General features: G+C 41.3%; 1 protein-coding gene across 3 annotated transcripts; it reads right to left on the bottom strand.

Moving 5' to 3' along the window:
- Window positions 1-163294: 163294 nt before the first annotated feature.
- Window positions 163295-539247, bottom strand: SETBP1 (SET binding protein 1). Of its 3 annotated transcripts, none has more exons than XM_082640458.1 (7): window positions 538624-539247; window positions 518021-518676; window positions 387786-387842; window positions 352641-352694; window positions 276907-280366; window positions 191794-191964; window positions 163295-168702 (listed from the first exon to the last, which is right to left on the bottom strand). In XM_082640458.1, the coding sequence occupies exons 2-7, from the start codon at window positions 518504-518506 to the stop codon at window positions 168077-168079; spliced, it is 4854 nt and encodes a 1617-aa protein (XP_082496584.1). In that variant the 5' UTR covers window positions 518507-518676; window positions 538624-539247; the 3' UTR covers window positions 163295-168076. The 3 variants fall into 3 exon arrangements, with proteins under 3 accessions (XP_082496584.1, XP_082496585.1, XP_082496586.1); XM_082640459.1 differs by lacking the exon at window positions 538624-539247 and adding an exon at window positions 537983-538055; XM_082640460.1 differs by lacking the exon at window positions 387786-387842.
- Between the last annotated feature and the right edge of the window lie 37469 nt (window positions 539248-576716).

Below are 576716 nucleotides of genomic sequence, written 5' to 3'. Positions count from 1 at the left end.
AAAAGTCTGGGAGTCATAAAGTGTTGTAAGACAAGAGGTGAGTGTGCGTTAAATAAAAATTTGACTAATATTTATATAGATTTTTCTATGTTCTTCACATAACCTTATCTATATTTCACATTTATTATTTTGATGAGAAAACTGAAGCCAACGAAAATTATGTGCAACATAGCCAGTTTATTTCACAGCCAATATTCGAACCCAGGTTCCCCGACCCATATTTTGGAGCTAGTTCTACTCCACCGTACTCTCATCTAACATAACCATTTATCCATCCCTGGTAAGGAGGCAGTGATGACAACTACAAGCTTCTTCCACATTTTAATGATTCCGATGATACTGACATCCTTATTTTGTTAAGATCTCTATAAATACTGTCCTTGAAATTCCCCACAATAAAGGTAATAACTCTACAAGATAAAACTTCAGGAGTACATTTGTTGGTATTTTTACCAGTTTTCTTATTGTTCTAGAGCTGTTCAGATATTATAGGAATAAAAAAAAATGTGTTTTTAGGGTGATTTTGTCCAGAAAGTTCCCAAAGGAAACGACAAGAAATGGTTTCCATGCTCTAAAATTAAAAACACTCATTCACTTTACGAGAAAGTGAGGAGGTGGCAGAAGAAGACATAACAGAGTCTTCATGAAAAAGTTTCAAACCCTTGTAATTAATGGGAACCTTTAAAATCAGGAGCCAAGGCCATTAATCATTCAGCCAACTTTCCATGGGGTTGGCATCACCCACTCACCCTCACACCTTTAATGACTCAATGCACAACAGGCAAACTTGAACTGCAGGGATTGTCCTCTGAGCAACATTTAAAAACTGCTTCCAGTGGAACGTGAATGCTGTCATTAAATCAGTGAGTTTGTTCTCTTTCTAGCCTATAAATTTGGCTTTCAGAGTGTTGGGTTTTTTGTTTGTTTGTTTTTTTGGACCATGCCACGTAGCTTGTAGGATCTCAGTTCCCTAACCGGGAATTGAACCTGGGCCACGACAATGAAAGCCCAGAATCCTAACCTTTAGGCCACCAGGGAACTCCCTCAGAGTGTTTTGAAGACTGGACTAGGAAATGTTGCAATTGCTTCCAGGGTTAGAAGTGATAGGCAAGAAGATATTTTTCTCAGTATATGGTAGGAATTCTTAACAATTAGGCCCTAGAAAGGAAAGATGTGTCTTGTCATATAGTAAACTTGGTACACTGAGGAACACCCAAGGGAAGCTTAAGGTGCAGGAGAAAGGATACCTCCTCTGGGTAGAAGGCTGGATTATGTTTCCTTGCAATTCAAAAGTATTTGTGTTCTTTTCTTAGTTGTTTCTTGGAGGGATGTAATTAATCAGGAAGACATGTAATGGAGAAAAACTCCTCCAGGGAGCTCCCAAATGGACACAGAACACAGGGACTTTCCCAAAGGAAGACTATCAGGAATAGTAGTTTTTTCAGATTAGGTGATTCCCTACGACCTTACTCAGCTAACCCACGAATTTTGCGCAGGGATCACCACCAAGCTTCTAGCGAATTTTGCGCAGGGATCACCACCAAGCTTCAGTCTCCTCTTTTTCCAACAGATATTTGTAGAGCATGGACTGTGAGATAGGATTTGTGCTAGGTATTTTCACAGGCATTAACTTTGAAAACAGCATTATAAGACAATTATGATTATTTCCATTTTATAACAGAGAACACAGATTTTAAAAAGTTGAATAACAATCCCAAGATGACTCTCTAATCTTCTCTATGTTTTTAGAAGGAATATTTACTCCCAGGCCCTGAAGCCTCCTCATTAGTGGGGAAAAGCAAGTACTGATACACAACAGACTTCAATTACAAGGATGTTAACATGGTGAAACCACTGGGCCTTTCTGCTTGTCCTCCAATATACAAAGAATTAAATTTACCAGGAGAACTCCTAGCCTTTTAGTATAACAGGAGTTGACAATAATTTTTTTTTCAGTCCTATAGATATTATCTGTTATGGACTGAACCATGTTCCCCCAAAATTCATATGTTGAAGCCCTAAACCCAAATACTTTGGCATGTGACTATATTTGGAGATGGGGCCTTTAAACAGGTGATTAAGTTAAAATGAGACCGTTAGGGTGGGTCCTAATCCAAAATGACTGGTGTCCTTATGAGAAGTGGAAATTTGGATACATGAAAGAGACACCAGGGATGCATGCACACAAAGAAAAACCCTTTGAGGAGACATCTACAGGGCAGCCATCTACAAACCAAGGAGAAAGCCCTGAGAGAAAAATCAACCCTGCCAGCACCTTGATCTTGGACTTTTAGCTTCTAGAACTGTGAGAAAATACATTTCTGTGTTTAGGCCATCACTCTGGCATTTTGTTATGGCAGGCCTAGAAAACTAATACATTATCTTTATGGAAGTGGTTTTCTTATGGAGATGAAAAGGGATGAGAGAGGTAATTGTTGCTTCTACTTCCAAAAGGTGGGACATGTAGGTCATTTCTATTACTCTGATCAATCTTGGTTCCTGATCTATCAGGACAGGATGGTAGAAGCACAGGGAGCCGTAGCCACTCCAGTTGGAATTCTACCAGTGAAGAACTCAGATGGCCTATTTATATTGTTAAGATTTTAACTAAAGGATCTAAATATGATAATCATATTCAATATTGTTCACTAAAGAAACTCAGAATTATATAAGAAATCACATCCTCATACAAGCATAAATACATATATTTTATAAGAACAAATACTGTTTATATCCCTGGAATCTCAATAATCTAAATCAGTATGCTAACAGAAATCTGTGTGATGATGAAAATGTTCCATATTTGTGCTGGATATGATAATCACTATTCACATATGAGCACTTGAAATGTGACTAATGCTACTGAAAAACTGAATTTTTAATTTTATTTCATTTTAATTGCATTAAATTTAAATAGCTACTTGTAGTTAGTGGCTATCATATTGGAGAATGTGGTTCTAGATCATATGGAAAAGTTAAACATGGCTTCAGTTTTGTTTGGAAATAAACAGCAAGGAAAGCTAAACACAAACAAAAACTCAGTGTTTTGTAATATTTTAGTATCGATTCGATTTTTCTTGGCAAATACTGATTTGACCTTTTTAAGAAATAAAAAACAAGTGAAAGATTTTAAACCCTGAAATTTCATTTCAGTGTGTAGTTTTATGCCTAAGGGAACTTAAAGAATTATAGAATTTTAGACTTACAGGAGATCTTAGAAACAGGTAGTTTCTAAGAATTTTAAAATCCAAAATTTCTGATTTTAAGAGAGGGGACTGGACACTTTCTGAAGTTTTCACAACTTGTACCAAACCATCACACACATACCAAAGAAATCAATGACTACAAAGCCATAGTCAAAAACAAGGAAAACATCTCTAAAAGAGAAAGATAGACTGACAGGAGAAGCCAACACCATGGTGCCAACAAGGACAGACACCTGCTGCTCTGCCCACAAGGAGGCTCTCACAGGTAATAAAACGCTGTGTGGGAAAGTCATGTGGAAAAATTTTCTTGAAGACAAGCATTTGGCCAGCAACTACCAATAACCTGAGGAACGCTAATGCTATGAAAGGGAACAGCAATAACAGAGTAATCTCAAAAGCTCTTAATATAGTACACTTAAATATTCTCAGGGAGATAAAGGAAAATATCACATTCCCTAAAAAAGAGCTATGAAACAAAGACAGTAGATTATGAAACAAGAGTAGGCAACTAAGACAAAGAACCCGGGTTTTTAAGATGAAAAATATAATGATTAAAAAAAACACACAGGGGCTTCACTGACGGTGCAGTGGTTAAGAATCCGCCTGCCAATGCAGGGGACATGGGTTCAAGTCCTGGTCTGGGAAGATCCCACATGCCACAGAACAACTAAACTCACATGCCACAACTACTGAGCCTGCGCTCTAGAGCCCGTGAGCCACAACTACTAAACCTGCATGCCACAACTACTGAAGCCCACATGCCTAGAGCTCATGCTCCACAACAAGAGAAGCCACTGCAATAAGAAGCCCGTGCACCACAACAAAGTGTAGCCCCCCCTCACAGCAACTAGAGAAAGTCCGTGCACAACGTTGAAGACCCAACGCAGACAAAGTGGCGTGGACATATATACACTACCAAATGTAAAATAGATAGCTAGTGGGAAGCAGCCACATAGCAAAGGGAGAGCAGCTCCATGCTTTGTGACCACCCAGAGGGGTGGGCTAGGGAGGGTGGGAGGGAGACACAAGAAGGAGGTGATGGGGGATATATGTATATGTATAGCTGATTCACTTTGTTATAAAGCAGAAACTAACACACCGTTGTAAAGCAATTATACTCCAATAAAGATATTTTAAAAAAATAATTTAAAAAAATAATAATAAGACATGACATGATGAAAGTCCTAAAAAAAAGCAATACACACAGCTGAAGGGCAAACCAGTAAGCTAAATATTAAGCCGAATTCACACAAAAGACAAAGAGATAGATAGAAAATAAGAGACTAATATTAAGTGAGATGGATACTTGATCCAGGAATTCCAAGTGCATCTAATTGAGTTCCAGAATTAGCAATTAGAAAAAAAATGGAGAATAGGCAATATTTAAAGACATAATGCCTGAAACTATCCCCAACCGAAGGGGGAAAAAAGTACACGAGTCCTTGGGTTGTAAGAATCTGAAAACCTGAGGAGAATTACAAACTACAACATACTTGGACACAAAGCTGTAAAATTAAAACATCAAGGGAAAAGAAATTCCTAAAAGCTACCAGAGAGGAAAAGGCAGACTCCCTACAAAAGGATAAGAATAGAGTGACATCAGTCATCTCATCATGAAATCAGAGCACATTTACATTCGAGACAACATTTCCTTCCTGGAAGAACACAGATGTTAGCCTGAAGACTTAAGGGGTAGTTTGGATGTTTCACTTCTCTACAATGTGGAGACAAAACGGTAACCCCTAACACCTGCAGAATCTCTGTAGTAATCAGTACCCATCTTACACTCCTTTTTCATACCTAAATATCCCCTGAAGCATCGGAATACTTATGCCCTCCTCTTGGCTCTTATGACATGAAATTTCTGTTCCAAAAAAAATGAATTTGCTCACTTGCTCTTTCACATGTTACACTTACCCTGGACTTGATGAAATTCCCTCTACCTAGAATATATTGTCCTGGATAGGTGCTCACCTAAACTCTATCTGTTCCTTAAGGGCCACCTATGGGCACTCTCTTCACAAAGCCATCTCTAGCTCATGGTAACCCACTCCCCCTTCTTGGCTTTCAAAAATGCAGTGTTTGTTAAATACATCTTGGCATTTTCAAAATTATTTTGATGATCTTACTGATAACCTACACTGAATGCTTAGTGTACACCTAGCACTTTGCAATTGCACTTAATCCTCAAAACAATGCTACTAAGTAGATATTATTAGTACTCCCACTTTACAGCTAAGAAAGCTGAAGCTTAGGGATGCTAAGTAAGTTGCTAAAGATCAGAGAACAAGTATGTATCAGAGCTAGGATAGACCTAGCTCTGCCATTTGCAACTTAGGTGTTGTACCAAAGTCCACAGCAAGGGGCCAGTTGGAGCCTGATATTTAACCCATTCTCAGCTCAACAAGCCAACAATGAGCATTTCCTGGAGGAAAGGATGTCTTTTTCTCTAATTCACCAAAGGCCTACAGGCTAGTCTCTGAAAGAGACTCAAATTCTGTCTGTATCCTGGACCACACTTAACTACTACACTATACCACCCCTCATTTAAAAGATGAAATAATGAGGTCCAGAAAAACAAAATGATTTTTTTAAGTTTACAGAACTAGTGGAAACTGAACTGACATTTAAGACCCTCCATTGCTCTTTCTGGCACCCTACTTGGGTTGCATTCCACTTACATTTTATATACACTGTGTATCACTATTCTCTGATGATTTCTTGTGTCTATATTTCTTGTGTCTATACCCGCAGTAAACTGTGAGCTCCTGAGGACAAGACCATTCTTATAGTTATTCCAGCAGCATATATGCTCAGGAATATAGAGAAGCCTCCAATAGACATTCCTTAACTTGAATGAAATGCTTCTCAGAATGAAGTTGTCCCATGACCTGTAAGTACCCCCACGATAGCACTTAATCTTGAGAAAATCACTTGGTCACATGGTCTTGAGAAAACACCAATTTGCACTTATCCCACTAGGAGTAAGATGCCACCAGTTCCCTGCCAATGCCCTACTTTGAGTCTTTACTGATACCACTAGCTTCCAAGTAGAAGCAGACCTACCTTGAAGGCATTCTTGGGAAATTTCCTTTATAACTTCCTCTTTTCCATGCCCAATTCCATCTTTAAGGCAGTATAAAGAGATATAAAAAATGATTGTGGAATCGAGGCCTTAGAGATTCCAAGAATAACATACATATGTCCTAAAAGTTTTGTAAGATGAATGACATAAACTCCAGGAGAAAAGCAATATTATTTTATTTAAATATATATTTTATAAAAAAATAAATAGAGACTCTTAGCTGGTCTCGTGCCTGAGGTGACTCAAGCTATGGTGTGAAAAAGTGGAGGATCTGGCAGTGGATCCCCAGTTTATCTAACTCTTGGTCCAGGGATCCTTCCCCTCATCACAGCTGCTGTACTCTGGAAGGTGAGGGGAATGTGGTCCCCAAAATGTCATCAAAGTTTACTGCTTGAACATTCGTTCGGTCATATATGAAGGCTAAACCAGATAGACTCCAGGAAGTGTGGAACAGATAAGGCATCTTGGGGAGTCAAAAATAAATTCTAATGGCCCTTTAGAAAGTTAGAGGAGTAGAGCATACCATGGCCAGGTAAAAATTAAATAAAATCTTCCTCACCAGCTAAGGAAGATGATCAAGAAATTCAGCTCTGACCCAGACCACGGGCAATTGCAGCCATTCTCCAAAGGATCCTGTCTTCCCAAAATAAATGTCTGCTCCACTTGAGTTAAAATTAGACACACATCAATTCTGGCTGTTGACACAGAAGACTCTGGCAAGCAGGGTGGAATCCAGAATCCTCTACATAAACAACCAAGCTCTGTAGACACTCCCAAGACACTCAGGGCTAAAGGAATAAAGTGTCTTGCCATTTCGTCATCAGCAGTACCCTGTCCCTGTCCCAGAATCACCTATGTCTCAGTGAGCACGAAAGCATGAGCAAAAACTGCTTCCCTCTTTGTGGCTGGGGTTCCAAAACAGAATGGCACAAATATGAGATGGTTTTATTTTTTATGATGTTGTTTCCTGGGATCTGTTGTCTTGCCTCAACACTTTAATATTCATTACATATTTATCCTTTTTTGTGCATAAATATTTATGAATTTTCTCCTACTCCTTGGTGCTGTCGGGTCATAAATCAGAGTCCTTGCCCTCAGTCACCCCATGACTAAGGTGTGAAAAATATTATTATCCTCCCTTTAATGAACAAGGAAATGGACACTCAGAAAGGTTAAGTGACTTTCCAACATGAGTATTGGAGAAGGAAAAAAGCCCAGCTTTCTCAGTCTTTCAGAGATGTGACTTCCCTTTTATCCACATTCTTTCAAAACAGACAAACCTCATGACAGATCTCAGTACTCCCTTATAAATGCCATTATAGTTTTCCCCTAAATATATTAGGATATGTGAATACACATATGAAGGACATTTATTTTTGGACTTAGAAAAATAATTTTTTGTGTAATAATGAAAGAAAGAAGTATAATTTAAACAGAACTTCATCAAAACTTTTTTCTGCATGAGCAATTTGGTTGTGAGAAAATTACCCGCTGAGATAATTGCTTTAGTTTTGTGTTTTCTCACTATGATTCTGGCCTTCATCATTCCAGGCCTGCATTTTTGCAACTAATATGCCTACAAAGTTTTCTCCTTAACTCACTTGCCCAATGGACTTAATTTTTTCTGTAGAATAAAGTCTTTCTATAAGATAGGGCAAACTCCTTTAGGACAATCTAATATTTCTATTAATTCAATTCATTAAACATTAATTGAGAATTTAGATTTGGGATGTAACAGTGTAAAATCTTGAGCCCTTGTACCCAAAGAACCCGGATCTGGCAGTGAACGAGACTAATCACAATGTCTGGGGAAATTTTTTAGTAGGACTGGATTGTAAGCAGCGAGATAGCTCTTCAGAAGAAGTGATTAACTCACTTTGAAGATGTGTGTCAAGAAAAGCCTCCTGGAAGAGGAGATGCTTGAACTTCTCTGTAACAAGAGCCTTCTCACTATTCTCTGTGCCAACCATGTACATTTCTGCTTCTTACTTTGGCTTAGTTTAATGACTACCATTTATTGAGCATTTACCATATCAAGGTCAATATGTTAAGGACACAAAGTTTTATCACACTAGTCTTCAAGGAATTTAGAGTTACCGAAAGAATTTATTTCCTGTGTCTCCCTTGAATTTACTCATTACATTTAGAAAACCTCAAATATGTACAAGATATTGATTTCCAACATCACTGTTTCCTTTGTCCTAGCCAGTGTTAACATCAGGAGAGTTCTGGGTCTTCTGAACAATACATCCCTTACCTGATAAGACACTATATAGTTTTCATAATTCATCAGATTTTCCTTTTCAAAGGAAACTAAATTATATTTTAGAATCAAATTTGTTGGCAAATTCATAAGTATTATTTTTGGAATATTTGGCTCCATTTACTTTCTTCTTTCCCTCTTTCTTTCTTTCTTTTTGCCATTTTGCTATATTTTGCGTATCCTTGTAAGCCACCTTAAGACACTTTTAGACTGAATGATCCCCTCTAAATAAATAAAAGTAATATTTGCACTGCTTTTTTTTATTATCCAAGTCTGTAGCACAGGGCTAGCATGGGGTTATGGTCACATCACAACCTTCAGGGATGAATTTTCTGGGAAACATTTGACTGTTTTTTTGGTCTATGAATAGTTGGAAAAGTAGGCAGTCACCTAAAGGAACACAGGAGCAAATCTCTTCTTCTGCTTCGTGATCATAACAAACTGAAACAAAACCAAGATGAGAATTTCAAAGACCAATCCTGGAGTCTTCAAACCTGAGCAACAAAAAGATGATTTCAGGTCTTGAAATTCTCTATCTAGAAGACAGGAAATGGGGAAAGCTTATTTTTGTTCCTGATTTGCCAAGCTGTAATATATTCCTTTTCTTAAATTTTATTGATTTTGCTAAACTCTGAACTCTGTTTTGCTTTAGGGAGAGCCATAGAGGTATAGATTTTTATGTCAAAAAATTTGTTCCTTGCTAAGAGCCTATGGAAGATACATTGAATAGGATTATTGAAATGAGTCTTCAATGACCAACATACAGAAAACCCCAGTAAACCACTGACTGGCTCCAGGAAGCTGGACTCAGCCCAGGTCTTAATGACCTATTCTGTAGAATGCATTCCAGCCAATTAAAACTCCCAGCCTGGCCTCCAAGCAAAGTGATAATGCTGGCCCTACCCAGGTTTCTACCCTCTGATTCTTAGACCACCCAGCAAGTTGTTGATCCAGCATCCAGCTATTTCTTGCCTGTAGCATACAGTGCAGCACATGTGTCTTCTGTGCCAGCTGTTACTTGTCTGTATAAGAGAAAGGTAATAACAGAGATTGGAGGTTCCTTGGAAGAGTCCCCTTTTTGTTCCCCTTTCTTCCATAGACTTTCTCTTTTAATCGTCTGCTGTGATGGTATGAGATTTTATCATAAAGTACTGATTCTTTGGATTCAAGTGTTTCCATATTCCTATGCCTCTATGTCCCAGGGTGAATGAGTCTTCCTCATCCTGACAGCTTCCCTTCCTAAAACTGAGGAATAATTGCCTTGTTATTAAGGAGAACAAGGAAAAAAAAGAGAAAAAGAAAAAGAGACAGAAAGGAAAGGGAGAGAGCCAGTCTAATCCCAAGATGGTAGACCTATGTATGGATATACATCCCACATTTGTATCCCCAGGATGACCAAAGAAACCTCAAATCATGCATGAATTGATTTAAAACAATCAATTTACTTTAAAAAGTAGAGATTCAGCAAAATAAATACAAATTTTTCCTGGGGGAAAATATCTTCATCCTAGGACTTGGGGAACCTCCACAAATAAATTTTCAAGGGAAATAACCAGCCTGAAGTTAATATAAGCAGATTCACAAACAAGTGAATACATTCACAAGGCAGAAGAAACAATAGATAGCAAAAATATCATCACAAAGATTTCATATTTTATAAACATCACAGAAATACTATAAAATGTTTACTATATCTATGTCTAAAAATATTAAAAGCTCTTGAAAATATCTTCAGGGAACAGGAAACCATAAAACATAGGTTAACAAATTAACAATGGAAACAAATAACTGGCTGCTGCTTAGGATGTAGAAAGCTCAAAAATTTTTCATTCTCACCTTTAAAATGAGAAAAATCTGGATAATCTATGAAAATATATTTTTTTCTTGATGCCATCAGAAAGTTAAGGTTGCAGGGCAACTGACTAGCCTGAGACCTATGGGAAGGGAAAGTCTCCAAGAAGAGATGGGACATAAGCACTTGCTCATCTGGGGCACGTGTTGAGCATCATTCAAGCTGGTAAGGAGTACTCAGCTAAAATTCATAACAATTGCTAAAGGCTAAGTATCACATAGTGTGAGAATATAGAAATACTGGAGCCACAGACACAAGGAAATTATCTCTTATTCTCAGGCTTTTTTTTTCCATGGGCCACACTGGACACTCACAAAAAAGATGGGGGAAGGTGAGAGAAAGCCTCCTAGGTGGTACTGGCCTTGGAAGAGGGGAGCAGCAGCAACTGCAGGAAAGGCATGAAATCCCACATGTATTCTCTTTCTCTGTCTCTCTTAGAGAAAAAAAGGCTAAGGAAATAACAAAACCCTGTACTTTTCAAGACATAAGGTACAAGTGATGACATCACAACAGGGGGAAGAGTAAAATGTCTATCCTTAGGGAATAGAAGGGAACAGGAAAACATCTTGTGTCCAGAACAATAGACATCCCATACCATTGAGAAATAGGCAGGATCATGGACCCAGGGACAAAGCATCTAAGACTGAGGCTGAACCAGGACAACAGAGAATGTCCACCTGTTCCCCCTGCCTTTAACCAGGTTAGCAAGTATTGAGTAACAAATAACAGCAGTTTATAGGGACAGAGGGAGTGAGCCTCTATAAATCTCAGGCACAACAAGAAGACTCACTGCTAATAGTGAGTCAGACACTGAGACAATACCTCTGACAAAACCAATCCTTCTCTCATACACAAGGTAATGCTAGAGAAATTCGAAGCCTGTGGTAGGCCAAGGGTAAACATAGCAAGAATAAAACCCAAACCCAGCTCAACACCAAACTATAGTGATTAAACTTCCCCTCCCCCACTAAAGGCATAGTAAAGGAAAATGCATACTTATTTCTAATAAAAAATAATATTGGTCTTAGTATCTACTGTTCTACACAAAATACTCAGCTTCCAACAAAAAATTATGAAGCAAGAATTCAGACAACACACTATCAGGAGAAAAAGTAGTCAATGAAACCAAACTCAGACATGATCCAGGTTCTTCAACTACCAACTAAAGAATTTAAAGTAACTTTAATTAATAACCTATTGGCTTCAGTGGAGAAAGTGGAACACATTCATGAACATACAGGGGATTTTATGGAACAGATAGAAAGATAGAAATTATAAGAAAAAATCAAATGAAAATGCTAAAAATGAAAAAAATAGAGAAAAAAGAGATGAAGAATGACTTTGGTGGACTCATAAGAAGAGTCTACACAGGGGAGAAAAAAACATCAGTGAACTTGAAGAGAGTTCAACAAAAAGTACCCAAACTGAAACAGAAAGAAATAAGAATGGGGAAAAAGAAGAAAATAAGCATAAAAGAGCATCAAGAGCTGTGGGACAATATTAGACAACATAGCATACATATAAATGAAATCTCAGAAGAAGAATAGCAACAAAAGGGAGGAAAAAGACAGAAGAGATAATGACCATAAGTTTGTGTTCTCTGTCTGTGAGTCTATTTCTGCTTTATAAATAAGTTTATTTGTATCATTTTTTTAGATTCCACATATAAGCGATATATGATATTTGTCTTTGGCTTACTTCACTTAGTATGATAATCTCTAGGTCCATCCATGTTGTTGCAAATGGCATTATTTCATTCTTTTTTATGGCTGAGTATTATTCCATTTTATATATATACCACTTCTTCTTTATCCATTCAACTCTTAATGGACACTTAAGTTTCTTCCATGCCTTGACTATTGTAACTAGTGCTACTATGAACATTGGAGTGTATGTTTCTTTTCAAATTATGGTTTTCCCTGGATATATGCCCAGGAGTGGGATTGCAGGATCATATGGTAACTCTATTTTTAGTTTTGTAAGGAACCTCCATACTGTTTTCCATAGTGGCTGTACCAATTTACATTCCCACCAACAGTGTAGGAGGGTTGTCTTTTCTCCACACCCTCTCCAGCATTTATTATTTGTAGACTTTTTGATGATGACCATTCTGACTGGTGTGAGGTGATACCTCATTGTAGTTTTCATTTGCAATCCTCTAATAATTAGTGATATTGAGCATCTTTTCATGTGCCTTTTTGTCATGTGTATGTCTTCTTTGGAGAAATGTCTGTTTAGATCTTCTGCCTATTTTTTGATTGGGCTGTATGTTTTTTTGATATTGAGCTGTATGAGCTATTTGTATATTTTGTAGATTAATCCCCTGTTGATTACATTGTTTGAAAATATTTTCTCCTATTCTGTAGGTTGTCTTTTTGTTTTGTTTATGGTTTCTTTTGCTGTGCAAAAGCTTTTAAGTTTAATTAGGTCCCATTTATTTATCTTTGTTTTTATTTCCATTGCTCTAGGAGATAGATCCAAAAAGCTATTGCTGCAATTTATGTCAAACAGTGTTCTGCCTATGTTTTCCTCTAGGAGTTTTATATTGTTCCAGTTTTACATTTAGGTCTTTAATCCATTTTGAGTTTATTTTTGTGTATGGTGTTAGAGAATGTTCTAAGTATGGTTACCAAAGGGTAAAGGGAGGGAGAAATAAATTAGGAGTTTGGGATTAAAATATACATGCTACTATATATAAAATAGATAACGAACAGGGACCTACTGTATAGCACAAGGACCTATACTCAACATCTTATAATAACTTATAAGGGAAGAGAATGTAAAAAAAAGTATATATATATTTATATATATATATATGTATAACTGAATCATTCTGCTCTACACCTGAAATTAACACAACATTGTAAATCAACATTTCAATAAGAATTAAAATAAATATAAATAAATAAATAATACAGACCAGTATTTTTAAAAAAGAGATAGTAACCAAGAATTTTCCAGCACTAATGAAAACAACTAAATCACAATTCCAAGAAGCTCAGAGAACACTAGTCTGGATAAATAACTACAGTACACCACCCCCCCAAAAATACATACATACATCATGTTGAACTGCTAAAAATCAATGGTAAAGAGAAAATCCTGAAGGGAACCAAAGAAAGCAAAAAAAAAAAAAAAAAAAAAAAACCACACATGATATAAAGAAACCAAGATAAGAATTATACCAGACAGACTGCTCATCAGAAATTGTTCAAGCCAGAAGACAATGGAGAACAAATTTAAAGTGCTTTAAAAAAAAAAAGTTAACAGAGTTCTCTACCCCATGAGGGGTGGGGAGAGGACTTTCAAAAATAAAGAGGAAATAAAAAATTTTTCAGACAAACAAAAACTGAGAAAATTTATTACCAGCAGATGTACACTAAGAGAAATCTTAAAAGGTCTTTGGGCAGAAGTAACATGATACTACAGAAAAACCTGAATCTATAGAAGAAAATGAAGAGCAGTGGAAATCACATTAATATAGGTAAACACAGGTGTTGGGGGCTCAACTGAGGGTGTTGGGGCTCCTGGTGGGGCTAAATTACCATGAGGGTTGGGCAGACAAAAGGATACAGTTCTTCATGCAGTGGCTGAACTCAGATCAGGTGTCTGAAAGAATTGGACTCTGAAGATCTGTGTCATAATGGCTGCTGAAGCTTCTACTCCAAATTCAAGGGCAGATTCAACTTACTTACAAGAGAGATATCTTAATAAAGGTCAAAAGATGATATTACAGAACAAAAGGAGATATCACAGCAGGTGTAAAGGTGCAAGAACATGAGTGTTCTCCCATTGGAGGGAGCTGGAGCACTTCTCCTGAGTCAGTGATCAATCCATTGTGGTCCAGCATACAGAAGTGAGGGAGTCATGAAAAATGGTAGAGCTGCTGGGTCATGAGGATGCAAATGTGACTGAAAGTTCTCACAACCTTCACTCCAGGTTTGGAAAAAGTTGTGGTAGGAGTTGGGAAGTCTTCCCTCTTTTTCTATCCTTTGGAAGATTGGAAGAGTAAGATTGGCATTTCTGTTCTGTAACTGTCTCATAGAATTTGCTCAATCTGATAAAGAAGCTGTCTGAACCTGGTGATTTGTTTGTTGGAAGATTTTTTAATTAACAACTCCATTTATTTACAGGTTATAGGACTATTTGAGTTTTCTGTTTCTTAAGTCATATTTGGTGTGAATTTTACAAACAACATATACCTAGATTTTTGTTTATCCAGTCTAGAAATACTTACCTTTAATTGGGAAGTGTGGGCTATTTGCATTTATTGCAGTTAAGGAAATATTTAGAGCTTGGTTACAGGATGGTGGAGTAGGAAGATGCTGAGCTCACCTCCTCCCATCGGCACACCAAAGTTACGACTATTTACAGAGCAATTACTGATGAGAAAAACCACGAGACTAGTAGAAAGGATTAAAAAAAAGGAACTACATTGGGCTTCCCTGGTGGTGTAGTGGTTGAGAGTCCGCCTGCCAATGCAGGCGATACGGGTTTGTGCCCCGGTCCGGGAAGATCCCACCCACCACAGAGTGGCTGGGCCCGTGAGCCATGGTCACTGAGCCTGCACGTCCAGAGCCTGTGCTCCACAATGGGAGAGGCCACAACAGTGAGAGGCCTGAGTACCACACACACACACACAAAAAGGAACCACAGTGAGATGGGTAGGAGGGGTGGAGACACAGTACAGTCAAGACCCATACACCCAGGTCGGTGACCCACAAGAAGATGATAATTATAATTTCAGCAACTCTCCCCAAGGAGTGAGTGGCCCAGGCTAATATCAGTTTCCCCAGCCAGGGGTTCTGCACCAGGAAGATGAGCCCCCAGAAGGTTTGGCTTTGAAGTTCAGTTTGGCTTTGAAGGTTTGGCTTACTTTTGGGAGAGCCAGAGAACTATGGGAAATAGAGACTCTACTCTCACACACTCCAGGACCCAGGGCAGGAGCAGTAATTTGAAAGGAGCCTGAGTTAGACCCACCTGCTGGTCTTAGAGCGCCTTCTGGAGAGACAGGAGGGAACTTGCAGCTTACCCTGGGGACATAGACACTGGCAGCAGCTATTTGGGGGAACTCGTTCTACCACATGGATACAGGTGTTGGCAAGTGCTATTTTGGAGTCCTTCCTTTAGCTTATTGGCCCCAGGACCTGGTTCTTCCCACCAGTGGGTCTGCACTAGTCCAAAGACCAGACTCACCCATCAGTGAATAGGCACAATCCTCAGAACCTCCTGGGCCTTAGCCCCACTGACCAATGAGCTGACACACCAGCTCTGGGAACCCCAGGTCCCTGCAGCAAGAGACTCCAAGACTTGGCTCCACCCACCAGTGAGCTGGTACTAGCCTCCAGAACACCCAGGCCCCAGCCCTGCCCATCAACAGGCTGATACCACCTCTGACATACCATGTACCCCTCAGCCAGCCATGTCAGGAACTAGCTCCACCATCAGCAAGCAAACACTAGATCTGGGATGCCTGGCCTCACACCACCCAAACCAGAGCCTGACTCCACCAACCAGTGTTCCACATTAGCCCCTGGACCCCTGAGAGCTCCACAGCCAGTTGCCTCATAAACTAACTCTGCCCACCAGTGACCAGCAGCCTCTGCACAGGCAGGGCCTGGCAACCAACTGGACCAGGAGCCAGCCATGACTACCAGACCACTCACAGTAGTCAGCCTGCCAGAACATAGAGACCCACACAGCTCACATAGGGGCAACCCTGGAGCATATAGCTCTGGTTACCTGAGGAGAGTATGCTGCTGAGAGGCATAGGACATCTCCTACAAAAGGCCACTTCTCCACGGATGGGAAACATAATCAACCTACCAAACCCATGGAAATAAAAACAGCAAATTAGGCAAAATAAGGCAACAGAAGAATATGATCCAAATGAAGAAATGAGATAAAATTACAGAAGAACTAGGTAAATTGGAGATGGGCAATCTATCCAATAAAGAATTCAAGGTAATGATCTTAAAGATGTTCAAGGAACTCAGGAGAAGAATGGATGAAAGAGTGAGAAGTTAGAAGTTTTTAAAAAGAGCTAGAAAATATAAATTAGAACCAAACAGGGAGGAAGAATACAATAACTGAAATGAAAAATACACTCAAAGGAATCACAGTGTATTAGATAATACAGAGGAATGGAAGAGTGAGCTGGAAGACAGAGTAGTGGAAATCACTGAAGCTGAACAGAAAAAAGAAAAGAGAATAAATACTAATGAAGACAGTTTAAGAGACCTTTAGGACAACATCAAGCTTAATAATATTTGCATTATAGTGTTCTCAGAAAGAGAAAGAGAAAAGGGCAAAGAATGTAATTAAAGTCATAGTAGCTGAAAACTGCCCTGAGGAAACGGACATCTAGGTCCAGGAAGCACAAATAGTTCCAAACAGGATTAACACAAGGAGGGCCACACCAAGACATATTGCAATTAAAATGGCAAAAATTAAAGATAAAGAGAGAATATTAAAAGCAGTGAGGGAAAAGCATCAAGTCATGTACAAGGGAATGTCCATAAGGCTATCTGCAAACTTTTCAGCAGAAATCCTGCAGGCCAGAAGGGAGTGGAAAGGTGTATTTAAAATAATGAAAAGGAAAAACCTAAAACCAAGAATACTTTACCTGGCAAAGCTTTTATTCAGATTTGATGGAGAAATCAAAAGTTTTGCAGATAAGGAAAAACTAAGAGTTCAGCACTATAAAGCCAGCATTACAAGAAAAATTAAAAGGACTTCTCTAAGTCAAAAAGAAAAGGCCACAACTAGAAATATGAAAATTATGAAAGGAAAAATCTTAATGGAAAGGGCAAATATACAGTAGAAGTAGTAAATCAACCATGTATGAAGCTAGTAGAAGGTTAAAAGACAGAAATAGTAAAATCATCTACATACATAATAAATAGTTACAGGATACACAAAACAAAAAGATGTAAAATATGATGTCAAAAACAATAAACTTTCAGGGGGTAGAATAAAAATGCAGGATTTTAAAAATATGTTTGAAATTAAGAGATCAGCAACTTAAAATAATTTTATAAATATAAATAGATATGTAGTTTTATTTTTATATATATAGTTATACAGTTAAATATAACCTCAGGTTAACCACAAACCAAAATCTATAACAGATAACACACACAGAATAAAGAAAGGAATCCAAACATAACACTAAAGATAATCATCAAATTGCAAGGAAAGGACAACAAAAGAAGAAACAAGAAACAAAAAAGAACTGCAAAAATAACTCCAAAACAGCACAATGACAAGAAGTACATACCATTCGATCATTACTTTAAATGTAAATGAATGAAATGCTCCAATCGAAAAACAGAGTGTCTGACTGGCTATATGCTGCCCACAAGAGACTCTCTTCAGATCTAGACTCACACAGACTGAAAGTGAGGGAAAGGAAAAAGATATTCCAATGGAAATCAAAAGAAATCCAGGGAAGCAATACTTGTATGTGACAAAATAGACTTTAAAATAAAGAAAATGAAACAATCCAAAATTTATGGGACACAGCAAAAGCAGTTCTAAGAGGGAAGTTTATAGTGATACAAGCCTACCTCAGGAAATAAGAAAAAAATCAAATAAACAACTTATCCTTACACCTAAAGGAATGAGAAAAAGAACAAACAAAACCCAAAGTTAGTAAAAGGAAAGAAATGATAAAGATCAGAGAAGAGGGCTTCCCTGGTGCCGCAGTGGGTGAGGGTCCGCCTGCCGATGCAGGGGACACGGGTTCATGCCCTGGTCTGGGAAGATCCCACATGCCGCGGAGCGGCTGGGCCCGTGAGCCATGGCTGTTGAGCCTGCGCATCTGGAGCCTGTGCTCTGCAGTGGGAGAGGCCACAACAGTGAGAGGCCCACATACCGAAAAAAAAAAAGAGAAAAAAATCAGAGAAGAAATTAATGAAATGGAGGCAAAAATATAAAGGATGAATGAGACTAAGAGTTGTTTTTTTTTAAAGTTAAATAAAATTGAAAAACATTTAGTCAGACACATCAAGAAGAAAAGAGAGAAGGCCCAAATGAATAAAATCAGAAGTGGAAAAGAAGAATTACAATGAATATCACAGGAATATGCAGGATCATTAGAGATTACTACAAATAACTATATGCCAATCAAATGGGCAACCTAGAAGAAATGAGTAAATTCTTAGAAATATACCATCTCCCAAGATTGATTCAGGATGAAATAGAAAATCTAAACAGACCTATTACCAGTCATGAAATTGAATTAACAATAAAAAAAATTCCATCAAAGTCCAGTACCAGATGGCTTCAGAAGTGAATTCTACCAAACATTTACAGCAGAGTTAACACCTATCCTTCTCAAACTATTTCAACAAATTGCAGAGGAAGGAGCCCTTCCAAACTTATTCTATCAGACCAACATCACCCTGATACCAAAACCAGAGTAAAACATTACAAAAAAAGAAAATTACTCTACAATATCACTGATGAACATGGACGCAAAAATCCTCAAAAAAATATTAGCCAATCGAATTCAATAATACATTAAAAGGATTATACACCACAATCAAGTGAAATTTATCCTGGGGGTACAAGGATGGTTCAATACTCATAAATCAATCAACATGATGCACCACATTAACAAATTGAAAAATAAAAATCATATGATCCTCTCAATAGATGCAGAAAAACATTCTGACAAAATTCAACATCCAAAAACTCTCCAGAAAGTGGGCATAGAGGGAACACACCTCAACATAATAAAGGTCATATATGACAAGCCCACAGCTAACATCATACTCAATGGCAAAAAGATGAAAACATTTCCTATAAGATTAGGAATAAGACCAGGATGCCCACTCTTGCCACTTTTATTCAACATAGTATTGGAAGTCCTAATCGCAGCAGTCAGACAAGAAAAAGAAATAAAAGGAATCTAAACTGGAAAAATAGTAAAACTATGACTGTTTTCAGATGACATACTAGTACAAATAGGAAATCCTAAAGATGCCACCAAAAAACTATTAGAATTCATCAATGAATTTGGTAAAGTTGCCAGGTACACAAAAAATATACAGAAATCTGTTGCATTTCTATACACTAATATCAAATTATCAGGAAGAGAAAGTAAGAAAACAATCCTTTTTACAATTATGTCACAAAGAATAAAATATCTAAAAATAAATCTAAGGAAGTAAAAGACCTATACTCAGAAAATTGTAAGACACTGATGAAAGAAATTGAAGATGGCACAAAAAATGGAAAGATATGCTATGCTCATAGCCTGAAATAATTGAAATTATTAAAATTAGCATACTACTGAAGACAATGTACAGATTCAATGCAATCCCCTTCCAAATAACAATGACATTTTCCACAGAACTAGAAAAAATAATTCTCAAATTTTATGGAAACCCAAAGACACCAAATAGCCAAAACAATCTTGAGAGATAAGGACAAACCTGGAAGTAGGACACTCCTTAATTTCAAGCTATACTAAAAACTCCAGTAATAGAAATAATATAATACTGACACAAAAACAGACACAGATCAATGGAACAGAATAGACAGCACAGAGATGAACCCACATTTTTATGGGCAATTAATCTACAACAAAGGAGGTAGGAATAGACAATGGGAAAAAGACTGCCTCTTCAATAAACGGTGCTGGAAAAACTGGACAGCTACATGCAAAAAGAATCAAAGTGGACTACTTTCTCATACTATATACAAAAATAAACTCAAAATGGATTAAAAACTTAAATGCAAGACCTGAAACCATAAAACTCCTAGAAGAAAACACAGGCAGTACTCTCTTTGACATCATCATAGTAATAATTTTTGGGTATGTCTCCTCAAGTAAGGGAAACAACAACAAAAACAAACAAATGGGACTACATCACTCTAAAGCTTTTGCCCGGTGAAGTAAAGTATCAACAAAATGAAAAATGCCACCTACTAAACAGGAGAAGATATCCAAAAATAATATATATTTTAAGAAGTTAATATGCCAAATATACAAAGAACACATACATCAAAAACACAACATCAAAAACACAAACAACTCAAGTAAAAAATAGAAGAACTGAACAGAATTTTTTCTGAAGAAGGCATATAGATGGCCAACAGGCACATGAAAATATGCCCAACATCACTAATCATCAGGGAAATGAAAATCAAATATATTGGGCTTCCCTGGTGGCGCAGTGGTTGAGAGTCCACCTGCCGATGCAGGGGACACGGGTTCGTGCCCCAGTCCGGGGAAATCCCACATGCCGCGGAGCGACTGGGCCCATGAGCCATGGCCGCTGAACCTGCGCGTCCGGAGCCTGTGCTCCGCAACGGGAGAGGCCACAACAGTGAGAGGCCCGTGTACCACACACACACACAAAAAAACAAATATATCACGTTGCACCTATTACTTATTATCAACAAAACTACAAATAACAAGTGTTGGCAGGGATATGAAGAAAAGGGAATCCTCGTGCACTTTTGGTTGGAATATAAATTGGTACAGCCACTATGGAAAACAGTATGGAAGTTCCTCAAAAAATTAAAACTAGAACTACCATACAATCCAGCAATTCTACTCCTGGTAGAAAGAAAAAAAAAAACAAAACACTAATTTGAAAAGATATTTACAGCCTTATATTCACTGCAGCATTATTTATAACAGCCCATCAATAGATGAGTAGATAAAGAACATGTGGTATGTATATATATATATATATATATATATATATATATATATATACACATACATACAATGGAATACTACTCAGCTATAAAAATATAATCTTGTCTTTTGCTACAACATGGATGGACCTGTGGATATTGTACTAAATGAAATAAGTCAGACAGAGAAAGACAAATACCATATGATTTCATTTATATGTGGAATCTAAAAAACAAAACAAATGAACAAACATAACAATAAGAAACAGAGTCATAGGTATGGAGAACAAACAGGTGAGTGCCAGAGGGGAGGGGGTGGCAGATGAGAAAAATATATGAGGGATATTAACTGGTATGATTTCTTTTATTTTTTTAATTAAAAAAAGAAATAAAGTCAATAAAATTTAGTCATGAAAGAGTCAATTCACTGAGAAGATTATGTACAATTCTATATTCATGTGTTCAATAATATAGCCTAAAAAGATATAAAACAAAAATTTGACAATACTATAAGAAGAAATTGACAGATTATTAGAGGTGAGGGACATTTCAATACATCTTTCTCAGTAATAATATATTAGGTGATAAAATATTAGTAAGGATATTTGTATAGCACAATTAATAGACTTGATCTAATGGATACATATGGAGTATCACACTCCAAAATTGGAGAATATACATTCTTTGCACATATTCTGTTTTTTTTCTCAAATTTGATTGTTTTCCTTTCCAGCTTCCTGAGACATAATTGACACATAACATTGTGTAAATTTAAGGCTTACTATGTGATGATTTGATACACATGTATATTACAAAATGTTTACCACAATAAGGTTAGTTAACACATCCTTCCCATCATATAATTACCATTTTGTTGTGTTGTGTTGAGAACATTAGAGTTCTATTCTCATAGCTACTTTCAAGTGTATGATACAGTATTATTAACTGTATTAATACATAGTCACCATGTTGTGTATTACATCCCCAGAAATTATTCATATATGTTTACACCTTTTGATCAACATCTCATTTCCTCCACCCCTCAGCCCCTGACAATCACCATTCTCTCTGTTTCTATGAGTTAAATGTTTTTAGATTCCATATATAAGTGAGAGCATACAATATATTCTTTGTCTGAATTACTTCACGTAGCATAATGCCTGCATGTTTCATCCATGTCGTTGTAAATAACAGGATCTCCTTTTTCATGGCTTAATAATATCCACATATATACCCCAGGGATACAAGGATGGTTATCCATGCCTTGCCTATTGGGAATAATGCTTCAATGAACATGGGAGTGCAGATATCTCTTCAAGATAGTGATTTCATTGCTAGATTTTAAAAAATAGGGCACTATATGGGCAGATGACAATTTACTGTAGTGCCTGAGTATTAACATTTTTAACCTGTCATACTTTAGCATGGATTTGGTACTTGTCCTGTTCTCTCTGAACCCTAGCTTTCCTTGTGTCAGCTCTGAAAGCTAGCTTCACATTTCAAAAGCTCTAACTAAAGCCTTTAGGGCATCTGCTTCTGCCTTTCCCTATTTGACTGCCTCTGTCCCTAAATGCTGACCCTGGTGATTCGCTATGCCTGTTCTTCCTGTCACTCTTAGGGACACCATTTCTATTGTCTTGCTGCCTCCACATTACCTGACATCCTCCCCAGGAGCCAAGCTTTTCCCTACACATACTCAACTGTGATGTCCCACCTGAACATCCTCCTCCGTATCTCACCAGCATTTTTGAACCTGATTTTGTTGGTTGCTTTAGGCTCACATCACCATTATACCACAGTAATCCAGTCTCAACAATTCGAATCCTAAAACACAAGAATACTCTGAGAAGAACAATAGGGATTAGGGGAAGCTCAGCATCCTAACAACTTTTAATTATGATAAGATAATAAGAAAGTATACAAAAAAAAAAAGGGGGCTTCCCTGGTGGCGCAGTGGTTGAGAGTCTGCCTGCCGATTCAGAGGACACGGGTTCGTGCCCCGGTCCGGGAAGATCCCACATGCCACGGAGCTGCTGGGCCCGTGAGCCATGGCCGCTGAGCCTGCGCATCTGGAGCCTGTGCTCTGCAACGGGAGAGGCCACAACAGTGAGAGGCCCGTGTACTGCAAAAAAAAAAAAAAAGAAAGAAAATAAAAGAAAGTATAACATGGGGTGGACAGTAATTTTGCCATCCCATTTCACAGGCAATGTTTGCAGCAGGCAGTGAACCCTGTTTTGTATTTATAATTGGAATGTGCTGCTGTTCAGGGTGGGCAGTTGCATTCCCACAATACATCACATGGCAAGTTGCTGACATGCCCTTCCCTCTGGCTTCTCTGGGCTAGAAGGAACGCATTTATTATTATTATTATTATTGGTATTGTTTCTCTCTCTCCCTTTGCTTTCAACAGTTTCACTGACATTAGTTAAAGGGTCCTTGGGCTGGCAGAGCAGGCAGACATCCCACTCACATGGAAGGTTTTAAGCAGGCCCCAGTCTCTCTGACAGCACAAAAGCAGGAGTTCAAATGAAGACACATCAAAAATCAATGTTTTAATTCATAAAGACATGGGGATGCTTTGTGATTGGACAGCTCCAGATGACAGGCAGAGAAGTCACTTGAGGACTGACCAGGACTGGTGGCACAAGGAGTTCTCAACTCAGATCAGGATGCTCATCAAGGCAGCTTTCAATATAACTAGGGGGCAAAGAAAGGGCTTCAAGCTCACATAAGCAGAGGTGAAGATGCGGTCCTCTGTTTCAGAGAAATGGAAGAGTGAGAATAAGGCCCTAGAAACCACAGGAGAGGAAGATTCCTTCTAGGATAGAGGAAGATGAAGAAATGAGACTAAAAACCCAGAAACAAGCCAGAATGCCTAATCAATATTGTCCTTCACAGGAGACACCTCAGGGTCTTGAAGTAGTGGAAAGAATATTTTTCTAGGAGTTTGTTCATCAGGGTTCTAATCTACATTTTGTGCTTTACCTAACTGTGTGTCGTAGGGTAATTTACTTCTTCCTGTCTTTTGGTTGCAGTTTCTTCATCTGTTCAATTAAAAGGCTGTAGCACACAGTGTCACATGCTACCATGCTAGTCTACTGACTCTCAAAAAACTTCTAGAACTTTCCTCTTTCTGATGCCTTCAGAGCTGACTTGCATGCATGGCTATAAACACATACACGCATATATACATACATACACACATACACAAGTGCACAAGTGTGCGTGCACACCACAGATGAGACAATCATTTCAGGGATGCATCTTGTTTATTTATTTATTTTAATTTTTTTTCCAGAGGAAAAGAGAATTAAAAATTTATTTTGAAGATAAATGTTAATTATGAGGGAAAATGTTAATATAAAGGACTTTTCTGGTTACATTTCTTTTTTTTAATTTTTATTTAATTTTACTTATTTTTTATACAGCAGCTTCTTATTAGTTATCCATTTTATACATATTAGTGTATATATGTCAATCCCAATCACCCAATTCATCACTCCACCACCACCCCCTGCCACTTTCCCCCCTTGGTGTCCATACGTATGTTCTCTACATCTGTGTCTCTATTTCTGCCCTGCAAACTGGTTCATCTGTACCATTTTTCTAGGTTCCACATATGCGTTAATATACGATATTTGTTTTTGTCTTTCTGACTTACCTCACTCTGTATGACAGTCTCTAGATCCAACCACGTCTCTACAAATGACTCAATTTCTTTCCTTTTTATGACTGAGCAATATTCCATTGTATATATGTACGACATCTTCTTTATCTATTCATCTGTCATTGGGCATTTAGGTTGCTGCCATGACCTGGCTATTGTAAATAGTGCTGCAGTGAACATTGGGGTGCATGTGTCTTTTTGAATTATGGTTTTCTATGGGTATATGACCAATAGTGGGATTGCTGGGTCATATGGCAATTCTATTCTTAGTTTTTTAAGGAACCTCCATACTGCTCTCCATAGTGGCTGTATCAATTTACATTCCCACCAACAGTGCAAGAGGGTTCCGTTTTCTCCTCACCCTCTCCAGAATTTGTTGTTTGTAGATTTTCTGACGATGCCCATTCTAACTGGTGTGAGGTGATACCTCACTGTAGTTTTGGTTTGCATTTCTCTAATAACTAGTGATGTTGAGCAGCTTTTCATGTGCTTCTTGGCCATCTGTATGTCTTCTTTGGAGAAATGTCTATTTAGATCTTCTGCCCATTTTCTGATTGTGTTCTTTGTTTTTTTAATACTGAGCTGCATGAGCTGTTAATATATTTTGGAGATGAATCATTTGTCTGTTGATTCATTTGCAAACATTTTCTCCCATTCTGAGGGTTGTCTTTTTGTCTTATTTGTAGTTTCCTTTGTTTTGCAAAAACTTTTAAGTTTCATTAGATCCCACTTGTTTATTTTTGTTTTTATTTCCATTACTCTAGGAGGTGGATCAAAAAAGATCTTGTGCTTTATGTCAAAGAGTGGTCTTCCTATGTTTTCCTCTAAGAGTTTTATAGTGTCCAGACTTACATTTAGGTCTCTAATCCATTCTGAGTTTATTTTAGTGTATGGTGTTAGGGAGTGTTCTAATTTCATTCTTTTACATGTAACTGTCCAGTTCTCCCAGCACCACTTATTGAAGAGACTGCCTTTTCTCCATTGTATATCCTTGCCTCCTTTGTCATAGATCAGTTGACCATAGCTGCGTGGGTTTATCTCTGGGTTTTCTATCCTGTTCCATTGATATTTCTGTTTTTCTGCCAGTACCATATTGTCGTGATTACTGTAGCTTTGTAGTATAGTCTGAAGTCAGGGAGTCTGATTCTTCCAGCTCTGTTTTTTTCTCTCAAGACTGCTTTGGCTATTCGGGGCCTTTTGTGTCCCCATACAAAATTTTAAGATTTTTTGTTCTAGTTCTGTAAAAAATGCCATTGGTTATTTGATAGGGATTGCATTGAATCTGTAGATTGCTTTGTGTAGTATAGTCATTTTCATAGTATTGATTCTTCCAGTCCAAGAACATGTTATAATCTCTCCAATTGTTGGTATCATCTTTAATTTCTTTCATCAGTGTCTTATAGTTTTCTGCATACAAGTCTTTTGTCTCCCTAGGTAGGTTTATTTCTAGGTATTTTATTCTTTTTGTTGAAATGGTAAATGGGAGTGTTTCTTTGATTTCTCTTTCAGATTTTTCATCATTAGTGTATAGGAATGCAAGAGATTTCTGTGCATTAAATTTCTATCTTGCTACTTTAGCAAAATCATTGATTAGATCTACAAGTATTCTGGTGGCATCTTTAGGTTTCTCTATGTATAGTATCATGTCATCTGCAAACAGTGACTCTTACTTCTTCTTTTCCAATTTGTATTCCTTTTATTTCTTTTCCTTCTCTGGTTGCTGTGGCTAGGACTTCCAAAACTATGTTGAATACGAGTGGTGAGAGTGGACATCCTTGTCTTGTTCCTGATCTTAGAGGAAATGCTTTCAGTTTTTCACCATTGAGAATGATGTTTGCTGTGGGTTTGTCATATACGGCCTCTATTATGTGGTGATAGATTCCCTGTATGTCCACTTTCTGGAGAGTTTTTATCATAAATCGGTGTTGAATTTTGTCAAAAGCTTTTTCTGCATCTACTGAGATGATCATATGGTTTTTATTCTTCAATCTGTTAATATGGTGTATCACATTGATTGATTTGTGTATATTGAAGAATCCTTGCATCTCTGGGATAAATCCCACTTGATCATGGTGTATGATCCTTTTAATGTGTTGTTGGATTCTGTTTGCTAGTATTTTGTTCAGGATTTTTGCATTTATACTAATCAGTGATATTGGTCTGTAATTTTCTTTATGTATTATCTTTGTCTGGTTTTGGTATCAGGGTGATGGTGGCCTTGTAGAATGAGTTTGGGAGTGTTCCTTCCTCTGCAAATTTTTGGAAGAGTTTGAGAAGGATGGGTATTAGCTCTTCTCTAAATGTTTGATAGAATTCACCTTTGAAGCCATCTGGTCATGGACTTTTGTTTGTTGGAAGATTTTTAATCACAGTTTCAATTTCATTATTTGTGATTGGTCTGTTTATATTTTCTATTTCTTTGTGGTTCAGTCTTGGAAGGTTATACCTTTCTAAGAATTTGTCCATTTCTTCCAAGTTGTCCATTTTATTTGCATAGAGTTGCTTGTAGTAGTCTCTTAGGATGCTTTGCATTTCTGAGGTGTCTGTTGTAACTTCTCCTTTTTCATTTCTAACTTTATTGGTTTGAATCCTCTCCCTCTTTTTCTTGATGAGTCTGGCTAATGGTTTATCAAATTTGTTTATCTTCTCAAAGAACCAGCTTTTAGTTTTATAGACCTTTACTATTGTTTTCTTTGTTTCTATTTCATTTGTTTGTGCTCTGATTTTATGATTTCTTTCCTTCTACTAACTTTGGGTTTTATTTGTTCTTCTTTCTCTAGTTCCTTTAAGTGTAAGGTTAGATTGTTTATTTTAGATTTTTCTTGTTTCTTGAGGTAGGTTTGCATTGCTGTAAACTTCCTTCTTAGAACTGCTTTTGCTGCATCCCATAGGTTTTGGATAGTTGTGTTTCTGTTGTCATTTGTCTCTAGTTTTGTTTTGTTTTTTTTCTCATTGATTTCTTCAATGATCTCTTGGTTATTTAGTAACATAGTTTTTAGCATCCATATATTTTTTTTTACGGTTTTTGCCCTGTAATTGTTTTCTAATCTCATAGCATTGTTATCAGAAAACATTCTTGATATAATTTCAATTTTCTTTAAATTTACTGAGGCTTGATTTATGACCCAAAATGTGATCTATCCTGGAGAATGTTCCATGCACATTTGAGAAGTATACTCTGCTATTTTTGGATGGAATGTCCTATAAATATCAATTAAATCTATTTGGTCTATTGTGTCATTTAAAGCTTCTGTTTCCTTGTTAATTTTCTGTTTGGAAGACCTGTCCATTGGTGCTAGTGAGGTGTTGAAGTCCCCCACTATTATTGTGTTACTGTCGATTTCCTCTTTTATAGCTCTTAGCAGTTGCCTTATGCATTGCGGTGCTCCTATGTTGGGTACATATATATTTATAACTGTTATATCTTCTTCTTAGATTGATCCCTTGCTCATTATGTAGTGTCCTCCCTTGTCTCTTGTAACATTCTTTATTTTAAAGTCTATTTTATCTGATATTAGTATTGCTACTCCAGCTTTCTTTTGATTTCCATTTGTATGAAATATCTTTTTCCATCTCCTCACTTTCAGTCTGTATGTGTCACAGGTCTGAAGTGGGTCTTTTCTGGACAGCATATATATGGGTCTTGTTTTTGTATCCATTCAGCGAGCCTGTGTTTTGGTTGGAGCTTTTAATCCATTCACGTTTAAAATAATTATCTATATGTATGTTCTTATTATCATCTTAATTGTTATGTGTTTGTTTTTGTAGGTCCTTTTCTTTTCTTATGTTTCCCACTTAGAGAAGTTCCTTTAGCATTTTTTCTAGAGCTGGTTTGGTGGTGATGAATTTCTTTAATTTTTGCTCGTCTGTAAAGCTTTTGATTTCTCTGTCAAATCTGAATGAGGCCCTTGCCGGGTAGAGTAATCTTGGTTGTAGGTTTTTCCTTTTCATCACTTTAAATATATCATGCCACTCCCTTCTGGCTTGTAGAGTTTCTACTGAGAAATCAGCTGTTAACCTTATGGGAGTTCCCTTGTATGTTTGTTCTCTGTCGTTTTTCCCTTGTTGCTTTCAATAATTTTTCTTTGTCTTTAATTTTTGTCAATTTGATTACTATGTGTCTTGGCGTGTTTCTCCTTGGGTTTATCCTGCCTGGGACTCTCTTCACTTCCTGGACTTGGGTGACTATTTCCTTTCCCATGTTAGGGAAGTTTTCCTCTATAATCTCTTCAAATATTTTCTTGTGTCCTTTCTCTGTCTCTCCTCCTTCTGGGACCCTTATAATGTGAATGTTGTTGCATTTAATGTTGTTCCAGAAGTCTCTTAGGCTGTCTTCATTTCTTTTCAGTCTTTTTGCTTTAATCTATTCAATGACAGTGAATTCCACCATTCTCTCTTCCAGGCCACTTATCGGTTCTTCTGCCTCAGTTATTCTGCTATTGATTCCTTCTAGGGTATTTTTCGTTTCAGTTATCATATTGTTCATCTGTTTGTTTGTTCTTTAATTCTTCTAAGTCTTTGTTAAACATTTCTTGCATCTTCTCGATCTTTGCATTCATTCTTTTTCCGAGGTCCTGGATCATCTTCACTATCATTATTCTGAATTCTTTTTCTGGAAGGTTGTCTATCTCCACTTCATTTAGTTGTTTTGCTAGGGTTTTATCTTGTTCCTTCATCTGGTACATAGCCCTCTGCCTTTTCATCTTGTCTATCTTTCTCTGAATGAGGTTTTCATTTCACAGGCTCCAGGATTGTAGTTCTTCTTGCTTCTGCTGTCTGCCCTCTGGTGGATGAGGCTATCTAAGAGGCTTGTGCAAGTTTCCTGATGGGAGGGACTTGTGGTGGGTAGAGCTGGGTGTTGCTCTGGTTGACAGAGCTCTGTAAAACTTTAATCCGCTTGTCTGCTGATGTGTGGGGCTGGGTTCCCTCCCTGTTGATTGTTTGGCCTGAGGTGACCCAGCACTGGAGCATACCCAGGCTCTTTGGTGGGGATAATGATGGACTCTGGGAGGGCTCACACCAAGAAGTACTTCCCAGAACTTCTGCTACCAGTGTCCTTGTCCTCAAGGTGAGCCACAGCCACCCCCCGCCTCTGCTGGAGACCCTCCAACACTAACATGTAGGTCTGGTTCAGTGTCCTATGGGATCACTGCTCCTTCCTCTGGGTCCCAATGCACACACTACTTTGTGTGTGCCCTCCAAGAGTGGAGTCTTGTTTCCTCCATTCCTGTCGAAATCCTGCAATCAAATCTCACTAGACTTCAATGTCTGATTCTCTAGGAATTATTCGTTCCATTGCCAGACTCCCAGGTTGGGAAGCCTGATGTGGGGCTCAGAACCTTCACTCCAGTGGGTGGACTTCTGTGGTATAAGTGTTCTCCATTTTGTGAGTCACTCACCCAGCAATTATGGGATTTGATTTTATTATGCTCCTCCTACTGTCTCATTGTGGTTTCTCCTTTGTCTTTGGATGTGGGTATAATTTTTGCTGAGTTCCAGTGTCTTCCTGTCAATGATTGTTCAGCAGTTAGTTGTGATTACAGTGCTCTCACAAGAGGGAGTGAGCACACGTCCTTCTACTCTGCCATCTTCACATCTTGTTTATTTATAACCCAAATAATGTATTTAAGACTGACCCTTCACATTACTTCCATCTTGGTTTCAAGTGCGCTTAATTTTCTTAAAAAATTAAATGAGGTATGGAATATTTATGTTCTCTTTGATTATTTTCATATTATCAAAGACATATGAGACCAACAGTATTATCCCCATTTAATAGAGGACCAAAACAGGGTTTAATAATTTGTGAAAATTTTGCAAGTGTAAGTATATTTTGAATAATATTTTTATTTATAAATTAAAAGATAAGGATTTGATCACTAATTTTTATCAAAATCTTAGAAATATTTTAATCTCTATCTGAAATCCCAGCTCCAACATGACAATCTCTCTGTCTAACTCAGCATGTCCCTCCTCAGAAGTGATTATTCCACTCACTGTGACTTTCACATAGAGTCTTCTGTCTTGTCATCAGTGCATTATTCTACTTCAAATGTTAGCTCCTTGAGGGCAAACTCTATGTCTTACAATTTGTCCTGAAGTTCCTAGCATAAATCATGAGACCAAGAAAACAGTAGATACCCAATAAAGGAAGAAATAAATAACCATAACTACTTGAGTGACCTGTTTGAATTCATAACTATTTGAATTCACAGATGTATAAATTAAAACCCCATTCTTTCCTTGTGTACTTAACATCTTTCTCTTCAAGATGTAAGAGAAAGTAGAAGTCCCAACAGAATCATTGCAAAAACAGGAAGGAAGATAAAAAGGCTGAAGATTCTGATCACTTCTTTCTCTCAATTAATGGAGTTGTGAAGGACAGAGCACAGTATACTGTACTTAATGCAGATTCTGCTCAGTGATACAATGATTACAATCAATTTGACTACTAATGTGACTTATCTTGTAAATTTCTGGGTCATTAACTTCAACAACATCCATGTGCTGTCACTATCCAATTCCACCAAATTAGTGTCCGAGGTAATAGGAGAACGAATGTATTAGTGCATTATTGGTGGCTAATAGAGACAGCAACTCTTTAATGTGCTGCAAAGAGCAGCTGAGGCACCAGAGACTGAGACACGACCAAGGGAATTGGATGAGGAGTCAAGACCCAAAACACTGTGGCGCATTAGGACTGCTGCTGGCGGTCCCCCTGCCCCTTTGCCTTTGTGCCTTAGATGACAATTAACTGGATATTAGGGAGATCTCAACCCATGATAGGGGAAATGCACATTCATTGACCATTTGGAGCAAAAGTAGCAAAAGTATAGAAATTGGACCATCCAAGAATAATGTGCCTGTCTAAGGTCAGGTTCTTTTTTTTTTTTTTTTTGTAAGGTAATTCTTTTTCTTTTTCTTTTTTTTTAAGAAGATGTTGGGGGTAGGAATTTATTTATTTATTTTTGCTGTGTTGGGTCTTCGTTTCTGTGTGAGGGCTTTCTCTAGTTGTGACAAGCAGGGGTCACTCTTCATCACAGTGCACAGGCCTCTCACTGTCATGGCCTCTCTTGTTGCAGAGCACAGGCTCCAGACGCACAGGCTCAGTAGTTGTGGCTCACGGGCCTAGTTGCTCCGTGGCATGTGGGATCCTCCCAGACCAGGGCTCGAACACGTGTCCCCTGCATTGGCAGGCAGATTCTCAACCACTGCATCACCGGGGAAGCCCTAAGGTCAGGTTCTTGAAGCAGGACCTTTTCCTGTCAGCCTTGAATTCACAAAATGTCGGGGAACACTTACTCTGGACATACATGAGGATGGGCCCCATAACCTGATCTAAAGTTGGATCAATATCAAGACCTATCCTGGAAGTTACTTTGAAAATTGCATTCATATTCAATTTGAAAATTCCTTTGATATTTATTTCTGAAATATTTGTGTCCATGTTCTAGAAATACTCATTATATTCTCCCTGCCTATCCTTTCTTGTTGAGAAGCTGCTATGCTCACAGCCCAACAGGGGCAGGACTCAAACCACAGACCCCATCCCTTGAACCAGAGATGAATGTCTGCCTGAGGTAGGTCAGGAGGTAGTCTCTCAGGAGAATGGAAGTAAAATACGGAGACTGAGCCAGTCAAGGAGTGTTAGGCACTAAACTGTAATTCTTCCAAGTTGCCAGGACACCAAAGCCACATTAAAGCCAATGTTATGGGGGAGCAGAATCCATGAACCTTGTAGATGATCTAAAGCAGGAAGGAGAATGAAAGACTTAAGTGGAAGTGTGGAGACAAGCTATCTCTGAAAGATGGAGAAAGAATGGCTGCTTGATGACTTTTCAGGTCCTGGACATAAAACCCAATGCCTATCTCAAAATTGGGATTTATGCTGGGTTTTTTTTGCATGTGTGTGTTTTGTTTTTTGCTAAATTTGTTTTAGTAGGTTTCTGTTTCATGCATTCAAACAACACCTATGATAATATACTTTCTTCATGATTGTCAGCTAGCAGTTATTGATCATCTGCTGTGGGTAGCAAACTAAAACCTGCCAGAGACACTCCACCAAAAGAAGAGATTATTGCTTTCCAGAGAATGATTAATAGTTGGAGAAATTTTTCTAAGTATTGGACAGAATTGTATCTTTTTTTTGTCGAAAGTGGTATCTGTAGAAGCCCAGGTCTGCAATCTGCAGAGTCCTTCCTGTGACTGTGAGCCAAGATGGGACATGTAAAATGTACATGAGAGATGTACTCTGTGGGGTTGAGGTTCAACAATCTTACAACAGTCATTGTCACCAGCACCACTGGCTACCATTGACTGTGGGCCCCTATGAACCTAATGCTGGGCTTCTGGACTCTGCATGGCTACCCCATGAGGTAGTTTCTATGAACATACCTGTTTTAAAAGGAGGAAACATGGCACAGCTAGCAAGCAACAGAATTTGAATTTAAATGCAATTAGTCTAACTTCAGAGCCTGCTGTGAGTCATTTCCCCCATCTCCTTTTTCGATGTCTGCCTCTCTCTTCAGAGGCCATGTCCCTGTCCTCTTTTCAGGTACCCTTGCTTGGCCTTGTTAATCAAACCTGTAGTCATCAAAGTGCTGTATACTAGTAACCTAACTCTTGAAAGAAATTGAAGTCATCATTTCTTTCCCCTCTAAGGGGACTTGCATTATGTCTGATTTCTGCATCTGAAAGGAAAAGTATTGTCCCTTAGATATGAAAGTTTAGGCATTTTTTTAAAAGGGTAGGTAAAAATAACATCTTCATTACAATCCTGAAAACCTACCCTGCAGGCCTGCAAAAGAAGATTGTTCTAAGAGTTTGCATGTGGAATGAAACTTTTTAGAATTTTCTTGAATCCATATATATATTAATATGAAGTGATTTTCTTGCTTTCATTATGATATTGGTCAGAAAAACATGTTTGTTAGTAACTAAATGGTTTCTGTTAGTTTATTTGATATATGCTATGTTAAATTCCCTTCCTTAAAGAAAAGATGAATTAATATGTTGAGGTTGACTATGTGCCAGACATTACTGAATATAATCAATGTGTATTTCCCATAAACAATTCTCTCTTGCCAAGATCCATTCTACACAAGACATATAGGGAGTTTTGAAGCCAGCCATTATAAAGCCTATCACTTAGTCAAGGGTAAGATACATCCATTATATATTTTGTGGCTTTGAGCTTAAACTTGATTCTTAATAGATTTTTCACACCCTAGTAAAGAATTCCTAACACAAAAGCTGTTACCAGGTAACAGGCATGGCTGAACATTTATACTTGGCACAAGGAATAGAACATATCAAAATTATAACACATACACATATAAAGTTTTAAAAAACTTTTTATTTTGAAATAACTAGATTCAGAGGAAGCTGCAAAGAAACATATAGGGAAGTCCAGTGCACCATTCTCCCATCCTCCCCCAATGTTAATGTCTTACATGATTCTAGTACATTATTAAAACCAGGAATTTGACATGAGCATAATCATAGAATTTATTAAGATTTCACCAATTATATATTCATACATTCATGTGGGAATGTGTGTATAGTTCTAGGAAATATTATCACATGTGTAGCCCTGTGTAATCACCACCACAACCAAGATACTTAACTGTGCCATTACCACAAAGATTTATTTTATGTTATTCCTCTATAGCCACACTCCCCCATTCCATGCCCTCATCAACACCCTTAATCCCTGGGAACTAATAATCTGTTCTCCATCTCTATAATTATGTATTACAAGAATGTTACACAAATAGAATCACACATTATATGTCATTTTAAGATTTTTTTCATTCAGCATAATTTCCTTGAGGTTCATCGAAGTTTTGTGTGTGGCAAGTTTTCTCCTTGTTCTTGCTGAATTGTATTCCATGGTAGAGATTACTACAGTTTATTTGACTTTGCAACCATTGAAGGATGTATGGGTAGTTTCCAAATTGGGTTATTATAAATAAAGTTGCTATGAATATTTGTGTAATGTTCTTGCATGAAAATAACTTTATTTTCCTGGAATAAATATTCAAGACTGAAATTTCTGGGTGTACAACCAGATATTAAGTAGATTTTCAGTTTTGAAAGAAACCATTTTCTAAAGTAGCTATATCATTTTACATTCCCACCAGCAATGTGTGAGTGATCCAATTTCTTTGTATCCTTGACACCATTTTTCCTTACCATAATTTTCCATTTTAACCATTCTGATATGAGTGTAGTGATATCTCACTGTGGCTGAAATTTGCCTTTCTCTAATAGCTAATGATGTTGAACATATTTTCCTGTGTTTATTTGCCATCTGTGTATTCTCTTCAATTAAATGTCTGTGCATGTTTTTGTCCATTTTCTAGTTGGATTTTTTTCTTTTTTAGCATTGAGTTTTGAGATACACAAGTCTTCTTCATATAAAAAGCATTACTTCAAGCCTTATACTTAGAAGACAATTTAAATTTTTTTAAAATACTTTACATTCTAGGTAAGATTTAATATTGACCTGGTTATTCTGCCAGAAGGGATACACAGTAATAGACACTAAACTATTTCCCTTTACATTTCTTTAATAAATACCTAATGAATACCCAGCCTACTTTTATAAATTAATAAATCATGTATTCTAAATTACATTTTAAGTCTCTAATTAATTATTACACCCTGCTACCATCTACCCCATCCTACTCATCCAACTTCATCTTTTGCTACCCTTCCCATTAAATTCTATGCTACAATCAGCCTCAACTTCCAATTTCACCTCAAGTACGCCATATCCTTCTTGACTCTCTGAATTTTTTATTGTAATTATGTAATTAAATCATATATTATTTAAATTGATGAAATATGAGTGTGAAAGAAAATGGGTTGTTATTTCTGTGAAAATTAAGTTATTGGTTTAGAATGATTTGATAAAAACAAGTCAAATTAGGGATGGGTGAAAAATTGTAAAAGAGTAGGGGCGAAAAACATAACATTCCAGAGGGGTTCAGAACTCAGATTGTTTTGATGCTGGTATTTTAAATTTTTCACTCTTCAAAATAAAATGAAAAATAAAATTGGAAATTAGTATATAATGCATGATAGATGTGGTTTACATAAGAAAGAGCATGTGAAACTCCAATTATTGAACGTGTACACAAAAGTCCTTGACCTACATTAAAAGTAGTTAATTGATTATTATTTTAAGCAAAATATACAGTACTTATAGCATTAGTACTTATTATAAATTTCTCCTTTAACTATCATTCTCAACACACAAAATACTGGTTTGAATTACATCAGCCAAGAAGGTTTCTATTATGTTTTCTATTGAAACTTAGTATTCAAAAAACCTTTCTGTTTATATGCTTTCTTACTAGATTGAGAGCTCCTTAATGTCAGGAACCTGGCATTTTGCCTGACACATCAGGAGTACTCAATAAATTATTGTTGAATGAATGAAAAGAAATCTATAAAGCAAATTTATAAAAATCAAAAGAAAATTGTATCTTCTGATCTTCATGAAGTTATTTAATCCAATTTATTCAAAGAAGTTATCAGTCTCAGATATCGATAATCTGTTCAGAGCAGTTCATTCTCTTTCTACACAGAATTTGGGCCTCTTTAATGGCATTAGCTAGTCTTGATATAAATATATATCTGTATGTATATCTCTGTGTGTATGTATATAAATATGTTCCTATAAATTTAACTAGATCTCATTATGATAAAAATTAGCCTTTCAGCATGGAAATGTTTCTTAATTATTATTATTTCTCTACATAGCTTCTGTAATATGGTTATCATGTAGCCTAACATAACCTAGATATCTAAAATGTAATATTTTTAAAGTTAAGCTCGAATTTAACCTTATTAATTTCAATCAGAGTACAGTGTATTACCCATAAACCATTTTTAAAAAATCTAAACATTTTCTCTGAGCAGCATCCACAGCATCCATGTGAAATCCAACTTACTAGTGAGGAGCGTGGCATCAGCTTTTTGTCAAGTAACTAAGAGAACTTCCTTCAATCTCTGAGAGGTCTTCTTAGCACCTTTTTTGGTCCAATTAACACTGAATGGAAAATCGAGAAGGCTCTTCATAGCTCTACCTCTGCAGTTAAATGATGTGGCCTGTCAATTATTTTCAGGGCCTCGTCCAACAATTACCCGCCCCCCCCAAAAAAAATAAAGAAAAAGGAAAAAATGAATCAGCTCCTGTATTGTTGATTCCCTTTGGGTTAGCTCCTGTCCTTACTTTCTCACTTTGGAGAACAGGTGATGCAATCTGTCTTGGTGTGAGTGTCAACCATCTTGTCTTTCACCTAGAAAGCTAGAAGTGACAGCTTGGTATATTAAGAGGTCTCTGCCTGAATAAATTGATGTCAAGTTTTATTACACATAGTCCAAGTTAGGAGGTACAAGACAATCACTCAACAACTATGTATTGAACAAACAAATGGTATACAGCAGTATTGACAGTTCTTGAAATAAACATAGAGGCAGACAAGGTCTGTGTTCTCTAGGAGGCTAAAGTTCACCAAGGAAGATATACAATACAAACCAAGATATATGGTAAGGTCTTTATGGTGTTGAAAGGAGCTATTCTCTTATCCTTATGGGATGGAGCATGGGTGAAGTTGTCCAAAGAAATGCCTACTGGAAGCACCAAGACTTTCTGAAGATTTAAAGAAACAGAGAGCTGGGATATAGTAAGCAGCCTCAGGGAAGTGGCTTATACTCATAACTTAGTTTAAAAGAGAGAGAAATGGGATAGGGAGATATTTTTAAGTAAAAAAACATTCCCTAAAGTAAAATTAAAAAGATATAAATCAATACCACTAGTATTTTTCAAATACTTATGTGAATAACTGTGCTAAATTCTAGAAGATTATTTTTCAAACTAAGAGATGCAACCCAGTAAAGAATTGTAAGATTCCCATTTTTTAAGATGAACTAAAGTAGGATAGAAAATATCAGAATACTTCACATATAGTAGGTATATATTTGTTTTAGTTATGGAAGTGGTGGCATTGAGTTGCAGGGTAAAAATGTTTTACTTATTGTGCATTTAAATTTAAAATAAACTTAAAATATTGCTCTAGAAAGGTCTTTCTAAACTTGGCTAACAATTAACGTCATCTAGAAGGTATAAAAATATCCAAGTTTCCAGGTTCCATCCTAGGAGGAGGGGTCCAGTATCCTGTGGAGGCCTCCTCAGAAAAAGCTACAGTCCATTAATCATTAACTCTAATTAGAATGAGCAGGTGAGAAAATGAAAAAGATGAGAGTGTGCTACTATCTAAATATCAGGACTCACAAGTGGAGTTCAAGAGTAATGAGTATGGGGAAAAGTTTATCATGGAAGACTGTTAGAGAAGGTTCATGGAGCATCTCCTGTGAGCAGAACATAAAGGTACCTGAGGAATTGCAATTTGAGGGAGAAGAGCTAAAACCCTCTCAAAAGTGGAGTCCACCAGGGAAAGACCCATGAAAGAGGTAAGACTTGCCTTGGCTGAGACTTGAAGAATGATTCAGCCAAATGTTTCTTGAGGAAAGAAAGTGTCTTACTTGCATTGGCACCAACTGCTGAGAACACAGTAGTTGTTGAATGAATAGGGAAAGTTAGTGGAGGGAAAGTAAGAAGATGAGCCAGAAACGTAGGCCTGGATTGTAAGTTTGCATATAAGATCACCCCTGCCTTCTTATATTTGAGAGACATAAGAGAAGTAGAATCAAGGGGAAAAAAATCCCTGACAGGTCAATTAAGCTTTTCCATTACTTCTCTTGGCTTCTGCAAAAAGTTATACAGAAATGTAAAAGAAAGTATCCAAAGATACCCTTTAAAATGCTTTTCTGACTATAAGAGGCTGGATGCTCAGGTTTAAGCAATAGATTTGGAAAGGAGATTTCGTTTTAAGACCATAAGACACACAAAGCATTAGTTTTAGCTTCCTCCGTTGCAGCTATGGGTCTCTATCCATTGCTATACATTAGAATAGTCTGGGAGCTGTCAAAACTCCCAATGTTTGGGCTCCTCCCTAAGAAACTCAATCAGTTTCCAGCGGGTGGATCAGGAGCATGTGTGCTTTTGAAAAGTGCCCCAGGTAACTCTAACGTGCATTCAGACTTGAGAACTATTGAAATGTGAATACTAAAATTCACACTGCTAAAGCAGAGTGGAGTTTATGCTCTCTTTTTTGCTTCTCAACAGAAGGAATCAGGCTGACATTTATTTTTTTTCCAACCTTGCCCCAGGCTGTAGCCTCAATAGAACCATGGACAGCAATGATTCTTTCCTTAACTCTGTAGGCAAAACCAAAGATGAACTTTTAAGCTGAAGCGGCTGACAGCTGCTGCTGTTCAATGCCAATTACACTAACCTAGACATCCTTCCCTTCCGGAAACACCTCCCCAATGGCCCACCATTGTCAGACTTTCCCATTCAAAAATCTTCAGTGGCCCTCAATTCTTTAATGGCGAAGCCCAAACTCTTTATCCAGGCATTTGGCCCTTCCAAATCTGGCTCAAAACATTTATTCAAGCTGTGGTTTAGGCTTCTAACTGTGTGGGTTGCCACATTCTTTCCTGTTTCTACCTTTCTCTTGCTCTTGCCCACACCTGCAATGACAACAGTCCTGTTTTTAATCTCACTTCATCCACTGTTGCTACTCAATGTCAAAGTCCAGTTTAAGTCCCACTGATTTTTAACAGACTAACACTCTACAACTTCTATGAAGCTTCTTCTCACCACTCCCAGCATTGGGAACGATGTCAAATTTAATGGTTCAAACAGAACTTCAAGTTGTTCAGTGAAGAAGATTCATTGTATTTGTATCATAATTATTCAGCATAATGATTCTGTGGTCCAGCTGAGACTGAACCCTAGTTCTTTAACTGATTTATTATTTGACTTCTCTAAGCCTCAGTTTTTTCACATGTAAAATGGGGAAAATAGTTCTTACCTCAGAGGCGAGGCTCAAATCAGATAATGCAAGAAAATTTTTAGCACAGTGTTCAGCCCCTAGTGAATATTCAATAAATTCTAGCTTTTCTTGTTTGTTTCTCTGTCTGTTCATACATTCTGATTAATATATTTTGTCTCTTCAGCAAAATTGTAAGATCACTTAAGGACTGACTCTTTTTAATTAACGTTACTACCTGGATTACAATACTATACTAAAAATAACATGGGGTTTGAGATCAGAGGATTAAATTTCAAATTTCAGCTCATCCATTTACTTCTTATATGATTTTTGGCATGTTGTTTGACCTGTTTGAACCTCAATTCCCTAATGTCTAAAATGGAAGTTATAATAATAATGGTATATCCCACATTCTGGAGATTAAAGAAAAAAATTCACAAGAAAGTTCCTTTTTTTTTTTTTTTTTGTGGTAGGCGGGCCTCTCCCGTTGCAGGGCACAGGCTCTGGATGCGCAGGCTCAGCGGCCATGGATCACAGGGCCTAGCCGCTCCGCGGCATGTGGGATTTTCCCAGACCGGGGCACGAACCCGTGTCTCCTGCATCGGCAGGTGGACTCTCAACCACTGCGCCACCAGGGAAGCCCCACAAGAAAGTTCTTTGTTATCTCTCAAGTACTATTCAAAAAAGTACAATTGTAGTTGTAGTAGATAGTCTATACATGTTTATTGAACTATTCTATAACATCTAAATTTGAGATTATACATTAATAAACAATTTACTTACTGAAATACAGGTTCTTTGTCTAATTGTTCACTTGAAAATTAAAAAGTTGGGCAAGATCCAAGTCTTCATGTCTTCATCTATAATGAAACTGTATTAAACAAAGAAGGAGATCATTAGGGTCTTCTCTGACTCTAAATTCTAGATTTTTGGAAAGTGTCTATACTTTTATATGAGTTGAAAAAAAGACAAGCAGGGGATTATATGTGTATATACTTTTTCTTTATGTGTATTGTATAATAGGAAAATATACAGAAAAATTTGTAGGCATATGATAGTAGTGGTTATCTCTGAATGATAGAATTGTGGGTGATTTAAACATTTTCTATTTTTGTGTGTGATTTCAAATTTTCTATGAGATATCAGTAAATTTAAATTTTAAAAAATATTATTTAAAAAATCCTTAAGATGTAAAAGTCTATCCTAAAATGTGTGTGTGTGTGTGTGTGTGTGTGTGTGAGTATGTGTGTATGTGTACAGAAACATTGACAACTTTTAGGACAACTGACTGGCAGTGTCCTATGATTGTTTCTTGTATATATTTACTCATTACATTTAGAAAACTGAAGGAACAGAATGAATAGAGTGCATACACATGAAGCCTTGTTTGAACTTTATAATGAGATTATTATAATCTTTTTGTTGAAAATTTGAAATCACAAAATATGTAGTTTAAGAACTCTTCCCAGAGAAGCCCAGCATGTTACAGTGGCACCTACTGGCATGATGTGGTACAGTAACCAAGCTCCCTCAGACATTATAACAAGTTTGGTGAGTTTATAACTGCACATCAAGGAGGTCAAAAGGAGTTCAAGGACAAAGGGCTTAGGGTTGTATTTGAACGTACTGAAAAATATAGATCTATTTCAAAAGTACTTACTATGCTCATATAGATAGAAAAATATTTAATTATGTTTCCCTAAATGGGAACATATCTCCTACTTTTAAGGGCAAGCTTTAGAAAATAGGATTTTCTCCACAGATATGAACTTTATAAACATTTTGGTTGAAAACATATACCAGCTACAGAAAATGATATCTATATATATTTTTTCCTTCTGGTTTAATTTAGGGACCTTTGAAGATCATTTTAACCTTTTAATGTGGGCAGTGAGTTTACTGAGGGAGTAGAGCGTTCAGATGGACATGAGGTCATGTGAGTCAGGGATTCTTAATCAGTGAATTGGGACGGGCTATGGGGATTGAGTATATCCTGAAACTTAAGGTAAGATTTTTTCTAGAGGAAGAAACTATAGCTTCTATCCATTTTCAAGGAGTCCCTGACCCAGGAAACTTCTCTAGGATTGTCCTGGCTCACGTCTGCTTATCTGGTGTAATTGTTATTAGCATCCCCTTTCTCAAAATTGTCCCAGCCTAGAAGATAAGTTATTTAATCACTCAAGTTAAGCTCCGTGGGTCAAGGCATTGTTTTTTCTTTTTGTGGAAGTAAGTCATGACTTACTTGGCAGGAAGGAGGGCAGCTTTTAGAGAAGTTTTATGAAATTCTCTGAAGACAAATAATACAAACACCAAATATTGATTTAAATTTCTTCATTTATATTCTGCTTAAGTTTAGAAAACACACCAGCTGAATACCTCACCAATGTTTATCCACCACCCCCAAAATGTTTCTGTTCATCTTTTTCTTAGTTGCATTACCTCTGGGTAAACACTAGGAATGACAGGTAAAGAACATATTTGGCATTTTTTGTGCATTCATCCAAATAGCATTATTAAGTACCCACTTAAAAATAATTTGTAGTAGTGGACAGAAAAAAAAGTAAAATAATGTCTCATTTGTTCCATAGCTACTTATCTCCTCTGTTTGAGGAGATAAGAAACACACTTTTTAAAAACAAGATGGGAAGGAGCTTCAAGATGGCAGAAGAGTAAGATGCGGAGATCACCTTACTCCCCACAAATACATCAGAAATACACCTACATGTGGAACAACTCCTACAGAACACCTACTGAATGCTGGCTGAAGACCTCAGACCTCCCAAAAGGCAAGAAACTCCCCCCACGTACCTGGGTAGGGAAAAAAGAAGAAGAAAAAACAGAGACAGAAGAATGGGGATGGGACCTGCACCAGTGGGAGGGAGCTGTGAAGGAGGAAATGTTTCCACACACTAGGAAGCCCCTTCTCGGGCGGAGACTGCGGGTGGCGGAGGGAGAAGATTCAGAGCCATGGAGGAGAGCACAGCAATAGGGGTGTGGAGGGCAAAGCAGAGAGATTCCCGCACAGAGGATCGGTGCCGACTAGCACTCACCAGCCCGAGAGGCTTGTCTGCTCACCCGCAGGGGCGGGCGGGGGTTGGGAGCTGAGGCTCGGGCTTCTGTCGGATCTCAGGGAGAGGACTGGCAGTGTGAACACAGCCTAAAGGGGGCTAGTGTGCCACGGCAAGGCAAGAGGGAGTCTGGGAAAAGGTCTGAAACTGCCGAAGAGGCGAGAGACTTTTTCTTCCCTCTTTGTTTCCTGGTGTGCGAAGAGAGGGGATTAAGAGCACCACTTAAAGGAGATCCAGAGACGGGCGGATCCGTGGCTATCAGTGCGGACCTCAGAGATGGGAATGAGATGCTAAGGCTGCTGCTGCAGCTACCAAGAAGCCTGTGAGCAAGCACAGGTCACTGTCCACACCTCCGCTCCCAGGAGCCTGTGCAGCCCGCCACTGCCAGCGTCCCATGATCCAGGGACAACTTCTCTGGGAGAATGCACGGTTCACCTAAGGCTGGTGCAAAGTCACGGCAGCGTGTGCCGCCACAGGCTCGCCCGGCATACATACTACTCCCTCCCTCTCCCCGGCCTGAGTGAGCCAGAGCCCCCAAAGCAGTTGTTCCTTTAACCCTGTCCTGTCTGAACAAGGAAAAGATGCCCTCAGGCGACCTACATGCAGAGGCAGGTCCAAATCCAAGGCTGAAACCCGGGAGCTGTGCGAACAAAGAAGAGAAAGGGAAATTTCTCCCAGCTGCCTCAGGAGCAGTAGATTAAATCTCCACAATCAACTTGATGTACCCTGCATCTGTGGAATACCTAAATAGACAATGAATCATCCCAAATTGAGGAGGTGGATTTTGGAACAACGATATATATCCGGACACTGGTCCACAAGAGACCTCCCAGCTCCATGTAATATCAAAAGGCGAAAATCTCCCAGAGATCTCCATCTCAATGCCAAGACCCAGCTACACTCAACGACAAGCAAGCAGGATACTTTATGCCAAACAATTAGCAAGACAGAAGCACAAACCCATCCATTAGCAGAGAGGCTGCCTAAAATCATAATAAGGCCACAGACACCCCAAAACACACCACAAGACGTGGACCTGCCCACCAGAAACACAAGTTACAGCCTCATCCACCGGAACACAGGCACTAGTACCCTCCACCAGGAAGCCTACACAACCCACTGAAACAAGCTAAGCCACTGGGGACAGACACCAAAAACAACAGAAACTACGAAACTGCAGCCTGTGAAAAAGGAGACCCGAAACACACTAGGTTAAGCAAAATGAGAAGACAGAGAAACACACAATAGATGAAGGAGCAAGGCAAAAACCCAACAGACCTAACAAATGAAGAGGAAATAGGCAGTCTACCTGAAAAAGAATTCAGAATAATGATAGTAAAGATGATCCAAAATATTGGAAATAGAATGGAGAAAATACAAGAAACGTTTAACAAGGACCTAGAACAATGAAAGAGCAAAAAACAATGATGAATGACACAATAAATGAAATTAAAATTTTTCTAGAAGGAATCAATAAAAGAATAACAGAGGCAGAAGAATGGATAAGTGACCTGGAAGATAAAATAGTGGAAATAACCACTGCAGAGCAGAATAAAGAAAAAACAATGAAAAGAATTGAGGACAGTCTCAGAGAACTCTGGGACAACATTAAATGCACCAATATTCGAATTATAGGGGTCCCAGAAGAAGAAGAGAAAAAGAAAAGGACTGAGAAAATATTTGAAAAGATTATAGTTGAAAACTTCCCTAATATGAGTAAGGATATAGTTAATCAAGTCCAGGAAGCACAGAGAGTCCCATACAAGATAAATCCAAGGAGAAACACACCAAGACACCTATTAATCAAACTATCAAAAATTTAATACAAAGAACAAATATTAAAAGCAGCAAGGGAAAAACAACAAATAACACATAAGGGAATCCCCATAAGGTTAACAGCTGACCTTTCAGCAGAAACTCTGCAAGCCAGAAGGGAGTGGCAGGACATATTTAAAGTGATGGAGAAAAACCTGCAACCAAGATTATTCTACCCAGCAAGGATTTAATTCAGATTTGACAGAGAAATTAAAAGCTTTACAGACAAGCAAAAGCTAAGAGAATTCAGCACCACCAAATCAGCTTTACAACAAATGCTAAAGGAACTTCTCTATGCAGGACAGAAAAGAGAAGGAAAAGATGTACAATAATAAACCCAAAACAATTAAAAAATGTTAATGGGAACATACATATCAATAATTACATTAAATGTAAATGGATTAAATGCTCCAACCAAAAGACATAGACTGGCTGAATGGATACAAAAACAAGACCCGTATATATGCTATCTACAAGAGACCCACTTCACACCAAGGGACACATACAGACTGAAAGTGATGGAATGGAAAAAGATATTCCATGCAAATGGAAATCAAAAGAAAACTGGAGTAGCAATTCTCATATCAGACAAAATAGACTTTAAAACAAAAACTATTACAAAAGACAAAGGACACTACATAATGATCAATCCAAGAAGATAAAACAATTGTAAATATTTATGCACCCAACATAGGAGCACCTCAATACATAAGGCAAATACTAACAGCCATAAAAGGGGAAATCAACAGTAACACGCTCAAAGTAGGGGACCTTAACACCCCACTTTCACCAATGGACAGATCATCCAAAATGAAAATCAATAAGGAAAACACAAGCTTTAAATGATACATTAAACAAGATGGACGTAATTGATATTTATAGGACATTCCATCCAAAAACAACAGAATACACATTATTCTCAAGTGCTCATGTAACATTCTTCAGGATAGATCATATCTTGGGTCACAAATCAAGCCTTGGTAAATTTAAGAAAATTGAAACCATATCAAGTATATTTTCCAACAACAACGCTATGAGACTAGATATCAATTACAGGAAAAAATCTGCAAGAAATACAAACACATGGAGGCCAAACAACACACTACTTAATAACCAAGAGAACACTGAAGAAATCAAAGAGGAAATCAAAAAATACAAAGAAGCAAATGACAATGAAAACACGACAAACTAAAAGCTGCAGCAACAGCAGTTCTAAGAGGCAAGTTTATAGCAATACAATCCTACCTTAAGAAACATCTCAAATAAACAACCTAACCTTATACCTAAAGCAATTAGAGAAGGAAGAACAAAAAAAAACCCAATATTAGCAGAAGGAAAGAAATCATACGATCAGATCAGAAATAAATGAAAAAGAAATGAAGGAAATGGTAGCAAAGATTAATAAAACTAAAAGCTGGTTCTTTGAGAAGGTAAACAAAATTGATAAACCATTAGCCAGACTAATCAAGAAAAAAAAAGTCATGTACCAAAATGTTCATTGCAGCTCTATTTACAATAGCCAGGACATGGAAGCAGCCTCAGTGTCCAGCAACAGATGAATGGATGAAGAAGATGTGGTACATATATACAGTGGAATATTACTCAGCCCTAAAAAGGAGCGAAACTGAGTTTTTTGTAGTGAGGGGATGGACCTAGAGACTGTTATACAGAGTGAAGTAAGTCAGAAAGAGAAAAACAAATACCATATGCTGACACATATATATGGAATCTAAAAAAAAGAGAGAGAGAGAGAGAAAAGAAAAAAAAATGGTCAAGGAGCAAGACGGAAATAAAGATGCAGACCTACTAGAGAATGGACTTGAGGATACAGGGAGGGGCACGGGTAAGCTGGGACAAAGTGAGAGAGTGGCATGGACATATATACACTACCAAACGTAAAATAGGTAGCTAGTGGGAAGCAGCTGCATAGCACAGGGAGTTCAGCTCGGTGCTTTGTGACCACCTAGATGGGTGGGATAGGGAGCGTGAGAGGGAGGGGGATGCAAGAGGGAAGAGATATGGGGACATATGTATATGTATAACTGATTCACTTTGTTACAAAGCAGAAACTGCCACACCATTTTAAAGCAATTATACTCCAATAAAGATGTTAAAAAAAAAAAGACAAGACAATTAAAATAAAAATGAGATACCTATACATATCTATTAAAATGACCAAAATCCAAACATTGACAACACCAAATACTGACATGGTTGTGGAGCAGCAAGAGCTCTCATTTATTGCTGGTGGAAATGCAAAATGGTTCAGCCACTTTGGAAGACAGTTGGCAGTTTCTTACAAAACTAAAGTTACTCTTACCATATGATCCAGGAATTGTGCTCCTTAGTATTTACCCAAAGGATTTGAAAACTTAGGTCCACACAAAAATCTGCACACAGATTTTACAGACTCTTAATTCATAACTACCAAAACTTAGAAGAAATCAAGTTGTCCATCAGTAGGTGAATAGATAGATAAATAAACTCTGGTACATCCAGACAATGGAATATTATTCAGTGCTGAAAAGCAGTGAGCTGCCAATTTGTGAAAAGACATGGAGAAAGTGTAAATACATATTACTAAGTGAAAGAAGCCAATCTGAAAGGATGCATACTGCTTGATTTCAACTATATAATATTCTAAAGTATGGAGACAGTAAAAAAATCAGTACCTTCCAGGGATTGGGGGGAGGGAGGAGTAGGGCAGTGAAGATATTCTGTATGATCCTGTAATGATGAATACTATTGTTATGCATTTGTACAAACCAATAGAATGTACAACATCAAGAGTGAAATGTGGGCTTCCCTGGTGGTGCAGTGGTTGAGAGTCTGCTTGCTGATGCAGGGGACATGGGTTAGTGCCCCAGTCTGGGAAGATCCCACATGCCACAGAGCGGCTGGGCCTGTGAGCCATGGCCGCTGAGCCTGCGCGTCCGTAGCCTGTGCTCCGCAACGGGAGAGGCCACAACAGTGAGAGGCCTGCGTACCAAAAAAAAAAAAAAAAAAAAGAGTGAAATGTAATGTAAACTACAGATTTTGGTTGATTATCATCTGTCAATGTAGGTGCATCAGTTGTAACAAATGTACCCTCTGGTGGGGGATATTGATAATGGAGAAGGTTATGCATATGTGGGAGCAGGAGATATACAGGAAATCTCTGTACCTTCCCCTCAAATTTGCTGTGAACTTAAAAATGCTCTAAAAATGTAAAATCTTAATAACTTTTTAAAAAGACAACAAATGAATGATAGGTAGTTAACTAGTGATTTAAGAGTTTGAAATAAGTGCTTGCTATAAGTTAGAATAGTAAGAAGGACTGATTGGGATGAGTTTTTGAAAAACTTTGAAAGCCAGCCAGGGCTATGGAGAGAGATTATCCTCTAGACAATGGAACACTTTTGGACATTCTTAAGCAAATCTAGAATGTAATAACAACTTGAGAAATGACTCTGAGGCATGGCTTCCTGAAAAGAGATTCCTTAGCTTTCCCAAAGGCAGTCACAATAATTTTCAAGTATTATAGACCCTTCCCAGGCCCATAGCACCTGTCTGATTGCTTAATATTTCTGTGTTGAAATTCTGCAGGCAGTTATTTAAGCATGTTTTGAATCCACATGAATACAAGTTAGTGGTTCTCTTGTCTTTCTTTTTAGACAAAGTCCTCAAAGCCAGGGACAATGTCTAATTCTATTGTGCTTCTCTGCATAATATCTCTCTGTTTCTTTGTGTCTGTCTGTCTGTCTGTCTCTCTCTCTCTCTCTCTCTCTCTCTCTCACACACACACACACACACACACACACACACACACAGATTCCAAATAGAAGCCAGTTCTGAGCCTTCATACAAGTGGTGGATGAAGGTTTGGTTTCATTTTAGTGGCCATTTTTCATATTCAAATTAGCAGGAAAAGCTATTGATGGGAACCACAATTGTATATGAGGGAGAAAAAGTCACCTGTGTCACAATGAGGATTCTAAGTAAAATCCCTCATTCTGCTGGATTTACTAGCAGTATTTGACAGAGCTGATAACTCTCTTATCAACATCCTGACCTTTGTTAGAGAATTCTAGGGCTCAGTTCTTGGTCATCTTCTCTATTTATTTTCTCTTACCCAGTGAACTCATTCAATCTCACGGCCCCATATCTACATGCTGATGATACCTAAATGTATATCTCTACCTCTGACCTTTCTCTGATCTCCAGATTCATGTCTATAACTTCCTACTTGACATCCTTACTTGGCTGTCTGATAGGCAACTCAAGCTCTACATTTTTGAAACATGATTCTTGACTTGAAACCTTTCATCAAAGTCCTTGTGCTCTCACTTTATCCCTCATCTCACAAATGGCATCTTCATTCTACCAGTTAGTTTCTTAGACCAAAAAAAACTTAGAGTCATTCCTTAATATGAGTCATCTTTGATGTCTGTCTTTCTCTGATGACACACATCCAATTCGTTAGCATATTCTGTCAGCTTATAACTTCTGTCAGCCCAGCCTTGGAAATATATTTAGATTCCAGGCCACTTCTCTCCACTTCCATTGCTGTTTCCCTAATCTGACAGCCATCCATTTTCTCCTGAATTATTTAAATTGCCTCCAAACTGGTCTTTCTGCTTCTATCCTTGCTTTTATACAGTGTACTCTCTAAAAAGCAACAGAATAATCCTTCTAAAATGTCAGATCATGACACTCCTTGACTCAAGATCCCATAATAGTTCCCATTTCACTCAGAGTAAAAGCTCAAAAACATACTATCTTATAAAACTCTATAGTCTCCGGGTCTGCTGCTGCTCTGACACCATTTTCTACCATTCTCTTTATAGTTCTTTCAGCTCCAGCCACTGGTTTCTTAGTTGGTCCTCAAACATACCAGATACATTGAAAATAGCACCTTCCCATCCTGACTCTATATCCTTATCCTACTTAGTTCTTTCCAAGATTTCTTAACCCTACCTCACATATTATCTATTTATTTGTTTTTTTAGTATCTGTCACTATTAGAATATTGGAATATAGGCTCCATGGAGGCCAGGTTTTTAATCTATGTATGTATCTATGTACACCTGTATCCTCAATGACTAAAAGACTGCCTGGTACAAAATAGATGCTCAATAAATGTTTATTGAATAAAGAAGTTAATATGTAAATGAATGAATGAATGAATGAACACAAAAGCAAGCAAATAAATAAACCTTCTGTATTGCTCACCTATGGAGTCTCCACCTTCATTAGAATAGAGTTCTAATGGTTGACTTAAGCCCACCAACAGATCCAAGAATACAGGTCCTGAAATCACTCACACTAGAACACAGCTCTGCCCACCAGTGGGCCAACATAGGCCCTGGGACCCTCCGGGGCTCTACAGCAAGCCACCTTGTAAACTGATGCTGCCAATCAGAGTACAGCAGCTTTGCACAAGACAAGGCCAGGAAACTAACCAGACTGGGGGTCAGCTACACCTATATGACCATCTACAGTAGTCAGTCCACCACAGCAGAAGGACACATACAGCCAACATAAGGGATACCCCAGAGCATATAGCTCTGCTGACCAGAGATAAAATGCACTGTTGGGACTCATAGGATGTCTCCTAAAAAAGGTAACTTTTACAAGGTCAGAAAATATAAACAATTTACCAAACACATAGAAATAAAAAGAGCAAATTAGGCAAAAATGAGGAATATGTTCCAAATGAAGAAAAGAAATAAAACCACAGAAGAAGAACTAAGGGAGTGCAGATAAGCAATCTACTCTATAGACTGTTCAAGGTAAGGAACATAAAGATGTTCAAAGAGCCCAAGAGAAGATTGGGTGAAGAGAGTAAGAAGTCAGAAGTTTTTAACAAAGAGAAAATATAAAGAACAACCAAACAGAGATGAACAATAAAATAACTGAAATTAAAAATACTCTAGAAGGAACAAAAGTAGATTACATGATACAGAAGAATAGATCAGTGATCTGGAAGACAGGGTAGTGGAAAACACTGAAGCTGAACAGAAAAAAAGAAAAGATTCTAAAAAATGAGGACAGTTTAAGAGACCTCTGAGAAAACATCAAGCAAACTAACATTTGCAGCATAGGGGTTTCAGAAGGAGAACAGAGAGAGAAAGGGGCAGAGAACATTATATAAAGCCTTAATAACTGAAAACTTCATTAACTTGGGAACGGAAACAGACACCTAGGTCTGAGAAGCACAAAGTCCCAAACAGGATAAACCTAAAGAAGACCACACCAAGACATATGTTAATTAAAATGGGAAAAACTAAAGAGAGAATATTAAAAGCAGCAAGAAAAAAACAACAAGCTATGTACAAGGAAACTCCCATAAGGCTATCAGCTGACTTTTTAGCAGAAACCCTGCAGACCAGAAGGGACTGGCATGATATATTTAAGGTGATGAAAGGGAAAAGCCTACAAGCAAGAATACTTTACCTGGCAAAGCTTTTATTCAGATTTGATGAAGAGGTCATATGTTTTACAGATAAGCAAAAGCTAAAAGAGTTCAGCACTATAAAACCAGCTTTATGAAAAACGTTAAAGAGACTTTTCTCAGTGAAAAAGAAAAGACCACAACTAGAAATATGAAAATTACAAAAGGAAAATTTTTATTTGAAAAGATAAATATACAGTAAATGCAGTAAATCAACCACGTATGAAGCTAGTAAGAAGGTTAAAAGACAGAAATAGTGAAGGCATCTATATACACAATAAGTAGTTAAGGGGTACACAAAACAAAAAGATGTAAAAAATGATGTGAAAAGCAGTAAATGTTTGTGTGGGAGGAAGGGATAAAATGCAGGGTTGTACATACTAGGGCAAAAAACAAGTCTCAACAAATTTAAGAGTATACAAATTATTTCAAGCATCTTTTCTGACCATGATGGCATGAAACTAGAAACCAACCACAGAAAAATAAATGAGAAAAAATCTAGTACATGAAGACTAAGCAACATGCTACTAAAAAACCAATGGGTCAATGATGAAATCAAAGAAATTTTAAAAAACCTTGAGGCAAATGACAATGAAAACACAACCATACAAAATCTATGGGATGCAGCAAAAGCAGTTCTTAGAGAAAAGTTCATAGAGATGCAGGCCTTCTTCAAGAAACAAGAAAAATCTCAAATAAACAACCTAACTCATCACCTAAAAGAATTTTAAAAAGAACAAACAAAACCTAAAGTCAGCAGAAGGAAGGCAATAATAAAGAGAGGAAATAACTAAAATAGAGATTATAAGGCAATAGAAAAATCAATAAAACCAAGAGTTGGTTCTTTGAAAGGGTAAACAAAATTGGCAAACCTCTGGCCAGGTTCACCAAGAAGAAAAGAGAGAAGACCCAAATAAGCAAAATTAGAAAGATGCTGCAGAAATACAAAAAAACATTAGAGAATACTATGAAAAATTATATGCCAACAAATTTGACAACCTAGAAGAAATGGACAACTTTCTAGAAACATACAGTTCACCAAAACCGAATCAAGAAGAAATAGATAACTTGAACAGACTGATCATTCGAAGTGAAATAGAATCTCTAAAAACAAAAACCCAAAACTCCCTACAAACAAAAGTCCAGGGCCAGATTGCTTCACAGATGAATTCTACCAAACGTACAAGGAAGAATTTATACCCATCCTTCTCAAACTCTTCCAAAAGATTGAAGAGGAAGGAACACTCCTGAAGACATTCTATGATACCACCATCACCCTGATACCAAAACCAGAAAAAGACACTACCACAAAAGAAAATTACAGGCCAATATTTTTGATGAATACACATGCAAAAATTCTCAACAAAATATTAGCAAACTGAACCCAACAACTCACAAAAAAGATCATGCACCATAACCAAGTTTGATTCATCCCAGGGTCACAAGGATGGTTCAACATACGCAAATCAATCAGTGCAATACACCACATCAAAAAAAAAGAAAATACAAAAACCACATGATCATCTCAATAGATGCAGAAAAGCATTCAATAAAATTCAACATCCATTCATGATAAAACTCTTACCAAAGTGGGTATAGAGGGAACATATCTCAACATAGTAAAAGCTATTTATGACAAATGCACAGACAACATAATACTGAATAGTGAAAACCTGAAAGCCTTTTGGCTAAAATCTGGAACAAGGCAAGGATGCCCGATCTCACCTCTTCTATTCAACATAGTATTGGAAGTCCTAACCACAACAATCAGGCAAGAAAAAGAAATAAAAGGTATTCAGATTGGTAAGGAGGAGAGAAACCTGTCATTATATGCAGATGACATGATATTATATATAGAAAACCCTAAAGACATCACATAAACTACTAGAACTGATCAACAAATTCAGCAAGGTAGCAAGATACAAAATTAACATACAGAAATCGGTTTCATTTCTTTACATTAACAATGAAATATCAGAAAGGGAATGTAAACAAATAGTCCCTTTTAAAATCACATCAAAAATAAAATTAAATACTTAGGAATATACCTCACCAAGGAGGTGAAAGATTTATCTGCTGAAAACTACAAAACATTAATAAAGGAAGTTGAAGATGGCTCAAAGAAAAGAAAGATATCCCATGCTCTTGGATTGGAAGAATTAATATTGTTAAGATGACCATACTACCCACAGCAATCTACAGATTTAATGTGATCCTTATCAAATTACCCATGTCATTTTTTACAGAACTAGAACAAATAATCCTAAAATTTAAATGGAACCATAAAAGACCCAGAATTTCCAAAGCAGTCCTGAGGAAAAAGGCAAAAGCAGGACACATAACATTTCCAGACATCAGACAATAATACAAAGCTACCATAATCAGAATAGTGTGATATTGGCACAAAACAGACATATGGATCAATGGGACAGAATAGACAGCCCAGAAATAAACCCACACACCTATGGACAATTAATCTTTGAAAAAGGTGGCAAGAATATAAAATGGGTAAAAGACCGTCTCTTCAGCAAGTAGTGTTGGAAAAATTGGACAACTGCATGTATAATAAATCAATGAAGTTAGAACACACCCTCACACCATACACAAAAATAAATTCAAAATGGCTTAAAGACTTAAATATAAGACACAACACCATAAAACTCCTAGAAGGGAACATAGGCAAAACATTTTCTGATATAAATCCTACCATTGTTTTATTAGGTCTCCCAAGGCTATAAAAATAAAAGCAAAAATAAACAAATGGGACATACTCAAACTTATAAGTAAACCATAAACAAAATGGAAAGAAAACCTACAGAATAGGAGAAAATATTTGCAAATTATGCAACTGACAAGGGCTTTATTTCAAAAATATACAAACAGTTCATACAAATCAATAACAAAAAAATTAAAAATCCTATCAAAAATCAGGCAGAAGACCTAAATAGACATTTCTCCAAAGAAGACATACAGATGGCCAACAGGCACATGAAAAGATGCTCATCACTGCTAGTTATTAGAGAAATGCAAATCAGAACAGCAGTGAGGTACCAACTCATGCCAGCCAGAATGGTCATCATTAAAAACTATACAAATAACAAATATTGGAGACGGTGTGGAGAAAAAGAACCCTCTTACACTGTTGGTGGGAATATAAATTGGTGCAGCCATTATGGAAAACAGTATGGGTGTTCCTCAGAAAACTGAAAATAGAGTTGCCATATGATCCAGCAATCCCACTCCTGGGCATATACTCAGAGAAAACTACAATTCGAAAAGATACATATACTCCTATGTTAATAGCAGCACTATTTACAATAGCCAAGACATGTAAACAATCTAAATATACAACAACAAAGGAATGGATAAAGAAGATGTGGTACATATATACAATGGAATATTACTCAGCCATAAAAAAGAATGAAATAACATCATTTGCAGCAACATGGATGTACCTAGACGTTATCATACTAAGTAAGGCATACAGAGAAAGGCAAATAGCAAATGATATCACTTATATGTGGAATCTCAAATACAACACAAATGAACATATCTACAAAACAAAAAAATACTCACAGGAATAGAGAAGACTTGTGGTTGTCAAGGGGGTGTGAGGGAGGGAATGATTTGCAGTTTCAGATTAACAGATGCAAACTAGTATACATAGGATGGATCAACAAGGTCTGGGAACTTTATTCAATATCCTGTGATAAACCATAATGGAAAAGAACATAAAAAAGGATATATATATATCTCAGCCACCTTATTGTACAGCAGAAATTAACACAACAGTGTAAATCAATTATACTTCAATTTAAAAAAAAACAACTAAGCAACAAGGATATATTGTACAACACAGGAAATATAGCCAATATGTTATAACAACTATAAATGGTATATAACCTTTGAAATTGTAAATAACAATATTATATACCTGTAACTTATATAATATTGTACATTAGTATACTTCAATGAAAAAGAAGAAATATAAAAAAAGAAAAGAATTACAAGGTTGATAAAATGTGTTTGAATTTAAGAGGTGAGCAACTTAAAATAATCACATGTATATAGATTGTTATATGTAACTTCACACCAAAATCTATAGCAGATATACACACAGAAAAGAGAAAAGAATCCAGACATAACACTAGAGATAGCCATCAAATCACAAGGGAAGAGAACAAAAGAAGAAAGAAACAAAAGGAACTTCAAAAACAATTAAAATGGCAATAAGTACATAGCTATCAATCATTACTTCAAATGTAAATGGACTAAATGCTCCAATGAAAAACCATAGAGTGTCTGAATGGATACAAAAATAAGACCCACTAAAAGAAAAAAAAAAAAAAGAACCACTATATGCTTCCTACAAGAGACTCACTCCAGAACTAAAGACACACACAGACTGAAAATGAGGGGATGGAAAAAGATATTTCATGCTAATGAAAAGGAAAGGAAAGCTGGGGTAAGTATATTCATAACAAAGTAGACTCAAAGTAAAACAAAGTCCATAACAAAAGACAAAGAGGGCATTATATAAAGATAAAGGGATCAATACAAGAAGAGGATATAACATTCATTAATGTACATGGGCCTAATATAGGAGCAATATTAGAAAACATAAAGGAGAAATTGATAATAATACAATAACAATAGGGGATGTTAAAACCCCACTTACATCAATGGACAGATCATCCAGACAGAAAATCATTAACACTGACCTTATTTGACACATTAAACCAGATAGAATAATTAAATATATATATAGAACTGTCCATTCAAAAGCAGCAGAATATACATTATTTCCAAGTACACATGGAAAATTCTCCTGAATATATCACCTGTTAGGCCTCAAAACAAGTCTCAGTAAATTTAAGAAAATTAAAATGATATCAAGCATTTTTTCTGACCACAACAAAATGAGGCTAGAAATTAACTACAAGAAAAAAAAACTGCAATAAACACAAACACATGGAGGCTAAACAATATGCTTCTAAACAACCAGTGGATTACTGAAGAAATCAAAGGACACCTTGAGATAAATGAAAATGAAAGCACAATGATCGAGGTACCTTCAAGATGGTGGAGGAGTAAGATGTGGAGATCACCTTCCTCCCCACAAATACATCAAAACTACATCTACATGTGGAACAACTCCTACAGAACACCTACTGAATGCTGGTAGATGACCTCAGACTTCCCAAAAGACTAGAAACTCACCATGTACCTGGGTAGGGCAAAAGGAAAAAGGAAAAACAGACACAAAAGAATAGGGATGGGACCTGGACCTCTGGGAGGGAGCTGTGAAGGAGGAAAAGTTTCCACACACTAGGAAGCCGCTTTACTGGCAGAGACGGGGGTGGGGGGTGGGCGGTGGGGAAGCTTTGGAACCATGAAGGAGAGCGCAGTGACACAGGTGCAGAGCATAAAGCGGAGAGATTCCCACACAGCGGATCGGTGATAACCAGCACTCACCAGCCTGAGAGGCTTGTCTGCTCACCCACCAGACTGGGTGGGGGCTGGGAGGTGAAACTCAGGCTTCGGAGGTCAGACACCAGGGAGAGGACTGGAGTTGGCTGTGTGAAGACAGCCTGAGGGGGCTAGTGCACCACAGCTAGCTGGGAGGGAGTCTGGGAAAAACTCTGGACCTGCCTAAGAGGCAAGAGACTATTGCTGAAGGGTGAAGAAGGAGAGGGGATTCACGCCACCTCCTAAACGAGATCCAGAGATAAGCACAAGCCACGGCTATCAGTGCGTACCCCCAAGACGGGCATGAAACACTAAGGCTGCTGCTGCAGCCACCAAGAAGGCTGTCCACACACCCCTGGGAGACTCTGCCACCCACCACTGCCAGGGTCGTGAGATCCAGGGACAACTACCCCAAGAGAACACAGCGTGCCTCAGACTGTTGCAACATCATGTTGACCTCTGCCGCCACAGGCTTGCCCCACATTCCATACCCTTCCCTCCCTGAGGCCTGAGTGAGCCAGAGTCTGCGAATCAGCTGCTACTTTAACCCTATCCTGTCTGGGTGGGGAACAGATGCCCTCAGGTGACCAACAAGTAGAGGCAGGGCCAAATCCAAAGCTAAACACCAGGAACTGTGCAAACAAAGAAGAGAAAGGGAAATTTCTCCCAGCCACCTCAGGGGCAGCAGATTAAATTTCCTCAATCAACTTGATGTAATGTGCATCTCTGGAATATCTGAGTAGGCAAAGAATCATCCCAAAAATTGAGGCAGTGGACTTTAGGAGCAACTGTAGACTTGGGGTTTGCTTTCTGCATCTAATTTTTTTCTGGTTTTATGTTTATCTTAGTTTAGCATTTAGAGGTTATTATCATCAGTAGATTTGTTTATTGTTTTGGTTGCTCTCTTCCTTTATTTTATATATATATATATGTATATACTTTTTTCCTTTTTCCCGTTTTATCAGTGTGTATGCATGTGCTTCCTTGGGTGATTTTCTAGGTATAGCTTTGTCTTGCTATTTCTCCTAGGGTTCTCTCTGTCTGTTTATTTTTAGTTTTGATTTAGGTTTTTTTAGTATTTTTCCTGAGTGCTTGTTATCACTGGTGGATTTGATTTTGGTTTCGTTGGTCTCTTCTTTATTTTTTTATTACTTTTTTATTCTTAATATTTTTTTATTTTAATAACCTTATTTTATTTTATTCTTTCTTTCTTTCTTTCTTCCTTTCTTTCCTTATTTCTTCCTTTCTTTCTTTTCCTCCCTTTTCTTCTGAGCCTTTTGGCTGACAGGGTCTTGGTGCTCTGGTTGGGTGTTGGGTCTGAGCCTCTGTGGTGGGAGAATCAACTTCAGGACATTGCTCCATCAGAGACCTCCTGACCTCACATAATATCAAATGGTGAAAGCTGTCCCAGATACCTCCATCTCAACTCTAGGACAAAGCTCCATTCAGTGACCAGCAAGCTACAGTGCTGGACACCCTATGCCAAACAAACTACAAGACAGGAACACAACCCCACCCATTAGCAGAGAGCCTGTCTAAAATCATAATAAGATCACAGACACCCCAAAAAACACCACTGGATGTGGTCCTGCCCACCAAAAAGACAAGATCCACCCTCATCCACCAGAACACAGGCACCAGTCCCCTCCACCAGGAAGCCTACACAACCCACTGAACCAACCTTACCCACTGGGAGCAGACACCAAAATCAACGGGAACTATGAACCTTCAACCTGCAAAAAGGAGACCCCAACCACAAATGTTAAGCAAAATGAGAAGACAGAGAAATACACAGCAGATGAGGGAGCAAGGTAAACACCCACCAGAACAACAAATGAAGAGGAAATAGTCTACCTGAAAAAGAATTCAGAGTAACAATAGTAAAGATGATCCAAAGTCTTGGAAATAGAATGGAGAAAATATAAGAAATGTTTCACAAGGACTTAGAAGAACAAGGGAGCACACAAACAATGGTTAACAACACAATAAATGAAATTAAAAATTCTCTAGAGGGAATCAATAACAGAATAACTGAGGCAGAAGAATGGATAAGTGACCTGTAAGATAAAATAGTGGAAATAATAACAGCAGAGCAGAATAAAGAAAAAAGATTGAAAAGATTGAGGACAATCTCAGGGCCTCTGGGACAACATTAAACACAACAACATTCAAATTATATGGGTCCAAGAAGAACAAGAGAATAAAAAAAGGACTGAGAAAAAATTTGAAGAGATTATAGTTGAAAACTTCCCTAATATGGGAAAGGAAATAGTGAGTGAAGTCCAGGAAGTGCAAAGAGTCCCATACAGGATAAATCCAAGGAGAAACATGCCAAGACATATTAATCAAACTATCAAAAATTAAATACAAAGAAAAAACATTAAAAGCAAAAAGGAAAAAGCAACAAATAACATACAAGGAAATCCCCTTAAGGTTAACAGCAGATCTTTCAGCAGAAACTCTGCAAGCCAGAGGAGGTGGCAGAGCATATTTAGAGTGATGAAAGGGAAAAACTTGCAACCAAGATTGCTCTACACAGCAAGGATCACATTCAGATTCGACGGAGAAATTAAAATCTTTGCAGTCAAGCAAAAGCTAAGAGAATTCAGCACCACCAAACCAGCTTTACAACAAATGCTAAAGGAACTTCTCTAGGCAAGAAACAAAAGAGAAAGACCTACAATAACAAACTAAAAACAGTTAAGAAAATGGTAATAGGAACATACATATCAATAACTACCTTAAATGTAAATGGATTAAATGCTCCAACCAAAAGACATAGACTGGCTGAATGGATACAAAACAAGGCCTGTATAAACTGTCTACAAGAGACCCACTTCAGACCTAGGGACACATACAGACTGAAAGTGAGGACACGGAAAAAGATATTCCTTGTAAGTGTAAATCAGAAGAAACCTGGAGTAGCAATTCTCTCATAAGAAAAAATAGACTTTAAACTAAAGACTATTACAAGAGACAAAGAATGACACCACATAATGATCAAGGGATCAATATAAGAAGATATAGCAATTGTAAATATTTATGCACCCAACATAGGAGCACCTCAATACATAAGGCAAATACTAACAGCCATAAAATGGGAAACTGACCGTAAAAGAATCATAGTAGGGGATTTTAACACCCCACTTTCACCAATGGACAGATCATCCAAAATGCAAATGAATAAGGAAACACAAGCTTTAAATGATACATTAAACAAGATGTACTTAATTGGCATTTATAGGACATTCCATCCAAAAACAACAGAATACATTTTCTTCTCAAGTGCTCATGAAATGTTCTCCAGGATAGATCAAATCGGGTCACTAATCAACCCTTGGTAAATTTAGGAACATTGAAATCATATCAAGTATCTTTTCCAACAACAATGCTATGAGACTAAATGTCAATTACAGGAAAAAAATCTGTAAAAAAGAAAAACACATGGTGCCTAAACAATACACTACTAAATAACCAAGAGATCACTGAAGAAATCAAAGAGGAAGTCAAAAAATACCAAGAAACAAATGACAATGAAAACATGATGGCCCAAAACCTATGGGATGCAACAAAAGCAGTTCTAAGAGGGAAGTTTATAGCAATACAATCCTACCTCAAGAAACAAGAAACATCTCAAACAAACAACCTAAACTTACACTTAAGGAAACAGAGAAAGAACAACAACAACAACAAAAACCCCAATGTAAGCAAAATGAAAGAAATTATAAAGATCAGATCAGAGATAAATAAGAAAGAAATGAAGGAAACGGCAACAAAGATCAATAAAACTAAAAGCTGGTTCTTTGAGAAGATAAACAAAATTGATAAAGCATTAGCCAGGCTCATCAAGGAAAAAATGGTGAAGACTCAAATCAATAGAATTAGAAATGAAAAAGGAGAACTAGCAGCTGAAACTGCAGAAATATAAAGGATCATGAGAGATTAGTACAAGCAAATATATGCCAATAAAATGGACAATCTGGAAGAAATAGACACAGTCTTAGAAAAGCACAACCTTCCAAGGCTGAACCAGGAGAAATAGAAAATATAAACAAACCAATCACAAGCACTGAAATTGAAACTGTGATTAGAAACCTTCCAACAAACAAAAGCCCAGGAGCAGATGGCTTCACAGGCAAATTCTATCAAACACTGAGAGAAGAGCTAACACCTACCCTTCTCAAACTCTTCCAAAATATAGCAGAGGGAAGAACAATCCCAAACTCATTCTACGAGGCCACCGTCACCCTGATAGCAAAACCAGACAGAGATGTCACAAAAAAAGAAAACTACAGGCCCATATCATTGATGAACCGAGATTCAAAAATCTTCCAAAAAATACTAGAAAACAGAATCCAACAGCACATTAAACAGTTCATACATCCTGATGAAGTGGGGTTTATCCCAGGAACACAAGGATTCTTCAATATACACAAATCAATCAATGTGATAAACCATACTAACAAATTGAAAGCGAAAATCCATATGATTATCTCAATATGCAGAAAAATCTTTCAACAAAATTCAACACCAATTTAGGTTAAAAACCATTCAGAAAGTAGGCATAGAGGGAAATTTCTCAACATAATAAAGACCATATATGACAAACCCACAGCCAACATCATTTTCAATGGTGAAAAACTGAAACCATTTCCACTAAGATCAGGAAGAAGACAAGGTTGTCCACTCTCACCACTATTCTTCAACATAGTATTGGAAGTTTTAGCCACAGCAATCAGAGAAGAAAAAGAAATAAAAGGAATCCAAATCGGAAAAGAAAAAGTAAAATTGTCACTGCTTGCAGATGACATGATAATATACATAGAGAATCCTAATGATGCTACCAGAAAACTACTATAGCTAATCAATGAATTTGGTAAAGTAGCAGGATACAAAATTAATGCACAGAAATCTCTTGCATTCCTATAGAGTAATGATGAAAAATCTGAAAGAGAACTTAAGGAAACACTCCCATTTACCATTGCAACAACAAAAAAAGAAAATACCTAGGAATAAACCTACCTAAGGAGACAAAAGACCTGTAAGCAGAAAACTATGACACTTATGAAAGAAATTAACAATGATACAAAGAGATGGAGAGATATACCATGTTCTTGGATTGGAAAAATCAACATTGTGAAAATGACAATACTACCCAAAACAATCTACATATTCAGTGCAATACCTATCAAACTACTAATGTCATTTTTCCCACAGATAGAAAAAAAAAATTCACAATTTGCATGGAAACCCAAAAGACACTGAAAAGTGAAACAATCTTAAGAAAAATGGAGCTGGAGGAATCAGGCTCCCTGACTTCTGACTATACTACAAAGCTACGGTAATCAAGACAGTATGGGACTGGCCCAAAAACAGAAATATAGATCAATAGAACAGGATAGAAACCCAGGGATAAACTCACACACATATGGACACCTTATGTTTGATAAATTGGGCAAGAATATACAATGGAGAAAAGACAGCCTCTTCAATAAATGGTGCTGGGAAAACTGGACAGCTACATGCAAAAGAATGAAATTAGAATACTCCCTAGCACTATACACAAAAATAAACTCAAAATGGATGTAAGACCTAAATGTTAGGCCAGACACTAAAAAACTCTTAGAGGAAATCACAGGCAGAACACTCTATGGCATGAATCACATCAAGATCCTTTTTCACCTGCCTCCTAGAGAAATGAATATAAAAACAAAAATAAACAAATGGGACCTAATGAAACTTAAAAGCTTTTGCACGGCAAAGGAAAACATAAAGAAGATGAAAAGACAGCCCCCAGAATGGGAGAAACTATTTGCAAATGAAGCAACTAACAAAGGATTAATCTCCAAAATATACAAACAGCTCATTCAGCTCAATATCAAAAAAACAAACAACCCAATCCAAAAAGGGGCAGAAGACCTAAACAGACATTTCTCCAAAGAAGATATACAGATCGCCAAGAAACACATGAAAGAATGCTCAACATCACTAATCATTAGAGAAATGCAAATCAAAACTACGATGAGGTTTCACCTCACACCAGTCAGAATGGGCATCATCAAAAAAATCTACATACAATAAATGCTGGAGAGGGTATGGAGAAAAGGGAACCCTCTTGCACTGTTGGTGGGAATGTAAATTGATACAGCCACTATGGAGAACAGTATGGAGGTTCCTTAAAAAAGTAAAAATAGGACTACCATACAACTCAGTGATCCCACTACTGGGCATATACCTTGAGAAAACCATAATTCAAAAAGAGCGATGTACCACATTGTTCATTGTAACTTTATTTACAGTAGCCAGGACATGGAAGCAACCTAAGCATCCATTGACAGATGAATGGATAAAGAAGATGTGGCACATATATACAATGGAATATTACTCAGGCATAAAAAGAAGCGAAATTGAGTTATTTCAAGTGAAGTGGATGGACCTCAAGACTGTCATACAGAGTGAAGTAAGTCAGAAAGAGAAAAACAAATACCATATGCTAACACATACATATGGAATCTAAAAATGAAAAAAAATGTTTCTGAAGAACCTAGGGGAAAGACAGGAATAAAGAGACAGGTGTAGAGAATGGACTTGAGGACACGGGCAGGGGGAAGGTTAAGCTGGGACAAAATGAGAGAGTGGCATTTATACTACCAAATGTAAAATAGATAGCTAGTGGGAAGCAACCACATAGCACAGGGTGATCAGCTCGGTGCTTTGTGTCCACTTAGAGGGGTGGGATACGGAGCATGGGGGGAAGACACAAGAGGGAGTAGATATGGGGATATATGTATATGTATAGCTGATTCACTTTGTTATAAAGCAGAAACTAACACACCATTGTAAAGGAGTTATACTCTAATAAAAATGTTAAAAAGAAAAAAAAATTGAGAGTTCACACTTACATTTAGAAAAAAAAATAGCATAATGATCCAAAAACCTATGGGATTCAGCAAAAGCAGTTCTAAGAGGGAAGTTTATAACAATACATTCCTGCCTCAAGAAACAAGAAAAATCTCAAATAAACAACCTAACCTTACACCTAAAACAACTAGTGAAAGTAGAACAAACGAAACCCAAAGTTATTAGAAGGAAAGAAATCATAAGGTCTGAGCAGAAGTAAATGAAATAAGCCTAGAAAATCAATACAAAAATGAATGAGACTAAGACCAGGTTCTTCAGGAAATTAAAGAAAATTAATAAACCTTTAGCCAGACTCATCAAGAAAAAAAGAGAAAGGACCCCAACCAACAAAATCAGAGAAGAAAAAGTAAACTGACACCACAGAAACACAAAGGATCATAAGAGATTACTACAAACAACTATACATGAATCAAATGGACAATTAGAAAAAATGGAAAAATTCCCAGAAATGTACAATTTCCCAAGACTGAATATGGATTAAATATAAAATATCAGCAAACCAATTACCAGTCATGAAATGTAATCCATACTTTTAAAACTCCCAACAAACAAAAGTCTAGGACCAAATGGCTTTATTTTTCTATCAAACATTTAGAGGAGAGTTAACACTTATCTTTCTCAAACTATCCCTAAAATATTGCAGAAGTAACACTTCCAAACTCATTCTACAAGGCCAGCATCACCCTGATACCAAAACCAAAGATATCACGAAAAAAGGAAATATAACACCCAATAACCAATACCCAATATCACTGATGAACATAGGTGCAAAAATCCTGAACAAAATATTAGCAAATCAAATTCACTAATACATTCAAAGGATCTTACCCCATGATCAAGTTGGATTTATCCCAGGGATGCAATGATGTCTCAATATCTGCAAATCAATCAATGTGATATACCACATTAACAAAGGAAAGAATAAAAATCATATGATCATCTCAATAGAAGCAAAAAAATATTTTGACCAAATTCAACATCCATTTATGATAACAACTCTCGACAAAGTGGGTATAGAGTGAATATACCTCAACATAATAAAGACCTTATGTGACAAGCCCACAGCTAACATCACACACAATGTTGAAAAGCTGAAAATATTTCCTCTAAGATCAAGAACAAGACAAGGATGCCCATTCTTGCCACTTTTATTCAACTTATTATTGAAGGTGCTGGTCACAGTAATCAAACAAGATAAAGGAATACAAATTGGAAAGGAAGAAATAAAACTGTCACTATTTGCAGATAACAAAATACTATACATAGAAAATCCTAAAGATGCTATCAAAAAGTTACTAGAACTCATTAATGAATTTGGTAAAGTTGCAGGATACAATATTAATATATAGAAAACTGTTGCATTTCTATACACTAACAATGAACTATCAGAAAGAAATATTAAGAAAACAACCCCATTTACAATTGCATCACAAAGAATAAAATACCTAGGAATCAATCAAAGGAGGTAAAAAACCTGCATTCAGAAAACTATAAGACACAGATGAAAGAAACTGAAGGCAACACAAACAGATGGAAAGATATATCATGTTCATGGATTGAAAGGATTAATATTGTTAAAATGACCATATTACCCAAGGCATTCTACAGACTGAATGCAATCTCTATCAAAATACCAATGACATTTTTCACAGGACTAGAATAAATAATTCTAAAATTTGTATGAAAACATAAAAGATCCCAAATAGCTGAAACAATCTTAAGAAAGAAGAACAAACCTGGAAATAGGACACTCCCTGATTTCAAATTAAAAAAAAAAAAAAAAGCTACAGCAATTGAGACAATATGATACAGACACACATACAGAAAAACAGACACACAGATCAATGGAACAGAATAGATAGCCCAGAAATGAACCCACAGTTATATGGTCAACTAATCTATGACCAAGGAGGCAAAATAGGAAAATGGGGAGAAGACAGCCTCTTCAATAAATGATATTGGGAAAACTGGATAGCTACATGCAAAAGAATCAAACTAGACTACTCTCCACACCATAAACAAAAATAAATTCAAAATGGATTAATGACTTAAATGTAAAACTTCTAGAAGAAAACATAGGCAGTAAGCTCTTTGACACTGGTCTTAGTAATATTATTTTGGATAAGTCTGCTCAGGAAAGGGAAACAAAAGCAAAAATAAACAAATGAAACTACATCAGAATAAAAAGCTTTTGCACAGCAAAGGAAATTACCAACAAAAGGAAAAAGCCACATCCTAAATGGGAGAAGATATTGCAAACAATATATCTGATCAGAGGTTAATACAAAGAACTCATACAACTTAACATCAAAAAAACAAACAACCTGATTAAAAAATGGGAGAGGATCTGATTAGACATTTTTTCAAAAAAAACATGCAGATGGCTAACAAGCACATTGAAAAGGTACTCAGCATCACTAATCATCAGGGAAATGCAAATCAAAACCACAACGTGGTATCACCTCAGAGCTGTCAGAATGGCTTTTATCAAAAAGACAACAAATAACAAGTGTTGGTCAGGATGTGAAAAAGAGAACCCTCATGCACTGTTGGTGGGAATGTAAACTGGTGCAAGCGCTATGGATAGCAGTATGGAGGTTCCTCAAAAAATTAATACTAGAACTACTGTATGATCCAGAAATTCTACTCTGGGGCACTTATCTGAAGAAAATGAGAAAAATAACTTGAAAAGGTATATGCAACCCTATGTACATTGCAGCATTATTTACAATAGCCAAAATATTGAAGCAACCTAAGTGCCCATCAACAGACAAATGGAAAAAGTAGTATATATATGCAATGGAATATTACTCAGCCATAAAAAAGAATGAAATCTCACCATTTGTGACAACATGGATGGACCTAGAGGTTATCATGCTAAGTGAAATAAGTTAGAGAAAGACAAATATTGTATGATTTCACTTATGTGTGGAATTTTTGAAAAATGAACAAACATAACAAAACAGAAACAGAGTTAAAGATGCAGAGAACAAACCATGGTTGACAGAGGGAAGGGGGTAGGGAGAGAAAAGAAATAGGACATTAAGAGGTACAAACTTTTAGTTGCAAAATAAATGTCATGAGTATGAAATGTACAGTGTGGGGAATATAGGCAACTATGTAAAATATCTTTGTATGGTGACATATTGTAACTAGATTTATTGTGGTGATCATTTTGAAATGTATAGACATATCTAATCACTGTGTTGTGTAACAGGCACTAACATAGTGTTATAGGTCAATTAAGCTCCAGAAACAAACAAACTAACTAATAGAAAAAAGACATCAGGCATTTGGTTACCAGTGACCAATGTTGCGGGGAAGGGGGAATTGGATGAAGACAGTCAAAAGTTACAACCTTCCTTATATAAGATAAATAAGTACTTGGGATGTAATGTATGACATGATAAATGCAATCAACACTGCTGTATATTATATATGAGAGATGTTAAGAGAGTAAATGCTAAGAGTTCTCATCACAAGGAAAAATATTTTTTCTATTTCTTTAATTTTATATCTATATGAGATGATGGATATTCACTAAACTTATTGTGATAATCATTTCTTGATGTATTAAGTCAAATCATTATGCTGTACACCTTAAACTTATACAATGCTGTATGTCAATTATATCTCAATGTAACTGGAAGAAAAAAGGTTAACTTAATTCTGCTAACATATAAATAACTACAGAGGTTTTTTTTGTTTGTTTATTTGTTTGTTTTCAGAAAAGAGTATCAGAGTTGGTCTGCCTCTTTGGCCATTCCATACCCTCTTACTTACTCTACCTGTGACCTTTTCCACTGAGAATCATTATGTAGTAGAACAGGAAGGATCATTGGAGACGATCTTGTCCAAATGAACATTTCAGAAGAAAAGAAACTGAGGCTCAGATTTGTGAAATAACTTCAAGGTTACAGAGCTAGTTAAAAGCAGTTAGAATTATTTCAAATCTCTAAATTTTCATGACCAGTGCTTTTTTTCTATCACCACAATGATAAGGAATCTCTACCTCTCTCTTATCGTCCTTGCTATCGTTATTGTTTATCAAAATTCGATAACAACAGTCTGTAAAGAGACAGTCAGATTTGCAAGTGCATTTGAAGCTCAGTGATGACTTTCTCAGAGTGCAAGAGGCTGTTGATGGATTCCCTTTACTTTCACAGAACAGAAGAGGCAAGGATTCATCCGTGGGCATTGGCAGGGCTTAATGCTTACTGACAAGGCCCCAGAATGGAAATATCCTGCTTGTCCTTTTAACAGGATTTCAGCCAGATATTTGAGGGAAAAGTACTGCAGCCTAGTGGGCTGTGAATTTGAGTGGAAATGTCAGAGCTGTGAATCAGTTAACACATTTTTATTTAGCATCTTCCTGTGAAAGAGGATGAGAATACATGGCTCCTGTACTCAAATTCCTTACCATTGCAGAGTGGAGTCAAGAAGAGTGCAAGACCCTGTTAGATCTTAGAGGTTCTAACACTCCAGACTTGGAAAGCACAACCCAGGTGGCAAGAACAGGGTGGTTTGCATGGAGGACAAAATGCTTAATTTTGTCATGAAGGGTAACTGGGATCTAAGTAGGTGACAGGAATTGTGCTGCAATGCTTTCTTGTGTTCTCCCTGGATTTAAGAAGTATGTTCACATCCTTTAGCTCATGAGACCCTCAAACTGTCCCTGGCAAGTAGGGAAAGCAGAAAGTATATTTTGTTCCTTTTCAGCAGAGAAATTAATATCCTAACTTGTGAAGTAGCCGAAATTCCCACAATAAGTCAGAGCCAAAGTCCCTCAGGTTCCCTCCAAGGACACTTTCTAATAGAATGACCTGCTGAAATATTGCTCCTTTGTATCTTCCCCTCTGTTCTGAAGATACAGGTACTAACCCAGGCTTAGGGACTCTCAGGGAGATCAAGCTTGGCTCCTGTCCTAAATTCTATGACATAATTTAAAAAAATAGTTCAAGGCATCCCAAGGTGTCAGTTTCTTCTTTGGTGTTCATAACCCAAATGTTTTAACAGCCCTGAGGTGCCCTCCACCTATGGGGCCCTGACTCTTTGAGGCCTATCTGTTGACCTGGCCCTGCCAATGAGAAAAGCACAGATGTCTACCATCTGGTCAGGAGTCCTTGTGTGTGTGCCAATTTCCAGTCACTGACAGCCAGGAGTTGATTGATGGAATTTGGTACTCCACCTTTTTTTCTTAGTACAATATAACCTCATGAATTCAGGTGGCACTTAGCCAAAATGAGAGAATTTGAACTTAAACAGGAGTAAACTTTACCATCAATGAAATGAGGGTCTGTTAAGTAAATTACCAATGTAAACAGGATTGTAAAAAGGACAATTTAATCTACTTACAAGAATAAATTGTTTTCAAGTACTTAAGTTGCATAAATTTACATACAGTGTGCTAATTACAAATGATTGATAGCCAGTCATTCAAACACATCTGGTAGGAACCCTTTTCTCTTAACAATTTGTGAGACACTAGACTGTATTACTTAAAGTACTTGAAAATAGTACAAATATATACATATATATATATATATATATATATATATATATATATACTTTTTTTTACATATGAATATATGTATTCACACACCCCCATATAAGACAGTCCTTGTTTTTCATCAAGCCATGTTCCTGGAAGCCACACCAGAAAGGATTATCAAACACAGATCACTGAGAGCCAAATTATATTTTCATATAGGAACAATTTTATTATTGGGACTGGTGTGCCAGACCCAGGGCCCACACCAGGTAAATCATAGATTCAGTCAGCATTGTGTCATAGCAATCTAAGCTACAACAACCACAGCTAGAGAAGACAGCTAATATTTATTGAGCACTTGATGCATCTGAGTGCTTTACATATGTTATCTCAGTCATCAACAACATGACCAGGAGGGAGCTATGTCTCCATTTTTAGGGAAACAATACTGAAACTTCAGGAGATTAAACAACTCACCCTTAACTATGCAGTTGTAATCCGTAGACTTAGAAATTAAATCTAGGTCTGATTCCAAATCTCATGGCTCCTTATCAAACTACAACAACTATAATCCTTTAAAATTGTTAAATTTTACATGGTTATGTAAAGTTTATGTAATATATAAAATGGGAATGAATGTAACTGCCATTTTCTGTGGCCTGGATAAAATTTCACTTCTCCATGAAGACTCACTGTTGAAACAAATCGGCCTCCTTTTATGCAAATGTGTGTGCCAAACTAAAAATATTCAAATGTAAGATATTATTTGAAAGAGAGCTGTACTATCTTCAACATATAATTTTTCAGTTGTTGGTGTACATGTCTTATCTTCTCTAATAGATATTAAGCTCATTAAGAGTGGAGACTACTATTACTAAGAATTTGAACCCACCAACATTGTTTATAATACTACCTAGAATAAAGTCTTGACTAATAGACACACTTATTTTTTAACATCTTAATTGGAGTATAATTGCTTTACAATGGTGTGTTAGTTTCTGCTGTATAATAAAGTGAATCAGCTATGCATATACATATATCCCCATATCACCTCTCTCTTTTGTCTCCCTCCAACACTCCGTATCCCACCCCTCTAGGTGGACACAAAGCACCGAGCTGATCTCCCTGTACTATGCGGCTGCTTCCCACTACCTATCTATTTTACATTTGGTAGTGTATATAAGTCCAAGCCAATCTCTCACTTCATCCAAGCTTACGCTTCACCCTCCCTGTGTCCTCAAGTCCATTCTCTACATCTGCTCTTTATTCCTGTCCTGCCCCTATGTTCATCAGAATCTTTTCTTTTTCTTTAAGATTCCATATATATGTGTTAGCATATGGCATTGGTTATTCTCTTGCTGACTTACTTCACTCTGTATGACAGACTCCAGGTCCATCCACCTTACTACAAATAACTCAATTTCACTTTTTTATGGCTGAGTAATATTCCATTGTATATATGTGCCACATCTTCTTTATCCATTCATCTGTCGATGGACACTTAGGTTGCTTCCATGTTCTGACTATTGTAAATAGAGCTACAATGAACAATGTGGCACATCATTCTTTTTGAATTATGGTTTTCTCAGGGTATATGCCCAGTAGTGGGACTGCTGGGTTGTACCATAGTCTTATTTTTAATTTTTTAAGGAACCTCCATACTGTTCTCCATAGTGGCTGTATCAATTTACATTCCCACCAACAGTGCAAGAGGGTTCCCTTTTCTACACACCCTCTCCAGCATTTATTGTTTGTAGTTTTTTTTTTTTTTTTTTTTTTTCTTTTTGCAGTACGCGGGCCTCTCACTGTTGTGGCCTCTCCTGTTATGGAGCACAGGCTCCGGACACGCAGGCTCAGTGGCCATGGCTCACGGGCCCAGCTGCTCCGCGGCATGTGGGATCTTTCCCGGACTGGGGCACAAACCCGTGTCACCTGCATCGGCAGGCGGACTCTCAACCACTGCGCCACCAGGGAAGCCCTGTTTGTAGATTTTTTGATGCTGGCTATTCTGACTGGTGTGAGGTTGTACCTCATTGTACTTTTGATTTGCATTTCTCTAATGATTAGTGATGTTGACCATCCGTTCATGTGTTTCTTGGCGATCTGTATATCTTTGGAGAAATGTCTGCTTAGGTCTTCTGCCCATTTTTGGATTGGGTTGTTTGTTTTATTGATATTGAGCTGCATGAGCTGTTTGTATATTTTGGAGATTAATCTTTTGTCAGTTGCTTCATTTGCAAATAGTTTCTCCCATTCTGGGGGTTATCTTTTCATCTTCTTTATGTTTCCTTTGCTGTGCAAAAGCTTTTAAGTTTCATTAGGTCCCATTTGTTTATTTTTGTTTTTATTTCCATTTCTCTAGGAGGTGGATAAAAATGGTCTTGACGTGATTTATGTCAAAGAGTGCTCTGCCTATTACTCTAAGAGTTTTACAGTGTCTGGCCTTGCATTTAGGTCTTTAATCCATTTTGAGTTTATTTTTGTGTATGGTGTTAGGGAGTGTTCTAATTTCATTCCTTTACATGTAGCTGACCAGTTTTCGCAGCACCACTTATTGAAGGGGCTGTCTTTTCTCGATTTTATATTCTTTCCTCATTTATCAAAGATAAGGTGATGATATGTGCATGAGGTTTTCACTGGAATTTCTATCCTGCTCCATTGATATATATTTCTGTTTTGGGGTCAGTCCCATACTGTCTTGATTATTGTAGTTTTGTAGTATAGTCTGAAGTCAGGGGGCTAGATCCCTACAGTTCCGTTTTTCATTCTCAAGATTGCTTTGGGCTATAGTAATGCTAAACATCACTAATGATTAGAGAAATGCAAATCAAAACTACAGTGAGGGGCTTCCCTGGTGGCGCAGTGGTTGAGAGTCCGCCTGCCGATGCAGGGGACACGGGTTCGTGCCCCGGTCCGGGAAGATCCCACATGCCGCGGAGCGGCTGGGCCCATGAGCCATGGCCGCTGAGCCTGCGCGTCCGGAGCCTGTGCTCCGCAACGGGAGAGGCCACAACAGGGAGAGGCCCGCATACCGCAAAAAAAAAAAAAAAAAAAAACTACAGTGAGGTATCACCTCACACTACTCAGAATGACCATCATCAAAAAATGTACAAACAATAAATGCTTCAGAGGGTGTGGAGAAAAGGGAACCCTCTTGCACTGTTGGTAGGGATGTAAATTGATACAGCCACTATGGAGAACAGTATGGAGGTTCCTTACAAAATTAAAAATAACACTACCAGGTTTGCCTGGTGGCGCGGTGGTTGAGGGTCCGCCTGCCGATGCAGGGGACATGGGTTCGTGCCCCGGTCTGAGAAGATCCCACATGTGGCGGAGTGGCTGGGCCTGTGAGCCATGGCCACTGAGCCTGCATGTCCGGAGCCTGTGCGCTGCAGTGGGAGAGGCCACGACAGTGAGAGACCCGTGTACCAAAAAAATAACAATAATAAAATAAAAATATAAAAATATAAAAAAATAATAAAAATAGGACTACCATATGACCCAGCAATCCCACTACTGGGCGTATACACTGAGAGAACCATCATTCAAAAAGAGTCATGTTCCACAATATTCATTGCAGCTCTATTTACATTAGCCAGGACATGGAAGCAACCTAAGTGTCCATTGACAGTTGGATGGATAAAGAAGATGTGGCACATATATACAAGGGAATATTACTCAGCCATAAAAAGAAAAGAAACTGAGTTATTTGTAGTGAAGTGGATGGACCTAGAGTCTGTCATATAGAGTGAAGTAAGTCAGAAAGAGAAAAACAAATACTGTATGCTAACATATATATGGAATCTGAAAAAAAAAATGGTTATGAAGAACCTAGGGGCAGGACAGGAATAAAGACACAGATGTAGAGAATTGACTTGAGGACACAGGGAAGGGGAAGGGTAAGCTGGGACAAAGTGAGAGAGTGGCATGGACATATATACACTACCAAATATAAAATAGATACCTAGTGGGAAGCAGCGGCATAGCACAGGGAGATCAGTTTGGTGCTTTGTGACCACCAAGAAGGGTGGGAAGGGAGAGAAGGAGGGAGACACAAGAAGGAGGTGATATGGGGATATATGTTTATGTATATCTGATTCACTTTGTTATAAAGCAGAAATTAAAACACCATTGTAAAGCAATTATACTCCAATAAAGTGTTAAAAAAAAGATTGCTTTGGCTATATGGGGTCTTTTGTGTTTTCATACAAAATTTGAAATAGTTTGTTCTACCTCTGTGAAAAATGCCATTAGTAGTTTCATAGGGATTGCATTGAATCTGTAGATTGCTTTGGGTAGTATAGTCATTTTCACAATGTTGATTCTTCCAATCCAAGAACATGGTATATCGCTCCATCGGTTTCTATCATCTTTAATTTCTTTCATCAGTGTCTTATAGTTTTCTGCATACAGGATTTTGTCTCCTTAAGTAGGTTTATGCCTAGATATTTTATTCTTTTTTTTTGCAATGATAAATGGGAGTGTTTCCTTAACTTCTCCTTCAGATTTTTCATTAGTGTATAGGAATGCCAGAGATTTCTGTGCATTAATTTTGTATCCTGCTACTTTACCAAATTCATTGATTAGCTCTAGTAGTTTTCTAGTAGCATCTTTAGGATTCTCTATGTACAGTATCATGTCATCTGCAAACAGTGACAGCTTTACTTCTTCTTTTCTGATTTGCATTCCTTTTATTCCTTTTTCTTCTCTGATTGCTGTGGCTAAAACTTCCAAAACTATGTTGAATAAGAGTGGTGAGAGTGGGCAGCCTTGTCTTCTTCCTGATCTTAGTGGACATGCTTTCAGGTTTTCACCATTGAGGACAAGGTTGTCTGTGGGTTTGTCATATATGGCCTTTATTATGTTGAGGTAAGTTCCCTCTATATCTGTTATCTGGAGGGATTTTTTCGTAAATAGGTGTTGAATTTTGTCACAAGATTTTTCTGCATCTATTGAGATGATCATATGGTTTTTCTCCTTCATTTTGTTCATATAGTTTATTACATTGATTGATATGTGTATATTGAAGAATCCTTACATTCCTGGGATGAATCCCACTTGATCATGTTGTATGATCCTTTAAATGTACTGTTGGATTCTGTCTGTTATTATTTGTTGAGGATTTTTGCATCCGTGTTCTTCAGTGATATTGGCCTGTAGTTGTTTTTTTTTTTTGATTGACATCTTTGTCTGGTTTTGGTATCAGGGTGATGGTGGTCTTATAGAATGAGTTTGGTAGTGCTCCTCCCTCTGCTATATTTTGGAATTGTTTGAGAAGGATAGGTGTTAGATCTTCTCTAAATGTTTGATAGAATTTTCCTGTGAAGCCACCTGGCTCTGGGCTTTTGTTTGTTGGAAGATTTTTAATCACAGTCACAATTTCAGTGCTTGTGATTCGTCTGTTTATATTTTCTATTTCTTCCTGGTTCAGTCTCGGAAGGTTGTGCTTTTCTAAGAATCTGTCCCTTTCTTCCACGTTGTCCATTTTACTGACATATAGTTTTTTGTAGTAATCTTTCACGATCCTCTGTATTTCTGCAGTGTCAGTTGCTACTTCTCCTTTTTCATTTCTAATTCTATTGATTTGAGTCTTCACCCTTTTTTTTTATAAGTCAGGCTAATGGTTTACCAATTTTGTTTATCTTCTCAAGAACGACCTTTTAAATTTGTTGATCTGTGCTATCATTTCCTTCATTTCTTTTCCATTTATTTCTGATCTGATCTTTATGATTTCTTTCCTTCTGCTAAATGTAGGGGTTTTTTGTTCTTCTTTCTCTAATTGCTTTAGGCGTAAGTTTCGGTTGTTTATTTGAGATGTTTCTTGTTTCTTGAGGTAGGATTGTACTGCTATAAACTCCCCTCTTAAAACTGCTTTTGCTGTATCCCATAAGTTTTGGGTCATTGTGTTTCCTTTGTCATTTGTTTCTAGGTATTTTCTGATTTCCCCTTTGATTTCTTCAGTGATATCTAGGTTATTTAGTAGTTTATTGTCTAGCCACCATGTGTTTGTTGTTTTTACAGACTTTTTCCTGTTTTTGATATCTAGTCTCTTAGCGTTGTGATCAGAAAAGATACTCAATAAGGATTTAATTTTCTTAAATTTATCAAGGTTTGATTTGTGACCCAAGATATGTTCTCTCCTGGAGAATGTTTCATGAGCACTTGAGAAAATAGTGTACTCTGTTGTTTTTGGGTGGAATGTCTACAAATATCAATTAAGGCCATCTTATTTAATGTATCATTTAAAACTTGTGTTTCCTTATTTATTTTCAATTTGGATGATCTTTCCATTGGTGAAAGTGAGGTGTTAAGGTCCCCTACTATGATTATGTTACTGTCGATTTCCCCTTTTATAGCTGTTAACATTTGCCTTATGTATTGAGGTGATCCTTTGTTGGGTGGATAAATATTTACAACTGTTATATCTTCTTCTTGGATTGATCCCTTCATCATTATGTAGTGTCCTTCTTTGTCTCTTGTAATAGTCTTTATTCTGAAGTCCATTTTGTCTGATATGAGAATTGCTACTCCGGCTTTCTTTTGACTTCCATTTGCATGGAATATATTTTTCCATCCCCTCACTTTCAGTCTGTATGTGTCCCGGTGTCTGAAGTGGGTCTGTTGTATACAGCATACATACAGGTCTTGTTTTTGTATCCATTCAGCCCGTCTTTGTCTTTTGGTTGGAGCATTTAATCCATTTACATTTAAGATAGTTATCCACATGTATGTTCCATTTACCATTTTCTTAATTGTTTTGGGTTTGTTATTGTAAGTCTTTTCCTTCTCTTGTGTTTCCTGCCTAGAAAAGTTCCTTTAGCATTTGTTGGGAAGCTTGTTTTGTGGTGCTGAATTCTCTTAACTTTTGCTTGTCTGTAAAGATTTTAATTTCTCCATTGAATCTGAAAGAGATCCTTGCTGGGTAGAGTAATCTTGGTTGTAAGTTTTTCTCTTTCATTACTTTAAATATGTACTGCCACTCCCTTCTGGACTGTAGTTTCCCCTGTATTTCATTTGGCTTTTCCCTTTCTGCTTTTAATATTTTTTATTTGTATTTAATTTTTGATAGCTTGATTAATATGTGTCTTTGCTTGTTTCTCCTTGAATTTATTCTGTATGGGACTCTCTGCAATGCCTGGACTTTATTGTCTATTTTCTTTCCCATATTAGGGAATTTTTCAACTATAATGTCTGCAAATATTTTCTCAGTCCATTTTTTTTTTCTCTTCTTCTTCCCGGACCCCTATAGTTCAAATGTTGGTGTGTTTAATGTTGTCCCAGAGGTCTCTGAGATTGTCCTCAATTCTTTTCATTCTTTTTTATGTATTCTTCTCTGCAGTAGTTATTTCCACTTTTTTATCTTCCAGGTCACTTATCTGTTCTTCTCCCTCAGTTCTTCTGCTATTGATTACTTCTGGAGAATTTTTAACTTCATTTATTGTGTTATTTATCATTGTTTGTTTGCCCTTTAGTTCTTCTAGGTCCTTGTTAAACATTTCTTATATTTTCTCCATTCTATTTCCAAGATTTTGGGTATCTTTACTATCATTACACTGAATTCTTTTTCAGGTAGACTGACTATTTCTTCTTCATTTGTTTGGTCTGGTGGGTTTTTCCTTGCTCCTTCATCTGCTGTGTATTTTTCTGTCTTCTCATTTTGCTTAAGTTACTGTGTTTGGGGTCTTCTTTTTTCAGGCTGCAGGCTCATAGTTCCCATTGTTTTTGTTTTCTGCTCCCCATGGATAATGTTGGTTCAGTGCATTGTGTAGGCTTTCTGGCGGAGGGGACTGGTGCTTGTGTTCTGGTGGATGAAACTAGATCTTATCTTTCTAATGTGCAGGACCATGTCCAGTGGTGTGCTTTGGGGTTTCCCTGAACTTAGTAGGATTTTAGGCAGCCTCTCTGCTAATGGGTGAGGTTGTGTTCCTGTATTGCTAGTTGTTTGGCATAGGGTGTCCAGGACTGTAGCTTGCTGGTCATTGAGTGGATCTGGGTCTTAGTGTTGAGATGGAGTTCTCTGGGTGAGAAACTCCATTTGATATTATGTGCGGCTGGGAGGTCTGGTGGAACAATGTCCTGAACTCTGCTCTCTCACCTCAGAGACTCAGGTCTGACAGCCAGCCGGAGCACCAAGACCCTGTCAAACACAGGCTCAGAAGAAAAGGTAGAAAATGAAAGAAGCAAAGAAAGGAAGAAAGAAAGATAGAAAGAAGAAAGAAAGAAGGAAAGAAAGAAGAAGAAAAAAGAAAGAAAGAAAGAGGAAAAGAAAATATGGTTATTAATTTTTTTTAATTATTAAAAATAAAAACATGGGCTTCCCTGGTGGCGCAGTGGTTGAGAGTCCGCCTGCCGATGCAGGGGACGCGGGTTCGTGCCCCGGTCCGGGAGGATCCCACATGCCGCGGAGCGGCTGGGCCTGTGAGCCATGGTCGCTGAGCCTGCGCGTCCGGAGCCTGTGCTCCGCAACGGGAAAAGGCCATGGCACTGAGAGGCCCACGTACCGCAAAAATAAAAAAATAAAAAATAATAACATAATAGGAAAAAAGAAATGTAGAAGAAAGCAAGCAAACCAAAAAACAAGTCCACCAATGATAACAAGTGCCTTAAAAAAATACTAAAAAAAGAAAGCAAACCAAAAAAAAATGGACAGACAGAACCCTAGGTCAAACAGCAAAAGCAAAGCTATACAGACAAAATCACACAAAGAATCATACAGATATATACTAATAAAAAGAGAAAAAGGAAAAAAATGTATCCATATGTATTTTTTAAAAAAGGAAGAGAGCAACCAAACCAATAAACATCTACCAATGATAATAAGCTCTAAATACTAAACTAAGAAAAACATAAAAACAGAAACAAATTAGGTGCAGAAAGCAAACCCTAAGTCTACAGTTGCTCTCAAAGTACACCACCCCAATCTTGGGATGACTCATTGTCTATTCAGGAATTCCAGCGATGCAGCGTACATCAAATTGATTGTGGAGATTTAATCCACTGCTTCTGAGGCTGCTGGGAGGAAAGTCCCTTTCTCTTCTTTGTTCACACAGCTCCTGGGGTTCAGCTTTGGATTTGGCCCAGACTCTGTATGTAGGTCACCTGAGGCCATCTGTTCTTTGCCCAGACAAGAGGGGATTAAAGGAGTGGCTGATTAGAGTGCTCTGGCTCACTCAGGCTGGGGGGAGAGGGGTAAGTAATGCATGGCAAGCCTGTGGCATCAGAGGCCTGTGTGATGTTGCAACACCCTGAGGTACACCATGTTTTCTCTCGGGGAAGTTGTCCCTGGATCATGGCACCCTGGCAGTGGAGTGCTGCACAGGCTCTCAGGAGGGGAGGTGTGGATAGTGACCTGTGCTTGCACACAGGTTTCCCGGTGGTGACAGCAGAAGCCTTAGTGTATCATGCTCAGCTCTGTTGTCTGCGCTGATAGCCACAGCTTGCGGCCATCTGTGGAGCTCGTTTCAGTGGTGCTCTGAATCCCCTTTCCTCACGCACCTCGAAACAATGGTCTTTTGCCTCTTAGGCTGTTTCAGACTTTTTGTCGGACTCCCTCCTGGCTAGCTGTGGTGCACTAGTCCCTTCAGGCTGTGTTTACACAGCCAACCTCAGTCCTCTCCCTGGGATCTGAACTCCAAAGCCCGAGCTTCACCTCCCAGCCCCCACTTGCCCCAGCAGGTGAGCAGAGAAGCCTCTTGGGCTGACGAGTGTTGGTTGGCACCAGTCCTCTGTGTGGGAATCTCTCTGCTTTGCCCTCTGCACCTCTGTTGCTGCACTCACCTCCGTGGCTCCAAAGCTTACCCCCCGTCCACCCCCGATCTCTGCCAGTGAAGGGGCTTCCTAGTGTGTGGAATCTTTTCCTCCTTCACAACTCCCTCCCAGAGGTGCAGGTCCTGTCCCTATTCTTTTGCCTCTGTTTTTCCTTTTTTCTTTTGCCCTACCCTGGTATGTGGGGAGTTTCTTGTCTTTTGGAAAATCTGAGGTCTTAACCAGCGTCCAGTAGGTGTTCTATAGCAGTTGTTCCACATGTAGATGTATTTTTGATGTATTTATGTGTAGGAAGGTGATCTCCATGTCTTACTCCTCTGTCATCTTGAAGGTCCCCCCCCAATAGATTCTTAAATATGTTCATTGCATTAATTAGCAAATGAGTAAATTGATCTTTTAAATTATAATATGCCATAAATTTTATATCAATATATGGCTACAATAAATATCAGAGTATAGTTTTTTAAGTTTAAGTTTTAGAAAGTTATTGGTGATGCTAATTGGAAGAAGGGGATTAGAGAATGATTTGGATGTCTAGAGAGTTTGGAAAACAAACTGCTCTTGAAAAAATTTCCTACAACTAGTAAATCAGTGAACATTAATCCCTTGACCTGAGAGTTAATATTCGAAGTAAAAAATTACTTTTTATTGTAGTAAGACATGCATAACATAAAATTGACCATTTTAACCATTTTTAAGTGTGTAATTCAGTGGCATTAAGTACACTCACGATATTGTGTAGCTATCACCACCTTCCATCTCCAGAACTTTTTCTCATCATCCCAACAGGAACTTTGTGCCCATAAGCAAAATGTTCCCATTTCCCTTCCCTCAGTCCCTATAACCTCTATTATACTTTGTGTCTTTATGAATATGCCTATTCTAAGTACCTCATGTAAGTGGAATCATGTTTAAAAATTGCATTTACATCGTCTAAATATTTGAAAACCAGATTGATAAATTAGAGGACAGAAATATCATTACTCTTAGTCCTCTTTTTCTTATTTTCTTCTCTCCTTGTATTTAATAATATGGGAGGCAGGGTGACTGGGGAGGATTCAGTAAGGGGAACTGGAAAGAAATCTGTATGTACAAATGGGGACACAGCCTTAGTGCTGGTTGTTCAGGGCAGTGTTTATATCCATCAATTGATTACACATGTATGAGAATCAGCTTAACATCCACTTTTCTCCCTCCTCCCACCTACTGCCCCTACCTCTTGTCTTTTCCTTCCCTTGTTTAGTATCAGTGAGAACTGTCACATGAACAGATAAAAGTGGCAAAATAAGGTGAATTCATTAGGCACTGGTGAATAAGAAAAACAGCAGAAGTGGATGTCAGCATGCCAGGGAATCATCAGCATTTCTACTTATTATGACTATTCTTTATACCAGTTCACTCAAACCAATTTAATAGGTGCTGAATGAACCATTATAGTCATTCAATGTACTCTTGAGCAGGTCACAAATCACAAGAACTTAAAATGGAACTCAGCCATCAGTTCCTGCCTGATGGTGTCATCTTGTTTTAAGTCTTCTAAGTCAAAGAGTCTCCATTTTAAGTGAAACCTTTGCATTATCTATTCTCCCTGTTGAGGAAATGTTCTCTTTGTTAATGTCATCCCGTTATTCCTCATCACCTTTCCTTGTACTGGGTTGAATAATTTCTTTGCCTCCTTAGAAGTTAAACACTTCAAATATTTATAGGCTGTAACTTGAAAAGTTTTGGGCTAATGGATCATGTTTCTACCTGAGGGATTCCTTCATTTTCCAAAATTACTGTAGGCGCAAAATCTTTAATCCTCCATTAGTTCTGATTTCTCCAAGTTAAGCATCTTTGGGTGGCAGCGAATTTAACTGACACCACCAAGCTGCATTTTTAAGATAAAGAATTTTCTTCCCTACCTTTAATATTTGAGCTTTTAAGAGAACAAGTTGGCTCTGTACTTTATGGCATAGGAAATGTGATTTGGCCAAAAAAATTATTAAGACCAAAGTGATGCAGCTGGCTCTTGAACTGGAATACAGGTAACTCTTATTATAAAACATTATTGCTAAAGCTTTACATTATTCAGTGAATGAGCAACTGTGAGTCATCAAATGAGAGAATATCCATGAAAGAGGTTTGCAAAATATAAAATGTTATAAAAATAAAGTTTTATTAGCATTGATATGAATGGTGCCTGGTTGTTTGGATATTTGAAATTTTATTTATTTTATACTAAAACTTAAAAAGAGTAATAATGTTGGATATTAATAAAATTTACTGCAAAGAAGATATCCTTTTACTTATAACATAAGCCCATCACAATGAACATTATTATTGTAATGTGAGGAGCTCACATTTATTGAAGGTTTACTCCATGTCAGTTTATAGAGCTAAGTATTTTACAGACTAGATCAATTCCTACAGTATCTCTCTGAAGAAGGGCTTATTTCCTTAATGTACAAGTGGGCAATTTGGAGCTTACAAAGGTTATTACGTGATGTCTCTCTACTAATGTGAACTTGAATTCAGATCAATTCAATGGCAATATCTGAGTTCTTATCAGTACTTTCCTTTTCTGTGATATTGTGATGCCCTTCACTTATGAAAATACATCTACATTTTTTCCCTTAACTAGATGGGTGCAGCTTCCAGGTTTTGTTTTCACATGAGCTTTAGGGAGTCTTGCTTCCTCTTTCACTGTCAGACTATGAGGTGTCCCATCTTCCTCCTATCTCTGTGACCGTCCCTCCCTCTCCTTCTAATTAGATGCTGCAGGTCTCCTAAGGACTTAGAATCCAGATGAATATATGAAAATTGTGCAGCAAATAAAAGTTAATATGCACTGAATGAGGGACTAGGAAGGCTGTCCTGAGTGAAATGGGCTATTGCAAAAAGTTTCTGTTTTAAGCAGAGCAGCTATTGAGTATGCTGTGTGTGCTGGGGGAGCAGTGTTCAGTGGAAATCGGACTAGAGGGTTTCTGTAGGCCTCACAATTTAGGCATTTTATGAATCCATGAATGAAATTCTTGTAAACATACCAGAGTGGACTATTTGTTCATTGATTCACTAATTCTATTTTTTTTAATTGAGGTAGAGTTGATGTACAATATTATGTAAGTTTCAGGTGTACAACCTAGTGAATTTTTAAAGGTTATATTCCATTTATAGTTATTATAAAATATTGGTTATATTCCCTGTGTTGTACAGTATACCCTTGTAGCTTATTTATTTTATGCATAATAGTTTTACCTCTTAATTCCTTACCCCTATAATGTCCTTCCCCCTTCTCTCTCCCCACTGGTAACCATTAGTTTGTTCTCTATATCTGTGAGTCTGTTTCTGTTTGGTTATATATGTGCATGTTTTATTTTTTAGATTCTACATATAAGTGCTATCATACAGTATTTGCCTTTCTATGCCTATTAATTCTTTAGTTCAACACTTTATTGAAAACCTGTTCTGGCAGTCAAACATACAGTGGTGAACAGGACAAAAGCAGTGACCTCAAAGAGGACATTCTCAAGGGGATGCAAGGGCTCAGACCACAAACACATGAATAACCAAGGTCACTGCTGAAGAAAAACACAAGCTGAGAATGTGATGCATGCCATGGGTCATGGGAGCCTCTCTGAAGTGAAAACATTGGAACTGAGTCTTGAATGACAAGAAGGAAGAGCTGTTCAGGTACTGAAAAGAAAGAGTGAAAAGATCGTGAGGAAGGAACAAGCTGGACTTCTTTAAGAAACAGGTCAGTGCAACTGGATCTTGGAGAGGAAGGAGAAGGCAGAGACCAGATCACAGAGGGACTCAGAGTCCAGTTGCCATGACATAGGAGAAGATTGGAAGATTTTAAGCTGTGAAGAGGCATGTCATGATTTACATTTTTAAAAGATAAATTTGGCCACTATATGGAGGATAGTGCTCTTTTTTTAACCATGTACAGCTTTCTAGGACCTATAAACAGCTTTACTAAACTAAACTTTGATGAAGCCAATCATTTCATCTACCTTAAAAAAAAAAAACTTCAAAAGAATGAGCACCTCAAGATTAGTCTTTTTGTCTAATCGCCCTCACACTCAGCTTGGTAATATCCTCATTTCCAAGCTGCCTAGACCAAGGACAGAAGGATTTTAGCAATCTTTTGTTCTCTATTCCTCAAGCATCCAACTTCCAGAGGGCACAAAGACTTTTCTGCCTCACCCTGAGCCCTGGTTCAATCCTCCCCATTTATTTATATTATATAAATAATATATTACATAATATAATGTATACTATAGTAATATATTATGCAATAATATATTCTTCTCTAATGCTAGAAACATTACCTTTGTAGTTTTGTTTCATTAGTTCAAAGTTTAGATGCCTTGTAAAATGCAAGTGTCTTCAAGGGGACATTTAGCTTATCATCACTGGTCATTGTCACCTCAAATTGAGAATTAAGAATTGAGGGTTAGAGGGGAGGATGGGAAGAGCACCCAGGAGATCTGGACTCTACCAGGACTGGGGCAAGACCAGATGGAGAGCACAGGGGCTCCAAAAATAAAAGCCTCTGAACTGACAAGTTGCTTGGCACTTCCACTCACTTTTGCTTTATTCTGGCCTTTTCTTCTGTCCAAATGTTAGCTCTTCTTTTTTTCTTCACTCTTCTCACCTTGTTGAGTGAGCAAGGTGTCTTTCATTTTTGGAGAGAATTAAATGAAAGCTTGCTCAAGTTTATGTCTGACCCCAAAGCAGTGGGATGGAGTTGAATTTCCAGAGAGCCACTCAGAACTTCTCAATTATCCAATATTTAGTGCAGCAAGGAACCATGTATCTCATGGAGTAAGGAATACCAGGAAAAGACTAATCCCTTTTTAAGACTGAAACTTAATATAGTGGAAACAGCATTTGGTGAGACCTCTGGAGACCTGCACTGCAGGGCCAGCTCTAACATTTATCCTTGTGGGACTCTGCTAGAAAGAGACACTATTTCAGGGAATTCACAGTAAGGAGTCAATGAGTCAATGACCAGTGAATTAAGCCTCACGAAAATCCTCAAATAACCAAATAAATCTCCAATAGCCTATCTGGCAGTGGGAAGGCAAATCTCTACCTTCTAATAATTCACCATGCAATTCTGGCTGCATGAATTAAACTTCAATTGTGTGTGTGTGTGTGTACAAGCATGCACACAGTTTTAGTCACACATATGTATATTCACAAGTAAACATATGCCTGTGATATATATATACACATTCACATGTATGTATATCTTCACACACAAGCAAACTTGTATGCATGTATACACATGTATACACATATGTGTGTGTGAGAGTGTACAAGTAAACCTGAATATTATGCATGACCACATATGAGTTTGAATTTCTCTTTATTAGGGACACTCCAGCTGTGACAGAGTCTAGTACTAGACTCACTGCCCACCAAATAACCATAAAACTTAGATGAATTATATCAAATAATTATTGGCAGATATTGGAGAATGATGAAATGAAATGCTGTGTCTCTTAAGAGAATGAAGGCATGGGAGATGAGAGTTATATTCACTCAGACTTTCTCCACAAGGATGTTTTCTGGGCTCTAATGCAGGGAAGAGGAGACCAAGCAATGAAAAGTGATCTTAATGGTCAAAGGAAGCAAAATTAGAGTCCTAACTGGGATTTTTGGAGCAGGGTGATAAAAAAGATAAACCACAGAGAAAGCATTTCAAAAATCTGCGTGAAAATATTCCTTGGGTCCTAGGCCTACTCCTGGACTTTGCACATGCAGCATGAGGCTTTAGGACACCTAGAAAATAGCATGCTGAGGGTTGAGAGCTGATCAGAAATTACCAAGATCCCAAAGGGGACAGCTGGAGTGGAGGTACTTTGGGCAACACTTTGAAAAACTAGAGATCTTTAAATGGCCATAGTGTAGAAGTAAGGACCATACCCTGAGAATAAGAGGAAACAAACCTGAAATAGATCTGCTTTAATAAATCTTTTACCAGGTCTGAAAAGAATCAAGGGGATTCATCCTTGATTTAACCACCTACCAGAATAAAACTCAACTCCATTTAGAAGAAGATAACATAATCCATAATCTGTAAAACATAAATTACCTAATCTGTAAAACATTATTTTAAAAGTCCAGCAGACCATCAAATTTTACTAAACATAAAATGAGACAGAAAAAAGTGACTAAGAATAGAGAAATAACAGAGACAATAGAGTTAAGAGCAGCAAATCCAGAGATAATCTAGAAGTTGGAATTAACAGACAAGGGCTTCAAAAAATGATGTTAAAGGAAATTGAGGGGGGAATTGAATGAAATGCATAAAAAAATAAAATATTTCAACAGAGAATCAGAATCTATGAAAAAGTCATTAAATTAATATTCTAGATATACAAAATACAGTATCTGAAATTGAATAGGTTTAACAGCAGATTGAACACAACAGAAAATAGAATTATTGAACCTTAAGAGAATGTATTAAAAAATATCCAAAATGAAGCATGGGAAGGAAAAACAATAAAAAGAATAGAACAGAAAGAAATGCGTGAGATGAATTAAACTATCTAACATATATGTAATTGTAATCCTAGGAGAAGAAAAAGAAGGAATAGGAAAGGAATAATATTTGGGGGGGGGGAAATGGCCAAGAGCTCTTTAATACTGATGAAAGACACCTACCTACAGATTTAAGAAGCTCAGTGAACCATAAGTGGAAAAATATAAAAATGTCATATCCAGGCACCATACAGTCAAACTTCTGGAAACAAAGCTAAAGAGAAATTTTCCATAAAGAAAAACACTGATATGGTGGAGGAAGTTTAATTTCTTTAACTAGCCTTTATATTCTGCCTTGCTATGAATCTTTGGCAAATCCTTTGACAATCTTAAATGCTTGTTATGATAAAATGGGAGAGCATATTATACGTCCCATTGGAAGTTACTCAAGAGCTGCCTCAATTTTCCTTCCTCCATAAATTCTTATCTAACCATTCCAGGTCCCCTGAGAGCTGTAAGAGAGCCAGGTATCTCTTTTTGTTGTTGTTGTTCTCTCAATGTTTTATGTCTATAGATCGTGCCTCTCCATCTCAATGCTCAGTTCTTTAAGGATGCATGAACATTTCACACAGCTCCTTCAAAGCTTGTTGCAATGCTAGAATAAATTAAACTCTGTATGAAATTGTGTTACATTGAATTAATTAAAGTGTAGAAGTTCTCACTTAAAAAGAAAGTATAAAGTTTGTAGATATTTTTTCACTCTTATAATCCATGCATTTTTTTCAATCAATGTTTGTAATGCCCCTTCTATGTGTGAAGCACTTGTATCTAAAAAATAATTTTCATTATTTCACAAATTTTCAAAATGTACATAAAACAGGCAAAATAAATACAAATTCAGTATCCTGCTAAACATTATTATCCATTTACAATATCTATTACACTTTTAAACTTTCAATACCTAAGTCCTCTATAATCAATTTCAAGTGCATGAATATGCAATAACTTTTTTATAAAATCTGATTTTAAATATTTGTTGTAGAGCCTTAATTTAAAGTCTGACCCTCTTTTGAATGGAATGCCTTTATGAAATTTAATAAAACATGAAGGTCATAAAACGTATTAAACTATTGTACTTTCCATTTTTAATTCTGAACAGACAAGATTCAGAGAAAGAAGTTGCTTTCTTATTAGCAAGACAGGCAAGTTGGGAGAGGATGATTTCTCTTCTTCAGGACCCTCACCCTCAGGAAGATTCCTATCAACTAGTGTGGGAAAAACTGAGAATGAAAAGCCAAGGGACAATCATACCAGATGACTCCCCAGGACCTTCAAGCCTGAAGATTCCATAACACATTCTCCTGTTGTGCAAATGTGTCCAGAGAAATTTTAACAAATAGTGAGATCTCAGCTGCTTGTGTTTAAAAGACCATCAACAACCATATGAAAGATCTATAAGAAACAAATAGTCTAATCAAAAGCAAGATGACCTTCTTGGAGCAGAACTGACCCATTTTTGAGACACAAGAGTTTGGGAGGGGACTCTGGGGGGGAAAAATCATTATTGGCTTTAGCCTTTAAACTATATCTGTTCATCCTCTTTATCTGATTGTTTACGGTACAAGGTCACTTGATAGAGAGTTAATAAACACTAATTGAAGGAACAGATATGCAGCCTTGTTCTGCCACATTTTTCTCATGAATATGATTCAAATCTAAAATGCTTCTGACAACAATTTTGACCACTTGAAAAACAGTGGGTTTTTTGTTTTGTTTTTGATTTGTTTTGTTTTGTTTTCCAACGTCTTATAAATAAGTTCACTGAATAGCTCCGTTCTCAAACTTTGGTTATGACCCAAATTAAAGTTGCTGATGGTCTACAAGATGTCTTGGAAGCATCCCCAGAAAAAGAAACACTCCACTCTCCCTGTTCCCAGCCTCCAGGCCAACTGCAAAAGGGCAAGGAACATGGAGTCTTTACAAGGGGGAGTCCTGCTCTAGAGTGTTCTCCACTCACACCTCCCAAACTGTGGTGAGAGGGTGGAGAAGGGAACAACCCTTCTCTTATTAGATTATCACCAGCTGCTCACACTTGGCTGGCAATGCCATCTTCACTTTTGGCCTGAGGTCTTGGAGATAGAAAAATGGTGAGGAAAGAAAGAAAAAAGTATTAATACATGTGTTCATTTATTATTTATGGTGCGACAGGCATTGTTCAGTGGAACGTGAAGATGAGTCAGATACTGCTGTCACTGACTTGAAGGGATGACTTACTCTCTGGCAGAGAAGTGCACTGGCTACCTTCCGCTTGTCCCTCCTGACTCACCAGCTACCTACTTCAGTTTCCCAGAAGACTGAGCACCATGGGCTATTTGAACAGGTCCTCTTGCCCTCTGCCTTCTTTTTAGTTCAGTTAATGGGGAAGCTTGCAAAGAGGCAATGAATTGAAAGTGGAGACAAGTTGGGGAATATTTATTCCCCTGGCTCCCCCCATGCTTAGGCACCTAGGCTGGCTGCGTCCCTCAACTTATAACCACAGCTCAACAATTCTCTCTCCTTATGCTCCCTGCTCCTTTATGTTGAGAGGTGGTAGCACCACTTCTGTCACTAGATCCAAGATATTTCACTGTCAATCATAGGTCACTATACCCTGCCCACACCTTTGAAAATAGTCCTTTTATTAGACTATCCTCACATTTCCAATTTTATTATACCATCTGTGATTGATACAAGGAATTTAGCTTACTAGCTATATGATCCTGGCCAAGTTATCTAACCTCTTTGTGTCTCATCTTCTGGACATAATAACATAGATCTTGCACATCTATTTTGAGGATTAGAAAAGTATATAGATACAGAGATTAAAGATGGCAGAGGACGTGGAGTTTATCTCTCTCCATGGATGCATTAGGAATATATCTATAGATGAAACAATTCTCACAGAACACGAGTTGAAAACTAGCAGGAGACCTTGGACAGTGGAAAGGTCTATAAAGATCCCTATATAACTGGGTAGGATTGGAAAAAAAAAAGGGAGAAGGAGGAGGAGAGGAGGCGGGATGGGACCTGCACCCCAGAGGCGGGGGTGCTGAAGCAGAGGAGAGATTCCTGAATTCGGGGAAACCCCCTCTCTAATGGGGAAATGCCCTCTCTAACGGGGGAATCAATTGGGACAGAAAGGAAGAATCTGAGGCTGTCGGAAGAGAGTGAAGAGGCCGATCAGTGGCAGACGGCACCGAGTGAGAAATACACAGACAGTCCGTACCTCGTCCCTACGTGCCCTGGACTATGACCTGTGCCACAGGTGTGCAAGGGGGCTGGGAGCTAGAGCATGGGGTTTAGAGAACAGACCCAGAGCGAGAACTGCTGTTGGCTGTGGGGAGACGGACTGAGGGGACCCAAGGGAGGAAATCCACAGCAGGGGATTCCTACAGAGGAAGACCAGACGGCCATGGAAGCAGGGCGATACTGCTGAGTCAAACGCAGGGGAGGAGCCACTATTTTAACCTCTCTCTCCCCACACACTGGCGCCTGCCCACGAACAATAAAAGAAGCCTACTCAGGGCTGGCTCTCACGTGCCTGCTGCTGGGAGCTAGAAAAGGCCCTTGCTAAGGCCACGTCTCTTGCACCCGTGGCAACTGGCTTCCCTGTGCATTTGGTGCCACCAGGGCTCCCACGATCCAAGCAGTCATACCACCTCTGCGCCCTGTCCTCACTGGTGCAGGCCCGAGAGCTCCAAGGCAGCCTCAGGACTAGACTCCTGTGGGTGGACCATATGCAGAGGTGGGGATAAAACCAAAGCTGAACCCCAGGGATGGGGCGACTAAGGAATAAGATCAAAAATCTTTTCATCAGCTGTACAAGCTGCAGATTAAATCCCCACGCTCAGCTATGTAGACCCTGCGTCTTTGGAATATCTGAGTAGACAATGAGTGTTCCCACAAATGAAAATGGTCTAGCTCTGGCAGCTGTAGACTTTGGGGGCAATCAAACGGAGGAATTGGGCCAGATCCGAGTCTGAGGGGTCCCCACAAGGCCGACAGCAGGTCCAGAGACCAGACCAGAGGCACAGGAGGGTATCTTGGGGAGACAGAGGTGGGCTGTGGCTCACGGCATATGCAAGGACACTTTCAGCTGAGACCTCAGGAAAACATAATTATTACTATTAATTTTATTATGTTTTACTTCATTCTGTTGTTGGTTCTGGCTTTTTAAATTTTTCTTTCTTTCTTTCTTTTATTAATATCTTTATTGGAGTATACTTACTTTACTATGGTGTGTTACTTTCTGCTTTATAACAAAGTGAATCAGCTATACATATACATATATCCCCATATCTCCTCCCTCTTGCATCTCCCTCCTACCCTCAATATCCCACCAATCTAGGAGGTCATAAAGTACAGAGCTGTACTCCCTGTGCTATGTGGCTGCTTCCCACTAGCTATTTTACATTTGGTAGTGTATATATGTCAATGCTACTCTCTCGCTTCGCCCCAACTTACTCTTCCCCCTCCCTGTGTCCTCAAGTCCATTCTCTACATCTTCATCTTTATTCCTGTCCCGTCCCTAAGTTCTTCAGAACAGCTTTTTTATTTTTATTGTTTTAAACATCTTTGTTGGAGTATAATTGCTTTACAATGGTGTGTTAGTTTCTGCTTTATAATAAAGTATATCAGTTATACATATACATATATCCCCATACCTCTTCCCTCTTGCATCTCCCTCCCTTCCACCCTCCCTATCCCACCACTTTATTTATTTATTTATTTTTTAGATTCCATATATATGTGTTAGTGTATGGTATTTGTTTTTCTCTTTCTGACACACTAAACTCTGTATGACAGACTGTAAGGCCTTCCACCTCAATACAAATAACCCAATTTTGTTTTATTTTATTGCTGAGTAATATTCCATTGTATATATGTGCCACATCTTCTTTATCCATTCATCAGTAGATGGACATTTAGGCTCCTTCCATGTCTTGGCTATTGTAAATGGAGCTGAATGAATATTGTGGTACATGACTCTTTTCAAAATATGGTTTTGTCAGGGTATATGCTCAGTAGTGGGATTGCTGGGTCGTATGGTAGTTTTATTTTTAGTTTTTTTAAGTAACACTGTTCTCCATAGTGGCTGTATCAATTTACATTCTCACCAACAGTGCAAGAGGGTTCCCTTTTCTTCACACCCTCTCCAACATTGACTGTTTGTAGATTTTTTAATGAAGTCCATTCTGACTGGTGTGACGTGACACCTCATCGTAATTTTGGTTTGCATTTCTCTAATGATTCATAATGTTGAACATCCTTTCTTGTGTTTGTTGGCAATCTGTATATCTTCTTTGGAGAAATGTCTGTTTAGGTCTTCTGCCCATTTTTGGATTGGGTTGTTTGTTTTTTTGATATTGAGCTGCATGAGCTGCTTGTAAATTTTGGAGATGAATCCTTTGTCAGTTGCTTTATTTGCAAATATTTTCTCTCATTCTGAGGGTTGTCTTCTTGTCTTGCTTATGGTTTCCTTTGCTGTGCAAAAGCTTTTAAGTTTCATTAGGTCCATTTTGTTTATTTTTGTTTTTATTTCCATTTCTCTAGGAAGTGGGCCAAAAAGGATCCTGCTAAGATTTATGTCATAGAGTGTTCTGCCTATGTTTTCCTCTTAGAGTTTCATAGTGTCTGGCCTTACATTTAGGCCTTTAATCCATTTTGGGTCTACTTTTGTGTATGGTGTTAAGGAGTGTTCTAATTTCATTCTTTTACATGTAGCTGTCCAGTTTTCACAGCACCATTTATTGAAGAGGCTGTCTTTTCTCCATTGTATATTCTTGCCTCCTTTATCAAACATATGGTAACCACATGTTCGTGGGTTTATGTCTGCACTTCCTATCCTGTTCCATTGATCTATATTTCTGTTTGGGGGCCATTACCATACTGTCTGGATTACTGTAGCTTTGTACTATAGTCTGAAGTCAGGGAGCCTGATTCCTCCAGCTCTGCTTTTCTTTCTCAAGATTCCTTTGGCTATTCAGGGTCTTTAAGGTTTACATACAAATTGTGAAAAATGTTTTTCTAGTTCTGTGAAAAATGCCATTGGTAATTTGATGGGGATTGCATTGAATCTGTAGATTGCTTTGGGTAGTATAGTCATTATCACAATGTTGATTCTTCCAATCCAAGAACATGGTACATCTCTCCATCTGATTGTATCATCTTTATTTCATCAGTGTCTTACAGTGTTCTGCATACAGGTCTTTTGTCTCCTTAGGTGAGTTTATTCCTAGGTATTTTATTCTTTTTGTTAAAGTGGTAAATGAGAGTGTTTTCTTAAATTCTCTTTCAGATTTTTCATCATTACTGTATAGGAATGCAACAGATTTCTGTGCCTTAATTCTGTATTCTGCAACTTTACCGAATTCATTGATTAGCTCTAGTAGTTTTCTGGTAGAGTCTTTAGGATTCTCTATGTATGGGATCTTGTCATCTACAAACAGTGACAGCTTTACTTCTTCTTTTCCAATTTGGATTCCTTTTATTTCTTTTTCTTCTCTGATTGCTGTGGCTGAAACTTCCAAAACTGTGTTGAATAATAGTGGTGAGAGTGGGCAAACTGGTCTTGTTCCTGATCTTAGTGGAAATGGTTTCACTTTTTCACCATTGAGAACAATGTTGGCTGTGGGTTTGCCATATATGTCCTTTATTATGTTGAGGTAAGTTCCTTCTATGCCTACTTTCTGGAGGGTTTTTCTCATAAATGGGTGTTGAATATTGTTGAAAGATTTTTCTGCATCTATTGAGATGATAATATGGTTTTTATCCTTCAATTTTGTAATATGGTGTATCACATTGATTGTTTTGCGTATATTGAAAAATGCTTGCATTCCTGGGATAAAACCCACTTGATCATGGTGTATGATCCTTTTAATGTGCTATTAGATTATGATTGCTAGTATTCTGTTGGGGATTTTTTGCATCTATGTTCATCAGTGATATTAGCCAGTTGTTTTATTGCTTTGTGACATCTTTGTCTGATTTTGGTATCAGGGTGATGATGGCCTTGTAGAATAAGTTTGGGAGTGTTCCTCCCTCTGCTATATTTTGGAAGAGTTTGAGAATGTTAGGTGTTAGCTCTTCTCTAAATATTTGATAGAATTCACCTGTGAATCCATCTGGTCCTGGGCTCTTGTTTGTTGGAAAATTTTAAAACACAGTCTCAATTTCAGTGCTTGTGATTGGTCTGTTTACATTTTCTATTTTTTCCTGGTTCAGTATCAGAAGGTTGTGCTTTTCTAAGAATTTGTCCATTTCTTCCAGGTTGTCCATTTTATTGGCATAGAGTTGCTTGTAGTAATCTCTCATGATCCTTTGTATTTCTGCAGTGTCAGTTGTTACTTCTTGTTTTTCATTTCTAATTCTATTGTTTTGATTCTTCTTCCTTTTTTGTCTTGATGAGTCTGGCTAATGGTATGTCAATTTTCCTTAACTTCTTGAAGAACCAGCTTTTAGTTTTATTGATCTTTGCTATCATTTCATTCATTTCTTTTTCATTAATTTCCGATCTGATATTTATGATTTCTTTCCTTCTGCTAATGTTGAAATATTTTTGTTCTTCTTTCTCTAATTGCTTTAGGTGTAAGGTTATGTTGTTTATTTGAGATGTTTCTTGTTTCTTGAGATAGGAGTGTATTACTATACACTTCCCTCTTAGAACTGCTTTTGCTGCATCCCATAGGTTTTGGTTTGTCGTGTTTTCATTGTCATTTGTTTCTTCTTATTTTTTTATTTCCATTTTGATTTATTCAGTGATCTCTTGGTTATTAAGTAGTGTATTGTTTAGCTTCCATGTGTTTTTATCTTTTACATTTTTCCCCTGTAATTGATATCTAGTCTCATAGCGTTGTGGTCGGAAAAGATACTTGATATGATTTCAATTTTCTTAAATATATGAAGGCTTGATTTGGGACCAAACATTGATCTAGCCTGGAGAACGTTCCATGAGCATTTGAGAAGAAAATGTATTCTGTTCTTTTTGGATGGAATGTTCTATAAATATCAATTTAGTCCATCTTGTTTAATGTGTCATTCAAAGTTTGTGTCTTCTTATTTATTTTCATTTCGGATGATCTGTCCATTGGTTAAAGTGGGGTGTTAAAGTCCTCTACTATAATTTGTGACTGTCAATTTCTGCTTTTATGGCTGTTAACATTTTCCTTATTCCTTGAGGTGCCAATATGTTAGGTTCATAAATGTTTACAATTGTTATATCTTCTTCTTGGATTGACCCCTTGATCATTATGTTGTGTCCTTCTTTGTCTCTTCAAATAATCTTTCTTTTAAGGTCTATATTCTCTGATATGAGAATTGCTACTCTAGCTTTCTTTTGATTTCCATTTGCATGGAATATCTTTTTTCATCCCCTAACTTTCAGTCTGTATGAGTCCCTAAGTCTGAGGTGCGTCTCTTGTACACAGCATATATAAGGGTCTTGTATTTGTATCTGTTCAGCCCTTCTATGTCTTTTAGTTGGAGAATTTAATCCATTTACATTTAGGGTCCTTATCATTATGTATGTTCCTATTACCATTTTCTTAATTACTTTTGGTTTATTATTGTAGGTCTTTTCCTTCTCTTGTGTTTCCTGCCTAGAGAAGTTCCTTTCCTACTTGTTTTAAAGCTGGTTTGGTGGTGCTGAATTCTCTTACCTTTTGCTTGTCTGTAAAGTTTTTAATTTCTCTGTTGAATCTGAAAGGGATGCTTGCTGGGTAGAGTAATCTTGGTTGTAAATTTTTTCCCTTTCATCACTTTAAATATGTCCTGCCACTCCCTTCTGACTTGCAGAGTTTCTGCTGAAAGATCAGCTGTTAACCTTATGGGAATTCCCTTGTACGTTAGTTGTTGTTTTTCCCTTGTTGATTTTAATAATGTTTCTTTATCTTTAATTTTTGATAGTTTGATTAATATGTGTCTTGGCTTCTTTCTCGTTGGATATATCCTGTATGGGACTCTGCACTTCCTGGACTTGATTGACTATTTCCTTTCCCATGTTGGGAAATTTTCAACTATAATCTCTTCAAATATTTTCTCAGTTCCTTTTTTTTCTCTCCTTCTTCTAGGACCCCTATAATTCATTTGTTTGTGTGTTTAATGTTGTCCCAGATATCTCTGAGACTGTCCTCAATTCTTTTCATTCTTTTTTCCTTGTTTTTCTCTGTGGTATTTATTTCCACTATTTTATCTTCCAGGTCACTTATCCGTTCTTCTGCTTCATTTATTCGCTATTGATTCCTTCTAGAGAACTTTTAATTTTATTTATTGTTTTGTTCATCATTGTTTCTTTGCTCCTTAGTTCTTCTAGGTCCTTGTAAAACTTTTCTTGTATTTCCTTCATTCTATTTGCAAGATTTTGGATCATCTTTACTATTGTTACTCTGAATTCTTTTTCAGATAGTCTGCCTATTTCCTCTTCATTTGTTTGGTCTGTGGGTTTTTACCTTGCTCATTCATCTGCTGTGTGTTTCTCTGCTTTCTCATTTTGCTTAAATTACTTTTTTGGGGTCTCCTTTTCGCAGGCTGCAGGTTCATAATTCCCACTGTTTTTGGTGTCTGACCCCAGTGGCTAACATTGGTTCAGTGGGTTTTGTAGGCTTTCTGGTGGAGGGGACTGGTGCTTGTGTTTTGGTGAATGAGGCTGGATCTTGTCTTTCTGGTGGACAGGACCACATCTGGTAATGTGTTTTGTGGTGTCTGTGACCTTATTATTGTCTTAGGCAGCCCCTCTGCAAATGGGTGTTCCTGTCTTACTTGTTGTTTGGCATAGGGTGTCCAGCACTGTAGCTTTCTGGTCACTGAGTGGACCTGGGTTTTAGCATTGAGGAGCTGGGTCTTAGTGTTGAATGAAGATCTCTGGGACAGCTTTCACCATTTGATATTATGTGGAGCCGGGAGGTCTCCTGTAGACCAATTTCCTGAAATCGGCTCTCCTACCTCAGAGGCACAGGCCTGACACCTGCCTGGAGCACCAAGATCCTGTCAGCCACACAACTCCAAACTCCAGAACTCCACACTCCAGATGCCCTCCTTTCAACATGCTGACTCTCCCCTTCCCCGCAGGTCCTCTGTTTGCTTTAGTTTTAGTTTAGTTTAGTTTTGTTTTATTTTTGAGGGGTCTTCATGTTCTATAACCCATTTTTAATATTTTTAATATATATTTTTATTTTTACATTGCTCTTCTGTTGTTATGTGTTCTCGTCCCTTATTTTTTCTTCTTTTCTTTAACTTTTATTTTCCATATTTCCATTTCTACTTTTCTTCTCTCTTGTTCTGTTTTTTTTCCCTTTTTAATTCATTTCATTATTTTTGAAATCATTTTTATCAGTTTTTTCTGTTTCCTTGCCTTAATCTTCACTTGGCACACTGCTTTGGTTTTTTTTTATTATTATTATTAGTTTTGTTCTAAATCTCTTGATTTCATTTTTGAGTTCTTCTATTTGCCTGGTTCTTCTCTTGTTTTTGTTTTATTTGGTTCTGTTTTTGTCTCTTTTTCATGTGTGTGTTTCCTTCTTTCTGTTTTGTTTGTTTGATTTTGTGTTTACCATTTTTCTGGGGTTTTGTTTGTCTTTTTTTTCTTTAGTATATTTCTATTTTCTTATATATATTTCTGTTTCTATGTTGCTTATTGTTATTCTGTCTTCTTTCCCCTTTCTCTTTTTCTTGTTCTTTATTTTTTTAATCATTTTTGCCCCTTTGTTTTGTTTCTTTGTTTCATTCTTCAGTTGGCCCTCTGCTTTTGTTTTGCCTCTTGTTTCTGTGTTTTTGTCAGTTTTCTTTTCAATTGTTTGATTTCACTTTTCAGTTCTTTTGTGTGTCTGGTTGTTCTTTTGCTTTTTGATTTATTTGGTTGTTTTTGTTTCTTTTGTGTGTGTGTGTATGTGTGTTTCCTTGATTCTGTTTTTGTTGGTTTGATTTTACTTTTTACCCTTTGAGTTTTCGTTAGTCTTTTTTTCTTTTTTTAAATCCCCTTTATTGCCAGGACGAGCAACTTGTGGGGTCCTTGTTCTTAGACGTGAAGTTGGGCCTGAGGCTCCGGGGTGGGAGCACTGAGTCCAGGAAGCTGGACCACTAGAGAACTCCTGGCCACAGGGAAGATTAATCACTGAGAGCTCTCACGGAGGCCTCTATCTGAATTCAAGATCTGGCTACACCCAATGGTCAGCAGCTCCCAGCACTGGACGTTTCACACCAAACAACAAACAAAACAGGAAAACAAACCCACCCATCAGCTCACAGACTACCTAAAGTCATACTAAGCTCACAGCCACCCCAAAACACAGCACCTGACATGGCCCTGCTCATCAGAGGGAAAAGACTCAGCTCCACCCACCAGAACGCAGGCACCACTTCCTCCCATCAGGAAGCCTATGCAAGTCACTGGACCAACCTCACCACAGTGGGGAGAGAACAGAAGCAAGAGGAACTACAACCCGGCAACCTAGGGAAATATGACCTCAAATACTGTAAATTAAACAAAATGAGAAGACAGAGAAATATCTTACAGGCAAAGGAGCAAGATAAAAACCCACAGGACAAAATAAATGAAAAGGAAATATGTAAATTACCTGAAAAAGAATTCAGTGTAACAATAGTAAAGATGATCCAAATTCTTGGACACAGAATAGAGAAAATACAACAATCGTTTAACAAGGACCTAGAAAAAGTAAAGAGCAAAAAACAGTAATGAACAACACAATAACTGAAACTACAAATACTCTAGAAGGAATCAATAGCAGAATAAATGAGGCCAAAAATGGATAACTGAGCTGGAAGATAGAATGGTGGAAATAACTGCTGCAGAGCAGAATAAAAGAAAAAGAATGAAAAGAGTGGAGGACAGTCTCAGAGACTTCTGGGACAACATGAAACAAAAATACATTTGAATTATAGGTGTAGCAGAGAAGAGGAAAAAAAGAAAGGGTTTAAGAAAATATTTGTAGATATTATAGTAGAAAACTCCCCATCATGGGAAAGGAAATACTCAATAAAGTCCAGGAAGCACAGAGAGTCCCATAAATCCAAGGAGAAACATGCCAAGACACATATTAATAAAGCTAACAAAAAATAAAGACAAAGAAAAAATATTAAAAACATCAAGGGAAAAGAAACAAATAACATACAAAGGAATCCCCATAAGGATAACAGCTGATCTTTCAGCAGAAACTCTGCAAGCCAGAAGGGAGTGACAAGATATATTGAAAGTGATGAAAGGGAAAAACCTACAACCAAGATTACTCTACCCAGCAAGGATGTCATTCAGATTTGATGGAGAAATCAAAATACTTAAAGAAAAGCAAAAGTTAAGAGAATTCAGCACCATCAAACCAGCTTTACAACAAATGCTAAAGGAACTTCTCTAGGCAGGAAACACAAGAGAAAGAAAAGACCTATAAAAACAATCCCAAAATAATTAAGTAAATGGTAATATGCTAATACATATCAGTAATTACCTTAAATGTAAATGCATTAAACACCCCAACCAAACGTGATAGACTGGCTGAATGGATGCAAAAACAAGATCCATATATATGCTGTCTACAAGAGACCCACTTCAGACACAGGGACACATACAGACTGAAAGTGAGGGGATGGAAAAAGATATTCCATGCAAATGGAAATCAAAAGAAAGCTGGAGTAACAATTCTCTTATGAGATAAAATAGGCTTTAAAATAAAGACTATTACAAGAGACAAAGAAGGACACTTCATAATGATCAAGGGATCAATCCAAGAAGAAGATATAACAGTTGTAAATATTTAGGCACCAACATAGGAGCAACTCAATATATAAGGCAAATGCTAACAGCCATAAAAGGGGAAATTGACAGTAACACAATCATAGTAGGGGACTTTAACACCCCACTTTCACCAATGGACAGATCATCCAAAATGAAAATAAATAAGGAGACACAAGCTTTAAATGACATATTAAACAAGATAGACTAAATTGATATTTATAGGATATTCCATCCAAAAAGAACAGAATACACTTTCTTCTCAAGTTCTCACAGAACATTCTCCAGGATAGATCATATCTTGGTTCCCAAATCAAGCTTTAGTAAATTTAGGAAAATTGAAGCCTTATCAAGTATCTTTATGACAACAATGCTATGAGACTAGATATCAATTATAGGAAAAAATCTGTAATCAATACAAACACATGGAGGCTAAACAATATACCACTTAGTAAGCAAGAGATCACTGAAGAAATCAAAGAGGAAATGAAAAGATACAAAGAAACAAATGACAATGAAAACACGATGATGCAAAAGCTATGGGATGCAGAAAAAGCAGTTCTAAGAGGGAAGTTTATAGCAATACAATCATACCTCAAGAAACAAGAAATATCGCAAATACACAGCCTAACCTTACAGCTAAAGCATTAGAGAAATAAAACCCCATAGTTAGCATAAAGAAAGAAATCATAAAGATCAGATCAGAAATAAATGAAAAATAAATGAATGATACAGTAGCAAAAATCAATAAAACTAAAAGGTGGTTCTTTGGGAAGATAAACAAAATTGATAAACCATTAGCCAGACTAATCAGGAAAAAAAGGAGAAGACTCAAATCACTAGAAGTAGAACAAGAAAGGAGAAGAAACAACTGACACCACAGAAATACAAAGGTTCATGAGAGACTACCACAAGCAAGTATATGCCAATAAAATGGACTACCTGGAAGAAATGGACAAATTCTTAGAAAAGTAAAACCTTCCAAGACTGAACCAGGAAGAAATAGAAAATATGAACAGACAATTCACAAGCACTGAAATTGAAACTGTGCTTAAAAATCTTCCAACAAACAACAGCTCAGGGTCAGATGGCTTCACAGGTGGATCCTATAAAGATTTAGGGAAGAGCTAACACCTATTCTTCTCAAACTCTTCCAAAATATAGCAGAGGGAGGAATACTCTAAAATTCATTCTATGAGACCACCATCACACTGATACCAAAACCAGAAAAAGATATCAAAAACCAGAAAATTCCAGGCCAGTATCGCTGTGGTGAACTTAGATGCCAAAATCCTCAACAAAATACTAGCAAACCAAATCCAACAGCACTTTAAAAGGATCATACATCATGATCAAGTACAGTTTATCCCAGTAATGCAAGGATTCTTCAATATACACAAATCAATCAATGTGTTACACTATATTAAAAAATTGAAAGACAAAAACCATATGCCTATCTCAATAGATGCTGAAAAAGCTTTCAAAAAAATTCAACACCCATTTAGGATAAAAACTGTGTAGAAAGTGTCCATAGAGGGAACCTACCTCAACATAATAAAAGCCATATATGACAAACTCTCAGCCAACATCATTCTCAACGGGCAAAAACTGAAAGCATTTTCTCTATGTTCAGGAACAAGACAAAGGTGCCTGCTCTCACCACTATTATTCAACATAATTTTGGCAGTTTTAGCCATGGCAACAAGAAAAGAAAAAGAAATAAAATTATTCCAAACAGACATAAAATAAGTAAAACTCTCACTGTGTGCAGATGACATGATACTATACATAGAAAATCCTGAAGATGCCACCAAAAAACTACTAGATCTAATCAATGAATTTCATAAAGTAGCAGGATACAAAATTAATGCACAGAAATCTCTTGCATTCCTATACACAAACAACAAAAAGTCAGAAAGAGAAATTAAGGAAACATTCCACTTACCATTGCAAAAGAATGAATAAAATTCCTAGGAATAAACCTACTTAAGGAAGCAAAAAACCTGTGAACAGAAAATTATAAGACACTGATTAAAGAAATTAATGATGATACAAACAGAAGGAGAATTTTACTAAGTTCTTGGGTTGAAAGATTCAACATGGTGAAATGACTATACTACACAAAGCAATCTACAGATTCGATGAAATCCCTATTAAATTACCCATGGCATTTTTCACAGACCTAGAACAAAAAAATTTACAATTTGATGGAAACACAAAAGACCCCAAATAACCAAAGTAATCTTGAAAAAGAAAAAAGGAGCTGTAGGAATCAGGTTTCCTGACTTCAGACTATACTACAAAGCTATAGTAATCAAGACAGTATGGTACTGGCAGAAGAACAGAAATATAGTTCAGTGGAAGAGAATAGAAAGCCCAGAGTTAAACCCACGCACATATGGTCACCTTATCTTTGATAAATGAGGCAAGAATATACAATGGAGTAAAGACAGCCTCTTCAATAAATGGTGCTGGGAAAACTGGACAGCTATATGTAAAAGAATGAATTTAGAACACCCCCTAACACCATAAACAAAAATAAACTCAAAATGGATTAAAGACCTAAATGTAAGGCCAGACACTATAAATCTCTAAGAGGAAAACATAAGCGAACACTTTATGACATAATTCACAGCAGAATCCTTTTGACCCACCTCTTAGAGTAATGGAACTGAAAACAAAAATAAACAAATGGGACTAATGAAACTTAAAAGCTTTTGCACAGCAAAGGAAACCATAAACAAGATGAAAAAACAACTCTCAGAATGGAAGAAAATACTTGCAAACGAAGCAACTCACAAAGGATTAATCTCCAAAATATACAAGCAGCTCATGCAGTTCAGAATAAAAAAAACAAATAACCCATTCCAAAAATGGGCAGACGACCTAAACAGACATTTCTCCAAAAAAGATATACACATTGCCAACAAACAATGAGAGGATACTCAACATCACTAATCATTAGAGAAATGCAAATCAAAACTACAATGAGGTATCACCTCACACCAGTTAGAATGGGCATCATCAGAAAATCTACAAACAACAAATGCTGGAGAGGTTTGGAGAAAAGGGAACCCTCTTGCACTGTTGCAGGGAATGTAAATTAATACAGCTACTATGGAGAACAGTATGAAGGTTCCTTAAAAACCTAAAAATAGAACTATCTTATGACCCAGCAATCCTACTACTGGGCATATACCAAGAGAAAAACATAATTCAAAAGATATGTGTACCCCAATGTTCATTTACACTATTTACAATAGCCAGTACAGGGAAGCAACCTAAATGTCCATCAACAGAGGAATGGATAAAGAAGGTGTGGCACATATATACAATGGAATATTACTCAGCAATAAAAAGTTTTGAAATTGAGTTATTTGTAATGAGGTGGATGGACCTACAGTCTGTCATACAGAGTGAAGTAAGTCAGAGAAAAACAAATACCACCTGCTAATGCATAATATGGAAGCTAAAAATATGGTACTGATGAACGTAGTGGCAGGGCAGGAATAAAGATGCAGATGTAGATAACGGACTTGAGGATGGGGGGAGGGGAAGCTGGGATGAAGTGAGAGAGTAGCATCGACATATATACACTACAAAATGTAAAATAGATAGCTAGTGGGAAGCTGCTGCATAGCACAGGGAGATCAGCTCGATGCTTTATGATGACCTAAAGAGGTGGTATATGGAGTGTGAGCGGGAGGCTCAAGAGGGAGGGGATATGGGTTATATGTATACATATAGCTGATACACTTTTTTATACAGCAGAAACTAACACAACATTGTAAAGCAATTATACTCCAATAAAGATGGAAAAAAAGTATATAAAGTGTCCAACACACGGTACCATCCAGTGACTTTGTTCATTGGAGTTAGTCATATTCAAGTATATGTGTTTAGCACAAAAAGAGAGAGGGAGAGAATAAAATAAAGGAGGGGGGAAATGAGAGAGTGTGTGCAACATTAAGCTCATTAATCTACGTAATTTGGTGATTCTATAACCCATTTCCCTTAATTAGTGTCTGTCTCAGACTGGCCTCAGTTCTCATATGAGTCTAATTATGTGAGAATCTTCCCATGTTGACTGGAATTTTGCTGCTTGAAGATTTGTATTTTGTTTTGTACATGACCCCTAAAGAGAAGCCAACCACTTCTCTATGTTCAGCAAAAGAACAGCTCTCTGGTGGAAAAACTGGCTGAATCAGATTTATTAAGAAGTTGTAAGTTGGTCCTCAGCGTGGTGTTTCTTAAAGGATTTCAAGATAATTTCGATTTTGAATCATATTTTCTGACTTATAAACCATTCCTCAGAGAGAATAGCTCTCCAATGTAAGTGTTCGATCACAGGGAGCTGCCACTCTTCCTTAAATTGTTTACATGCTGGACTCTACCACCAGGCTCCTGTCCCCTCTTTGTCCTTGTAGATCCAATTCCTAGCCTAGGTCCTTGCACAAAATAGATACTCGATACATATTTACTGAACAAATTAGTAGAAACATGAAAGAGTAGAGCCAGACCACAAAATGCTTTGCAAGATCATCAATACCTAGGAAACATTTACTTCTCCCACCTCCCCCGAGTGGAGAGCTGAAATGCATGGTTGGTCCAGGAAAGCCAGTGGTTATTTGGATGCTCACTTAAAGTTGAAATGTGGATGCTTCAGTTCACTGGAGCTCACGGATGTGAACTGGAGGTTTGGGGAATCAAGTATGTGAATAAGCCTCATTCCTGTGGCTACTCTGCTATATACACTAAGTAGATTTCATAAAACTAAGCTTGTTGGCCTCTCCAATTCCTTGATTTATTGTTTTAAAATGGAAGATATCATACACTACTGTTTGTTTTCTTGTTAGCATCATATAAGTAGCCTGAGGTGGGTATTGAAGCATTGGTATAAATGAGGTAATACGAAAGGGAAGTGATGTAGCTCTGGGTTCAGCCCATATGTCCTCTATCTTCTCAAAAGTGACCTGTACTTATATTTTTAATTTTTTTTGAATTTTATTTATTTTTTATGCAGCAGGTTCTTATTAGTTATCCATTTTATACATATTAGTGTATATATGTAAATCCCAATCTCCCAATTCATCACACCACAAACCCCCCCCCACTACTTTTTCCCCTTGATGTACATATGTTTGTTCTCTACATCTGTGTCTTTATTTCTGCCCTGCAAACAGGTTCATCTGTACCATTTTTCTAGGTTCCACATATATGCGTTAATATGCAATATTTGTTTTTCTTTTTCTGACTTACTTCACACTGCATGACAGTCTCTAGATACATTCACGTCTCTACAAATGACCCAATTTCATTCCTTTTTATAGCTGAGTAATATTCCATTGTATATATGAACCACATCTTCTTTATACATTCATCTGTCGATGGGCATTTAGGTTGCTTCCATGACCTGGCTATTGTAAATAGTGCTGCAATGAACATTGGGGTGCGTGTGTCTTTTTGAATTATGGTTTTGTCAGGGTATATGCCCAGTATACCCTGTAGTCAGGGTATATGCCCAGTGGGATTGCTGGGTCATATGGTAATATTATTTTAGTTTTTTAGGAACCTCCATACTCTTCTCCATAGTGGCTGTATCAATTCACATTCCTACCAACAGTGCAAGAGGGTTCCCTTTTCTCCACATCCCCTCCAGCATTTCTTGTTTGTAGATTATGTGATGATGCCTATTCTAACTGGTGTGAGGTGATACCTCATTGTAGTTTTGATTTACATTTCTCTAATAATTAGTGATGTTGAGCAGCTTTTCATGTGCTTCATGGCCAACTGTATGTCTTCTTTGGAGAAATGTCTATTTAGGTCTCCTACCCATCTTTTGATTGGGTTGTTTGTTTTTTTAATATTGAGCTGCATGTGCTGTTTATATATTTTGGAGATTAATCTTTGTTGATGCATTAGCAAATATTTCCTCCTATTCTGAGGGTGGTCTTTTTGTCTTGTTTATGATTTCCTTTGCTTTGCAAAAGCTTTTAAGTTTCATTAGGTCTCATTTGTTTATTTTTATTTTTATTTCCATTACTCTACGAGGTGGATCAAAAAAGATCTTGCTGTGATTTATGTCAAAGTGTGTTCTGCCTATGTTTTCCTCTATGAGTTTTATAGTGTCCAGTCTTCATTTAGGTCTGTAATCCATTTTGAGTTTATTTTAGTATATAGTGTTAGGGAGTGTTCTAATTTCATTCTTTTACATGTATCTGTGCAGTTTTCCCAGCACCACTGATTGAAGAGACTGTCTTTTCTTCATTGTATATCCTTGCCTCCTTTGTCATAGATCAGTTGACCATAGTTGCGTGGGTTTATCTCTGGGTTTTCTATCCTGTTCCATTGATCTATATTTGTGTTTTTCTGCCAGTATAATATTGTCTTGATTACTATAGCTTTGTACTATAATCTGAAGTCAGGGAGTCTGATTCCTCCAGCTCCGTTTTTTTCTCTCAAGACTGCTTTGGCTATTCGGGGTCTTTTGTGTCTCCATACAAATTTTAAGATTTTTTGTTCTAGTTTCTAAAAAGTGCCATTGGTAATTTGGTAGGGATTGCATTGAATCTGTAGTTTGCTTTGGGTAGTATAGTCATTTTCACAATATTGATTCTTCCAATCCAAGAACATTGTATATCTCTCCATCTGTTTGTTATCATCTTTAATTTATTCATTGGTGTCTTAGAGTTTTCTGCATACAGGTCTTTTGTCTCCTTATGTAGGTTTATTCCTAGGTATTTTATTCTTTTTGTTGCAATGGTAAATGAGAGTGTTTCCTTAATTTCTCTTTCCGATTTTTCATTATTACTGAACAGGAATGCAAGAGATTTCTGTGCATTAAATTTGTATCCTGTAACTTTACCAAATTCATTGATTAGCTGTATTAGTTTTCTAGTGGAATCTTTAGGATTCTCTATGTATAGTATCATGTCATCTGCAAAGACTGACAGTTTTACTTCTTCTTTTCCAATTTGTATTCCTTTTATTTCTTTTTCTTCTGTGATTGCCATGGCTAGGACTTCCAAAACTAAGTTGAATACGAGTGGTGAGAGTGGACATCCTTGTCTTGTTCCTGATGTTAGAGGAAATGCTTTCAAGTTTTCACCATTGAGAATGATGTTTGCTGTGGGTTTGTCGTATATGGCCTTTATTATGTGGAGATAAATTCCCTCTATGCCCACCTTCTGGTGAGTTTTTATCATAAATTGGTGCTGAATTTTGTCAAAAGCTTTTTCTGCATCTACTGAGATGATCATATGGTTTTTATTCTTCAATCTGTTAATATGGTGTATCACATTGATTGATTTGTGTATATTGAAGAATCCTTGCATCTCTGGGATAAATCCCACTTGATCATGGTGTATGATCCTTTTAATGTGCTGTTGGATTCTGTTTGCTAGTATTTTGTTGAGGATTTTTGCATCTATATTCATCAGTGACATTGGTCTATAATTTTATTTTTTTGTAGTATCTTTGTCTGGTTTTGGTGTCAGGGTGATTGTGGCCTCATAGAGTGAGTTTGGGAGTGTTTCTTCCTCTGCAAATTTTTGGAAGAGTTTGAGAAGGATGGGTATTAGCTCTTCTCTCAGTGTTTGATAGAATTCACTTGTGAAGCTATCTGGTCCTGGACTTTTGTTTGTTGGAAGTTTGGATTTTTTGTTTTTTTTTTTTTTTTTTGCGGTATGTGGGCCTCTCACTTTTGTGGCCTCTCCCATTGTGGAGCACAGGCTCTGGATGTGCAGGCTCAATGGCTATGGCTCACGGGCCCAGCTGCTCTGCAGCATGTGGGATCTTCCCGGACTGGGGCACGAACCCGTGTCCCCTGCATTGGCAGGCGGACTCTCAACCACTGCGCCACCAGCGAAGCCCTGTTGGAAGATTTTTAATCACAGTTTCAATTTCATTACTTTTGATTGGTCTGTTTGTATTTTCTATTTCTTCCTGGTTCCATCTTGGAAGGTTATACCTTTCTAAGAATTTGTCAGTTTCTTCCAGGTTGTCCATTTTATTCACATAGAGTTGCTTGTAGTAGTCTCTTAGGATGCTTTGTATTTCTGCAGTGTCTGCTGTAATTTCTCCTTTTTCATTTCTAATTTTATTGATTTGAGTCCTCTCACTCTTTTTCTTGATGAGTCTGGCTAATGGTTTATCAAGTTTGTTTATCTTCTCAAAGAACCAGCTTTTAGTTTTACAGATCTTTGCTATTGTTTTCTCTATTTCATTTATTTCTGCTCTGATCTTTATGATTTCTTTCCTTCTACTAACTTTGGGTTTTCTTTGTTCTTCTTTCTCTAGTTCCTTTAAGTGTAAGGTTAGATTGTTTATTTGAGATTTTTCTTGTTTCTTGAGGTTGGCTTGTATTGCTACAAACTTCCTTCTTAGAACTGCTTTTGCTGCAACCCAAAGATTTTGAATCATCGTGTTTTCATTGTAATTTGTCTCTAAGTATTTTTTGATTTCCTCTTTGATTTCTTCAGTGATCTCTTGGTTATTTAGTAATGTATTGTTTAGCCTCCATGTGTTTGTGTTTTTTACGTTTTTTTCCACTGTAACTGTTTTCTAATCTCATAGCTTTGTGGTCAGAAAAGATGCTTGATATGATTTCAATTTTCTTAAATTTACTGAGGCTTGATTTGTGACCCAAAATATGATCTATCTTGGAGAATGTTCTGTGTGCACTTGAGAAGAAAGTGTAATCTGCTGTTTTGGATGGAATGTCCTATAAATATCAATTAAATCTATCTGGTCTATTGTGTTGTTTAAAGCTTGTGTTTACTTATTAATTTTCTGTTTGGATGATCTGTCCTTTGTTGTAAGTGAGGTGTTAAAGTCTCCCCCTCTTTTTATGTTACCTTCGATTTCCTCTTTTATAGCTGTTAGCAGTTTCCTCATGTATTGTGATACTCCTATGTTGGGTGCATATATATTTATAATATTTTTATCTTCTTCTTGGTTTGATTCCTTGATCATTATGTAGTGTCCTTCCTTGTCTCTTGTAACATTCTGTATTTTAAAGTCCATTTTTTCTGATATGAGTATTGCTACTCCAGCTTTCTTTTGCATGGAATATATTTTTCCATCCCCTTACTTTCAGTCTGTATGTGTCCCTAGGTCTGAAGTGGGTCTCTTGTAGACAGCATATATATTGGTCTTGTTTTTGTATCCATTCAGTGAGCCTGTGTCTTTTGGTTGGAGGATTTAATCCATTCATATTTAAGGTAATTATCAATATGTATGTTCCTATTACCATTTTCTTAATTGTTATGGGTTTTTTTTTTTTTGTAATTCTTTTTCTTCTCTTTTGTTTCCCACTTAGAGAAGTTCCTTTAGCATTTGTTGTAAATCTGGTTTGGTGGTGCTGAATTTTCTTAGCTTTTGCTTGTCTGTAAAACTTGATTTCTCCATCGAATCTCAATGAGATCCTTGATGTCTAGAGTAATCTTGGTTGTAAGTTCTTCCCTTTCATCACTTTAAATAGATCATGCCACTCCTTTCTGGCTAGTAGAGCTTCCACTGAGAAATCAGCTGTTAACCTTATGGGAGTTCCCTTTTATGTTATTGGTCGTTTTTCCCTTGTTGCTTTCAATAATTTTTCTTTTTCTTTAATTTTTCTCAATTTGATTACTATGTGTCTCAGCATGTTTCTCCTTAGGTTTATGCTTCCTGGGACTCTCTGCACTTCTTGGACTTGGGTGGCTCTTTCCTTTCCCATGTTAGGGAAGTTTTCCACTATAATCTCTTCAAATATTTTCTTGGGTCCTTTCTCTCTGTCTTCTCCTTCTGGGATCCCTGTAATGTGAACATTGTTGCACTTAATGGTGTCCCATAGGTCTCTTAGGCTGTCTTCATTTCTTTTCAGTCTTTTTGCTTTATTCTGCTCTGTGGTAGTGAATTCCACTTTTCTGTCTTCCAGGTCACTTATCCGTTCTTCTTCCTCAGTTATTCTGCTATTTATTATCTCTAGTGTATTTTTCATTTCAGTTATTGCACTGTTCATCTCTGTTTGTTTGTTCTTCAATTCTTCTACGTGTTTGTTCTTTAATTTTTCTAGGTCTTTGTTAAACATTTCTTGCATCTTCTCGATCTTTGCCTCCATTCTTTTTCTGACGTCTTGGATCATCTTCACTATCATTATTCTGAATTATTTTTCTGGAATGTTGCTTATCTCCACTTCATTTAGTTGCATTTCTGTGGCTTTATCTTGTTCCTTCATCTGGTACATAGCCTTCTGCCTTTTCTTCTTGTCTATCTTTCTGTGAATGTGGTTTTTGTTCCACAGGCTGCAGGATTGTCGTTCTTCCTGCTTCTCCTCTCTGCCCTCTGGTGGATGAGGCTATCCAAGAAGCTTGTGCAAGCTTCCAGATGGGAGGGACTCTTGGTGGGTATAGCTTGGTGTTGCTCTCATGGGGAGAACTCAGAAAACTTTAATCCACTTGTCTGCTGATGTGTGGGGCTGGGCTCCCTCCCTGTTGGTTGTTTGGCCTGAAGCAACCCAACACTGGGGCCTACCTGGCTTTTTGGTGGGGCTAGTGGTGGACTCTGGTAGTGCTCACACCAAGGAGTACTTCCCATAACTTCTGCTGCCAGTGTCCTTGTCCTCACAGTGAGCCACAGCCACCCCACCTCTGCAGGAGGTGCTCCAACACTAGCAGATAGGTCTGGTTCAGTCTCATATGGGGTCCTGCTCCTTCCCTTGCATCCCAGTGCACACACTACTTTATGTGTGCCCTCCTACAGTGGAGTCCCTGTTGTCCCCAGTCCTTTTGAAGTCCTGCAATGAAATCCCTCTAGCCTTCAAAGTCTGATTCTCTAGGAATTCCTCCTCCCGTTGCCATACCCCCAGGTTGGGAAGCCTGATTGGGGGCTCAGAACCTTCACTCCACTGGGTGGACTTCTGTGATATAAGTGTTCTCCACTTTGTGAGTCACTTACCCAGCAGTTATGCAAATTGATAATATTGTGATTGTGCCCCTCCTACTGTCTCATTGTGTCTTCTCCTTTGTTTTTGTATGTGGGATATCTTTTTTGTTGAGTTCCAGTGTCTTCCTGTCAATGGTTGTTCAGCAGTTATTTGTGATTCTGGTGGTCTTGCAAGAGGGAGTGAGCACACGTCCTTCTACTCCATCATCTTGTGGTGACCTATATTTTATTGAGATGTTTGTGGCTCTACCTCCATTTTCAGGGACAGTTTTCTTGGAATAGAGCAGTCTGAGTACCAATTCCTATCCTGGAGCAAAGTACACATTTTCTCAACATCCTTTTTGATTCTTTCTGGTCCCCTGGTGTCATCTCCCAAGGTGGAAAGCAGCTCTAAAGAGCCTGCAGTTTGTAAACAAGGCTAACAAGAAAATCATGAAAGAAGAGATTTTTAAATTCACTTTCTTGACTTATTTACAAGTTATCCTCCCTGCGTTTGTGGTTAGCTGACTGGCACATTATAAGTTAGCCAATGGGATCTGATAAGTCAACAGCATTCAGTGACCATGATTGAGGAGAATATTCTTCTCTGAAACTGTATAATTAGATCAGTAAACTTGTTCTCTCAGTGAACTCAAGACTTTGGGACATAAGTCTGTAAGTAAGTTGATCCTTTAGCATTTATTTAATTTATGTGACTTCCATTTATCTTGAAAATGAATTACTTTATCTTTAGAAAACCAAATCTCATTTGCTATTTAGATCACCTTAACTAGTTAAATTTCTGGATGTCATGTATCATTCATTATATTATTCATTCATTCATTTATTCAACAAACAGTAATTGAATTCTGTTACATAGCACTGTTCTAGGTACTGGGGATACAGGAGTGAACAAAACAAACAAAAAGCAAGCAAAAGTTCCTGGCCTCATAAAGTTTATATGCTAAGCAGAGCAGACGAAAAATGAACAGCACAAATATAAAATCATGTCATATATTAAAAGATGTAAAGTGCTATGGTGAAAAATAAAGTGGGAAGGGAACAGAAATGGCTTGGATAGAAGCTTCCAGTTAAAAAAACCAGCATGGGCAAAGGTCCCAAGCGGGGTATGTAGCCTCTTTGTTGCACCAGGGGTCCAGTGTGGTGTCAGAGAGTGAAGAAGGGATACCATTGTTGAAGGTGAGATCAGAGGGATGATGGGATTGGATGGTGTAGGGCCTTCTGGGTCTATTGTCACTTTGGCTTTTACTCTGTGTAAAATGAGGAGGCACTGTAGGATTTTTAGCAAATGAGTGACATGAATTGATTTATGTTTTAACAGAATCACTTTGTTAGGGATAGAATGAAGGGTCTGAGGTTACAAGTAGGGGAAGTTAGGAGAGCCCTACTGTGATCTGGGCAAAGATGAAGAGATGATAGTGGTTTAGATCAAGAGACAGCAGGCAGTGAGAAGTAATCATTTGAGCCAACAAGGACTTGCTGACAGGCTATGGGGTGAGAAAATTAGAGGAGTCTAATGGACACTGATGTTTTGGGTCTGAACAATTACCAGGATGATGTTATCACTAGCAGAGATGGAAACAACTGTAGAGGAGTCAGTTTTGGGAGAAAGGTTAGGAGCTCAGTTGTTGAAACATCAGGATCTTCCCAGAGGGTCCCGTCCATGGCTGAGAAGGAAGCCTTGGGAGGGCCACACTGAAAGATTCCAAACCCTGAATGAGCAGTCATTCCATCCATTAACGAGTATTTTTGAACACCTACTGTGTGCCAGGCAGCATTCAAGGCTCTGGGGCTGTAGCAGTGACAAAGACAGACAAATCCTCTTTGCTTAAGGGCTTACATTTTTGTGGGGGGATACAGAGATAAATGATGGATGGATGGACGGGTACATGGATGCATAGATATAGTCATATTGATAGATATACATGAAATAAATTCAGGAGGTGAAGTCTTATGAACAAAAATAAAACAGGGTGAAAAAAAAAAAAGAAAAGGGAGCCATCCATTGCAGCATTTTTAACCATGGTGACCAGGAAAGGCCTCTCTGAGAAGATGACCCATGAACTGAGAGCTGAATGATGAAATAGAGCCAGCCACAGCAAGATCTGGCAGAAAATATTCCAAGCAGAAAATACATATTGAAGATCCTGAGCTGATGGTGCCCTTGGAGTGTTTGGGGGAACAGAAGAAAGGCCAGTAAGGCTGGAGGATTATGAATGTGGGACAGAGTGGTGGGGAATTGGGAGGAGACAAGGTGGGAAAGGTAGGCAAGTGCCAGGCCAAATAGGACCTTGAGGGCTGCAGAAGTTTAATTTTATTCCTAATTTAAATACAAATATAGAAGGGTTTTGAACAGGAGTTCAAAACTCATTTGTATTTTTAAAGATCTCTCCAGCAGCTCTGTGAGGAATGACGTTATGGAGAGGCGAGAGAGACAGCATGGGGAATCATTGGGTGGCTGTTAGAGTGGGTTGTAGTGTGAAGATAGCGAAGTGTTGGGATTTTGGAATGTATTCTAAACCTACTCTATCCAGTACAGTAATTCCTAGAGTTCCACATTTGACTATTTACATTTATGTTGAAATTCATCAACATTAAATAAAATTAAAAATTCAGTTTCTTAATCACACTAGCCACATTCCAAGTGCTAAATAGTCACATGTGGCTTGTGGCTTGCTTATTGGATAGCACAGCTATAGAACTTTCCCATCATTTTAGAAAATTCCATTGGACAGTGCTGCTATAATGTCCCAAAGGCTTGATGTTGACAACCTGAAATAGTTATAGATGAAGACAGTGCGATGATTTTGATGCCAAATTTTTCTAAGTTAAGTAGAAATGGACCAAATGCATTAGATTCAAACTTTCTAGAAACTGATGCAAAAACTGTTGTTGACATGATATCTTCCCCTGTTTCTGTTGGATAGTTGGATTCTCATAGAAAAATGCATACTGAGCTCCACATTTCACATTCCTTCTGTTCCTACCCTTTCATTCTGACAGCTTCCTAAGACAGATCTAGACCTTTATTCTACCTATATTAGTCAGTTATCCTTTGCTTATAAGTATTAGAAGTCCATCCAAACTAGCTTAAATTTTAGAAAGAGAGTTATAAAGATAAAGGTATAACTCAGAACCCATGGCTACCATCGTAGCAGGGTGTCATAGGACCTAGAGAGTTGTGAGGTGGTTAGAGTTCTTCATCTCTGCTTCATTTTTCTGTCATAGATGAGCTTCTCTGTTCATGTATCCATCATGTAAACCAGAGCAACCCCCAAAGTGGTCACAACCCCAAGTTTACACAGCCTTCTAGTTAAAGAACTGAACACCAATTAACTTAATGTAGTGACTCTACACGTTCGTTTTTTAAATTTTGTGGAGTGACAGGGATTGGCTCTGTTGGTACAATCAGTTATGGCCAGGCTGCAGAGCTCCTGAACTTGGGATTGAGTCTCAAGGAGGAGGTTCTCTAGGAGACAGGGATGAATGGATACTGACAAGTGGAAACGTGGCTGGCATTTCTGCTACAGTCTCCTGTTTCTACTCTGCACTTACAGAACCTAATGAAGATTATACCAAATCTATAACAAGACAAACAGGCGTCTATTAATTATACATTTTTTCAGCAATAATCATGTTCTAGTAGACATGACTCTTACGCTCCAGGTGTTTACCAAAGGCTAAGCATTCCTTGAGCAGGATCCTTGGCTTGAGAGGCAAGAATGAAAAGGAATAAATCAGTTAAATAGCTTATGACCCTTGTTATTACATGTAAATGGAGAGGGCCCAGAAAACTTGTAACTTCACAAAAGTCTTGAAGGAAATAGCTGTTCTTGTATTCCTCATCAATCAGGTCTTCTCTTGTCTCATTGCTAATACCTTGCACTAAATTCGGTGGCCTCCCGTCATTCCTGGAGCATCTGGGGTGGTTTCCTGGGGAGGGATGCTCATATATAGAAAGACTGGAACCATGACTTCTGCATCCTTCATCCCTCAGTACAGTTTCTGCTGTATAGTAGATGTTCCATGTTAAACGATTGAATGGATGGATGGATAAATGGATGGATGGGTGGGTGGATGGGTGGATGGATGGATGAGTGGATAGATGGAAGATGATCCAAGGTTCAGTTGAAAAGTTCAGCTTCCCTACGAGCTCTGCTTTGTTCCCTTGTAGATGCCAGATCCTCTTCTTCATCCATGTGATCATCCTCTTTTACCAGTCTCTTTCAAGAGGAGATGACATGATTTGGTGTTAAGGACTTCAACATTTGTATTATAAGGTATCAACAAAAGACTAACAAAAGGATCATGCCCACATTGCCTGAAGGGCTGGATAATTCTCAGTTTTTGAGGTAACGAAAATACTTTCTTCTAAGGGTGTGTGTGCCCCTTTAATTTCAATAATACGTCTTTCATAAGCAGTAGAGAAATTTTGTTTATAACAAAAGACAGGGATTCCTGGTTTCAATTTCTGTTCATTAATGGCCATTAGGCAGGTTTCTGACCTGTGCTGGACCGTTGTTGAGCAGTAAGTATATCACACCAAAGGCCAGGAAACGTCTAATTAATCCTACAGGAGATTGTAGTGACACATTTGCCATTCAACCAGCAAGTGCTGTTTAAGTGACGGTTGTGAGTATCTGAGGGCACTTGGGCTAAAGAGTTCACAGATGCAGTCTAATAGGAGCTCCACAGCCTGCCAACACACCTTCAGCCCAGACCCAGAACGAATCTCCCAGGGAACAACTCTAAACTGGCCAAGTGGCAACAAACACCTTTTAGCCAGGTGATTCCCTCCCACCTCACCTTTTTCGGGACAACCACACTGAGCTTAAAACTTCTTTGGTTCATTCTGTGCAGTGCACTCTGTGTACCTCTGGCAGCTAAGCTGGCATTTGCTAAAGTAATGTAAGAAGGCAGTGAATAGATAGGAAGAATGCACTTCGGGTCATTGAATCCAAACCGTTCTTTCACTTCAGCCTGTTTTCTGCACAGCAGGCCATGGCTCTAATGACTGTTTCTCATTGAACTCCTAGAATAGCAGCAGTCTCAGTTTCTTTTAGTGTCTTGCTTGTCTCTCCTTGGGGGAAAATCATCTCCTTGTGCTTTTCTCATTCTAATGGAGCCTCCAAGAATTGGGAGCAAATGCATCTTGGAGACATAAAAAGGACAGAGTGCAGCCACCTACATGAGGAAGAGGCACAGGAATATACTGTGGTGTTAATATAATTAAATTTAGTTCCATAGAATTTATGGAGGGCCTGGGCTTGCTACAAGGGAGCATGGGGGATTAAAATTCTTTGAGAGCTTACTACATCCTAGGCATCAGGATGGGAGCATTACATGAACCAGTGCATTTCATCCTCCCCACTCAGTGATGACACACTGCAACATGCATTTTAGACACAAGAAATGGAGAGCTTAAACAACTTGCCCAAGTCACAGCCAGAAATGGTTTTGAAGCCAGGACCTTCTGTCTACACCAAAGTCTGAACTCACTCCACATTTCAGTCTGCCCCTGGTGCTGAAAAGGCACAGGAAAAATGCAACTCAAACCAGCAATTTTATTGATTTGAGTCCTCTCCATTCTTTTCTTGTTGAGTCTGGCTAAAAGTTTATCAATTTTGTTTATCTGCTTAAAGAACAATGCTTTTAGTTTTACTGATCTTTGCTATTTTTTTTCTTTTTTTTCATTGCTATTTCACTTACTTCTGCTCTGATCTTTAAGATTTCTTTCCTTCTACTAACTTTGGGTTTTGTTTGTTCTTCTTTCTCTAGTTGCTTCAGGTGTAAGATTAGGTTGTTTATTTGAGATGTTTCTTGTTTCTTCAGGTAGGATTATATTGCTATAAACTTCCCTCTTAGGACTGCTTTTGATGCATCCCATAGGTTTTGGGTCATCGTGGTTTTTTTGTCTTTTGTTTCTAGGAATCTTTTGATTTCCCCTTTGATTTCTTCAGTGATCTCTTGGTTATTTAGTAGCATATTGTTTAGCCTCCATGTGTTTGTGTTTTTCACAGTTTTCTTCCTGTAACTGATTTCTAATCTCATAGCATTGTGGTCAGAAAAGATGCTTGATATGATTTCAATTTTCTTAAATTTACTGAGGCTTGATTTGTGACCCAAGATGGGATCTATCCTGGAGAATGTTCCATGTACACTTGAGGAGAAGTGTATTCTGCTGCTTTTTGATTGAATGTCCTATAAATATTCATTAAGTCTATCTGGTCTAATTTTTCATTTAAGACTTGTGTTTCCTTATTAATTTTCTGTCTGGATGACCTATCCACTGGTGTAAGTAGAGTGTTAAAGCCCCCACAAAAATATTGTGTTACTGTCAATTTCCCCTTTAATGGCTGTTAGCAATGACTTATGCATTGATGTGTTCTTCTGTTGTGTGAATAAATATTTACAATTGTTATATCTTCTTCTTGGATTGATCCCTTGATCAGTATGCAGTGTCCCTCCTTATCTCATGTGACAGTTTTTTTAAGGTCTATTTTGTTTGACATGAGTATTGCTACTCCAGCTTTCTTTTGATTTCCATTTGCATGGAATATCTTTTTCCACCTGCTCACTTTCAGTCTGTATGTGTCCCGAGGTCTAAAGTGGGTCTCTTGTAGGCAAGACATATATGGGTATTGTATTGGTATCCATTCAGCCAGTCTGTGTCTTTTGGCTGTAGCATTTGATCCAATTGCATTTAAGATAATTAAAGGAGAAGTTACAAATGACACTGCAGAAATACAAAGGATCATAAGAGACTACTATAAGCAATCCTATGACAATAAAATGGGCAACCTGGAAGAAATGGACAAATTCTTGGAAAGGTGCAACCCCCCAAGACTGAACCAGGAAGAAATTGAAAATATGAGCAGACCAATCACAAGTACTGAATTTGAAACTGTGATTAATAATATTCCAACAGAAGCCCAGGGTCAGATGGCTTCACAGGTGAATTCTATCAAACATTTAGAGGAGAGCTAACACCTATCCTTCTCAAACTCTTCCAAAAAATTGCAGAGGGAGGTACACTCCCAAACTGATTCTACAAGACCACCATCACCCTGATACCAAAACCAGAAAAAGATATCAAACACAAAAAAAATTACAGGCCAATATCACTAATGAACATAGATGTCAAAATCCTCAACAAAATACTAGCAAGCCAAATCCAACAACACATTAAAAGGATCATACACCATGATCAAGTGGGATTTACCCAAGGGATGCAAGGATTCTTCAACATATGCAAATCAATCAATGTGATACACCATATTAACAAATTGAAGGATACAAACCATATGATAATCTCAATAGATGCAGAAAAAGCTTTTGACAAAATTCAACACAGATTTATGATAAAAACTCTCCAGAAAGTGGGCAAGGGCTTCCCTGGCAGCGCAGTGGTTGAGAGTCCACCTGCCAATGCAGGAGACATGGGTTTGGGCCCTGGTCTGGGAGGATCCCACATGCCGCAGAGCAGCTGGGCTCATGAACCATGGCCGCTGAGCCTGCGCATCCCAAGCCTGTGCTCCGCAACGGGAGGGGCCACAATAGTGAGAGGCCTGTGCACCACACTGAAGAGTGGCCCCCGCTTGCCACAACTAGAGAAAGCCCTTGCACAGAAACGAAGACCCAACACAGCCAAAAATAAATAAATTAATTAATAAACTCCTACCCCCAACATCTTAAAAATAAATAAATAAATAAATAAATAAATAAAATAATAAAAAATAAATAAAAATGAGCAGAAGACTTAAATAGACGTTTCTCCAAAGAAGACATACAGATGGCCAACAAACACATGAAAAGATGCTCAACTTCACCAATTATTAGAGAAGTGCAAATCAAAACTACAATGAGATATCACCTCACACCAGTCAGAATGGCCATAATCACAAAATCTACAAACAAGAAATGCTGGAGAAGGTGTGTAGAAAAGGGAACCCTACTGCACTGTTGGTGGGAATGTAAATTGATACAGCCACTATGGAGAACAGTATGGAGGTCCCTTAAAAAACCAAAAATAGAACAACCATGTGACCCAGAAATCCCACTACTGGGCATATACTGAGTGAAAATCATAATTCAAAAAGACACATGAACTCCAGTGTTCACTGCAGCACTATTTACTATAGCCAAGACGTGGAAGCAGCCTAAATGTCCATCGACAGAGGAATGGATAAATAAGATGTGGTACATATATACAATGGAACATTACTCAGCCATAAAAAGGAATGAAATCAGGTCATCTGTAGAGACGTGGATGGACTTAGAGACTGTCATAGAGAGTGAAGTAAGTCAGAAAGAGAAAAACAGATACCATATATTAATGCATATGTGTGGAATATGAAAAAATTGGTATAGACGATCTTATTTACAAAGAAGAAATAAAGACACAGACATAGAGAACAAATGTATGGATACCAAGGGGTAAAGGGCAGGGTGGGATGAATTGGGAGATTGGGATTGACATATATACACTATTGATACTATGTATAAAATAGATAACTGATGAGAACTTACTGTATAGCATGGGGAACTCTACTCAGTGCTCTGTGGTGACCTAAATGGGAAGAAAATACAAAAAATAGGGGATATAGGGGCTTCCCTGCTGGCACAGTGGTTGAGAATGCCTGCTAATGCAGGGGACATGGGTTCGAGCTCTGGTCTGGAAAGATCCCACATGCCGTGGAGCAACTAGGCCCATGAGCCACAACTACTGAGCCTGTGCATCCGGAGCCTGTGCTCCTCAACGAGAGAGGCCGCAATGGTGAGAGACCCGTGCACTGCGATGAAGAGTGGCCCCCACTTGCCACAACTGGGGAAAGCCCTCACACAGTAATGAAGACCCAACACAGCCAAAAATAAATAAATAAATAAATAAATTTAAAGACAAATCTATAAAATTTTTTAAAAAGATGGGATATATAAATACGTATAGCTGATTCAATTTGCTGTACAGTAGAAACTAACAGAACATTGTAAAGCAACTATACTCCAATAAAATTCTTTTTAATTCCGCCCCCCAAAAAACCCAAAACAGCAACTGTTGTGTGAGGACAGTATAGTTTAATGGAAAGAAAGGAGTAGAGCAGCCCAGCAGGAGCCTAAACAGGCAAGAAGGCAGGATAACAGGGGCCTGGGTTCGAGGTCCAGTTCTGCTACTCACTTGCTTACTTACAGAGTTGGCACTGAGCATTCTGTGAACCGTTCTTCCTCTCATGTGGTCCCCACCCCACTAAGCCAACTCCTCCCTGCACTAAAGGCTCCCCAGTTTGCCCATTTCCCTTCAGAATCTTCACCAATTTTTGCAGTTTTCACTAACGTCAGCAAGCATTTATTAATTATGCCTACTAAGTGCATATTAAGCAAGCTTCCTGCTTTTGGACATGCACAGCTACAACATGTCAAGGATTTATTTGCATATATGAAATAAACTATATATCAGATAACTCATTGCAGCATTATCTTAACAGCAAAACAGAGAAGTGGTTAAATAAATTATAGTGCCTCCATACAAATGACTATCTAGCGGCTGTTTAAAAAAATGAGGAAAAATATCCAAGTTATATCCTTAAATGAAAAAGCAAAGAGCAGAACATTTAGCATGCTACCATTTGAGCACGCATGTGTGTAGTAATCACACACATGTGTATGCATGTTTGTGAACTGTGCAAGGATACACAAGAATCTAACAACATTTGCTGCATCCAAGAGGGAGCTGGATGGCTGAGGCATAGGAATAGGAAGAAGACTTTTCACTATACAGAAGTGCTTTTCAAACTACCTGTTGGGGGGAAGCTCCAATATTTTTTCCCCTTTTCCATCACAGACAAGAATGTGGTCTTATTGTGGACATTTGTATGCAGCTTGCTCTGTGGACCACTTATCACATGAGTCTGACAACATCCAAACTGATCTGTTCCCTTTTTTTTAATGTTAAAAGAGAATCCTGGTACAGGTTTATTGAAAATGTATCTTAAAATACAGGCAGTACTTTTTGCCCAGTTTTGATTTCTCTCAACAAGGGATCCTTGTGATTAATTTCCTGTTCATTCTTGTAAATATGTTGGCACATGCAGGCCAATGATATATATGTTATTTTATGTTTTTCCCTTTCTTTTCACACAAAGTGGCATTCTTTATGTTTTTTTTTCCTTTTTTGTATATCTTGGTTATTTTTTATCAGTGTATCTTGTTGATTTTTTCTATATCAATACAAAAAGAGTTTTCTCTTTCAGGAAGCCATATTATTCTTGTACTAAACAAGGTAAGATTACAGGATTTGGTATCAGAGAGATTAAACTTCATAACTTAATATGTCTTGGGTGAGTTTCTTAACTATCATAAAGGTTTACTTTCTGAATCTATAAAATGGAGACAAAAATACTCAGTTTACAAGGTTTTTATGAAGTCTAAATATATGTGTGGACATCAGACCTCCTGATTTAAAACTATATTACAAAGCTGTAGTAATCCAAACAGAATGGGAGAGACCTTCAAGATGGCAGAAGAGTAAGAAGTGGAGATCACCTTCTTCCCCACAAATACATCAGAAATACATCTACACATGGAACACCTGCTGAACGCTGGCAGAAGACCTCAGACTTCCCAAAAGGTAAGAAACAACCCACGTACCTGGGTAGGGAAAAAAGAAAAAAGAAAAACAGAGACAAAAGAATAGAGACAGAATAATGACAGTGAAGATGATCCAAGACCTCGGAAAAAGAATGGAGGCAAAGATTGAGAAGATACAAGAAATGTTTAACAAAGACCTAGAAAAATTAAAGAAAAAACACATAGAAGAATTAAAGAACAAACAGAGATGAACAGTACCATAACTGAAATGAAATATACACTAGAAGGAATCAATAGTAGAATAACTGAGGCAGAAGAATGGATAAGTGACCAAGAAGAGAGAATGGTGAAATTCACTGCTGCAGAACAGAATAAAGAAAAAAGTATGAAAAGAAATGAAGACAGCCTAAGAGACCTCTGGGACAACATTAAATGCAACAACATTCACATTATAGGGTTCCCAGAAGGAGAAGAGAGAGAGAAAAGACCCGAGAAAATATTTGAAGAGATTATAGTTGAAAACTTCCCTAACATGGGAAAGGAAATAGCCACCCAAGTCCAGGAAGTGCAGAGAGTCCCAGGAAGGATAAACCCAAGGAGACACATAGTAATCAAATCAACAAAAATTAAAGACAAAGAAAAATTATTGAAAGCAACAAGGGAAAAATGACAAATAACATACAAGGGAACTCCCATAAGGTTAAAAACTGATTTCTCAGCAGAAACTCTACTAGCCAGAGGGAGTGGCATGATATATTTAAAGTGATGAAAGGGAAGAACCTACAACCAAGATTACTACACCCGACAAGGATCTCATTCAGATTTGACAGAGAAATCAAAAGCTTTACAGATAAGCAAAAGCTAAGAGAATTCAGCACCACCAAACAGAGACAAAAGAATATAGATAGGATCTGCACTACTGGGAGGGAGCTGTGAAGGAGAAAAGTTTCCACACACTAGGAAGCCCCTTCACTGGTGGAGAGATGGGGTCGTGGAGTGGGAAGCCATGGAGGAGAGCACAGCAGCAAGGGTGCGGAGGGCAAAGCAGAGAGATTCACACACAGAGGATCAGTACTGACCAGCATTCACCAGCTCGAGAGGCTTGTCTGCTCACCCACTGTCTGTGACGGGTGGGAGTTGGGACATGGGGCTCCAGCTTCATTGGAGGTGAGACGCCAGGGAGAGGACTGGGGTTGGCTGCGTGAACACAGCCTGAAGGGGGCTAATGCACCACAGCTAGCTGGGAGGGAGTCTGGGAAAAAGTCTGGACCTGTCCAAGAGGCAAGAGACGACTGTTTTGGGATGCACGAGGAGATGGGATTCAGAGCACTGCTTAAATGAGCTCAGAGATGGGTGAGAGCCATGGTTATCAGCACAGACACCAAAGACGGGCATGAAATGCTAAGGCTGCTGCTGCAGCCACCAAGAAGCCAATCAAGCACAGGTCACTATGCACAACTTCTCTACTGGGAACCTGTGCAGCCCTCCACTGCCAGGGTCCCGTGATACAGGACAACTTCCACAGGAGAACACACAGTGTGCCTCAGGTTGTTGCAATGTGATACCAGTCTCCATCGTTGCAGGCTTACCTTGCATTCGGTACCCCTCCCTGCCCCCAGCCTAAGTGAACCAGAGCCCCCTAATCAACTGCTACTTTAACCCCATCTTGTCTGGTCAGGAAACAGACAACCTCAGGTGACCTACACCCAGAGGTGGGGACAAACCCAAAGCTGAATGCCAGAAGCTGTGTAAACAAAGAAAGAAACAGAAATTACTCCCAGCAGCCTCAGGAGCAGCAGATTAAATCTCCACAATCAACTTGATGTACCCTGCATCTGTGGAATACCTGAATAGACAAGGAGTCATCCCAAAACTGAGACAGTGGACTTTGGGACAAATGATATATATATATTTTTTTCTTTTTCTCTTTTTGTGAGTGTGTATGAGTATGCTTCTTTGTGTGATTTCATCTGTAAAGCTTTGCTTTAACCATTTGTCCTAGGGTTCTGTCTGTCGTTTCTTGGTTTTTTTTTTTTTTTTTAGTATACTTTTTAGTGCTTGTTATCATTGGTGGATTTATTTTTTGGTTTGATTGCTCTTTTCTTTCTTTCCTTTTTTTGTTCTTTATTACTTTTAAATTTTTATATGTTTATAATTATTTAGTTTTTATTTTAATAAATTTATTCTATGCCATTTTATTTTTTTCTTTCTTTCTTTTTTTGTCCCTTTTCTTCTGAGCCATGTGACTGACAGGATCTTGGTGATCCAACTGGTTGTCAGGCCTGTGCCTCTGAGGTGGGAGAGCTGAGTTCAGGACATCAGTCCACCAGAGACCTCCAGGCTACATGTAATATGAAATGACAAAAGCTCTCCAAGAGATCTCCATCTCAACGCTAAGTCTCAGGTCCACTAAAAGACCATCAAGTTACAGTGCTGGACACCCTATGCCAAACAACTAGCAAGAGAGGAACACAACCAACCCATTAGCAGACAGACTGCCTAAAATCATAATAAGTTCACAGAGAACCCAAAACACACCATCGGACACGGTCCCGCCCACAAGAAAGACAAGATCTAGCATCATCCACCAGAACATAGGCACAACTCCCCTTCACCAGGAAGCCTAGACAACCCAATGAACAAACCTTAGCCACTGCGGGCAGACACCAAAAACAACAGGAAGTACGAACCTGCAACCTGTGAAAAGAAGACCCCAAACACAGTAAGTTAAGCAAAATGAGAAGAGAGAGAAACACACAGCAGATGAAGGAGAAAGGTAAAAATACACCAGACAAACAAATGAAAAGGAAATAGGTAGTCTACCTGAAAAAGATTTCAGAGTAATGAGAGTAAAGCTGATCCAATATCTTAGAAATAGAATGGAGAAAATACAAGAAACGTTTAACAAGGACCTAGAAGAACTAAAGAGCAAACAAAGAGTGATGAACAACACAATAAATGAAATTAAAAATTCTCTGGAAAGAATCAATAGCAGAATAACTGAGGCAGAAAAATGGACATGTAATGTGGAGATAAAATAGTGGAAATAACTACTTAGGAGTAGAATACAGAAAAAAGAATGAACAGAATTGAGGACAATTTCAGACCTCTGGGACAACATTAAACACAAAAACATTCGAATTATAAAGTTACCAGAAAAACAACAGAAAAAGAAAGGGACTGATAAAATATTTGATGACATTATACTTGAAAACTTCGCTAATGTGGGAAAGGAAATAGTTAATCAAGTCCAGGAAGCACAGAGAGTCCCATACAGGATAAATCCAAGGAGAAACACACCAAGAAACATATTAATCAAACTATGAAAAGTTAAATACAAAGAAAAAATAGTAAAAGCAGCAAGGGAAAAAAAATAGCATACGAGGGGATCCCCATAAGGTTAACAGCTGATCTTTCAGCAGAAACTCTGAACATCAGAAGGGAGTGGCAGGACATATTTAAAGTGATGAAAGGGAAAAACCTACAATCAAGATTACTCTACCCAGCAAGTATCACATTCAGATTCAATGGAGAAATTAAAAACTTTACAGACAAACAAAAGCGAAGAGAATTCAACACCACCAAACCAGCTGTACAATGAATACTAAAGGAACTTCTCTAGGCAGGAAACACAAGAGAAGGAAAAGACCTACAATAACAAATGAAAAACAATTAAGAAAATGGTAATAGGAACATATATAATGATAATGACCTTAAATGTAAATGGATTAAATACTCCAACCAAAAGACATAGATGGCCTGAATGGATAGACAAAAAAACCCTATGTATGCTGTCTGCAAGAGACCCACTTCAGACACAGGGACACATACAGACTGAAAGTGAGGGGATGGAAAATTATATTCCATGCAAATGGAAATCAAAGAAAGCTGGAGTAGCAATTCTCATATCAGACAAAATGGACTTCAAATTAAAGACTATTACAAGAGACAAAGAAGGACACTACATAATGATCAAGGAATCAATCCAAGAAGATGATATAACAGTTGTAAATATTTATCCACACAACAGAGGATCACCTCAATACATAAGCAAACGTTAACACCCATAAAAGGGGAAATAAACAGTAACACAATAATAGTAGGGACTGTAACACCCCACTTTCACCAATGGACAGATCATCCAAAATGAAAATAAATAAGGAAACACAAACTTTAAATGATATATTAAAGAAGATGGACTTGACAGATATTTATAGGATATTCTATCCAAAAACAACAGAAGACACTTTCTTCTCAAGTGCTCATGGAACATTCTCCAGGATAGACCATATCTTGGGTCACAAATCAAAGCTTGGTAAATTTTATAAAATTGAAATCATACCAAGTATCTTTTCTGACCACAACGCTATGAGACTAGGTATCAATTACAGGAAATAAATCTGTAAAAAATACAAACACATGGAGGCTAAACAATACACTATTTAAAAACAAAGAGAACACTGAAGAAATCAAAGAGGAAATCAAAAAATACCTAGAAACAGATGACAATGAAAACACGATGACCCAAAACCAATGGGATGCAGCAAAAGCAGTTCTAAGAGGGAAGTATAGAGTAATACAATCCTACCTTAAGAAACAAGAAACATCTCAAATAAACAACCTAACCTTGCACCTAAAGCAATTAGAGAAAGAAGAACAAAAAAACCCCAAAGTTAGCAGAAGGAAAGAAATCATAAATATCAGATCTGAAATAAATGAAGAAGAAATGAAAGAAACAATAGGAAAGATCAATAAAACTAAAAGCTGGTTTTTTGAGGAGATAAACAAAATTGATAAGCCATTAGCAAGACACATCACGGAAAAAACGGAGAAGACTCAAATCAATAGAATTAGAAATGAAAGAGGAGAAGTAACAACTGACACTGCAGAATAAAAAAGATCATGAGAGATTACTTCAGGCAACTATATGCCAATAAAATGCACAACCTGGAAGAAATGGACAAATCCTTAGAAAAGCACAACTTCCGAGACTGAAGCAGGAAGAAATAGAAAATATAAATAGACCAATCACAAGCACTGAAATTGAGACTGTGTTTAAAAATCTTCCAACAAACCAAACCCAGGAATAGATGGATTCACAGGCAAATTCTAGCAAACATTTAGAGAAGAGTTAACACTTATCCTTCTCAAACTCTCCCTAAGTATAGCAGAGGGAGAAATACTCCCATAATCAGTGTAGAAGACTGCCATCATCCTGATATCAAAACCAGACAAAGATGTCACAATGAAAGAAAACTATAGGCCAAAATCACTGATGAACATAGATGCAAAAATCCTCAATAAAATACAGGCAAATAGAATCCAACAGCACATTAAAAGGATCATACACCATGATGAAGTGGGGTTTATCTTAGGAATGCAAGGATTCTTCAATATATGCAAATCAATGAATGTGATACACCATATTAACAAACTGAAGGATAAACACTATATGATCATCTAAATAGATGCTGAAAAATCTTTCAACAAAATTCAACACCCATTTATGAGAAAAGCCCTCCAGAAAGTAGGCATAGAGGGAACATACTTCAACACAATAAAGGCTATGTACGACAAACCCAGAGCCAACATTTTTCGCAATGGTGAAAAAATGAAACCATTTCGACTAAGATCAGGAAGAAGACAAGGCTGCCCACTCTCACCACTCTTATTCAACATAGTTTTGGAAGTTTTAGCCACTGCAATCAGAGAAGAAAAAGAAATAAAAGGAATCCAAGTTGGAAAAGAAGATGTAAAGGTGTCACTGTTTGCAGATGACATGATACCATACATAGAGAATCCTAAAGACTCTGCCAGAAACCTAGTAGAGTTAATCAATGCATTTGGTGAAGTAGCCGTATACAAAATTAATGCATAGAAATCTCTTGCATTCCTATACACTAATGAGGAAAAATCTGGAAGCAAAATTAAGGAAACACTCCCATTTACCATTGCAACAAACAGAATAAAATATCTAGGAATGAACCTACCTAAGGAGACAAAATCCTGTATGCAGAAAACTATAAGACACTGATGAAAGAAATTAAAGGTGATACAACAGATGGAGATGATATACCATATTCTTGGATTGGAAGAATGAACATTGTGAAAATGACCTTACTATCCAAAGCAATCTACAGATTCGCTGCAAACCCTATGAAACTACCAATGGCATTTTTCACAGAACTAGAAAAAGAATTTCACAATTTGTATGGAAACACCAAAGACACCGAAGAGTCACAGCAATCTTGAGAAAGAAAAGTGCATCTGGAAGAATCAGGCTCCCTGACTCCAGACTATATTACAAAGCTACAGTAATCAAGAGAGTATGGTACTGGCACAATAACAAGTATAGATCAATGGAACAGGATAGAAAACCCAGAGATAAACTCACCCACATATGGTTAACTTATTTTTGATAAAGGAGGCAAGAATATACAATGGAGAAAAGCCAGCCTCTTCAAGAAGTGGTTCTGGGAAAACTGGACAGATACATGTAAAAGAACGAAATTAGAACATTCCCTAACACCATACATAAAAATAAACTCATAATGGTTTAAAGACCTAAATGTAAGGCCAGACACTATAAAACTCTTAGAGGAAAACATATGCAAAACACTCTAGGCAATAAATCACAGCAAGATCCTTTTTGACCTACCTCCTATAAAAATGGAAATAAAATATAAAAATAAAAAAATGGGACCTAATGAAACTTAAAAGCTTTTGCACAACAAAGGAAACCATAAACAAGTCGAAAAGACAACCCTCAGAATGGGAAAAAAATATTTGCAAATGAAGCAACTGACAAAGGATTAATCTCCAAAATATAGAAGCATCTCATGCAGCTCAATATCCAATAAACCATACAACCGAACCAAAAGTGGGCAGAAGACCTAAATAGATATTTCTCCAAAGAAGATATACAGATTGTATATCTGTATACAGATATACAGATTGCCAAGAAACACATGAACAGATGCCCAACATCACTAATCATTAGAGAAATGCAAGTCAAACTACAATGAGGTATCACCTGACACCAGTCAGAATGGCCATCATCAAAAAATCTACAAACAATAAATGCTGGAGAGGGTGTGGAGAAAAGGGAACACTCTTGCACTGTTAGTGGGAATGTAAATTGATACAGCCACTATGGAGAACAGTATGGAGGTTCCTTACAAAACTAAAAATAGAACTACCATATCACTACTGGGCATATACCCTGAGAAAAGCATAATTCAAAAAGAGTCATGTACCACAATGTTCATTGCAGCTCTATTTACAATAGCCAAGACATGGAAGCAATCTTCGTGTCCTTCAACAGATGAATGGATAAAGAAGATATGGCACATATATGCAATGGAGTATTACTCAGACATAAAAAGAAAGGAAATTGAGTTATTTGTAGTGAGGTGGATGGACATAGAGGCTGTCATACAGAGTGAAGTAAGTCAGAAAGAGAAAAACAAATACCACATGCTAACACATATATATGGAATATATATATAAAAAAAAAAAGAAAGTTGTTATGAAGAACCTAGGGCCAGGACAGGAATAAAGATGCAGACGTAGAGAATGGACTTGAGGGCACAGAGAGGGGGAAGGGTAAGCTGGGACGAAGTGAGAGGTGGCATGTGCTTATATATACTACCAAATATAAAATACATAGCTAGCGGGAAGCTGCTGCATAGCACACGTAGATCAGTTAAGTGCTTTGTAACCACCTAGAGGGGTGGGTAGGGAAGGTTGGAGGGAGACGTAAAAGGGAGGAGATACGGGGATATATGTATATGTATAGCTGATTCACTTTGTTATAAAGCAGAAACTAGCACACCATAGTCAAGTAATTATACTCCAATAAAGGTGTTAAAAATAAATAAACTGTATGTTATTGGCATAGATTAATGGAACAGAATAGAGAGCCCAGAAATATACCCATGCATATATGGTCAATTCATTTATGACAAAGGAGTCAAGAATATATAATGGAGAAAGGATAGTCTCTTAATAAAATGTGTTGGGAAAAGTGTACAGCCACATGCAAAAGAATGAAACTGAACCATTATCTTACTTCATACACAGAAATCAATCCAAAGTGGATTAAAGATTTAAACATAAGACCTGAAACCATAAATCCTCCAGAAAAAATCATAGAGGGTAAGCTCCTTGACATTGGTCTTGGCAATGTTTTTTTTTTTTTTTTTTGTATTTTACATCAAAAGCAGAGGCAACAAAAACAAAAACAAATCAGAAAGACTACATCAAACTGAAAAGCATCTGCACAGCAAAGGAAACTATCAACAAAGTGAGAAGGCAACCTCCGAAATGGGAGAAAATATTAGCAAACCATATATTCGATAATATATAAAAACCTCATATAACTTAATTACAAAAAACAACAACAAACAACCCAAACAATCTGACTGAAAAATGGGCAGTGTACCTGAATAGACTTTTTTCTAAATAATACATACAAGTGGCCAACAGGTACATGAAAAGGTACTCAGAATCACTAATAATCAGGGAAATGCAAATCAAAACCCCAATGATATATCACTTCATACTTGTTAGAATGGCTGTCACCAAAGAGACAAGAAATAAGAAGTGCTGGCAAGGATATGGAGAAAAGGGAATGCTGGTAAGCTATTGGTGGGAATGTAAATTGGTGCAGCCACTATGGAAAACATTATGGGTGTTCCTCAAAAATTTAAAATAGAACTACTATATGATCCAACAATTCCACTTCTGGGTATATATCCAAGAAAAATGAAAGCAGGATATCAAAGAGATATTGCACTCCCACATTCCTTGTAGCATTATTCACGATAACCAAGATATGCATACAGCCAAGGGTCCATCAGTGGATGAATGCATAAAGAAAATGGGAAATACACACACACACACACACTCACACACACACACACAATGGAATATTATTTAGCCATGGGAAAGAAGGAAATCCTGCCATTTACAACAACATGGATATAACTTGTGAGTATCATGCTAAGTAAAATAAGCCAGCTAGAGAAAGAAAAATACTGCATGGTACCATTAACATGCGGGGGAAAAAAGGCAAACTCATAGAAACAGAGAGTAGAAAAGTGATTGCCAAGGACTGGGGTGTGGAGGAAATAGGGAAAAGTTGGTAAAGTGTGCAAATTTTCAAAGATAAGTAAGTTAGAAAGTAAGTGGAGCCCTTGGTACAACTTTAGACACATGACCTTTGGGAGGGAGGAAAGAAAGAAAGAAACGAATTGGAAGGAGAGGTAGAAAAGTAAGGAAAAAATTCCATAGTAGCCTAATTTCCAGGTTGCTGCAATCTAGCCAACTGGGTATTGGACAGATCAGTTGTCTCCAGTGGATTTCAGTTTCCTCATTTCTAAGTGAGAGGAGAATTAAATTGGATGACTTATAAAGTTGTGTTTGTACAATTAAGTTAAAATTTATAACTCTGAAAGAATTCATTAAACTTTTTGTTTTAAAAAAAATTTTTAACACATGTTTACTGTGTGCCTGCTTTGTACAAAGGGATTAGGAAAATAAACATGAATGAGACATGTTTCCTTTCCTCAGAACAATCTGCATGAGAGATACGCAGGGAAAATACAAAGAAGAGAATGAAGAAGAAAAGAGAGAATGCAAGTTCTCCTTCATGTTTTCATTTAAAGGAGACGTACAGAAGGGTCCACTAGGAGCCATGGAATTGGCCATATCCCATTGGCACAGTCAATGCCAGTTAACCTCGCAGATTTGCTGGCAGTAGAGAAGGCCTGGTGAATGATTTTGTTCTTAAAGTGATGTGGTGGGTAGGAGGGATCACCCCCTTGGATCTAAGGCACTACAATTAGTAACCTAAATACTGAGAAAATCTGGCTTAGTTCATCTTTGAACTTACAATTCAGTTCAATTCCAGTTGATTTACATGTATTAAGCACCTGTACATACTAGCTGTGTAAACTTGGGTTAAGTCACCTTCTCAGTATCTCAATTTCCTCATCCGTAGCATGGGAACATTAACAGAAGCTTACTTCCTAGGATTGTTGATAGGATTAAATTAGTTAATATGTGGAAAGTACTTAGAACAGTACCTGGCTCCTAATGAGTCTTGTAAAAATACTTGCTATCATTTTTATTGTTATTTAGAGCCAGGAAATGTGCTAATTCCTAGGGAGCATATAAAGAGTAAGCATAAAGCCTCTATGCTCTCAAAGAGAAGACTCTATATGAAGGCTGAAGCTATTGCTGGTTAGACTTTCTGACTTATGTCACAATGTACGACAGACACTAGGTCCATCCACGACACTACAAATAACTCAATTTCATTTTTTTATGGCTGAGTAATATTTCATTATATATATGTGCCACATCTTCTTTAGCCATTGAGAAACTTAGGCTGCTTCGATGTCCTGACTATTGTAAATAGAGCTGCCATGAACATTTTGGTAATGACTCTTTTTGAATTATGGTTTTCTCAGGGCATATGCCCAGTAGTGGGATTTCTGGGTCATATGGTAGTTCTATTTTTAGTTTTTTAAGGAACATCCATACTGTTCTCCATAGTGGCTGTATCAATTTACATTACCACCAACAGTGCAAGAGTGTTCTCTTTTCTCCACACCCTCTCCAGCATTTATTGTTTGTAGATTTTTTGATGATGGCTATTCTGACTGGTGTGAGGTGCTACCTCATTGAAGTTTTGATTTGCATTTCTCTAATGATTTGTGATGTTGAACATCCTTTCATGTGTTTGTTGGACATCCGTTCATCTTCTTTGGAGAAATGTCTATTTAGGTCTTCTGCTCATTTTTGGATTGGGTTGTTTGTTTTTTTGATATTGAGCTGCATGAGTTGGTTGTAAATTTTGGAGATTAATCTTTTGTCAGTTGCTTCATTTCCAAATACTTTCTCCCATTCTGAGTGTTGTCTTTTCGTCTTATTTATGGTTTCCTTTGTTGTGCAAAAGCTTTTAAGTTTCATTAGGTCCCATTTGTTTATTTTTGTTTTTATTTCCATTTCTCTAAGAGGTGGGTCAAAATGGATCTTGCTGTGATTTATGTCATGGAGTGTTCTGCCTATGTTTTCCTCTAAGAGTTTGATGGTTTCTGGCCTTAGATTTAGGTCTTTAATCCATTATGAGTTTATTTTTGTATATGGTGTTAGAGAATGTTTTAATTTCATTCTTTTACCTGTAGCTGTCCAGTTTTCCCAGCACCACTTATTGAAGAGGCTGTCTTTTCTCCATTGTATATTCTTGCCTCCTTTACCAAAGATAATGTGACTATATGTGCATGGGTTTATCTCTGGGCTTTCTACCCTGTCCCACTGATCTATTTTTCTGTTTTTGTGCCAGCACCATACTGTCTTGATTACTGTAGCTTTGTAATATAGTCTAAAGTCAGGGAGCCTGATTCCTCCAGATCCACTTTTCTTTCTCAAGATTGCTGTGGCTATTCGGTGTTTTTGGTGTTTCCATACAAATTGTGAAATTTTTTGTTCTAGCTCTGTGAAAAATGCCATTGGTAGTGTGATAGGGATTGCATTGAATCTGTAGAGTGCTTTCGGTAGCAGAGTCATTTTCACAGTGTTAGCTCTTCCTACCCAAGAACATGGTATATGTCTGCATCGGTTTGTATCATCTTTAATTACTTTCATCAGTGTCATAGTTTTCTGCATACAGGTCTTTTGTCTTCTTAGGTAGGTTTATTCCTAGGTATTTTACTCTGTTTGTTGCACTGGTAAATGGGAGTGTTTCCTTAATTTTGCTTCCAGATTTTTCCTCATTAGTGTATAGGAATGCAAGAGATTTCTATGCATTAATTTTGTATCCTGCTACTTTACAAAATTCATTGATTAGCTCTAGTAGTTTTCTGGTAGAGTCTTTAGGATTCTCTGTGTATAGTATCATGTCATCTGCAAACAGTGGCAGCTTACTTCTTCTTTTCTGATTTGGATTCCTTTTATTTCTTATTCTTCTCTCATTGCTGTGGCTAAAACTTCCAAAACTATGTTGAATGATAGTGATGAGAGTGGGCAACCTTGTCTTCTTCCTGGTCTTAGTGGAAATGGTTTCACTTTTCCACCATTGAGAACTGTGTTGGCTGTGAGTTTGTCCTATGTGGTCTTTATTATGTTGAGGTAGGTTCCCTCTATGCCTACTTTCTGAAGAGTTTTTATCGTAAAATGGTGTTGTATTTTGCCAAAAGCTTTCTCTGCATCTATTGAGATGATCATATGGTTTTTCTCCTTCAATTAGTTAATACTGTGTATCACATTGATTGATTTGCATATATTGAAGAATCCTTGAATTCCTGGGATAAAACCCACTTGATCATGTCGTATGATCCTTTTAATGTGCTGTTTGATTCTGTTTGCTAGTATTTTGTTGAGGATGTCTGCATCTATGTTCATCAGTGATATTGGCCTGTAGTTCTCCTTTTGGGGGACATCTTTATCTGGTTGTGGTGTCCGGGAGATGGTGACCTCGTAGAATGAGTTTGGTAGTATTCCTCCTTCTGCTATATTTAGGAAGAGTTTGAGAAGGATAGGTGTTAACTCTTCTCTAAACGTTTGATAGAATTTGCCTGTGAATCCATCTGGTCCTGGGCTTTTGTTTGTTGGAAGATTTTTTTTTTTTTGGGTTGCATTGGGTCTTCATTGCTGTGTGCAGGCTTTCTCTAGTTGCGGTGAGCGGAGGCTGCTCTTTGTTGTGGTGCATGGGTTTCTCATTGTACTGACTTCTCTTGTTGTAGAGCATGCGTTCTAGGTGTGAGGGCTTCAGTAGTTGTAGCACGTTGGCTAAGTAGTGTGGCTCGCGGGCTCTAGAGCACACTGGAGCACAGGTTTAGTTGTTCCATGTCATGTGGGATCTTCCCAGAACAGGGCTCAAACCCGTGTCCCCTGCATTGGCAGGCGGATTCTTAATCCTTGCACCACCAGGGAAGTCCCTGTTGGAAGATTTTTAATCACATTTTCCATTTCAGTGCTTGCAATGTCTGTTTATATTTCCTATTACTTCCTGGTTCAGTCACAGAAGGTTGTGTTTTTTTAAGAATTTGTTGATTTCTTCCAGGTTGTCCATTTTATTGGCATATAGTTGCTTGTACTAATCTCTCCTGATCTTTTATCTTTCTGAAGTGTCAGTTGTTACTTCTCCTTTTTCATTTCTAATCCTATTGGTTTGAGTCTTCCCCCTTTCTTTTTTGACGAGTCTGGCTGATGTTTATCAATTTTGTTTATCTTCTTAAAGATCTGGCTTTTAGTTTTATTGATCTTTGCTATCATTTCTTTGTTTCTTTTTAATTTAGTTTTGGTTTGATCTTTATGATTTCTTTCCTTCTTCTAACTTTGGGGTTTTTCTGTTCTTCTTTCTTTAATTGCTTGAAGTGTAGTGTTAGGTTGTTTATTTGAGATGTTTCTTGTTTCTTGAGGTAAGATTGTATTACTATAAACTTCCCTTTTAGAACTGCTTTTCCTGCATCCCATAAGTTTTGGGTCATCGTGTTTTCATTGTCATTTGTTTCTTGGTATTTTTTGATTTCCTCTTTCATTTCTTCAGTGATCTCTTGGTTATTAAGTAGTGTGTTGTTTAGCCTCCATGTGTTTGTATTTTTTACAGATTTTTTTCCTCTAATTGATATCTAGTCTCATAGCGTTGTGGTCAGAAAAGATACTTGATATGATTTCAATTTTCTTAAATTTACCAAGTCTTGATTCATGACCCAAGATATGGTCTATCCTGTAGAATGTTCCAGGAGCACTTGAGAAGAAAGTGTTATCTGCTGTTTTTGGATGGAATGTCCTATAAATATCAATTAGTCCATCTTGTTTAATGTATCATTTAAAGCTTGTGTTTCCTTATTTATTTTCATTTTGGATGATCTGTCCATTGGTGTAAGTGGGGTGTTATAGTCCCCCACTATTATTTTGTTACTGTAGATTTCCCCTTTTATGGCTGTTAGCATTTGCCTTATGTATTGATGTGTTCCTATGTAGGGTGCATAAATATTTACAATTGTTATATCTTCTTCTTGGATTGATCCCTTGATCATTATGTAGTGTCCTTCTTTGTCTCTTGTAATAGTCTTTATTTTAAAATCTATTTTGTCTGATATGAGAATTGCTACTCCAGCTTGCTTTTATTTTCCACTTTCATGGAATATCTTTTTCCATCCCCTCACTTTCAGTCTGTATGTGTCCCTAGGTCTGAAGTGGATCTATTGTAGACAGCATATATATGGGTCTTGTTTTGGTTTCCATTCAGCCCGCCTTGTCTTCTGGCTGGAGCCTTTAATCCATTTACAGTTAAGGTAGTTATCAATATGTATGTTCCTTTTACCATTTTCTTAATTGTTTTGGGTTTGTTATTGTAAATCTTTTCCTTCTCTTGTGTTTCCTGCCTAGAGAAGTTCCTTTAGCGTTTGTTGTAAAGCTGGTTTGGTGGTGCTGGATTCTCTTACTTTTGTTTGACCGTAAAAGTTTTCATTTTTCCGTCAAATCTGAATGAGATCCTTGTTGGGTAATCTTGGTTGTAGGTTTTTCCCTTTCAGCACTTTAAATACGTCCTGCCAGTCCCTTCTGGATTGCCTAGTTTCTGTTGAAAAATCAGCTGTTAACCTTATGGGGATTCCCTTGTATGTTATTTGTTGCTTTTCCCTTGCTGCTTTTAATATTTTTTCTTTGTATTTAAGTCTTGATGGTTTGATTAATATGTGTCTTGGAGTGTTTCTCCTTGGAATTATCCTGTGTGGGATGCTCTTTACTTCCTGGACTTGACTGACTGTTTCCTTACCCATATTAGGGAAGTTTTCTATTATAATCTCTTCAAATATTTTCCCAGTCCCTTTTTACTTCTCTTCTTTTTCTGGGACCCCTATGATTCAAATGTTGGTGCATCTAATTTTGTCCCAGAGGTCTCTGAGATTGTCCTCAGTTATTTTCATTCTTTTTTCTGTATTCTGCTCTGCAGTTGTTATTTCCACTATTTTATCTTCCAGGTCACTTATCCATTCTTCTGCCTCTGTTATTCTTTATTGATTCCTTGTAGAGAATTTTTAATTTCATTTATTGTGTTGTTCATCATTGTTTGTTTGCTCTTTCATTGTTCTATGTCCTTGTCAAACGTTTCTTGTATTTTCTCCATTCTATTTCCAAGATTTTTAATCTTCTTTACCATCATTACTATGAACTCTTTTTCTATGTCCTTGTCAAACGTTTCTTGTATTTTCTCCACTCTATTTCCAAGATTTTCGATCATCTTTACCATCATTACTCTGAATTCTTTTTCAGGTAGACTTCCTATTTCCTCTTCATTTGTTTGGTCTGGTGGATTTTTTCCTTGCTCCTTCATCTGCTCTGTAATTCTCTGTCTTCTCATTTTGCTTAACTTACTGTGTTTTCGGTCTCTTTTTCACAGGCTGTAGGTTCATAGTTCTTATTGTTTTTGGTGTCTGATTCCAGTGGGTAAGGTTGGTTCAGTGGTTTGTGTAGGCCCCCTGGTGGAGGGGACTGGGGCCTATGTTCTGTTGGATGAGGCTGGATCTTGTCTTTCTGGTGGGCAGGACCATGTATGGTGCTGTGTTTTGGGGTATCTGTGAACTTATTATGATTTTTGGCAGCGTCTCTGTTAATTGGTGGGGTTGTGTTCCTCTCTTTCTAGTTGTTTGTCATAGGGTGTCCCTCACTGTAGCTTGCTGGTTGTTGAGTGGAGCTGGGTCTTAGCATTGAGATGGAGATCTCTGGGAGAGCTTTTGCTGTTTGATATTATGTGGAGCCTGGAGGTCTCTGGTGGACCAATGTCCTGTACTTGGCTCTCCCACCTCAGAGACTCAGGCCTGACACCCGGCCAGAGCATCAAAACCCTGTCAGCCACATGGCTCAGAAGAAAAGTGAAAAAAAGAAAGAAAGAAAATAAATAAAATAAAATAATTTATTAACATAAAAATATATTAAAAATAAAAAAGTAATAAAAAAAACAAAATAGGGAAAGGAAGAAGAGAGCAACCAGACCAAACAACAAATCCACCTTTGAGAACAAGTGCTAAAAACTATACTATTAAAAAAACACAAAAAACAAATAATGGACAGTCAGAACCCTAGGACAAATGGCAAAAGCAAAGCTCTACAGACAAATATCACACAAAGAAGCATACACATTCACACTCACAAGAAGAAAAAAAGGAAAAATATATTTTTTTTTAAAAAAAGGAAGAGAGCAACCAAATCAATAAACAAATCTACCAATGATAATAAGTTCTAAATACTGAACTAAGATAAACATAAAACCATAAACAAATTAGATGCAGAAAGCAAACCCTAAGTCTACAGTTGCTCTCAAAGTCCACTGCTTCAATTTTGGGATGATGCTTTGTCTATTCAGGTATTCCACAGATACAGGGTTCATCATGTTGATTGTGGAGATTTAATCCTCTGCTCCTGAGGCAGCTGGGAGAAATTTCCCTTTCTCTTCTTTGTTGGCACAGCTCCTGGGGTTCAGCTTTGGATTTGGCCCCACCTCTGTGAGTAGGTGGCATGAGGGTGTCTGTTCCCTGCCCAGACAGGACGGGGTTAAAGGAGCGGCTGATTAAGTGGCTCTGGCTCACTCAGGCCGTGGGCAGAGAGAGGTATGGAATGCTGGGCGAGCCTGTGGCAGCAGAGGCTGGTGTGACGTTGAAGCAGTCTGTGGTGTGCTCTGTATTCTCCTGAGGAAGTTGTCCCTGGATCACAGGACCCTGGCAGCAGTGGGCTGCAGAAGCTCCCAGGGGTGTGTGGATAGTGACCTGTGCTTGCAGATAGGCTTCTTCGTGGCTGCAGCAGCAGTCTTAGTGTTTCATGCCTATTTCTGGGGTCTGCGCTGATAGCCACAGTTCGTGCCTGTCTCTGGAGCTCATTTAGGCGGTGCTCTGAATCCCCTCTCCTTCTGCATCCTGCAACAATGGTCTCTTGCCTCTTAGGCAGGTCCTGAGTTTTTCCTGGATTCCCGCTCAGCTAGCTGTGACACACTAACCCCCTTCAGGCTGTGTTCACACAGCCAACCCCTGTCCTTTCAGTGGGATCTGACCTGCCAAGCCCGAGCCTCAGCTCCCAGACCGCCCCACCCCCGCCGGCAGTTGAGCAGACAAGTCTCTCAGGATGGTGAGTGCTGGTCGGCACTGATCCTCTCTGTGGGAATCTCTCTGCTTTGCCCTCTGTACCCCTGTTGCTGTGCTTTCCTCTGTGGCTCCAAAGCTTCCCTCCTGCACAGCCCGCTGTCTCCACCAGTGAAGGGGCTTCCTAGTGTGTGGAAACTTTTCCTCCTTCACAGCTCCCTCCCAGAGGTGCAGGTCCTGTCCCTATTCTTTTGTCTCTGGTAGTTCTTTTTTTTTTTTTTTTTTTTTTTTTTTGCATTACGCGGGCCTCTCACTGTTGTGGCCTCTCCCGTTGCGGAGCACAGGCTCTGGACGCGCAGGCCCAGCGGCCATGGCTCACGGGCCCAGCCGCTCCGCGGCATGTGGGATCCTCCCGGACAGGGGCACGAACCCGCGTCCCCTGCATCGGCAGGCGGACTCTCAACCACTGCGCCACCAGGGAAGCCCTCTGGTAGTTCTTTTATCTTTTGCCCTATTCAAGTATGTGGGATGTTTCTTGCCTTTTGGGAAGTCTGAGGTCTTCTGCCCGCATTCAATAGGGGTTCTGTAGGAGTTGTTCCACATGTAGATGTAGTTTTGATGTATTTGTGGAGAGGAAGGTGATCTCCACATCTTATTCCTCTGCCATCTTGAAGGCCCATTGGGCAAATTCTTGAAGGACCCTTTCTTGTTGATGAAATAAAATCACTTTTGACCAACTCCAAGACAAATTGCCAATATCTCGACTCATAAAAATGTATTTCATTTCTATCCTCAAGCATTTTTCCTAAAAGGAAATAACAAGAAAAATGGATATTTCCAAAAACTTCTGCTCTCCCCTCAAACCATCAGAAACACAAAAACGATCAGGAGTCAACTAGCATAAAACCAGATGAAAGTGGGTGATTTGCAGTTAGGTATATGGGACCAATTGCTATGATAAATGTTCTTTTAAGTAGAGAGTCCTGCAAAGGATATAGACTGTTTATGTATGATTAATTAAGAAATAATTATCTTTGACTGGGGGAATATGAGACAATAAATGGACCATAAAATCTAAATAAACACTCAGGCTGCTGCCTTTAGTTTCAAATGGTGCCTGGAATATTTATGACTTATATAAAAAGAAATGATAAACTGTTCCCTAGTTCACCCACCATTTCCAAAAGCCAAAGGCATTATGACATTTTTTTTTGTTTTTTCCATGTAGTCTCTGCCTGTGGATATGTCCATCCAAAGAGTATTTTACTGCACAATCATTACAGTACTTTCATTTTCTGTTTGTTGAATGCAATCATCTTAGAGGTCATCATCAGTGACTTCCTCTGCCTCATCTTCATCTCTTACCTAGCCCATAGAGATGTCCCAGTAAACATTCCCCACTGCCCAGCTTTCCCCATCACAGTCCGTCTTGTACATTGCTGTCAGTTTTATCTGCCTTGCGTATGGCACTGTCAAGCTCAAAAACAAGCAAACAAATGTCCCCAAAAGTTCAAGGTCTTTTTTATTTTTTTGTCTAGGGAATAAAATCCAGACTGCTTAGTCTGGCCTTCAAGTCTCTGTCTCTCATGAATTCAAGCACTTAACAATCATCGAATCCTCAAGGGTGAGAGGTACTGTATTAAGAATATAAATCAGGGCTTCCCCGGTGGTGCGGAGGTTGAGAGTCCGCCTGCCGATGCAGGGGACACAGGTTTGTGCCCCGGTCTGGGAAGATCCCACGTGCCGCGGAGCGGCTGGGCCCGTGAGCCATGGCTGCTGAGCCTGCGCATCCGGAGCCTGTGCTCCGCAACGGGAGAGGCCACAACAGTGAGAGGCCCGCATACCGCAAAAAAAAAAAAAAAAAAAAAAAACAAAGAATATAAATCAAATAATATGTCTTCCATGGACCTTATAGCTCTAATAAAAGGGGGAAGATGTATAAGTAAACAAATAATAGCAGTATAGTTGAGTTCAACCAAAGAAATATGTACAGGGCATGGTGGATGCACATATACAAAAAGAGCATGTAATTGGACTTTTGGGGGGAAAGCCTAGAAAGGTTTCTACCAGGAGGCTTGAAAGTTTCAATAAGAAATTTGAGCTGAATCATGCTGAATGGTGGTGAGAGTTTCTCCATAATACAAGGTAGGAAAAGAGACCCTATGTACAGCACACAATTATAAAAAGCAAGTTTTGGAGCTGCTATAACCTGGATACGTAGAGTAGATAGGATAAGACAAGAAAAGAAGTTGGAAACAAAAGCAGATTATAAAGGAGACTATTTTAAGAGGTAAGAATTATTCTAGTGTGACAAGGGCAATCCAATGACAGGCTTATTTAAGCCAAGGAGTAACATGATTGAATTTTCATTTTATAAACATTTTCTGATTGCATGAATGGAGGAGGGATTAGCAGAGGACAAGGAGAGTTATAGGGAGACTGATTAAAAAAACACACTGTCTCTCATATGAAGGAGCTCAATAAATGGTAGCTAGTATAAAGGCGTAGCAATGGGGATGAAGTAAGTAAAGATATGACAGTTACTATAGAAGTAAAATCTACTATATAGGATTTGGCTCCTGATTTCATGTCAGGAGTTAGAGAAAGAGAAATCAAGGATAAAATCTCTTTCTTTACAAAAATGGATAGATGATAGACAGACAGATAGATAATAGGTAGATACATACCTACATACATACATATATACATGCATACATACATACATACATACATGGGGAGAGGAGATTTGGAGAAAAGGTGATGAATTCAAGTGGAAATAACCAGCAGGTGGTTTGATAAAAGCATCTGGAATTCATTTTAGAAGCTTGGGTTTATAATAAATATTTGAGAACCCAAAGCATACTGATGGCAACTTGAAGCTTCAAAATTGGCCGAGATTGCCTAAGGAGAGAATGTGAGGCAAAGAGAGATGACGACATCAGAAAAACTCTGAAGAACTCTAGCATTTAAAGAAATAAGTGGATGAGAGAAGCCCATGAGTGGCCAGAAGAATAAGAGAAATCTGAAAATAAGGAAGGCATTAAAACCAAGGGATGAGAGCATTTGAGGAAGAAGGGCACATGGGTAACATCAAATGTAAAACTCATTTGCTTTACATAACATAATCATGGTTTCTCATCCACTTGGGCTGGAAAGTTAGAAAGTCATTGATGACATTTGGTGGGAAATTCCCTTGGGTTGTTGGGAATCAAAAGCCTTGTTATGATGATTGAAAAATGGGCAGATGAAGAGATGATAGAGATGAGAAAAGAAAGTTATTTGGAGGAGGAGAATGTGAAAAAAAGAGAAAGGCATGTATAAAAGGATTAAGAGAGGTTTTAAAAGGTGGGGGGAAAGGACTAGGAAATGCTTACAGGTTATGGGTAATGAGCTGTGGGGAAAGAGTTTGAAAACATACGCAAAGGAGGAAAAAACTAATGGGTGAAGGCAGGAGAGGAAGAATCCAGATCAGACACAGGTGAAGGGATTAGCTAAGAGCAGGTGATGAAACAGCTTTTCATGTTGAAAAAATATGCCTATATTCATGCCAGCTGTGGTAGGTAGAATGATCTCCCCAAAGATACCCGTGCCCTAATCCCTGGAACATGTTACATGGCAAAGGGGACTTTGCAGATGTAATTACAGATCTTCAGACAGGGAGACTATCCTGAATTATCCAAGTGAGCACAATCTCACCTCATGAGCCCTTAAAAGCAGAGAACTTTCTCCGGCTGAAGCGAAAAAGAAGTTGGAGAAATCTGAAGCATGAGAGGAACTCAACTCATTTTTACTGGAAGGGGCCACATGGAAAGCACAAGAAGAAATGCAGGCAGGCTCTAGGAGCTAAGACCAGCCCTTGGATGACAGCCAGCAAAGAAAGAATGACCTTAGTCCCAAAACGGCAAGGAATTGAATTTGGCCAGGGTCTCGAAAGGAACATGGCCTTGCTGACACTGTAATTTCAGCCTAGTGAGACTAAACAGAGGACCCAAATGAGCCATGCTACATCCGAACTCTGACTGCTAAGTTTGTGGTAATTTGTTATGGCAGCAATAGAAAATTAATACACCAGCTGATAGCCTATGGGGAAGAGGGCTGAGGTAGCAATGAACGCCCAAGGACAACTAGCCCCTTGCAACCCGTTTCTCAGTTACTCATTCAGCAAGGATTTTGACCTGCCCTGGTGGTCTGGGCTCTTGCTTCAGATATATGACACAAAAGTGCATGCAACGATTGTCCAAAGTTATGCTAATTTTGGGAGAGGCAAGAGTAGAATATAATCTTTCCCTCAATTTTACCATTCACTGCCCCCTGTAGCTATTCACCTCCCAGTATACCAGACTCCCCAGGGATCCCTCACTTGTTTTTAGCTTCTGGAAATCCTATTAGCTTCTTGCTTCTACTGCTTTTCAAGAGTTGATCTGGGAGAGGGAGCCAAGCACTGCCCTATTTCTTCATCTTGGCAGAATGGACTCTTTGGATCTGTTTTATATGCTAGCATCTTATGACCTCATTTAACCAGTCACTAACTTCATATGATAGATGTTATACTACAGTTTAACAAAGAAGCAAACTTGATCATAATACATAAATAATTGCCCAAGAGCACACAGCTAGTAGGTGACAGAGCCCATTGGTCCTGGATGTTCCTAAACATGAACCTGTTCTTTTAATCAGGGTAGCATGATGCCATGCAAAGATGTGCATTTTCAAACTTCTCACTTAATGAAGAAAGAGAGATGTTGGCTGTGGGTGAAGGTATTTCAAGTGTTGGAGGTCCTGGAGGGCTGAGAAGATATTCACATCCTGTCGACAGCTTCCTATTTTGCCAATTCACGGGGCTGGCCCAAAAGTAAAGAGAAAACACTGGCAATTATAACAGGAAAGCCGAGGATGACTGACTTCTAGATCTTTCTCAAGCCCAGAACAAAGAGTATTTCATTGTTACCTGCAACAGTAGCTCTGGCTGATTATGAGTAAAAGTCAGAGGCACCTTTCTACTTGGGACAAAGCCCTGGTTATGAGACTACCTATCAGCTGCACAATTGTGACTAACTCACTTAACTTCTACACCTTAGTTTCCTCATCAGGAAATTGGGGATAATAATGTTTTTCCAGTAGCAGACATCTGAAAAAGATGATTCTTTAGAGTCCTTCTAGCCCTAAGATATGGAATTCTCTTTTTCTCAGTTGAGTCTTACAAGGCTCTGCTGTAGACAACAGAGTTTGGAACTGTGCCACAGGAGATCTTCTCAACTAAAAAGTAAACTAGGCTTTTTTCATTTTGCATTTGAGTAAATCTGGCTTCTTACACATTTCCCTTTACTTAATCCAGCTTGACAAACAGCAGTGAACTTCCAAGTTACCTCCCTGTGGAATAATGTTCTATTGCCTATCTGCATTGTTGTTGCATGTCACAGAGGAACTCCATAAAGCAAACAGATGACCCAGGTGTCAAAATACCATTTCAGGAAATAGCTCGGAAATGAATTTTGATCACCAGGACACAGTGCATCTATTCAGCCCAGGGAGTCTTAGTGCTTCCTGTGGCTCTCTTGGCTATGAAATAGCATCCTAAAGCAAATGTGGAGGAAGTAATTAATTGTATAAAATAACACAGATATTTTACCCTGAATCACCTTTTGCAGAATCACCTTTGTTCAAATCCTGTCAGGACTTTTTATAAGAGCTATCTTTTCCCACAGTGAGGAATTCAAAGCCAGCCATGAAAATGACCACTGGCCAAAGTGCTCTGGCCTAACAAAGTGAAGGAGGGAGGCCTAATGAGACATTGAACCCATCTTGCTTTCTTCCTTTTTCCCCTGAGTTTCTAAGTCTGAGAGAATATTCTCCTTCTTGGCCTCTCTCCTTCATTTTCACTTTCTTTTTCCTCTAGGTTTAGGATTCTCATTCTACTACCTCTACCATTTGGTTTATTGACTGAGATCAGATCACTTCCTAAGAGCAGGTTTGGATGAGGGAGACAGGAAGAGGATAGACAGACATTAGTTATGTTCTAGTAAATGCCCTAGAGAAAACAGAATGGAAGGAGCATATAAAACAGTCACTATGATAATGAAGTTAATAATTAATACAGTATTACTATATTTGGCAAGAAATTGATTCTTTCTAATACTAAGACTCTAGGATTCTACAAAGACTACTACTACTAATGATACTACTGCTGCTCTTACCAATACAAATAATATTACTACCACTAATAGTAATAATGAACCCCCCAAATCACTATAACTTTCCTTTTGTCAAAGTGCCTTCTATATTTAATTTTATTTGACCTTCACAAGTATAAAAGACTAGTAGGGAAGTTACAGTATTATTATGCCTCACTTGGTTGACACTGGAAGGAGTTGGGCCTCAGAGACAGCTTTGATGCCACTCAAAAGCACAGCAGAAGACTTGGGGCTGAACCCAAGCCTCTAGATACATTGTTTGGGCTCATTGCATTATGAATCTTACTAAGGCTTAATTAATGTTAACAGACTCTTTCATAAAAGCAAAATTTTGAGAAGCCATAAGGGGAGGGAACAATGGTGAAAGAGGTAGAGGAGAGAAAAGCATGAAAGGGCAAATCTATTATCATACTGCTGTTGAGCTGACCCCCAGAGGCTGCTTCTGCCAGTAGATGCTGTGTGTCTGGGTGTGGAGAAGATCACAGACCAAACTTTGCAATCATTTCCCCTGGCTCAGCACTCCTTCTGTGTGCTGTCAGCAAAAAAGGAACAGACAGAGGTGACGTTTTCATTGAAAATCAATTTGCCCAATGCACACAAGATCTCCACAACATGGCACCCAAATGAGCCAATTCTCTGCGATTTTCCATAGAATTACCCTCCATTTGCCTTCACAGTCAACTAAGCTTATCTCTTGGAGAAAAGAGAGTCCAGAGTGGCTGGGTTACACTCTGATGCCAACTCTAAAATTTCCTGTTGTCCTGACAGCTTGTAAGACAAGCAGAGAAATGCGGCCTGTGCTGGAGATGCTCACCAGAGCATCTGACATCAAAACAACTGAAATCTGGGGTCAGGTAAAGAAAAGGATGAGCATGCCAGGCTTGGATCAGGCCAAGCATCAGTTTCCCAGAAGACAGCTAAATATTAGGGAGAAAAAAAAAAAAAAAGACCAATAACAACAAAATTCAGCTCTTGTGAAGAAACTGCACTATTTTAGGATGGTGCTGACTGATGCCCTAATTAATAGTTTGAAAACTTAGATGTCCTGCCAGCAAATCAAAATAATAAGTCATGATGTCTGAATAATGAATTAAAGTTTTCAAAGAACTTGTACCTGCAGGACCTCATTTGGGTTCTGCAATTTCCTGAAGAGCAAGTTATGAGACGTATTATCCCCGTCTGCTTGGGAGAGTCTAGATGGTTTATCCAGGCCACACAGGAACTGGCCATGGACTTAGACCTTGAACCAGGCCTCCTGAAAACTGCTAGGTGACCTTTCTGTCCTTTCTGTGCCCTGGCTGTTGTATAACTCAGTGACTTCTCAAACGGCACTGAAAAAGGCACTTTCAGCAGGTCACAATTTGTGATTTTCAGGCATTCATTGCCCTACTACAGTGCAGGGAACGTGGTGCTGCTTTAAGAACACATTCTGATAGAAATAGAGCTGGGAGGGATGAAGTAGGTCTTCTTAAACATGTGGAGGCAATTCTCTCTGCTATGTTCACAGGCCCAGGCCCACCTGTTTCCATTCCTGTTCTCAGGGCAGAATGTCCTCCTGTTTTTCAGACTTGGGCACACTCTTGAATCCTTTCATCTTGAACTTGTACTCTCTACAGCATTGCATTCTCTCCTCTCAATCCAGAACTTGTTACTCAGTTGGACTTTTCCAGCCTCCTTGTTGCTACTCTTTAAATTTTATTGTCGCTCCTATGAGTTTTGATTCTTTGACTTTGTCCAAGTGCCTTCCCTGGTCCAGTATTTTGGGCTCTACCCTAGACCTACCACACAGTTGCTTTACTCCTATTCTCCCTGGTTCTTAGTAAATGCCTGACTTTTAAACTGGTTAGGCACTAATTCATTCAACAGATCCTTAGGGGACACCTACCATGCATAGCTGCACAAGCCAGCGCTGTCTCAGCAATGTTTGGAGGGAATAGTGTCCTTAATCTTGGTCTAGTGAAGAGAGAAGCCACCAGTGCATTTTGTCTTAACATCTTGTCCCTATTTCACCAGTTCCAAGGCAGAATAAATGGAGCTGGATAGCATCCCCCATTTGGAAAGATGTTGGTATGACTGCTTAATAGATTGGGAGGAGGGCTCTGATGCAATTCTTCATTTCCTTTGTCTATTGTTGCAGGTTTTCATTAACCTTTGAGGTTGTCTTCATTTTGTGGTTTGCATTTTAAGCATTTTCTGGTTTTGAAACTGCCTAGCAAATAATTTATTTTGATCCAACTGTTTCCCTCAATTACTATTATATTTAACTCTTTTGTAAAATAGCAAACTCCACACTCCCTGGATATCTCAAACGACCATTCCACCCATCTGTGGCCCTTATGGTTCAGGATTTCATTTAGGAACTGAATTTGTGTACTTGAGGAAAAAATCCACAAATGCTAGGCTTCTGCTTCCCTTCTCAGCTGGGAAGTCCTCTTATTTCTTCTAGTCCTAACTGAAAGGAAGAAGAAACAAAGAAAAAAAGGAGAGGAAGGAAGGAAAGAAGGAAGGAAGGTAGGAAGGAAGGAAGGGAAAAGAAAAAGGATAGATGAATGGATAGATACTGTGGACATTTGCCATAAGGTTCTATAAACATAATGACATACACCTCAATAGTATACATCCCTCCCCTCCATAAATCCTGCCTCATATGCAAATTTCTGCTTTAACTGTCCAGTCCAGGATTATCTTTGATTCCCTCAGTCATCTAAATACTAACACTTTATAAATTTTGCTCAAAGACAACAATGGACTGGACTGGCAGTCCAGTGGTTAGGACTCCACACTTTCACTGCTGAGGGCCTGGGTTCAATCCCTGGTTGAGGAACTAAGATCTCACAAGCCACATGGCATGGCCAAAAAAAGAAAAAGGCAACCAACCCTGGACAAAAATTTAAGTTAGGAATTTTTGTACCACAATAATGATGAAATACCTAATAACATTTACGGAGTACTAACAACATCCTAGGAATTTTTTTTAACATTTTAATACACTAACTCATTTACTTTTTACTGCAAGAGTATGAGGAAATTTCATCATGTCCATCTTGCAGAAGAGCAAGCTGTGGTTTTGAGGGATAATGTAAGTTGTCCTCTCAAGGTAGCACCACTACGAAATGGCAGAACAAGACTGAATCCATGTCTTTTTGACTTCAGGGTCTTTCTTTTCTCTTAAATATTAAACTACTTATACTCCTTATATCCATTTCACTTACCTTTTCCCTCTGCCATTCCCCCCAAACTCCCCCCACCCCAATCCTATCCCTCCTCCCTGCTGCCATTCCCAAGTCTTTCTCTCAGTTGTGTGATTTCCTGTCTAGAGAGAAAGTCCTTTGATAAAAAAATGTTTGCACTGACATATATCATTAGTCATTAATTCAGTGAGTTAACACATCTCACATCCATTTACAGCAGACACTGTGTTAGGCTGTAGAACAAACAAATATGTCTGGGTTTAATAAATAGGTCGTAGGCAGATCCATGTCGATAACTACAACATGACTCCAAGTTTTGAAATAAAAACATGTGCAAGGCATTCTGGGAGCAGAGGAGGAGGTTTATGTTCTGTCTGGGGAGTCTGGGAAGACTCCAGAGGGAGAGATATCAGGCATGTATTTTATAACGTGACTATGATTTCAATGTTCACACATTCAGTCAACACATGGTTGTCAAGTACCTGTTTTATGCAAAGCACTGTGCTATATCACTAGTATACACTAGTGGAAGAAAGTAAATGTAGTCCCTGCATTCATGGAGCTTGCATTCTGACAGGAAAATCAGACAGTAAACACATAAATATCTAAAATAAACATTCAGTTATAAATCATCAAAATGTATACTATAGGTAATATACCTAAGTGAAAATAAGAGGGGAACCTAATTTAGGGAGTGTGGGTCAGAGAGGAAGAGTGTGTGTAAGAAAGTCCTTTTTAGGAAGGTGACACTGAACGGTGACTTTGAAGGATGTGTAAGAATGAGGTGGGCAAGGTGTCCTAGGCAAAGCAGCAGCATGTGAAGGGGACATGAACCAGGACAAGCTGGACACATTCTAGGAACTGAGAGGAGACCCCTGTGGCTGGAGAGTGGTACCGGAGGGGAATCACAGGAAGTGAAGATGGAGAGGTAGGTGGAGCCTCAGCCCGGTAAGAGAACAGCTTGTACTCCCAGTGTGATGGGAAGACTAGAGGAGGAGAGGGAGGGGAGGGAGACAGGCCATGGGAGCAGCATGTAATGTCAGGTTTGGACACCTGGCAACTCCATGTCAGGTGTGGAAATAAACAAAGACCAACCAAAGGAGACATGTTTTGGCAGAGACTCAAAGGCAGGCAGAGGAATGGAAAAGCTTTATGGCAGAAAAAAGGGAAGTCTTCAGGTATGTCCTGACTGGAGGTTGTTGGCCTGGCGAAGCTGTAAGAGGGCTAACTAGAAACCACGTGTCCTATGTGACGGGTTAGGGGTGCATATTTGGCTTTCTCTCGTTGGTTCTAAGGTGGAAGTAGAGACAAAAATTAAGGAAGTTGTTAATTATTAATCAAGTTCTGGCCATTTGGGGTCAGTTGTTACAGGAGGTATTCTTTAGCTTCCTGCATTGTCATTAGAGACAGCACTCTTGCTTCCTACAAATCTGACTTATCACAGGCTAGCATCCTGGTTTGTAGATAAGGGGTTGGTTTCCAGGGCAAGTTGCTGCAGGTTGTGGGTCAAAGTTAACCAAAGTGTGATTGGAGCATAGATTTCACTGGGGAAGAGAACTGGAGGCTGGGACGTTATAGGACAGTCACCTTCAGAGTGTGGACTTAATCCTCCAGACAGTCATCACCAAATGTTTCTGTTTGCACATTACTGTCTGCAAAACAATTTTGAGCATACATCTCCAACATATCTGTCTTTATTTACATCTAAATTTTACACATGTTCTGTTGTATTTGTAATTTTTAAGAAAATGCAAAAAAGTTTTCTATACGTTGTTATCAATTTAAGTGTAATTTTGCAAAGACCTGGATTATCATGTGACTCAATTTTGCTAAAGAATTACAATATAGTTTATAATTCAAAACGATACATGCATCCCTATGTTCATAGCAGTACTATTTACAATAGCCAAGACATGTAAACAATCTAAATGTCCATCGACAGATGAATGCATAAAGAAGATGTGGTGTACATATATACAATGGAATATTACTCAGCTATAGAGAAGAATGAAATAATGCCATTTGCAGCAACATGGATGGACCTAGAGATTATCATATTAAGTGAAGTAAGAGAAAGGCAAATACCATATGTTGTCACTCATATGTGGAATCTAAAATATGATACAAATGAACTTATTTACAGAACAGAAACAGACTCAGACATAGAAAACAAACTTATGGTTACCAAAGGGGAAAGGGGGGTGGGGGAGGGATAAATTAGGAGTTTGGGATTAGCAGATAAAAACTACTATATATAAAATAGATAAACACCAAAGTCCTACTGTATAGCACAGGGAACTATATTCAATATCCTGTCATAAATCATAATGGAAAAGAATGAAAAATTATATATATATGTATATATATATATATTTGGATCACTTTGTTGTACACCAGAAACTAATACAACATTTTGAATCAACTATTCTTCAATTTAAAAAAAATTAATTTTTATTGGAGTATATTTGTTTTACAATTTTTTAATTAAATTTTATTGGATTATAGTTGTAACAAATCTTACTAGTTTTTCATATTTCCTTCAAATGTTTACAAATAAAATTTAATGCATATGTATAAATACTACTCATTTATCTGTTTTTATAAAACGGTGACTGCTTATGTTTTAAATTTATTGCTAATGTCATATAATTATTAGATTATATTTGAAGGCAGTTCATATTTGAAGGATGTGATCTTAGGGTGTGGCCTTTTGTTAATTGTGTTGGATATAGGACCCTCTGTTGATCTATATGTGAGTTCTAGCAAGAAGTTCCAGTATTGCTTTCCCAGAGTCCTGGGGCATGTGCACTCCCCTTTAAAGACCATGCTGTCAGCAACAGGAAGCCCCTGAAGGTCAACCAGAGAGTGGCAAGCTTTTGGGTAGGATCACTGAGGTGAAGACGTAAAGCATGGATGGGCATGATGGCTAATAAGAAGTAGAGGGGGAACGGGCCAGAGGCTATTGCAATGATTCAGGCAAGATGTGGGGAAGCAGAGGTGATGCGGAGGGAGGAGGTGGCCAGATGAGGTTTTTAGACGGTGAATCTTAGAAACTGCTGACTGCTTGAACAGAGTGGTACAGTATTGTGTACTCCACTCAGGAATGTTTACATTTAAAGAGAGGCTGCCTGGGGGAATTGCAGACGCCCTTCCAGGGGAGAGGAAATGTATTTTAGGCAGGCAAGGTTTCATCATCCTGTTTGTCATCATTCTTGCTTGAGTTTCAGAACCTTGCTGCTCACCCTGCAGAAGCTTCCAAGAGGTCTTGGTGGTTTGGGGCCCATCATCCTCCAGGGGCTGTTCTTAGAGAACTAAGAACAGGAAGTCTAGCTCCAGAATAGTCATCACCACCTGAAACTCACCGCGGGACGGCTGTCACTCCCAACCAAGGAGAGCTGGTCCAGGAAAGGGATTCACTGGGAGTTAGAGGCTCCTTCCACTGCCTGTTCTCTACTGCCAGGGCCATTCCCTGTGCCAGGGAGGAAGAAATTTTTCTCTGTCTATCTAGATCTTCTAGATGGTCTGAGAATTAAACTGACATGAGACAGATTAACAGGAGGAAATCAAACAGAATTTTAATAAGATGTGTACATGGGAGAGACCCAGAAAAACTGAGTAACTCACCAAAATAGCTAAAGCCCTCACCTTAAATACCATCCTCTGTTCAAGACAAAGGAGGGTAGGGAGAGCTAGTTAAGGGAAGTTACCCAGGAAAAGTACAGTAAATAAGGGTAATTGTGATGCAGATTTAAGCCCTTACCTTCTCCACCCCTAAGAGTTTTCGAAAGATTTGTTCACCCTCCCTTCCAGGCACAGAAAGGGAGACACCCTTACAATTGGAGATTTCCCTTACAAATATAAATATTTCTTTCAAAAGGGTAACTCCTACTTGGTTTGCAGAGTTTCTCTGTGTCTGCTGTTTATTAGAAAATAACCAGCTTGAAACAATTAATATGTTAAAGAGACACATTTATGGTGCCAAATTCTGCTCCCCTACACCAGCCAGGCTAGAATCTATGAGCAGGGCAAAAACCGGTCGATTGTTCCCTTCTCTTAATTGTATACCTATGAAATTACAGTATTCTAAAAGAGTCAGAATGATAGAAGTGATAGGAAATGGTTGTCATGACAGCATCCAACCTCCACCCAATGCTCTAATCTAATCGCAAGGTCCATGAAAGCAAGAGTTGGTCTTGTTCACTGGGAGTGGTACTCCTAGTCCCTAAAGCACTGCCCGGCATTCAATGGGCCATCAATAGACACTGTTGCAGAAATAAATTCTTAAATGAATGTCTGTAGAGATGGTCATCTCTCTACCTCAACATTTCCTAATACAGTGTCTTCACTATGTCCTACGGTAGTATTCTGTATTGTTTTGCGATTACATTAAGAGCAAGTTCTTATTGTCCTGTAATAAAATACTTCTTGTACCTCTGCTCTGTGGTCTTGAGTTTTCAATGAAAGCACTCAGATCAAGGCTGTCACCTTTTCCATGGCAAACCTTTAGATCCTTGCAGACAGTTATTTTCCCACTGAGATTTCTGTCTGAGTCGACTGAGGCTGGTTTATTCAACCATGCCTCTCAGATATGATGTGGTTTCCAGATTCCTCACCCTAGTCATCTAGCCCTTAGATTAGTATCACTGGTAATATTAGTATCACAGGATTAGTAATTGTGGTAGTAGTAAGTGCAACAGCAGCAGCTTACACAGTAGTGCCAGTTACACTAATACTGTTTCCTACTCGCAGAGTGGTTAATAAAGTACTTTCACAGTCATTTTCTCATTTTGCTCTCCTGGTAACACTGGGAGGTGGATATGACAGCTTCTTATTTTACAGAAGAAAGATCTGAAGGTATTGCTGCCCAAGATCTCGTGTCCAGTGCTCTGCCTTTGAGCCTGTACACAACATACCTTTGTGAATATGTTGCCAAACGCTAGCTACTCTGGATGTGGCCAGGAACACCACAAATCTTGATGGGAAAAGAAGCAGGAAAGAAGGCAACACTGAGACACCAGAGCTGCCTGGGTGGGGGTGTGCACAAGTGCTAGTTAGTCTGTGCTGGTTAGTTCTGTGAACCTGGGCTTCTCTCCTCCCTCCCACCCCCAACCTGGGCACCAGACTTTCTGCCCCTTGGCTACTGGGGGAGACCCCCCAGAGCAGTGGTGCCTACAGAGTCCTCAGGTCCGTCCTAGTCCCCGCTCTGATGCTGGCTTTCTCCACTTCCCCCCGGAGGACACTTTCCTCAGTCTCCTCCCAGAAAATTTAGTTTAATAAATTCCTACTATACCCTTCAGCTCACTCAGACACATCATTGAGCAGCGTTGATCAACTGTATTTTCCCGCAAAATTCCGAAAGGCAAGAGCTCAGGAAGCATAAAGCCCATCTGCCCTAACTGGACGCCCTGACTACCTACGCTGGGAGCAATTGGCCCTCAGTGGGGCTGGGAGTGCAGAAACGCAATGTTCTTTTTTGATGGGGGTTTCAAAGCATCCACTTCCTGAAATGGGGGCCGGTGGCTGGAAAAGGCCCTCAGGATTTACGAGCCTGCAGAAACTCAGCTCACTGCTCCTGTAACAAGAGGGAGACAGAACGTTCTGTCACCACGTCAGGTTCTCATGCACCAGGCCTTCTGGAAATGTTTTCCCTGTCTGAGAATTGAAGGCAGATGGAGGCGAGTTGTTTTGGTTCACTTGCACCATCTTCTCTTCCTCTCAAATGCTTTTCAAATCCAGTGAACCTGGAAGGAACTTAAAGGAGAAAGGGCACAAAAAAAATGAAGACTGCCCCAGGCCCAGTGTTCACATAAAGGACTTTTGGATTGCTCCTCCCTTACACTCGCACTGCCACCTCACTGGCTCAGCTGCTCAGTCAGTCGGTTAGTCAATCAACAAACATCCTGATCATCTACTGAGGGGCTGTGACTGGCACTGGGTGGGAGGCATAGAATAAAATACTAAGCAGAGGCTCTATCCCTGAGGTGCTCACTTTAGGCTTGACCAGACACTTATCACTGCTGATAAAATGAGAGACGGTTCATTATTAATCAGGACTTCTGGCTTCAGTGCCTAAATACTTTCCTTTGGTAAAACATAGGATGAGATTCTGGAGCCCAGGAGAGATTTAACTGCCTGGAAATCTGGACACAGCTGAAACACTGAGAGCTTGGTGAGAACAGACCAAATAAGTGCAGCATAAGTGACTGTGTTGGGAATTATAAAAAATGAGGTGCGGATTATTGTTCCCTCACAGGGGCTGAGTAAAATGCTGTGAGGCAAATGTCCCAGTGAAATGAATCACCTGTATACAGTCTGTGTTTTCACCTCCTAGAGACCAATGGTTAAGCTAATCTATTCCTGGGGCCTCCATAATTTTTCTGTAAAGGGCCAGAGAGTAAACAGTGCAGGCTTTGGAGCCTATAGGGTCTCTGTTGTGACTACTCAGCTCTGTGGTGATAGGAATGCAGCCACAGACAATATGTAAATGAATGACAGGGGCTGTATTCCAATAAAACTTTATAGATGGACACTGAAATTTGAATTTCACATAACTTCCACTAGACATGAAATATTATTCTTCTCTTGATTTTTTTTTTCCAAACCATTTGAAAATGTAAAAACCATTCTTAGCTTGTGGGCCACATAAAAACAAGCAGCAGGCTGGATTTGGCCAGTGAGCCATAGTTTGCCAACTCCGGTCTTGTAGAAGCTTTATCACACCCATGGTGGAAAAGGAGGGAAGGAGAGGAAGATGGAGAATGAGAGCATTTATTAAGTACTGACATTTCCTTCTATCTGAGTTTAAACTCATTTGCTCTTTGCTTGCTTCACATATGTAAATGGTTCTTAAAAATAACAACTCTTAAACATATTAAAAAGGGGTGTATTTTTTTTTTTAGTTGAGCCAGGCTGATGATCATTCATAGCCACACTGATTTGTGAATTTTTTAACATAAACTGTGCTAGCTATCATAGGATATACTTTCCTTGAAGGCCAGCACCTGCTTTATAGCCATTATATTTATACTGGCTCCTGCAGATTTTTTTTGGAGTGGGCCTACAGTAATTTATTATTGTGTTGAATCAGCAAATTTGAGACTATTTTATGTGCACAGTAGTAAGTATTAAAGGGAGCACATAATCAAAATATAAGACTTGGACCATAAATCATAAGCCAATCTCTCTGGAATTTTGAATCCTGGTTTACTTTTTTAAATGTATCATAAGTGTGCAGCAATTTTAGATGCATTTTTTGTTGTTGTTTTGTTTTTAACATTATGATACTCTCCTATTTATTCACTTCTATTCCCCACTAATTCTTTCTTCTTCTTCTGTGACACCCACCAGCCAGGCTGATCTCCTCTCTGCCTCATAACCAGACCATGTGCATAACTCTTACAACATGTTTGCTTATATTTTCTTCCCCTTTTCTATGAAACATGCTAGGGGGTGCCTCTTTTTTGTTCTTTCAGGCAGTCTACCCTTTAAGACCATGCTCAACTATCTACACCCAGATACATCTTTTTCTCCTCTTAACTTCTCAAATACTGGTGGTGCCCTGGCCCATTCATTTTTTTTTCATTTTGCATGTCATATCCACAATTAAAGTTGGGGACAACATTAACTTTGAGCTAAGATGGCTTCTAAGCCCTCTTAAAAATCTACCCAGTAAATAGTACATGGCCAATGAGAACATACTTGGTGGTCAAATCCCTGTGTCATTTAAAATGACACTAGAAAGAATAGGGATAATAGGATGGAAAGAGAAGGTTCAGATAAAAGTGGGAAAGGAAACAGTGTCAGGAAATCTTAGAAAACAAATCAACATTTTTAACACTGCAGGGAAAAGGAAGATGGAGGGCTGCAAACTTAGAATGACTATCTACAGTCTTGCTTTTTTTTTTTTTTTTTGCGGTACGCGGGCCTCTCACTGTTGTGGCCTCTCCCGTTGCGGAGCACAGGCTCCAGGCGTGCAGGCTCAGCAGCCATGGCTCATGGGCCCAGCCGCTCTGCGGCATGTGGAATCTTCCCAGACCAGGGCACGAACCCGTGTCCCCTGCATCGGCAGGCAGACTCTCAACCACTGCACCACCAGGGAAGCCCCTGCTTCTTTTTAAAAGATCAGGAAAACCAATTTCAAGTAAAAATTAGAAACAGAAAAATATCAATTTTCAAATTTCTCTTATAAAATTTTTTAAGATAAAAAGAGAACTGAGGCAGAATAAAAATATACCAGTAAAACATGTCCACAAAACTAATAAAAATGCTAACCTACTGTTTTGAAATGAGCTAAAAGATCTGAAGAAAATGCTAAAAGACATGAAAGAGGAGCATAAATTAGAATTAGGAAACCTCAAAAAGGAAGTGACAGAACTCAGAAAAAATTTAAAAGAAAAGAAAATATAATGTCAAAAATGAAGATGAGGGCTTCCCTGGTGGCGCAGTGGTTGAGAGTCCGCCTGCCGATGCAGGGGACACGGGTTCGTGCCCTGGTCCGGGAAGATCCCACATGCTGCGGAGCGGCTAGGCCCGTGAGACATGGCCACTGAGCCTGTGCATCCAGAGCCTGTGCTCTGCAACGGAAGAGGCCACAACAGTGAGAGGCCCGCATACCACAAAAAAAAACAAAACAAAAAAACCAAACAAACAAAAAAAAAGAGTGAATAAACACAACAGTGAATACTTGAAGAGAAATAGAAGGTTGAATGGAAGAAAAATAATTTTAAAAATCCAAAAGGAGGGCTTCCCTTGTGGCTCAGTGGTTGAGAGTCCGCCTGCCGATGCAGGGGACGTGGGTTCATGCCCTGGTCCGGGAAGATCCCACATGCCGCGGAGAGGCTGGGCCCGTGAGCCATGGCCGCTGAGCCTGCGCCCCGAGCCTGTGCTCTGCAACGGGAGAGGCCACAACAATGAGAGGCCCGCGTACCACACACACACACAAAAATCCAAAAGGAGTAAAATAAAAAGATAAAAAGGATTCATGACATAGTGACTAAAATTGAAACTACAAAAGAAGATCCCTGAACATAATAGGTGTCCCTAAAGAAGAAAACCAAAGCAAGGAAACAGAATAAACACTAAAAAATATGATTCAGAAAATCTTCCCTTAAGAAAAATTTAAATCACATATTTAAAGAGACTATTTGACCAACACTAAAATATATTCTAGTAAAGATTGGATTTTAAAGGAAAAAACCACATTACTTGAGTATCTGGACAAAAAGAGCAAGTGACTTACAAGGAATAAAACATTAGATCATAATTAGGTTTTTCAAAAGCAGTATTTCATGCCAGATGAGAAAGGAGAGACTTACTTACTAAAGAAAGAAGGTATGAGCCAAGGATTTTATATCCAGCAAATGAACTTTTAAGTATAAAGGGCACCAACTCTTACGTACACGGAGAGCTCAGGAAATTGTATTCCCATGAGGCTTTTCTTAGGAATTTACTTGATGGTGAGCTAGACATCAAAATGACTAGAGAGACATTGACATGTCTGGTGGTGAGCACTAAACAGTCAGTTACTTGTAAAGCTAAGATTGAATGTATGCTAAGAGGGAACAAGTACATATACTCTTTATGTTCTGACAATATAGGCATATAGACCAATTGTAAAAAATGAGAGGAGGAAAGCATATGCTGTTTTTTCTCATCTTTTCAGAAATCATACTGATGGTATTTATTACGGATGTTTCACTAATACTGTTGTATATATGTGGAGTAAAAAAAAAGAGTAATTACTGTTTTTCTATGTCTTTTACCCTTATGTCCTTAGGTTTCTTGAGATGAAAGTGAGGAGATATAGATATAAGTTTTAGTAAAAAAAACCTCTTACAATCCAAATTCAGGAAGTTGAAATAAATTTGACTTAGAAGTATCAGTATGAACACACACACACACACACACACACACACAAGACAAGTTTGTACTGATATTTGTAATTCAAATTTATTTCAGATTCTATCTATCGATCATCTATCATCTATCTGTCTATCTATCTATCTATCATCATCTATCTATCCATCAATCTATATATCTATCTAATCTATCTATCCCTAGCGCCCAGATTGTGGTCTTGGAATATCATCTCTCACTTAAAAAAATAAAACAAGAATTCTTAGAGAAATGGCTCATTTTGTTTTGTCTGAAACAAAAAAGAAAAATTATGAGATGAGCTTAGAACATCTTATCACACCAGATAGCCAAGAAGCTTCCAAAGCATACTATGTTATATAAAACCACTGGGATTGTATAAATAAGTTTCAGGAACCAACTTGAAGAGACTCCAGCTGGCCACAGATGGGCCAATTTGAGCTTCAATAATGATAATGATTGCAGTGGGCTAAAACCTTTCAAATATGTTTGTTCATGAGTTCAAAATACTATTTAAAAAAAAACCACTTGGTCACTTTTAGAGGGTGATAGGAAAAGAAAAGGAAGAATCAAATATTTATCCTGTTTTTCTTATATCATCTGTGCCATGAGGTATCCAAAGAGAAGACAAGGGAAAGTACCTCTGTATGAAAGCATGCCAAACTAATCAGTGAAAGTAATGACAAGATTAAAACATCACAACTTTTTGGTCCCTAATACATGAATAGATTTCTTCATTAAGCATCAATAGCTGTTGACATAACAAAGAGACAATCAGATATTATATGCCTCTTGATGAATGGCTACAAGTCTACCTACAACCTGAATCCAGCTATCTTTAGATCCTGTTCTGAATCTAGCTGCGAATTTTCAGAGAAGCCTGAGGACAGAGGAACATGTTGAACTGCACCATGAGTATGAATCCAGCAGCATCCACACTGGGGGCAGCTCTGCAGGTCAAATAGCTCAGGTTCTTCAAAAGGTACATGTAAAGAAAAAGTAAGGAATGGAAGGGACACATGTGGACTCAAAGAGTCCTAAAAGCATATCAAGGTTTTTTAACTCTACATACTTCAGTGATAAAACCATAAAGAAGTGCACGGAAGTAATTACCATAAAAGTCAGGAGACATCTGGAGGAGGGCTTGGCAATGTTGGGATGAAGAACACCAGGGGCACTTCTCGGGTAGCTTGATGGGTTCTATTTTTTGACTGGGTGGTGATTATTGAGGATTGACCTTACAGTAATTCGTGAAACCATATTTTGTGTGGTTTCTGTATCAGTGATCTATTTTTACAATGTAAGTTTTTAAAAATGAAATGAAATATCCCCAGATACCCAGAAAGCCCTTAGGGACCTCACAGTTATTGCTAAACGTACACATTTCCTTGGTCACCACAAACACAGGAGTGTATAACCTACACCCTCCTAAGCCAAAGCCTTTGGCTCTGGCAGAAAGGAAAGCAGAACCTCTTTCCCTAGCTGTGTGTGTCCATCACCACCCACCCTAGCTGGAATCAAGATGTGTCTGTGACTGGATACATGTGGGAGGGTGGGAGTGGGTGACGGAGGGAGAAATGGAATAGACATCTTGCTGCAATGGGGAAGATTCATTTAGTTAAGAGAAATATATTTCAGTGTTTTGAGTCAAGATAAGAGCAAACTATTAGGCACAGTCTCTATTAGGACTGTCACAGATATTGGAGGGAAATAAATAATACATCTATTTTGGGGTGCAGTGATAACATTTACAAGGTGCCAGCAGCCCCCACACATTCTCATCCATGAAACTTCCAAGGCTTTCCTCAGCATCCATGTGACCACGTCACTTCCTTTGATGTCATTTGTTTTCTGCTGTTCTTTACTTTCTCTCATCCCTCCAAGGTAAAGAGCTTTTTCTGGGCTCCCAAGTCATTATCCTTCCTTCCTCCCAAGCTCTTAGGACATGAGCGTTTTGGACATGGGGAGCTTTGAGCAGTAGTGAGAGAGAGTGTGGCAGAACAGGGAAACAATCAGACTGGGAGTCAGGCCTTGGGCTCTAGGCTGGGTTCCACCATTAATTAGTAAGCCACTTGAGTATGGGCGATTCATTTCATCTCTCTGAGCTCAGTTTTATCAGTTGTAAATTGGCAGATTGAGCTATAAGCTTTCTAATGTTCCCTCCAAAATAACAGAGTTGAAAGGCTCTTTGGCATCAAGAAAAGAAAACAAATTACCAAGTGTGACATCACCAAGATTATCGTCCATTAAAAAAAAAGTACTTGACTAAGAGTTAGCATGTATGTACTGAGTTCTAATTCCAGCCATGCCCTTAATAACTGTGTATTTTAAAAAGTCCTTTATCTTATTGAGCCTGTTTCCTCATGCTAAGATCCAAATAACAGCCATGTTTCAGGGTGTTTTAAGACTTTAAAGGCAAATGAGAAGACAAATTACAGACTAGGAAAAATATTTGCAAGTCAATATCCCCAATAAAAACCTTATATCTAGAATATATAAGAAAAATTATCAAACTTCAGCATTAAAAAAATCTAATTAGAAAATAAGCAAAATACATGCACAGACATTCCACTAAAGAGGATGTACAAATAAATGCATGAAAAGATGGTTAACATTATTAGCCATTACAGAAATGCAAGCTTAAACCATGAGTTGTCACTACAAACCTATCAGAATGGCTAAAATGAAAGGTTGTGATAACATCAAATGCTAGTGAGGATGCAAAGAAACTAGATCATTCACACATTGTTAGTAGAAATGTAAAATGGTATAACCGCTCTGAAAAATAGTGTGGCAGTTCCCTTCAAAACTAAAAATGGATTTACCATATAACCCAGTAATTGGTGATTTGGGCAATTTTCCCAGAGAAATTAAATTTTATTTTCACATAGGTTCTTGTATATGAATGTCCATAGTAACTTTATTTTTTTACTACAAAACAAAACAAAACAACACACCATGTTGGGGGTATGTCAAAGGAATACAGGAGCCAATGGAAAGAACTTCCAATGGCCATAGATATAATAATTTGCTCAACAAAATAAAAAATATAAATATACCATTATTAATATAATGATAATATAATAAATATAATTGCATAATTTCATTTATGTAACATTCTTGAAATAAAAAAAATTTGTAGATGTGGAGCACACCTTATTGGTTGCCAGGGATTAAGGATGATGAGGGAGAAGGGAGGTTAGCAAGAGGGAGATGTTTGCGGTGGTGGAACAACTGAGTATCTTGATTGTGGTGGTGGTTAGGTAGGGCTATACAGGTGACAAAATTGCGTAGATCTGTGCACATACACTCATGCACACAAATAAGTTCATGGTAAAATCTGTATAAGCTCTATTAATTGTACCAAGGTCAATTTCTTGGTTTTGATATTGTACTACGGGTGTATGGGATGTTGACATGGGGTGCAGAGAGGGAGTTGGGAGAGGATTGCACTGGACTTTCTTGTCTATTCCTCAGCATCCTCCTATGAATCTATAATTATTTCAAAATAAAAGTTCCAAAAGTCTTTAGAAAATTGTAGACCCATCAGATGTCTATTAGCTTAGCAAATTATATTCATGGAGATGTGACACTGAAACTAGCTGATGCTTTCATACAAGGCTGTTGTCTGGTATGTTAGTCAGGGTTCTTCAGAGACACAGAACCAATAGGAGATATCTATTGTCTACCTATCTATCATCTCTCTCTCTATCATTTATTAGCAGGAATTGACAATGTAGGCTGAGAAGTCCCATAATCTGCCCTCTGCAAGCTGGAGACCCAGGAAAGCCAGTGGTATCATTCGTCCCCAGTCTGAGACCTGAGAACCAGCATAGCCAATGGTGTAAATCCCAGTCCAAGGGCAGGAGAAAATGAGATGAACTGTCCCAGCTCAACAGTGAGGCAGGCAAAACAAGGGACAGTTTTCTCCCTTCTCCTCTTGTTCTATTCAGGCCCTCAATTTACTGAATGGTGCCCATCCACATTGGGTTGGGCAGTCTTCTTTACTGAGTCCACATATTCAAACGTTAATCTCATTTAGAAACACCCTCACAGACTTACCCAGATATAATGTTTAATCTGGGCACCCCATGGCCAGTCAAGCTGACACATAAAATTAACCATCACATCTGGTCTCACTGTTTCCTTCCAATTGTTTAGTTTGGGAATGGATTTGGGATCTTCTGGAGTATATGGTCTTACTGACTAAAATAAGAGAAGTCTTGGGAGACTAGCCTTGGAGGCCTCAGGGGCAAGGGCAGCATGGATGATCTGAGTGAGAAGAGGGAGGCAGAGATTATCTCTACCTTTCATAGTTGCACAGTATGTCTTGAAATTTTTCTTTTTTAGGTTTTATTCTCACAAAACCACTTTTGTGAGAATGAGAAAAAGATGTCTATATGGGGCAGATGTCACCCCAAGGGTGCACAGCTTGACAAAGAACAAACGTGCAGGCTAGATTTCAGCTCCCACTTTCTTTCTCAGCCAGGTCACCTTATGCAGGGAACAACCTGTACAAACTTACATGGCAGCCCTGGCTGAGGATTATACTGTGTCACGTGTGAAGTTATTTGAGACATGTTTGTGGGTGTGGCCATGAGACTTCCTTGAGGAAGTAGGGTTTGATTTGACCTTAAAAAGATGGGTAGAATTTGGATAGGCAGAGAGTGGAAGGAGGAAATTCATGATCTAGATTTGCTTGAAAAAAGCTCAATGAGGCCTTGCCTTGCTCATCCTTACATTTTTGGTACTTGGCAATGTGAAGATAGGTAAGAAAAGAAGTAAGGAAGGAAAGAAGGAAGAAAGGAAGGAAGGAAGAATGGAAGAAAGAAAAGCTTGATTATATGTCTTCATGATTCTATTTTTTTTTTCATTAATTTCCTCCATACTCTCACTTCCTCATATTAGGATAGGATAGATTATGCTGAGGATAGACAGCCCCAAAATGTCATTGGCTCTACACAACAGATGAAGTTGGGAACTAAAGGTAGGGCTTGATTGGAAGGTACAAAAATGACAGAATGGGAAACAGCCTTGGAAGGCACTGCAGGTATCATCAAGAGTTTACCTTCCCATTTTAGAGTAAGCAAGTGAGACTCATAGTAGTTCTGCTCCTGGGTATAGAATTTTTTAGTGACCAAGTGGAAATACATTCCAGATCTCTTGACTTTATTTCTTTTTTTTTTTCTCCTTTTTTTTTTTTTGCAGTACACGGGCTTCTCACCGCTGTGGTCTCTCCCGTTGCGGAGCACAGGCTCCGGATGCGCAGGCTCAGCAGCCATGGCTCACGGGCCCAACCGCTCCGCAGCATGTGGGATTCTCCCGGACCAGGGCACGAACCCGTGTCCCCTGCATCGGCAGGCGGACTCTCAACCACTGCGCCACCAGGGAAGCCCCAGATCTCTTGACTTTTATTCCAGTGCTTTATCCACTGAAAAGAGGAGAATTAAGGTAAAATATCAAGCTTAGTAATGGTAGAATACGTGAGGTTTCTAACTTTTGAGATTTTAATGTTTCTCATTTGTTACTTCCTAATTTTAGCATATATGAATGTGACTAACATTTTGGCACCAGTTTTTCCTTTAATGAATCCTGGAAACAAAAACTCTCATGACTTTAGGAAAGTGTCTTGCCACAGCTTTTATAAGAATTAAAAACCTGGATTTTGGCATTTCCAATAAAAGTGAATTAGTCATAACGGACAGTGGAAATGCACACCACTGTTGCCACCTTCCTAATCCCTTTCACACCCATTCATTATCTCATCTGACCTATAAGGAGCCTTTTAGGACTTGGGCAAATCCTTTAGCTTTTCACATCCGATTGTCATCACTCCCTATCACATGTGTAACAGGTTAAAAATTTTGAAGTATTTCCACTTTTCTACTAGTCTCCTCTCCCCAATTCAGGCAGCTAGCCTGGTTTGTGCTCATCCCCGCAGGGCATGTAGCTGACAGCAAAAAAGCAGAGGGGAGAAAAATTTTAAAAAACTTTTTTTCTGGCTTTTCAGTTTCAAATGACTAGAAACTAGGGAAATAGAAAAGACAGGAACACAAAGACACAGTTTGGAAGAAGTTGGGGCTAGGCTTTCTGAAAGTCCCCTCTTTCCTTCCCCTCCAGGTTAGAAAAGAATTCCTAGGTCTGGAACTAAGGCTCGACTATGCTGGTAGAACTAAAAATTAATAAATTGACCTTCAAAGAATTTAAGTTTTAACATTCCTTTCACCCATCTATTTGTAGACCAAGATTTGTACCAGCTACATATATGAACATATCTGACTGTCTTGACAATCTCTGTCAGCACATCGCTACTCTGTGGACTGATGAAAAACCCTAAAAGTTGAGCCAGTCAATTTCATGGCAACAGCTTTGTCCCTACATGAGAAGCTGGTGGGAGGAGACTAGGGACATTCCTGGAAGTCCTTGCTGATTTCAGAAATACCAACAGTCTAATGAAAGAAAAACGACTATATAATGCTTTAAATTTTCCTGGTTCAGTGCAAGATAGTTGGCAGAGGAGAGGGAAACGAGGGCAAATTCTACTTTGATAGAACTTGCTGACTAAATTCTCTGAGTCTCAGGAGACTATCTAAAGCATTAGGACTCCAACCATCCCGGAGGCTGCCCTAAAAATCTACTCTTGAAGACCTATTCATTCCACTAGATTTCAGTTATTCCACTGTGGTTGCTGCACATACCAAAAGTCATAATAAATGTCATGGCGGGTCAGGTTGATGGCTAGGGACGCAGAGCTGCTTATAACATTTCCTACTTACCTTGCTGGCTTTTTAAAGCGGTGCATCAGAAGATAAAGAAAGAACCAAAAAATACATAAATGTATGTATGTTTACAAGTTCTCAAAGTAGAATGTGCAACTTACACTTTTAAAAGGACCTTTAAACCCTATTTCTGAATGTAAACTAAAAATTAGAACAGAAAGAGTAGGAAGAGAAGAAAGTGTCACCTCAAGGGCTCCACCTTCTGATACCCCATCACTCTTCTACCACTTGCCATATTCTGCTTAGAACTATAGTTCATCTTCCACATGCAGACCTTGTAAGTTCCTTTAGAGCAAGGATTGTGTATTCCTGGACACTGCCCTTAGGGTCTTGCTCAGACCGGTAGGCTTTGGATAGGTGATCAGTAACTGCCTGTGGTTGATTAAAGAGCCTTTCCTAACACTCCAGTCAAATTTTAAGGCCAGCCAGAGATCCATCCTTCAGCTATCTAACATCATGGGATATTTAGTAAGAAGGCCTTAACCCCCAACCATACTGTTCTTCTAAGATTTTAGGATAGGATGGGTCTCCAACATCTTACACTACATTTGGATTGCTTTCAGCAGAGTTCTGACCGGTTCCTTGAATCAGTCTTGGCTTTATGTCCAGGTGTAATATATTCTGAACAGTAACCCTGTAAATCAGACTCAAATCTTGCCCATAATGTACTTCCCAGAATCATACAAAAGGCAGAAATTTGGTAAGAATTTTCTCAATGATTCTATATCCAGTTGGTGTGAGCAAAGACCCCCAAATGCTGTTAAACTCCTTAGTGATGTGAACCAGATGGAAAATAAAACAAAAGAATTCACAACTCATGTTAGACTGAATTGAATGTCTTTAATTTCACACAATGAATAACATATGAATAGGATTAACTTTTTTTTTTTAATAGTTAAGTGCTCTATACTGTGCTAACCTGATCTGGTAGCGAAAAAGACTGAGCTTTCTTTTAGAAAAAATGTTTAAAACCCAACATCTAAGACCATGGAGGAGCATGACAGTAAAGCATGCCAGATGTATCTACGCCTCAAATAACAGCAAGTCCATGTTCATTTTAAATGTACAAAAATGCTTTATGAATAAAAACTGTTACAAAAAGAACATTTCAAACAATGTACAATTTTTCTTGCCTCTATATTCAATAAAATACAAATACATTTTTTTGTTCTAAAATATGTTTACATACAATCAAAGTAGAACATGCAAATTACACTTTAAAAAAGGCTTTTAAAAACCACTTATGAATACAAACTAAAAATTAGCCAGCACGACTTGTAAGACAATCTTGTGCCCCATTTTTTCTTTTGAAATATATATATACATATTTAACACATCATGTGCATTTATTATTTAAGAAATAGATTTTTTTTAAAAAAGGAAGAAAAAGAAAGACACCAACCTAAGCTGGAACTGCCTTTCTGTGTTGACCAGTGGCAGCTCTTTTCAATTTTCCCCCCTTTAGTGTTTATTATACCTGGGCAAGTGGGCAAGAGATATCCAGGAAGTTTCTTCCTTGGTTGATATGTGCTTCTAAGACTGTTCCCCAAGTGACTGAGTCCAAGAAGGGAGGCAGACTCATCAGTAGGGCAAACTCTCCAAGAAACAAGAGGCAGGGGGAGCCTGGTATTGTGGAAAGAAACTTTAAAAAACTCCAAGAAAATGCTACGGTATATTACAGTTCGAGTTTCTAGGCACTGTGATGACATTATCTGTAAGTTCTGGCATTTGGACCATTGTGATACTATAGGGTAGTGTTGAGAATAATGTCTATTTTTATCTACTTTTACATAATGTGAAGGACTGAAAATCCTGCAATGTAACACTTAAATGGCTTTTGTGGCATTTCGGCTTCTGCCACCCACCCCCCATCTCCATGCTACAGTTGGCATTTAAAGGCTTTGGAAATATATGTATAGACTTTAGACAGTTCCCAGGTAAATCTTCCTAGTGGTAGGGAAAAAATATTCTCCAAAAGCTCATTATCTGAATATTGTCGGGTAATAAGCTGTAGGAGTGGGATTTTCTACTTAAGTCCTAAAACCAAATCCTTTATGATCTCCATGTAGTACATCACCTTATACTATAATTCTCTCACCACTTGCTTATCATATTTATAGACCCAGCAATGCCCAGAACACAAACTCCGACTGCCGTCGGCCGTGGCCTCCCACTCCGGACAGCAGCCAAGTTAACAGGCTAACCCTGCCGGCCCTCAGTCACCTCGTCGGGGCTGTCAGTGGCTGTTGAGTCCCAGGCCTGCCAGGTCTCCAGTCAGCCCAGACACGCCCTCCTTTCCTTCGACCCGTCTTCCTCGGGCTGTAGCCGGAGCAGTGCTGTTAGAGGAAGTTAAACTCTGTTCCTCTCGTTTGAGATGAGGGGCTGAAAAGCAAGTGGCTCCCCAGCCACTTAGGAAGGTGGATCAGAGACCCATCATCACCTTCAGGGTGGTTTTTATACAGATTTCATTCTTTGCTCACCCCTAATCAGATTCCCTATAAGTGGGTTCATGCCTGCTTGCTGAAGGCAAGTATTCCAGGAAACAGAAAAGAAAACGAAGGAATCTCTCTTATTATGAAAGACTTTTGGATCTGTTTATGGAGCCTCATGCATCCCAAATGACATTTTCTCTAAATAAATATGCAGCCACAGAAGGCAGTGTTGGGTGGCTAGAGACCTTCACAACGCGGATCAGGAGAGCTGGGTTCTCATCCTTGTTCTGCAACCAACCAGAGGTGAAACGAGACTGGCCCAATGCTGAGTCTGGACAGGAGAGGAGAGGCTAATGCAAAGTGGGTAGTTAGAAAATGAGGAAATGGTCATACTAATAAGATGGGTTAGGTTAATGGAAAGCAAAAGAAAAAATAAAAGTAATGCGATACTGAGGGAGGAGCTTGATGGGAAAGAGGGGAAGCCCTGCAGGGGACTGGACTTGCTCCCACCTCCAAACAGCGGGTGAGCCTGTCTCAGTTTTGCTCCTCTGCAGTTTTTCAATCTATCCTTAGGATCATAAATGTAGAGGATTTGCATTTGACTCACATGACAACTGTAGAACTGAATTTATGTATAAGGTGCAAGTCTGCTGTATCTCTCCTGGAATACCTTTGGTTGGTTTGAAAATTCTAATGCATCCTAGAGTAATTTGAAATTTCTCACCTACTAGAGGTTAATGCCAATTAAGCTTGAGGTCCTTCCTTAAGAAGCTTAGAGAGTGCCAGCTTATTCCCCTCTGCAGGAAGACTTAATCTGCTCACAGATTTGGTTGGGGAAAGGGTACAACACTCTAAGGAAGAGGGGCAAAGGAAAGAATGAAATCAATTATTTTCAAAATCCAACAAGGGAGAAACCACTTTATGGTCTAATTGAAATGAAAATCGTTGCTCTTTCATAGCAATGGTGGGGTGAGCGGGGCTAATTTAAACCTTCCTCTTGAGTGACTTTGGAACCACTCAGACATGGCTTGGGAATGACAAATTGAAAGTGGTTGGTTTGATTTTGCTGTTCAACCTCTCTGAAATGCCAAAGGTCAACCTAGGTCACAAACTGAGTATCTATGATATAAGCTTTGAAGAACAGGAGAATGCACTCCTTTAAACTTACATATTGCTGGGATTAAGTGCAACTGACCTAGTGGCAGCACATGATGTGAAGTCTGTGGTGACAGTGCAGAACAGGATGACTCTGGGGGTAATCTCAACCAACTGGTGGTGCCATGACAGAGCACTGATGTTTGCAAGCATATTAACTTGGGATTTTAAAGTTTACTCCCATAGATAACCCATCCCTTATTCTCCTGTGTTCCCAACAAAAATCCTTCTTTCTCTAAGGAAATAATGTTGTGTTCTGAAGTAATAATATGATTTCCTGATGTTTGCAACTTCCTGTAAAGAAACTTATTTTGGAGGTAAACCAGATATTCTAATTCCCATTAGGAAATTTAATTCTGTCTCTCAGTGTCTCTCTTTTTATAATCTATCATACCAGGTATTTGATGTCTTAGGAAAGGTAAGGGGAGGAGTGAGGGAGGAAATTGAAAATACTTTGAAATTTCCACATCTGACTTTTAGAAAACATCTATGGCAATGGAATAACTTCATATTCATTCTGAGTTTCTTAACATGTTTTACTTGGGCTGTGGAGGTGGATAATAGAGATGGAATATCTGTCCACGCTAAACCAATGGCTAGAGTACAACTTGGATGAGAAATGTACAGTCGAAACTGACCATTTAAAAGACGATTTGTCACACACAGTTTGCATCCATGCAGACTGATAGATTTATAATTACATTATGTACAAAATGTTTCAGTTTATTAAGGCAACCACAACTTGGATACTTTGCCCAAGGTGGCGTGATACTATTGGAGTGGTGACACCCTTTGAGCATTTTCTTTCTTTTCTTTTTTTTTTTTTTTCCCAGATAAGAACACTTACTCCCATTTGCTTTTATGAAAAGAGACAATGTACTTCTATTGTCTTTTTGTTCCCTTTTTTCAATGACCTTTGATAGTTATTTGTATTAAAAAAATCCACATACCAAGGCATTGCTAGACACTTGTCTTTCTGGTGGGTCTGGGGTTTCAATTTTTGGTGATTTGTCAGCTATCCCATTTTCTATGGTGCATTAAAACCATTTTATTCTTCCTATTCTTTGCTGATATGTTTTAAGTATAAAAATAACCTGGTTGACAACCTGGGTCAACGTATCTTCGGCTGCTCTAAATCACTTATTTTTAAAAGGCTCTATTGATACTAAGTATTTGTTTCACAATGACTGAAATTCAAAGCCAAGTTCCTTGGGACAGCATGCCAAGGGTGAACATTACAACACAGGTAAGGTTTACATTATTTAGGTGTGTACCAAGTTAAAGAAGGCAGCAAGTAAGTTAATGAAAAGGTATATGGAAGTACAATGGGCAAAGAAAAAGTAGGAACAGATGATTCTAAAAATCAGTGTATGTGTGATAGAGGAGACACACAGAAGAATATGAACGCATGTCTAAGGTTGCCTATCACTACAATTCCACCCTCTGATGACATGAGTCCATCTGAGAAACTGTATTGTTAACGTAAAGATTCAGGTCACCTGAAGATGATGTTGGTGCCCCAAAGCCTAGCCGAGCTTGAAAAACCAAAAGAAATAAAAACCAATTAAATGGAAGTGGCTTACAACAAAGCCAGCTGAGAAATTTGCGGCTTTTCTCCCCTTGGAATGTTTCCTAATTGAGGGTGTTCCCCTTTCAATTTTCCTGGCCAGCAAATGCAACGGAATCAAGGGCGCACCTTGGATGCGGGAGGTCTGGCGGCTGTCGGAGAGCACCACCCTCTTTCTCCTCCTTGATGGGTCTTGTGCTGCCTGTCAAGGATCTAGCCATACTGAAGTGCCCCTTGGCTGGGAACTGCTGTAAAGCACAGACACACTTCTTTTGAAGACGTTCCCCTGCTTTGCTTTCCCAAGAGCTCCTGAAGGCTCAACCCCGTCATCTGGCCCGAGTCTGCCTGCCCAGCTTCGGGAGAGAAGGGCATTCGGACCCAGCCCCGGCTCACTGCACTTCCAACGCGTCAGTCTCCCCAGCCCCAGGTTCTGACGCCCAGGCCCACCCTAGGGAAGGACATCGCTCTCACTCCCTCGCGACTTCCTCTGCCTTTTGGCCTTCACCTCCTCTTCCTGGGGAAGGGGCTGCGGCGGGGGCGGCTGCTGCGTGGGCTGGGCCGCAGGCTGAGGTTTGTGTTTCCTCTTCCCGCCTCCTCTGGGGGTCTTGGGCAGAGGGGGCGGCGGGGGTGGCGGCGGCGGCGGCGGCGGCGGCGGGAGGGGCGGGGGCGGGGGCGGGGGCAGGGGAGGCGCCTCCCGGGCCATGTGGATGACCGCCTCGATGGTGGCCATGATGGTGTCTTGGCTGGCGGCCGGCTCCAAGACGAGCGGGCTCAGGCTCGGCTTCTGACCCCGTTTGCTGGGAAGGTCGATGCATTTTTCCAGCACCGGCATTTGGTCTCTGGAGTCCTCATCGAACTGCGTGGGCTGCTTCCGGGGACGCCCTCTCCTCTTCTTGACGAAGTTGTTGCCTGTCTTTGATTGTCTCTGCAGCCGCTTGGCCTTCAGGATCTTGTTCACGTGGTCCAGGTTCTTCTTGGTGGACAGAATCTTGGTGTAGTTGCACATCTTCCGCACCTCGCACTGGATGGCTTCGATCTCCCGCCGCTTGAATCGCTTCTTCAGCGAGGAGCTGGCTGCGGGAAGGGAAGAGAGAAGAAATCGATTACAGGATGCCAGACTGCCTCAAACCTAGTCTTTTCAGTGACAGCTGGCATTATATTTGGCTATGAAGATTATGGAAAATTAATGCTATAACTATGACTCTGTACCCACTATTTCTTCCTTTATGAAAATTAAAAATAATAAAAATAAACATGGGTTGAATATTATGTGTACAAAGCATTTCATTATTTCAGTCTCTACAACAATCCCATGAAATACACTTGTTCCCATTTTTAAGTTTGGAAACTGAGGCTCACACCATGTAGGAAGATCTACCATGGAAATCAATGTCAGAATCACAGTATAAATTCTCCCATTACTTTCTCCTATCATAGCTTTTATTTCTTATTCAGCCCTTTGACATCTGATCTAATTCAATTTAGCATTAGGCTATACTTCATCTCTTTGTAAAAGATGCTGAATGGAAAAAATGACAAGCAGCCCTCTGGATCAAGCAATCTGGATCATTCATTTGTACCGTCAGCCTCGAAAAAGAGGTGCCTTGACCTGAACTAGAATATCTAACCGAACCTGTTATATTTCTAACCCTCCTCCAATGACAGAGGGAGGATACTTTTCAGGAACACTCTATTTGGGATGATCCCATCTCTCTAATTTTTTTCCCCAATGGTCTGGACTTGTCAGCTTGCCTGATGATGTCCAATTGACCAAGTCTTTCTTAACTAGTTCATCTTCTGGAAACCCCAAGGGAAATACCAGCCAGGTGTTTCTGAATCATTTACACCCGTGCTACCGGGCTGTTGTTTGCAAGGAGCTCTTTTCATGTCCTGGTGGCCAGATGCGTCTCTATTTTATGAGCCAAACTTCTAGTTGCAGGAAGTCCTGTACTGCCGCCACTAAATAGCCTTCAGAACTGCTTCATTTTGAAGTTCAGAGACCATAAAGTGTGAATGGCTTCAAGACGTAGCAGACCTTTCCTCCTTTAGATCATTCTTTCTCCTTGTATTGTTCACTAGAGGCAAACGTGTACATACATATGTATACACACATATACACAGACACTCACACACATCCTGATAACCCATCTTCACACCGGCTCCTCCCTCTGGCTACTTATAAGCTTAAGAAGTGTGTCCTTAGTGTTTGCTGCTGTGATTTACACTAAATGTTCATCCCCAAAGAAGCCCATGTAGTTGTCGTCAACCCTACGAAAGGTTGCAGGCCTAAAAACAAATGTGTTTCATTTTAGCGTCGTGGTTTGTTGTCTCATCCCATATTTTTTCAACTACTAGTGGACAAGCAGAATAAATATCTTAAGGGAGATGAGGAAAAAATGCTGAAAACAAAGACACTGCTGTCACTTACTCTTGGGCACTCCTGCTTGGTTCTTTCCCTGCTTTTCCCCATTTCTCTCTCATGTTGTGCCCGACACAGATCTCTCAGAAGGTTTTATTTGAAGTTATTTATGTCACAAGTTTCATGGAGTGGGAAGCTCTGAGTTCCACAGGACAGGCCAAAATGGTACTGCTTTTGGCCAAAGGTCATTGTGAGACTTACTGTGCAATGAATAACTACTGAGCAATCTTTAAAATAAGTTATAAAGATCAAAATAGAACAAAGCCAGAGTGAGCTTCTGGCTACAAAAATAAAATTTTTGTACTTAGTGTTGTAAAAGGAAAAGCTTGCTTGATTTTAAGTTTTCAGATGCAGAGACCAACTTTTGTTGGTCTTTATGTCCCTCACAGGGCATAGCATGGTGCCTTGTACATGGAAGGGATTTAAAAACTGTTTCTCCACTGATGAATCACACTGATTGTTGCTGCCTTATAATCATATTCTTCTCTAAAGGAGTTTTAGTTTGGATTTTTAAATCGACCATTGCAAATATAGTGACAGTAAGAGCAGGTCTCCATGTCAGAGCTAAGCCATTTACCTTGTCCACAGAGTTCACGAAGAAATGAAAACTAGTCAGAAATACCCAACAAAACTTTTGGCATTATTCCAAATAAAAGTTCCACTTGCAGTTCACCTTCTTTTTAGTTTATATCATACAAAGAGAAGAAAATGCTATGCGACACAAAATACAGCATGCAGGTACAAAGTAAATCATTTTGGGCAATTAGTTGGCAATGTTTGACTGAGTAAAGCTTGACTGGAAAACTCCGTGAGCTGAGCTGGAGATCATTTGGGGCAAATACAGCCAATGGATATTTCTTCTCAGTACTTTTTTTTTTAGCATGAAATGTCAAACAAACAAAAAGGAACCTAGTAGATAATTCCATATTCAATAATTTGTTATATGCTGCATAATTTTTTATTAGGCCCTTGCATTGAAAAGTGATTATGAAATAAAAATTTATTCTGATTACTGTAAACCTACCAAACAATAATAAAAATATCATAACCAACTCTTTTGTACCCACCATTCACATTTAATAAACATTAACTTTTTGCCATACATGCTTTATTATTTTTTTTAAGCACAAAACATTTTAGAGTCAGCTAAGTCAGTGCTCCATCATCAATTCCATTTCCTTTCCTTTCCCTGCTTGAATTTGTACTTTTACTGCATATATGTGAACCCATATTGGTAAAAATTAAAATCTGAAACTACCTAATATGTATAATTCTGTAAGGAAGTAGGAACACTTGCAGAGTGTTGGCAGGAGAGCAAATTGACACAATCATTTTGGAGAGTGATTGGGCAATAACTGCTAGAGTTGAAGATGGGCGTGCCCAATGCCCCAGAGATCCTAAGGCCAGGTCACTTCTTTTGCTCATATGTAACAGGAGGCCAAAGACATTCCTTGAAGCTCAGTGTATGTTACAGAAGACTTAAAATAATATAAATATTAATTAAAAAGACAATGAAGTACTGCGATACATTCAAACAATGAAATATTGTACACACGTCTGTTAAAAGGAATAAAATACATATAAATATATCAACACGGTTAAATCTAAAAAAAAACTTGAAAAAAGCAAATAACAAAAGCATTTGTAAGCATACCATTTATGTAAATTTAGAAACACACATATCCCTTGAATTTTTATTTCATTTTCAATATCCAGGTGTGAAGGTTTAAAGTGACCCCAGTGCAGATTAACTGTGAGTCAAAGACTGGGTGGATGAGATTTCAACATTTCTTCCCTCCAAAGCTACCTTATGGGACTTTATTAAGCCTCTAGAGTAGCGTTGTCCTATAGAAATTCTGCAGTGGTGGAACTGGTCTACATCTATGCTGTCCCATACAGCAGCCACTAGGCACATGTGGCTACTGGGCACCTGACATATGGCAAGTGATTGAGGAATTGACTCTAAATTTAGTGTAATTTAAAGTTAAATAGCTACATGTGGTTAGTGGCTACCATACTGGGCAGCTCAGCTCTAGACCTAAGTACCGCGGAATACAGAGGACACACCGACATCCATTCAGTAAAGCACAGACTGTGGGAAGCTCAGGGCAAACAACCTGGTGCCTTCAACAAGTAGGTTGGGGGGGGGAGGGTGGAACTGTAAATTAAGAGAGAAGAGATAAAATGATCAGATTTGGATGCCAATTTAAACAATCTGTCAAAAGAGACATTTTATAAATTCATGGAAATTTGAATAATGTCTGAGTGTTTCTTGATATTATATAATAATTGCTAACTTTCTTAGGTGTGATAATTGCATTGTGATCATTTTTCAAAGTACCTTTTAGAAATACATACAAAATTATTAATAGATGAAATCATATGATAGCATCTGTGACTGGCTTCAAAATAATAAGGGAGGGAGGAGGGGAGTGGAAGTATTCCTAAAGCAAGATTGCAATGAGTTGATTATGTTGAAGCTGAGTGATGAGTACACAGAGGTTTATTATGCTATTCTGATACTTTGGTATATTCTTGCTAGTTCCATAATACATGGTTAAAAAAATATAAATGATTAGTGTCAGTAAAACATCTTTCTCAGGATCTTAGGACTGGCGGGGGGTGGGGGGGTGCTCTGGTTTTCATATTCTTGGGCTTCATTTCACCTAAATAATTTTAGAAGAATAAATGTCCTCAGTAAAGGGCATGCATAATCTCCCTAGAAAACTCCTGCTGGTATCTACCCTCCTGGCTGAATGGGAGGGAGGAATGAATGAGCACTCTGGGTTTTATGTTGTGACCAACTGCATAAACATATGTCATGGTCCTATCTCCACTGATGGCCTCAGGTGTTAAGACTTAATATCCCTCTTTCTTTTGCACATTACAATTTTTGAGGGGTTTCACATGTACTGAACATCTGAATTTTATTTTGTCCTGTGTGTATTATCTAAATTTTCAGTGTAGGCTCATTACTTCGTGTGTGAAAAGCACCAGAGTGCAGGTCAGTAGGAAGGGCTCTGGGCAGGGAGAGCTGGAAACCAAGCTGAACTAGAATGAACCTCTTAGCCCCTCTGGGTCTCTCTTTCTTCATCTATTACACTGAACAGTTAGACTAGATGCTTCTGTATTTAAAGATTGCTGTAATTCTTACCTATACTCATCTATTGCCTTACCAAAAGTGAGGTCTCTTTCTACGACATTTATTTCATCTAATAATTTTGAAATCCTAGTGTGGTGGAGAGGAGGGCTTTGGACTTGGCAGGGTTTCATATTCACAAATCTTTCTCCTTACTGCTTATGATTTCACTGTTCCTCTAAATGTTAACAGATTTTTCTCTCTTCAAATTGTTTCATTATTAGACAGTAATTTCTGGGCTCTTGCACCAAGATTGATTCCATATTTGCTCTCCTTCCTATAATTGTCCTATATCTTGCCTGTTCTTTGTTAGCCTTAAAGAATAATTATGAGTGGCCAAGGCAAAATATGAATTCATTTCTTCGTAACTCTGCAATGCAAATCATCTTGTAGACTTTTTCTATACCTAAAATTGCCATGCAAATGATTGAGTTGGTTTTGGTCCAGATCTAGATTTTCTCTTTGCTCCCATTATCAGATTAGCTCATCAGCGTTTGTTGATTTTGCTACTTCTTTTATGATAATCAAACACTGGACTTATCACTGCTGTTACACACTGACTTTATATAGATGTCGTGTAAGCACTGTGAGCAAGGTAAGGGCTAATAAGGCTTAGCTGTATAGAAGCTTCCTAAGAAATAGGTGCTAATGGTTTGGAGACTTTGCCCATGTGTAAGACACATTCTAGTTTTATAAAGTCAGAGAGGGAGGCAAATTTATCTCTAGACTAATTAGAAATTTTCTTGCTGTTTGAATTGGGAAGGTAGAGAAATACTGGGGACTGCTGAACTGCCCGGAGTGGAGTTGCCCTCCAGGTGGACAGGGCTGGAGAACCATCAGCCTCAGTCAAGGCACAGAGCTGCAGTGTGAATTGCTTTGTATGCTGATACTTAGAAGATTCTTCAAAGGCAAAGGCCATGTCTTCCCTCTGTACTCCCAGTTATTCACACAGCAGTACAAGATCTGGTATGTAGTACATGGGCAGCAAATACAAGTTCAAGGCAACTCAATTGTTTAATGTTCTCCCATGAAAATGTGCATTTTTTGGATACTTTTGTACTTAACTCAATAATGATCTCGTTTTCCAAATGCTGCTTTTTATTTTCTAAGGGGATATATGAAGCAACTTGCCTTGGCAAGCAATCCTTTTTCCTTCTTCCTTAGAATTTAAATTAACCTTTGTGTCCTGGTCTTAAAAGTTCATTTGAAAAAAATGGCAAGTTGCCTTGGCTGGTGAGGCTTCTGGTGGGCAGAGCACATCAGAAGAGTCACTGCCAGTCATCAGCACACATGCTATATACCACTGCTTTCCAATTGGAAAGCCATAATTTAGAATTAAGTGTTAGCAGATGTGGGGCATTTGTCACGATAGAATGGTACTTCCATTCTGTTCTTAAAGTCACCTTAATACAGTTTGGGGTTTCTTTGAAAATGTGACTAGCTTGTTTAATGCACAGTAACTGCTTGACTATTAAATGACAGCTTCCTTTTAGGGGTTTATTGTGAAAGAACATTCCATCTCAGCTGCAATGGCTTAGGAGACCCTGGTCTTTGTTTTGCTCCTATTTCACATTTCTCCGTGGGAAAAGTGAAGGTAGGAGGTGAGGAGCGGTTCGACTGATGGAGAGGTGAAGCGGTGGGTGTGCGCTTGCGCGTTTATGTGTGGGCGCTCCTCTCTGCCTCTCCAGATCTGATCCTGTTCTAAATTGGCAGCCTCTCAAGTGGGGTGCATGTTCCCAAGGAGGAAACTGGGCTGCAAGAAAGACATATTATTATATAAATTATTTTATATAATAATATTTTTATATAAGTATATAAAATATATAATATATTTTATAATATATATTTTATGTAAATATATATACATGTATATGTAAAAATATATAAATTTGATGTATTTAACTATTATATATAAATTTTTATATAATATATAATTATATACATTATTTTTTTTTTTTTTTTTTTTTTTTGCGGTATGCGGGCCTCTCACTGTTGTGGCCTCTCCCGTTGCGGAGCACAGGCTCCGGATGCGCAGGCCCAGCGGCCATGGCTCACGGGCCCAGCCGCTCCGCGGCATATGGGATCCTCCCAGACCGGGGCACGAACCCGTATCCCCTGCATCGGCAGGCGGACTCTCAACCACTGCGCCACCAGGGAGGCCCTATATACATTATTTTAATTTATATTATTTATATCTTATCAGAAAAATAAGAACTAAGTTAAGCATTCTAATGCTTACTATATGGAGTGATGGTGGGTGATGCCTTTATTTGGGCTGCAAGATGTGTCACCTGTCACAGTTGGGCATGAGGTTCCTGGGAAAAGAAGAGACCACATGCATTCAAGGGGCTGATGGCATCCCATCAGTTTATTCCCTTCAGGTGTTGTCAGGTCCTGAACATGGTTTAGAAAATTAAGATCTTTAAACAATAAAAAAAAAACTTTAACAAAAAATAAAAATACTTTGTAATGAGGTCAGGAATATCCATGAAATATGTTATATACCACAGAGAGTTTTATTGGTTACCTTGCAGCAAACTGTATAAAAGAGCTGCTATTTTCAAAGATGAATTTGGCAATTTTCTTCTACTTTGAGAGAAGTGTTCTAAATGTTTTCACCTTCTCAGTGCTGTCAATGGGCTGTCTGTAATGTTACCTAGCAGTTGTTAAAAAACAAAAAAAACCCTTAATGTCCCTTTAGGGCAAAATGGGCAAGAAAGTAACTGCTTTTAGATGCAAACTCATACTATGGCGACAGCATTTTTTAAATTGATTGGAAATGTTTCCATTTTTGACAATTTTGTTGCTGAAAATGATATTATAACCTATAACATCATTAAATATGCAAATTAAAAAATCTTGTAAACAGAGTGAACTTCCAAATGAAGGGTTTCAGAGATTTGAACTCATTAAAAAAATGCAATGTCTTTTGAAATGCAAGACCATCTGACTGTTAATAAAGGAAGTTGGTTAGTTGAATTTCAACAAAAAAACCCTTTACTTAATTGATGGATGGGATTGAAAAAAACAGTATTATGATTTAAGCAAAATGATACACTTTCTCCTTTTGGATCTACGTTTATGTGAAATATCCTTTTAACCTATAACATCTACTAACAAGTATTGAAACAAACTGAATTTGAAATGAGACCTTCAAATTGCTTAATCACAAGTGTTAGAAAAACCCCAAGATTTTCAAAAAGAAGTATTCAAACTCAATCACTTGGTCCTCTCTGAATATTATTAAAAATATTAATATTAGTATAAAATTTGTTTCATTAATAATACAGTTAAATGAAATTTAAATTTAAGAATATTATTTATTTCAGATTTATCTCACCTTTTAAAGTTTACATTTTGAAAGATGAGTACACATATTCTAAATATGTATTTACATGGGGTAACTGTTCAAAAGTATGTTACCAATATCACTTCATGATCAAAAATTTGAAATGCTTAAAAGTTTTCCTTTGTTTTTCTAGACTCTTGAAGACTTCATTCATGCAGTATTTAATCCTAGAGGAATTTAACTTTCTATGCGTGCATGGCCTAAGAAGCCATTAAAACTTCTTGAAGACAGCATGTGTTCTTTGTACCCCTCATAACAAAGAGCACAGCTCCTTTCTCATAGTAGATGCTTGATTAATATTTCCTGCTAGATCATTTCAGATTGTAAATCCTAGAAACCAAAGCCTAATATCATTAATCTTCCTATTCCCTAGAGCACCTTTAATTGAATTGCATGTAATTCCAAGGCAGTCAAGAGTGTCCCATCCATGGGACTCCGGAATGGGATTTGATGCTGACCTCCTTTATTCGGTAAGGCAGTTGTGTGGTCCTGGTCCCTAGGTGTTCAGAATCCTTGAGTTTTCTGACCACAGGGTAATAATGCCAGTCATTTCATGAGCCTGGGTTTTGGACAAACCAGCTGTGGCTTTGGACAGATAAAGGCAGTGGTAACTTGTCTCCAGAGACTGAGATTTGCAGAGACTAAGATGAATAAAAACACTGCCAGATTGTTCAGAGAACCTCTAAGGAAGGGAAGCAGGGCTTTGGCCTGAGAAAGCTGGGTGAAGGGAGAGAGTTCAGAGATCAGAGAACTAGAGACAGGGGCAGCTGTATCAGCCTCTAAGGTCCACTGTGCATATTATTAGTAGGAATTACCCAGGATGAATCCACAGAAGAATTTTAACTCTGGGAGTTTTTCTGGGGGTGATACTTATTAGAGTCAGAGTGTCTTGGCGAGGAGTGAATTGTGAGTGGTGGCACTCATAAAGTGAGGAATACTAGGGACATTTAACTCCGCTCTGTTTCAATCAACTCTGGCTTTTGTATGTTGCATGTAGCTCAAGCCCCAGCAGACTGACTAGACAACGTGAGAGGCTGGATAGAAATGCAGTTAATGCCAAAAACTTTGACGCTACATCTGTTGAGTCTCACAGCATGCCAGGTGGTCACATGGCGGGGGTGGTTGCACCCTCTCAAAGGGCTCTTTATATTTCTTCTTTCTTTCCTCTCAAATGTGGCATAGCAGTATCCTTAACCATAAATACCATCCCTTATATAATACTCCAACTATTGTAGATGCATGTTCATACTTGACTGTGAGAGATTTCCTTTCTTTTAAATTTGGGAAAAAAATTAGAAAAACAAAGAATAATGTAACAAACATGCTCTCATGAAAATTTTCACATTTTTAATATTTAGGCTCAGATGAAATAAATCCTTATTGACCATGCTAGAACTTCAAGAATTACATCAAATGGTTGGTATTCATGTTCTGTTTTCTAACTGGACTTAATAATTGCATTTGTTTACTTAAAACTCAGACTTATGTTTACAATCTGTTTACAATTTGTGTTGTTAAAAAACACATTGACCAGGACGTTAGTAGAATGAAGTTCTCATCGTGACTTTTCACCCCTCAGTTCTCTGCCTTCAGACAAATCTCTTAATTTCTTGGCAGGACCCTTACTTCAGAATAAATATGATTCTGTAAAAATAGTTATACACCTCCAAGTCTTCTATGTTCTAGGTAAAATATCCTCAATTCCTTCATCTGTGTCTCATATGAGATTACTTCTAGGCTATATTCCATTTGATTACCTTCCTCTGGAGATTTAATCATCTAACAAATCCCACCTTAAATTTTGGTGCCCAGAATTGAACTGATTTTCCAAGTATGAAGTGATGAATGCATAAGGCACTACACTTCTATTAATGTTCTATTAATGTGAGCTACATTAAAACAGACAACCAACGAAACAACCTGCATTTTTTTTTTTTGCAGCAATATCACATGGTTGGTTCATATTAAATGGAGGCTCAATTAACTCTCTTAAACACTTTCATAGGTTTGGCCACCAAACTTGGCCATTGCTATGTGGAATTGGTTTTTGAGCTTAAAAGCAAGCCTTCTATTTAAATCTACAAAATTTAGTTTTATTGGTTTTAGTCCATTGTGAAAGTCTGGAATCTTATTTTTGTTTTCTCAGAGAGGGTCCAGGTTTGTGAGGTTTCCAGAGAATCTGAATACCCTCATGTCAACCTTCCCTTTAATCCCTTCTGGGCATGATTCATGTGACTCAAGCGCCTGCTACTATTTTTCTCTTCATTGAAGTTTTTCAAGAAAAAATGTCAATTTATACAATAAAATATCCCTGAATTCTTCATAACACCAGCAAGCAATTTATACCCATTGCTTTAGACTTTCATATATCTTTGTGTCTGGTTAGTAGACAATGGATGTACCACAGAAACAATAACTTTGCATAGCCTACAGGTGTATGCCCAACTCTATTATTTCTGCCAGAAAGGATACTGCATCTGATGTTGGAGTGGGGAAAGAAAAGTCTTACATTTTTCTTTTATCCAGAGGCAATTCTCCTGCCCTAGTGGGGGGGGGGGAAAGAGAAAACAATGCTAGGTGTGGTTCCAGTGCTTTCTGGTTTCAGCTGGAATTCAGTCAAATAAAGTCCTCTTCCTAAAAGCCATGAAGTACTCTCATTTCAACGTTAATCTTTCTGGTCCCCTGTACATTGCTTATATCTCTCTGATAGCACTTCACATAGTCTGTCCTGTTTTAAGATTATAGGATTAATCTGCATTTATCTCTTCTCTTAAATTGTGTTTTCTTAAGGCACAAGGACCATATCCTAGCCATTCTTATTTATTCTTAGAACAAATATGGATTGAGCCCACTTTGTGCCAGGCACTGTGCTAGGCACTCAGTTCCAACTTCCTCCTACTGGGGACCAGCACAAGCTCAGCTGACTTACTTGAAATGGAATCAATCCATATGACTCAACCTAAGCCAACACTTACCATCAATTTTGTAAAATCTGTGTGTAAAATAGAAAAGGATTTATTGAAGGGGATCCAAATCACTGTAAATTAAACTAGATCTTCACATATCTTAGCTATTCCCTACTCTCCTCAGAGCACCACTAACTGTTTGGGGTATCCAAGCTATGACCAAAAGCACTGAAGTACTGTGAAATATAGACTGAAATCCAAACCGCCCCATAGAAGAAGTGAAGCTTCAATGACAAAAACAAGTTTGGAACTTATTTAGCACCATTAAGAAAACCAGCTTGAACATTTAAGTCCACCGATTGATTAAAAGAATGGGTCCCCTGGAAAAGGGAGACATGTACATATTATATATTAATTATGTAATACCAGAAATGAGAGAGACAGAGCCAGACAGAGAGGAGGGGTGAGGGGGGATGAATGGTCTTTTCATTGCTGAACATTTGGATCAGAATTATAATGGTTTATTGTGGGGGAGTGTTCACATGCTCTCTTGGCAAATTATATATACATTCAAGTTGTGAGCACTATACCAGTAGGTTGGGGTTTTTGTTTTTGTTGCTATTGCTTTACCTTTTTTTTTTTTTTTTTTCAAATATAAGCTTGGACAGACTCAATGCAGCAAATACTCCTTCTCAATTTAAGATTTGACAATTTAACAGGAAAAAGCTCATTCATCATCTTTCCCTTTTAGAAACCATAAATTATTGGCTCATATACCATGTGGCTCGGATTCTAGGAAAAGTTAGTGTAAACAAACCCAAGTTACAATGAGTGGAGTAAGAGAGTGAGTCATAAACAAAACACAGACATATGCTCTCATATAAATAAGGGCCTGGATCATCAGCTTCCCAAAGTCTGCTTCCCATTAATTACACAACAAAATGAACTTTCCATATGTAAAGCCCAAATCACTTAACTCTGGCAACTTGTACGAGACAAAGACCAGTATTGGACCTAAAAGGCACTGACAAAAACCTGAATTTCAAAATAATGAAAGTTCTCTCAAAATATTTTCAGGTATTGGAGGGCAAGAAAATCCCTCGGAGGAGTGTTTCTGAGCACTGAAACTATTCCCAGCAACCCAGGAACACTGCTTGAGGCTGGTCTGATCCCCTGCTGAATTTAAAGGTAATATCAGGCTTACTCTCTTTTGTTCTGAGCTCTGTCATCTTTATGGGGCAAGTCCTGGGTCCAGGCCACACAGGGTGTTCACAGACATTGCTGGAATCACTGAACAGTTGAAATTCCCTCCATCAGTACTTTCTCTCTGTCCTTAGAAATTGTCCATTGGTACACAGACTCACGTTTCCTTATTGTTGTATGAAGGCTATCTGGTCTCTCAGCTTAAAGAGGTTTCAAGGAAACAGAACAATTCCTAGGGAAGAGGATTCTTCAACAGGCGAGAAACTTTGAGAGAGATGGTAAGCAGCTAAGTTCTCTCCTTTTGTCTCTTTTGACAGTAGACCTCATAAAGCAAACTAACAGAGTTACTTACAAAGGACATTAAAATAACAGACGTCACATTTTAGGAGCTTTGGTGTGGGAGAGGGAGAAAAAGAATTTTTATTCTTTGCTGGGGGTGGGGTGGGGTGTACGTGTTCTTGGATCATTCATTTACTCAATGATTGTTTTTGTAGCATGTACTCTTTGTGTCGTACCATAGACCATACAAGGTAAGTGGACAGCATCATCTCTGCTCTCATATGAAACTATGGAAAAGGGGGAGAACCTAACATTTTTGGAGAATCTATGGTGCAGTCTGCAGTACTTCACATATTTCCTCATTTAATTGTGATCACAACCACGTGAAGACCTTACTATCTCTGTTGTACAGAGATGAAAACTGAGACCTCAGAGGTTAAATAATTACCCCAAAGGACACATCTTAGAAGTCATGGACTCAAAGATTCAAGCAAGGGTTGCCCTATTTCAAAGTGAGTTTCATACCATATTTCCTTAAGAAGACAAAAAAAGACAAGGAGCTGGACAAGAAGTGAGAAAACCTGGGTTTCCCTGTTAATTTTCTACTAATGACTGCATCAGAACACCAAATTTCTCTCAGTTTTACAATTTCAAAGGCCTTTTCTAACTGCCAAATTTCACAGTTAAATAACAAAAGGTATTACTACAGATCACCTGCCCTACTTCTGCTAGACAAGGCCTTCTTGCATATTGTTTTGATCCTGCTGCTTTCTCCAGGTCAAATGCCTTTAAGCATTCCCTATAGGGAGCCAGACAGCCAATATAATGGGTGAGGTTGGCCAGGATTAGGAAGAAAGGTGGGGGGAATAGGGGAGGACATGGGAAACTAAAGAGAATATGGCCCATCTAATGGGGCAAATGTTATTCTGTATCAATCATTGTTTCCAGGTAGGAATCTAAGCCCAAAGTTATCAGATAATATGTTTCAAAAAGCCAGAACTCCTGATTATTATGTAAATCTCCTGATGTTTACAATCTGCCGATTAATTAATTTTAAAAAAATGTATAAACCTGTGTAGGCCAATCAAAATACAACTGCAGACAGCTATTGGCCCATGGCTTTATTTTGATATCACTGTCCTTCAGAAGGGTCACCATGACTCATTCTAGAATTGCAGGGACTCTAGGTTCTGACCCCAAACCTCTCTTCCAGCCTCATCTGTCATTATTTCCACATATACTCCTGTCTTAGAGATCTCTGTGCTTTTAATTTGGTCCATCCTTAGAAGGCCATCTCAACTCTTCTCTTCCCAGATCATCTCAGTGTCCTCCAACTCCCACATCTCAGTGTCCTAGTGTAATTAAATTACACCTAGGCCAGTATAATCTCCAGCTTTCCATTGAGAAGCTCATTTGGAAAATCCCATAGAACTTCTGAGTGAAGGGACACATTTATGTGTACAAGTTCCTCCTTCTTTGAATAAACACATACCCATGCACAGGTCATCTCAGTGTCCTCTGAACTCCCTTAGTGCCCTTCAGGTGGAAACTCATGATTTCTTGGTTGCTAAATGATAGCTCTGTTAGTATCTGAGATTGTTATTCAATCTATTAAGTTAAAAATATTACTTGGCCATCTCATGTCTTAGAGTCAGGCCTTCCCCAATAGTGTGACAGTTCTCCTAGGGCAAGCGCTAATCTTTACTTGTATGTAGCATTGTGGCAGGTACTTAAAAAATATCTGACAATTTGTAACAAAGCCTTATAGAAGTTCCAGGAAGATGAGCTCAATATGAAGCCCTAACAGGTAAGGGTGGGGGGGTTGACTGTGCCCTGAGATAAGGGTATTTGGAGGAGGTAGTGAGGATAAAACTTCTAAAGATCGTTAATGGGTTTTATGATCTGAGTCATAACATGACTAAATTAGGACTTAACATGATTAAATCCTGGCGTGACATGACTTCATTTTTAACATGAGAGGGGTCATAAAATAGTGATATATTGTTTTGAACATGGGATTGGTGCTGTTTCATTTCTTTCTCACCACTGCCTAAAAAGCAGAAATTATTTTTCCCATTTCACTGGTAAGGAAACTGAGACTCAGAAGTGTCATTTAGACTGTGACTCACCTAAGGAAATGAATTAAGTACTGCAGTAACACTGGTCCTTGAATTTCAAATGCAGTTTTCACTTTACATCTGTGGGGTAGCCAGAACGAGTCCAGGTTTCCTAATTCCTGGCAGGTAATATTTGTAATTCAGTTCACTTCTCTGAGCTCAATTTCCTCAGCTGCAACATGAAGGGGTTTGCAGAGATCCGTTCTAGTCTATTCTAATCCAGTCTTGTCTAGTCAATTCTCGTTTAAGCAGCAGGAGAAGGAGGCCCCCTGGGAGGTGCTCTGGGATTATTCCAGTGACCCTCAAAGGTAGAGTGGAGAGGGCTGCGGGTGAGTTATACCTCTCCGTGTCTTTCTGTCTGTCTCTTTCTCTTTGTCACACCTGTCTATTCTCTCTAAATTCTTTCTCCAGTTTCTTAGACTGACTTACAGTCTGCCTGGACCACTAAAGATCATTCTTAATGACGGTCATTACACAGTTCTTCCACGTTGCCTGAGGCCATTTCCACAGCAATAAGCGGGAAAGACCTTGTCCCCCTTCTCCACAGCTGGGCTCAGTATGCCAACTTCACTGGAACCAAGAAGTTTTTCAAAAACTCTCCATTAATTACAGGAAACCCAAAGCACTGTCCCCTCTTCTCATTAACACAGTTGCTTTCAGTTGCCACTACATGATCTCACCACCATTAAACCAACAATCTAATTAGACTTCTGGAAATGGAAAAAGCCAATGAATAAGGCAGGCGTGCCACTTTCATCTCAAAACTGATCATAAAATATTGTGCCCTTTTGTTCTCCTCCACATAAAATCTGCCCTGGAAGAGTTTCCTTTCATTCTCTCCTATTTATAAAGAGGAGTTTGAATATTTGATATAAAAGGAGTATCTTAACAGAAATTGCTTCATATTTGGGAGGTTTTCTTTCCTGCATTTCTGAGCGTGGAGTCTCATTACAATAATCGTACCTGACTCCCCGGAGTGTGATGCCTCACAGCCAAACCTCCCACTGGGTTTCAATGGAGGTGTGAATGATACTATCACTGGGAAGAAGGTAAAACGTATTATTATCATTACTCTATTTTTAAGAGGGTCTGACTGTGGCAAGAGGTGGTTGGGAGTATAATCTGTACAAAGCATGCAGAGAAGATAAATTGAGTTAAACTTCTTACAGACACGGCACTTTCCGACCTGTCATTAAACCTTCTGTCTTTCCCAAAATCTCAGCTCTGGAGAGAGAAAAATTAGTTAAATCCGGTCCAGGCATGTTTGCTGAGTACCTACTATGCACCGAGCACTGCACGAGCTTCTTGACACCCAAATATGATTATATGTTGCTTAACAACAGTGTTCCTGGATTTTGCTTCTCTTCTTTTCATCCCACTGAACCCAAGGTTCTGAGAATTCATGGGATCCTCAATACTCATTGAATGGGACAAATCTTAAATAGGAAATGGTTGCTGCCCTCAGGAAATCCATACTCTGAACAGAATGCAAGACTAGCATATATAAAATAATTAAATTACACCTAGGCCAGTATCATCTCCAGCTTTCCATTGAGAAACTCATCCTGAAAATCCCACAGAACTTCTGAGTGAAGGGAGACATTTATGTGTACAAGTTCCTCCGTCTCTGAATAAACACATACCTATGCACTACACACACCATGCCATATAGGCTGACTCCTTAACTTGAAAATAATCTTCCCTGGAGGATATCCTGGTGGATTAGCCAGGAGCTAGTCTGCCGTTACTGAACAGAAAATTCTGGAGGCCCCAGGGGTCCCTTTCAGGTTGCTTCCTCTGCTGAACGGTCTCAGGATGGTTTGCTGTTTCTGGGGCTGCCATGGAAAAGAAAGGCAAATCATTGCCTCTGAGCCCTAATAAATATCATGCTAGAGTATGTGTTTTCATGCACCAGATGGTTTTGTGCAGGAAACAGTTGTTCAGTGCATTTTGATTAATACTTAACGATTAGCTGTTGTTTGCCCACCTCAGTGCTAGGTACTGGGCTTTCAAAGTCAAATAAGGCCTGACAATAGGGGAGTGGACAGTGCAGCATGAGATACAAGACACTTCATGAAATGTAGGGACCAGTGATCAACCAGCTCGTAGGGAGAGGAGCACAGAGGATGTGGTGTCTAACTTGGCCGTGGGGTGATTCTCAAAGTGGGTGTAAGGGAAGGCTTCCTGGAGTTGAAGGCCCCTAAGCTGAGTTGTGAAGAGTAATCACGAATTCGATATCCAAATAGCTTGAGGAGTGGGTGAAGGAGACAGGAACATTCCAGGGTGGACAATGGGAAATAGCAGTAACAACGACAGCAAGAGTAGCACACAGTTGCTGAGCTCCTCCTACGTGTCAGGCACTCTGCCCAGACTTCCACAAGGAGGGCTTCCCTGGTGGCGCAGTGGTTGGGAGTCCGCCTGCCGATGCAGAGGACACAGGTTCGTGCCCCAGTCCGGGAAGATCCCACATGCCTGCGGAGCGGCTGGGCCCGCGAGCCGTGGCCGCTGGGCCTGCGCGTCAGGAGCCTGTGCTCCACAGCAGGAGGGGCCACAGCAGTGAGAGGTACACGTGCGGCAAAAAAAAAAAAAAAAAAAAAAGACTTCCACAAGGATTACCTCATGTATTCCTCACCACAGTCCTCTACACTGGGTGGCATGCTGTTCTCCATTTCACAGATGTGACTACTGAGGACCGAACACCCAGCTGCTTTAGTGCAGTACTGAACTTCCAATGCAGGCGATTGGAAGCAAGAACACATGTGTTTACCTAGAGCACTGCACAGCCCACAAGTGGTGTCAAGAAAAATGAGTCAGAACTTAGAAACAAGGCAAATGGAAGGGTGCATGTCCTTGTGGAGTCTTAGTGTCCTCTTACAGGGGATTCGCTATCCACTACTAATTAAGCCCCAGATTCTGCCAGGTAATATATTAACTTGTAGATTTTTGCCCAGAAAATATGCAAATGATTCCTTTCCAGTAGAAAAGATAAGCCCAGAGGTTATGGTTTTATTGTCCATTGGGACGTTAACTGAACAATCTTGCTTGGCATTCTTTCTCCAATGCCTACATTCCTGTAATGCCCTTTTCTTCTAGTTCTAATTCTTTTCAGACCAGCTTTATCACCATGTTGGTTTCCTCATTAAAGAGTTGAATGAATCCTTGACATGATTTTTTAGTTTCTTGCAAATTACATTCTGACAGTGGGGATTCCAAAGGAATTTGGTGCTGGCTGATATTTCCAAGGAGATGGGCCCAGATTCTGGAGGATTTGGTGCTTCTTGGGGATGTTTACAGCCTTAGCCATGGAACAGCTCAGCTTTTCTAGGATGTCCAGTTTAAATCAGAAAAGAGCTTATTTTCTCCTTTTCGGGCAAAAAAAATTGGAAGTTTATCAGAAGGCCTTTGGTGTGATGGGGTCTTCAGGGAACCACGGAAGTTTGCAACCCTGCTGGGTCTCTTCATGGCCCAAAGCCAAAGCGAGGGGGCTCATCAAGAACCTTATGTTCAGTAGAGCTCGCTAGGCAAACAGAGTGATTCTGTGCTGCTTCAACATGGGCCAGTAGGTAGCACTTTTCAGAAAATTTGAATGATTTGTTTTTAAAATAAAGCTTTATTTTCTCTAGATCTTTCTGAACTTTTTCTACTGTATATTTTAAGTGATTAATCTGGACTTAGAGAAATTTATTTTACAACTTGATGACTTCTTTGGTTTGTATACTTATGGCTCTTGGATGTTTCAAATCCTATTAACTTGCACATTTATTTGCTCTATTTTGGTTCTTTTGGAAAGACAAGACTTTTGGCTGAATCGACCCATTATTTTGGTTAGGAACTTCAGATCATGGTACCACACAGGACAAAAAATAAATAAATCACTTTACAATTCTGAAATTCCTGTTCACTGCTTTTTGCATTTGTACCTGGATATCATTTCATATTTTGGGGTCCTTCTCCATAAATGGCAGTTGGTTAACAGAAAAGTCAGGCATCCTAGAATTTGGGAGTTAGAAGCAATTTTCGTGATCATTTTTGCTTCAGCTACTAGAATGCTGGATTTCATTCTGATTCCATTAGAATTAAGAATTCATTCTTTAATTTGTAAAGGTAATTTTTCAAGATTAAAGTTTGGCATCTTGATTACAGGTATCAGCCAGTTCTGATTGGGCTGATAGTTTGGTTTAATAATGAAATGGTTTACCTAATATGTCTTTGCTTTTAGAAGCAAAATGTCTGACTTGTGAAATTTAAATATTTTCACTTACTCTGATAGTTTTAAACAGGGCAGATGACACAGTTTGAGAGAATAATATATTAGCCTTGATACGAAACAGATACAAACTATAAATTAAGGGCTATGCTCCCTCCGCTGCCCTTGTCATCTCTAACAGGGCTACACCTTGAGCAGGTGAGATTTGGTGATAGCAACCCTGCTACATATCTTTTTTCCTACTTGGATTTAAGATAAGAGACTATCAGTGTGTGTGTGTGTGTGTGTATGTGTGTGTGTGTGTGTGTGTGTGTGTGAGAAAGAGAGTGAGAGAGAGAGAGAGAGAGAGAGAGAGAGAGAGAGAGAGAACTAGAAAGAAATGCCTTCCTGTTTGCTTGCTTTTCCATTACTACTACTCTAGACTTTTCAGGTGCAGAACCAAAGACATTTTTTTTTCTTGGTGTTTTATGAAGTTCCTACCAAATTTGTAATTTACTTAATAATATAGTCTCATCTTAAATATTAATACAAAGTGTGTGGGGGGGCATGTTTCAGTAGTAAAATCATGCACTCTCTATGTATCGCATAACCTCCCTGAGAAGTTAGTTCAATGTGTAGAAGATCAGAAAAATAAGGCTGACTTATTCAGGTACAGATTATCTGGTGTGGTTATTCAGTCATTATTGGGACAGTGCAATGGAAGTTATTTCAAATTATGCATCATTTTGAACAAACTTTATTGAAGCTTTCACTGCATTAGCCCTAATTACTCACAATAATGATGCAGTGCTCCCTTGAACCAGACCTCCTTTGTTGTGCCAGGGGACTGCAGCTGATCAATGGCTATTGAGCAGTTTGATCACGAAGGCTGAACTGCTTGAGCACCAGTGGCAGCCAGTGCCTTCCCTCCCTCCCAGTAGCTCACAGACTGACATGTTCTCAGTCTGGCCACCCTCTCCTGCAGCTCTTCTTCTGTGTCTTCCTCCAAGTCAATAACTTCATAATCAGCATGACTCTCAGACTCGGAGACGCTAATAAATTGCCTTAAACAAACAAAAATATACATACACACACACGCACGAGCTAGAAAAAGACATATTTTAAAGCCTTTGACCCACATTCATTTCTTCCACATTATAATGTTTATAAAATAAGGTGGGAAACGTTCCTTTTTTCTTCTTTTACCAAAGATTACCTGTTTGAAAAAATACCATTAGGATATAGACTGATCAATTATTTGGCAAGTATTTACCAACAGCTTACCACATGTCTGTCAAAGATTTCTCCATTTGCTTGTTAAGCAGTTCCAATATCAAGCATGTTTTTCTCAGACGTCTCCCATCTTGTTTGGTATGGAATAAACACACAGCTACTGCCTCGTAATCATTTCACTTAGTGATTATTTATTGAGCATCTACTATGCGTCAGGAACTGTACTAGAACTGTACCTTAGTTTCCATTATTTTAAAATAAAAGTAATTTCAAATTAATTGAATTATTTTAGTATTTAAAAAACTCAATAGGGAATTCCCTGGCAGTCCAGTGGTTAGGACTCTGCACTTCCACTGTCGGGGTCACAGTTTCGATCCCTGGTCGGGGAACTAAGATCCCATATGTCGTGTGGCGTGGCCAAAAAGAAAAAAAAAACTCAATAAATGATTTCTAAAATTAATTTTGCTTTATAAGCCACTTAATTTTACTCTTCTTTCCTTTATCTTCTCTGCACTTGTCTGAGTCTTCAAAACCACTCTGTAGAAATGACGACTTATTGAAAAATAAGTTGATTTCTTTATATGGCCAGAAGTAATTCTAAATTACCTTACTTATAGTGAAAGATGGGACTCTAAAGAAAACAACAATTAAGTGAGTTGTCTCATCAGAAATATGTATGACTAATGTACAAACACCCAATTGAATGAAATCAAACCCAGAACCTATTTATTAACTGCCTTCTGTATGCTTGACTTTGCTTAAAGCCTCACATTATGAGTTTCACTCACGGTTCTCTAAAAGAAGTAGGAGTCCGTAATTAGGGAGAAAGAAATCTGCCTTTGCTACTGTTGGGCCTATGATAGAAATGAGATTCCACTGGAAATCAGGCAGTAAATCAAGAAATTTGGGTTCCAATCCAACTGCATGACCTCAGGCAAATCTCTGAATCTCAGAAGCATCAATTTCTTCACGTGTGAAACAGGGTATTGGGTATGAGCCCAGGCTGTTCGACCCTAACTCTCTTAGGTTTGTGGGAAGACGTTTGTCTGTGGGGAGTGGAATCTCAGGAAGGTCTGGCCTTCAGCACCTGGAGTAGATCTTTAGCCTGTTTTCCCATAAAAGTTCTGTTCAGCAGCCTAAGACCCGGAAATGGACCAAATCTGTGAAACTCTCATGAGGGTCTCATTTGAGCACTGCCGAAAATAAACAGCCCATTCCTACATCCTGAAACAGGAGAGCTTTGGCTCAGCTCTGATTACCAGAGAGGCAGGTTTAAAAGTTTAATACCCACCTGTTTCTACGCCCATTTGGCATCTTTGTAAATTATTGAACACAAATAGAGGAGGCAAGCCCGTAGAAGCTTGGGATCCCAAGAATGTGTTCTCTCACACAGCATGGAAAGAGTTCAGGAAAGGAAAATAGGGGATCACCTGTCTTTTGCCTCTGGGAAATATCTGTGCTTGGCAAGCAAAGGCAGAAACATGCAGGCTGATTTTTAAATCCATAAAGGGGGGCCAAGGGAGGCCTCCAGAGCTTAACCGACAGGGTTGAGCAAGCAATTATCTGGGTGGGTATGCAGACCTTGGCCCAAATCTTTTGTTCCAGCCAAGTGATGAATCCCCAGAGTTCCAGGCATGGCAGCAGTGCCCACTTCTCAGACTCCCTCCACAGGTGCCCTCCCATAAAGGTGCTGCAAGTCTCAGGGGCAGCTTCTTCCCCTTTCCTCTGTGACTCTCCTCCTAGGACCTCTCCTTGTTCTCATTGCTGGCATCGTTTACCTGGCATTTCCATAAAAAACTTTTCATTTCACACCTAGCATGTGAAAGATGTTAATATTCTTGATCATATTTGAGACATGATCCCGTTTCTTCAGAGCAAGATTTCCCAAGTGCCTGGGAAGAATACCACTTCCAAGAGATGTTAAGAGCTCTTCCTAGAAAAATGAGTTTTGTGGTCAGGTAAGACCATGAAATTCTGTGTCTCACTCTCCTGGAACCTCACAATGCACATTGGTCAATTAAAAGCTCAGAAAAACCCTGCAGAAAGGAAGCAGATGCAGTGTAGCCTTCCTCACATTCACCTCACTATGAAAACATCTATCTCAAAACACCTACCAATATTTTGTGAAACTCAATTTGGGAAGTGTCAGTCCAAATATTTCTTTCTGTTATTTCAGTTGGGCTCATTTTCTAATTACCAATGGTCTCCAATGAAGGAGGTAGGTATGTAGCTGAGTTCTCTACTTAAAGCAAACTGCTGAATTAGAAGATGAGTTTAGGTGAATATCAATAAAGAGTGTCTTCTTGGGCTTCTAATCGTAATAGGCATTTGTAAATACTGCAACATGCTTCACATTTACCAGTGCATCAGTTCAACACATTTTATGGAATGTTCCATCACTCTGTGAGCCATGAAGATAGCAAGAATCTAAATCATGGATTCTGTCTCTGAAGTACATACAGTTCTGTCATGAGAGAGAAGAAGTTAAATAGAAGCATTTCTCATGTAGTCTACAAGTGGGTGGTAAATGCGTGGCAGAGACACTGGATGCTACAGGCATTCAGAGGAGGTGTGACTCCCTGGGCCTTGAAGATCTGTGGGATGTGAATAGGAACCGAGTAAGGCTGTCCTAAAGAAAGGTGTTAAGCCAAGTCCAAGGCCTTCCTTCCTGGAAACTGGGGTTGGTGCACAGGACTGCTGGGAGGTGATGTGGGGAGTAGCGGAAGGCAGAGCATATGGGATGTCTGAGTAAGGCGCTTGTACTTTATAAACTGCCAGTGAGGAATCTGGTGACTACTGAGGAATTCATGATATCATGAGCTAGAATGAATCAAGTCCTCAGGGAAACGCTGATTACCATCTCTCAACCATGGTGAGCGTAGGAGGTAGTGAATGCAGTGGTTGAGAGCATGGGTCTTGGATCTGAGTTGGAATTCAGAGTGTCCACAGGTTCCTGGGGCAAGTTTCCTTCCCATTAGCTTCCTCTTCTGGAATGGAGACATGTATTTATTTCACAGAGTTATTTTATGAGTTACATGAGATATATAAGGTCCTATATGCAGAGACTAGTAGTTACTAAGGCTTGATAAAGAGTAATTAATACTGTTACTACTACTCACTGACCTTTGCCTCCAGGTTCTGAGATGATCTCCTTCCTTTCTTAGACCTTCTCCCACTTGAAAACTCCAATGCTGAAACAGCTCACATGCTCAGTGTCTGCCGGAGGTTGGCTGAAGAGAGAACTCTTACCTGTACTTAGCAGCAGCACATTCCCGGAGGGCCTTCTCCATGCCCACCTTCCCTGGGGTGAACCCAAAGCATCTGAAGTGCTCACCTGCATCTGATGTTGCTGCAGATGCAGCAAGGAGAGATAACACTGGGGCTGGTGGGATTGCAACACTGTCCACTGCAGCTGGCTTCTTCCTGGTCATCATAGTGGACGCTGAGCCCTCGTTCTTACTATGTGCTGCCGTTTGGTCCACTTTTAAGTGGGGACTTGGTATCCCTAAAAAAAATAACCCCAAAGCCTGCAGTTACTTTAAAGAAATAGGAAGACAGACAACATAAAATCTGAAAGTGACCTGAAGAAATCATCAAATGATCTGACCTCCTTCTGGTGCAAGAATGACATTTTAGAATGTTTAAAGGAAACAAAACAAAACAAATTAGCAGCATAACTGGTTTTGGTTTTGTGGCTGAGGTTAGTGGTGACAACATTCCAGGTGGCCTGCCTGAAAGTTGGGGTCGGGGCACAGGCCTAATGAAGCAGTGTAAGCCATCATGCACGTTTTACCTTCCATGGATCAAGAAGCCTGTCTTTACAGAGGTTTTGGTGTGCAGAGTATGGAGGGGAGAAGTTGATCCCACCCTAGTGAGGCTTCTCATCTCATCCAGCTAAGAAGACAAGACTGAATGAAAAGGAAAAACTGAGCAACAAGTGTGGGCAGGCCTGTGTGTTATTCATTAAAAGTGCCTGGGGAGTTCTCAGGAGGCAGGGATTCGTGTGGGAAGAAGTAAGGAAAGGCTTCCCAGAGTTCATGCTAGAGAAGCAAGGTCGAAGGAAAGGCATTCCCGGTGCTGAGAAGAGTGTCTGCTAAGTCATGGGTGAGGAATGAAGATGATTCAGACAAGAGGCCGGCCTTCTGGAGGCAGGAGATGCCCTGTGGGGACTGGTGTGTCACAACAGTGACTGGGCCAAGTAAGGGCTGAACTTGGGGGCCTTTGAGTGTCTGGTCATAGTAGTCATGATTTTTTGATGCTGGAAAGCCTGGGTAGACTCTTATGAGGTGCCTCTGAAAGGGCCTGGAAACTTACTACATAACACATTATAAGAACTGTTCTGGAGCCTTGTTTGCTGGGCTCAAATCCCAGCCCTCTTACTTTTCAGCTGTGTGATCATGAGCAAGTTACTTAACCTCTCCAAGCTTCAAGCTTCCTTAACTGTGCAGATGGGATGGAACTGTATTACCTCATGGGGTGGTTGGGGGCATCCATGATCAATCAAAATAAAGGGCCTAGAACAGTGTCTGGCACATAGTTCATGCTATATAATTGTTTCCTATTATGATTATTCCTATTATACTGCTATCACTATTATAACCTGCTCCTCAGGCCAAACGGAAACCAGCCAACAAAGGCTCAGTTCTCTTCCCTGACATGACCAAGGATTTCTGGACACCTTCTACATCCCCAGCTGCAAAAAAAGTCACTCTCCAACTCATCCAAACATAACTTCAGAAGCTGCAGGTGTCTGAATCCATGTCAAACGGTCATCTACTCAGAATTTCTTTATGTGTAGGCTACATGCCACTGATAGCAACAACATGAAACAGGCCTTATCACAGTAGTTCCTGACCTTTTTTCCCATCTCAACCAACTTGAGTGACACTGGTCCCTCCTATAGTAACAGCTCACCTCCAGTGAGACCTGCTCACTTTGGCCTAACGGCAGCCCTGTGAAGCATGTAGTGTGGAGGTTACCCTTTTCTAACTTTTATAGATGAGGACAACATATTTCTGAGATGTTAAGAGATAACTGACTAAACTCATACAGCTCTTAATGTCAGAGCTCGAAGTTTTCAAGCAGCCAGATGCTAAACTCAGGGATCATCTTGGTCTACCTTACCATCTTCCAACTTCTGCCCATGACCTGGTCTACCAACAGCATGCTTCACACTGAGGACACAGAGGGCCTATATCACACCTGGAAAAGGCACCTGTAACCACCTAAGGAAGAAATGCTGACACTTTCATTTACCATCTACTACCTTCCTCCTACTCTCCATCCCGATCTCTGAAACCTCCACTTGAGGTGTTGTAAATAAAAATACAATTTTTCTTTTTTGATTTCATATTTCATAGCGTTTGACTATGGGAGTGGACAAACATCAAATTCTATGACAGAGAGACCGCAAGGCACAACCATCAAGAAATCAGGAGGTGCAGCAAACACGTACATGATCCCCGGATGATGCCCACTTGTAAAATATGCAGGTGTGCCAGGAATACTCAAGGTATACACATGTAGTACATGTAAAATGCAAACAGAATCTTCTGCAAGGAGATACATCCAAATAGTTAACCATGGTTATTCTGAGGAAGGAGAGCACAGGGAAGATTAGTGAGGGAGTTTTTACTCTTGCTCCTTAGCCTTCTTTATTGTTAATATTGTTTAAACCACAAACATATATTAAACTCTTTTTCCATTAACAAAATAAACATAGTTTGGAAAGAATCTAGAAGTCTATCACAGTATGGTCGTCTGGGTAGATTGACTGATGTGCTAGAATAGTGGGCTGCTAACAAATCTGCAGTGGGACAGCAGGCCTGAGTCTGATCAGAATTCCCCACCGTGGTACTCCGCGCCACCCTGGCCCTATTCCTGTCAAATGGATGCAGGCGTCCTTTGCACAGCACACCTCCGGGACTCTAAGCTGCCAGAGTTCTATTGGATAACAGCTCCTTTGGAAAAACTCCCTGATCTGTCTGTCCTCTTTGTATCTGTGGACACAGGTGGGACAGGGAGTTCTTTGCTCATATTATTGTATGTGCAGGGAATGAGCCATAAACAGGATGAGCAGGCAGATATTTAACTCTCACTTGGGAACACAGTGATTTCAAGCCATTTTAGTTGTACCCCTTTTCATGCAAATGTTCACAATCCACATCATTCCCTTAAAGCAGATCTGATCACACCTCTGTCGGGTGTACTTTGCTACTCAAGTGTTTATGGTACAGAATAAGTTAAAAGTAATAAGATGACACTTAAAACACTCTATAATTCAGATTGTCACTCTTTAGCTATCTTGAAAACCCTAGATAATTTAGGATTTTCTAGATTAGAGTACTGTTTGCCAGTTGCTGTCCAATGAATTTGAAAACAAATTGGAAAAAAAAAATCCTAATGTTTGCTCAGACATCTTTCAGTTTTGAAAGGATTAGGGAAACAATCCCAGAAGTAGTATATGTGGGCAAGAATATTAGATAAACGTTGAACAAAGGCTAATATAACAGTACTTGTAATGCATAAACTCTGTCTGAGAGCAGAGGTCTCAGGAGACTGGAATGGGTGACTTCTTGGGAGAGAGCATTGGGCAGGCTGGCCACTGGAAGTCTTTGTTTCTCTTCAGTCCAGGTGGCAGCTGATGCTCCATGGAGAGGTACCCAAAGGACCAGAGGAACATGAAACAGTTCAGAACCAAGTTCTCACAAATGCTCGGTGATGGTAGAGTGGTGGGATATTTGGCAAGTTCCTTCCCAGAATGGGCCTGGCTGCTCTCTCCACGGGAGGAAGATTTTTGAGGCTGGAGATCAATCATAAAGAAACCCAGATTCAGCACTGTACTGACTGGACCACTGAGATGTGGCACTGCTCTTTACACTGGGGCATGAGGAAAAGCAAGGATGGCTTTGATCTGGGAAAGGCTCACTACGTCAAATTCGGACAGCAGACTGTATGGAGAGCACACTTGGTAGATGTGTTCAGAGGATCACCAAACCCCAACACAGGACAACTTGTATTGAGGCTTGCATATCGGGAGGCCAGTTCATTTTTAAAGGAGGAAATAACAATGCTAATAACTTTGTGGATCCAACATCTGTTCATAATTAAGACAGAGAAGCCAAAAGGAAATTAAAAAAGTTAAACCTATATGAAAACATTCTACTATAACCTGTAGACCTCTATTGATAAATTTTTAAAAAACTCTTTGAAACTGTGCTATAGCTTACCGAGGGACAGTCACTCATTTTCAAAGGTAATTTCTCATAGACTGCTTATCCTCTTGAACCTCTACCTGCACACCGTGTTTGCATTAGGGACTTGATTTATGGATTCCAACTCCTTTGACGCAGAAGCTGACTTCCTGTTGCCTTGGTTACTTGGAGCTCAGTTCAAGGTTAAAGTACTCCCAAATCAGAATCAGTGGCAGGCGCTGCATCTAGCGGCCAGGTTATTGACTGCCCCAGGATGTGGAAAGGTCAGAGACCAAAGCACTGTTTACTGCCTTAAGGGTGAGTCAATATGGAGTCAATAGTTTCGATATTTTGATTCTGTTTCTTCCGAAGTAGTAGTTTTTGTTCAATTACCTCTTCCCCAGGTTGCTCAAGGTTACAGGGGTCATGGAAGAAAAGCAGGGTCTACAGTGGCTGACTTTCCCAGGATCTCTTTAATGAGCTCTGTGACCTTGGATAATAAAAACCAGCCTCACCATAGAGTAATTTGTATGTTGCTCTAGGTTTGTAAAGTTTGTTATCTACTTATCTCATTTTCTCTATGGGGAAACAAACAAACAAACAAACCTTTGTGGGACAGTTATTATTTACTCCTTTTTTCTAGATGAGAAAATGGAGGTTCAAGGAGGTCAGACATCTCATGTAAAATCACACAGCTGATAAGAAGTGGTAAGAAATAGATCCTAACCCCTGACTGAGTCCTCATCCCATAGTTTCTTTAAAATAAAGGGGCTGATAAAATCATCAACCAGGGATCATACGTAATTCATTTTGTAATGTCCACTACAGAAAGCAGTATATCTGGAAAATACTATGCAATTAATATAGGTTTAATTAAAATTTTAATTCTAAGATTGCAAATGCAGATGTTTCCTGGAGACAAAACTTAGGATGGCATAGTGACAGAGGCTGACACCAGTGCGGTGGTTAGTTCCTTCTATCACCTTCCTGGCCCTTTCACTGTAGAATGCAGTGCTTGGCATGGACTGAGAGGCATGTTTTGTTGAGCATTCAGTGGCTTTTAATCTTGCAAAGAGCAATGACATGCATTATGCTATTTGACCCTTGCAGCATCCCTGTGGATGACAAGAGGCAGATGGTGAAACTCCAAGTTCACAAATAAGAAAACCAAGGCACAGAGGACCAGGTGATGTGCCCAAGCTCACATATCACAGGTGCGAAGAAAGCGGTGCTGAAATCCGTGCCTCTTGACTGAATTCAATATTCTTTTCTGTCCCATGACACATTGACTTTTGGGCAAACCAATAGATAATATATTTTTCACAAGAGGAAACTCATACTGAAAACTTGATTATAATTCCTTTTCTCATATATTGGTTGTCTGCTCGAATCCTCCCATTGCTATTTTTTCTTGTTTGCAAATGAACTTCATCCATGGAAATAAGGGGATATACGTTACAGAATAAAGTGAATCAAGAAATAGACACACTTGTCAGAGGGCAGACAGCAGAAGCAAGAAGAACTACAATCCTGCAGCCTGTGGAATGAAAACCACATTCACAGAAAGATAGACAAAATGAAAGGCAGAGGACTATGTATCAGATGAAGGAACAAGATAAAACCCCAGAAAAACAACTAAATGAAGTGGAGATAGGCAACCTTCCAGAAAAAGAATTGAGAATAATGATAGTGAAGATGATCCAGGACCTTGGAAAAAGAACGGAGGCAAAGATCGAGAAGATGCAAGAAATGTTTAAAAAAGACCTAGAAGAATTAAAGAACAAAAACCTGGAAGAATTAAAGAACAAACAAACAGAGATGAACACTACAATAACTGAAATGAAAAATAGACTAGAGGGAAGCAATAGCAGAATAACTGAGGCAGAAGAACAGATAAGTGAGCTGGAAGACAGAATGGTGGAATTCACAGCTGTGGAACAGAATAAAGAAAAAGGAATGAAAAGAAATGAAGACAGCCTAAGAGACCTCTGGGACAACATTAAATGCACGAACATTCGCATTATAGTGGTCCCAGAAGGAGAAGAGAGAGAGAAAGGACCCAAGAAAATATTTGAAGAGATTGTAGTTGAAAACTTCCCTAACATGGGAAAGGAAATAGCCACCCAGGTCCAGGAAGTACAGAGAGTCCCAGGCAGGATAAACCCAAGGAGAAACATGCCAAGACACATAGTAATCAAATTGACAAAAATTAAAGACAAAGAAAAATTATTAAAAACAACAAGGGAAAAATGGCAAATAACCTACAAGGGAACTCCCATAAGGTGAACAGCTGATTTCTCAGCAGAAACTCTACAAGCCAGAAGGGAGGGGCACAATATATTTAAAGTGATGAAAGGGAAGAACCTACAGCGAAGATTACTCTATCTGGCAAGGATCTCATTCCGATTCGACGGAGAAATCGAAAGCTTTACAGACAAGCAAAAGCTAAGAGAATTCATCACCACCAAACCAGCTCTACAACAAATGCTAAAGGAACTTCTCTAAGTGGGAAACACAAGAAAAGAAAATGACCTACAAAAACAGACCCAAAACAATTAAGAAAATGGTAATAGGAACATACATATTGATAATTACCTTAAATGTGAATGGATTAAATGCTCCAACCAAAAGACACAGGCTTGCTGAATGGATACAAAAACAAGACCCCTCCCTATATATGCTCTCTACAAGAGACCCACTTCAGACCTAGGGACACATACAGACTGAAAGTGAGGGGATGGAAAAAGATATTCCATGCGAATGGAAATCAAAAGAAAGCTGGAGTAGCAATACTCATTTCAGATAAAATAGACTTTAAAGAATGTTACAAGGGACAAGGAAGGACAAAACATAATGAAAAAGGGATCAATCCAAGAAAAACATATAACAATTATAAATATATATACACCCAACAGAGGAGCACCTCGATACATAAGGCGAGTGCTAACAGCTACAAAAGAGGAACTCGACAGTAACACAATAATAGTGGGGGACTTTAACACCTCACTTACACCAACAGAGAGATCATCCAGACAGAAAATTAATAAGGAAACACAAAGTTTAAATGACACATTAGACCAGATAGATTTAATTGATATTTATAGGACATTCCATCCGAAAACAGCAGATTACACTTTCTTTTCAAGTGCATACGGAATATTCTCCAGGGTAGATCACATCTTGGGTTACAAATCAAGCCTCAGTACATTTAAGAAAACTGAAATCACATCAAGCATCTTTTCTGACCACACTGCTATGAGATTAGAAATAAATTACAGGGGAAAAAAAAGTAAAAAGCACAAACACATGGAGGCTAAACAATATGCTACTAAATAACCAAGTAGTCACTCAAGAAATCAAAAAATACCTAGAGACAAATGACAATGAAAACACGATGATCCAAAACCTATGGGATGCAGCAAAAGCAGTTCTAAGAGGGAAGTATATAGCAATACAATCTTACCTCAAGAAATGAGAAAACTCTCATATAAACAACCTAACTTTACACCTAAAGTAATTAGAGAAAGAAGAACAAACAAAACCCAAAGTGAGTAGAAGGAAAGAAATCACAAAGATCAGAGCAGAAATAAATGAAATAGAAACAAGAAAACAATAGCAAAGATCTATAAAACTAAAAGCTGGTGCTTTGAGAAGATAAACAAATTTGATAAACCTTTAGCCAGACTCATCAAGAAAAACAGGGAGAGGATTCAAATCAATAAAACTGGAAATGAAAAAGGAGAAGTTACAAAGGACACCACAGAAATACAAAGCATCCTAAGAGACTACTACAAGCAACTCTATGCCATGCCAATAAAATGAACAATCTGGAAGAAATGGGCAAATTCTTAGAAAGGTATAACCTTCCAAGATGGAACCAGGAAGAAATAGAAAACATGAACAGACAAATCACAAGTAATGAAATTGAAACCGTGATTAAATATTTTCCAACAAACAAAAGTCCGGGACCAGATGGCTGCACAGGTGAATTCTATCAAACATTTAGAGAAGAGCTGACACCCATCCTTCTCAAACTCTTGCAAAAAATTGCAGAGGAAGGAACACTCCCAAACTCATTCTATGAGGCCACCACCACCCTGATACCAAAACCAGACAAAAACACTACAAAAAGAGAAAATTACAGACCAATATTACTGATGAATATACATGCAAAAATCCTCAACAAAATACTAGCAAACAGAATCCAACATCACATTAAAAGGATCATACTCCATGATCAAGTGGGATTTATCCCAGGGATGCAAGGATCCTTCATTATATGCAAATCCATCAGTGTGATACACCATATTAACAAACTGAAGAATAAAAACCATATGATCATCGCAATAGATGCAGAAAAAGCTTTTGACAAAATTCAACACCCATTTATGATAAAAGCTCTTCAGAAAGTGGGCATAGAGGGAAGCTACCTTAACGTAATAAAGGCCATATATGACAAACCCACAGCAAACATCATTCTTAATGGTAAAAAACTGAAAGCATTTTATCTAAGATCAGCAACAAGACAAGGCTGTCCACTCTCACCACTCTTATTCAACATAGTCTTGGAAGTCCTAGCCATGGCATTCAGAGAAGAAAAAGAAATAAAAGGAATATGAATTGGAAAAGAAGACATAAAACTGTCACCATTTGCAGATGACATGATACTATACATAGAGAATCCTGAAGATGCCACCAGAAAACTACTAGAGCTAATCAATGAATTTGGTAAAGTTTCAGGATACAAAATTAATGCACAGAAATCTCTTGCATTCCTATACACTAACAATGAAAGATCAGAAAGAGAAATTAAGAAAAAAATCCCATTCACCATTGCTACAAAAAGAATAAAATACCTAGGAATAAACCTACCTAAGGAAGTAAAAGACCTGTACTCAGAAAATTATAAGACACTGATGAAAGAAATCAAAGATGACACAAACAGATGGATAGATATATGATGTTCTTGGATGGGAAGAGTCAATATTGTGAAAATGACTATACTACACAAAGCAATCTACAGATTCAATGCAATCCCTATCAAATTACCAATGGCATTTTTTACAGAACTCGAACAAAAAATCTTAAAATCTGTATGGATACACGAAAGACACCGAATAGCCAAAATAATCTTGAGGGAAAAAAAAATGGAGCTGGAGGAATCAGACTCCCTGAGTTCAGACTATACTGCAAAGCTACAGTAATCAAGACAGTATGGTACTGGCACAAAAACAGAAATATAGATCAATGAAATGGGATAGAAAGCCCAGAGATAAACCCACGCACCTATGGTCAACTAATCTATTACAAGGGAGGCAAGGATATACAGTGGAGCAAAGACAGTCTCTTCAATAAGTGGTGCTGGGAAAACTGGACAGCTACATATGAAAGAATGAAATTAGAACACTCCCTAACACCATGCACAAAAATAAACTCAAAATGGATTAAAGACCTAAATGCAAGCCTGGACACTATAAAACTCTCAGAGGAAAACATAGGGAGAACACTCTTTGACATAAATCACAGCAAGATCTTTTTTGATCCACCTCCTAGAGTAATGGAAATAAAAACAAAAATAAACAAATGGGACCTAGTGAAACTTAAAAGGTTTTGCACAGCAAAGGAAACTATAAACAAGATGAAAAGACAACCCTCAGAATGCGAGAACATATTTGCAAACAAATAAATGGATAAAGGACTAACCTCCAAAATATATAAACAGCTCATGTAGCTCAATATCAAAAAAACAAACAACCCAATCAAAAAATGGTCATAAGACCTAAATAGACATTTCTCCAGAGAAGACACACAGATGGCCAAGAGGCACATGAAAAGCTACTCAACATCACTAATTATTAGAGAAATGCAAATCAAAACTACAATGAGGTATCACCTCACACCAGTTAGAATGGGCATCATCAGAAAATCTACAAACAACAAATGTTGGAGAGGGTGTGGAGAAAAGGGAACCCTCTTGCACTTTAGGTGGGGATGTAAATTGGTACAGCCACTATGGAGAATAGTATGGAGGTTTCTTAAAAAACTAAAAACAGGGCTTCCCTGGTGGCGCAGTGGTTGAGAGTCTGCCTGCTGATGCAGGGGACACGGGTTCATGCCCCGGTCCAGGAGGATCCCACATGCCGCAAAGCGGCTGGGCCTGTGAGCCATGGCCGCTGAGCCCGGGCGTCCAGAGCCTGTGCTCCGCAATGGGAGAGGCCAGAGCAGTGAGAGGCCCACATACCGCAAAAAAACAACAACAAAAAACTAAAAACAGAATTACCATATGACCCAGCAATCCCACTACTGGGCATATACCCAGACAAAACCATAATTCAAAAAGATACATGCACCCTAATGTTCATTGCAGGGCTATTTACAATAGCCAGGTCATGGAAGCAACCTAAGTGTCCATCGACAGACAAATGGATAAAGAGGTGGTACATATATACAATGGAATATTACTCAGCCATAAAAAGGAATGAAATTAGGTCATTTGTAGAGACATGGATGGTCCTAGGGACTGTCATACAGAGTGAAGTAAGTCAGAAAGAGAAAAACAAATACCGTTTATTAACGCATATATGTGGAATCTAGAAAAATGGTACAGATGAACCGGCTTGCAAGGAAGAAATAGGGACAGATGTAGAGAACAAACATATGGACACCAAGGGGGGAAAGTGGGAGTGGGGGTGCTGGTGGGATGAAGTGGGAGATTGGAATTGATATATATATATATATATATATATAGTAATATGTATAAAATAGACAACTAATAAGAACGTGTATAAAAAAATAAATAAAATTTAAAAAAAGAAATAGATAACCTTGGGATTTGGAAAACAATGTTTTTCTGTGCCAAAGTCAATAGAAGTGTTATTTTTTGTTGCATCACTTTATTCATTAATTGAACAAATATTTATTGAACATCTACCATACCAGGGACATGACACTGGTCTAAGCAGTGAAGTCCCTAAGTTTTCTAAGAATTACATTCTAATAATCTCTGCGTAGCATAAAGATAGCTGTTACTTTTTATAAGGATACTGAAAGATCCTAAAGTGCCTTTTTAATCATCCAAAACAGAGGCTTTGCTACCCATACAGAATCTTTGGGTGAACTTGAAAAGTCATCCCACCTAGGTGGAGATTCCCAAGGACACAGCTCTCAGCAAAGAGAGGGCACCATTGTAAAAGTTAGATTAAATTATGGCTTCCTGTGTGCACATGCACCCCCACTGCTCATGGTTTGGAGAGAGGAGCATGCACTGGATTTCAGTGCTTTTCTCCCCTTGAGCCAGGTTCCAACAGAAAGTGAACTACTTGCTCAATTGCAGGTGGTGGTCTTGTCAACATGTGTTTTGTGTCAAATGAGTTTTACTTCATTTTGGGACCTTGAGAGATGAAATTCAGGCAAGGTCACTTGTAAGTAGGATGCTATTCAGTTAGCCTGGAGTCAATCATTTTAAAATCAAAAGATATTTGAGTGCTGCACAGCACAACTCAGAAGATGTGATCTCTGTCTTTGTAAAGAAGGTTTAGAAGTGGAGAGTGGGATAAGACAAAAACACTTACAAAACTGATAAACCAAATGAGACAGGAAGCCAAATGAGTCCTCCACAAATTAGGAGGAAAATGAGATCTCAGTGGGATCTGAGGTGGTTTTGTGCTCATGCATATATTAATTCAACATTCATTAAGAGCCTGTAAGTACCAGGTACCATTAAGTACAGGGATCATGAACCTTCTCTGAAAGGGGCTAACCTGTCCACTCAGGAAGACAGATACAGGTACAAAAACCCCAGTCTTGAACGATGAGTAGAATTCAATAACTAGAAGTAGAGGGAGAGCCTGCCAGGGCTGGGAAAAGACAAGAGCAAAAGCAGAAATAACAAGCCTTCTTTGTGCAACTGAGACAAGAGTGCTTGGGCTGAGGTGTAAAAACCAAACACTGAAAGATATGTTTGGAAAGGCAATTGGGAACAATTAAACCCACATCTTGTTGTCAGGTAGATTTAGTTTCTCCCTTCCACAAACATGTCTTATCGTCTTGGACAGACTTCTGCAATAGGACTTATCTCCTATTGTGTAATTATTTGTTCATTTCTCTGACAATTTTTGTAGGCAACTGCAAAATTCTAGAAGTCATGAACCACGTCTAACTTTCTTTTGATTTCCCAGCACTTAGCTTGATAGATATTACATACTCAAAAGTGTTGGATGGATGAATGGACAAATGGAATACACATTTATTCTTCTAGGCCCAAACCTTCTGGGGAAGCCACCCATCCACACTTGGTCCTCTAATCTAAAACTCCTTTGTCAGTACAGTATAGAGTACAGGTGAAGAACACGTTCTCTGGAGTAAGACTACCTGCATTACTAGCTGTGTGATTTGGGGCAGTTCATATCAGCTCTCTATGCTCAGTTTCCTCATCTGTTAAACGAGGTTATTGAGGATTAAAGGAGTTTATATATTGTGGTAGACAGAAAATAATGTCCCCCTTTCTAATTCCTAGAACCTGTGAATGTGTTATGTATCATAGCAAGGGGGAATTAAGGATGCAGACAGACAGAATTAATATTGTCAATCAGCTGACCTTAACATCTAGAAAGTATCCTTGATTACGAGATGGTCAAAATGTAATCAAAAGTGTCCACTGAAGTGAAAGAAGGAGGTAGAAAAGAAGAGTCAGAGAAAGATGCGGTGATGGAAGTAGGGTAAGAGAGCGGCTAGGCTGCTGGCTTTGAAGATGGAGGAGGAGGGACACGTGTTAAGGAATGCAAATGGCCTCAAGAAGCTAGAAAAGACAAGGAAATAGATTCTTTCCCATAGTTTTCAGAAAGGAAGTTGATACTTTGATTTTAGCTCAGTGAGACTCATTTTGGACTTCTGACCTCCAAACTGTAATATAATAAATTTGTGTTGGTAAAGCTATTAAGTTTGTAGAAATTTGTTATAGCAGTAATAGAAAAACTAACACATACAAAAACACTTATCATGGTGCCTAGAGAGTAAGAAGTCAATTGTGTTAACTATTATTACTTAGCACTACAGTGTCTTCGTACTAATTGTTTCATTTTAAACTTATTTCATATGTTCAAGTCGTGTATGTCTCCTACAAGATTTAAATTCTTTAGGACGTAGAGATTTTATAGTATTTTCTTATATCTTCCTGGCATAATGCGGACACAAAGAAACTATACAATGAATACTTATAGTCAGTAAATTGTACCAGAGACAAATAATTCGTTAATATGAAAGTTAAGAGACTACAGTTCTGAGAGCTGAGTTATTTCAGGCTCTACCCCACACGGACTGGATGAACTTGAACAGGACTTGGAATCTCACTGTGCTTCAGTTTCCTCTTGGTCAGAATCTATTCTAGCTTTACTATTCTAAGTTGTCTAGATTCAGAGAAACTGCTGAACAATCTGATTAGTTCTTGCTTCTCTTAATTTAGAAGTGAAGAAATGGGCTGAGGAGAGAACATTTTGTCTACTGGAACTTCAAAGAGATTTTTTCTTAAAGAATCCTTTATACAGTAAATTCTAATGGTGTAGAAGTCAGTCTCTTCTAATCCTACAGTGAAAAAGCCACACCAGATGAAAGGTATTTTCTAGATGTGCCCAGTGATATCACCCAGAATGGAAATACAGCGAACATCAAAATTGCAAAGAGGAGACATCTCAGGTTAGAGGTTTTTAATCTTTCTGCATCTTAGACATCAGAACCTCTTCTTAGGAAAAAAGCGTACACATGTACACACAGACACACAGACACACACAACACATTTTGTACACAGCTTAAGGTTCAAAGATACTTTTAAGCTCAGGTTAGTACCCTGGCCTGCCTAAGTCAATTCCTGCACACAGACACACAGACACACAGACACAGACACAGACACAGACACAGACACACACACACACACACACACACACACACTCCAGAAGGATTAAGAGCAGATAGATAGAACCAAACAGAATGCTGATGTAACTGCTCCCATGGTTAAAAAAACAGAGACAATAGAGTGGTACCTGTTTCGCTGAAAAATATAACAAAGGGATTTTCAAAAGATACTAACAAGGGAAGAAAGGATGCATACATGTAATTAAAACCAATTTAGTAGCACACTGCATCATGTATGCTCTTGTTACATCCTTGGTGATCAGGTAGGTTAGGAATTTGCAACTGATGCACATAAAGCATGTTATAGGTTTCAATAGATGAGCACAAAGGAGCTTCAGCAAAGTAAAATCAAGGCAGTTTAGAGTTGGAAGGGAAGTAATCCAGTCCTTCCTGGGCAATTGAGCCCCAGAAATGGATGTATCTTGCTTTGCCCCGTGTCACACAAAGAGGGTGGCAGGGGTATGACTCTGAACCCAGCCTTATTCTTGGACTGTCTCAGGCCAGCATGCTGGCTTTCTGCTAATAGGATTACATTCTGAGACTTCACAGAAGCAGTCTTCTTGCTCTTCTTGCATGCTGGTTATTCTATACTCACAGGGCAGCTTTAAAACAGACCAAGCCAAAAATGGCAGTTGTGATCCAAGCTATAAGACCACTGGCTCTGGAGGATTCTTCCCTAGACTCTCCCTAATGTGAAGGGCTCAGTAGCTGTTAATATAAGCATCTTTTGTAGTATCTTCCTTTTTACCTTTAGAACACAGAGTTGCAGTGCACATCTGCATGGTAATACAGATCTTGGTGCTAACTGGGTCACCTTATTTGCATTTTGATTACTGCTTATTTAGAAGCCACAGTGAGAAAAGAGCTTGATATCAGGAGCTTAAATGCATGTGTGTCTATAAATATATGTGTAAATAGATAAATGCATAGTTACTGGTTTGTGAAAGATCCGGCCAATATGTACTCATCTCTTAAGAACGTATCTGTTGGAGTCTGGCCATGTATGGATGTTAGGTTTATAAATGTGGTTACGGAATCTAATTATTCTCAGTGTAAGATTGCCCACTGTATGGACACACTGTGTCAGCTAGAGAAGCCAATTCAGCATACAGCCCCTTTGTTAAGTAGTCATTGCTTTATATGTGGGAAAGTTGCTTTGTTTTAAGGGTGTCATTGCAACCACCTACTTTGTTCCACTATTTGAAATCATCCTGTAAAATGCAAACACATTGTGACTGTGTGTAGGCATACACATATAGACACAGAATGTGTGTTAGAAAAGCTCTCTTTTTTTGCAACAGAAGAGAAAAAAATCACAGAAACTCAGACCCATCATTAGATAGATCTCCTAATCTTTATCTCTACTAGCTCAGTCAGACGAGCTAATACCATGATGATGGCTTTGAAATCTCTTAGGAATTGGATGAGGAGAAGCGATAGTGATGAACTCCCAGCTAATAAACACAGAGTGCTTATTTCGGCAGAATGATCAATTTCTAGATGTCCTGAGGCTTGTCTGATACAGTTGATTTACTCATCCTTGCTTACCTCACTAATAAAGCCAAAGCCCACCATCAGATTACAGAGGTGCCTAGAATTTCTTAAAGGGGCAGAAGAAAGGTAAAGTAACAGTCATCATATCCCTCTGAGCATCCTTCCCCACCCACAGTCCTTGAAACCCTGGCTGCCTTCCTCACTGGTACTCTCCACTCAGTAGACTTTGAGTTAGTACAGTAATACAATTAATTTGTTATATTGTTAGTGGAAATTTAATGCAATGATCTAAAAGAACTCTTACATATTATGATAAACTTTAGTGTCTCTGGGCGGCTCCCCTTGCATTGGGCTCATTTCACATCTCATCCATTATGTAAATGAGATTTGGAAATAGTTGAGTTTCACTAATGTATCTCAACTCTAATGGATTGGAGTCAGTCCTTTTGAAACTAATGAGGTTAAATGCATCTCAACATTTCTTTCTACTTGGTTGATTATGCAAGCCTCTATTCAAGAAATGGGATGCAGTGCATTTTTTTTCAACCATCCTCTAAGGAAATGTCACTGTTGCCAGACCCCAAAGTAGCCCCAAATAAGTTACGTTTGAATAATGCCTGTGTCGGTTCTAACATTGCATGGTGCATAAATAGAGATAATGGACAATATACCATTATATGATTTAAGATAAAAGGAGAGTATTTTAAAAGTTAGTTCATCTGAGGAAGACTTTCAGTCATCCACAGAAGAGTGAGGGGAAGTTTCCAAAAGTGGACAATGGGGATGAAGAGCCCTTGGTGGGGCTTGAGATCAGAGAGGGAAATAGTCACTGGCAGAGTCTGGAACTGGGAAGAGACTATCGCCTTTGATTCAAAGTCACAAGATGTCAATCCAGTTACTCAGGGCCTAGTCTTAAGATAAAGATATACAAGAAGGACATTCTAGATTTCATTTCAAAGGTCAAGAATGGGGAGTTCTAAAGTTTGGAGGCACAACGCTTTTTTCAAAAAAAAAAAAAAAAAAGGAATAAGCATTTCAGGAGGAGCAGCTTCAAATTATCCAGGGTCATGGAATCACGGAGGTGAGGATGAGGTGCTAGATACCCAAAACATCCATAAAATTATTTTGTCTTTATTTAAAAAGGGGGGATGGGTTAAGTGGAAAGACATTTAATCTGCATGATCGCCCTCTCAGGTAGATGGTTTATTAAATATTTTTTAAATTAAGAAAACTGAAGCTTTGAGAGGTTAGATAACTTGAACAAGGTCAAATACCTAGTTAAGTGACAGAGCTGGGAATTAAACCAAGGGTCTTCTGGCTCCAAAGTTACAGCTTATCTACCACCTCAAAACTCCTTTCCTTGTAGGTAGTGTATTTCTTAATTACTGGCTAATACATTTGGATTCTGATTCTCTTATACAGAATGTTTCTGTCCCCATGTCCTAGCACAATGGCTGGCACAGAGAATGTGCCCAGAATGAGCCAGTCAGGAATGAGAAGAGGAAACGCTGGATATTTACGAAAGGTGATTAGGATGGAGGCCACCAGATGCTTGACTGAAGAAAGGGTTGGAGATTTGGAGGAGAGATTTCTGGTCAAGGAATCACTCCATCTTTGCCATCCAAACTAACTATACCAACTCCCTGAAACCTGGGACCCCAGCAAGAAAGTTTGTCAACACTTAAATATTCAAATGATGCCACATTCTCAATAAGTTCTTGGTGGATGGCAACAAGGAAGCAGTTTTGTTCTTGCATTAATTTATTCAGTAAAAGTTTCCGTGCTTATCATGAACACAGCTGCTCCAGGTCCTTTTGGGTACCCTTAAAATAAAAGAACGAGTCCAGTCTTGGTCAAATATTTAGCTGAAGAAACACGATGCAGGAACAAGAAATTTAAATAAAAATAACAACCTCCCCTGAGCTGAAAAGACTACCCATATTACCTTCTATTGCACCTGGGGCACGCCAGAGATTTACTGGGGAGATTTTAACAACTAGCATATATTCTAGAATAATAGTTTAAAATGGAACTTATTATCTATATAACTCATATACAAACATAAATACTTGACCTGGCTGATTAAGAATAAGAATTTATATTAATATCAATACCATAGTAAAGGTAACAAGGTAACCATCATGATTATTTTAAACAAAAGTGGCATTTCAAAGTAGTTGAAAGGGTTTGTTCTGAGCCCTCATTCCCTGTGTTCAAACCAGAGAGTTATAAGTTACTGGTTGTCTGGACACGGGCAACTTATTTAACTTCTCTGTGTTTCTGTTTTCTCATCAATAGCGGAATTAATAATAGTACATATCTCCTAGGCTTACATGTGAGGATACAAAGATAAATCTCAATCATCAAAGTGCTGGAGGTAAAGACATATTAGTATTTACTAATAGATTAGTATTTACTAGTTTTCAATATTCTGTGATAAAGACAACAGGGTCAGGCATAAGAGTCATGACTACTCAAGGGAATGAGAGACTTCCCTCCTAGGTAGGGAAGAACGTCACTGAGGAGGTGACATTTCACTTGGGTCTTTAACAATTTGGAAGCATTGGCTGAAAGGGGATGAGGGGAAGAAAGGGCAGCAGGTGCAAAGGCATGAAGCATAAAAGCATAAAATAGAATGGTATGTTTGGCAAAAGGCAAGAATTCCTGTGTGGCTACAATATAGTTTCTAAGGTGGGTGGGTGAAGTGTAGCAGAAGACGGGGCCCTGGGTCAGGCTGGGAATGATGCTGGGAGTTTGGATTTCATTGTGGGTAATGGGGAGTCATGAAGGATTTCCATGTAGACACACAGACACCCAGCCATGGAGAAGAGATGATTTGCTCTCTGTAGGTACAACTGTGATTAGAGGGGACAAAAGCTGTTCCCAGTAGGTTTCTGAGAAGGGAGCCAACAGAAAATAAGGTTTCTGTGCTAAGGGTAGAAATTCACCCTTTGATCCCAGATGCTTAACCAGCGTGCCCTACTGTTCACAGTTCCTACTTGCCCTCCCTCTGTTTCCTTTTCCCTTCTTCAACCTTTATTGGGCAACTTGTGCATTAGAAGTTCCCTTCAAAGAATTACAGGGGAAACACTCATGAGTGAGTTATGGGTCTTGCACTGAAGACACCCAAAGCCTTGTTCAAATAATATTTTTTGTAAATCAACTCTTGCTTTGTTCATTTGGACAGCTCACTGCCCAGAGGAAGCTGGAGGTGAGGACTTTTAGAAAGGTGTATGTTTTCAAGAAGGTAAGTCCCCATCTAATGTATGTGTTCTGCAAGTAAGGATTTGTACACCTCTGCACTGAGGTTTTCACTTTTTCTTCCTGTCTTCATGGGCTGGTATTTGATTATAGTCAGAGGACGGCTATGCAGATAGAAACTATGCAACTAGCTTAACCAGAACAGAGATGGCTAGGGGATGGCAAGTGACCCCTTTCCGAAAAAAGCAGGTATATTACAGCTTTAAATCCTGACATCCTAACAACTTGCTAAAAATAGTCCAGATAGTTATTAGTTGACATACAGGCCCAAACTAAATTCTTTTTACTAAATTCAAATTTCATGGCTTGTTTAATTTGTAAACCAAAGTCAGTCCAGCAGGTCATAAATACCACTGGATTGATATGTGCTGGGAATATTCATGTATATGCTCATTTGTCCATTTGTTTAAGCAGCATCTATTGAGTATCTATAATGAAGAAGGAATTTTGGCAGATCTTGGTAAAAATGCTATTGCAGCACAGCAAAAGATGGTCAAGAATCAGCATAAAAAGTGAGAAAGGGCAGTGATGACTATCACCCTAACTAAAGGCAAGTCACACATATTGAATCTCTGACCACTAAGAAACAGAACTAGTGAACACTGGGATGAGTCCAACACAGAAACACCTCACATTTACGGATGAATATGCTGTAGAGAACGAGCCACACTGCACTCAGGTTGTCGGAATATTTTGCCCACTGGCCCAGTGATTCATTTAGAATCCTGCTGGACAGCAGCGTCTCCGTTCAGGGTGACTTCGTGTGTTCACTGAACGGTTTATGGTCATGAAGGAAAGCTGCAGGGTTGGGGGAGGGCCAAAGAGGCTCAGGAGATGGCGATTCCCAGGCTTACTTATCTTTAGCTCTATGACTTTGGACATGACACTTCTTTTTGTCCTGCGTTTCTTTATGGTCTCTGATTCCTTCTGATTCTGCATCTCCAGTAGACAAAAGAATCTCTGGTAATCTTAAACAGGAGGAAAGTCACCTGGACATCATAAGGAAGATCTGAGAGCCAAAAGCACCTCTATTTTTGAGGAGACATCATTTCTATTAGATAAACCAAATAAAATGCAAGTTACTGGACCTGAAAGGCCTGGGAAACCCAGTCAGGTCTAGGCTCATCTGGGTGTTTCTATCATGTGTCCTGCTCACTTGTGGGTGCCTCATGGTGAAAGTGACTCAGGAGGGTATGCCACTTTTTAATGAGGTCCTTTTGGTTACTTCTGGACAAACTGTTTTTGGTTGAAGATCAAACAATTACATGTGTCACTTTTAATCTAAAACTCCCCACAACCCAATGAAATAGATAATATTAACTATATTTTATATATGAGGAAAACGAGGCTCAGAAATGTTAAGAAATACATTCAGGGTCTCACAGAATTAATGGTAGCAGGAATTTGAACCCAAGTCTCTCTGTCAGGTGCTTTCCTTTAAACAGCCTTCCTTCCCCATGGTTATGAGAAACACACATTGATACTTTAGTGTCTGGACTCCAAAAAGTGACAGAAGGAGTGAGAGGTTTTCTTTATAAAGGTTTAGGAAAAGAACTTTTGTCAGCAAACAACTTATTTCTTAATTTTGTCTAGTTAGCCCTGGGTATAAGCAGATAATAGCTTAATATAGGATTAAGAAGTTGCGGAACCTGTTTAAAAAAAAAAATTCGGATTGAAAGTGCAATGAGGCTACAACTGTGGACAACTTCCATGAACTCAGAGCTAAAAAACAACTTCCATGTTTGACTTAAGCTTTCCTAAGAAAGGAAAGGAAGCCGGAAGCCAGGATTCAGGGAGCAAATGGAATTGCCAAGAGGTGTCAATGAAGCAAATGTAAGACTTTATAAAAGATTAAAAATAATTCCCTGATGGTATTTCTCAAACTTGGAAATTATTACATTTCCCAACTAATAAAACTGACAGTAAAACATTATTTTTTCAGCCTTGGTTATGTAATAAGTGGAATGTGTTTGTTTTTATAAGCACCAATTTAAAAATAATTGAAGTTATGTGAAGGCATCCCTTTGTCAAGCCAGGAATTTGCTTGAAGGACATCCAGCATAAAGGGTGACTGGGGTCAAGGTTTGGGCAGGTGGAAGCTCTCTCTCCGCTGTGGTCTCAGCAAAGGCTTGCCTGTTGTTAAAGAGGATTGGGGTGGCAAAACAGTCTTCCAGTGTTCATTTTAACATCTTCTATCAGGAGGCCATATTCTCCTTCTCACTTCTGAACTAGGGCCTCCTCTCCATTGCCCAGGGGTAGTTCCTGCTTACTCCTTTCAGGGTAAACTCAAGCAGCAGGTAACGTCCCTTATCCAGAACTTCCACATCTCTGACCTTGCAGAGAACACTGCACCTACACCACAGCTCTGCAGACCTAGCTTCACTCCGTTTAACACTTGGTTGTATGACATTTCAAACATGGACGCAATCAGATACATCTTCAATCCCTGTTTAGCTGTGGGCAGACGAATTAATCTAAGTCTTAGATTCCTTGTGGCGAAAGCAGAACTAAAAAGGAATTTAGGAACCTTAGGAATTTGCTGAGGCTTAAATGAAGTAAATATCTGTCAAGTATCTAGCGCAGTGTCTGCCTCCTGACAGGCATGCTGTTATTAACATTATTATTATTATAAACAGTGATCTTGACTTCCCAATAAGATAATTAGTAAATTGAGATAAGAGCTTGTGTCCTATATTTCTCATATGCTTCCAACAGTGTCCACCTGGCAAAGGGCTAGCAAGAGATCAAGTGATCAACCAATATGTGTTGAATGGAGCTGCATCAGTGCTTGTAAGGTGCGTGGGAGAGACTCACACAAAATCACATCACTGATACCACCACTTGAAGTGGAAACAAGATGGTGTTTTTTTTTCCAGTCTCCATAAGAAATGTTCTACAATTCTATGAATATTATAAATAAGAGGATGTGGTTTTTATGACTTGAGGAATCATGGCAGAAATACGAGCTATTTATTATTCCATTTCAAGAAAGTGAAACACAGAGAAGGAGGTGTCAAATACTAGGAAGTTAAAAGACGTTCGAGGAAAACCACTCAAAGTCTGCCAGAGTCACAGAGTAACCAGGTTGGAAAGATCATTCCGCTGATGAGGAAACAAAGGCTCCCAGAAGCCACAATGCACGTTGTTGTTGGAGCTATCCCAAGCTGGACCTCTGCACTCTGTTCGTCTTCCCCAGTCATTAAGGGCAGCCAGGTCTTTCATGTTATTTATCTGCCCAGGTGCCTGACTTCCAAGTTGCTTTGCTTATTTTGCATAATGATTGTGAAGATCCCATTAGGGGATGTGATGAAATGAGATGGGGATGGAATGGAGTGGTCAGACCCCTGTAGAATGATCTATAATTTGCTTTTGATAGTAACTTCAAAAGAGGAAAAGAAAACAAGGGCTCCTGACATCAGTAAAAGTCACTGGTAATAATAGAAGAGATTAGACTATGTTTTTTGTGTGTGTGTGTGTGGTATGCGGGCCTCTCACTGCTGTGGCCTCTCCCGTTGCGGAGCACAGGCTCCGGACGCACAGGCTCGGCGGCCATGGCTCACGGGCCCAGCCACTCCGCGGCATGTGGGATCTTCCCGGATCAGGGTACGAACCCATGTCCCCTGCATCAGCAGGCGGACTCTCAACCACTGCGCCACCAGGGAAGCCCCCTGGTTTGTTTTTTGAAAGAAGAGAAATAGATAGTAGTGTCTACTAGCAACAAGGCAGGATTTGGCCACCATACTTATAGATGGGGTCTCTGGAGCCACCTCTTTGTCTCTGCCACCAGTGGGAAACCATGCCCCAGGCCCTAAAATCACCCCTCCATGCAATGCTCCCTTCCTTCTGAGGGAATTCCCAGATGCTAACCCACAAGGGGCTTAAGTGTTGTTCACTGTGAGCACAAAACTTTGGAGTTTCAGGTTTCTGGATCTTCAGGGGGTCCCGGTGATCATCTTCCTCCAGAAGAGGAGGCTGGGAACACCAAAGGGGACCCATCTTGCAGATCCCTCAGTTTCACCCTCTGTGGCCATATTTCCTGGAGGGTTGGGTCTGGGAGATGTGTGTTCCAGGTCTGAGGCTGGCATTTCTCCTTCTCCTCCTCCTCTTTCTGAGAAAGGGTGCCAGGCCCAGGATTGCCGTTTTGGGTGTCTCTCTTCCTGTTTTCTTCCACCTCTCAGAAGCATGGAGCACTGACTGGTCATGGTCAAAATCAATTGAGAATCCTTTACCTGTACATTAAGCCCCCATATTTAGCTGTCTTTATATGAAAGTCTCCATAGGCTGGGCCTGGTCTAGTGGACATTTGTGAGGAAACAAAGGAAGAAAAGAAAAGGCTGATGCTGGCAGCTTTTGGAGGTGGGTATAGTAATTCCAACGGGGGGTGGGGGGCGGGAAATGAAAAGATGGCATTTCCACGCAGCCGTGAAAGGAGATGGAGGAATCCTTCCTCTCCTTGGACAATAAAGGCTCCTGCTAATTTTAACCAGAGTCAGCTCTGAAAAACCTGCAGTTGACTGTGAGTCACTGGCCCTCCAGGGAATAGGAGGTGGGGAGGTGTGTGTGTGTGTGTGTGTGTGTATGTGTGTGGTGTGTGTGCATGCACACCAGTGTATATAATCTCACAGTGCCCAGAGCCCTGGAGATCCTGGAACACTTCAGTAGCACAGGCCAGATTCATTAAAAACCCTGGCTACAGGCCAGCAGTTAAAATTGAAGCAGCATATTTATTGCATTTTGTTCAAATAAATCTGAAAACGTGTGAATCATATTCCTTGGAGAGATTGGGAGAAGAAGTAAACAACATCAGGCTAATACTTACAAGCCGTGGCGGAGGGAGAACAAAGATCCAGAAGGTTTCCCGCTACAGCAACTCTGGGAGATGCTCGCCCACCCTTCCTAGGTGGGGACGGGGTGGGGGAGGGGGGCACACTCTCCTGCCACTTTCCTCTCTGGCTTGATCGTGGCTTTGGTGTCCCTTTAGGGCAGGTGGTTCTGCCCTCTGCCTGGGGTTTCTCAGTTGCACGCAGCATATTCCACCCTGCTCTGTGGGCCTCTGTTGTCTCCCAGATGCTGCCGCTGCCATCCTGCTTTCTAATGGCAGCTGCAGAAATTAGATTCAATTATGGGTTTTCCTAAAATAGTATATATAAAGGGAACTCTCCCCCACCCAACCAGCCCAGTTCTTATGAAACTCGGCAAGAGCTCAAACTAATTATTTGCCTCTATAAAGAAAATAAGCAGTCAGCCAGCTTTATCATGCCTGGGCTCTTGCTTGATAGCTTTCGGTGATGGTTTGAGGGACTGCCTGTTTTAGGGGGTAACCTCCTATTGGTGGAGACTGTGAGTTGGACTTTGGGCCTCAGTTTCCTTAAGTGTAAATCGTAACAATTCCTCTCATGAGGTAAATATGAGGACTGACTGAATGAAAAATCTTACAAAAACATCTAGCTTGGGCTTCCCTGGTGGAGCAGTGGTTGAGAATCTGCCTGCTAATGCAGGGGACATGGGTTTGAGCCCTGGTCTGGGAAGATCCCACATGCCGCGGAGCAACTAAGCCCGTGAGCCACAGTTACTGAGCCTGCGTGTCTGGAGCCTGTGCTCCGCAACAAGAGAGGCCGCGACAGTGAGAGGCCCGCGCACCGCGATGAAGAGTGGCCCCCGCTCGCCGCAACTGGAGAAAGCCCTCTCACAGAAAGGAAGACCCAACGCAGCCAAAAATAAATAAATAAATTTATAAAAAAAACAACAACATCTAGCTCAAGAACAGAGTATCACCAAGACCAAATGTCAAGTCTCTTTTCTCTCCCTCTGTTATAGGGATGATTTATGGGCATAAGTATGTATATACACTGATCTATTTTTTTCCAGGATTTTTTCCATAGCGTAGTTTTGCCACCAATTCCCTCCCTCATTGCCTTTCATTACACACATGCTTGTCAGTATGAAACACTGAGAAAGGTAGATGAACAGGTATGAGGCGGGCTCCAACACTCTACCTGTAGTTCACACAAACATGGCTGTTGAGGCATCTTCAGAAGCCCTCTGAGCCTGACAGAGCCAGGGCACGAGTGGGGTGGCTGGAGGCGTGAAATGCAGGTGCATGTCTGGTATATTTTGAGGCCTTGGGAAAGGTGAGAGTGTTTCTAGGCACTGCATAGGCATTACGGGGGAGGTCTTAGGTAGAGGTTTCATGGTGATGGCGTTGAAGGTGGATCAAAGCCCTGGTGAAGGTGTGAATATACAGAGCTGGCAGGTTTCTGAATTAGGGCCAAAATGTGAGATGACCTGATACATGCACTTGGAGATCCCATCTTACTCATACCCCCAAGAGGGTAGAAATGACTCTTGAGAAGTTGGCTTTATTCTAGTACCTTAGTACCTCCTTCTCAGTGTTGGGCCTTGCCCAGCTCCTTCTTTTCTGGTCTGGCCAGGCTCAGAGCTGTTCTTTTCTACTCTCTGCACCCTCAATCCTGGAAAACCTGCAGGAGGTGATCCAGCTTCCAGGAGCTTCCTCCCCATACCCTAAAATGCCTGGCACTGATCAAGAAATAGTGGTGCTACGGCAGAGCGGCCAGAAAAGGCTCTCCTCTGGCTGTTTGAGGGATATATTCCAGTTCCCAAAACTCTTTCACAACTGTGCTAATAATACTAATAGCAAATACTTCGATTGCAAGGATACTCTCCAAGCCCTTTACGTGTATTGACTCACTTCAAATTTACCAACAAGCCTATATGGGAGGGGTATTATATTTATTCCCATTTTATAGAGAGAACAAGCAATTCATTCTCTGTTATCACAACTAGCAGGTGGCAGAGTCAGAATTTGAATGCCCGCAAGCTGGCTCCAAAGACTTAACCATAAAATAATGCCACACGGTCCTGGCTTCTTGGATATTTGGTCCTCTCAAGAACTAGGTGATGGATTCCCTTTATGTTTTGGTTTCCTGAGTGTGTGCCAGGAGGAAATTCAATAAGTAGCCACTAGACCACATGGTAACAGGAAGCTAAACCAGGTTTGCCAGTTAAACAAGAACATATTTATTAACTTATTCCTATCTATATGATCCATGTCTCTGATTGCATGGGCTTCAGTTGAAATGTGCTGCCCTGACCCAACAGTGGGAGGACACATCTGATTATTTTCCCAGGTTGGGGTGGATGGCCCTGCTTCACAGCACATCCTCCTCCTTTGCTGTTTGGGTTAGGTCACAGGTCAGAGTGAGGGAAGACCCTGTGGCCAGTGAAGCAGACAGGGCTACCTGGTCAATATGGGAGTGAAACCAATTCCTCTGAGACCACTAAATCTCCATCTCCTTGCCATGGGCGAGTTGGTGCTTCATGGATGGTCACAGGCTATCTTCACTAACTCTGTCAGACTACATTCTGGCTGCTGATCGTACAGCAGACTCTGGCTTTCTCCATCCTCCCACTTTGGAGAATTTGAGTCCTAAAGTTCAGTGATTCATTTTGCTGCCTGGGAACTCAGAAAAAAGAATTCTGCCAAACGTCATTTGTTTGTTGAATGAAAGAATGAATGGATTATTGAATTAAGGCAGAACCTGAGAAGAAATCAAGTTGCTTAAATACATCTGTGTATTTCCAAGTGTCTTGACACCACATGCCTTTTCCTGAAGGCAAATTTCAAAACAGAGTATGGAGAAACCTGGTGGGTGAGTTTTGTCTGTCAACCACAACCAGACTTCACAGCATGACTGGAGATGGCTAGTGACTGACACAAGGACAAGGGCAGTAAGTGGCGGCCTCTGCTCAGAAACAATCAGATACTGTCCTAATTAGCCTGTGTCTAAGTGGGTCCAGCTCTTGAAACAAATCTCTCAAAACTCACACTGGGCTGAGGCAACTAGATTTTCATAGCACCGCTCATGAAATGAGTTATCAACGGTAAAGCCCATAGGTAGGATTAAAGGCCAAAGGCGTGAGTTCTTGGTTCTCCCCAAACCATCTTGACCACTGGGAATGGTAGTAGGGTGAGGGCACTATGGCTGGCACCAGCCCAGCACTCTACTCTCTACTATGGAGAGACCCATAGGATTCCTTAACCCAGAGGTGGTTGTGAGCTTGACAGAAACTGCCATCATGCCTTTTATAAGTACCACCCCTACCCCTCTCAACCAGGATTGCAGTGCCCCATCTATTAATTGTGTATTTTATTTTCCCTATTTTATGATGCTCTGACATTTGAGGTCTTGCTAATCCTGAAGAGACTGCCCCAATCCTAGAGATAATAAACCACTCCCCAGATAGCATGCTTTTCATGTGCAAACAAATCAACACAGAACCCATATTCTCCAACTATCTCCTGTATGGAGCTTTTACTGGTTGAGGCACTATGCCCCTGCCTTAATATCACCCCAGGGTCAAGTACCAGGCAACTAGGGGCAGTCTCTAGACGCTGGCGTCTGCTGAAATTATTTAAACCAGCGAATCCCAAACCTTGCTCACCTGCTTCACCCATTCCTTCCCATGAAAACCACAATAAAGGCTTTTGTCCTGGTGCATACCCATGTGGTCCTGCACACCACAGGCATGGCATGGTGTGCTTCCGCTTTCTAGGGATCCATGAGTATAAACTTCTTCCTTCATGACAATCACTTTCATGCCTGCATGTCTTATGATGAAAACAAGTCCCAGGTACCCTTTAGCACACCAAGATTCATGCCTGTCCCTAAACCTCCTCAACTCCAGGGTTAAGGCTGGAGAATTAAAAGAGGTCACTCTCCTACCCTATCTTCATCCCTTAATATAAGCTAAGATCTCTATTTTTTTTGTTTGGTGCTAGCATATTTATTTTGCTTGGATCTTTATTTTTTAAATAAAAACCTTATGGGACTTCCTTGGTGGCGCAGTGGTTAAGAAGCCACCTGCCAACGCAGGGGACACAGGTTCGATCCCTGGTCTGGGAAGATCACACATGCCGTGGAGCAACTAAGCCCGCGAGCCACAACTACTGAAGCCTGCACGCCTAGAGTCCGTGCTCCGCCACAAGAGAAGCCACTGCAATGAGAAGCCCGTGCACCGCAACAAAGAGTAGCCCCGGCTCACCACAACTAGAGAAAGCCCGTGCAGCGATGGAGACCCAACACAGCCTAAATAAATAAATAAGTTAAAAAAAAAAACTTACAAATATTTCTAACAACAACATTATCAACAACTACAGCAACAAGAACTAACAGGTATAAAGTATTTCCATATATTAGGCATTTTCCATGGATTATTTTCTTTAATTCAGACAATCTCCATCTGTGATTGTCAGAGAATAACTGATTGCCCAAGATCACACAGCTGGACAGAGGTGGCACTCAGATCTCAGCAACCTGACCCCTGAGGCAGCACACAGGGCAGTGCACACTGAGGGGCAGCCATGCCTGGGAAGCCGAGCTTTAGGAGAGCACTGAGACCTAACGTGTACAGCCCTAGAAAGGTGCGAAGTGGTCTGCACACCAGCTGTTGGTCACTAGACTGTTTGCTAACTGGCTCCTGAGAGAGAGAAAGAAAGAAAGAGATTGCATCTGTGTGTATATCGAGTATGACACTGAGCATACTGTTTACTTCAGTTATTTATTTATTTTTCTAGTAAGACTTTGTGGATGAAGGAAGCAGTTTGGTGATTCCCACTAAGGCACCATTTCCTAATCTTGCTCTCGGGATCAGCACTTTGAATGCAATACTTGCTATAAAATCATATATGCTGCCCCACACTCTTTGAGGCATGGGGACTGCTGCTTTGAGAATCCTTCACTGGAGAGATTGGCCTAGGTGCTGGTTTATTCATTTAATATTGACTGAATCTTTATCAGGGGCCTAGCACTGTGGTGCAGGCTAGTGTCACAGCATTTCATTTGTCATACTTACCTGGAGTGCAAGTCTCTCCTACCCGACAAGTCTAACACAGGCTTGTTCCAATCAAATCAAAATCACCATTTGTGAGTTATGTTTATATCATGTGTTTATATCTGCAGCCCTAAGAGGTTGTAGAATCTTTAATCCTAGAACTGTGCTGCATATTTCTGTGGCATCCCCACAGCATCTAAGCCAGTAGATTGTGTGATTTGACTTGATTACATGAATTATATTTTCTTACTAAATATCGTATGTAATTTCATCAACATCCAGTTATAAAATTATCATTTACCTTCTAAAATTAGAAAGTTCTAAGTATACAATACAGTATTGTTGGCAAGGCTCTATGAGGTTAGATCTTATGTTAAGTGTTCTTACAACAACAAAAAATAATAATAAAGGGGGGTGGGAAAAAATTTTGGGAGGGGAAGGATGTGTCTATGACCTTCATCATGGTAGTGGTTTCATAGGTATATACGTATTCCCAAACACAAGTTATATACACTATATATGCACAGCTTTTTACATGTAAATTATACCTGAATAACGTGGTGAAACAAACACTTTGTTATAAAGCTAAAAAAAAACCCCTAGAACTTTGTCTTCCTTCAGAATCCAGCCTAAGTTCACACCAGCTATATTAGCCATGACCTTGAGAAATTATTTAACCCCCATAAGCCTGAATTTTCTCATCTGTAAATATTAGCAGTACCCAGTCTATAAGGTTGCTGTGAGGAACAAATAAGTAATGCATGCACCATATTTAGTATAATGTCTGGCACATGGTAAATGCTCTTTAAGTGTTTGTTGTTATTATTTTCAGTTAACTGTGAATTAAGAAAGAGGGAAGGAGTCCTAGAAACTGTTCCCTCGGTAACGCCCAGAAGAATTATCATGATCCATGCTGTCTTGGGACTATGTTTCCATAAACTTCTGGGCTGCCTTCATGCGTACTTAATTATTTGTCTAAGGAATGCAAACATATCTTAACATCTGCCTAAGTTAAAAAATGTCATGACACATATCACTGTCAAGTTCCTAAAAAGTTATAGGAAGTATTTGTGTGTGTGTGTGTGTGTGTGTGTGTATGTATGTGCGTGTGTACATATGTAATTGGGGGTTATGAGCTTTTATGAATTTCCTAGTCTCATGCTTCCTCTTATATCAAGAAGAATTAGAAGTTAACAGTCCATTAGGGTGTGAATTTACCAATGTGCCAGGGGCAAAAGCACCAGATGATCTTTAACCAAAGAGCATTTGGGACCAGGTTAAGCCCGCCTTGACACCCCATTTAGCCTGAATCTACAGGAGGTCCATCAGTTCATGACCAAACACACTTTCTGGGGTGGCCAGAAGAGGTGGAGATGGGGGCCTGCAGTGCGGGGGAGCATATGGAGAAGAGAGGTGTGGTGAAGGGGAGAGGCTGCTTTTATATCTCGGAATTTCTCCTTTCTTCTTCCTCCCGCTGTGCTCAGTAACAGAGCCTCAGAGGCGGGCAACTGTGGTTAACAGGCATTGATCTGTGTACCAAAGGAAAGACCACAACCGATCAGAGAGAAAGACGTGTGATTAAAGAGTTCACTGGCAACTGGAAACAAAAACACAGGGGCCAGCATGAGGCAAGAGCAGCGTGGTAGATTAGAAAGGATGGGGCACTGAGACTCAGAAGACCTGAACTGGGGTACTAGCTCTAGTACACACGTGGTATACAACCAGGCAAGTCATTCTCTGAGCCTTAGATTACACATCAAACAGACCAGTTCAGCAAATCCTACTCTATCTCACTCATGATTTCATAGAAATCCCCAAATAAGATCCTAGATGTGAACATTTCTGCAAAACATACAAATACAGATTTGAATTATCATGGGGCTGGAAGCAGTGCCCTCTTGAGTTGTAAACATACTAGCCAAGAGCCTGAGCAAATCCGTGAACGATAATGAATTGGACTGAATGATGATGACAACCCCCCCCCCAAAAATCCCTCAAACAAGAAACATCAACAAGCATGTTACAAACTCTCATATCCTCTAAAAGCCACTACTACTACTGAACCACCCACTGAGGTTATATTATACTCCATAAAAACCAGCCCAATCATTATCTTCCCACCGTGGGGGGGACACAGCTCCACTCTGTGCCTAGAGCCACATGCATCAGAGATGGAGGCCGCTGCGCCAAGGCAGAGCTGCTGAACTGGAGTACACCTGGGTTGCCAGGGGAACCTGGCAGCCAGCACCTAGTGCTGCAGCTGCAGACTGAGCTTCCTTGTTGGCAAATGCCAGAAAGCATTTTGTGAGGTTGGCTGCAGGGCCCAATGCTGAAAGAGAAACCCCTTCTGGTGCCCTGTAGGTACCGTTGGTGGCTGGGAGGGAACACAGTTCTTTCCTGCGTCCTCCCTTCTGAGAACATGACTTCTGAAGAGCCCTCACTAAAAGGAGCATTGCCACGACAGCGCAAGGTGGCCATCGCCTGCCCAGCCGTCTCTGTTTTCTGTGGAAGTGGGTTCTGGAGTGAGGCCCCACATCGTACCCACAGACAACGAGACGCTAGCTGTTCTGCAGCCTCTCCTTTATAGCTCTGCTGTCAGAGCAGCTGTAAACCACATGAGCTCCAAACCCAATCCGGATGGTGAGGAGGGGAGGTGGGTCTGGTTTCCTCCTCCCACCTGGCTGCTGCAATGCGAGCCACCAAGCCCTGCCAGGAGTTCCGGTCTTCTATTTCCACCTAATAGGGCAATCAGAACCTTGCCTTTAGCTGGAAGAAAGACAACTAAGGAGTTCGGGGATTAATTTTTGCTTCCTTTATCATACCCTGAGGTGTACATTAAAAAAATTTTTTTTATTTTATAATTGCTTTACAATGGTGTGTTAGTTTCTGCTTTATAACAAAGTGAATCAGCTATACATATACATATATCCCCAAATCTCCTCCCTCTTGCGTCTCCCTCCAACCATCCCTATCCCACCCCTCTAGGTGGTCACAAAGCACCGAGCTGATCTCCCCGTGCTATGCAGCTGCTTCCCACTAGCTAGCTATTTTACGTTTGGTAGTGTATATATGTCCATGCCACTCTCTCACTTCGTCCCAGCTTACCCTTCCCCCTCCCGTGTCCTCAAGTCCATTTTCTAGGTCTGCGTCTTTATTCGTGTCCTGCCCTGGGTTCTTCAGAACCACTTTTTTTTTTTTGGATTCCATATATACGTGTTAGCATATGGTATTTGTTTTTCTCTTTCTGACTTACTTAACTCTGTATGACAGACTCTGGGTCCATCCACCTCACTACAAATAACTCAATTTCGTTTCTTTTTATGGCTAATATTCCATTGTATATATGTGCCACATCTTTATCCATTCATCTGTCACATCTGTCGATCGACACTTAGGCTGATTCCCTCTCCTGGATATTGTAAATAGAGCTGCAATGAACATTGTGGTATATCACTCTTTTGGAATTATGGTTTTCTCAGGGTATATGCCCAGGAGTGGGATTGGGTTTTATGGTAGTTCTATTTTTAGGTTTTTAAGGAACCTCCATACTGTTCTCTATAGTGGCTGTATCAATTTACATTCCCACCAACAGGGTAAGAGGGTTCCCTTTTCTCCACACCCTCACCAGAATTTATTGTTTGTAGATTTTTTTTTTTTTTTTTTTTTTGCGGTACGTGGGCCTCTCACTGTTGTGGCCTCTCCCGTTGTGGAGCACAGGCTCCGGACGTGCAGCGGCCATGGCTTGTGGGCCTAGCCACTCCGCGGCATGAGGGATCATCCCGGACCAGGGCACAAACCCGTGTCACCTGCATCGGCAGGCAGACTCTCAACCAATGTGCCACCAGGGAAGCGCTGTTTGTAGATATTTTGATGATGGCCATTCTGACTGGTGTGAGGTGATACCTCATTGAAGTTTTGATTTGCATTTTTCTAGTGATTAGTGATGTTGAACATCCTTTCATGTGTTTGTTGAACATCTGTACATCTTCTTTGGAGAAATGTCTATTTAGGTCTTCTGCCCATTTTTTGATTGGGTTGTTTGTTTTTTTGATATTGAGCTGCATGAGCTGCTTGTAAATTTTGGAGATTAATCCTTTATCAGTTGCTTCATTTGCAAATATTTTCTCCCATTCTGAGTGTTGTCTTTTCGTCTTGTTTATGGTTTCCTTTGCCGTGAAAAGCTTTTAAGTTTCATTAGGTCTCATTTGTTTACTTTTGTTTTTATTTCCATTTCTCTAGGAGGTGGGTCTAAAAGGATCTTGCTGTGATTTACGTCATAGAGTGGTCCGCCTATGTTTTCCTCTAAGAGCTTTATAGTGTCTGGCCTTACATTTAGGTCTTTAACCATTATGAGTTTATTTTTGTGTATGGTGTTAGGCAGTGTTCTAATTTCGTTCTTTTACATGTATCTGTCCAGTTTTCCCAGCACCACTTCTTGAAGAGGCTGGCTTTTCTCCATTGTATATCCTTGCCTCCTTTATCAAAATAAGGTGACCATATGTGTGTGGATTTATCTCTGGGCTTTCTATCCTGTTCCATTGATCTATATTTCTGTTTTTGTGCCAGTACCATACTCTCTTAATTACTGTAGCTTTGTAATATACTCTGAAGTCAGAGAGTCTGATTCCTCCAGATGAACTTTTCTTTCTCAAGATTGCTGTGGCTATTCGGTGTCTTTGGTGTTTCCATACAAACTGTGAAATTTTTTTTCTAGTTCTGTGAAAAATGCCATTGGTATTTTGGCAGAGACTGCATTGAATCTGTAGATTGCTTTGTGTAGTATAGTCATTTTCACAATATTGAATCTTCCAATCCAAGAACATGGTATATCTCTCTATCTGTTTGTATCATCTTTAATTTCTTTCATCAGTGTCTTATAGTTTTCTGCCTACAGGTCTTTTGTCTCCTTAGGTAAGTTTATTCCTAGGTATTTTATTCTTTTTGTTGCTGTGGTAAATGGGAATGTTTCCTTAATTTCTTTCAGATTTTTCATCATTAGTATATAGGAATGCAAGAGATTTCTGTGTATTAATTTTGTATCCTGCTACTTTACCAAATTCACTGATTAGCTCTAGTAGTTTTCTAGTAGCATCTTTAGGATTGTCTATGTATAGTATCATGTCATCTGCAAACAGTGACAGTTTTACTTCTTCTTTTCCAATTTGGATTCCTTTTATTTCTTTTTATTCTGATTGCTATGGCTAAAACTTCCAAAACTATGTTGAATAATAGTGGTGAGAGTGGACACCCTAGTCTTGTTCCTGATCTTAGAGGAAAAGGTTTCAGGTTTTCACCATTGAGAATGATGTTGTCTGTGGGTTTGTCATATATGGCTTTTATTATGGTGAGGTAAGTTCCGTCTATGCCTACTTTCTGGAAGGTTTTTTTTTTTTATCATAAATGGGTGTTGAATATTGTTGAAATCTTTTTCTGCATCTATTGAGATGATCCTATGGATTTTCTCCTTCAATTTGTTAATGTGGTTTATAACATTGTTTGATTTGCGTATATTGAATAATCCTTGCACTACTGGGATAAACCTCACTTAGTCATGGTGTATGATCCTTTTAATGTGCTATTGGATTCTGTTTGCTAGTATTTTGATGAGGATTTTTTTTTTCCTGCAGTACGCAGGCCTCTCACTGTTGTGGCTTCTCCTGTTGTGGAGCACAGGCTCTGGACACTCAGGCTCAGCGGCCATGGCTCACGGGCCTAGCTGCTCCGCGGCATGTGGGATCTTCCTGGACCAGGGTATGAACCCATGTCCCCTGCATCGGCAGGCAGACTCCCAACCATTGCGCTACCAGGGAAGCCCTATTGAGGATTTTTGCATCTATGTTCATCAGTGAATTGGCCTGTAGTTTTCTTTCTTTGTGATATCTTTGCCTGGTTTTGGTATCAGGGTGATGGTGGCCTCATAGAATGAGTTTGGTAGTGCTCCTCCTTTTGCTATATTTTGGAAGAGTTTGAGAAGGCTAGGTGTTAGCTCTTCTCTAAATGTTTGATAGAATTTGCCTGTGAAGCCATCTGGTCCTGTGCTTTTGTTTGTTGGAAGATTTTTAATCACATTGTCAATTTTAGCGCTTGTGATTAGTGTGTTTATATTTTCTATTTCTTACTGGTTCAGTCTCAGAAGGTTGTGCTTTTCTAAGAATTTGTCCATTTCTTCCACGTTGTCCATTTTATTGGCATATAGTTGCTTGTACTAATCTCTCATGATCCTTTGTATTTCTGCAGTGTCAGTTGTCACTTCTCCTTTTTCATTTCTAATTCTACTGATTTGGGTCTTCTCCCTTTTTTTCCTTGATGAGCCTGGCTAATGCTTTATCAATTTTGTTTATCTTCTCAAAGAACCAGCTTTTAGTTTTATTGATCTTTGCTATTGTTTCCTTCATTTCTTTTTCATGTATTTCTGATCTGATCTCCATGATTTCTTTCCTTCTGCTAACTTTGGGTGGTTTTTTGTTGTTGTTGTTCTTCTTTTTCTGATTCCTTTAGGTGTAAGGTTAGGTCGTTTATTTGAGATATTTCTTGCTTCTTGAGGTAAGATTGTATTGCTATAAACTTCCCTCTTAGAACTGCTTTTGCTGCATCCCACAGGTTTTGGGTAGTTGTGTTTTCATTGTCATTTGTTTCTAGGTATTTTTTGATTTCTTCTTTGATTTCTTCCATGATCTCTTGGTTATTAAGTAGTGTATTGTTTAGCCTCCATGTATTTGTATTTTTTACAGATTTTTTCCTGTAGTTTATATCTAGTCTCATAGCGTTGTGGTCGGAAAAAAATACTTGATACTATTTCAGTTTTCCTAAATTCACCAGACTTCATTTGGGACCCAAGATATGATCTATCCTGGAGAATGTTCCATGAGCACTTGAGGAGAAAATGTATTCTGTTGTTTTTGGATGGAATGTCCTATAAATATCAATTTAGTCCATGTTGTTTAATGTATCATTTAAAGCTTGTGTTTCCTTATTTATTTTCATTTTGGATGATCTGTCCATTGGTGAAAGTGGAGTGTTAAAGTCCCCTTCTATGATGTGTTACTGTCCATTTCCACCTTATGGCTGTTAGCATTTGCCTTATGTATTGAGGTGCTCCTATGTTGGGTGCATAAATATTTACAATTGTTATATCTTCTTCTTGGATTGATCCTTTGATCATTTTGTAGTGTCCTTCTTTGTCTCTTGTAATAGTCTTTATTTTGAAGTCTACTTTGTCTGATATGAGAATTGCTACTCCAGCTTTCTTTTGATGTCCATTTGCATGGAATATCTTTTACCATTCACTCTCTTTCAGTTTGTATGTGTCCCTAGGTCTGAAGTGGGTCTCTTGTAGACAGCATATATACGGGTCTTATTTTTATATCCATTCAGCCAGTGTATGTCTTTTGGTTGGAGCATTTAGTCTATTTATATTTAAGGTAAATATGAATATGTATGTTCCTATTACCATTTTCTTAATAGTTTTGCATTTGTTATTGTAGGTCTTTTACTTCTCTTATGTTTCCTGCCTAGAGAAGTTCCTTTATCATTTGTTGTGAATCTGGTCTGGTGGTGCTGAATTCTGTTAGCTTTTGCTTGTCTGTAAAGGTTTTAATTTCTCCAATGAATCTGAATGAGATCCTTGCTGGGTAGAGTAATCTTGGTTGTAGGTTTTTCCCTTTCAACACTTTAAATATGCTCTGCCACTCCCTTCTGTCTTGCAGAGTTTCTGCTGAAATATCAGCTGTTTACCTTTGGGGATTCCCTTGTATGTTATTTCTTGTTTTTCCCTTGATGCTTTTAATATTTTTTCTTTGTATTTAATCTTTGATAGTTTGATTAATATGTGTCTTGGCATGTTTCTCCTTGGATTTATCCTGTATGGGAGTCTCTGTGCTTCCTGAACTTGATTAACTATTTCCTTTCCCATTTTACGGAAGTTTTCAATTATAATCTCTTCAAATATTTTCTCAGTCCCCCCTTTTTTTTTGTCTTCTTCTTCTGGGACTCCTATAATTCGAATTTTGGTGCATTTAATGCTGTCCCAGAGGTCTCTAATACTGTCCTCAATTCGTTTCATTCTTTTTTTTTTTTTATTCTGCTCTGCAGTAGTTATTTCCACTATTTTATCTGCCAGGTCCCTTATCTGTTCTTCTCCCTCAGTTATTCTGTTATTGATTCCTTCTGGAGAATTTTAAATTTAATTTATTGTGTTGTTCATCATTGTTTGTTTGCTCTTTAGTTCTTCTAGGTACTTGTTAAACGTTTCTTGTATTTTCTCCATTCTATTTTCATGATTTTGGATTATCTTTACTATCATTATTCTGAATTCTTTTTTCAGGTAGACTGCCTATTTCTTGTTCATTTGTTTGGTCTGGTGGGGTTTTTCCTTGCTCCTTCATCTGCTGTGTGTTTCTCTGTCTTCTCATTTTGCTTAATTTGCTGTGTTTGGGGTCTCCTTTTCGCAGGCTGCAGGTTCATAGTTCCTGTTGTTTTTGGTGTTTGCCCCCAGTGGCTAAGGTTGATGCAGTGGGTTGTGTAGGTTTCCTGGTGAAGGGGACTAGTGCCTGTGTTCTGGTGGATGAGACTGGATCTTGTCTTTTTGTTGGGCAGGAGCTCATCCAGTTGTGTGTTTTGGGGTGTCTGTGACCATATTATGATTTTAGGCAGCCTCTCTGCTAATGGGTGGGGTTGTGTTCTTGTCTTGCTAGTTGTTAGGCACAGGGTGTCCAGCACTGTAGCTTGTTGGTCGTTGAGTGGAGCTGGATCTTAGCGTTGAGATGGAGATCTCTGGGAGAGCTTTCTCTGTTTGATATTACATGGAGCTGGGAGGTCTCTGGTGGAGCAATGTCCTGATCTCAGCTCTCCCGCCTCAGAGGCACAGGCCTGACAACTGGCCGGAGCACCAAGACCCTGTCAGCCACGTGGCCAGGCTTTCCACCAGGCCATCTCGTTTACCTCACCATGCCTTTCCTCAGGGAGATGAAGATACACTGGTCAGCCTTCCTTCAGCTCGGAGATTCTCAAATTGTGCATTATTACCCCCACTTCTCTGAAGAGGAAACTGAGGCTCATATAGCTCAAAAATTTTGCCTGAGGTAGAAACTAGTAAACAATTGTATCCAGATGTAGAAGCTTGGTCTATTAAACTCCAAAGTCACTGCTCTTTGGACTTCTCAAGTTGCTCTTTTGGGAGAAGAAGAGGATGTGATCTTCGGAATCATCACTTCTCTGAAAGCGGATCCTGGGCTGCCTTTCCTGGAAGTACATCTGGATTTACTCCAGATAGGAAAATGCAGGAGAGAAGCAAATGCATAGGGAAAAATTTCCATCAGGAAATTTCCATTTCCTGATGAACATACATGGTCTCTGATGGAGGGCACACATCATTTCAGGACCAGGCTTCAGGATGCCTGTGAATTATCACTGAGACTCTATACCCATAAAATTGTTAAAGTAATTAAATAAGGAGGCCAACAAATTGAGGTGGCTTTAATGCCTTAGTTGCCTACATAAGTAAGCAAACCAAAACCTAAACCTGAAATGCTTCAAGGTTAAAGAAATCACAATGTAAGGACCAGCAATCATAAACAGCCAATTAGGCTTTCCCAAATAAGGCAACTGCTTAAGTTATAGCCAGTCAAATAATTTCCTTGCTTCGTTTCCATTTCTTCCCATTAAAAGTCTCTCTCTGAGCTCCTGTTGGTGGAATAATCTGAATCACTTCTGGTTTGACGCTGCTTGATTTGAATCAATTTCTGCTCACATAAACTCTTAAAAATTTAACAAGTCTTGGGCTTCCCTGGTGGCGCAGTGGTTGAGAGTCCACCTGCTGATGCAGGGGACACGGGTTCGTGCCCCAGTCCAGGAGGATCCCACATGCCGTGGAGCAGCTGGGCCCATGAGCCATGGTCACTGAGCCTGTGCGTCCGGAGCCTATGCTCCACAACGGGAGAGGCCACAACAGTGAGAGGCCCACGTACCGCCAAAAATAAATAAATAAATAAATAATTAAGAAGTATTAGTTTATCTTTTAACAGACTCAACACACAAGAGGTTGATGAAGAAAACTAGGTATGTGATAGAATTTGGTTTATGTTGCTCCAGCCACAATAAAAGGGGGGGAAATCAAATAATGATAGCCAGGGAGTTATCCCGAACTCACTTTGAAACTTCCTCCTGCTTTGCACAAATGAAGAGCACTGGATTTCTCAGGAATTCGTGGGAAGTTTTGGGCACCAGTTGTTGGGACAATGTGGAATTTTGGTAACTTAGGAGCTCTGAAGGAGCCTTTGCCATGCTTCAGAAGGCTCTGGAGGCATTCCTGGCTCATTTCTGGAGGAGATTCTAAGCAAATACCTGCCTTGCAGGACTTCTGGGCCTGAACTGACAGATCCACTCTGACATTGGGTAGTTCAGTCACAGTTCAACCTGGATACCTTTCGAATACTCAAAGGTATAGTTTAAATGCTACTGGATCTTTTTTTTTTTTTGTCTGAATAAAGAGACAAAATATGAGCAGCTGGCTTAATTTAGAAAATTCCTCAGTTTTGAATGTCCCTAACTATCATTATCTCCAGCTTAGACATGTGAATAAATCCTAATAATGGTAGAAAAATGGGAAATAGAAAAAAATAGAAAAAATTCATAGCTGTGATCTGGGAAAGACTAGTTGGGAGAGATCAGGAGACTATGTCCTTATGCAAAGGATTTATAAAGGACATAGGGGAAGATAGCTGGAAAGGAATGCAGAAACATTATCTGAAGGCCTTGATAATGAAGATAATGAATACAGGCTTCATCTGGTGGGTCCTCTGGAGTCGATGTAAGTTCTTAAAGAGGAGAATAATCATCAAAGTGGGATTTTAAGCATTACTGGAGATCTTTTCTTCCATCTTAACAATAAGCCCTCAAAATTGTGTATTGTTTTATAGTAAAAATAATTAGAGGAATACAGAACAAGACATATGAAAAAGAACACTTGCCTAACGTAGCATACTACTATATAAGATAAACAGAGAAAAAGAACAGCTTCACAAAACAAATGTGCTCCATTGACTGGAATCACCTGGAACTGGAAACAGATTCGGAAGGAGATGGGATGGGGTGGGGCAGGTGTTGGCTCAGGAATGAGGTCATACGGGACAGAACGGTAAGTCGTTCACTAATGGCATGGTTGAGTCACAGAGTTTTCTCAACTTTGCAGTTGATAAATGAGAAGGGGTACAGCTGGAGGAAGTAGGGCATGTTTTGGTGGACATTCTTAAATGATACTCTCCCACAAACCAGCCTTCTGCAACTGTACCAGAGGCCAGACCCTGAGCTGGGCAGACCATGTGTTCATGCCTCACACTGCATCTCTGATTAACCAACAGACTTGCATAGTTAGCCTGGTGCAGTAGAGGCCATATGAATATAAGACAATTCCTGTCCTCAAGACCTTGAGACTTAGTTGATATTGTGGGTTGAACTGTGTCCCCCCAAAAAAGATATATTGGAATTCTAACTAACCCCAGTACCTCAGAATGTGGTCTTATTTGGAGATAAGAGTCTTTACAGAGGTAATCAAGTTACAGACAATGGTGGGATCTATCTAATATGACTGGTGTCCTTATAAAGAGGGAAAATTTGGAAGCAGAAAAGCATACAGGAAGAACACCATGTGAACATAAAGACAGAGATCAGGGTGATGTGTCTACAGCACCGAAGTTGGCCAGAAAACCACCAGAAGCAAGAAGAGGTATTGGACTGATTCATCCTCATAGCCCTCAGGAAGAACCAGTACATGTCTGCTGCTCAAGCTCCCCAGCTTGTGGTACTTTGTTATGGCAGCTTGGACAAACTAATCAGTTGTAGAGACTCTGAACAAATCTCCAAAGAATTAAAGGCAAGTTAGCAGGAACAAATATATATTAATTAAAAGTGCTGAGTAAAGGGAGAAACATGCTGGTGAAGACAGTTTTTAACCCTTCCTGGAGGAGGGGGTCTTGTGTCAGGCCTTGAATAGTTTTGAAGCTTATTCCCTGATTTGGTGATTCTGCAGGTAGTTTTGCATTCTATCCCCTCCAACCACTGTTTACGATACTACATCTCTTCCCCGGAGTTTTAGTTCACATTTCCTTTTTTATATAAAGTCCTGAGCCCAGATCCAGTGTGCATTTTCTGGAAGCTGGTCTGGGTGGTCTAGAGGTTCCTTCTAAATTTTAGGAGTCTGTTGACTCTATGACCAGAACTCTATCAGTATCAGAGGCCTCATCATAAACCAGGTCCCCCTCTGGCTGCTGGGTTGAATAGTCTTCTGCTCTGTTTTCCCATCAGAAATATCACTATTAACACCTCCTTTCACTTACCTGATGTTAAGCCTGAGAATGTTTGGAAAGTCACCTCAATTTGAGGGATTTTTAAAGGAGTGACCATCAATACTTTTGTTTTAGTAAATTCCAAGGAAAACAAAATGTGACTAATTACTGAGGTTGTACATTCTTAATATAAAGTTTTCCTTCGTGTAGGGATGAGGGTTGGTGTCTGTCTTGTCACAATATTGGTTTCACTCCTTCACTGAGATACTGTAGCAAAACCCTTATCGTACTTTTCAGATCAATTTTATTTACTTTTAAAATAGCAACCTCAATCCACGAAATTCCTTTGTCCCACATCAGCTCTGTTCCCAGTATGCTCCCTGACTATGATGATAGAGAAGCTTATCAGAATTGCTCCCAATGTCAATTAATAATGTTTTAAAAATGACACGGGGGGTGAACTGAAGAAAGAAAACATTCTCTAATCCCAGCAGAGAAGTGAGGGAATTGAGCTTTACAGTTCAGAGACTCTGCAGGGTCCAGCAGCAGAGAGAAATACGTTCTCACCCTTGAGTGGAGCCCGTGATTTCACTGCCTAGGCATGTAGAGAAATCTGTCATAAGCTGGGTACAATCAAACTGGAGCTGCTGCTCTTCATGCTTACACGAAGGAAGTGTGGTAAAAATAAGGTGGTGAGATAAGCAGCAGGTTGGATCCCAGGAGAGCTAGTTCTTCATTCTGGCTCCCTTTCTAGCTACCCAAAGAGTTAGCTGAATTCTCAAGATTTCTGTTTCCTTACAGGTAAGATAACTAAAAGCTCCTTTTCAGTTCTGATAGTCTCTGATTCTATAACCGGCATCTGGTTACACAACAGAAAGTGAAGATTACAAAAGCATGGATAACAGAGATGTTGTGTGTCTTCAGCACACTGCATGTTGATAGGATGAAATGAGTGCAATGTTCACACCAAACATTGGTGCAGAAAAGATGAATTCGGGATGGCAAGGGCAACACTGACTTGGAACATTCCTATTTTCATGGTATGGATTAAATAGAACCACAGTAGTTGGCCCCTGTACTAAATCTTGCTCAAAGAAGGCAGGAGGGTACACGGTATTTTGCTAGGGCTATGTTCACACTTATGCCATACGTTGCCTTGATTTTTCACCAGCTGAGACTTGTTCAGGTGTAGTTTCTCAACTTCAACACTTTTGGCATTTGGGTCAGATAAGTCTTTGTTATTAGGGGTTGGGGGCAGGCTGTCCCATGCCTTGTAGGATGTTTAGCAGCATCACTGGCCTTTACTCACTAGATGCCAGAAGGAACACCCCTCCCTCCCAACTCAGTGTGACCATAAAAAAATATTTCTTGTTATTGCCAAATGTCTCCTTGGGGACAAAACTACACCAAGGTGAAAACCACTGCACTAGTGGGATACAATCTTACCAAAAGACAACCACACCCACATAATAGAGAACGACTTTAAGAAAGGTCAGCCCTCCCGAATTTTAAAAGAAAGCCACCATGTTTCCTTATGGTATCAACAGACATTTGGGTCCCTGTGCAACTAAATGCCTTCTAAAGTTTTAAGAAAAGTGGCTTTCAGATTTCCTGCTGTTTTTGTTTTTCATGACATTATTTCTTGGGCATTTTATGTGGACGGGAAGTGGGTCTTTTGTTGGACCCACATGAGGACATGGTTTGACTATGAGGATGTAGGTGGTCTTCTTCATGTGTTTACAGTGGGAAGCACTTACTCTGAAGCTGCACCCAGAGCAGACACACTGCCCACACAGTGGGCTCCTGATGGTGCTGGGTTGCATAGACTGCCAGTGTAATCATGCTCCTTGAATAGGATAACAGCCCACGGAGTAGGCCTGGACTCACATACGTAAATGTGTTGTAATGGAAGGGAGTCATCACAGAAATCAAATCACGCATCCCAATGATACTGCCATTGTTCAAATGTTGCTCCAGGTTGGGAACCATTAAAACCAGGTTCTGAGCCAACCAACAAAGTCAGTCTCAGGAGCCTATAATAATCATGAATTGGAAACTAAAAAATACACTGATTCACTAGTGCTGTGTAGAGGATGAATATTTTTCCTGATTGAGAATATGTAAGAGAAAATGCACCAGAGTCTCTGGAGGCAATTCCAGAAATATTCCAAAAATTCTCTGAGCAAAGGTAGATGTGGAATGTGATGTATCCTCTTGAGACAAGGACTTATGCATTTGGCTTGGAAAATGTCAGTGGATTTCTTAAATACATTAATATAATTACTCAATATTAACATCTCATATATGCCAAGGTACTCATCCCCCACCTCAACAGCCCAAATCCTTAAGTACAATCCCCAAAATAATGAGAGCAAAGACCCCTAGTGTTCTAGTCTTCAGCCAAGTTTCCACTGTCTCCTGAGGATCACATTTTCAACTGACTCCTTAAACTGGCCTGAAAAGGTGAAAAGAACTAACATCTTTTCATGTGAATGAAAGAAGTTCAGTATTATCTCCTCAAGTAAGGTCGCTGCTGAGGTCTGCGTACTTTGCCGAAAGAATCACAAAAAAACTGGAGGCTGTCAGTATGAGGGGGAAGCCACCCACACAGGTAATAAGAAGCAGCACTTAAAATTTGGCACTGCTCTTGGAAACGTTTACAGGCTTAAAAAAGGAATCATAAAAGATAGAGGGTGTGGAGGGAGAGATGAAGGAAAAGAGAAGATGAATGAAAGAACTGTTCCATTCCTGCCACCATTAATAGCACAGATTATAATAAATCCCAAGTGAATAGGAAGAACAGTACTGAGACAAACACTAAATTCCAGGGGAGACCAGACCTGTGTTTTAAAAACAGGGCCATGTGCTTCGGAAGGAATGCTGTGTGCTTAGTCTTGTTTATAACATGGTGAAGGATTCAAGAATGTAATCTGCTCCTCTTGACAAAAAAAAAAAAAAAAGATTCTCCTCAACGCTCATCATCCACCACCCCTTCACCCCATGACCCGTTCTGATCCCAGATCTGAAAGATTGGGTCCCATAGTGAATTTCTGGAATGTTCGGTTTGGGCCTGTTTTTTATCAGTGCAGCTAGCTAACAGAGTGGCTTTGCTTTTTCAAAAAGAGATCAGTGTGGGGAAGTGACGATTTTCTGAGGGAGCTTTTCAGACTTCTCGGATATGAGGTATTTTTAGGCAGGGTTTTTTTTTTTTTTTTTTTTTGTTTTTCTTTTTTAGGCAGGGCCACAAGATCTGGAGATGCAAAGAGGTGCATCTCCCCTAAATTTGAAAGAACATTTCATTTTGACTTCATTTTGTCTTGGACCACTTTCCTGAGGATTCTCAGAATGAATTAACTGAAAGTGAATGCTGTGCAGTGAAAGACCACGGATTTGGGGGCTAATGTCTTTTTTTTTTTTTTTACAGTACGCGGGCCTCTCACTGTTGTGGCTTCTCCCGCTGCGGAGCACAGGCTCCGGACGCGCAGGCTCAGCGGCCATGGCTCACGGGCCCAGCCGCTCCGCGGCATGTGGGATCTTCCCGGACCGGGGCACGAACCCGTATCCCCTGCATCGGCAGGCGGACTCTCAACCACTGCGCCACCAGGGAAGCCCGGGGCTAATGTCTTTTCAACCATTTCCTGCTTGTGCTATCTTGGGTACATTACTTGGCCCTCAGTTTCCCTAACTGCAAAAAGAGAGTAGCAGTATCTTAATTGTGGGGTTTTGCAAAGCTCAAATAAGAACACATCTGTAAAGCAACAATCAGTGGGCCAGCACACAGGGTGCCGTCAGAAATGTTACTTCCTTTCCCGCTACAGTTGACTGGGAATGCAGGGTTGGAAAAGCCTGTGCAGTACATTTGTCCCAGCCTCCCTCTCAAAGAGGAGTCCCTTCACCCACGTCCCTGATTTTGGGAAAGCCAGGGTCTGCTTGAGGCAGACAGAGATGGGATGGGAAGCTCACCACCTCCTCAAGCACCCATATCGTGTGGACAGCACCACTGTTAGAAAGCTCTTTCTGTGAACCAACATTTGCCTCCCTTTACTTTCTACTCAGGTAGAACACTGACATTTAAAAGCAACAACAAAAATAACTTACATTTTTTGTGCACCTACTTTGTACCTAAGAGCTTTTCGAGCATCATTGGACTTAATTCCTCATATATCCAGTAAGGTAGGAATTAATATTGTCCTTATTTTACAGGTGGGGAGACCAAAGCTTTGAGTGGCTATGCAGCTTACCAAAAAGGTTTTACATAGCAAGTGGAAGAGTTGAGACTTGAACCCAAGTCTGTTGGTCTTTCTCACAGTCATGCAGCCAACCCTATGCTACACAGCTGTCCTCTGTAGCTCGAGCATTTAGTGCAGTGTTGAATTCAGAGGAGATGCTCAGCAAACAAAGAATGAATGAATGCATGAATGAACGAACAAATGCATACATCCTGAAGAAGCATCCTATTTGCAAGGTAGTCAGTACTTGGACCTCTGTAACCTCCATTTTACTGAGTCCTTCAGTGCCTCCTGGCCTCATCTTCGTTGCTCATGCTGTCTTTGTAACTCAGCACACATTTAAGTGGATAAAAATGTAAAGCATGCATACTGTCTAGTGTAAAGTTTCCTAGGGGTGTGTGTGTGTGTGCGTTTCAGTGGTACACCCCAAATCTAGTTATATAGATTTTTAGCAGCATCTTAGCTGCTGCTTAAGGTCTTCATTACATTCCAATATAACTTTTCTGCTTTTTCTTTCTTTTTTTTTTCAATGAGAAAATCCTAAGATGGGAAAGCTGTAGAACTCTTAGAGGTTTTCTTATCAAGCCTAAAACATACGTGTATACTTTTAATTTAAAATTTCTATTTAGTAAGATTTAGTTACATTTTGAACAGATTTGATAGGGAGGGGGCTTCATAATAATCGCAGGGCTCTAACTGTAGTCTTCAACACCACCCCCACAGCTCCCCCCCACCCTCCCAATCCCTCACTCTGTTTCCAGTCAGGAGCACGTACAGAAAACCTCAGGGCAACACGTGGGCTGCCCAGCATCCAGGTTGCTCACTGCTGCCCTGCTCTGCCCCCTGGCCTTGGTTCTCATCCCCGGCTCCTGCTTTTCCCTTGTGACTGCACCTCTGTCTAAGGACTTGATTCTACTAACCCTAGTGTGCTCTTGTTTGTCCAAGTTCAACGTCTGCACTGGTTCCCCAATAACCAAGACCAGACTCCTGTTTCATCCTCTACTGGGTATAGGAATTCTGTCTCAGAAGCCCAGTCTAGGCGACCTTATGCCAAATAGGATCCCTCTTGCTTAAACACCCTCTGAGACCTGTTATTGGTCTTCCTGCCAACAGGGAAGTCATAGTCCAGTGCTAGTGGGGGTGGCAGGCATGTAAACAGACCTTTGTCATACAGTATGACACAGGACTATGGACAAAAGAATATTGGCAAGTATAATCTCTGGTTAAATAAAGAAACGTGAACAAGATTTTGGGTTCTGCTTTTTTTCTCTCTCTTGGTTAAACATTTTAATTCAGCTATATTTAATTTCTTTAGATCAAGTCACAAACTCTTGATAAGAAAACCTCTAGACTGTACCCTACTCGTGGCAGGGTGTATGAATTATTCAGCATTACATGATGCAGAATTATGTCCTCAAAAGTACTGGTGTGTGATATTGGGGGCTCTGCATACACAGACAAATTGAATCAACCAGTATAAAATGGATCAACCAGGTCAGCTAATTTTAGCAATGCAGGCAAACTAATAACTATCATTTCCCCTATTATATGGAGCATTAGTAAGAGGGTTTGCCATGAATTAGGTTGTTCTAACTTTCTATTGCATTGTGTCTATGTGGAGACAAAGCTTCAAATTCATAATTTATTAATATTGAATAAAGTAATGTAAATGATAAGATACTGCACATGTCCCAGAGTTCTTTTCAGGTATCATTTGGTAGTTAATATCAAGATTGCAGACTTCTCGCCTTCCCACCCACTCATACCACATAACATTTATGTATGTATGTATGTATTTGTTTATTCCACATAACATTTAAGATACTGTGAATAATATAAGAATAATTAAAATTATATTTTTGTACTTTCAAAGTATCACTGTTATGCTGCGTTCTGGATGATCTTTTAAATGCTTAATTAATCAATGAATCAGAGCTTCTCGGAAACTGGTTTTGAGTCAGTGGCCACTGTAGGGCTTAAAAGGGATGTGACACATGAGGACTCCTGCTCTTGAAAAACAGATAGGTCTGGTTAGGGAGACCAGACTTGCCTGTAAGAGTCTCGTCAAACAACATGGAGCCATGCAAAAGTAGCTCTCATCTCAATAATCAGAGCTATAGGAGTTTAAAAAATGAATGATTTTTATGAGCTAGAATAAGTAGTAGGAGCTGCTTTATTTAGGACTGAGGCCTTAGTTGAGGCTAGAAGGATGTTCAGGATTATTGTTTATTATATGAAAACCAGAAGACTTTGCCCCCAAATATATAAGGTTTAACATTAACAGCCAAATATATAAGGTTTAACATCAACATCACTAGCTCTGATTCAACCGGAGGCCTGGAAATCTTTTGTCATAACTTACTTCTCATCCAGCCCTCAAGCTAGTGGTAGAGTAACAAATGTTTTTTGTTAGGGTTATTTTCGAATGACTTCTCATAAAACAGCAGTAAATACTATTATTGTGGAGTTCTGGTACTATAGGTGGGTGCACATAAACCAACATCCCTGTGGATTTACTTCCCCATCCAACCTTCCCCAGCACTCTGCCCAGTGCTTGACTTTAGACTGCTCCACGGCATGGGAAGGAGAGCTAGACTGGAAGGTGAGTGGATTTCTAAGCATCTTTTAATCGAGGCCTCGAGAGCTATCTACAGATCTAGCTGTGCGTGGAAAAGGAACGGCAGTCGTTAAGATCAGTGCTGGAAGCTGTGAATATAGTCAATATGTCTACTGAATGGTACATATGTCTGACTAGAAACAGACACATGGGTTTATGTGTATACAATTTCAGTCTGTGCAGGGCAAGTGAATTTTCTGGGGTCCTTCCTGCTCGCCACTCAACCTTGAGGAGAAAAGCTCTATCACTGGCCCAAAACAAGAGCTTCAGAGTCAAGTGTGGGGCAAATTCCTGGAGTAATGAGACTCCCCTGTAACTGGGACACCAGCCCCCTCAGGTGTTTTCCATACATGACGGGAACTGCTGGGGATGTCCAGTCAGGGGATAGTTTAGCCCGGGATTCCAAGTCTCCTCTCTGCCCCTGAAATACCACACAGACTTTCTCACCACAGTGCTCTCCCACCACTGGCCTGGCTTCTTCAAAGCCCTGAAGAACTGTGAAGATCCCAATCTCCCTTTCCTTTAACTAGAGCAGGGGCTGCTAAACGGCCTCTAGCTGCCTTTTGCGTGTGGTGCTAATTAGCATGATCCAAGTTACAATATGTGTTAAAGATTCCAGTTTTGTTACTTATTTAATGAGCTTCGTGGGATTTGAACATGAGGCTCAAAGTAGCAGGGGAAACCTCATAATTAGTTTCAATTACAAGAAGTTCCTACGCATTAAGACTATTTGATGAACTGCAGAGGGAAGGAACTACCGACCAGATACAAATCACTAATTTTGTTGCATTTATTATTATACTTATTTTCTTCCTAATTAGTACTGATTGGCTTATGATCCTAATTGATGCAAAGGAATTTGGAATGGTATACAATGGTATGGCTTAGAAGATGCCAGCATGTACAACTGCTAAATTATTGCTAATTGTTATTTACATGAGGCCTGGAAGACTAAGCAATGCCTAATTAGCATTAAAGATATGGTATCCATTTCCAATTTACACTACGGCAACGGAGATCGAATTGTTAGTTTAAAAAACTCAATCTTCAATATTTAGATTTCAAGAATTGCACCATTGTATATTGACCTCCACCTAAGGGGAGACTATTTCTTCTTGTCTTCAATTGCATCTTGCCAGAGCTTGGCTAGAACTTTGCAAAAAAAAGTTACACAGGAATACTCAGCATCACACTGGCAATGCTGCAGTACTTAAGGATTAGAGCTGGGAGCCAACTGGCAAAGAGGCCAAGCATAAGGCCTCTGTTTGTGCCAACAGTGGAAGGTGTATGTGCTTGTTACAGAGTGGGGTCCTGAGATGGTAGGCTTCTGTGAAGGCCCAAGCCCATCTTGAGGTCATGGTGGCTATAAGTGATGTCCAAAGGGTACTAGGGATGCCTATTTCAGAGAGCTGGATGATCAGCCAGTATCACAGGGGCAGATGCTTCCTGCTGAATGGGGGCTACTGTGAAGAAGAAATAAAGAGAAGGTCCTGGAATACAGAGACCTAAGTTTCAGTTCTCAGTCCCAGACACCCTCAAGAGGGCCTGCTCACCCGATTATGCCACTCTCCTTGTGGCAAATGTTGCCCCTCACCCTAATCTGCTCTCTCCTAGTGAGTGACGGGGCTGAAAGGAAACACTCTGGAATATACCCTCTGGCTGAGACTTGCCTCTGTAACTCTCACTCATCTTGTCTTTTTCCTCCACCCCGTTTCTTCAGCCAGCCCCCTATCTTTAACCCTTTTCCCTCTGTCTTCTCCTTTGTTTCTTCTGTGATCCAATCCTCCATGGAGTAAACAGGAAGAGTGCTGGAGGGGAAGCAAGAAGACCTGCCTGACTCGAGTTTTCAAGTCACTTTCCGTCTTGGGACTTGAGGTTCTCCGTCTGATGAAGCAGAAATGCTAACACCTGCTGTTCTCTCCTTTCCTTCATAGCACTGCTTGGAAACGCAGGTGGGATCACACGTGTGAAAGCCCTTTGGAAATTATAAAGTTGCATATGAAAGGGAAGGTCCTTAGTCAGTTCGACCGTTTCATCTTCAGGGGTAGAGGTATCAATGCTGGTGGTGCTTCGCTTTCTCCTCGTGGTGCTGACGCAGGCACAGGGTGGTGCTCCCAGAAGTGACTGTAGAGCTGACTGGAGCTAAGGAGAGAAGCTGGCTTCCGTCCAGGCCCCTGAGTCCACATGGGAAGTTCCTCTTCTCCACAAGCTCTGGGGACATTTTACGCCGAGAGCCCGGATTTACTGACAACCTGGACCTGGGCAAGCAGGCTCTAGTTTATCATTCTCTGAGAGTGTGTTTGGAGAAGACTTTTTGTCTTCCAGGCAAACATCGTTCTGGACCATCAGGCTTTATTTAAAGATGCCATTCTCTGCAGCTTCATAAGTATTACACGTTTAGAGAGAGAAAGCGACAAGGACAGTAGCTACTTGATGTTTAACAAAACATAAGCTCTGTACCGGGGTTTTGGGGCCGCCTCATTCAAACTTCACGATGGGCCTGCTGACTGACGATTTCTCAAAGTTGGGAAAAGACATTTCCCAGACAAAGATCAGTTCAAATCATTTGGCAAGGTTATATACGTGATACAAGTATATAATATAAAATATACACTATTTCCCCCAGAGAAATAGTGATTAGCCATAAGAAATACATTATTTACCCCCTTTTTGTGAGTTAATAAAATAGCCATATTAAGAAAACTGAATGCCCTGTGCTTTATACAAAATTTTAAAATTATAAGATATATCATACATCATACATACAAAGCTTATACAAATATAGTTTGTGTATATTCCAAGTATTGGGTTGGTCAAAAAGTTCGGGTTCAGTTAGTTTGAGCTAACTGAAAATCTTCTGCACAGGTTTTATTGGGAAAATTTTAAACTATTGATATAATTTCTTTAACATCACATGGAAAAACCTGAACGAACTTTTTGTCCAACCCAATGTGTATTAAATTTTAACTGCATACATTACATATGTAATTATCTATGTATATTTTATATATGTATGCATATTGTATTTAAATAAAGTGCTCTTCATATGTTCACTTACAAAATGTAAATAACATGGCCAATTATGTAACACCATCCAGCTTAAGACATGGAATACTGACAATTCCTTTGATACTCCCATGTATGTTACCTCCACCCCTGACATGGTGCCTTTGAGCAAACTTGAAAAAGGTCCCCTTTCTTCCAAGTGGAGTTGCATTGCTCACACCATGATAGAAGGCTTGGGGGTAGCTATAAAGGACTAGATTTTAGTTCAAATTACCCTCTTGAGTGGAAATCCTTGTGCGATGTATGAAAATACATAAGCAACCATGCCCAACCTCCCCTTCTTTGCATTTTATCATATATACATGGATCCCTGAATAATAATATATTGTTTGTTTTTTCATACTTGTGAAGTTTATGGAAACAGTCGCATGTTTTTCTTGGTCAACATCCAATTTCCGAGATTTACCCTGGGTGATATGTGTAGATGTGGCTGGCTTGTTCATTTTCTTTGCTAATAGCATTTCTTTGTATGAATAGCTCACAACTTTTTAATCCATTTTCTTGTTCAGTGGACACCCAAGCTGCGTCCAGTGTTTACTGATTAAAAAAAAAAAAAAAAACTCCCCGTGAGCACTCTGATATTTATTTTCTGTGCATGTGTGCAAGAGCTTCTCCAAAGTAGATATTTAAGAATGGAAGCGCTGAGTAGTAAGATGTGGAGAAATTACATCTTTAATTTTACTATATAAAGCCAAATTCTTTTCCAAATGATTGTGCCCACTGATACTCTTACTAGCTGGGTATAAAGAATTCTCACTGCTGTACAGCTTTTCCAACCACTGGTATCAGACTTTAATTGTTGACAATCTGTTGGACGTGGCTTTAATTTGCATTTTCCTTATTACAAATGAGGTTAACCATTTTTCTTATGTCCTTTTCATGTCTTTTATCCAGGTTGTTTTCTTTTTAAATCAGGTTGCTTGTATTTCTCTTATTAAATTGTAGGAGCTCTTAAATATTCTGAATCTTCCTCCTTTGTTGGTTATATGAAATGCAAATATTTTCCTAGCTGATAGGTTATCACTAACTTTATAACATCTTTTGATAAATATTTTCCATGAAGAGAGTCAAATACATTAATTCTTCATGGCTTGTTCTTTTTGTCTTAAGAAATACTTTCCTATCCTGAGGTCATAAAGTGTTTTCTAAAAGTTTAAAGTTTCACCTATTACAGTTAATTATATAATTTATGTGGTGGTGACAGTGGGCATCCTTGCCTGTTCCTGATATTAAAGGGAAGGAATGTTTCACTGTTGTGGTACGTGGCCTACTGGAAGGTTTTTTCTTGATATCCTTTATAAGGAAGTTTCTCTCTATTCTTACTTTGCCAACAGCTTTTATCACAAATGAATGTTGATTTTCATTGAACGACTTCAGCATCAATTAAGATAATCATATGGCTTTTCTCCTTTGTTCTATTAATACGGGGAGTTACATTAATATATTTTCTTTCTTTTTAAAAAAAATTTATTTATTTTTATTTATGGCTGCATTGGGTCTGTCGCTGCACGCGGTCCTTCTCTAATTGCGTTGAGCGGGGGCTGCTCCTTGCTGCGGTGTGTGGGCTTCTTACTGAGGTGGCTTCTCTTGTTGCTGGAGCATGGGCTCTAGGCACGTGTGCTTCAGTAGTTGTGGCAAGCGGGCTTCAGTAGTTGGTGGCTCGCAGGCTCTAGAGCACAGGCTCAGTAGTTGTGGTGCACAGGCTTAGCTGCTGCATGTGGGATCTTCCAGCATGTGGGATCTTCCTGGACCAGGGCTCGAACCCGTGTCCCCTGCATTGGCAGGCAGATTCTTAACCACTGTGCCACCAGGGAAGTCCCTAATATATTTCCTAATGTCAAATCAAAACTGCCTTCCTGAGTTAAACTTGGTCAGAATATATTTTTTCAAATAATGATACATTGCTAGATTAGGTTTGCTATTATTCTGTTTGGGATTTTTATATCTATGTTTATGTATATCTATCTTATATCTATGTTGTGTGAATCTGGTTGCTTATTTTCTCAGTTTATGTTTGACAGTGATGATCTAGACTGTATTTTGAGGAGAGTTCCTTCTTCTATGCTATGGACAGGTTTGGGTAAGAATGGAATACTTGGTAGAGCTAACTGAAAATCTTCTGGACAGGTTTTATTGGGAAAATTTTAAACTATTGATTTCTTTAATGGTTAAAGAAATGGTTTAATGGTTTTGGTGAGTCATAGTCTTTTTCTAAATCTACCCCTGTTTCATCTAAGTTTTCAAATATATTGGCATCTAGTTGTTCATGATATATTAGTCTTTTCCTCTCAAGGGCATCTGCAGTTGTATACCCTGCATAATACAGTTTTTTTGTCTTTCCTTCTTTCTCTATTATCTTACTTTTCCTTCTATCCTTCCCTTCCCCTCTTCATTATTCTTGCCACAAATTCATTAGTTTTATCAGTCTTTTCAAACAAATGCCTGACTTTGTTAACCCTCTCTCTTACATCTGTGTTTTGTATGTTTTTTTTATTTCTGCTTTTATTTTTATGATTTCTTTCTTATGATGTTCTTACTTTCTTTGGATATATTCATTTAAAAATAATTTCTAACTTTTAAAGTTGTGCAGTAAACTTTTCTTTTTTAGCCCTTCTTATTTTCTAATATAAATCTTTAAATTTTTACATTTCTTTACAAGAACTAACCTAGCTGCATCATACAAGTTTTGATACACAGTAATTTTACTAATGTTCAATTTAAAATTTTTTGACTCATCCGTTAATTAGAAATATATTTTCTAATTTCCAATGATTTGAGGTTTTTAAAGTTATCTTTTTGTCTTTGAGTTTTAATCTAATTGCCTTTTGTTAGAGAATATGATGTCTATGATGATGAGTCTTTGAAATTTGTCATCAATTTTCATTATTGTTCTACATTTGCTTTGTTGTATTTTCTATTAGTTGGATGTGGCATATATGTATGTTTATTAAAATAAGATTTGCAAGTTGTTTTTCTCCAGTTTACTATATCCTTACTCAATCTGTTCTTGTTTGCTTGATCCATTACTGAGAAAGACTGGTTGAAATATTTCATTCTGAGATTAAATTTGTCAATTTCTCTTTTTTGTCATCTTTGCTTTATATAGTTTTAATCTATGTTATTATGTACATTCAACTTGGAATTTATAAATCTTGGTTTTAACTGAACATTCTGTCATTAATGTTGTATGATGACCTTTGTGACTACCAATAGTTTTTCTAAGGTGAAAGTCATTAAAGACTATTTTATATGATATTAATATATCAGTATACCAGCTTTCTGTTACTATTTATCTGGTATATTTTTTCCCATACCTTTATTTTCAGACATATGTTTTCATATATTTTAGGTATATGTCTTTTTTTTTTTTTTTTTTTAGATGTTGTGGGTAGGAGTTTATTAATTAATTAATTTATTTTTGCTGTGTTGTGTCTTCGTTTCTGTGCAAGGGCTTTCTCCAGTTGTGGCAAGTGGGGGCCACTCTTCATCACGGTGCGCGGGCTTCTCACTATGGCGGCCTCTCTTGTTGCAGAGCACAGGCTCCAGACACGCAGGCTCAGTAGTTGTGGCTCACGGGCCTCGTTGCTCCATGGCATGTGGGATCCTCCCAGACCAGGGCTCGAACCCGTGTCCCCTGCATTAGCAGGCAGATTCTCAACCACTGCGCCACCAGGGAAGCCCCTAGGTATATGTCTTATAACTAGCATATTTCTGGATTATGAAATTGAAGATCCAATCTGATCTTTTTTAAGTTTTTATGTTTGCTGTGATTACTGATTTATTTGTAGTTTTATTGTACAATTTTCAGTTTCTTATGTTTCTTCCTTTTTTGATTTCTTTTTTTCTCATTGCTTTATCGCCCCTCTCTATTTACTTATAAGTTATATCTTTAATGCTATCTGTTCAGAGACTACCCTAGACCTTCTAAAATCCATATTTAATGTAATAATGTTGAAAGTTAATATCATTAGCCTTTTTCAAAACAGTAATTTTTGAGTATTTTAACCTTATTACTCCCAACCATTTATACTATAATTATTCAGCATTTTACCTCTATTTTGTCCTTAACACTGCATATTAGACATTTTAAAAATTATTTTGTGTAGCCAATGTTTGCATATTTAAATTTGTCCACAGTTTTTCCATTCTTTTTATTCACTATATTTTCTTACCTCAGATCTTCTTTCTGGAATAATATTTTTTCTTTCTTTTCTTTTTTTTTTTTTTTTTTTTTTTTGCGGTATGCGGGCCTCTCACTGTTGTGGCCTCCCCCGCCGCGGAGCACAGGCTCCGGATGCGCAGGCCCAGCGGCCATGGCTCACGGGCCCAGCCGCTCCGCGGCATGCGGGATCCTCCCAGACCGGGGCACGAACCCGTATCCCCTGCATCGGCAGGCGGACTCTCAACCACTGCGCCACCAGGGAGGCCCTTTTTTCTTTCTTTTCTTACAAACTTTAGGAATCTCTTTAGGGAGAGCCGATTGGTACTAAACAGTCTCAGTTTTGTTTTATTTGAAGTATCTTTATTTTTTGTTTTTGAAAGATTGTATTGTTGTGAATATTTTTCCAATTTGACATTTTTTCTCTCTGCACTTTGAAGGTAGTTTTCAGCTGTCTACTGGATTTCATTGTTACTGTAAAGAAGGCACCTAAAAGCCTAAAGGTTGTTTTTATTTTTTATTTTTTTTTAAGATTATTTATCTTTTCCTCCTGGCTGCTGTTTGATTACAGTGTCTACTTTGAGGGTTTTTTTTTGTGGGGGGGGTAAACACATCTTGTTGGAATTTCTTGTGCCTTTTGATTCTGGAGATTCATGCCTTTCATCTATTCCGGAAATTCTTAAATATGATAGTTTTTCCTATTCCTTCTACTATCTCTTTTCTGGACCTTCAACAAAATGCATGAAAAACTGTTCTTTATCCTATGATCTTACACTTTGTTTATTAATTTCCTCTATATTCTGTCTATATTATATACAATATTTTTGGACCTATATTCTGCTTCAGTGATTTTCTCTTTAGCTCTGACTAATTTGCTATATTATGCATCATTGTGTTTCTAATTTAAATTATTACATATTTCATTTTTAGAATTTCTACTTGTGTACTTTTCAAATCTGCCTTGTCATATTTCACAGTATTGTACTGATTCATCTTTTGATGTCCTCCTTTATGTTTTCAGACACATCAAGCTTACTTAGTTTATATTTGAGGGTGATTCACATTTTTGCGGACTCAGTGGGTCTAATTATAACTCTTTGCTGTTTCTGCTGACTCATAAAAGCTTGTTGCTTCATGCATTTTGCATTATATTTGATCATGATTCATGTTTTTGACATTTTGAGTCAAGGGGTTTCTAAATGAATTTTTCCAGGTATAATATACACATCTGCTAGGTGCCTAGGGGTTCCACCAGCCAGGAGCATTTTAAACCAAAATTTTGGTTTGGTCATTCTCAAGTCACAAAAAGTATCTCTTTTGGCCCTCATTCATGTGAAAACTGTCTTGGGGTTAAGATTTCTTAGAGGTGACATTTCCCACCAACCAGAGTGGATTGAAGTGAGAGTCCTTTCTCTCCTTGTGAGGTGGGTTATAGTCTATCTTACTCCTTCACTGAGGATTCTGCCTTATAAAACCTAGCATTTATGAAGGGATTTTGGATCATACATCCCACAATGCATGCACACTGCATTTGTCTTCTATTCTCTATGTGAAGCCCAATAAACCAAAAAGTCTGGACACCCAGGGATAGGCAGATGCCCCCAGAAACACTGTTGACTTTAAGACAACCTACCTCTTTGTATTAGGGCTTTCTGATCAATTGTAACTTCTAAGACTCAATGCCCTCCCAAACCTGTATATGCATTTATAAAGATGTCTTTTACACTTTATTCAGCTTCTAAATGTTTTGTAGAAGAAGAGTTTTAAAGCATACCTTGTTTGTTATACCTTACTGTCAGTACAAAGTGACCCACTCACTTTTCTCCTTCTTTACTATCATCACACTTTTTAAGCCTTATTTAGGCAATCTAAAATTCAGTTAATTAACTAAAGATGCTATATAATAAATAATATGGAGCTTCTATTTGAAAAGTAATGTTTAACTTGCTTCTATAAATATATACTATGATATGGAATTTGAAGTCACTTTTCTTTCTAAATCCTAAGACAAAACTTCTGGACAGGGCATTCATGTTCCCTATTTTCCAAATCACATGCATGTGTATACATTTCTATTTTTTCTACAAAAGGGTGTATAATTTTTAGCAGATTCTAAAATAAGTATGCAATCTTAAAAAAAGGTTAAGAATTGCTTATCTTAGAGGAATACCAACAATGAAAAAGGTCCACATTTATAGGAGAATCCTGGAAACTATGTCTGGGAAAAGGGAATGAAAAATATCCCATGAGAAACAGTATACTTAGCCATATCTATCTATACATATCTGTTTGTCTAACTACAGATCAAGCTGACTATTTTCACATAATCAACCCACACACATGCCCACAATTTTATATATGCATGTACATACTACTCTGCTAAAATGTAATCATAAATGGGAATAAAGACTGGGGTTATCAATAATAAATTTGTTTTAATTATGTGTATTTTTCTACTGTATGCTTAAGGATAATAAACTGCTTGATCTTCACTGAGAGAAACAAACCAGTTATTGCTGAGAAAACCCTGACAGCACTCTTATCTAAAATGGGTAATTCTAAACTACATTACCCATCTTGACCTCCCTGACAGACTTGGCTCCAAGTGATTCAGCCATTTCCATAAATCACATCTTCCTTCCAAAGATGAAGATAGTTCAGATATTCAAAAGAATGTGGCAGGGCTTTAAAAGAATTTCCAAGAGAGCTTCAAAACATTTGAGCAGAGGCAGCTGTAACAGAATCTGTGTTGTCTGGTCACTGCTGGGCAGGCAACAGTCCTCATTTTGGGGTTTGGGTGTCACGGCATTGAGTCTCAATGTTTTATAGTCACCTTATTCCCGTATCTCTCAAATATCAAATATATCTAGGAATAGTGAACAAAATAACTCAGGGCTGTTCTGCAGAAGGACATCTGAATATGTTAATCTATGAATGTCTCCGGGATAAGGTAACACAGTGACATCTCGAGGAGCAATGCCCACTGGGATGGAGTTGTTTGGTTATGCACACCAGAAGAAGCAATATCACTTTACAGTTGTTCCTTGGATACTCTGTGGCAAACATATATTTTTCTTCCTCACTTTAAAACCAAAAAGCCTAGAAATTGCCTGTGTTCTTCTTCAGGCAACAAGACTTACTAGAATATTGAATACACTAGTTCTCTGCTCCAAATACTGTTTTTAAAACAGAAAGTTATGTTAGCTTCCCCTTTAGGACTTCTCTAGACATCATTGTAAATCTGGGAGGAAATCATGGTACTTATGACAACGTAGCTGGTTAAAGGCTGACAACTGCAAATGAACAACAGAGAATCTATAGTCCTAAAAGCTGATTAAAAGTAACCCTGCAGGTACTAAATGGTGGATTACAAAGTGATTACTGAAAAATGGAGAGGCTGGCATCTAGACACTGTAAAAACAGAACAGTTGTACTGTTGATTTCAATTAAGACCATTTAGGAGAAGGAAAAGAATCAACACACAAGTTACCGTGGCCTGGTGTGAGATTTGTACACAATGAGTACGACTGTGTTCCTTGATGGATTCCACAGCTTTAGATAGTCAAGTTTAATAAGTGCATTAAGCCAGAATTATTATTATTACTGTTATATCATTACATGCTGGGTAAAAAGAGAGAGGAATAATATACCTATAGGGAAGTAGAATCTGGACAAAGTTACAAGTTATTGGAAAATGGAAACAATAGTTCCTGCTGCTTATCTCAGAGGCACTGAGCATTTTCTGCAAACTGAGTGTGGACTGAGCCTTATATGGGAACTTTAAGTCATTTCAGGCATTGTCTGGCAATGATAATGATAAAAATTAGCAATGTAGTAACCAGTATGTGCCCACTATACGTCAGGAACTATTAGAGCAAAGTCCTTTAGATGTATGACCTCACTTAATCCACACCACACCCTTATGATGTACAATCATAATCATAACAACATCAACAGCTGATCATTATACAGTATTTTATAGTTATATTGTATATGGCCTTTTGATCCTGTACCATTTACAAGATAGGCAGGGCAGGGATAATCATCTTTTGATAAATAACAAAACTGAAATTCAGAAAAGATGGGCTACTTGTGCAAAGACCGACAGCAAACGGGGATTTACCACTGTGGTTCTTCCCCAGTTTCATACCAGCACAATCTATTGGAAAAGGACGACAAGCAGGGGTTACTGAAGTAGGCTGATGGCTTATAGTTGTCACCAAGTCTAGAAGAAGCCACTCAAGCTGTCATGGGCGACGGCCATTTCTCTTGTTTCTTGGCAAGAGGAACAAGCGCTGCTGCTGCAGTGTGAGGGCTTCAGGTTAGACAGGCAGACCTGCCCAGGGTGGCAGGCCTGTGGTGCAGTGGTACAGACCACAGACTTGCAATGAGGCTGGCTCGGGGCAAACCATAGTTCTAGTCCCTTTGAGAAATCGACTTCACCTCTCTGGGCCTCATTTCCCTGATCTGTATAATGCTGATAATAATAGTACCTGTTCCTTAGGGCTGGTCAACAGAAAAATGAGATTATGCACATAGAGCACTTACTGGGTTGGCCAAAAAATTCGTTCGGATTTCCCCGCAAGATATTAGTGGATAGGTAGAAAGAAAGAATAGCGCCTAAAACTTAGTAAGCCCTTAACAATTACTTATTTAAAAAATTCTTTCATACCTTTTTTCTCCTAGTCTTGTTTGGATACGTACAAACGCATTCAGTCCTATGATTCTGTAAACTAAAATGGGTCCCTTCATGTTCTACTTCACCTCGTTTATTTATTAGTGTCCTGATTGGGACTTACTCACTAGGCATGGCTCCCACCTAGTTAGTTCACTACTAGGCTTGGGGTTCTAGAACCTGAGGGAAATATTAGGGCTTTTCAGTAACTCCTCAGAGGGCTCACATACTGTAATTACAACTATAGCTGTGGCTGAAATGAATTCATCCTGTGACCTTGGGCAAATCCATTAATTGCTCTAGACCTTGGTGTTGCCATCCATAAAATCAGGTGCAGAAACACAAGGTGACCTCAGGCCGTGGACTGGGCTTGTAGAGGAAACTGGTACTAAAGCCAGGCTCCTCGCTAAAGCTTGGAGTGCCCCCAACAATGCCACACTCACTTCCAAAGCCTTTAAAATTAGTCAAAAAAGGCTTTTAAAAGTTGCCTTCATAAGTCGGCAGGGAATTATATGATCTCCTGGGAACAGAAAGAAGAGTCAAATATATTCAGCTAGAGGGGAAATACATAAAACATAACTCTTTCAGTCTCTGCAATTGATCTGCATGGATAACAATTTATCTTATAGCTCACCAAGTCTGTTCTTTTACCACCATTGTATAGATACAATCAAAAAAGTTGCACTGTTGTTTGGTTTAATATACTTTTCAACTACTCGTGCCAAACTCAGAAGAGTTGAGGGGGAACAAAAATGCAAACCAGAGCCATGAATAAAGAAAAAAAAAAGACTCAAGGCAGGGAATATCCAAATGATATAATAATCACAGAATCATCCAAATTAGGGGTGGAAGATGGAGCCTGTGCTCCTGGCTGCTCTGGACAGCCGCAGCGTGAGGACCCTCCAGTGTGCCCCTGCCTCCCAGGCCGGCTCCCTGCCATATGCTTGCTTCCTAGGCTTTTTGCTTTTATGCATTTCAATGATGCTACCATTTTCCTCACCCAATTTGTATATCTTACACCTGTATAGGAGAATGTTATTGGAAGTGTCATTTATTCCAGAACTGTGAAACCACAAATGCCAATTCACTCTACCAGGAACTTCAATTCACACAATCAAGCAACTGAGGGGCTTTTTTACTACCTTTAACTTCACCCTACCTTCCCTAAACTTCTGCTTTATTGGGAGCTTTTTTATGCTTCCTACAATAAGCCCGCTCTAAATATAATGCGCATTTCCAATGTATATGGCACTTTCAAACAGTGTGAAGAGAAATCTTGGAAAGATGTTGCAGCGAAGCAACTGCAAACGTAATATCCTGTTGTTTTTATTGCTGATTAGAAGCAAAACACAAGTTCGCCCTTATTGCAGGCTAATCAGCTATTAAAACTAAGTGCTTCTTAAAAAAAAAATCAAATCTGGTTGCCTTCCTTAGATGGATGAATAAAAAGGGGGGCATGTGTATTAAAATTCTTTCCTTATTCTTCTCTATACTGATGTAAATTCATTGAATGGTTCCCATGTAAAATGTAAACATGGGCAGGGCAGTCAGTGATCTCAGGGCAAAGATATGTCTGCCACAATAACCCCTAGATGCTCTTCTCTTGGAAAGTCCTGTTACTGTCAAAAAGATGAATTCTAAAACAACTCTATATTGTGCAATCTTCAGATTTTATTGACAAAGGTGTCAAGTCCTGCAGAACTGAAAGTTGTTTCCCTTGGCGTGAGATAAATAAGCAGGTTTGCTTGAGCTCCCAGCTTTATTCAATTTGCTTAGATACAAGGTGACTGTAAGCATTGATCCCATGTAAGACCGGATATAGATTTTTTAAGGGAGGTGCATGCCCTGGGAGTTAGAGTCACCTACGGAAGCTGTCGGCTTTGCAGCTTTGCTCACAGATCCGAAGAGAGAGAGAACGAAGCCACTGGAACCTGAGAGATTATGGTGAGATGGGGCAACTGTGCTGGCCGGGTTTCACTGCTCTGCCTTGGGGATTCACAGCAGGTTACAGCTAGAATCAAGAGATGTAACAATCATCCAGAACAGCTGTTCTCAAACTTGAGCATGTGTAGAAGTGGGGTGGGGGGTGGGGAGGGGAGCTTGTTAAAACACCAGTTGCTGGTGTCCAGCCCCAGAGGTTCTTATTGAGTAGGTTCTGGATGAGGCCTGAGAATTTGCATTTCAAACAAGTTCTCAAGTGGGGGTCATGCTATCAGTCCGGGGGCTGCACTTTGAGAAACACTGGTCTAACACAACCCTCTCATTTCACAGGTGAATAAACACAGACCCAGAGAGAAATACTAGTTTATAGAGGCTGCACCCTCACAGGCCTAGAAAACTGGCATTTCTCGATTTCATATCTAGAGTCTTTGCCATTTCCCTAGAAGGGCGACCTCTAAGTTCTCTCCTAATTCTGAATCTAAGATCTATGAAATTGGCTCTTTTAATACATATTGTAGTAAAATGTCCTCAATCGTACCTTACTACAGCCATAGTCTGTAACAAGTTGTAAGTTGTAATCAAATAATGCTGAGCCCTGAAAACAGTTTACTGTGCAAACTTATTTCGGCAATCAATTTACAAAATAAGTGTCCTGACATTTGTATTAAAACACCCCCAGCCACTCTACATCCTCCTAACCTGCTTTATTGCCTTCTTAGCATTTATTGATATCTGAAATTCTATTATAGACTTATTGCCTTATTGTCTGGGCCCACCAAGACCAGAATATAAGCTCTGTGAGAACAAAACGTTACCTCTCTTGGCCACTGCTTCAACCACAGTAGTACCCAGCACACGGTGGCACCAGATCAGCATGTGCTCAGTGGATGAACTCTGAAGGTTCCTTACCTCCAAAGTAGCATCTACAGAGGTTTTCAGAAATATGAATTTAGTAACCAGAAAGGAACTCCTATATTTATAAATCTATTAAATGAAGAGCATGAATAAAGGAACAAGATCGTTGCATATTTCATCTCTGTCAGCCAATATATAAACAGTAGATGGTGTTCAGAAAAAATAAATATTAAATTGCATCAGGTGAGTTTTCTTGAAATTAGACCATGTTTTGTTTGTCTCAGAGCCTCTCTATGTAAGAGCTATTTGTCATTTTTATATTCATGTGGATCATTTGCTAGCACTTAGATCTGGAACACTTTCTTCCCAAATTCTTACAGCAAAACCACCAGCTCTACCAATATGGCTCAAAATTTCAGATTTGTTCAACAAACAAAAAAATTATTCCACGATATGTAGTGGAATCATATACCTCTGTGATCATCTCCATGGACCAAACTTTACTAAATTGTCTGAAATTATGAAAGATAATGCTATTCAGAAATGTTCACTGACTACCATTTCATTTCAGGATTGTGCACTGAGCCTCAAGCTGAGCCACACTTCTAATGGCACAGCCACTAGCGCACTAAATTTGATTAAAGTGTGGCTCCTGTGACGTCATCCTAGAACAAAGGGCCAAAAAACCATGAAAGGCTTAGGGATAAAGTTAAAAACAGACAGTTTCCAGGAATACAGTTCCAAGCAGAAAAATTCTGAAGAAATGGGAGTTGACCTCTTGGATTACAATGGGCAGCAACGGCAGATCTGGGTTGGGTCTCTATGGGCCCAAATGTCCACGAGAGTCATTTCATAGAGTTGTTGAGGTACCATTCACCAGATGGGAGCCCAGCCCTGCTCTGTGCTCAACTTCTAGAGCAGGACACCAGAGGTGAGAGGAAAAGCCCACCTGAGGCGGCGTCTCGTGGGCACACTAACCAAAAATTGTGGAACAAATGAGTTCAAATCTGCACCTTGGTAAAGGAGAAAAGGCACCAACTCTGAAGTCAGACAGATTTGGGTTCAAGTTTGGGTTCAGCCACTTATTATATACACGATCTTAGATATATCATTCATTCCTTGAGGCTCAATGTCCTCACCTTTAAAATAGGAAAAGTTCTGGGGGATGTGATGGTCAGCACAGTGATGATAGTTACCAATATTTTATTGTATATTTGAAAGTAGCTAGGAGAGTAGACCTTAAATGTTCTCATCATAAGAAAAAAATACTTGTAACTATGCGAGATGATGAACGTTAACTAAACTTATTGTGGTAATCATTTTGCAATATATACATATATCAAATCATTATCTTACATACCTTAACCTAATGCAAGTTATATGTCAATTTTATCTCAATAAAACTGGAAAAAAATTGTGATAATAGTGCCTATTATCAAGAGATCTGAAATAATTAAAGATATTTTATGAGAAATGTCAAACAGCATCACATCCTGGAGCTTTATACAAATGTCAGCCGACAGCTCTAATTCACCGAGTGCCATCATGGGCAGGCACATCAGGCCGGGGTGGAGGGGACTGAAGGGGGCTTGGTAGACATACTTCTTCACATCCACCCACAAAGTTCACGGCGCTTGGTGTTATCCACTTTGTTAGGAATGAAAGCGACTCAGCTTTCTATTTTGACATCCAGTAACAGTCCTCCTTTGAAATTTTGCCTCCTCATCTGTTAAATGGAGCTAATCATACTCAGCCCCGCCCACCTTAGGGGGACCTTGTGAGGATCAGCAAAGGGAGGTGAAAGGTGCTGTGAGGGGTGTAAATTCTGGGTAGAATTATGCTATTAGTTTCAGATTCTGAATGCTCACTCTTTAGGGTTTCGTGATTATTAACACTACACGATGTAAGATAAAATGACATTGTTTCCTCTGCAGAGGCAGACACCTCATTACGAAGCCTGGCTCCTGGCTTCTCTCCTGCCCTCTCTGCAGTAGGAACAGGAGAGAAGCTAGCCTGCAAAAAACGTGACACGATGCCTCTTGAAATCTCGGCCTCTGAGGGTGAAATTTGTATTGACATTCTTAAAATATGAGCCTGTCTCAGTGTTTTATGTCATCAATTGTGACTGTCAGTTTCCTCTGCAAGGAGAGGAATAATGGAGCTATTTTTCTCTCGCTCTTTCCAAACTAGTGTTGGCCCATGGGCTCGGTACTGCCCTGGCTATGGTGGGAGGAGGGATCTGTTTTAGGAATATGAAAACTTTATGATGCTGTGTATTTAATCCCAGACTCAAGAATAGGGATAGTATGTGGCCCTCAAGCTGAAAGCTGTGTCACACCAGTGAACTTTTTGGTACTTGAAGACTGCTCTTGGGAAGCTGGGAAAGAATTTACAAACTCAGAGCTTCTTATCTGCGGTGTCAGTGAGGGGCTCTCTGGGACAGTCTCCTCTCAGCTGGGTGGCCCAGGGCTAAAGCTTAAGGGACACTAGTGTTTACAGGCTGACAGGCCACTGAGCTTGGCCACCCTAAGATCTGCCCCAGGTCACAGAATTATTCTGGGAAACAAGGTTTAAACTTCTACCAGGGAAACATAAAAAGCACAGTGATTTACTAATAAATCAGAAGACAATTAAGGTTAAAAAGTCAACGCTCAGGACACATCAAGGATCTGAATTAAATCAACATAGGGTAATTCAAAGGCTAGTGCCTGGAAGGCAGCATTTTATTCACAATCCATCTATCAAGCAGCATTTCCCCACTCATGGGCTCTCGTTCTACAGAATGATTTGGGACATTTGCCAGCTGCAGCCAGTTTTTCTGGCTGGTGCTCATTCTGGATTGAACATTTGCCAGGGTTTATAACCAAACTTAGATTCAGTTTATCTGTCATCCCTTCCTTCTTTGCTCTTTTTTTCCCCTTTCTCTTTCCCCAGAATATTACTTGTACACACATACTTCCTCTATTTCTTTTTCTGTAAGTATCCAAAATAGACCTAAACATGTCCCAAAGCCATTGCCCTGGGCTCTTTCTACTTGGTATCAGAAAGAACATACAATGGAACACCTTCCTCTCTCGTACATCCTAGACGGGCAATTTTAAAACCATTTCACCTGATGATTAAGCAAAGCCTTTCAGTGCTGTGGGAGATGGCCTCATAATGAAAGTTTAGGAATCATTTCAGGGTTTGAGACGGGAGAAATCTGAAGACAAGAAGAGCTGCCTTGTCTTGATGATTTACTACAGGTTAGAAACTCTCTCTGTACATTCTTCATATCCATCAACTCTTAATCCTTACAGGAAGTCCCAGAATAGAGCCTATTTTCCCCCATTCTAAATATGAGAAAACATGCTCAGAGGTTAAGTTATATGCTTACAGGGTCTCAGAGCTAGTAAGTCACAGAGCTGGGACTCAGCTCTGTAAACTGAGGTGCAGATGTGTCAGGTATGTCTGATTCCAAAGGCCATATTTTTTATTTTAACCTCAGGGTCCATAGGCTTCAAAATAACAACAACAATTAAAAAAAATACATTTTGAGCACTTCCTATACACCAGGCTCTGTTCTAAGCATATTACATGAAGTCCCTCCTTTAATTCTCACAGCACATCTATGAGGTAGGATATCATTATTCAGGGGGTGGGGCACAGGGAAGGAAGAGACTCACCCAGATCACCCAGCTAGTGAGTGATGGGGCTGGGGAGCACTTGGAAATCGGCACCCCTAACCCCTACTAATCATCACTCCCAGTCTGGAATGGAACCTTGGCCCTGTACCTGTCTCACCGTTCTAAAGCCATAAACACGATATGGCTCACTTGTGTTCTAGTGCAGAGACTAGGCACAGCAGGGCTGGTAAGGGCCAGATTACTTCTCAACAGTGTGGTTCTCCGAAGTTTATACCAGATTGCTAATATTTTTTTCAATACTGGCTTTTTCTTTGTGGTTTAATTATTTGCTCACTCAGGTTCATTTGCTTTGGAGCTTTTTGAATGTCAGAGCTTCAGATCTCAAATGCGAGCCAAGCTTTGGCCTTTGCAACAGCCCAAGGTTAATGCAGACTGCAAACAAGGGGCCTCCAAAACCCACTGCGGCTGTGGGCCTGCTCCTTGCACCTGCTTCCTGCTCCAGCTCATTTCCTGGGTCTTGTGTGAATGGGGCCTTGATGCCCTGAGGGGCTCTGGTGTGTGTGTGTGTATGTATGTATGTATGTATGTGTGTATACACACACACACACACACCCCTCCCCCAACGCTTGTCTCACTGATAAGTGAATACACACACATCCAGTCTACTGAAGGTGGCAGTGGGGATCTGGGGGAATAATTCCTCAATAGAGAGAAGGTGGAAAGGGCCCAGGCTGGGCATCAGGAGACCTATGTTCTAGGCCTAGCTTGGCCACAACCACTCCATCTCAGCCAGGACACAACCCTCTGAGCCTTGATTCTGTCATTTTTAATTTTAGAGGATTAAACTAGATTAGTATTTCCCAAACCATCTTCTGCAGAATGTCAGTGTTCCTTAATATATTAATGGGTGGGTTTAGAAAAATAAGACTTGTGCAGTCAGGTAAATTGGGGAGAGTGTCTTTTCTTCTATTGGTGTGTTCAAAGCTATGAGATGTTACATAGTAGACAATCAAATTTTTTTTTTATTCTGGTATTTAACAAACTTACTTGATAATAAAACTCTGTTTTCATAGAACACATATGAACACTCCTTGGGGTGCTGGACAATGCTGAGAATGAGTTTTAGGATATCAAGCAGTATCAAGCCCAGAATCCTCCACATTCAAACTTTAGTAACTTAATAAACAGCTAATGCATTTGCTAAATGACTGCACTGCTAACATGAGAAAAACAGTAAAAGATATTTAAAAGCAAACTTATTTTCATGTAAGGCAACCAGTTGACAAGATAGTAGAATCGAAGTGTAAAATCCATCTCTGTGGTAAATGGTAAATGAATGGTCCCCACAGGTGAGGTGTTGACAGTGTCCTACATCCAGCAGAACTAAAGATGCAGACAGTGTTTACCATAGTCCCAGGTTCTTAATGATGAATTTATTTTTTAGTGTAGAAGTGCTCTTAAGGTCAGAGAAATTCAAACATTTGAATAGAAGAGAGCTTACCTCCTTGGATATGAAGACTTCCAATCCTATCTTTGTATCCCTTACTGATCTTCATATACCATGTGGCATTGATAACAGGGTTACACACACAGAATTTAATAAACAGGGATTGGTCAAATCACATTTCACAAAGTATCGTTGTGAGGTATGCTTGTTCACAAAGGCCAAAAACGTAGTAATCCAATTTTTAAAGAGAGTTACTTGAAGATTAATTTAGTATTTCTACTTAGGCATCTTTGTTTTATTGCTTTCTTTTTTCCTCTATGTAGTATATTTTATATTTGAATGGAAAATAAAATTTATAAAAGGTGTTATTTAGGTGAAACTGTTCTGCTCTTGACCCATCTTGCTCTTAATTGTGACAGTTTGGGATGCTCTTATTTTATTTTAAAAAGATCAGGTACTACCCGTCTCCTCTTCAATGTATTTGTTGTTTGGTTGGTGTTTGTTTTACCAGCCTTTGGTAGATCCAATCACCTCACCTGGGTGGGGCTCAGAAGGCCACAACAGTCATGTCTCCCAGATCTGAATCGGCAGAGAACCTCTCTGGGCCTTAGTTTAAAACCTCCAGGCCTTTCATGCAGGGAAAGCACCCTGGTATGAGAGGTGAACAATCCTAGACACCTCCTTCTTTCTCCCTCTCTCTCCACAGTTCTGAGGCCTATAGCTCTTGACCACAGATAGTTTGAAAAGCCCTGCTCTAAGGTACAACTCTGAGTATCAATCACTCCATCCTCCATCCCGTGCCAGCTTAAAACCTTTGAGTGGAATCCCAAAATGCAGGGTCAACAGTCAAGCTCCTCCACCTGGTGCAGCAGCCCCTCCTCTTTGTCTGCCTCTCCAGATCACCCTTGGGCACCTCCCAACCGAGGTGCAGCCACCCCCAGAATCCTCCTGTCCCCAATGGGACAGAAGGCAACATGGCTCCAGTCTTTATTCTCATTGCTGCCAATGCTTGGATCTGCTCTTTCTCTCTATGCAGCCATTAGGCCCTCATAGCTGCATCCAAATGCCACCTTTCTGGCCCTCCAGGGAGTAGTGACTACTCTCTTCTCATCTGCCCCCATGCGCCCCAGGCACACACCACTGCAGCACTGAAGGCATCCAATGTCCTTCTCTGTCTCTAAGTATATCTCTCTCTCAGAATGGCAACCTGTGGAGAGCAGTGACTGGGTTGTATGGGCCTTTGTGTATTTGAATTCCCGACACCAAGTAGGTAGATGTTTAATACACATTTGTTTAGAACAATCAAATGCATTTGAAATTACACCAACAATGATATATTCTACTATTGAACACCAACTGGAATCACTGTATACAAAACGTGAACTAAAGGTTGGCATACCAAGGTACACAATGTGTTTAATAATAACAGTAATTATAACCATTAATATTTACTGCATATTTCCTATGAGTCAGGTCTTATGCTACAATTTTGTAAGCAAACATACCCTACGAGGTGGAAACTATTGTTATCTCTATTTTAAACTTGAGAAATCAGAGGCAGAGATTGCTTAAGTCACTTGCCCAAGATCTCTTGCGTTGATCTCCCTGGTCAGCCTCTTTCCTTTCCCAGTTCCTTCCAGTGATAAATCAGAGGCTGCCCAACACTTTTAGGCCTGAGCTGGTAAGCAAATCCATGGGGGCTGCTCGCTGAGGAAGTAATATGAGTTCTCAGCTTATGAGGCTATAATGTACTTTGCAAAATAGAAGTCACTATCCCCAAGTGTGCAAAATAACCAGATCCGGAGATAGGATTCCTTGACTCAAAGGCAGCAGCAGCTTCAGAGCATTTGCTTGCCTATTTGACCGTGAGTGGACATTATTTGGGATTTCTCCAGATGCAGCTACACCTGAGGTCACAGCTGATCAGCTGTTATAGCAATGTCGAAAGGGAGCACTATATAGGCAGAGTCAGGAGGTCAGGTGTAAACAGAAGATGAGGAAGTGCAAGGCCTGGTGGAGTGACCTTCAGCGTAACTTCATCTTCCAATCAGGAGGGTGTTTCCAGGGGTCCGGTAAAATTTCCTCTGGGCATAGGGCTTCTAAATCCCAGTTTCACAAGGCAGATAGTTGGTGTAGGAGGGGCAAATGAGATTTTACAAATAAAGTCAAACCCAGGCCCCAGCCAGCTAAAATGTGCCTGCTTTTCTTGGGACCACCACTCTAGTGCACAGCCAGCAGAAACAACGTGCAAGGACCCAACCTAAAGTCCGTATTTTATTTGAATAAAACAGTCTCTAAATGCTGACATTTATAACTTCACAGGAAAGGTTTGGGAGGAGGGAGAAAGCGTAAAAGAACATTCTGTGTAGCACCATGATGCTGCCAACAGTTGGTGGGTTGGACGGGGCACTGCGTTCCGCAAGATTAGACAAAACTGAGGGTTTCTTCTTCTTCTTCTTTAATAGTGAGGAAATATAAAACCTCCCCTCATGTCAGAGTCTCAACTCTTCCCACTTTTTGTATAATTTTGCCCATTCAGGAGTAATATTTAACTGAAGGGAAATCAGAAAAGCTGTAGCTTTTTTTGTGTTTTTTCTAGAAACCAAAAGAATGTAAAGATATTGAGTTTAGCTTTCTAATTCAATTTCTGAACTTTCTATTTTTTAATGAGAGAAAGAATGTTAGTGGATATAAGGAGAAAGCATATGTTTTGGTGATTATTAGAATTTCAGCGGTTGGTATTTTATGAACATGCCACAGAGCTGTACTACGAGGACCAGCAAGTGTTCAGAGTGACCCCCCACTCCTGATCCCCACCAAAGAGAAATGTCAGCAAGAAATCCAAGCAAGGGAGTTATTTTCCTTTCCGCATGGAATTGAACACAGATTCTGAACTGTGAAAAGAAACTAAGAGTGAGAAATATTTTGATTTAATACATGTTCCAAGCCACCTCCTCCTAGCATGAGAGCTACACCTGAATTACAGACTGAGGTTTGGTGGTTGGTTAACTGTCAGGTCACGCTCAGAGCAAGTCATTATAACTCAATGGCTCAGGCAGGGATTAGAGGAAAAGCCACTGCTACCTACTTATGAAAAAGGGGTTTGTTAAGCCATTCAGACACGTCACAGAATTGCAAGATGGCCCAGAACTGCTTAAATGATCAAGGTAAGTAATATCACGGCCATACTAATCTGTGGAAGACAGTGGTCACCGTGCCATTTCTTTGATCCCAGTGGTCCCCTCTTGCTGGTAGAACCCGACTGAAATCTACCACTCGACAGGAAGCTCTCTGACAAGGCCACCCCCCTAATCCTCCACACAGATAGCCAATTAAGCAGACCATGCCCCCACTACTCACATTTTTTTCTCCCAAAACGTATCACACTTTGTTTTATTTAATTATTTTATTTGCTCTTTTTCTCTTCTGCATCAGTTAGTAGACTGTAAACTCCATAGATACAGAAGCCTTATCTTTCTTGATCATTTTTATATTCCCAAGACTTAAAAAATATATATGTAATGCATGAACAAATGCTACAGCTTTTTGAAGAACACTGTATATATATTCATATTAACCCCAAGCTGTTCCTCTCTATTCCCCATTTATGTAAATCCAGTCTATTCTTCAAGGCCCAGGTATGGTACCACCTCCTCCATGAAGTGTCCCATGTGCGACTCCAGTCTACAAATGAACTGTCCCTCTTCCGAGTTCTTTATCATCCAGCTTAGCACTTTGTGGTTTGATAATTGACTTTATTTTTTTTACTGCATTTTCAAAATTATCCACGAGATAGACCTTCATCTACCAGATCACAAGGAGAAATCTACAAAGAACACATGTAATCAGTCATGAGGCAAATGTTAATATTGTCCCCTCTGAATGCTGTTCTGAAAGGAAGAGAGAGCATGTGTAAAAGTCAGAAGGTATGGAAGCACAAGGTACCTGTGTTCAGGGAACAGCAGGAAGTCCCAGGCACTGGAGCATGGGGGAGGGGAGTGTCCAGGAGTCAGAGAGATGCAGTAGAAGGGAAAGCAGAGAGATTGGAACCTCTGCTGCCAGAGGGGCCACATGGAAAACAGAAGAATGAATGCTGTTAGCTTCTAGGAGCAAAGACCAGCCCCTGGCTAACAGCCAGCAGGTACTTCGATGCTAAAAGCACAAGGAACTAAATGGGAGCTCAACCTGAATGAGACTGGAGGCCCATCCTTGTCCAGAACCTCCAGCCCTGCACGCACCTTGATTTCAACCTCATGAGATCTTAAGCAGCTAAGGCTTCTGGACCTCTGACCTACAGAAACTGTGGGATAATAAACTTGTGTTGTTTCAAGCTGCTAACTCTGTGATAAGTTTTTACAGCAACAATAGAAAATGAATACAAATTTCACTATTTCTCTTATCACTACATTTTTATGGCTGGGGTTAGTAGATAAATTGGTCTTCAAAACAGGTGCCACTGACTAGTGCTAACAGATTCTGGCTGCAGCAGAACAAATGCCAAAGGGTTGAAACTGCCTCCCCTTTCAAGAGACTTCCAAGTCCTGCTGATGATGCCGGTACAGTGAACTTGCAGTTATCTCTGAGTGAAATGTGTATTTTGTTATTCATCCACCATAACTGTCTAATCCTGACACCTTATCTTTGTCATCAAATACAACTGTGGTACAGGGGATGTCTGCACCTCTGTGTGCATATGTGTGTTCAGAGGGAGATTTAACTTCACCCCAATAAGAGCATTATTGGGAGAGAAAGCCTGCTGTTTAAAGAAGACTTCTATAGACATCTGCTGTGTTGTATTTCCTGTGCTTGAATATATTATCCAAAGTGGAAGTGAAAGGAAATGAACATTATTAATGACCATGTGGTAAGCTGTATGCTGGATGCTCTCATGTATATTCTACTTTTCTTTGGCCCTCATAAAACTCTGCCAGGTATTAATAGCCTCATTTTTCAGATGAGGAAAAAGAGGATCAAAAAGGTTCAGTTGCCCAAGGTCAAACTACTGGTAAGTGGGGATTTAGCATCCAAATCTGCACCCAAGAGGCTTTAACTCCCTAGCATTTTAACGATCTACTATGTTGCCTTAGGAGTTGCTGAATTTATTCTTAAGCTAGTGAACTGTGTCCTGTACAGCTCAGATTTTATCTGAGTGTGTCATGACATTCTTACCTAAAATAAAGATAAAAAATACGAGGCCATATAGAAATAAGCGCTGAAATGGACATGAAGATATTAGTTATATCAGAGAAGCAGGACATGCCAGAATGGTTAAGGAAATAAGTAGGTAAGATTTAGAAGGCAGATTGAAGAGATGTTCCATGTGAAGGAGGCAATGTGGTGACTGGAGATTCAGCTTAAGGCTAATTATGGTATTTTCTGTAGGGTAAGGTGGATTTTGAAGAACTCACAGCAAGTCAATAAGCTGAAAATGATCAGGAAACAAGGTGAGACTGTGTGGGTAGATAATAGAGGGTCTTTTAAGCCAGATAAAGAATCTTGGACTTGATGCAAGAGGAATGGATACTTCTACATCTGGCATCAGTTACACATTTCACTATGGCTACCTTCATGGATGTTCCATGAAAAGCTATTTCATTCTTCTTTTACCATTTCAATAATTAATATATTTATTTAGTTAGAGCTCTAAGGGGTGGGGTGTAAGGAATGGAAACAAAGGAGCTTTGCTCTGGGCTGATTATTGCCAAAAGGATCCCTGATATGAAAAATGAAGTAGAGAAGCATTGCTGTGAACCAAGAAGGTGCAACCCTGGCCTGGTGGAAGGCCAGCCCACATGAACGAAGTGTTTCTGGGGTTTGAGGGGCTTCCATAGGCATGCAGAGCTGACATCCTGCACTGGAAAAATCACTTGAGGGAGCCATTACTCAGTGTCCTCACCAGCGGCAGAAGAAGACACCCAGAAATAAGCTTTTCCTCTCTAAGACAGACCACTGAGACAGAGTTTCAACAATTATAATTAATATCAATTGGACCTAGAAAAATAATGGAGAAAACATAACTGAGAAAAGTTATTTCAGCTATTTTATTTAATAAAATAAAATTTTATTTGTACTGTCCATGACGACTTAAGAAATCTGGAAGACTTTCTCTTCTCCTTTGCCTAATAACCTATGCAAATACCTATCTCAGAGCATACACTGATGTAGGCTTCCTGGTTGAGGAGGAATGGAAGAAAAAACAAACAGGGGAGCTGCTTTTTGAAATGGGAACTATTGGCTTTCCAACTTCACCTTAGATATATCCATAGGTATATTAGGAAGGAAAATAAGCAAGTACAGGTAGTTCTTTATGTCACAAACCTATAATCAATAGCTGGCTCCCTCTCTTTAAGTGATCTCAGTATGAGTGACAGCAAAACTGACCAATGAGAGTAGCTATAACTTGACGTGTGTGTGTGTGTGTGTGTGTGTGTGTGTGTGTGTGTGTGTGTGAAGTGAAGGTGGTATTTGTAACAGACACTGGCTGGTTGCATTTTCCACTTCAGGGTGGAGTCGTGGATCTCAAGCTTTGGAAAATTTATTGCATTCTCCCTTGTCAGATTCTGATTTGAGAGAACCACTGAACACCTGGCAACTCTTGGGAAAAAGTTCTGGCAACCGTCTTCAGCTGTGACTAATTTGTCCCCTGCCCGGTTGCTGTCCTGGAACGTGAACTCTTATGGAGATCTTAAATAGGACAGTTTGGAAATCTGGATGGTTTTCATGCCCAATTGCTGCTGCATTTATTTTAAAAATATACTCCCCCGTTTGGGCAATGACACAGAATGCAGAATGAAAGGTTATGGTACTATGGTGGTCAGTTCTGGGAAGGGACTTGAGAGAAAACTGAAACCACCAGGCAGCTGAAGTGGCGATGAGAAGAGAGGAGAAAGAGGGATGATGGGGGAGGGGAGCATGGGCTGGGTTTCCTGGGCTGCTGCGGAGGCAGGTTGCAAGGTGAGCAGTTACCAACACCAGCTGGGGACTCGTGTTATTTACCTTATCATAATGGCTATTTAGTGAGATTGTAGGTGATTTCATGTTTTCTTATACATGTTTTTCTAAATTTTCCAAATTTTATTCACTAACAGGTTTTGTTTTAGATGATAAAATAAACAGTGTTTTTCCAAATACTCATTTGCTCTATGCAATGGGTGGAGAATCCATTTTTATTGCTGTTGCTGGGGTCTCAAAGAGAAAGATAATATCTAGTGCTAAAGTGGTTCATTACTAAACCAGGAGAAATTTGGACAGACTTTTAGGACTATGTCACTCCTACTGAAAGACGACAAGATGTCCCTTACATATCTGTAGTTGTAATACTGCCCAGTACTATGTCTTATACATTTCAGATACTTTTTAAATTGTATGATTAGAATAAATAAAGTAAAACTATAACCAACAGCACAAAGAAGTATATCCTGTAAGACAAACCTCTTTGGTGCACTGGTCTTTCATGGAATATAAGACATGATAAACTGCTTCAGAACCACAGTTTTTTTACCCAATCCCAATTCCCGGTGGACGGTCAAAAGGGGACGAAGTCTCCTAACACTTTACCAAACTTTTTAGATGTAGCTCTAAACCCATGGTTCCCTTAGTGATTTGCTCTGGTCTGTGTTTACTTTTATCCCAAGATGCAAATTTTGTATGTTTACCACTAGGTGTGTAAAACCCCTCAAACTTTTCTTTAAGAAATAACGAAGTTTTAAATATTAGGTTTAGTGTTTTGTGACTTAGTGAATAAGACGGTTCTTGCTCTCCCTTTGCATCTCCTTTGTGATTTTTCAGAATGGACACCCTCCATCAGGGTCTCTGTTCACCAGATGAGGTGATGGCTCTGCACACAGAATTGGCCTCACACCCTGGGCTTGGCCAGCCCTGGCTCCAAAGAGCTCCCTTTATATAAAAAAACTAACTGTAGTGGAGATCAAATTGCTTATTAGCTAGTTCCTTATTCTGGGCTCTAATATTTAACTCACTGGCAAGGGTCCTTGAGGCGTAACTCAGAAGCTGAGATATACTACTGACCTTGTCAAAGACTTCGGGAATACAGTGGGGAAAAAAGGAGGTGATGGGAAAAGTCAGAAAAACTGGAACCTAGCACTTTCTCTGCACAAAACTGGTTCAGCAACATTGGACAAAGACTTAAACCCTCTGGGTTTTGATTTCCTTGCCTGTCAAGTGGGAGAAGAACACCTATCTGCAAATCTCAGTGGAGTCTGAAGATCAAATAAGAGTCAGGAAATGTGCTTTGAAAAGCAGAATGCCCTGTTCAGAGGTAAGGGGTAACTGGGATGTAGCCTCAGGGGAAGCTTTTTATCTCTCTGTGTCTTCAGATCCTCCATCAACATGGGAGCCCACCCACCCGACACACTCATGCCCACCTTCCCAAGCTCCCCAAGCCTTTCAGAGAAGAATGGGAAACTCCAAGCCGAGGCAGCTCTTGGGACTTGCTCGCTCTACTCTGTTGATCTCCCTCTTAATGCCTCCTTTTTATCCAACTTGTTCTAAATCCTTATGTAATAGGGCAAACACTCATATCAACTTGCTTTTATAGTATGCAACTTACTACTCTGAAATTTATTTCATGGGTCCTTTTTCCTGTAGAATGGGTGTTTATTTCTAGTCATTAATGGTTAGTCTCTCATTATTCTCTCTAATTGCTTTCCATATGTGTATATATCTACCTCTTGTCTCCTGATGGCTTTACAAAGTCTTTGAGGGAGGCATGTTCCCTGGTACTTCATCATTTCACCCAGCACCTAGCACCAGGCTCACCACCCTTCATACCCAGCACCCTTTAACACCAGTATGTCTTCCATCCCTCCGGGATGCAGTTCCACATTCTCTGCATGGCAACTATACCCTCTTAAAAGTCCATCCCCACTCAACTGCTAACTTCAGTCTAGCTAGGTGCCTTCCCGTACCGCCCCCCCCCACACACCCACCTCCAGGTCTTAGCTCATCTGGTGCCTAACTCAATCACTATGCATCCACTCTCCAAGGTTCAAGTCCAGGATTCATTTTTCACTAAACACTGTCCTCCTTTCTGATCCTGGATCACTAGGGCTCCCATTGTCGGCCACTGAGTTCGCACAGATTAAATTTGGTCTGCATTTATTCTCTGGTTGTTTTATATATGCTCACTTAAGTCTCTTTGCAGTATAGTATAAGGAAATTAAGGTCGGGGGCCCTTCCTTGCTTTTCATTTGTTCTGGTCTCTCTATTTGTTATATCTTGGAACTACGTTACATGTTAAGTAACTAAAGAGCTCCCAATCATTTTGAAGAATGTAAGCTCTTTATGAAACAGCATATATATTTTATTCCACAAAGTAGTAAAGACCTCTGAAAGATCAACAACTAAGCTTTAGTCTATAATATTTTGCACACAGTAAACATTCAATAAAAGATCCATTTACCAGAACTTGTGATAACCTGAGCTGTTCCTCCACACACTCACAGCAGCACAGCTAATACCCATGGTACCTACACAAAGAGTTTTCAGAAGTTCTCAAACAGCCATGACCATGACCCAAAACTAAGCACCTGTGCATCTGTGGGACGGGAAAGGTGGAGCCTGCCTGGAATCACTGACTTCTTTCTAAATACTCACCTTTTCTATATGTGGCCTTCGTAGGGAGGCAGAATGACATAGGATAAAGGGGTCTGGCATTGTTTTTATGCTCCGCGCATTGGGGGACCTTAGACTGAAGGCCTGTTAAGAATGAGTGTGTCACTTCCCATCAAGGGCTGACTACAGAACAAAGCCTTCTAAGAAGCTGGAGCACTGCTAGAACCACACACAAGTTTTGCCTGCTGCACCTGCAGCCCCTGTTTTCTCACCGCCCACTTATTCATTACCTCTTTGCCATCTGAATTTGGCACATAGCCCACCACCCCTTAACCATGTGAGGCACTAAACACGTAACTGTTAACTCGTCTGCTGTCTCCAGAGCCACCAGTATGTTCATACATATTCTCATCTAACCTCATCTTCTATGAACTCTGCAGCTTGGGCCCTAGTGGCTACCCCATTCTTCTGAAATCCATTCTTCCTTGAGTCCTTGGTTCTTCTCCAACACTTCTGTCATTTCTTCTCTGTATCTGCCTGACCCCCTCTTATTCTGCCTCTCTCTTTAAGGTGAGCCACAGGGGTCCCCCCATCCACCCTCTTTCCTTCACTCTCCACAACTGTCCCCTTTGGTAAACCTCTAGCTCTAGCTCTGTACAGTGCTGCCAACTGCTGCCTCAACAACTCATCTCCTCACACACCAACCAGATTCTCTCTTGGATTTCTATAATTCTGTTCATGTGCCACCAGTCTTCCAGTTGCCTGAGGCCAACGTATTGGAACCATCTTTGACTTTAGCTAAAGAGGGAAAGAGATGAGTCAGGAATTACTCTATTATTTTTTTGCTTGAGCACCTGAGTAGGTAATGATGCTTTTATGATGCTTATAATCTAGGGGGTGGTCTGGGGGAGGAAGGGCAGGGTAGTGGGTACAATTTAAATAAGAAAGGGATAATTACAATATCATATGAAAAATTCAAAGATGGGATAAGTTTGCCCAACCCAGGCTAGAGGGAGGGAGCAGTCAGGGGAAGAAGACAAATTATAATTTGGTCATTTCATGACTTTCCTCTGAATAATGAAATGGCTGCCCACTGTCTACTTAATTAAGCACAAGCCCCAGAGTGTGGAGAAAAACCTTTAAACTCCAGCACAACATTCTTTTCCAACCTTATCTACCAGGATTCCCCAACTACAGATCCTAACCTCAATAAAAGTAGACGAAACACCATTTCCCAAATGTTTCTTCGGTATTTCCACCTAAATATACCTTTGTTTACATAGCTTCCTTCCTACTCGGTGCTTGCCTCCACTTCCTCCCAACACCAGCTCACCATCTCCATTCTCTGACTCTTCCATCCTTTAAGACCTATCTTGAATGCTAACTACCAAACAGAAGCATTTCCTGGTCCCACCTCTCCACCCCCACTGAAAACGTGGTGGTGGCTCACCCTCACTTGGACAGCCCAGCATGTTCTTCTCTGTTGACAGCCCAGTCTCTTCTCTAGGACTTTCTGATTGCCGTTACAGTCTGCCTTATGAGTTGCATCCGTTTTCCTCCCCTAAATTATACAGGAGAGCCTTCTGGATTGTAACCTCTGACAGCAAAAGCATTGAGTTACTTAAGGACTCCCCCAGGACTTCACCAAGCCATGCATGTACTAGACACTAAATAAATCATTTAAAAAATTTTTTCTCTTGTTTTTGTCAGTTCCCCTTGAATTCAGTGTGAAGCGCTATACTGGCACAAGCATAGTTCACAATCCTAACAAGTATTCAGTCCTGTTGCTTGTTTGTTTATAGAGTGAAGAGATGGTTTTCTGGAGGGTCCTTTCAAAGGCACCATCCGTATCTCTGCCCAGTGACAGGCTAGCCTTTGGAAGCCACGCTTTACTGATTTCTCTGGCCAAGAAAGGCTCCATGTTGTATCAAAGCCAAGTCTGTCAAAATTGTGACTTCTCTGCACCCACACATGAATCTTCATAACTCTCCAAAGCCACAGAAGTATATATAAAAACTTCCAACAGGACGGGGGAATGTTTGCCAACTGTGGGAAGATAAATGACCTGGAGACTTCATGCTCCAAAGGCAGATTGCTGGATTTCTGGTTCAATGTAGCAAAAGAGATGCTGTTTATTTGTTTGTTTGTTTTTTTCATTGTCAGAAAGTTATGGGTCACCACATTTAGTTTGATTAATTCCAAAAGGAAACCTTAGGAGGAACTGTGGGAGGCTCGATATAATAAGTATGTGCAATTGTTAAGACAGGAAAGGAAAAAAAATGACTTCCATCAGAGCCCACAAAGATCACTTCCAGTCCCAAACATGGGTCCCCAGAGATAGCCTGGAAGCCAAATTATTGTCAAAGAGATGCTTACCTTTTACAACAGCTCACAGCAAAAGAAAACATATAGCTTAACATCTCTCCCACAATTCACCTGTTTTTTTTTTTCTTTTATTCTCTCTCTCTCTCTCCCTTTCCCTTTCCCCCTGCCTTATGTTACTCTTCCCAGTCTGAGCTCTTCTACCAATTAGATATGTATCATTGGATGGGTCACTTGAACTTCCTAAGTCCCAGTATGCTCAAACACCTAAGCAAAATGAGGTGTTTATATTACATTATTAAGATTCTTTTACTTCTGAGCGTGAATATAAATGCAAGTTTGCTCTATCTGCTCCTATACAATTGGTCATATTAGTGCTCTAACTTATTTGTTTCTAAGGTGATGAACTGTGGTTTCAGCCTGCACAAAGAGCAAGCTAATTTGTTGGTGGATCCTATGAGGTTCCATATTTTGGAAAGGTGAGATTAAATGGCTAAGTGAAGTCACTTGAGCCAAAGGTAAATGGGGTGTCACACAGATTAAGACACGGACCAGAGGAATCTGTTTTGAAACTTCACTGAATAGCTAATTAATCGGCCAACTTGGACATAACTTCAGCGTTTTCTCTTTAACTGCACAATCTAGGGGTGTGTGTGTGTGTGTGTGTGTATATATATATTCAAATTCCATTGTATAAATTTGAGAATCCTAGACTATCATGTCTGGTCAGAACATTTATTGTCCTCATATCACTTGGGAAAACTGAGAGTCAAAAATATAAAGAGGTCTTTCAGCTGGTTAGCATAGGAGACAAGACTGGGGCAGGTACTCATAATCCTGCTAAACCACACAGCAACCATTCGCTAATTCATCTTTCACTTCCTCCTACAGGATGACCCAGAAGTCAACTTGGATTAAGTTTAAACAGACCACACTTCATCAGCTTTCCATTTTTTACTCTTCCTTCTTTCCTGGTTTTAACTTTCTCCTCCCAGGAGTCCTCTTCTTCCTTCTATTCCAGTTTTAGAAAACTTTCCTCACACATGTTTCTTTTGTATGGTTTTCATGACATTTTGTCCATGTGGTTAATTCCCTCATCTGGATGACTGCTTTGAGGAGACTTTTGTATTATTTTTGGCTTGGGCATCCATTTCCTGCCTGTGAGTGACAACAGAGACTGCCTCCCAAAATGCCCACAGTGCCGATAAGAGGAGCTGGCATAGGGTAAGATAGAGCCACAAGGAGAGGTGGAGTCAGCCAGGCTCAAGGGAATCCAGCTACATACATGGCAGGACTCTGATATCTGAGAGGTGAGCTAAGAATGAATTCTCAGCATCCATTCATCATGAGGAAAGTACTTGACATTGGGAACTCAGGATGGCAACCTTGACTAAGAATGGCATTGGACTCAGAGGTAACAGGTATAAACTTACACTTCTCAGTGTTTCTCCAACATCTGATGGGAGCCTGGACAGCAGTGGTCAAAATGCCTGAAGTTCCTGGCATAATTTTAGGTCAAAGTATGCAAACATTGTTTCCAAGAGGTTGGAACAGGAAGAACATCATTCACACTAGAGACCTCTTCCACCGCCTCATGAGAACTTGGCTCTGAGAGCATACAGCATCATTCTGACTATGTATTGTCACCCTTGGACAGGTTTGCTCTCTCGGAATCTGCTGCATGTCAGGGTGCGTGAGATGCTGGTGCCTGGTGGGAGAGCAGCACAAATGAGGGCCAATAAGGCTTCTCTCAACTCTGAGAGTCTGTGGATGACACCTTCCCACTATTTATCCATTATTTGGCCCCAAGCAAGCATTTTTATAAATGAAGATTTACCAGATGGTGTGCATTTAGAAAATAGGTCAAAAGAGTCACTGCCTTTTGAAACCAAAGAAGCAGTAGGACAGAAGGAGTAAAATACAGGAAAAAGGCAAGAGTCTGTGGAATTTCTTAGATCTAGGTATGTTGAAAGGGGGCTAACAAGACAATGCACCCATCTGCTGGGGCAGGGGGATGGAGGATGAATGACTTTCCAGGCAGGAATGAGGAAATGGAGTGTGCAACTGCTGCTATTGCTAAATGGGGTCTCTAATTCCTCTCTCCATAATGGTAATGACTTCCATTTATACGGTGCCTTTCATCGGTTCTGATCCGAGGGAGCGCTCAAAGTCCTCTTTTCACTCCACTCCTAAATCTGGTCCTCGACAGGGTAAAGAATGATATCTGTATTTATGCCGTATCTATTTTGGAGAAGACTAGCTCATGTGAAATTGGACATTAAGATGCTATGGAAATGAACCCAAAATGGAGAAGGAAGAGGTCGAGGAAGAGAAGGTATGGAAAGGAAGATGCTTATTTCTAATCATGACCTTCAGTACCATCCAGCTGAACAGACACCTCGACTCAGATACTCTGAAAGATCTTAATGCCTCCAGTAACCTCAGCCTCATCCCATCTGTCTCCCAGCTTTTAATGGGACTTGGCACTCTTTGGAGCATATAATATTAAGGTGAATGCATTGGGTTCCAAGTGCTACTAAGGACATTTTTTTCCTCATGCTTTAGGGATTCAGGAATAGAGGGGACGTTTAGGATATAGGCAAGGAGAGGCCAAGGTTTGGAAGGAAAGGGAATGATAAGGAATCTGGTCTGTTCCAATAAGGTATTCAACAAGATGTGTAGGCATAACTCATATAGACACAGAAGCCACTAACAATTAAGATTCATGAAAATGTTCAGGAAAAAAAAAAAGAAAAACCTCATACAACACAAAAATAAGCACAAAGCAGTGGCATTAATAACTCAGGGAACTGGATTTCAGTAAGGACAGAAGTGGAAACCCTGTCAATGTATATATCAATATTTCCAGGCTGATATTTAGAAAATGTAGGCCATAAGAAATCCTCCTTCATTGGTTGGGAACTGAATAAAGGGATGTCTTTTTGTCTTAATTACTCTCTTCTGCACTTATCACATAATCACTGTGCAGATGCCCTAGGGGAAAGCATGTAATCAGAGGATAGATGGGATTCTGAGAGGAAGGGTGGTGGTAAGATATAGGGACACTGGGCTGGGGACCAGGACCTGTGTTCTAGACTTGGCCTTAACTAGTTGGGTGACATGCAGTTGAGTTGCAACGCAGTGGGCAAAGCCCTGGGCTTAGAATAAAAAGTGACAGCTTTCTGAACTTGGACAGGTCACCTGATCTCTGAGCCTCAGTGTCCTGATCCATAAAATGGGAATGAAAATATTTCTCTTCTAAGATTGCACGAAGGATGTTATAAGAAATACATGTGAAATGGCTTTAAGAATTGAAACATGCCATACAAAAGAGGTCTGGCCCAACTCTTTGAGTTACAAATTGGCAGATAGTACCCCAGAGAGATAGGATAACATGCTTAAGGTCGTAACAGAGTTGGGTGCAGTACTCAATTCCTAGGCTGAATCCAGCTTTCTGTGGATGGCTGCAAAACAAGTAAGAAGCTGGGGAAGGGGAGGGAGAATTTTAAATGAAGTAACGATCACCTTGTGAATGCAAACACAAGGAATTTTGTATGGCTAGAGTGTAGCTGCCCTCAGAGACACAGTGACCGGATGAACCCCTAGCTGGCAAAATTCAACCAGAACCCAGCTGTAATACGGTCCAGACATGCAGACGTCCCAGTAAGACTGCTGAGAACCCTAATGGCAACAATGGCTGGTTTTAGCTTCTGAGACCTTGTTTCTCAGGTCTGTTAACTTACGATTCTTGCTTGTAGGTTCTCAGCAATAACATACCACCATTGTTTTCTAGCTAAACAATGCCAAGAAAATAGAAATAAGAATGCCTTCTGTCATGGATAGTTCTGGTTCTATGGATAAATTCCACCACACTGAAAGAGAAAGCAACAGTACTTCTCATGTTAAAGTTTAATCTTTTAGCAACTCCTGTCCATGTGGGCTTAATTTAGGCTTTGCACAAAAAACAAACACCTTCAACAAAGTCTGCTGATCAGAAATAGGGAAACCCAGAAGAGCACATCCACTTGGGCAGATATGAAGTGTGGGCCATTAATCACCTTAGCAAGTGCAGGAAACATGACTGCTAATTGGTCTCTTCATTAACCAAGGAGATCATCTACCATGACAGCAACTCAAAGCTGGGGGTGATTTGGAGCAATATTTAAGTAGCTTCTAACTCATAATCATTTTTCTTTCTTTCTTTTCTTTCTTTCTTTCTTCTTTCCTTCCGTCCTTCCTTCCTTCCTTCCTTCCTTCCTTCCTTCCTTTCTTAATAGATCTTTATTGGAGTACAATTGCTTCACAATACTGTGTTAGTTTCTGTTGTACACCAAAGTGAATCAGCCATATGCATACACATGTCCCCATATCCGCTCCCTCTTGACCCTCCCTCCCACCCTCCCTATCCCAACCCTCTAAAAAGGAAACCATAAACAAGACAAAAAGACAACCCTCAGAATGGGAGAAAATATTTGCAAATGAAACAACAGACAAAAGATTAATCTCCAAAATATACAAACAGCTCATGGAGCTCAATATCAAAAAAACAAACAATCCAGTTAAAAAATTGGCGGAGGACCTAAATAGACATTTCACCAAGGAAGACATACAGATGGCCAAGAGGCACATGAAAAGATGCTCAACATCACTAATTATTAGAGAAACGCAGATCAAAACTACAATGAGGTATCACCTCAAGCCAGTCAGAATGGCCATTATCAAAACATATTTCTTTTCGAAATCTGCTGGCCTAGAAAATGTCTCTAAATCCTTATGAATAGACTGCCTTCACCTTCACTAATTATGGACACCACATGAAGGGAGAAGACAAACAAGGGATACACATCATAAACAGAGGTGAAATAGTGCACCCAAAGCTTATCAGGGGTGATCAGTCCTTTAAACCAGGCTTTGGCCAGAGGGTTTGTACTGTCTGGGGGCAGGGAGAGCACGAGGAATCCTTTTAGCTTCTGCAGCTCCTAAGAAAGGAGTTTCTACCTTTTTCCTAGTAAATAACTACTCTGTTCTACAGGAGTCTTTTATCATCTGTGTGATGTGTGGACACGGACAAAGGGATATTTATGCAGAAGTGTGAGGCTTCCATGGCAAGGAAGGTTTATGTGGGTGGGCAGGTTAGCAAGGAAATTCTCCCAGCAACTGACAAGGAATGAGCTCTTCCTAGTAGCCACCAGCACTTCAGTTTAGAGATTAGTGGGCAAATCCCATCCCCAGTGGATGTGCAAAGAGACACAGCAGTAGGTTCCAGCAGAGGCAGGAGGCTCACAGTGCCTTTCAGTCAGGTTCCCCCCACCCCCACCTTTATGCAGGGAAATGACAGGTCAGGGCTTCACTTTAGGGGTCTACCAAGAGCTGCTTATCAAATGCCCAAAAGAGGACAACATGGCTTTGAGCTGTGGCTTCCTTATCAGGTAGACTTCAAGATTCACTGGTCATCAGCTTCCAGTGGCTCTCCTGTAGGTGTTTCAACCTAGGATGTGTGACTTCTAGAGCTAGCATGTCAGGTAAACTAGATATTCATTCCCATCCAACTTTGACACTCTTGGGATCTTGTTGGTATTCCTAGAAAGTTTTAGAGGTTTTATCCAACTAGCAAATTTACCATCAGATCAGATGAAGACTTAGGCATAGTGTCTTTAATTAAAAGCATAAAGGTAGTGGGTATGGTTGTAGTCTTGGCAGCTATCGGGGCTGCCTCTGGGCCCACAGTTCTCAGGCAATGGCTCCAAGAGAGGAAAGACAGAAAGTAACTGATTAAACAATGCATAAAATGTGCAGCAGACTCAAATTTGCAAGGAGACCTGTTTTCATTTGGTTTCTACCTCTCTGCAAACTAGTGAACCCAACGTGCCAGAGATGGCGGACTGCTGAAGAGCAGGGCCCAGCAACCAAGGAACAAGACAGTCCAAGTTTGAAGAAAATTCGGCCTTACCTGGAGATAAGGAGGAGTCATAGGAACTTCTCTCCTTGCGGTTCATCTTGAAGGCTTGGATGTCCTTTTCCCTGTACGTCCCAAAGCCTTCGTAGCTCCTCCTTTTACTCCCACTCACATCACTGTCCCACTTGTCGTTCGGAGGGTTCATCTCACTGAACACATCCAGGCTCTCTGGTCTTGCGCTGCTTCCGTCCCCGCCATTGCCAGAGTACCGTTTAGTGCACGAGTCCACAGGCTCGCTGCTCAAGTCACTTTTGTCCTTGGCCTGCGTCCAATGCTGGGCATCAGACAGTGACAGCGTAGACAGGGTGTCCACCTCAAAGTTGTTCTTGGACGCTTTGTGGCCGGCTTCACTGTGCTGCTGCTTCTGCTTCTCCTTATGCTTGTTTTTCTCACTCACAAGTGAGAGCTCTTTGTCTGCGCTGCTCAGCCGCTCGCTCAGGATGTGGCTGGAGAAGCCTGTGGCTTTGCCTGCAAAGAGACCGCTCAGGTTGTCGTGGGCCCCCAGGAGCCGGTCTTCCTTGTGCTTATGCTTGTGTTTGTGTTTCCTCTTGTGGAGCCGACCACTGGACAGACCGGCACTGCCCACCTTGGGAGGATTCAGGGATGGCTGCCTGTCACCGAGGCCCATGCCCATGGGCCCCTGCAGGTGCACTCCATGCTTTGCTTTATGCTTAGCCGTACCAGACATCTTCACATGGGAGCTTGTGTGAAACTGAGGTGGTGGCACTGTTGGCCTCATGAATGGGGACGCTGCTCCGAGCGTGTGCGACAGGTACAGAGGAGCTGGGTACTGACTGTAATAACCAAGGTTCATCATAGGCATTGATGTGTAAGGCATTCCATAGGGTGCATAGTAACTTCCACTGGGAATAGGGTAGCTGAACCCTTGTAAAAAAGGCACCTTTGTCATGGTGTCATTGGTTTTTGCAGGCCTACCACGCTTCTTCTTTGACTTTAAGTCTGAAGTCCTACGAAGATAGAGCAACGGGTCATATTGGATATATGGCACCGGGTAATAGTGATCAAAATTAATCCGAAAAATGCTGGGATATGGATTCTCATGGTAAAAAGTATAACTCCGGTGAGAGATCCTGAACACTTGGAACTTGGTGATGAGCTCTTCCAGGTCTGCCAGAAACTGGAGATCATCACGGTTTTGCAGGCTTTTCCGTTTCCTCTTGTGCTTTGGCTTCTTGAGGCTTTCGTGGGCCAGAAAGTTGTCCACAATGAGATGCTTCTGCCGGTGGCCATGCCGGTTCTTTGTGCTGGTGTCAGATGGGATGGCCTCCGGGTTGTCCAGGGAGCAGAAATCAAAAGAGTACCTCCGTCGGGATTCGGAACTCTTCTCTGCTTGGTCAGACGTGCTGTTGTTGTCTGTCCCAATGCCACTGTCACTCGGGATCGTCTCCTCACTGTGGGACTCGCTCACAGGGGACAGTGTTATCTCCTTGAGTGACCCGATCTCGCAAAGGTGTGAAGGGGAGTTGGCCATCAGCCTGGGTGGAGACAGCTTCCAGGTCCCACTATGGATTCCCTTTTGGGTTTTGGTTGGAAGAGCACTGATGGGCTGGAGATTTGGCATAGTTTTCAACTCTGAAAAGTTGGTTTCAGTGCTGGCGGGGCTCAGGTTGCCATTGGACCCACCTAACTGTGTCGAAAGTGGGTGCATAGCTGCTGGTGAAGACGCCACAAGTGACTGAAAGTTGGAAGGCACGACGGGAACATCCGGCTGGCTAGAAACTGGCCTCGGGTGCTTGATGGCTGTTTTGGGTTCTTCGGATGGGGGTGGCAGCTCTGCCCTTGGCTTCCTGCCCCTCTTCTTGCCAATGTAGATGGTGCCCCTCTTACTGACATTTATCTGCTTGCCCAATTTGCTCTCGATTGCTGCTGCCCCAGGGCTGGTCTCTGGGGGAGCTTTGGCCTTCAGCGCAATGCTGCTGGAGCAGGACAAGATCTGGTTCAAGATATTTTTCCTTTTGAGTGTTTTCATCTTATTGATAGTTTTGATGGTCTTCTTATCCAACACCCCAAGCTTTCCAACTTTTTTGTGAAATTTCATCTCACTCATGGGTTTGTCCTCTCCTGGCACTAATTGGGCCAACTTAGCTAAACTACGTCGTCTCTTTCTTTTCTTGGTTCCAGGAAATTCCCGGCTGATGGGACTGACTGGACTGGTGGAGGTCCCCTCATGAATCGTCTCAACCGTGAGCAAAGGCTGCTTCTTTGGTCGTCCCCGCTTCTTTTTTACCGGCGTGATCACAGTAAGACTGTCTGTGTTGGTGTACAGAGGGCTGGACGGGGTTATGGGGTAAGCAGATGGCGGTTCCACCATCAGTTTATCGGAAGTGGCCATGACTGCCTCCCGCAGGAGACTGGTGGGTTTTGGTTTGCTGCACGTCCACCTCCGTTTTGCAGCGAATTTGGGGTGCTGGATTTCTGGCAGCTTTCTTGGAGAGTGATCTGTGCATGTTGGAGGTGTCACGACCATGGGTGGCTTCCGCTGCTTAGATACACCTCCAGGGACAACTTTCTCAGCATTTCCACCAGTTTCAAGGCCAGCTGAGGGGGACTCATTCTCCATCATTTTACCCAACTTAGGGACACGGGGATCTTTCTTATTACCCTCGGGGTTGGAAAGTATCCTATTAACTACTTCGCTGCTCATAGTGATTCCAGAAGCCAGGGCTTTCTCTGGCATGATCTTTTCCACCACTGCTTTGATGGACTGTCTCTTTTTCCTCTTATGGCTGCTTGGATCTAGGCAGGGTGCCTTGATCGGGATAGTAATCCGGACATGGCTTGAGTCATTTTCAGGATTACTGACGGAACTCACATTCTGCCTGACTGGTGATGCCTCTTGGGCATTATCTGCAGAGTAGCCTTCCCTTTTCCCTTCTGTATTGTCAAATGCTTTCTGAGCATTCTTGACCCAGTCTAGGTCTGAGTTTGGTATGGTTTGACTTATCACATCTTTTTTACTGGACTTTTTCTTGCTGCCTATAGTAGTAGGTGGTTCTGGGGGCTCCTTTGCACCTCCTCCATCTTGATCTACCAAGGGCTGGAGCCCACTGCACTCAGCAGAGCTGCTGGGTGGAGCTGGCGAGCTGTGGTTGCTTGGAGATGGAACCACACCTCCCAAGAGCAGATCTTTGCTACTGCTGGACAACTGACTCCATGTGCTCCCTGCACTGCCTTTCTTACCCTGGGCCTTTGCAAAGGAAGCCAGGGGCTCAAGAGCTGGGATCTTGCTGGTGCTTGCAGTTTCTCTGCCAGACTCTGTACTGATGAAGCAATTCTGAGTGGCAGGTCCATTGTCAGAGTTGGTGGACCAGTCCACGTGGTTCTGGCTGCTGCTTTTTTGCTGGTGCTTTGGTTTTAAGGTGTCACCGGTGAAGTCCTGTGGGAGGCCTGGGTCATAATGGAGAGCTGAGTGTTTCTGTGGCCGCTCATAAGCCTAAGGGTGGGTGGAGTGGAGAAGGAGAGAGAGAGAAACAAAGATCAGCATGGTGAAACTATTTAAAATTTAATGTCAAAAGGCTTAATTATTCAAAAGTTGGAAACAGACACCTTTAATTCCAGAATGCTTTGTGAAGGTTTTTTTCAATCTCTTTAGTCAAAATACATTGTGTTGATTTTGAACATTAATAAGGATGCTATAATCGCTTTCTCCCCCTAGATAACAGGAACTTTAACCTATCTTGGTTTAATGCAATCTCAGAATAAGAACTGTTTAGAGTCAGGAGGGGCCCTAAAGGTCCCTCAGTCCAGTGCTTCTATTTTCCAAATGAAGACTCTAAAACTTCAGCCGTGGAGAGTCCTGCCCAAGGTGGCAGAGTTCAGGAGTGCATCTGAACTTCCAGACTCCATGCACTTGTTTCCCTAACTCCAGCTGCAGCTTATTTTTGCCCCAGCTTCTTCTCAAACACACATCTTTCCCTTGCTTCTGCCTACTGCAGTTCATTTCTGTTTGGAGTTTATCCTGGAGTTCAGCATCTCTGCACTCAAACAAGCAACTCATTAGGAACCACTGCAACAAGGAGAAAAAGCACAAGTTGAGGAATTAAGGGGGGGAAGTTTGACGACTGCATGGGGAAAAGTGGGCCAGTCAAGGGCATAGAGAAGAAACGAAAAGAAGGAAAGAAACATGGAAGAGCCCTCAAATCTCTGTTGACTCTAGGAGTGGTGCGTGTTTGGGAGTGAGCCCGCTAAGACATCCTTAAGCCCACATTAGGCCCTGACTACTCTCTTGAGAAAATGCGTGGATATTCTCAAAAGGAACCTTGAAAAAAGAAAAAGAAAAAGAAAAAGAAAAAAAAAAAACAAGAAACAAGTCTCCTGGACAAATGTGCCAGGAAAAAAAAATCATTATCATTCAAGATCACTCCATTGGACTTTGTCAGCTGTGTTTTTCCCTACATTGGCTCTACATGAATGTCTTCAGACTTTGCACCTTCCTTAGACTAACTCTTCGGCCAGCAAAGGCAGAACGTGTGCTAGAGACACAACATATCCAACTTCTATAAACTCACAAAGGGAATGGATAGTGAACACACTGTTTTGAGATATTAAGCTATTTGTAATATAGATATGTTTACATTGTTCCAGATAGATTTTAAGCCAGGCTATGAGTACAAAGAAAGCAGTCTTTAAAGCTTATTATAAGTCCTGTTTTATACACAGAGGATGTATTTCCCTAAGATTTGTTAAAGAAGGGAAAATATTAGTAAATTAAGAAAGCTTTGATAATATCCCAACTAAGAAGTATATGATGATGGCTTAGTGAATTTAGGAAGTTTTAGCCTATAATATGTATCTGTTTACCTGTCTATGTATGTATGTATTGTATGTGTCTATCTAGCTGGCTAGCTAGCTAGCTATATATCTATCACCTATCTCTTCTCTGTCTTTTGCCATTGATGCTATAGGATTTACGCTTTATTAGAAAACATCTCTTATCGTCCCTGTTAAGAGTCAAAATGCAGATGGCAGAAAGAATTACGGGTAAAATACAATATAGTTAAGCAACCAGGGTTTCATTCACACCAGTTCCTGGAATCCCTAGCATTATTTTCTGCCTCCCTGATTTTGTGAAATCCTGTTTATACTTCCAATATTGAAGCATATTTTTTAAGAATCATGAGAGAGCTTCCCCAAGCTAAGCCTGTTAAGTGCCCAGGAGAAAATTAAGAAGATAAAGTATTTAATTTTTTCTTCACCTTGCAGTTTATAGTAGAGACACTGCCATCATCAACATCTAGAGAACTAATCCTGACACTTGACTTTGGCTGCTAGGTATTGCTGCTGTGGACATAGGCTCTATCTCATTTTTGGCAAAAATAGAGATATCTTATTCATGGCATAAAATGGTAAATTCTACTTATCTTTTATGAGTCAGGGCTTTGTTAATTTGCCATTTATGCTTTGGATCTTAGTTGGCACTATGTGTATACTCACAGCATGACAGGCTAGAAGAGGGCTTGGAAACAAAATTTCCCACTTCTTTGGGTGACAAAATAATTGGTTGCTCACACTAGAACATTCTAGAGAGTTAGTGGTAGCACTTAATAAAAATTGTAGGACAAAAGGTTTAAGTTATTTTGGACCTGGGCAAAACAGCACTCATAGCCACCCTCTCACCTCTACCCTTGTCATCAACCCCTCTCCACTTTTCCAGATCTGTATACTGAAGTCCACAGAGGGGCTTCGTGGTAAAGCTGGAATCTTCACCCCTAATTCCCATCCGTTTTTCCCTATTGCTCCATCTTATTCTTGGCAACTAGTAGAGTCCTTCATTAACTTTTCTTTATATTCTAATCTCAGCTCAATCCTAGTGAGGCCCCCTACCTTATAGAAATACTCCTATTATAAGTTTTCATGAAACCATGTATCTCATCTTTGTTGTACTTATCATAGTTTTAAATTTACATTTGATTTTTGTACTAATTGAATTAATGCCTGTCTCCCTTTCTAGCCTGTATACACCATCACAGAGATACCAAGTACAGTGCCTGGCAAATAGCAGGCACTCAATAAACATTTATTGAATAAATGAAGGAACATCCATTTTACTATGGGTATTCCATTTTGTCATTAGTGAGATTAATGACCTGTATATTGCAACATATTGTCTGCAGACACTGTTACCTCCTTCAGCCTAATTTCTTATGCCATTCCTTCTGCATGCACCATTGTCTCTCATGAAGACATCTATCACAATCCTTGTAATGCGATGTGCCATTTATTTGTATACTTTTCTGTCTCTCTCTCCTAGACTGTAAGTACTTTGAGGTCAGAGACACTCATTTATCCTTTTATCTCCAGTATCTATTACAAAGCAAACCACCCAGAAAGTTCTCAATAAATGTTTGTTGAATGAACAAACAAAATAATATTTAAGATGCCTATTACCATGACAAAATATATGGCTGCACACAAAAGACAATAAGCCACCAATCACTCATTTCATAATGGCTCATGATGAAACTGGAGGGCTCAGATGCATTACATGTTGAACAAAAGACCGTTCCCAAATACTTAAGGACTAAAGGCACTTGCAAGGTAACTCCCCTTCAGCGCAATTTTTACTGTTAGTTCTTTCTCATCTCCCATTAATTGTTTCATTTTCCAATTAACCCTGCTTCTGGGGAAGCCCATGTGACTGTCAGGAGGGTGGATTTCACTCTGGCAATTGAAAGGTGGGGCTTGCTCACTTACACTCAGGGCAGACCAGCTGAAAGTAAGCAGTTAAGCATGCCTGGTTCCCAGTGCCTCCATCTGGACACTGCCTGATCCCATTGTTTCTACCATTTCAGCTGCAATTTGCCCTGCTGGGAGAGCTTGGCAATCAAAGGGCAGGGTGGACAAAAGGGAAGCACAACAAAAGATCAGCAGTAATGGGGGGGAAATGGTGCTTTAAACCCAGCGCTCAGACGGCTGCAGTGAAGGGGCAAAGAGGACTGAGAATGAGTGCTTTTTAAGGGGTCCAGGAGAACAAGGCTTCCTTCCAGCAGTGGCTGATGGCTATATCTCGTTGCATTTCACAAAATCCCATTTCTTCATCTGTCAGCCATGACAGATTATATACACAATGGTGAGACTGTCAGTTCCAATATGTCCTTCACTGAGAACTGAGCACTTACTCCATTGAGACAGAGCCAGACATCGCAAAACAGGCTCCCAGCTCAATGCAGGGGCAAGCGAGCTCTCCCTCCCATCCTTCTCCAGAGGTCTGGGGATATTATTCCATATAGGGGGCTTTGACTTGCGGCCTTATTAACCCACATAGCACTTGTTTCCACTTCTCCTTTAGATTTTTCTGGGGGATCAGACCTGAATCTTTTATGAACTTTATACTACCCTCAGCCCCCAGCAGGGCTATCTCTGAAATGGTTAGCAAATAAGGGAATAGCTGATGAGATTCTACATTGGGCCAGATTATTTTTATGGAAAACTTTTAATACCGTCAAGCTCAGCATGTCTCTTTGAAACCGTGCACCTCAGACTGGGACTTGAACCCACATGCTGGCACTCGAACCCAGCCTAAATCCAGATTGGGACTTGAACCCATGCGGCCAGGACTCAAACCCAGCCAAAACCCTGATTAGGGCTTGAACCCACACGGCTGGGACTCGAACCTGGCCAAAACCCACGGTCTTCCAACTGAGATCACACACCTGGTTTCAGGACTTAATGAAGCTCAGGTTCTTGATGTCTCATCGCAGAAAGAATTCAGTGAGAGACAAACAGGTAAGAAGTGGATTTATTTAGAGAGAAACACACTCCACAGACAGAGTGTGGGCCATCTCAGAAGGTGAGAAAGGCACCAGAGTATGGGGTTGTCAGTTATTACAGGGGTGGGTAATTTCATAGGCTAATGAGTGGGAGGAGTATTCCAGCTATTTGGGGAAGGGGTGGGGATTTCTAGGCATTGAGCCACCGCCCACTTTTTGATCCTTATGGTTGGCCTTGAAACTGTCATGGTGCCTGTGGGTGTGTCATTTACCCTGCTGATGTGTTCCAATGAGTGTATACTGAGGCTCAAGGTCTAGTGGAAGTCGACCTGTCTGCCATCTTGGACCCATTTGGTTCTAATCAGTTTATGTCATGTCCTCGGGCTAGTCATTCTTTCTAAGGTTGTGTACTGACCCCTTCCCTCCAGTTTCATCTTGGCTGCTTCCCCATCCCCACAAATTGATTGACTGTTTGTGGAACTCACAGTCATTCTGAAGGTATGGCTTACTTTTTATAAGAGCAGTGCTTTCCATGCACCTTGAGCCTAGGCCAAATATTCATTAGGGAAACATCATTCTCAAAACACTAGACAGATTTCTCTCCTACAGAATGTGTTTATGGAAGGAAGTCCTTCTGTAATGTGAAGAATTATTTTGTAAAGTAGATAACTATCTCCTCCCCCACAACCAACGTATAAATTGGCTTATACAGAATCTAAATTTTGTACAAGTCAGACTTCTTTTTAAAAAGCACTTTATTTTTACATAATTTAAAAACAAGCATTAAATCACTGCATAAAAGCTTAAAAGTCTATGAAAATGGAAGAAAGGAAGTCACCCAGCCTTATCTCAGGCTTATCTAAAGCAAGTTTTGTCACAATGAGAGGACAACATGACGATTTGGGTCTGAGAAAAGTCATATCAAAAATCAAAAATCAAGACAAAAAAAATCAAAAATCAAGCATGACTTTGTGGATGATAAACTACTCTTTTGGGTTAGCTGTGTTTGTGCTACTTTTGAGAGCAATAATTTAAATTTACTGTTTGTGGGATATTTTATTTTACATGAACAGGAAAATGTGCCAGGGTATGAAGGAATGAGGGAGCTTTATCTCTTATTTTGGCACCTGGTACTTCTCGAGATGTGGTCCTAGATCCCTGTATCAGAGCCACCTAAGGTACTGGTTGCTAATACAGATTCCTAGGTCCCACTGCAGATAGGCTCATTCGCCATCTCCCAGGGTGGGACCAAGGAATGTGCATTTTAACATGCTCCCCAGATAATTCTGATATATAATTGAGTTGTAAAACCACTTATCTAATGTTTTAACACCATAATTCCTCTGGGGTGGGGCTCTTCAGTGGTTGCTGTGACATTCGCAGCACTTTTTGGTGGTAACTATGCAGAGCAAACCACCACAGGCCTGTTAGGATATGTAATTTGGCACCACTGAGTATTCCTGTTTTGCTCTCTGAACTCTTTGTAATTTACATAGTAAGAAACTCTTAACACAGTCCATCCTCTGTTTAGGTTTTCCAAGTACACTGCATGGTGGGCAGGGGTCAGTTATATGGCTGGATGAAAATACTGTCCTCCCAGAAAGAACTAGGCATGCAGGGGTTCGTGACCTCCCACCCTGGGATTTCTATTTCCCCAACTCATCCAAGCCAATCCCCAGAGCTCTGGGGAATCTTGGCATTCCACCCCTGAGTCTCGAAGCAAGTGCTCAAGCCTGAGCAAGAGCTGAGTGTGAGAGAAAAGGAATGCAACCACACACTGTCTGATTAAAGGTTCTCAACCCTGGCTGCATGTTAGAATCATCCAGGAAGCTTCATAAAGAACACCATAGCTGGGATCTGATCCAGACCAATTAAGTCAACATTCTAGAGGTGGGACCTGAACAGTAGTACATTTTTCAAAGCTCTCAGTTATCCCAATGTGCAGACAGAGTTGAGAACCACTGGATTATATCAAAGACAGGGGTCTGGGTTAGGGACTAAAGAGGCTCTGATATTATCAGGAGATGTTCCAGCTCAGTGGTTTTCAAATGTGTTCCACAGAGTCCTAGGATTTTGTAAAGACATTTCTGAACTGTAGCCAGTGGATTGGGCAACAGAGAAGCTCCATTCTTTTAACCCCCAATTGAACAGAGCAGTCTTGCAAAGGATTTCATTAAAGAGAAAGGAGGTGGAGAGAGATGGTTCTGTCACTTAAGAAAAGACTGAAAATTACCATTTAGGCTCATGAATAGGAGGAATGCACATGCCAGCTTCCATTGAACTTGCTCTCAAAGCATCTCTCCTCAGCCCAGTTCGTTCCTGCATTTGCTAATGGTAGGTAGAGAAGAATGTCACTAAGTACCCTATTTGAACCAGGGCTTTATGATCCTCTGATTCCATAGAATTCCATGAATGTCTGTGTCCTTTCAAAATTCATACGTTGAAATCCTAACTCCCAATGTCATGGTATTAGGAAGTGGGGCCTATGGGAGCACAATGTGATTAGATCATGAGGGTGGAGACTTCATGAATGGGGTTAATGCTCTTATAATAAAAGAGACCCCAGAGAGCTCACTTGTCCTTCACCATGTGAGCACACAGAGAGAAGACGGCCATCTATGAACGAGGAAGCAGGCTCTTGCCAGACACTGAATCTGCCAACGCCTCGCTCTTGGAATTCCCAGCCTCCAGAACTGTGAGAAATAAATTTCTGTTTTTACAAGCCACTCAGTCTATGGTATTCCGTTATAGCAGCCCAAACAGACTAAGACAATGGAACACAGAAAAGCCCCTAAATGGACATGAAGTTTCCAGTTACGTATATACAGTCCTCATTTCCTGTCACATGCATTGCCCTGGGAAGTTACCTTAGTGTGGTTCCCATAGGAACCATTCCTGATTTGTTATTTGGGGGCTGTGAGTGATATTAAAGCACTCCTTTTATTGGGGGTGATAACAGCTTATACAAATACAGAGGCCACTATCATATGCTTCCTTGAGTACACAGTAATTCTGCATAATTAATGATTGCTGACTTGGTTCCAACCATAATGGTATTAATAGGTATTAGACTTAACTTTTCTATGGAAATAAACATAAAACTATAAAATACATGAGGCAACTATTTTCAGGCTTTGAGCAACAGGTAATATGGGCCGTGATTCTAGATAGAAGGAAACTTAAGAGGCTCTGCCATACCCCTAGTTTTCTGCCCAGGAGAACTTTCTAAACCTGGGCACAGGGAAGTGGAACCCAGAGAACTGTAATTTCACTGGGTAGAGGAAACAGAGATTATAGTTTGAGACTTTTGAGGGGACTAGAATTTGGGGGACAGGGTACCTGAGAAGAGGGAACTATGTAGAAAAAGAATCCTAGAAACCTTAATAGAAATACCCTATTTCTTTGGCCAAACTTTAGTCTGCACTTGAGGGCAAGATTCCATGAAGCACAGCAGATATTTGCTACTGGGGGCTATAAGCTGAACATAGAGTTCTAAGGTCACATAATATTGGGCAGTGTTGGATTTCTGACTAGCCAGAATGGGGAGACTTTAATAAATATCCCAGATGGTCAGTTGATATCCCAGAATTGGTACTCCTTAAGAGTAGAATTACTCGAGCCCTAGAATAAAAGCTAGCAAAGTCTAAAAAGAACACTTAATAAGATAAAGCAAATCTGCCAGTAAATTAACTACCAACCATAACAAAAGTCAAACTCTTTAAAGGAAAACAAACAAAGAATTATTAGACAAACACTGAAGCAAATATGATGCAACCCAGGAGGGTAGATATAGATCCAAGGCCCTCAAAACAGCCATTATAAAGATGGTCAAGTAGCAATGAAAAGATGGGAATAACTGATGAACATATGGGAAATCTCAGCATAGAGATGGCAACTATACCAAAATAACAAACTGAAAATCTAAGTTGGAAAAATACAATATCTGAAATGAAAAATTCTCTTGATGGGCTTAATAGCATACAAGACACAGTAGAAGAGAAGCTCGGAGAACATGAATAAAAGATAGCAGAAATTATCGAAATTGAGGGGTGTGTAGGGTGGGGGAGGGAGATTAAAAAAACAAACAAACAAACAGCACTTCAGTGACCTATAGAAAAGCATCAAGTGGTCTAACATACATATAATTAGAATCCCAGTAGAGAAGAGAGAATAATGCATGTGGATTCACATAGCTAAGAATCTCAACAAATCCCAAGCAGAATAAGCACACAAAAAAACTACATTGTAAACAAATTGATGAAGTCCAAAGAGAAAATGTTAAAAGCAGCCAGAGAAATAAGACACATTATATACAGGGAAATAGTGACAAAAATAATGTCTGATTTTTATCAATAAAAATCAAGCCAGAAGACAATGAAATAATATCTTTAAAGTACTAAAATGAAAATAAAGTCAACTTAAATTTCTCTATCCCATGAAAACATTCTTCATATATGAAGGCAAAATAAAGATATTTTCAGATAAATAAAAAGTGAGGGAATTCACTGCTGGTAGACCTGAATTACAAGAAATGTAAAAGGAAGTTCTTTAGGCTAAAGCGAAATAACACCAGATAGAAACTCAGATCTACATGAATGAATGAAGAACATGGAAATGGTACATATGTGGGCATATATACAACGTCTTATTCTCGGTCTTAAAATCTTCAAAAGGCAACTGAGTGCTTAAAGTGGAAATAATAACAGTGTATCATGAAGCTTATGACATTTATAGAAATAAAATGTACAGTAATAAAACAAAGAGCAAGAGAAGGTATATGGAAGTATACACTTGTAAGGTGCTTATATTTGAAGAGATGTAATATTAGATTAAAGTAGATGTGATACTTTAAGGGTGCATACTGTAATCACCAGAGCAACCACTAAAAATAAAACAAAGTTGTATATCTAAAATGACAATAGAAGGAAACACACGGAACACTAAAAAGGCGTGATTTGTCCAAAGAGGGTAGAAAAGGAGAAAAAAGAATGAAGATAGATGGGAAAAACAGAAAATATATAGTAACATGGTAGACTTAAGCTCAACAATATAGGTAATTAACTCTAAATATACTCTAAATTAACTCTAAATATACAACCCCTCCCCCCAACAAATGAACAACAGAAGACAAAGCCAAACCAAAAAACAGGTGGTAGATTGTCAAACTGAATAAAAAAGTAAGACATAACTATAGGCTGTTTACAAGAGATACACAATAAATATTGAGTTGGCCAAAATGTTTGTTTGGGTCTTTCGTAACATGAAAAACCCGATTTAACTTTTTGGCCAACCGTATACAAAGATAAAGACAGCTTAAAAGGACGGGAGAAGACATACCACACAAACACCAAATTTTAGAATGCTGGAGTGAATTAATATAGTGCAAAATGGGCTTCAGAACAAAGAGTATTACCAGAGGTAATAGGGACATTTCAAAATAAGAGAGTCAATTCATCAAGAAACAATAATCCTAAATTTGTTTGCACCTCGTAACATATACTTGGATCAAATGCTTGAAATGAAAATGAAGAGAATTAAAGAAAGACATAGCCAATGACACAATTAAAGGGATTTTAACACTCTTCTTTCAGTAATTGCTAGAGCAAATTGACTAAAAAAAAATCAGAAAAAATATACGGAAGATTTGATCAATGCTCTCAGTGAACTTAACCTCACACAACTGCAAAATACCTTCGCCAAAATATGCTGGATCACAAAACAAGTAGGGGTGGATAGGGAGCACATGTCAATGTCCTCAAACATCGTTTGTCAACAAGAAAATGCCAATTAAAACCACCATGAGATACCACTGAACACCAAGTAGGATAGCTAATATTAAAAATATTGAAGATAACCAGCACTGATAAGGGTATGGACAATTGAAACTCTCAACTCTCATCCATTGCTGGAGGTAGCACAAAATGGTACTACTTTGGAAGCTGTTTTGGCCATGTTTTATTTATTTATTTACATCTTTATTGGAGTATAATTGCTTTACAATGTTGTGTTAGTTTCTGCTTTATAACAAAGTGAATCAGCTATAGGTATACATATATCCCCATATCCCCTCCCTCTTGCCTCTCCCTCCTACGCCCCCTATCCCACCCCTCTAGGTGGTCACAAAGCACCGAGCTGATCTCCCTGTGATGTCTTTTAAAGCTAAATATACACTATGACCCAGCAATTCCACTCCTGTGTATTCACCCAAGAGATAAGAACATGTATCCACAAACAGACTTTTACAGAAACTTTATAGCAGTTTATTCAGAGTAGAAAGCACCTGGAAACAGCGTAGGTGTCAATCAACAGAAGAACACACAAACTCATCAATACAAAGAACAAAGTATGGATATATTCCACAATATGGATAAGTCACACACATGAAATTATGCTGAGTTAAAAAAGCCAGACTCCAAAAACGTACACACTGTATGATTTCATTGCATAAAGTTCTAGAACAGGTAAAACTAATCTATTATGATAATAATCAGAATAGTCGTTGCTTAAAGGTTAGGTGGGAGTGGGAAAGGGCAGGAGGAAAGTTTCTGGGGGTAATACACCTATTTTGTATCAGGATAAGAGTGTGAGTTACACAGCTGTATACATTTGTCAAAAACTCTTTGAACTGTACACTTAAGTTGTATACATTTCAGAATATGTAAATTTTACCTCGATTATGTAAAAGAAGGAGAGAAAATACATCAAACAAAGATTACTAAGAGCTCTCTATAACACATGCACACTCACACTCACACACACACACACACAGACACACACACACACACACACACCCCAAAGCCACTCAGCAGAACTTAGTGACACTTTCTTTCCAATGAACACCTAGGCAGCCAACAACTCAGTGTTTCCCCTTCCCCTTCCTCACTCTCCCCTTTGCTCAGGGACAGCTGAGGGAGTTGATCCCAAAACAATGGAGCCTGAATCAAGGAGACAGGTGCCTGTGGCTTCTTGCAGGCCCCATTCTCTCCTTTCCTCATCCTTGGTGGCTTCCCTGACCTGGGCCAACAGGTAGAAAGGTGAAGTCCCCCTCCACCCCAGCCACAAATCCACCTTCCTTGAGGTAAGAAGGAAGCTTGACAAGAACCTGCTCACAAATCAGTTAACGCTGCCCCGCCTCCTCTGTAAATCATGTGAGATCCATCTGGGTAATGACTCCTCCAGTGTAATTCCCTATTAAGAGGCTTTATCTGGAGAGATAAGCAGCTGGCTTCCGTGTCACTAATTGCTGTCTGCTGTGATTTTAAAACATCTGCACCATTGTGCTCTTCATTTTCATATTCTAATCACCCTGAAACTTGAAAAAGGTACATCATTGATTGTTTCTATGGGTTAATTAGTACACAGTCTCCTTGTAGAGACAATTTAGAGGCAGCCAGAACCTCAATCAGGAAGTTTGTTTAAAAAATTAATAACATTGGCGGTGGCTGGAGGGACTGTCACGTTCAGGGACATATCAGGGCTCTCCTGGTGGGGGAGCCACCCTTTGTTATGCCCCAAAGAGGAGGGAAGCCAACAGGGCAGGAGGCAGGGGAGCAGGGAGCAGCAAGTGCAGCAGGAGTGCGGACCCGGCCTGGTCCCCAGTGGACCCCACCACTGTCTCCACTGCCCTCCTCCTTGCTGTACCACCTCCACCTCCACTAGCCTGAGTCTCTTTCCCTGTCAGCACAAATCAGGACTCTGATGAGGACTGAACAAAATACCTGAAGGTGAGAGGAATTTGTTAAAGCAATAAGAGCATGAGAGATGATTTCATGTTTTAAAAGTCTGTTCATTGTTCCCTCCACCTCCCCCCACCTCAACTGTGGGAGGGGGGCTATAGTATAAATGAAAGACCTGGACCATATAGAAGAGTCACACTGGAACCCCCAGCTTCACAAATTTAAATTGCACATGATTCACCTGGGGATCTTGTGAAAATGCATATTCTGATATAGAAGGTCAGGGGTGGAGCTGTGATTCTGCATTTCTAACAAGCTCCCAGGTGGTGTCCAAGGTCAACCATTTGAGATGTGCTGGCCCAGACCCTCTTTTCTCAAGCCTTTGACTGAGGTCACTATCCCTGAGATCCAAGGGACAGCTGAGAGGCCGCAGTGTGGAGGGGAGGCTTGAGATCTATGCGAGGGTCAGAATCCCAGGACCACAATGCAGGACAAGTCCTGTGGCCTCTTCCTATCTTAGCTTCCTCATCTAGAAATTAACAGCAGTATCCATGTCAAAGGGGAGTGAGAGTATTAGCAGCTGGTGAGCGTAAAGTATTTAACAGTGCCTGGCCCTTAGTAGGTACTATGTTAATATAGCTAAATGTTTGTATTGTATTTTTCAATAAACTACTTTTCTGAAAAGTAACATCCAGCAGAAACGGGGGGTAGGGTAGAGGCATTAAACAGGGAGCGCCTCACTTAAGCTCGGATGGTGCGTTCTTGCAGTCACCCATTCCAGAAGTCTGTCGCTACCCCCACCGCCACCCTCAACCTAACCCAATGTTCAGAGCTCAAGGTCTTCCTTCAGAGCCTCCCTGGGACACACTTGACAATACAGAGTCACGGGGAGCTTACTTCTGCACAAAATACATTGTTCTATCTATTAGACACTGCTTTCCCATTTTGAGCCGAAGTTCTGTTTGCCCTTGGATTATTTTGCCAAGCTGGGGAAACAAGCATCCCTGCAGGTGTTGGCCTGGATCTGAGGACCAGGACCCTGTAACTGCGAGTGAACACGCCCTTGGGAGGGTGTTCCTGGCAACCCCTCCTACAACAGTTCTTAGCAGGTCTCAAAGGGGCTTCCCCAGTGGGTCTGGAAATGTGCTATTGTTAGGGGAAAATGCTAAAAAACGGGGCTTTCATTTATGTGACATACAAATAGAAAAACAGCCTCTCTGCAGACGAGCTAGAAGTCAACTTAAGAAAATTTAGAGAAAGAGAGAAAATGGTGTGGAGCTGCAGGCCTACCGCTTCAGAGGCAGCCATGGCGTAAGCTTGGTGGGGCTAATTGGACTGCACATCGCCACATCCTTCTGGAAGGGACATGGAGGCCTCCTGATTGAGCCATTCAGGTGCTGAGAACTTGCTGAAGCAGAATCCCACCAACAGTACCACCTCTGCCCTGCTCCAGCAAACCGGCTTTGCCCGCCCTGCCCAAGCTTCTCTAGGCCTTCAGCTGGGTCCCAGGAGCCCTAAGGGACAGGGAACAGTCCTGGCCTGGGACATATTCTGTAGTGAAAGTCCTAAGCCACAGGAGCACACTGATCCTGACGATGAAGATGAAGCATCACGGAGCAACAGTTGGGTTTTAAAAATGTGTCAGCTATTCTCCATGTGGCCTATTCTTCAGGCCACTTCCTCAAAAAAGGAGGAAAAAGAACATGTTCTCTTTTCTTCTTTGAGAATCAGTAGCATACGATGAGGTGGCAAACTAGCGGGGTGGAGTATTAAGGTCTGAATGTCACATCCACGAGAGAGGTACAAAACCATAAGTGCATTCAGAGTGAGAACCAGAATGGCCCAGGATTGGAAAAGCTATCTCCTAAAGAAAGCTGGATGAATAAGGGGAGTGGATGGCTAACCTGGCCCCAAACAGGGCATTTCGCAAACCTGCCTGCAGCTAAGAACTACCAGTGGCCTCTTAAATTCACAGTTCACCAGGCCTCTCTCCTGAAAGTCTGGAGTCACGATTCTGGGCTAGGGCCCAGAGAGCCTTACTTCAGCCAAGCTTGGTAAACACTTGGTAACCTAAGGGCTTCTATATGGAAGGGGTTAAGAATTGTTCAGCTTTGTTCCAGGGTGGAGGAGTAGCAGAGACCAGGCAGGAAAGGGCCCAAAGATTAAGCCCAAAGATTATATCTAGCTTTTGCTTGTTAGAGGAAAAAGTCTTAAGATGGGAGAGGGCGGAGGAAAAGAAGTATTTTTTCCCTCTTTACCTCATGTTTCCTTTCTATAAATCCATTTTACTGCAAAACTGGTGCTTTTTACCAGTAGAGCTAAAATAACCATTGATTATAAATCAAGTCAAAAATGTCATGGAGATGCTGAATTAGCCTCCTTTTAAAAACCAGCTTTTAAAGTTTCCCTTAAATACTGCAAACTGCAGGCATTTGGTGCATCCTTCATTGCGCATGAGTCTCATTTAGAAGAAGGCCAGGAGGGCAGAGAGAAGGCAAGGGGCTAGCCTTGTGGGTGGGGGCTGAGACCCAGAATCAATTTTGCCCCTGGAGTGTGATCGTGTCCTAGGTGGCTGCCCACAGTGATGTCCCTGGTGCGGCAATCACGTGGGTCTCTATGTCAATCAGTGCTGACCACCCTTAGAGTCTCCTGTTCAGTTTGTGCTCCTGAACTTTCTCTAGGAGGCTTCCTGTTTAAGGTAGCATGGCATCTGTCACTTATGGATTGTCTTCTATCTTCTTTTGAGAGGCAGTGGAGCAGAAATGTGTAGCAGTGAGGAGCGCAGACTCTTGAGCTAAGAAAACGGTATTAAAATCTTACTAGCTGTGTGACATTGGGCAAGTTGCTTAACCTGTCTGTGTCCCAATTTCCTTAGCTGCAAAACAGGGATGATAATACACTTACCTAGTAAGGTCAATAGGTGAATCAAATATGTCAATCTATGTAAAGCACTTCATCCAGTGCCGGGTGTACAGTCAAGGCTATTCCAGTGCTCACTATGCAGTGGAGAATCCCGAGGGCACGCTCAGAGTCAGGAATCAGAAGGAACTCAGTTCAAATCCTAGCTTTGCCTCTTACCACCTGTATGACCAGGGACTTGTTTCTTATCTTCTCTACTTCTAAAATGGGAGAAATAACATGCCTGCCTAACAGTGTTGTTTTGAAAATTAAACATGACAACATTGGTAAAAATGTTATCATAGAACACATTGTAAGTGTTCAACAATTTCCAGTTATTACTAATATTATAACTTTATGATTATTAATTATTTGGGGATGGGGAGGGTGGGAGGCAGGCCCAGGAGGGAGGGGATATAGGTATACATATAGCTGATTCACTTTATTGTACAGCAGAAACTAACACAACATTGTAAAGCAATTATAATCTAATAAAGATGTAAAAAAAATAAAATAAAAATAAAAATAATTATTGGTATCACCCTCCCTACTGCATCTGAAACTCAGTTCTCTAGTAAGAGGGGCCAGGACACATGCATCCTTTACTCCTAGCTATCCTCACAGCCTCCAGGTGAGAGTTTCAGATCAAATTCCTGGGTGTGATGCCAGGTCTGGGAGGGGGTTTCTGATAACCAGAGTGACACGAACTAGTTTGAAGGAGAATCCATCCCAAGCACACTCACTCGTCATAATTCTGCAGAGTTATTCTGGGCCAAATGGCTTGGCCTTGATCTCTCCAGCTGTACCTGGTGCCTTCCTGGAGTGAATATATCTTATGGTGTCCATCGTCTAGAAGTTGTGAATTGGACACACATTCTCCCCATTGTCCTTGACTGTCGTGATTTAGCTTAATAGGGTTTCAGGCCCTTTCTGCACCAAACCATAGAAAGCAAAGCACTGTACAGAGTTCTTGTTGGGGTTGTTTTGGGTTGGGGTGTTGCCATGCTATAAATTCATGGGGACAAAATGCACCACTTACTATCTATGATGAATACGCGCCTGTCTGTGGGCAGCTGGCATCACTGAAAGGTGACAGAGAAGTTGGATGTAGGTTGAAAATCTATGTCTGCCTCCATTAGGTCAGGGTCTGGTGTATCTGACTCAATTTATTCTGGAATCATTCATGAAGCAAATGTATATTTGGCCGGACTACAGATGAGGTACGGTGCTCTCACAATCTTAGACCCTCTTCTCCTATGACAGAGGAAGACACTGAATCAGAGGACTAATGGATTGCTCAAACTCACACAGATAGTCATGGTCAGAGTTGGTCCCGAGTGTCCTGACTCCAATTTCCAGCTGCTCCTTCTATTCCCTTGTGAGAACCTTCTCCATTTAGGAGACGAGGTGCAAGTCACTGCGATGACACCCTCTGTTCTGACATTACTCTCTGGGACCTGTAAGTTCATGCACTTCGCTGAACCTTGTTGCATCTGTTGGACCTACCCCCATAGCTCTGGATTGAACACGCCTCCAAGGTGAGGCCAACCTGAAGCTTCTGTCCCAGCTTGGTTGCTGGATTATCTCTTTCAGAATTTGTGCCTGCCTTTCCCTCGGCTCCTTGTCAAGTTTGGTCAGAGAGCTTGGCCTTAATAATTCCACTTGCTCCTTAAGTGGGCCCAATTCTCAGACACCCGCCTTGTCAATAACTGCTTTAATAGCAGTCACCTTGAGACCCTCCTTCCTTGGCCCACTGGCTTAACCATGTCTCAGGTCAGGTAATTCTGGGCTCGTTTTCAGCAATTCCCCTCAGGCAAGAAGAGACAGGGGATGAGGGACCTAGCAGAGCCCCTAGGAAACACCTCATCATTCAATGAGACTACTGCATCCCAGAGAGGGCAAGCATCTTGCCCCGGCACTTCCTGATGGTACGGCATTAACCATCAGGCAAAAATCATACAGTGAAAAGCTTCCTTCTGCGGCCTCATGGATGCTGAGGTATGCTACGTCTTTTTCTTCCTGCCTTTGCTGACTCTGCACCAGGGCATAAGGCTTTTAAAGACAAAGACGCATCCCATGCACAGCTGCAGGTCAACAGAAACTTACCTTCTATAACATTTACAGACTAATAGTGTCTTAGCCTTGCGTCTCCTTCATTCTAATGCTCCCCAGGCTCGCCACTGTCCACGTAAGGATCTTAATTTCATTTCCTCTTTATTTAATTAATCGGGGTTTCAGCTTTCGCTTGACCCTTAGCTAGTGGTGCGACCTTGGGAAGTAACCTGACCCTCTGGGTATCCATCCTTCTTTCTGTAATAGAGAAATGATCACCCGCTTGCCTCTCCAGGTTGCCCTGAGGATCTAGGGCATGTGAAAACCTTCTGGAAACCATAAAGCACTATATACATGCATGTCACCGTGTTGTTTGTTATTGCTTGGTTGAGAACTCATCTAACGATTTCAGAAAGTCAGGAATGCTGACCACACTCCCTGTACAATCAGCATGAGATGCAGGGAAAAGTTAAGATAAATTTTAGTATAATTTAAAAAATCATATTATTTCTATACACTTTCTAAGGACTTCTAAAATCTTACCACCGTCTTTCCATGTCTCAGCTGAAGGGGAGGGAGGGGAGAGGAAGGGACGGGCACAGAAAACACAAACAACAGCTCTCCCCACTCTGGCAATAAACTTCTAGCTCCAAAGCAGGTTTTATTTAGTGTGCCATAAAAACAGTCATTTCTCCCACCATAAAAGAAGCCTGACTACCCAGACTCATTTTTCTGCAGTTAGTCTGTGGGTTGAGTGGGTCCTAGTTCTGGAGCAGGCTACAGCCTGCCTTTCCTCCTCAAGCCTATGCTCCCTCCCTCACAGCCCCACATATATCAAGAAATAAAAGGCAATTTTAAAGTATTTTATTATGTGTGAATTTACAGGGGAAAAACGTATACATTTTTGGAGATGGAAGTAAGATTTAATTGTCCCTCTGTTTTATGGTTACTGCCTCATGGGTATGTACCAGGCAGCTTGGGCTCTGTAGCTTAAAAAAAAAAAATCCAGGTGAGATTGAGGCAATTTTCCTAGCCATTATACAGATCCTGGAAAGTTTAGGTCATTCTGGAGAAATTTAAAAAACTCACACAGGCTCAAGAAGGAAAGGAGCACAGTAGGTTCCCTAAGCTGCACCCACCTGTCTCTGAACTTGTGTTGTGCTCTTCTCTCAAGGCCTTGGAGAGCTGACTGTGCTCCTCTGAATTACCTGAGTAAACACTTGACACCATACACGAGGTAATTTACTGAATAGGTGCCTAAATGAATCAGTTCTCACGAGGAGTGAGCAATGTACTTTGGGAGTCTGTCTCGCACCAAATAAGCAGAGGAGTTAGCATTGAGACATCCCTGGGACTAATGCTGTTATTTCCAGGTTTCTTCTGAATGAACCCATGTCCTGCCAAGTGGGTGAAGTTGGCTCCTGGAATTCAAGGGCAGTTTGAGACACAGTGGGCAGAAAGCATTAGGGTGAGCATCAGGAACCCTGATTTCTACTGCATGCACTGCCCCTATGGGCCTCAGTTTCCCCATCCATAAAACAAAATGGCTAGTGTGACAGAGGATGTCCAAGGCTTTTCTGGCTCAACCATCGTAAACTCTAAAGTGCAATTATTTTTAATTTAGTATTAAACATGTAGGAGGAACCTCATTCTTGAAAGCCCTAAATACAGCTGAGGTAGTTTTCTCTCTCCAGCTATTTCTTATAGGGTTTGCCTGAGCTGATTCTACAAAAAAACCCTAGGCTGTGGATGACATTTGATTCCCTGATCCCAAAGCCTGTTTATCAGTGGGAAGGACAGAGTGACAGGAGCCTGGGGAACTGGAAGCTCAGAGGTGCCTAATCTCCAACCTGGCAACATATATTAACTAGATGGCAGTCACCCTCTTAGTGTAAGTTGAAAGGAGGCCATGGTCTCCAGGGTCCCACATATACAACTGGGTCACCCTGGCTTTTCTATTTGTGGCTATCTACAACTAAATAAAAAGCATCCTTGCAGGGATTTCCTGAAAAGTAGAACATTTGGCAGGAGAAGGAAAAAAAGCCTGGAGAGTGGGTCTCCCTGGCAGTTACAGAGCTTCTATAAAAGCATCCCCAAACCCTACTTTCTTAACCTTCAAACCACTACTTTGCTGGCTTATTTCCTTAAGGGTATCAAAGATAATTTCTTGTATCTTCTAGATTGTATTACTTCTTCCAGGCAGAATTAGGGCAAGGTGGAGAGGCATTATGGGTTTTAACTGACTGGATATCTCAACTTCAATAACAAATTCTCAAAGCTCTGGCTAATTGTGGAGACTAAGGATTCAATCATGTCCATAGATGGAAGAGTAACAAAGCATATCAAGGTAACTAGTGTTCAATGCTGAGGGCTCCATGCTCAATGGTGTGTCAAACAGTTATCTCTACTCAATTCTACCTTCAAATGTAGCAACGCTGACTTGTTAGCTGGCTCAAAAATGCATATTCTTGGCCTTAAGGATAATTAATTTAAAGGGCATGGTTGGCTCAGGACAAATTTATCCCAAGCAAATGACCAAATGATGGTGAGTCAATGCAAAGACTCAATGGCATCAGGAGACCTACCTGCTGGTACACAGAGCAATGTTAAATCTCTGGTGATCTTGGGCACACTCTCTGAGCTCAGTTTATTCACCAGTTAAACAGGAATACTGTCCCTGCCTATGGAGTGCTCAGCCATACTGTGTAGGAGGAAAGGAGTTAATGTCACACAAATGGCATTGAGCTGAAATCTACATTTTCTTCTGCAGGGGAAGTTACATGCCCTTCAGATAGATGTCCAGAGGGTCATACTCTTTGAATTTTAGTGATTCAGTTTACTTCCCTGTATGTTTCCTCCAATATAAAACCATGTGGTCAGATGAAATGATCTCTAAAGTTATTCCCAGCACTGCCATCCTAGAAATCTATAACATCACGACACCATAGTTCCTTGCTACACACTAACCAACATGGCAGCTGGTCTATGGCAATTGGGCATGTGGCAACCTTTTCAAGGTTGGGGTAATCCATGGTTTGAATCAACCTGTGGAATCTCTGAGCTCTGGGTCAATTACTTTCAAGAGGGGTCCCTAACACTCTTCTCATCACTTGGAGGATACTGTCGTCTGTGGTAAGTACCTATGCTAATGTTTCTGCTTCTCTGATATTTTATAACCGAAAGCATCTTAAAGCTAGAACATGCGCCATGTAATTAGATTTCCTTGCCTTACGGATACCGTGCCCCTTCAGCTTGAAAGAGAGGACACTTCACCCAGGGATGAGAGCTGAGCAATGCCCTGGGTCTGCTCACTAGGGTTCACACTTCAGCTAGGCAAGGGAAACACTGTCATTAAAACAGGGCCTTTGTCTTTTCAACAGCTGCTCCAAAGAACTGGAGAAAAGAGATTTTTAACTGGGCTACACAAAGCTAAGATTCTAACCCCAGTGACTTGGGGGAGGGGAGGAGGAGATAATTGCAACAGCTCTTTATAAAGGTAATTTGCAACATCAACACTTTACATTCCAACAATGGCTGTAGCTCACATGGTAACACTTGATGCGGCAGAAAACATCTCTCTTCCTAGGACCTCAGTAAGGTGCACAGACACGGCTAGCACATACTTTACTATATATATGGAATCTAAAAAAAAAAAAAAGAAATGGTTCTGATGAACCTAGGGGCAGGACAGGAATAAAGATGCAGATGTAGAGAATGGACTTGAGGACATGGTGGGGGGGGGGGGAAGGGGAAGCTCGGACGAAGTGAGAGAGTGGCATGGACATATATACACTACCAAATGTAAAATGGGCAGCTAGTGGGAAGCAGCTGCATAGCACAGGGAGATCAGCTCGGTGCTTTGTGACCACCTACAGGGGTGGGACAGGGAGGGTGGGAAGGAGGCGCAAGAGGGAAGGGATATGGGAATATATGTATACATAGAGCTGATTCACTTTGTTATACAGCAGAAACTAACACAACACTGTAAAACAATTATACTCCAATAAAGATGTAAGACAAAAAGAAAAGAAAGACCATCATCGGTTTTGTGATTCTGCAGTTTCAAACCCTTGTTCTGGCTCTGTAATTAGTACATTAGGGATTTTGAGCAAGTCACTAAAATATCTATTTGCCCATATGTATAAAATGGGCATGAGAATGCCTTACCCTGGGTTATAGTGAGGAAGAAATGAGATACTTAGAGAGAGATAGCTTATATTTTCTTTTTTTTATCTCTCCATGTGTATGTGCTCTTTACAAATCTATAAGCACTTGGAGAACAAGACCACTTTAAACCTCTTTATTTTATTTTTACACAGCTAAGTAACTGGAATAAAATGTCTGAGTCTCTCTTATGTTTATAAGTCTTTTCTGGTTCTTTTTGACTCATAGAGTTCAAACTCCTCTGCCTGGCTAATCAATCCTTCCAAACTCAAGTCCTAAAATTCATGCCCCATAGTAGACCTTGGCATCACAAAGGAGCCTCCACATGTGACACTGGTCACACTGTTCCCTCTACCCTGGAAAGCCATTCTCTGTCACCCTTGCAAACCTGTTTTCCATCTGGCACAAGTCAAATCTAACGCTGCCTCCTTCATAAACCCTCACCCTGCCATTTATCCCCCCATCCGCTGGGCTCCCATAATATTGTTCTGTATATCCTAAAGCAGCAGTCCCCAACGTTTTTGGCACCAGGAACCGGTTTCATGGAAGACAATTTTTCCATGGACGGGGGTGGAGGTAGAGGGGGTGGTCGTGGTTCAGGTGGTAATGCGAGCCATGGGGAGCGGCAGATGAAGCTTCACTAGCTCTTCCACCGCTCACCTCCTGCTGTGAGGCCCAGCTCCTAAGAGGCCATGGACTGGTACTGGTCCATGGCCTGGGGGTTGGGGACCCCTGTCCTAAAGGGATTAGCGCAGTCAGCCTTACAGTACAGTTACTTGCTACTGTCCTCCCTCCTGGACTGTAAATCTTTTGAGGGGATCCCTTACAACATTTAGCATCTAAACTATGATGACAAAAAAATATATGGGCATTTCAGAAGTTGTAATGCAAGCGAAGTATTTTTGTTCTTTTGACTGTGGGCCTCCCTAGTGCACCAGCCTTCATTTGGGAGTGCTCCACGCATCCCTTCTGCTCTGCCTTTAGCCCTTCTAACATGGCCACTCTAAGACTGGCTGCTACTGGAACCCCCGCCCAGTCCCATCAGACAGTGTCTGGCCCCCTCCTGCTCAAGGCTCACAAGGCTAGCCTCAGAGGAGTTTAACCCTTGACACCCACCAGTCAGTCATGCTGGAGTCCACTGGGCTAGCAGTAAGAGAGTTCAACTACTTTCCCTTTCAAATAGTGTGTGCAAGTTTTGCTAGCTACCCTGGGAACTGACCCATTGTTACATTATAAGTAGGTTCTTCACCACTGGTCTGCCAGTAGACTTTGGGAATTGCCTTTGTTTATAAATCAAGGGTTGACTTTATTATGAAAGAAAAAAAAAACTGTAGAATTTGAAGATTAATTTGAGAATTAAAATGTCTTAAAATTGACATAGCCCAATCATATCCTTTTATGAATAAGGAAGCCGAAAACCAGAGAGGTCACCTAGCTAGTTAATGACAGAGTGAGGACTGAAGCCTAGATCTCAGACTTGTCAGTTCTGCTCAGCTTCCACTACACCATATCCGGGTTACTATCAGTAATGTTTTAGTATACTGTAGTATATATGAGAACAAAGGGGAACACTGGAGAACTATGGCCAGGCAAGCAAGTCATCTGCGAAAAGTTAAGGTGACTATGCCAATGCTGGGAACTAGGTGGCAACTAATCTATTATTATATTCTTAAGGCATAAGTTCCAGGGAAGCCTGAGTGGAGGAGCTTTCCAGACTCCCAGTAAGTGGCTGTTGTCCTTGAGGGCTGCTCTAACACATGTGGCAGGGACCTTCATGGCTGGTCCTGGCAGAAGCTACAAACCACAGTGGACAACCACTGATGACTGCCAGCCACCCAGATGATGATAAATCAGCATAGAGGCTACTTTAACTGCTGGGCTCTTGCTAGGCTCCTTTTCCCTAATCTGCTTTTGATCTTGCTTCCCCCTCATCTTCAGGATTCTCCCTCTCCTGTTGGACTTGGCCACATTCTAATCAGTCTGTAAGACCCAACTCAAGTCCATCTTGTCTCACAAACATTCTGTTATTCATTCATTCATTCAAGAGATATTTTGGGGAACTACTGTATGTTGGGCCACCTTCTAGGATCTTGGGATGAAGCTTACACTCTAGAGGGGGAAAAGAGAAAAACAAACAAAAACCTACATTTATATCTATATATATGTGTACACATACATACATATATCTGATATATACAAACACGTATATTTACGTACAAGTACATGTAGTATACACACGTACATGTATACTAATTAATCAAATTCCATTAATTATTAAGAAAAATAAAACAGGATGTAAAGACAAAGTTTAAAGATTAAAGATGGAGGGCTTCCCTGGTGGCACAGCGGTTGGGAGTCCGCCTGCTGATGCAGGGGATGCGGGTTCATGCCCCGGTCTGGGAAGATCCCACATGCCGTGGAGCGGCTGGGCCCGTGGGCCATGGCCGCTGGGCCTGCGCGTCCGGAGCCTGTGCTCCGCAACGGGAGAGGCCACGACAGTGAGAGGCCCGGCCCGCATACCGCAGAAAAAAAAAAAAAAAAAAGTGGAAAGATTTGTCTGAGACAGGCTGGTCAGGGATGCTCTTTCTGAGAAAATGACATGCAAGCAAGGATATAACGGAAATGAACACTTATCAAGTATATGTAGAATCAGGACCCTATAGTTAACCTCTTAATTCTCTTAGTGTATCATATTTTTATTCAATGAATAAAACCAAGAACTAGCTCCATGTGAGACCCTGTGGGCTAGATGATGGGAACACGGTGGGAATGATGTGGGCATGGCCTGACCTTGTGAAATGCATGGTCTAGTGCAGGGACAGGTGTAGTTAAATACATGAACACAAAAAGGGACACTGGGACGGCTATGCTGCCTATGTTTCTTCATCTCTGAAGGAACACAAAGTGGGGCTGGCAGGTATTTGGCCTTAGAGAAAGAGTTAGCTGTTTACCACCATAATCTCAGCTAATTGCTCCAGGAAAAGTAGAGTTTCCACTAAGATTGTGCTGAGGCTATTTGGAGGTCTAGTCCAGTGGCATGTACCTCAGACATCATCTCAGGTTTAATGTTGATAGCCAGAACACAAACTCTCACACTTCCATGCCATATTGTAGTAGTCAAATATTTTTATATACATCATTTTGTGATTAGGTAGAGTTGAGCAAAATGGCCAGAACTGGAAATGTTCTGTTGGAAAGAACATTTGAGGCTATTTGACCCAACAATTTACCCGCTGCTGGTTTCTTTCCTCGGCATTTCTGAGCAATGGCCAACCATCCCTGCTTCAGCATTTCTAACGATGAGGCACCCATGCCTCCCAAAGCACTCTTTTCCATTTCCTGGAGGCCTAATGGCTCGTTCGTGGTCAGGGAGGATAAATTCCATGTCTGTTGACTCCCAGTCAAGTGGTCTTTGCACTGGGGCCCTCCCTCAGAAGGACTCGCCTTGCGCCAAGGCTGAGGAAGCCTTTTATTAAGAAGGCCTGGCCCCCTCTTCCTCCGGCTGAGGCTCTCACCCTGACAAACAAGTGCATGTCCCCAGGAAGCACAACCAGAGCATGACGACCAGATCCAAATGCAAACACACATCACGCAGAAGTACAGGCTGTCCTGTGGATTATTATTTTGAAATAGATTGTGTGTGGGGGGTGTTCATTTAATCAAATTCTCTGACAACTGTTTATTGAGAGGAAAGTATGGATGGCTCAGCAGCACTGGGAAGGATTCTGGCTTTCAAACATCTAATTTACTTTACTAAGTCCTCCAAAAATACAAACGGAGGGCAGAATGCTCCAGGCAGGCCATGGTGAACAAGTCCATGTAAGGGCACGTGAGCACTGTGAGGCTTTCTAGCCGAGACACAAGCCCGCTGCAGCAACGGCTGCCACATTCTGGCTGCTTTTCCTCTCCTGCTCCTTCTCCAGCCCTGGCTCCTGGTAGTCCCAGAAGTCACGCTGAATGCTGCATTCGTCCCCTGGAAGCACGGCACCCCAGAGCCCTCCTGTGCACTGGCTTTGAGTGCAGAGGTAAAAGCAAAGAGCCCTGCCGCACCTCACAGCCTCTGCTGCAGGAGGAAGACCGTGAGAGCCGGGGGGAGGCTGGAGAGTGTGGGGGACTCAGAAATCCGGAGGCCAGGAGTCAGAGCTCCAGCCTTCCCACTGGGATGGGCAGGGAGGAAGGGAGCATTGAAGCCCTTGCACCTGCACATGGATGGGGGATGGAGATGGAAGCTAACTCATTCTTTAACTGGATTGTAGTACCAGAGAGTCAGGCATTTAAATATCACCTGGCCCTGTGCTTAAAGAAAAAAAAAAAAAATTAAGCTTTGTAGTTCTTGGTTTAAATGAAATCTCAGTTGGAACATAAACAAACAAAGAAGATAAGAGCTGAGCTGCTCTGGGATCAGAGGGCTGGAGCTGCTCCCAATTACCTGTACCAAACCACCTCTCCCCAGGCGGTGACCCCAAAGGGGGCCCCACAGAGCTCTTGCAGAGCACCATTCAAAAACCACCAGGTAAGTCAATTACCCTTCATTTTACAAATAAGGAAACTGAGGCCTAGAGAGAAAGGGCTGGTGCAAAGTCACCCTGCTTGCTCAACAGGCTTATAGGTGTCCTGGTCCAAGCTCCTTCTACCTCACTGAGCTTCCTGGGGAAGATGTCCTTCCCCTGGTGTCCACTCAGAGGGACATTCAGGAAGTTCTCTGGAGAATGGGGCTACCACCAAGCCATTACATCTATTAATTTCTTCCTGTGATGGGGGTTCCCTAGAATCAAATAGTAGAGTATGGTGTAGTCAATGAGTTGACAAGTTGGCCCGTAGTCATAAGGTCCAGGAACCAGCAAAACAGCTCATTCAGCAAGTGTCATGGGGCCCAGAGTGGATTTCAGTTTATGGAACAGCTTTCACACATACATTACCTCTCATGCCTCCCAAAACCCCTGTAAAGTTCATTAAGGAAGGCATTATCAGTCCCATTTTATACTTGAAGAAAGTGCTGCATAAAGGGTTCAAATGACTTCTCTGAGGTTGAGAGAATTTAATAGTAAAGTTGAGATTTAAATACAGATTCCTTAACATGATTTAGAGCTCATTCAACCTTTTATTGACTGCTCTGAAAATATCCTCCCGTGTTTGGACTTTTTTGGAAACTTTATCCCATACCCCCAAATGGGGCAACGCCAATTTACGCTTCATCTGCAGACATGAGGTGGTGTCTCAATATCTGATTCCATTGACCTGGACTGGGATCATATTTATAAAAATTATGTTTAGGAAATTTGAGTGTTTGAAAAGAAATTAATAAAAATTTGTAGGTAGAAAGAAAGAAAGAAAGATAGAAAGAAAGGAAGGAAGAAAGAGAGGGAGGGAGGGGGGGAGCAAGGGGAAGAGGAAAGGAGGAAGGAAAAAGAAAGAAAGAAGCATTTAGGCGAGGCGGGCATTGAAGTTTTTTCTATAAGAAAACTGTAAGGAACATTTCGTCATGGAATTCCTAGTCACACAAACTCAAATCAGGCTGGAAATTGAAGATCAGAAAAGAACAAGTGTTTGTTTGGACTGAGAAATGCATCAATGGGATAACTGGAAAGGGAAGGAGAGTGGTGGAGAGGACACTTCTGAGAGTCATCCAGTCATAGTTGGGATCTTAACTCATACTTGCTAACTGGGTGATAAGGAACACCTGTCTATCCTTTGACCCTGTTTCCTCATCTGTAAAATGAGGATTATCACAGCTCCCTTGTGGGGGTATCAGGAGGACAGAATGAGCTAAAGGAGTGAAGTGCCTCCCCCAGGGCACTCCGTCATTGGGAGCAGGTGCCCATGGGTAATTTTCCCCAAGCTTCCCTTTTTCCTGCTTCAACCACATTCTGTTCAAGTACAGCCCAGCTCTGGTGTCTGCCCGAAGCCTGCTCTGGATTCTTTATTGTTCAACATCTTTTATCCTCGTCTGACATCTGACTGCTATTAATAGTCAATACTGAACATTTGAGTCCTGTGATGCCAATTTGACTGGGCTAAGAAGGGCTGCCAGAGAGTTGGCAAACCATTATTTATGCGTATGTCTGTGAGGGTCTTTCTGGAAGAGATTAGCATTTGAATCTACAGACTGAGTAAAGATCACCATCATCCACGTGAGTGAGCATCATCCAATCTGCTGAGGACCTGAAGAGAACAAAAAGGCTGAGGAAGGGTGGATTTGCTCTTCACTTAAGCTGGAGCATCCATCCTCTCCTGCCCTCGGACATCAGCACTCCTTGGCCTCAGGCCCTCGGACTTGGACTGAAAATGCACCATTGGCTCGTCTGGTTCTCAGGACCTCGGGTTTGGACTATATCCACCACCGGCTTTCCTGAGCCTCCAGCTTGTAGATAGCAGATCGTGGACTTCTCGGTGTCCATAATCCTGTGAGCCAGTTCCTCAGAACAGATCTCTATCTTTATGTGGGTGTATATTCTATTGGTTTTGTTTCTCTGGAGAACTCTAACACAAGCGCTTAATTATTTACTATTATTTTTATGTGTTTATATCTTTTTTTCTTCTAAATAATGCTGTGAGCCCCTTGAGGCCTAGAGTCATGTTTGCTCTTAAATTCCCATGGAGTTTAGCATAGGGCTGGACACACTGTTCAGTGTCCTGTGTATAATTATTCATTGACTCACTGGTTAGCTGAGCGACCTGTACCCTCCACTTGCTACTAATGTTCTTTTGACTAGAAAAAAAGATTTATTATATTTCCCTGAGTCACCAAATGAAACCCCATCCATCCTTTGGAGATTGGTTCTTGACTATATTTCTGAAGTCAGGAGAACTGCTTGGAGAGTTGTCATTCTAGAGCATAATGGAGTGAGGGGAATTATAGGGGTCAAATGTTTCCCGTGCTTTCCTCTGAGGAGACCCCATTCTATCAGGGATCTTTGATTGCTAAGTTGGAGACGCAGTAGACCATATTTCTTCATCATGAATTTCCACATTATATTCAAATCAATTTGATGCACACATTTACGGCACAGTAATGATATCAGTCAAAACCTGAGCCATTTACTTAATAAAATTTACTATTTATTAGTGAATTCCTTTGTTTTCTATGATCTGTGAAGGAATTAAAATAGGCCTTATTCAGAAGATCAGAGCTCACTCCAGGGACCAGGTGCTAAGGCACCTTTTCTCAGAACGTGTGCCTTGGTAAAGTCTTGGCATAATAGTACTCAGACAGAGCTTACTGTCAAGACTGCTGGTCTGGGAATTGAATCCTGGGTTCGAGTCCTATTTCTGTAACTAAATAACTTTGTTTGTAACATGAAGGGGTGGGTCATGATGAACTTTTCGGCTTCGTCTAGATCTTGTTATTAAAAATAAAAAAATCTCACCTCAGTCCCAAACCTGTCCTAATCAATAATATATGATGATATCCATCCTTATCTTTCCCTAGCACTTCCTACTATCATTTGATTATATAGACCCATGAAAGAATTATCTCTTCTTCTCTTGGAATCCAGAATGCAAGAGTCACTCAGAGAGGAAAGACAATGCCAAATCCATTCATTACTGTCAGTCTTTGCCTGCCACATAGAGAAATTGTGACCTTAATCCTGCCCAGCAAAAATAAACTAAAAATCAAACTTCAAACCTTGGTGTTGAAATGGCAAAACAAAATATGATGCATGACTTTCCCAGTTGCATAAGTGTACTCTGGGTTGCCTAAGAGCAGAATATTCCCTAGAGGGCAGGGCCTTGCCTCATTAGTCAAATTCTGTCCTAAGCCAGTGTGTTCATAAATCAACAATTAATAGTGATTATCAGGTTTTGAATGACAAATATTCTCATCCCAGGTAACTCTTGATATACTGCAATTCACTTTGAGTTGATGTCTGTGCAAAGCATGTACAAGTAGCAGAGGGAAACCACACAGAAAGAACATGAAAGAAAAGCACGTCTTGGGCTGGGGAAGGGGAGATGAGGGTGGCTTCTGCAGTTCCAGACACTCTATACTGAGCCTCAGTCTGTCCCCCATCTAAGGACAAAAGCTGGAGACACTGAAAGGCCACGTCTGGGCACCCGTCCTGGGCCCTGTATTATTTTGTTAAGCTCACCAGAATGGCATGCAGGTCCTGTATTGCAAAAGGCTGAGAAAGGAGTAGAAGGAGGGTAGAAACAGAAAATAAACCGATGAAACCAAACTTCCTTAGTAACTAAAAATGGAATGGGCTCAGCCATAGTATGGTGTCACCTTAACCATTACACGACCAACTATGGTCACCGAGGGCCATGCAAAGATGTCTGAGAGAGAGTGCTGGAAAGCCAACACACAGAGTTCCAAGCTGACCGTGGCAGAGATGCACACTCTCCTACTGCTCCAGCAGCATGAAGAGGCTCTAATTTGGACAGGCGGGGCAGCCAGTGTGGGCCCACGGTCCAGCCCTAGACCTGGATGGAGTAACAGGAAACCACTTTCCTTCTCACTCTAGCCCTTTCCAAGAGCATCCTTTGGAAAACAGTTTCCAGGCCCTTTCTTCTCTATATGTTCTGGTCATATCTACCTTTCAGTCCTAACCCACTTCTATTTTTGATCTTCTGTGAAGACGGCACTGCATACTCCATACACTTCACTCTTTTCTCAGGATGCCCACAGCACCAATCATTTGAATTAGGGTTTACACTTGAGAGTAACCACGAGGGCAGGAGGCTTGCTGTCAGGATGGCAGAGGAGAAAGGGAGAAGCACAGTCAGGTCCTGGTGACAGGGTGAAGCAGCCTCACCAGTCCCAGCCTTCTTACCTCTAGGCTTCCTTAGTCATGAGAAAACTCAACTTCTTTCTTGTCTGAGACTTGTTCTGTGGGTTTTCTGTTATAGGAAGCTGAGCTCAATTTTGTTGTTATGGAAACCCATCAACTTGTATTTGTGGAGGAGTATACCCCCGGTGACCTGAATTCAGGCAAACCATATCTTAATCTGAGCAAAAGTGGGCTTAGAGCAGTGGGTTTCTTCAAAGAGTATATTCTTCCTCTTCAAAACACTTGAATCCCCAGCTTCAGAACTCTTGACTGCTCTGGGTTAAAAGCCAAAGCTCAAGGGAGCTTCTTGTTTTATGGTTGCTGACACTGAAATGGAGTGCAAAGCACTGGGAATGCACATACCATCAGTGCTCACTGCTTCCTTGGTTATACCTGAGAAAAAAGGCTGAGTAACCAGGAAAGAAGAAGGAGGAAGAAAGGAAAGGAGAGGAAGAGAGTGGTTGTCTGAGAGCTGTGTAATGAGCATGAGTAGAGGAAGGGGGTGAGAATCCTCTGATTATAGAGAACAGTGTAGGAAAAATTACCTTAGAAATCTGTATACAGATGTGCTCAGTGAGCATCATGGAATAAAGTAGGTTTCTGGAAGGAAGGTAATCAGTAGCATCCATTTGATAACATATATGCTTCCCTACAGACTCAAGTCAATTAAATTTCATTACTTGGGTAATGTTACTGCAAGTTCTAGGGGAAAACTCAGCATTTCCACAACTATTTATTAAGCTAACACTATGTGTCATAAACATGGTCCTGTCCTTGAAAAGCTTCAAATTTAGTAAGAAGTCAAGACCAACATTTATCAAGCAATAAGGACATCATCTAGAAAGAAGCTTTTATGAGTAAACCTGACCTGTACTTCAGGAGAAGTTTAATGTCACTTCCATCAGAAACAGACCTCTTCTTTTCACCCCTGCTGGAAGTGTTCACTCCCCCTCCAAACCACCAGCACATTTCTTTTTAAATCTGTCATATGTTGACTTAACTCTGTGTGTGTGTGAGTGTGAGTGTGAGTAAGCATGCATATTCTCTCCTTCTCCATTGCCTAAGTTCCTTAATGACAAGCATTAAGTCTTACACATTTGTACCTCCTTCATGACATCTGTCCCAGTCCCTGGCACACAGTTAGGCATTGGTGAATCTTGGCTGAATGTCTATTAGAGAAGAGGTAAGGGATGTTGAACAGTGTAGAGCAGGCCCTTTATGATGAAGAATCTCACTGGAGAGCTCAGCGAGGCTCCATGGTAAGGTCTGGCTGTGCTGGTAGAATTTAAACAGGTGAAGCAGAGTGGGAAGAGCATTACTACCTAATGGTGGGAGACCCAGAGGATGGCATTGTTTCCACACCTTTGATGAGATGCTGTTCAACTTCACCAAGTTAAACAATGCAGTTGCTTTACCTTAGCATTGGGGAGATAAAACTCTTTGTTTATAAGCCTAATCATAGTAAGAAGAGGGGCTGAGATGAAGCTAACTTTCAGGCAGGAGCCACCTTCAACATAAATGAAGGCCTCCTAATCTGTCGAGAGCCAAAACAAAACTTACAGGTACTCTGCACACAGTTGGCTGGAGGGCAACAGAAGCAGCTTTCAGGTACTAATCTGGATCCTGTTGAGAATCTTTGAAAGGTACTTTAACTCTTCTCATTGCAGAACATCATTTGTAGGAGGAAAGGGCAGAGTAATGGATCTCTAAAGGCCCTTTCAGCTCTCAATTCTCTGCCAGCTCTATATTCTAAGACAGGTTCCACTTAAGGAGCTGGTGGTATTTCGGTAATCACAGCCGCAATGAGCTAAAGGTACACTGGAGAAAATGGGGGTGATCTTATTAGACAAAAATGCCTCGTATGACAGATACAAAACTTCTAGATAAGGAATCCACCCCCACTCCCCACCACTTCAAATTCAGGGCCCCAGGTCCAATGGTCATTTGATTTTATGGAACTTCTCACTTTTCCTCTGTTTTCAAAAGAAACATCCATGGATAGTCTTGTGTTGCAAAGCAAGTAACAAGAGTGCACAAGCAGGGGTGTAGAGACTTCTAAGTGCTGTGTTGATGCCTACAATATTCCCAGATTCCACCTTCCCTATAACTTCAAAGAGTGGTAAATAAGAAAAGTGTAGGGTAGATGGTAAGGGGGTGAAGGCAGGAGGCAAGCCAGAGGCCTATAAACTGAAAATACATAGGAATCAAAGTCTAGAATTCCCTGTGGGGAGGCACTAGCTGAGATCTAAACGTAGAAATAACCCCTTCTCACTACGAACAACATAAAATCAATTCATGAACACTTGTGTATGCTTACAGAACAAAACCAACAAACAAAACCCCTGCTGGTTTCTACTCTGATGGGACAAGAGATTTAGTTTCCTCTGGGAGAAAAAGGGTTTCCAGTGAAGATTCAACAGCTGTATTATTACAGGGATTCATGGCAGGATACTTGCCCGCACCATCCATATCTGGACGTTGCTCTTTAACAAACATGGGACAGAGTTTAATTTCAGTTCAACTCGCATGGGGGAGAATAGTCAATATGTGTGTGCTTTGAATTGTTCATGCAACAGCTTCTTTCACCTTCTTGACTCTATCAAAGACACAAAAATTTGGGAAAACCAGGTCTGGCCCAAATGAAGCTCTGAAGGGAGTAAGAATGCTGTAAGAGAACCTCACTTTACCTGGTCTTCCTTCCCCTCACCCCATCACCACCTCTTGAATGAGTCCTTCACTGTTGCCATTCCCTGGCTGGTGTCCTATTATTATAGGACAGCAGCAGTTCATGGCAAGTTACATCAGGAAGGCCACAGAACAAAATCAGTACACCTTTATTGAGAGCTTACTACTAAAGATAGCAAACATTCTTGGAGAGGTCAAGGCACTCTCTGGGCACTGCCTGTGATACCAGCAACTCAGAAGGCCAGGTGGGTCTCAGCCATCAGACAAACTCATCCAATGGTAATGGAATCAGTGCTAACTTCTTATAAAAACACAACCAGAATTCAGAGATAGGAGAGCATAGTGTGGTCTGGAAGAGTTTGGAATATGCTTCCTTGGAGCAATAGGATTAGGACATTGCCCTTGAGAACTTTTTAATTTCTAAAGACTATAAGCTGATTCTCTGATCCCCAAGTATTGGTAAAACAAACATTTTCATTTGAACCAAAAAGACAAGAAAAATAAGTAAAAATGGCTGTCCTACTATAGCTTAGTGTCTTTCAGATCAATCCTGGAAATGCCCCCTTTAAATCTCTGTAACTTTGACAAAGCATATAACCTGTCTGTGTGTCAGTTTTGTCATTGGTAAAAAGGGGATAATAATAACTGTGCTGTCTTCACAGGGCTGTGGTTAGAATTAAATACTATAACGCATGAAAAACACATGGCATAATGTATTACCTTCAATGAATTGGGCTAATGTAACTGTGATGGTAGCATTAGTTACTATAAATAGTAGGTGGAAGAGAGAAGGAGGAAGAAGAGCTGTCCTTGGATTGCTCTCAGCTTCCACAACTTCTCAGGCCACTCTGGCCTCAGCAGCAAGAAGGCTACGTTGTTGTCTCCTAAGTTCAGAAGGGCAGCCTATATGAGAAAACCTCATTGCCTTGGGCCTTGACCAAGATGGTCCCCCTTGTCTCCTCATTGCTTTGGTTATATCTGGAGTCTGCAATCAAAATAAAAAGCAGCCAAGCAGACACCTACAAACTGAGTCACTGGATTCTGATCCATTCAAATAATGGGCCTTCTAGCCAGAGGTGGAGTGAAGTCTGGAGGGAGATGGAAAATATTCTGGCCTCAGATACTAACCCCTCAAGAGACAAACCTGCTTCTAGTTTAATTCTCTATGCACTGCCAGCAGCCAAAGAAGTTCTCCATTTCTCCTTGTCTTCCCAGCCCTCCAAATGCTCCTCCCTTCTCTCTTTTCTGACAGTAACCCTATCCCACCTTCTGGAAGGGGAGCTCATTTTACTTTACAGACTCAGAATTTTGTGATTCTAACAGAGGGACCCAGCATCATGCCAGTCCTTGTAGAAACTGGGAGACATCATAGTTTCATTGAGTCTAGAAGCTGGACAGTTATAATGCTAGTCATGACTTGGCAATGGTAGGTCAACAAAAAGGGCAAAGCAGATTTTTCTGAAAATGAGAATTAAAATTAGTTTAGTAGTTTTAACATTATATCAGGTTCATGTTCTTTGAGACTTCACAAGAACTCCACAGCAGGCAGATTATCAGTCTTTTTAAATAGCTGAGAAAATGGAGGCTTAAAGGGTCTATCGCAGAGCCTTTTTTTTGCGGAAATTGAAATGCCAGGGACAATAGCCAAAACAATACTGAAAAAGAACAAAGTTGGAGAACACGTATTTCCTGATTTCAAAATGTACTATAAAGGTACAGCAATCAAGAGAGTGTGGCACTGACATAAGGATGGACATATAGAGCAATAGAATAGAATTGATTGTCCCAAAACAAACCCTTACATGTATTGTCCATTGACTTTTTATAGGTGTTAAGGTAACACACTGGGGAAAAAAGTCTTTTCAATAAACAGTGCTTGGATAACTGGATATACACATACAAAAGAAGGAGAAAGAGCAGAAGGAGGAGGAGGAGAGGAAAAAACAGAAGAAGACATGTTGCTGGATGCCTACTTCACACCATGTACAAAAATTAACTCAAACTGCATTGGCCAGGAGCTAGCTGGTAATTGCTAGAGCTGTTGATGAGAGATGGGGTTACACTTTTGTATTTGGTATATATTTGACATTTTCCATAATAAAAAGTAAAAAAAAAAAAAAAAAAAAGAAAAAAGAAAAAGAAAAGAAAATTAACTCAAAATGGATCATAGACCTAAATGTAAGAGCTAAAGCTATAAAACTCTTAGAAGAAAACATAGGAGTAAACTTCCTGATCCTTTGGTTAGGCAAAGTCTTCTTAGGCATGACACGAAAACATAAACAAGAGAAAAAGTAAGAAAAAATGTTGGATTTCATCAAAATTAAAAACTTTTGTGCTTAAAAGGTCACCACCAAGAAAATGAAAAGACAATCCACAGAATGTAAGAAAATATTTGCAACTCATATATTTGATAAGGGACTTGTATCCAGAATGTATAAAGAATTCCTACAAAATAATAAAAAGACAAGTAATTCAATTTTAAAATGGGCAAAGATTTGAATAGACATTTTTCTCACATACACCAAAAAAAAAAAAAAAAAGATGCATGTGGCTAAAAGCAAATGAAAAGATGCTCAACATCATTAGCCATTAGGGAAATGCAAATCAAACCCACAATGAGATGTCACTTCATATCTACTAGGATGGCTATAATAAAAATGATGGACAATAGCCAATGTTGATGAGGATATGGAGAAATTGGAATCTTCATACATTACTAGGGAGGCTGTTCAATGGCTCACCTGCTTCAGAAAACAGTCTGAAAGTTCTTCAAGAAATTAAACATAGAGTTATCATATGAACTAGCAATTCTACTTCTAGGTATATATCCAAGAGATTTGAAAACCTATGTTCACATAAAACCTTGTACATGAATGTTCACAGCAGCATTTTTTATAACACCCAAAAAGTAAAAACCAACCCATATGTCCATAAACTGATGAATGAATAAACAAAAGCGGTATATTCATAGAATGGAATATTATTCAGCTATAAAAAAGAATGAAGTACTGGTACATGTTACAGAAGAGATAAACCTTCAAAACATTGTGTTAAATGAAGGACACCAGACACAAAAGATTCCACTTATGCGAACTGTCCAGAATACGAAAATCTACAGAGTTAGAAAGTAAGTTTGCGGTTGCTACACACTGCAGAAAGCGGATAATGGAGAGTGACTGCTTATGGCTACAGAATATGTTTTTTGGATGGTGAAAATGTTCTGGAATTAGACTGTGGTATTGATTTCACAAATCTGCAAATATACTAAAAATTACTGAATTATACACATCAAAAGGGTGAATTTTATGGTGAGTAATTATACCTCATTAAAGCAGTCATTAAAAGCAAAACACACACACACACACACACACACACACACACACAAAAAAGAGTCTAATAGAGTTATCAAGGTCAACCTGACAATCCAAACAGGATTAGTTAGATTTGTTGCTTTCTTAAGTTCATTTACATCCCCACTTTTGTTTTCTTCTTTTGTGTCTTCCTTTCTTTTTTTTTAATATTTATTTATTAATTTGGCTGCACAGGTCTTAGTTGCGGCATATAGGATCTAGTTCCCTGACTGGGGATCGAAATCTGGGCCCCCTGCACTGGGAGTACAGAGTCTTAAACACTGGACCATCAGGGAAGTCCCTGTGTCTTCTTTTCATTTTTCCTCTCTTGTTGAGTTTCGTCTATCTTTGAAGCCATTTAAAATCAATTCTAGAACAAGGAGGCTATAAATAAATAAACATATAAAATCAACCTAGCCAAATTTTAGTTCCTGACTCAATTTAGGACACTTCCTAGTATACTGTATTTCTTCTTTTTTATAAGAGAGAGGAGCATTTCCTTCTGTGCACTGGCAGTTTTTCTCCTGATGAAAGTAAGGTATGAAGAGTAGATTGTCTATAATTTTATCTTTGCCAAAGTATTTTCTCCCTTCAAGTCTCACCTGGTGAACTAACTACATAAAAAAGTCACTGAGAACATGGAGAACACTAAGAAAAGACAGTCTGGCTTAAGGCCATTTTTCAAAGAGGGAGAAGGAAGCCCTTAGTCACTTTCTGGGAGCCTTCTCGAGTACTCTGTAATGCTACGATTCTTGTGTTTCAGGCTCCTCTTAATCACATAAGCCCAAGCATCACAACCAGTTTCCAGACTCAGATGGACGGCAAAGATTTCCAGTGTCTCCTGGAGTCTCAGTGCTAGTGGCCCCATCTACACAAAGCCTGGACATCTTTTAAGTAGGATTCAGAGGTTTCATCACCCTGCAGCTTTCTGGTCAGCAGGACTGCTGCTAGCACATTTAAAAAGGAAAAGGTGCCCAATGGGTGGTTCTGACCATTGGCTGTGAGGGCTCCTATGGGGAGGTGTGTGTAGCTAAAAGGTTGTAGAAATAAAATCCTAAGCCCAAACCCATGGCAGCAACAGGAAAACCCTGGCTAGGAGGCAAGGGATGGAGAAGAGTTTTCCAAAGGCATCTTCCAATTCTGAGGAAACAACTTTGCTGACAGATCACGAGGTCAATTAATTTCTGTGTGACTCTGGGGGATGGTGGCTGGAATGCTGAAACTTTCTGTGACATGGCTGCTTCTGAAAGGCTGATCTGGGATGATGACCCCTTGAATCAGAGGTGAAAAGAAAGACCCCGGAGAAGGGGATACTGTATGATGCAAATGCTGTGGCTTGTTGCAACCTCCGCGTGGTAACACGGCTACAACATTCCTTGTACATTCAGCTAATTCTTCTGTACCTTTGGTATCAGAGCCCCCTCTTAGGATCCAGCAATCCAGAAATATGGTGTCCTGGCAATTAATTAATTAAATCCATACATACATATTTACTGACTGCCTGAGATGTGTTAGGCAATGTGCTAGGAGCTGGGGAATACATATTTCTTACCTTCCTAAATTCTACAGGAGTCAAAGTCGAGGCTTCTAGAACCCCCCACAGGATTCCAACTTCCTGCCCTAACAGATCTTTAGCCATCACTGAATGGTCCCATACTTCTCTTGCCCAGGACAAATCTCTTTTGTTTTACTTCTCCTTTCTTCCTAGACATGCTTCCTGGATTCCTACTCTCTTAGTCTGTCCTCCTCTGAGCTCTGGGTTTTCAACGTTCCCTTTACAATGTGATACCCAGACACTGTTGGACCAATGTACAGTCCTAAAACTACTTTCGCTCTTACTGTGGACCCTTATATTTCTGTTCATGGGGCTTACCTTTCCTTTTATCTTTTTCGTTTTGAAGTCACCTAAAACTCTGTGTCAGAGATTGCTAGCTCTTCGTGAAAAATCCATTTGTTTTTTGGGCATGCTGCTAGATTATGTTTTCCAGACTCCTTTCAGTTAGATGTGGCCACCAGAATGAATTCTAGCAAGAGGAATGTGAGCAGAAGAGATGTGTATCATTTCCCAACCAAGTATTTGGAGAAATGTATATCCTTGGCCTTGCCCCATTTTCCAGTTTTTCCAACTTGACACAAGAAAACAAGACCTAGCAGAGCCAAGAGATGGAAGGAGATTGGGTTCCTGAATCACATGGAGAAGTACTGCTCACTGACCAGAAACATGTGGCCCTGAACTGCTACATACTTTGTCACATATTTGTTAAATCAGTCTAGCTTAACCTAATATAATTAATCAGATCTTATTTTTTCAGATAAACTGTTATCAAGTACAACCTGTGCTTGCACACTTAGCTAATTTCAAAGAATCATAGGATTTTGCGGACTTCCCTGGTGGTGCGGTGGTTAAGAATCCGCCTGCCAATGCAGGGGACACGGGTTCCAGCCCTGGTCCGGGAAGATCCCACATACCGCGGAGCAGCTAAGCTCATGCACCACAACTACCGAGCCTGTGCTCTAGAGCCCATGTGCCACAACTACTGAAGCCCACGCGCCTAGAGCCCGTGCTCCGCAGCAAGAGAAGCCACCGCACCGCAACGAGTAGCCCCCACTCGCCACAACTAGAGAAAACCCACATGCAGCAATGAAGACCAAACACAGCCAAAAATAAACAAATAAAATAAATAAATTTATTTTAAAAATCATAGGATTTTGCATTGCTAAGTCTGTGCAAATCAGTTTAAATTTTGAGGGGTTTTTTTTCTTTTTTTTTTTTGGGTAATACAAACCTCATTTATAATTCAATTTGGTATCTTTAAGCATGAGAAAAACCCTGTAAGGAGGGCATTTAAACCAACAGTGTTATACCTGCAAGAGTAGGGTATTCAAGGTAAAATGAACAGAGGCTACATATACCTAGAAAATAAGAAGAAGCAAACACCGATCCCTAGGCATAGAGTGACAGGTAACTTCGTGTTGGTGTTGTGTTTTGTGTATATGTGTTGTCAGCAGTCTAGAAATCTTATGCATAAGCAAACAAACAAAAAATAGTTATGAGGAGGCCATTCATTTCATCTTTATCTTTTATAAAGAGGTAGTGTCATAGACTTTATAGCATTGATCCATACCAAATCTAGTTTCTAAAGTAATTATATTTCCTGTTTGTAAAATTCAATTCTGCTTATTTCATTCATTTATTCACTCATCCACTCATCCATCTAGCAAATATGCATGCTGTAGACTCAGCACTATAGCAAGTTTTATGTAGGATAATAAGAATTAGAAGACATGGTTCCTGGCCCAGCAGACCTTATAATTTAATGTGGAGACAAGAAATATATATAAGGAAAAGTAAATGAAATGTCAAGGATTAAACAACAACTTCAGACCATCAAATGAGCAGTACAGATATCAAGTATCAAAGAGTTTTCAGAAAGGAGATTGATAAATCAATTCTATTTAAGTAATATGGTATTTATGAGCATTTAGCATGTGACAGATGAATCTGTTCTGATGATTGTTTTGAGATTTTAATTTCAATAAGCATTTATTTTGTGCCTAGTCCCTGCTAAGCACTGGGCTAAAGATGCTGCAAGAAGCTGACTGCAGAGAAAAGGAGATATGATAGGTGTTACAATGAAAATGGCAATGGCGTTTGTCCAGTTCAAAAGCCCTGTTTCACAAAGTCTTTGAGGGCCAAGGACTGCTGCTTATATTTCTTTGTTTTGCCCTCTCATCATCTGAGTCACTCTCCTTAAGTCCCCTTAGCCTCCCTGTACCTTGGGCTACAAGCTCTCTCACAGGATGGCTGGTAAATGAAAAGGATCCGCACTGCTGACAATATCAGATAGTGATCTATTACTATGCCTTCTCCTTAACATCTCAGGGCAATCAAGGGAAGATAAAATCCTCTGGACTGCTTGTGTGGGACATATCTGATAGGTACTGCCCAGAGTTGAAGGGAAACAAAATCCTCATTGTTCACCTAAAATCCATTTTTCACTTGGGAAAGAATGGATACAATTGAAATGCTTAGTGTGAGTAAATGCTTAACTGATGTGGCATTAGCATTCATTTTGTGTGTGTAATAACGATAATGTGAAATGGCCTTGGTATTGGGAGATACACACTGAAGTAGGTAGGAGTAAATGGCCATGCTGCCTGCAATCTATTTTTCAAATGGGTCTCAGTAAATTTGATAAGCTTGACAAATGTTAGTGATATCTGAATCTAGGTAGAGGGTACGTGGATGTTCACTGTATTATTCTTTCAAATTATCTGTACATTTCAAGCTTTTCATAGTTAGAAGTTGGTTAAAAAATGTTTATCTACCATGTGTGATTTGGGGCAACTCAAAGGTCTGGTTGAATGCTCCCCACCCACCCCCACCCCCAGCCCATTTCATCTCTGCCTCTATTTTCTCTTTCTCTAATTGTTATCTGAAATTCTACAGTCAAGAGCCTCAACCCAATTTAGCTGAAGGGTTTTATTCATATTGAAATGTACATATACATTTACACTGTACATCTACATGTACAGTGTAAGCAATTAGTCAGATTATATTATATATAAATGAATACATAATAGAGGTGGTTAGGGGAAAAAAAATAAGAATTTATATGGGACTCCTGAGAGAGATAGAGATAGCAAGAGAGAGTTAGAGACAGAGAAAGATATGGTGTGTGGGAACAGGACTCCAGAGCAGTGCTTGTCCAGCAGAACTTTCTGCAATGATGAAAATATTATGCATCTGCACTATCCAATATGGCAGCCACCACCACATCTAACTATTGGGTACTTGAAATGTGTCAAGTATAACTAAAGAACTGAACAAATTTTATTTAATTTTAATTAATAATTCAAATTTAAACAGCCATATATGGCTGGTGGCTCTCATATTGAACTATGCAGCTCTAGAGAGACATGAGTCTGGAGAGGCAGAAAAACTATAGTTTCTATAAGTGAGTTGGTAACTGTGTAATTAACATTTCCTAAGGGAATTAAAAAGATATGTTAAAATGTATAATTGGTGGGGAAAGAATGAAAAAGTGGTGGTACATACTACTGGGTAATATTTCTAATTGGTCAAGTCAAAATTATTGCAGAGTGGATGTGCCCACTACCAAATCTCTACGTATAGCTTATACATGCACCATATTTATGTACTGAGTATATAATGGTGGGCTATTATGACAGCAAAGATAGATTCTAGGGGGTGGGATACATAAAATCACCAGGATCTTTCCAGGCCCATTGAGTGGGTCAAATGCCACAGGCAAGGGATCATATCACCTACTTCTCCACGCAAAACTTCAGCCAAGAGGTAAAGGATGCCTCCTACATGATCATAGGCTGCCCACTTCTCCAGTGGGCAGAAGGCATTCACCTGCAGGCAAAGATGATGCTAAGAACACAGAGAATCAGGAAAATATTCAATTCATTAGATGGGTCTGTTTGGCCTCAAAAGCTAGAATCGCAAAAGTCTATCTACTGCTGACTTTATTTTTCCTTAATCTTTTTAGCGTCATTGTTTCTGCCTGAACAAAGGATAAGAAGGTCCAGACTTATCCCAGAATAGACAGAATAGCACCTAATAGTCAGTGCTACACACTAATACAGGGCTAGAAAGTAATTGTCATGCCGGGAGGGGTAAGGTAGGAAGGAGTGAACCTATCAAAGTGAGAGGCAGCTAATTCCCCCAGAAGAAAGAGAATGAAACTAAAATAACATTATTAGCTCAAGTGAGGAAGCAGAATCTTCTCAGGGTGTCAGATTAGCAGTTTTTGCTCTGTTTTATATTTGAAAGACCCATGTTCAGTTTATTGTTTTTGTGGAGTTAAGTGGTTTCATATGTTAAATTAAAAAGGTAGGGTCAGAGGATGGATTTTGTTTCTAGTATTACTTGGCAAAGTATAAGGGCCCTGAATTCATAACTGGAAGATTTAGGCTCAAATCCACACCCTTCCTGGTACCATGCAAGTGCCCTAAAGCAGTCACTTTAATACCCATCTCCTTCATTGGGTAATCGTGGCAGCCCTTTTCAAGCAGTGTTGAGAATTAAGCCCTAATGCCCTTACCCAGTGGACCTCCAACTTGAGTGCACTCAGAATCACCTGGAGGGTTGGTTAAAACCCCTATAATAGGCCTGGAGTAGATACAGCCCAAGAATTTGCATTTCTAACAAGTTCCCATGCTGATGCTGCTGGTCTGGGGACCACTCTTTGAAAACAAATGTCCATGGCATTCATTGGGGGTAATGTATTAATTTTTCTCCTATGCATCTAGAATGGTACTAGCTATGTATCATCTTTGGGAGAATGGAGAAAAATCAGTCACTTATCCTCTCATGGAACCCAGGCAGGTTGTGAGGATCAGTGGGGAGAGAAGATTTGAGGCGTGGTCACAACTATAATGCAGCATAAAGATATAAGCCTCTGTAATGTTCAACAATCTGTTGACAGAATCTTAAGTTTGCTCTTTGCTTTATATTTTGATTCTCAGATTTCTTTGTTTTAGGAGAAGTGGCTCTCAAACATGAGCCATGCATCAGTTATCTGCACGGCTTTTAAAATACAGATTGCTGGAGAGCTGGGCCCCACTGCCTCCCAGATACAGCATCTGGGGTAAGACCTAAGAACTGGTGCTTCTAACAGGTGACAGTGATGCTGCTCGTCCTGGGACCATACTTTGAGATGACTGGTCTCTTTGTCTCAGCTTTCTTTGTCTTCTACTTCTCTAGCCTCTAGCCCAGAGGCCAGCAAACTATGACCACCTGTTTTCCCAAACTGTCTTAACGCAACATAGCTGCATCCATTCACTTACGTATCGTCTGCAGCTACTTCCAAACTACAATGGCAGAATTGAGTGGTTTCAGCAGAGACTGAATAGCCTGCAAAGCCTAGAATATTTAGTATCTGGCCCTTTATAGAAAAAGTTGACCAACTCCAGCTCTATTCTTCTTTCTTGTCCTTAAACATAACATTTATTAAACATCTTCTATAAACAAGGCATTTACTACTTATTTTTGTATTTTATTTTCACGATAATATAAATGGATTTGGGGTCCCTTCTACATCACAGGGTCTAGTAATTTGCATAAGGAAACACCTGAATCAGGACCCAGTGTATAGTCTGTGGCGCCCAATGCATACTGAAATTGTAATTCCCCTTGTTCAAAAAGTAAGAAGAATTTCAAGATGATGAGATCAGAGCATTCAATCAAGTGTGGGGCCCAGTGTGACTAAAAAAGTCACACGACCATGACCTGAGCGGAGCACCCAGTCCTGAACCTGGCTGCCTCTGAAGTCTGAAACTCTCTCCTGCATGGCTGACCCACGAGTCTCATATACCATGACCAACATGCATTGTCATGGTGAACTACTGCAGTTTTTCCTTGGAGATGGAATCTTCTTTCTTGAGAAACCACTCCAAGTGTATCTCCAACATCTGTGTACTATGTATGACCCCACCCTCTTCTCGAGCCCCAGTTATAATCTCCTTGGGGGAGAAATGAATTTCTGTGTTCCCCCAAATGCTCCACTCAATAAACATAATTATTTATGTAATAAATTGCTCCCCTTGTACTATAGAGAATTTAAAATAAAATAGCTTTTCAATGAATTATTGTTGAATTGGTGGATATCAATAAAGGCTAAAGTGAAGAAAGACATTGCAGGGATTATTGTAATTCTACAAAAGAGAAAATAAAGATACTATACCTTAGTTTGCCATCACTCAGAATTTCATGGAGGGCGCCACAATAGAACCCAGTGTCTGTCAACGTGAGACCCAGGGCTGTTTTCCCAAACTTGTAGCAGAGAGTATTTCCGCTGGGCATTTCCTCAGTACTGAGGTGTAGGTGACAGCAGTTCAACAACACGTGCAGAGCGAAGCCAGTGATCAGTTCAAAGAATGCAGCATCTCATGTTATTTGATCACTATACTCTCTGAGCATTTAATCCTCTCAAATATTTTGCAATCACTTCCTCTAATTACAGAGAAAACACACTGGAGTGATGTGCATGCTCGGGAGCGTCCCCTCCTGTTTCCTTCTCTCTGTTTAATCAAGAATTTGAATCACCTTTCAATTTCTTAATCCTATAATCCTGAAAAGAATGTACATTGCTCCAAACTCTGCTTGGTGAGACCTTGTAAAGCCAAACCTGAAGCCCTTTCACAAAGACTGTGAGAAGGGAGAGAAAATCCTGGAGACAGGCTTCCTGGCTTCCTTCCAGAAACTCAGGAAATTGGGATCCCTGGAGACAATCCTCTTCTAGCTAATATTTTGAAGATATGGATCTGGGAGGCCTGCATCAGATTTACCTGGAGGGCTTGGTAAAATTCTAACTTTCTGGGTCTCATTCTAGATATACTAAATTGGAATTTGGAGACAGGAAATCTTTCTATCTGTCTTTATCTATCTATCTATCTATATTTAATTTTTCCCAAGTGATTCTCATGTGTATAAAAAATTAACAACCAAGTGGTTAGCCATCCATATCCTCAATATATATTCATTGTATTTCTTTCTTTTTTCTTTAATTGAAGTACAGTTAATTTACTACGTTGTGTTAGTTTCTGGTGTACAGCAAAGCGATTCACTTAAACATCTACATATATATATATATATATATTCTTTTTCAGATTCTTTTTGCTTATAGGTTACTACAAAATATTGAGTATAGTTCTGTGCTATACAGTAGGTCCTTTTTGGTTACCTATTTTATATACAGTAGTGTGTATATGTTAATTCCAAACTCCTAATTTATCCCTTTCCCCTTTCATAACCATAAATTTGTTTTCTATTCTCTGTATTTTTGTGTTACTACTAGGAAACTACATAGTTATTAATATTATAGCCCAGTTTAAAAATTATCAATTATAAGTATATACAGGATCATTAAATGGTGTAGCTAAAAAGGCCCTTGATCACTACGGTTCATTGCTCTGGGATCCAGAAAGAATGTGGAGGAATGTGAAATGGGCTCATCTAGGTTTACAGTCAGAATACCCATTCCTCAGAAGTCTGGGCACTATGACTACAACACCCACCATGCAGCTTTTCTGCGACAGCCTGCACTTCGAATATTCTAACACTCTGTCTCCATTTAACCCTGGCATATACTAGAAATCTCAACATTTAAATATCCTAATTACACTAATTCAACACACCCAGAAGTGTATTAAAATAATTTCTTAGGCCATGGGTCTGTATTTATTGTTCAGTGAATATGGTCACCATAACTCAGAGAATAAGCCCAAAGCTCAGGACTAGGCTGTCTTCCCACATTACCTCCATTGAAAAAGATGACTTTGTTTTACCACCTGCACATCTGCTCTTGTTCATCCACTGCCAGTTACATGTCTGCTCCCTCTTTTCTGTTTACCTTTTCTCTGAGAGCAGAAACAGTGTTTCCTACATTTCTCTCCTCTCTCAGACGCACCTGCAGTGTTTCTCACACAACTCAATTAATGCTATAAACTGGTAAGGGATGATGGTCCCTGCTTGATTTGAGGAACTCATCAGTAAAATGAGCTGATGTGTCCCAGACCACATGCTGGGAGGAATACAGATTTGTAACACACCTTCTCATCAGCCCTGGGTCGCTAAATAGGGCAGACTCTTTTTCTCAGAGCCTCCATATGTTCAGCTCACATGGATCAATAGGAGCACCATATTGTCTTCACAAAAGCTTTAGATGCTCACCCTTTCTAATATACAGAAAGTCCCAGATTGTTTTTATCAAACACAGTGATGCCCCAAAGCTTCAGCTTACTGTTTGGGATAGTGAAGCAGTCCACAGTGAGTTTCATGGCCACAAACTGGGATATAACTAAACAATTTGGGTTTTAAATATCCCCAAACAGACCCTGTCAAAATTAAAAGCAGAGAAATGCAGCAACTCTGGAGCTCAAACAATCTCAACTCTAAAGTGCTTTCCTGCAACAAGGCAGAAAATCAAAAGTTAGGAGTGCACAGCTGCCCAGCCAGAAGCGAAGCAAAGTCCCAACGGGAGTGAACCAACATGCTCTGGAGGACAGCTGGGTAAACATTTCTGATAAAGAAAGACTCACAGTTTTGATAGAACCTTGTGTGTGTGTGATAGTACAGTTGGGTGGATTGATAGCTGCTTAAATATCTGCAACCAAAGAGTACTGAGTAAGGACACTGACAAATTGAAACAGATGAAGAGAAACACAAATAAGGATGGTGATGAAAGCGGTATGATATAACAGGAGGAAGAAAGTGGATATTTAGCCTGGAGAAACAAAACCTGGATGCAGAGTGGGGAGAATCAGGGATGATGATGCTCTTCAAATAAATCATGGCATGGAAGATTTATACTGTACATAGAGTTCAACTGGGTAGAAACAGGCTAATGGGTGAAAGTTACTAGGACATAGATTTCAGCTAAACACAAAGTGTTTTTCTGAAAATCAGAATTGTTCAGAAATGGAAGGAACTGCTGGAAATTTTAGAAGAGGTAGAATGTGCATTGGTAGAGATAGTGATGAGATGAGAAACCAGAACAGTGGATCTCCCAGATACCTCTCAACTCCAATTCAAAGGTTCTGTACTGAAAGCCTGTTCCCCACCATCTCCCCCATACTACCCTCCTCATCCCACCTGCCAGGAGTAGTCAGTGAGGTTAAGTATCAATCAGCAATGTTAAGAGGATCAAATGTTACAGGTAGGGCTTCCCTGGTGGCTCAGTGGTTGAGAGTCCGCCTGCCGATGCAGGGGATGCGGGTTCGTGCCCCGGTCCGGAAAGATCCCACATGCCGCGGAGCAGCTGGGCCCGTGAGCCATGGCCACTGAGCCTGTGCGTCCGGAGCCTGTGCTCTGCAACGGGAGAGGCCACAACAGTGAGAGGCCCGCATACAGAAAAAAAAAAAAAAAAAGTTACAGGTATGTAATACCCACGAAGCCCTGTGCAAGTGAATGTTCCTTTCCTTTCACTGATGGAGTGATAATGCCTAAATCAGGGAGCGTGTGGGTGGGTAGGGAGGAATGGGGAATTGATTTTTAGCCCACCATTATATCAAGTATTACACCAAATCTCCTTTAAAATGGTCTTGGGGTTTGCCACTTGATATTAATAAATAGCTTATGATGGATCCAAAGTGTTTTTTCTCTTTGGCTGAAATAAAGGTAAATATTTTAGTTTCCAGGAGGGAAGTCATTTAATCCTCAAATTAGACACTAAACATTAAGTTGCTAAGTTTTTAAGCCATCCTAAAATTCTTAGCCACTTGGAAGAAAAGGTAGTAATTTACGAAGAGATTATGTCCTAACACAACTGTCACCTTCCCATTTGGAGGCAGCGTGGAGTTGTGGAAAGAGCACTTGTGTGTGAGTCCAGGGACCTCCTCCAACTACTTGCTGTGGCACCCTGGGCAGCTATTTCACTTCTTCTGTCAAAGGTTACCACCATCTTGCAACCCAACCATAACCACCCAACAGAGAAGATTGAACACCACCTGAATTATATATGAGAACCATGCTCAGAAAGGGAGAATAGATTCAAAATTCATAGTACTTTCTGCTGATTGTAATTTTTCAAAATTCTTAATAAGTTGGTTAAATACTTTTATCCATAGCATTTGATGTGAAATAATAGTTTTTCAGCTTTATTTTCAACAGTGACTTGGGCCTAAATGGTCTTCTGTTCTCAATGGCTGGAAACCATTTAGGTTCTCTTGGTGGGCCTCTGTTGATTCCTGGAGATTTTTACGCTATACTTCCCTCATTCTTAGACATAATTTAAATGTTTAATTTAAAAATTAAATGCATTTTTCCAAATGTCTAAGATGACTCTCGAAATACTCATGGAAAGTTACTATTTTTCAGTCTACAATCTACATATCATTGTGGACATAACTGACAGAAATCCTATATGCCTATAATTGATCAACATCGTAATTTTCTTTTCCTCCTTATATTATGATTTTTAACTGAGCACCAAGGGGGTCTTTCAGGCATGCAAATGAAACTCCATCACAATCCAACAAGCTCAACATTACTATCTCAATTAAGGACATTACTACACTGAGGGGTAAAAAGAAAAAAAAAAAATATGATGCAAGCAAGATCCTTTACTAGGGAGGCAAACTGCATGTCTCCTCTGGGAGGAATATGTAAAGCAAGTTTATATTTACAATTGCTTCCTGCTTGGCTGGGTAAATTGAAGTCATTTAGCCAAGCTTCACAAAGAAAAAGAGAGTACCATTTCCTGAATTCTCTCGCTGGTTCTGGCAAACCACTTTGGGAGAGGGGAAGTGACTTGCCTGAGGTGATGAGTTAGGAATCTATCAAGCTGCTGAATGGAAACTCTACTGTAATTAGAACAGATTTTTATTTTTTACTTCAGTTCTCAACCAATTCTATTCTAGAATAGAATTCTATTAGATTAGAATAGAATAGAATAGAATTCTCAATTCTATTCTCTCTAAAGTTCTTTGCTTCTTTGCTTAAGCTTTCTGCTTAATTGCAAGTTTTGTTCTCACTGGCTGCAGATCAAGAGTGGAGATCTAAAACGTAGGTGTGCCCTGCAATACCTGTTGAACCTTAGAGTTAAAGAAATGAACAAAGTCTGACATATAAAATTTACTAGGCAGCAATGGTCAAACTGCTGTGATCATAAGAAACAATAAGAAATAACATTTTTCACTGTAACTGTACATACAGTATATATTTGTGTGTGTGTTTCACACACAATAAGAGTTTTATGAAACAAAATTTACACTTACTAAGCATGAGGCATTTTGATCACCCTCCCCCACCCCTCCCCCCTCCTCCTCTCCTCTCCTTTTGCTAGTAGTAACCCACTAAATTGAATTCACAATCTGCTAATGGATCACGAGTCTCAGTTTGGAAAACAAAACAAAACATCTTACACAGGGAACAAAAGTGAAAGACTTTTTGTCACTACAGGAAGCCACAGTGGGGTGAGGCAAGAACACTGATCTAGCAGCTGGGAGGCTGAGGGTCTATTCTTGTTGGCCACCAACTGTGTTTGGATACCACCTCCCCTGGTTATAAGTTGTGTGAACTTGGGCAAATTACTAAGCCTCTACATGCTTTAGTTTCCATATCTTTCAAATGGAGCATTTAGAGGACATACCCTCAAGGGTTATGATGAGGATTTGGTGAGTTAATGTATGAAAAGTGCTTAAAACAGTGCCAGTGCCCAGCTTTTAGGAAGCAGTCAGCAAACGTTATCTAATATTTTTAAAACTGAGGTGATAGCAACTGTTCTAACTACCCAAACCTTTCACTTAGGTTTTTCTTGTTTGTTTTTAAGGAGATGAGAAAGAATTAAATGGGGAGAAATGACTCAAAGTTGTTCTGCGAAGAGGACTGGTGATGTCATTTGACCTCAAGCTCTTTTTGAGCCAGCAATGGTTTCTAAGATAGTTGTCATAATCCTAGATGGCAGAAGTTGAAGTAGAAAATGTCAAGGGACGCTGCTAACACTCACACCACACTGCTCAGGGCACATTTAGGGCTGTGTCAGAGTCTGAGGACTTTGCTTAGTCTGGAGACACCAGAAGAGTGTATTCTAGGGAAAGCTGAGCAGAAATGAGGAGAGGCTAGGGACCAAATCATTTAAGGGTTGGCTGTGAAAACAGGAGGTGTTTAGCATGGAGATGGGAAGATTTAGGGGACCCCTGATAACTGCCTTCAAATGACTGAAAAATTATTGTGTAGGGGTTACGATAAAACCAGTAGATAGAAGTTTCAGTGAAATAGATTTGAACTCTAATTTCCAAACGGTAAAAGCTGTCTAGCCACAAAATAAGTTGCCTGGTCCAAGAGAAGCTCTCCATCACAGGAAACATTCAAGCAGAGATGAGATGGCCTAGTAGTATGCTTAACTGAATTCTTGAATTAGTAGCAAGATCAAGTCAGATAGAGCCTCTTTAGAGCTAAAATTCTACATAATGACACATATGAGTGGGCTTTAAAAGGCCTAAAGCCATGCACATATGCAGTGTCATTATTTTAGTGCTGGCTGCACCTGTCTGTACCACCTAGAAAGCCTTGTAAGTCCTCCAGAAGGCATTCTGCTTCCCATCCTTAATTCCTACACATGACTAGTCCTAAAGTTCCTGATTCAAGCAACATTTGGACAGCCATGTAACTCCCTGACAAAACAGCTACATCTTTGTGCAACACAACTTCTTATCTACAGTGAAAAGCCAGGAGTTTGTTATGTTTTCTTTTATCCCTTTAATAGCAAACAAACAATTCGGAGATAATTTGGGATCCTTGTAAACTCCTCACTCCCTCTCATGCCTAAAAACTGTCAAAATGTTTGAATGTAAAAGGATTATTCAGGATTCATTGTATGAGACACTTGAGCTTAATTTCTACGCTTTCTTCTCACACTAGAGCACCCAGGGCTCCACCTCCTTCCCTCAGCTCTGAGTCTGGGTTTCTCATCTCGTAGGTGGGTTTGATTAATATGTCTGTCAATCATGTGTAAACGCCTTTGAGAAAATGAAAAGTAATGTTCAAATGTTCAAAAATAATGTCTTTTACAGTTCCCATCTCAAGACATCTAAGACAAAAATCTCTGTGAAAAGACATGTAACCTAAAGAAGAAAAATATGCCTCCATTATACAGAACCAAGAAGTCCTGGCATTTCTGAAGTAGGACTCGGAATCGGTCAGATAAACAGGGAAAGGGAAAATGGAAGCCTAAGCAATGGTCTAGGAAACCTGATAAATATTTACAGCCAACTGGGATCACTGAGGCCTCAAACACATAATTTTTCTCAGGAAGAGGGCACCTGCAGCCTGCATTAACTGTACAGTTATAGCAACCCTGGCTCCTTCGGTGGAATAAACCCACTCATGATGATTTTAGAAACCGTGGCTAGAGCAGAGCCTCATTACTATCTGACTTCCACTTAAGCCGAGGCTGGGCTATAATGAAGCCCAAACTGTCCCACTCTTGCTTATGCTCACAGGTGTCTGGATGGGGAAGAGGAAGACAGGTAGGGAGGAAAGGATTAAGAGGAAAAAGGATGAGGATGTACATGGCAAGAAGTAGTGCAATTAAAACTATATGTGTGCTCACTTGGTTAGTGTCTGTCTCTGGTCCCAGTATTAATGTCTATCTCTCCTCCAGGAGACCCAGGATTATACTGGAATATAAAAAGTGTGCCATGGTTTCTGGTCCAGACTAGATAATACGAATTTGCTATAAATTCTCTCAGCTCATTCTCCCTTCTCCATAAAAATTGCTCCATCTACGGGCTTCCCTGGTGGCGCAGTGGTTGAGAGTCCGCCTGCCGATGCAGGGGACACGGGTTCGTGCCCCAGTCTGGGAAGATCCCACATGCCGCGGAGCGGCTGGGCCCGTGAGCCATGGCCGCTGAGCCTGCGCGTCGGAGCCTGTGCTCCGCAACGGGAGAGGCCACAACAGTGAGAGGCCCGCGTACAGCAAAAAAAATAAATAAATAAAAATAAAAAAATTGCTCCATCTTCAAGATAACTCGTTCTGCTCTGCTTCTGTACACCTTGTGACCTGGCAGGCCCCTGGGTATTCCCCATAATGTAAGATTCTGTTCACATCTGTAAAGAAAATACAATGGAATTGAACGTTTCTACCTGAGAACTAAGTCTAAGGAAAGAAAAATAATAAATCAAGACTCCATTCAACTGAAGGTCTATTTCTCAAACCAGTTTCCTTGAATGCCTTACAAACAGCAGGTACTTAATTAAATTTGCTGACAATATGTGTGATAAAATGTAGATTAAACATAGATGATCAAATATATGAGTGTTTACAGTGTTTTTGTTTTATTTCATTTGTATTGATGTGCTTCTTCTTGTCAAACGTTTTAGCACTTTGTGTTTGCCAAGAATCCTAGACTTGGAATCAGAAGACCCATGTAAATTCCAAGCCAGTGTGGCCACTTACTAACACTGGGAGCTCAGGCAAATCATTCAAATCTCTTGATTCTTAGTTCCTTAGAGTTACAATTTGGATAAAAGTAATTGCCCTGACTAGGCCACAGGTTTGATGTGAAAATTAAACACAACACTCATTTGGAAATTACTTTTTAAGCAACAAAGCACTAACAAATGTAAGATGAGGTGGATAAGTTATAGTCTATAGGTCATCCCTTCGCATTTCTTCTGCCAGCTGCAGGCTTAGGCTACTTTGGGGGATCCCCTAAATCAAAGAATTAAAGAAAAATGGGCATATTTGTTCTAATAATAACTCGATAATATATCATTTTAACAGGACCTACACAAACATCTCAGAATGTTCCACCTTTGCCCTTTAACAAAATTCCTGTGGAAGTGACTTCCCCATCTTGATAAAGTTTCCTCACCAGGTAGAGAGAAACAGAATGACCTCTTAGATGGAGAAAAACCCAGAAAGCAGAAGACCTAGTAACATGTAGAATTAATAGCCCCTCTAAGTTTTACACAGGTGTTCTCATCGTGCTTTTTACACATAACAATTTACCACTACTGGAATAAGAACACAAAAAACAAATCCTCCATTAAATGTTGGGGAAAATTAAACTATCCAATGAAAAGGGAAAATATTTTCAGAGAAATTAGAGTTTCATAAGAACTTCCAACGGTCAGTTATTTGTCAAAGCTGTGGAATGGGGCTTCTCCACATAGATGGCAATGAATTATCAACATCTAAATTTACCATGACTTTTATCTGTCCCTTCTATGTGTATATAGGCATAAGGATATGAAATCTATCCTGGGTTAATTGCCTATCAATAGGCCCCATCGCAACAGCTTAATTTAGCTATCTGCTAAGACCCTCACAGCAGAATGTAACAAGTGAGACTCTCATTTTAGCTCTTTTAAGTGGAGAGTCAGTATATTCATGTCTGGAGACACTGTTGCCACCCCCTTAGCGATGCTTGGTGGATGGTGACTTGAACATCTAGAAATGGTATTTCTTATGACTCTGGTGTACACTCACCATCTGGCTGGGGCAAAACTGAGCCCCACAGGGAATCAAAATAGTCTAAGCTAACTGATCACGTTGTTTTTAACTGTTTATTGGTTCTTAGGACAGGCTTGAGTAGGGACAATAAATAAGGCTCTGATGATAGCTCTTAAACTTTTAGAGGAAGAATGAACATCTTAGTACAAAGTTAACTTCCTCTTTTGATTCTTCCCCTCCTAGTTTGGCAAGAAAACAGAACATTCTTAAAGCCACAGAGGCCTATTGTTGTCCCTGGAAATTAATCAAAGAATCAGAGAAATCCTAAAAGCATCAGCAAAATTGTTTACCTCTGTTTTGAAATGCTGAAGGGAAAAAAGGTGGGAGGGGTGTGGCTTTACAATAAGCAGGAGAAAAAAGTTGATTAGGGAAGGTATTCAACTTTCAAGCAAAGGCAAATGAAATCAGTTTGCTGTTATTCTTCTAGAATAAAAAAGTATAAGAGATTAAATTACTATGTTGTGTAACAGGAATTAACATAGTGTTGTAGGTCAATTATATTAATACTTCAAAAACAAACAAGCAAACAAACATATAGAAAAAGAGATCAGATTTGTGGTTATCAAAGGTGGGGGGTGGGACAGGGAATTGGATGAAGGTGGTCAAAAGGTACAAACTTCCAGTTATAAGATAAATAGTACTAGGGATGTAATGTACCACATGATAAAGATAATGAACACTGCTCTATGTTACATCTAAAAGTTGTTAACTGAGTAAATCCTAAGAGTTCTCATCACAAGAAAAAATATTTTTTTCTATTTCTTTAATTTTTTATCTATATGAGATGACGGATGTTCACTAAACTTACTGTGGTCTTCATTTCATGATGTATGTAAGTCAGATCATTATGCTGTACACCTTAAATTTACACAGTGCTAAATGTCAATTATATCTCAATAAAGAAGGAAGAGAAAAAAAGTATGTGAGAGAGAAACTTCCGCTTGCTGGTGAGTGATCAGGGGTGCTACTTACATCTTTGGGAGAGAATGGGTGGGTACCACTGGGGACAGAGATGAGGCCATCTCTACATCTTCAAGGAGGTCTTGAAACTAAAGCAGTCAGCTGACTTGACTCCCAGGAAGGATTGGTTGTCAACTATTTCGAGACCCTCTTTTTTGGGGCCTTTTTCTTCTACCACCAATTTACTATCCTTCAGTTGCTATGCTCCAAACCCCTGGGTAAGCTCTCAGTGGCATCAATGTTATTAATCTTCAGTGGCCATGTCAATGACAGTCACTGCTCATGTAAGTCCCCACAAGGGATAAACATAATAGAGGGGCATTAGGCCTTGAGTAGACAAGGTAAGTCTGAGGAAATGAACAGGTTGATTGTCACCGTTTTAATAAAAGCACAAAGCTCCTTTATCTGCTATATAACATATTTTGCACCAACGGGAAGCCTATTGCTTTTGGAGCCAATGCAATTCATAAGGTTTCAGGGAAGATAAATCTTGCTAAAGAATAGAGAGAACAGTAACAGCTTCAAAATTCCATTTCTTGGGATCCTGTAAAAGGGCTCCTCCAAGCACTGACCTGAACACAACCCCTGAGTGTGCTCTAAAAGTGAACTATTTGTGACATCTGATGAGCTGCTAAGACTTCATCTTCACACAGGCAGAGCCAACTGGCTCACAAGGGGATGAAACCCTTGGTTTGAGTTTCCTTAGCTCTACTTCTCACCACCTGAAGAGCGTGGCTGCAGGCTCAGCCTACATAACTTGCCTCACTGGGAGCTTGGTGTAGAAATGGATCATCTTCCCTGGCACAGAGTAGGACCAGCACTCTGAACGACTCCACCAAGGAAGGGGTTTGGGTTGCCTTTCATCAGGCATGGAGCCTGAATGCTCCTCTAATGTGTAAGTTCCTGTTGAGCCCGGAAAATGATTTGTTTGTTGGTCCAAATGGGTTCTCGTTTGGCTCTATTGTCTCGCACCTCAGTACCCTACCTTCCTACAACTGAGCCCTTGCATTTGGAGGCCTGGTTTCCTGGTATCTGTGATCAGATGTCCTGCTGCCTCTCCTTCATGTGACCTTTGTTTGATCACATCTGCTAAGACCTTTGACATCCTCCTGTCCTGCCCCTGCTTGGATAAGCCATGGGCATCGTGGACATAGTTGGCCACGGGCTCATTGTATTTTCTGCCTATGCCTTCTGTGGTCAGTGGCCCAAGAATTTTACCCAGTTTGGATGCTCACCCTAGAATAACTGATCCTAGCTGGTCCTTGCTCCTCTCTCATCCTGAAGACCTGCCACAGTCCTTGGTCTTGGCCTTTGCACACTCTGGTCTGCTTCTCCACCACCTGAGTCCTAGTTGAGAACAGGGAAAAGCCCTCTGCTCTGTCATCTCATTATCAGAACTGCTTTTTCTTCCCTAAGAGCAGAAGTCTCTAGTCCTGTCAAGAAGAGAATCCCCAGGTAATTTTGTTCATGCTCAGAATAGCTAGAGAGAGCTGTACACAACTGGTTGGCCAGAACTATGTGCCAACCAGGGGACTGGGTACTTCCCCAGCTGAGAACAGCAGCTCCGTAGATGAAGGAGGTGTCATTTCTGTGTGTGGTTGACTTGCGGCCTCTGATGAATGGTGCTAGGCTCTCTTCAGTCATCAAACACTTCCTAAAGGCCCACTGGGCACCAGCACTGCATGAAGCAGGAGAGTTAAAAAGCCTTCTTTTAACAGGCACCTCCCATGTATCAGGCACTTACATCGATCGTTTCTAATCCTTCTAGTAACACTTAAAAGGAGTTCATGTCCCCACTTGACAAAGGAAAAAAAGTTAAGGAATTTTCTCAAGATCATGCACCTACTAAAAGGAAGATCAAAATTCAGACCCAATTCCATGTGACCCCAAGCTCCAAGTTCTTCCCAAATACCAGATAGTAATACTACTCACTCATTCACCAATTCATTCATTCATTCAGCAAGTATTCCTGATGGCCCACTGCAAGCCAGGACCTCTGCTAAGTTCAGCATGAGAAGATCCTTCACCAGGAATTAGAAGGTCACTTTGGAAGAGCTCAATTGGAAGCTTTTGGGAGGGCTTTAGAAAGCTGTCATTTATGTGTGGCATCAAATAGGATAGTTGGCTTCCTTTTAATTATTATTAATAATAAAATGTACAGTCCAGTAATCTTTCAAAAGGTGAAGTGGTTACCAAGCTAATGAAACTCCCAATGATGGGGTTTTCTCCATATTTCTGATGGGTGCTAAAGTTTTTAAGAGGAATTGGATACACCTGAAAGGTGACACGGTGCTTCCTGCAGAAGGCATCTGGGTAGAACCAAGGGCTACAGATTCCAAGCACTCTTTTTATTTTAAATTAAAACTACTTCTACATATGAATATGAAAGCATAGTATCCAACTAGGAAAAATATGCAAGTGTCAAAAAATGAAATGGGAAGGCTTTGATCCAAGTAGGTTGAGGAACATCTTGGACAGAGTAAATAAAGATTTAAGTAGTCAGTGGCCTTAGCAGTGAGCTATGGAAGAGCTATGCCTGTTCTTTAAAAACCTTCATTTATATTCTTTACAGCCTCTAGAAGTCTGATGTCTACAGGAATGGGATGGAATGGAAAAGGATAAAATACTAGAGCTGGAAGTCTTTTTAGGCATCATTCAAGCACAGCCCTCCATTTGTACATAAAGAAACTGAGACACATGGCCTGACCGACAGCTGGAGTGGAACCTGTATCTGAAACAGCTGGGGGTGCAGACAAAGAGCTAAGGCTGATTTGACCCCACTTGTGCTCATCTGTCATCTGAGGCCATAAAGAAGTTGAGACACACACCTAGGCACTGAGCTCATAACATACTCAGAGACTCGGATTACCCAGGGCATTTATTTTTGGAAAGGCCTCTTCAAGATGCCAGCAGGGTCTAGCATAATGGACTGAAAGAAGTTTTATTTGAACAGGAGTGTCTTCAGTGACACATTTTCCATGTATCATCTTTTGGCAAACATAAAAACTATTTCCCAAACGACATACTTGTGAATTACTCAGAGTTGCTGGGGATTCCAGTTCCAATGATCTTCATCTGGTTTCTAAATCTAAAATGAGTTTGATAAGATGCTGGACCCAGACCTGTGAGTGGGGACCACAGCATCTGGGTCCCAATGCTGCCATTGGAAGGACTGCTGGGCCGACTTTCCTCACCTGGTACAGAGAGCGTTTGCTTGGACAGGGCAGCCGGGAAAGAGGAGACACATGGGATGCAATGGCTTAGAGAAATGCCAAACATTTATTGAGAAAGTGCTTTGTTCCAGGCAAAGTGTTCAGTCCCTTACATACGTACTTCATCAATCTTACACCAGGTGAGGTGAGTATTGCTCTCTCCATTGTATGCATGAGAAAACCAAGACCCAGAGAGGTTATCTAACCTGAACAAAGTCACAAAGCTAGCAAATGTTCAGTCTCAGGTCTTTTACCTGTACCTGTACCTGACGAAACCCCTCTGCTGTACTGCCTTTCCTTCCGCTCATAAGTATTCAGAGATTGGGTGCTAACTAGGCACATAGGGGTAAGTGCCTTCTGTTGCTGGGAAAGTCTTTCTAAATAAACTGGAACTCTGTCTCCCTCAACTAATTCGCATTGGTTCTAGCTTTCCTTTGGGGAACATTTAGTTTAGCAGAAATTCTAAATCTCTTCTATAGGTAAAGCAGAAATATACAGAAATGTCACCAGTACACAATACCACCTACCCTGTTATCTTACATCTGTGGACAAGACGACAAAGAACAAAGGGGGAATGGGGTTTTAGAGTCTTGGTGAATCCCTTTTATCACTTTATCACTAAACAGCTGAGGACTTTGAGCAAATCATTTAATCTGCCTCAGTCTCTACTTTTTCTTCTGTAAAATGGAGTTACCTATTTCACATGTTTCTGGTGCTCACCAGGTATAAGAAGATATATAAAACCGCTACATAAATATAAGCTGATTTTATTGTTTCATATCCTGTATATGGGCTTAGAGCGTGACCCTATTCATTACACAAGTGCAAGGAATGAAATGTCTTTTTAAAAGGTTTCTCTGGCCTTTTGGTAGGTGTCCTGCACCTAGTAGAGATGTATTAATATGTCGGCAGATGTCCTAACTAGTGGATCTAGACTGACATATATTTGAGGAAAGTGGAATCACTAAGATTGGTACAAGGGCCCAGTTTCTTAAAACGTTGGATTGCTTACGGCATATGTTTTTTAAAAAGGGTATTACAGAGGAAGATGGGAGAAGAGTATTTGCTGCAAGCGAGTTTATTTTCACAGCTGAGCTATGTTAGTGCATCTGAGGCTGGCCCTGTCTCAAGGGCTCAGACACAGGACCACACCCCACTGAGACTGATTTTGATGAATGCATCTTGGAACACACTGCTCACAGTGGAGGCTGTGTCACCAAGCCAGAACTGTCCTCTGAGTTCACATGTGAACAAATGACTTGCCCCACAAACAAGGAGATCCCTGAATACTTTCCAAGTCATGCTGATGAGGAGGCCGGACATGGCAGCTCTCTTTGCCATTGGTTGTGGAGTTGCTGATGCTGAGTACACGTGGCATGATTTGATGCCCTCACCTCCATTTAATGCTTCATACATTATCTCGTGATTTCGAAGGGCTGTTTCTGTCGCCGGGGATTTGTAGGAGACAAGTTCTGCCTCTGATCAGAGAGCCAAGAACGTTATCTGAACAGCTGCCACCTGCAGAAAGGCTGGTGTCAAACCAAATACACTGGTTGAAGTACCTCTTTTAGGGGAAACAAACACATGTACATGCTCACGTGTGTGTGCGTGCATACACACACTCCTGGAATGAATGATCTTGGAGGCATGAGCCCTGCCACACTAACTGGTATCCTATGGACCTGTCCTCTGTTCCCACCTGATCTTACGGCTGCCTTCCCATCTACAGTAGGACCTGTCCCGATGCTGGTCTTGTGGGCTGGGAGCCCTGGGCAGCAGCTGGGAGAGGGAGGGCTTGGACAGCAGATGAGCCACTCACTCAGAGGCACTGGCAGCTGCCTTTGAATTCAGGAGAATCCTTTCTTCCCTAGGCAAAGGGGCCTTTATCATAGGCATGAAGGAGGAAGAGGCAGGTTAAAAAAATAAAATGACACACAGGTTGCTTGTCACAAAGCAGAGGGAAGAGAATAGCTTCCCATTCTCCTCCAGGCTCTGGTCTCAGATGACAGCTGAGCACAAGTGGAATCAAACCAGCCTTTAGCTCTTCCTCTGCACCCCAGCAGCCACAGATATAGCTTCCGCTCCAGCTGTCAATCAGGCCGAAGCGCTCGGTAAACGCCCATGATTAGCGCCTTCCTCAATTGGGTGTGTAAATGGAGAATCACAACTCACTCCTCAAAGTAGCTGGAGCCACAAACCCATTAATTTCTACGGAGCCAAATGTAAACAGAAAATGAATGTTCCTGTAGACTCTCCAAATTTTATTTCCCCTGCTAAAATGTTGGGAGGAGGAGGGATATCTTCCTCTCTTGCAATGTCTTCCCATATTTGAAATGAGCTGTTTGACATCCAGCCAAATGATTCTCAAAGGGAGACAATGAAAGCCCTGCACCCCCATTTGTCAGTATTTAAGGCTTAATGAACTCTTGGCGCCGTCTTTCCTCCCAGAGCTTCTGTTTGCTATTACTGTTTAAGGTGATCTGTCCAATGCTCCGATGTGCCAAGAAGCTTCGCTCATAATCAGAAATACGTATTTATTTACTAGTTGGATAACCGACAGAGAGGTTTTCTAGAGATTGCCACATTCACTAAGAACTACCACACCCAGCTGTTCTCTTTGTATTTAAATCCCAGGCATTCTCCAGTGAGAGGGGCACTGGGTCCAGCCTGCCCAGCCTGCTCCCGCCTCCATCTCAGAGATAATCTCCCTCAGCTGTGGATGAGTCTGGACCGAGAAGAAGACGCTCAGAGCTCTAAGCCTTTGGGCGCAAAAGATTCTCTACAAATGCACATTCAGAGTAAACAAAACCCATCAGGCCCCTGTAAGAGTCCTACGCCTGATTGCACGAAACACATCATGATGGAATCTGCAGTTAGCAAAGTAATTGGCGTTATTACAGCTGATGGGGAATTTCTGATGCTGCCCGAGCTCCCCTTTGAAATAATACTCAGCCATTTAATTTGTCCAGCTCTCGTTTAGCTGATTGCTCTTTTCTGCTGGAGTTTATCAAGAATGAAACGCGCTGTCTCTCCAGATGCCTGCAGGCTGAGATTTCACAGACAGTTCTTTTTTCAGCATGCTTCCCACTTCTCTCATGACCCCATGCCTTAGTCACCTTTCACAAGATGTCAATAATGCAACAGGTCGGAGGTGGGTGAGTCAAACTGATTTAATTCAAAGCTGTGTATTTCTAGTCCCAATTCCAGAGGTACTTGGATGTTCCTGCTATACCATTAAATAATGGTGAGAGACACACAAAGCTCCAAAGATTTGGTTGTCCTAAAAACAGGCTCACAAAATTCATTAGCTCCAAAAATAAGACAAGTAATAGAAGGTATCTTTATCATAACCACAAGGCCAGAGGCATTAAAGAAATATCAGAATTTGGATACATGCATTTTTGTTTGGGGGATCTATTTTTACTTCTGATATGCATGCATCCCTAGAATGGGTTCTACAAATATTCATTGAGCATCTACTTTTTGTACACAGATTCTCTACATTTTTACACAATGCTCATCTCATCCCCCCATTCTCCACTTTGGCGTTTCTGTTCCTAACCAGATGAAGAGTAAGAAAGCCAAATTTAGCCAGCTGTGTTTTCTCACAGTACAAACAAGGCTCGCATCTGGGTACAGACCTCTCATTCCCATCAGCAAGCTACTTGCCCTGTCAGCATGTTGACGATGGACTGCTTACTGGAGACAAGAGTCCTGCAGCCAGGACAGCTCCCTTCTGCAGGTGCCACCTCCATCTGACAGCCCACGGACTCCAGAACCCATATGCTCCTTGAATCAGCTCTTATCTCATCTTTAATATAGAAACAACTAAATTTACGGATATGAAAGTCATCATATAAAATCCCCCCAAAGTCCCCAAGCCCTAACACAGTCTCCCTGAACAGCACCCATCCAAATGCACTTTGGTACAATTCCTCACTGATTTTTCTGGGCAATAAATCATTGCGCCTGTGATTCTTTTACAGGGTTGGAGCTGAAGTAGATGTCCAGAATTATGCCGAGGATCACTAGACCCAAGGGAGTTGGTTCAGATGAGGCAATGCTCTGGTGGTTGAAAAAGCTCTTGAGGCATTTGTTTAAAGTCATTTTGAACAGAGGTCCCCAACCCTGGTACCGCTGGCCTGTTAGGAACCAGGCCGCAGAGCAGGAGGTGAGCAGCAGGCAAGTGAGCAAAGCTTCATCTGTATTTACTCCCCACTGCTCGCATTACCGCCTGAGCTCCGCCTCCTGTCAGATCAGCGGCTGCATTAGATTCTTATAGGAGCGTGAACCCTACTGTGAACTTCGCGTGTGAGGGATCTAGGTTGTGCACGCCCTATGAGAATCTAACGCCTGACTATCTGAGGTGGGGCTGAGGCAATGATGCTAGCTAGAGCTGGGGAGTGGCTGCAAATACAGTTTATCATTAGCAGAGAGGTTTGACTGCACAGGGACCATAATAAATAAATTGCTTGCAGACTCATATCAAAACCTTATCAGTGAGTGCCAAGTGAAAACAAGCTCAGGGATCCCACTGATTCTGCACTATGGTGAGTTGCATAATTATTTCATTATATATTACAATGTACTAATAATAGAAATAAAGTGCACAATAAATGTAATGCGCTTCAATCATCCCCAAACCATCCTGCCCTCTCCGGTCAATGGAAAAATTGTCTTCCACGAAACCGGTCCCTGGTGCCAAAAAGGTTGGGGACCGCTGATTTTGAACACTTTCTAGCTAGTCCTCCTCCATGGGAAAGTGCCACAGGTGGTCAGGGAAAGAAGCGAGCAATGAAGGCACTTCTTTCTGGGTGTTCTCATGTCCCCACCAAACAGTTTCTGTCTGTCCCTTATCCATCCCATTCATCCTGTCTTCCTCCTTCCTCTTGTAGGGTCATTCTCACAGGGCCGGGCTGTCTACCATTGCTCACTTTGATTGGCAAGTGTCATAAACAAACTAGTGAAAACATCAGGCAAGATCTAGATTTTTTGTTTGTTTTTTATGTTTTCTTCTTCATTGGTAATCCCAAATTCTAGTTATACTGTCTTGGGAAGCTGCAATTTGTGTTCTGAAGTCTGCTTTAGTGGTCCAGGTTCAATTTCAGTATGTAACTTACAAGAATAATAAGAACTAGAACACATACGGAGTGTGTGCTCTACGGAGTGCCAAGCAGATACCAGATACTGTCTTTTGGGCCTATCTATTCAGTCCTCCTCAAAATCCCATGGAACAGGTATCCTTCTTTCACTAAAACAGTATCTGAGCCACATACACATTAAATACTAAATGGGGGCCACACAGCTAATAGAAGGCAGACCTGTGATTTCAACTACTAAATGATAAAGTAATGGGAAATGTTCTCTGTGCTAGTTACTGGATACAGAAGGGTGAGAGAGATTCATGTTGTATTCCTAAATAAGCAACAATTTTTACTATTTATAGTAATAAAGATTACAACAACATCACGTAAAGTTTTTCTGTCTCATGAATCATTGGCTTGGGACACATGTTGGCAACATGGTTCTGTCAGAGGCTGTGATACACATTTTTAAGAAGCGAGTGATGCAGAAAGAAGATCATGTGCAGAACTGGAGAAGGGGGAGGCGACGGTCATTATGAGGGACATATCAGAATGCTGTGGTGGAGGCTGTCTGCAGACTTGATGCAGGCTCCAAGCACAAGTAGACAGATGGCTGGAAGATGCTGCTTGAGGTCTGCAAGCTGTTCCACTACGAGGGGCCCCTCTCCTGCGGGGGTCTCCTGATGCCTCTCAATCGACCCCTTTGGTCAGGTACAAGATGGTCAGAAAGGGGTTGGGTAGACAGGTAGGAGGCCAATGAAATGTGAGGCAGACAGTAGGGTTGGAAAGAACTTAAAAAGTGAGTGTGCTTATTTGTTGGAGAGGTGGGCCCTTCTCTTCATTAGGCAGGTTTAGAACTATCCTGCTAAAGGGATTTTGAAGAAAATACCTCCTTTCAAGTCCTAAAGGTGGTCTGTGAATTTGTATTTTCTGCATGTGAGTCATTCCTAGCCCTAAAAATGTATAGAACAAAGTGATGCATCACATTAAAATTTAGACAGGGAAATCTGTAACTCAATCCACTAATAAACACAGATACTTGAGATATATCACAAAACATCAATGACCCCAAGCCTCAAGTGAGCAGAATTACAGGATGATTTTTAAGAAGCTCAAATTGAAGCCACTTTACCAGAAGGATGGAAGAGAAAAACAAGAATAGAAAACTAGAAACATGAAGTCAGTGGAAGAAGTCAAAGTGTAATTAAACATTTTGAGTCTCAAGGGATCATAGAGATCATGTAACTCTACAACCTTGCTGCTAAGCATTTTGGTTTGTTTTTGTTTTTGTTTCAGGTGAAAACTGTCTTTGAGAGAGAAGAGAATGACATTCAAAGTTAATCATCACTGGTTGGCCTCACTTTGTTTATACTTCTATTCTGAAAAATTGAGTTTAAATCAGATTTTGAGGCTAAATCATATTTGAATATGCTGGCAGGGATAACTTACATTGATTCCTTTGATAAAGGAGAAAAATCTTTCTGCATATGAGGAAGCCCTTCTCCCAACACCCACCTGCCAACCAGCAATTTTCCTGCGGTGAATTTCTGCACATTAGGTCTGTTTTAATTTGGACTCACCTGCATGCGGCCCTCAGGTGGTCAGAACATCTTGGGAGAAACAAAATATTCATTAAAGTCTAAAGAGATTTAGAACTTACTGAGACTTCAGAATATTCCACTGAAATGCCAGACAGTCTGGAAACACCTGGAGAACTTCTCTCTTCAGGCCTAAATGCCAATACCGGTTTAAAAAAAAAAAAATCTGCTATAAACACTGTCAAGGCAGGCAGTGCAAAAAAGATATACCTGTAGTAACAAAGAGGCTGATCTCATGTAACAAAAGTAATAATGTCAGTTTGGGTTTTAGTGCAAAGTATATGTATGCATGTGAACAAATGTTTTTGTTTAAAGTACTCTACTATTGTCACAGATGTCCATGTTAGGTAAGCAAAACAAAGTAGGTTGCCTTAAGAGTTATGGGGAAAGATCCATGTTTTATGTAGGTATCCCACAAGTAGCCAGAAAAACACCTTTATGGGTGGAGCCATTTTTTTGAGGGGGAACCTTATTCACAATACAAATATAGTCATATGAGCTCATAGAAGAAGGCAAAAAAAAACAAGAGCCGAGATCCTACCCTTTTGATAAAACCAGGAAACTGCATCTGCAATTTTTGGGGAATGACGACATGTTTTTCTTTTTCCCAACCCATATTTCTGTATAGTTACTTTGGTAAAATACTACAAAGATAAATTAGTAGGAAAATGATCACATGCTCGGATATCATGGAAATATCAAGTTCCCATAAAAGTTTCTGAACACTCTGTTTTTAGATGCATCTCATTGTGGACCAGTAACACACACTTGACAGGCCAGCACTAGTCTGCAGTCCATGCTCCGAATCGTACTGAATCAAAGAGCAAAGATGCATGGCAAGAGGCAGAGGGCAAGCCTGAAGAAAGGCCTTGAGAAAAAGGTGTGAGTTTACTAAGCAGGACCCGAAGCAAGGAGGACGCGTGGGATCAACCTTGCTCCTTAAGTCAGGGGATGTGGTACACCAGCCAACCACACACATTCTCTCTTGGGGCAGTGTTGGAAAGCTGGGCCTTTTTGTATGTGTCTTAGAGTCCAGAATGTCTAGGGAGCAAGCAGAGGAGGTCATAAACCCAACACCATCACTAGCTAGGTTAAAATACTGGACAAATCTCAACTGTTGAGTGGAAATAGCAGGCAGTGGGCACAGGTGTAGGCTTTATAGAATCCCTGCTTAGCCATACATCCTCTGCCTGGATCCCGTTTTCTTCCTCAGTGAAAGGGGAAGCGTAAGCTGTCTGATAGAAGGTTGCTGTGGGTTTAGTCACCAGGGGCAAGTGAAGCACATGGCACATTCCCGACACAGGGTAGAAGCCATTTGAATGTGGGGTCTGTTATTTTCTCTCCTCTTCAAGACTACCTCTGTGCCTCAGTCTTTATCTAGAAAATGAGGAGGCTGATTTAGATTCTGGGGAGCTTCTGAAAACACCTGGAGCTTCTGGACTCCACGCAGACTAATTCAATGGGGTTGGGCCTGGGCTCCTGTAGTTTTCATAAGCTCCCTTGATAATCCCAACTGCAGTCAAGGTTGAGAACCACTACTCTAGGTGTTCTGTCTTGTTCTTTCAATTCTGAAATGAAAGGAGTAAGTAAGCACTGATAGTGGGACTTCCTTATACACTGTTTTGCTTTTAGGGTGGTTCTTCCCAAAATGGCAAAGTAGATACTATATGGCGAGTTCAAAACAAGCCAACCTGTTTTCTCATTGTTGTGTGTCTTAGATGGGAGACTACACCACCTACCTCTGCCTCAACTGGGTTTCCTCTGTAGAAGGGACAACAACTACCACACCTCTCCATTTGGGAACTGGGGAAGGAAGGGGATGAGAACAACAGAAATGCTTTGCCAGGATGGAAGGATTCAAAATGCTCCACAAAAATTCCCTCTCTTACTCTGAGATAGATGAATTGCTTTTCCTTGAACAGGCTGAGATCAAGAAAACTCAATATAATACACAAAAATGAAGATGAGGCTGCTTGCCCTGGTCTTATCAGTGGTCGGTTTGGGTTTGAATTATCTTAACAATGGTGATAAACTTTAACTCAACGTGTCATAGCATAAGAGGTAAAGAACACAGGTGTTGGAGCCAAACTGCCTGGGTTCAAATCCTAATTCTGCCACTTAACGGGCTTTGTGACCTTAACTTCTCTGTGATTACTTTTAAAATGAAAATAATATTATTACTGATTTCACAGAGGTTTGTAAGGATTAAATGATGAATAAATGTAAAGTTCAAAGAACACTTTCCGGCATTCAGTTCACTTTTAGTAAGTCTTTGGCATATGTACACTCAATCAAAGGCCGTGTGGACATGTAGTAACACCAACTCCTGCTGAGTCCAACAGGGGCTGGGTGCTCTGGAAAATCCCGAGCTTCCTTTTCCATCTTTACGACTGTTGACTCTGAGCCTGTAGGCAGCGGGTGTGCATGGGAGCAGAGTCAGACGATGGGGATTCTGTTCTGAAGGACACTATCCACCCTGCAAGAACAAGCAACCTGGGAACTCAGGGATTTCATGCCTGCATTAAAAATTTCTGGGTTAGGACGCGTGGAGCCCAGGATATTTTGCAGATGGTTTAATCCCCTGATGGTCTATGAGTAGAACTGATTGTGGGGCCTGAGGAAAATGGAGTAAGGGTTCTTTCAGGGATGACAAAGTCCCCCTCCTTTGAACACTGGGTGATAATCACACTTAATCCTGGAATGAACACAGTACCTTCTCAACCTGTACTTCCTTTATGTTTATGGTCCCCTTATTTCTCCAATCAGCCTAGCAGCTACCAGGTCCACTGATTCTGCCCCTGTACTTTATCTGGCATTCATCCCCTCAAGAACATGTCCACATTGACCCCAGCCCAGTTTCATTCCCTACTACGTCTCACATGGACCAATGGCACAGGCTTATTACTGGATCCCCTCTTCTTTTCATCACACCTACTAACTATGGTATAACCTTCTTGCATCACAGTTGCGACTCTTCCCCATCCTCAAACCTTTAATGGCTACACTGTCCTCAGATGGATGTTACAATCTAAAATCTGGATCCTTATTCAAACATATCAACTGTAAAATGCCATGTTAAGATAATCAGAGAAATCTGAACATGGACTGGGCATTAGAAAATATTATGGAATTATTGTTATTTTTATAGGCGTGATAATGGCATTGTGATTGTATTTTTTAAGCCCTTATTTGTTAGAAAAGCTTACTGAATTATGTATGAGTGAAATAACATGATGACTGGGATTTTTAAAAAATAGTCTCCCCAAATTTAAAATTAAAAACTATATATGTATCTGGGAGTATAGATGAAGTTAGATTGGCAAATGGTAATGATTACTGAAGCTGGCCCAGTGGTATGCGGGGAACCGATCACACCAACTCCGGAAAGCTGGCTGTCAAAGACTTTGCAAACAGGTTGTTAAACCATTGGCAGCTTAAAGTTGTTCACCATGGGGATATTTACACCACAGAAATCAGCAAATGCTCCAAATCAAGGCTTTTGTAACAATATATTAAAGTTGACTAATAAATAATAAAAGTTGGATAATATATAGAGGTTTATTAAACTACCATGTCTACTTTTGTATAAGTTTGAAAACTTCAATAATAGTTCATTAAAAAAAAAAAAAAGCTCAACTATTTTTCTGGACTTTGGAGACCTCCTGCAACTTGGTCCCAACCTAATTTGCAGCTATATCTTCACCATACTCCCTCTGAACCAGAGTAATTAGAGCATTCCAAGTCTCCAGACCATACCCAAGCATCTCCACCCTTGGTTTGGTCTTCATCCAGGCTTCCCCTGCCCTGGAGTAAGTTCACCGCCTCACTTCCTTCTCACCTATCCTGGCACATGTACAATGAATGACATCTCTCCCTATAAGACTTCCCTGCTTGTTCTATACAGATATAATTTCTCCTTCTTCTCAATTCTTAAATAATTTAACTTGTACTTTTCTATCAAAAGAAAAAGTTGAATTCACTGTGTGTGGCAGGCATCATGCTAGGTTGCTTTCACAATATTGTCTCACAACAATTTGAGCCTCACAACAATCTGTGGGATAAGCTGCACAATTTTTTGCTTGATAAGGAAAATGAGGATTAAAGCCACTAGGTAACTTCCCCAGGTTCACAAAGCTAATAGTAGTGTCAGAACATTCCAGAATTGTCAAAATTCTAGGGAAGAGTCTGTGCAGCAGGGAGCCCCACATAAAGGTCTCCATGGGCGTCTTTGAATGAAATGGCAGCTCAGTGACTGAAAGCCCTGTTTTCTCCGCACTGAAAAATGTTTTTCTGTGTTCTGAGTGACTCTTCTTACCCTTCACTGCAAATGTCCCCTTGGCCATAATAGCAACGGACATTTTAGAAATTCCTTTAAAATGGCGACCCTTTATAGAACAGCTATTACACTTGCCTCCCAAAATCCTGTCATGAGGCATACTTGAAGTAAAACTCAATTTTTCCTGAAAGAAGTATCCTCTCTCCTCTGAGACAGTGAGGCATTTATGAAGCAGGTGAGGACCAAGTCCTTTTGTGGGTGCTCTCCTCTGTGGGGGATGGGTCTTCTCAGGGTTGCTTTCCTAGCACTGCAGCTGGACAGGTGAAACTTGCATCTGAGATTGGGCCCCACACTACGGTTATTTCTTCCCAGCATCCCCAACATGGGCCCTTGTAAGCAGATGCTTAAATACCCATGGGCACACATGGACACTTTACTACAAAATTTAAGCAACCTTCACATGCCTGTAGGAACTGAGAGATAAAGAGGAACTAAATGCCAAGAAGCCGTGGATGCTATTTGTATCTTAGATGAGAGCAGAGAATCTAGCACTTGCCTTGGATTCCTCCTGGAGAGCTCAGCCTGCAAAAGGAATGGAATGTCTAGCAAGAGGGGCGTGGTAAATAAATGATGGTACTAGCAAGTGGACAAAAATAGCCAGTTGCTAGAAGATTTTCCAGTGACATGAAAAGCATGCAAACAAACAAAAAAGAAGGTTAAAAAAGCATATAAAATATGATTATCAATTTTTTTAAAAATCCCATAGATGTGTATGTCTATGTACAATAACTATTGTAAGACTATACCCCAAAATGTCATTATAAATATTTCTGGGGTGCAAAGAGATTTTTTTTCTTATTTTTTTATATTTTCCAAATTTCTTCTTTTTAGTTAATTTTTATAGTTAACATCCATCACCACACAGAATTACAAATTTTTTTCTTGTGATGAGAACTTTCAAGACCTACTCTTTTAATAACTTTCAAATATACAGTACACTACTATTAACTATAGTCACCATGCTGTACATTACACCCCCAGGACTTATTTATTTTATAACTAGAAGTTTGTACATTTTGACCACCTTCACACATTCCAAAATCTCTAGTGAACACTTATAGCTCTTAAACTGAGGGGAAAAAAATAAGAGTAAAAATAAAATGAAGAAGAAATCATACGATTGTGGGGCTTCTACTAAGGGAATGAGATGCCTCTTTTTATTCCTTTTGGGGATGGAGAGAGATGGTCTGGGAAAGGGAGATGAGGGTCCTCATTTCTAATCATCCTAAGGCGAGAAAAGAGGGGACTCAAGTGTGTTCATTCCTTTAAAGGCAGGAAGAACAACGCGTTGGAAAATGAATGATGTGTTTGCGGGGGGGTGGGGGGAACCAAATGGAAGAGAAGAGTGTGGGTGACTTAGGTGTGAATTTCAGGAGCATTTTCATTTGTGCTTTTTAAACCTGCTGAGACTAGTAGCCTCCAGTCAGACAGTTCTCCCCGTGTGGCTCAGAGGCCAAGCTCGCTGGCCTGGGAGAACTCCCACCGCTAATGTACGGGCAGTAGAATCTCAGCATTGGGCTCTACCTTCAAAGTAATGTGTTTATTTCCAGGAATGAACATGGTGTCTTTAGAAACCAATAATCACAGGGAGAAAGGCTGATAGTCACTTCCTTACCCTCCTCTTCTCTATCTGGATGCAGAAAGGAAAAGAGAGACAAGGAGAGGCCAGCCTCATACAATCACCCCTCTCCACACTTTCTAAGTGGAGGGGCAGCAAAGATTAGGGAGGAAATCATGATATTTTTCTTAAGAGGCTGCAGCAGGACGGGCTTCAAGGGAAAAAAAAAAAAAAAGACAAAAACTTTTCTACGCAAGTGGTGAATGTGGACTGTGTGAAAGCTGACAGGCCCACTGACAGTGAGCCCAGGGAGGGGCCCTCAGCAAGTTCCCTCCTGAAAGTCACTGACAGTGCCTGGAAGGGAACACGACCATGAATGATTGTGGACATCAGGATGCCTGGGGCTCAGTTTCACCTGAAACCCAAAGAGAGAAGGGAAAATGACAACAGAAGCCAACGATGCGGTGCAGCGGGGCCAGAAGGAGGCAGCCCCAAGCAGGTGGGCAATGCTCTGTGTGTCTTTGGAAAAGCACCCGAGAGGGTGGTGTTGACTAGGTGTTGACACATCCGGGCCTTTTTGATTCAGGAACAACACTGCAGAACTGACTTTTTGATCTGGGTACTACACTCTAGCCACAAGTTTCCAGGGCTTCCTGGCCTCGGGAACACACATACTGAGGAGTGAAAAATATGCATTTATATTCCAGCCTTGGGGGGATGACACACAAACGGAATAATGTGGAAAGGTCAGACGGAAGCAGGGGAGTGAGCCATCTGTACCAACCACCTGCGGGGTTATCTGTGGGGAGGGCAGGGAAGCTGCCTTTCTAGGATCATGGCCTCAAATGTTGTGGACAGACCCCCAATATACCTAACTTAATAGTTCATTTTATATCTAGTATCTTTAGAAATGTGGCTCAACAAACATGGAGAAGATGATCAAGTCAGAAACAATGTCAAAACCACACACACACACACACACACACACACACACATGCACACCCTTTCCATAAAATCAGTCTCCACTATGTAACCTTTTCAAGCCACAAAACAACATCACACAGAGTCTTTTTTCCCTTTGTTTTTATAAATTTCCAGATAAAAATAAATATTTAGCTGAGATAAATATTTATCCCACTGAGCTGTGAGAATATGTGTGAAGGTGGGTGGGATATGGGTAAGTGCTGATTTTCTTTTGTTTTATATTCCCTGAGCTCACCTGAAAGTTTGTGTGAATTATATGAATAAGTACTTGAATAAATTGTCATTTTTCAGTATTGTCAAAAGGTTCCTTACTATCTATTTTTAAAACCTCATTGCATCCTGACAGAAGGATCAACAAGCTGTGATCAAAACATCCCAGGGCTTCCCTGGTGGCGCAGTGGTTGAGAGTCCGCCTGCTGATGCAGGGGACACGGGTTCGTGCCCCGGTCCGGGAGGATCCCACATGCCACGGAGCGGCTGGGCCCGTGAGCCCTGGCCGCTGAGCCTATGTATCCAGAGCCTGTGCTCCGCAATGGGAGAGGCCACAACAGTGTACCGCTAAAAAAAAAAAAAAACCCCAAACTGTATGTGGATTTATCTTTGACTCTCACCAACGGGGCCCTTTATTTTGTTCATTCTCTCCCTCAAGCCTCTTGCTTCACTCCCATTCTGGTTCTTAGCTCTCTGAGTGGTCTGGGGCCTATTCTCCCCAGGACTTGGGGTCTCAGCACCACACATGGGAGAATTGTAGTGAGGGTACAGTGAGTTCTTGGATGTAAAACATATTTAAAGAAGAAAATATCCCCAAGTATATGGAATTATTGTTATTAGAAATTACCTGCTCTGCCCTTGGGAGTCCCTGCAGAGGTGCAGCAGGTGGGGCCTTGGGCAGCACTGAGTTGGGGAGTGACAGGAAGTTTCCTATTGAAAGGGGGACAGAGGAAGGGATGGAGCATCTCAGCTCTTGCTCTTGGATTTACCTATCTTTGCATACACACTCTATCTACACTAGGATCCATGGGGAACACAAGGACGTTGTGTGTCTGTCGTGCATTTGTTGTGTGTGTGTTGGTGGTTATGCATTTGTGTGGAGACAGTAACTCCCTTCCAAAGACAGGGAAGGTGACTTTCCATCTTCACCACTGCCAGGGAGGTCCCCAGAGAGCCCTTTCTTGTGCCTCTTGTGGTTTGTTCATAGTGACCTCCAAAAAAGCATTCTGGCCAGAGATAATAATGGCTCGTTTCCTAACCAAGATCAGCAAAACTCAACCATCTGCCTCTGCAGAAGTCTGAGATTAACCTGGCTGCCAGACCATGGCTACAAGGCATTTGCTCACAAAGATTCCACAAATGTGGGTATCCTGTCCCAATGAGGAGAAATGCAGGAGAGAACCTCACCCTCTACCTCCTTGGTTTAAAGCTTTCCTGAGCTGAATCACCCACCACCACGCTTTCCAAGCAGCTTGGTCTACATTCTTGCGTACTATAAAATATTAAAGACGCAGAAAGAGGTTGTTTTGCTCATGATGAGATGGGAGGAGCCAGAGGGAGAGGACAAACTACCAAGTCATTGTCAAGGTTGGTTCCTTAAGTCGGAGAAGCTGGAAATCCAAGGTGGAGGGTTTGTGCCCTGGTGCCAACTTTGTTTGCTCACAATTCATAAAAGGATCAGTGGAACTTACCTGTGGCTGAAATCCTTTGAGGTCGCTGGCTGCAAGGTCACTGGCTGTGAGGAGCTAGAAAAGAACAAAGGAGTCTTCCTTAGTGATACTTCTCACAGTTTGCATACAGTGTCCCCAGAACAACTGATCGGCAATGGACTCACCAGAGCCCAGATCTGGAGCTAAAGCAGCAGAATCACAAAAGGCAAATGCGGTGCTTCTGGGATAGGAGCCTGGACTGAATGGCCTTCTCACCTTGTGTCTACTCATATCTCTGCTGCCCTCTCCTACCTTCTTTCTAGTTGCCACTAATTCTTCAGTCTTAAGTTAGGGATCATGAACTATGGATGGACTCCATCAAGTCCACAGACTCCCTGAGGTTGTAAGTACAAATTACGTGTGAGTCCATACACTTCCTTAGGGAGAAGGTCCCTGACTTCTTTCCTACTATCAAATTATTCTGTGATACGACAAGTAAAAGAGACAGTTAAAGGCCCATCTCCTCTGGGAGGGCTGTTGCTTCTTCTTCTTCCTCTTCTTTTTTTAAACTCAGACCAGTGAAAATGACCCTTTCCTCTCTGCAGCTGCACATGACTCAGTTTCCCTTTATCGTACATTGCCTTTGATTTTATATGTTACTGAGGTATTCATAGTTTATGCCTCCCACTATTATGCACAATGTGAGATGAGGAGAGTCAGGTTACGTATTTGCTGTATCTCTGTGTTTAATCAATATTAAAGGGTCAAGTTAAAGTTTTAATATTTTTGCATGCTCTCCAGAAAGCACTCAATGGAATCATAAATTAATAAAATAATCATGTTCTTTATTGTTGCTCAAAAATGCTGGGAAAGTGGGATAAAGAGAAAAAAAGGCAGATGCTTATTTTGATTCAAGGTGTGTGACTGCTAGCTTTGTTAGGCCTGGAGAGCGTTTGTGAAAACTAGGAAAGAGTTCATATTTGCTGTAACAATATTTTGTTTGGTTCAAGAAAGAGAGGAAGTCACGCTGGGCTGTAGTGCCTCCAGCCCTCAGAAAAGCTCACCTGGGCTCCCTAGCTTCTCTCAATGACTTTGCCAAAAATGACACACAAGGTGTGTAAACTCTGGGATGGAGCAGGAAGGAGGCAGAGAATGTACCTCTCTCCCCACACCCAGGCCTGTAGGCAGGATTCCCCAAGTGGCATTTGCCTGGAAAGGTGACACCATCCTGAGAGCGAGCCAGCTCAGCCCCTGACTGCAGACACAGCCAAGCAACAAGCCATGAGGGTACCTGACGAGACACTGGGGGCTGAACATAATTATACAGCATCTCTGCCTTCAGGAACATACAATTTGGTCCAAGGGTAAGACGCGCATGTGTCAGTGTAAGCAGAGTGTAGTAGGGTGTTAGTGTGAAATTGTGCACAACATAAGGCAAGACAGGTCAGGGTAGCGTTGCTGAAATAAGATGGAGTTTGAACTGAGCCTTGAAAATGGACAGGAGGCATGGCGGGGAGCCGCTTCAGGTCGGCAGTGGGGAGAAGACATGGAAAAGGGGTTTACCAACCCCAGCACAGCTCCCTTTAGGTCTGTTCTCTGCCAGCTGTGGCATGCACTAAGGAAGGAGGGAGGGAATCATGATACATCGAGGATCGCCTGGGTGCCCAGCACAGTGGTTGCTGCTTTATAGAATTTTTATTTTTTAATCTTCATAACTCCCTCATGAAATAGAAAGTATCTCCACTTTATGGATGGGAAAATTGAGACTTATGGAGGTTAAAAAACCTTTTTTAGGTCACACAGGTAGAACACATATTTGGGATTTAAATCCAACAGTATATTATCCCAAAGCTTGTCCTCTTTCTTCTTTAACGTGATGCCTCTGGTGGAGGCACACTGGAGATAATTTGTTGAGGAGACGTGACACAGGAAAAAAGATGAGTGCCAGACTGTTAGTCAAATGAGTCACAGGCAGGAACATAAAATGTGTGTCCCTATGAATGACCCTTAACTAACCGTTCCTTTCAGACACAATTTTATTTAATTGGTAACAACAATCTACTTTTCAGGACTTGTCAATATGGCTTAGGGCCTCTGATTCAAGCACTGGTTGGGATGGAGCTGGGGAGGAGGGACAGACAGGCTAGGGTGATGTATGGGCATGGGAGTGACCTCTGCAAGAACAGGGCCACAGACATGTGTTAGCATACAGGACTCAGGTCTCCAACTCTCCAGGCCCTGGAAGTCCAGCTGGCAGGGACTCTTAGCTACTGCGTTTTCACGAGGTTTACCAGGCAGACAGCAGAAGTAAGACCCAAATATCTAGTTCTTCCCAGTTCTGAGATGCTGCAACAGAAAATAAACCACAAGGGTGTTCATGGCATCTTAGCATATGCACTCTTCCCTCACGTTAGTGGTTTGGGACTGAGAAATGACCATATCCACTTTGAATGGAAATAAAGATACAGGATTTTTGGTTATTATTCCTTATGTCCCCTGCTCCACAAAGTTAGGACCTATCCCACCCTCCCTGGAAAACTTACTTCTTACATCTTCTTTCCCTTCTCTTAAGCAGAAGAAAGATGCATGCAATTTAGTTCTTTTGGGGGGGGGGGCGTGCCTTGTGGCATGCGGGATCTTAGTTCCCCAACCAGGGATTGAACCCATGCCCCCTGCAGTGGAAGCACGAAGTCCTAACCACTGGACCGCCAGGGAATTCCCGCAATTTAGGTCTTAATTATTTAAACTTCTCTTTTGTATATCTTTTGCATTTTCCTTTTTTTGCCTAACAAGCCCATGCCCAACAAGACCATGGTTTATATAAATCTTATATAACTTCTGCATTTCTCAAAGTGTTAAGAAGAGTCTGGACAACTAGTCATTAAGTACCGATTGGTCAAATGACTTACAAGAAAAGTGGGGAATATTGTCAAACTAGAGGTGAGGACAAGAATGACTAAGTTACTGGGAAGTGTGAGAGACAGCTTATGACATGCTTCAAGTTGACAAGAGGAAATGACACCTAGAATGCTCAGCACCTAGAGCATTTCCTGCATGAAATAGCATTCAAATATCTGAATGAATTAATCAGCAGGGGAGGCTGAGGCATGGCTGAGAAGAGATGAGAATGTGCTTCCACAAATCACTGCCCTAAAAAGCACTGATCCAGACCCTGTCCAAACTGTCCCCACCCCACCCCGCCCCCCGACCAGACCCCTTCCTCATACTGTCCCACAGAAAAAGAGTTCATCGCTCGTGTCGGGGGGGATCCAGGACAGGGAGGCGAAGAGGGGGGAAATGCATTCCGCCGTGGCTCTGGGGACTGCAGTCAGGTTGCAGTTAATGAAAAGGATCCTGCCTTTTCCCAGGATGGCTAAATGTCTGCACTGCTCCCAGAAACAGGGTTGGGTGGGTGTGGGGGAGGAGGGCAGACAGAATTACATTTAAAAGGCAAAGGAAGGAGAAAATTCTTTCATCTCCCTGGTGGAGCTGGGCAGCATCCTTGGGCCCTGTCTCAAACCATTCTCATTCCTGACACGTCTCCCTGCTCTCTGGAACAGTCCACATTCAGAATATTATGATGATGACCCTGCTTTCCATTTTTGAGGAGCTGCAGTTTCTCTCTTGGCGCAAGTTCCATTTTTTTTCTTGGCCTCTCCAAGCCCAAAGGGCAGGCTGGGGAGCAGGGGGACTGGGGGAAGATGAAGGAAGCTGTGGGGCCCTCGGGTGAGAGAAATACCTTCAGCTTCACAAGCAGAGGCATTCTGCTGGCATTCCTCTCACACCCAGCTTCCTGAACAGGATTCTCCCTTTGCTTCCCACACCACCGTAAGTCACCCCCAGCACAGCTGCAGCCAGCATCACCCTGGGACCTCCGTGGGCCTCAGACTGCCCCTCAAATAGCTTCCTTTTTGCCTGCTAAATTCTACAGCTTCCAGAGCTTCCTTCAAAAGAGGGGAGGAAGCGGCTCCATTTTCCTCTGTGTCCTCCAGCCCCAGGAGTATCACTTCCCCTCTTCTGGCCCCTCATCAAAAGGACATACTGCATCCGGGAAGGGAGTCCCTGATACAAAATGGGGAGTGTGGGGGGGACTCACGCTGGACATCTGGCTGAAAGGATCCCAGCCTTGTAGACATGCAGCTGGACACACTGAAGCCCGGTTGTGCTAGGGATCCTCTAGGTTATTTGCTCTTCTCAAATATTCCCTCCCCATGGGCCAGAAAGGTAGATGACAACATATGAGCTAGATGGATGGGTGGATGGGTGGATGCGGCGGTAGGCAGGTACACAGATAAAGAAAACAGAGCAAAGACGGCTTTGGGGAAAACAAATGACCCTGTTTTAAATTTCCCTTAAAGACACCATCCTTTCATTAAATACATTTTTTACCTCACCTGTCCTCTTTTCAATCTGTGCTCCTTTCCCTTTTCTATTTTGTAGGAAATGGATTTTTTCCCCCTCTTTATTTTGTGAAGTGTCACTTGCTTCGTACTTTGGCTACAGGATAGAACATGAACCACATCCCACTCCAATCCCTCAAATGACAAAACAGTTGGGGACAGCCTGTGTGGAAGGCAGCCTCCCAGCAAGGGAGATAAACACCCAATTATGTGTGTGATTGGGGTTGTTAGAAACCAGCTAGAAACTGAGGTCCAGAAAGAGTAAGGGGCTTACCCAGTGAAAAAGCAGAAACAACAAAGCCAACCATATGTAGGCAACCCAAAGAAAGTTTTAGATGACCTAACACCTGGGGACTGGGAGATTCAAATCAGGAGGGGAGAGTGGCAGGGGTTAAGACAGAGAAAAGGAAAAAAAGTTAAGGAAGAAAGCTTGGTTTCTACCAAGCAACGGGCTCTGGAACCACCAACCATGAGTGAGCCTGCAACAGAGTTCCAGGCACACAGAAGGAAATGTGGAAACTGAATTAAGGGAGGTAAAATAGAACCAACAGGTTGCTATTCCTCACAGGATGACAACTGGATCACTGCTGTACAAAAGTTAGACTCAGAGGGAGAAAACTCATGTCTTGGCCCTGGGTCTGCCTCCACTCACTATGGGATCTGTTTTGGGGTCACTTCACCTATTCAGGTCTTGTTTTACCACCTATTAAATGAATTCTGTGTTCCCTCTGACCCCACAGTTCCAGTACCCCAGTGTGTCTCTCTTACCTCAGGGATAAAAGAGGTGGAACAGACTCTATCTAGTCTCCTCTCTTTTTTTTTTCCACGAACTTTTCCCCACAAAACACTTCTAAGAGGTTGTCTACATTCTCTGGAGGAATTTCTAATCAGAAGGACAGATGGGAGGGCAATGAGATAGTCTTGTACTGTGTCTCTATTATTGGTGTGCAAATAGGAATTTAGAGAGTGGTCACTCAGGCTGCTACACGGGGTCACCATCCCAGGGAGGCTGAAGTCACATCCACATCCAAGCTAAAGGTAAACAACCTGACAATTTGGAAAGCATTAGTTCTAACTGCCAAATCATTTAGGGTGGGTGATGCAGGGGCCAGGCAGCCAGCTTCCTCCCAGCCTAAGAAGTAAGTTACACACTCGAAGTGGCCATCCTAGCTGGGCTGTGTGTCCTTTTGCTAAATCCCCTCGCTCTCATGGAATTTTAAAGGTTAAACCTGAAACCACTGATACCTCCAGTCTTACTTTCAGGTTCTGTTCCAAAGAGCAACAGGGATGGCTAATAATAACTGAATATAACTCCAAGCAAGCCTGGTCTTGATTGCTTATATTTTTCTTGTATTATCTTTTAAATAATGGCATTCTAATATTTATAGGCGAGATTTGTAACAAATTCCCCTAGACATGTAGCCAAAAGACCTTATACATTTTTTTTAAAGATTCCATGTGTGATCTTGCAAGATCACACATATAACCTATGTTCTTAGCGTGGTATGTATATTTGGTTGTTGTCCAAGACACAGCTATTTCAACTTCTGGGTGAGAATGTATTTAATCCTTCTTGCAGATTAGAGCTATAAGTATCGAGCTTAATGAAAGAAGAGGCCTCTGAATGCCCTAATCTAGAACTCACTGAGACAAGAAGTCTTGTTTTAGGTTATTTGAAGCTGGTGAACCTACAGAAGTTCACCCTGCACTTTTTGAACTTCCCAGTAAAATTCTTTGTAAATGTCTTCTGCAGACCAAGGAAACTGGATTTCATGGATGGAGGGCATCTTGTGTGGTGTTGGATGGGAAGTTTACAGAGGTAAACCTGGTATTAACTGGTGACATGAATGTTCATATCCTCATTTATTATGCATTTTGGTAAGAAATAGCTCAAGCGGGTTAAGTCGTTTCTGAGGTTACACCATTTGCAGGTGGTAGGGAGGCACAGGAGCCTGGTTTGGCGGATGCGTGCTCCCATTCACTACATCATAATACTCCATGAGCCCCACTATTTTTGGAATGTGTGTTAATAGAGGTTCTATCAGGTCCTATATGATGCCTCTGATGTTTCAAAATGAACCATGCATAGGAAACTTATAGAAGAGTGGTTTTCAAACTGTGCTCTAAGGAGCCCATCCCACTTTAGCCAGAACAGCACACCTCTTAGTGGCATTTTATATTGGATTTCCATTTAAGATCTATTTGATTTAAAACTTTATACAAAATAAAATTGGAAGGCGCTTATCTTAAAAGAGAAGGCCCCTACATAGGTGAAGAAGCCACTACCAGTGCTAACAGAATATACCTGGGGGGAGAGAATTAACCAGCTCATCTCTTTTTTTTTTTTTTTCCTTCTTTTTCTTTGCGGTACGCGGGCCTCTCACTGCTGTGGCCTCTCCCGTTGTGAAGCACAGGCTCCGGATGCGCAGGCTCAGTGGCCATGGGTCACAGGCCCAGCCGCTCCACAGCATGTGGGATCCTCCCGGACCGGGGCACGAACCCGTGTCCCCTACATCGGCAGGCAGACTCTCAACCACTGTGCCACCAGGGAAGCCCCCAGCTCATCTCTTTAAAGATGCTAAGACAGTCATCTCTTACTAGGACTGGAATGGATGCATGAGCAGACCTCATTTTTAAGAACACAGCCTTTAATACTTGCCATGATTTATTCACTGGGAAAATGCTTTCTCTTCTTTTCTTTCCATTTTCTGCAAGCAGTGACGTCAATTCTTTTCATCTGAAGTTCAGCAAGCTATACACTTAAGAAAGCATAGCTAACTTACCAGGAAAGAAAGGAGCTAGAGATGTGTTGCTTCTCAGGAGCACAATCTGGGCTGTAGTTCTTTCCTTCGAACAAAATGCAAAATTCACGTTCCATTGGACGCATCTGTGGGCTATTCCCAAAGTCAGTAAAAGGCCAGTAAAGGAGGTTCCCACACTGAACGTATGCCAAGAAAAGCTGGATACTGGGGAGAATCCATCCTCATCTCTGTCTTCACATCATGTACTGAATTTCTGCTTAGAACTGACCAGATGATCTGCTCGCTTGGCTCCAAGACTAGTATTGAAGCTTTATAATGCATCCCCTTGGCAAATCCAAGGAAATTGATTTACACCCCTGGGCTCACTCAGCAGCAGAGAATGGAAAAGTCAGAAGGTGCTTGCTTCAGAGAGTATCTGAGCACTGGAGTCAAAAGCTTGGCTGCTCAGCTCAGTGTAGCTTATTTGGCTGAGAATCTGGGCCCCTCGGGCCAAATCTAGAGCAATTAATCACAATTACAGGTGAATATCTAAAAGGGATAAAGTCAAGCTGGACCCAGTGATAGCTGGCCTTATAGCTGAAGGTAGCCACAGCTTTTATAAGCCTCAGGTAAAGTGGAAGGATCTCCTCGTTTGAAAGCCTATCTTGAACTCTTGGCAATTATAATATAAAAAAATAATTGGTTTTTGATGCTTTAACTCTATTATTTCTCTTAATCTTCACATTATGAATGCAGGTTAGTATTATTTTCACCAGTTCACAGTTGAGCAAACTGAGGCTCAAATCGGTTAACTAATTTGTCCAGGGTTATAGGGACAAAAGGTGGCGGAACTGGAATTTGAACATAGCTCCAAATCCTGACAAGTCCAGTCCTCTAAGGCATCCATGACCTCCTCAGGAATCCCTAAATGGAGTGGGGCTTTCTCCCTCCCTACTCTGTCAAGGAGTCATCCCTGGCACAGGGACGTTGGAACCACTGACAGCCAGGCCCCAGATGACCCACCGTGCAGGTAGGATCCAGGCTTCCCACTTCCCATCAGCCCCACGCAGGCTCACAGTGTAGGCATCTAAGTAACATCTTGATCTTCTCCTCACATTTCTCTGAACTCAAGCTGACTTTTTTCAAAGAAGCTTCGTTCCTGAACCCTGGCTGACCAAGGACTCACTAGAGTCTGCACTGTACGCTGTGCACTAATCATCACGTGGATATTCTCTCCCTAACCAAGTTCACCCCTCTGCCTCCTTCCTGCTTTCCTTCCTTCCTTCCTCCTTTTCTTTTTTCTTCTAGCTAATAAGGGTGTGTCAAGTTCCAGGCACCATCACAGATGCTGGGAATCCCCGTAAACTACTAAATGCTTTCCAGGGATCAGCTCCTATTATTAATTCTTCTGGAGAACCTCATAAGGCAGTACTATGATTATACCCATTTTATAAATGAGAAAGCAGAAACTTAGCTACATTAAGTAGCTTATTCAAAGTCACAAGAGAGTAACTGACAGATCCAGAGAACATGCTCAATTCCATCTGAAACCAAAGCCTATGTTCATTCTTAACTCCTCCATACATGTGGCACTGCCAATAATCTAAATGCTGTCGTGGGTAACCTCATTCCACCTAGAAAAGACCTCTACCTTTTAGAGACACACGCTAAGACACAATGAGGTGGGCATTTATAAAAAAGGGCAACCAATGATGGGAAGAGGATAGCTGCATCCCAAGGAAGGGTAGTATCATTATGACCATATAAGTGGTCACTTTTAATAATATAGAAAAAGCCATCTCTGTTACTACAGGCAAGAAATGTGCTTTTATGTCATCTTCAAATCCAGCATAGCATGAGAACTAAAAGGAGCCCAAGTTGTTAAGGACAGTCTGGCACTTGACAGAATCAAGGAACTGGACAACAGGAGGTAAGATCTTTAGGGAAGACAGACAACCATATTCAACAAAGATAGAGAAGTGAAACCAGAGTTCTTCCTCTCATTTTCAAGAAACAACCTTCACAAAACTAAAAGTTAAACGACGGTCTTTGTTTACCAAATACTTCTGCTTATGGTTTTCATTAGAAAGATTATTACGTATTTTTAAAGAAGTAAATTAGGTTATTTGCTTATTTATTTTAATGAACCAAGTGGGACTTGTTTGTTTATATGCTTTGCTATTGGTTGAAATGAAAATCTCTTTGAGCTTCTCTTGAAAACTGTTTGCACAATTAATGTGCAATCTCTTTCACAAATAGTCCTGCTCTTGCCTTGTACGACTGTACAATGTTACAGCCACTGTACGTGCTGTGTATTTACTTGGTTCTGCCATTCCCTAGGACAGGAGCTCTTTGAGGATCGAGACATCTGGCTATTTCCAGAATGATTCTTCACCATTAAAGATACTCTACAGAGTCTGCCACATCTTTCTAAAGTTGTTCCCCAGTATATTAAGCTTTAGATTCCTAGCATAACAACTTTGAAGGAGGCATGGTTCTCTGAAACACAGATATCCTTGTACTTTGTTAAAAATCTGTCCCTCTTGTATTTTATACAGGACTTCTGGAAGCAGCTGGTTCACCAGTAACTCTTCTTTGCTGGGGTGTGTATGTACCTGTTTCACATAGCCCTGCTGAGACTACAGTTTGCTAAAAATGTTTTTTTAATGATTTTACTCTCAAGAACAAGAAGATCATCTCAAAGAGGTATCTGGAAAACAGAGGTTTTCTTTTCATCAAAATCCATCATATATGGATTATATCTCCCTGGATCTCTTCTCCTAATAAGATATCCTTTAACTGGTTCTCCCTGAAATCATGTGTGTGCCTGACTCACAGTCCACTCAATTTTGGACAAACTGCCCAGAATTTCCGGCTGGCTCAGCGGAGGGAAGCCTCTCTATATGCTACCCACTGAGACAGAGAAAAATGAGTGTAACACACAGATGCTACATCAGCAGGACAGGAAGTAGCTGCTAACTTAGTCTGAGACCCTTTTAATAATCATATGCCCAAGCCCTTTACTTATAGCACAAAGGGTCCACCACGTGGACTGATGATGTTCACTTTTGCAGCTACATCTGGCAATTCATTTGGTGACCTTGGGCAAGCCATGTCTCTGCCTGGCCCTTGGTATTCTCTGCCTCTGACATGAGAAACTCTGTAGGATCACCTCATGATATGACAGGCTGTGAATTCTGGAAAAGGCTATGGATGGCCCTGTCACTCACCCAAAGCATTATTAGGCTTCACATAAATTGTCTATTACTAGAGGTACTTGGGGGTGAGTTATCAAAGGAAAAATGGTAGAGTGGTAGAGTGTAAGGAGAGGCAGGGCCCTTGGCAGAACAGAGAAGCTGGTGAGGCCTAAGTGTATGTTTAAGAGAATCTATGCTCTCCATCTCTTACTGGTGTTTCAGAGAATAAGTGGCCTCTTGTTTCTCTCCACATCCCTTACTAAAACCTGGTTTTAGGAAAGTATCCACTATCAATCAGTAACACTATAATCAAACTGCAACTAGTCCCACTATAGCTATTTGCTGTGCTTCATTTCTAACTGGGCAAGAAAAATTGGAATCTCCAGGTCCTTTGATAAAAAAAAAATCCCAGATCTAAGGAATTGTAGTTAAGAATAGAGGTGAGTGGCCTATAATTTGGAGGGCAGAGGATCCACTGCTACACGGTGAGTTATATGAAGCAAGCTTCACTCTGGGACAGAAGATGAAAAAGAGGGTAGGGAAGCCGTATCTAGCTGTGTCCAGCCACTTACCTTTGCCATATCGAAATGGAAGGCACCTGTCAACAGCAGTGGCCTAATCTCTCCATTCACCCTAAGGCTTTCCTTGACCTCATGGGATATTAACTATTAACAAGCATCCTAATTCCAACACACACAAGCTTATTTCCACATAATATTGAAAATAATTTGACAATAAGCCTGTCTTTTAATTATTTACCCTCTATTATCTGTTGAGTGCAATACAGCAGGCACTCTTCATAGTCACATCACAGGGAATGTTGCCCTATTCCAAGGTGTAAAGTGGTTTTATTATAAAAAGAATGGTGAAGTATGAGATTGACAAAATACCTTTACTCTTAGATCTAAAAACATTTCAAATGATGATCTCACTTAATCATCTCAACAACAATGAAAGACATGAAGGGACAGAAACTATCCTGCTTGTTTGACAGATGGAGGAAATGAGGCAAAAAAATTGGTCAGTGACTTGCCTAGGGATGTATTTGGCTTTAGAAGTCTTAGTGTAGAAGGGATCCTAGGGGGTGATTATCCAGACCAGGCCCGCTCCAATTCAGGAATCCCCTTCTCCAACTTCTCTGACAGATGGACATCCAGCTTGAACACTTCTGAGGAAGTGCCACTCACTATTTTAGTCTTTAGCAAATTCTACCTTTATTCAGTTGAAATATGCCTCACTGAAACTCATCCCCCTAGTTCTGAGTAAAAGGAACTAACTGCTTTGCTTTTGTTGTCAAGATCTTCCTGCTAAATAGATAATGTGAACCTCTTTTTACAGGTGAGGAAACTAACCAGCCCACTCCAGGCAACAAATCTCAAGTTAGAGCCAGACACCAAACCCCGAGGATTTCAGACGCATCCTCTCCCATACATTCTCCGGTCCTGCCCATGTGCCCACACTATAGTATGCTTAGCCCTCCTGCCACTGGCCATCCCTGATACATTTGATGACAGGTATCATATCCATATATCCCCAGGTGGCATATCCTAAGGGCTTTCAACTCTTCTTCCCTGGATATGGTTCCTGGTATCATCACCGCCTAACTTACAAATGTCTCCCTCACAATGTGGCTCTCAGATCTGAGCACACTGTGCAAGTGGGAGGACTGTTACTAACAAGTCTTGTCCTGACCTATCTTTAATAACTGACTCTCTGGGGGGGAAAAAAAAAGCCCTGATGCAAGGCATTTGCCAATTTCCACAGTGTAAATATTCTCCCAACTTCAAGCCACCAACCTGAAGGTGCTGATTGCAGAGTTGGAAATAGATGTGCCCTGTTGCCTCTTGCCGCCATGAGCTGGCTCTAGCACACCACAGTGCCCACGAGACTATCTGCTGAAGACCACTGACAACTGGGCTGGAACTTAGATCAGGTGACTTGTATGAAATGGGACATCCCAACAAGCTCAGAAATTAACATGTTCTCTGTACAAATTTGTGTATGAAGTAAGCCAAGCTTTTGAATGGAGTAAATGTGAAGGACGCTGATATTCATGAAATAAGTTCCTTCAATAAATATATATTTTTCTAGGAACTGGGATATAAGAGTAAAAAAGTACCTGCTTTCAATGAAAGACAATAAAGTAAAATGATAACAATAAAAATAATGATATAACCTGTGAATTGTAATAAAAGATAAGAAAAATAAAGCAGAAGAAAGGGGCAAAGTTGGGGATGTACTGCTTTAAATAAGCCAGTCAGGGAAGGCCTGTCCAACAAGCGACTATCTCAGTAGACAGAAGTATGGAAGTGAGAATAGAACAATCCAAACAGAGAGAACACAATGTGCAAAGTTACTGACGTGGACATGTGCTCAACGTGGTGGTGAAACAGCAAGGAGACTGGTGTCGCTGGGGCAGAGTGAGCAAGGGGATGGTGGCTGGAGGTGTGAGCCGAGCAAGGCCGTGCCACACAGAGCCATCAGGGATTAGTCCGGAGGTCTAGGGCATAGCACATCACACTAAAGGACATGGGAAGTCTTTGGAGAAGAGCACACAGGACGCGATTTGAGTTACACTGTTAAAGGTTCCCCGACTGCTATGTAGGGAACAGCCCACAGTATTTGCTGATGGATTGGCTGTGGAGTGACAGGGAGAGACAGGAATGAAGGATGATGCCAAGGTTTTTGCCTAAGAAGCTGAGAGAATGGAGTTATCGTTTCTAAAAATTTGGGAAGAGCAGGGTGGGTGGTGGTGTAGGCATGTTCCCAACCCATGAGCATCAGGTGTGGCTCAGGACTGAGAGCCTCGGTGCAGAACATATATGCACAGGGGCCGTGTGGGCTAATGCACAGCCTGCCCTGGTTAGAACTCAAGGTAGCTGAGGATGTCCTGGGCAAGGAGACTTGAAAGGTATGTGGGATTTACCCAGCATGTAAGCCATCATGAGAAATCTGCATTATTAGGGACTCAAGATGAACTTGAGGAAATCCCAGATAAATGTGGTGAATCTGCTTGCTATAGACTGAATGCTTGTTTGCCCCCAAAATTCGTATGTTAAATCCTGACCCCAACATGATGGTATTTGGAGGCAGGGCCTTTGGGAGGGGATTAGCCTTCATGAGGGCTCGAGGATGCAGCCCTCATGAATGGAACTAGTGCTCTTATAAAGAGACCCCCAGGGAGCTCTCTAGCCCCTTCCTCCACGTGAGGACACAGTGAGAAGAACCAAGAAGCAGGTCCTCACCAGACAACAAGTCAGCTGGCACCATGATCTTGGACTTCTTAGCCTCTAGAACTGTAAGAAATAAATTTTTATTTATAAGACACCTAGTTTACAGTAGTTTGTTACAGCAGCTAAAAAGACTAAGACAGTGCTGAACCTGGCCCTGTTTCTTCTCCATCCTGGTTGAATGTGTTGGGTGTGAGTTTTTTCGGACCTGTAGACCCATGCCCCTTCTCGTCTGCTGGGTCCACTCAGGTCTAAATTTCAACTCTGTCTTATTCAGCCAATGGGAATACCAAGTACCCTGCATTCTGAGGATACATCAATGAACAAATAAGATATAGTCCCTGCCCTCATGAAACCCAAGAGTCTAATCAGGGAGACAGAATTATTTTGAATAATAGAAATAAATGTAATTTAGAGTTGCGATAAAGTAAAAAAAAAAAAAGTATGGGAAAAAAGTATGGATATGACAGAGAGTTAACAGAGAGAGACCTGATTTAGAACTTGGGGCTGGTCAAGGAAGGCTTTCCTGAGGAAGCAACAATTCACCTGAGCCCTGAAGGATGAGCAGACATGGCCAAGCTGAGAGCTGTGGGAAAGGCACCTCAGAGACGGAGTATCATCTTCCAAAGGCCTCGAGCAGAAAAACGATCTGCAAATTGGAAGGGCCCTACAATCCCTAATGTGAAAAGAAAGCTAGACTGAGACTAGGGTTCCTAAATCCTAACCAAATCCTGTCATTAGGCAGCACGGTGACCTTGTTCCACTCATGCAACATCAGCTCATTTTATTCATCTGTGAAGTGGGAACGCAGATGAGGTCCATGCTGGATTGTCAGCCAGTCAGGTTCATATACTTCCTAGCAGCTTAATCTTCAGCCTCTGTTTTCTTAACCATAAAAGGTGGGTAACGCTGCTGCCTCATAGAGATATTGGGGTGATGATATATGTACATGCCCGTTAAGGAGGCTAGGCGGTCAGTGCTTCATAAACATCAGTTGCCACCCTCTTCCTCAGACCCTTCAGGGGTGTGGTGAGGCTCAACTTGCACCACTGAAATAGGATGGTGGGGAGGGCATGTTGTACCCCATGGACACATGGGATGGCTGGCAGTGAGCCTTGAACGCCTTCCTCTCCCTTGCCTGCCCTCAAGACCATGACCTCTGAGATCTTTTCATGTGGGAGGGCTGTAGGCAACGTGGAGGGGCTCTGGCCATGGCTCTGCTGTGGCTAGGTTTTAAATGGCCACCTCAGCAGAAGGGTGGCAACTTGCCTTCCTGGGCTGAGGGTGAGGGGTGGGCAGGAGGTGGTTGGAAATGCTGGCTTTTCTGTGGAATCTTTTATTAGAAGCAGGGGATTTCCCAATGTTCTTTCAAACTCTTTTGGCCACACATTAAATGCCCCAAGGTCAAATTCATTAGTACATCTAACAGCCCAGAGAACTCTTGGCTTCAGGGCCGAATCCCTCTTATCTCCCCTCCCTCCCTGGAGCCTTGCAATTTAGCCAAGGCAGCTGCTCATACCCACCATCCCAACCCCAGCGTGGTTCAATCTGTATACAAAAATAGACACATGCAGGCAGTCACTGCTTCCATGGGGCCATCATCAGAAACGAGATCTGCTCGGGACATTCTCCAATAAGGGGAAAGAGGAGCTGGTAGATGATTACGTGGCAGAATGACAGAGCTTGGGCTGGGCCCCAGCAATCCAGAGAGGGTAACACAGGCACCTGAGAAAAGCCTTTTTACTGTCTGAACTTCAGCTTCCTTATTTCTGAAAGAGATCCAAAAATCCTGCTTAGCTCACAGGATTTAGGGGAAAATATTTCCCAAAATATTTGGGAAGATATTTTTGGGATGGGGGCCATGAACGGCCTTCATACCTGTTATACAAACAAAGGATATTACTGAGGATATTATTATTTCTACTGTTCCAAATTAGCCAAATGACCATGGTCAGGAGAGGGGAGGACCCGCTGGATGCCTTGTGGAGCTGGCTGCTCATGGGTTGGACTTGGTATTCATCTTGGAAGAGCAGCTGCTATTTGACCCGCAGCTCCACACCTTGTCTCATGGGAACATGGAGGGAACAGACCGCCTTTCCTGCAGCCACAGTAGAGAGCACGGCTGAACAACTGGCCAAGGGCACAGCATGCAGGGCAGCCATGGGAACCCCTCGAAGAGGCTGAGGGCACCCCAGAGGCAAGCTGAGTGCAGGGTCTGTGTGAGTTGCCTCGATTTCCTTCGGGTCTCTGAGCAGTGGCCCCTGCCCGGAGGTGCCCTTGAAGGAGGTGGGCTGGGGGTTGGGCAGGGCTCCTGGTTGCAGCCTCCCAGCCTGTGCCTGTGCATCTCATTACTGAGCAGGCCTGAATCAAAGCAGCCCTGTGCAGCTGCTGTCCCGTTTAATCCATTTGTAATCAAAAGTCATTAGCATGGATGTCTTGGTGCTGAGGTTATTGTGTGTGTGATCAAAGCCACAGCTCCTGCCCACTTCCCAGAGCTGCCTGCACCTGGGAGGGCATGGAGCGCTCTGAACCTGGGGCATGGGGCGGGCAGGCCCTGGTCATCCGAGGTAATGTGGGCTCCCTGAGCAGAAATGGGAGCAGCAAATGCAGCCTTGCCCGCCTGAGGCTCAGCAGCCTTGGGGAGGCAGGCCCCTGGCCCAGGTTTCCCCTTTGGAGGCTGACATTCCCAACTCAGAGACTTGGGGGAGCAGGTGGAGGCAGGGGCAGACTGCGGCCAAGTAGGCCACACTTAGTATTAGACTCAGGAAGGATTCCTAAGCTCTCACTTATAGAAGAAGACACTGAGACCCAGATAAAGGAAGCACAGTATGTGCCTGGCAGGCGCTTGTGGGTTATGTGGTAGGAAGGAAAGAAAGAGGGGAAGAGAGAAGAGGCCAGGAGAGAAGATGAGACGAAGTTACCCCAAGTGCTGCACAGCTGAGAAAGGAAGAACACAAGGCTAAAGAAGTAGAGTGGGAGGGGCTAAGGAGTCAAGATGTTCTGGGTCTTTAATAGTCTATACACTCCTTCCTACACACCAGCTCTGGTAACTCTCTGAGCCATCTCCCTAAAAGCAGTGAAATCCCAGCCCAGATCTTGTCCTCTATTTATAAATTCTGCCTGAGTAAAGCTTGATATCCCACTTCTCTCTGGCTGTCCAGATTATGAACATCACTAAGATCCAGAGGAAGACTTTCAAGAAGTTTCCGGGACCTCCCTTCTCTGAACCGTCCTACCATGTCCTATCTTTAACACTCATTTGGTACTTAGCATGCCTTGTCCTTCTGATAGCTTCTGGGTTGATGGGGGATACAATTCCTCTGACTCTCGGATGATGACGATGATGACATTGACAACGATGCTGAGTGTATGAGCCTTGCTCTATCAGCCAGACTGAAGCCCCTATGGGCGGCTGTTGTGCCCTTCAGGACACCCCTCCATAGCTGCTCTGGGCTTGATCAGGTGTCTTTGACAGGAGATTGGGAGCTTCTTGAGGGCAGCGCTGGACCTTGGATAACCTTGCATCTGTCTCCAGGGCCACACACAGTCCTCAGACACAGCAGACCTGTAACAAGTGTCTGCCCAAGAGTGAATGAAAGACACAAAGAGTTCTGCATGAACATATCTGTGATTGCATTTTAACACAGTCAGTGAGGCTGCCCAGAGGTGCTGCATTCCCACCAAAACTTCTGAACCATTCTCAAGGAGCCGCAGAAAGCAGAAGAACAGGGTGTAAAGGGGAGTGGGGCAAGTGGTTTGTACACATGACCTGGGTGCATGGCAATACTGCAGGGGAGTAGCCCCCTTGAGTTAGGGGAGATTCTAATCTCCCCACATGGGAAAGAGCCCTTTGGGAGTTGCATGCATTCTTTTAGAGCCCAGTGGGTGCCTGGGATGCAAATTCCGTGATATATCACAAGTTAATACATGATATACATGTATTAACAGTTTACATGGCTATAGTTTTCACCACTGATTTAGGGGATAAAGGAACATCCCAGAGCCAATTTGTGTATGACTTTGTGCAGTCCTTCACACCAAGAATGATCAAGTTTGGGAGCTGAGAGCTGAGTGGGAGGGCAATTGACCTGGGGTGGGGGGGGCAATTTAGAAACATTTACAGTAGAACCCAATACTAAGAGAACTAATGTTTCCTTTGCTGAGTCCTATGTCATGTTGGAAGATAACCAAATACTCCAAAGGTATAAATAATAAATAATTACCCAGTACAGAGTGGGACACTGATGGTAATAACTAACCTTTATTTAATAAGCTCTCACGTTTGCTGGGTGTGTCAGACAAATCTCATTTGTTTCTCACACCAATTTTTCTGAATGGGCATCAGCAATTCCATTCAGAAGATTCACTGGCGTTAAGTCATTTGCCCAAGACCGCCTGGCTAGAAAGTGACTGAGTTGAGACCTGAACTCCTGTCTCTGATCCCACTGATGCACACTCTTCTCCGTGGCCTTCACCACCTCTGGCTCAGCTCCACCTCGGGAGGCCATAACTGATGTACTGCAGCCGCACGGCACGGGGAGAACCCAGGTATCTCAGTACCTGCCTCATCTCTCTGTTTACCCACACTTCAGCACCTTGACAAACAGGCAAACCACCACAGACACACTGCTGGAAAAAACAGTAGGCTATATTCAAATCGAATCTTCTTTTTTTACAGATTAGTGAAGTAAAGCTCTGAAAGGTTAATCACCTGCTCAACACCACGATGCTAGTATGTGATAGGCCCAGGCTTAAAACCCAAGTCTCCGACTCTCAGTTCACTGCTATTTTTATGGAATTGTGGTATCTGAGAATGGAACAGTGGCTGGGAAGTGGGGACTTGTGGGTATCTGTCTTTTGGGCACTGGCATTACAAGGACAACACTCTACTTAAAATGTCCAGAGGTAGTTTACTAATATGTTGACACCAGGGGCACATGGCACCAAGTGCCAATCTCGGCCTCCCAGGAGCAGATCAGGGTGGCTCTGGCACAGGCATCCATTCAGGACATAGTGTGTTGTATCCACCCGGCCTTTACAATACTGTGCTACCAGGGACTCACAATAAACACAGGACATCGGGGAGAGAAGGTAGAGATTTTCTTCCCTGATTTTTGAGAATCCGTAATTTCAGCTTAATTTGTAATAGATAGTGAGCGTAAAGAAACTGACAACAGGGCCATCAGCTATTCTGTTAGTAACACTTGAGGCCATGGCACTTCAATATGACTGGAGCCAGCTGTGCAATGCACAAAACGACCTTTAGCCCCATCCTTGGAGAAATGTAATTCTCTTCATGCCTCTTTCTGTCCACAGGGAGTTAGAAACCAGAGCTGCCAGAATAATCAGAAGGCTTCCTAATGACCATGCTCAAACAAGCGGAGATTACGTATTGTCAGAAATAATGTAATCTGCAACTCTTCTCAACTGTTTCATCGTGTTTGCATTTTTAAACCACCTCTTGAGGAAGAAATGAGACAGTTGGAAGTCCTCCCTGTTCTTGCACCTAGAGATAGATTTATCTTCTTCATCTGAAATGCCAGGGGAAAAATTAGAATGTGGTGAGTTCAGAGGCTTTCTAGTTTTGCAGTTTCTAGCCCATAAAGTGGGTATACACGTCTTTTCTAGACACGTAACTGAACATGGATTAACGATCTGTACATTGATATGAGCAAAGACAGCTTCTCTGAATGCTGCTTCCCAGCCTTTGTCGATACATCCATGGATCAGATGCACGTGTGCTGATCTGTCACAGAGCACGTATGATGCTCAGTGCAACCCCTGCTCCTATACTCTCTGGGGGCTTTCCATCATTTCTAATAACATCTGCAATCCTTACTGTGGCCTTCAAGGCCCTCTACAATTATCCTCTCATCCCCTAGACCTCTGGCCCACCCAGCTCCAGCTGCCATGGCTCCATGTTCCTTTTACACAGTCAGCTTGCAATTCTTGTCAGATGTACTACAGAATAGCCTAGTGGTTTACACACACACACACACACACACACACACACACACACACACACACTCTCCATGGTGAGGTCTGACCCTAGAGTTTTTTAGATTTGCCAGGGTGATTATTACATTTAGCCAGGGTTGAGGACTAAGGCTTTTGCACTTGCTGTTTTCTCTGCCTGGAATTCTCTTCCCTGGGATGCCTGCCAGCTCTCTCCCTAACTTTATGCAGGCCATGATATGTATCAGAGAGGCCTTCCCAGGCTACTCTCTCCATATCAGCACCTTTTCCATCGCTTTCCATCCTCTGACATGTTTTATCCTTCTTTGTACATTTATGCTCTGTGACATTTTATTATATATTTCTTAACTCGTTTATTGTCTGTCTCTCTTCTAACCCCTGTCCCATCCTACTTCAGTGTAAACTCCCAAAGTGCAGAGGTTTGTTTCATTCACTCCTCTATCTCAGCAGTGCCTGGCACATTGTAGGGGCTAAATAAGGACTTGTTGAGCAAAGCAAGGCATGAATATCTCTCTGCTCTGCAATCAGGAGGGCTCTGCTTTGCGTTCCCAGCACTGGAGGTGGGTTTGCATCAAGCCATTTCCACTTTGTCACATGAGTGCAGGCCGGGTTTGGACTTTCAGCCAATGGCCCTGTGTACCCACTGAGAGGTAACTGTGGACGACTTAGCTCAGAGCTCTTATCTGGGAAGGCACAGAGTGGAGGATGGAGATGCTAGTGTGATAAATGACTGGGCAGGCACCATGGCAGAACCATGTAAGGCACTAGGCAAACAGGCATGGCCTGAGTGGCCTCTGGCTGGGGCTGGCTCCTTTGGGAAACAGGAGGCCTTAGAAGTGGGAAAGCAGGACTTGGACTACTGAGCAGACCCTACAGCCATCATGTAGATTGGGACCACTGTGGTGTTATGCCTGTTCTTAACCTCCCCATCCCACCCACCCTTGCTCCCAACTCTAACATCTGTTACAGGCTATGTTTTATCCCCTCTTTCCAATGTCAGTCTAGCTTTGGTTCTGATACATGTATGACAGCCCAGTATGGCCATTTCAGTTAAGTTCCTTTGACTGACCAGGACTACCCTTGTCACTATAGAGTTCTCTGGAGAGCACCTTTCATGAGCTCCCAGCCACAGCCCCATGTGGAAAAGTTCTACATAAGGTGGGGGGATGGTAACAGTCATTGAGACTCATTCAATTTATTGATTGGGGAAAGTAGAGACTACAGTGGATTTTGACTGAGATTTCCAGATAGTATTGATGAAACAGCTAATTGGAGAAGTTAGGACTAATCAATATCTTGGGAGGCAAACATCCTGATCACACTAGGCTATGAGAGATTCCTCTAGAATGTGTACTTGGTCATTCAACAAACATTTCCTGAGCACTTACTGTGTGCTGGAGCAAAGGGGGCCCTTGGGCAGGGTGCTTCACCACTTCATGCCCAGGGCGCTCAAACCCTGGCTGTGGCTAATCACCTGAGACTGTTTTTAAAAGGAAATGTTTAACATATAAGGCTCTGATATTTCAGTTCACAAGTTTCAGAATGGGGTCAAGCACATATTGTATGATTTTGTTTATAGGAAATGTCCTCAATAGGCAAATCCAGAGAGACAGAAAGTAGATTAAAGGTGTCTTAGAGCTGGGGACGGGGAGGGGAAATGGGGAACGACTTCTAATGAGTATGGGTTCCTTTTTGGGGTGATGAAAATGTTCTGAAATTAGATGGTGGTGATGGTTGCACAACTTTGTAATATACTAAAACCAATGAACTGTATACTTTAAAATAATGAATTTTTAGAATGTGAACTATATCTCAATTTTTAAAAAGATGCTTTGAGAGCATTAAATTTTTAAAAACTGAAGGAACAGGACTGGGCTTCTAAATTTTTTTAAAAGTTCCACAGGTAGTTGGCAAGCACAGCCAAGGTTGAAAACCACTGTGCTCACTCCCGGAATCATCTCAAAAGAGACTGCAGCAGATTAAGGGTTAAGCCCTCCCAAGGCAACAGGCAAGAATGTGTTTATGTAAATTCTGAACCTGAGGAGCCCTGAGTTTCCAGGTGGAGTCTCAGGGATACTCATGTTCTCAGGCACCTCCAGGCATCCCCTCTGCTAGGCACTGGGGACACAGGAAAGCCAAATGCAGACTCAGCTTTGCACAAAGCAGATGCTCTGTTCTCATTTACCCCAGGAGGCAGTATTGCTGCCAACAGCGGGCCATGCAACCTGAAGATCTTGATTGAATTTCTAAGTGTTCCCCCCGCCCCAACTCTCCCCCAAGCAGATGTCCCCCTTGAGTATAGAGTGTAGATGGTAATTAATTAGCTGGGCTCCTGGATGAATACAGATAAGTGAGAAAGCAGTGGTTGGGGGGCTAGCCTTGCCTGGAACAGCCTTAGAAGGAGCAGTCCCCAGAGCATCGAGGCAGAGCACGCCATGCCCTGGCAGCACTGGGTGTATGAAACAGGCCATCCCTATGGGGACCTATGGCTCTGCAGACCCCCAGCTGCAGTCTTCCTCCAAATTCAATGCACTGTGCAAACCAACAGGGAAATTAATCACCCAGAGACAAGAGACTGACTGCTGAAGAACATCGAGCAGAATATCTTGGTGCCTTGAGTGGGAATTCAGCTCACGGGTGCCCATGTAGGTTAATGAGATGAAGTGTGAAGCTTCCTGCTTCCTGGAAAGTTCTGTGTGAATAAATGGCTGCAATCAGGCAGTTCTGAAGGGGCCAAGGGTAATGAGGAGAGTAAAAATAAAAAGAGGCTGGATGGCTGCCTGAGACTCCTGGAGACATCCCAGGCCCCTGCAGAACCATGGTCCAAGGAGGCTATTTCACTGTGGGTGGGAAAACCAACATAGTTAGAAGTAGCACCATCTAGTGTGATAACCACACTCAATGAAACCTCCTCCACTCTGAGTTGAAAAGAAAATGGAATATTTGTGGATTTTTGTCTCTTCTCTAATCACTACCTGGCAATTGCCCAACAGTAAAAGAGAATAGCCACTTGTAACTCTTCTACCATTCAGAAAAAACTCTCGCTCACATGATCACACTTTGTCGGTCACCGCTTCATATCGAGACCCTTCTCTCCACAAAACTAATCTCTTTCTTGGCCCCAGGCATGAGTGTGAATGTTACATCATGTTGGAAAGCAAACTTTGCCTACGGCTGCTTTTCCACCAGCTCCTACGACAACCTCAGCCCTCCACGCAGCCACTCCTGATTGTCTCCTTCTGGAAGCTTCCGTGTATCTTGCACTGCTTCCCCGGCCATCAAGACCCTCCAGCAACCTTCTCTTCTAAATGTGTAAACTTCAATTATGGGTCATCCTTAAGGGGACACTCAGCATACACTGCCTTGTTGTACTGGTCAACGGAGTCAGGTTTTAACCTGCCCCTCCAGGTGGATGGTAAGAGCCTACAAGGCAAAGCCCATGATTTCTCTTCCCTCATCGCATGACAAGTGGAGGGTTTTGGAGTAGATCTACTTGACTTCAAATCCCAGCTCTGGCCTTACTAAATGTCCACACCTGAGCAAACTGAAAAACTCCCAGTTTATTCTCTCCCACATGGACTCAAGGTCCACACATCTCCACGGGGGGCCTCCAGGAGCACAACGCGCTGGATAAGAAAGCAGGAAGCAGAAAGAGACTCTCCAATTGATGTCGGAACAACGCAGCAGTGGCCTAATGTGTGGGGGGAAAGCGGGGGAGGCCAGGGGCAGACAGAGGCAGAGACAGGGGAGAGAGAGAGGATATGAATGAGAGAGAATGGGGGAGGGGAAAGAGAGAGGAGAACGGAGGAGGGCAGACCCAGCAAAGAGAGGGAGGGGCTATGTTTGGGGGTGAAGGCTGATATTCCTGACAGAACTTAGACAAACAAGAAATTGAAAAGCACACAGCTGCTCATATCAAATACACTCTCTTAATGCACTACATCAAAAAGCTTTCATTATCAACTAATTTATTTGAGTGAGAAAATAAATTTCCTTATTGCAGATAAGTGTACTGTAAGTCAAAGAACAGAACTCCCAACCCCACCCCCACCCCACCCCGCCACACACACAGCATAAAAAAATACAATAGGAGCGCAAATTAAACCTTTGGAAAAAGAATAAATAAGAATCTGGATCAAAGACAAAAAGAGTTTGTGGACTTGAGAGGTCAGCAGGACCAAACTGGAGACAACGCATGGAAAACTATCCTCTCTCTGCTGTGGGAACTCTGATAACCGTGACTGCCAAGACGAACTGTCGCTGCAGGTATGGACTGCAGTCAGTGAGGACGCACGCGGCCTCTCCATGTGCAAACCGGGGCTGTTTCCCGGTCCTCCTGCGTGCCTGGGTGAACGGGGGAGGGGGAGGTACCAGGATGGGTGAACAGCAAATCCTCCCTGTGCCCACGAGGTCCCCGTCCACCACCTCCACGTGCACGGCCTTGGAGGGCTCGCCCTCCGGCTGGGGCCTCTGTGATCTGCACAAAACCACGTAGGAGAAGCGTGTGGTCGAGAAGTGCGTGGAAACGGAGGCTGCGGGCAGCTGAGAGGCAGGGTTTTCAAGTAGGACCTTGAACAATGGGTATCAGGAGAATGGCATTCCAGCCCCTGCGCTGCCAATAACCTCCTCTGTGCTTCCCTGAATGAGCCGCTTCTCCCTCTAAGACTCAGTTTTCCCACCTGTCAAACGAGACAGCTGCAAATTCGAACAAGAAATGTGGGTGTGGAGGGTCACTTGGGGAACTGCAGTGACTGAAGGACCAAAGCTGCCCCACTCCACTCCAGCCAATTGTTTCCAGAAGCCAAAACTCTAAAACTGGTGTGGACGTGTTTGTCTGTGCATATGAGGAATCTCTTTATTTTCAAATGTTTGCAAATTTTGGTAAAACACTGTGTGGGTCAAAAAAGAGATGTCTGTGGGATGAATTTGGCCTCAGTGTCATCAGAAGCCCTTTCATTCTTCACATTTCATGACTGCCTAGAGAGTTGCCCTCCCACCACACTCCTTCCCAAACCCCTGATATGCAGACACTTCTGAATAAAAGAAGTGAGCCAGCTAAGGAGAGGAGAGCTCGCCAGGGCCTCCTGCAGGTACGACAGCAGCTCTGGGCTTGAGGAGCCTTGCTGCGGTCAGTCTCCTGGCCCACAGCATGTGGACCCCCGTTTCCTCGTGTGCAGAACAAAGGGGCTGCACTAGGAGGTTCTCCAGGGTCCCCACCAGCTCCAAGGCCATGGCTGACGACTCCAGCATCTTCAAATGGTTTTGACTAAACAATGGAAAACCAAGAGAGATGAGGGTCTACCCTCTAATGGTTCCCTGATGCAGATGGGAAATGAGGGCAACAAACAGGCAGGGTAGTCAGACCAACGCCCACTCACAAAATTGGGTAAATGTCTATTTTGTGGTCTCTCCTTCCAACTTCTCCCCCGTGTCCTGTCTCTGTCACCTGGTGGGCACCCCCACAATTGGGGGCCTAATTCCCATAATCCACATGTTAATTGATAAGCTGAAGACCATTTCCTTTTAGGAATCTGTAGCCTGTGCAGGCCTCCAACCAAAACGTTGGCTCTTAAAATGACGGAATTTCAGGTTCCCTGTGAGATACTGTTTGGGGAGAGTCCCAGGCTGATGCCCGTCAGATCCTATAACCAGGTAGTCACCTGCTTCACCTGGTAGTCAAGTGGTCCCCAGAGAGCAATGTGGTGAGGAGTGAAGCTACAGGGCTTTCTTGTTCCAATAAAAATCGACAATTTACTGTAATTTCGTTGTGATTTAACAATGCTTTTAAAAGAGGAAGGAAATGGCTCATAAAGTCTGGTGACCTAGTCACTCCTGTGTGCTTCATCAGCACTCCCTCTGAGCTGGTGCCTTTCACATCCCCCAGGCTGCCCAGGGACAGGCTGGAGTGGAGAGCCGGGAGACCGACTCCACAGTCCGGGGCACCAGCCAGTTCTCACCTCTCTCGGTCTTTCTCCGTCCCTCTCTGACTCTTTCCCTCCCTTTTGCCCACTCCCTCACTCTTTTCTTTCTTTTTCTTTTTCTGAACAATGGAAGTTGAATGGCAATGCAAATCTCAGTCTCTCCTTAAGAAAACAGGCCAGGGAGGCAGCACGTCACCCATATTTATGAGCTTTAAATGGCTTTTATCAAAGTGAGGTCGCGCTAAATCACGGCGGGGCTGTCATAAATACAAATGACTCGACATAGGCTGCAACAAGCCTTCGGGGAAAATTATATGATGTGCTGTTGCAGTTATGGTATATCACACAGGGAGCTCATATTTTTCCACTGGCAAGGTAATCCGATCCTTCAGAGGACTCTAATGGGTGAAAAGAGGCAGTAAGTCGAAGTGAATCACGCCAGGGATGGGATGGTCACACGCATGCCTGACAGGTGAGGGGCCCTTCTCTGGGTGCTGTTATTTTAAAGAACCAACCTATTCACTAGAAGGAGGTAATTGATGGAATCTTAAATATTTTATGGGGATTTCCTTACTTAGAATCAATCGATGAGACTAGTTGATGGGGCACTGGATTAGTAGTTAAGGGACTTTGTAGCTCTGGCACTAAATGTAGTTACATGTGGTTCTAAAACACAAATTCTTTGATATTCTTCCTTGCAAAAGACGATGCCTATATCCCCTCCCCATCCATATGGAATGGCTTTAGTGATTCATTTCTAATGAACAGATTGTGGCAGAGGTGAGGTGTGTGCTTTCCAAGGTTGGGTCATAAAGGTATTGTGGTTTCCTCTTTGAACCACTCACTTTAAGAAAAACCAGCCGCCATGTTGTACGGACACTCAAGCAGCCCCATGGAGAGGTCCACATGGTTTGGAACTGAGGTGTCCTGACAAGAGGCAGCACTAATTTGTCAGGAGTGCAAATGAGCCACCTTGGATGGCTCTTGGATGAGGATCCAACAGCCCCATTAAGCCATCAGATGCAGATAGGCTACTTCTAGAGTCCTGACCCACAGAAGATCTGAGAGGTAATAAATGTTTATTATTTTAAGCTACTGAATTGAGATAATTTTTATGCAGAAATAGATAGCTAATATAAGGCAATAAGCTTAAACACTCTAGGTATTAGTTTCCTTATTTTTATATAAAGGATGGACTAAATCCAAGGTTCCAAATCCTGGCTACACATTAGAATCACTTGCAAGCTGTTCAAAAGCATTTAATGCTCAGGACCTACACGCTACCAATTGAAACTGAGTCCCTGGGCACAGTGAGGCCCAGCATGGGCATTTTCTAAAGCTCCCCAGGTTATTCTTAACGTACAGCCAGAATTGAGTGCCACTGAATTAGATGCATTTTATGTTCTAAAAATACATTTTACAATTTTACGAAACCCTTGGCAGGTTTGGGAATTGAGAATGTGAGAGTTGGGCTATTTCTTCATTCCCAACTCCCTCTCATTACTTCGGATGCCTGGACACTGTCCAGCAGAGCCAGAGACAATTCCTTTACTCCAGCTAGTGAAATCTGGCCCAAGACAAAGAAGTATATTTTAAGAAGTAAAATATCATTACAGTAAGGATGAGTCAGTCCTAGGGAATAGGAAAACAGCCCAGATCTGAGGAAAGCTGACATTGATCAGTTTTCTTAACCCACTGCATAAAGAGAGTCATACGTGGGCCATCCTCAGCTTAGCAGACTCCTTTGGCAAAGATGAGTGCTGTCAAGCATGGAGCCTTTGTGAGGGAGCATCATGCCTCTGCTGGTCTAGCAAGGGCAGGTGTGGTGCTGGGTAGCAGTCATGCACTGGGATTTGAGCCAAAAGACTTGCTGCTCACTGGCTGTGAGAACCTGGACAAGTCAGTTCGTGTCTGTGACTCAGGGTCTAAGCCTGTGAAAATGGAAATTATATATCTCCCATACTGACCTTGTCAAATGGAGTAATGAGACAACAGAGGTGAAAAGCCTCACAGACAGTAGTGTACACACATCAGAGTGCTATGACCCTGAACCATGAAAACCCATAGAAGGAATTCCACTACCAACACAGGTCTCCTTCTCTGAGAAAAAATAAACAGTAAATAAATAAAATAAAATAAGAGAGCAATATGGACCAAGAAGACAATTTGCCCCCAAAAGGTCAGAAAGACCTTTTCCTGGTCTCCACTCCTGCCACTATCAGTTGTCACATGTTATTATGATTATTCTCCACCTGCCCTTCCTAAGGAGGTTTAAACACCTCTCTGTCATTCTTGGATGTCTAGCAAACACCAAGTCTGAGTCCCTCCTTCAGCCATCCACCTATTCAGTAAGTGTTTACAGTGTGCTTACTACACACAAATACCCTTCAAAACCATACGAGGGAGGAAGGAATGCTCATTCAGGTCTACCTCTTATCTCAGATCTCCACTTATCTGGATGCTACACCTTGGTCCTCAATCCCTTGTTACAGTCTCAGGCAGTCTGGACGTCCCATAATACTGCACATTTGCCTCAGCCTTCGTGTTATCTCCAATGCTGGCAACTCATTTTGCACAGTATAGGACTAGGCTCCCAAGAGAGTGAAGATCCATAAGGGCAGAGCTATGTCCCCCATTCTCTGTGTCACCTGTTACAAAAGCTGGGAGTCCGGTAGATGCTCAAGCAGCCAGTGTGGGCTGATAAGCAGTCCCGTAGCAGCAGCGCCAGCTTTTGCCTGGACTTCCTGAATCAATCTCCTTCCTTCAATATCTGCACATCAGTCTGCCCATCCCCTGGGGTTGAGGGAAGTAGAGAAAAGGGATTAGACTTTCTGTTTAAGGGGGATGTCTGCTGCTTCCCTGGTGGCCTCCTCACCCTGATTCCCACTTCAGGCAGCACGATTTCTGTAGTTCATTCACATGCCTAAACCGTTTAAGATGCTGCCAGATGAGACTTTCAGGCTCTCTAGGAGCAGTCCTTCCCAGGTCCCCGCTGTCTACTCTGTAATACTTAATTCTTTGGAAAGAAGTAACAAGAAGGCTGGGTGTTTTTGTTTTGTTTTGTTTCGTTTTTTTAAGATTTTAAGAAAATCATTTATTGCTGAGAAGCCACATCAGGGTCTCATCCTTCAAAGCGACAGTTGAGTGTGTATCAGCCTGAGAGAGAGCCCGATTATTAGTTTTAAAGAGCTTATTTTATTCTCTTAAAAATGGGATCAGTTCGTCTTCGTCACATCTGTCTGTGTGTGGCTCCCGCATGCCACAACAATTGTCAGCTCCAGGCATCATGCTATTAAGGTGTAGCAGGTGTATGCGTGGGTCTGCCTGGGTGTGTGTGTTTTCCAAAGGAGCAGACAATGAGAGTTAGCGCATGAGTAATTGATGGGGTTGCTTTGCTCATCTGCATTCAGGAAGGGTCTAGGAAGACGGTTCCCATCCAGCCCATCCCACACCCCATTGGCTGGGGAGGAGGGAGGAGCCACAGCTACAGTCCATGTTATCTAAGCAGCAATAGTAAGGCCTTGCAATAAATCACCTTACTAAGGGATGCTGTAAAGGGAATATGACTATCACAAGCGTGTGTCTCCCTCACATCCCAAGGGCCATGTAGCTTTGGCCAATGACCCAGCACACCTGCAGCAGAGCTTCCAGATGTCCCTGATACCTGTTTAAAGAGCTATTTCATAGGGCCCAGGCTCCTTCTCATTCTGTTATGAATAAAGGCAAGAGCTAAGCTAAAGTTTCAGATAAAGGAAAGGGTAGAATCTTCCACTGTTTTGCTCTATATTGAAGCCTACCATTCATATCAATGGGAAAACACTGTACAGTGTCTGCAGTGAGTGTAGCATGGTACTAAACGTCAGTATAAAAGGAGGAGATAAGCAAGGAAAGACCCGTACATCAAAATATGTGACAAATAATATGGAGTAAATAATAAAATGCTAAGCTGAATGCAGCTGGGTGTTAAACATGGCTCACAAAATATGTTTTATGGATGACTGAGAAAGCCAGAGGACAGAGCCAGGCATGGGATGCTTCTGATAGGGAGCTGGGAGCATCTTCTTTACAGAAGGGAGGAGGAAAAGCCTACCAGGCACGTGCCAGCAAGAGGAAACAGGCAAAATTGGGAAAGAGACTTGAGAATTATGGAAACATGGCACATACAACCCATAACAGGGAATGGTGGGCAATTCAGCTGAATAGTTACTAGGCGTGCCCAGAAAGAGAAGTGTGCTTGCGTATGTCTCTGTATACACGGATGACTCTAGGGCACATAATCTGAAATGACAGATAATCAAAACATCATTTAGCATGTATCTATGTCTTGGAATTGATATGGATGGGTAAGGAGAGGTAGGGCTTGCAACACTTTCCATGAAATAATGAAATGCCTCTAAAGACCTGAGTCAGGAAGAGCTGGGAAGCCATCACGCTGGTCCTATGAGTGCACCTGTCCCCCCAGTCCTGCCTGCAGCAAATGGAACTCTTGGGCTGGGGCAAAACATCCGCTTTGCCTAGTGTGCTGAGGCCAGGCCTCCACCCACCCAACCCACCCTCCTGCGGCAAGGAAGGCAGTTAAGGGATGACTGTATACAAAAGGCACATTCCCTTAGTTTCTGCAGGACTAGAACAAATAATAATTCCATATTCATTATCAAATAAAAGATATGTCATAGTAATAAATTATTTAAAATGAAAAAGACTTGTTATGGATCACATTACTGATAATTTGTCAGCAGAGAATTGAATTCCATGCCGGGGAAGGAAGCCTCCCCCAAGAAGCCTGGTTGACACTCTTCCACCCAGAATGAAGCACTCTTGCTCTGTACTCACATCACACTTCCTCATTTCTTCCCACAGTCAGCATCAGTTGAAGGAGGGAGCACATATCAAAGACTGCTCAGGGTGCACAGGGACCTACATCCAGGGCACGTGCATGCTGGTGCACCAGCACCACTGGTTTCCAAGACATCAAAGGAGGAGCTTGTCTGTGGAGTAAAGCCCGTCATGCCCTCTGGAAATCCTTTGTGGGAGCTGGAGAGCACGCACAACTCAAAAAATTAACACAGAAAGATTCTAAAAAAGAAATGGAGATGAACGATGAGAAATTCCACATACAGTTGCAGGAAAATAGGCATGAAAGTGTCAGGCCTAACAACTGCAGTGGCTTGCTGTATACAGGAAGATAACAATACGGATGCCATGATCCTCCCCAGGCCAGGTGTGAGGAGAGAAGCTGCTAAGGACAGGGCACAGCAAAACCCAAACTGGGTAGGAACCGAAGAGCCGAGGACAGCGCGGCCTGTCACATGTTGCCTGGCTTGGGACATTCAGAAACCTGGTCTTTCTTTCTCTCGTCTGCCAAATAGACAGTTACAAACCTGGATCAAGCCTAGAGTTTACTAGACTAATATTGTGAAGCAAAAGAAACTATGACAAAGTTTCTTGAGTGGGCAAGCCATGGTTCTCAAGAGTCTTCAGAGCATCGCTCCAGAGCAGGGAAGAAGCAGGATGAAGGATCCTAAGGAAAGAGTGGAGTGAGGGAGGGGTGAGGAAGCTCACAGACCCCACACCTGTGAGCACCAGCTCCACCTGGCTGCACCCAAGGGCACTCCCAGTTCTTCCAGTCTCTGGATTTGACAACCCAGCCTCCTCTCTTGCACAGCATAAATGCTGCAGCAGATGTGTGCTAAACAAGACCAAACTGAGGGGAAGCAAGGGCATTTTAAAAAATGAAGGGGCATGGGCTTCCCTGGTGGCGCAGTGGTTGAGAGTCCGCCTGCCGATGCAGGGGACACGGCTTCGTGCCCTGGTCCGGAAAGATCCCACGTGCCGCGGAGCGGCTGGGCCCGTGAGCCATGGCCGCTGAGCCTGCGCGTCCGGAGCCTGTGCTCCGCAACGGGGGAGGCCACAACAGTGAGAGGCCCGCGTACCGCAAAAAAAAAAAAAAAAAAAAAGAAGGGGCAGCGGGGAGAAAAGAAAAGAATGAAAATTTGACTACAGAGTGTTTATAAAAAGCTGATATGTAATTCAGTGTTTGTGGAAACTTTTCTTCTTTGTTTGGTGGCAGAAACCAAATTGGAGACATGTAAAGTACGTAAATATCATTTAAAATCTAAAGAACTTAAATTGTAAGATTAAGTGAAATGATGTCTGAGAATGTGCTCCAAAAAGTGCAGGGTATTGTCCCAATGGAAGGGGTTGCTGTCCAGGGCCAAATTCTTCATATGTTTATTTGATGGATCAGAGGCCACAAGAGCTCCGCTGGCCACCAGAGCAGACTGTGAGAGGCAATAGCTGAATTCCAAAAAGGCTCCAGGACCAGAATGCCTCCTTCACATCTACTATAGAACCAGAATTTACATTCCTAGAGATTCATACTCTTGGAGTTTTTGCCCTCGGGCCTTGTTTCAAAAATGCAGATACCTCCAGGAAGGCTGACACTTCTAACTGATTCATTCTAATAAGGTGCGGAGCACAGGTCGTCAAGTAGACATCTAGCTCGTCTGGAAGTCGCAGCTCTGTTCTGGCCTGACTGTGTGAACTTGGCAAATAAACCACTTGAGCTTTCAGTGCCTCAGTACCTCCTTATGGGAAAGGGACATTGGGCAGGCAGATAAGATGGACCTCTAAACCCTGAAATGAGATTACCTGGTATATCAGAGGTAGGGTTGCAGATAAAAGACAGGGCAACCGGTCCAATTTGAATTTCAGATACATAATAAATACGTGCTTAGTGTATGTTCCATGTATACTTAAACTAAAAAAAAGAAAAAAACAATGTGTGGGAGTCCTATACTTTTATTTGCTAAATCTGGCAACCTTAATCAGATGGGCTTTTCTCTCCAGAGGGAAGATTCTAGGGGGAGCATGGGCAGCAAATGGAAAAGTCAGGGAGTGAGGAGAAATGGGAGTAGGAAGGCAGTTCCAAGCATAATGCTGCCTCCTTCACAATTCTTTGAGGGCTGACCTAGTGCAATGACATTCATAAAATGCACCTCACTCAAGGGCTTCAGCAAGATGCACAGGCTGCCAGAGCCCTCCCTGGAAAGGAAGTGGGCTCCAGGGAGAGCTGTCCTAAGCAGTAAGCGGCCACTTCATGCCTGTAATCTGACTCTCCACTGCTCTTCCCAACTTCCCTTACCTCCCTCCCTGGTAATACTCTTCGAAGCCTCCCTCCCGCTGCTCTGTGAAATCCAAGCTCCCTAGAAACTCCCAGAAGGCCCATTTGGTCTGCTATACCCTCCCCCCCAACCCCCAACCCTAGCCTGGTCTCTTGCCCTTCCCACCTCGAACCTCATAAGCTAGCTTTCCTCCCCCACCTGCCTAGAAGATGGTTTCTCTTTCTGAATGCCCTTTCCAGAGAATGGCCCTGGCTCCTCCCTCTCTCCTTTTGATTTAGCTCATCTCCCTTCCGGTCTCCACTGTGTCCCAGGTGGGCCTCTCTTGAGCAGGGTATCACCCTGTCTTCGAGTTCATGCATTCACACTGTTGGTCACTTCCTACTCCTTGAGAGCAAGTATGCATTTCTGTCTTAACTTCGTCTCTGAATCTCTAGTTCCTGCCACAGTGCCTGGCATTTGATGAGTACAGTAATTATTTGATTGATTAATTATTACATTTGCTGGTCCCTGTTGATTAAGGACATTTGTTAACGAATTGATTAGCCCCTTTCTCCCCAGCGCTGTGCCTCTTCTATAACTCCTGGGGGGGTCACAAATCATCTCTGGAATTAGCCATTTTCTACCCATCCCCATATACCCCTCCTGCACTCTGCAAAGCACTGAGCAAGCCCTCCTTTGAACGCACAACTCTGAGTTGGCCTTTTATAACCTATACTCTTGGTAGAGTTTGCATTTCCAGCAATTAACCATATACTTCCTTGTGCCACTCCTTGAATTATGTTCTGTATTGTCATTCCCATTAACAGTTGTATCCCATTAGAGCTTTCTCTAGGCAAGGACTAGTATCATGTTCTTGGTGAGGAATGAAGCCAGGAAGTGAGGCCCCAGCCATTTGGGAGCTTATACTTAAGGTAAAATGGAAGGTAACCCACATATCAGCTGAGCCATCCTTGGAGATCTATATATAGATTTGGATTTAATGTGGATTTATACACATTACCTCATGTTAAATGAGAGGTCTGACGCCTGCCCCAACTTCCTGCAAATTCCTGGAATCCAATCCTGCATTCTTATTTTTTACTTTCTATTCTCATAAAAATCACGATCTTCCCCCTTCCACAGCCCTGCCTTTCAGCTTTCTATTCAGGTCTCACCTACAGCAAAATTTTCATTCTTTTTCTTAATGAAGAACAATTAGTTTCCTTTCATGCCAAGCCTTGGAGGCCTCACCTTTCATATGCAAACCAGGTATTTGTTAAACAAAAAACCCACTCACTCCCCTAGAGGAAGAATGAGAGGCAAATCTTTTAATTTGAAAGATCCTTTACTTTCTCTCCTTTCTAACTAAAGTAACTATTACAGGGAGTAATAGTTATATGCCAGGGGAGCTTGGAGTAAAAAGAGACCGTTTTTGACCCAGGAAATGTAGCATTGGTAGGCTGTGTTCTCCAGATTGAGTGTGACTAACCCATCTAGGCATGTCTGCCTTGTGAGTAGGAACGTGGGGCCCACTTCTTGGCCTCCCCTCTCGGAAGCTGCCCTCTGACCGGAAGACTGCTGCCTGGGCTCTGAACACACAGCCCTATTTCCCTGTCACTCCCCATCCAGTTCCAAGGCCCACGTGGTACAAACGTGGGCTCTGGAACCCATGGCTGTTCCTCCCAGTCTTCCAGACTCTGTCTAACACCCTCATCACCCTCCTAGGGACTCTTATTCTCCCAGCCCCCTGGCCGCAGCAAACTGCCAAGCTCCCATTTCTTGGAACACTGGAGGAAACCAACCTCTGCTAGGCCCTCAGCAGTTTTCCTTTCTCCGGAAAAGTGTTTCTATCCTAAACTCAATGGCTGGATTAACTTCAAATACTCTAGAAGCAAAGATTCTCAAACTGGAGCACATATCAGAAACATCTGGAGAGCTAAGCCCCAAGTTCTGAGGGGAAATCTGGGATTTTATATTTCTAACAAGCTCCTCAGTGATGAGGATGCCTGAGTACTGGCTTCAAACTTTGGCTTCCATGTGTCCACCTGGGCGCTTTTAGACACACTGCCCAGCATTGTGGGCCCCTGACTTCAACAGATACTCCCCATCCGCCGCACTGTCCCCAGGAACACACAATCAGGCTTTGAACCCAAAAAGCAAGACTGTGCCCTAAGGGGTGGCCCTGGCCTACAGCAGCTGTTTGTCCAACGTGATTAAACCCCAATTATGACGTGCTTCAGAGGCCAGAGAACTGGGAGAGCTGGGATCTGGCTTGCAGAACAGCATGCATTTTGTGTAACCAGCGTAAACAGAGTTGGGTAGGCGGTGGGGGCAGACAGCTGTTTCCCATTCAGGGACCAGCAGGGCCCAGGGAGTGGGAAGCCAAGCACATCACTGCCCTGCCAGGCCCCTGCAATCAGAAGCCCAAGGGCACATCAGCCATTCCACAGAGGGGCAGGGCAAGGGGAATGAGGCCATGGAGGGGGGGCCCAGAGGACACTGAGTACGTAGGCTACACCCAGCAAAATGTCCTGATGCTTTAAGGAGGGGGTAACTATTGATAGGAAGTTTTGTCATGACTAATTTGCATCCTGGGATTCTGAAGAAACTCAGCCTTACCAGAGAAAGGGCTGGAAGGGGTGCCTCCGATGGGGATGTTTCTCTGATGAGGTGTTTCTAAGAAAGTGGTCAGAAAACCAGGGCCATTAGAATCCCCTTGGCACTCACAGAATGTGCAGATTCCCAGGCCCCATCAGGTCTACAGAGTCAGAACCTCTGGGGGTAACCCCAGGCCCAGCCTGGGAATCTGCATGCTACAAAATCTCCCCAACTGATTGTTATGTTCACTGATGCTTGACCAGAGCAAGAGTGGGTAGGGTTTCACAGGCAGGAAGCTGAGGTCCTTTTCAGTGCCTTTTCTTCAAATCTATAAATGGTGTCTAGCCTCTTCTGACAGGTCTGGCAATCAAGGACCCCATGGACCATAAGGGATGACTCTCTTCTGTACAATGTACCCCAAAGACCACGTGTTCTCCAGCGCCAAGGGAAGCACTTGGCTTCTCATTCTTGGCATTTTCTATATCAATCTATTTAATAATCAACAATTATTTATTGAATACCAATTTTGAGCTCATCACTCCACCAGGCAAATACAAAGAAGGAAAGGAAGCACAGTGAGATAAATACAGCTCAGGCACGATGGACACACTAAGGCAAAAAGCACAGAGAGTGAGTGAATTGGACAGAGGGAGTGTTATTTTAAACTCTGTTACAATCAGTGTCATAGTCACCTACCTGTTATTAGTTTAGTTCAGAAAATCGATATGCCTCCCATAATCCAAAAGCAATGATAGCAATAACCTCTATTTATGGGATATTTACGTAGTGCCAGGTGTGGTACAAATGTGTTTCCCTTATATTACCTCACTTAATCCTCTCCAAAACCTGATGAGGCAGGTACAGCTATTTTTCAATTATAAATGAGGTTTCTGAGCATTGTGGTAATTAAATACATGCCCAAGTTTACACAGCTAGTAAGAGCTGGAGTTAGAAAGTAGGCTTAGTTGTGCCTCATTCCAATAACCTGTGTCAGTCTTGTGGTGTGACAATCATGAATAATCTAGGTGTAATGTAGTAAAATGTCAGAAATGGGAAAGATAATTAAAAGGCATAATGGCACCCCAAAGGAAGAAAAGGGCAAAGAAGTGTGTAGAAGTTAGGAGTAAACTTCATGGAAGAAATGGACCTTTGAAAGGGAGATTCGGAAACTCCCTGAACTAACAGGTACCCTTTGGCCACACGTCTTTCTATATATAGAACAGAGGCTGAAAAGCCCTGGGGATCCCTGACAGAAAGGTTAAGTCTAAGATGATCCACGAAAACAAGTCAAACTGAGCTTGCTCTTCACTCCATACTATTCTGCGTCAGTTGAGACCAGGATAAGAACAGTTCATCACTGGCAATGTTCACAAACAGGCCTCTGCTAGATTCACAAAATGTACAACTGGGCTTGTGCTTCATTTTTTAAAGGAGGATTGGGAATAAAAACAAAAAAGAAAAGACAACTCTATACAAGGCCTTACCGAATAAGCACTCTGGAAAGTCACTGAGCAGAAAATTGAATTTAAGTTTCTCCAAACGAGACATATTCCCCATCCTCCCAATGTTTTGTTGGAATGATCCACTCCCTCTATAAGGAAGTCATGAAACCAAGGAAACACTTCAAACTAGAGAAAACACTATGTACTATTTTGTGAATCCAGACTTTTGGAATCAATTCAAATGCTCAATGTATAGAGTTTCTTCACCCCACATACACACCCCCCACAATAGTGCACAGTACTTTCAATCTCCTTGCAACAGTATGTTTTAAAACATCTGTGTTTTTCCTGTATTCGCTGTTTACAGAGGATGAGAATAAAACTGTATTCTGGCCAGGGAAGCACAGCAGTATCCCCAGTCACTGAGTTCTGAAGGCTGCCCCACCCAACTTCCATCTTATCAAGTCCCAAAAGTTTCCAACACACAAGATAAGCAGAAATGCCCTTTGTATAGGCAAAAAGGAGGTGGGAAACTTGTCGTTGTGATTGGAGAAGCTCCATATATCTCTAAACCTCCTCTTCCCTTAGTCTGAAATTCTGCCCTTAGAGATGCCTCTAAGGATTTTATAGTAAGAATCATCTGGAAAGAGCCTTTGAGATCACCTAGGTCAGTCCCCAAATTTTATGGTTGGATAAACTGTAGCTATGTAAGGTGACCGCCTTGCAAAAGGATTCAGGTTTTCAACTGAAGCAGCCTTTCTCAATGTTAATTCGTTTCGTATAACGTTGACCCCTTCTGACCCTGGGTCCAAATAAGTGTCCCATGCTCAAATCACCTTGGGAAAGGCTGCACATAGTATATCACCACCCTTCTTTCTTTTGTAGATTCACAACACAGATTACTGGATTAAAGATTCCAAGAAGTTCTACTATCAAGAACCAACTATTATTTTTTTCCCAAACAGTTTAGCTACTTAAAATTTTTACAATATGATTTCTACTAACATGCAGAGGAATGAGTGTCCTTGTATAAGCCATTTGGAAAATACTGCATGATATCATAGTGTGTTCTCTCCTCTACCAGGAAAACAATTAAAGGCAGTATTTTATACTAATTCACATTCAGTTACTTAGGACTTATCAAGTCTCAATTTCCCCTTGGCAAGAAGAGTTAAGCAGTGGTAAGGAATCTGGATACAAAGAATAAGGATCTGAGACATGCTAAACAAAGTTTGACAGCAATTTGGCATTGGTCATGGCCAAATTTTAAAGGTGGGACTGTGCCCGGCCAAAGGGATTAAATTCAAAGACCAAAGCAACTGACTACTTTGCTCCTCTGTTGTAGAAATCTTCCCTGGTTTCATTTTTAGAACTCTTTTTGCTCCAGGACTACTACTTCCTACTACAAGGCTACTTTCTCACATTTTTGGTATTCTCTAAGCGTAATCATGGTGGCAGACATGCCGTGGGTGCCCAATGATGACTTGAGATTTATAAAAATGGCATATTGTCAAAACAGAAACCTGATCATGGTTATTCTTCTTCTGGCAGAATGGAAATTGGAATGTGACTAGGATTTTACTTTACTAATTCTTATTTCTCCCATTAAAAAAAGTTCAAGTATTTTCAGTTGTTCAATTGACTTAATATGTTTAAATAAATTCAGTTTAGATCCATTTTATCAGCAGAATTCAGTCTGATCAATAGAATTATACGTGACCAAAAAGGAAAAAAAAAATCATTAACAGGCACCAATGTAATAGAGTGTATCAGTAACATTTATGAGATGTGCTGCACTTGCAAGCATGAGCAATGAGAAGGTGCATTGGCAACCAAGTTTGTAACATCTTAAAGTCTAAGCCAGCTTCAAAAATCCCAAGTGGATCTAAACAGGCCTTGCAGTGGGAACCATTTGTCTCCACTCCCTAAGTTTCTACTCTGTCGTTAGATGGAGATTCAATCTTCTGGGAAAGAAAAAGAAAGTTGGGAAAGAAACTTCCACTATTGTTCATTCTTTTCCACTTACCTGGTAGATGTAACTGGAAAAAGGGTTTGTCTTAGTCTACTCCAGCTGCCATACAAGATACCATATACTGGGTGGCTTAAAGCTTAAACAACAGACATTCATTTTCTCCCAGTTCTGGAGGCTCAAAAGTCCACAATCAAGGTTTCTACAGGGTGTGGTTTCTTCCTGGCTGGCAGATGACCACCTTCTCACTGGACCTCACATGGTAGAGAGAGAGTAAATCAGGTCTCTGGTGTCTCTTCTTGTAAGGACACTAATCCTAGAGGCTCAGGACTTCATCCTTAAGATCTCATTTAACTTTACTTCCTTACTCCAAATATAGTTAAATCAGAAGATAGGGCTTAAATATATGAATTTTGTGACACAATTCAATTCACAGCAGGTCTGAAGATGTGAAGCCCAAGTCAGTGGAGGATCCCTCTCTTTCTCACTCTCCCTTCTCCTCCTTCCATCTACCCCCTTTCAGTCTGACTCTTCATATTATACAAAATAGGAAAAACAGACAAAGCTCAAGAAATAATTTTCAAAATGACTGAAAACAAATCAGAATGGATCAAAAATACCTCATGTCCTCAGCTGCCCCTGAAATCACCATATTCAAAGAGACACCCAGTTCAGTGGTATCTGAACTTTCACCCACTACATTGATGATGACTTATGGTTCAGGAAACATTGCCAGATTTGACAAGTTAGAACTTGTAGCAGCTCACAGACATCGGGTCCCATTGTTTCCACTGCCTTGTGACAAGGTCACGGGTAACCTACTCCACCACATTTCAGTATAACGGAACTTCCTAACTGTAGATCCCTGGGGCTCTGTTGGAAAAAGTCAGCTATATAAGTTAGAAACCACTGGGATGGTCTCTCTTTTTTTTTTTTTTTTAAACCAGTGACATAGAGACAGAAAAAAAAAAAAGGATATTTCAAAACATATTTTCAACAATGGCAATATTTAGTGCATAGCCTCTTTAGAAGAAGACTTTGAAATGTGACTCCACTTACTTGGAAGTATAATAAGACCCAGTGTGTGTTTTGAAAAGTTAGTCTTTTACTCTTCCATGCTTTGGATGAAAACATGCCCATCTTCTTCATTTGAAGCCATTAATATAAGGTCCCAAGGGTCGAATTTGGATTGTTTTATTAAATTTTCACTGTTCTTCCCTCTCTCCATTTCCTACCTGCTGAACTGGAGAGAAAGTGTGTACACCCATGGAGGAGCCAGTTGGAAGCCTAGGGGATAAATAAATATGACACACAGAGTATATAATGCTCAACTCAAGGAGCTGTCATTCACTTAAGATTTATTACATTGTAACTACTACATTTGGTTTCCCCATGGTCTCTATACATTGTGCAGTTACTTTTTGTGGCATGACCCTACTCACCCAAGAAGAGAAAGGTTTGCTATGTCTTGCTGAAAATGCTGACCATCTAGAGTTTCACTGGCCAGGCTACGGGCCCAATATACCTGTTATATCCCTAGGCTCTCACACAGGGCTGGGCCACAAGGGGCCTTTAATGAATACCCACTGGATGGCTGAGATATACATGTTGCAACAACAACCAAAAAATGAGTAAATGAGCTATCATGGGCTCTTTGGCTGCTTGATGCTCACCAACTATTCTATCTCGAAGTCTGGTCTGATCAGTCTGGAAGCAGCGAGCAACATACTTCCTATTAGGGAATTTCATTGCAAAGATAATAAATAGGAAAATACAAGTACATTTCTATTGACCTTTCTATGGGCAGTTCCAGTCCAGTGATGTAGTTAGAATCTAGTTGTCCCACCGTCATCACAAGGTCTTACTTTGTTTTTCTCATTTTGGAAACTATACTGAGGGTTCTTTAATTTAAAAGTCCTTGATTCCCTACCACAGACTCCAGAAGAGCTTTTTATAAGTTTCTTCTCTTTAAAAGGAAAAAGACATTTGTCACCAAACAGAACATGCCATCACCAATGGTGAGCCCATGCTCTCATCACCACTCTGCCTGCATCGTGAACTATGGCTCACCAGCAAGCACCTCTGGAGCCAATGAAGTGAAGGAGAGTTGCTCCCCCAAAGCATTCTCAGCCTGCACTGGATACAAAAAGTAAGCTCAAGAAATTGTAGTTTCTTTCCTTGGCCCCTTAGTGGGCCCCAAAGCAGCTATTAGGGAGCATTGGTGCTCCTGGATTTTGTGCTAAACAAACCAATATTTGAACCACAGAAAGGCCGAGCTGGGGCTGGGCTGATCTGCAGGGGCCTCCTTTGTCTGGGGGTTGGAATCATTCCCTGGTTTCTTTTCACTACTCTTCCCCACCCCCAGCTCCTTCCCCTCTCCCAATTCATTCTTTAAGAATTTATCCTGCTGCTTCTTTAACTCAGCATGTGTCTGGGCAGATGTCCAAGAACGCTCCCTTCAACAACGACAACAACAGGAACAGGAAAAAAACCCTCTACTTCAATTCAGTCCTCCCTGCTCTGGCTGGCTCGCCCTCTCCTCCTGGCTTTTCACAGCTCATGATTGATAATGTCGTCCTCTCTCTCACCCTGGGACTCCACATGCCTTTCTATTGGACAACACAGCCTCTGTGAGGCGACCTGGGAGCCAGCCACTAGGCCCTGGGACCCCCTTGGGGTCCTTTGAGAAAGGAAAAAAGAAAGGCCAAAAAGGGCCCTGGATGGGGGCAGGCCCAACAGGTACAAAGTAACCGGAGAGCCGAATGGGGTGAGCCTTTGTGCGAGGGCCAGGGCCCAGCAGCAGGAAGAGGATGGGGAGGGGAGTGAGGGGGTCTTTCTGTACCTCCTCGCCAAACATTTTTTGCCTTAGTAAGAAAGGCAATGACACCGATACTCCAAAGGACCAAGTATATTTTGAAACAGTGAAAATGATGCTACCATAACTCTCCTTTTGAACTCTATGTCTTCCCTTGAAATTCCTTGAGAGAAGACATCACATTTTCAATTGCATTCTGTTACAAAAAGATTCAACTAACATTTATTGAGCTCCTACTAAATCTCAGATACTGTGCTACTTGTTTGCTCATTCACAATGCCACTTAGTCCTTGGAACAATAAGGTAGTAGATATTCCTTACTACCAGATGGGGAAACCGAGGCCCAGAGCAATGAATTCCCTTGTCCTGGATCACACAGCAAATATGCAGCAATGCTGTGGTCTAAGACTCATATACCCATACTTTTTATGCTTTACTCTACCCTTCAGTAAACTTTGAGAAATCAAAGAAAAATTGAATGAGGCGCCAAGGAAGGGGCATTATTATTATTTGCACCATCCAGTAAATCTGTATCAAGAAATTTGCATCACCCAGGCAATTAGTTTTTTTCCCTTCTCCTCATGACTGTCTTGGAATAAATGGGTCAGATGAGGGCTGCCCCAAAGTTGATGAACCATATTATCTGATTCTACCTTGGAAATGTTTTCTTGAATTTCCAATTCAGTCATATATCCTGTACATTTCAAGGGGGTCAGTTTGAAAGCCATCTGCTTGATTAGGGTTTCTGTCATTTCTAAAACTGCACTTGAAAATATTTTCTACTATATAAGGGACAACTCTTGTTTAAAGATAATTTCAGAAATATTCTGTGGGCAAATCTGTGCCTTCTGTTAATGAAAATGATTATACAAAAGTTTCCTTTTTTCTTGTAACTTCTAGCAAACTTAGAGCTCAAGTTAGTCCCCAGTGTAGATAAACAGAGCCTTAAAGGAGCCAGGTAGCTCCCACTCCTTTTAGGTGTTTCTGCTTTGCTTTTCCCATAATTGTTGAATTTTGTGTTATGCATATAAACCTCTGAAATTCCTTTGGAAAGAGATAAGATATAACTCCCTGGTAAGTAAACAACCAGTATATGCGTCTATCCCAAGCTGTCATCATAATCGAAAACACCTTATTTTAATGTCCACACCTAGGACAGAGCAGAGTAAGACAGAGCAAGTTCCAGAATAGAAGTGAAAAAATCAACTCTGTCTGACTTGGTGAGCAACGTGCTTGCAGAGTCTCTACCCCTCTCTCCTAGGAGAGGAGCTGGGAAGCAGCTGACCCAAGTAAGTGAAGGAGAGGAACAGTCTTTGTGGAGGACAGTGCAGTCTCCATGGCTCCACCGAGACCAAGACTCTTTTGGCTCCTTTATCTCCCTATGCTGGGGCCTGGGTCCTCACCTACTTTTAGAGTTTTCTACCCCCTTTCTTCATCTGCTTCCCTAGACACTCCCTTCCCTTATTGCTGCTCCCTCTTCTTTCTTCCTCCTGCTTCTTCTCTCCCCCTCCCCTTCTTTTTCCCAACTGCCTCAAAAGGACAATACCTTGGGAAAGGAAAAAGGAGGAGGAAGAGACAGCCAAAAGTTATAATTTCTCATTTAGAAAAATCGTTTGCTAGTGTTAAATATTTAATGCATCCTTCAGGAAAAAGGTAAGGACAAATCCATCAAAATATTATGTTAGACTCTCAGAAATAGAGAAGAGCAGTCAAGAAATCCACCAACAAATACCTGTGGAGCACCTACTCTATTGGAGGTCCTGGGCTGGTGGGGCAATAGTATTAAAACTAGAAAGAAATGTTATTGGAGACCCTTACCTTAGGGAGGATAGAAACTAGTAAGACACATGTGCCACAGTAAATAGCCACGTAAGTGAATCATACAAAACTCTACATGTGATGTTACATGCAGCAAATGAGCAGGTGCTGGGGCAGAGTGTTCTAGAGAAGATGTGCACCAGCTTCTCGGAGGCAGGATGCACTGAGAGGTGGGCTCAAGGAGGGAAGGCTTGAGATGAGCTCTGAAGGATGAGTGAACTCTGGAGAGGAGTCAAGAAGCATAAGGGAGCTGCAGCCTTAAGATCCACGGTCTTGCCACCCATCCCCCACCTATCACCTTCCAAGGCACCATAACTGGTCTTAAGATTAAGGCAGGAGTAAAGGGTGGAACCCAGATGGAGTTTGGAGTGAGAATGAGTAATGCCTCCTATCGGGACCCTGGGGAGTCATCTTCTCAGCCATCTGGGATTACTGCCATGTTTGTTATTAAGCCAAAGTGCTTATACACTAGGATTCATCAAGTATTATTTTGTCTCTTAGATTGAACTAACCCCATACCTAAATGGTCTTCACCACATTGCTCACCTCAAGAACTTACAACAACTAAGCAGTTCAATGAAAGGAAAAGTCAAATCACCTATTTGTGAATCAAGAGGATTATTCTCAAAGATCTTTTTGGTTCTCACATTTATGTTATCTTCCCTTCTAATTCTTCGGCATGTTGGCTAATAAGGATTACTCTTGTTTCTCTTTTGCACAAATGCCTTTGGTCTCAAAAGCAAAGAGTCTGTTTTGAAAGTCTGAACTTCCTTGACCTGAGAATGACTCCTCAGGTAGTGCTGTCTTGCTGCTATAGGATCTAGAATGTCTTTCCATCAGTATGTGATACTTAAGTCCCCAATCGACTTGAGTTCTCAGCACAGAGTAAATTTTTTCAGTACCAAACGATAGAGCTAGGAATAAAAATAAATAAATGCCATCTATGTCTTGCTGAATAAAAGGTGTGTTCTGGCTTCCCTGGTGGCGCAGTGGTTGAGAGTCCGCCTGCCAATGCAGGGGACACAGGTTCGTGCCCCGGTCCGGGAAGATCCCACATTCCGCGGAGCGGCTGGGCCCGTGAGCCACGGCCGCTGAGCCTGTGCGTCTGGAGCCTGTGCTCCACAGCGGGAGAGGCCACAACACTGAGAGGCCTGCGCACCGCAAAAAAAAAAAAAACAAATGTGTGTTCTTCATTTATTTATTTTCTTAAAATATAATTGCTATTGCTAGAAGAGGGAGGGAGAAGCTATCACTGTTTTGTTTTGTTTTGTTAGGTATTCTCCCTCAGATGCATGGAAGCATGTATCGTTTTCATTAATATCACCTGCAAGAAATCTATCCCAGGGATATTTATTTCTTTTTAGCCTATTAAATGCTCTAAGACTTATAGTCTGCCTGATATTTTCTGTAGGCAACAATCTATCTAATGAATAACACATAAGGAGCTAACCAAAGGTAAATTCTCTTTTCTTTCTATACCTAAACTGAAAACAATTGTTGGTGACTTTGAGCCACATGCATACACGTCCCTGAAGTGAGGAAGCACTGGGGACATCTCAATCAGAGACCTAGATTTTCAAAAAGTGGACAAGCCATTGCCATGCATTACGCCCGAAGGCCACAGTTTCTAGATGTAGCTACTGTCCGGGCAAGTGGAAGTTCAGTTCTTCAGGCTGATACCTATGACCTCTTCAGAGGGGTCAGCAGGAGAGGGAGGCCAGGTGCAGAGCAGGGGTGGAAACGTGTGTTGCAAAGACAGGACTGCAGTCTAGTGTCCCAGCCTTAACACCAAACCCCTTGTCCACAGCAGGTGGTGAATTCTGAAAGGAATTTGGGGATGAATAGCTAAAGAATTTAAAAACCCTTTATTCGCTCACATTTTGATTGGAACTTGTTAGCTACTCAGTGGTTAAATATCAACTGACAATGATTTTAGAAGGCGAATTTAAATTGATGAATATTTAGGTGCAAGATGCTGTTAGATGCTATGAAGATACGCTAGAGGAGAGAGAAGGGGAGACAACATGATTATTACGCTCAGGAAATTCTAATTTCCCAGATGCTACCTGGTCTGCCTGATGATGACGGAGTTGGGATTAGATAGCCTGAGGTTAAGTAACTCTCTTCCCATGCTCCCTAAGGGAAGGATGGGGCTGCTGAGTCAAACGAACGGGCCACAAATGGAGAAAGCAAATTTCCTCCCCAAATCAGTCATGCTCCAACCTGGACTATTCCATTCTGCAAAGCAGAAGTCACTGTTGTACTAATAAATGCAGTGACTCAGTCAACAAATAGTGATTGAACACTTATGAGAAAATCAAAGGAGAAAAGGAAGAGACAAGGGAGAATTTAATCAGAAGAGAGGGATATCCTTCACCTATCTCTTCTGCCTTTCTGCTCTACACAGAGCCACTTCCTGAAGAAGCTCTGCTGCTACAGATGTGGGGTATGGCTCCCCCAGGCAGGTGTTCCTAGTTATGGACAGCACACAAGTCCCCAAATACACCAAGGGGATCCATGCCCTGGCTAACCTGCTCTGATTCTGTAGAGACTGAACACTGACCTCTGCTTCACCACTTCCACGCACGGTTCTCCTCTGCCTACTGGAGTGAGAGACCGAGTAGTCCGTCTGTTTCAGTACATTCAACAATGCTGCAAGCACTATTTAACACTGAGCCATATGTCAGGGACTGGGCGATCTAAAGCCTCTCAGAAACCAGGGAAGAAGAGAGACAGGTGCATAAACAGGAAGCATGAAATGGGGCAAATGCTCTCTTAGAAGGATACCTAAAGGAGCGTGGGACCAGCTACAGGTGAGGGAACAACTCTTCTACTCCGAAAAAAGGGTGACATTTGAGCTTGGAAAGTCTCCGGACAGGCCGATTTTGAAAGATCCCTCGAGGCAGAAGGAGCATTGCACAGGGGCACAGAAGGACAAAGAAAGTTTAAGGAAATTCAGGAGACTTCTGTGACCAAAACACCAGGTGCAATAGAAAGAAAGACGGGTCAGATTGTGAAGAGCTTGGATTCTGCCTCGCACAGTGTGGATTTTATTCTGTGGGTGGCAGGGAGCTGGTAGAGGCTTGCTTTTAAGCAATGCCTTGCAGAGAAGGAGTTAATGTTCTGATTTTGTACCGGAAAACAATTGCAGCACAAAGCGATTTTGCCTGAGGCCATTCAGCCAGTGAGGTCTGGAACATAGGTCTCCCTACCCCCAACCCAGATTGCTTTCCACCAACACAGGCTGTTTCCAGAGACAATATATCTTTGTGGGAAGCAATATATCTTTTTGGACATCCTGTGGGAAGCAGAATCCTTACCTGCCAATAAGAAATTGTAATCCTCTCCTTCAATGAAAGGAAATGTTACTTTGATGGCTCCCAAGTTATCATGTATACATTGCTATCAAGTCACTTAACCAGGATGTCACTGGGACTAGTTACCCACCTGCCTTTCTGCACTAAATTGTGAGTTCCTTGCAGTCAGGGACTGTAGCTTCAGTCAGTCCTTCAGACAAGTAACGTCCACGTGCCAGGCACTGTGCTGGCCACAGGGTAGTCCGTTGCAGGTGAACTGGACATGGCTTCTGCTTACCATGCAGAGGTAAGTCTGGAGTCATTCCACCCGTGCACTTCCGGTGCCTACACTCAGGCGTGCAAGTGACAGCGTGAGCAGAGCTGCTAGCGCTGCATTATTTTCCCCCAAATACCACGGAGGTTGTCCTGAAGTTGTGCCCTGTGTGTTCACAGCTTGTAAAGGGAAAAAGGAGCCTAAGTGTCAGCCCCTGTACACCCCTCCACTCAGAAGCACCAGACTTAGCACAGAGGCACACACACCAGGCTGGACTTCACAGTTCTAGGCCAGATAGAGGATAAGCAGGTGCCAGAATGCTCAGAGCTTGGTGGCCAGGGAAGCACCCCATCAGAAGCTGCAAGAGTTAGGAAACTAAGGGGGCGAGGCCTTCCACTGCCTTCTAGGGTCCTCCCCCGGGACATTTATAATTCTCAACTATCTTGTGTGATTAAGGAAGAAACTAAAGCCCTGAAACAGGAAAACCGCTAGGCTGTAGGTTCAGCTTTGGACTCCAGAACCCAAGCTCCAGCCATGTTACTGCCCGCCCGCCACGTGGCGCTCAGCTGGGTGGCTCTGAGCCCAGCCTGGACTGGCCTGGTGAGAAATGTTCTCCTGCTGAGGAGGCCAGAAAGAGCCGCCAGTGACTGCAGCCACTCCCCCATGAACCAGCCAGCCTCCTTAAGCCTCTGGACTGGCAGGCCTGGTCCAGCTTCCAGCTGCCTGCTCAACCCACCACCAGCAGCAGGCAACATGTACACCGAGGGCAGTAGTTTTTGTCAAAGAATGATCCTGTGTGCCCTAACCTGGCTGTGGGTCCTTAACTTTTGCTGCTGCTTGGGGATCATTATAATTTGTCTTGTTCCCAAGGGAACAAGTAGGTTGCAAGCAGTCCTGCTGTATTCTGGAAGAATCACTATCAATGGAAATTCTTAGTATCCACTTGCTGACTGTTGGCTGTACTTTAACCCTATGACAGCATTATCACCTGAGCCAGAGTTGAACAAGAGAGTTGCCCCATGCATGGCCTCAATGTGAACATGAAAACATGCTTCATTATGGTGCTGTGAAAAAACACTGGATTCCCAGTACAGGGTTCTGGGTGGAAGACTCACTTCTGCTTCCGCCACGGAATCCTGAGCAGGTTATTGACCTCTGGGGCCCTAGTCCCTGCAGTAACACAGGAGCGCTCTCTGCCCCCATTTGGGAGGTTGTACCGATGAGGTGAGAGACAGAGCTTCCATTTCTGTCTGCACCTCCAACTACTTCCAAAAATGTGTGACTGTCTGCAATGAAGGAAACATATACAGTAAGACTTACTATAAAAAGAAAAGATCCAATGCTTTGTAGAGGAAGGATGAGAAGGAAAGAAGCACACCCATACTCTCAGCTGACGGAGTAGCAGGGAAACGTTCAGAAGTTCTGATGGGGGAGGGGATCAGCGGTGGGTGCATCTAGTGCTTGGTATTGCTGCTCAAAGGAAACCAGGTGATCGCCCAACCCCCACCTAAGGGGGTATTTTGACTTGTCTTTTGAAAACCAACAAGACACATTTACCAAGTGAAAAGGGAAGTCTACTCCCACTCTCAAGTATCTGTCCTAATGAAACAATCCCAGAAATAAAAAGCTACATAAATTTGCTCAACTGCTTTCAAAAGTCCAATAATAGCAGACTATTAAAATATATTATATATATATATATATATACACACACACACACATACACATATAGTCACTCAATGAAATATTATCTGTTCACTAAAATTGAGAAGAAAACATGGGAAAGTATTTGTGACAATGTTAAGTGAAAGCAAATGCAAATGGATATAAACAATGATTAGATCGCCGCAGGGTTTTTTCACAGAGATGGATGGTAGAGAGGAGCATTCTAAGAACTGAACATAATCCTGTTAGGCTGGTGAGATTGTGTGTGTGTGTGTGTGTGTGTGTTCCTTTTCATGAAAAGAAATCTCAAAATGTTTATACAAATGTTTTTGTGAAGACAGCTAATATCAAAGAAGTAATAGTTCACGCTTCTGAGCTCTCTGTAGGCCACATTTAACTTTGCAAAAGGTAGGCAGGTATGATATCAATCTTTCTTAAAAGTGGCTATGGTTACTGGGGGATGGGAGTAGGGGTTAAGACACTCAACAAGCCCCACTAAGGACACTTGTGGCCTTGGCAACCTTTGGTTACTGCCCCAAGGGCCGTGGTCACTAGTTTTAAACCTAAGGAGTCTATGCATCAGAGTTGAGAGCTCACTCCTTTGGGAGTCTTGATTCAGTGCCGCCTGACCTGGCCAAAGTCACTTCCCAGCTCCTGCCTCACTTCCTCATCTTCAAAATAAGGGCTTGAGACCAACAAATTCTGAAGTCCTTCTCTTTTTTAAGGATCAGTGACTTTATGATTGTCTGAATCTCCAACAGAAAAAATTCATTTTTATAAGTGAAATCCTTTATAATAAAATATCTCTACAGTAAAAAAAGAATTTTGCTTCTCAAAAGTCAATCATAGACTAACAAAAGAGTGTGAATGTGGAGTTGGACAAAGGTTTGAATCTGATTTGCCACTTCCCAGATGTTTATACTCTTTTAGGAAATCAATCAATCTTGCTGTAAAAGAGAATCAAACGTGATAATTTATGAAACTCCACACTGATGCTGAGAGGCCAAAAACACAAGTTAAAACTATATTCAAGCCAAATGGCAAATACATAACAAAATATATGTCATATACAATGATCTGTCTATTTTTGGAAGATTCCAAGATACTCTGAAAGGTTGTATATTTCCAAGAACCATAAGAGCCAGATTTCTCAGATTTTGCTTGGTACATGTGTCTTGTTGGTTTTCAAAAAACTTTCTCAGGTCACATAATCCGACTGCCCATTGTCACCATGAAGACACACATGTCTGGGTTTCTGTTTGGAAAGTGTGGCCACCCATAGTGCACCTCCTGGTTTGACTGAGACCCCATGTTCATCCCAGACTAAGAAGACTCTCTTATTTTAAAGAGTGTTCACGGTCACCTAACCCTAACCCTAACCTTAACCACTAGGGTACAACACTCAAGTGCTGTGCTCATTATTTGGTCAGATTCTTGCCTGAGTTCTGCACTAGGAAGGTCTAATGGACAAAGACACAGACTGGATATTATATTTCTGAGACCCCAATATTTAACCATGTGACCTTAGGGAAGTCATTTGCCCAGTCTGGGCTACAGTTGTCTGGTGAGGGGGCTGGTCTGGAATGTGATTAAGGCTTCAGCTTTCAAATGCAGTGCATCTCTGTGAGCAGCTGGCACTCTTAGTAAAGTCTCTTAGTAAATGCTTTGGTTCTACCTTCATTTCTACATGAAGTCATTTGGGTCCACGGCCTCTTGGTTTACCCTCAATGGTGCAGCTGGTCTGCTGCTGCTGTGCAGATCTGTTTCCTGTCAACTAAGGGAACACACAAGATAAACCTGGATATCCCTGTGTGCTATCTGGATTTAACCCAGGGGGCAATATTATCATCTGACCCCAAAAAGAACAAGCTCCAGAAGATCGTCCATTCCCTTAAATCAGTGGCTGGATCCATGTTTAATGCATTCTTGTCAACTAAGAGCAAGACACACAGTATTCTGGGTCAGAAAGAGGCGAAAAGACCCATGGAGGAGGAAGGGAGGTACAGAAAGTGACAAATTTGAAAGGTATTTAAAAAAAATTCTAAGTGCTTCTTTGTTAAAACTGGAATCCAGAAGAATAAAAATTTAAAGGAGGGGACAATACGAGGTGATGAACTGAGGTATCCTATTCCACTGAACACAGGCCTCTGACAGGTTATAAAAACAGGCAGCTAAAGCCTCATTCGTGGAGAATCTGTACCTCTTCTCTTTCCGATGCTCTGATGTTTAGAGAAGGGGCTTGGGTCCTGTGGATAACTGGACGTCAATGGGAAATGTCCCTTCTAGTAAAGGCAGGCATTGAGGTACCACTGAGTTACAAAACTCACCACTGGCCTTTTCCAGAGTCTGGCCAGCCTCCAGTCCCACCCACACCCCCACCCCACACCCCCGCCCTGCCCTTGTGGGTTCCCTACCTCTCCCCTCCAGCACCTTTGCCCTTCAGCCAGCTGCGGACCTCTCCCTGTATTTTCCCAAGATAGGCCTCACAACTGCCCCTCCAGCTGGTCCCTGGATCCTTCCTGAGTATTTGCATTTTAGCTCTGCTTGCACCTGCTATACAGACCCTGCCCCTCTCTCCCTGCTCAGGGGTCTGCCCTAACCCCCCTCCCACCCATTAGCAGATTCCCAGGCAGATGATGCCACAGAATGAAAAAGGCCAGTGAAGGCTGCAATTCTCCTGCCTGCTTGCCCTGCCTGTCCTGTTCTGGCTTTTGTAGAAAGCTCCCTGGGAGCCCCTCCCTCCCCTCTCTCTCCTCCCCCGAGGCTTCTTCTCTCATCTGCTGTCCCTTGGTTCCCAGGCTCTCTACTGTTTCTCTAATTTGTTTATTGATTTGGGGAATCAAATCACCTTTGTTCAGGCAAACAAACAGCCTGGTGTTACGGAAGACACATTCATTTGGAATCAGGAAAGCTGTATTAGACACAGGCTCAGGACATAGGGCTGGGAGGGTCCTCCAAGATCATCTCCTTCAAGCTTGTCATTTCACAGATGAAGAAACAGAAGGCCAAGAGAGGCTACAGTTTCCTTGTCACTGGGCATCTGTGTGTCCTTAGGCTGTCATTTTGCCTATCTCAGTTTCACTTTCCTCATCTGCCTGGCAACAGAAACAACATGTTTCAACTTCAAAGGCCATCTTAAAGATGGTAATTGTGTTGGTTGACCCTATAGCAGTAAATGTGTAACCTTGACTCCGTCCTCATCCTTAACACAGGGGTTCTATCTAACAGGTGGAGTCTACCCTGCTGACTCCATGGACCTTCAGGGACAATGAAACAAGAGAGAACCATAAACTAGAAGGCATCACATGCACAAATCACACAGAGATATTAAACATTGGTATTAGTAGGTACCAAAAAGTAGTGTCAACCATAACAACAACAACCAAAAAATGATAATTATGGGAGGTGAAAGATGTGTTAACTAACCTTATTGTGTTAAACTAAACATTTCACAATATATACATGTATTGAATCATCACATTGTACACCTTAAACTTAATGTTATATGTCAATTATATATTGATACAACTGGAAGAAAAAAGAAGTAGTGTCAAAAGTCTTCAGATTTCTGGAACCCCAACCCCAAGGAAATGACCAAAGTAAACAGCAGCAATAGAGGGGACTGGTAGAATGAATCTTACTGGAGACCCCAAATATCTATTGCCCATTTTTCCTTTCCTTGCCCCTGGGAAGTAGATTATAGGCTCCCTCCTACGGCACTCCATTTTCAAACCCAACTCATAAAGTTCAATTCAAAAATCTCTAAATTCTGAAGTCCTGATGGATTTCACCATACCGTTTAATGTTAGATTGTGTATGGTCTAATTCTGTCTCCTCAACGAGAGAGATGAATTTTTTTTTTTTTTTTTTTTGGCCGTGACTCACGACTTGTGGGATCTTAGTTCCCTGACCAGGGATCGAACCCAGGCCCACGGCAGGGAAAGCACAGAGTCCTAACCACTGGACTGCCAGGGAAGTCCCGAGATGAATCCTTAAGGGTGGGAACTATATTTTCCTTTATTACCCTTTGTTGCCCAACATGCACTGGGCATATAGTAAGAGCTTAGTAAATATCAGTTAGTAGCTTGATTTCTGAACTGAAGAGAGAACAGGAATCCAAGTCTACACTGAGCTCCTGGCACTGTATGTGTCAGGCCTAACAGCTCCACATCTTCCCACCCAGTCCTCCCTGCCCAGCAATATGTTTATGACACGAGAGGCAGTAACATGGCCCAATTTATGAGATTCCAACTGACACTAAGTACAGCTAAACAGAATTCAAAGACCCTGAATTCCACATACTTCATATTCACAGCCACCTCCACACACCTGTGTTCATGCTATTTCACCGACCAGGAAAGCCTCCTCTCCAAATCTGATTACCAAATACAATCCAATTTTTTTTAATCTGCTCGAATTCTTACCTCCTGGAACACCATGTACAGCTGCATGAGCTGTGCACTACCCGACATAGGAGGCCACAGTTCACAATGCAGCAAGCTTGCATCCATCCCCGAAGCCTTAAGTATTTCTGCTCACATGGATCTCTGACTTTAAAGGATTTACCATGTGGGTCCCCTAATCAAACATTCAATTAAGTAGGAAGGGAATTTTCTTTAGCCTCTGCTTACTGCTGGAAGCTCCTACTTCCTAGGCCACCTAAAATTTGCCGTCATTTAAGCCAACAACAATGTTTCTGCTTTGCCAATTTTGGATGTTTGAGAAGCCATAGATAACTTTCCCCCTATTTATTGTAATAAATTCCACTTTAAGGAATCAGAGGCATTTGATTAGGCCCCTTGGGCTTGGCCTTTTATTCAGTTTGCTTCTGATTCCCTTGGGCCAGAGCCCCTCCCAACCCCGCACAGCAACCTCCACTTCCACATCCCCCACCACCTTAAGCCTGCAGAGGAAGGAAATCTATCCTTTTCCTCCATCACTCTGCCTCTTCCTCCCTACCTCAACCCAGAAGGACAAATGCAAGATTTATGGCTGAATAAAAAACAGAAGCCTTACAGCTAGTGTCTCAATGTAACTTCTTCCAGAACCCAGACACATAGGGAGGGTTGAATCCAAGGTCTGCACCAAAGAGGGAAAGCAGAGTGGGATTAAGGAATGAGAGAGAAGAAAGCGAGGACACTCAAAGTCTGGGCTGGACTTTATGACTTGGGACAAGCCTTAGTTCCAGAGAAGAGTCATGCTATCTTCAGTTCAGCACCTCTTCCAGGTAATTTTTCCCTGTGTTCTGGGGACGAAGAAATGACTCACCGTCTGGGCAATCTAACCATCATCTAATCTGAAGACAAGAGTGGCTCCTATGTGCCCCTCCATCTCCACATCGCTAGAACCCCAATTCACAGCAACTCCAAGAGGCAGGGTTGTCCTCCCTCACTTTACATATACGGAAACAAAAGCTTGAAGACTTTCTGTTCTCAGCCAGACACTGTGAAGTACAGCTGAAAACTCAAGTCTGAGAGGCTCTGAAGTCATTTCCTTTTTACTTCAGTCTGTGGTCAAATGCTTTATTTTCTTGACCATCCAAGGAATTTACTGTCAAAGCCATCATTTTTGAATTTTTGAATATCATTTGAATGTTTACTATTTTGGATAAAGAAACTGCTTCCCCACACAAAGGGCAAGATTCCTGAGGGCAGGAAACAGGTCACACCGGTTATATCCTCAGAGGCACTTAGTTAGGCCCCCTGTTAAATTCGCTGTCTGATTTCATTAGGCCAGAGAACCTCTCCACACACTGCAACCTCCATTTCCACCACAATGACCTCGCATTCGGTGTAGGTTTTGCACCAAGCAGGTTCTTGGTATAGTTTCATAGAACTTTGCCCAAATCAAATAAGTGAGAAGCAGCTTCTGGAAGATTCTATCCTCTGCTTTTCAGGTGAGGTTCTCTGACCACCTGCTCTGTTCTAACTCGACCACCTTTCCCTACACTCCGACTGGGTTAGGTGCCCCTTCTCTATTCCTCCAGCCCTTGCCTCAACTATAGACCACATCCTCAGGTCACATTTGGCCTCCATCTCCCATTAGGCTGGGAGTTCCTGGAGGGCAGGAAGCCTTGTCCTTACTTATCACTGTATTTCCAGCCTATAGGACTTGCTAAATTTAGCATTTCATCAATGGTGTTTGTGAACTCAGTACAGGAACTGGACCAAAGGACTTATAAATCTGGCCTGGCAGACAGGACCACCAGCACTATTCTAACACCCCCACAAATTTGGGGCCCCAGTCCAGAAACAGGTGTGGTCTATTAGGGTATCAGCTCTCAGAGGACTCTGAGTTTATGACTCAAGACTTGCATCTGCAGAGCCTTGCACAGTGTCTGGCACACTCTACAGAATGATTGTGTATGTGGAATAAATTAATTACTGAATTCAAACTGGATCAATTCCCATATACTCCCTCTTTCCTCAGAAGGCAAAGCTGTGTAAGTTTCCCTTTTTAATGATTGGCAAAGTCATAGAAATTCAGAGCCTGATGGAGATGGGGAGCTGATTCAAATTTTTCATTTACACATGGGAACTCTGAGGTACAAGATCTCACAGAAAGCCTCCTACTCTCAGTCTAGCATGCACTCAACTCTGCCACTCTGCTGCACTTTGCAGGAAACCCAAGAGCCTGTGAGGCCTATGGCTGAGCCACGAGACTCCTGGCTTCTTTCTTTCCATCTCTGTCCAGCACTTGTCTCTCGATAGTGAGGAGAGTTTCCTCTAGGAAAAAGGTGGGGAAAAAAGCCTTTCTTCTTCCCAGTTAGAAGCCAGAAGCTTCTTCTGTCCTCTGACATTCCAGAAGAGGATCCATCTTCATATGGTATCTTCCAATGGTACTGCCTCAATTTCAAAGACAATCTTCATGAAAGGACACAGACAGAATGGACTGTTGAACTTGAGTTTTGTTTGACTGTAGAACATCAATGGAAAAGGACTCTCAGAGAAAGAATTTAGTGCCTTCCTCCCCTTTTACAGCCTGTTTCCTCTCTGCTCTATGGATAACTGACACTCAAAATGAACATGTCATTAACATGAGCCCAAAGAGACCTCTTAGAGTCACCTATTGTTAATGCCACAGAAGCGACAATCTTGGCACCACCCCTGGCCTGTGGGGCTTTCACATTAAAGAAAACAATCTTCAAACTAGAGAAAGCCTAGACCTGCTGGAGTGTAGCATTCCCTCCTCTCTAAGGCTCTCATCCAATCAAAAATGCTTAGAAACACTGCCCACTACTTGTCATTTTCCAGCTCACATGTTGGAATCATCCCAGCTCACATCTAGAAACTTGATTTTCAAGGTGTTGGTAGGAGGTGATTCAACGTACAACTGGGGAATAGCCAATCAGTGTTGCCACAAAAGAGGCAACCACCCAGAGTCCAAGAAAAGGTGCTCTGCCAGGGCACCAATCAAGTGGATGGCACACCATGCCAAGCTGATGTGCAAAAATATCTCAAACACAATGATGGGGAAAGTAAAATGTAGTGTTCATTTAATAAAATAATTCACCCACAATAGCTTGAGAGACCACTTCCTCTCATTCAGCTATTTTCTACAGAAATCAGGGAGCACTAACAATCAATCAGAACTCTAGCCAAATCACAGACATCCAAACAGCCCTTGTGTATCAATAAAAAATTATTGAATTTGAGAAAAATGAATTTATTCAAGCATTTTTAGGAATGAGACCACTATCACTATGGCATAGGGCATAACTTCTGAAGGTGTGTGTGTGTGCGCACGTGTGTGTGTTTGTGTTGTGTATGCCACGGGGTAGGAGGGGTTGGGGGAGAGAGGCAAAGAGGGATGTCTGTAGAGACAGAATCTCAGAATCTTCTGAATCTGTCTCAGAATCTTCTGAAATTTACATAGCTCTCCTCAGAAAATGGACATATTCACATCTGAATACAATTCTGCATGACATTCCAAGGGATTTATCACCTGAAGCCTCTTCCTAGCATCCCTTCAGCTTTAAAGATCTCTTCTTTATATTTCTGAGCAAGAAAATCAGGACCTGTGGGCTTCCACTTCAGCTTCTCTTTTCCTCATTCCCTCAACACAGTGATATACCTGCAAAGTTACATCAAGCACTAAAGCTCTAAAGTTCTAGAAAACTACTTCCCAAATCCAAGTGGGTATGTTATGTTAGGAAGCAAAAGATATTACAATTAAGGTTTCCAGTCCCGAAATCAAGTATCATTCACTCAGCTGTGGCAGAGATTTTCAGGAAAGCCTTGGGAATTAATATCCCCTACTAGGTGACTCTGTTTCTTTGGGGGGTCTTCTACCTGAAATGTGCTTGAATCTAATTGTGAATGGACACCAGGAAACCATGAAGACAGAGGCACATTTCTTTCAGCCCAATATTATAAAGTTACTTTCTCTCCATCTTTATAAAGGGGTCTGAGTACACTTTCCATTTCCTTCCCTTAAAATTACATAATTTTAGAACTTGGTGCCCCAGACATCGTCTAGTTCACAACCTCCATTTCAGATGAAGGCTCAGAGGGGTGAATGCTCACCAGGTAGAATGGGACTCAGACTCAGTTCTCTCAACTCGCAAATCTTGATTTTTTTCCTGTCTTTTGCTGCCTATTTCAGAGGCCTCACACAGGAAAATAAGCAGATTTAATACGTGTTGGGAGGAGAGGGAAGGTGGGGATATTTTATAAAATGAAGAAAAGGGTATCCATGGATAAGAGCTCTCCTGCTGCTTTCCTTTCCCACAAATGTAGTGAGATAAAATCCATTAAACACATGGGGACCTGTACAAACGGGAGAAATAACCCGTGCAGGGAGGCTCTAAGGGCAATTTCCCCTTTTCAGGGCAGATGGGAGACTGGAGGACTGGGTCAGTCCCAGCACTGGCTATTCTAAGAGGGTGTAGAAACTCTCGCTTTCTGCATTAAGATTCTTTCCTGAAAAGGATTATTCTGAGTGTTTCTATTTTATAACCTGATTATTATCCACTGACCCCCAGGCTCCAGAGATTCTCCTGTCCATTCTGGACAGATCTTCCATGAATCACACCTCCTAACACTTGGGTTGGACTTTTCTCCATTCGACCCACCTCCTTACTTTTGGACACCTGGGTAACGAGAGACAGAGCTTTTCTTTGAAGGAACAATATTATCTGTATGTGAGACTTCATCAAGGAAAAATTGGTTGACGGAGTGTCTTCCCTAAATCCAGCAAAATGCAGAAGGCCACAAGTAACCCCTGGACCTAGTTTTTGTTTGTTTTTATGGGGTTTTTTTTGCGGTACGCGGGCCTCTCACTGTCGTGGCCTCTCCCATTGCGGAGCACAGGCTCCGGACGCGCAGGCTCAGCGGTCGTGGCTCACGGGCCTAGCCGCTCCGCGGCATGTGGGATCTTCCCGGACTGGGGCACGAACCCGTGTCCCCTGAATCGGCAGGCGGACTCCCAACCACTGCGCCACCAGGGAAGCCCCCTGGACCTAGTTTTTACGGGCCAGATCCCTTTATATCCATTTCCCAAGACAGTTCCAAGGAGTCTTTCTGTGTGGCCCATTAATTTTCTTTTTAAAGTCTGAGATCAGGAATCACACATACACATTTCACTTCCCTGAGACATGTAAGTCCAGACTAGGAGGATAGGGGTTATATGTATTTATAGAATTAATTTTTTGAATTTTGGGGTTTTCCTGGAGCTGCCCTTATATGAGAATGAAGAGAAATATCCTATTTCTAGTATTATCTAATTGCAGTTTTGGAAGTCATATTACCCAGATTTATCCAAATGTTTCTTACATACTCCTTCAAAAAACTCTAGTTGCTCAAACTCCTGCTACATCCTCCCTACTGTCCCCATTTGAACGTTCTAGTACCTCAACAGAAAAGCACAATATTCACACTGGGGCAAGTGGAAACATTGATGCCAAAACATTGCCTTTCAGGATTCTGCTTCCAAAAATCAAAACACAGAAGCAACCAGCACCGTTGGCTGTTACATCCCACTGCAAGACACCTAATCCTACTTTGCATAGCATGTGCATCCTGTTGGTGTTTAGGATGGGGAAATAAAGGATTTGTATCAACCCTCAGTTACTTGCAAAAAGTTAGTTGATGGCAATTTTTTTTGTTTTGAACATGTTTCTTCTTAGGTCAGTTTCTGAAACTTCTTTCCTGACCTTACTACAACGAATGCTCAAGGGTCAGCAAAATCATGGTAAGATTAGCTTGGGTCAAATGTAATTAGAAAGGGAAATAACTCTAGAAGGGAAATAGGTTTTCCCAAATGTACATCCTGCTGATTCTCCACGCATCCCATGAAAGATGATCTCTGTGGCCCCTGCAAGTGTCTTTCCTGCTTTCCAATTAACACACACTCTTGCCTTCTTAGAATTACACTCAATTTCTCTTCATAGATCCCAGCCAGCAGATGCTTATCAATCTCCCCTCTGAAGGCTTCCTGAGCTACCCTGGTTAACCCTGACCTTTCCTGACTCTGAAATCATTGCCTCAAATAAAACTTAATTGGCAAATGGTAAATTTCAGTTGAACTAGTAAAGACTTGAAAGTGAATGGCACAAAGATAATAAACAGCAAGTGTTGGTGAGGATGTGGAAAAAAGGGAAACTTCGTGCTCTGTTGGTGGGAATGCATATGGGTGCAGCCATTATGGAAAAAAAGAATGGAGATTCCTCAAAAAAACTAAAAATAGAACTACCATAAAATCTAGCAATTTCACTTCTGGGTATTTACTCAAAGAAAATAAAAACACTAATTTGAAAAGACATATGTGCCCCCATGTTCATTGCAGCATTATTCACAATAGCCAAGATATGGAAGCAACCTAGGTGCCCATCAATAGATGGATAAAGAAGATGTGATATATATACACACACACAATGGAATATTACTCAGCCATAAAAAGGAATGAAATCTTGCCATTTGCAACAACATGGATGGATCTAGAGGGTATTATGCTAAGTAAAATAAGTTGGACAGAGAAAGACAAATATTGTATGATCTCATTCATATGTGGAATCTAGAAAACAAATGACCAAACAAAACAGAACAAAAACAGACTCATAGATACAGAGAACAAACTGGTGGTTGCCAGGGGGAAGCAGGGGGGGAGGATGGGTGAGATACATGAAGGGAATTAAGAGGTACAAACTTCCAATTATGAAATAAGTAAGTCATGGGATGATGTAATGTACAGCATAAGGAATATGGTCAATAATATTGTAGTAATTTTGTATGGAGACAGATGGTTACTAGACAACGTGGAGATCTTTTTGAAATTTATTTAAATGTTGAATCACTACGCTGTATACCTGAAACTAACATAGTTTTGTATGTCAACTATATCTCAATTAAACGAGAAAGAAAATGAATGGCAAATGGACACAATCCACATTTCGGATGCTCACATAAGGAAGTATGAAGGAGGGTGTATCAGCCAAGGTCTTAATAAGAAACAGATGGCACACCCAAATCAGGATAGTTAAGGAGAATTAATTTACAACAGTGTGGATGATGTAAGGGAAGCATAAGGAGTGACTGATTAATAGAGAAGCTGTTAGTATCTCTAGACTTCAAGCACAGAAAGGGAGCAGTTACTGCAACCACAAGAGCCTCCAGAGGATTGGTAGGTTTTCAAGTTGTCTTCTGGTCTCCATTCTGTCACTAGAAACAGCTTTCGAAGGGGCCAATATGAAGATCCCACTGCCTTATTTCTAAGCTCTGATGGCTTCTGTTTGTCCTGAGGATGAAGCCCAAACTCCTTGGCTTGCTCTTTCAGGCTTTTCAGCATCAGGACCCAACCACCATCGTTCAGCTCATCATGTCCCTTCCAGAGCTGCCAAATAGCATTATACCTTAACTGGAATGCCCTCTTTAACTAGCGCGTACTTGTCCTTCAAGATTCAACCCAAATGTCTATTCTCCTTGGGCCTTCCTAACCCTCCTGAGTAACGTTACTTATTTCCTTCAGCTTCCAGGTGTGTATCTCCTGTATCTCTGATGAGTACCAAAAAAGGTGAATGCTGAAGAGGGTCTGAGTTTAAGCAGAGACAGAGGGACATGGGCCAACTAGATATGTATTTTGTGTCTGAATCTTGGACTTCTTCCACATCACCATGTGGTCACATCCCAAAGGACCCATTTCTTCTTTTTGTACTCAGAAGGTCAAGATAATTCAGGGAAGATTCAGAAATAACATTTGTTGCTGCCAAAATTGGTTACATCCATACACACAAAAAATATGGGAAACAACTTAATATTGTGAAGATAACTCAATGAGAAGAAATAATAATAACAATAATAGTTATTTAGAGTCCCCTTCTGAGGGCCTGGCCTGACCTCATGCCTTTTGGTACAAGGCCCCAGAGAGTGTTGGGTTCCAGCAGAAGTACTCTGCAGGACATCCTAAATTAGCAATATAAATCTTTTAGAAATGAAGGATCCTACTAGTTCCCCAGCATCAGGAATAACTGAAAAATTAAGCAAGGAGGCATAAAGGGCCTTCAGCAAATAAATTCACAATGATAAAATGTTGACTGGCCCAGGGGATTCTATGTTATTACCATTTGGGGGTTTCTTTGGCTTTCAAAGTTAAAGCGAAACTGCCAAGTACTCTTGGCTTGAAACGTCTGAAAACAAAAACGAAACAAAAGAAAACAAAGTCACCAAATATGAATGGAAATGTCTCTATGATGGTGCATGGATAATTTAAGATAAGATAGAAAAGATTCCATGGTTCTAAATTGAGTAAAACAAATTTAAATGCTTCTTGGTAGAGTAGCTACTAACATCGTAACAGAAAACAACAAAAAATAAACTCTTAAGATGGAAAAATAGAATTGATGGACATAAAATTTAGTTCTACGATGTAAGTGTACAATCAGGAAAAAGCTACATGTAAAAGCTACAAAATGTGGTTTTAATACATACTGTCCCCTGTGCCCTGAGTCTTGATCAGCCTCAGTTTGCATTATATTGCCAAGAGCATTATGCAAAACTGTTGTCACAGAAAAAATACAAGATTCCTGTCCTTGCCTTACAGAGCTCACAGTGTAGTTAGAAGGTGAAAACTAACACCCTTGAAACAGTTGTGTGCCCAGTTGTGTACTGGCTGCCTAGAACTTACAGTGAGTGGTAATGGAATCCCCAGATGAAAGCTGTCAGTTCAGGCTGAGTAAAGTGCAAATAGGAGTTAGACATGAAAAGATGGGAAGACATGGCTGAGGTGGCAAGGAGGAAGGAAACTAAGTCTTCCCACCATAAGGCACTACATAAGGCGCCACTACCAGAAGAGAAGTTTCCTGTCATAAGCACAGATCTATGGTGGAAAAACAAAACTCAGTGGGAAGACATAGACTTGTTTTAAGCATGTCTAGAGTTTAGGTATTACTAGTAGTCACATAGGTGAGAAAATCCCAACACACTGGGATACAAATACCTTCAGATCAGCAGTCCCCAAACTCTTTGGCACCAGGGACCGGTTTCGTGGAAGATATTTTTTTCCAAGGATCGGGGCAGGTGCGGGGGCTGGTTTCAGGATGATTCAAGTGCATTACATTTATTGTGCACTTTATTTCTATTATTATTACATTGTAATATATATATAATGCAGAACCAGTGGGAGCCCTGAGCTTGTTTTCCTGCAACTAGATGGTCCCATCTGGGGGTGATGGGAGACAGTGACACCTGAAGTGTGTTGCTTATGTCCAGTCTACTCCGTAAGATGCAGCTTAATTGTCACTTGCCACTCACGGATAGGGCTTTGATGTAAGTCTGCAAGCAATTGATTTATTATGGTCTCTGTGCAGTCAAACCTCTCTGCTAATGATAATCTGTATTTGCAGCCCCTCCCCAGTGCTAGCTAGTATCACTGCCTCAGCTCCACCTCAGATCATCAGGCATCAGATTTTCATAAGGAGCGTGCAACCTAGATCCATCGTATGCGCAGTTCACAGCAGGGTTCGCACTCCTATGAGAATCTAATGCCACCGCTGACCTGACAGGAGGCGGAGCTCAGCCAGTAATGCGAGCAGTGGGGAGTGGCTGTAAATATAGATGAAGCTTTGCTCACTTGCCTGCTGCTCACCTCCTGCTGAGCGGCCTGGTTCCTAACAGGCCACAAACCGGTACAGGTCAGTGGCCTGGAGGTTGGGCACCCCTACTTTCGATAGATACACAGAGATCACTGTGATATCAATGATATCAGAGAGAAAGACTGAGAGAGAGACAGAGACAGAGACAGAGACAGAGGGAGAACTTAGAATTAACCTTTCCCCAAAAGAGAGCAGAAGGAGACAGTGTTACATGGATGACTCAGACATGATGCATTAGCAAGGGACAAGCTTTTGTGATCACTCCTGCTAGAGAACGCCAATGGCAGAAGACAGATTCACAGGCTTTAAGAAAAAACAAAAGCAGTATTTGAAAGGTATCCATAAGGGAAAATAATTTAAAACAATAAATGAGGTTCTCTTGCTCTTCTCACAGGTAGATCAGTTTTCCTTCCACATTTTCATTTTTCTTCTTAGTTCCCTAATGTGGCATTTTACTCACTTCACATTCTGCACTTGTGGATATGTGCACAGATGCGATACTTTAGAATAATGGAAATGTCAAGAAGTGTGTAATGGGGCAAAGAGGAAAGGAAGGTCTGAGGTGTGACTTCGAGACTCCCCAGCATTTTCAGGCCAAGCATGAAGGACCTACCAGCCTTTCGCTCTGACATCTAGTTCAGACATTTACAATTTAGTGTAGAGGAATGAGGCTGTAGAAGCTGGTTCCCCTTTCCCCTCCCATGATAGGCTGCTTTAGCTGGTTGATCTTAACAAGTGGAGTAAGTGCTTAGTTATCTCATTTGTTGAAAGAGACAGTCAGTCTCTTTTGGACTCCCAAACCCTAGATGTTCTAACCCTACAGTATCAGAGCTGAGCTCAGGGCCTTGCTGAGGCTGTGCGGAAACCCAGAAGAAGACAGCTCATACCTTCAGGTAACAGGCAGTCTAGCTCAGAAGAAAAAGTAAATGCCTGAAATAAAGAAAGAACAATTCAACAGACCATGTAAATGCATACCAAGTGGTAAGGACAACAGAACATAATAAAAGTTAAAGAAAGGATATGTCCAGGGTTGCGGCCCCTCTGGAGAAGTCCAAAATGACCTTGTCGGGGGCGTGGATTTGAGCAAGAAAATTAAGAACTGGTAGGCTGTGAGATGGGAAAGAGGAGGAGTAAGCATACATGCATGCCTGCACCCCCGACCCCACACACATGCTTACTCCCTTATACATGCACACATACAGAGCCACAGTCATCCCCATGAGTCCCCGGCAGCTGTTAGAAACACAAAGCAAGTCAACCCCTCAGGTCATGGCTGGGAGGCACTGAACACGTTCCTCTACCCAAGTGTCCAACGTCAACTTTTAGTATGCTGAAAATACTCCTATCAATGTATTATTTCATTCCTTGAGGTCTTGAGGGATTTTTCTCTTCAAAGTCTTCCTATACTTAAAATCCCTGGAGGGAGGAAATTTCCTATATTAGTTGCCCTCAAACTTCAGCTCTGTGAGCAGACAGCTGACATCTTAGGAGAAGACAGTGTCTAGGAGTTAAAGCTCACACAGCGCTTCCTCCAGGGACAGCCAGGACCATAGAGTAGCCTTGTGCTGAAGGCCCACCAGAGAAATTTCCAATCATTAGTTATGTCTCACTGTACAGTATCTCCCCAGGAAAAGAAAGCCAGGCAGATGGATCAGTGGCAAGACCTGGAGAAGGTCAGGCTTCTGCACAGGCCACATAAGAACACTCCACAATAAGACTCCCCGCGTCAGAGATCACCGCTCCATGCTTAGCTCAGTTTTTCCACTTGTAAAGAAGAAGGTTGGATTCAATAGTCCCCAGGATCCCTTCTAATACTCAAATTCCATGTTTCTGTGTTTGGGACAAGTTGAATCATAGTATGGGCTTCTACTTTCCTAACATTGGCTAGAACTTCAGATCCTCTCACAGGCCATGAGAGTTACAAAAATACTTTGAGATCCATTAGTAAAAACATTAGTTTTTCCAAGGTACCCATTAAAATGGGGGAAAAATCCCAGACACAAAAACCAGTCCTTACAAAATAAGTTAGCCACGGGATTGCTTTTCAATAGCTCTCTTACCCCATTTTACAGGTAATGCTCTGTCAGAATATTCTTCCCAGGGCTCTCCACTGACTCTACAATTCAGTTTACAAAAACTCATTTCATACAACTCTTTGGGGAAATATCTATTGCTTGAAATGAGGTACACTTGTTTTGAAGCAGAGTATATCCCACAATAAGGAATTCAAAACATTTTGGTTGATAACATCCTGATACCAAGATGGCCCAAGCCAACTTATTTATTCTCCCCTTTCTTACCCACAACATGCCGCCTCACAGACTCACATGAACATGTACTCACTACACCCTTCACTCAGGCAGGTGAGGTTTATCCATTCAATTCTATACCAGCTTGGTCCATTTTCTTTGTTTCAAGTGTCCCTACTTCTTCAAAATGATACATATCTGGACAACTGGTTTGCCATGAGGTGAAGAATACAATCTACTTATCCCAGATTCTAACTCTTTTCTTTTCCTGAGTAATTGATTAGCCAAAGAATATTGCTTGGAAAAGAAAAGGGAGAAAAATTGTTCCAATAACATGTTGTCATTTTCCCACATACCTCCCTGTCATTTTCCAACAAACCATGAGAAGAAATCACTACTTAAGGAAAAAATATATATAACTGTCTCAATCTATGAAGAGTTTTCTGCCTGAAAACAGTATATCATGCCTAGGATATGAGGAGCCTCCTTGTAATGATCATACTCTATTTAGACGTGAATAAGGAGGAGTTAATAGAGAAAAATAAAAGAAGGTAAAGAATGAGAAAAAGATAGGGCAAAGAGGTGAGGAGGAAAGAATAAGACAGAGGAGAAGGCAACATAAAGAGAATTTAAGAACATTACTAAAAAATTGTCCAACTTCTTGTCTTCACTGTTGAGGAAAGTGAGACCTACAGTATGAGGGGGAGGGAGGGGCAGAAATTGGAGTGTTGGAGAAGAAACAGGAAAAGAAAGAGTAATCAGAGAGAAGGGAATGGAGGAGAAGGAAGGAGAGACTGAGTCTTGAAGCAGCATCTGTAGAGACAGAGTCTAAGAAGCCTGCGCCCTGAGGGGCACCCCCGCCCGGGCTCAGATGCAGTCCTGTGAACAGGAGCACCAGCTATATTTAGTTCCAATGTAACTTCAGCCACTAGTATTCATTCCACTGGGGCAGCTGCGGCACAGTCCGGAGCAGACATTTTACTACCCACCCTGGAACAGCCGTGTCAAGGGCCTGGGCCTTTGTAGCCACAGAATCCACTGTGTTTATATACAATAGAGCAGCATTTTGAACATAACTGATAGGACTGCACCAGGAAAGTGTTTTCAGAAGCCCAAAGTCATGACTCCTGTTTCTGAATGATGTCTCTTACCCCATCCCCTGTAGGCAAATACCAGCCCTTACCTTTTGTGGTATTCTCTCCTGAGAACTTCCCTGATCTTCTGGTCCTCACTTCAACTCCACAGATGGTTCTGTGCTTTGGAAGAATACTCTTTGGTATCTACTCAAGCACCCCCAGACCCAGCTGACCCACAGAAATACCTGAAGGTTTCCTCTGATGCCAGGGGAACATGGCAGACTTCTACTAAAAAAAAGGTTTGGCTATTAAAGGGTTGGCAGGTTACCAACCTGAACACCCTATGCAAGAAATGAAAACCCTGGCACCACATGGGAGAAGTACTAAGACTGGGAACAGTTTAAAAAATCAACAGTGCTCAACCTGAATATTAAATAATTATGAGTCACTGTTCTGGGTAAGGCATCCTAGTTGAATTCTGTGGGACAAAAATCACACATAAGCATTCCCTTCACTCTCAAGAAGATTCAGTTATGATGCATGTCTAACAACAATCACACAAGGTGGCTCAGGGAATAGATGAATGGGTTCCAGATAAATGCTGAGGGGAGAAGAGGCAGTTGGAATCTGGGAAGGCTGAGAAGACTTTTCAGAAGAGGAGGCTCCTTTCTCCAAAAATGAATAGGCTATTAATAAGCAGAGAGGAAGGAGGAGAACATTCCAGTTGGGGGAGATAAAATAAGCAAATATGTTCCTCATTCTTTGGTTGTGTATAGTTGGACGCTTTTGCAAAACTAAAGTTCCCAATCCCGTGCCTTAACAAATATCAGTAGATTCTCCATAATTAATTCTTGGAACAAAAGCCATGTGCACAAAGGTTGTTGTCAATAAGCAACCTCCTTATCTACAAACCAGAAGCCAAAAGTCCCTCTCCCATGAAACAAGACTAGGAAAGGTAAGCAAAAACTAGCATAGAGAAAGCCTGGGTCCTTGGAAGAATGGTTGTCTGTGCTGCAGAAAAAAAATACAGGACAAGTGACATTGACAGGGGAAAATGATGGCAGTGCTTGCCCTGGTCTGAACTTGAAAAGAAGAATCCCTAGATGATGGTGTATGCCAACCATTCCTTCCTGGCAGAGCAGATGAAGTGAGGAGGCAAGGGCCAGGTGGGGTAAGGAGCTTACTTTAGCCAGAGTTCACCTACTAGCTGTCTAATTCATTTAACCCAGACTGGACTGAAGGAAGGACTGAGAGAAGAACATTCTCTTTAGGGTATGAAATGGGTTATTTCCAGTCCAGATGGTTCCCCACAAATACATTAATGACTCTATAGGCATGTCTGCCTGGAAAGGTAACAGTTTAACAACGACACTTGGTAAATGCTCCTTTTGGATTCTGTGTAAATTGAATAAAAGACCAAAGAGCTATTAAAAAGTAGGCTTTAAATTACTCCTTTTCCCACACCTCATTCTTTTTAAATGGCAAAATCAATAAACAAGCCTAATATTTGGTTTAAAAGAAAAAATAGAATACATCCAAACCTTGAGCAGCACTTGAACATGAATGGTCCCGGTGCTGAGAAACACAGGGACACACGTGCACACACATACACACACACACACCCCTCACTGGCGACAAAATCAAGACTTCTGCTGCTGAGCATGGCTATGCAGTGACAGGTCTGTGTCATAGTTCACCTGGACAAATCCCCAAATGTAGTCATATACCTGTCAAGAAATCTTGTTCTTCTGCCTCCATGATATCTCCCAAACCTGATACTTTCTACCTAGACCCCCATCCCCATCCTCTACCCAAACCACCACAACAGCTCCATAATTCATTTCTGACTCCCTTCCATCCCTTCTTCATAGAACTTCCAGAAAAATCCCTTTACAAACAAATCTATTTTGGTCATATCCCTACTTAGCCCCTTACTGGCCCCCATTGTTTCTATGCTAGAGACCCCAGGAATCTTCCTCCTGTCAACAGGGGCTGGGGCAGCTGCCCCCTCCCTTTCCAGCCTCATCTCTGCCCCCAATCCCTGGTCATTCCATCTGCACTGCACATCCCACTGCACTGACCTCCTTCCAGATCCTCAGCACTGCCTAAGCCACCCTACTCCCTCTCAGCACCTTAACACAGAACCTTCTCTTTGTCTTCCAGACCTTCACAGCAGGTTTGCTTCAGAGTCCTTATCATATTTGAAATTGTTTATTTACATCTTGATTGTTTGATGGATGCCTATCACCACTAGGGTTGTGAAGATCAAATCATAGAATGACTATGGAAATCTTTAAAGAACTGTAAACAGGATCCCAGTGGAAATCATAGCTTTTCCATTGCTGCTTTTAAGTAACTCCCTGCCCTCAAAACAAAATGTAAATGAAACAGTAGTGGTGTCACTTTCCCCAGACATCACAAGTAAATGACTTCCTTTTTATGTAGGGCTAAGACAATAGCAGGCATAACTTGGTGAATGATTAGCCTTGGGATCTACTGGCAGCAAACAGAAATCCACTTCCCTAGGGCCAGTGGAGCCTCGAACACCAGCCTGAGTTTTGACAATCTCCCTGGTACTAGAACACGTCCCCTGGGCCTGGCACACCTGGTTCCAAAGGTGCCAGCAGCCAAAGGAGAGTAAATATTAACTGTGGTAGAAATAATTAGTCAGTTGTGGATGGCTTTCCACAGTTTGCAAGGTACTGACCTGAAAGGGAGCTGAAAGGAAAAAAGATTGGGGTAACTTGCCCACTGGGCTGGCCATCCCACAAGTGCCTCTCCAGGTTCACTCCCCATCTCCTCTAACCTTTCTCTCTCAGTGACCCTGACCTCTATGGGCTGCAAATAAAGTTCCTTCACCCTCTGGCTTCAGCCAAGGAGGGGCACCAGCAGGAGGTCACAGGAAGGGAGGTGAGTGAGGTCAGGAGCACTGCTCTCCCAGCCTCCTCCCTGCTGGGTCCCCCAGGCTGTGTTAGCCAAAGGCCACAGCTCCTATCACGTATTCCCCCAACATGACTTCCTTGTGCTCTCTAGTTTACTCCCCATCCCCAACACACCCATACATTCAGGGAACTGATCCTTCCCATTTCAAGTCAAGGGTGATCATAGCTCTCCTAGGCTATTACTATTCCTGGGATACTCCAGCAACCTTTGTGGTTTCCCTACACCCAGCTCAGTTCTGGAGGTGGAGAGACTTCACTGCAAGAAGCATACATACGAGCAAATAAGCTGAGTATGAGGAAGTAAGGAATGTGCTCCATGAGTGCCTGCATTTCTGTGATCTGTAGTGGCTGTGGGACCAGAAGTCAGGAAAGGCCTCCCTAAGAAACTGATGCTTGGGCTGACATCAGAACCAGGAAAGTTTGGGTGGGACACTGGTAGGAGGTTAGTGGAGGGAGCAGGAGAATCCCATGCAGAGGGAACAACCTGTTCCAAGGTCCTGTCACATCTTCTTTCCCTCACACTTGCTGACTCTTACACAAAGGGTCTTAGCCTTTATTTCACATTTGGTTATTTAAGCTTTTGTGGGGAACACACTTTGCCATTTTAAATGAATGCACAAATATGAAATGTTGATGATAATAATCATGTTAATAAAAATCCTCTAGTATACATAAAAGCTTCTTGGCAGCCCAGACTTTGTCCACAGCACCTAGCACATTGGCAAATATACACAGAGTTGAAGTTCAATAAACATATTTCAATGCATATTTCAATGTGGTCTCTCAAAATTCATACATTGAAAACCCTAACCTCCAATGTGATGGCATAAGGAGGTGGGGCCTTTGGGAGGTGATTAGGTCATAAGGGTGCAGCCCTCATAAATGGGATTAGTGCCCTTATTATAAAAGGGACCCCAGAGAGCTCTCTTGCTCCCTTCCATCATGTGAGAATACAACAAAAAGATGCAGTCTGCAACCTGGGAGAGGGCCCTCCCAGAACTTGACCTTGCTGGCACCCTGACCTCAGACTTCCAGCCTTCAGACCTATCAGAAACAAATTTCTGTTTTAAGCCACCCAGCCTACAATATTTTGCTATAGCAGTTCAAACTAAGACACATTTGCAACTGACTGATTGGTTGACTGACTGAGGAGGAAAATCCAGCAGAGACCTAGCACTGCCTGTCACTGAAGGTGGGTGTATAAAATGCAGGTGAGCTGACTTCTAGCTAAGTTGCAGGTTGACCTTGGACAAATTACACTTATCTTCAGATAACATTTGCTCAGGTCTCAGGTCCTAGGATGGGAGATAAGCAAGAGTTATTTTGGTCCCTGGTATGCCTCAGAGAAGAACTGGGACACAAGTGGTGACCTCCGTTCAGGGGGTAACATGTTAAATTCAGCCTCACGTGTGGGGTTTCATGCTGTCCAGTTCCCACAAATTGGAGGTTTCCCTAGAGCCCACAGTTACCATTGTTGAAAGGCCCAATGCCTGAAAAATGACGTATTTTCTGCTAAAGGAAAAGTGATATTTTATTCTATTTTTTAATCTAATTTTATTTTTTTATACAGCAGGTTCTTATTAGTTATCTATTTTATACATACTACTGCATATATGTCAATACCAATCTCTCAGTTCATCCCACCACCACCCGCCTGCTTTCCCCCCTTGCTGTCCATACGTTTGTTCTCTACATCTGTGTCTCTATTTCTGCCTTGCAAACTGGTTCATCTGTACCATTTTTCTAGATTCCACGTATATGCGTTAATATACGATATTTGTTGTTCTCTTTCTTACTTCATTCTGTATGACAGTCTCTGGGTCCATCCAAATCTCTACAAAAGACTCAATTTTGTTCCTTTTTACAGCTGAGTAATATTCCATTTTATGTATCCACTACATCTTTATCCATTTGTTTGTCGATGGACAATTACATTGCTTCCATGACCTGGCTATTGGAAATAGTGTTGCAATGAACACTGGGGTGCATGTGTCTTTGAATTATGGTTTTCTCTGGGTATATGCCCAGTAGTGGGATTGCTCGCTCATATGATAATTCTGTTTTTAGTTTATTAAGGAACCTCCATACTGTTCTCCATAGTGGCTGTATCAATTTACATTCCCACCAATAGTGCAAGAGGGTTCCCTTTTCTCCACGCCCTCTCCAGCATCTCTTGTTCCTAGATTTTCTGATGATGCCCATCCTAACCAGTGTGAGGTGATACCTTACTGTAGCTTTGATTTGCATTTCTCCACTAATTACTGATGTTGAGAAGCACATGCCTCTTGGCCATCTGTATGTTTTCTTTGTAGAAATGTCTATTTAGGTCTTCTGCCTATTTTTTGATTGGGTGGTTTGTTTTTTAAATACTGAGCTGTATGAGCTGTTTACATATTTTGGAGATTAACCCTTTGTCCACTGATTTGTTTGCAAACATTTTCTCCTTTTCTGAAGGTTGTCTTTTCATCTTGTTTATGGTTTCCTTTGCTGTGCAAAAGCTTTGAAGTTTCATTAGGTCCACTTTTGTTTATTTTTGCTTTTATTTCCATGACTCTAGGAGGTGGGTTTAAAAAGATCTTGCTGTGATTTATGTCAAAGAGTGTTCTTCCTATATTTTCCTCTAAGAGTTCTATAGTGTCTGGCCCTAATTTAGGTCTTTAATCCATTTTGAGTTTATTTTTGTGTATGGTGTTGTTAGGGAGTGCTCTAATTTCATTCTTTTACATGTAGCTGTCCAGTTTTCCCAGCACCACTTATTGAAGAGACTGTCTTTTCTCCATTGTATATCCTTGCCTCCTTTGTCATAAATTAGTTGACCATAGATGCGTGGGGTTTATCTCTGTGCTTTCTATCCTGTTCCACTGATCTATATTTCTGTTTTTCTGCCAATACCATATTGTCTTGATTACTATAGCTTTGTAGTATAGTCTGAAGTCAAGGTGTCTGATTCCTCCAGCTCTGTTTTTTTCCCTCAAAATTGCTTTGGCTATTCGGGGTCTTTTGTGTCTCCATACAAATTTTAAGATTTTTCTTCTAATTCTGTAAAAAAATGCCATTGGTAATTAGATAGGGATTGCATTGAATCTGTAGATTGCTTTGGGTAGTATAGTCATTTTCACAATATTGATTCTTCCAATCCAAGAACATGGTATATCTCTCCACCTGTTTGTGTCATCTTTGATTTTTTCATCAGTGTCTTATAGTTTTCTGAGTACAGGTCTTTCATCTTCTTAGGTAGGTTTATTCCTAGGTATTTTATTCTTTTTGTTGCAACGGTGAATGGGATTGTTTCCTTAATTTCTCTTTCTAACCTTTCGTTGTTAGTGTATAGGAATGCAACAGATTTCTATATTAATTTTATATCCTGCACTTTACCAAATTCATTGATGAGCTCTAGTAGTATTCTGGTGGCATCTTTAGGATTCTCTATGTATAGTATCACATCATCTGTAAACAGCGACAGTTCACTTCTTCTTTTGCAATTTGTACACCTTTTATTTCTTTTCCTTCTCTGATTGCTGTGGCTAGGACTTCCAAAACTATGTTGAATAAGAGTGGTGAGAGTGGACATCCTTGTCTTCTTCCTGATCTTAGAGGAAATGCTTTCAGTTCTTCACCATTGAGAATGATGTTTGCTGCAGGTTTGTCATATATGTTGAGGTAGGTTCCATCTATGACCACTTTCTGGAGGGTTTTTATCATAAATCGGTGTTGAACTTTGTCAAAACGTTTCTCTGCATCTATTGAGATGATCATATTGGTTTTTCTCCTTCAACTTGTTAATATGGTGTATCACATTGATTGATTTGCACATATTGAAGAATCCTTGCACTCCTGGGATAAATCCCACTTGGTCATGGTGTATCATCCTTTTAATATGTTTTTGCTAGTATTTTGTTGAGGATTTTTGCATCTATATTCATCAGTGATATTGGTCTGTAAGTTTCTTTTTTTGTCATATCTCTGTCAGGTTTTGATATCAGGATGATAGTGGCCTCATAGAATGAGTTTGGGAGTGTTCCTTCCTCTGCAAATTTTTGGAAGAATTTGAGAAGGATGAGTGTTAGCTCTTTTCTAAATGTTTGTTAGAATTCACTTGTGAAGCCATCTTGTCCTGGACTTTTTTTTTGTTGGAAGATTTTTAACCACAGTTTCAATTTCATTACTTCTCATTGGTCTGTTCATACTTTCTATTTCTTCCTGGTTCAGTCTTGGAAGGTAATACCTTTCTAAGAATTTGTCCATTTCTTCCAGGTTGTCCGTTTTATTGTTGTAGAGTTTCTTGTAGTGTCTTATGATGCTTTGTATTTCTGCGGTGTCTGTTGTAACTTCTCCTTTTTCATTTCTAATTTTCTTGATTTGAGTCCGCTCCCTCTTTTTCTTGATGAGTCTGGGTAAAGGTTTATCAATTCTGTTTATCTTTTCAAAGAACCAGCTTTTAGTTTTATTGATCTTCGCTATTGTTTTGTTTCTGTTTCATTTATTTCTGCTCTGATCTTTATGATTTCTTTCCTTCTACTAACTTTGGGTTTTGTTTGTTCTTCTTTCTCTAGTTCCTTTAGGTGTAATATTAAATTGTTTATTTGAGAGTTTTCTTGTTTCTTGAGGTAGGATTATATTGCTATAAACTTCCCTCTTAGAACTGCCTTTGCTGCATCCCATAGGTTTTGGATTGTCGTGTTTTCATTGCCATTTGTCTCTAGGTATTTTTTGATTTTCTCTTTCATTTCTTCAGTGATCGCTTGGTTATTTAGTAATGTATTGTTTAACCTCCATTTTGGGTTTTTTTTTTTACATTTTTTCCCTGTAATTTATTTCTAATCTCATTGTTGTGGTTGGAAAACATGCTTGATATGATTTCAATTTTCTTAAATTTACCAAGGCTTGGTTTGTGACCCAAGGTCACTTACCTGTTCTTCTGCCTCAGTTATTCTGCTATTGATTCCTTCTAGTGTATTTTTCATTGCAGTTATTGTATTGTTCATCTTTGTTCTTTAATTCTTCTAGGTCTTTGTTAAACATTTCTTTCATCTTCTCAATCTTTGCCTCCTTTCTTTTTCTTAGGTCCTGGATCATCTTCACTAGCATTATTCTGAATTCTTTTTCTGGAAGGTTGCCTATCTCCACTTCATTTAGTTTTTTCTGGGGTTTTATTTTGTTCCTTCACTTGGTACATATTCCTCTGCCTTTTCATTTTGTCTATCTTTATATGAATGTGGTTTTCATTCCACAGCCTGCAGGACTGTAGTTCTTCTTGCTTCTGCTGTCTGCTCTCTGGTGGATGAGGCTATTTAAGAGGCTTGTGCAAGCTTCCTGATGGGAGGGACTGGTGGTAGGTAGAGCTGGGTGCTGCTCTGGTGGGCAGAGCTCAGGAAAACTTTAATCTGCTTGTCTGCTGATGGGTGGGGCTGAGTTCCCTCCCTGTTGGTTGTTTGGTCTGAGGCGACCCAGCGCTGGAGGTTACAGGCTCTTTGGTGGGGCTAATGGCAGACTCCAGACTCTGGGAAGGATCATGCCAAGGAGTACTTCCCAGAACTTCTCCTGCCAGTGTCCTTGTCCCCACGGTGAGCCACAGCCACCCCACCTCCTTCTGCAGGAGACCCTCCAACACTAGCAGGTAGGTCTGGTTCACTCTCCTATGGGGTCACTGCTCCTTCCCCCTGGGTCCTGATGTGCACACTACTTTGTGTGTACCCTCTAAGAGTGGAGTCTCTGTTTCCCCCAGTCCTGTCAAAGTCCTGCAATCAAATCCCACTAGCCTTCAAAGTCTGATTCTCTGGGAATTCCTCCTCCCATTGCTGGGCCCCCAGCTTAGAAAGCCTGACATGGGGCTCAGAACCTTCCCTCCAGTGGGTGGACTTCTGTGGTATAACTGCTCTCCAGTTTGTGAGTCACCCACCCAGCGGTTATGGGATTTGATTTTATTGTGATTACGCCCCTCTTACCATCTAATTGTGGCTTCTTCTTTGTCTTTAGATGTGGGGTATCTTTTTTGGTGAGTTCCAGTGTCTTCCTGTCGATGATTGCTCAGCAGTTTGCTGTGATTCCGGTGCTCTCGCAAGAGGTAGTGAGTGCACGTCCTTCTACTCCGCCATCTTCAAAAGTGATATTTTTGATTCAGCCATTTTTTCCTTTTTTTTCTTTCTTTTTACCTGTCAGTATAAGTTTCATTCATGTCTATCTCCCTATACCTCACAGTTATGAAGAATCCAAGAAGGAGCCAGAAAAGTCAACCTTCATTTTACAGAAAGGTATTTCACTGCACCAGATAGAAAAAGTGTAGGGCAGAGATTCAGAGCCATTACTGTAATTAACCTGAATGTGGCCTCAGAGAGACACTATCCCGCTCTGGGCTCAGTTTTCTCATCTGTAAAATGAATGGCTTGTATTAAATGATCTATGAGATCCTTGGATGCTATCATTTTAAGCACCATTCTTTTTCTTTTTTTTTTAAATTTCAGCAAATATGTCTTAAGAGTCAATATGTTCTCACCATTGTGTTATCTTGGGGGTAGCATACCATCCATATCCCACAAGGGTCCTTATCTTATGCTTAATGGGCCTCCTGGGAAGGTCCTTGAATCCCTTGATAATGAACACAGCATTTGTGCCTATGTGTAGTTTTCCTGGAAAAAAAGGGTCCATAACTTTTAGGTCCATATATGAGTCCTAAGTGCTTTTAGCAGAAAAGCATAGGTGTGACTGTGCAGACAACAGATCTCAGATGAGATGTGAATGTCTCAGATGTGTTCACCAGAGACCAATCCCAGAAGCAGATACACCCATCCAGCCACTAGGTGCTGTGGGTTCAAAGGAAGACAAAACCCTGGGACCTCATATTTAGGAAGATTTTAGGAACACGATGGCTCCTGATTTGAGATGGGATCAAGGGAGGTGGAATGCTAAAGAGAAGGAGAGCTTGGGAACCCCATGCAAAAGTATACTTCTGGGTAAAATATGCTGTGTTCTCAAACAAAAAAACCTGGCTGCTGTACTAATTTAGCCCTCTCTCCACTGCACCTGAGGGTCACACACTTTCTTCTTCCTGCCTGTCTTCTATTAGCACCAGCATCACAGTTCTGGGTTCAAGAGAAGAAAAGGGCTTGGTTTCATGACTGGGAGTCTGCCCCAGATAAAGCGGCTATTTTTGCCCGGAGAAGGCTGGGAGATCCTGAGTCTGTATCTATTACTCAGCCTGGATGGGGAGGCACCACACCAGGCCACACCACGGGTGAGGACAGGGGAGTTGTTTGGAGCCTTTCCTGAGGGTGACAGAGAACAAGCCATGACAGTTCTGAGATTACTGCAAAATAGATCTCATCAATGATCTTAAGGTAAATTTGAAACATATAGTGACAGAGTAGAAGTTACACCATACACAGTTATACATGCATGTGAGAAAACATAAACATAACCATGTATAAGTTGAGGCTTAGGAATTATAACTTATAGAGTAAATGCTATTATCCAAAAGTTTAAACATATGTGAGACAACTCATAGCAAATATGCTGACATATGGCATTGAAATCAATATGTCAACACTTATAAGTAAGAAATCATCTATAAAAATAAAGTCAACCACATTTCTCTCTTTACATTTAGGCCACAAATGAGACCACAGCTGAGCATCTCTGGTTAAGCATTAACACACAACAGGATCTGCCTGTAACTCGTTCATTAAGGTGCAGTGCCCCAGCTAATTAATATATCACCGGCAGATCAAGTTCAGCGAACGATATTGAGCAAGTGCATTCCTAAGGCCTCATTTACCCTCTTTCAGGTGGGAGGAAGTCCAGAAGAAAAGGACAGGGGAGGGAAAGAGGGAGAGATGGGAGAAATGATCATTTTGCCACTGTAGAGAATCCCACAGTTTATAAAAGTGGTGTGTGTGTGTGTGTGTGTGTGTGTGTGTGTGTGTGTGTAGCAGGTATGTGCCTATGTGTGTTGGTCAAACCCTGAAATCATGTCACTTGAGGAAAGACTGAAGGAGTAACAGCTGTTCAGACAAGTAAAGACCGCATGTAAGGAAGGCTGTCGTAACAGCATTCTGCCCTTTGTAGGACTGGAGGCTGACTCCAGGCACAGACGACACTGTCTTGCCTGTCAGTCACACTTCCTGGGCTTTGAATTCTTCATCTGTAATGTGAGTGGAGGGCATGAGATTCCTGGTTCTCAACTCCTGATGCAATCAGAATCACATGAAGATGCTGTTAACAAATACAGATCCTGGGACCCCACCCCAGATAAGAAGCTCTTCAGGCAGGAAACAGTCATTGGTGTTTTAATAGCCCCCCGGGTCACCCTAATGCACATTCAGTCGCACTGGTCTACATCACACCCAAGTCCCCTCCAGGGTGACATTCCTGAGCCCTTCTGGCTCGAAAACTCTACTGGAATCAGTCATATATAATGCTCTCCCCACTTCCTCTGGGGCCCTGGGAGGAACCATGATCCTGAGGGAAACTCAATACATGAAATGTTGATACTCAACAAGAGAGTTCTCTGAAGCCAGATGGACAGGAAGATCCATGGAAAGAGAGCTCCATCACAGAAGAGCCGCTCGGTCTTGGCTCAGGACCTGTTTACTCTGTCTTTCAGCACGATTTTCACCAGCTTGGTTATGTCCTTTCCCACCCCCAGCAGATTAGAAGCACAAATTGGAAGGGTAGTTTGGTGAAAGAACTGCTTATGTTTGTTAAAGAAGAACCAGCATCCCGACAGTGAGAGAGAAAACAAAAACACTGCAAAAACAGAGCACAGGAACCAATGGAAAACACAGTCTGGGTGCATTTGTTGTAGAAGCAAACCACTCCACTCATATTAAAAGACTCAGATGATCTCTCCATGCTGCTAATAATTAGGGGAGAACTCTACCTACCAAAGCAAGGACATGGGTATATGTGTATATGTAGTTGGTGATTTTTCTAAGCAATGGTTTCAATCTTTCAAAACATTGGAGGTCAGCCTAAATGCCACTGTATTCTTCTCAGGCTTTTAAAAATAGACCTGCTATCTGTAGCCTTTTCCACATCAAAAATCACTCTTCAGGTTTTCATCAGATAATGTCACCCCTGGATGTAACCAATAAACAACTTCAGAAACCCCAGAATCTGCAGGTGGGCAGCCTGAGACACAGATAGCAACAGCAATTTCCCCTACCACTCTGAGTCAGTAAACCCTCTCTAAAATTATTCCACCACCCCCTACCCTACTTCTAATAAAATCTGTAGTGAATAAAAGGAACTCAGGTCAGGCTGTGAGGAAGAAGACTTGGTTTCAAGTGCAGTAAGCAGCAGAGCGTGAAAGGTAGAGCTCTAGGGGCCGCTGACATAGTGAGGACCCACCAGGAACCTGAGATTGACCGACTGAGAGATGATGCATTTTCTTTTAGCAATAATCACAATTATTTGAGGCACTTTAATAAGTCATGGTTTATTCCAAGAAGAGAGAAAGAAATAAGTAGGAAAACAGCAATGGAACTGTTAGAAGATCCATTAATGTATCAGTAAAATGCTGTGGCAAGCAGTGAAGTTATTCACAATAACACCTCCTGACAAGACACCCCTCTTTGGCACTCTAGACCCACTGCTCTTGAATCAAAGCAGCCCTCTACCGACTTGCTTTACTGCCGCATGGGAATCATAAGTTTCTTGAAACCAGAGGGTAGGACCCCTGCCAAATCTGAGAAGGCCATGATCTTCTACTTTATCTGGGTCCTCCTGCCTGTGGAATGATTAGAAAACTCCTGTCCGTCAATTGTTTCCTTGTTTTATAGTTCAAGGAAGAATTATAACACATAAATCTTGGATCTCACAAAAACAGTTTGTCTCCACCAGTACATCTCGAAAAATCTGAGTCGGGAACCCAAGTCATATATCTCGTCAGTATTGGCTACTTAAGAACAATGTCTGAGGTGGCATGTAAAGGTAAGAGGACCAGCAAATCTTCCTAGCTCTTATTTTGGTGCCTTTGGTAAACGATGTGGAGTGCCAGAAGGAGCGCTGGATAAGAAGAACATCCAAAGGCCTGGGAGCTATTTCAGCACCTGTGACCTCCAGCATGTCACTCTCCCCATCTGAACTTCAATACTCCTCTCTATAAAATGAGAGGTACTAGAAAATCTCGAGGGCTCCTTCCATCAGCCCCGTTAGACTGTGGTTCCCAATCCCATTGCTTCCAGTAACCTCGCTGATTGTGTGTGGGCTCAGATCTTCCTGGAGGTCCCCGCTGTTCTTCCTCACTCCGGGTGCCTCAGCCTGGGGTCAGGAGGCCAAGGTCCTAGTCCCAGCCCTGCCTCCTGGTTGCTGAGGACTGCAAGCAAGGCCTTCACTAATCTCTAGAACAAGCAGATGAACTTATTTCTTAATACAACTCAAATTCCGCTCCAAAACGCACTCAGACCCTGCTTAAGAACATCTTTTTAAAACTGCTGTAACCACTACAGAGAGTGGATTTTACAAAATGCAGTACAATGACTGCAATCCTAGATATTTTTGAAGAAGAGCTAAAAGAATGACAGTTGTACCCTAAGAGAAAGGTGCTGCGCCTTGCCCACTCCCCATCTTGTTTACCACTCCCCTCTTCTCGCTCAGCAGGCTGTGCTGTTATCAGGCTATTTACCTGCCAATCAACTTCAACAAAACTGCTCAGTCACAGTTACAGAACCAGTAAAGGGGCCAATAATTCACAAATAGCTCACCCTTTGCTATATGCCTAAGGATTAAAAAATAATTTACCTTTTTAATAAACATATCCTGAACTGCAGGTATATACCACGAGCTAAAAATAACATTTTCTCCGCAATCCTGTGGCCCACTAGAAGCTAAACCCAGAGAGAGACAGAGACAGAAGAGACAGAGAGAGACAGGGAGACAGAGAGAGAGAGAGACATGCCATGAATCCTAAACATCCTCTTAGTTGGATAATTAGACAAGCTCTGAGGGCAGTTCAAAGGCCTAGATTCTAGTAACGGCTCCACCACTTACTTAGCCAGCTCTGTGGCCTTGGCTTGATCTTGAGCCCTATCTAGGCTGTGTATAGGATTATAGGTTTTGAAACCTAGTAGGAACCCTTAAAAAAATTATCCAATCTACTGCTCTTTCAAACGTTTTCATGCATAAGAACTACCTGGAGAGCTTGACAGGACACACTGCTGGCCCCAATAATCAGTCTCTAATTAAGCAGGCTTGTGTTGGGGTTTGAGAATCTGCACTACTAACAAGTTCCCAGGTGCTGCTGCTGGTCCTGGGGCCATGCTTTGAGAACCACTGATCTGGCCTCGTGATTGTCAACAGCAGCTGTAAATTTGAATCACCTGAGGAGCGCTGAGAACCTGCAGATGCCCAAGGTGCACTGGACTTCGTAAATCAGAAACTGGTCACGCAGTCACGACATCTATATTCTTAACAAATTCCCCATATGATCTTGGTGCACAGTGAAGGTTCCGAGGCATTGAGCAGGTCCAGTCTCCTCATTTTACAGATGATAAAACTGAAGTTCAGAGGGTCAAATGATGCCCAGTTCAACACACTCAACTGCAAAAGGGGAAAGTTTGGACACTTGGTGATTTTAAAGTCCCATGTGTGTAATATTCTATAGCTGCATTTCTCCTTTATCTCCCATCCCATCACACCCAAATAATAAATCAGGTAAATACCCCAAGGCTAAGGGAGACTCTTTCTTCGTCTGGCCACCCCAAGTAACCAGAAGGAATCAAAGAGGACCACGCGGTGTTGGCAGGCTCTGAGCCTTCTTAAAGCTCGCCTCTGTGTTGTTTCTAAATATAACAGGCAGTCAGACACTGAATAACTCTTGGCTGATTTGGCTTCCCTGGGATAAACTTTCTTCTCCTTAGATTATGCTACACCAGGAATAGAGCCCTAAGGGGAGAAATTCCTCTTCAAAGTCAGAGCGAGATAACACTGTGTGTGGTATTCAGATTGTTCTCCTTTTGGGAGGAGAAAAAAGTGGAAGGCAAGCTTCTAACATCAGACAACATCAAAAAGGATATTCATACTCTGTACGTGTGGTGAGCATGGAGGGGGGCAGAGTGCGAGGCGGAAGTGGTCAGGCAAATGACAATTAATGCAGCCCGGTGCCCAGTTGGCAGGGGGAAGGAGCATGGGCGACAGGCTCAGGGCAGTGGGCAAGGGGGAGGCCACGGGATAGCAGCCCTGGCAGCCGTCCCCATGCCGGCTCTGCCCTGTGGGCTGCTGGCTCCCTGGGAGATGGGCTCAGGTGGAGCTCCGACTTCATTTCCCAGCCAGGCGCAGACACTTGACCTTGCCCTCAGGCTCCTGCTGCTCCTTCCAGGATGGGGGAATTTGATGCGACCTAAAATTTGCCTGGAACATATGCAGACATTCACATCTTCTCTTTCACACAAGTACAAAACCCTTCCTCCTTACTTTAGAGCAAGCCGAGCCTCTCCATTTCCCAACATGATGATATATGTGAGCACTGGAGTTGGATGGGATGTTGGTGCTCACCCAGTCCTGTCCTCTCCATTCACAGAGGACACTGTAAAAGCTACCACTTAAAACCTACTATGGGGCTTCCCTGGTGGCGCAGTAGTTAAGAATCTGCCTGCCAATGCAGGGGACACGGGTTCGTGCCCCGGTCTGGGAAGATCCCACATGCCACGGAGCGGCTAGGCCTGTGAGCCATGGCCGCTGAGCCTGCGCGTCCAGAGCCTGTGCTCCGCAACGGGAGAGGCCACAACAGTGAGAGGCCCGCGTACCGCAAAAAATAAAAAATAAAAAATAAAACCTACTATGCATCAGGAACTTTATACCCATTACATCGAATGTTCCTCAAGCCCCCAGGGAACAGTACATGTCCAGATTATAGAAGGTGATGCACAGGCAAAAGGAGAGGAAATGAGTTGCCCAAAATGGCATGGCTAAGAGTCAGAGCTAGGATTCAGATGCAGGTTTCTTGCTCCAAACTGCTGCCCGGTCCACAGTCGTAAGAGGAGAAAGCGCTGGTGAGCGGCTTCCTGCCTCTCTTCACTCACCACGCTAGGCCTGCCTCAGCTGCCATGGCTTTGTGCCTTCCAACACATGACCCAAAACTTTATTTAGAACTTTTAAATGTCCAGGGAGGAGTGTGTTAGCTCTTTCTGGTCCCCAGAGGGAAAAATCAACCTTTCAGTTTCAACCTTAGTCTGGGAGAAGCCCAGAAAATTGCATGGGCAACCCAGGGACAATTCTCCCTCTCCATGGGAATTTCTCCAAAGTGCTGAAAGCTCAGGGAAAGACTGTGGTTTGGGGGAGGTGTGGAGACCCTGAAGATGTCCCCCATCCCTGGAAGACGCAAGTCTCCCCTGCGGCTCGTTGGGAGACCACAAAACAAAGCACTGAATTACATGTTTTATCTGTGTGGGTATGCACAGGGCTGGGGGGGGCCGGGGGTGGGGGGAGGTGAGAGGCATTGCAGTAAGAGGAATATCCCGCAGGAAGCCTTTCTCCCATTTCTCTCTCTTATCTCTAGAACAGAGTTTCTCAACTTCTGACATTTGTGACTGGATCCTTCTTTGCTGGGGGTGCTGACCTGTGCATTGCAGGATGTTGAGCAGCATCCCTGGCCTCTAGCCCACTGGATGCCATAGCACTTCCACCCAGTCGTGACAATCAAAAATGTCTCCAAACATTGCTGAATATCTCCTGCTGGGAGAGGCAAAATTGACCCCTGATTGAGAACCACTGTTCTAGAATGTCCCTGCCACCATACATTAATAGGAAAAAAAAGTTCAAAGGTGTGTGCTCTTTGAAGGAGCTAAAGATTTGTAATCTGCGTATTTTCATCAAAACTCATATGTTTTCTACTGTGAAACTTATAGACGAATAAAGCCAAGTACCAGGCACCTTGGGACGATCACGAGCACCCCAGTAGTCTAACGTGTTGTGGCCAAGTCTCCTGTCTTCTTTCTAGCTCCAGAAAAGAGCCCCTACCCCATTATTCTCCATCAAACCTTCCAGGCCTGCCTCCAGGGCAGCCTGTCCCCCAAAGTCTCCCTAGACCACAGGCAACCGAACTGTCCTTGAACTTCTATAAGCTCCACGAAGGCAGATTCCTTACCAGCTTTGTCCCTCTGTACTCTCAGGGTCTGCAACAGTGCTTGGCACATATGAGGTGTTCAATCAATATTTCTGAATAAATACATTATTGAATGAATATAAATGTTTGAAGAAACAAATGCTCTTACAGTTTATCTAGGTTACACGTTTCTTCAGAGTGGTCTCTTTTACGGGATATACGTTTTACCTCACCAAACAAATGTAAACTTCTCTGAGGCAAGAAGTTCTGGCCAAGTGATTCTGGAGCCCCTAGGACAGCAGTTCTCAACTTGGGTCACACACCTCTTAAAAACCCCAGTGCCCAGATAGCATCCACAGACCACGTAAACAGACTCTTGGTGGGGGGGTCAGACTCAGGCATCCTAGTTCTTAATCCCCAAGTGATCTGCTACGCAGCCAATGCTAACAGCCTATGCCCTGCAGCTCTGTGAATGGACTGTGGAAATCGACTTCAAAAAGCACAGGGAAGTCTTATGCATACCGGGATGAGGCTGCCATGTGTTCTCAACCTCTGTTTGGGTTTATAACGTCTTACTGGGACTACATGGGCTATCATGGATCAGAAGTTCTAGCTGGCTTTGAATAATCAAAATAAGAACATTAATGATTGGTTATCTAATAAATACCTTCAGCTCAGGAAACAAAATCTTTGTAAATGTGAGTCCATGTCGGAACAATAAGTTGGATGTAGTATCCCAGACTTGCCTTTTATCTTTCAAAATGCCTGATAGAGGCAGAGAACTGAATAATACTTGTTGCCAAACTGATTGATTTGATTGAGGATTTTTTAAAAAATTAATATTGTTGTTGTGTCATTCTTTATGCTGGGCCAAAAGTACCCCAATTCCCCCTTTCTAGAGCAAAAGTGATCACAAGAGAAACTGACAGTGGGATAATGTGGCTATTTCTTCTACATAAAATTCAGACTGTTCTTCCTGTAGAGATCACAGAACAGTAATCTGGGCTGCAGCTACCAGGATTCAAAGAAGAAAGAAGAAAAATCTCATAATACGTGGAGATTTGGTTTAAAGAATAGATCTGGGTAAATTACATCATTCCTGGGTTTGCCCAGTGAATTGGATCACACAGCTTGTCACACAATGACTTCTAACTCTCCGGAGGCCAGCAAAGCAGCCCCGGGCAAGCCTTATCGCAGGAATCAGTGTGGAAAAGTACTTTCTGAAATAAAACTAACATAAACCAGGTGTGTCAGAGTTAGCTTTGCTAAATTTCAGGAATGTGGGCGGAGTTAGTCTACTATGCATATACAGGTTGGGACAGACTCAGTTTGCTAAAAGCAGTGTCCATCCTACTTCTGTTGATAGAGATTCACTTCTGTTGATAGAGAATCTCTATCTCTGTTGATAGAGATTCACCAGAAAATAAACTCTCCTGTCTGCTTTTTAAGAAGATAAGCAGAGAAAAACAGGAGCAAGAGAGCAGTAGGGTGACAACTACCGTCCACACAGGATTATCAGTACTGAAGGTGTTGAATGAAATGGACACAGGCCAAAGATAAACTCTGTTGAAGGACCCCCCCACTACTGTCCTCTTTTTCCTACATTCTCCATAAATTGAATCAAGTCAGATTCAAGAGAGTATATCTGTACTTGCTGAAACACACAGGAAGGAAAGATTATTCAGATAAATAGATTTTATGCAGCTTTAAATTTTAGAACCTTAGAAACACTGAGCTGGAAAGTACACCAACAACCATTTTATCTTTCATTTTCAGAGGGAAAAGTGGAGGGATGGGGAACCTAAATGATTTCTCTAAGGTCACAGAGCTATTTTTAGTAAAGCAGCAACAAACTCCATGTTTCCTTCCGCACAATCCTTTTCTCCTCTTATCCAGCGTCCCTAAAAAAAATCTACCACTGATCACATTAGATCCAAGGGATAGAAGACTTTCTTAGTCAGCTATTTGTTTTGAAACATGGGGGAAAATAAGCTCCTTTGAGTGGGGAGTTGTTCATGTTTAAATGATCACTTTTATGGCTGATAATTTCACTAATTAAATTAGTGCCGTGTGCTTGCCTTTTCCATAAACGATTCTGCTCCCTTCTTACCAGTGTTTCTAGCAGAACAAATAACAACATAAGGAAGCTGAAATACTGCAAAGATGAGGCCTTGAAGCTCTACAGAACACTATGAGAGCAACATGGGGTGTGGAGGAGGGAGGGCTTCCAGGATCTCTTTCCCGTTCACTCTGCTAAGAGCTCCAGCCACCTAAAGTTATCCCCTGAGACCTTCCATAGGGTCCTCATCAAGAGAAAACAAAGGCATGGATGGAGGAGTCTTGGACACACTGAGAGTTCTACAGGGAACAAGGCAGTTGCCCTGCAGTGACATCATAACCGGAATCAGAAATTATACACTATCCCCTAAAGTCACTGGATCAACCCCCAGAGTCTCCCTATCTCTACCTCTTGCTGCTGGGGGCAGGGGATCTGGACAGAGGCAGCCTCTCCTCACATCTGCTCAAGAGAAGGGGCACCCGACCGGCTTTTCTGGGGGCCAGCCAGAAACTGAGATCCTGTACTCCTGAGGGTGAACTTCCTTCAGTGGCTTGAGGGCTTTTTACACCCACATTATCTGGGAAATTACCCTTGGGGACTGCAGTTTATCTTTGATCTTTAAAACATAGTTCTATTCCAGTTTTGAAAAAAAAATGAATGTATACAAGTCCAAAAGAGGAAGAGAGACAAATCACAGGTCTTTATTCACATTACAAGAAGCTTTTTATTTCTTCTTTCCTTTCTTTACTTAAAGAAGGATTTTCCCACGCTTTCTTTAAATGGCCAGCTGCTAAGATATCATTTTTTTGTTTTTAAAGAACTGACTTCCAAAAAACTCCTCATCTTCTACATATCTTTTCAGTAATTACCTGTCTCATAAAGTAAGGGGTGCCTGTCCCCATGTGTCTACACGCAGTGCACTCAGCTGTCGATCAGTCGGCTTCCAGGCCTTGCCTCGGTTCCACCTTTTACTCAGAAGCATTTTCCTTCATAGAGAAGGAAAGTAGTGCCTGTTTGTGAGTACTCAGTACCTCAGTCTAACAGATGTTATATAAATGAAATATCCTTCCAATTATTGCCACTGTTCTCTATTGAATTAGCGCTATCACCGTAACTAAGGAAACGAGCCTGCCTACACAGCGGCGCCCCTTCTCATCCTGGTGCTCTTCATGCTCATCTCCTCATAAATAAAATCATTCCTAAAGAGAGAAATCTAAATTACCTTCAAACGCACTACTGTCCCTTGTATATTACTACACACCATCAGGACTCAACCGACAGGGCTTCAAAGCCTGTAAAGTCATTCCTAAGGAATAGCTCAAAATGTTCTCCCTTCCTGGGACCCAAATTATCCTTCCTCTGCTTTCCTCACAGACGGCGAACTTGAGAGAAGGGTCAGAACCTGAAAGCTACTGACAGCATGACAGGAGTATCTCAGCGTGACAGCTGATGGAGATGATCACATTCCCCTGACAAACTCAGCTGCTTGAGTAAATCAAGTGAAGGTCAATACAACCCCCCACTTCCTCTGGTCGCATATGCTTCTCCAACCCTGTGCCACTGAACTTGTTCTTGGTGGGCGGGGGCAAGAAGAAAGGCCTATATCTTCATGGAATAGGTGACTAATGTCAAAAAAAAAAAAAGTTTTCTTACTGCCATGAATAGCTGCTCTTTGCCAAGCAGAGGTGATGTTGTCTTAGAGCCTGAAACACATTATCTCCTCCCCATACGTCCTACATGGGATCTTGACCTTGCCTGTTTCCTTTGGTCTTTACTAAGAAGGTTTATTTTTCCAAAAGTAACATGTCCAAGTTCCATACAGCATCTCCGTCCCTCTGTTTTGACCAGTGACTTCTGCTTATGACTGTATAACAGTGCACAGTGATGCCATAATCAGGTGGTATGGAAAACGGTAATTCTAGAAAAAAAATCTAAGAGCCTTAAAATCCCACGTTTGTATTTTCATGTGTGCTAGGCATTAGGTCTAAATTTGGGCTGATATAAATATTAACCCAAAGAGTCTGGGGTGCCTGTGTTCTTTATGTGAGTTAATAAGTCTGTATACAGGGGAAATCCAGGATGTCAGCTCTGTACCTTTCAAAAACATTGGAAAATATATCAAGCAATAACTATTAAAATATTGCATTTCCAGGGGATAAAGGAAATGCTCTGTCACAGACAGGAAGTTGGCTTAAAGACCAGAAATAAAGGGTGGGAAGAATGGGCATATCTCTTCAAGTCTCAGTGTCCTCTCTGAGAAATCAGTAGTGGAATGGATGGACAGAAATGACCTAGAGGAAGAAGGACCCCATGAAACATAGAGCTACAGAAGTTTATATATAAAAATGGGGGAAGCAAAAAGAAACTCTTGGGAGAATGGCCAAGGAAAAAGAGCTAGGAAAATGTTCAGTTTGCACAAACATAGGTAATTCTTTAATTGAGGGTGGAGTATAATATATTGGAGTACACTTGTAGAACAATGACACCATCCTTTCATTTACGAGTAGGTCACACTGACAAAATCCTAAGTGGCTAAACTCTGGTATATCACTAAAGACATGAAAGAAAAAGTCAATGCTGACCTGTCCTTTGATGAAATCATACTTATCCCTAACCTGAAATGTCACGTGCTATTGGGGATATTATATCTCGAGGGGAGGAACACAACTAAAATCAACAAGGAGATGGACAATGGTCTTGAAATAATCAATTAATAATATTTGGGATCTAATGGGAAGAGGAAGGCCAAGTAAAGACACAAGAAAGCAGAGACTGTGAAATCAATAAGCATAGCCTTGTTTACCAACCCTCAAAAATTTTCACCCAGAGGGAATCTCCTTAATGCCCAAAAGAGAAAACACAGGGCAAATGAAGGCAATCAGCTTAACACAGCACTAAATAAACTACATAATTAAGAGGCAATCTAGGTGACATCCAACTCTGGCTGATCCCCAAAACAAATTCCAATAAACTGATAGATTCATAATGGGTAACTGCGGGAAACTAGGCCATCAAGGAAATCCTGTAAATGTAACCTCTGAGGCTGATTTTAGAGGGAACAGCCATGTCCTGGCAATGCCTTTTGTGAAATAGTCTCACACATGAAGCCCTTTGAGCTTCTGTTAGAGAGAAAATCTCTGCAGTTTGACCAGGAATCTAACCCATATGTCATTGTTTATGTTCTTTTGTAAGTGTGTGTGCATGACAGTTGTTTATATATATGAAAATCCAAACATCGTCAATAAAAAATATTGAAAGTGCTCCTAAAATAAGCTTCCTTTAAAAAACAAATACGGGATGATTGATGTTGAATACACAAAGTACATAGATTGTAAAGTTCTATCATAAGCTGAATGGTGTAAGCCTCAGGGATTTCCTCATTTCCCTTAACAAATGCATTTCAGTTTCACATAAATGTCTCACGATCATTCTAAATTTTATCAGTAGTCATCAGGAACTCCCAGGTATAAATATGCATACATTTTAGCAGCATAGTATCAAGTGGAAAGAAAGTTAACTAGGAGTACAGAGGCTGAATTCTGGTCCTATATCAGCTACTCATTGACCACGTAATCTTGAGCAAGTTGCTAAATTTCTCATAAGATGTTGATTTCAGTCAACAAATATTAAGCTCCTACTATGTGCTACTGTATTAAGCACTGTTCTGGGTTCTTGATATGCAATGGAGAGTGAGGAAAACAGCTCTACTGGAGCTTAAACTCCAGAAAGGAGAGACGATGATAACGTAAACAGATATTCATAATTCAGGTAGCAATAAATACTCTGAACAAATTAAAACAGGTCAGTGTGATAAAGAATGATGGCAATGGGGACCTCAACTGAGGGGGCCTCTGAGTAAGTGACACATGAGCCAAACCAAGTGACAAGGAGAAGCAGGTCACATGATGGCCGAGAACCGTGCTTCAGACAGAGGTAACAGCAAGTGCAAAGTCCCTGAGGAGGGTCTAGGCTAGGACTGCTTAAGGTACCAAAAGGCTAGAATGGCCTTAAAAGAAGAAGTCATAAAAACTGGTCAACTTCTCTAAAGAATGTGGTATGGGCTAAATGAAACAAGATGGGCAAATCCTTGAAAATTTAAAATACTCTACAAAATAGAATGGATTATTAGAACCAGCATACTATGAAGGAAAACTCCTATCCTCCATATTGTACCTTTAAGGAAAGTTTAGAATTGTAGTATATTTCATCCTGGTATCTCAAAACATAACCTTTAGAGCTAGAGAGAACAGTCCAACCCCTTCAACTTCCAGATCAGAGGACAAAGGCACTAACTGACCCAAGACCATGTCGGCAGCCTTTCAGGACCAAATCTCTCAAGCTGCGCCCTCACCCCCACCATCCCCTCCCTGCCACGGCTGCTTAGAAATAGGGCTTCCCACTTCTTTTCTGGGCTAACTCATTTTATTACAAGAAACCTGTAATATAGGTGAAACAAACCAAGGACGACCTAAGGCTTAAAATAAACAACTGGTGGCATTAGCATCATGGGGATAAAAATTTAAAGCCTCAACACCCAGGCCTGATGCTAGACTCTCCACTTACAGGTTTCATGACCTTGGACATGTTTAACTCTCCAAGGCCTTAGGTTCGGCATTTAAAATCGGAGGATAATAAAAATGCCTTTTCTCCCTATATTATAGAATTCTGAAAGGGTCAAATATTATAATATACATGAAAGTCTGAATAAACTATAAAGCACATTAGAATATCATTATCCTTGTCATTTTTTTGGTATGTAGTCTCTCCTTAGAGCAGTGACCATGTACTGCTGCCAACATCCTACCAGTATGTTGCACCACCACAATTACCTTGGATAGACCTTGGGAGTATCTTTCTATTCTGGGAATTAAAAAAATTGCATCTAAGGAGCTCCATGAACACTTGATGACCTACGAAATTTGCCTCATGAATATACTTCCCACTGTTTCCTTTTCATCTGACTTCACACAGTGGGAGAAGCAACCACAGATTACACCCCTTCCTGGATGAAGACCCAGGATACTGCTAAAGACAAGCCATGGGACCTTGAGCAATCTCTGAACTTTAGGCTGCCATTTATGTAGTATGTTTTCATTCCCAGAATGTGCAGAACACTTATCATCTGCCCTCCACAATGTATAAGACATATTTTTTGAGTCTCCCAGAGTTTATGGAGCAATTTCAAATCCATTATTTTATTTGATCCTGTTAATAACCCTGGGAAGAGTGAGAAAAGGGACGAAGAAAGCAAATTTATAGAGGAGAAAACAGGCTTTTGGTGGTTATGTGACTCATCACATCTCAGATGTCTTCTAGGTATTCTGACCCCAAGTCCAGTGGCTCTTCTAAATTTACTGAGCCTCTTTCAGGTAAGAATCTAGTAAAGATCAATGAGGTCATGGATATGAAAACCGTTAGGGGTTCCCAGCCATGACACATGCTACTTTCCTTTGTCCTCATTCCCTGACCAGTCTGTGAGGCCGGCCCATCTAGAATGAAAGCTGGCAGAAGGGGGACTGGTCCAGGGTACTCTGCCTCCCCCAGAACAACTGGAAAAGCGCACAGTAGGCCTTTATTAATCCTTTTTGATTGATTGTCTGAGCTGAGCCCGAAAGACTGTCCAGCTCTGTCCACTGGAACCATCCCAGTCCTTTAAGAAAGCCTCCCCCTCACCCACCCCAACCTGGAGTTCCAGCAGGGAGAAAACGAACATACCCAGTTTAGGCAATTTCCATACGGCTAGGAAACTCCATTTGAGTTAGCACCCTTGACAGGGCTTCCTTTCTGCTTCCTCCTGACCTTTCTTTCCTTCCCCTATGAGGTAAATAAATCTTTTAAAAAGAAAGAAAATTGTGTACTCTTTTGTTCTGTCTGATCTACATATTGGAACCAAATGACTATATTTTTCCCCCAAAGCAGTCATGTTGGTGAAGTAGCAAAAACACATTTCTTAAAAAAAATAAAATAAAAGTTTATATTACATGTTGTAAATAGCAGGAAATTCTTAGCAGGATGTGAAAGTTCAGGTCTTGTTTTTCTTTTATCCCCTTTCTTTCTCTTCGAGGGAGAGGAAGAAGAAAACCAACCTCTCTCTTCATAATGGACTCCCTTCTTTTTGTCTACGCCCTGCTGGAAGCAGCTTGCTTGCCTCTAAGTATCTTTTAACACTCTGATTGAGGTAGCCCTGCACTCCTAATGGCTATTTCATTTTCTCTAATCCCTAGACCGGAAGGGAATAATGTAGTAACCTATGATAAAGTAGTCCTGGTTGTCCAACATCCTTCTAGCAAAGGACATTTTATGACAAACTCAAAACGTTGAGGGTTGCCAATAGTAAGGGTTGTGCTGGATTTAAACAGTATTACAGCGCCTTAAGTCACAGAATCACAAAAACTGGGAGATTAATAGGCTTTCTCTAGCCCAACTCCTTCAATTTATAATAGAAGGAACAGGGTATCAAGAAGATGCAGCTTTCGCTCCCCCATTTGCTCAGCTTCTCGGAGGCAGAGGAAGGATGGAAACCTGGTCCTGTTCTTTGCATTGCTTCTTTCTCCCATGCACATCACTTGAACATCAAGGTAAACCTTAACAGGAAAATTCTTTCAAAAGAGAGTCTAGGGCTTCCCTGGTGGTGCAGTGGTTGAGAGTCCACCTGCCGATGTAGGGGACACGGGTTCGTGCCCCGGTCCAGGAAGATCCCACATGCCGTGGAGCGGCTGGGCCCGTGAGCCATGGCCACTGAGCCTGCGCATCCGGAGCCTGTGCTCCACAACAGGAGAGGCCACAACAGTGAGAGGCCTGCGTACCGCAAAAAAAAAAAAAAAGAGAGAGAGAGAGTCTAGTAAGGAATTATGCATTCTTCATTTATCAACTTGGCAAACATTCACTGGGCACCTTTTATGCCAGGAACTATGCTAAGCAATGATGGGTGTGGGGGGGTACATAAATGAACATGATGTGGACCCTTCCCTTAGTGTGTGAGTTTGTGTGTGTGTGTGTGTGTGTCTGAAGCACACTTAACATTGTAGCTTTAGTGATAAAAAGAGGACATGTCAAAAAATATCACAGTGGGAGTGGTACCAATCAGCCCACCATGGGCCAATTCTTCTCCGTCTCTAAGAATTTTCAGTTAGGTGAGCACATCCTGCATATCCACCCTTATTACCCTACAATCCTACAATCCATTCTCCACATAGCAGCCAGAACAATCGTTGAAAGAAGTAACTAAGGTCATGTCATTCGCCTGCTTAAATTCTTCAGTTAGTTTCCATTGCCCATAGGATGATTTCCAGAATCCCTCAGAGGGTTGGGAAGATCCCTACCAGGCACCCTCTGAATTTCCCCTCAACTCCCTCACCAGTCCTTCAGGCAGCCCTCTCCCTTGCTTGCCTCAGGCTTGCCGTACTGGCTCCTGTCAGTTCCTCCAAAGCTCTAGACTTAATCTTACTTTGGCGCCATTTGAACCAGCTGTCCCCTTTCTTTGGAACTCCTTCTCTTGACCCAGCCAGACTTGTCACCACCCCATCCAATCTGCCATTCACCTGGCTGACTCCTTATTCTTCAGCTCTCAGAGTGGATACCACTTCTTTAGGAAGAACTTTGTGACCCGCGGTACTAATGAGAGTGCCTGCTGTGAGCTGCCATAGTACCCTACTTCGTGAGCCTTACATTCAACAGCTTAATTACATTTCCTTGATAAAGTCTCTCTTCCCCAGGAGACTATAACCCAATGAGGGCAAGTATTATGTTTGTTTTGTTCACCGTAAGGCCAAGGTCTAGAGCAATGCTTGTCACAGAGCCAGTTTTCTATAAACACTCATTGTTTGACTGGATGGATGACTGGATGAATGAATAAACATGAAGGTGTCATATGGACATTTCAAATAAGGAATACCACAAAACCATGACTGGGATGAAAAGTTCCAGTGTGGATTCGTTCAATGGAATTCAAGAACAAGCGGACGCATTCTAAAGTATGAAAAAAAGGACCTTTGGAAAAAACAAACATTTAAGATTCAGCATCCTAAAAGATGATGAGAGCAATTTAAAATGTCATGTACCAAAGGATGAAAGGAATACAGAAACGACAGTCCCAAAACAGGAAAGGCACAATTCGTGAGACGAGGAGTCCAGGGCCTGGGGCTCGCTGCCCAGCTATACGTCTTCTTCCTCTGTAAAACATCAGGAAGGTAACTGAGGAAAGGCAGGGAAACAGATTCCTATTTCTGGAGCCTTTTGAGGATTATTATCATGGAGCACAATGGTCTCCTACAATACATGCCTCCCAGGGAGAGTTGGAGGAGCCTGGCTTGCCTGAGAGTTTCTTGTTTCTAAAAAACTTGATGGCACAGGTGGGCACAGGTCATGGTGGGAGCAGAGAAGCTGTGAGTATCCCACTGTCAAGCAGGGAGGGAGCTCTCTTCTGTAGCCAGAAGTGTTGCTAGGAAAGTACAGTGTGTGGACATGTGAGTGTGCGTGTGTGGGGAAAGGGGTGTGAGATGGTGGTGGTTGGTAGAATCGTTGAGGCTGTAATTTAAATTTTACTCCATTAGACTATTAAGACAAGGTGAGATAAGAAAACAACCACAGAGGGCCTCCCTGGTGGCGCAGTGGTTGAGAGTCCGCCTGCCGATGCAGGGGATACGGGTTCGTGCCCCGGTCTGGGAGGATCCCATATGCCGCGGAGCGGCTGGGCCCGTGAGCCATGGCCGCTGGGCCTGCGCATCCGGAGCCTGTGCTCCGCAACGGGAGAGGCCACAACGGTGAGAGGCCCGCATACCGCAAAAAGAAAAAAAAAAAAAAAAAAAAAAAAAGAAAACAACCACAGAGAAAAATAAAAAGCAGGAGGAGGGAAATGCAGTGACTTAGGAGCCAGATGCAGAACTGCAGAGGTAAGAAGACGATAGTAAAGGAAGGTAATTAGGTGACTACCCTCAGAGAGGGTTGAAGAGGCTCCCACACAGACTCCAAGAATGCTTGCAGACTTTTCCTCAAAGCCACCTCCTCACAAAGTTTTCCTGCAGTTCGCAGTGGGCAGCTTGGATAAGAGATCTTTCTTTCTCCCTCCCTCCCTCCCTCCCTCCCTCCCTCCCTCCTTTCCTCTCTCCCTCCTTTTCCCTAGTCCTTGAACACTCCTGCCAACTGTTTGTCCTCAAAGTAACCACTCACAGGCCATTATTGTTAAAAAGAAAAAGGAAATTTAAGACTCAACCCAGTCACAAAGGGAAACTAACGCACGCCCGGGCAGTTTACGTATCTGGACGTCTGCAATGAATGGGGGTGTTTCTTGCACTCCTGAAACGTCCACTCCTGGTTTGGGGGGTAGTGCTGTGCTCTGTGTGAGGAGAGTCTCCCCAAGCTCTAACCACTTCGTGGGGGCCTGGTGCGTGCCCTCCAACCTCCCAACACCCCCCACCAAGTGTGACGCTCTGATGGCAGTGATGTGGTGCCTACTGCAATAGAACAGAAGCACTGCACATCCCCGACTCTCTGGTAGGTTGTGATTTTCTCCTGGTAGAATTCTGGAAACCTGGCCTCTAATGTGTCTAGTGACTCTCTGAAGTCACAAAAGCAACACTGTCCAGCCCTGCCTTAAGGAAGATTAAACTGCATGTAACGAACCAGGCAAGGTAATGATCTCACTACAAAATCAACACGCGGCGGTGGCGGGGAGTATGCTCCAGCCACTACTCAGTGGCCACCCAACACCTCGGCCTCAACCAGCCATTCATCCTTCTGCTTCCACTCGGCTGCCCAGCTCCAAGGCCTGACCCACTGACATCACCCCGCGCTGAACAGGATTAAATGTTCTGGGGCTAAGTAAATAGACCTCAGCAGGCAGCTCCGAGCCTGCAGGGGGTCCAGTGGGGAGATCCCAGGTCTGCCTCAGGCTTGGGGAAGGAATTGCAAATTCCACAATTCCACCCTCCACAGGCTCCTCAGCCTTCCTCTGCAACACCGAGAGAGAGCTTGAAAAGGGGGTGAGAGAAGGGCCAAAAACTAGAGTGGGAACTTCGGAGAGTAAAAGAAAATGAGTCACTTATTGGAAAAGTATAGTATCTCACCACTGGATTTGCCAACTTAAGAAAATTACACGCCTGATTCCAGAAAAGATAAAATATTGACTTTTTTAAAAATTGCATTCTTAGTAAAATTCACAAGATCAGATAAAGAAAATCAAATGATAAAAATAAAGAATACTTAGGATTCAGTGCCTGAGAGTTCTTCATGGATATACCAAACAAGTGACCCCAATTTCTCACTGGTAAGCTCCTGAGGAACTTTTCAACACTGAGCCCAAGTTTACAAAGTGCTCAGAATAAAATTTGAGGGGAAATGGTGAGCAATTAGGGGCCCCTCCCAGCTCTAACAGTCGGCGGAGTGGGTCTCCGGGTCTTGGGGCACCAGCTCCCTGTCGGCTGACAATGAAAGAGGGACAGGAGGAGAGATGGCTCTGTTCTCCAGAGGCTATTACACTTTGACTTTCAGACAAGCAATCAGCAAGTGGGTTTCATACAGGCCAGCTCAGCATCAATGCCCCCAAACTCAAGCCAAACTAAACAGCTCAAGTCTTGGCACTGTCTCCTTCAGGGAGAAGGGAAGGAGGGGGCCTTGGCAGATAAAGGCACTTTAGAGCACACACCAGCCCGCCCCCAGCCCATCCACACACAAGGAAATTGATTTCCAAGCCCCAGGGAATCTGTTGGTGAAATTCCAAAAATTTGCTCAGAGACTGTAAATATAATAATCAAGTTCAGAAATGGGAGGTCTGTTCCCCAGCTCTTGCTTTTCCATGGAAAGTACTAATCAGTGCCATTCTGCCCCAATAGATAAAGTACTTGAGAAATCAGATTTTTATCATTGGCCCCCCAAAAGGGGCCTATTTCAGCTTGTCCCAAGTCCCTGCTTTCTTCCTGACTAGTGTCCAGGAGCCTCCTGTATACTCAGTTTACCTTCTCAGAAGCCTGGCGAAAGGGGTGCCTGTTCTGAGGGACAGGGCAGAACAGCAGGAGGCAAACGGACAAGGACACCTGACAAGGACACACAGGCTGGACAGTGCTGGGCCAGGAAGCAAAGGCAGGGCCACAAAGAAACCAGGCATAGCCATGAGGATGACCGTAACTGCCACAACATAATAGTGCATGCTGATGAGATGATTATCAAGGGCCAGGCACTTAGTTTGCGTTTCAGGGAGAGTCTGAGCTGAGTGTGTAACCCAGTTCTGCCACTTATAAATGGGCACACAGGCAAACAATGTCACATTTTAATCCTTGGTTTCTCCTTCTGTATTCGGGAGGAGAGAGAAGGCAGCACTCCAGAGCACCAGTGACACATCAGGATGATGCTGGCCCGAGGAGACCCCGGTTATACCAGATTCCCATTGCCCACCTTTTGACCTCTTAAGCATTTCTACGCCCCTTGTCTCATTTGAATCCTCCTGGTCTCCTGGGAGGTAGCCTAAGGAAAAATCTTCTCCTCACTTTATCAGTGTGGAAACGGAGACACAAACAGAAAAAGTGTAAGTACAGCAGAATACCCAGGACCAGTCCCAAGTCCTCCTGATCCTGTATCAAGTATCCCCTCTATTAAACGGATCACCATCAGAGCTGGGCATCTGCGAATACATGCGTGCAGGTTAGGGACATCTGAGCACCGAATGCCCCGCCAGGATATTGCCTCCCAGTGCCATTGTTTAGGGTGTTTTATATTTCTTTACATTTTTTCCCCTAGCTAACAGATTAAAAGGCAGGACTTCTTTACGCATAAAGGATAAGCTCCAATGGCACAGCTCAAGTGATAAATACGGGGAATTAGAGGGAAAGAGGAAAGCTTCTTAACACGTACCTTCCATTGCCCTGGAGGCCTGGAGCTTAAATATTGACCATGAAATGTCCTGTCCCTCTGGCTTTGGGAGTTTCTAACTTGTTAGATAGAGTCTTATCCTGACAGTTCCACCTCACAGTGCCACTAAATAAAATGAGAGTAGATCCTGTCTGGTTTGGAAATCATATTTTCTTTGGCTTTTTAGGAAAAAAATCCATCTAGGCTAGGTCTAAATGGCCATCCACTGAAAGCACGGGCTGCACTATGGAGCAAAGAGCAAGGGCCCTGCGGTCCTAACGTCAATCAGGAGCAGCTGAATGTGAACACTCGGGGCTGGGTGCCCACCGGCGATGGACAGAGATAGGGAGGGGGCAGAAAAAGCCAGTGGTGACAGGGCTCTGAAAAAGTGCTTCTCGACTTAACATCCAGGCCTGCACTGCCTATCCACACACTGCCCCCAGGAGGGGGTGACTGTTCATAATACCACCCCCTTACCTGCCAAGGAATCTTCACATAGATGATCATACCTCACAACTTCATAAGAGATAAAAGAAAGATACGGGTATATAGCAACTCAGTTGCAATGGACTTGGTCATTGGATGTTGGAGGGCAATTAAGAGATAGAAGCAAGATCATTCTAGAGGTGATCATAATTTGAACAGTTTAGGTAGAGATCCAACTGCAAAGAAAGTGGTCTGAGCAGAGATCCACCCAAGCCTAACTGGCTGGGTGACTGAGGCAGGCTCACCTGGGTGACAGATTCATCATGTATAACACACCGGCAATCGGTAAGACAGCCTTAAATGGCCCTCCAAATCTGATACTCTTGAATTCCATCATTTTAAGTCCAATCTCTACAACTCACTATTTTTCAGTGTAAGATAATGAAGGAATGATCAAAAGTAATGCTTTCCAAGCTTGGGAATTCCTCAACTGATCTAAGTTTGAAAATTATGCTCCATCCTAATTACTTGAATTGAGTAAGGGCATTAAGAGGTAAAATAAAACTACTACAGAAAAAAGGTCAGAAACTAAGGTAGACAAAAGTTGTATTTAATTCATTGGTTGGAAACAAGGCTGTAGAGGAAGTGATGTCAGAAAAAAATGTAACCAAAGCTTGAGTACTGAATTCTTGCAGGCACACAGTGAGAAAGAGAGAGGACTCTAGACATCCTAACCTTATATTACCTCTTCTGGAAACCTTCCTGGCTTCCCAGGCTGTTACCATAGCACCTTCTGTATCCTGCTAACTGCATTTGTCACACAGAAATATCCATGTTGATTTAGTTGTCTGTCTCTCCCAGAAGATGGTGAGTTCTTTGAGGACAGGAAGAGCCTTTTATTGAAATTTGTATCTGGAGGACCTTGTACAGAGCCTGTATAAAGTAATTGGTCAAAAATATTTTGAATGAATAAGTATTGAAATTACTTTCCAATAGCAATTAAAAGAAAAAATGATCCAGGTCACAGGCCAAGAGTTTTAATTTCTGGTGAGACTTTCAGTAGCAAGGCAAGGTGCACTGATTGCAAGTATCGGCGTTCTCAGAGTTTCTCATTAGTATTTTCAGGAAAGTTAAAAAATTTTTTTCTAAATTTACCTCCAGAGACCTTGTCATTATCCTCTCTGCAAAGCATTATGCCAACTTTGAAGTGATTTGACTTAAAATAAAACCTGAGTAAAAATATAGAATCCCATGAATCTATTGTTAAGTACCTAGAGATATGTGACTCACCCATATTGAGAGGTTACTGTCATTTGTCTGGATGTCTAAGTGTCAGGAGTGTGAACTCTGGGATCAGATGATCCAGGTTCAATTCCTGGCTTGGATCCTTCTGGATTGTATAATGTTTTTCAAGCTGAGGTTGAAGAGTATCTTCCAGAATGCCTGTACAGGAATTAGATTAGATGACCCCCCAAGTTACCTCCAACTCCAAGTTCCCATAGTCCCAGGCAGTCCCTCCCTATCCACAAATCATCTACTGCCAAGTCACATTCTGCATGACAACTCTTGCTAATCACCTGCATATGTCATAGCTAGTGACCATCATTTATATCAGTGGTTCCCTAATGCTCAGGTTGGCAAGGGGTAAAGGTCAGAGACGGGTCATCAGAATTTCTTTGTAGATCTTTTAAATGATGCACATATTCACACACACACACACACACACACACACACACACACACACACTCCTGGAGGGTACTTCCAATGATAGAAATCAGTAATGTATGTTTTAGTGAAGTTCCCTGGATAGAATGAGTTTCCATACCCTCACCCCTCATTCTGATTGAAACTCCCCTGATACCTACATCTAAGGAGGAAGCAAAGACTATCATCCTTTTAAGAAGAACATCTTCAAAGTCATAGCCACAGCTCATAGAAAACCAAGCACATTTCTAGCCCAAATTAGTACATAAATCTTGGGCCTCCACTCCTTCTTCTCACATTACCCCTCAATAACTATGATCTACCGCTGGCTCAAACTTTTGTTTTCAATCTGATTCAATGACCATGTTGTCCCCCCGGGGGAAGTGGTCATGAGGGGAGAAGAGAGTATATTAACATGTCACCCAGGAGCTCTGCCTTTTTCCTCATCAGGCCATGCCAAGAAAGAAATGAATACATACACACTCAGAGAGGGTAAGGGGAAAATGGAGAGAGAGAAATATTAATATTTACTTAGAATCTGAATTATGAACCTAGCTTAAGACCACATTCTCTTCAGCTAGCCTGAGATACCCTGCAGGCCCCTAGCAGCTGGATTGGCTATTTGTTTACTTATTTGTTTGTCTTTTTGGTTTTGGTTTTGGTTTTGGTTTGCATCAGTCAGGAATAAGCACTTAAAGAGTGAGGCTCCAAAACATCCCCACTCTCTACTCTGCATTCTAAGAGCCAGAAGAAAGCAACTTTCTGTTGATGTAACACAGATGTATTAAAACAAAACCTCAGCATGCTGCCCACAGCAGCCTCCACAGTCCTCCCGAGCTAGCAGGTCCTCTGGGGTCTCCTCCTTACCATTTTCTTTGTGCCTGGCCTGAGCCGACCTTCCCATGAGGCCTTTGGGGGCATATCTGCAACTAAGACCCGCAGGTTAGGGGTGAAGCCATCGAGGTCCCCTCCATGGATGTGCTCTCTCTAAGGGAGACTGCTCACAGCACAAGGAACGCCAGCAGGAAGTGCTGGCAAGTCTCTTCTGCAGGCAGGAGACCGAGGGGCACTTTGGTGAGCAGGCTTCCTCTACAGTCTCTAAAACTTTATAAAAAATCATTGCAGGACACAGATGGATAACAATGAACCCTTATTCAATAGGAGTAGATGGGGGAGAAAGATGAGAGAGAGGAGCAGTCTGATTTGTGGATCTGCAGGAAGAAAGTATCTCTGGTCTTCAACAGATATCAAGAAAGTAAAAGGAATTTAAAGTACACAAGAACCTCTCCTAGATATTTCTACACAAAAGTCCATACCTTCAAAAGTCCAACCACATTCTAAAAATACCAATAGAATCAAAGATTCTTTTAAGTAAGAGACACTTACGGAGGAATCATAATATTAAGGTCTAACATGCTTTCAGTGTCTATTCTATGCTAGGTATAATTCCATGCATTTTTATATGCATCATCATATTTAATTCTCAAGATGCCCCCATGAATCCCACTGAACAGATGAGAAAACCAAGGTGGAGAAACATATAGCCTATCTGAGGTTGGTCAGTGGTATTCAGTGGAGCTGGATTCAAACCCAGTCAGTCCCAGTGCAAAGCCTGAAAGCTTAAAGCACAGCACATAGCAACTTGGGAAGATGACAAAGAACAGAAGTATCAGACTGCTCAAGAGTGGAATTTTCCTTCAGCCCTGGGGTTACACCCTTATGAAAATACCCCCAGGTCCCGAAGAAGCATCGGAGCCAAGAATGTTCCTTTCCTGACAAGCACCAGCCTTCCCAGGGATGCAGCTCCCCATCCCTGCTGGGCCGGGGCAGGGGTCCAAGGAGGAGCGGGCCTTCTCCAGCCAAGGCGGGAGGCCCAGCCTTGCACTCCCCACGGCAGATGTGGATCCTGGAGGTGTTTTCTTTTCCTTTTCTTATTTAAAGAATAAACAAAACTCTCCACACTCCCCACATGTGAAATGCCGCTCTTGCTGCCACCAGACAATAATTTTAGTCACACAATGACCCTTGTGCAGAGAAAAGAGGAAAAGCCTGCACCCCACCCAGTCCAAGCTTGGAAGAGTCAACCTGTGGAAAAGCCCAGGTCACAGAAGATCAAACTCACTCGCTGAGGAACAGCAGGAGGTGGGGAGGTGGGTCGGGGAGAGGACGGGGAAGAAGGAAGCAGAAAGTTTAAAGGTCAAAGCAAATGTCAACCTAACACCAGTATTGTATGAATAGCACACAGCCTCACTGCTAGACAAATAAATGCTGCCGGGGAGGCAAGGTATCAAGAGGTTTTATTAACTCTCTTCCTGGAATCGTACACATAGGAAGTCTGTTCCATCATGTAAGCTGCAAAGCACAATATTTATCCCATGGGGGGGAAACCACAGAACTGATATTGAATCCATAATACAGAGCTTCTCCTCCATTCCCTTCCCAGCCGGTCTCCATTCTTGCCGCACCTCAGGGGGCCTGTCAGCAGGAAGTGCCCACGCATATTCTGCGAAGAGTGGGAAGGGTCACAGGCTGATGAGAATGCAGGGCACAACCCTGCCTCCACCCTCTGCTGACTTTCCCAGGCGAGGCTTGGTCCCACTGAGCCCAAGGGTGGCCTGAGATGAATGCGCTCCTCTTTGTCTGTGTCCTCCTCACTGGGGGGCTTCATCCCGACCTGTGCCCAGATCTGTGGAGATCCCACCTCTGTCTGGGCCCCACATGAAAAATGCCCATTTGCAGAGCCCAAGGCAATTAGGGGGAACCCACTGGACTGGACAGCTGCTCTTGGTCCACTTGCAAGGGTAAGCTCTCTGTCCACTCCCTTTGCTTCCCACGCTGGCCGCTCACCTGGCCCACCTGGGGAACGTAAAAATGTGTGCCCGTGTTCATGTTTGTGAGCATGTGTGTGTTTGTGTGTATGTGTGTGTGTGTGTGTGTGTGTGTGTGTGTGTGTTTTCCCCAGCCCCACCCTCAGAAATTCTGATTCAGTTGGTCTACAGTGTATCCTAAGAATCTGTATTTCTTTTAAAAACTCCCAGGTAATTCTGATGCAGTGTGCGATCCCAAAAGCAGTATGCAAGTGGGTGTTAAAGGAAATCAGAGATCACAGTATTGGCCTCCTTGCAAGTAGTACAGGACAGGTAGCCCAGTTTGTAGCCGGCCACTGGGATAGTTACCAACCATGAGCCACAACTGACTCAGAACCCCCATTTAGAGTGCCATGCAGACCTCTGCACTGTGTTCAAATGACAGTCTTGGGTCTTAGAGGCACGGCTCCATACTCATGCCTTCTCCAAACCATCTTTCCCTATTAACACCTTACTGTCATAAAATATGTGGCTGCCTATTTTCTATTCTATAATGTCTCCCCTACTTCCTGACAGAATTTGGTTCACTAAGCTCCCTGACATCTGTATTCAGTTATTGAAAACTTTTGAAGAAATGACTCAAAAAATTTTGTAAACTGTTTCTGAACCACTGAGGCTGGGGAATATTTTGTTCTGGTAAGTGCTAAAAACAAAACCAAAAATAGTGAGGCACTTCGTTTTGTACCATCCAGATGTAAAAGATAAAAAGATTAATTTGGGGCTTCCCTGGTGGCGCAGTGGTTAAGAATCCACCTGCCAATGCAGGGGACACGGGTTCGAGCCCTGGTCATGGACGATCCCACATGCCGCGAAGCAACTAAGCCCGTGCGCCACAACTACTGATCCTGTGCTCTAAAAGAGCCCGCGAGCCACAGCTACTGAGCCCACGCACCACAACTACTGAAGCCCACGTGCCTAGAGCCCGTGCTCTGCAACAAGAGAAGACACCGCAGTGAGAAGCCTGCACACCACAATGAAAAGCAGCCCCCACTCACCACAACTAGAGAAAGCCCGTGAGTAGCAGCAAAGACCCAACCCAGCCAAGAAAAAAAAAAAGATTAATCCGCTGGCAATCCCAAAGACACTACAAAAAAACACCAAAATTCTATAATGGAAGGACAACCCAAAGGCAAGCAACAGATGAAAAATAGGTAAATAAAAACCAATTAAACAAAGTAGGTAAACTCAGAACATGCTTGATGGCAAGCTAATCTAGAGTCAAGTGCGGTAAGGCTGTTACTCTACCATCTCAGGGCCAGGCTTGGGCAATTCAAGGAGATGCTGTGTTTTCCAGGTTCCCAACCTTCACTCAGCATCTTTATTTCTAGTTCTGTGCCCGCCCTGACCTAAACATGCTGGATACAAGGCTTTCTTCTCTTCTTTCTCAATGACTTCTACAGAAACTCTTCTTACGGACAAATCTGTTACCAGTCATTGACACCTCACTTTGAAAACAAACCAGTGATGTCTCTCCCAAAGAATATGTATCTTTTGTTTTACTTCTCAACTGGGCTGAGGGGACGGGAAGGAGGAGGTAGAGAGAATATTTTCCTTTTCCTTTTGAAAACCTTTCAGGACCCACTAGCAGTGAGGAACAGTCTGGGGCTTTCTCTGGAAGGCGGGGCTGAGAACAAAAATCCTGGAATTTCCGTGATTAAATGTCAGTAGTGAGCCCACAAAGAAGCTGGTGTGCCTTTGTTTACATGGTCTAGGTGACATACGGGCACCTAGGTGGTGTCAGGTGCCAAGGTTGAAAGAGGATCCCCATGGCAATTGCATATATGTGAGTGCCAGAAAGGCTGCCAGTCAGCCCTCGGGCTTTTCCATTCCATGACAGCAGAAAGGTGGCCCTAAGTGAACTACTGTGTGACATATAGTGGGAAGGAAAGGGAGTTTTGTATGTGGTTTCTTTTTGTTTGTTTTTACTAGATTTCTTTGTAAGAATAGTCATAGAAGAGAATAAAATTTTTAAGTTTTTACTACCCATTCTCACTTTTATCCCAATACTTACTTCCAGACACTGAATTCCACATAAGGTGGAAGAAAAGGAGGAAACATTTAGAAGATTAGAATCTCCAGGAAAACTTGATCTGAGTCAAGGTCATCTAGGTGGGTCTCTTCTAACTGACACATTTCTAAAAAATCACCACCCAATAAAAGTAGAGATAAAGAGCATACTTTGAAAAGACTTTCTTGTAGTTTGAAGAAAATACTAGGACTTCTTCCCTTTTTTTTGCTCCCAAGGGACTTGAGGTTTTCAGAACCAGTACTAAGTAGTAAAGATCAGTTTCAGGCTAATTGAAACATTTCTAGATGTTGAGCTACCATGGAAAGAAAAACAAAAAAATGGTAAAGACAAAAAAAAAGGGGGAGGTGTGTTAAGTAGAAGGAATCTATGCAGGTTCCCATGGAAAGTGTCCAACTGTGGGGCCCTTTGAACTCTTCATAGGTGAGAATTCCTTTTTTGGATCAGCTTCCTCACTGAATCCCAGCCCTAGCACTCTCGGGATCGCAGGTCCAGCTCTGACCATTGAGCTAATCCTCCAGCTTGTTCTTCTCCTTTTTCCCCCCTCCTAGTGAACCTTCTTCCTCTGTCACTTGAAGAAAGTCATGAGCTGGCGTATTATAGCCCACAGGTCACACTGCCCATCTCTCTTCATACAGTCCTTTGCAGAAATAAAAGAATCCATAAACCTATCACTCCATCACCTCTCTGTGGCTATAGGGGATGACTACAGAGCCAGAAGTCTTTGTCTTATTCCTGAGGATTTCCACAGGATTTTCTTGAGCCACCAGGGGCAACTGTCAAAGCAACAGAGTCCTTGGTGAAATACTTCTCTCTATATATTGCATGGGGTTTGCAACAATTCAAATACTGTAGGTTTATTGCACAATTCATTGTCTGATATGGTTAAGCACTGATGTCTATAAATCCACTAATGGGAAATTCAAATCTCCTTAGAAGGAAAAGAAGAAAACACCTGATAATCACCCAAAACTTGGTAAACATGAACAAAATCCCTAGCTAGTCTTGAAAGATCTCTAATGGAGCAGTTTGTATTGTAACCAGCCCAGTTCCCCCCAAACTAGAGAAGCATTTAATGGAGAGTTAAACTAAGTAAAGAAACTTGAAAACATTATATCTTACTCCAAGCTCTGTAATAGCCAACACACCAAACACAGACATGCACACAAACACATCATGAAAACATTTCCTGATGTTTTGAGTATTTGTGTGTATGTGTTTTTCACAACACTTTTATAGAAAACTTTACACGTAATATGTAAAACAGATAAAAGCAGACTTCTTTTAGAAGTGTTAGAATGGGGTCCTACCCATTTAGCAATCTCTTGGCACCCAACGTTGGGCTCTAAGGCATTCAGTGCTTCCCAAATCACATCTTAAAGACCACCAGCCACACTGACGCCAGGTGTGGGTTCTCTTCACAGGGGATGGAGACAGACATTCACCCTTCATTCTTCATTCTCTAATTTGCTGAACATCCACTGTGCTCATATACAGAGACACCAAGGCCAAAGCAACATGAATCCTGATCTCAAGGAGCTCACATTCTGTTATGGGAAAGACAAGGCATCAGAATATTCTGAAACATTAGTGAGTAACGTGATAAAGGTAGTCACCAGATGCTTTGTGATTCCAGTTTTCATCTCACCAAAAGTTTTGAGACACTGAGCCTGTTCCAGAGTGAATTTTGCCTTTAATTTATCACTTCATCAACTCTGGGGCAGAAGACTGGCCAGCCCAAGAAAAAATATATATTAAAGGCTTGTTTGAGACAGACTTTATAAAATGAAGTTATTTTGTTTTATTCCCAAGAATTATGTAAAAAGCACTTACTATTCACCCTGTAAATAACTGATGATGCCAAATTTTTGAGGAATAAGAGGATTTTCACACTGTATCAAACAGTATACATCTAGCCCAGAATTATGATTCTGTGAATGATCTGGTGGCCTATATTGGCACTAGTCACGAAGATTAAAGCTATAAGCATGTATAACACTTAATTCAGTTTAATTACCCATGTCTTTTTCTTACAAGCATTTACTATAACCATTTTAAGTAGGTATAGATTTCCTAAGCATAATATCAATTTGGTTGAGTTGAGTTTGCCGATTTCCTTCCCTTTGCTAAACTAGAAACCCTTAAGTTTGAGGTCCAAGTTACAGTGACTCGTCTGAGTCACATGGTTTCTTATAAGCAGATTCGATCTGTCCCTAGATAATTCAATTTACTACCACATAACCTGTGGAGTCCTTAATAACTCCACAGTTGTTTTTTTCTTTGCAGTAACAGATGCTGTTATTTGGGAGAATGAAAGAAGACACTCAAGCCATGAGAGAAAAGAAAAAGAGGACTATAGAACCTGAGAAAGGAAGACAATTTAGAACTATGTCACCCAGCATCCCACAGGGGTAGAAGGGACCTGCACATGACTGCATGTGCTCCACACCTCCATCAGAGGGAGTTGACATCTTCCTGGGGAAGCTCATTCATCTTGGACTGCCTTTTTACTTATTTTCTTTAAAAAAATGTTCTTCTTAATACAAAGTTCTGCCTCCTTGTCACTCCTACCTATTGGTTCTAAATCTGCTCTGTGAAAGCGCACAGTCCCTTTCATGAGGCACTTTCAAAGACATATCCTAGTGGAAGCTCATTTTCAAATACGTCAGGACCCTATAGATTGGCCTCCAGTGCTTTCTTCACTTTAAGGACTCACCACCACCTGAGGGACTACAATAGATTTTAGACTCTAAGATATAATTTTTAGAGTTTACTACTATTCCTTTTTCTAATTGAAAACTTTTAATTGTGGTAAAACACACATAGTATAAAATTTACCTTTTTTTTTTTTTGAAGATGTTGGGGGTAGGAGTTTTTATTAATTAATTTATTTATTTTTGCTGTGTTGGGTCTTCGTTTCTGTGTGAGGGTTTTCTCTAGTTGTGGCAAGCGGGGGCCACTCTTCATCACGGTGTGCAGGCCTCTCACTGTCGCGGCCTCTCTTGTTGCGGAGCACAAGCTCCAGACGCGCAGGCTCAGTAGTTGTGGCTCATGGGCCTAGTTGCACCGCGGCATGTGGGATCCTCCCAGACCAGGGCTCGAACCCTTGTCCCCTACATCAGCAGGCAGATTCTCAACCACTGCGCCACCAGGGAAGCCCCTAAAATTTACCATTTTTAAGTGTACAGTTCAGTGGCATTAAGTACATCCGCATTGAAGTCCTCCCATCACCAACATCCATCCTCTTTTCATCTTGTAAAACTGAAACTGTACCCACTGAGCACACATTCCCCATTCCCTACCCATCTCCACTTCCCATCAACCACCACTCTACTCTGTCTCTGTGAATCTGACTACTCTAGGTAAAGACTTCATAAGTGGAATCATATAGTTTCTGTCCTATGACTGGCTTATTTCACTCAGCATAATGTGAGGTTCATCCACATTGTGGCATGTGTAAGAATTTCCTTCCTTTTTAAGGCTAAATAATATTCTATATGACTATTCCACTTTACAGATGTGAAAAACAAGGCTCCAAGAAGTTAAGAGCTTTCCTAGGGTCTCACAACCAGAACGGAAGCTAGGTGCCCCGACTCCCTGTTTTCTCCCTGCCCATCTCATTCTTCTCTATTTTCCAAATGTTCTACATTTCAATTTGGACTGAAGTTGAAGAGGAGACTCCTTTATCAACTTTTTCCAGGCTTACCTTGTTCTTGGAAGCCATTTCACACACACCCCAGAATGGGAAATACCTTCAGATAGTAAGGGGTTTAGAGGTTTGGAGACTGCTGTCCCCAAGATCTAAGCAAACAGGGGAACCAGGGTAGGAAGCATGTGGATTTAGTCCTACTATAATAAACACCACTTCCTTAAGGATTGTTTTAATTACTATTACAATTATTTATGTTGTTCCCCTTGAGAAGGAAGCATACCTCTTTTCCTCTTTTCCTTTCTTTCTTTTCTTTTGTTTTCGATACTGGAAGTTGAATTCCTGTGCTAGGCAGCAGTAGCAGGGAGAGAGAGTGCCTCATGGGTGGCTTTGTTTGTTTGTTTTGGATTTTAATCTGGATATGTGTTTTTATCTCTCTTGGCAAGATATGGGGAAAGCCACAGTACAATGTAACCAGAGTGCAGGCTTAGCCATTCCTCACAGCTATAACTTCTTAATAAAAGAGGAGCATTTCTACAAGGGATGAGGTTACTGTCAGTGAAGGCATGACTAATAATGATTAATTTGATCTGCACCATACATAAACTGGATCCACGATTCACTAAATAATTCTGTAGCCTAGATACCATTTCCACAGGGTTCAGGGAAGTTGCTGGCCATTTATCACATTACAACAGAACCAAAAAAAAAAATCCTACATAAACAAGAGAGGATAAAATAAGAAAGCATCCCCCAAATAAAGCCAAATGCCTTCACATCCACCCACAAAATACCTGCTTAAAGCTAGAAACAACAACAACAAAAACCCTATGTTACTATCCTGTGCCAAAGAAAGACAAACAAAATTTACTGGACACATATCCTTCTCCCAGCAGAGAAAAGGAGCCAAGTCTAGTTCCTTTTCCAGAGAGGGAAAAGGATCAGCCATCTAATTGGCAGAAGTATATCTATCTCCTCAACTGATCTTTACTTCTGTCTTGTAGGTAAGATATCAACATCCATTCAACACAAACAGAAACTCTGATCTGGGATATTTACTCCCAAATTTCCCCAAACCACAGAGCATGTTTGCAGTAAAACCTGGTCTCAACCCAAGGCTTCTACCCTGTGGACTATCTTTTGCTGCAACCTTTGACAAAGTTCATCCTGGGCTAGATCCTAACCCAGACTGTCTCTTCTGAGTTCTGTTTTCAGAGGAGCTCATTGCATGAATCATTTTACAAATATTTATTGAGCAACAACCACTATGTGGCAGGCACTGTTCTACACACAAAGACACATCAGCGAGCAGAGCCAAGTCCCTGTTCTCAAAGAGCTTTCATTCTAACAGAGAAAGGCAGCAAATAAGCAAGTAAAATGTATAATACACCAGACAGAGATAAGTGCTAGGTACAAAAATAAGGCAGGTTAAGAGGAACAGAGAAAGTCAGAAGGGATGGAGTCTGTTACTTTATATAGAGTAGTCAGGAAAGGAGGTCAAAAACAAGCATTGCAGATATTTGGGTGAGAGACTTCATGTCAGAAGAAACAGCAAAAGCCAAGTGCCTGAGGTAGATGGGTGCTCAGAGTATTCTGTAAGGTGGAGCACAATGAGGTGAGGCCACACAGGCAATGGGGCCAGCTCTCTTAGGACTCTGTAAGCCATTGCCAAGAGTTGATTTTTGCATGAGTGAAATGGGGAGCCCTTGGTGGGTTTGGAGCAGAGAAGTATCCTAATTTGACTGATGTTTTAAAGGATCACTCTAGCTACTGTGAAAAATAGAATGGACATATGAATTTAGAGTTCAGCGGGTAGGTCTAGAGTGGAGACAAACATTTGAGTGTTTCTGTGTGTAAATAATATTCAATGCCATGAGAGAGGATAACAGAGGGAAGAGAGTTTGGAGAACTGAGTTCTAGGGCACTCCAATGTTTAGAGGTCAGGGAGTTGAAGAGAGACCAGCAAAAGATTCAGAAAAAGAGCAGGCAGTGAGCTAGGAGGAGAACAAAGAGAGCACCATCCCAGAAGCCAAGGGAAGAATGTTTCAAGGAGGGAAAAACCACATGTGTCAAATGTGGCCAAGGGGTCAGATAGTAATGAATGTCATCAGAAGCTTAAGAATATTTCTCCTAAGATTATTTAAATTCTGGCTTTCAGCATACCTCAGAAGAGTACTGGAGAAAGGGCTTCACAGCTTTAATGATCATTGTCATTTATCATCCCTCTTGAGTTTCCAAACTGTTCACATAGTAAATCAACATTGAATAAGCCAGATCCATGCTGTATGTAGCTGGTGATGCTTGCTTCCACCTCAGGGATACAGATATATCAATGTCAATCACACCCCTGTTCTTTACCACACACCAGGGGGCTAAGAGGGAGCAATCACTTAACTCTTTTCATTTTAGATGTGGAGACACTGGAACACTAACTTGGATGCTATGCCACATTGGTCTGTCTCATTAATATTATATATCCCCTCTGCCCATCAAAGTTTGACTTCCATGACCTGGCATTCAGTGTCCACTATAATCTACTATTTCAGAATCCCAACTATTTATGTCAACCCATGCGGTTACTCACTGTTCCCCCAATGCCTGGAACACTTCCTTACTTTTGGACTGGGATGCTTCCCTCCCTACCTCTGCCTATTTAATACAGTTTTTAGGCCCAGTTAAATTCATCAATGAAGATTTCTTTAAATGAGGCTCCTCCCAAGTGTAGAATAATTTCTCCCTTCTCTTTATCCTGCCCATATAGCACTTACTATATACATTTTGTTTGCATCCTGTTAACTTGTTATCTTTTTGACAGACACCGTATCTTCATCATCCCCATTCCGTGTATCACAACACTGTGCCTCACCCCAAATAAGTATTGATAGTTAATGATTACTTCGAGGATGAATGAACGACTCTTAACAAAGAATGATGGACTTCAGAGCTAAAAGCAAGTCAGTAGCTGCGTTCAGTTCAGGACGTTTATGTTCTGACACACCCAGATCCACTCTTCAGAAATGCCTACCCTTATTCTGCCAAAGCCAATTGTTGATGGTGACAGAACCGTTAAACACACTCTGAAGTCCTTGGCTTGGCTGCACCAAGAACAAGCTTGCAAAGTCTTTACTTCTCTGGGCTCCACTCCCACAGTCAAGCCTCAACGGGAAACTCTTGACCCATCCCTGGTTTTAAAATAATGACTTCTTTCCTTTCTCTTTCACAGCATACCCTGGTAACCACTGAGATAATACTATGTAGTAAACCAGAGAAAAGCAAATGGCCTGTGCATACCTGGTAGGGCCAACTATATACTCGGAGCCACACTAATCACTCCCACCCCCACCTCCTGCACTATACTTGGCACACAGAAAAGAACTGACAAATATCTCCAGTTGTACATATACTTAAGATCTGAACAAACCTCAAACCTCCTCTATGTGGGAAGCGCTAAACGAGTTGTACTGCCTGGATAACAGCATCTTAGGAATTCGGGGACTGGGGAGGTACCAAGAACTGGCTATAATCAAGGAGAAGTTCCTGAGGAGGTATGTTCTGGAATGAGAAGGATTTGCTAGAGTGGTAACAGGACAGGAGAACATGCCAGGAATGGAAGTTAGCAAATCCTGAAGCTTGGTGGGGCTGTGGACTGGCCCAAGTGAAAGATAAAGCTGGGAAAAGCAGTCTAACCAGCTAGTCCAGTTCTTTACCTCTGTGCCTTTGATGATCTGGGTCATCCAAGGTACAACTGTGAGAGCAGCCTGTGCACAAAGATCGTCCATTAGTCACAAGTGATGGAAAGAGTTCTGGACCAGGAGTGAGAAGAGGCCTGGCTGGGCCCCAGCCCTGGCTCTGCCACAGAAAACACTTACAGATATAAACAAGGCAGGGCTTCCCTGGTGGTGCGTTGGTTGAGAATCTGCCTGCCGATACAGGGGACACGGGTTTGAGCCCTGGTCTGGGAGGATCCCACATGCCGCGGAGCAACTGGCCCCGTGAGCCACAATTACTGAGCCTGCGCGCCTGGAGCCCGTGCTCTGCAACAAGAGAGGCCGCGATAGTGAGAGGCCCGCGCACCGCGATGAGGAGTGGCCCCCGCTTGCCACAACTAGAGAAAGCCCTCACACAGAAACGAAGAGCCAACACAGCCATAAATTAATTAATTAATTAATTAATTTAAAAAAAAATATATATATATATATACACACACAAGGCAATCACTTTTTTCTGCGCTCTAGTTTTCTCCCTTTAGGGAAGAAGGGGGTCGGGGGTGGGGGGAGGACAATGGCTCCAGCCACCTCATACAGTTATCATGAGGCTCATATGCAATAATGATTGTCAAAGCTCTGTTCAAAAGCGGTGTATCTGAAATAAATATCTAGCAAAAACAGGGTAGTTTGTCTTAAGACCTAAGGAGAGCACTGTAACCCCTCACTACCTTTCCCTCAAAGAGCACATTCTCTTGATGAGGGTCTAGTGAATCCTTCAGAATCTGGGGCGCTGGCGAGAACACTGGTATCAGGCGGATTTGGACTGATTCCTAGCTCTGTTATTTGCTATCTTGTGTGACCTTGGGCAAGTTTTGTAAACTTGCTAAGCCTCAGCTTTTGTTTTGTTTCATTTATCAGTAAAGTTAAGACAACACTGCCTACTTTGTGGTGAAGATTAGCGACAATTCCGTGTAAAGTTTCTAAATTGGTTCCTGGCACACAGTAGATACTCACAAGTGTTGTGGACATTCTTACAATTAGCTTCGATATGAAAGACCTCACGTAAAAGAGATACCAAATCAAATTCGTCAGCCGTTTGCAAAGGATTGAAATGTTTTTTATATCATAAACATAATTTAAATTTTATTCGAGACTCCTTGCTTCTTTTTGCATGTCCTTCATTTCTGAAAGTGACACGGTGGAAACTTTACTTCTGAAAAATGGCATAGTAGAAGTCAGCATACAATGTTACTTAAATACACTGCGTGTCAGAAAATATTCTAAAGACCTCTCCCTGTCTCCCTACACACCTTCAAAAAAAAAAAAAGTCCAGGTCTGCTGATTGTGGAATAACTGAAAAATACATTGCTATCCCATACCACGCTTGTAATTTGGATTAGATTCTGTGCTTTATCATATTTGGGTTGACAGGGGCTGCTGAGGAGAGAGAAGAGGAGGGATAGAGGAGGTGTGTAAACCAGAATGGCTCATTAACCACCTGAACTTATTTTTTAATCTATTTTATATATATATATATTAGTGTATATATGTCAATCCCAACCTCCCAATTCATCCTGAACATTTAAAGTTAATGAAATCCACTGGGTTTCAGTCAAAGCCTCACTCCTTTCTTAGATGTCAGTAATGAGGTCAGTTGGCTGAGATGCAGAATTTGGCTTCACAGGCCATTGCTGCATTGAGAGCTTGGGCTTCTGGACAGGCCCTGGGTGATCATGCAGAGGCTAGACTGAGCATCCTTGAGCACAGACACATGCCCAGCCAGCTCTCTGCAGTGCCCCACGTGAACCAGCTTCCCACCCCGCCATCCAGAGAGAGCTCTGTGAGGATTGATGGGTGACAGCCCTCTCCTTCTATCTAAGGTGAAAGTATTCCAGATGATCACCTTTAAAACAAAAACGTTCTCAGAAACATTGATTACCCACCCAGGAGAGACAATTTGACCGGAGATGTAACCATCAGTGCAGGAGACACATTAACCTAGTTCTTCCTGCTGCTGTGACAAAGGCATCGCCAGCACAATAATCCTGACGGTCAGGAGAGAGGTCGTCAGCTAGCATCCTGGACAGTGGGCCCCACCCTGGCTGCATATAAAAATCACCTGGGGAACTTAATTAAAAGAAATTATGGTGCCTGGAATCCATTTCTAGATTTTCTAGTTAATTGGTCTGGGATAAGGCAGAGGTATCAGGTTGTTTTTTTTTTTTTTTTTTTAAGTTCCTAGTAATTCCAACATGCAGCCAGAATTGAGAACTATGTCTACTTCAATATCATTACATATAGAAGAGGAATACAAAGGTCAAAGATCCCTAATGAGTGGTTTGTTCTTAAATCAAATTGCCTTCTTCCCCTTACTGTCCAATATTTTGGTCACATTTCAGGGAAATCTTCTTAGTTCAGACTTAATTATAAAGCCTTCCCACCTCGCCCCATGCACGCAGTGTATAGGGAAATGAAACTCTATTAGGCTAAGGTGGAAGAAGGGAACTGAAAGGCGAAACTGACTTTAAATAGGAATGAAACTGACAAGAGTCAGCTCAGAAGCCAAAACTGGAGAAATGAAGCAAATGAAAACAAACCAACTCACTGAGAAAAGCCAGTTAGACCCAGAAAGTTCTTTCAGTTTGTATAATTTAAGGTTTCAGTGAAGGATTATATTTTACATGTTGAAAGTATCCCCCAGGCAGTAAAGTTTAGCCAACCCAGGATTTCTTGGGGGCAACTGCAGAACTGTAACAGTCTGCTGATTGAAACCACACCTCCTGAAATAAAACAGGAGGGCAGTGATCACTGTTCATGGATCACCATAGATCAAATCAAGAGGCCACCTTTCTAAGCCCTATGAACAGCACCACCACGGCAACTCCTAACGTGTTCATTTTGATAATTGAAATATTGTCCGCCTTCCACATCACAAAAGAACCCAAAAGCACCTAACTCACCAATTACAAACTAAATAGAAGAAAGATAACATTCTCCAGTTGGGAAAGGCCCAAGCTTACATTTTCTGATAGAGAAAGTTTTTTTTACTTCAACAAACTGGTTATGAAGAGAGCTTGAGTTTAGACCATGAACCAACATCACACGAATACAGCAGCTGTGGTGGTTGCTGCAGGTATCCCAGGAACCCATAAGGTGCCTTTTCATCAGTGGATGAAAGTCCCTAAACCCAGTTCTATATTTTCTTATATGGAAACATAGATAGGAACCCAGGTCCATAATTTCTCATAAGACCATATAATCATCAAACAAGAAACAGAATGGAGGCACTCAGAAAGGCTGGATTGTCCAGAATACGCAATAATTCATAGATGCAAGTTATTAGGTAAATAGCAAGATCTTTAAAAAAAAAATCTATTTTAGCCATGGGACCTTTGGAGTCTCAAGATTTAGTTCCTGAGATCTATTCTCAGCCACTGCTTGCTGTTTTGCCCAAAGGAAAGTGCTGGTAAGTCAAGGGAATTAGCTGAGGACTGATTTATTTGATTATCTCCTTAACATGGCTACAGCTCAGGAGTGTATCCTGTTGGTCCCTGTGCTCTGTGGTGTCCTGATGTCATCCTCTACCTCAGCAGTGTTTGTCTCCTGGCTCAGAGGCCAAATTAGAACAGGACTCTAAGGGGGTGACAGATGGGAGAGGAGGGGAGCTGGGACTTCCCACCTCACCCTCTTGATAGAGAGTCACACTGAGATTCGTCTATTCCCATCCCCTCAACCTCAGGACCCTCAGAGATATGTGTAACAGACCTATCTCCAACCAGACATGGAGTGTGGCTGGGGTATCTGGGGATTTCGATTCTCCTCATTATCCTTTGGTATGTTTTGAATGGAGGGTTAGCAGCCACAGCAATGGTCCCTGATCTGCAAAGCACTTCATGACTTACAGATTGCTTCCCTGTACTTTATAACTGAGTGGTTGACAGCCTGGACTCTGAAGTCAGGGTTCCAGTCCCAGAGGCATGACCTCAGACAAGCTGTTTAACCTCTCTAAGTCTCCATTTCATCATCTGTTAAATACTTCCCACAGAACTGTTGGGAAGATGAAAAGAGATAGCGCAAATGAAGCACACAGCAGAGAAGCAAAAAGTATGTAAGTGTTGAAGAGATGTTAGCCATTATTATTAGCATAATGTTATTTAAACCTCATAATAACAATCCCATTAACCATAGTGGAGACTGGCAGGAGACAGGGCACACAGGCTCAAGCACACCCATGTTTATGTGTGCACGCAGGCACCCATGGCCAGTTGGTGGGCAGTGTGGATGTGTGTAGAAGAACTGGCATTAACAGTGAGGTAGGCTCCATATAATGCCGTGCTTGCTATGTCCCAGGAGGTGTGCAGCTACACTGTGGACCACAGATAGTTGGGAATCCACTAAACAAAACCTAAGAGTATTTAATTCAGATCATACTTCATTGACAGAAGTGGTCAGAGAGATCAGGTGACTTGTCCAGGATCACCCACTTTGTTTGTAAGTGGCAGAGCTGAGATGTCAACCCAAACTGTCAGGCCCTAAAGCCAAACTCAGGGCAGAGGGGAGGGGGCTGTGGAGTTCTGGCCACTGGAGGGATTTCAGAAATGAACCCAAATTGTCTTCCCCACAGCCCTACATCACCTGGTACTGCTGAACAAAAACAAAGGGTCTCATCCCAATAGCTGCTTCTTATCTTGGATGGCTCAGAAGTTAGATGTGTGAACTAAATTATGTACCTCATTCTCCCCCCAAAAAGAATTAAAAAATGCCAGCTCTGCCTTTTGTCAAATTTAGCACTGTATTCATATGCACAACACCAAAATGTCACATTTGTGAATCAGTAAAGCCATTCTGAAAATTCAAGAAATCCAAAAAACTGTCCCTGGTGCATGTCCTCCACCACAGTTAGAGTGCCCATCATTCTCCCCAAAAAGAGGGGCAAGTTCCAATTCATAGAACAGCTCACGAGTGAAAACTCTCCTCCTGGGAAGTACAGACAGTGGCAAATTTTCAGGACAGACGTTTACATGAAAAAAATGATATTGCATCATTAAAGAGGTTAATGAGCTTCGCAAGGCAGATGCCCTGAACGTCAGGAAGGGGACAGCAGAGGAGGGGACAGGGTGGTGGTAGAGACACATACAGGGAATCACTCCCATTCTTCGATGTCAGGTGTGGTCAGGAGGTGCCCTCCTCATGGTAATAATTGCAGTGGAAGGATAAGTTTTTCTGGTGGGCACTGGAGCCTGGCTGATGGCTGGGCAGCAACTTGCCCTCACATCCAGCCCCGGGCTCTCTGAGTGAAGAACGTACTTCTCAGCACAAAGATCCCTGAAGATTCTGCCAAAACCATATGGTTCAGTGTTTCTCAAAAGGGGTGCCACAGAATATTTGTCCTAACTGAAAGTGCTCCATGATCAAATAAAGTATGAAGAAAACTGCATACTATTTCTCACTCTTGGATATTCATAAGGCACATTAGCATGTGGAAGGCTCTGAGAAATGCTTTATAAAGAAACTTGCCTAACTTTTTAAATCAAGCATTTATAAAACTTATTTAATCATTTTCCTCCTCTTCTCATTTTTTAATCTAAGACCTAGCAACATCTCATTTTGGAAAACATTTTCAGAAGAGCAATTCTAGTCCAAGTTCCCTCATTTTACAAAATATGAAACAGATGCACTGAGGTCTTAGTGATCTACTAAGGGTCACAAACAAGTTAGTAGTTCTTATCCTTCAGTGAGTTAAGGGTATATGACATTGTGTGGATAGGTTCAAGAAAATCAGCAAAGATGCTGGGACAAAATATTGATCAGCAGATCAATATCAGCCTTTTGATCACACTCTCAATCAACAGCAGGCTGAAGAAGGAGTACCTTTTACCCCCTACGTTGGGGTTTGTTCATAGTAAATTCCAGAATCAAACCTGAGGGAGCATTTCAAGTTTGAACAGGAAAAACATATCCAAAATCAGTCATTAGGGCCAGCAACAGTTGCATGAAGCTGAAATGCAGAGTCCAACAGGGGATGGAGAGCCAAGGAGAACCACGGTGACAAAGTTCACATTGATGGGGCTGACTGGGTCTAAATAAACTCTTGACATGGTGTCCCATGCCCTGGGCTGGGTATCTACATGTTCCACAGTGGGTTGCTATAAGTGTGTGGTGCTCAATTCAAGAGGTCAAGAACACAGACATAAAGGAACTTCTCTACCATAATGCCCAGAACTTCTTAACTTAACCCTGCTCTATTCAGTATCTCCATCAACTTCTTAAATTAAGTCATAAAATGCTTTTTTTTTAAATCAACTCCACTGATGACATAAAATGGAAAGAAATAACCAAAACAATGGACAAAAAAAATCTGAAGTTATCTCGGTAGGCTGGGATGCTGACCCAAAATCGACTTATCATTGATAAAGTTAGTTAGGTTTAAGTTAGCACATCATAAGGAATCCAGGTGGTTACTAAAAGACACAACATAGATCCCACTTTTTTCTGTCCTAATCAGACTACAGCTGGAGGAATGGAATCCACTTTATTCATATGTATTTGAGTTATATTTAAATAAGACGTTCATAGAGGGAGTACCTCTTACTCAAGAAGCATTACAAGGAACAGCCTGCAGACTGACTGGAAACTGGAGAAACTACAGTTGTTAAGGATAGAGAAGACTAGAACACTGAACCACAGCTGTCTCCAAACAGAGGAGAAGCTCTCCTGTGGAAGAAAGGAAGGACCTAGTTTGGAGAGTTTTAAGAAACTGCACAGGGGCAATCTATGGGGAATGCAAGAAGAAAATGTTTCAGTGCAATAAAACAAATAACTTTCTAAAAATATGAGCTGCCCACAAATGGCAGGAAGCCAGATGTCCAGGATTCTCTGAACAGCCACCTCTAACCAGACTTTGTCTGCTTTAATTAAGTGGGATAGCCTCAGATTTTCTCCAGGAGTTCTGCCATGCTTCTTCATCCTGTCTATCCCAGATTCCTGACTTCCTTCCCATTCATGACTATGATTTGACTTTCCTTCCTTCCACCCTCAGCTCCCTCTCCCAGGTCCATCACTCCCCATCCTTATGTTCCACTACTTTTTCCCCATACACTTGACCCTGACTTCCAACCAGGACGTGTGCCTTGCCACACTGCATGCCTTGTCTCCAACACAAATCTCACGCTAATCTAAAACATTTCTGTCTGGATCATTCATGGTCACACCAGTCATGGGGTAGAGAGACAAAGGCCCATCTATCAGGGATTTGAGGAAGGGACTTCCTTGGCTATGGGAGACTGAGGCAATGACGTGGAAGGGCTCATTAATGGTTTGTTCCTATAATTTCTGAGGTAGCACTGGTTCTAACATACAAGACTTTCAAAGGCTATGCAAAGGCAGTTCTATGACATTAAGCAAGTCAGACCATGTGTCTATTCCCTATTCTTAGGACCCCATCTCTGGAGGTAAGGCTGCTTAAATGGATGTTCACTGAGTGGGAAGAAGCATTTTCACACCTGCCTTCCAGGACCTGATCAGATTCAGATTATCCTTCTGGGGTTCTATGATTCACTGCACAAAATTCTTATTCTTCTGTGGTGAGCCTGTGGCTGGTTCACCTTGGTTCCAACACGAGAGTAGCCTTGTGGATTAGAGGCCTGGCAGGAAATCAATCGCTAATCTCTTTTTAGTGGCTCATCCTTCTCAGTAGGATTTTGGAAATAATCCACAGGCAAAGGTGACTTCTTGATCTGTCAGAGAGGAATACTAGAGAGAATGCTATGCTCTAAGACTAGAACATGCATAATTGTCCCAGCTCTGAGTGACCTGGGAAAGTCAGTAATCCTCTCTAAACCTTGGTTTCCTCACCTGCAGATCTGAGAAATTTCTATCTGCAGTAGTTCCTAACTTTTCTGGGTTACAGATGATCTTGAGAATCTGATGAAAGCCATCAACTCACTTCCCAGAAAATGCTTAAATGCACATACAGGCAAAACTGTGCATCCAATTTCAGAAGGTTAGAGGAAAACATGAAGACCACCTATAGAGATTCTATAGCAACCTTGGACCCTAGGTTTAAAACTCCATGGACCGGGCTTCCCTGGTGGCACAGTGGTTGAGAGTCCGCCTGCCAACGCAGGGGACACGGGTTCGTGCCCTGGTCCAGGAGGATCCCGCATGCTGCGGAGCGGCTGGGCCCGTGAGCCATGGCCACTGAGCCTGCGTGTCCGGAACCTGTGCTCCTCAACGGGAGAGGCCACAACAGTGAGAGGCCCGCATACCACAAAAAAAAAAAAAAAAAAAAAAATTGCACCCTATTTCATGGAAGTATTGAAGTCAACATTATTAAATATTTACCAAGAAAAAGAAAACATATCCCAACGCTTTGAGAGATACAAAAAAAAAAAACAGTTCCTGCTTTCAAAGACCTGGCATTATAATTGGAGAGAGGAGAAATGAATCAAGTAACAATAAATAAAACAAGTTAGAAATAAATCAAATAGCAATAACTATAAACAGTAACTAAACAGAGGCTACCATCCTATAAGATTAATTGCCGAAACAGTGGCAGAAAAAGAGGAAGGGGCATAGAAGGCAAAGAATGCACACTAGTCCAATACAAACGCCGTGCCCTTTCCTTTCCAATAGGTTCCCTCCTTCACTTTCTCTCCATTTCAAGCTCTCTCGGATTCTTGCGGCTACGAACTTTTACAACTTTTAAGTTTAAGCTTGTAAACTTCCCTCCATCTTCCTCCCCATAGATATGGAGAACAGTGCTGATGCTGATATGAAAGGTATGTTCCCTGCCTCCCTACTTCCTCCCCCTCACTTCCAGCCCTTTCACTGACTACTCCCTAGACAAACAGAAAACAACAAAAATCTTTGCTTTGCCATGTCCTGCATGAGCTAGATAAATGCTGGAATGATGCTCACCTGGCCATGCCTCTCAATGGCTCCCAAATATCCGGCTCCTTCATGTCTGCATTGCTTATGCCCTTTCCCACTCCATCTGCCCCACTCCATAAGCCCTGCCGTCTTAAGGGTTCAGCATAAATCCCACCCACCCCAAGAAGCCTTGTCCTACTCAACTAGCCCACACTAATTTCTTATCTTTTCATCTTTATAACAGACTGTCAGTATCTCACACACCTTCCGTCTTACTGTTCTTATTCTTACAAATATGTCTTGTTACATGATCCATTCTGTGTTGCCCAATAAATAACAGACACAATCGAAGTTGCCAAGAGCAGCTTATCAGAGGCTGATCTTTACGTCTGGATCCCAGGTCCAGGAATACCAAGCCAACTAGGTAGAAGCTAAATGAGCACTGGACACAGTTCCCTTTACCTGCATCGCTCATTTCGGTGCATGCGTGAACACGCATGCGATGCCCACACAGACCATTCTTCCTCCTGAGGGGTGTTTTGAACAGACTTAAACTGTTCAAACCCTCAATCGACCTTTTGCAAAACAATGGACTCCTGAACTACTAGAGGTTTGAGCAAGATCAGGAACCATCCTATAAAAGCAATGAGCCAAAAGCTAATAAAACTACAAAGCTATGATATCCCCCTTGTTTGCCCTCTTCCCCCTCCTCCTCTAGAAAAGTAAACAAGTGTTCTTGTTTATTCTCCTCTTCCCCTTTGCTTTTGTAGTCCTACGTTTCCAAACTTTGTTCTTCCTGATAAATGAAGAAACAGAAATCATTTTTATCCTAACTCAGAGAAAGATATTCATGTCCTTCTTCATGTTAGTGGAATGGCCTCCCTTCCTTCTTTTCTTCCTCTCTCTTGGGGGCGGGGGCAGTGACACTTAATGGAATTGGTGTTTCACAAAGCTTCCTTTTCCAGAGTCTTTTCCTTGTGTCTCCCAACCCCATCCAGCCTCCGGAGGCACAAGAATCAGAGCAACATCTTTACAAAATCTCAGAGAGGCTATCTCTACACACTAATTAGAGCTGGGAGTGGTCCAGGGATAGCTGGTCTAGTAGGCATCAGCTTGTGATCTAATGAATTTGTGAAACACCATAAACTCAACCACATTGCAGATCCATGATGCTTATTAACATATTAAATAAAGGCTTTGAGATGTCCTACTGCAAAAACATCTGTTTAGCTTTGTTTAACCAGGTGTTTCCCAATCTTTTCTTGCCCATGGAATCTTTTTTGGCCTCTAACACCTCTTAATGTTCTGAATAAGTGTGTTCCAGAGACCACATATTGTAAAATGCTGACCTAGTCCAATGCTCTCCTTTTTCTCATAAGGATAGTAAGAAACAGAGAGGGCCATTAACTTACTTAATCTCACCCATGAATGGCAATACAAAGCACTACATAAAAAGTACAGCAAGCTATAGACTAGGAAGCCAGGATGTCTGCGTGAAATCTCCTCCCAGCCATTTTCTAGCTGTGTGGCTTCAGCCAGCACCTCTCCTTTCTAGAGTTATTTTCATTCTCAGTAAAAGGAGGATTTTTTTTTTTTTCTTCCAAGGATTTCTAAGGCTCTTTTCAATTCCCTTTTCTGGAATACTGAGAGACTCTAACACTTGCTGTAACACCTCCTGGAGCAAGTCCCAGAAGTGTGAGTCTATAGTTTTTCTAAATTTAAAGTTTAAAAAGCTCATGAAATTGTCAACCCACACAAAGGAGAAACCAACAGCAAAATCCCCCATGGTTATGAAGATACCCCCGAAAGGAAGCAGGGGAGAGACAGAGTCCAGGTCACCATCTGCATGGAGAGTCAATCAGAGTCCCTGTGGCTGATTCTGTAGTCACTAGGAACCGGGAAGCCCCACCCACACACTGCTTACCTAAGCTCGAGGAGCACAGCTTAGACCACAGCTAAGGCTAGGGCTCAATTGTGACTAACCACTGTGCCAAGATCTGTCTCTGGACCCTAGGCACTAGATAAAAACATGAGGATATTTCAGCACAACTTAGATGCCTTATGCATCCACGGCATCCTCTATCTGTTCCTCACCCCTACCCTAAGGTAATGCTTAGACACCCAGGAACAACATTTACAATCCTCTGCCATCACATGAGCATGTAGCTTTTCTGTCATCCTTAGGACCACACCAGACAACAATCTCCATGTGGGCACATAACTTGCCAGCTTGTTCCCCACTGTGTCCACAGTGTGTGGCATTAATTGGTACTCTTTAATATCTGCAAAATAAATGATTATTTCTAAGCTAATAGTTCCTGATTGTTAAGACTCAGAAAACACATTAATTTATAAGTTCATTGACTATCTATTAAGTGCCTTGCCTATTGTGAGCACTGAGCTAGACATTATGGGGGAACCAGGAGAGAATTCCCATCAGATCCTGCTCCCAAAGAAATTACATTAGACAACATCTATGAGGACTTAACTGTGCCAAAACTTCTCATCCTGCTCTTCCTACCCCTCCCACTCCCCCATTCTGTTCCTTTTCCTGCTTTCCCCATTTGAGGACATGACCTGGAGGCAACTACTCACTTGATCACCTAGAACAGCAGTCATCATCATCATCATTACAGATGACATTTACTGAGTGTTTATTATGTGCCAGGCTAGCAATGCTATGAATTTTGTACAGTTTTTGCCCTATTTTACAGAAATGTGTATATCACAGATCCATGCCTTTCTTTCCACCTCCCTACGTCTAACCGGTCTTGAGGTCAGCTGCACATCATAAATGTCTTTCCCTTCCACCTTGGTCAGCGCTCCCATGAAGCACCAAAGCTTAATCTCTATTCTTGTTGGAACTATTTTTATAGTCGCTTTCTAAATGGTCTTCTGGCTGACTGACAATCCCTCGACCTCAAACCACCCAAAACGGAAATGGCAGACCCACCCCTCTTACCCTGCATGTCTGACCATGTCCTCCACCTCCATTCAAACCCTCTCTTTGCTCCTCGGTGCAGGTGAGCCTTCGAGATCAGGGACGGCTGTCCAGAGAGGGATGGCCACCACTATGCTAGCTGCTCAAGCTCCCTGAAAAAATTCTCCCAGCCCTTTCTCTTACAGACCACCCTGAACTTCAAAATAATCCTGCATTACCTCCTCCAGGAGCTTTCCTGACCCCCAAGGCTTCCTCCTGTGCCCCTCTTTGATGTTCATTTAGCACTTCCAACAGATTGTGGCCCCTACTTAATGGCCCTTGACTCTGAGACCCTAGGGTGGCCAAGTCTGGAGGCTGCTCCCTCTGCACCTGGCACATCACCTAGAAAGGTGGAGAGGCCTTCTCCTTTAGTGCAACTCCCTCCTCCCCTTGCCTTGTGGCTTTATTTCCCACTGGGCAATGCTTTACAAAAATGTTAGAGTAATACAGCGCACTCTTTTCTCTCATAGCTTTAAAAACATTAATGTTTCAAGAAATAATTAAGTAGTTTCTTCCTATCAAAAGAGAATGCTCTCATTTTTTCCAATGAAAAAACTGAGGCTTTGAGAGATTGAGTGACTTGCCCAAGGTCAGACAACTAATGAGGGACAGAGCTGAGATCCAAACCCTGGTGACACAGTTCCCAACATAGCAGTTTTCTCACCTGCCCCTGCCTCTGCCCAGGGCCCTCTATTAAAAAACAAACGAAAAAAGAATGTATATGTATATATCCATATCCATATCCATGTACCTACATGCATTTATACTTACACAAATATATAATATTAACACATGTACACATATATGAATATGAATGTAACCCAATGATTAAAGAAAAGGGTGGGGACTCTGAAAACTTCAGAAGGGGAAGAGATTCCCCCCAAGAGGGGGCCGGGTAGGGCGCGCAGCAGAGCAGCAGACAGCTGGTGTTTGGGTGGTAGTAAATCACCCTGAAATGAGCCTCTTCCTTGGACTCAATGAGGCCCCCACAACAAAGGGAGGCCCAGCTTGCAGCCGGACAGCCTGCCCGCCAGCCCCAGACGCGCATAACAGCTTCATTCAGGAGCCCCACGTCCACACAAAGGCCCCGAAATCAATCCGACATCCCGCCACCCTGGACAATGCCCTGAATCTTCCCAGAATCGAAGGCTCAAACGAGGGGACAGCATTCAGGGGAGATCAAACCGCCGGCCTGCCCCTGAAAGCAAGCACGAAAGGAGAGTTTTTCAGAGGAGGCTGGGGAGGAGACGGCGCGCAGTGACTGTGCTGGCTCCCACCCACCCGGGCACAGGCGCCCAGCCACCTTTGGGACCCCGGGCGTGACACTCGCCAGCCAGGGCCACTGCGCCGCTTGGCCTCAGGCTTTGTGCAGCCCTGGCCCGTGTGAACCTCCTCCGCCCACTTTTCCCAGTGGCTCCGGGCGCAGGCCGCACACACATGCAAATACCCCGCCGGAGGCAGGGGCTTAGGGTGTTGACAGTGGCAGCCCCCACGCCAGGCCAGGCAGCCCCTGTTCCCAGGCAGGGCCCCTGGAGGTGCTCATCTGCCCCATTCTGCTGCCTAATCCGGTTATCAGCTGCAGAGCGGGTTGCCTGGTGGAGCTGGGGAAAGTCCTGCAGGGAAGGCGGGCAGGCTGCCGCTCCAGCAGATGAGCCCGGATTGTACCCCGAGGGTCATTGTTAAGGCTCCTAGGTCTCTCCCAGTCCCGGAGACCAAGGCGGAGATCACGGTGCCAGAAACCCAGTGCTACACTGGGCCACAGTCTCCCCTGGATGGCCGAATTCAACCTGCACCTAGGGAGTAAGGCACCCCAGCAATGGCCGAGTGAAACCTTGCTACGGGTAGCAGAGTACATTTGACTGATCTGTGGGGATGCATGCACTGGAGTGACCAAGGCGTGGCCCATTATATGTGCTGTGGCCAGAATCTCTCCCCAGACTCCAGGTAAAGCTGCCTTAAATTTGACTTTCTAGGTGGCCACCATGAAGGTTAACTAAACTTCGATTGAAAACAAAGGGCGTATGCTGGAAGCCATTCATCTGGTCCCTAAATCTCCCTCCTCCCTCCTGCCTTGGCTTTTCTGTGTCAGCACAGGCAGTGGACAGGGTCTGCAGGACAAGGCGTGGTTATGTGGGCAGCTGCCCAGGAGAGAGCTGAACGAAACTGAGAAGGTACAGGAAACTCTGTGCAAGAAGCTCTCAGTAGAAGCTGGAACTTGGTTAACTTGGGCCAGTCTTCCCTCAACCCCTTATTTTAGCCACAGATACCTCTATTTTTCTCTCACTAAATTACTGGCCAAACTTCTTCCTGGAATTGATACATGAACAGACAGCCACTTACCACGTTATATAAGAAATCCTGCCCACCTTCTACTGCCCCTCTCAGACCATCCTCTCAGAGCTAGAACCCTGGACAATACGGTACGAGGTGGGATAACTGGAGGAGGGGGCTGAACCTTCAAGATGCAAAAAGGGTACTTTCTGCTTTAGATTCACTTCATTCTCAACGGCTTCCACTGGCCAACAATAGTAAATTGAATCCAATTTCCCTCTTGGAAGGGTCAGTTGTGTTTTTCTGTTGTTTTTTTTTTTTTTTTTTACCCTTCCCCTTTCCATTTTCTGCTTTTGTAGCTCACCTCCTCCAATCTACTTCCCTACAGGAGCTGAAATTAAACAAGCTCCCCATATGCCATGCCTCACTTGTTGTCTGTTCCCCTCACCGCCATCTGGCCTATTTGCTCAGCCAAAAAGAGAAAGAGAGGGAGAGAAAGAGCAAAACGGGGGTGGGGGGGGGAGGAAAGCAGGGAAGCAGGCGGAGAGCAGGGGGAGGGCAGAGAGGAGGGGGGAAGAAGGAGGAAAATGAGGAACGGTGAGGAAGGGTAAGGAAGGGAGAGAGAGAAAGAGGGAAAGAGGGAGAGGGGGAGAGAGGGAGAGAGAAGGAGGGAGAGCCAGACACAATGAGGAGGCAGGGGTGATGATGCAGCCTCTCCCATCTGCTCCTTGGCCAGAGGCCCGGATGGAGCAGTAATGGAGAGCAACAGAACCAGTGATAATTAACCCAAACACAGACCTGTTTATTTAACCTGCTCAGATAGATCAACTCTGAGGCTGCACTCTAGCAGAGGGCGCCGGGACACACTTAGGGAGACACCCTGGAGGCTGCTAAGGACACAGAGGCAAGTTGGCCCTCCCCACAGATATCCTGGGGCTCAGTGTGTGCTTGGTGAGCAGGAAAGACGAGGAGAAAGGAGCTGCTGAAAGAAGTCACTAACACCCACTCAAATCTTCTGGTGAGGGATATTTTTGTCATCTTGCCCTTTCCCATGCCCATTAGCCTATTTCATGGCAATAGCTGCTTCTGGATGGCCAAATGCTGCCAAGGAAAGCTAGCCAATGAGATACACAGTCTCCTGCAGCTTCTTGCCCCAGTGTTCCCTCTGGACCACTCCCCATCTTGGCATAAGGACCAGGGGGGCAGGAGACAGAAAACAAGCTAACTAGAGGACACAGAAGACCTCAGACTAAGATGGTCAGTAACCAAGGACAAAAGCCAACGGCACTGATTAAGCACAGGGTGAAAGAAGTCTAAGGTTCAAGGCCTACATCAGCCACTTTTGCTGCATCACCGGGTCTGCATGCCTTCCTCTCCCTCAGCTTCAATTTATCTGCTTAATGGGGGCAGCCAAGCTGACCTCCCAAGACGTTCCAACCTTCAAAAATTAAAATGGAAAAGTTCACTGTGATCAGTCTGTGCTTTCTTCCCCAAGTTAGGGAGGAGACTACAGCCTTGAGCAAGACCACCAACGATTATGATCTGTTTGAAATGGGCAACGTGCAGTGCCTAGAGAGGGGTGCTACACCACCTACATCTCCACCCTTGCAGGCCCCGGAAATAAAGGACAAGAACATCTCCAGGGCTGAATAGCAGCAGATAGGAGTCGTGAGTCTGGGAACCAGACCCAAGAAGCCTGGGCTGAGCACTGAGAGTTGGTGAGAGAGAGAGTGCACTAGCTGGTTTGAAAACAGGAAGCGTCAGGGGTAGCCGAGGAGCTGGCAGGCACCGGATTCCAAGTGGCTTCACGCTCCTCAGTGGAAGAAATGCAGAGATAATTTGAACATGGCTATTTTCAAGCTCCACAGCTGAGCTCCTTGCTCTCCCACCCCACACCTCCCACCCAGCCCTGCAATTTGGCAAACCCTTTCTGCTGGCTGCTCTTATACCCAATATGTTGGGTTGCCTTAGCAACTAAGGCAATTATCTCCTTGGAGCAGTTAAAACAATGACCGTCATAAATAATAACAATAAGAAGGATGATGGTAAAAAATAGATCTTAGGCTTCCAGGATCATAGGTTGACGGCGGAAAAGGAAAAGAGGTCCTGATCAGTCAGGCAGTAAGAGCTAGTCTCTTATGGACCTAGTCTTATTTTATTTATCTAGAGAAAGAGATAGAAAATACTTAGCTTTTTTTTTTTTTTTTTTTTTTACTGCCCCAGCCCACACCCTCAGACAATTTCAGGGACATTTCCTATTTGTTGTTTGTTTATCCTGTATATCCTCCTATCAGCCAGACCCAGGAAGAGCACTGAACACTAACTGTTTAATACCCATCTCCTCTAGGGACCAAGAACTCCTTACAGGCAGGCACTGAGTCTGTCATCTTGGTGTACTTAGCACTTAGCTTAAGACCTGGCACAGAACAGGTACTCAAAAATATTCACTGGTTGAATGAAAATATTATATTACATTGAATGAATGCCCAATTTTTGCTATACTGTTTTTTTTTTTCTTTTTAAAAAACCCTCTAGGCCAGATAATTTTGAAGTCACTCCAATCTCTAACATTCTATGATCTTAGAATCTACTAACCTGTACTCCAAGATACAATAGGGCTCCACATTTACAAGAATAAAGACAAATCAAGATGTAAGTTCCAGTTTATCCAAGTACAGGTCAGGTTTCATTCACCTATAGAACCATCCAATAAAGTTTTGTGAATGTAGAATGTCACTTGAGATACAACACTAAACTTAAAATGATTAAAAACGAGGATTAAACTGATAATGGATCATACAACTTTAGCTCACTCTATCCCAAACATATATGCCTTCCATCCTACACTCCTCAAACTCCATCCCAGGAATGATGCTCCACCAATTAATGAAACATCAATTAATGTGCAGGATTTGTAACTCTAAACAAAGACAATCTATCTTTTTCCAGTGCCCATGGGAGACATAGTGAAAAACAGGATCAGAGTTGAATTGGATCATCTCAACTCTACCCTTCCCTTTATGTTCCACTTTCTTTTGAAGTATTGGAAATTTAATACTTGACACTTTCAAAGTACATTCACATTATATGCACTCTCTATATTAATTCTTGAGATAAGTTGGGCAGGAATCATTATTTCCATTCTAAACATGAGGAAATGAAGTAATTGATCACAAGTGTTGATCACCAGGTTTCTTGCTGTTTCCTTTCCTGCTGTAATGGCCACAGTGTATAAAATGTATAATGTGGCCATTAGTGTAAAGGTGAAACGTACAACCTTAATTTGTGTGTGTGTGTGTGTGTGCGGTGATCCAAAGTTTTTCGGGTTCTTTTGTTTGTTTTTTTTTAACCGTTTTCTATTGAAGCATAGTTAATTTACAATGTTGTGTTAGTTTCAGGTGTACAGCAAAGTGATTCGGTTGTGTGTGTGTGTGTGTGTGTATATAAATATATATATACACACACACACAAACACACACACACACACACACTCTTTTTCAGATTCTATTCCATTATAGGTTATTACAAGATATTGAATATAGTGCTTTAGAGAAGTGCTATACAGCACTTCCCTGTGCTATACAGAAGGTCCTTGTTGTTTATCTAGTTTACATACAGTAGTGTGTATATGTTAATCCCAAACTCCTAACTTATCTCTCCCCCACCCCTCCCTGCTATCGCCTTTGGTAACCATAAGTTTGTTTTCTATGTCTGTGAATCTCTTGCTGTTTTGTGAATTAGTATCACTGTATCATTTTTTTAGATTCCACATATAAAGTGATACCATATATTTGCCTTTCTCTGTCTGACTTGCTTCACTCAGTATGATAATCTCTAGGTCCATCCACGTTGCTGCAAATGACATTATTTTATTCTTTTCTTAAAAATTTTATTTATTTATTTATTTATTTTTGGCTATGTTGGGTCTTCATTTCTATGTGAGGGCTTTCTCTAGTTGCCATGAGCGGGGGCCGCTCTTCATCGCGGTGCGCAGGCCTCTCACTGTCACGGCCTCTCTTGTTGCGGAGCACAAGCTCCAGACGCGCAGGCTCAGTAGTTGTGGCCTACAGGCCTAGTTGCTCTGCGGCATGTGGGATCTTCCCAGACCAGGGCTTGAACCCATGTCTCCTGCATTGGCAGGCAGATTCTCAACCACTGCGCCACCAGGGAAGCCCCCTCATTCTTTTTTATGGCTGAGTAATATTCCATTGTGTGTGTGTGTGTGTGTGTGTGTGTGTGTGTGTGTGTGTATACACCATATCTTCTTTATCCATTCATCTACTGATGAACATTTATGTTGCTTCCATGTCTTGGCTATTGTAAATAGTGCTGCTATGAACACTGGGGTGCATGTATCTTTTTGAATTAGAGTTTTCTCCTTTTTCTCGGATATATGCCTGGGAGTGGGATTGCAGGATCAGATGGTAACTCTATTTTTATTTTTTTTAAGGAACCTCCATACTATTCTCCATAGTGGCTGTACCAATTTACATTCCCCCCAACAGTGTAGAAGGGTTCCTTTTTCTTCACACCTTCTCCAGCATTTGTTATTTGTAGAGTTTTTAATGATGGCCATTCTGACTGGTGTACCATGATACCTCATTGTAGTTTTGATGTACACCTTTCTAAGCTGACAGCAGAACATTAAGCACACGCCTATTCTCACTTCAAAATGCCGAAAGGAGTTGATGTAACTCTACTGTTGAATCCTTGGAGCCCTATCGTCACAATCCCCACTCTGGAATAATAATCAAAACTTCAACACCTCCAGACTCAAGGCCAGCAAAACCTATAAATGCTTAACCTTGGCAAGTCTTTTGGGAAGGTTCCTGACAGGGATTGGGAAAACAAGTTCCAGGGAACTGTGACAACTCTCAGTAAATAGGTGTACCTCATCCTCTGGTATTCCAAAGCAACTCCAGGCAGATGTCCTATTTTTCTGACCAAAAAGTCTATTCTTCAGACTCTATTCTTCTGATCATAATGGAAGGTCACCGGGCATCTCCCCACTCCCCATGTGTGCACCTGCAACTCCATGAGAGTCAAGTCGTTGCCCAGAAACCAGAATTGCTCCTACCTGGGCTTCAGACACCTTCCAAGAGTGTGCACTTACTGGACTATAACCTAATATACTGATTTTGTAAATTTAATGAGCACACTGCCAACCTCTTCTGTATCCTTTACGCATTCGATTAAATAACAAAAACAAATTATCCTTTTCAGAGTACTTCAAATGTGATGGACCTGAATCCAAAATCAGGTCTCACTGACAATGAAAAACAAATTTTCCAGAACCTCTGATGAATGAAAATATTTAGTTAGACTCTTTCACAACTATACAAATATCTTATTATTAAAACATATATTAAAAATGTTATGACTCCAACAGTTCTACAAATTATAGCAAATCTGATTAAACAAAAAGCAATTATTTTCATTTCCAAGTGTAAAGGATTGTGCTTGGGGGTATGAAAGGCAAGGTAAGATTGTTTTTAGATGTTTTGTTAATCCAAGTTGTTATCACTACTATAATAAGGTGTGGTAGGCAGAATAATGAATGGACCCCCAAAGACGCCCCATGCCCTAATCTCCAGAACCTGTATGTTATGTTACATGGAAAAGGGCAATTAACATTGTAGATATAATTAATGTTGTTAATCAGCTGACCTTATAATAGGGAGAGTGTCTTGGATTAACTAGGTAGGCTCAACATATTCTCTAAAAGCTCCTTAAAAGTGAAAGAGGAAGGTACTATCAGAGAGATATCGGTGTAAAAAAGATTCCAACTGACATTGCTGGCTTTGAAGATAGATGAATGGAGCCATTAGCCAAGGAATGCCAACAGCTTCTAGAAGCTGGGAAAGAAAACATCCTCCCCTAGAGCCTTCAGAAGGAATGTAGCTCTGCCAACACCTTGATTTTAGCCCAGGGAGACCCGTTTCAGAGTTCTGACCTCCAGAACTCTAAGGTAATAAATTTGTTTTGTTTGGGGTGGCTAAATTTGTGGTAATTTGTTATAGCAGCAATGGGAAACTAATACAGAAGTTGTGACTCTGTGTCTATGTGTGTGTATGTTTGTATGTGTGCACATGCTCCTATATATGTTCTCCTTACAAACACAAATATTTTTTTTAATGTGAAAATTTGTCCTCCTATGGTTTCAGGAAAACAAAATCAAGTGAAATGTAAATGATGTCACAATTTTCTCTTAGGACTATGAAGCTTCAGAACCTTTTTAATGTTGATAAAGATCTCTAGCAGCATAGACACTAGACAGGATTGCAGAGTGAATGAAAAGAAATCAACATGACACATATGACTACAGAGTGAATGTCACTCTCCAAACAAAGGCAACTAAATCATTAAGTGGCACTGGAGACCCCAGTAACTGAGCCTTCTGCAGAGGGACACAGCTAGTGTGGGGCACCTCAGTCCCCAGTTTCAATAGCAGTTAGCATGGCCAAGTCCGAAGGGACTCCAGGTGCCAGTCTGTCAAAGGAATAAGAGAAAGGGCACAAGCATGTGAACACGTGGAGCTGTATGTGCTTCTGGATATACAGATGCCCAACAACTAACAGTCCTGAAAAAAGAGGATTCAAAAAGCGGTGGACAACAGGGATGACACTGTCTCTATCAAAATAGCCATGGCAGGTAATTAATTCACTTGTGAGTGGTACACAGCAAAAAATGTAATCCCTCTCCCTCCCTGACATCAGTTTGGCCCATGCTGATGCAATTCAAACCAGCTGAAAGTTATCACATCGGAGTCTCGGGCTGGAAAGGACCTCATGGTCATCTAACAATACCACACTTCCGAGGCACAGAATTCCTGCTACAAAACACCTCCAGCAACTGGAAACTCACTGATTTCAATGGTAACCCATTCTGTCCTTGGAAATTCCCAGCTTTAAGTCTGAGATCATGCAGTCCATGCACTCATCCTACAGACAGAAGTTGGGAACAGAGAAGTGACTTTTCTAAGGTTACATACTCAGGGAAGACCAGGTCTGACCCAGATAAACTCAGCACAGGATTCCAGCAAGCCAGGCCTGCTGACCAGTACTCACCAAGCAACTTGCCAGACTTGTAACCAAATTTGCCCCTCCTTCCCAACCTGAACTGCCATCTGAGCTCCTAGAGCTCAATATCCACTCATTAATTCATTAACCATTCATTCGTTTATAAAGGTTTCAGAGTCTATCATGTGTCAGGCCCTGTGCTGGACATTGGAGATATAATTAAGGAGACAACTGGAGAGGGAGGGCAACCACGTGTGTAGAAGGAAGAGAGGGAGTACAGAGAACAGAGTGGCCAAGTTTGCCAAGGGCACAAAGGAGGTCAGAGAAGGCTTTATAAGACAGTTCCAGATAAATCTCTCAGTCACGCTAGTCCTATCATTTCCAGCAATGTCACCCCTTCAAAGAACTGCAAACCAAGCAATCTCTATGAGAAACAGAACCATGATGGCAGTGAATCGATCAACAAATTCCTGGTCAGCACTTGTGGGTCTGCAACTTGTTCTAAAAGCACTGTGGGTTATGAGAAGAATATGAGTGAATTTATAAAAGAGTTGTCACTATTGAGTCATGTTCCTGAATTTCAACATTTTCTCTTCCAATTAATTATACTCTTCATTTTCCACAAAGGAAGAACATTCTCCAAAGGAAACTACAGAGTGCTTCGGGAGGGGCACTGCTGAATTCAGCCCCCCACTATGACAGATAACCCTGATGTCCATATTCAACCTATAATCCCTCTTGACTTGAACTCACAATCAGTCTTCCACGGGTTCATCTTTAAGCACATTTCAACTATATCCTTTGCCCCTATACCAAATCCCCTTTCTCTGGATGCTCTTATCCAACAAATATTGAGAAATTTAGCTTTGATTATCTAACTTCACAATATTTAATTAATGAACATCTCTACAAATATTTCTACGTGGACTTACAGGTAACTTCATCTCCTCTTACTTATTGTACAGCAGAATTCCTTACATGCAGGAATGGAATATAACAATTTTATACTGTCCAGAAGTTAATCATATAGGGTCATTTAATACTTATTGAGTACTTACTATGTACCAGGTGCTATGCTAAGTGCTGTGGGGAATGCTAATAAATTAAATCCTTTAACCCCAAAAGAGATTTCCTAATCTAAATGGGAGAAAGCAACATAAAAAGTAAGCAAACGAAGGCCTCCCTGGTGGCGCAGTGGTTGGGAGTCCGCCTGCCGATGCAGGGGATGCGGGTTCGTGCCCCGGTCTGGGAGGATCCCATATGCCGCGGAGCGGCTGGGCCCGTGAGCCATGGCCGCTGGGCCTGCGCGTCCGGAGCCTGTGCTCCGCGTCGGGGGAGGCCACAACAGTGAGAGGCCCGCATACCGCAAAAAGAAAAAAAAAAAAAAAAAAAAAAAAAGTAAGCAAACGAATAAAATTTAAATAGTTCAAAAGAAGAAATGTGACAATGGGGACACATTTTGCCACTAAATAATTGACATTGGCAATAGGTATGCTAGGAGTTTGGGAAAAGGAAGGTGTGTGCTGAGGAATCAGGAAGGAGAGGACTTTTCATGGAAAGGTGACTATTGGCCACATGAGGGAGAGAGAGGAAGGCATACGAGGTCACAGTAATGTGAAGAGAAGAATGGAAGTGGGAAACGGCCAGGGAATGAACAGACCACTCAGAAAGTGGTGAGAGACAAGCCTTTAAATAGAAGTTTGGGTGAAACTGGAAGCCTCTTTGAATGCCATACTAAGTTATTTCACTGTCTTTTTATGTCTTGTAAGAGCAATGGCATTTACAAGGGCCTAGGTCAATCCATATACACTCCCAAAGTACATAAAAGAGCTCAAATAGCAGCCGGCTAGCAGGATGTACACTCAGTCTTTGGGAAGGCCCAGGGAAGAAGCTAAAACTAGCACAGAGTAGGGAGCTAATTAGTAGTTCACATATAAATCCAGATGCATGAAAGGGCGAAGAAACTCTCCCTAGCAATAAGTATCATATCTTACCCTTATATCACATTTACAGTTTACAAATTTTTATACTGTTGGTGTCTGATCTTGTTCTTTAATATCCTTCTAGAAATGATCTCATCCTGTGTTCTGGAAAGCCCACTGGAGTAGGCCTCAAGAGGTCCTCTGATTTTCAGTCTCTGCTCTTGACCCCATTTGCAGCGATCTGGGATTTGTGGTCCCATCTTCACTCAGTCCTTCCCCCAGCTCCATGGAGGCCTTGAACTGTGGTGGGAGTAAGGGAGCTCCGACCCAGCTAATCTGCGGTGTATGCCCTCAGGGCTTCTCAGCCACACATCTGTGGATTCGCAAATCATTCACAGACTGATCAATTTCCTCATCTACATGTGAAGTTGGCACAGAGGTCACAGAGGTTGGAAGTGGAGACTCCTTACTCTCCAGTGGGCAGGGGAAAGGGGTTGTCCCAGCGATTCCATCCAAAAGCCGATTAATCTTCAAAATTTCCTGAGGACAGCTTGTAATTCAAAGGCCACAGTCCTGTTGATGGGGCAATGAAAGAGGGTTTTGTTTTCCACAAAAAGGGAAATTGAGGTTTTTGTGGTAAAAGAGAAGGATGTAGAATCAGCCACGTAATGGTTTATTCACAGCCTGACCCCTCCCTAAACCCACAGAGATATTGGAACTGAGACTCCTCTCTGTCATGAGTCACGCAGACTTGCATGGGCCTGGTGGACTCAGGAAAGAAAACACCAGTCAGCCCGTGTGTACAAGCATTTGGGGACAAAGATGTGATTCAACGATGGAGAGATATAGGCCCTTGACTTTAATGTGGAGAGACAGGCCCAAAGACAGGGCTGTCTGGGCCTTACAGAGCCAACAGGTCCTCTCAGAGGCCAGAGTGGCTATCACTTTTGGGGCTTGTTACTTGAGCCCATCACAGCTGACTTTTCCACTGACATCCCCAACTTCCATATTAATTATTTACTTACCAGAGATTCAGCTTGGCTATGTCAGATGGAAATAGGAGGGGTGATGCTGTAGCTCATATGGGCAGGCGTTGAAACACTAAGAGAGGACACCTTTCAGACCACATGCCCATCTCCAGCAGAGAGGTGAACTACTTGCTAGTCTTAAAGGGCTCTACAATCCCTACACCTTTTTTCCTCATCTACATCTGGAAACAGAAATAGAGGGATGTACAGATCCCAGGACCTCCCCCTGGGAGTTGTTTTTTGATTAAATATTTTCTTGGCCTAATATCAGAATACTGAGGGGAAATGTATTCTCTGATTCTGGCTTGTCAGGGTTTGAAATCATAGGTGAAAGGGTGCCGAGCTGCTGGGAGGGCCTGCGCAGGAGGGGGCTCAGCCATCACTGTGAGCTCTGTTTGCCGGGAGAAGGACAGGTGTTAAGTTACATGCCTGGGGAATGTGAGCGCCAGGAAGGGACCTGGTGGGTGCCAGCCAAAGCAGCGAGGTCAATACCTCCTTCTGTACCAGCTCTTCCTGGAGACCAAAACAACAAACCAGCCCTTGGCTTCAGGTTCCTAAAAAGACCTGAAGTGTTCTTGTTTACTGTTCTAAGAGGCTGCACAGCACTTCTTTTTAAAGTAATTTATTTCACTGAATTAAAGACCTAGGAAAGGCAGCAGTACATGCAGTGAGGGCTAAGCAGGACATGTTTACAGAGTACTTTATCCTTAGCAGTAAGGGTCTAAATAAATGCAACATCCAATATGGTTGCTCCTGTCAAAGGTACAAGGGTGAGAAATAGCACTCCATGCATTTTGATAAACATCTTTACTTATTTATCTGTCCTGACACAGGCTTTGGGTTTCCTCCTTCACTGGATGCCTGCTCAGCACACCAAGTTCCTGTGGGGAGAAGTCTGTGATTGTACATGTAGAAGACAGCAGGGGCTATAGGGCGGGCAGCCCCTGCAGTCAAGTTGCAGCATGATAAAGAAAATAGAATCTCAGAGTCCTGCTCATCTTCAAGGAGCAGTAAGGTAAATTCCAAGAAGATCATATTTAGATATGAATTTCAACCAATTCAGCTCTCATAATGAGGATATGTGATCATCTACTTGAGTGATAATTAGGTTTCTTAGGTCAGTTCTGAATCTAAATCCTCCACGCATGTCCAGCACATATGCACACTCACACAGCACATCATTCATCAAGTAGGTCTAGACAGTCCCAGCACAAAACCTGAGAATGCAAACCTCACAAATATACACATGCACACACACCCCAGCCACTGGTATTTAGTGATAAAGAAAACATGTCAAAATGGGATCGGACATGGCATAAGGAAGAGGAAGAGTAGTCCAGCCAGACGTTATGGAAATTCCAACTCTTATTAGGGCAAGAAATCAGAATGACAATGATGATTCGATAAGAATCTATGAGTCTAAACAGACATAGAAGATTTTATTTCATATTGGTGACACATTGACCAGGTAAGTAGTATTATCCCCATTTGACAGATGAGGAAAATGACGTTGGGAGGCCATGTGTTTACAAAGTGGCAGAAACAGGAATTAGACCAAGGTCTGCCTGATTACACTCAGTTTCAACCCTTTCTCCAGTTTGTAGAGAATATAAGAATTTGTGTGTGCCTGGGGGGGGGGTGTGCATGTGCGCATGCGCGCGCATGCGTGAGAGAGAGAGAGTTTCTCTATCTTCTACGATCAGTGTAACTCCATTCAACCCAGGGTCTTGGTCTTGGGTTGGCCTTAGTGACTTGCTTGACCAATAGAATGTAGCAGAGGTGACATCTGTTAATTTTGAGACTAGTATATCAGAACTCTTGAAGCTCCCACCCAATTCTCTTGGAAGGATATCCAGGAAGACTCCAACGATACTGAGCCTGACATGCTGTGAGGAAACTCAAGTCAGCCATGTTGAGAGGTTGTGTGGAGACAGCAGCACCCAGACAGCCCCAGCTGCTCCAGGCATCTCAGCCTAAGCAGCAGACATCCCCAGCAGACACGACACGAGACACGAGAAGAGAGAGACCCAGCCAACAGCTAGAGCTAGTCACAAGTCTGGCAAACTCATGCTGTCCCAGCCATTCCAGGTGAGTTCCAGACCATTGAAGAGCGGAAATAAGCCATCCACACTATGCTCATCCACAACATGGAGACCATAATAAAATGGCTGTAGTTTTAATGCCACTAAGTTTCAGGGTGGTTTGTTATGCAACAGTTAGACAATGAGAACAACTTCTGTCTCCTGCATAAAGGGCTCCCAGCATGATCCAACCGTCCAAAACTCCTGGGACTATCTGAGCCTTCTCCTCCCCCAGCCCCAACCACAGCTTTCTCATTGCTCCCTTGGTGTCCCTCTTGGACCTCTGGGCAATACTGAAGGGAAAACAATTGGTTGAGAGCCTAAAACAGAATAGAGGGGCTTCCCCGGTGGCGCAGTGGTTGAGAGTCCACCTGCCGATGGAGGGGACACGGGTTCATGCCCTGGTCCGGGAAGATCCCACATGCCGCGGAGCGGCTGGGCCCATGAGCCATGGCTGCTGAGCCTGCACGTCCGGAGCTTGTGCTCCGCAACGGGAGAGGTCACAACAGTGAGAGGCCCGCGTACCACAAAAAAAAAAAAAAAAAAAGAATAGAGGCAAGACAGGTAGCAGATGTTAAATGCCCTCCCCTTGGTAGGCAGAAGTGATACATGAGAGCCTCTTGGATGCAGAGACCAAGGAACACAGGTTGTGAGCACATGGAAAGTTGCGAAAACGGAGGTTCGGAAAAGGCATACAGTCAAGGAGACAACTGGAGAAAAGAAAACCCTGAGTGTGAGAGGCATGAGCTGGGCTCCTCACTGCCTTCCTCCCCCAGGCCCTTTGCACGTTTCCACATCCAAGCTCACACTGTGCTCCCCAGATTCTCCCTGGCTCCACCATTTGCATCCTCAAGGACTCCAGCAATCTCTGACAGCCTATTGATTGACAGTTTCTCTTATCTTTCCTCTTAGTTTCCCATGTTTGTCTTCTCCCTACAACTGGAATAAAAATTGTTTGAGGGCAGAACCTATGTTATATAATTTCCCTTCACATTCCACAGTACCAGGCCCAGACCTGAACACAATAAAGGAAGTCCTATTCAATATGTGTCTAGGGACTGAAATTCAGTACGGTCCACATACACCAAGGGCAGGTTATGTCCCAGGCTCACTACTTCGGGTTTCTGCAAATGTTCCATGATGTGTTTTCAAGAACTTGACTCACATGGATGCAGAGCTGCACTTCACTTCACCAGCAGGCTTCTGGAAAGATTGGTCTACACTACAGTTTCTGCGGAGCAACTAAGCTCATGCACCACAGGCTTCACAGGCTTCTGATCCCACAACTTCACTGGAAACACTCTCCCCAAAGTCACAGTGAGCAATGTTGCCAAAGTCTGTGCTACATAAAGCATACACTTCTGGGGCTCTTGGGATTTCTTCTACTCTGGCCCCATCACTCTTTGCAAAAATGTTTCTTCTGCTTATCTCCTAAGTGCCTGTAATCCCCAAGGTCTTCCCACAGCCCTCAGACTCTACAAGTTACCCCAGGCAAATTAAACCACACCCATGATTTCCCTTGAAACTGGAAACTCAACAGGAATCACATACCTTAGCATTCTTTTCCCTAACCAGCTCTTCTTTATGAATGGTGATATGCATTTACCTAAGAGATAAATTCCACCTTCTCATTCAACAACTTAATCCCATTAGCCAGAGTCAAACAGATTCTACTTGCTTAATGCCTTTTGAATCAATTTACTTCTGATGACATCCCCTGTCACCAGTGTGTTTCAGGTTTTTATCACTTCTCACCTAGATTATGTTAAAGGCCTCCAACCTCTCTCCCCTATGATCTGCTCTCCACATGACTCTCCATGTGACCTTTCCAGAATATAATTCTGTCTGTGTAATTCCTGTGTCTAAAATAAATCATAATTTTCAGGATAAGGTTCAACCTCCTTGTACACAAGGCCCATGAACAGTGATTCAAAGTGAGCTCTAGAGCCAGGCTTCATGGGTTCAATTCCAACCTCCACATCTTCCTAGTTCTTTTTTTTTTTAATAGAATTTTTTAAAGAAATGTATTTATTTATTTTTGGCTGCATTGGGTCTTTGTTGCTGCACACAGGCTTTCTCTAGTTGCAGCGAGTGGGGGCTACTCTTCCTTGCAGTGCGCAGGCTTCTCATTGCGGTGGCTTATCTAGTTGCGGAGCACGAGCTCTAGGCGCGCAGACTTCAGTAGTTGTGGCACGCAGCCTCAGCAGTTGTGGCTCACGGGCTCTAGAGTGCAGGCTCAGTAGTTGTGGTGCATGAGCTTAGTTGCTCCGTGGCATATGGGATCTTCCCAGACCAGGGCTCAAACCCATGTCCCCTGCATTGGCAGGCTGATTATTAACCACTGCGCCACCAGGGAAGTCCCATGTCTTCCTAGTTGTGTGAGAGAAAAATGGCTCAGTGTTTCTGTGCCTCGGTTTCTTCATTTGTAAAGTGGGGATAAGAATAGTAGTTATCTCGTAGGCTTTTATGGGGATTATATTAGGTAAACAGGTGAAGGGCTTAGAATTCTATCCAGCACTTAATAAGGATGCAACAAATATTAGTTCCTATCTGCATTCTTCCCACTGCTCAACCTTCATCACTGCTCCCAACACACTCTTTGTGTCATTAATTTGAGCAGAACTACTTGTATTTCCTCTCATCGAACCTGTGTTTTACCACCCAGACCTTTGTCCAGGCCATTCTTTCTTTGTGGAATGTCCATTCCCCACCTTAGTCTAACCGATTCCTCTTGTCTCTCAAAACTTGCTCCAAGGGTTCCCTCCCCTTCCATCCTTGAAGCTTTCTGTTCACTGCATTTAGTATATTATTTGGTAATTTTCACTTTATTAACCTCTCTCACTCAAGTTTGTGTGATTCTTTTCGTTTTTATTGAGGTATGGTTGATGTACAATGTTATATAAGTTTCAGGTGTACAACATAGTGATTCACAATTTTTAAAGGTTATATTCCTTTTATAGTTATTATAAAATATTGGTTATATTCCCTGTGATGTACAATATATCCTTGTAGTTTATTTTACACACAGTTTGTACTGCTTAATCTCCTACCCCTATTTTTGCCCTTCCCCCCTTCCTTCTCCCCACTGGTAACCACTAGTTTGTTCTTTACCTCTGTAAGTCTGTTTCTTTGTTGTTATATTCACTAGTTTGTTGTATTTTTAAGATCCCACATATAAGTGATATCATACAGTGTTTGTCTTTCTCTGTCTGACTTATTTCACTTAGCATAATACCCTCCAAGTTCATCCATATTGTTTCAAAAATGAATGGCAAAATTTCATTCTTTTTTATGGCTGAGTAATAGTCCATTGTGTGTGTGTGTGTTTGTGTGTGTGTATGTATGTATGTATATATATATATATATATATATATATATATATATATATATATACCACATCTTCTTTATCTATTCATCTGTTAATAGATACTTAGATTGCTTCAATTTCTTGGCAATTGTAAATAATGCTGCTATGAACATTGGGGTATATCTATCTTTTTGAATTAGGGTTTTAGTTTTATTCGGATATATGCCCAGCAGTGGAATTGCTGGGTCATATGGTAGCTGTGTGTTTAGTTTTTTGAGAAACCTCCATACTGTTTCCTACAGTGGCTGCACCAATTTACATTCCCACCACCAGTGTCCAAGGGTTCCGTTTTCTCCACATCCTTGCCAACACGTTATTTGTGTTCTTTTTGATGATATCCATTCTGACCAGTGTGAGGTGATATCTCATTGTGGTTTTAATTGGCATTTCTCTGATGATTAATGATGTTGAGCATCTTTTCATGTGCCTGTTGGCCATCTGTATATCTGGAAAAATGTATATTCAGGTCTTCTGCCCATTTTTTAATTGGTTTGTTTGCTTGTTTGATGTTAAGTTGTATGAATTGCTCATATATTTTGGATATTAACCCCTTGACAGTCATATTATTTGCAAATATTTTCTCTTACTCAGTAGGCTGTCTTTTCATTTTGTTGATGGGTTCCTTTGCTGTGCAAAAACTTTTAAGTAGGTTCCATTTGTTTATTTTTGCTTTTATTTCCTTTGCTTTAGGAGACAGATCCAAAAAAATATTGCTATGATTTATGAAAGTTTGTGTGATTCTTGAAGGAAGATGACATGTCTTATTTGATTTTATATTCTTAATACTGAGTGCAATGACTGCCTCAGAATCCAAACTCATTCATTGTTAGTGGAATAAATAAATGATCACTATGGGACATTAATAACAGGTACCTAGATGCACCTTAAATTTGATTACTTGTACTTAAAACAGTGGACTTTTCAAGCATGCATACCTTCTGTGATTTTTAATAGATTGCAAATAAATTTAGCACAGAGAAATGTGATGATATCCAGAGAGATGACCAGTTCTGAGAAACTCAAGTTTCTAATAGTGAACAGCCACTAAACATCCCAAAGACTTCTACTTCTCCCTATCCCCTGACTGCCCTGCTATCTGGAATAAATCAGACGTTATAACACCAGAGTTTGAATAAGGTAGCCAAGCTGTGCTAATGCGATCACAACACATTAGAGGTACATGATTCAGTCTCTCAGAATCAGCATATTCCTAAGTATTGAGTCTTGAATGAGAGAAGAGAAGCCTCTGATTTCTTCCTGAGATAGCCTTCATTCATTCTGTAGACTGGACTTCATAAGTGGCACAGGACAAATGAGGGAATGCATGAATGGCACTTCTAAGGATCTCCCCCCAAATCAAGCCTCTTCTGTTACCAGATACAAGTGATCTGGGTTTCAGTTTAGGGTCTTAGAAAAGTGTCACCAACTCTCTAGCATAGCTTCTATGTTTTAGGGTTAGCTAGGATTAAAAGGCAAGGTTACAAAGAGGAATACTTTAACCCAAAATGGGAAAAAGCAGCTAAGCCCAGAACTATCCAGCACTGGAAAGGCCACTCACAAAGCACAGACAAGGGCAGTTAAGCTTCTGTCAGGAATACCAGCATGGGTCCATTTCACCTGTAAGAATCCAATTTTATGAAGGTGGTCAAGATTTCACATTTAAGGTGTTTTGAGAGCTTAGTGAAGATACAGTAGGGGTTGCTTAAATGATTCTTGTTCTCATTAGGGTTGGAGGGAACATTCTGGATACCTCAAATCATATAGTTGGCAACCACCAACAGAGCTCATACGAAGAGAGTGTCTGCCAACTATCCACTCTCCTGAACTCAAAGGAGATTCTGGCCATTCAGTGCCTAGGCTGCCTCTAGAACAGCAAGTTTCTCATCTAAATGCATCTTCATGGGACACATAAGACATTCAGCAACAAATCCTTAAATACTTTCAAATGAAAAGGAAATGATGATAAGGCCCTTGAAGATAGGAACCTCAACAGATAACATTCATCATAATCTCTACCCCAAAGTGGGTGACAGGATGAGAACACTGACAGTAAAACAAATTAAAAGCTTGTTTTTGTTTAGGAATCAAAATATATACACACAAAAACACACACATTCCTATATATATCCTGACTAAATATTTGAGTCAAATGTGTATAACTCTTCCTGAGAGCTAAAACACTGAGAAACCCAAACTAAATAGGCTTCTTTTAAGACCTGAAAAGTGAGACTGAAACATGTTTAGACTGTTAAAAAAATAAAATGAAATCTGTTAACGTGTTCTATTCTTGCATTTGGATAATGCTTTCAACTTTCCAAGATCCTTTGATAGCCATCACCTTCATACCCCCTCCTCCTCAGTAAGATCAATAGCAAAGGGATTTATCTCCCCAGTTGACCGCAGAATGTGAAAGCAGAAACCAGAGTGGGAACATGGCTGTCATACAACAATTTAGCTAGGTCCTTTCATCTTGGGCTCTTCTTCACATATTATTCCAAAAATGAATTATGTAACGAAGCACACAATTGTGTGGTTTGAGGCATTTGTTAAAACAAGGCCTTCAGGAAATCTTTGTATACCTTAAAAATTTAATAAACTTCAAGTATAGTTCATTGGGAAGCAAGCATGTCATGAAATTTAAAAGCAATATTATTACATACTGATGTAATATTACAACCTCTAAACTGCAAATGTGAGGCCCATATAGCCTCATGATTAAGAATATGAACTTTAAAATCAGACTAACCTGACTTCAAATACTCACACCCATATACACTTGCTATGTGCCATTTGGCAAGCTATCTAACTTCCCAAAGCCACAGTGTACTCATCAGCAAATTGGGAATAATAAGACTCACCTCTTAGAGCTGCTGGGAGGATTACATATAAATTTGCATCAGTGCCTAATATAGAGAACTTAAGAGACAGCAATTATTATTAGCTTATTCATAATCTCTTTCAGTAATTTCCAATTTTAGGTCCTACAATAAAGCAAAGTTTCTACCTCCCTCGAAAAGAAAATAATATGTATCTAGGACTATTGGAATGAACTAAAATCCAAAAGCTTGAAATATCACTTACAAAGTACTTTGTAATAATTCACACTAGTTAGTTTTTAAAGTTTAAAACTTACATAAGAATTTTATGAAGTTTTAGGAGGTTCCCAGAATTGACAGGAGGGAAATTCCCTCCTGAACTAAAAAGCCAGAAACATTTCAGAGGGGAAGGAATCTTTCAGAGACCTACTCAAGGTTCCATGAAGGCACAGCTCTGATTTCCTCCAGGTTACCTGAGAACCAGGAGAAGCCCACCCCCTTTGAAGTTTCTCACACCTCCCTCCCACCCCCAGCCATCATCACTACCCCAGCACCCTTTCTAACCATAGATTTCTAAGTAAAAAAGGAAACTGCCTAAAATTGAAACTGCTTTGGTCTATTATTGGCTTGGTGACTGTAGGAAGACAATGGAGGAGGGGTAGCGGTAAGAGATGCTGATGGAAATATTCTGAGTCATCACTTCCTGGAAGAGGTGGCAGTGAACCCAAAGTTGGCTGGGGAGTCAGGGGGCTCAGGCTGGGTCCCAGCTCTGCCACAACCTCACAGGCACCGTGGGGACGTCACTTAACTTCTGCGGATTGCCCTCTGTGATGTGACCCTCACAGCCCTCCCAGCTCTACATTCTTGTCATTCATAAATATCCCAGTGAATAAACCACCAGTGCTGCTCACCATCAGCCTGGAAACCTAAATGAACTTGCACTCCTGAGCACCGCAGCCGTCCTCACAAGCAAAAGCGGGCAGGACCGAGCAAGGAGGAGAGCTGGCTCTGACTGAGCTGTTTGTTTGTGTAAAACAAACAACTGTTTTACTTCCTAACCACTTCCCCACACCCAGCCTCTCCCACCTGCACATACAGCGCCCCAGCCCTGCTACACAATTCCCCGAGCAGTGCAGGGTAACCCCACTTGGAAACAACGCCCTGGGATAGCCTGAGCACTAGGGTAGCTGAAATCACTTTAAATTCTCTCTTAGATGCAAGATTATATAAAAGTATTCACTAAACTGTGAGCAGACACAGATGACTGTAAGATTCAGGTTTTAAAAGAAAACAACCTTAACAGCATTAAACCAAAAGTTGCAGCTTGCATTGGAATCACCGTTCATGCACCTGCGTGCCTTTGAGAGGAAGGACTGGCCTCTTTTTCATTTGTCTGATGCTAATTCCTATGGGCAGCTCTTAACCCCTCCCCCTGATAAGGCAGGTCCTCATGACCACGTGCTGGATGAGTGAGTGAAGAAATGAATGCTGAGCTGCCCAAATAAGGAGGCAAAGGAGGATGATGCTTACACAGCTCCTTGAATTCTGTAGTCACTTTGGCTTCATGGGTTATTTAATATTCTCTCTCATTCATGTTCTCTCTCCATCTCCGGCCCCCACCCCCAATGCATTCAGTCTGACTGAATACCACTCAAAATATTTTCTCATTTAGAGAAGAAAACAGGAATTTGCCACTTGTCTGCCTCTATTCTGTTGCCTGTCAGCCTTCGGCAAATATTTCAATCCTGGGTCTTTGCCTGCTGTTAACCTTTCTCCTTTAACCTTTGGCCCTGCCCTCTTCAAATCTTCCAGGCTTTACCTTCTCATCTTTCCAGCTCAAACACTCCACCGCAGAGCTGACTTCTCTGACTACTATGTTCAACCAAAGGGAGATATGACAACACCCCTAAAGCAATCGAAGTCAAAGGAGAGCTTCCGCTTGCGTGATCAAAAGATGATTAGACACATTTGCACATCATGGTGGATGGGACTCTTCCTGTAACTGGGCTCCCATTCTCACTAGCCTAAATGTGGCCTCCCAGCCTTCAGTGCCTTTTTTCTAGTCCAGCCACTTCCAAATCCTAACTACCTCAAGTGGGCAGGTCACCGTGATTAGAGGCTCAGGGTTGGCTGTCAGATGTACACATAAGATGCAGATCAGGTCCACCAGGGACTGAGGATGCACAGCTCCGGGTGGACTTTTCACGTTTGGCCAAATCACATAACCATTGTCTTCCAAACCCCTGCCCCTCCTTCTCCCAATCACCGCAACTTCTCTGGTTCTAGCTAATCACCCCCCATCCCACATCCCATTTTGTGACCACTAGCAGTCACCCTTTTCCCGTTCTTGTCTGTGTCCACCAATATGTGACCTGTGCTATTCCTGGGTATTTCTGCAAGTTTTGGGGGAAGGTGGGGAATATTTAAGGACCTTTTCTTTGGCAATGACCAGTCTGCTGTCTAATAGCACTGCTTCTAATGTAATTAATTGTGCCGTCTCTTGGTTCATTAGAAATGAGATCCCCAGGCCCCAGCCAGCATAATGCAGGGTTAAATCATGTTTAAGTAACCACATAACTAGTGGGTCAGTTTTATGTTTCGTCTTGGTTGCGACCATTATTTAGCTGGGTTCTCAAAGTGCCTGTCAGTGAGGCTTTCATGTCAGGCCAGTATTAAAAGACGAATGTTTTCTCACCTCCCCACCCCCATTTCTAGCCCCTCTTCTCTGAATGCTGCATGTACAGGGCAGCTAGGAAATAAAGGCTCCTTTATCTGATCCTCCTAGACAGAGCCATGTCAGTTCAGGAGGATTCAGGAGAGAAGTGCCAAACTGTAATAAGATGGGCCGAGCAAATAGGCAGGCAGACTCCCGTGCAGTGGCAATGAATGGCCACAGTAATCGAGTGTCCCATCTCTTCTTTAGCACCCAGCATTGTGAGGATTAGAAAGGATTTTTCTTCCAGACTTTCATTGATTGGCCATGTGATCCTGGACAAATCATGAAACATCCTGATTTGGACTCTATCCTCATCTGTAAAGGGAAGATTGCTCTGATGATCTTCAAGGTCTCTTTCAGCTTTAATATTCTTTACGTGTATCCATCAAGCACTGGGAAGCAGTCTGGCCCACTCAGATGGCTATGGAGAATGCCCCCTACAGCATTAAAAAAAAGGGTCTTCTGAAGAGATGAAAGCACCAACTTTTTTATAGCCAGAGTTTGCCCAGTATAAAGGAAAGTAAGAGGAAGAGAAGGAAAAAGCAGGATGTCCTTTTTTTACAAAAGGGAAATTAAGGTGCAGTTTCACAACATCATAGAGAGAATAAATTACTGGTGCTTTTAGACATAAACACAGAAGAACTCCAACTTTTTTCCCAGATTTTTATCCTATTATATCAACCTTCCCATAGGATGCCCTGATGATAAGCAAAAGGAGCATTTTCACTTTTTAATTTTTGTAGATTTGTGTTTACCATTTTCCCTAGGATGCCAGCCTGGACATCCCAGAAGTCTAGCATGAGAGCCCTCCTGACCACACACCCTACATAATCTTCTGTCTTCCACACTCCCTCAGGAGCAAAGCCTTTGGTGGTCAGTGGACGATGATAACCAATCCCGCCATGCATGACCTCCAGAACTTAGTTCATCCCATCCACAGAGCATGTGTTGCTCATCATGCATCACTTCTACTCCATGGAAGCTCCCTGAAGACAAGGGTAATGGAGGTCACGAAGCCTTTAGATCCCTACAGCATACGGTGCACCACTTGTCTCCAGTAGGCTCCCTGTAAACACTTGTAGAATGAATGCAGGTGAAACAACAATATCTTTGACACAGAACTATTTGGTCGCACTGGTGGCACATACCTCTCTTAGCTTTTAACTAGGATGTAAACTGCCCTAAACATGTTCTACCTCTTTCAGAACACACACCACCAATTAAGAACTGAAGCTGAAGCAAAGATGGGAGAGAAATTAGGGCAGCAGGAGACTCAGAGGAGAAGTAAAGGATAGGAGCGCAAGAAGGCTATTGGAGATACTGACGAGGAATGTCCAAAAATCACATAGATAGGATCTCCCAGGATTCCTCCCTCTCCTCCTAAGCCCAGAGCCCCATCAAAGCCAGCCCCCAAGACATCCATTTCTACAGCATACCAACACACACATACATGTCCACTCAGACGCCCTCTCACATACACATGTCCAGACACCCTCCAGTTGGCAAACAAGTGACAGGACGCAAATTAGCAGAAGCCACAAAGATTTGCTTCGGTGGGGAGCCTGAACAAACAAGGAACAATTTTGCAAGTGGCCACAGATGGCTTAGCTTCTCTCCTTACAATGGACACTAACAAGATTTGCCATAACTAATTCATTCTTTCACACCATTGCCCTGTTCCCCCACCTTCTGAGGGTGGGGGAAATTCCCCATCATGGCCATATGCATTTTTGTTCCTTTCTAACACACAAAAAGTGCAATTTGTTATTCCTCATTGTGTATGGGTAGATCACACCTAAAGGAGTTAAGAAAGGTTTGAGAGGAAATGATGGTGGAAGCAAACATATGCTGGCTTTTCTCTCCCATTTCAGCTGTTTGGAGAAGGGGTGGAAAAGCAGATATTTACTGAGTCCTATACTGAGCTGGAGAACTCAGTAGTAGCAGAGGAATGGGTACGAACCATAGCAGAAAACAAAACAGTGAAACAGACAGCTGGAAACAAAAGTCCACAGCAAAATACTGGATTTGGAAACTTTGTGGACACCTTAAGCTCTTCTTCACTCCAGGCACTTTCTAATCAGCTTTTCATAAGTGTCCCTAACACACAATCAATGGATTCTTAAGAAAATGACTGAGCTTCTCTAACTCACAGGAATCAAAATGTTGGAGGCATTCCTTTGTACCTGCCTGAAGGCTCTTTAGGCCTCTTCAGGGTGATAGCAAAAACCAAGGGCACTTCCTCTCTTCACTGGGGGCTGCAGTAGACCTCTGTTTCTTGTCCACTCTGGGCTTGCTTCCCTCCATTGCTGCTGTATTTTGATTTCTTAAAGCAGCTCTCTGCAGACACCCGCATTCTCTTCTCCCCAACTTGGGAGCGGGTGGCAACATATCTTTCTTGACACGCTCAGGAAGAAGTCGGATCTCCCTATCTGCTCTCCCAAGGCTCTCCTGCACTCCAGGTTTCCAGGTAAACCTTGCAGGCCAGCCCAACGGATTCAAGGCAGACAGTGAGCATCCTGCCCCCTGGACAATGGTTCAATCAATGCCCTGGCCGCTTTTTCCTCCTGCCTACATCCTCTGCTTCCCTCAAGGCCCATTCAAGCTTCCTTTCTTCATTCATCCTTCTCTGGATTCTTCACACACCCCAGCATCTGGCACAAGATGACCATCACACTTGGGCCTAACCTTCCCAACCAAAGGTGAAGCTTGGAGGCTTCTTTGAAGGCCAAACAAGTCTGTATATACCTGGAGTGATGGCTCTGTATCCTTTCACCTGCCCGGATTTTCATTCTTAGTCATCATTCATATCAAGTGTAGCAAAATATGTCTATACTCTTTTTTCAAATAAATATGTATTTTATACTTATAGGCAGCTACTTAACAAAACTATGCATGTCATTATATTAATAATTAGGTCAAATAAAGTCCATTTATTAATATGCCTCCTAGTTATATGAATCAGTATTTATATGGGAATTTATTGGAATATCACAGTTGGAAAAGACTTTTGTATATTCTGCTTCATTGCCTTCATTTCAAGATGTGACTCCTGAGAACAAGAGGCAGTGAGGAAACCCAGGTGGTTAGGAGCAGAGACTAATCCCCTGCTTCTCAGTCAGGGCTCTATTGCATCGTATACAATATCTATCTTCCCAGAGGCCAGACACACACACATACATGTATGTGCACCTAACACCAAATACTCTCTAATGCACACACCAAACCTCACCACCTTCTTAGGGCTCCTCAGACAGAGCTCATCAGAGAAACATGATGACAGAATAATGTATGTGACTGTGCATCCTTCTCTGATGTTCTCTAGATTTGACTTGGATTATCTCCTAAATATATGTCTTCCTCTCCAGCTCTTTGCCTCCACTGCCCGCAGGCTGAACCCCATAGCCGGGCTGTCCTCTTCTGAGAAAGGAAAGCTCCAAGGACGAGCAGTTGTCTCCCTGTGTTAAATGAGATGAGCAGGAGCAGCCACTGCTGCACAGCAGTCAGGCCCAGATGGAGAGGGCTCTGCTGCAGGCCTAATATCGGGAGCAAAGGTCAGCTGTCATTTAGGAATGAAGCCAGAAGGAAAGCCAGGCATCCAGAAGATCAGCACCTGCTCCTCCCTAGAGGTGGAGGGGACACAGCTGGTCCAGACCGTGGAGGCCCCTCTCAGGCCCACCTGCACGGCTGCCCCCAAGGGGGTGTGAGCAGTGGCTTCCACACTAGTAGAAAGCCACCGGTACCTCGGGTGGAGCAGTAAGTACTTCTGAGAGGGTCCAGGACCAAAGGCCAAGCTCATCCAGGAGTGCCCGCTTTCTCACCAGTTCTTCCGTCCCTCCTCTGCACTGGTTGCCTGGACTGAGAGAGCCTTTCAGAGGCAGCCCTTCCCCCAGCCCATAAGCATGAGCGAATTCTCTGCCCCCCACCCCACCTCTTCTTTCAGATGCCAAACTTCCCTCCCTCCCTTTGCAGGGACCAACTCTCACATGGCCTCCACCCTTGCACCTGATTTGCCCCAGTAACCGGAGATTTCTACTTTTCTACTTCCATCTCCTCCACTATTTTCTGGGTTCTGCTCCCTCTAACAAAACGTGTGACATGATTTTTCAGGTTTTCAGCCAACCTTGCTTTTCTCTCTTCTTCTTTCCATGCTGGAAATCTCAAGGACATCCCACTGATTAAATGCATCAGTACCATAAACCACATGTGTCTCACAGAATGGATGCCTTCAACTCACGTCTCATCTTGTTCTGCTTCGAGGTACTTCTCGTCTTTCTTTTTAATTAGCCAGGGACTGTCCCTCTCACTCAGTCAAATCAACCAGTCAACTACAAGGTATTTTTTTGCAAATTCTGACATCCTTCTTCCTAGTTGAGGTGTTATGAAGAAGCTTTTCTGTCTCAGTTCCTACTTTGAGGTAGCCTGCAAATCAGACAGACAACATTACCCCACTTAAGAATAATGCCCGGGCTTCCCTGGTGGCGCAGTGATTGAGAGTCTGCCTGCCGATTCAGGGGACGTGGGTTCGTGCCCCGGTCCAGGAGGATCCCACATGCCGCAGAGTGGCTGGGCCCGTGAGCCATGGCCACTGAGCCTGCGCGTCCGGAGCCTATGCTCTGCAACAGGAGAAGCCACAACAGTGAGAGGCCCGTGTACAGCAAAAAAAAAAAAAAAAAAAAAAAAAGGAATAATGCCCAGTTATAACTCCATGATAGTGCATAGGGATTGAAGAAAATACCTTTTATTAAATGAGTGTATAAATGAATGAATGACTCAGTGATGCAGAAGAAAGGGAGCACTGTGAATGGGACAGTTAGCATCAGCAGGGGTACCCAAGTACTGCTCAGCTCAGCTCTGTGACTCTTTGTTGGGGCATCTTTCTCAGGTCCAGCAGAGCCCACTGTTCTGAAGTCAACATTCTCTTTTTACTATTTCCTCCTGTTCTCCTGCTCTCACACCTCTGGGATCTGCAGCCTCAGGTAGAACAGAGCTAGAAAGGGAGCCTGGCTAACCTAAAGTGCAGCCTGAGTCAGCTGGCAGAGCTGAAAGTAGGGACCATTCTTCTTGGCCCCTGGCCCACTGCCCCTGTACCCACTACCACCCAGCTTACAGATACCAGCACTTAAAACCTCTCTCACCTAGGCCACTGTGTCTATATGCTGTCTTCTCTTGCTCTCTCTCTCTGAATTGCTTCAGGCGAGATTTGTTTTTACTCTTGGGTTGTATTAGAAAGTGAAGGAGAGACCAGTTAGTAAAAATTACTTCAGTTTGCATAGTAAGGTTCTGAACAAGACTTTATCGGAGAGTTTCAGGAGCACAGCTGAGTACATTGCTACGTCAAGTCACCATATTTCTTATAATTCACATTAATAGGTGCCTACAATGTATTTTAAGATAGTAAAATAAATACAGACACACATGCATTGTAAGTTATCTAGGAAAATTCTATATCCTTAGGAGGAAGCAAAAGAGAAACCATTGGCCTCTCTCTCTGTTGTGTTTGTTTTATTTTATATTCCATTCTAGGGGGATCCTCCAGTCCCCCGATGCTCTGTGTCATAATTCCAGCCTAACAGTGAGAGGATGGAGGAGATGGCATGTTTAAAAACAGCTTTATGGATTTTATGGGTTTTCACCAATTTACAGAATTCATCATGTGTTCATTCCCTGACCTCTCCTCTCATCACCATAAAGGAGCAAAACATACCCTTGGTTTGTTAAAGGCTCTCACCCAGGAAAGCCCATGAGTGAAGGTTGGGAGTGTGTGTAGCAAGCGAGGGCTGGGCGTGCAAGGCCAGAGGCCAGCAGGGTGCTCTGCTCACAAAGCTGCAGGACCACTTGAGAAGATACCTCAGAGCATCTCCTGAACCTGCTGAGACGATTTTCACTTATTTTGTGGAACATGGCAGAAAAAGAGGACAAATGCACAAGGTGCAGGAATAGAAGAGCTTATAAAACTTTCACAAGATTTGACCAAACTGTCCCTCTGGGTTCTCAGGCATCTAGCTATTCTGGTCCCAGTTTACAGAGAAATGGAAACACTGAGAAGGCACCTGCTTGTGGGTCTCAGGAGGGCAGGCTTAGAACCTTGGGCTTGGGCTCAACCCCCCGAGCCCTGAGTGAGGAGCTGCCTCAGGGCTCAGAGGGTGGACATGCTGGGATCCCAGCTTCCCGACCCTGAGACTGAGGCAAGGCACTGGAGGTTTCTGCACCTCACTGCATACAACTGTAAAATGGGGATAATAACATCTCCACTGCCGTGGTGGGGCGGATTTAGTAGACAGTGTGTGTCGAGTGCTTGGCAACGTTCCTGGCTGCACTCAGCAACAAAATGGTGGCTGTGGCTCTGCTCAGGAAAGCAGCCTGCATGGCCAGTTGCTTTTCCCTGTGGTTCAAGTTTTCCATAAAAGAATGACTCTCCTCTGCCTCTGATGCACAGTTCATATTCTTCAGCAGGAAATGAGGAAACGTAAGAGGCTGTACACCAAAGGATCTCCAAGAAAACATCCAAGGACAGCAAGGCCTAAGCTTAAGCAACCAGTAAGATTTTGTGTGACTTACAAAATGAGGTGGGAACAGGAAGAAATACTTTTCTTAGTGATGGTTTTAATTTTTTTCTGTTTTGTATTTGTTTTTATTTTTTCCACCCCCGCTAAAGGATTAACATGCAGGTTCTTGAACAAGGGGGTCCCCCATTTACAGCTGACAGCAGCAGCTGCAACTTCTGACTCTCCTGCAGAATGGCAGGGAATCGAATCAAAAAGAAAAGCAAGTGGACAACCTTTCCTCTGGGAGCACGAAACACAATACCAGCCTCTCGCCAAACCCAGCAGACCCCAGCTCTGATTGGAGGTTGCCTTGGAACAAAGGGAAATTGGTATTTAAAAAAAGATCTTCTGAAAGCCAACTCAGCAGATGGTTTTTTCCTGGGCTCCAAGAGAGGGGGGTGGGGCAGGGAGGTGGGGGTAGGGGAAGGATGCCGGGATAACCCAACTGCCACCAGGATACAGATGACTGAGAAGTGACAAAGATGGGTAAAGAAGGCTGACCTCTCGCCCCAGAATTTCACAAAGGGCAATTACACCATGTGGTGGTGATCTGGACTAGGCCGCTGATCACATCCAACCTGCAGCTGCTGTTGATCACAGCCACGTCTGGGGGCTTTATCCAAAGCCGGGGAAGACAGAGCCTAGGGATATTAGAGGAAGCCTGGAAAAGTTTAATTAGAGACTACAGTTTGTTAAGAATCTACTATAGGGTAGTTCTACAGAAAAACACCTTATATTTCCATTGCACTTTTAACATTTCAGAACCACTTTACAACCGTGCGCTCAGATTATCTTCAAAGTAATGTGTAAGGAAGAGACACAGTATTAATCCCCTGTTAAATATGAGAAAACAGAGATTCACTTGCTAAAAGCAGAAGGACTCAAGTCCAGAACCCCCAGCATGGAGTGGTCACCCTGCCCTCAACTCTCAGGCCAGACAGGGTTCATGGAATCTTGTTTTGGACAGGTCCTTTGCTGAATCCCACATTTTCAGTCCAAACCAGGACACCTAAGAATACTTTTGTAAACAGCTTCTAGACTAAGTCTCAGTGAGCCTATTATCCATAGCTCTGTGCTTCATGTACTGCCAGCTATCACTTCTTACCATGTCTCACTGCTGCCATGCCCTGATGAGGAATGTTCTCCAGCGGGGAGGTGGCTGTGGGTCTCCGGGATGAAGCTACAATGCCCAGGTTCACCCACAGCCTAGACTGGGAACATGCAAGAGGAGCAATTAGGTGAGCTGCATAGGACTCAACTATTCTCTCCTTGAGGAGGTACCAGCAGGACCAGCTAAAGTGCACCATTCAACGATGGCGTCCTACTGCTAGAAACCAAGAGACCAAGGGTCTGATGAAGGTTTGAGTCTCTCCACTCCCTCTCCCCTGGTAATTAGTTGTAACCTAGGGCAAGCCAGATTAAAAACCCTCAAAGTCCCTCCCTCAGTCTTTAAAACAGGGAGGAATAACAGCTGCTTCATGGAACTATCCCAAAAACAACCCAGAAAGAGGTCACAGTTGGGCGATGCGAACCCTTTGTAAAGGTACTGGGCAGATGTGACGGTTGCTACCAATTTTCCACACTATGCATTATCTGATACATTTATTTTGACAGTATGTTGTACTGTCCTGGGTTTTTCCCTAAATGCTCTGAGATCAATTCTTCCTAATAAGAACTGTGTATACCCCACACAGCATTTATGCTGAACACAACATACAACTCTGTAGATTCATGTAGAATTCAGATGCTTCAGCTCTGCTATGGTATATCTGGATGGGAGCACAGAAAAGGCAGCACGATGAAAAGTTTCAGATGTTTCTAAAAAACCAATGCAAAATATACAGGCCTGACTAGGCAGAAACTGTTTTGATAGAAGAGAGGTTTTTTTCATAGAGCCACCTTCATTGGCACAGAGCTAACAAGAACTCGTTTAACACCCAGGCCAGGAAATAAAAGATGCAGCTTCTGTCCTCAGAGAGCTTACACCGTAACTGAGAAGAAAATACTTTACCTTTGCTGACACACTTTTAAAACTTTTTTAGTTAGATCCAAAAAGGCCACTATGTAAATGAGAAACCAGGTTCACAGATGGTGGAGAACCATCTAGGGATGCCCCAGTACGAAAGCACAGAAGAGGAACTCTGAGTGAGAGGGCATCTACATTTCAAAGTTGCCCTATTTCTGTGCCTTCTGCGTAGTCCACAGACCCTATCTAGACCATCTGACTAATATTTGACGCAGATCCCTGCCTAGAACTATGCACAAAGAAATGATAAGAAGGATAATGCAAACACCTGCATTTTGGCCCAGAGTCCACTGTACGTAGGATGTGATGATTTGGACCAGCAAAAGTAGCAGAAGGCAATATTAAACTGGAGTCTCCTTGACCTTGAGCTCAGTATACACTAACAATGATGAAGCTGCCAGAAAGCTGATATAGCCTGGGGTCCTGTTAATAGAGATACTATGCTTAGAGTGGAGGAGGGCACAGTCCCCTGCAGCCCCAGACCACCTTCCAGTTTTGTCCTCTGCTCTGTGAGCCCGCCCCACTGATGCCTTTTAGGAAGGACACTGACAAACCAGCATACCTGGCATAGGAACCAAGGTGCTTTGGCATCAGGAAACGATGGAATCCCAGGAACAGTTTCAGGAACTGGAAATAGTTAGGCTTTAAAAGAATGATTTTAGGGCTTCCCTGGTGGCGCAGTGGTTGAGAGTCCGCCTGCCGATGCAGGGGACACGGGTTCGTGCCCCGGTCCGGGAAGATCCCACATGCCGCGGAGCGGCTGGGCCCGTGAGCCATGGCCGCTGAGCCTGCGCATCAGGAGCCTGTGCTCCGCAACGGGAGAGGCCACAACAGTGAGAGGCCCGCATCCCGCAAAAAAAAAAAAAAAAAAAAGAATGATTTTAGTGCAACGTAAGAAGGAGCTTTACTAAAACCAGAGCTGCCTCAAGAGGTAGCAGCGAGCCTCCTCCCTGAGGGCCATTGAGCAGCAGCCAAATAACTGTCCATGAGGGATTTTGGAAGGTGTCTTCTGTTTGTTTATGAGGGAGGCTGGAATGGAAATATTCAGAGGATCTTCTGACTCTCAGTGAAGTCCATGATGCTGGAAGTGTGACCCAATTGTGGACCCATTCTTTCCTTTTGACCCATTGCTTCTGTGGTTGGCCTCCACCTGCCTCCTGACCTGGTGCCAGATTCTAGCCTGTGTCAGGTTTAACTCCTGGTTCTCAGACCCTTTCTGGATCTCCTAATCTTGCCTTCCTTCATGACCCAACGGCACCCATATCCCACCATGACGCTGCCCTGCCACTTACTCAATGGCAGTAATCCAGTGGGAAGACTGGGAAGTTCAGGAACCTGATGATGCAAGAAAGAGCCACACAGACAAATAAATCCGTGTCCACCTCTTGCTCCCCTGAAAGGACAAGGATGGAGAAATCACGGAGATTCCCACTGTATGCTACAAATAGATCTCCTTTAACCACACCCATGATCCGCTCCCTTAAGGCTGTTCTCCAGAGATACAGTCTGTTGTGAACAGTGCTGAAACCCCCGATTTGTTTAGTGCTGTGAATGGGTTCTCATTCACAGCACTAAACAAATGAACTAACTGGCCTGGCATGAAAGGCTGCCCACATTCCCGGGCACAATGCAAATGATTACTTCTTATTGGCAAGGCATGGTGGTCCACCTTGAAGGACAGAACAGCTGTCTGTCCACGTCCCTTCAAGAATTCTCTACCCACTCTGCTCCATCTCCACCAATCCTCCCTCCCCAACTGTGAAACTGGCCGAAGAAGACACTGTGGGAAAAACACCATAAACAAGGTCTAGAGAAACACACTGAAGCAACCCGCATTTGATACTAATGATGATTATCAAATGGCCTCAAGGGCCAGGTACCAAGATGGGAACTGCTTGGATTTTTCAGAGTCAGTAAAGGCCTCCACTCTTTCCCCTGGTGAGGTCAGAGGCTAGTGGGGAGGTGAGGGAAGTTAGTCTGAGGAGGGAGGGGCAGGCAAGAGTAAAAACAAACCTGGGGCTTCAGAGGCAAAGGCACACTCCAGGGACAGACGGAGGCCCCCTGCCTTCATAGGCCAAGATCCAATGGAATACTATGGAAGGTGGGAAGGAGCCCTAGAAGTTATGTCATCCAAACCTACCCTCAGTGCAGGGATTGGGCTGGCTGTCCGTGTTCTGACAGCGGCCTCAGCTTGCACCAAGGGCTTGCGGCTTCACCAGACAGCACATAATTCAGACTCCTGCACACACTGCATACAACTGCTAGTCCATGTGGGTGTTTGCATGCTGTGTCTGTCTGCACACCTCCTGGGAACCTGGCTCTACTGAGTTTCTGCCTTCCCCACTGGCAGCCTCTCCCTCTGGCCACTGGTTCCACTTGTGGGCATGCGGGGAGCAGAGCCTTAATGCCACCTTCCAAGTCAAGTCACCCTGAGGACCAAACGAGTTGAAACCATTTCCCCAAAGTAACTTGGCCATGTGAAAATTATAACACAAATTTTTAGCTTATTGTGGATAAACCAAACCCCTATAACACAAGGCTTCATTGCCTCACGTGTTTGATTTCTGTATGTAAGGCAGTCAGGAGCCTGAACCAATGCCTGGGGCCCAGGCTTTGAGAACCTCACTGCCACATCCCCATGTTCTCTGCCTAGGCAGCCCTTAACCAGACCCAGTGACTTCCTGACCAAAGTGACTCATGTCTCATGAACAAGAAAGGCAGGAGAGGGACATCCTGGGATGTCCTGCATTGTAGTGTTTTGAAGGTGGGATGTTTTTCACTTAAAGTTGCAGGAATCAGAAGACCCGAAGGATGGGGTAGAGAAGGGCAAAACAGGATTATTTCTCTTGCCTTTTATTAAAAATTAAAAAAGGCAACGCAACTGAAGGTCAACTGGAAATGCCTTAAGAGAGGACTTTTCAAGGATGTAGAATTGGGATGATGGAGAGGGGCGGGTGACTCTGCAAATGCTGGGAGCGTGGCAGGGGTGCAAGGAAGCACCAGCTGAACCTCACTTGGTCGTTCTTATGATACTACACCGAAAGTTTCATTTTGAGTCATGCTTTGAGCTTAGCAGCAATCCTGATTTGGCAGATAAGTGACCACAGAGATAAAAGACCTTTGAATCATCTCTAAATAAATCCCATACCAATTCTCACCACCAAGAAAAAAAAGCATTAGTGGCATGCTTTATTAGTAGATGCTTGTGCAGGCATCAGAAATAAGACACTGGCACCGCCACCCAGCCAACACAATTCAACATAGCCACGAGCAGTATTAAAACAGGATCAGCCTAAAGAAACACATGGCTTCTTAGACAGCCCACGCCTCCTAGGCACCCAGCACAACTGCAGGTCACTGTGTACCTAGCTGTGCCTGTACTGAGGAGGGTCCTGTGGGTGACCTGGAAGAGAGAGAAGCAGAACAGGAATAAAGGTGATGCACACTGAGTGAGGTGCTGTGCTAAGCGCACCAGGCACTTTCATCTCCACAAGACACCAGCAAAGAGGTGCTACTATTATCCTGGTTTTCACACAGTTAGGAAACTGTTTCAAGGGGTTAAGTAACTTGCTTAAGGTTATAGGGAGCCCAGGTTCTACTGCAGGTTCTCTGCAGAGAACCTGGTCTAGAATCAGGGGATCTGAGTTCAAATCCACTCTCAGGACAGGTACTCTTTCTAACAGATCCCTTATTTCTTACCTGAACAATTCAGGGAATGAATGACTCTCTATCAGACGAGAACACAATTTTCTTGCTTTTACTCTGACAGGTTTATCTTCAACAGCGCGGAGTTCACCAAAGGATGTTCCTTGTTGAAGTCCAAAATGAAACTAAGTACCAAGAGGAAAAGAGCCAGCACCATGCTTTAAACCCCCAGAGAATCCCAAACACAGGAAGAAAACAAGAAGCACACAAGGAGGGAAGAGGGGAACCAAACATTCCCAGAATATCTTCATGGAATGCAAGTCTGATAAATCTCACCACTTTTTAAGCTCAACTCTTGACATTTGCTCCCACAATTTTAGGCCTTTTGACACTGGGGCAAAAAGGAAACAATCTGATAACAGAACAGTGGGTCCCTAAGAGAGGTCAAAAATTTTGTTTATAGTAACTAGTTTTCTTAAAGAGAAAGTCTTGTCTCATCTCACAGAATGACTCTTGAAGTTTCCAGTTTTTGGAAGAGAAATAAGGCTTCAGAGGTCAAAAGCTGTTGGTTTTCTTTTTCTTTCTTTCTTTTTTTAACATGCAAAAACTGAGATCCAGGAAGGTAAAGCATTCTTATTGAAGCTGCTAATAACAGAGGCAGAGCTGGTACCTAGGGTTCCTGTCCCCAAGTCCAGTGTTCTTTCCCGAACATCAACTCCAGATGTCAAATGTAACCTGTTGCTCAGTAGATACAATTACTTTATGGAAAAGGTTTTTAGCTCTGAAATAACTATAGAGAAACCTATCCGGAAACAAAATTTTCAGGCAGTCTGATGAATAACTAGGAATGTGCTGCTTTAAAAAAAAATCTATAGAGAGAAAATACAAAATTAAACGAGAGGGGAAATTCAGCTTCTTGTGAAGAAATGCTGGCCAGACTTGCTCTCCCAGCCAGGTTGAGGATGCTGTAGGAGAAGAAGCTCATATACTCCCAGGACTTCAAAGCACCACATTCACATACCCTGAGGAAGGGAGGGCAAGCCCTCAGCCAAGCAATGCACCTCAGAGTGACCAGAGAAGGGGCTGCGCAGATGATGGCGAGGGAGGGACGCCTGAACCCTAAGGAGGGTGGAAGGCTCTCTGTTGGATGCTCAGGACCACCCATCAGAGTGGATGAGGAGATGGCGATGGGTGCAGCACCAGAGGTCCAGCAATCTGAGCCACCTTTCATCCCCTGCCCAACGTGCCCTCCCTCCTGCAGCCCCTCCAAACTGCTATAACCCATAGAGGGTCAGGCGAGAAATGTGCATCTCAGCAGTCTACAGGGGAAATGGAGAACCCTGGTGCAGCCCTCCTTACTGACAACTGTACTACCAAGACTCTCCTTTTATGCTTCTCTTCCCTATACCACTTTCGTCATGTTCCCTGGACCCCCAACCCTTCCTTTCCCCAATTCAAAGCCTGCTGAGCACTTCCATTACTTATAGAATTAAATGCAAACCCATTTATTTATTTGATATTCATCACTCTCTGCAATCTGATGCCAGACTGGCTTCCCATCTACATCACCTAAAAAGCCTTTTTTCCTCTCCCATACTTTGTGTGTTTGACACGAGGAAGGTGCTATTTGAAGTATGAGTACATGAATTTGTGACCTATTAGACTTCCCAAGAGAGGGTTATGAGTGCTCAAAAGAGAACACAGGGTCTTTCCATACACATATGATGATGTTCTACATGGGGTTACTAAGAAGGAATCCTGATCATGCTCCTAGGACCATCGCAGGCCCTGAGGAATATGAGGTTGAAGCCTCTGTTGCTAGAGAAAATAGGTTCTCCTGATGAAGCTGGGGGAAGGGGAACATTAAGTCTAAAGAAACAAAATAGAAGCAAATAACAATCCATAAGCACAATAAAGGAAGAAATAAGACTCTAACTCATGAGGCTTTGAAACACTTGGAATTTAGGACAGCAGGCCAGGTTATGATCCTGCCATCCTCGCCAATATGGGAAAGTGGCAGAGAAATGCCCTCATGCTGGATCCTCACCTCCCAGCAGCCCTTTCCCGTGTGGGCACTTGAGGCCTGGACTCCAGCATTGGCCAAACAGTCTAGAAGAACTGACTTCAAAGGTCAACTCTGCTTCTGCTTATCTGAAGCCACTGAGCCTCAATTTCCTCATCTGTAAATAAATACCATCTGTCCGACAGGACTGTAATAAGGACTAATAGAGAAAGTGAATACAGATAAAAGAGCTAGCCGAGGGTCTGCCACATGGCTCAATAAATCGGAACTATTACTATGACGTGTGCTCTGTAAATTACCCATTTTTTCCTAGAATCTTACATTGGGTTATATCATGTGGAAACTAGCATCTCTATTTGGCAGATGAGGAAACCAGGGCTTCAGCAAGGTTATATTCCAGATCCAGAGTCACAAAGCCAGTTGGTGCAAATAACCACACCACATTTCCTACCCTGGATCACTGTACAGTGCTTGTCTCAGAACACCCTCTCCTTCTCATGCCGTTGAACCTGGTGGGTGACACCCACCTGACACCCACAGAAAGTCCTCAGAAAGAGGAGAGCTGCTAAACTCTGCCCAGCTGAGAGCCTCTTAAAATACAGTATGTTAACACGTATATATGGAATCTAAAGAAATATATATATATAGTTCTGAAGAACCTAGGGGGCAGGACATGAATAAAGACACAGACGTAGAGAATGGACTTGAGGACACGGGGAGGGGGAAGGGTAAGCTGGGATGAAGTGAGAGAGTGGACTGGACATATATACACTAGCAAATGTAAAATAGATAGCTAGTGGGAAGCAGCCGCATAGCACAGGGAGATCAGCTTGGTGCTTTGTGACCACCTAGATGGGTGCGATAGGGAGGTGGGAGGGAGGGAGATGCAAGAAGGAAGAGATATGAGAACATATGTATATGTATAACTGATTCACTTTGTTATAAAGCAGAAACTAACACACCATTGTAAAGCAATTATACTCCAATAAAGATGTTAAAAAAAAAACAAAACCTGTCACCGTTGGAACATTTTAAGTTCACATGTTATACCTGAACTTGCTTCTAGAGATTCATTCTCATGTTCTCTATTGTTTTTATTGAGTGACCTAGAAGGAAAGTAGAGGAAGCTTAAGTTATTATACCACTTACCTGAGTCAGTCTAAGATGTAACAACATGGGTGCTGTGATAAAGAGCAAGGTGTATTTATGGGATCATCCATCTGCAACTCAGGACCTGCCCAAAGGACAATTCTGAGGCCCTAAAATATGTTCTGAGCTCTCTTTTCAGCCTCCACTTCTTACCAAATGCTGCTCTTACACCTCACATAAATCAATTCAACATAAACCCTCTTCCAGGCAGCATCTCAAGTGCCATCCTAAGTTTACATGGAAGGGAGGTGACCTGTCCGCTGGTTAGAAGAGTCCACACATCCTTGAGCCAGTGAAGTGGTATTTTCATGGGTCCCTCCTACCATCCTACTACTGAAGTGGCCCTGTTACCTGAAAATCTGTAACAACTCTCCAGTTTGGAGGATTGGGCCTAGGTTTGAAATTTGGAATAAAGCTCTTAAGCATACCACACATACATCTGCTGCACCCCACATCTCCTCACCCCACAGCAGTAGAACATGTACAGATAGAAGTAGCAGAAAACTAGCTGTGATATGTAAGGAATGCCATCATTATCCTACAGAACGTTCTTTTTACAAAAAACAATGAAAAAGCAAATCATTTGGGATCTAATATAAGCTGCCTTTGCCAAAGGCTGTCAAACAATGACTTGAACAAAATTGATTGGTCTGCAAAAGTAAAACAAACAAAAACAAAAAACAACACAAAAAAAGCACATAATGATTAACACTCATTTTCCCCCAGCCTCCAAGTTTGGAGGCTGAATCATTCAAAACAAAATGAAATAAAACAAAATCCTTGTTATCCTAAAACTCACTGTCCTTCCCCTAAGTCACGGGTCAACAAGTGTTTTTGGTCAGAACTAGATAGCAGATAGTTTAAGCTCTGAGGGCCATACACTCTCTGTCACAACTACTCAACTCTGCTGTCGAAGTGCAAAAGCAGCCATAGCTGAAATGTAAATAAATAGATGTGGCTCCATTCCAATAAAACTGTATTTATGGACAGGGAAATTTGAATTTCATATAATTTTCCCATCTTACAAAATATTATTCTCTTTTTGATTTTTTCCCAACCATTCTTTGCCTGTGGGCTGTATAAAAATAGGCGGGGGGCTGGATTTTGCCCACGGACTACAGTTTGCCAAACCTGCTCTAAGTCAGCATATATGATCAGGTGATACCCAAGTAGGCATCTCCACCTGCTCAAGGACCAGCTCAACAGAGCCTTTTTCCAAGCTCTTAGCAAAGGACCTGAGTCCCAGGGGCCACTCCATGTACACTTCTTCAGTGATCAACTTGCCTCAAAATAAAAAATCCAGAAGACTAGATTTTAGAGTGAGACACTGATCTGATGCTTACAAAATGCCACCCTCATCCTTTTCCCTATCTCAAATTACTGATCATGTACTTCCCATTCATACAAATAAATAAATTCTGCAAGCTCATTCCACTGAACTTTTCTGTACAAATGGTCAGCAAGATTTCCACCTCTCCACCTCAGCTCCAGCTTTTGCTTACTCCTTGTTTGCAAAACAACAGGCACTTGAAGAGTAATAAAGTTCACATTCTAATCCAGTAGAGATCAGAGAACTTCCTATCATCTATCAAATGATTAAGACCCAGTACCGATAACTTTATTCGTTCATCTCTGGAAAGAATCAGCTCTAGGCATAACGTAGGAAGGATAAAGGAGTACAATATGAAGCAAGCTTCTAACAATTTAAAATTTTCATAGATATTCCCATTACAGTGCCAGCATAACACAGCACTGTACATTGAATTTCAGCCTTTCTCCTTCCTTTCTTCCCCCTCCAACTGCTCAGGCTTAGAAATGCATACTTGGTAAGTCACATATTCAAGGAAGCAATTTCTTCTCTCTTTCCAATAAAGCACAAAAGGGCATCCAACTTTTTGGGTGAGAATGACCAGCCTGAGAATTTCAGATATGAGAGTGGAGGTCCATTGCACATTTCAGCTTTGAAATCATCCCCATGTCACAAATTCCAGAGTTTTATTCTGGGGCATTCCAATAGACAGAAGCCTATATTTGGGAACAATCTTATGGCCTTAGGAAAGTAGTACTGACCAGGACAACTTACTCTCTTTCTAGGATAGTGAATTTGGGTTTGCACACCCAAAACTGTGGGCTGCTACTCAAATTCTGGCAGTGAAGGGGATGGAGGGAAAACTGTTGCCACAGTTTTCAAGACTGCTCACCCACACAAAAATCCAACAACACTCTCTGTGCCATCTCAGTGCCCAGAGACAAAGATACTCATTTTCAAAGCTGAAGAGACCCGACTCCAAAGCAAAGGCTAACTTTCTGAGCCTGCTTGCATTTCTTTGCACCTGCTTGCAAAAGCCTCAAAAGTTTCCATGTGCATCTAGATAATCCTTGGTTTTATGACAGAGAACCCAGAAAGCATCGCAAAGTTGTAAATGGGGAGGGGAGAGGTGAAAGCACTACCTCTATGCTATGTAAAAACACACCAATTTCTAAAGATTCCTTTGTGTTCCAAATGTTAAAGTAAATGGTCAACTGCCCTGGCTTGCCCAGGACTGAATCTGGATGCAGGACTTTCCGTTTAAAAACCAGGATAGTCTCAGCAAACTGTGGGTGTTGGTCACCCAGAAAAGTCTCTTCTAGTCCAAGTTTTTGGATTTTAACTTCGACAAATCTGCCAAAATGCCTAGCATAAGGAAGGGTACAAGCCCTACACTAAACTAACAACATGATTCTTAGCAGCTTTATTGAAAATGACTACCCCAGAGTTCAAAAACCACTGTCAACGAAACACTACAGATTACCTCTGGGCTATAAAGGAGAGAGGTTCATTCATATAGACCATTTTATCTTCCATCATGTCCAGAGTCCAAATAATTATGATGTGGGGGAGAGAGTTACAAAGACTCTGGTTAACATCTACTACCTAGAACTGCAAAACTCTGTCAGCAAGAGGGCTCCTTTCAGAGCTGTTCACAAGACCCAGAGATTCTTGGAAACAAAAACTTTCTAGACTAGGGCAGCCCTCTGCTATCACAGCTGAGTGCCACACCCCTCCCAGAAAGGGAGGTCTCTGTAACCCTCTGTGACACAAAATAAATACAGTGAAACCTAGATCCATACATTCCCAACCAAAGAACATCACTAAATCACCTAGAGAGCTGCTTTCCACACCCACATTGACTTTCATGAGGAAAATGACCATGTACCAAGTTCATTCAACACTCAATCTTAAAAGTCTACAGTTTGTTAGATAAAGCTTCATGTCAGTCCCCTACCCCTTCCCTTTCTCCAGCTCTAAAGTTCACCACCGGCTTCCAGGATAATGATCTCTCAGCCCTAGAAGAGCCTCATTTACTACAAAGACTGGGCTTCCTCAGTCAAGTAAGTGATTTATCTATTGTAGAAAGACTTACAGCAGTGATTGAAACCAAAAGGAGGTTATAACTGATCTTGACTGTTCTGACTGACCAAAATTTTCAACATCTTACTCTTGACTGTGAGAACAAATGCAAATATTAAAGCAAAAAAACCAAAAAACACCCTCAAATTTTGTCACAGCTTAGCCAGATCTGACCCAGCCAATTGGCTGCTACACAATAAATAGGAACTTCCAGGATTATAACCCTAGTAGTTTCTTTTTTGCTTTGTTTTGTTTTGGTTTTGGTCGATAGTATCCATAATAATAAATTGGATACTATACCGAGATATCAGAGACATTTATTCTGCAGGTCCTAAGTATTCCATCAAGGAGATTAGTAATTTATAAATAATTAAGTAATAAGCAAATAGACCCTTAAAGTTTGAGGATAAAATGGCAAAAACAAACAGGAAAAAACCTAGTCAACAGGGATCCCTACCTTCTTTTTGGAGTGGCTTCTTTCCTCTTCCTTTGTGGCTTTGCTATTTTTCCCAGCACGGGACACCTTCTGGTCCCCAGACTGCTTGATGGTGATCTTGATCTCGGGTGGGCATATATAGTTCTCCAGATTCTTTGGGGGTTTCTTAGCCCGCTTCGTGGTCTGAATCTTCAGCTTCAGGCTCCCCTCTGTGAAGTTTGCCTCCTTGATAGAAAACTCCTGTTCTTCCAGACCATCTCCTGCCACCCATTTCTCACTGTCCGCATTGGAGTTGGAATCCACATCCCGTCCTGAGCCCAGTTCATCCTCCTCCTCTGGCTCCATGCGTTCTCCGCCTACTGGGATCCCCTTCCCAGTCTCCGGAGCAGAGAGCAAAGGTTCCCCTGCACAGCCAGGAGCAGTCAAGGGCTTGGCTGAGGAGACCGGCAGGAATTCCGATTCACTCCCCCTTTGCCGGGAACCGCTTAAGACTTCCCTGGACTCCATGACAATCCTAGTCTCCAAGAGTTCTCAGGAGGGGGACGGGGAAAAGGGAAAAGGGAAAGGTGAGAAGAAAGGGCTCCCAAAATTCCAAGGAGAAAGTGGTCCAGCTGCTGGGTTCAGAGTCCCAGGGATGGAGACACGGTGAGGTTGTTCAGAAGGGATCAGATCTGCAACTGAGAAGCAGAGAGATAATTAGCCACGGCAGGAAGGAAAATGACCTCAAAGGTAACTCAAACTAAGTTCCAGAAGCCCCATCCCACCTCACTTATCTATGGCATCAGAAAAATAATGATTGGAAAGAAATCAAACCAGAAAGTGCACATCCCCAAATTATATTATATTGGAGCAGAGGGGGAAACACACGCGCACACACAGGCTTTCATTGAATTGTTATTAATTTTTATGGTTGTGGGCCCGAGAATAAAGATAAGAGAGGTGAGTCCTCCAGTCCAGTAACAAGCTAGATGCTTCTTATACTAAAGCCACAGCTGCCTGAGTCACCATCAAAGCCAACCATGATGAAAGGAAGTCTAAGAGCTGATGCTCAGGTCTGTGGAAACTGCATCTGGCTGGCTTCTTGCACAACTTCCCTCTCACATGTGAAGGGAAAACTGCAAAAACTGAACACAAAACTGAACACAGCCCTGGGCTGCCTGGGCCAAGCTCTCCATCCCCTCAGAAGAAGAACCTCTGGACCATTCTTCCTTTATTATCTTTCATTATGAATTATTTTAATCATGCACAAGTCTTGTCTTTATTTCTTAAAATAAACAAATGCAAAGCTTAGGTGAAGGCTTGTAAAAGGAAAACAAAAAGAGTTCAGTGAGAAATTACTTCTAATGCTGTGATTAATGCAAAACAAATGCTAAAAATGTTTCCAACACAAAAGTTATTTAATCATTATCAATCATTTAGATAAAAATAGTCACCCGAGACAGTTTTAATTCCCTTCCTAGACCTTAAATAAAGTGGCGTTATGTCTACATGACAACAAAAAAGAGAGGGGAGAGAGGGAGCATTGCACAGGCCTCTGGAAGTGCCAGGAATCCCCCCAGGATTTTTTATTCTGCCTTTCTCCTCACCAAACCATCATGGGATCAGTTAAACTATCATTCACCCTTATTCACTCCATGTCCCATTATTCCCAATTTCATACTCATCATTTTTAAAGCTCAAAAGAAAGCCCAAATGCTCATTCTCAAGAGGAAACCTCAAGCCCTGGGGCCGCCCTCAACTTCAAGACATCATCTCCTTCTACCCCTGGCTGTAGGTAAGATTACATCCAAGCCTTCACAAATGGCTGAACACTCAGCAGAAGGCATTACAGCATACCTTAGGCTGCTACCTTTGAACCCATCAATTTAAGGAACTGACCAGCAAATGTGCCCACCAGAAAATGCCAAAAATGCCTGCAAACATACATTCAGAACAGCCAAGAACTGGAAACCGAGCAGGTACTTCCTCCCTCTGGAATCAGTACAATTTCAGCTGACGCCCTGTGAGGAAGCCAGCCAGCAAGGCAGCAGGGCTTCAAAATGGACCCTGCTCCCCAGAGAAGCCCAGGAACATACTCAGCTCCTGGAAACTGCGCAGCCCAACAGAAAGACACATTTACAACTGCTTCCACTTAGGGGAAAACCCAATGAATGCAGCACTTCTGCAAGAGAATTGGCTGCCTGGTGAGAGCACGAGCATCCTCCCCAAAGCTGTCAAGCAAACACTGGACTGCCACCTGTGCCCCATGCTACAAAAGGGACCAAGTCCCCACTTAGGAGCAGAGGAGGGCAGTTAGACCAGATGACACTATGTTTCCTTTACTTGTGAGATTCTTGTCTCATCTAGACTGATCTGCCTACCTGCCCAAAACCTTACATAGGTTTTAAAAAGTCATATTCAAGTCAACATTCATTGAGGCCTCTCTTGCTAGTGTCAGATAACACACTGCTGTTGGAGGCATCAAGATGCCTGAGAACCTGTCCCTATTTACCTCTACTGAGCAAAAAACCATACAAATTGTTAGCCATGTTTCTTATGGCAACAGCGTTCAGTGGTTCACTCCCTCTGGCAGGAATCTTCAGTGTTACATTTTAATTCCCTGGTACCTACCTATAAAGCGTCCTTTGGTCAGAGCAAAAGCTGAGGCATATTCTCCATAAAATTTCCTAAACTAAATCTATTTGGACCTTTGAACCAGAGTAGGTCAACAGCTATTGCAGGTTCTGTGATGAGAGAAAAGAAGGTAAAATCTAAACTTTAGAGGAATAGATAGGAGTACGAAGTGGACAAATTATCTATATTGAGAAAGTATCTTCCCTTTAAAAAATGACTCACTTGAGAGTTTCTTATATTTAGTAGTATAAATCATTAACTAATCAATACAGAAGACAAAGTTCCAAAACTTGAAACTCAAATAGTAAGAGATCCATAAAAAATGAGTATTCAACAATTTCTTTTTTCAGTTCTCCTCAAGTCAAGATCCTAAGATACACAATTTAAATACAATCACTTTCCTCAAGGAGGTTATAATCTTGAAGAAAGATGTGAAAAACAAAACAGATTTTTATATGTCCTATAATAAGGGACAGAAACAAAGGGAAGAGAAAGGGTTTTCCACTTGGGCAAGGTGTAGACTGATAGATAGGAAACTACACAGGAAGTCCTCAAGAGAGCATAGGATATGGCTCTGACCTTGAGGGGCTTCAATAAGTGGAGTGGGAAGGAAGACATGGCAAACAGAAGGAACAGCATGAGGCAAGGCCTGGGCAGGAGCACACAGGGTTATGTTCAGGAAGGAGAAAGCTGAGGTTTGGCTAGGAGGTGTGGTACAACGTGGTGACTGGTAAGAGGTATAGCTGGAGATAAAAGGTTACAGCCAGATCATGGACATCCCTGAATGGTACGCTAATGAGCTGGATTTTATCTTAAAGGTAATGGGAAGCCATTTAAGTGGGGGATGTCAGTAGGGAAGGGGTATTATTTAAGTTATGCTTTAGAAAGATAATTCTGGCATGTGGTGTGAGGGATGAACTAAGGGAACCTGATATTAGAGGCAGGGGGACCATAAAGAGGCTCGGCTGAAATTCAATTCTTGCTGCATGAGGACCAAACCAGGGCAGCGCAAGTATAAAAACTAGAGATGAAACAGTAATGCAGTTTCAAATAATCCCACCCAGGAACACGTCAATTCCAGACTTTCCCTACTGGTTTACCTTAAGAATTCAGTCTTAGGGCTCATTAGCCAACAAGTTGCATTCCCTATTCAAGTCAAACCAGTCTCCACAGTGGCATTACACACACACACACAGTTCTTTCTGCCTTGATATTTTTGTAGAATATTTTCTTATATCCTCTTCCAACCATGCAGGTGATGCCTGCCATACAACTGGTGTTCTCCAAATGTTTGTTGCATGAAGGAATGAATGATCAAATGAACAAACAGATCCCAAGCCTTCCCACATTTCAAGGTCATGCCCAAGTCTTCACTTCTCCATGGCAACAAACTGCAAACTCTGGACCACAGCACTCACTCCCTGGCCTGACTTAACACTGCTCGCAGCTGTAGAGCTTGCAACTAAATACTAGTCATATATTGTCTTCTCACTGTTTCCAGTACACAACTCTTATTTTCCTGACTCTACTGCAATTCAGGCTCAAGCTGAGACAACTGTAGCTGTACAACACTTACATTTGCTTCAGCACCCAGTGCAGGATGGGGCACATGGAGGACTTCATGGAGTTCTTTCTGAATGAAAATGAATTAGCCCCTGACAGCTCATCAAAGTCCTGTGGTTCAAACTACTCCAACTGTAGCTCCACCCAGGCAGGCGGCCCCTGCGCAGTTCACTGTCTATGCCCCTTATGGCCACATGTAAGAGAGACACTTTCAAAAGTAAAGAGCAAAGAAACATAACCCGTTTGTTTACTTCACAAGCACACAAAGCTGTTGTTCTCCTTTTGCCTTCTCCCAGCACGTACCTACCATCCCAAATTCACAGTTCCATTTTTTGGTGCATCGGAGAGACCACTGTGAGTCCTCTTGTGGCACTACTGCCAACGTGTCCTGTGAGTACACGCACACGTTCACTCAACGCACTCACAGAGGAGGGTGAAAACAAGAGCAAGGTGAAAACGGTTTGCCTTGTCACATTCCAGCAGCCAGCAATGACTCCAGAGGGGGCAGCGCACAATGGACACTCTGTACTGGCTCAGGCTTTCAGGCCAACAAAAGTTAACCCTTCTGTGGCTGTTGCTTAGGAAATGACCACTCAGCAGGTTCCAGGAGAATAGAGGGGAGAGGAGAGTAGCTGTGATGTGCTTGGGAAAGAACACTGAGAGAGCAGTCCAAAGACTAGGCCTGCCTTTCACCGACAGTGAGATGCTAGACAAGTCACTCTGAGTCCCTTACTCCATACTTATCCCAGCAATGAACTGAGCAGGACCAAGGTCTGTTCCATACTCAAGACTGTGTGATTATACCCTGCACAGACATAGACCTATGGGACACTCCAAAGTGGGTAGTGTGAGCCTACAGAATTATTCGTCTGAGGGCCCAGGGGACTCCTGCTTGGCTCCATGGGCTCCATGACCCAAATGAGTCCCAGGGAGTAAGTACATCCTCTTTCCTCCATGATCTACAAAATGGAAGTATTTGTCCTAGTCTAGAACACATTCACTACCTGCAGCCTTGAGGGAACTCTTACTAATCCTGGAACTTGGTGGAAATGCAAATTCGCAAGCCCCACCTATGGCTCCAAGGGTGGGGCCCAACACTCTGGCTGGTACCAAGGCCTCCAGGCAGTTCTGATGGGCTTAGGCTTTGCCTATGTGCTTACCCTTACCAACTGACTTGACCAAAGAGCACTACTGCTCTATGTTTAAAGGGAATTCTCCCTTACAGTTTTACTTTTAGTCTCTTAAGAACAGACATCAGTGGCATTTTATTCATCTATGCAATCCCATGCCTAGCACAGTGCCCAGTGCATAATGGGCACTCAAGAAATGTTGGTTGGGGCTTCCCTGGTGGCCCAGTGGTTGGGGGTCCGCCTGCCGATGCGGGGGACGTGGGTTCGTGCCCCAGTCCGGAAGGATCCCACGTGCCGTGGAGTGGCTGTGCCTGTGGGCCATGGCCGCTAAGCCTGCACGTCCGAAGCCTGTGCTCCGCAGCAGGAGAGGCCACAACAGTGAGTTTTGCGTACCACAAAAAAAAAAAAAAAAAAAAAAATGTTGGTTGACTGAATTAATAAATAAACAAACTAGCTCAGGCTGGGCTTCCCAGCATCATCCACCTCTCCCATCTGCTTTGCTTCCAGGGCACATTCAGGCCATCATCACCCTGACCACTGCTTTCCAAAGTGTCAACATGGTGGAACTGATGCAGCCCTTGGCATATATAACAGGAGTCAAAAGATGCAGATTCTGGACCTAGTTCTGCCACTTAGGAGCCCTCATAAGCCCTCTTTCAGCCTTGGTGTCTCATCAATGAAATGAGAAAAAATGTCTTCCTGATTTTCCTCATTAGGTTATAGTTTTTATCTCTCTTTTTTTTTTTCTAATGGAACTATATGCTTCTTGTAAATTTTTTTTTAATAGCACATGCACCTCATAAGGTCTTAAAGGCAAACAATGACAAATATAGGGAGAGTTTGCTGCCTCATTCCTGACCTTTCCCAAACTCCCCCCGGAACTCCTCATCCTCAGTCCTACCTCGGCTCCTTACTCTGCAGATCCCATAAGGCTGGACACTTCTTTCATCTTTACATGTAGAAGACACTGAGCTGCCTATACAATCATCAGGTCAGAACCCTTTCCCCTCAAAACTCTGTAGAATGTCTTCTAGCATGTGCAGTAACAGAAGAGAAAATGGAAGCCAGCCTGGTTTTGTTTCCTTTGTCGGTAACTTGTCTCATGCTTTTCTAATCGCAGATTTTTTTTTCATTGTAATAGAATTTTATTAATGACAAAATGAGTAGTGTGGACCTCACTTCTTTTATTTTTCCTGGAATATAGTGCGCCTTTTGGATCTGTAGTGCAGGTTATTTCTAGTTCAGAACCGTTCCCTTCAATTATTCCTTTAATTATTTCTTCTATTCAGTGGTTCTGGCTTCCAATTTTTTCCTGTAACCTCAGTTTAGAATTCTCATCTCTGTTCTCCATTTCTCTCATTTTCTCTCTCACTGTTTTTTGCATTGTGGGAGAGCATTCCTTAATCTAAGGTCCATAACACCAGTTTAATTCTGTCTTCCATCCTCCCTTTGCCTTTATTGACTTCACTGTGGATGTTTAATTTTGCAATTGCACATTTTGTATCCCTGGAATCTAACCTTATTCATCCTTCTTTCTGTTAATTCTGATGCTTTTTCATCTCAGCATGCTCTCTCCTTGTTACTTTATGCTCCTTTTCCACCAGGGGTCATGCCTCTTCCTGTTGCAGATGTCTGGCAGCTATCTAAAATTCTTATTTTGCTATTGTAGTAAATAATATCACAATACTGTTCTTTTTTCCTTGTTCTGAGTGTTTCTCGCCTAAGGTCTTGTGTTTGATTAGTTCTCTTCACTCATGCTCTGAGGAAAAAGCCATGCAGGGCAGTCTTGTCTACAGAGAAAGCACTAGACTGCTTTGGACTCTACCTTCCATCCATCCATCCATCCTGAAGTCAGTCAAGTCCTTCTCTCAGAACTATCGCTATTATCAGTGATCTGGTCACCTCAGTTCCTAGTGAACAGTAACAGTGGTATGTTGGGGCTCGTGAGAGCCCACCCATGTGAGTCTCATCCCAGCTCCACTTTCTGTGGTGTCAAGTTGAGAGCTTGAAAATTGGCTGTGGTAGGAGTGTTTACACCACAAGAATCAGCAAACTTAACAAATCAGGGCTTAGAAAAAAATCAAGAGAACAGGGTGTTAAGCATTTACACAACTGATAGCAGACATCTACCTACAACTATTTTGTGTGACTAAAAGGGGATTCTTCTGTCAGATTCTTTGCAACTCCGAGCAGCTGAAATCCACAATGTGCACTGTCATATAGACTCTTTATGTCTACCTCAGAACTTTCCTTGAGGAAACATCTCTGCCCAGAAGTCAACAACTCCTCCCAAACCTCCCTCCTCCAGTCTTGCCCATTTGTTCTCTGAAATCTGTAGACTTTGAGAATATGTATAATGATGTTAAGGAGAAGACAGTCTTTGGTTGTTTTATTAAAGTTGTCCGTGCAGTAGATCTGATGACTGCCTATTTTCCTTATTGACAGAAATTGTGAGTTTCTGATCTTAGGGGGACAAACTGTGTAAAAGGATGGAGTGTGAGCCTACCTGACAACAGATAGCAAAGCAACTGCATCTTCAACTTAGGCTCATTGGCTACGGTTATAAGAAATCCCTTCTCAGATTCTGGCAAGAGACTGACCATCTGTCTGATTTTGGCTTTGGGGTGGTTGAGCGTTCATCTCCCTATATGCCTTCTGAGGTATTTAGGTGGGGAGTCAGAAGTGGCCTTTTCCTCTTGGGGGACTTTATATGTGTCTGGGATCCTCTTCTGCTCCCTCAAGCTAACACCTCTTCATTACTCAGGCCCACGTCAAAGGGTACTTCCTAAGCTTCACAAACCACATCAGGACTCCCTGTTTTGTGCCATTAGAGCATAGACCTTTTCTTTCCTAGCACTTACTATATTTTATAATTAATACTTGTGCCACTCTTGGTTTCAACTCTGCCTGCCCCACTAAATGGGAAGCCCTTGAGGGTACATGCTGTGTTTGTTTAGCTAACCATGGAACCCCCAGGGCCCGGCACAGCTCCTGATCCATGGATCCAAATTATTCACTGTGTGAATGCTGAATGAGAGGCTGTGTCAAAGACCTGCCAGGTGCCATTTGACTCAGATGCCCATGACTCTGAGTGCTGTGTCTCTGAAAGTCCACATGCTGCAGAAGCATACAGAGTAAAAGCTCCATAAACACCGATAAAGTGATCAAGCAACCCAGCCCTTACCAGCTCTCAATCAGCGAGGGCAAAGGCAGCTCTGCCCACAGCTCTCTGACCCTGCAGACACACCAGTGGTCTCCAGCAGAGAATGAAGAGCAGACTCAGTGGCTTTTTTATATTACATACCTGTGTGGTACATTCCTGATCACAGTTCACCTCCTCCAAGCAGCGTTCTCGGAGTCCTACACCCACCACATTCCCCAGCACCATCTCTTGAGTGGCAGCTCCCCTAAATCCCACTGATTTGCTTAACTTCATATAATCCCCTAATTCTTCTGGCTGGCCCATCCTTTCTTCTTTCTCTACCTGGTTACCTCTAAGTCATCCTTCAAGAATTGGGTCAAGTTTCACTTCCTTCATGAAGACTGGCTGGGCCTTCCTTTTCTCCTCCTTTCCCCTTGTGTGTACACATGTATAGACACACACTTATACACACTCACACTCACAGGTGGTCTTGCTCTCACTTCCCTGGGCATTTTGCTATCAAAGCATTTGGCAAACTGTATTGCAGTGTTAACGGCTGGGTTTTAAGTGGGTCTCTACCACAGTTCAGAGGACAGTGAACATACTCAGTAAGTGTCCAACAGCAAGTGTCCAAGCCATGTTTCCCCTTGAAAAGAGGAATGGAAGTAGCACTGATTTGATGTCACAGGTTTAGATTACTTAACCTCTCTTTTCCATTTAGTAGTTGTGTTCTTGGAAATTACGTTTAAACCGTTCAAGTTTCATTTGGAAATTAGGTAATAATCCTACCTCAAGGGTTGTTTTGAGAAGTAATTGAAGATTAAATAAGATATTTATGAAAGATCATGTTGGGATCACCTTAGTGGGCATTCAAAACTTTTGGTAAATTTCATTTACTCCTGTAGTCTGTGTCACCCACACTGGCTTTTAGCTAAATGTTGCCTTTTCTTTGCAGATCCCAAGTAAAGCCCGAGAGTTGGGCGTTGGAGACCAACCTCCTCCATCTCCCTTTACAATGGGAAGCACAAACAAGTAGTTTAATTTGTACCTACTAACGTGAGTGTTTTGATGTTGTTTGACTATTGCTTTCTTCTTCTACCCAGTTTGTCTTGTGGAGGAAATAAGACTTAGTTCAGCCACGAATTCCAGACTCAATTCCCTGCTCTGCCATTCGGAGCTGGGTGGACTTAGGCAAGTTCTTTTTTCTCCCTAGGTCTCCCCATCCTCATTTGTAGAACACGGGAGGTGATGAGGTGAATTCTGTGGCCCTCCAGCTCTGACCTTCTCAGGTGCTGAGCCCTCTCTCCTCAACTTTACGACCAGAGCCCTTCAAAGACAGAGCTGGTACCTTACACCTCTGCATAGGTTTTACTGGTTCTGCAGGTCTGCTTGGCTGAACCTAACATAAAACTAAGAATCAGTTCCTGTGCTCAGGGATCTCCGTGACAGGGAGAGAAGCAGAATCAAACTCCCGAGGCCTGAGGCCGAGAGCACACTGTTAACCAACAGTTCCAGTTCTAGCAGCAAAAACAGTGCCTCCTCTGGGAACCAATAACACAACACAACAGCACGAGCCCTGGGTCTTCGGCCCCAGGGAGAGGTCTCCACAGCACTGGCTAGGCCAATCCTCAAGTTTACAGGTGGAGCTCTGGTCTTGGCGTATTACCTGTTGCCTGTATTTTTCCACTCAGTCAAGAAAAGCACACACTTGTAGTGCGACAGGGGGTTAAATACAACAAATGGCCTCTACAGCCATTATCAATTTAATCCAAACAACAGCCCTGTGATGCAGAAGACCCACCCTCATTTTAAAGATGTGGAAATGGGGCTTCCCTGGTGGCGCAGCGGTTGGGAGTCCGCCTGCCAATGCAGGGGACACGGGTTCGTGCCCCGGTCCGGGAAGATCCCACATGCCGCGGAGCGGCTGGGCCCGTGAGCCATGGCCGCTGAGCCTGCGCGTCCGGAGCCTGTGCTCCGCAACGGGAGAGGCCACAACAGTGAGAGGCCCGCGTACAGCAAAAAAAAAAAAGATGTGGAAATGTAAATGTAAATGTCCAGGAAGGCATTTGCTCAAGGGCACACGCTACCTGTGCCAGAGCCACAATCAAATTCAGGCTTATATGATTCCAAAGTCTGTGCTTTTACTTTTAGATCATGATGTCTCTAAAACACAAAGTGATGCCAGCTTTTGGCCAAACGCTCCTAGCTACTTCTATACATAGGAGCTCTAAAACCAGTTTGCCATCTGACTTGCCACATCACTTAAATTCTCTGGGCATCAGTTTTCTCATCAGCCTCCTAATCTCTTCACAGACTCTTCCAAGGAAAAAAGTAAATAATATACGCAGAATAGCACCTAAATAGGTTAAATATGTAGGGTTGGCCGGTAAGAAATAACTGTGATCATAATATTTCTTGTCCAAGTATATTAAAGAAGATCCACATGGTAAAGAAAATGATCCTAACTTTGAAGAGAGAAATAGTATATAATAAGTGCTTTAAATTTATTCTTTGATTTAACCCTGAGATGTACCCATTTTACAGATAAGAAAACTGAAATTGAGATATTTGTTGAAATCACAGAGGTAGTTCTGTCTGACTCCAACTGTCACTTGCTTTCCATTGAACTATAATGCCACCAGCCTTTAAATACCCAGCATTAGTAGTCACTTAAACTCTGATCCTCCACCATACCACATGTAAACTGGGATGAAAATGGTAGACTTATCTGAAGGGCAATGCAGCTAAACTGAATAATCAAACAGATAATAAGTTCCCTAGTCATTCTTTCAAGGCCCTTTAATTTTACCTGTTCAGTCTTAATTCAAATTCCTTGACTTCTCAACCATGGATTCAGCAATCGCTTTGCTTATTGTCATTTGAATGTAAAGTGTAATCTGACACTTTCATGTTTGTGCTTCTGCCACAAAGGAGATGCTAGGCATACCAGAGAGTAAACAAATACTGGCTCCATTTCCTGCCCTTTGTTATATTTCTCCTTCAGCTTTCCTGCATGGTCATTTAAATATTGCATTGTTACTTGAAACTTGAATCTCCAATTATGCTTTAAACTCCTGGAAATGAGTACCTGTATCACAGAGCTTCTTTGTTTCCCAGAGTGGCTGATCCCCATTCTGAATGTTTATATGTAGTTTTATTTTTGTCCTAAAGGTGCCTCTTTTGGACTCCAGACTGAAGAGTTGGTGGCTGACAGGACTAGTAGTGGGCAGGACAGTCAGATGTCAGGATTCTCTCCTGTGTGGCATGCGTGGAAGTGTTCCTCACACCTACCCTCCTCACATTCTGAAAACTCCAGTCACGGCCCCCATCTCAGCTCAGGGGAGATGTAGCCTTGGCCTATTCCTCACGGGACCCCATCCCATCTGTTTTGCTGACTGACACTCCACAGAGCCCTACATGACTGTCCTCTGTTGCTGCTCCTCCACTGGTTTTCATGAGTTCTTATGGAGTCTTCCATCAGGTTGAGAACAGAGACAACCTCCTCTGTATCTCTTGAGGTCCCCAGAGCACCATCAGGGTCTATCATACTCATGTTTAAATGTAAATGAGCAAACCAAGTTTGCTGAATCAGAAGGTTGAAAAGTTGATGAGTTTGAATGAAAATTCTGGACAGCTAAGATTGGGCCCAACTTAGACAGCCCTGAGTTTTGTCCTTCCCACTGCTGTCAGGAAACCTCAGACCAGCAAGATGCCTGCTATGGGTGACCTGTGCCTCAATATCAGACAGCTGGACCTTCTGCATCAAGGCCTCCCTGCTCCTACCAGATGCAGTACATGTTCATGATTAGCATTCATTTCCTTGTGGCAATTCCAAATTCACATTCAAACTTTGTCCCATCTCTGCTACTGTACCCACCAAGAATGTCCCCTTGTTTCAGTTCCACCATCAACCCCCAAACCACATCCTCCTTGAAGCCTTCCCTGACCACTTTATCCCCGATCAACCAAATAGCATAATTCCACATAGATCATGTTCCCACTTTGGCTTCAGACAGATGCTTTCCATTTGAGCTAAGCCTGTCTCTCCAGACATACTGTCCATTCTCCAAGGGCAGAAGCCATGTCTCATACCAGACCTTTCTCACCCAACAGTGCCAAGAACAATGGAACAAATTGCAATGATGAGACCTTAATAAACACATGTGGATCCAAAAACCGACTGTAATCAGGCTCTGGAGTACAGAATAATGAACAGAGAGAAGGCCCACAGGGCTTTCGCATCAAATCATCCTTTTTAGTCACCATTATGAATCAATACTTAAAAAAAAAAACCAAAGCTCTCATTGCTCGAATAACAATAGGTCACAGACATACCACCCAACAACTGCAAGGGACTTGCCACCCAGATTTCATTATTTTGCTACAAGCGCAACAACTGTGCCCCAATTGCCTCTAATGAGAGTTCTCAGGCCACTGCATTGAATTCATCAAATTCAGCATCTCCAGCAACTACATCTTTCCAGGCCCAAGTTCAAACCCCAAGCAGTTTCTTTCCACTGACAAAACTCTCAATCTTTGGCAGATAAAAGGAATAAAGAAGAAATTGCTTTTTACGGAGTTAGGCTAATTGAGTTCCTTGCCTTTTTTTTTTCTTTTTTTTTTTCTATTCCAAGTCCTAGAGTAAAAGTAATTGCAGCATCTCAGTAGCTTGTAGAGCCTTGCTCTTCCTAAATACTCAAGCAGTGTGCTCCTAGGTGACTCAGAATGCCCTCTGAACTCAGGTCAAAACCCAGCTTTCCTGATTCCACCCCAACCCTAATCTCAGAGGCCTCTGGCTTTGGACAAACTGCGGGTCACTCGCTTTCATCTCAAAATGCATACAAACCAACTCACTAATTGTTATTGAACACAGGCCATGAAAGGGCAGACTCTGCTGTGGGGACTGAGCAGACATCCCGGGAGCACAGGCACAGCCCTAGCCTTCATGCCCAACAGAATCTACACAAGAAAATAATGCCTAGCCCCCGAGATCCATGAGGTCTGAAAGTAACCATGGCAGAGATTCCAAATGCCTACTGGGCACAGGAAGCAGTAGCAAAGCCCAGATAGGGAATATAGTCTAGATTTTCCAGAAGCCGTCTTTGGCTGCTTCATTCCCGTTGTCTCAACTCAGTCATTTCACCAATGGGGGCCAGTTTTCAAAAGACGTAGAGGATCAATCCTTTTCTTCCTTCCCCATTATTCACTACAGTACTTCTTCACACTTAGCTCCCCATCCCCTCCTCTCCTTTCCGTGTCCCCAAGTCTGGCTCTTTGGTGCTCACTAGGGAGTCTCTCCTGGTCCCAGTTCCCCTTCTGAAGGTAACTCTCATCCACAGCAAACACTTAGCAAAGTTCACTGATCCTCAGTGGGAGTGGTGTTGTTGGGGTGCCAGGAGTTCTGAGCTTTAAGAAACCTTTAAAATGCCCAGGACACTTCTACCTATAGAGTCACAGAATTTCAGAAGGGGCCCTCCCTCCACATCAATCCAAACTCTTTCTCTTTACCGTGGCTCAAGCTAAGGAGCAAAAAGGCAGTACAGCTGGTCCCACACCACGTGCTGACGGGGAGACAGCCCAGCCTGCAGCCTGCCTCTCAGAAGCCTGTCCCTGGAACTTTCCCCTGAGTGCATTTCTCTGCTCAGCTTCTTTTCCACTGCAGCCAGGCGCATTCAGTCACCGAGGAGTGGGAAGCACTTGGACTCAAGTAACAAAGAAGACTGCATGGTTAAGTGCCAAAATGAGTGTGGTGGACAAAAAAGGCAATTGGAATTTTCAGAGAAAGTCAAGAGCTATGTGTGCGAGAGGGGCGAGGAGACTCTAGTAGGTACTTAATAAATATTTTGATGATTGAATGAATGAGTGAATCAGTGACTGATAGGATGTAACATGCAGTAAAACATTAACTCTTAGGCTTTGAGGGAGAAACTGAGAGTGGGCGATTGCCCCTGAAAAGTATAAAAGTATAAAAAGCCGTTGACGTAAGTACTTATTATTCACTTTGTCGAAGAGGTCCTCGTTGTGTTGCTTCACCGTGCAGAGCTTTAGTGTATCTTAAACAACATTCACTTTTAATATTCTATCTCTGCATAAATTCTGTGATTCATTCATGCAACAGAAATCATTCATAAGTAGGGCTTTGTGGGGCCAACTTGGCCCCATCCTTCAAGGACTCACAGCCTGGAGAGGTGAGTGACAACGAAGAACAAAGCAGCACGAGCCAGATGCCCGGCAAGTACTTTAGTCCTGAAGCGCTCTGGAGAAGGCACTGAAGAGCTAAGAGCTGGTCAGGTGTCCGAAGAGGTAGACACTTTGGCTAAAAGGGACCAATAGGGACACCTACCAGAGAGGAGTCGTTGATACAGAAGGGGCAGAGGTGTGGAGTTGGACAAGTGTACATAGTGCCTAGGGTCTGCCAGGAAATGAGTCTGATGGGAGCAGAGCCTGCGTGTGCTGCATACAACGGGGTTCCCCCGAGAGTGCTGCAAGGTGTCTGGTACAGGCTGCTGGACAGGACGAGCCAGGAAGCGTGGGAAAGAGAAAGAGGAGCAATACAGAAGAGTCAGACAGCAAATGGACGGTGAAGAACCTCCCTGATTCGAGAGAATTTGCTGGGTTAGTCGGGACAGATGCAATCTTGCTCTCAGTTCTGTTCTTTAGAGAGGGTGCAAATTCTGTCTTGAATATCATTTCTCAGCCACTGTGGCTCCCTGATGAAAACTCTCCCCCTCGCACTCGCCACCCATTACCTCTCCTCTCTGTGTGTCTCCATGTCTTTTTCTTTCTCCTTCTCATTCTTAACTCAAAGAGCATTTCCTGAGCACCAATACATCCTTGAGTCAAAATTGCATACTATCTGAGACTCTGAGTCTCAGATGTATATGCAAAGTAGGCGTCCAACAATTCAACTGATTTAAAATACATATACTGTACACACTTTTTTCCCCCTTTGGTCAACTCAGGAGCACAAAACAACTATTCCCTGACTGTCTTATAACACAAGGGGCCTCTACAGGCATTTCTGGTCATACCAAGAGGTTATTAACCTCCAAGCGATGGTGACAATAATCCCAGACATCAGTTTCCAGGAGGCAGTGTGGAAATCCTCTCAGAGTTCAATTACTGAAATTAGCTGGTATTATTTAATCTGCAGAACCCCTATGTAGTAGGCAGGGTAAGCATATTTTATCCCTATTTTACTGATTAGTTTACTGAGGCCCAAAGAGGTTAAATAACTTTCCAGGGACATTTAGCTGGGAAATAGTAGGGACAGGATCCAAAGCAGATCTTGTCACTTCAGGTGTGACGCTCTTCACACTTTAACAGAGCCATCTGGTCCCATGTGGGCCACCAACTTGTGTCATTTCAGCAAGTCAGCACATCAATGGCCTCATCTTCTGAAAGGGGATAAAATGCTTAGTAAGCCTCCTTCCTCCTTAGAAAATCAAGGGGGCAGATGTGGTATAAAGATGTTTTTCAAAAGAAAAAAGTGCCATGCATATAAAAAGGAGTATGTTTTGATAGGAAAAGATAAGTTGGGTCAAAGAAACATTTTTCCAAGCTGGCAAAGTTCTGAAACTCTTATCTGCTCTCCATTCATCCCCTCTCCCTTCCCAGCACATGGAAAGGTGGAAGCCTCTGCCTGCCTGGGGGTTAGCTCAGCTGGCTTTGCCTGTAATTATTTCTCATGGATCTGCAGATCACAATTCATCATTAGCTCCTGGGGAGGGGTAGCTGCTTCCTCCCAAGGGATCCTGTGGACTTCAGGGCTGCTCACATTCTCCATTTGACCCTGGCATTATTTGCTCTGAACTGGATAGGAAGTCAACTGCAGGTTTCCACACCAAAGGCCATTAAAAAAATAATGTTTCCTCAACCTTAGATGGTACTCTCTAAGGGGGTAAAAAACCGACTCTGAAAGGGAAGCTGTTCTGACCTGACTCTGAAAATTCCAGATGTGAAATGTAAGGGCCACTAAGTTGGACTCAGTTATCTAAGGTCACCAGTTTCCCCCAAAACTTCATATTGCCCCAAGCTGGTATGTCTAAGGAGGCATAAGAATCTAGTAGTAGGCTAAGTGAAAATGGAAATAAATACTTAAAGCCAAACAAGAATGTAAGTTGGCATCTTTCCCCTGCGTTCATGAAGTAGTACACTCTGCGGGCATCTTGGTGTTTACTTTTCTGCACTTAACAAGACTTTGGCTGCCCAAAGTGTCTGCAACTTCATGGAGAGTTTGTGAAACACCAGGGTTTCCTTTAGAAACAACCCTAAATGAAGCTCACACCTATGGCAATAGGTCTGATGGCTGTACTCCTTATTCAATCCTGACCCAAAACATTTTGGGAAGCTCACCAGGTTTCACAATATACCATAGGACAGCAATGGAATTGGACTGCTTTGCTCACTTCTTCACAGGAACCCAACGACCAAGCATAGTGATATGTGGCCAGAACTCTATGAGCCTCCTTTTCTCAGGGCAGTCCTGCCACCCCTCCAGGATAAGAGCAGCCTCTTGTCTCCACCTCCACCCCCAAATAGACCTCTCCCACACAGTGGGTCTCTAAGCAAACTCGGTAACATTATCTCATTTTTTAAGGCACTGCAACTTCTTACAATGTTAATGTGTTAATAATAATTTACCCCATTCTTCTGGCAGGAGCAAAACTGAAGCAACTTGAAATGCCATCAGCAAAAAATTATTTATTTCCCATTCCTGAGCAGTGAAGAAAACAAGGTTTTGTTTGGCCAGGTCCACTCTTGATAGCTATCTGGTTTCAATTAAAACTTCAAGTCTCCAAGGGAAAAACTGGCATTCTGGGCCGCTGAGGCCCAGCCAAGTTTCAGTGTCTCTACAAGATTTCAGAAAGGATGTTCCATCCAGCCAGCCACCTCTCATCTTCCTCCTTTTGCATATCATATAGAAGCTTCAGAGCAGAGACTAAATAAAGTACAACTAAAAATAATGACCAGGTTGAAAGAACTCTGCCCTCCTAGAGATACATTTTTTTGTGCCAGAGAAGTATTGATTCCGCTCCTAATGGAATTGAAAGTCAAGATAACAGCAGAAATGGAATCAAGAATCCAGGGGAAAGTGCCTACCTATTTATTTCTTCTTCAGCAAACTCCTGCCTCTCCCCACTGACCATTTTCAACTAAACTTTCTACAAAGATTCCAAGCACTGTTCTCTCTTTGCCCCCAGCCCTCATTTAGGTCAGGTGATTTACAAACTAGCTTGCCATGAATAATGCACTCACAGGACCAGAAGCCCTCGTGGCACCAAAGGGGCTCCTTGGTTCACTCAGGTACACCCCTAGGCCTCCCCTGTGTGAAGTCCAGAACTGGGCCTGCCAGCAGTGCCTTCCTATGGGATGTTCTGATGTTAACATACGAAAGAGTCGATTACACTCCTTCACTTGCCTAGCCCATTCGTGAACATATAAGGCAGTTGATATTTTCTCCCAAGCTATGAGTGTCCCCCTTAGGGACCACATCACTGCCTCTCAGCCACTCCTCCTTATGTTCACTACAAGCCATCCCATCCCCCACCTCCAATTTGTTTATTCCAGTGACACATCTATTTTCCCTGCTAAGGGAGACAAGTCTGTTTCCCTCCTCTGGCTCCCAATAGCATTCACTCACCACCTCCTCCCCCCAGCCCCGCTCAGGTTACTATAGTGGCTAGCAGCTCCCAGAGCCCAACTCTAACACCAATTCAACTTCCAAAGACTAAGACTTTTATTTCCTTAATGGGGGAGGGGAGATGGTGTGCAAAGCAGCACTTTCTGAGTACCTGGTCTCCTATCTTCTCAGGCTACATATACCCTGGAGTTTGCAAATACTCTGTGTTTAACCATCCTCTTCTGATCTGTCCTGAAGCCCTTCTTTGGTAGCAGGCAAAGCAATTAAGTACAGAGGAAAATACTGCATCTTCAGCTTAACTGAAACCTGGGACTTCCAAGTCAGAGCAAAAGATATCACACCTCCCTCCACTAGTCTTGGGATGGCAGAAACCACAGAAAGCAGGAGAAAGGGGAGGGAGTGACCTGGGATTGTAAACTGGCTACATTTTAAAGTGCTACAAACTTTCTCCTCCCTCACAGGCCCCTGGACAGCTGGCTCCGCCTCCCCATCCCAGCCAGACAACATCTAACTGGGGTGTGTGAGGATAACTCTCCCAGACCATCCTGGTCCGGCCCCAGTGTTGCAGATGTGGCCTGCATAGAACACCCTTCCTCTCCTCTCCACGTCCTTCTTCCCAAACGACTCCTGCCCCTCCAAAACACACGAGTGTGCGTGTGCACACATACACACACGTTTTGAGGATAAGGATGGATTGGGAAGGGCACATCTGATTTACCTGTGTAAACTACAGGAGGGTAAACGATAGGGCAGGACTGCCAGATAGTTTTGGCAATGGCGACTTTATAAAGTTAGTTTTTGCATAAAACTACAGGAAAAGAAGAAAAACAGGATGAAGAGTAAAGGAATGAAAAGGAAGAGAATAACAAATAATGTAAGAGGAAAATAAGTAATATTAGTATCTCCATAAAAACCATAGACTCCAACTAACTTTAGGAAAAAAGGTGTGGATAGTGGTGAAGGGGACGGGGAAGCTTGGAAGGAAAAGTAGCTGTGGTAGAATTCCAAAATAAACTGCCCTTTCGGAGAAGAGCTTCTGCGGGGATATACAGAAACACAAATTGGCCTTTTAGCATTAGATGTCAACCATGAGATTATCAGGACAGTTTATTTGAAGCGGAAACGAATCGGAAATCCTTCCCTGAACAGTCCTCCTAGACCACTATACACACCCTCAGAACCCACAGAGACACACATAAAGAATAAATGCAGCATCAAGGGGCAATAAGAACCCGCTCCCCCAACTCCCAGTACCTCTAGCCTCATCTCATACTTCCAACTGCACAACTTTCCGACCTCCAAAGAAAATATTTCCAGTTGGATCCTATTTCAGAATTGTAACTGGTGTGGGCTGTGAGAGGAGGGGTGTGTGCAGCCTGTAGGGGATGGGGACTGGAAGACAGCATTTCGGTAGTTCCTTATTTTTGTAGAGCCAGCATGCTCTACCGATCAGAAATTGCTATTACCCAACAATGCTTCCATCACAAATAGACACCAAAAACAGCATCAGCGTTATCACCATCTTGCTAGAGATCTGCCCAGTCCAGTTTACCTGACTTTGTCTCTGTGGAACTTCTCCTACAGTATTTTAGTCAAAGAGATAAGCGTCTGAAAGACAAAAACAATAAATCGATACTGAAGTGTTCCCTTTCAGTAGTTATTTCCCACTGGAAACCACCGAACGGGGAAGCCTGTCGTTAATTCCCAAGACCACGGCTCCTCTAGAAACACACACAATGCGTGCTTTCAAAAAAGGCATTCGTCTGCTTTTAAGGGAATTCCTGTCTTTTCAGAGTCCCAAAACCGGAGAGCACGAGAAAGAGACTCAGATCCATTGATTAAGATTTTAAGAAAAAGACTCACACAGAGCCACGACGCAAGCACACACCAACCTTCGCCGTTTGGACCACTTCTTCCCTGTTCTTCTTTCTATTAACGACACGTTAGATTCTGATACATTCCCCCCCACCCCCCCAAAAAATCTAACTAGATACAATGTAGCTCTCTAGCTCCACTTAACCTGCAAGTTACAAAGAGAGAGAGAAAAAAATATCCTGCCGCCTTCCCACCCCTTTCCCTCCCCCCTCCCCCTCTCTAGTCCACTCCGCCAACGCCAAACCCGCCAGCCCCGGCAGTCAGCGGCCGGACGGAGGGAGGGTGCAAAAGGCGTGGGGAGGGAGAAGGCCGGGGTCGGGGGGCGGCGGGGGATCAGATTAGGCCAAACTCAATAAGGTCCCAGACCTCCAGCCCGACGCCGCCACCAACGAGTCACTTCAAATGAGCCAGCATCTCTGCCCACCGCCGGCGGGCCGTAATCGCGCCCATCCTCGGCAGCCTCGCCGGGACCGGCATCCCGCCCCTTCGGCCCGGTCTCCCCCTTCCCATCGGTGCAAAGTCAAAGCCCAGGCGAGGCAGCTTTAACTTTTTCATGCAGGGAACACACACCGCCCCCGACCCCGAGCGTGCGGCGGCCCGCGGCGTGGCTGGAGGCTGGGCGCCGGGCTCCCGGGCCAAGGTCGCCGCGCGTGCTCACCCACGTCCCGGCGACTCCGGCTCCGCTGGCCCCGGCGCTCGCTCAGATCCCGGCTCCCGTCGCTCGCCCGAGCCCCCGAAGGTGCTGCTGCGGCAACTCCATAGCGATGAGCATCTGTCACACGGCGAGCCGCGGGCTGGCCACCCTCGCTCGGGGGGCGCCGGGGCCCCCGGGCGCCCGGAGGCGGAGGCGAGCGGCGGGCGCCCCGGCCGGCCCCGCGCTTCCCGCCCGGCGCTGCCGCCTGCGCCGCGCCACCGATTTACGGAGAGAGATATCAAGGGGGAAAATGGCGTCTCCGGAGCCCGAGGAGTCCTGGAGTAATCACATTCACACACACACGCCCGCACGCACACACTCGCACACCGCGCGCCACGGGCCTGGCTAATTTTAGCAGGAGCCCCCCCACCCCCCAAATTATATATATCCCAGTCTCTCCAATCTATGCTATTTTTTTTTTCTTTTCTTCAAAGGATGGATTGGAGCCTTAAAAAATGTTGCCGGGTTCGGGCTCGCAGAAGGCGGCGCGCGGAGGGCGAGGGCGCTTTTGCTGAGCTGTGCAGTTCGGTCCGCGGCGCCGGGCGGCCCAGCCCGCCAGCTTGTCCGCCCGCGGTCGCTAGTGCTGCCGCCGCCGCCGCCGCCGCCGCTCCATGGCCGCGCCCGACCCGCGCCCCCGCCGCGTCCCCTCGCCACCCGCCCGCGTCCCCGGCGAGCGCTGGAGTGGGGTCGGGCCCGAGTGGCTGCCTCCCGCGCCCTCTCCCGAGTCCCGGAGTCCTAGTGAAAGGAAGGGGGAGGGCGCGGGCGGGGGAGGGGGAGGATCGGAGCGGCAGCGCGGCGGAGCCGAACGGGGACAGCCACCCCGCGATCTGCCTCGGAGGGGGTGCGGGAACCCACACCGCTCGCCCAGCCGATCGGGGGCCGCTTCCCCGACTTGAGCCGGGGGAGGCACAGCCAGTAACCGGCGAGCGACCTCTCCCTTCACCCTCCTGAGGTGAATTTCTGTGAATTTCGATCAATTGGAGGGAGTGGGGCTTGTGCCCGGGGAGAAGGAAAACACTTCGTGGAGGCGGACCGGGGACCCCTCGCCGCCCTCGCGCCCCTCCCGCTCCCCTACGCCCTCGAGGCCCAGTGGCTCTGCGCGCCGGAGTCCGCCGCGGAGACTGGGCTGCCGCGGGGACCGCCGCGGGCTCGGCACCGGCTCCCGGGCTCAACACTGCCACTATCTGACACAACAGGAGCAGTGTTGGGGGAACTGCGCGCCGAGGCGCGAGATGTGATAGGCTCTGAAATTGGGTGCATTTTTTTAACCTGGTAATTACATTTCAGGGGGTTATATTTTTGTTAAGCGACATGTATGCATTCAGATGCTTATGTGCATTTTCTCGTTATTCACAAAAATTCGACAGTTGATGAGGGGAAAGACACTGAGAGATGACGTTGGCATGCAATTCTCTATTAAGGATGGTGAAAAGAATAAGGTGGAATGTCTTCAGTTCATACAAAATATAGTGGTATTTTAATCTCTTTGACTACTTGTATTGGGGCTGCAAAAGTGGACCTATTCAGGCCACTCAGTTGCAACCCCAGGCAACTGAGGAATGTAACCCCTCAGGGGTGTTTCTACATTATAGGACAGATAGGGATTCAGGAAGGTTTGCAAGTGGTTTTGCTTAAAGACCTTGTGTAGAGTTTACTCAAAACTTGGATTGTGAGAGAACTCCTGCTTACCACGTTTTATATTGAGAGTTCTGGGACTTCGGATTGAGGAATGATTTGGTAGTGATTGGGAATGAACCCCACCAACCACATCAGCCACTGAAGACCTGGGTTGCCTGCTCGTGTGAATTCTGTCACAGAGCTTCTTCACCCTCATCACTCTTTTCACAGGAACGATGTAATGAAGTACAGCAACGGAGACTGGCTCTGAGGACCCCGTAACTCCCATCCTGGTCCATGTCCCTGGATCAGGTTCAGTCTGATTCTGAACAGATCACTGCCCTCTGACCAAAGTGCCCTTGCTGTCTTCTTTTTGTCAGAGAAACGTTCTGATTGGCCAAAAACGTTTCCTCTATTACTCAACACTGCAAGACCTCTGTTCGAGCAATGTTTCAATAGGTCTTCTGTTACCCCTATACTGGAGTACTGTTTTTATTAGTGGGAAGGTAATGCTTAATTAGAAAAAAACTCAGCAGGGCATATGAACTGATAATAGAAATAAAGATCTAGGCACAAAATTTGATGTCAAAAACAAAGATTCTGTGCAATCAGATGACCTTTGCCTGATTCCTTCTGTACCTAGATTTCTGAAATCCTATACCAAAGCCCTCAGAGGACTAAGAGAGCATGTGGGTTTTTGCCTACACTTTCCAAATGGAGAAACTGAGCTCCAGAAATCAGAAGGGTTTGCCCATGAGCATATGGCTGGCTGGTGTCATCTGAGCCAGAACTAAAGCTTGTTGCCCAAGTCCTTTCCCTTCTTAACCTTAGCATATTTACAGGGTCTTCCATCCTGTGTTGTTGTGTTTCTTTGAAGAGCAGCTCAGAGAGCACATGGCATATTAAAAATTCACTATAATAGATGGTAAGTCTACAGCATTATGGTGCAGGAAAAGTTTACCTGAGAGATCACCTAGTCAAACCCCATCATCTTAAAATTGAGGAAACAGAGACAGAGATGCAGTGGACTGCTCCAACTCATTAAATTAAGGCAAAGCCATAAACAGACTCTATGTCCTGTGACTTCTCAGTCAATGTTCCTTCCATATATGTAGCCCATTTTTTGGTCATGAGGGTGAGAGGAGGGGAAGGAAAGGGGGGTCTTCTCACTCTTTGTTTTATATAGCTATATATAAAGTACACATACATATGCACATATATATCTATGTACATCTACATATACTAATATGCATTACATATACTGTATTTTGGATATATCTTAAATTTTAAGCATATAATAACATATTAATAATATAATAATATAATTTTGTATATAATAATAAGGGATTCCTGAAAAAACTAAAGCCACACCCCTGAACAATATGTTTATTGATGGAATGGGACCTGTATTCAAATCCTAGCTAAACATCACAGGAATTCTTATCTTCTTTCCCTAGTAGCCCACTTTTTGGTTATATCTGAGAACCAGATCCTAAAACACAGAAAGTCCGAAACTCGTAAAGAAGTTGGTCTGAAAATTAGTGCCGTGCAATTTTAAGATACCTATTCCCAATGCCCCAGGATCCTTGAGAAAATAAAGGGACAATCTGAGCAGCTGATGGGAATACACACAACACACATCTCTTAGTCCTACAGTCTCCAATGTCAGCATCTTGCAGTCACTCAGCAAATAATTACGTAGCATGAATTATACCAGACAAGATGGTAGCAACTAGAGATTCAAACTCAGAATTCACAACCCAGTGGGAGAGACTGACATGCAAACTTCTAACTACATCTAATATATGGAAATATCAGAAAGGAGATGTTTACAAAATACACAGAGCACAGATGCAGAAATAGTAGAAGGGTGAAGTCATAAACCATATCTTCTTGAGAATTGCTGCACATTTATTACGGGTTGGGCTGGCCAAAAATTTCCTTCTGTTTTAAAGTAAAAAGAAGAGACACACTTTTCATTTTCACCAAGAACTTTATTGAACAATGTATTCACCATTTTGTTCCACTACCTTCTGCCATTTTTCAGGCAACTTCATAATGCCATCTTCTCAAATCTTTTTATCTTTTTGAGCAAAGAACTCTTCCAGTTGCCTTTTACAATCTTCCAGGAAATTGAAATCTTTTCCATTAAGAGAATTTTGTAAAGATCAAAATAAATAGAAATCCGAAGGTACAATGTCTGGTAAATATGGCAGATGAATCAGAACTTCCCAGCCAAGTTGTAACAATTTTTGCCTGGTCATCAAAGAAACATGTGGTCTTGCATTATCCTGATGGAAGATTATGTGTTTTCTGTTGACTAATTCTGGACGTCTTTCATCCAGTGTTGCTTTCAGTTGGTCTAACTGGGAGCATTACTTGTTGGAATTAATTGTTTGGTTTTCTGGAAGGAGCTCATAATAGAGGACTCCCTTCCAATCCGATCATATATACAACATCACTTTCTTTGAATGAAGACTGGCCTGTGGTGTGGTTGGTGGTGGTTCATTTCACTTGCCCCACAATCTTCCGTTCCACATTATTGTACAGTAACCACTTTTCATCGCCCATCACAATTTGTTTTAAAAATGGAATGTTTTCATTATGTTTAAGTAGAGATTCGTATGTGGAAATATGGTCAAGAAGGTTTTTTTCGCTTAACTAATGTGGAACCCAAACATCAAAGCGATTAACATAACCAAGCTGGTGCAAATGATTTTCAACGCTTGATTTGGATATTTTGAGTATGTCGGCTATCTGTTGCGTGGCATAACATTGACTGTTCTCAATTAATGTCTCAATTTGATCGCTATCAACTTCAACTCGTCTACCTGACTGTGGGGCATCGTCCAGCGAGAAATCTCCAACACGAAACTTCGCAAACCACTTTTGACATGTATGATCAGTCACAGCACTTTCTCCATACACTGCACAAATCTTTTTTTTTTTGCGTTTCAGTTGCATTTTTACCTTTCTTGAAATAATAAAGCATAATATGCTGAAAATGTTGCTTTTTTCTTCCATCTTCAATATTAAAATGGCTACACAAAAATTCACCAATTTTGGAAAGTTTTTATTAAATGCATGCTGATGTGACAGTTGTCACAATACAATCTAACGAAATTGTTTTGAATGAAGTTCATGACAACTAAGTGCTACTAGAGCCATCTTATGGAAAAAACCAAACTTTTTGGCCAACCCAATATTTATTTAACATATATATTTCTTTTTCCACTTTTTACACATATACCTTTTTTTCCCCTATAACCTGTTTTTCCAACCAAAGGTAAAAGTTTTGAGGACAGGGCTGTTCCTTGCACATGCAATGTCAATAAATATAAGCAAGAATAAATGTCCCCCTGATATCACCAAGTAACTGACTTGCTGCCAGCTGGGCTGTTGCTCTGTGCTTTAGGCATCCCTGTGACTAACTGGTAAAATGACTGTAATAGTACCCCCTCACTCCAGGCTCCACACCAGAGATACTGCAAGGAGCTGCAAGTTAATCATGTCCCTACATGGCTTGAGAGCTAGATAAAAGGCATATATACAAGCAATGTGTAGTTCAAAGTACAAAGGTTGGTCATGTCATTTTCACATCTCTGAAACTAAAGGTAGAAAGAAATGAGTCAAATGCATTCATTATTCCTTTGTAAGAAGTTGAGATCAAATTGTATAATCAAATCCTCAGAGCCAGTCATCTTCCCTTCTTCAGTTCAAATACTATATTGATTCTCACCTTTTTAGAAAATGAAGTTGTATTATCTAATGTAGTGCTTCTCAACACTTATTGTGAATCAGAATTACCTGAGGGAATTACTGATGCCTGAGACCCATATTGATTTAATTGGTCTTAATAATAATAAATGCCCTGGGTGCTTCTAATATGCAACCAGCATTGATAATCACTGACCCAATAGAAAGGGCATGCCCCACAATGTGATCAGGATACTTAGAAAGCTCCTATCCTCTTAGGTTAGGTAGCATTAAAGAAGTTGTACCTAACCAATGGAGGTGATAGCCACAGTGAATTGTAGTTATTTTTGGAGTTTGGGGGCAATTCTGGAAATGTAAAAATTGGAAGTATGTTCCAACGATGTAATGAAAAGACCACAGACCAAATTGTTAAGGAGACTAACTTCTAAGCTTATTTGGAAAGTCCTCTCATCTCTCTGACTCTAGGATCCCACTTTTGAAAAAGGAAGGGTATCTTAGAGTCTTCTGATGACCAAGCCAGCTGTAGAACTTTCTCCATATTTGATTCCGGGACACAAGAGAGTCCCAGTAGGACAGTGAGAACATATTGGGAACAGTCAGAGTGGGATGTGAAAGCTGTCCTTAAAGGTAAGAAAGACATTTGGGGAAAATAAGGATTAGTTTGTTTGATTCTGCTCTATAGGGCATAGCAAGCCCCAATCAGCTCAGGTAATGAAGAAGCAAATCTCAGCTCAATATAATGGAACGTAAGATGATTCCATGATTGGACCTAAGAGAACAGATCATCTTAAATAGTAATGAGCTCCCTGCCTTGAGAAGTGTTCACGGAAAAATTGTGTACCCTTATTTTTCACTTCCCCCAACCACAGTCTGTGAACTCCTTGAGGTCAAGGGCTTTGCATTATACCTCTGTATCGTCACTGAATAAAATTGTACCTGGAGCCCAGCGTACGTCCAGTAAGAGTTCATGGAATGTCAAAAATATTTAACAGTCAATATGACATGGAGCCAATTGGTCAGAATGTATACTGACACATGGCCTTGCTCAGCCAGTTGATATCTCTTTAGTTTTTGGACCCTTTGGAGGTTCAGGAGGGACAGGATGATACAATAAAGGGTATGGGGTGAGTTTGGAGCAATAGTTATTTAAAGATTCTAATATTTTAACACCATCAGGCCTATCCATGTATATTAGGTTAACATTGGTTTTATATCATGAAAAATGAAAGAAAGAATCAATCAATCAATAAAAGCTACAGTGGAGAGATAGAAACTGGTAAACTTGGACTGTAGTCCTGTTCTGCCATTAACTGGCTGGGTGAAGCTGAAGACATTATTTCAGCCCCCTCTACCTTAGTTTCTTCATGTATAAACTGAGAACCATAATCTTATCCTAAGGTATCAATCATCATGAGTCTTACGGGAAATATCAGATATAAAGTTACATTGCAAGTTAAATAATTCTGTTCAAATACTGGTTTTGATAATTAAATATGAAGTGGACATTTAAATTACTGCCTCCAGAGGCAGCCTAATTCTACCCCCTGTGAGGATCACAATGTATTTTTCTCTCTTCTAGGAAGTGAGAAGGCAATTTTTACTCCTGATTACTCCCACCCCAGCCCCACTTTGGAAAGGGCTCTTCTCTCCAGTGGCTTCCCCTTATGCTACTGTGGTTGCTAAGCAACAAGGAGCTAAGCAGGAACAAAATGTAATTGTCCCAGGAAGGGAATTCCAGGTCTGACAATGACTGGATTGCAGTTTTGGAATCCTTGCCTTCCTGGTTGCAAGAAATTCACTACAGGAAGATTTCTTATCACGTGGTTCCTTCTGCGTATGCTCCAAGAGACCAGCTTTCACTACTTGAAAGGTGGGGGAAGGAGCATTCTTCTGGGTTTTCATTTTCTGGCTCCCTGGCACATTTTTTTCACTGTGATTTCAGAGTGCCCCACATCTGCAGCAAGATTTGGAATGTTCACAATTCTTAACTGAGCCTTAGGAGCCCAGCTATAAGGAATTTATGTTTATATCACTGTGTATGGCACAGGAGCCGAAAGGAGATCTGGGAGGAATACCAGAGGGGATGTAGGCTCTTCATTGCCCCTAAAAATCCACCTACTTGGGCCAAAACAGACAGAGGTATGCACAGAAATGTGTTGTAAGGATGGCTTGTTTATACTGAAGGGAATTTGTTGAAAAGCTAAAGAGGAACCTCATGGAAGGCAAAAAGAGGAAGTACACCAGGCCTTGTGGGAACTGGGAAGTTGCCAGGCAGCTCCTCTCTCTCTCCCTCTCCAGGGTCACACTGTCTCTTGTCTGTGCCTCTTTTTATCTATCTGTTTTATCCTTTCAGAGACAAATTCTCTCTGCAAGATGCTTAGTTTTGCTCCTTCACAACTTTGGCATTTATCTGACTTTAGTTTACCCTATCCTCCATGACAACCCTCACCTGCCATCCTTTCTGTGATTCCATTTCCTCATAGAAAAATATCTGATTTCCTCCCAGTGCATCACAGGGACATTCCTGGGACCCATGACTGTGGCCAAGGGGCTGGCACACACATGGCTCTCCAGCTTAAGCATTTCTTCAGGAGGACTGTAGGGAATGTATCTATGATCGGGCCTGGGCTGGACTTGAACTCCAGGAATATTTAGAATGAAGAGCTAAAACTCTCAGAAAACTTAGGTTTCCAGCACCAAGGTCATCTTGCAACATGGGAAAAACTTGAACTTTGAGGTTGGGTTTGACTCACTCTGAGAAAAACGAGACAGGCTACTTCTAGTAGCCTTGATCTTCTTCTTGATCTTTTACTTCTAGTAGACTTGATCTTCATCTGAAAAAATACGCCTACTCCTAGTAGCATCAAATCTCTAGGGTTTTAGTGAGGATTAAGTGCAGTTAAATGGGATAATGTATGAAAAGATCTATGTGGCCAAGATTATGCTAGATACTATAAAAAAGTACAGAAGATACATAGCATAGTTTTTGGTCAATAAACTTTCATAGAGAAACTACTGTGTTTGACCTGTACTTTGTACTAGGCATACAAAAACTATTAAGATATGTCCTTTACCTTGAGAAATTTCAGTCTAGCGAAAGAGACCCAGGCAATGTTACAAGCCGACTGTCATTCCACCCTCTTCATTTCTTAGTGGTTGAACCTGAAGACCAGATTGACTCATTCTTTTTTTTTTTTTTTTTTTTTTTTTGCGGTATGCGGGCCTCTCACTGTTGTGGCCTCCCCCGCTGCGGAGCACAGGCTCCGGATGCGCAGGCCCAGCGGCCATGGCTCACGGGCCCAGCCGCTCCGCGGCATATGGGATCCTCCCAGACCGGGGCACGAACCCGTATCCCCTGCATCGGCAGGCGGACTCTCAACCACTGCGCCACCAGGGAGGCCCCAGATTGACTCATTCTTGACCTCTTGCCCAAGGCCACCTCTAGCTATTAATAGCAGGACAGTCTTCTGTATGCAGCTTTTCCCTGACCTCATGCAGCCTGAAATCAAATTTTGGCAGACAATATTACATGTGAACCAGTAAATTAAAAATACAAGAGATAATACAAACTGTGCCTGCTACTGACAAACGTAAAGTTGCAGAAGGAATTCCCTCATAGGAAAGAGATTAGGTGAGATGATCTTTAAAGTACTCTCTATCCACATGACGTTATGAAACTAAGAGTTGAAAAGAAAAAGAAATCCAAGTAAGCTACAGTTAAAATAGAAGACTTTACAGTCAACTTGAACTTCCGAAAAAAAAAAAAAATAGGACGTAGATCAAGAGGAAGCTGGGTAGTTCAGTATGCGTAGCTCAGTTTTACCATGTGATAAATTATAAGAATGTGGAAGTGTCAGCTCATTATTGCTGTTTGGAGTTGTCTCCTGGCTTGACCAACGTCATATGAACATTAGAAAGACCTAATGCTCACATGGGGAGGACAGCTTGGGTAAACATTAATTTGAGCCATGCTTCATCACCAATGGGTTCATTCTATACTTGAGTTGGAATCCACAGAATCCCTCTTTGCCCCTTGATAGTTAAGCTATTAATGTCAGTACACCTATCAGATATAGTGTTCTGGATCTTGACACTAGACAGATCTTCAAAATGGCTTTGGTTCAAACCCAGTTGCAAATGATTCAGCACAAGGGCCATGAAATGGAACCAGCTAAGGAAGCTGAAACAAAGTGCTCAAAGTTACAGCTCTAGCAGAAACTAACACACCATTTTAAAGCAATTATACTCCAATAAAGATGTTAAAAAAAAAAGTTACAGCACTAGTTTGTGGAACTGGGCTTTGAAGCTCAGTAGTCTGAGTCCAGAGCCCACCCTCTTATTCACAGACCCATACAGCTGCTCTATTGCAATAATGCGTAGCCAGGAAGCAGCACAGAGACACCTGGATGTTCCTTAAATCACCTCTTTAGAATGTATGGAATGAGCTTGTTGATTTTAGCCTTCTAAATTAAAAAAAATCATAGTAACATTAAAACTTTGAATTATAGAGCTGGCAGGTTCTTTAGGAATCATTTGGACCAAGAAATTCATTTTAGAGATGAGACAAAATTGAGAACCAGAAAGGTAAACTGATAAATTTCCCAAATTTCCATGCAGGTGACAAAGCCAGGTTTAGAAACCAGCATACTGGACTGGCAATTCCAGAGCCCTTCCCATTATACTCAGCTGCCAGGACTTTAGTTGTACCCTCTGCAGACAAACTCAGACTAGGAAAAAGAGAACTAAGAATTAGGAGGTTCACCAAATGGGAATACCCATGAACCTCCAAAACAGGGAGATTTGGGCATGTTGTCTTTGAGAAAATAATTTGGCATATACTTTTGTGATTGTCCATTTTTACTCTAAATTGTAGCCCAGAGGAAAGAAAATAGGGTTGAATCCTTCATGGTTAGACTGATATTCTCTCAGCAATTACTCTACTTTTTGTCTTGTAATAATTGAGAGTAAGAAGACATATTAGAGGAAAGTAGAAGAAAAAATATTTAGAGAAGTAAAGAATAAGCTGTAAGTATGAACTTGCATGTCGGATATTTCTGAAAACAGTTGGTAAAGCAAAATCAATTATTATAATGTCATATATTCATACTGAAAAGATATAGGATTCATCCATCCATCTTGCAAGCCACTGGGTATAGGGCATAATGATAAGCACTATGAGATGTATAAAGAAGGGTAGTATACCATCCCAGCATGGGAGGCACTCTCAATCTAGATAGGAACTCACAAGCTTTAGTTTCAGGTCTGCAGAGAAGTTGATTCAAGATGATTCTAAGTTCAATCAGAAATGATGACCAAATACAATAACTTACAACTTTGCTTATCCATATCCTCAGTTAATTTTACCAAGGCAATCATTTTCTGAACAGCTCACATAGTATTGTAAGTAAATGACTTCCCTTGTAGACAATATTTGGGTACCATATTTGATTATATTGTCTGTAATCAATCTGTATCATCTGCTATTTAAAATTAGAAGAAACTGGCATTCAGGATGAATGTCCATCAGGCCCTAAGACTTTCTACAATCAATTAAATTATTTGTGTGTGTATTTGTATTTCCATCCTAGTTCTCAGTTTCTCAACAGTCAATTCCTTCTCTCTAGACAATAAGATAATGTGTATAAAATACTAAGCACAGTGGTTAATGGGCTGGCAAGTAGGCAGATGGGAATAGTTTCCACTTATCTTACACACTTAGATTATCTTTTTTAAAAAATTGAAGTATAGTTGGTTTACAATGTTGTGTTAGGTGTTAGTTTCAAGTGTACAGCAAAGTGATTCATATATATATATACTCTTTTTCAGATTCTTTTCAGTTATAGGTTATTACAAGATATTGAATACTGTTCCCTGTTCTATACAGTAGGTCCTTGTTTGTCAATTTTACATATAGTAGTGTTAGATTATCTTTCTCTGTCTTCAGTTTGAACTATCATTTCTTCAGTTAACTCAAAATTCTACTTATAGTGATATACCATCATTTGGAGATTATTATCTGTATCCAATGCTTTAACCATGGAAGCAAGCTGTATATAGTTGCAGAGTTGTGACACATAATACAATTATCTCAAACTAATATACTCAAGTTTGAAAGAACAGAGGATAAATGAAATGAGCAAATTAATAAAATTTAATTTTGTTTAACCTTAGGGCATAAGATAAGCATTGGCTTGTTTATATAATGCTGTTCTTTAAATAAGGGTGCCTCCCTGTGAAAGTGGTGACTAAGCATTTTTGATAGTTCAGACACAAGACTGATAAAAAGCAATTCTATTTCTTATCTAAAGATTCATGTATTTATTAGTTGTGCCAGGATAGGTGTGAAAAAGATCAGAGCTTAGTGTTATATCTGTTCAGAAGGTGTGGCAGACTTTGGGGGGGAAGTGCCCTGAAAGCAGTGGATCAGCCATATAGGTAGGGCAAGCTTCCAACAGAGATATAAATGTTTAGTCACAACTTCTATAAAGGGTCAAAGATAAAGTTGTGGGTGTGCCAACATGTAGGCAGAGCATGATGAATGTGAATCCAGGGCAGCAAAACTCTGCAGGTAACATCTGCGAGATCTGTTCATGGTTTGGGAGAAAGAGGAGATTGTCAGAGTAAGAGAGGGACCCAGATCAAACCAGTTTATTAGAAATGGTAGTCATAATAGAGATTAAAGCTAAAGTGGAGTCTTCTGAACCCACTGTAGAGTGGTGATGCCCAGGAAGGTATCTCTGGCTCTGAAACTCAAATGGAGGGACTCTGGCAGTCAGAATGAAGCCCCAGTGGGGCAGTGAGTCCTGTCAAATATTAGTACAGGAATAGACTATCCTGGGAGGAAATCAAATATTCAGCATCAGATCATGTCAGGCGGCCCCAACATTACTTGCACAATGATTGAATTCTAAGCATCGCCCTATCGGTTAAAGAAGAGAATGGAGAGACTGGAGTGGTTGAACTTTTATGCAGAAATCAATCTGTCTACTATGGAAAGGTGAGGAAGATACCAGCAGAAGAACTGAGGTGGCAGAGTGAGAGATGTTGTTAAAAAGGTCCTTATGTGTTGTAAATACAATTTCATTTATATTAAGAAAGAGCTTCTACCCAGGGTCTAGCTTTTAGTTAGTTGGTTTCAAGAGTAAATTTTTAAAATTCGCTAACTTAGAAAAAATTAGAATTATTATCTAATTGAATATGGACTAATATGAATTAGTATGAATACAAGTGTTCTGTTTTCCAGTGGATTTTAAGTGAATCAGGAAGAGAAACAAGCATTTTACTTCAGCATTTTCAAAGTATTTATTGAATAGCAACTACTGCTAGAGACTTTCCTTACCATATATTTCTCTCTTGCTGCAACTCCTCCTCAACAACTGATACCTACCACCACCACCACTGCCCCACAATCTTCTGCATGGGTTATTTTCTGTATTTATCACCAATCCCTTTCTACAGTGCCTGGTTAAAATACTTGTCTGCCTAGTCCTTACCACCCTAAAGAGGGGCTGCCAGAAACATGGGTTTCTACCTGCCCATGTATACTGAGTTAGGAGACTCTGCCCTTGCAGAGGTAGGAAGGAGAAGCCCAGAGACGAAGAGCAGGTCAGCTCAGAACAGTCAAGAGTTTTGGCCAGGGAAGGCAATGGCCAGCTTAATCATTTTCTACAGTGGTAGATGTCAGATGATTTGCAAGCTCCAGCCAGGCTCCTCCCAATTTTTATCCCCTCTACTCTCTTAATGATATTCCCAAGCTCTCTCTACCTTTCTACATGTCTCCACTGGCTAAGCAGAGCTTAAGGTTATGATTTATGCTGACTTACAGTAGGCTTTTGGTTATGTGGAGAGATAAATAGACTTCTACTTCTGGCTGTAATGAAGTGGTTGGTATCATACCTACCCACCCTCTAAGAACAAAGCACATCTGTTTGAAGGCATTTGATAGCATCTAAGGAAGCCAAAACATGAAGTGTTAGGATCCCCAAAAGAAGGAAAAGGTGTTGAGGAAAGCCAGATACTCTGCACTGTTTTGTTCCTTCAAGACATTTGCTGATTCAGAAGCCCTACATGGAGTAAGAGTCTGAGTAACCAAGCAGAAAGGAGTAACTAAAAAGCAGAAAAGCTGAGTAGGGTCTGAGTATGTCATGAGTCTGGGAGACAAAAAAAGTAGTTTAGGACTTCCAAGGCAGCCAGGACTTGAGGAGCCAGAGTCACAGAGAGAAGTACAGCACCGAGAAGTAAGCTCTTGTACGGATTTTCCTCTCACAGAATGTGATGATTCCTAAGGAATATGTAGCATGGGAATAAAAATATTCCAATTCAGGCCCCACTGAGAAGGATGGATTCTGGTAAATATTCCCACGCTTTCATTTGGAATCGTGGAAGGCTGTCATTTTAGGAGTAAGGGTAAACTAAAAAAATACTAGGCCTTACAATATTAGAAGCCCAGGTCCAAATTAATTCAATATCTGATTAAATTAAAGTGAACAGCCTGTGAGAATCAAAAGAACATTCTCTCTGGAGGAAAATAACATGAATTAGAACTTCTGTAATTTTTATACACGTGCCAGATGTGGCATCAATCAAAAGTTAGCAGGCATTCAAGGAGATGGAGAAAAGAAAAAATAGACAATTAAAACTGAGTAAAAGTTGATCCAGATTTGGAATTATCAAACATGGACTATAAAATAATTGTGATTAGCCTATTAAGAAAAAAAAGAAAAGTTGCAGAATTTCACCAGATCCATACTTTTCACTGAAAAAAGAAATAGAAATTGTAGAAGAAGAAAACTCAGAAACAGAAAGTAAGCTCTCTATAAATGGGTTCAGTGACCAACTAGATACAATTTAAGAGAGGAATGGTAAACTAGAAGTTAGGTCAACAAAAGAGATCCAGACTAAAGCATAGACTAATAAAAAATACAGAAAAGATATGCCTGGAACATGAACTATATAGCAATGATTTAACATTTTTCAAAGGATTAAAATATTCTACAGTTCAGAGAATGATCTATGACAAAATGGAATTAACTAGAAATTAAGAACAAAGAGATAGCCCAGAAATAACATAAAATCCCATATGTTTAGAAATTAAACAATATTCTAAATAGCTCATGAGTCAAAAAAAATATCACAGTGATAGATTAGAGCTAAATAATAACTAAAATGCACCATACTGAAACTTTCGGAATGCAGCTAAAGACATGCATGGAGTGCAATTTATAGTTCTAAATGTATGTAATAGAAAACAGCAGAGCCTGAAAGATCACAATCCCATTATGCAGCTATAGAAGTTAGGAAAAAGCACAGCAAAATAAGCCAATACTAGTAGGAAAAAGGAAATAATAAAGATTAAAAAATAATCATAGCAGAAATTAATAGAAAAAGACAACAAATATACAATAAATTATACTGACATTTTGAAAAGGGTTACGTAGCTTCTTATACACTCGCATGTAGGCTCATGATTCAAAAATTTGAAATAATTTTGCCAGGTAATATATACCTGGCAAATTTCTTACTATTACTATTACTATAGGATTCCTTACTATTGACCTGTATGCATGCATGCATTTCTGAGATGCTTTGAGTCATTTTTTAAATAGAAACAAAAAGCTTTGGCTTTTGCAAAAAAATTTGTTGATGAGCTTATTGTCAATTATATATGTTTGGGTTTGTATTTATGTGTGTGACATAAATAATATTCTTTTTCAAAATGGAAATACAGTTGATTTAGAATATTGTGTTAGTTTCAAGTGTACAGCATAGGGATTCAGGTTTTTTGCAGATTATGGTCCATTATAGGTTATCACAAAATATTGGATATAATTTCCTGTGCTATACAGTAAATCCTTGAAGCTTATCTATATATGTATAGTAGCCTGTATCTGTTAATACCATACTCCTAATTTGTACCTCCCCCTTCCCTTTCCCTTTTGGTAACCATAAGTTTGTTTTTTATGTCTGTGAGTCTGTTTCTGCTTTGTATATACATTCATTCATATTATTTTTTAGATTCCACATTTAAGTAATATCATATAGTATATATCTTTCTCTGTCTGACTTATTTCACAAAGCATAATATTCCTTAGGTCCATCCATGTTGCTTCAAGTGGCAATATTTCATTCTTTTTTACAGCTGAATAATATTCCATTATACGCACACACACACACACACACACACACACACACACACATATCTATCTCACATCTTCTTAAGCCAATTGTCTGTTGATGGGCACTTGGTTTGCTTCCATGTCTTGATTATTGTGGATAGTGCTGCTATGAACATTGGGGTGCGTGTATCTTTTTGAATTACTGTTTTTTTCTTTCTGTGTATATAGAAGCAAAAGTGGGATTGCTGGATCATATGGTAATTCTATTTTTAGCTTTCTGAGGAACTTCAATACTGTTTTCCATAGTAGCTGCACCAATTTACATTCCCATCAATGGTATACGAGAATTCCCTTTCCTCCACATCTTCTCCAACACGTATTATTTGTAGATTTTTTAATTATAGTCATTCCGACGGATGTGAGGTGATACCTTATTGTGGTTTTGATTTGCATTTCTCTAATAATTAGTGATGTTGAGCATCTTTTCCTGTGCCTGTTTGTCATCTGTATGTCTTCTTCAGACAAATGTCTGTTCAGTTCTTCTGCACATTTTTTGATTGGGTTGTTTGTTCTTTTTTATATTGAGTTGAATGAGATGGTTGTATATTTTGGATATTAATCTCTTATGGGTTGTATCACTTGCAAATATTTTCTTCTATTCCATAAGTTGTCTTTTCATTTTGTTGATGGTTTCCTTTGATGTGCAAAAGTTTTTAAGTTTGATTAGGTCCCATTTGTTTATTTTTGCTTTTATTTCTTTTGCCTTGGGAGCCTGATCTCAGAAAATATTGCTACAATTTATGTCAAAGAGTGTTTCACCTATGTTCTCTTCTAAGAGTTTATGGTATCGTGTCTTACATTTAGGTCTTTAAACTATTTTAGCTTATGTTTTCATTGTTTTACATGTAGCTGTCCTTCTTTCCCAGCATCCCTTGTTGAAGAGGTTCTCTTTTCTCCATTGTATATTCTTGCATCCTCTGTCATAGATTAATTGAAGGTAGGTGGGGAGGTTTATTTCTGGGATCTCTATTCTGTTCCATTGGTTTATGTGTCTGTATTTGATTACTGTAGCTTTGTAGTATAATCCAAAGTCTGGGATGGTTATACCTCCAGCTTTGTTCTTTTTTTCCTCAGGATTGCTTTGGCAGTTCGGGGTCTTTTGTGGTTCCATATAAATTTTAGGATTATTTGTTCTATTTCTGTGAAAAATGTTCTGTATTTTGAGAAGAATTGAATTAAATCTGTAGATTGCTTTGGATAGTTCGGCCATTTTATGTTTCTTTTGTTTTTTGTTTTTTTGCAGTACGTGGGCCTCTCACTGTGTGGCCTCTCCCATTGCAGAGCACAGGCTCTGGATGCGCAGGCTCAGCGGCCATGGCTCACAGGCCCAGCCGCTCCATGGCATGTGGTATCTTCCCGGACCGGGGCATGAACCTGTGTCCCCTGCATTGGCAGGTGGACTCTCAACCACTGCGCCACCAGGGAAACCCTAGTTTGGCCATTTTAATAATACTGATCCTTCCGATCAAAGAGTGTGGGATATCTTTTTATCACCTTCAATTTCCTTTATCAACGTTTTATAGTTTTCAGAGTATAGATCTTTTGACTCTCTGGTTAAGTTTATTCCTGGGTATTTTATTCATAAATAATATTCTTCAATCCATATATATATATATATATATATATATATATGCATATAAATATATATAGTTTCAGTTGAACACTGAAAGTACAGCAGCAGAGAAGATAGATATAATCCTGGCTTTTTTCAAATTTATAGTCTAATGGTAATGCTTATATAGAGAAAGTAAAAAGGAAGAAATAAAAGAAAGGAGGAGAAAGGAAAGAAGGAAATCTTTTATCATACTTCAGAGACAAAGGCAAGAGGAGATAATTATCTAAATTATTATAGCTTTTATTATTTATTTTTAACCTAATAACCCTCCCTTTTCTATTACCTGGTTAATTCAGATTAATTATCAATTTTGATTTTGTTTAGACCACATATCTCAGTTCATTCCTATTTTATTTTATCTGATTTTATAAACTAAACATCTTGTAATTTTATATATTCCCTTAAGATCTCATTTGAATAATTTGCATGATTCTTAGAGGAAGGATTCTGAATGGAGCCATGAATCTTAACATGGTATTAGGTGCAGGTTGGGCATTGAATAAATATTTGTATTAAATAAATATTTGATAACTTTGTATCATTTTATATGCTCTACACATTACAGAAAGCTTAAGGTCTTGGAGATTAAAATAATAATCTTATAAACTTAAAAAAATAAATAAATAAAGACATTTTAGAAAAGACAGGAACTAAAAATGGAAAATGGCTGTCTTATGCAATGCAACAGGGATATTGAAGCCCAAAGTTCCTTTCAATGCCATTTTTTATTGTATGTCTCTTCCCCAGTCTTTTCCTCCTCTTCTCTGCTTATGAGTATCAGCTTTCTTTTGGGTTTTGCTCAGGCCTCAGTTCCTCCCAGAAATCTTTCACTGAAGCCTTTAGCTCTGAAGAACCATTGTATTTTCCATTTTAATCACTTATTGACTCATTTCCTACCTATTTCTCTAGGCATTTTTCTTCACATACATGTCTTGTCTCTAACTAGAAATCCCTTCAGTCAGGAGACATTTAATACAAGATGCTACGGGAAATACAAACAATATGCATACCCCCCCACACAACCATGTGCACACATGGAGCTCTGAAGGCTTCTCATTCGTTGTTGCCTAATTCTTAATAGGATTTGTAGTAGATACTGCTAGTCCTAAAATCAATTCATTCATTAGTCCCCCAAATAATAGAATCTCCACATTTTTGATGAACACTAGGAATAAAGATTTTACTTCCAGCTACCTTTGCTTCCGGGTGTGGCCAGTGTAATGAAAGTAATAGAGGCAAGTGAAATGTCAGGAACTGTTTTTCCTGACATTCCTTTTCCTTATTATAATACCTAGAATGCAGGTGCTGCTGTCTTGGACCATGAGGATGAGACTATGCACTATAAAGCAACAAGGTAGAAGCCTGACACTATACCAGGCTATACACATATACTGGAGCACTATACCAGTCAGAATCATCCACCCAGATTTTGATTTTACATGGAGAAACTACTGTCTTGCAGTTTCTGTTAGTTTAGGGTTCACTTTACTCACTAACCTAACCAATCAGGGCTCTTCATCAGGATGTCATACTAATATTCCTGTCCCTCAGTACTCTCATAGTATTATAATAATGACTTCTCAGTATTTTAAAGACTACTTTAGACAGAAGTAAAATTTTGTTGCCCTTGAATTCCAGAGTCAGTACACATTTCTTACTTTTGAATTGTTCTTTAACAAGGAAGAATTTATATTATTAAAGGACACTTCCTAGCTCAAACTATGGCACTCATCAAATGAAATTACTCTCCATAAACTGATTTAATTGTGTTAAGATGCTGTCACCAGTGGTTTCCTGTTAAAATATTAGTTTGTGCCTGTATGAATATCTATTGCTTACACTTAGGTTAATGTCCTAAAGTATCTAAAATTGGCAAATAGGGAATATCAATTTTAGTATGACTGCTAGAAAAAAGTTTTAGTTCTAGAGTACAGTTAACCAATAGTTAGCTGAAGACTTATCTCATGACAAAGTTTCTGTGGTGCAAATAATGAGTTAATATTTAAGGTTCTAGGTAAAATTGAAAAGAAGATTTTTAGGCAACATGAGACTCACTCCTGAGAACTCCTAGAACTGCTAGAACTGGGGTGTTATCATTGCACCTTCCCTCATTCTACACCCTTTCCCAGCTTCTTTATTAAGTTAATATTTTCCTACATTCTGTTACGTTCCATGAGCTCAAAGTACTCTGTTTTTCGAGGTAAAACTAATACTTGTATTAATTAATCCATCTTAGACAATTAATGACTGCCCTGTATACATGTCCCCTGCAGTGGCAGTAGCAGAGCACGAGCCTTGCCCTACTCTGCTTAGTAGGGAAGGTAATTGTGTGGAAGTATTTCTTGAAACAGTCTCTGGAGTTCCAACTCAGAAGCACCTTTCTTATGCTTTGATAGCATTCTCCTCAGGGAGACTCCTTGGGAAAACCATACTGGGATAGAAGGAGAAGGGGTAAAAGTGGGGCTAGCTAAAACTTAGGCATCTGACCTCACCTTTCAGGAAACACTGATTTTTTTTTTTTTTTTTTTTTTTTTTGCGGTACGCGGGCCTCTCCCGTTGCGGAGCGCAGACTCCGGACGCGCAGGCTCAGCGACCATGGCTCACGGGCCCACCCGCTCCACGGCATGTGGTATCTTCCCGGACTGGAGCATGAACCCATGTTCCCTGCATCGGCAGGTGGACTCTCAACCACTGCGCCACCAGGGAAGCCCAGGAAACACTGATTTGCATTAGTTTATAGGAAGACAAATAATGATTGGAACTGATACAGTCATAGTCCTGAACAGGGTAAAAGACCTCTGGAGACTGCTGGCTGACTTCGGTTTGTCATTTAAGAAAAACACCCAGAAGGTCTTGAGTGGAACCTAAGTTACTGAAAGTGATGGGGAACCTGGAGTTTGTGCTGAACCTTCATAAAATTTACCTTTTATGCTTTAAATGCACAGGTATTTTAAAGAATAAATACAGTAAGATGAGGGGAGAATTTCTGAGGGTGAATTGAAGAATTTAAGGTAACGATGAATTGCCATTCTATCCATGTGTTATCTTCAGTCTTTGGGTGAATATCATATGTATAATATGATCTTTATAGAGACTGACTGAAAGGAAAACATCTGTGAATTTCCCTAGATGTATCTGAATCTCAGGGAAAACTGGAAAAGTAGAAAGAAGTTCTTCAAGGCTGTATAGGTCCAAATTTATATTTTGGCTCTGACCTTCTACTAGTTGCATGGCCTTGGGCCCATTACTTAACATTTTTGAGATTCAATTTTACTTTCTATAAAAAAACTTAAGGGAGAAGACTCAAATCAATAGAATTAGAAATGAAAAAGGAGAAATAACAACTGACACTGCAGAAATACAAAGGACCATGAGAGATTACTACAAGCAACTATATGCCAATAAAATGGACAACTTGGAAAAAATGGACAAATTCTTAGAAAGGCACAACCTTCCGAGACTGAAACAGGAAGAAATAGAAATTATAAACAGACCAATCACAAGTACTGAAATTAAGACTGTGATTAAAAATCTTCCAACAGGGACTTCCCTGGTGGCGCAGTGGTTGAGAGTCTGCCTGCCAATGCAGGGGACATGGATTCGTTTCCCAGTCCAGGAATATCCCACATGCCACAAAGTGGCTGGGCCCATGAGCCTGCACGTCCGGAGCCTGTGCTCCACAACGGGAGAGGCCACAACAGTTAGAGGCCCTTGTACAGCAAAAAAAAAAAAAAGAAAAAAAAATCTTCCAACAAATAAAAGCCCAGGACCAGATGGCTTCACAGGTGAATTCTATCAAACATTTAGAGAAGAGATAACACCTATCCTTCTCAAACTCTTCCAAAATGTAGCAGAGGGAGGAACACTCCCAAATTCATTCTACAAGGCCACCATCACCCTGATACCGAAACCAAAGATGTCATGAAGAAAAAAGCTACAGGCCAATATCACTGATGAACATAGATGCAAAAATCCTCAACAAAATACTAGCAAACAGAATCCCACAGCACATTAAAAGGATCATACACCATAATCCAGTGTGGTTTCTCCCAGGAATGCAAGGATTCTTCAATATACACAAGTCAATCAATGGGACACACCATATTAACAAACTGAATGATAAAAACCATATGAACACCTCAATAGATACAGAAAAATCTTTTGACAAAATTCAACAGCAATTTATGAGAAAAACCCCCCAGAAAGTAGACATAGAGGGAACTTATCTCAACATAATAAAGACCATATATGACAAACTCACAGCCAACATTGTTCTCAATGGTGAAAAACTGAAAGCATTTCCTCTAAGATCAGGAACAAGACAAGGTTGTCCACTCTCGCCACTATTATTCAACATAGTTTTGGAAGTTTTAGCTACAGCAATCAGAGAACAAAAAGAAATAAAAGGAATCCAAATCGGAAAAGAAGAAGATGACATGATACTGTACATAGAGAGAAAAAAAAAGAAAAAGATGACATGGTACTGCACATAGAGAAACCTAAAGATGTTACCAGAAAACTACTAGAGCTAATCAATGAATCTGGTAAAATTGCAGGATACAAAATTAATACACAAAATCTCTTGCATTCCTATAAACAAATGAAGAAAAATCTGAAAGCAAAATTAAGGAAACACTCCCATTTACCACTGCAAAAAAAAGAATGAAATACCTAGGAATAAACCTACCTAAGGAGACGAAAGACCTGTATTCAGAAAACTATAAGACACTGATGAAAGAAATTAAAGATGATTCAAACAGATGGAGAGATATACCATGTTCTTGGACTGGAAGATTCAATATTGTGAAAATGACTATACTACCCAAAGCCATCTACAGATTCAATGCAGTCCCTACCAAACTACCAATGACATTTTTCACAGAACTAGAACAAAAATTTTTTGTATGGAAACACAAAAGACCCTGAATAGCCAAAACAATCTTCAGAAAGAAAAACGGAGCTGGAGAAAACAGGCTCCCTGACTTCAAACTATACTACAAAGCTACAGTAATCAAGACATTATGGTACTGACACAAAAACAGAAATATAGATGAATGGAACAGGATACAAAGCCCAGAGAAAAATCCATGCACATATGGTCACCTTATTTTGATAAAGGAGGCAAGAATATACAATGGAGAAAAGACAGCCTCTTCAATAAGTGCTGCTGGGAAAACTGGACAGCCATATGTAAAAGAATGAAATTAGAACACTCCCTAACACCATACACAAAAGTAAACTCAAAATGGATTAAAGACTTAAATGTAAGGCCAGACACTATAAAACTCTTAGAGGAAAACATAGGCAGAACACTCTATGAGATAAATCTCAGCAAGATCCTTTTGACCCACCTCCTTGAGAAATGGAAATAAAAACAAAAATAAACAAATGGGACCTATTAAAAGTTAAAAGCTTTTGCACAGCAAAGAAAACCATAAACAAGATGAAAAGACGACCCTCAGAGTGAGAGAAAATATTTGCAAATGAAGCAACTGACAAAGGATTAATCTCCAAAATTTACAAGCCGCTCATGCAGCTCAATATTAAAAAAACAAACAACCCAATACAAAAATGGGCAGAAGGCCTAAATCAACATTTCTCCAAAGAAGATATACAGATTGCCAACAAACACATGAAAGGATGCTCAACATCACTAATCATTAGAGAAATGCAAATCAAAGCTACAATGAGGTATCACCTCACACCAGTCAGAATGGCCATCATCAAAAAATCTACAAACAATGAATGCTGGAGAGGATGTGGAGAAAAGGGGACCCTCTTGCACTATTGGTGGGACTGTAAATTGATACAGCCACTATGGAGAACAGTATGGAGGTTCCTTAAAAAACTACAAATAGAACTACCATACGACCCAGCAATCCCACTACTGGGCATATACCCTGAGAAAACCATAATTCAAAAAGAGTCATGTACCACAATGTTCATTGCAGCTCTATTTACAGTAGCCAAGACATGGAAGCAACCTAAGTGTCTATCAACAGATGAATGGATAAAGAAGATGTAGCACAAATATACAATGGAATATTACTCAGCCATATAAAGAAACAAAATTTAGTTATTTGTAGTGAGGTGGATGGACCTAGAGACTGTCATACAGAGTGACGTAAGTCAGAAATAGAAAAACAAATACCGTATGCTAACACATATATATGGAATCTAAGAAAAAAAGCCAAAAAAAAAAAAATGGTCATGAAGAACCTAGGGGCAAGACGGGAATAAAGACACAGACCTACTAGAGAATGGACTTGGGGATATGGGGAGGGGGAAGGGTAAACTGTGACAAAGTCAGAGAGTACCATGGACATATATACACTACCGAACGTAAAATAGATAGCTAGTGGGAAGCAGCCGCATAGCACAGGGAGACCAGCTTGGTGCTTTGTGACCACCTAGAAGGGTGGGAAAGGGAGGGTGGGAGGGAGGGAGATGTAAGAGGGAAGAGATACGGGAACATATGTATATGTATAAATGATTCACTTTGTTATAAAGCAGAAACTAACACACCATTGTAAAGCAATTATATTCCAATAAAGATGTTAAAAAAAAAGAAATAGAAAAACAAATATCGTATATTAACACATGTATGAGGAACCTAGAAATGGTACAGATGAACCGGTTTGCAGAGCAGAAACTGAGACACAGATGTAGAGAAAAAATGTATGGACACCAAGGGGGGAAAGCAGCAGGGGGTGGTGGTGGTGGTGTGATGAATTGGAAGATTGGGATTGTCATGTATACACTGATGTGTGTAAAATGGATGACTAATAAGAAAAAATAAATAAATAAAAAGAAACATTAAAAAAAGAAGAAAAACAAATAGGGTACGCTGACAGATATATATGGAATCTAAAAAAAAAAAAAGGTTCTGAAGAACCTAGGGGCAGGACAGGAATAAAGACGCAGAGGTAAAGAATGGACTTGAGGACATGGGGAGGGGAAAGGGTAAACTGGGACAAAGTGAGAGAGTAGCATGGACATATATACACTATCAAATGTAAAACAGATAATTAGTGGGAAGCAGCCGCATAGCACAGGGAGATCAGATTGGTGCTTTGTGACCACCTAGAGGGGTGGGATAGGGAGGGAAGGAGGGAGACACAAGAGGGAGGGGATATGGGGATATATGTATATGTATAGCTGATTCATTTTGTTTTAAAGCAGAAATTAACACACCATTGTAAAGCAATTATACTCTAGTAAAGGTGTTTAAAAAAAACCTGCCTTCATCATTGTTATGAAGCTTAAATAATAAAGTATAGGCAAAACATATCTAACACACTGTTCATTTATTTTTTCTGATGAGTATTATTATTATTTTTATTGAAGTATAGTTGATTTAAAATATTATATTAGTTTCAGGTATACAATATAGTAATCCAATATTCTTATAGATTGTACTCCATTTAAAGTTATTATAAACTAATGGCTATATTTCCCTGTGCTGTACAATATATCCTTACTGTTTATTTAATTTATACATAGTAGTTTGTATCTCTTATTCCCCTACCTTATATTGCTCCTCCCTGCTTCCCTCTCCCCACTGGTAACCACTAGGTTGTTCTTTATATCTGTGAGTGTGTTTCTGTTTTGTTACATACATTTGTTTGTTTTATTTTTTGGAATATATATATATATATATTAATATATATATATATATATATATATATATATATATATCATAACATAGGCTATTTGTCTTTCTCTGTCTGACATTTCACTAACATAATACCCTCTAGATCCATCCACGTTTTTGCAAAGGGCAGAATTTCATTCTTTTGTATATCTGAGTAATATTCCATTGTGTATTATGTATTGTGGTGTATATATATATATACATCACATCTTCTTTATCCAGTCATTTTTGATGGGCACTTAGGTTGCTTTCATATCTTGGCTATTGTAAACAAAGCTGCTATGAACATTGGGGTGCATGTATCTTTTTGAATTAGTGTTTTCATTTTTTTTTTTCCAAAGTGGAATTTCTGGGTCATATGGTAGTTCTGTTTTTAGTTTTTTGATAAGCCTCCATACTGTTTTCCATAGTGACTGAACTAATTTACATTTCCATATACAGTGCACTAGAGTTCCTTTTTTTCCACATCTTGTCAACATTTGTTATTTATAGACTTTTGATAATAGTCATTCTGACAGGTGTGAAGTGGTATCTCATTGAAACACATTGTTCATTTCTAAGCCCATTACAATGTCCAAATCTCAACCAAAGCCATTTAGAGCAGGTACAGGGCTATCTGTTCATTCTATCACCAACCTATCAGCCAGGAACATGAAAAAGCACTGGTGATGATGTCAGGGAGTTTTCACCAATTCTGAGGCTGGAACATACAAGATCATCATCTTTAAACTCAGTATTGTGGTGAAGACAGATGTCTCTCTGGGCACATCTGATCTTCAGCTTGGTGAGGGATGGAGTAGATGGTCTCATGAGGTTTCATGTGTCCTATAATTCTTTGCACAGCAAGCTATTGCCTTTGTTATTTTGTTAAAGCCACTGCAGCAGACTGACCTAATTTAGCTGTTACCATTTCCTCCTTGCAAAAATGAAGCTCAGAGAAGGCTAGGACTGTTGTGCTATTTTCATAACTTGCCTAATGTTTGCCTGCCTTCTCCCACCTTCTGAGTACCTAGAACCCAGCTTTATCCAGAACCTCTCAATAGCTAGCTTGGGTTGTATCTCAAGGACTTTTATCTCTGCTTGTCACTGACTGGCCAATGAGCTGATTCAGTGTTAGTTGCAATAAGTGGTTGTCTGTTCAGTGTAATATGCAGGTTTCCCTCAAAGAGCTTCCTCTTGGCCTCCATAATGACCTATTTGAGTTAAGCCTCAGAGCCTCCAGAAGGCATCTCACAGTTAAAATACACAGATCACCCAGGAGAGACTAAAGAGTGGGGTTATTTGCCCAGTAACATCCATTAATTAGTACATTGGCACAAATTTTTTATCAGATTAGGGGTCTGTATCCTTGGAAATCTGGAGGTCAAGCATGGAGCGAAGGAAGCAGGATGCAAAGCTGGCATGATGAGATGAAAGACGGAGGGAAGGAAGACATCTGGGTTTTGGAGCTCAGTCCCAGGTGAGTCTGTGCAGTGGAACATGTGAAGGAGCCAATATCAGCATAAGGCAACAAGTTTCTGGAGGAACGGACCCTAAATATACCATGTTAGTGGTTAATTATGGGTGGCAGGAATATGGACAAATGCTCCTTTTTTCTTTATACTTTTCAAATTCTCTAAAAATACATAACGTGACAAATATCATAGGAAAGGTATTAACTATACTTCAGGAATTTTAAATGTTGAGTTGCTATGATTCCATGTCTGACCTTTTGTGGTTGAGAGGAGGAACAGAGTAACTGCCACAGGTATGGCTACAGCCTATGTAGGCTCTACTGCCCTATAGCCTTATATTATAGTCACATTCGTTTGTTTGCTTCTGTGACATGTGCATGTGTACGAGTTCACCTTCACCCTTGAGCCCACTTTTCACCCTTGGATACACTCCCACTTTAGTGTGACTCCTTCATTCCACCTTCTCTAGCAGCATCTGTAATAAAATCATCGTTATTTAATTAAAAGGCTGTTCATAGAACATTTTTTTTTTTCCTGGGAGAATAGCCCTACATCCATAGGTTAAATCTGAATCTTGACCAAGTTTTAGTGATTCAAAGCAAGTAGGACCCTTAGCCAGAAAGCTATAGTTAACTGATTCAGTTCCTCACTATCTTTTTGCTCTGTGCAGACATACGTTGTCTGAACCGCTTTGATCAGATAATTCTGGTAATAAATACATTTGATCAGACATGATTAATGTAGCTATCTACATGGATCCGAAGCTCTTTTTTCCCTTCTGCAACAATTGCGTGAGGCTGTGAGATTCTGACTGGAAATGATTTGGTCAACCATGTTACTTCAGCCAGCATCAGGGTGAATCCAGGCAGCCCAAGCCAAAATGATCAGTTAAGCCAGGAGGTGTAGCTTGGACTCCAAATATCTAGAACCTCTCAGGTCCACAGTTATCTACAAAGTGAGGATAAAATTCTTGCCCACTTAATGACTCAACTTACTGTCAGGATCAAATTAGGTTATGAATGTTGCAATCTTCTGAAAGTTAAAGTGCTGTATGAGTGGACAGTACATTAATCAACGGACTGGTCATTGTACAGTCTAATCAGATAAATTAAGATCAATCAGATCAACAAAGCCTCTGAAGGAGAGAGCATGTAAAACCAGCTTATTTTAGGGCCATCCCTTGTGTCCAATTTGCCACTTTTCCCCATTCTTACTCCTGTTTAGTCCTGGAAACACTGCAAGTGATTTCCATCTGATTTAGGAAAGTAATGGAGCAAAGAGACTAACTGTAAACATAAAGAATACAATGGGAAACATTATGTGTGTATATAAAGAAAGAGAAATAAAACCAGGCAAAAACACTTTACAGCTTGTCTCAAAAGAATTATAAAATTAGTGGATGAGGGTATGTTATTACATTTTTATATTTGCATTTTGCCAATGGAAGGCCTCATAATATTTTTACTGTACTTGTAGATTTGGCTCTTCTGCATATCACATGGATTGAAAGCTGAGTCTCTGGAATTGGGGACTGCTGGGAGGTGAGCTGATTCCAGGGATGGAAGACAGCCTGAAGTTGTGATGGGCCAGGCTTTTTTAGCATCTTTGCCTGGCACAGAGCTGAGCAGGTGCATGGCATTATGTCTGATTGTGATGCTTATGCCAAAGCTTCCATCACACTCTCTTAAAGATGCTCTTCTTTCCCACTCTCCATTCTCCTCATTTGTACTCTGTCTTAAAAAAGGAAAGCAAACCAAAACAAAACAAATGTTAATTAGAATAGGGCCTCATGATTCCAACTTTGGTGCTTACTCTTTATTGCCCTGATATTGTCATTCTCACGCTTTTGAATGATTGATGTCTCAGTATTTGATCCATATCTGAAGAACTTTTGCTTCTGCATTGCACATTTGGTTAATTTCTTTATTCAGTTTGCTATGGACTAAACCGCATACCTCAAATATTCATATGTTGAAGCTTTAATCCCTAATGTGACTATATTTAGAGGTAGGACTTTTAGGAGGTGATTAAGGTTAAATGAAGTCAGAAGGGTATGGCCCTAATCTGATAAGATTGGTGGCCTTATAAGAAGAGGAGGAGAGAGAGACCTGGAAGGTAGCCATCTGCAAGTCAAGAAGAGAGCTCTCACCAGGAAACAAATTGGCTGACACCTCGATCTTGGGCTTCACAGTCTCCAGTGCTGTGAGAAAATGAATTTCTGTTGTTTAAGACGCCCAGTCTATGGTATTCTCTTATGGTAGCCCGAGCTGACAAATACACAGTGAAATTGATTGGGCTTTTTTATTCTCAATCAATTAAGAAGGATCAATTTGGCTATTCAATTATGAAGCTATTTGTGCTTGCAAAATATGTACTGCCTACATTATTCAGAAAACAAGAAGGTGGTATCCAAATGGGTTGCATAACTTGACAATATTTATCCAGTGGTAAGCATCAAGCAGCCTAGCACCAGAGCCTGCTGAGTCTTATTCTAATGTACTTTGGCATAAATTAGACACCATCAAATCCAGAGCCTTGTCTAAAGTGCCAAAGTAATCCATCTAAACATGACTTAAAATCCAGAAATCATAAAAAAGAGGATTAATAAAAATGACTATGTTGAAAAAAAGAAATTTCTGAGCAGCAAAAACCAAAGCAAAACAAAACCCTACCATAAGCAAGTCAAAAGGCAAAATGACAGACTAGAACTAAGTATATGGCAATTTGTATCATAGACCAATAACCTGATAGGAAACTGGGAAAAGCAAATGAACAGACAGTTCACAATAAAAGGAACATAAACATCTTTTACATATATGTAAAGATTCTTTCTACGTCCCTCATAATAAGAGAAATGCAAATTTAAATTTCACTGAGATGTTATTCTTCACCTATCAGATAGGCAAAAATTCAAAAGTTCGATACTGCATTCTATTCCAGGGTTATGGGGCAACAGTCACTCTCATTCATGATGGAAGGGCAAATAAGCACATGCCTTTTGGAGAGTAAGTCAAAAATATCCAAAATTATAAGTGTATAGCCTTTTTACCCAGATTTTCTTTTATGAGAATCGATACTATACTTTGCACAAGGGTAATGACTTTCATCCAAAGTTATTCATTCAGAAATATTTGTAAGAGTAAACAAATGGAAACAACCCAAAGGTCCATCAGTGGGAGACTGCTCAAATAAACTGTGGTATAATCATACGATAGAATACACAAAACTGGAAAGAGGTATATTGTTAGGTGAAAAAATCAAAGGGTAAATATTATGTTAACTTTCAAAAACAGAATACTTATATAGACCTAAATAAATACTGGAAGATATACAAGCTTGTCAGTGGCTTATGGGGATGGAGATTAGTGAGTATGAGGCTAAAGGAGGATAAGAGAGTGAGATTTTTGACTCTACACATGTTCCTAAAATAATTTTTTGAACCATGTGAATTCATTACCTATTCATAATTAAATAAAAAATAAATAAAACGAGAGAGAGATGGAGAGAGAAATCCATGAGGGGATTCCATGAGAGGAATCCAGTATTCTCCCCAGTAACCTATGCCACTTTGTTCTATTTCCTGATGTGAAGAAATTCATAATTATGGCTATTTTCAGTAGTTTCAGATTAATAACAACTTTGTTTGGCAGTTTAAAAAAATACACCTAGAAGAGTTATTAACCACATGTTCTGAAAGTACAATATTTAAAAGAAGTTTGGCCAAGAAACTGGAAAATATAATAATCCCAGAATAATCTTGCCACAGTTTAAAATGTTCTGTATTACTGACTGTCTATAATGGAAATAACACGTACCTTAGAGACAAGCCACATTTGGGTTCAAATTTCATTTCTGCCACTAACAAGCTTTGTGTTCTTGGATGAATATCTTTACTTCTGAAACTTCAGTTACTGCTCTTAAGGATGATCATAGTAGTAATATCCATAGTAGCCATAGTGAGTATCCATTAAGATCATTCAGATTAAAGAGCTGGCATTGGTAGATTTGTCATAGAGGGTAGCTATTATTAGATGATTTCTATATTGTCATTGTGAAAATTCTACAAAGCCCGTAGTTATTTGCAAAATAAATGCAGTCTACAGAGGTCAGTAACATTTTGCCTCTCTGAAATTTCACTCTCTCCAATCTCACTTACCATCAGAACACAGAAAAAGAAAGAAGCAAAAACTAGCTCTCAGTAGCAAAACAGATTCTGCAAATATCTGTATGAACGTTTGAGCATTTGACTCTTAGAAGATCCCTCTGAAAGCCCCATGTAGAGCTGATTTGGCTTGGATTTCAGGGCAGTGCTAAGAACAGAATTAGAGAAGGGACTGACAGAGTCATATTTGCTGCCCAGTGAAAGTGACGGACCATGGTCTGAGACGACAGCTAAATAAAACAAACACAACAACCTAAGAGCATAACATCTGAGAGTTTTTTTTAAACTAGAAATACATATCTACATACCCCAATAAGTTGTGAAGACCTTGCTGTTTCAGGCCAGGCCCGTATCAAGTATTTATGCAATAGGTTTGACAAGGTAAGGAAGAATAAAGACTTTCATTAAAAATGGTTAAAATAAAAATTAATGTTGATGCTTAAATACCTGCTTATGTAGAAAACTCAATTGTCTTTAATTAGTTATTCCCTGTGTTTTTTCACGAATAGCTAAAGTTTCACTGTATTCAGTACCTAAAGGTTTGTTAGAAATAGAAACTCTAACAGAAAAGTCTGGGCTAAGATGAATAAAAACATCTAAATCAACTTAAAACAAGAAAGCTGCACAATAAATGGGATATTGTTCTTATGTGCTCATGGAAACTCCCGTAAACAAACAGAACCAAGTTACCTGTCCTGCCTTTGATTTAAGGCTTATGCATGCATAGAGCATAGCCTGTAATATTTTCCACCAGGCTCTCAACTCGAGTTATTCCTATTTGTTTAGATTTTGGGATATCCAAGAGCTGAACAGTCACTTTTATAAGTTGCAAATTGCCTTAAGGGGAAACACTTCAGTTGTTGTGTGTGTAACTTGGTAAATGATACTCGCTTTTGGAGCCATGGAATAGAGATCTTAATTCCTGTTGAGCTTTTGTTTATAGATACACAAGCGTGATGAGGGGGCTTGCCCTCAAAACTTTGTTGCCATCCACTTGGGACAACTACAACTCTTCTCAGCAATAGAACCACAAGAAATTCTGCCATATTTTCCAAACAAGCAGCAATCAAACTGCCAGTGCACCCTCTGCATCACATATTTTGTGGATGACATGTGGCTATGTTCTTTTGGGTCAACATTCCCCCTTTATTATGTGGAGTCCCCAGTCACTCTGCAAATAGCCATGTCACTGTTGTGGCTGCTAACCGCAGAAATTATAGGACCAGGATCAGGAAGCGTGTTTATGATGGAAAGTGACAAGTCGCCTTTATTGTTGTTATCATCATCACACAAACAAAATAATAGTGAACAATCATCTCATGTTTGTTAATGGAATTCCACTTCAACAATAGAGTACAGATCCATAACCTACAGGTTCCTTGAATTGATGGTGGGGCTGTATGTGTGTATGTGGGAAATTGTGGCAGGGAGGGCAGGAGAGAGGTACAGAATCATCTGGGGACTTATTCCAAGTGTTCTTGCACATCTCTATGGCTTTCCCCTATCCCCAATTTATTTGAATACATACTTGTGAGGAAGTTTTGTGGATTTAGAAAAAAAGTTTCCCAGATGATTCTGATATACTAAATATATAGCATAATAATAACACATACCATATAATAGCAAACATTCATTGCATGTTCTCTGTATGCTGCACACTTTCCTAAACTCTACCCTTTCCTGTTTAAGACCTTTTCTTTGTGATTAATGCAATGAGATGATATTACAGTTTGGTAATTAACTGCATGATTTTTATCCACATCCTTTTCCTTATCCCCTTGTGATAATGTTTTATATTTTCATAAGAAAAAATGGTGTACTGAAAAAACATTTTCTGTGTGCTGTATGTGGCTTTGAATAGAAAACATTATCCTGAGCCTCAGTTTCCTGATTTGTGGTAGATGTGGATAATAACAGCTTCTTTGTCTATATTGATGTATAATAATAGTTATTATTAGTATAGTGAGATGGTTAGTTAGGTTCAGAGTGTGCTTAACAAAGCAGGAGACAACTGCAACGGAGAGGGGGAAGATGGCAGAAGAGTAAGACGTGGAGATCACCTTCCTCCCCACAGATACATCAGAAATACATCTACATGTGGAACAACTCCTACAGAACACCTACTGAACGCTGGCAGAAGACCTCAGACCTCCCAAAAGGCAAGAAACTCCCCACGTACCTGGGTAGGGCAAAAGAAAAAAGAATAAACAGAGACAAAGGAATAGGGATGGGACCTGCACCAGTGGGAGGGAGCCATGAAGGAGGAAAGGTTTCCACACACTAGGAGCCCCTTCGCGGGCAGAGACTGCGGGTGGTGGAGAGGGAAAGCTTCGCAGTCGCGGAGGAGAGCACAGCAGCAGGGATGAAGAGGGCAAAGCAGAGAGATTCCCGCACAGAGGATCTGTGCCGACCGGCACTCACCAGCCCGAGAGGCTTGTCTGCTCACCCGCCGGGGCGGGCGGGTCTGGGAGCTGAGGCTCGCGCTTCCGTCGGAGCGCAGGGAGAGGACTGGGGTTGGCGGCGTGACCACAGCCTGCAGGGGGTTAGTGCGTCATGGCTGGCTGGGAGGGAGTCCGGGGAAAGTCTGGAGCTGCCGAAGAGGCAAGAGACTTTTTCTTCCCTCTTTGTTTCCTGGTGCGTGAGGAGAGGGGATTAAGAGCGCCACTTAAAGGAGCTCCAGAGAGGGGCGCGAGACGCGGCTAACAACGTGGACCGCAGAGACGGGCATGAGACGCTAAGGCTGCTGCTGCCGCCACCAAGAAGCCTGTGTGCGAGCACAGGTCACTCTCCACACCTCCCTTCCGGGGAGCCTGTGCAGCCTGCCACTGCCAGGGTCCCGGGATCCAGGGACAACTTCCCAGGGAGAGCACACGGCACGCCTCGGGCTGGTGCAAAGTCATGCCGGCCTCTGCAACCGCAGACTCGCCCTGCACTCCATACCCCTCCCTCGCTCCAGCCTGAGTGAACCAGAGACCCTGAATCAGCGGCTCCTTTAACCCCGACCTGCTTGAGCGAAGAACAGGCGCCCTCCGGCAACCTACATGCAGAAGCAGGGCCAAATCCAAAGCTGAGCCCCGGAAGATGTGCGAACAATGAGAAAGGGAAATCTCTCCCAGCAGCCTCAGGAGCAGCGGATTAAATCTCCACAATCAACTTGATGCACCCTGCATCTGTGGAATACATGAATAGACAACGAATCATCCCAAATTGAGGAGGTGGACTTTGAGAGCAAGATTTATTATTATTTTTTTCTCCTTTTCCTCTTTGTGAGTGTGTATGTGTATGCTTCTGTGTGAGATTCTGTCTGTATAGCTTTGCTTTCACCATTTGTCCTAGGGTTCTATCCATCCGTTTCTGGTTTTTTTTTTTTTAACTTAAAAATTTTTTTTCCTCAATAATATTTTTTATTTTAATAACTTTATTTTATTTTATCTTACTTTATTTTATTTTCATGTATCCTCTTTCTTTCTTTCTACTTTTTCTAACTTTTATTCTGAGCCGTGTGGATGAAAGGCTCTTTGTGCTGCAGCCAGGAGTCAGTGCTGTGCCTCTGAGGTGGGAGAGCCAAATTCAGGACTCTGGTCCACAAGAGACCTCCGAGCTCCATGTAATATCAAATGGCAAAAATCTCCCAGAGATCTCCATCTCAACACAAGCACCCAGCTTCACTCAACGACCAGCAAGCTACAGTGCTGGACACCCTATGCCAAACAAATAGCAAAAGAGGAACACAACCCCACCCATTAGCAAAGAGGATGACTAAAATCATAATACATCCACAGGCACCCAAAAACACACCACCAGACGTGGACCTGCCCACCAGAAAGGCAAGATCCAGCCTCATCCACCAGAACACAGGCACTAGTCCCCTCCACCAGGAAGCCTACACAATCCACTGAACTAATTTTAGCTACTGGGGACAGACACCAAAAACAACAGGAACTACGGACCTGCAGCCTGCAAAAAGGAGACCACAAACACAGTAAGATAAGCAAAATGAGAAGACAGAAAAACACACAGCAGATGAAGGAGCAATATAAAAACCCACCAGACCTAACAAATGAAGAGGAAATAGGCAGTCCACCTGAAAAAGCATTCCGAATAATGATAGTAAAGATGATCCAAAATCTTGGAAATAGAATAGAAAAAATGCAAGGAACAGTTAACAAGGACCTAGAAGAACTAAAGATGAAACAAGCAACGATGAACAACACAGTAAATGACATGAAAAATACTCTACAAGGGTTCAATAGCAGAATAACTGAGGCAGAAGAATGGATAAGTGACCTGGAAGAAAAAATAATGGAAGTAACTACTGCAGAGCAGAAGAAAGAAAAAAGAATGAAAAGAACTGAGGACAGTCTCAGAGACCTCTGGGACAACATTAAACACACCAACATTCGAATTATAGGGGTTCCAGAAGAAGAAGAGAAGAAGAAAGGAATTGAGAAAAATTTTGAAGAGATTATAGTTGAAAACTTCCCTAATATGGGAAAGGAAATAGTTAATCACATCCAGGAAGCATAGAGAGTCCCATACAGGATAAATCCAAGGAGAAACACACCAGGACACATATTAATCAAACTGTCAAAAATTAAATACAAATAAAACATATTAAAAGCAGCAAGGGAAAAACAACAAATAACACAAACGGGAATTCCCATAAGGTTAACAGCTGATCTCTCAGCAGAAACTCTGCAAGCCAGAAGGGACAGGCAGGACATATTTAAAGTGATGAAGGAGAAAAACCTGCAACCAAGATTACTCTACCCAGCAAGGATCTCATTCAGATTTGAGGGAGAAATTAAAACCTTTACAGACAAGCAAAAGCTGAGAGAGTTCAGCACCACCAAACCAGCTTTACAACAAATGCTAAAGGATCTTCTCTAGGCAAGAAACACAACAGAAGGAAAAGACCTACAATAACAAACCCAAAACAATTAACAAAATGGGAATAGGAACATAAATATCGATAATTACCTTAAATGTAAATGGATTAAATGCTCCCACCAAAAGACACAGACTGGCTGAATGGATACAAAAACAAGACCCACATATATACTGTCGACAAGAGACCGACTTCAGACTTAGAGACACATACAGACTGAAAGTAAGGGGATGGAAAAAGATATTCCATGCAAATGGAAACCAAAAGAAAGCTGGAGTAACAATTCTCATATCAGACAAAATAGACTTTAAAATAAAAACTATTAGAAGAGACAAAGAAGGACACTACATAATGATCAAAGGATTGATCCAAGAAGAAGATATAACATTTGTAAATATATATGCACCCAACAGAGGAGCACCTCAATACATAAGGCAAATACTAACAGCCATAAAAGGGGAAATCGAGAATAACACATTCATAGTAGGGGACTTTAACACCCCACTTTCACCAATGGACATATCATGCAAAATGAAAAGAAATAAGGAAACACAAGCTTTAAATGATACATTAAACAAGATGGACTTAATTGATATTTATAGGACATTCCATCCAAAAACAACAGAATACACATTTTTCTCAAGTGCTCATGGAACATTCTCCAGGATAGATCATATCTTGGGTCACAAATCAAGCCTTGGTAAATTTAAGAAAATTGAAATTGTATCAAGTATCTTTTCGACCACAACGCTATGAGACTAGTTATCAATTACAGGAAGAGATCTGTAAAAAATACAAACACATGGAGGCTAAACAATACACTACTTAATAACGAAGTGATCACTGAAGAAATCAAAGAGGAAATCAAAAACTACCTAGAAACAAATGACAATGGAGACATGACAACCCAAAACCTATTGGATGCAGCAAAAGCAGTTCCAAGAGGGAAGTTTATAGCAATAAAATCCTACCTTAAGGAACAGGAAACATCTCGAATAAACAACCTAACCTTGCACCTAAAGCAATTAGAGAAAGAAGAACAAAAAAACCCCAAAGTTAGCAGAAGGAAAGAAATCATAAAGATCACATCAGAGGGGCTTCCCTGGTGGCGCAGTGGTTGAGAGTCCGCCTGCCGATGCAGGGGACACAGGTTCGTGCCCCAGTCCGGGAGGATCCCACATGCCGTGGAGCGGCTGGGCCCGTGAGCCATGGCCGCTGAGCCTGCGCATCCGGAGCCTGTGCTCCGCAACAGGAGAGGCCGCAACAGTCAGAGGCCTGTGTACCGCAAAAAAAAAAAAAAAAAAAAAAAAGATCACATCAGAAATAAATGAAAAAGAAATGAAGGAAATGATAGCAAAGATCAATGAAACTAAAAGCTAATTGTTTGAGAAGATAAACAAAATTGGTAAACCATTAGCCAGACTCATCAAGAAAAATAGGGAGAAGACTCAAATCAATAGAATTAGAAATGAAAAAGGGGAAGTAACAACTGACACTGTAGAAATAAAAAAGATCATGAGAGATTACTACAAGCAACTCTATGCCAATAAAATGGACACATTCTTAGAAATGCACAACCTGCCAAGACTGAATCAGGAAGAAATAGAAAATATGAACAGACAAATCACAAACACTGAAATTGAAACTGTGATTAAAAATCTTCCAACAAACAAAAACCCAGGACCAGATGGCTTCACAGGCGAATTCTATCAAACATTTAGAGAAGAGTTAACACCTATCCTTCTCAAACTCTTCCAAAATAGAGCAGAGGGAGGAACACTACCAAACTCATTCTATAAGACCACCATCACCCTGATACCAAAACCAGACAAAGATGTCAATCAAAAAAAAAAAAAACTACAGGCCAATATCACTGAAGAACACGGATGCAAAAATCTTCAACAAATAATAACAAACAGAATCCAACAGTACATTTAAAGGATCATACAACATGATCAAGTGGGATTCATCCCAGGAATGTAAGGATTCTTCAATATACACATATCAATCAATGTAATAAACTATATTAACAAAATGAAGGAGAAAAACCATATGATCATCTCAATAGATGCAGAAAAATCTTATGACAAAATTCAACACCTATTTACGAAAAAATCCCTCCAGATAACAGATATAGAGGGAACTTACCTCAACATAATAAAGGCCATATATGACAAACCCACAGACAACCTTGTCCTCAATGGTGAAAAACTGAAAGCATGTCCACTAAGATCAGGAACAAGACAAGGTTGCCCACTCTCACTACTCTAATTCAACATAGTTTTGGAAGTTTTAGCCACAGCAATCAGAGAAGAAAAGGAAATAAAAGGAATCCAAATTGGAAAAGAAGAAGTAAAACTGTCACTGTTTGCAGATGACATGATACTATACATAGAGAATCCTAAAAATGCTACCACAAAACTAGAGCTAATCAATGAATTTGATAAAGTAGCAGGATACAAAATTAATGCACAGAAATCTCTGGCATTCCTATACACTAATGATGAAAAATCAGAAAGTGAAATCAAGAAAACACTCCCATTTACCATTGCAACAAAAAGAATAAAATATCTAGGAATAAACCTACCTAAGGAGACAAAAGACCTGTAGGCAGAAAATTATAAGACACTGATGAAAGAAATTAAAGATGATACAAATAGATGGAGAGGTATACCATGTTCTTGGATTGGAAGAATCAACATTGTGAAAATGACTCTAGTACCCAAAGCAACCTACAGATTCAATCCAATCCCTACCAAACAACCAATGGCATTT

Source organism: Mesoplodon mirus (assembly GCF_964341445.2).
Source record: "Mesoplodon mirus genome assembly, chromosome: 13".
Classification (NCBI taxonomy): Eukaryota; Metazoa; Chordata; class Mammalia; order Artiodactyla; family Ziphiidae; genus Mesoplodon; species Mesoplodon mirus.
The sequence above is the reverse complement of the archived record's forward strand: the minus strand, read 5'-3'. Positions and strand labels throughout refer to the sequence as shown.

Excerpts from the sequence above, each read along its gene's own strand:
- SETBP1 (XM_082640458.1), bottom strand. The coding sequence starts at position 518,506 with ATGGAGTCCAGGGAAGTCTTAAGCGGTTCCCGGCAAAGGGGGAGTGAA. Across the intron at positions 191,965-276,906 it reads TGACTCCTCCTTATCTCCAG|GGATACCAAGTCCCCACTTA; the intron begins GTAAGGCCGAAT and ends TATTTTTTTTAG. Across the intron at positions 168,703-191,793 it reads TGCAGCAACATCAGATGCAG|CCAGCTCCTCGCTGAAGAAG; the intron begins GTGAGCACTTCA and ends CCCTTCCCGCAG.